Consider the following 558,929-nt stretch of genomic DNA (forward strand, 5'->3'; position numbering starts at 1 on the left):
TTTCTTGCTCCCTCTGTCTCATCCCATCCCATTAGCTCTCTCTGCTGAATAGCCTGTTCCAGGACATCAAACTTTAATTTAAACAGAAGATGATCAATAAGCTTAGCAAACTGTCCATGTCAACCTCAGCGGTTTGACTCAAAGTGTTTTATAGGTAATTTCAGGAGCATCCTCATTCATCCCTATGATGTGGGAAATATCTACTGCTGGCTTGGCCTGCTGCAGCTCAGCATGCTGGTTGAGAAGAATGTGAACCTCCTTTAGACACCCATACTAGTAAATGGTACAAAGCTGTTCTGGGTCTGAATGTTAGGGTGTGTCTACACAGCTATTAAACACCTGCAGCTGGCCCAGGTCAGCTGACTTGATCTCATGGGGCTCAGGCTGTGGGGTTGTAAAATTGTGGTGCAGATGTTCGGGCCCAGGTTGGAGCCTAAGCTCTGGGCCCCATGATAGGGAAGGGTCCCATAGATCAGGCTCCAGCCTGAGCCCAAATGTCTACACCACATTTTACATCCCCGCAAATGGAGCCCAGGGATGCCAAGTCAGCTGACATGGGCCAGCTGTGGGTGTTTAATTGCTCTATGGACATATCCTTAGTGTCTTCTGAGGCCACAAAAACCAGGACATTTGGGACAAGACTTCCAGTCACACAGGGAGTGTTGAAAAAACCCTAGTTAGAAGATTAAAATCAAAGTCTGTTAGGGAAATAGTCAGATACATAAAAAGAACATTTAGATGGTGCTGTGGGACACTGGTACACTGGGAGGCGGGCAGTGCTGTTACTATTGTATAACATTTACATTGAAATAACCCCTAAAGTCCACAACCAGGTTGGGCCAACACCATTGTGATGCACAAACACATAAGAAATGACCGTCACTAATAATAATGACCGTCACTACCCTAAAGAGCTTACAGTAGGGTTGCCAACAGTCCCTTATTTTTTCATCTCTGTACAAGATCAGGAATTTCTGAGAGATGCAAAAAGCAGAAAAAAATACCCCTGCCGAATGTAGCTGAGTACTGCTTATTTATTATCATTATTACTATTAATAGCAATAATAATAATAATAATTACTAATATCAGGAGGCAGGGTGGGGCAGGGATGCTAAGAAAACAGTCCCTTATTTTTGAAATACGTTAGCAACCCTAGCTTACAGTGTGATGGAAGTTTGTGCTGCCACTACCCTGCACTGGTTCTGTAGATAAATAGACAACTCCTGGCTCCTGCTTAAAGTAGTTTTAACTCACCCCCTGGGAAGATGATTCCCACCCCAACTTTAGTCTGTGGTGGCAGGATAACAGGACACGCAGACCAGCTATTGCCCAACTCCCATTTTTCCTGCCTGGCCTATGGGCTGAATGGAGTTTTTGGGATGGAAAGAGGATGTTGGGGAGCGGGGCAGTATTCTAGCAATACATTGGACACAGCTCCTGGCAGGGGTGCCTGATTGCACTTCCTCATTGATGTGAGGGCTGAGATAACTACTATTTAAGCCAGCAAACAGCCAAAGCTCGCTGGCTGCTCAATGAGTTTCCTGTCTTTGGTCCCACTTCCTGTCCTGCCTGCTCCTGTGCCCGCTTCAGCCCCTACCCTTCTCCATCCTTGACACCCCTGGCTCTGCTTCCTGACCAAGTTTCTCGTTCACCCACTGATATTCGGCTTCTGATCACTGGCTCTTGGCTCTGCTCTGAGTTACGTCCCCAGTTGTCCCACGGCCCTGATTCTTGACTCCAGCTCAGCTCCGCTCTCACCTCCAGGCCAGACTACTCTCAGGGCTCTGACCATTAGGTCCGATCATGCATGTCCCAGTTATGTTCATGACAGATTGAGCAGCCCAAGAGAAAAAGACCGAAGACCAGGCTCAGCTATGAGACTGAACCCCTTTAAGGCATCCCTCTTCCTGATGGAGGAAATGGGCACCTTGCGGAGGCTGCAGATCCAGATCATGGCCCTGCAGGCACAGATCTCACGACCTCGGGCCCATGTCCCTCAGGAACCAAAGAGTCCACTGCTGGCTCAGTTTGATGGTGACCACAGGAAACTTTGCAGCTTCCTGAATCAGTGCCGGCTCCTCTTCATGCTAAGACTCCTGTCATTGCTCACTGACTAGGCCCAAGTGGGGCTCATTTTCAGCCTGCGAGGGCAACTTGAGGAATTTATCCAAGCCATGGTGATTGTTTTCGATTACCCAAATTGTGCCCACTCTGCTGAGAGGGCACTTGAGAGCCTATGCCTAGGGAACAGACCAGATGCCAGGTTCGCTGAGGAATTCCAGCACTTAGCAACCAACACTAGATGGAATGAGGCAACACAGCGCTACCATTTCTGGCATGGCTTGAATGAAGAAATTAAGGATGAGCTGCCACAGATAAAGTCACCATTCCACCTAGATATGCCCTGGTCAAACTGTGCATCAGCATCAACAATCGCTTAGCCGAATGCCAACTAGAAAGGGAGTCCAGTTTTTGACCCCCAAAAGCCAACCAGATTCAACCCTACATAACTGACTCAGAAAAGAGCTGGCGACAAGCTTTTGACTTATGCCTATATTGCAGGGAACCTGGGCAGTTCATCCAGGGATGCCCTAATAAGACCCGTGTCCTATCCTGGTTGGGAAAGCACCTTTTGTCAACCAGTACCCTGGCCATTGGTGGCCAATGAGCCACCACCCTCCAACTTCCTCTTCAGTTATGCCATTTTGCTTTATCTGAGGTTGAACTGAGGGCGCTGGTGGACTTGGGTTCTGACAACTTTATGGACGTAGGATTTGCTCAGACTCATAACATCCTCAGCATGAGAGATCCCTGATTAACTCAGCATAAGAGCAACCCCAATTAGGTGGAATCCAATGATGGGTTCCCCACTCTCCTCTGGCCCAGTTACTCATCAAACAACACCACTGACTATGACCACCACCCAAGCCCATTGGGAGAGACACAATTTGGACTGATATGCATCCCTCACTCCCCTGTCATCCTTGGTATTCCTAGGCTGGTTGCCCACAACGCATGCATCCAGTGGGGATCACTCACAGTGCACATTACCTCAAGATTCTGCTGCCAGTCATGTCTTCCAAGGTCAGGCGTCAGAGCCGAACCCATTCACGATGTAGCGGCTGAAGGGGAGGGGAGACTTTAAAGCTAGAAGCTGCCCTCTTTGTCACCCCTTCAACCACGTTGAGTATGCCAGAGAAATATTGAGACTACGCTGATATCTTTGACAAAAGGAGGGCAAATGTTTTGCCTACACATGACAATTATGATTGCAGCCCGGGCCTGACATTCCCTTCGGCCATATTCACTCACTTGATAACTCCGACACCCCTGTCAACTTGAATTTGCATTTGCACAATGGTCTATTATATCATGGGAAGTGCCTTTGCATTCCAGAAGGTCAGCCCAGACTGGAAGTGTTGTGGATGTGCCATGATATGCCAGTGGCTTGGCGTTTTGGCTGCTATAAAACTCAGGACTTGGTGTTATGATGTTTTTGGTGGCCAGGGGTGAGTACTGACATGGCAAAGTATGTCAGCTTCTGTGACTGTGCTGTTGGAGCAAGTGCCTACGTGCTAAACCACTCAGTCTACTTCAGCCTCTGCCCACCCCACCTCAGTCCTGGTGTGTGATCTCGTCGGACTTCATTGTAGAAGTACCTTGCTCCTAAGATCATGGTAGCAGTTGATCTGTTCACTAAGATGGCATGCTTTATTTCTATTCACTCTCTCCCCACCACTCAGGAAACAGCCTGCCTTTTCCTAAACCATGTTTTTCAGCTCCATTAATTGCCAACTGGAATAGTGTCTGATCGGGGCCCACAGTTCACCTCCCGGTTCTGGTGTGAACTCTGTAAACTCCTAAGAATTGAACTTTTCACCTCCTCAGCCTACCACATGCAGACCAACAGGCAGACAGAGCAGGTAAATCAAATCCATGAGCAATACTTCTGATGCTTTCTTAACTACCGCTAAGTTGATTGGTCACTTTCCTGCCATATGCCAAATTTGCTTATAAAAACTCCATCTGTACCACCTTCCAGTATAGTCCATTTTATGCCAGATATGCTCTCACCTCCATCTAGTCACTTCTGCATACTCACAATTTCCTGCTGCAGCAGACCTCAATACCCACTTTCACCAAATTCACCTGGAGCATCTGAAATCTGCTAAGGAAACACATAAGTGTCATGCCAAACCTGCCAATCTGCACCAACACTAAGAGTGGGGGATAAAGTCTGGCTGTCTGCTAAACATCTCAAATCCTCCCACCCATCTGTCAGATTAGACCATCGACACCTGGTTTATTTGAAATTATTGAACAAGTCAATCTGTTAGCATTTTGACTCCAGCTGCCGGAATCTGTGAAAGTCCACCCAGTTTTTCATGTGTCCCTATTGAAGCCCTACACAGAAAATCCCTTCCCTGGCCACTCCACTCCACTCCTTCCTCCCTTAGAGGTTCAGGGTCAGGAAGAATATGAAGTCCGAGAAATCCTGGATTGTAAGCGAACCTGAGATCTGCTTTACTCCCTGGTGGACTAGGAGGGTTATGGCCTGGAAGAACAATCTTGGGAACCAGAAGGGAATGTCTATGCTCTGGAGCTCCTACTCACCTTTCACCAGAAGAACCCAGAAAAAACATGTTGAGGATCTGGTCCATGATCTGAAATCCCCCCTCCCACACCCCCCCCCCCCAAATGTTAATATTTTGGATAATATGGATCTAACAACTGCTGGGTTGAGTTTTGCAAAATCAAAACCCAAGCAACAACTTTCCACAAAACCACACCCAGCAGACTCAACTCATCTCTGCTGTTTGTGCCATAGCTTGGAGTCCATATGTATTTTCAGTCTATTAGAAAAAAGAAAAGATCTCCATCCCATTCCTGTACATTCCCCCCCCCCCCCCCGCCTCAGTGTGAGAATTTACAGCAAGAAGCTTGGGTCACTGTGACCGCTCAAGCCTGAACCCAATTGGGTGTCCCAAATAGGATAAGTTATCTATCCATAAGGCCCTATGGTCTAACATTCAGGCACCCTGGGTAAATCTGTAATCTACAGTGCTTTGTGTCAGAGAGTTTACAGAGGCAAGACTACATCCATATCCTTTATTTTGAAAGTACCTGTTTTATATCAGAAGTCACATGCCTAGCTGAGCTGTAAATACACTCTTGAGCTTCCTGTGATAATAAAATGAACTGGGTTGAACATAACTGGTGAGGTAAATGAGCTAGTTAGAATATATTCAATGTTATAATGTACAGCTGGTTACAATGGTAGTTCACATTTCCTATCCTCATCCCAGACTGTCTATACTAACAGCAGGTGAATACTTAACTGGGGGATGTTCCATTGCTGCATTTACAAACTCAAGCTATCAACTATTAGTTGGAGAAGTGATATGACCCAATACTGTGTCTGAAGGAGGAGGAAGGAAACTTAATTAAAATTAATACCAAATTAATGCTGGGGAATTTTTGGCTATCATAGAGTATGCTCAGAAAGACAAGATACAGAAGAAAGTGACAAGGAGAGCCTGTGAACCAGTGGAATACAAAGTTTATGGAATCTTGGGTGATGGAGGTTGATGGTTTCAGCAATCAATCCTCTTATCATGATGACATTATTCCATTTGCTTTAGGTCTTTTACTCACAAAGCACTGTGGATGCAAGACCAGGGGCACCTACAGAAAATAGTGGTCCTGGGGATGTAAAATTCAGTGCACCCTCAGCCAACACAAAAAGGGCTTGCATCAGCCACATAACTCATCCATTATTTTTCCCTGCCAGCTCTCTGCTTGGAGCAAGTATCTGCGATTTAGCATTCGAGAAAAGGGCAGTTTCTGAATAAAGACCCCAGGTCTCTCTTCTTTTATAGATCAGGTCTTCCTTGGGCAGTCAGAAGTCAGTTCCCTAACTCCTACTCCCTTCCCTCCACCTCTTGCCCCATCAGAATAGGCCTAAAATGATCAGCTGGCCACTATATCTTACTAGAATGACTGACAATCTATTTTTTGGCTGCTGGACAAAGTTAGGGGAATCTGCTGGGTGCATGAGATATGCACTGCAGGCAGCTAATACCTCACAGCCGGCTTCATTGGGTAAGTGTTGTGAGGGGAAATCCTTGAGGAACAGTAGCTAGCATTCATGTTCCCAGTGCTATGGGAGGAGTTGCCAATTGCTAATGTTAGAGACTGATAATCCACACATGCAAGTGGTAGACTTGGTTATTGAAGGGGCCAGGTAGGATGTTCAGACTAGGAGAAATCAGCAGTAAAATGTATATAACTGTGATGCAAACAGTTTGCGGGAACTGTTGATAGGTCCCCAGGAAACTTTTTCAGAGCATGTTTCAGAACTGCAAGCATTGTTGTCTCTTACTGAGGAGCGCAGAGTGCCAAGCAGGCCCTTACAAGACAAGCTATACGTTTCTAAAGGCATTTAGCTCCTAACTGACTCTGGGAAGGAAATTACAAAACGGATGTTGAAATGTTGCCCTGCTGAAAAGTTGTCATTTGAGTAATGGATGTTTTATTTCCTGTTTTTGCTGAAAGGTAAAGTGCAGCATAATTAGCGAGTGAGAAAGCAACCTTGGCAGCCAAACAAAAAAAGCACATTTTGGGCGCCTGAGCCAATTAAAATTGTTTACACAGCCACTGAACAATATTTTCTCCAAATAATTATGACTGGGAGAATTGATCATAACAAAGCTAGGCTTACCCGTCACAAACCTGATCTTGCAATGTGCCTTCAACTCCCAGGGATGCGGATGGAAGTTGAGAGCATTCTGCAACTCTCATCATGCAGAGTTTGGGAGAAGGGGAGGAGGGCGTTAGAGCCAAACTCACTCCTATTCTTTAGGTTCTGGGTAGGATCCCAAACTGGAGAAGATTAGATGTACAGTACTTTCTGGATCTGGTTCAACTGCTCTGGGGAGAACTGCTGTGCTGCTCTCAGCTAATTACAGTTCAAGATGGTGGAAGTCTGAAAGCAATAGATATTGAGAGATTTTTGACATTTTGGGCATTAATCTCACATGATTTTGGCTGTTTAATATGAATCCAAACTTTAATTTAACCTCATGTCCAAAATGTAGATTAATTCTAATCCTGATTCAGAGTCAGATTGAACACTGCTTCCTAAACTCAGTTTTACATTGAAGAGGCTAAAATTCTCTCATGCTTCTATAATAACAATCTATATCTTTAATAAACCTGCACATACACTTCTGAATCACCTGACCCACACCCCATGAAGCTCACTCAGACAAACACTCAGCTGGATGTCCTAGCTATTTCTGTGATGATTGGCTCTCCTTCCTAGGAATAAAATAATCCATCCGATGCAACCAGGAGTCCAGATAAATATCATTGCTTTTTGACATGATGTTAATATGCTCTTCTTATGGCATAATAACAATATACTTACCATGCATTGGAAGTCTCTCACTCCTGGGTCCTGTATTCATACACATACTTTATTTACTATATTTTTATGCATGACTTCTCCCCATTCTCCTATTTTAATATTTTCTTTGATTGTTTCTGAAGTATAATTAAACCAAACTGTGAAAGCTACTACAGGATGACATACTTTGGTAAGGGTGCTATACAGAGTCGGTAATAAGCAATAACACACATATATACACACATTCTGGATGCTGCTTGTGTCCAGACTTGCACAGGGTTGTATTTTTTGTAAATAGGATCTGCCTGCTGCCTATTTCTGCCTTGCACAGTGTTGTGCATGTGTCTGTTTTAATTATTAGGTACGTCCTGTTTTGTTTTGAGACTTTCAAAAAGAAAAATGAACTGGGAGTGACCTGCCCAGGGAGAGTTATAAAAACAAAAACCTCTGGTGGGTGTGCAGTCTGTTTTGACTTGCCCTTGGTTTAGAGCACGGAGAACAATTGGGAAAAATATGCTCATAGATCAAATTTGCTGGAAGCAGAAATCCTGGGCCAAGGCTCCAGTCACTGGAGAAATTTGAAGTGCTTGGAGGGAAAGTTAGGGCAGAAAGAAAACAGACTCATTTGAAAATACTCCAGGAAATGTCAAAGTGGTCACCACAGAGTTCAGTTTATAGCTTCTTGGTGCATGGGTTCAATTTCCATTGATATCTGAATTCCTGCACTTCAATGGGAGTTGCCCACGTAGGGCTACACTGTGGTTTTAGTAACCACCGCAGAGCATGCAGAATGGGGAAGGATGCAGAAGGGCATTGTCACAAATCTGTCCATGGTAGGGCACCCCCTATAGGCAAAGTGGGGAGTACATCTACATGGGTCCAATTACTCCACCCACACACCAGCAGGCACTGCAGGGTGTCTTTTTAGTGGGTGGATGCTTACCTTACGACTGGGGCCTCTTGACTGTCTCGTCCCCTCTCTGTGTGCCCCCTGATGCCACAAAACAGCCTATAGTCAGCAAAAGGGGTTAAGCAAAAGAAAGGTAAAGAAAAGCCTGTAAGCAGCTTCCACCAGGATATGGGCCTCTCTTACTTCAGAGGGGCCCTGGGAGTGTCAGTGTCCCCTTCAGAGTGCACTGGACTCCAGTGCAAGCCTCTGTTCTTTTCCCCTTCAACTCAGGGGCTCTTCACCCTCCTTCTGCACAAGTCCTCTCTCCAGGGCTGGAGAAGCTCGGCAGTCTGTTCCCTTCCCAGGGTTGGCACCATATGACTGGAGTTGCCTCTTTTTAACTCCTCCTCCAGTCCTGGCTTGATTTTCAGGTGTGGCGGGGTAGGGCCACTCTAGCCCAAAGCCGCTCCTTAACCCCTTCCATGCTAGTGTGAGGTTTATATACCCTGTCACAGGCCTCCGACCACTGGACCATCCTTGGCCAAACATTTTTTACAAGGTCTGTGAGGGGGGCTGCAAGGGTGGCAAATCCTGGCATGAGGCGCCAATAGTATCCCCAGACCCAAGAAGTCTGCCAAACTTATTTCTTGATCGTGAGCACTGGACAGTCTGTCAATGCTTGGACCTGGTTGACTAGTGGCTGCAGACAGCCTCCGCCCATGGTGTATCCCAAATAGGTGACTTTGTGGTTCCCTATTTTACATTTTGCCAGATTAGCCATTAGGCAGGCATCTGTGAGGGCCTGGAGAACTGCTACAAGGTCTTTATGTGGCTGTCCCAATATCATTGTCTACAGTCAAGGTCATCCCAGTAGGCAGGTGCATGCTGCCCATGTGGCTAAATCCAGTACAGTAGTCTCTAGAAAGCTGCCACTGCCCCATGGAGATCAAGAGGCATGAACTGGAATTTATACGAGCAGAAGGGCATGGACAAGGCCATCTTCTGTCAGGATTCTGGCATCAATTGTATTTGACAGTAACCTTTCAAGAGACCTAAAGTGGCTATATATCAGGCCACTCCCAATTGTTCTAATAGTTCATCCACCCTTAGTATCAGGTAGTTATCAAATTTTGATATTGCATTGATCTTGCAGAAATCAGTTCAGAAACTGATCATGTCATCCTGCTTTGGCACTAGTACAATTCACTCCAGGGTCCTGAATTCATGCACGTACATAAAAAATAGCAAATATTTGTCTGTTTTAATGTTTTCTTTAGTTGTTTCTGAAGTACAATTAAACCAAATTGTGAAAGCTACTACCGGACAACATACTCTGCTGACGGTGCTATACAGAGTCTGTAATAAGCAATAATGACTGAATGAACACAGAGAATAAATAACATTTATATTATGTAGCCCGTTACCAAGCAGAAAACGTTACGTTAGATACATACGTATATACACACATTCTGGATGCTGTCTTTGTCCAGACATGTACAGGGTTGTATTTTTTGTAAATAGGATCTGCCTGCTGCCGATTTCTGCCTTGTACAGTGTTGTGCATGTGTATGTTTTAATTATAAGGTACGTCCTGTTTTGTTTTGAGACTTTCAAAAAGAAAAATGAATTGGGCGTGACCTGCCCAGGGAGAGTTATAAAAACAAAAACCTCTGATGGGTATGCAGTCTGTTTTGACTTGCCCTTGGTTTAGAGGGAAGAAAACAATGGGGAAAAACATGCTCATAGATCAAATTTGCTGGAAGGAGAAATCCTGGGCCCAGGCTCTAATCACTGGAGAAATTTGAAGTGCTGGGGGAGGGGAGCGGGAGGAGAGTTAGGGCAGAAGGAAAACAGTCATTTGAAAATACTCCAGGAAATGTCAAAATGGTCACCAGAGAGTTCAGTTTTCAGGCCTCTGGTGCAATTTCCATTGACATCTCCTTGCACTTCAATGGGAGCATCTGTATCATTATTATTATGAGGCCATAATTAAGAAGGATATTATTGACTGAGACGTGAGTAGTGGTGAGCATACTAGTTCCCATTGTAGTCAATGGGAGCAAGGGTACTTAGTTCCTCTCAAAATCAGGCCCTAAGTATTAAATGTCGTACTCTAGCCAGATGGCCTATGTTTAACGTTTCTCAATGTTAATTCTTCTTGGTGTGTAACTTCAGTTTTGTTCCTGGAGTGGTGGGTGAAATTCTGTGGCCTGCGTTGTGCAGGAGGTCAGACTAGATGATCATAATGATCCCTTCTGACCTACATATCTATGAATCTATGAAATCCTATAAAGGGTGCATCTTTATTTTGCAGATGCACAATAGAGAAAGAAGTGCAGAAATGTAAGCCATGGTTCCCTCGTCCGCTGGTTAAGAATTTATGTGTTGGAAAGGGATTTGTTCCAACCAAGTAAGTGGAATTATTTGGCAGCAGGGTTGTTAACATTAAACCTGTAATGGAATGTGAAATGTGAACATTTATTTGATGAACCAAAAGCAGTGTTTCTTTGAAATATACGGGGCCAAATCACTCTCAGAGTGATTCGACTGGCTCTCTTGGCTGAATTTAGGCCGCTGAGATACCACAATGCTCCAAGCCATCTTGATGGGGGCTGAATATCTCTGATAGAAAGTAGCAGCCTGACATGGCCAAGACAGCCAAAGAAATGTGTTCAAGGAAATAAGTACTGGACTGAAAGCTATTGATTTGGTCACATCAGTAGTGGTGGATGTGAGGTCTCCTATTAACTGGCAATGTGGTATTAATGCACTATGAAATTCAGTCTGTTTATCCGTCTCCATCAAAGAATGGAAGGAAATTAGGACAAAGGCTCATTGTTTATTCAAAATTGTATTTTTATTTATCTTTTGGTTCTTAAAAGCCGCTTGGCTTACATCTCCTCGGGGCAGAGGCATCAATTTAAAGACATCACTGATGAAACAAACAACTCAGGGAGAGCAACAGAGACATGAAAGCAACTTAGCCTCTCAAAGTGCCCCTGGAGGTAAAAGCCTGAGTAAATAGGCTTTGCAGTGAGCTTTGGAAGGCAATGATCTCTGGCTTTGTCAGACCACCCAGGAAGCTGTGTTACCTGCCATAGGGAATGCTCTGATTTTGACTCCTCAGAGTTCAGATCTAGGGACCACTAGCAAGAGCATCTAAAATTATCTCAACTGTTGGGATAGAGCATAAGGAGAAATGTGGCACTGGTGCATGGATACGACAGCATCAGTGCCTTGGACCCCCATCCTACAATGGGTTGCACATGGGTGGATCCTTGCATCCCTTTGTATGTTGCCACAATACCGTTAGGGGGCTCTGCAGAGACACAGCGGTGCTTTGGTGTGCAAACATTGCAGGACCCGAGCCGAAAAAAAATATAAATGGATAGATAGAAGGTAGACAGAATTTTTTGAGTAAATCCCACTAATTTCCATGGGCTGCTAATCAAAACAGAGGGTTCTGGCTACCTGATTTTCTACTATGCTCTTTTAGTCACGCCATTAGGCCAAGGGCAAATGATTTCAGAGATATTGCTGTACATCTACCTGCACATTTGCCCATAACTAGAATTGACCCCACAGAAAACATTTTTGAAGGTTCCAAACTGTTCCATTCCCATTTTCTTTACTTTGCAATTTTGTTCATTTCTTTGTTTCCCAGATACAGCTGGGATGGTTAGTGCCAAATTCAGCAGAATCCTTCATGACAAGCATTATCAGCAATGGAAAACTGGGAAATCTTCTGAGTGATATTTTGTAGCCCAAAGATGGTAGGTTAGTCAGGGTAAGCTCTGTGGAAGTATTCAAATCTTGGGATGCTTAATCAAATTGAACCAGGACACAAATAGTTTGAGATTCTCTCATCACCGCTAATCATGCTGGGTACAATTTTCAAAAACTCCCATGAGATTCAGGAGCCTGAGTACCATTTTCATAAGTGATCATTTGCACTCCAGGATTTTTGAAAACTTTACTGGCTATCTTTTTCAGGTAGTTCCTTTTATGCCAGCAGAGACATATATCTTTGCCAGGGGTTCTATTCTGTCAGGAACCATGAGTCTTGAACACTGGGCCATAGGGCGTTTTTGGAACCAGTACGTTCCAACCTGGCCACCCACTGCCCTACTAACTGTCACTAGAATAGGAGTTGACCCTTGATAGAGGACTCCAGTCCTGGGAGTTGATTGGCTGAGTGCTGGGGGTCCTCATTTGTTCACAGCTCCTATTTAAACCCAGCAGAGGAACAGGAAGTTGTCCACGTAAGTGGGTTCATCCTGCTTAGGACTGCTTCCTTGGCAATACTGGCTCCTCCTGCCTGCTGCTGATCTCCTGGTAACCTGACTCTGCCTGTCTCCTGACACCTGAGTCCTCGTTTGCCTTCTGGCCTGGCTTGGACTCTGATTTCCTGGTGTCTGACCTAGCCTGACTTCCAACTCCTGCTCTGACCACTAGGTCAGACTGCCCATGTCCTGGTTGTGACATATTCAGACTCCTAGCTACTTCAGTTAAACTCCTGAGGATCTCCCATTGGTCAACTATGTTTTACCCTCATGTAAAGCTCTGCCTCTCTTTGGACAGCAGTGGTATTAATTCTCTTGCTTCAGCTAGGCTACTGGAATGAGGACCCTCCTTTAAAACTGACATGAGTGCCACGCCAAGATTAGGAGGTATTCAAGTGATGAGTGACCATCACTCTTCACCTATATCACCTCAGGGACACAAGTCCATCAGAGTGAGTAGCTGGAGATTCAGTGTTATTTCTGACTCTCAGTCTCTTTGAAAAACATACAGAGCCAGGGTTTCAGTGCTGGCTTCCTTTTTTACAGGCACAGACATTACCATTTAGACAAAAGTACTGCCTGCCTGAGCCCTGCTCACTGAATGCCAGGCATTGCTGCATTTCACTGGTCATCATGATCCTCACTTCTAACCAAGGAGCATTTGGTGTTCCTCAAGATGGTGCTGGTGACAGCGTAGCTTGAAGCTATCTTTGTCCTTCACTGAGCCTGAAAAGAGCTATCTCCTAGGCATACACTAGAGGAGATGAGCCTGAGCACAGCTTTAATTGATACCAGCTGCCAGCAGTCCCAAGGGGGCATTATGGTAGCTGGGAATCAGCCCTGTATGAGAGCCCTGACCATACCTCCTTATTCTGGCCACAGCCCCTGTCCCAGTGACTATCTGCATATACACATATGTACAGATACATGAATCTCTTATATAAAACTCTCAGACCAGCTACCCACAGTGGGAGGGCCGGATTAATGCAGGGGCTTTAGGGCTGCAGCCCATGGCCTCGGACTAAGAGGGTCTCTGCAAAAATAAATACATAATTATATATAATTCAGTGGTCACCAACGTGTCGATCACAATCAACTGGTTGATCCTGGAACCTCCGCCAGTCAATCGTGATCTCCAGGCCACTAAAAGTCCAGCGGCACAGCAGGGCTCAGGCAGGCTGCCTGCATGCCGTGGCCCCACACTGCTCCCGGAAGCGGCTGGCTGCTGGCACGTCTCTGCGGTCCCTGGCAGGGTGTGGGGGAGGAGGCTCAGCATGCTGTCCCCACCCTCAACACCGTCCCCACAGCTCCCATTAGCCAGGAACCAGCCAATGGGAGCTGTGGGGGTGGCGCTTGTGGGTGCAGGCAGCACAAGGAGACATGCTGTTCCCCTTCCCCCCAGGGGCGTACAGAGATGTGCCAGCAGCCGGCTGCTTCTGGGAGCAGCAAGGGTCTATGGCAGGCAGACAGGCAACCTGCCTGAGCCCTGCTGCACCGTCGGCCAGGAGCCACCTGTGCTAAGCACCTCCCAGCCAGAGCCTGCACCTTGCATTCCCCTTCTGCACCCCAACCTCCTGCCCCAGGTCAGAATCCCCTCCTGCACCAAACTCCCTCCCAGAGCCCGCACCCCTCACCCTCTCCTGCACCCCAACATTCTGCCCCAGCCTGGAGCCCCCTTCTGCACCCAAACTCCCTCCCAGAAAGAAACTAATATAACAGCTGTTCTAAGGTAAGAAGTAGGCTATTTTGAATCAACTTAACTATACATGTTTTAAGACTGAAATGTAACCACATATGGTTTTATGTTAATTAAAAGGCAATTTTAGTATAGTGTTAATAGCCTCTATGCCATAATTGTGATAGTTTTGTTTTAAATTAGGGAAAAGACTTGTATACAGGGACCCCACAAAATCTAATAGCCCTGGGCCTACAGGAGAGTTAATCTGGCCTTTCACAGAGGGCAGGCTGTAGGAGCTGATGCCTATGACTATGCCACCTGAGGCTCCCCCTGCAGTAGGGTGATTCCTTTCTGTGGCTGTGGGGCAGCTTTGCAATGATGGGGTGGCCAGGGGAGAGTCAGGCTTGTAGTTTCTAAAACACCCTTCATGGGGTTGTACAGTTGTAAAGGCCTTGTATAGTCACCCTGGTGGTTTGTGTTCCTTCTGATTAAGGAAATACCGTAAATGCTTGGAAAAGCCCCAGTGAGAAACAGAGGGGAATTTGGACTCTTCAAATACTTTTGTTGCAAACAAGTCCCTAAACTCTTTTTTTCCTGCCTACTGTACTGTCCGCACACAGGGACCAGCAGCCAATTGGATTATAGCACTGTTGATTACTCACAATTCCCTTCCTGTGAGGACAGGCCCTGATGTGTTGTTTTTTGATAACACTGGCTCCTTTAGAGCAATAATGCTGGTACAGCTTCCTGTCTAATCGTAAAACAATTACTGCACCTCGAAAGGGAAAACATTTTGGAGAATCCTGTTTTAGCTCGGAAGTGATAATAGAAGCATTTTCTTGCTAATCAATGGTTTGGCTTTCAGTTTCATTAAAACATCCCCTCTGGCCACATGACCAGTGTTAAGTAGACTGGAAGGCTCAGGTTTGGAGACTGGGTAGAGATGGACCTAGTCTCAACATCTCAATCTGGAGCTGAATTTCCCCATTTTTTTCAGGGGAGAGAAGCTGGGGTTTTTGTTTGGGCCCATCTCCAGTAATAGGATATGTAACTTTTCACTTCTAGGTCCCTAGTCTGAATTAGCTCCAAATTGGTAGTGACCAGCAGTTGCCACCATGTAATGGGTGTTCAGTGGTCTATGCGAAACAAGCTAATGGTCTTCCTCCGATGGATAGTTTCCATGTTCCTCACTGATGGCAGTCACACCACTACAGCTGGTATTAACTGAACCCTTGCTCGTAATTTTAACAACAAAACCAAAGACTTAATAATGGCCTGAGGAATGAACCACCCTGTCACCTGTGGAAGTGGTCTGGCAGGCCAGGGCTAAGGTACAGTGGGGTAAAGTGGGGTGAGTCTGCACTGCCTTGCCTAGGCTGTATGTGTCTTGTGCATGAGGTGGGACCCTCACTCTCCAGGACTGGCACCTGTCATCAGCACTTGAGAAAATATTAAACAAGAAAACCAAGGCTGACTGCTCCTGATCTGCACAAAAGCTTCCTGAACTCTCTAGACTGTGAAGACTAATGTTCTAATAGATTGAGTGGCAGACATGGAGCAGTATAGAGGAGACTAGCAAAAACTCTGTATTCATGAGTTAATGTATTGGTGGCAGGATAACTCTGGAACTCAAAGACTGGAGAAAAACCATGGGCCTGATTCTCCTCTCACTTACCCCAGTTGGTGTTATTCCATTGACTGCAGTGAAGTTACTCCAGATATACACCAAGTTAGCAGAGCAGAAACAAGCCCAATAGGTGTATGAAACATGGGACTAACAATAGTATTTGATGGAGAACAGGTTCTGTACTCTAGCTAGTCATCAAGTTTCACACAACAACTACACACTGTGTAAAGTTCTGTACAGAATCCTTTACTTTCCTTTGTGAATTTAACAAGTAGTAAGAAGAAGCAAAGTCCTACTAACTAGTCCAGGATTTCTGTTTTAAGAAGGCAGATTCTTTGAATCTCACTTTTTTTTACAAAAAGTGTTCAACGTAGCGTTTAAACATCTTTCTAGGAAAGAGGATTTCTTTTCCAACAGAGTGATAAATACAAAATTAAAAAGTAGTGTGATCTGGACTGGGACTCAGGACACCTGGGGTGAAAACCTTGCCCCACTGAGGTGGAAAAGCTTCCATTGACTTCAGTTGGGTTAGGATTTCACTTCTGGATTCTGTTTCCAGCTCTGTGTCTGACTCACAGTGTAACTTCGGGCAAATCCCTTAAACTAAACAACATATTACTTAAAAGCATCACGGGTATTGTGTGACTTAATGGATTGTTAAAAGTGCTTTGAGATCCTTCAGTGAAAAGATAAGTACAAAGTAGTATTAGTTTTATGTGACAGGGGAGCACCTAGACTTGTGACATATTTCCACTGATCACTGCTTTATTGCATTTTCTAGGAGCTGTAAACTCATGCACCTCCATCTCAGGCCAGGGTGTGCATCTTTGAACTCCCTGCTGGGGGACTCTACGGATACAAAGGGTGTGTGTCTGTGGTGAGAGAAGCACTATCTTACTGAAGTAGAGCAGAGAAAGGAAATGACTCAATCATCAAAAGGCCCTCCTTCCTCAGGGAACTGTCCCTAATCAGTATTATCCCCTTACAATAATACTATTTCAGAGGCACTGTGAACCAGAGCACCACGTAGCCATGTAAACTGCTTCCTGTATTTGCCAAACAAAACAGCATTCAGCAATTAATAGAATTTAGCTATTAGCTCTGCTATGATATGCATCCAATGAAGTGAGCACGAAAGCTTATGCTCAAATAAATTTGTTAGTCTCTAAGGTGCCACAAGTACTCCTTTTCGTTTTGCGAATACAGACTGACAGGGCCGCTACTCAGAAACAAACATTACAGCTAGTCATATGGCCATTCTTGGTACCATGCATCTCCTATGGAGAATCCTTTTCATTTTAGAGGGTAGTTTACCTGCTGTGCCATAACACTTTTGCCAGGAAAGAACAAACCTGGTTTGTTACATTTTGCTTGGCTTAAAATGTCACAGCTGTGAAAATTGTCCTCATTACCCTTGCAAGAGTTATTGCAACGCTTTGCTCCTGGGACACCCTGATTAGTCATTGCTGTAGTATTAAGCAGGGATACTTTGTGTTACTTGCCAGGGATCCTGTAAAATCTCTACCTTTTTGATGCTTGATAATAGAAAGAGGCAGCTACAAAAGTTGGCAGTGAAAGCTACAGAATAAAGCGATGGGCACTCCAGAGCTCTGGGACCGGGAATATTGCAGAGACTCCGCTCTTTATAATTAACTGTGATTAGACACAGACACAGATGTGCAGCATCTCAGCAACAAATGAACCATTTGTTCATCTTTAATGCTGTAGGAGGGAAATGCATAAGATTGGCAAGAAAATGCACCTTGTAGCTTTCTTTCATTTCCCTCATTCTTTTTTTGATCATCCTCAGTCAGTCACCCCTCCTGCTGATACAGTCACCTGGAGGTGGTGGTGGGAGTTGGCTATTTGCACATACAAATAAAAGGCAGCCAAGATGCCCAATTACCCTCTTAGCATATACTAATAGCTCCCTGTTTATCCACCAGTGTGGATCTTCACTTATGGGAATGAGAATATTATCATATAGCTGGATACATTTAGTGTGACCATTTTCAGATGACAACTTGTCAAAGCCTCCATATGCAGGTTTAATTATAGAATACAGACTTAAGCAGGGTGTCATGAATTTATGGTGGTTTCAAAATGGGGGTATAAAGTCAAACTTTGGGTCTGATTCTGGGGCTTTCTGCATTGGTGCAGGAACACTTTTTATAATGGGGATGCTGAAGGCAGAAACCATGTAATTTGGGTTGTTATTACTATTTCAAGCGAGGAGTATGGCAGCACCCCTAGTTCCAGCACCTAAGGTTTTTCTGCTAAGCCTCAGAACTCTGAGATGTTTCAGTCAGGCAGAGAGTAAAACCACTTCCCTGGGAATGAAGTATTTGAACATAAAATGGACCTTTTTTGATCACAGAAACTCACCCAAGAAACCTCAATTAACTCATCATGATTTCTGTATCAATAGGAATGATGAAAAACAGAAAGTTGCTACAGCTCATGGCTGCACCATAAATAGTATCTCCTCATTGCAGGGGGCAAAAATAATTGGCCAAATTAATATCTGATGTAATTCCATTGACGTCAGTACAGTTACACAGAGGAGGAGATTGTCCCTATGTATTTTCTTATATATGTGATAGTGACAAATGTAATGCCTTGTTTCAGCACCTGCAGAAAGACTGCAGTTTGAAATTGTATGAAAACACCCCTGCCATGAGTCCAGAGGGGATTATGGAGCAATAAGGAAGCTGTAAACTTGATGGAATCCTGGTCAGGAATAACATGAAGGATCTTGTGAAGCAGCACGTTCCCTTAAGTACATTGTATACAACTAGCAACAAAGGTCAAATCTGAATCCAAATGTGAAGGTTCAGGAAAGTGGTTCCAGTTCAATATGCATGAAACGTGGGCAGCAATGAATGGTGACAAAAATACATAAAGTTCCTGTAAGAAATCTTTTTTTTGTTATTATTTCAGTAAACTACTGTAGTGATAGCTCTGGACCTTTATAATATTAATTGTCACACGAATATCTTTTAATATTCCTCATAACAAATATAAGCAACCTTCAGTGCTAAAGTCTTGGAGGAGAAAATTAGGGTTGCGGTTTCAGTGTTTGATACGAACCTGAAACTCTCAGAGCTTCCCCTGATTCCTGAAGAGGACACAAGGCCTGATTCTTCTTTCATATTCACTGCGGTAAATCAGGAGTGACACCAGTGAAGCCAACAGAGTTACACTGGTTTAAGTGGGAGGAGAACCAGGCCTTGGTTTGACAGGGCCAAGGTCTGACTGGCTGGAGAGAAAGTTCAGCAGAGGGTCATTGAAACAGAAATGAAACTGCTGAGCTTTCAGGTTTGGTTTTTACAGGAGTCATGTGAAACAAAACAACATATAAAACCTCAGAGCTGTCTCAGCCTTTAGCCACATTCTATTCATGATGCTTAAATCCATAAAAAGAACTAACTATGAACATAAACCCAGTTAGCTAGTTCCCTGTAACACTCCCTACTTTGGATTCTGCCCAGCAACTCCTGTAACTAGCCCAGATTCTTTTCAAGAGTCTGAGTCTAACTAGGCTCAGCTGCCTCTAATTCTTTCCCAACTAAAGTGTCTCAAAACCCCACAACCACTATCTGACTCAATAAAGCCCCTTTCAGGCCACTCCTAGCATAGGGCTAGGGAGCACAGAACACTACCTTTAACTCATCCTTGTCTAGGACAGGTTTCAGAGTAACAGCCGTGTTAGTCTGTATTCGCAAAAAGAAAAGGAGTACTTGTGGCACCTTAGAGACTAACCAATTTATTTGAGCATGCTCAAATAAATTGGTTAGTCTCTAAGGTGCCACAAGTATTCCTTTTCTTTTTGTCTACGACAGTGGTTCTCAAACAGGGGTACAGGTACACATATCCCTGGGGGTATGCAGGGGTCTTCCAGGGGGTACATCAGCTCATCTAGATATTTGACTAGTTTTACAACAGGCTACATAAAAAAACACTAGAAAAATCAGTACAAACTAAAATTTCATATGACTTGTTTATACTGCTCTATGTACTATACACTAAAATGTAAGCACAATATTTATATTCCAATCAATGTATTTTATAATTATATGGTAAAAATGAAAAAGTAAGCAATATTTCAGTAATAGTGTGGCTGTGACACTTCTGTATTTTTATGTCTGATTCTGTAAGCAAGTAGCTTTTAAGTGAGGCAAAACTTGGGGTACGCAAGACAAATCAGGCTCCTGAGAGGGATACGGCAGTCTGGAAAGGCTGAGAATCACTGGTCTAGGGTAGCAAAGGGGTGCAGCCTGTGACATCTCTATTCTCCTCATGTCTTCAAAAGGTGACTGTCTGGCCAGTCCCCACAGCCTGTACTTTTGGGGGAGTGGTAGTCAGCAAGCTCATCTCCACACATCACATGCAGAATATCCAGCTTCTTCAGGGCCTGATACATCAGCAGTAGCTGGACTAGGGAATGCTCCTCATTTTCTACCGCTGCCATGTATTCTGATGTCTCCACGCTAATGGGGACTAACAAAGCAAACAAGACACTCTAACTTCTCTCATCCAATTCCCTTTGAGAGGAAACAGTAATTAGTGATAGTAATGGTAGTAAGCTCCGTATTTCTAATGAGCAGACACATTTCAACAGAACAGAGTTAAAATATTGTAAAAAGAAAAGGAGTACTTGTGGCACCTTAGAGACTAACAAATTTATTTGAGCTGTAGCTCATGAAAGCTTATGCTCAAATAAATTTGTTAGTCTCTAAGGTGCCACAAGTACTCCTTTTCTTTTTGCAAATACAGACTAACACGGCTGCTACTCTGAAACCTTAAAATATTGTGCAGCCCGGCTGTCCATGTCACTGGCTTTCCTCCTTTCACAGCTGCACCATCCTCTTGGCCAGAAGTAAAATTCTCACTTCTCCAAACATCCCCACTCCTCCTAAGTTAGTTTCACCAAAATAAATTGGTTCCGAATAAATAGTTTCCCTTCTGATTTGCTAGCCTTACCTCCCACAAACATATCCTTGTTCAAAGCAAGTCATAAGCAATAGGGATCCAAATGAGCTTAACATCTACAATAACCCAAGGCAGATTGCAAGTGGATCCCTTGTTTGTTATGGCAACTGAGCAGGAAAATCCTCTTCCAAGATAACAGCATTAAATTCAGGAAGAGCAGAGGCCTGGTAAATAAAAAAATGGACAATATAAGAAACAAAAATGGTTACCTATGTTTCATATGGGTTAGGAAACAGGTCCAGGATGGGTCAGAGTAAACTGATACAGGGTCAATAGTTAAGGGAATACTGATTAGGAGGACAGATGACAGCAGACTCCAAAATTAAAATCTTTCCTGCTTGAATTGGAAAGGAATAGAAAAGGCCAGATCCTGCAGACCTTTGTGGCCCTGCCACTGGCCTGCTGGGCGAGCTGGGGAAAGTCACTTCACCACCCTGTGCCTCAGTTTCCCCATCCATAAAATAATTATACTGGCCTCCTTTGTAAAGTGCTTTGAGCTCTACTGACAATAAGCACTATATAAGAGCTAGGTATTATTGTTATTATTTGTTAAGTCAGACGCCACTGTCTTCACTGGGATTTTATTTAAATACGTACCAAAGGCTCAGACCCAAAGAAGACATAAAAAATGCATTAGGCTCCCCGCCAATAACAAACCCTAATCTACCTAAATAACACTTTGTAATGGCTCTTCCTGACCAGATACTAGCTCTGTGTCCAGAACCAGTGCTAGGCATAAGCAGGCTAAGCAATTGCTTAGGGCCCCAAGCAGCTCAAGGGGGCCCCTATTCGCTTTTTATTATAAGAACTTGCCTGTGTTAGTATTGGAGGGGGGGTGGGGGGAATATTCCCACTTGGACCTCCAAAGGGCCAACACCGGCACTGTCTGTGCCTGCCTATTAAACATCCTTCATATTGTACAACAATCTGAATGGTAGAGAAAGCTCGTGCTCATCAATGATGCAACTAGGAATAAAATAAAAGGGGTTTTAATGGAGACTAATATATATATAGGTGTATGGTAAATTATACCCCCTTCTCCTGGTCAGGTAAGATAGCAAGAAGTATAGTAAACTGAAGTAGGACAGTCTGTATCCAAATAGCACTGCCAGTGAAAAGTTAATTTAAGAAAGCTCTCTTGAGGCAACGAAGGTGTCTCTGTTAAGCACAAAACAAGATGTACATCATGAGACGTTGATGACATAGTCTGGATTAGTCTTCATGCCTTGCTGGCTGTCTCAAGTTTACTACTATTTATTATTTTATTACAATAGTATCTAGCAGTCCCAGCTGAGATCAAGGTCCTATTGTGCTAGGCTCTGTATGAACACATAGCAAGACAGTCTCTGTCCTGAAGAATTTACAGTCTAGGGTCTGATCCTACAAACTCATAAACATGAATAACACAAACTTAAAGTTAAGCATGTGCTTAAGTCCTTGCAAGATGGGGGCCTAAACAGATATGACAGCCCAGGAAGGTATTATTAGCCCCATTTTACTTAGGGAGCGCAGAGAACCAAAGCCTGTGGCAGAGCCAAAACTTGGACCCAGATCTCCTCAATTGCAGGCTAGTATTTAAACCACAAGCTCATCTTTCCTCACACATTTATTGCTATCCCATCATAGCATCACAGACTGTTGTTAGAGAGAGAAGACAGAAGCAATATTATACCTGCTACCAACTGGTACACACCGACTGGTTAACACTATCACTCCACAAGCTGCCAGCTCCTTTCCAGATAATCCACAACATTTTGAAAACTCTCTCTCTTGGACTCTAATTCTTTTCCTTGAATTCCCAAATTTATCATTGTTGAATTTAAACTCTTGCTGATGCATTCAACACCATGATCTATGGAACAGCAACGTCTGATTGATTGTTAGGTTTCTCCTTCACCTGTTTTAACCCTCACACTGTTATTTATATAAAGGAACATCAAAGTGCTTGGGATGTAATGCAATATCCTAAAAACAACATAAAATAAATATTTATTTAAAATAATCAATAATATAAAAGGCCACGCAGTAAAAATTCAGACAAAACTAAGCAGTGGGAAAAAACAGTGGGGAAGGAGGAAAGATAATAAATATGAGGCCTTGCTGTCAGAGTAAAAAACACCATTGGAACAGAAAAGGTTAAAGGTGTTGTTATAGGTGGTGAGAAATGGACTGAGCTATATATATATATGTCATTGGGAATCTAGTGGTAACTATAGCTAACCTGCCGCTGAAGACACAACAGTGGGGTTTTTACGAGGCCATAGATACCTGTCAGGATAGACTCTAGTTGTGGGAAGCTGAGAAGAAATGAACTCTGAGCATGCTAGTCCTGGGAGGGTGCTCCTAGCAGGGTAAAGCCTTCTGAAGGGGATACGTGGGAGGATTACAAGCCACAACTTTTATAGGCACATCCCTGAATGATGAGGGAACCTGCTGGAAGGTAACCAGCTCTACACAGGATTTTAGTGGCAGCAACCACTAGAAACACACAACGCTGCTGGCCTGATCCCTCACTCAAACTAAACCCCCAATGAAGTTTTGCATGAGCATGGAGCATAGTTTGGAGCCCTGCCTGTGCATTGCTGTTATTGTGCTTTGAATGAATATTCGGCTTTGTGCTGAAGTGCAGCTGCGATACAGTGGACCTGGCAATGTGAAGCATACAACACGGCCAGTGAAGTTAGGAAGAAGCTGTGTGAAAGGTGGCTATACTGCAAAGGGATGTGTTGCTGTGTGTTTTCTCTGCAGTATGCTGATAATGAGGGGGCAGCTATCCCTCCTCCCCCCTATGTCCTGCCATCCAGAGAAAAGGATAAGAAAAAAAACAAAGCAAGCAGGGGAAAGGTTATGTGGTCAGAGTGGGTGGAGTAAGACCAGCACCCATCATGTCTTATCATCCCTCACACATACATAAACTCCGTTCTAGAAGGGCGTGCAAAACGGTATTCAGAGTGATAGCAACGGAACCAACTGAGAAACAACTCACCAAAGGGAATTACAAAGGAAAATATACTTGACCGTTGTTCTCTTTTTTTGCCTGAATCCTTTAGAATGGTCTTTTTGCAGCCCACAGTCCTGCACAGTGAACATGGGCAGTCCCCTGAAACACCCAAGTTAGGCAAATCGCCTCTGAGGAATACTTTTGCCTGTCGGCTGCAGGAAATGCCCCCTCCCATCCCCCGGGCACAGTGAGAATGACTCAGTAAGTGTCAGGCCATAGTTAAAAAGGAAGTGTACAGAATGTTCTAAGCACTGAAAAACTCATGTAGGTGGGTGGGTGGAAAGCAAATCGGGTGTGAAAGGGCACCTAACCATGTTCTACAAGCCTACGTTTGGTTTGGGGTTTTTTTAGCCTTAAAGATGTTTCTTATTTACAGAGAGTGGTAAGTGTGCAATGGCCTTTACAAAACCAGAAAGAGGCACCGGAAGAAATTCATCCCTGGTGTAACTCTATTGACTTCAAAGGAGTTGTGCCAGCAGTTCCTTTGGGTCAAGCTCCCTGCCCACAAGCACTAGCCATCTGAAGACTTGATCCTGCAAATTGCTGAACACTCTCAACTCCCACAGACTTCAACAGGAGCTGAGGGAGCTCAGCAGTTTGCAGAAGACACTTGGCACTCAGTAGGTTTAGGTTCAAATTCAGCCATAAACTGGGCAATGGGTCAGGTCCAGGAAGGTTTGGAGACAGAGGAGTGGGTATTAAAAGGTTCATGGCACACTAAAAGTGTCAGTGTGCTGAGCATAGAGGCCTCATGAAAGAAAGCGTGGAACCAAGAGTGGGAGCAGTCAGAGAAAGCTGTTGCGTCCAGAGGAGCGTAAGAAACGAGATGCAGTACAGACTCAAATGATGGGAAGAGTTAGTTGGTGTAGAGTGAAAGGAAACCATATCAGTTACTGTAGTGGAATATTCAAGGGCATCCATTTGAATAATGAACCATGTTTACACTAACGATACATGGCAGGAATTTACAATCCAAATCATAAATAAACATAGTACTCGGTTTGTCTCTCCTCAACAGAGCTGTACATAAAATTGAAAGGTAGAGAAAAAGCACCATAAAGAGGAGAAGAGCTCTTATTTATCCTTTCATAACACTAGAACAAGGAAACATTCAGTGACATTGAAAGGCAACACATTTAAAACCCGTACAAGGAAATTACTTTACACAAGGCACAAGTTACCCATAGAATTCACTGCCATGGGATATGATGGAGGCTAACCATGATCGAACATTTATACAGATAATGAAAACATACACAGATACATCAATCAGATATGGAAAAAACCCCTGTTTTTAAAAGGAATATAAACTCCGATGCTTCAGGTCATAAGCCAATTACTAACGTCTGTGAGTTAGAAAGAAACTTTCTTTGGGGGAAGATTATTCCATAATTGGTCACTAGGGAGTTTTCCTGCAGCTTACTTTGATGCATCCGGTTCTGGCTGCTGATGGAGACAATACTGACCTAGGTGGACCATGGATCTGATCTGGTCTGGCTGGCAATTCCTATTTTGTCTTCAATATGGATCTTTATTCCACACTCTTTCTGTGCAGGCTGTTACTTGTTGAATTCAGTGGGAGTTCTGGAAACAGATTAGCTGTGGAACATATACTGGATATCACAATGAGGGTAAGAGACAGCCCTGTGGATTGATGAGAAGAATTTTGTTCACATTTCGAAATCCTTAATTATAATGGAATTTATCAGGTCTGTTTCTATTCAAAGAATGATACATTCTGTACCTGAACTTTATATGAATGTTACCATTTTAAAAAGCCAAGTATTCTATTCACAACAGCAAACATCACAACTTGCAAAAAGATCAATTTGGAGAAAAATAAAGAGTACCAAGCTTGATTTTTCCAGAAGGATTCCATAAAAATATATCCTTTTATTCCCATCACATTCATGGTATATCCCTCCCATTTTATCCTCATCTCTCTTTCCCTAAAACTCCCTCTCCTGGGACTCCAACAGATTGTGCCCATGGCTTCAGGCATTTGAAAGGTTAATAGTGAAAATTATTGCTGTTTCATTACCAAAAAATACTGTGTAGAACCTGCAGATATGCAAGGTGGCCTTGCACTGCTGCCCTGTCAGATCTCTTAAACTAAGAAAGATTAGTATTTGATGGGAGACATTTACAGCAAGTCATGGTGGTGGGCCTCTTCTCATTGATTCAATGCCAGATGTGTCTGGATAAGAAACAAAACTGATCCCCTGACCACCTGTGGGTTTAAAGATCCTATGGCACTTTTTGCAAGAATAGACATGTTAAAGCCTCTGCCCTGGCCAAATTCCAATTTGATTAATTACATTCTGCCTCCTTGAATTCCCTCTGATGTTTCAGCTGGATAAGGTATTCTTCACTTCCTGTCCTATCATCCAGTGTACTATGGACCCAACACTGGTTGCTGTGGATGAAATGATCCCTGTGAATAGTTTGAATACCAGTGTGAGTTTCTAAAGACTTTGGGATCCTTCAGGATGAAAAATGCTCTGTAAGAAGTAAGATGATGAAGATATAATATAAATAACAACAAGCAATAGTAGCCTTGCTCTAGATCTTCCCATTCTGTGTAATACACTTGATGAAGATACTGATAAAAGCCCGCTGCCCACTTATGCCTTCTAGTAGATGGAAGATAGGAGAAAATCAGTGCAAAAATGGAGGGGAGACAACTTAAAACAAGAAGCATTGGATTTTGCAGCACAGATTATCCACATGATGCATGACTCAGAAGATAAGACTAAAGCAAAAATCATATATTTGTGACTCACAGCAACAAAAGTTTCAATCAGCTCTTGCTCCCTCAGGCCTGAGCTTTCTTTCACTTCAGTGAAGCAGGATCAAACTTTAATATGGGCCTGGTTCTGTGAGGATCACCTCATAACCATCTATTGAAGTCAGTGGGCACTGAAGCACTTGTTACCATGATGATTCAGAATGTATATTTGCAAATGACAACAAAATTTAAGAGGACAGGGCTCTGAACTGAGTACGTTGTCTTTGCTGTCATTCTTCTGCCAAGAGGCTTTGTGAGAATTTGGTTTTCACATTGTCATAGGTAGAGCCCTGCACGGATACAAAATTTTTATCCTCATCCAAACTCCGAACTGTAAACATGGTGTAAACATGATATAAAGTAGATGATGGTCCACAGATATGGATATCTGCAGATATAAAGCATCGGATATCTGCAGATCTGCAGGGCTCTAATCATAGGACACTATGTACTCAATCCAGCTTGCCAAGATGTTTTCCTTTTTGCAAATAATACTTATTTGACATGATTTTCAGAGGTGTTGAGCATCCACAATTTATGCTGAAGTCTACAAGTGGGGCAGGAGTTCAGGACATCTGGTAATCAGGCCAATGATATGTAATTTTTAAGGATTTGATCCAAAGCCCATTAAAATCAATGGAAAGACTCCCACTGACTTCTCTGAGCCTTGACTCAGGCCTCAAATGCATTAATTTCTATGCATTAGCAAGCAGACCATATTAATCAAGATGTTCCCATGTGAAGGAGGCAGGAGGAGGGGAAGTAGTTAACATGTTTCATCCTCATTTTCCATTCAGACAGAAGGTATTTACATATTTGGTATCAGATACTGATAACCTTATTCATGGTGAATGAGATATCAATGGGACCACTTGTGCAGTAAAGTGCTATTTAATGTGAGTGAGGAGAGTGAATCTGGCCTTTAGGATTTTGTTAGGCTGCTCCCCCAACACAGTTTCCTATGTACATAAAATGTACTGGCAACCAAATCTCATCAGAATGATCTATCCAAGAGAGAAGTTATAGAGCTTGAGCCTTCAAATACTTAATCATGAGAGGCAGGCAAGCAGCTGCAGTCTAGTGGACTGCACATGGGGCTGAGAGTCAAAAGATCCAGGTAAAATCCTGGGTCTATTGAAGTCATTGGGAGCTTTGTCAGGGATTTCAGTAGGGCCAGAATTCTACAACAGGTTCTAGCCCTGACTCTGCCACTGAGGTGCTATTTAACCTTGGGAACATCAGTTACCCTGTCCGTAAAATAGGGAGGCTAATAATGCTGACCCACCTTTGCAAGTGCTATGTAAAGGCAAAGTAAAATTGTATTAAATCAGTGGGTTATGGGCCTGCTTGCATAATCAAGAGTTTGCAGGATCAAGCCTCATTCTCTTTTACCAAAATGACTGATTGATTAGGTTTCACACAGACTACCTTGAATGTGAAGAAGCCTCCATACAAGCCAGGACAAGAAGTGTGTCAACAGCAGGGCCTCCTCTCCCCACGTCTACCTACAAAAGTGGGAAAGTGAAGTATTGTCCTTCCACTGGTCATTTCCACTTTCCTCCGCCATGCTTTGTTTCTTTTCTGGCACACTCTTTTGGCTCTGAGTATATTCCTTCTATTACACCTCATCCTCTTATACCAGGTAACCAAAGCTGCATGCATTTTACTACATCAGAGATTCAAATTGATAAAATACTACATTTTCTAAAGGATCCTTCTAAGGGTTTCTTGTTAACAAAGCAGTGATGCCACCTGGAGGCCACCATACAAATGCATATAAAGGAGTAAGAGACAGCTAGTGAACATACAGGCAATATTTCTCCCAAAGTTCTTTACTTGTTTTATTAATGAGTTTGCTACCATCAGCTTCTTAGACGAAGGGGAAGGACAATGTGAAGCACACAGCAGTAGTGGCATAAAACAACTTACTTACATTTTCTTATTCTGGTTATTCCTTTACACCACGTCTTGCTGCAATCTTGGATCACCTTCACTCAAAACTCTGAGCTAATATGACAAAAACAACAAAGGAAGGAAATGTGTTAAGCTACTAGTGCTGAGTCTGCAAGACAGTCTATCTCTTTTATGCACAGAATACCAGGTATAAGATTAGAGTGATCATTAATGTTTTCGTAGTAGCAGAACAACAGCAGCCTCTTTCAAGGAACGTATTTAAATGGTACCTTTCTTAAAAGTCATGCTACTAGTCATATTTGCAGCTGTTGATGGCTTTGTTTTAAAGATATGTTTGCTTACTGAAAACAATCAGAAAAGATTTTTTAAAATAGGTTTACAAAATCAAGAGCCAATTTAAACTGAAGGCAGTGTTGCTAATTAATGACATTGCCTTTACTCCCCTATGTCCTTTTGGAATGAATTCTACAGGAATGATCCCATTACTTTTCATTGCACGGAAATGTAGGGATCTGTCATCTGTTTTCCTCTGGTCTGTTTAGCAGGATACTTGGTGGGGTTGCAGGAGTATCTTTATTGAGATCAACAGGTACCTTTCTAGAGAGATGCTTGGGACAGAAATTTAATTATATTCTAGCTCTCCTCCCAAATGAGATTTTGACTGATGGGTCCAACAACTTTCCTTGTATGGATGCAGCATTATTTTTATAAATAAACAATCGAATACCACATTTGAAAAATGATGATATCTATCAGCACAAATTGCTAGTCCAACCTTCTTGCAAAGGAACCATGGCTTCTGTTATTCAAATGTGATTCACAAAGCATTCCTCTGCCATCCCTTCTCTTGTGCCTGCCTGTGGTGACTCTTGATCATTTATGGAGGCAAAAAATTGCCAACCAAATATAGGTCTAGAGTGACAGAATAAAGAATACAGAAAATGACACATTTGTAGACTTACGGATATAGACAATGAGACCTGCTATGGAAAATGACACAGTCCCAGGATAGAAATACATACTTCATAGACAGGGATCACACAGGCTAACATTTGTGGGATTATACTGTCAGTGTCTTTTAAAAAGTTGCTTCAGTGCTGTGATGAAAGGGAGTAGTGATAGTTATAATAATAGCTAACTCTTATGTAGCACTTTGCATCAGCAGATCTCAAGGTGCTTTTCAAAGATGGTGAGTATCAGAGTTGACTAGAATGACAGGCCTTTGTAGGTTCAATGTTGCCTGAAGGTGTCTATGAAGGGACTGAGTTTCCTATCTGCTCTCAGTACAGTACACACACAGGGTTAGTGTTCAAAACTCAACCCATATCCAGGATTTTCCTTTATTCTTAACTTAAGAACAACAAACATAAGTTTTAACTAATTTAGTTGTTCCTAGGACTTTTCCCTGCAAAGTATTTTGTCTCAACCTGTAGCCATTCTTTTGACTTCAAGACTCTTCATATTTTGTCCTCTTGAGTAGGCGCTAATGAGGCCACCTGGTATGGCTGCAAGAAGTATCAGAGAAATAGCCATGTACCTCTTCTGGTTCATAGAACCTGACATCCTGCTCCAGTGTCCTTCATGGTAGGTTAAACCAGAAAATACTGAAGTTCTGCAAAAATCAACGTGGTGTATTTTCCTGTCCTTGGACCCACTTAGGAAAGATGCGGGAGAAGGTGCCTTCTCAGAATGAATCTTTTCCAGCAATTTTTCCTCAGGTATTAGCTGGATCTAAACATTCTTAACCTTCCAATGACTTGGCAAACATGGAAAAGGGAATGCATTCACTGACTGCATCCTGAAATAACCTCTGTCCTCAGATTCCAAGATAAACAGCTTACAGGAGGTCATTATTATATACAGAAGGTCATTAAACAGTCTTCACGCAAGTTAAATGGGTAGAGAAAATCTGAATTCTGAAACATTATCATAAATTATACAACATGTGGGGGGGTGGATGGGTCATTTATTGTGCCACTATGACTTTCCCAGTAAATAATAATAGGGAAAGATTCAGGGCCAAATTCTGTGCTGGTATAAATGCATATGATTCCAGGGAAGTCTATTGATTCAATGAAGTGGCACTCACTTATATCAGCAGTGAATTTGGCCCTTGCTTTCTGTGTTTCAAGCCATCCCCATCTGTTTCCCAGAGGCTCAGGATGCCTTGTAGTACAGAGCCTATGAAATTTTCCCCCTGCCATTTCTTGGCAAAGTTGGTGCCACTGTGGAAATGAACCTTTTGAAACTTTGGGAACATTTCAACTCTTTAAACTCCCCGTCTTCCCAATGCAATGATGATGACTGTTATTAGATGTCCGTTACAAACCTGAAAGTTGAGACATTCACAGTCTCAGTAAGAAAGACCATTTACAACTAAAATGTTTCAGAATGAACACTTGCCATCCACATTGTGTGAAAGCAAAGTGTTTGATGACTTTCAGTACCAGGACAGTTGTTCTGTGCACCTTTCTTGGGTCAGCCTACAGCTGTACAGAGCTTTGACTCCAGCTGTTGTGTCTTTTGTACTCTAGAATTTATTTTCCTCATCTTATGATGGGAAGATTCTGAACATGTCCCACATACTGCTGCTTAGCACATAATGACCCAAACAGCATATGCCAGAGCAGTTTCTCTTAAGGCCTCAGATGTTTGAAAATGCACTTGAAACTTCATGAAGGACATTTTCCCCTTCTCCTCCCAATCACTTATTAAATATACTAGCTTCCCTGCAGTCTGCATGGAAGGAGACTGCCTTTTTAACAATGCTAAAGAAAGTGTTAACTAGGCAATAGGAATTACACATTTCCTTTATATGAACCAAAACTGAGATGTCTCTGTGCTCCTATTAGACATTCACACACAAGTACTGTATCTTTTTAGCCAAATCTAACCTACAATCTGGCATACAGTTGTTTATTCTGATGTCCTTTTGTTGAATATCCTCAAGGCCATGCATCAGTTCAACCATATTTGCATGTCCGAGGAAGAAAACACACTGTACTGGTCCTGAATTGAGTCTTGCGTTAGCTATAACATCCAACCTGGGATTTGGTTTCCTAAATGGTTTTGCAGAACAGTTCTCCAGGGCCCTCTAGTGGATGAGGTATAAAATATTTTCTGTGTCATAATTTCAAGCCATTCCTGTTACATACATCACCCACAAGCAATGACTCATGCTTCTGGGTTAAAAGGTTATTTTATGTTTTGTATTAATTATTTATTGGCCACCAATAGATTGGTTGGCATTGTACAAAACATAGAGGTAGAATCTTGCATCTAAAACATACACAAAAACACACCTTCCATTTATTTTGGCCAACAAATTAATTGCAGTTTTAATCTTAGACTTACGTTTGCAAACATCAGTGGTCACTGATCACTCATATCAAAGAATTTGTAAGTACATTTATTACTGGGAGGAAGTTGTTTTTGCATAAGCTGTAGGTATTTTATGTTGCCATTCTGTTGTTAATGTGAACAAATGGAGAAAATCTTTAAGAAAATTGACGAAAATAGCCATTTGAGATCCTTATAGCAGCCCTGCATGTATGTAGCAGAAAATGCTAATTTCCACTTTACAGCAGAAAGCAGAGTTCAAAAAGAACTAGGTGACCCATTTATTAGAATATGGCAGCTCCAAGACCAAAGATTAAAGCAGAGAACATGCAACAGACAGTAATGACAAAATGCCCTTATTGTTTTATGAATTACTAATACATTGCACATGAACATTGGCTTGAGACTTTATTCACAAACCTACTTAAACATTCATTGCAAACCTGTTTTATCTATTTTTTAAAAAAAGCCACACACTTTTCTTGAATGTTTTCTCTTTCCTATTTGCGGTTTAGTATGGACTGTGTCTTCCTGTCTCTTTGGCCTGCACTGAGCATGTTGGGGAGGCTACTATACGACCGTAATAAATAATAATAATAACCCTGAACACCGACCTGTTCTTAAAGTAATCTGGAGCAAGCTGGAAAGCTTCGTCTGTGGCACCACAATATGAAAATATCACACAAGGTCCTTTCCAAGGTATCATATTCCTAATATTTTTTGCCATAAACACACTTTGCAAATTTATGATGCAATGTGTGTTTCATTGTAGTTGAAACTGTTAATTTGATGCAATTTTTCTCTCTTAAATATTGGGACTGGGAGAAGTGCTGTTTCAGATTATACCACCTTTTCCCCTGTGGAGTCTGTGCCTGCCTGGCCCTTAGCATAATATAGAGCAGCTCCAGCATTGTACTAAATTACAGTGCCCTTACATCACTGCCTAGGGGCTACTGTGCATTGTAGAATAGCTGGAGTGCAACAGCCATCCCCCATGTCCTCCAAACCATCTCCAGGCATGCCCTTATGATGAGGCCTGTCAAGGAGTGCACTGTTCTGCAAGATGCTTGCCAGTGATGGAAACCCCTGCACACCGGGGGTATTGCCCTGGAACACATTTTGCACCCGCTAGACAGGATCCATAATAGGGGATATAGTTTGATCCTCAGTGCTGTACCTTTCTAAATAACTCTGGCACTCAGCTCAGTTGCAAGGGAAGACTGCAAACTAAGAGTGAATGGTTTCATAATGGATTGTACACTCTTTGTGGCAGGAACTGTCTGCTATTCTGTGTTTGTACAGTTCCTACCACAATGGGGTCCCACTCTTGGTTGACCCTTAGGCAATACCATAATAAACATGATTTGTAATGATAACATTATAAGCTTGGTGAGACCTTGTTATCCACTGAGTTAAAACCTCATTGAGCTAGGTTGGTGTGAACTCGCCTTTCAATTAACATAACTATAAGCATAGTACAGGAAGGGGTTCCAGGTCTAGGGGGGCTCAGAACTGGGGCAGGGGATTGTGGCGTGGGAATGGACTTATGTCCAGCAGCTCCCTGTTAGCGGAAGCGGCCAGCAGCATCTGGGCAGAGGTGCACAAGCAGCTCCACGTGACTTTCACCTGCAGGCACTGTCCCCTCAGTTCCAATTGGCCTGTTCCCAGCCAATGGGAGTGCAGAGCCAGTGCTCGGGGCGGGGGCAGCGCACGGAGCCCCACGGTCCCCCTGCCTGGAAGCCGGACAGCTGCTGGCCACTTCTGGGGCACCGCGCAGTCTCAGAAAAGGTAGGCATTAGCCTGCCTTAGCTGGGCAGCTCTGCTGACAGGACTTTTAATGTCCCGGTTGACGGTGCTGACCAGAGCAAGGGGACCCAGTGCCTTACATGCTGTGACCCAATACTGGGTCATGACCCATGGATTGAAAAACACTGATCTAGTCCAATCCCCTGCTCAATGCATGACCAACCCCAACTAAATCACCCCAGCCAGGGCTTTTGAAGGCTGCTATCAAATCCCCCCTCACTCTTCTCTTCTGCATACTAAATAAGCCCAATTCCCTCAGCCTTTCCTCAAAAGTCATGTGTCCCACCCTCCAATCATTTTCGTTGTCCTCTGCTGGACTCTCTCCAAGTTGTCCACATCCTTTCTGTAGTGTGGAGCCCAAAACTGGATGCAATACTCCAGATGTGGTCTCATCAGTGCCAAATAGAGGGGAATAATCACTTCCCTCGATCTGCTGCAGTGCTCCTACTAATGCAGCCCAATATGCCATTAGCCTTCTTGGCAACAGGGGCCTACTGCTGACTCATATCCAGCTTCTCATCCAATGTAATCCCCAGGTCCTTTTCTGCAGAACTGCCACTTAGCCAGTTGGTCCCCAGCCTGTAGCAGAGCATGGAGTTCTTCCGGCCTAAGTGCAGGACTCTGCACTTGTCCTTGTTGAACCTCATCAGATTTCTTTGGTCCAATCCTCCAGTTTGTCTACATCATTCTGGACCCTATCCTCCAGCATATCAACCTCTCCCCCCAGCTTAGTGTTATCCGTGAACTTGCTGAGGGTGCAATCCATCCCATCATCCAGATCATTTAACCCTATACCCCTTAGCTCTTGCTGCTAGATATGTAGGACTAGGGTTAAAATCCCACTCTCATTCCAAGCTGCGTCTCTTACCAGAGGGCTGCTACAACATGGAACTTAAACTCCAGTGGCTTCATGGGGCCTGTTACAGGGACACTTTCACATCTCACTCTAGGAAGAAATTTGTTTCTATTAAATCAACAAATTACATCCTACCATTTTTTGTGTTACCAATATTCATACTGACAGTCACTTCTCTCTCTAATCTGTTATTAAAATTAAAAATGCAATGTAGCTAGCTTGACTCTTTTAATTAGATAATTGTTGTAAATTTGTCATTATAATTCTTGGAGGGTAACATCTGGTTATTGTGATCACTTTTTGTGGATCAGTTACTTATTCACTTGATTTAAAGTGTTTTATAAAAAATAGGATCCTGCATTAGTCAACAGACTTGTTCCACTCTGCGGAAGATACTTATGCCTCTAAAAGAAGTAAACTGCCTGTGGCAGACAGAGAGGGGATCAGACTTTGCTGGAGGCATTATGCCTTTCAAAGGCATATGTATTCTGGATGCTGTGGGGAGCTTGCTGGGAAGTGCCCCTTGCTACATCTGTTCAACAAGTCTAATCACCAGTACTCCCCAGGCCTCAGAGCAACTCTGTTGTTGCATAGGGTGGGTGAAGGCAGAACCATAGCCCTGTAGTGCTGCTAGACTATCCCATTCTTGTCTTCCTCAGTACTAGGAACCAGGTTATGCCTGTTTGAGGGAGAGCTTTCACCCCTTCTTGCATTTATCCAGGTGGATGTATAATTTTGTCTATTGTGCTGAACTGTGAACTCTGTTACCAATATATCTCCTGTTGTGCGTGCACACACACACACACACACACACTTACTTTAAAAAATATTTAGATATGGCCAGATTTCCAGTGATACTAAGCAACCACAATTCCTATATACTCCCATGGGAGCTGTAATTACTCAGAATCTTTGAAAATCAAGCCATTAGTGCTTAGATACTATGTAAGGGGCAACATAAAACAACCCTAAGAAAGAGAGTTTTCCTTACTTTCAAGTTATTTTGTTATAATGTAATGATTGTTTTCAGGGTGTTAAAGCCTGTCATCTGTTGATTCACTGATACAACAACTCTTAGCTTTTTTGGCTATATGCTTACTAAGCACCCTCATGGTTATTTTTGGTTTGAGAGTATTTTTGTGAGAGAGGCATTAGGTGTATGTTCTGGTTTTCACTCAAACTTTGTACCATGTGGGAAAGCTGACAGCAACTTTAAAAATAAGATAAGCCTAAAATAAGCAAGTCAGTATAAACAAAACCAGAAGAGCTAGACTTCAGAGAGGCATATGTTCATCTCAGTGCACAGGGATTTACACCTCAGCACTAATTATTTTCTGTTTGACAATGTGATTGTGCCATTTTAAGCTGGAGATAGGAGGTGCTAATAAGTACTTCAACGAAGAGTGGAGATCGAGGCAACAGGTCAAGCTAGTCCCTTGCCAAAAGTTATATATACCAGGAACTTTCTAAATAAACCCAAATAATCTAATCTGCTCTCTCTTTTACATCCCAAGTAATTATGAAATCAGTATTACATTAGTAAAATTAATGGTATCCAAATTGTGCCAGTTATAAAGCACTTGGCCGTGCTCATCCATTCAGACCCCTCCAAGATAAGCGGAACATTTCTCCAGTTTGGAATAGTATGTATCTTGTTTTTGAATTAAAAAAATAATAAACAATAGCTCTTGCTTAGCAGTCACTAGCTTAAACTGGGTGACTGTTCTGTCCTATACATTTGAGAGAGGGGAGTCAGTCATTTAAAGTCAGATTTATCACTAATCTTTCCACACTTACTAATAGGTGTGTAAACATCTCTGAAGATCATCCCTATTGGAAGAGTGCCTCATGCACAATTTTGAACCTGTGTTAAAATTGTTCAACTTCATTTGGCAATTCTATGTCTGAGAAACCACTTTGATGATGAATGTGATATAATGCCTTTCAAGAAAGATTTAACTTCTCATTAAGCAGATAGTTGGAGGTACTTATAAACATACGGGGCCAGATCCTTGGACATCTGAGGGGGTGGGACGCATAAAGGAGCCATTTTGACTCCCTCCTTCCTTGGGTGCTCTGCACTGGGCTTTGACCTTAACCAATTGTTAATAACTTCAAGAGGCCATTACAGTAGGTAGGGATCACGTATGTGCCAGAAGTCTAAGCCATGCACTCCTTTCAGTCTTGCCATTATCCTGCGTGGAGAAGTCACGCCACCTGAAAATCCCCCTATGTGGTGGAAGTCATCTAGGAGTCTGATCTGGAGGGTTTATGGCTGCTTAGCACCTGTGCAAAAACAAAAAGCAGCCAGAACACAGCTAAGAATCAGGGCATCATGCACGGTGTGATGTGTCACACTATCCTCATTTCTGTCTGGAAACATAAGACAAAGAATGGCTACTGCCTGAGTGTAATGGAGACATACCAGCCCATAAAAGTAAGATAGTTTATTTGAATGTAGAGAATGTAAATATTTTATATGTATTGTAAGCAGAGTAGATAGTGACACCTATAGTACAGTTGCCTTGTGCTTTCCATTATAAGCCCTGGCTTATAATTGTCCCTTTGCTAATAGCCCCTTTGCTAAACTTCACCCCTTTGGGCTGAATTTTTCCATGCTTTCCTCTTTGCCTCATACTGAATTTTTGGAAAGTTTCACTGAAAATGGTTCAGCCGTTTCAGGAAATGAGGTTACGGAGAAAGAAGTAGATTTGGCAATGTCACCCATATTTTGAAGAGCTCTAGCACCTTTGTACCCTAGAGCAGGAATTTGAAATTTGGCAAGGAAATACTGCTGGGGGCAGACAGGTGCCTTTTCCTGCCTTTGTGAAAATTCACTCAGATTTAGCTAAGTTATAAGACTCTGAAAATCAACATTTGAACCTAAATTTATAGATTTTAAGGCCAGAAGTGACAAGTGTAATAATTTAATCTGACCACCTGTATAACACAGACCGTAGAATTTCATCCACTAATTCCTGTATCAAGTTCCATAACGTAGTTAAACTAGAGTATGTATTTTAGAAAGCCATTCAGTTATGATTCAAAGTTTTCAAGTGATGATGCTTATTAATTATTTAGCATTATGATAGCGCCTAGGGGCATCAGTGATGGATCAGGGCCCCACTTGGTTAGGTGTAGTACAAATGAGTAACAGAAAGATAGTCCCTCCCCCGAAGAGCTTACAATGTAAATATAAAATGGGAGGGGACAGGTGACAACAGTAAACAGATGACAGAAGTACAAGGAAACAATAAGACAATACTGGTAAGTTGGTTAATTGCCCTTACTGTTAACATTTTGAGCCTTATTTCTGGTTTGAATTTGTCAAGCTACAACTTCCAGCCATTGGCTCTTGTTATGGCTTTGCTAGATTAAAGAGCCCTTTGCAGGTACTTATAAGTCATGATGAAGTCACCTCTTCATCCTCTCATTTATAAGCTAATTAGATTGGAGCTCCTTAAGGAGACTGTAGGGCATGTTTTCCAGTCCTCAAATCATTCTTGTAGCTCTTCCCTGAGCTTTCCCCAATTTTTGAATATCCTTTCTGAAGTGTGGAAACCTGAACTGGCCACAGTATTCCAATAGTAGTCTCACCACTGCCTTATAGAGATAATATAGCCTGCCTGTTCCTACTTGATACTGTTCATATATTCAAGGACCACATTAACACTTTTGGTCATAACATTACATTGGGAGTTCATGTTAACTTGTTTGCCCATCACTATCCCTAAGATCTTTTAAACAGTTTTCTAGGATACACACTCCTATCCTGTAACTATGCCCTACGTATTTTGTTCCTAGATGTAGGACTTCATATTTGGTGCTAAAGTGCATGTTGTTTGTTTACACTCAACTTTTAAAGTGATCCAGATTACTCTGTATAAGTGCCTTGTCCTCATAATTATTTATCATTCTACAAGTCATTATAGGCAATGATTTTGTATTTTCTTCTAGATCACTAATAACAAAATTAAATACTGTGGGGCCAAAAACCAGTCCCGTGAGACCCCATAGGAACATACACTTGTTGATGATTTCCCTTTAACAATTATGTGGTAAAATCCATTAGTTAGACAGTATTTAATCAATATAATAGGAGCTATATTGATTGTATATTATGTTAATTTTGCAACAACGTACCCTCTGCTGTAGAGTATGAAAACCTGTCTTACACCTCGAATACCTGATTCCTCAACCAGTGTGTTATGCACAGATCTTTTTCAACAGAAAGCTTTATGAATATTTTATTGATTTTGCTGCTGACACATTAATGTTTAACACTTATGTCACAAAACCTGTAATTTCAGTTTATTCAGACAAGAACTCCTTTGAGCTTTTTAATTCTTATTCAAGAGAAAGGTTTATTTTGTTTGAATTTAATTTTATTATGAAAACTTAGTCAGCCTGTAGGTTTAAATAGAACAGGAATTTTTCTCCCTGGGGCAAATTTGCTTGGGAATAGGAAACTAAAAGAAGAACAAAATGATTCATAATTTTACAGAAGTGTCTGATCAGCATTAAGAAATACAGCTATTGAAACTTGGTCTGCTTTAAAAATGTGAATCTGAGTGAAAGCTAGCATCTGTAGATTTCACTGGATCTTCTTCTTTTTTTAGCAGATATTGTGCTGTGTTCATATTGCTGAAGGTGTGGTGCAACCCAAATGCCCCTCTGCCATGTACATTGGGCAAACTGGACAGTCTTTACGTAAAAGAATAAATGGACACAAATCAGATGTCAAGAATTATAACATTCATAAACCAGTCGGAGAACACTTCAATCTCTCTGGTCACTCAATTTCTGATCTCAAAGTGAGTATCCTTCAACAAAAAAACTTTGAAAACAGACTCCAATGAGAGACTGCTGAATTGGAATTAATTTGCAAATTGGATACAATTAACCTACATAGGGAGAGTGGTCGCTTTGGATAAGCTATTACCAGCAGGAGAGTGAGTTTGTGTGTGTGGTTTTTGGAGGTGGGTGAGGGAGTGAGAGAACCTGGATTTATGCAGGAAATGGCCCACCTTGATTATCATACATGTTGTGAAGAGAGTGGTCACTTTGGATGGGCTATTACCAGCAGGAGAGTGAGTTTGTGTGTGGGGGGGCGGAGGGTGAGAAAACCTGGATTTGTGCTGGAAATGGCCCAACTTGATGATCACTTTAGATAAGCTATTACCAGCAGGACAGTGGGGTGGGAGGAGGTATTGTTTCATGGTCTCTGTGTGTATATAATGTCTTCTGCAGTTTCCACGGTATGCATCCGATGAGGTGAGCTGTAGCTCACAAAAGCTCATGCTCAAATAAATTGGTTAGTCTCCAAGGTGCCACAAGTACTCCTTTTCTCCTTACAATGTATATTTTTCATGGTCTGTGTGTATATATAAAATCTGCTCACTGTACTTTCCACTTTATTCATCCGATGAAGTGAGCTGTAGCTCACGAAAGCTTATGCTCAAATAAATTAGTTAGTCTCTAAGGTGCCACAAGTACTCCTTTTCTTTTTACGAATACAGACTAACACGGCTGCTACTCTGAAACCCAAACAAGGGCTCTGTTATAAAGACATCATGGGCTCTGTGTTCATTATACTCCCCAGACCAAGTGTGCTCAATTGACAAGTTAAAATACATTTTTTTAAATTGTCAGTCATGCAAACAAACTACGAACTGAGAATCAAGATTAGTTCTTTGCTTCTCGCATATCACTACCAGCAACAGAGATTCTGCAGATCACACTGTACCCCTGTGCCAGCCCATTCTCTTCTAATGAGGCTGTCAGTAACACTTGTGAAGTCCCATTTTATTCATCAGCCCATGGACTAAATTCTACTTTCAGTTACATCATGTAAATCCAGAGTAACCCCATTGACTTCAGTATAATTACTCCAGATTTGGAGTATCTCATCCATGTGGGACTACTGATACTGCAAGGTATGACCCTGAACATATCAGAAGTGACTACAGGGCTCCCGGAGTCAGGGTGAAGGAATTGGGGGTGTAGGTGGTTGTTAGGATCAAGATATTCAGGCCTGTCTGCAAAGGCCTGTACTTTAAGAATTTAGGTGTATTCTTATCACTTGGCTAGTTCTAGAGGTATAAAAGAAAGAATCAAAATCACTGTCTGCTGGTGTAAGGGCCTTCTCTTACTGTGACAGTCTGAGGCCCTGTTCTTAGGCTAAGGCCTTTGGCTAAGCAGCAGAGGCAGCCATAAGCTGGGAAGCGAACAGTCACATCCTCACATTCCAAACTAGTCACACTGAAATAAGGTGCTATTGGGCTGTTAGGTACTATCAGGACCGAGTGTATTCCTATCACCTCCAGAGAAAGGGAAGTGCCTAGAAAATGTAAAAGAAAACTTAGTTTGATAGCATCCTGTCTGGCAAGAACTCACTTATCAATAGCTGGGATGTGAAATCCTCACTTCTGTATTGTTTTGTCATTATAGTTCCCACTTTGCTATTGTTTGTCTGTATAATCTCTGTCTGGTTCTGTGATTGTTCCTGTCTGCTGTATAATTAATTTTGCTGGGTGTAAACTAATTAAGGTGGTGGGATATAATTGGTTACATAATCATGTTACAATGTGTTAGGATTGGTTAGTTAAATTTCAGGAAAATGATTGGTTAAGGTATAGCTAAGCAGAACTCAAGTTTTACTATATAATCTGTAGTCGATGAGGAAGGGGGTGGGTGTGTGTGGGAGATGGGAACAGGGAATGGGAGTAAGGAAGTTGGAATCATGTTTGGCTAAGGGTAGGAATGGGAACAGGGACACAGGTGTAAGGCTCTGTGGTGTCAGAGCTGGGAAGGAGGATACTAAGGAAGGAAACTGGAATCATGCTTGCTGGAAGTTCACCCCAATAAACATTGAATTGTTTGCACCTTTGGACTTCGGGTATTGTTGCTCTCTGTTCATGCGAGAAGGACCAGGGAAGTAAGTGGGTGAAGGAATAAGCCCCCTAACAGTGGTATTCTCATTGATCTTTCTAGTCAAGGGTAAGGATCCAGGCAGAGACACACACATCCTGGAGGTAAATACGTGGCTGTGTGGATGGTATCACCAGGAGGGCTTACTTTACCATGGGATCCTGTTCTGAGAAGGACTGCTGAGCAGAGATGGGGTCCACCTGTCTAGGAAGGGGAAGAATATCTTTGGATACAGACTGGCTTACCTAGTGAGGTGGGCTTTAAACTAGGTTCAATGGGGGCAAAACCCCACACGTAAGTCCAAAACATGAAGGTCTGACTGAAGGGTAATGGGAAATTGCAGCATGGCCAAAGGACAAACATGACATAATAAAGAGGGGAAATCTAATAATCCTTGTAGATGTCTGTATTCTAATGTAAGAAGTATGGGGAATAAACAGGAAGAACTAGAAATACTAGTGAATAATCACAAATACAACATAATTGGCACCACAGATAACTTGGTGGGATAATTCACATGACTGGAATATTGGTATAGAAGGGTAGCGCTTGTTCAGGAAGGAAAGGCAAGGAAAAAAGGAAGGAGATGTTGCTTTGTATATCAAAGGTGTATACACTTGCACTGAGGTTGAGAAAGAACTGGGAGGCAGACCTGTTGAAAGTCTTTGGGTAAAAATATAAAAGGGGTAAAAAAACAAGGGTGAAGTCATGGTAGGGGTCTGCTAACCAGGAAGAAGAGGTGGATGAGACTTTTTTTAAACAACTAACAAAATCATCCAAAACACAGAACTGGGTGGTGATGGGGGACTTCAACTACTCAGACATCTGTTGAGAAAATAATACAGCAGGGAACAGATTATCCAAAAAGTTCTTGGAATATACTGGAGATGACTTTTTGTTATAGAAGATGGAGAAAGTGACTAGGGGAGTGGCTATTCTGGATTTGATTCTGACAAACAGAGAGGAACTGGTTGAAAACCTGAAGGTGGAAAACAGTTTGGGTGAAAGTCATCATGAAATGACAGAGTTAATGATTCTAAGGAACCCAGGAGAGGAAGCAGGAGAATAAAGACAATGGACTTCAAAAAGTCAAACTTGAGCAAACTCAGAGAATTGATAGGTAAGATCCCATGGGAAGGAAATCTACGGGAAACAAGAGTTCAGGAGAGTTGGCAATTTTTTAAAGAGACATTATTAAGGGCACAAGAGCAAATAATACCAATGTGTAGGAAAGGTAAGAAGTATGGTAAAAGGCCACCTTGGCTTAACCAGGCGATCTTCAATTACCTGAACTCAAAATAAAGAGTCATACAAGAAATGGAAAATAGGTCAAATTTCAAAGGATGAGTATTAAAAAAAAAAACACACAAGCTGTTAGGGACAAAATTAGAAAGGCCAAGGCACAAAACAAGGTTAAACTAGCTAGGAATATAACAGGTAACAAGAAAGCATTTTACAAATACATGAGAAGCAAGAGAGGACAGGATAGGTCCGTTACTAAATTAGGAGGGAAAGACAATAACAGAAAACACAGGGATGGCTGAAGTGATTCAGTTTTGTTTCAGATTTCAACAAAAAAGTTAGCAATGATTGGAAGACTGTGTGACCATCAGATCATCTCCGGAGGTAGCTAGGAAAAGAACAACTTAAGAATTACTTAGACAAGTTAGTCTTCAAGTCAGCAGGGACTAACAAAATATATCCTAGAAAGGGGTGGGCAAACTTTTTGGCCTGAGGGCCACATCGGGTTTCTGAAATGGTATGGAGAGCTGGTTAGGGGACGCTGTGCCTCCCCAAAGAGCCAGGCATGGTCCGCCCTCTATCCAACCCCCCCCCCACTGCTTCTCGCCCCCCGCCCGGGACTCCTGCCCCATCTAAACCCCCCTGTTCCCTGACGGCCTCCAGGGACCTCTGCCCCATCCACCCCCCGCTCTTGTCTCCTGACCACCCCCAACTGCCCCCTGCCATCCCATCCAATTCCCCTCTCCTTCATTCCTGGGACCCCTGCCCCATCCAACCACACCTTCTCCTTGACTGCCCCTCGACCCCCTGTCCCTTACTGCTCCCCGCCACCCCATCCAACCCCTCCTCTCCTTCCTGACTGCCCCCCCAGGACCCCTGCCCCCATTCAACCCTCCTGTTCCCCGCCCTCTGACCGCCCCAACCCCATCCACACCCTCAGCCCCTGACCACCAACCCTCCCCCCCCGCTCCCTGCCCCCTTACCACGCTGCCTGGAGCAGCGGTGGCTGGCGGCGCAGCTGCACCAGAACTGGCAGCCGCACTGCGCAGCACAGAGCACCAGGTCAGGCCGGGCTCTGCAGCTGTGCTGCCCTGCTGCCCAGAGCATTGCCCCGGTGGCGCAGTAAGCTGAGGCTGCAGGGGAGGGGGAACAGCAGGGGAGGGGTCGGGGCTAGCCTCCTAAGCCAGGAACTCAGGGGCCGGGCAAAACGGTCCTGCGGGCCGGATGTGGTCCACAGGCCATAGTTTGCCCACCTCTGTCCTAAACTAATTAAGGAACTATCTAAAGAGATCTCTGAGCCATTAATGATTATCTTTCAGAACTTGTGGAGGATGGGAGAGATATCAGAGGACTGGAAAAGGACAAATACAGTATCTATCTAGCAAAAGGGAATAAGGATAACCCTGGGAATTATAGACCAGTCAACTTAATTTATTTTGCTCCAGAAAGATAACGGAGCAAATAATCTAACAATGAATGTGTAAGAACCTAGAAGAAAATAAGGTAATAAGTAACAGTCAATAGGGATGAAGTGAGCTGTAGCTCACGAAAGCTTATGCTCAAATAAATTGGTTAGTCTCTAAGGTGCCACAAGTACTCATTTTCTTTTAGTCAGTAGGGATTTGTCAAGAACAGAACCTGTGAAACCAACTAATAGCCTTCTTTGACAGGGTAACAAACCTTGTGGATGGGGGGAAGCAATAGATATCCTATATCTGAGCTTTAGTAAGGCTTTTGATATATGACCGTCTCATAAACAAACTAGAGAAATACAACCTAGGTGAACCTACTATAAGGTGGGAATACAACCAGATGGAAAATCGTACTCAGAGTAGTTATATAGTGCAGTGGTTCACATTCGAACTGGAAGAGTATATAAAGTGGGATCCTTCAGGGATGTGTCCTGGGTCTGGTTCTGTTCAGTATCTTCAGAAATGACTTGGATAATGGCATAGAACATATGAAGTTTGCTGATTATACCAAGCTGGGAGTGGTTGCAAGCGCTTTGGAGGGCAGGATTAGAATTCAAAATAATCTTGATAAACTGGAGAAATGGTCTTATTTAAACAGGATGAAATTCAATAAGGACAAATACAAAATACTACAACTTAGCAAGGAATAGTCAATTGCACAAATACAAAATGGGAAATGAGTTCGTAGAAAGGAGTTCTGCAGGAAAGGATCTGGTGGTTATAGTGAATGACCACACTATAACCACAAATGAAATACGGGTCAACAATGTAATACTGTTGCAAAAAAAAGCAAACATCATTCTTGGGTGTATTAGTAGGAGTGGTATAAGCACGACACGAGAAGTAATTCTTCCATTCTACTCTAATAAGGCCTCAACTGGAGTATTGTGTTCAGTTCTGGACGCCATATTTTAGGAAAGATGTAGACAAACTGGAGAAAATCCAGAGGAGAGCAACAAAAATTATTGAAGTTCTAGAAAACATGACCTTTGTGGAAAGATTGAAAATTTGGGCTTGTTTAGACTGGAAAACATAAAACTGAGGGTCCCCTCCCCACAACATGATAACAGTCTTCAAGTATGTAAAAGGTTGTTTTAAAGAAGAGGGTGCTAAATTGTTCTCCTTAACCACTAAGGACTGGACAAGAAGTAATGGTCTTAAATTGCAGCAAGGGAGATTTAGCTTAGACATTAGGAACAACTTCCTGTCAGTATAGTTAAGCACTAGAACAAATTATCTAGGGAGACTGTGGAATCTCCATCATTGGAGGTTTTTAAGAACAGGTTAGACAAACACCTCTCAGGGATGGCCTAGATAATACTTAATCCTGCATCAGTGCAGAGGACTGGACTAGATGACCTATGAAGATCCCTTCCCGTCCTACATTTCTATTTCTATCCAACAATTGAAATTGGCCCCCAGTCTCCTCACTAGTTTAATAATCTCATGTATATGAGCAGCAGAGATTCACAACAAAGACCCTCCAGTGTAGATGAACAACCACCCAAATGCTACCCTATGGGAAATGTTCCTTTGTAACGTCAGCTAGAAAGGGTATTCTTCACTTCCAGATCAAACTATTGTGTAATGTTGCTGTTCTACAGTTATGTTTCATCTTGGAGGTGGCTACACTTATATGAATTGCTTCCTAAATATAGTTTGCACCATCAACCTGTACAGCACTTTGAATAAATGATACTTCGTATATGCAAGGACATTAACTATTGCAAATTATTTGTCAGAGATTATAGAAAAGCCAGAAAGCAGGTTTGCTTAGCATGGAGCTAAAAGTAGGTAAAATGAGCAACAGAAGTATAGGAACACAAGTTAGCTAATTATCAAATTCACAAGAAATGTAAGGGGCATTTCTCCCCTAAAATACCAAGGAAAACATTCCCTTATATTATAAAAAAGGGCAGCTGAATAATTGCCAAAGCCTTTCCAGCTTGGTTTGCCACATTCAGGGGCATTTCGGTTGTCTCCAGATGTCACACTTGCATCTCCTTAAAATAGGTACAGCATTCCTTTTGAATGCAAATTTGCCTTTGTACAACACAAGCCAGGTATTGTCTCACTGTTAATTCCCGCAAATGATAAAGAAATAAAGTAATAGGCTTTCAGTTTCCTGGACTGAAATTAAAGTCCAGCAACAGCTGAAAGGGGTTGGATTCATTATACTGTCTTAGGTCAGAAATGTATATAAAGTTTAATAGGCATGTATTAGACAGGCATCAATATCTGCAAGAAAGACACTGGAACCTTTAACACCACACCTGGCAGGTAAGGAAAGAAAGGCAATTGTTTGCCCGTGCCTACAATGCATGTATTATATCTCAACCCCCAAACGTGGATGTAGCAGGTGGCTCGCATTGGAGATGTTGATCACCCATCCTGTTGTTTCAGGGATGCTCCTTACGTGGTACCTAACATCCCATGAGCCGTACCCAGTAAGGAGCAGCTACTGAGCGTTAGCTGATTAGGCAAAAACTAAGCTTCCAAGCCACACGTCTGCGGGTCAGAAGTTCACGGTGACTCTGCACCAGACACAAACCACCCCACAGGGACGGTCCTCAAAGGGCCCCTGTCCTGTACCGTCCGGGCAATGGGGTTTCTTTGCGTGGAACCACAGCGGCCCACAGGCGCGCTGCCGGCGGCCTCGCTCGGGCACCGCGGGTGACAATGCTCAGCGCGCGTGACGCCCCGGGTCATCCCCAGAACGCTCCCGGGCTCGGCAGCCACGGCCCGGCCCACCGGGCGCGCCCGCCCGCCAGCGGAGCCGAGCGGCCCCCACTGCCGAGCCCCTGATCCCTTCCCCCGCCTCGGGGGGGGGGGGGGTCCACGCAACCGTCCCCACAGGAGAAGGGGCTGGAGCTGCCCACGCGGCCGCTGCCCGGGCCGGATTGGGACGCGGCTGGGCTGGGCTGGGCTGGACTGCCGCTAGAGGGGATTCCCCGTTGCCCGACAAGCCCGGCCCGTTCCCGCGGGGTCCTGCCAAGAGCCCCTTTGCTCTTTCCATTGTGTGCCGGGTTTTAGTGGCTAGCGCGCGCCTGAACGACTCGTCCGGGAAAGGCCTTGGCATTTGGAAGGGGGATTGTTGGATGCACGATGGGGGCGCGCCGCAATCCTGAGCCCGTCCCGTTATGGGATGCAGAGCGGTCAGTGGCTCAGGCGTTCTACGAGGACACACCCCGCCGCCGAGGACCCATCGCTCGCTCGCAACCCGGCCCTGCCTGTCTGAGGCGCGCGCGCGCCCCAGTCTCTTCCTTTAGTAGCTCGGTGCAGAGGTAGCAGGAGCGGCGCAGGCGGCGGCGGGGCCGGAGTGGGCTGAGGCGGCCATTCCCAAAAGCGAGAACGCAGCGCACTGAGCCCCTCCCCTTGGGACACTCACGCACACACACGGTGAGGGGGGTGGTGGTGACGAAGGGTTCCTGACACGGGGTCGGGAGGGTTTCCGTGAGTGACCGTTGAACCGGGATAGGGGACGAGCGGCGCCAGGAGGCTGCTGGTCACGTGATTCCAGAGCGCCCTCGTCGTAGGCGGACAGAGCCGAATCGATTTGGTTGCGAGATCGTTGGGCGCGCGCCTGCAGGTGCGGCTCCGACGCTCGTCCTGGGGGTGGGGTGGGTGAGGAAGGTTGGTGGGTGCGCGCGCGCCCTCCCGCGTGTCCCCTCCGGCGGCCCGTCCAGCCATCCCCCTTAACGCGCTCTCCATTTCTCGCCTGTAGAGATGCCCTCGGCCACCAACAGCACTATGGCGAGTAGCAGCGGCAAAGTGGGGCCAGTGCCGGCGGGTAGCGAGGCCGCCCCGGCAGCGGCTCCCCCCCAGGCGGTAGTGGCTGCGGGCGGCAGCACCAGCTCGGTGCAGACAGAGGCCATGAAGCAGATCCTGGGAGTGATCGACAAGAAGCTGCGCAACCTGGAGAAGAAGAAGGTACCGTATCTCCCCGCACTCCGGTCTGGGCCCGGCCACCCCCTCCCGCGTTCTGGCTTCGCTGCACCAGCCCTCCCCGGACTCCTCTTTCCCTCTGGGTCTCCAGGTTCCCTTCCCCGCCCAGGGGTTTCCTCTCCCCGGCGGCCTGTCGTCCTGTCTCACGCCGGGACTGTGGAATCACCTTTCCCCATCATCCACGGCGGGGATTGGCCGGCCCGTGCCCCGCTGTGCGGGGAGCGAGGTTCCGGGTCTCGGTGCTCCTGCACCTGGTCGGCCTGGTCCACGGGGGTTGCCGCGGGCGTGCTCGGGGCGTTCCCGGTGCGGGCCCGGCGGAGGCTACCGCCCGAAGGTTCCAGAAGAGCGCCCGCCTCGCCCGGGGCATTCCTTTCCTGCCCCGCCTGGCCGAAGCGCGCAGCCCTTTGTTCGCAAAGCCCAGTGTGGGGTGATGCGTGTCCCACTCACGGGGCTGTTTGGGTTCGGACACAGGCAGGAGGAGCCGCCACTGCCCCCTTTCCCGTCCTCTCAGTCGGTGAGACAACGCAGTCCCCACCCCCACCCCTTTGTTCCTGTGGGCCGGGGTCTTCGCGAGCTCAGCCTTTGCGGGGGGATGAATTGGGCTTGTAACCGCCCCATGGAGTAGCGGCGTCTCTCCCGGGATAGAGAGCTGGGTGGGTGCGGGACGATAGGATCTGCAGTCTGTGGGGCTCACGGACTGTGCACATGGAGGCTGAAGCTAACATGGCGGCGGCGAGAGGCAGTCTCAGCCTCTCCGAGGCAGCTGCATTGTGTGAGCAGGCACTGGCAGCACAAAGCCGGGGCCAGCCGGCCACCCTGCCAGAGATTCCCAGCCCCTGGAGGCTTCCTCTGTATGGGTCACACAGCCAAGACTCGAAGGCTTCTAGGATATTGTACAACAGCCCTCGCCCTGACTCTTGGGGTGTCTCTTGTGGGAATATCAGTTAATCTCAGAGGGTCTGGGTTGCCCCTCAGAGTGATGGTGTTGTGATTACTTACCATTTCTATGGTACCAGTTGTGTATATGGTGCTGTGTGTCAGATGGATCTTGCCACACAAGTGGCCCGGTTCTACAGAGCTTAATGGGTAAATGTAATAGGACACAATAGCAAAGACAAGTTTGAATGGTTATTGCCCCCCATTAAAAGCTCTGGAGTTTTGGTGATATACTTGAGAAATATTGGTGATATACTTGAGAAAGTTAAAACTTGGGATACTACCAAAAAATTCTGAACTGCAGCAAGGTTAATCTCTTAATTCTGCTTTTGTTTTTAATGTTAAAAAAACCATAAATTCAGTTATGAAATTTTGTTTCACTTTTAATTAAAAACAAAACTTGAAATATGAGTAGTCTAGTTTGGGATGAATTAACTATATTAAGGCAGTAAAGGTGACGTGCAAAGGGGCCAGAAATTGTGCTTACTTTACACCTGTATGCATGAGTGCACTGCTTTTTTTCCTTTTAAAAAATACAAGGCATGTTAACTGCTCTCATTTTAAAGAGAGAGGGAAGGCTTTCTGTATGACTTTAAAATGTGGCCGGGGAGTTCTCTCATACTTTGCCTGTAGACAGACTTTACACTTGTACAAGCAAAGGTGTGATATTAAACAGTTAAATCAGTGCAAGCTTATGTGTAGACAAAGTCTTAGTCTTTAACTGAAGGTTTGGAGTTTTTCAATCAATCCTTAAAACTTTCCCCAAGTGTTTTAAGTGAATTAAGTAAATTGTAAATGGTCTGAATAAAAAACTTCAGACAAAACAAGGAAGTGAAACAATATCATAAATCTGCTAGTTTTCCAAGATGGACACAACTTGAATTTTCAGTTAAAAATTCGGAGGTGGGCAGGGTGGTAGGGAGAAGAGCTTTTCAGACCTTCTGCCCTAAAACAAGCAAAAACTGCACAAGTACAGCCTTTCTGCCTTGGGTCACTTTTACCTGTTGTCTGTATGCAGCAGTTTCTGAAGTTTTAAAGAAACTTCATAACTTACATTTTAACGAATGCCTTTAGTGTTCGTCTTTTAATGCAGTTGCTCTCAACCTTTCTAGACTACTGTAACCCTTTCAGAAGTCTGATTTGTCTCGCATATCCCCAAGTTTCACCTCGCTTAAAATCTACTTGCATACAAAATCAGACATAAATATACAAAAGTATCACATACAGTATAACTGAAAAATTGTTTACTTTCTCATTTTTACCATATAATTATAAAATCAACTGGAATATAAATATTGTACTTACATTTCAGTGTATAGTGTGCAGAGCAGTTTAAAAAGTCATTTTATGAAATTTTAGTTTGTACTGACTTTGCTAGTGCTTAGGTAGCCTGTTGTAAAACTGGGCAAATATCTAGATGAGCTGATGTACTCCCCTGGAAGACCACTGCATACCCCCAGCGGTACATGTATCCCTGGTTGAGAACCACCTTTTTAATGGACTTTCTGGTAAAGTTCTATGGAGAGTATCTTAAACTAGAAAGTTATAAGTAGAAGACCTCAGAATTCTGATACAAATGCATGCAATTTGGGACATTTTAGCTTGTGAATTCCTTAGTCTCTGTTAGTTCCCCATACCTGTTATAATATACGGAGAGCAGTAGTAACTGCTAAATTAAGGTGTCTTGAGCATTTCATTATAACTTTACATTTGCTTATTGCTTTCTGAAACTTGGCAAGGAAACTTCCCTCACAGAGAAGAACCTTTGAGTGGTTGTGGTGTGAATTGCTTTTGAGTTGAGAAATTATTGTGTATTAGTACTATATTTTGGGTTTTTGTTTTTTTTTTGTTGCACACAAAGTGTGCAGTTAAGGTCAGGTTGTATGTGCATAGCTAGCTTAGCACTGTGCACGGTGATGAATGCGTGAAGGGGACAAGCGCTCCTGCACAACTCTGAAGACTTGCTGCAGACCTCGTAATGTGTATAGGATAAATGGTTCTTGGATGTGTCAAGCCAAATTGTTAAACTATGGATTTTTTTTCTTGTCTTTAAAAAGAATAAATCAAAGGTGTTCAGAGAATACTAAGTTTTGAAGATTGTCATTTCCTTACTTAGCCATGCAGAGACTACGTTCGCAGTATTTATTTGTGCTTATGTATTGTTTGTGATCACATGCTGTTTCTTAAATGCAGTATTCATACAACTACATTTTTTAATCTTCTAAATTTCTGAAGATTTTTTGCATATAAAGGGTAAGATCAGAAATTATACAGTCTCGAGTCAAGTGGATGAAAAATGTTAAATGTGAAAACATCTGATAATGTGAAAGATTAAATGCTTTCACTAAAGGAGTTTACAGATGTTCATCTAGAAGGACAATTGAGTTAAATTTTGAATGCTTATTAGCAAAGAACAAAGTAAAAATACTGTTGATTTGGTGACCTGTGCAATTAGTTAGGACATATTTTAGATATTTAAATCTTAAATGGTAAGTGTGGCTTGTGGTCTAATAAAATACACTTTTGCTGTAGAAATTAGAAATGCCACATCTTGACTCAGAAGTCTTTTTAGCTTCACACTTTCATTAGCTGGTTTCAGAGTAACAACCGTGTTAGTCTGTATTTGCAAAAAGAAAAGGAGTACTTGTGGCACCTTAGAGACTAACCAATTTATTTGAGCATAAACTTTCGTGAGCTACAGCTCACTTCATCGGATGCATGCTGTGGAAAATACAGAAGATCTTTTTATACACACAAACCATGAAAAAATGGGTGTTTACCACTACAAAAGGTTTTCTCTGCCCCCACCCCACTCTCCTGCTGGTAATAGCTTATCTAAAGTGATCACACTCCTTACAATGTGTATGATAATGAAATTGGGCCATTTCCAGCACAAATCCAGGGTGGGGAGAAAACCTGGATCTTCTGTACTTTCCACAGTATGCATCCAATGAAGTGAGCTGTAGCTCACGAAAGCTTATGCTCAAATAAATTGGTCACTTTCATTAGCTGGCTCTGTAAGAGTAAAGTGATATTGCTAAACTCAAGTAGTAATAATTTTGGAATTACAATACAGTATTTGTTCAAAATATGTTGAAAATAATTCAAGCTAGAAACCATAGTAATTACAGGTGTTTATACTAAATTGCTAGTTATATTTCATTCTTCTTGTTTTCAGTTTGCTGCAGAACTAAAGTGTTAAAAGTTCCAAAGAGCCAAAGTGGTACATGTTTAAAGGGGGATGACAGTAACCCAGTTTCTTCTCTTTTAGATGTATAAAGAGAGCCTGAGGATGTGTTTTACCTTTTAGAAAGATAAGGAATGCTGAATCTTGTTTTTGGACTGCTTAAAGGTCTCTTACGTGTTAAGAGCTTCCTTAGGTCCTAATTCAAGGGATGTTCTATTGTTTAAAGTCTTTTTTCTTCCATCTACTTATGAGTTGAATTAAATAGGTGTTTAAAAAAGTTTTAAACAGTCCGAATAAAAATCACTTAAACCTCTTTCGACTTCACTTGCATGATGTGTGATGTTAAAATCCTACTAGTTCTGTAATTACTCATAGTCTTCCAGGAAAAGCAAGCTAGATCCAAATCTCAGTTTCTGTTGTGTTTTAATACAGAAGCTTTTTTTCTCGGGGTAGGGGTAAGAGCAAACATTGTCTCCATTTTACAGCCTGGGGGCAGGAGAGAAACACATGCACCAGTTGAGCTGTAGCTCACAAAAGCTTATGCTCAGATAAATTTGTTAGTCTCTAAGGTGCCACAAGTACTCCTTTTCTTTTTCTTCCCTTTCAGTTCACCTATAATACCATACACAACCAAACTTCATGTGCTGTGCTAACTGTGCCATTGTCTTATGAAGCTTTAGAATGCTTAAAAATATGAAAGATACTGTATTAAAACCATATTCTGTAAATTGATAAATATGAATGTGAGAAGGCTGTACCAGTTTAACAACAAGTGTAGGTTTTAAACCAGTTTGGTAAATCCAGACATTCCTTTTGATTTAAACCAACCTTGATTTGGCTTGGCTGAAGTCAATTGGGAAACGGTTTAAACTAAAATAGGTGGCCATCCTGGAGATAGCACTAATTTTAAAACAGATTTAAGTTAAATTGCTGCATCTTTGTCTTGTAGCCAAACCATAGATATGAGTCTAAATATCTTAATGACGTTTGCCAATATATATTTCATGGATGGTTCTACTATCCTCAGTAACATAGGCATTTCCATTGGAATACATCAATTGGGTATTTCAGATTGACCTAATATTTTAGATAGTATTTGTCTCTCTGCTTCTACTTTTTGATAGATGTGCTAGACTTTCTGCATGAAAGATCTGACTAACAATCAGTCTATACTAGGGCATTGTGATAAGTTTCTTCTGAAGAGGTCTTATGGAAGCAACCGTTGTTGCTAGGTTTAAGGCCCCTCTGGTGATCAAAGGCTCTTCTCACCGATACACTGATCTCTATGTAGCTTTGGTGAAGCAGTTGCATGTTCTGTCAGGAGGGCTGTCTTCCTATTTCCTTGTGGGATAGCACTAAATCAGTCCTGAGATTGTTGTCTCTTTTTTCCAAGTTACTTTCTTTTGTTGGTATCCAGCATGGCCTGTCTTAGGACAAAAAGAAAAGGAGTACTTGTGGCACCTTAGAGACGAACACATTTATTTGAGCATAAGCTTTCGTGAGTTACAGCTCACTTATCGGATGCATGCAGTGGAAATGCATATATCAGCTTATGCTCAAATAAATTGGTTAGTCTCTAAGGTGCCACAAGTACTCCTTTTCTTTTTGCGAATACAGACTAACACGGCTGCTACTCTGAAACCTATCTTAGGACAGTATCAGTCAGCACTGTTGTTACACTGCACAACACACGTTCAAAGAGGTGGGCCCAGTCCCTGCATTTGTTTTTTTTTAAGGAAACATGCTCAAAAGAAATGTCATCTAAAATGAAACTCAAAATTAGTTGTAATAAATCTGATTGGAGGTTTGTGTATTGAAATTGTGAATGGAGGCAGACTATGTGAAACCACAGCTGAATTCTTTTGTGTTGGAACCTCCAAGTGGCAGCAAGGATATACTGATTTTTGGATACATATTAAGTCCCAGCTCCAACCCTCAAAATTAAGCTCTCATACCTGTGTTTAAAAAAAAAAAAAAAAAAAAATTTGGAGGCACTAGTTCCTTGTTTGATCTCATTGTTTCATTTATAACTATTAGATTTTTTAAAATAGTATAGAAGTTATTTCTCTCAATGGTTGATATAACTTCTATTAACTAGTTATATATGCTCACTGAAGAGAAAATAGACTCCTTTTCTATGCATTGGGCAAAATATCTTAATTACCAATGTAAGTAGTTTTGCTGACTTTTTGCATTGATGGAAGCATGTGTTTGCCACAACATTTTAGAGCATCCAGCTCTCTGGACTGCTTCCCCCTTTAGATGACTCTTAAAAGATCATATTTATGTTTTGACTCTGGATTAAGCTACTGATGACTGAAAGAGTCCTTTGGCTGGACTAAATGTGTGTATTTAAAGGACTATGAAAGCCACTTAAGGTTGTACTTTCATAATGAACAAGAGGTAGCTCAGATCAGTAAAACTCACTAAGGCTCCCTTACGTCGACTTCCGTCTGTAAGCATCTACATTAAAATGCCCCTCCCGCCAATGTAAGTTGCCCACCCACCATACCAACTTAGTAACTCCATCTCTGTGAAAGGGGTAGCTTGTAAGTTGATTCAGTGTCTGTGTAGACACTGAGTTGTTTACATAGCCTGTTTCCGCGCTGGGGCTGACAACCCAGGGCAGTGAGGCTCAGGCTCACAATGTCCCACACTGTTAGTTAAATCGGTTCAAGCCCTTCTGGTGAAGACACGCACTGCTGACAGAAGGAGCATAGTGTGGACATTACAGTTGAAGTAATTACTGCGGTGGCTGTACGTTAACTTAACTTTGTAGTATAGACGTGCCCTGAGGCAGTGGCTTCCAACCTTTCCAGACTGCTGTACCTTTTTCAAGAGTCTGATTTGTTTTGCATGTCCCCAGGTTTCACCTGACTTAAAAACTACTTGCAAAATCAGACCTAAACATACAAAAGTGTCACAGCACACTATTACTCAAAAATTGCTTACTTTCTAATTTTTACCATATAATTATAAAATAAATCAATTGGAATATAAATATTGTACTTACATTTCAGTGTATAAAGAAAAGGAGGACTTGTGGCACCTTAGAGACTAACAAATTTATTTGAGCATAAGCTTTTGTGAGCTACAGCTCACTTCATCAGATGCATTCAGTGGAAAATACAGTGGGGAGATGTGTATATATACACAGAGAACGTGAAACAGTGGGTGTTACCATACACACTGTAACGAGAGTGATCACTTAAGGTGACAGGTTTCAGAGTAGCAGCCATATTAGTCTGTATCCGCAAAAAGAAAAGGAGGACTTGTGGCACCTTAGAGACTAACCAATTTATTTGAGCATAAGCTTTCATGAGCTACAGCCAATGAACTGGACAGCCTCTATGTGAAACAATAAATGGACACAAATCAGACATCAAGAATTATAACATTCAGAAACCAATTGGAGAACACTTCAATCTCTTTGGTCGCTCGATTGCAGACCTAAAAGTGGCAATTCTTCAACAAAAAAACTTCAAAAACAGACTCCAACAAGAGACTGCTGAATTGGAATTAATTTGCAAACTGGGTACAATTAACTTAGGCTTGAATAAAGACTGGGAGTGGATGGATCATTACACAAAGTAAAACTGTTTCCCCATATTTATCCTCCCCCCATGCTGGTCCTCAGATGTTCTTATCAACTTCTGGTAATGGCCCACCTTGATTATCACTACAAAAGTCCCCCTGCCCCCCCCCCCCTTGCTGGTAATAGCTCATCTTACCTGATCACTCTCGTTAGTGTTCTCTGTGTATATAAATCTCCCCACTGTATTTTCCACTGAATGCATCCGAGGAAGTGAGCTGCAGCTCACAAAAGCTTATGCTCAAATAATTTTGTTAGTCTCTAAGGTGCCACAAGTCGTCCTTTTCTTTTTGCAGATACAGACTAACACGGCTGCTACTCTGAAACATTTCGGTGTATAGTATATAGAGCAGTATAAACAAGTCATTGTCTGTCTATATGAAATTTTAGTTTGTACTGACTTCACTAGTGCTTTTTGTGTAGCCTGTTGTAAAACTAGTCAAATATCTAGATGAGCTGATGTACCCCTGGAAGACCCCAATGGGTACGCATATTCCTGGTTGAGAACCACTGCTCTAAAGCATGTGGTAAGTATTGCTGGAGAAGTCTAGTAGAATGGTAAAACAAAAATGCAGGTTATGTTGGCTTGATTGTATCGATAGAAGACTAGGGATGTCCAGATTGCAATAAAAATACTGTAGACAATGCATTCTGTTAGTATTTCTGCACTGAAATTTGCTAGCGATAGGGAATTCATCCACTAGGAAGACTTACAAAATATCTAGGTATATTCTGTCACCAATGCACAAATAATTTACTGACTAATTTCCAGTAAGATTAATAGGCCTTAGTGGGTAAATCACCGGTATCCTTAAGTTAAGACATATACACGTATTGCCTTGCATATTCAAGAGTGATTTTATTCAACTAAGATATTAGATATTTCCAGTTAATGGTGTAAACAAATAATGTTCTTAAAAACCAATTCAAATAAAGTGAGATTTTAAATTAGGACTGTCAATTAAAAAAATTAATCATGTTATTAATTTCACTGTTAAACAGTAATAGAATACCATTTATTTAAATATTTTTGGATGTTTTCCACATTTTCAAATATATTGATTTCAGTTACAACACAGAATACATCCACCTTGATTGATTTGGCCTCGTTAGCACTACAAAAAGTAATTTTCCCTCTGTTGATATTCACCCCTTCTTGTCAACTGTTGGGAATGGGCCACATCCACCATGATTGAATTGGCCTTGTTAGCAGTGACCCCCCACTTGGTAAGGCAACTCCCATCTTTTCATGTGCTGTGTATTTATACCTGCCTACTGTATTTTTCACTCCATGCATCTGATGAAGTGAGTTCGAGCCCAAGAAAGCTTATGCCCCAATAAATTTGTTAGTCTGTAAGTTGCCACAAGGACTCCTCATTGTTTTTACAGTGCTTACTTTATATTTTTGATTACGAGTATTTCCTAATGGATAAGGCATTGGCCTCCTACGCCAGGGATTGTTGGTTTGAGTTCCATCTGGGGTGAAGAGAATTTTAGGGGAGAGGGATAGCTCAGTGGTTTGAGCATTGGCCTGCTAAACCCAGGGTTGGGAGTTCAATCCTTGAGGGGGCCATTTAGGGATCTGTGGCAAAAATTGGGGATTGGTCCTGCTTTGAGCAGGGGGTTGGACTAGATGACCTCCTGAGGTCCCTTCCAACCCTGACATTCTATGATTCTATTAGCACTGTAAAAAACCCAGAATAAATAGTATTTTTCAGTTCACCTAATACGAGTACTGTCGTGCAATCTCTTTATCATGAAGTTGAACTTAGAAATGTAGAACTATCAATAAAAATAAATTGCATTCAAAAATAAAACAGTGTAACATTTTGGAGCCTTCAAGTCCAGTCAGTCCTACTTCTTGTTCAGCCAATCGCTCAGACAAACAAGTTTGTTTACATTTGCAGGAGATAATGCTGCCTCCTTGTTTACAGTGTCACATGAAAGTGAGAACAGGGGTTCGCATGGCGCAGTTGTAGCCAGCATCTCAAGATATTTACATGCCAGATGTGCTAAAATTCATGTTTCTTCATGCTTCAGCCACCATTCCAAGGGACATGTGTCCATGCTGATGACAGGTCCTGCTTGATAACCATCCATAGCAGTGCGGACTGATGCATGTTCACTTTCATTATCTGAGTCAGATGCACCAGCAGAAGGTTGATTTTCTTTTTTGGTGGTTCGGGTTCTGTAGTTTCTGCATCTAAGTGTTGCTCTTTTAAGACTTCTGAAAGCATGCTCCACACCTCATCCCTCTCAGATTTTGGAAGGCACTTCAAATTCTTAAACCTTTGGTCGAGTGCTGTAGCTATCTTTAGAAATCTCACATTGGTACCTTCTTTGCATTTTGTGAAATCTGCAGTGAAAGTGTTCTTAAAATAAACGTGCTGGGTCATCATCCGAGACCGCTATAACATGAAATATATGGCAGAATGTGGGTAAAACAGAGCAGGAGACATACTATTCTCCCCAAAGGAGTTGTTACAAATTTAATTAACACACTTCTTTTAATGAGCATCATCAGTATGAAAGCATGTCCTCTGGAATAGTGTCCAAAGCATGAAGGGGCATACAAATGTTTAGCATATCTGGCATGTAAATACCTTGCAATGCTGGCTACAAAAGTGTTGTGCTGGTGACATTGTATATAAGAAGAGGGCAGCATTATTTCCTGTAAATGTAAACAAATTAGTTTGTTTAGCGATTGGCTGAACAAGAAGTACAATCGTGATTAATATTTTTTGAGTTAATCATGTGAGTTAACTGCGATTAATCGACAGCCCTAATTTAAATGATGGTAAATATTCAGTTTAATGTCTTTGGTATTCTTTATAAAGCTGTGTTAAGTGCTCGACACTCAGATTTACATGAGAGCGCTCACTTACATTTTTTAATACAGTACATTGAGAAAATCCTCCAGTTCTAAATTCTTAGTTTCTGAATAAGAAACAAGGATGTTTATATTAATACAGCGTTGAAGCTGAAAATTCAGGAGCACATTAATATCATAGTAATATTTTATCTTTTGGATTTATAATGTGACCCTGTTGCATGTCCTATCTATTTTAGAGTATAAATTAAATAAGAGTGATCAACTATTTATTGTGTACAAGGAAAATAGGAACAGATAGTCCTATATGTGACATAGCCAAGTTGTGGATGTGGGGAAACAGTACCTCTTGGAATTTCTGAAGTTTTGAGTGCTCAGTTTCAACTTTCATATCACTTGAATGCTTGTGTGCATTTAGTTTTCCTGATTCTTTTTAAGAATGGGGAAAAAGTACTTTGTAGTCACTTTCAAGATGCCTTTGTGGTGCTAGATCTGTTAGATGACACATAATTGAGGAGGCAGTGAGTTGGGGAACATTCTAAACGACATGCATGAAAATATCAAACATTCGTTCATAAACTCTTTAATATAAAGTCAAGTTTTTCCCTCTTGAATAGTGACTATATAGCAAGTCACTCTTTAAATATTGACAGGTTTCAGAGTAGCAGCCGTGTTAGTATGTATTTGCAAAAAGAAAAGGAGTACTTGTGGCACCTTAGAGACTAACCAATTTATTTGAGCATAAGCTTTCGTGAGCTACAGCTCACTTTATCGGATGCAGTGAGCTGTAGCTCACGAAAGCTTATGCTCAAATAAATTGGTTAGTCTCTAAGGTGCCACAAGTACTCCTTTTCTTTAAATATTCTGACTTCATCTATCTGAATTACAAAACAATGCCAGTCAGAACATATATAACTTAGAAAAGACTAAGATAGCTTTACTTAAAAAAATAAATGTCAAGACCAAGCATGGAAAATTTTAGCCCAAAAGGAATTTGCTTGAGAAAAGTTGAAGTGAAATCAAAGAGGGTGATGGCTCAGAATGAAAATTAAACCTTATAGTTGCCAACAAACTCGGTATTAAAACAGACCAGTCAGACTTGGTCTGTCTCAGTTCAGGGCAACTGCACTTGTATTTTTCCCCTTCGTGATCCACCAAGGCATCTACTCTAGGCTCCTGGTTCCTCAGCTGTCACGTTTGTTGGGTGGAGACCTGCAGGTCTCTCCCTCCTGACCAGGGTTTTTTTCAGGCTGTGTAGTTCCCTGCTTACACATCCACAGCAAGCCAGACTGCCTAAACTGGCCAGCATCTGCGCTTTACTTGCCAGCAGTTGCTGATTACCACACAGGTCCTTCTAAGCAAGCATATTTATTCTTAAAGTAAAAGTATTTCAGAAAAAAAAATTAAACTAACAATAGAACTTACATGCTTGCTTAAAGCTTACCAGAGGTCACTCCAGCCTCAAACTCTGGTAGGCGTCAGTCCTTCAAGACCCACAATTGGGTTTTCCCTGTAGAAGTAAGTTCACAACAGTTTCAGATTCAGAACCAGAACAACCAGAACTAGTTCAGTCTTTCCTTTATACAGCTTTAGCTTTTGACCTTGTATTACAGGTGATCAGCAGATAGAAGCTCAGGGCATATCTTCAAAAGAATGGGGTTTGGGTAGCTGGACTTAAGGAATTTACATTCACCTCCCTTGAGCTATTTCTAGGAAATCCATTTCATATGTACAGTCCCAAACATCCATTCTTTGGCACGTTGTTCAGTATAGTCCTTTGATCATCCAAGCTTTATATCACATCTCACAGGGTCACCGTGGGTTGATGGCAGAGTAGGGACTAAAATTGGGATCTGATGACTGTCCTGTGACCTGTTTACTGGATCACTCTTCCACTCACTTTCCTCTTAAATTTTTCTGCTGTTTGTGCTTCAGAGTGCACATTCTGTGTGAGAACGTTGGATAAGCTTGTACAGGGAAAAAATCAGTAAAACATCTCATTTTGCGGGGCTACTGCAGTTGGGCTGCTAAGCAAAAATTAATGTTACAGCAGTTATTTTACAGCACTTCTTGCTGATGTTAGTTAACAGAGTAAATGAAGGTTTACAAAATGACACCTTTCTCTTTCTTATCTAGTAGTATCTTAGCCTAATGCGGTAGGTGACCTTCTGGAGCATGTCTACAACTACAAAGAAGTAACACTTATTCTGCATTTAGAATCTTGTTTGTGATAATGTGCATTTAGAGTAGCTTGTCCGCTGCATTACAGAGGGCAAGGCTGCCTTCCTTTGCCTTCACCTAAATATACTAAACATACTAAATATCTGGAAGCTTTGAGAAAGTAACATTAAACAGGAATGACTTTTTTTCCAGTTTGTTGTGATGGAGAAGCCTGTATAAAAACCTTTGTTTCTAATAGTTAAAACTCTTTTGAAAGAAAGCCAGGTTACCAAATTTAAATCGTGGTTCACAGCAGACTTTTTTCTTTTTTGGTGGTCAAACGTGCATTGTGTGACTGACTAGGCCAGGGGTGGCTAACCTGAGCCTGAGAAGGAGCCAGAATTTACCAATGTACATTGCCAAAGAGCCACAGTAATACATCAGCAGCCCCCCATCAACCCCGCTCCCAGTGCCCGCTCCCTCCCCGCACCTCCTGATCAGCTGTTCCATGGTGCTCAGGAGGCTCTGGAGGGGAGGGGGGAGCAAGGGCATGGCAGGCTCAGGGGGGAGGGGGCAGGAAGGGATGGAGTGGGGGCAGGGCCTGTGGCAGTCAGGGGTTGAGCACCCCCCTGCACATTGGAAAGTTGGCACCTGTAGCTCTGGCCCCAGAGTTGGTGCCTATAGAAGGAGCTGCATGTGGCTCCGGAGCCACTGGTTGGCCACCCCTGGACTAGGCTAACTGTAATGTGCTCAATGCTCTATTTAAGAGGGCTGTATCCTGAAGCTTGAGCTAGTGCTGAACATAGTTGCTTACCTCTTAAATGGTGATAGGCTGTTAGGAGTAAAACGCATTTGCTGCTTGCTCTGCCTGGCTAATGGTCTTTTGGGTATAGTTTAGTGCTCATCAGAGTATCTTCCGATCTATCTGTTGGTAACCACCTCACCTACTGTGTACCATTGTTGTGGTTTAATTTGACCAGGATACTCGGGTTGCTAGCTGTTGCCCAAATCAAACACTTGGCCAGGGACATTACATTATTGAGAGTTCAGGAAATCGTTAGTTGGAGAATTAATTTTCTGTGAAAAAGCTAATGTTGAACTATTTTTATTTTTTATGGAAAGGTGAAAAAGTTAACTATTTTGTCTACCTTTTTTAATTGTTGAGTTTTCAGTAAAATGGGCTGTTTTGGCAGAGGATGACTTAGTTTAAAAGGTATAGCTGGAGTATGAGTGGCTATAACTTTCTGTCTGGGACCACTGTCAGTAATTTATCTTACATAGCAGTTTGCATGTTATCCTTACTTTCACAAGCCCACAGCTTTCCGAAATAAATCTTTTGGGCTGAACTTTTCTACACTCAGTTTCCCAAAGTGAATTGTTTCAGAAACTTTGATCAAATACTTTCACTATCCGTTTTATCTTTCAATCAGAATGTTGTCACTGTCAACAAATGATGGTTAAAGAAACATTTAAACCTAGAACACAATCATGCCATGGTTTGCAGTGGGGGAGGTTTAGATTGGATATTAGGAAAAACTTTTTCACTAAGAGGGTGGTGAAACACTGGAATGCGTTACCTAGGGAGGTGGTAGAATCTCCTTCCTTAGAGGTGTTTAAGGTCAGGCTTGACAAAGCCCTGGCTGGGATGATTTAACTGGGAATTGGTCCTGCTTTGAGCAGGGGGTTGGACTAGATGACCTTCTGGGGTCCCTTCCAACCCTGATATTCTATGATTCTATGGTGTTTTCTTTAGTTTTTCTACTCCAGAGACCTTTTCCGCCCCTCCCCCCCCCCTTTTGTGCCTTCCTGTTTTGGTTACTATTAGTGATTCCTTTAGTTTACTCTGGAATTTAAAACTGAGAGGACATGAAGTAGTAGGTTGAATCCAGATCTCCAAACAGCTTTTCATGGCGAACTTCGTGAAATATGCTCAGTCATATAGAAATAATGAAAATTCCAGATATATGAATACATTAACTTTTAGGTCTATGTAGACTTGAAAGGAATAGAATTTTAAGACCAAGTTTGCTGTTATGAGGTTGGATCCAACAGGCCTTTTCCCAGTATTTTATAACTTTAAAGTGACTATTAGGTCATCATTAGCCCAAAACATACATCTAGTAAAAACAAGTAGTGGTGGTTTTTTTTTTTTTTTTTTTTTTTTTTACAAAATCAAATGTTTGTCAATTTTTAGAATTCTAATGGAAACAGTTCCATGGACAAATACAGTAAAATTTTGAAAGTCACTGAAAAATAAATTAAACTTCAAAAATTTTTCCAGTTATAATAGCCTCAGATGGTATTAAAAATGGAGCTAGGAAAATTTTAAGATTTAACTTGTATTACCTTTTACAATGCTTCTATCTAAAGCGACATTTTTCAAACTGCGGTCTGCAGATCCAGGGAGGTCCCATTGATCAACCCCTCCCCCTCCCTTCCAGTGCCTCCTGCATGCCAGGGAACAGCTGTTCAGTGGTGTGCAAGGAGGCGCTGGGAGGAGGAGGAGTGGGGAGGGGGCAGAAAGAGGTGGGGAACAGGAGGGGCAAGGGTGGAGTGAAGGGTGGGAAGAGGTGGGATGGGGGGGGTTGGATCTGTGAAAATTTTTATATCAAAATGGGGGTCCTCGGGTTGCTAAAGCTGCATCAGCAGCAACCAGTTATCCCAATGTTGGCTTCACTGCCTGTATCTAAGTGAAGACAGAGAAAATCCTTTGGTGTTAAAAGTTCCATCATGGGTTACCTACATATGTAGTGCTAAGTAGTAGGGTTAGTGACAAAATATAAAAGGGGGAAACGTTCACTGGAAATTTTTGTCCTTTTGGGACTAACTTTTCAGAACTGTATTTTGATTCACATGAATAAAACCTTAAATTCAAGTGACTAAAAATAGTTTTGTGTAGTATTAATCTTATATTCCCAAGATATGTGACCTTCCAATTTTAAGAACAACTGACAGGTGACTAAAACTAAAAAGCCCTGTTCTTTAAAATAAATAGACTATAACTTGTAACTAGAATATTCTTTGCAGTGATTATCCCCCCAAAAAAAATTGTGTGTTTTTTGTGGTGGTCTTTTTGGTATTATGGTGATCAGGATATTCCTTGGTTGTTAAAAAAAAAAAAAAGGAAAGAAAAAGTTGGACTTGAATTTTGATTGTTCAAGGCAATATCTTTCCCAGTGTGTTGTATTTCACAAACATTAATCTGAATTGTGTGGACAAGCACTCATTTAATATCTGTAAATTTTCATAGTCTTCAAAGCTTTATAGCAATTGGTAAAGATATTAGTGTAGATTAAAGTGAATCCATAATTACAAACATCTTTAATAAAAACTGGTTACTATTTTAGGTCTCTAATTGTCTTGGGATGACTACCTTTTTCTAAGAATTGCTAAATTCTAAAGGCAGAAGGGGAATTTTTGAAGTTTGAAGAGAAGTTACCATTTGACTTGAGTTACATGCCACTAAAAATTACTGCACTTTGAAATATTGACTCTTGTCGACCATTTTTATCATCTTCTAGCTCTATTATGGCAGTTTTCTTTTTGACAAAATAGGCATTTCTTTATATTTGATAAGTATGTTTATTACATGGCTCGTGTATCATTTAGGTCGGGGTGGGCAAACTCTTTGGCCCGAGGGCCTCATCTGAGAATAGAAATTGTATGGTGGGCCATGAATGCTCACAAAGTTGGGGTTGGGGTGCGGGTGGTGGTGGTGAGGGCTCTGGTTGGGGGTGCGGGCTCCTGGGGGGGGCGTGGCAGAAATGAGTTCAGGTTGCGGGAGTGAGCTCTGGGCTGACGTGGTGGAGTGGGGTGCGGGGGGGAGGTGAGGGGTCTGGGGTGGGACTGGGGATGAGGGGTTTGGGGTGCAGGAGGGTGCTCTGGGCTGGGTCTGGGGGGTTCACAGGGCAGGGGGTTGGGGCACAGGGAGAGGCTTGGGTGCAGGCTCTGGGCGGTGCTTACCTCAAGCGACTCCCGGAAGCAGCAGCATGTCCCTTCTCTGGCTCCTATGCAGAGGTGCAGCCAGGCGTCTCTGCATGCTGCCCCATCTGCAGGCACTGCCCCTGCACTCCCATTAGCTGCGGTTCCCAGCCAATGGGAGCTGCGGGGGCAGTGCTTGGTGTGGGGGCAACGTGTGGAGCGGAGCCCCCTGGCTGACCCTATGTGTAGCAGTTGGGGTGGGGGCGGGGGCATACCACTGCTTCTGGGAGCCATGTGGCACGGCCCCCAACCCTGCTACCCGGCTGAAGCGCTGGAAGGGGGCCATGCCGCTGCTTCCAAGAGCCATGTGGAATGGCCCCTGACCCTGCTTCCCGGCTGGAGTGCCAGAGTAGGGCACGCCCCAGACCCTGGTCTCTAGTGGGAGCTTGAGGGATGGATTAAAACAGCTGGCGGGCCGGATACGGCCTGTGGGTTGTAGTTTGCCCACACCGAATTTAGGAAGTACTTTAATGATTTTTGTTTTGTAAACTAAGTGATAAGGGACAGTAAGCAGTTACCTAACTACATTAAATATTTTGCTTCTGAAGAGTATTGGTTTGACTTTACCAAGCTTGGTTTTGGAGTCTCATTTCTTTTGGAGTCATATCTCTGGCCGTTTAGTGCAGTGCATAAGATTTTTAGTTCAGGGCTGAGCTTGGTTCCTCACTCCTTGGGTTAGCAGGAAATGAACACAAAGGAATTAGAAGATATTTGCCTATCTGACTTAACTCTTAAGTCACCAGCAAAAGAAAATGTGTGTGTGCTCTGTGTGTCTTCGATGTATAGAGGTGTCCTACATTAAATGTGAGGAATGTTAAGTCTGGTCTGGTCCTTCATGGTTTACTTGAGGACTTAATAAAGTCACATATGGATTGACAGTTTTCTCAGCCCATAACTGGAGGGGAGGTGTTGAATCCAAATATTAGGAAAATTAATGTTAGCAAAAATTGCCTCCTCCCAGTTAATTAGGTTTCACTTTCTTGGTACTTGTGATGTATTTCTCTGGTTCTTGTTCTTTAGAGTCTCCCAGAGCAGATAGACCCTGAGTAGTCTGTGTGAAAAACAAAAATGAAGAAAGCTTTGTGTTGTCTTTATGCACCATGAAACTAAACAGGGCGCACACGCCTAGTTGTGTTTCTTTGCAGGTCACTTTCAGTGCTGATGCAAAGTAACTTTCTGTTGGTTGCAAGAAAGGTCACTAAGATGTGCATTATAGTAACAGAATAAGTGAGATTAAAATACTTCCTCCGTGTAAAAGTGTATTTTTAAATGTAAAATGAGTGCAGGTATTTACATACAAAGCTCATAATCATGTCCGTTTGCGCCTTGTGTTACAGTGTAATTTCATATAAAATAGGTATTGTGACAAACATGGGAGGAACCGTAACATAACTCACTTCTGTTGTGGTTAACTCTTCATGACTTGTAGTACCCAAAACATAAAAGCATTTATTTTTCCCCCTAGGGCAAACTCGATGATTACCAGGATCGAATGAACAAGGGAGAGCGCCTTAATCAAGATCAACTGGTAAAAATCGAAACTTCCATAAATCTCTTCTAGCAGGCTCAGTGCTTGATTTTTTTTTTTTTTAAATATGAACTCAAATTTAAAAATAACTGAGTAGATCTGGCTTCAGCTATACTGATGATAGATTGAAAAGCTACAAGGATATATTTGTGTGCTGGTATTTTTGTTTGTTTAGGTTCACAATTGTTAGTGTACTGTGGTGAAAACTGACTTAAATTTCAGTGGTACTGTTGTTTATCTGTGGTGGTGCTATAATTAAGATTATGTTCAGTTTCACACCTAAAGCAAGAGTTCAGCCTCTTTTATAGGAAACAGTGTAATGACCGAAAGTTCAGCACGTAATCTCAAAATCAGACTTGAATTTTTGGGGGAGTTTCAAGAAAATCTATCAGTTAAAAGTTGGCTCCCCAAATTCACATTTTTAGTGCCATAATTTTTTGGACCCTTCTATCTTAAAACATACAAACTGTACAATTTGTGCGTAGTGATCATTTAGATCTCTCTCTTGGCTAATATAAATTGGTTAATTAACAAGATGAAATAAGGATTAAGTTATGGTCAATGTTAATTTATGTGCTATAGCTGAGTGAGGGAAAATATGATTTACATTTGATCTCAGTTTTTGTAATATGTGAAAGCTGCCTGGTATGATTTAAGAGAGGAGAAGAATACCATCTTTCTTATATGCCCCATTAATGTTCTCTGGGTCGGAACTGAGGGCTAACCTGATACATGGAGTTAGCTACTTGAGGAGGATTTGTTGCATTAGAAAATCTTTTACAAAAGAAGGGGAACTTTGTTAAAGAACAGGTCTTCAGCATAACAGCTGCTGCTGCTTTGATGAAGACCTAGATCTGAACCAGAGCTGCTGACCTAGCAGAACAATCTCCTAAAACAGGATTGTCATCTAAGGTTTTGTCTACACTGGAACTTGGTCAGCAAAACTTTTGTTGTTCAGGGGTGTTTAACTCCCTCTCCCCCTGTCACGACAGAAATGTTACTGACGAAAAGCGCTCTCCTACTGACAAACGGCAGCTAAACGGTGAGCTTTTTAGTGGCACAAGTGTAGCGGCACAGCTGTGTCGCTAAAAGGTGCATAGTGTAGTTAAAGCCTAAATATCTTTTTGGGTTGTCAAAAATCCTGTTCATGAAAGTGCTAAGTAGAGCAGTTTGAAAAAATGGGTTAGCCAGTTGACTGGGCCACTTGATCGCTTGGGCCACACAGGCTAACCACCTTGTGGACCACATTGGTTACTTGACAAAAGACAATGACTGAATATGAAGATAACCAAAGACTAAACTGTAGAGGCTAAATTTTTTGGGGTACTTCAAATATTTTCTATTTTAAAAAAAAATGAACATTTTCACTTTTGGGGAAAAATCTTTCAGCTAGTAATGCTTTTTGTTCATAAATGTTCAGCTAGCTCCGTTGCTGTTCATAATCAGGAGTGGAGCTTTTGAGGAAATGAGAGAATTTCATGAAGAGCATGCTATTTAATATTGGAATGAGTACATTTGTAAAGATCCTATCTGTGAATGGTGCCATTACTTCACTGAATATCCAGGTTTAGTTTTCAGGGTTTTGCTTCTGAGTCACTTGAGTGGCGGTGATCTTCAAAATCACTTATCTTTAAAACAAACCACCTGGGAACCTAATTACACAAACACTGCCTTGTTATTAAGCTAGCTCTATGTAATAAGCCTAAAAGAATTTAAAAAGCAAGGGAGTGGAAAAATTAAAGGAACCAATTATACATACCCTCTATTCTTACACCTTGAGAGAGAGACATCTCTGCTAGCAAAATCATAATTCATGAAGAATGCACCACCATTAACTACCCCAACAGGGATTTCAGCTGTCTGCTGTATCCTTCCCCAAACTTGTGTGTAGAACTTCAGAGTTTTGCAGGAGTCTGGCCTGGTTTTGGTGGAGGGGATGATGGAATATAAATGTAAGATGTGAGCAAATATTTAAAATCGCTTGGGAAGGAAATTGTCTACCAGGATGTATTGCTTTAAAAATAATCTTAATCATTATTTAAATTAGCAAACAAATGTTTTGCATTTTTATTTAGTTATTAAGAAAATTCTCACTGGTATAAACATTAAAACATGTTGATTTGCAATTAAATGTACATTTGCACTACATTTGGTACTACTTGCTAACCTAGAGGATCTGTTATGTCTGCCCACCAATTACTTAAGCAATTATATAGCTCATCATTTAATCAGAAATGGTGAATGACACACTTATTTGCCAGATAAATTTTTATTCAGGATTTGTCAAGTTGCAGTTGGATGGAAATTGAAATTACATTAAAAATACAAAAAGAGCATTTTAATTTTATTTTCACTAGTTAAATAAAACTACCTTAAATGCACTGGATATTTAAGAAAAAGTTTATAAGACATGTTTTGCGTTTAGAATTAACTGATTTTTCAGCAAAGGAAGTATTAACTATTATTAGTAAATGGATATATTGCCACCATCGTGATCACAATGCCTAAAGATGCAGATAGGTGATGGAGGGGGTGGGGGAAGGGGTGGTCTGAGTATGCGTGTGTGTGTGGTTTCAAAAGTGCCTGTGCAGCAGGGTAGATGGATTTTTAAATCACAAGTTCCTTGATTTAACATCAATTTTAATTTCCTTTTCCATTTGTACTTATTTTCAAAAGAGAGGGTCTAAATAGAGCCTTTACATTAGATTTGATACATCCTTTTGCTACCTACAAAGGTACACTGTAACTATATACAAATATTTTCAGATCCCTATTAAGTGGGGGGTGTGTGTATGTGTGTATATATGTATACTATATATATAGTATGTTAGAAAATGGTGAATGATATATTGCTTATTTACAAGATAACTTTGCTCATGATTCATGTCAAGCTGCATTAGGATTTTAACTGAAATTTAATTAAACACGAAATGGTGCATAAAATGTATATTAAGTGAGACAACTTTAAATGTTTTGGATATAAAACTTATCTTATCAAAACGTTTCACATTTTTTACAACTGAATGATTTATAAAACAGAGGGATTGACTGTAATCAGTGAATTAAAATGATTTTCAGGTCAGCCTGAGAAAATTTTCAAATATGCCTATGTTAAAAGTGACTGGAGCTGAAGTTCTTGCTCTCCTATGTTTCATGAAAGTGACAGTCTTCCAAGTTACTTACACTCGCTTATTGTGCCATATTTATAAAGCTTGACCTCAAAAGATTTCCTGCTGGTTCTTTCTTTAAATAGACAAGCAGCCTTTAATGTTTTTGATAGAGGCTTATGGGTTCAGCATATTTATATTTTTTAAATGTTTTAAGAGATTATAAAAGTTCAGGCCTTAACATATCTGTTTTCAGATTTCATTTTAAATAGGTTTACTTTTAAAAAGAAGAATGTATTTAAATTATTTTTTTTTAAATTGAGTTTAATTTTTTGTTTTAATCCACCCTGCAAAGCAGGTTGAGCATCTAAATCCCACTAGTCACATGGCTGCATCTTATGTACTTAAATAACTTCTGAAAATCTGGCCCCATGTCCTTCAGGTTTTTAGAATTTGTAGATCTCCTCCTCTCCCACTTGGTTTTTATTCATAATTTGGAAGAGGAAAACAAACTTTCCTGCTTTTTCAGCTCCCCAGTTTCTCAATTTTGAATGAAGTAGTCCAAATGAAGAAAATATTCTTTTCACCTGCTAACTAAACTGAACCCAGAGTCATCTTCACGTAGATGTAGGCATGTATTCCACTTAAACATGCACCCACCTAAGTGGAATACACATCTGCATCATATCTTAAAGCACTACAGTTACAGTAAGTAACTGTTTCTTATAGTAAAAGTAGGCCTTAACATAGTTGGTAATTTAAAATTTTAAACAAGGTTATTTCTAAAAAGAAATATGTATTAAATTAAATATCAGATTTTTGCTTTTTTCTTTAAAATCCTCAATTTTTATCCATCCTGCTTTCCACCCTTTTTCTAGGCTGCATTAATTGTAGGTTAGTCTGACCTGGGTTAGTCTTAAAAATGTTTTGTATTGCATATGACTTTCTAGGAGTTGCTTTTTGTTTTCATGAGACTTGACCCATTTTTAGTTGACTAAAATAGAGTAATCAAACTAAATATTAAAACAACTCTCTCGTGCATGTGCACATGCACGGTGGCCCCTTTATTCCAGAAAGCTAAGTCCTTAAAACTTCAAACATTTGCATGTCTCTTCTACTCAATATATTTGAAGCCTCAAATATCAAACCCTCATTACTGTTTAAAGATGCTCAACTTATTTTTAGAGGAAGACAGTGCTTTATGCAGAAAGTTATCACTTGGAAGTGCATATCTCTTGATTTGTAACAAGTGTCGCTTTAATTTTTTGTTTGTCAAGGATGCAGTGTCTAAGTACCAGGAAGTCACGAATAACCTGGAATTTGCTAAAGAACTGCAGAGGAGTTTCATGGCTCTGAGCCAAGATGTAAGTAAAGGATTGAAAATCAGAGGCAGGCTAACAGTTGAAATAGAAAAAACTAAACTGTTTTCTACAAATAGTAAGTGATATTGAAAATTACTTTTTATCTAGAAAGAACCTAATGCATGTTATATATTTTGTATGTTTGACTTCTTAAATTGCAACATGTTAAACACTTGTCTGAAAATAAGGATGCATTTAAACTTCTGACTTACTCTTTTCTGAGTCTTTCAGACCCAGTTCAGTATATTGTCATAGCAAGTTGGTTTCCTGTTAAAAGTAGTTGAGCTCAAAAGGTCTTTGTTTAAAAGATTTTCTGTAGCGCTTAACAGCATGGAAAAAAATAATGTATTCCTTTGAATTCTAAGGCCTTTAAAGCACTTGACAAAATATGACCAAAAATAATGAAATGCCTCACAATCCACTGAACACATAACATAAGTGGTATACAACAGTAACCCACCAGTTCAGTAACAGTAAAATTGTCATAAACCAACAAATTAAAAAGGAAGCAGGAGGGATGCCACAGATATATTTAGGCTTTTGTTCAAAGGCTGAGTGTTTTTTAATATTTATGTTGCAGGGCCCCTTATGCTAGGCCGCTAGGCCATAATAAATTATAGTCTCTGCCTCAGATAAATTAGGCCTTGTCTACAGTATAAATTAAAAAGAAAAGGAGTACTTGTGGCATCTTAGAGACTAACCAGTTTATTTGAGCATAAGCTTTTCGGATACATTCATTGTAGCTCACGAAAACTTATGCTCAAATAAATTGGTTAGTCTCTAAGGTGCCACAGGTACTCCTTTTCTTTTTGCGAATACAGACTAACACGGCTGCTACTCTGAAACTACAAATTAAGTCAACCTAAGTTAGGTTAACTAACAGCTACCACAGTAATTACTGCATTGTGTGGCACTCAGCTGCGTAGCCAGGTGGAGAGAACAAGGGGAGCGATCCAAAAAAAAAAAAGGCACCACCTGCTGCTGCGCTTTTACTCACCCAGTGGTGCTCCGGTGGCAGGCCCTCACTTGCTCCAGGTGTCTTCGGCAGCACTGAAGATCCCGCCACTGAGGTGCTGCCGAAAACCCCGAGCGAGTGAAAGTCCCGCTGCCGAGGTGCCGCCAAAGACCCGGAGCGCCGCCGGGTGAGTAAAAGCGCCTCAGTGGGTGGTGCCTTTTTCTCTTTTGGATCGCTCCCTCTGTTCCCCCAACAGGGGAAAATTTAAAAGGCGCCAAGACGCTGACAAGGTGCCACTTGTGCTCAGTGGGGGAGCAGTTGCTGCCCCTTCCCTCCCCCCCCCAGCTACGCTACTGGTGGCATTGATAGCTGGAGCCCTCCTGTCGTGGGGCCAACAGCCAGAGCTGTCAGTAGCAGGGCTGATGGCTTGGGCTGTGAGGCCAACATGAACACTGCATTGCCCTAACTACATCAACCTAAGTGCTACATCTCTCATGGAGGTGGAGTTGAGTCAATTTGTGGGCGACTTACATCAGTAGGACCACTGGTGTATTGTAGATGCTTAGAGTTAGGGCGACGTAAGTTGCATTACATCCACCTAACTCTGTAGTGTAATTCAGGCCTGAGAGTGAACCCTATTACTCCAAGAGGACATATGAATACAGGAAAGTTGTCAAGTCAGATAAGACATGGCTCCCATAAAAGAAAATTTGAGTCTTAAAGTTAACTGGATATGACTAAAGTGAAGATTCTTTGTTGAAGTGTTTATAGGTTAAAATAATCTTCTAATGAACAATGATAAACTATTAATACTTATTTTCATACATCGTAACATTTTAATTTTATTGAAAATTCCATTGGATGTGTGGAAATTTCCAATCCTGTGAACTTCCTCTCTGTTTCCTCTGCTTACTTCCTCCACCATAGCAAAGTGTACTAAACCTCGTCAGTCATAGGTATTCTACACCAAAAAAATAAAAATTCTGCACACTATTTTAAAATTCTGCAAATCTTATTTGTCAATAAATAAATGTGGAGGTTCCAGCATGGCAGTGGGGAGCGCAGACCACTGGTTTCATGGAGGTGGGAGATAACCAAGTCAGCATCCCACAGGTGCGGAGTGATGAGGCTGCATCCGACTCTGACACAATGCAAGGGCCAGGCCTGCTCCTCTGCACCAAGGGTGGGCAAATAGGCTTGGGCAGGCAGGATCCTAGTGTGGTGGTATCTAGATGTGGATTGAGAGGGTTTTGTGAGAGGCAATCTGGGTGAGGGTGGTTCAGTGGGGTGTGAGAGTGTGGGGGAATCTGGATGCATGGAGGCTAGTTGTGGGGGTTCTGAGTGCAGGGGTAATGGGACTCTGCAGGGAGATCCAGGTGAAGTGTTTGGGCCTCAACGGGGGGAGGGGTCTGGGTGTGGAGGGATGGGGCTTGGCAGGAGGGCTCAGTGGGGGGAGGGGTCCAGGTACAGGGGGAATGGGGGGGATGGGGGTTAGGGTGTGTGGAGGCTCGTTGGAGTGGTGCGGGGCTTGGTGGGTTGAGTGCAGGGGCTCAGCAGAGGATGGTGTGGGTGCAGGGGTGGGGGTCAGTGGGGGATTTGGGTTCAAGGGGGCTCCTTAGAGTTGCGATTCGATGGCAGGTGATTGGTATGGGTCTGGGTGCAGAAGGATGAGGCTCAGTCAGGGGGTCCAGATGCATGGGGGTTGGGTGGATCGGGGAACAGCTCCCCGTACAGTGATCCCTCCAACTGTGGTTGAGGAGCAGTGAGGGCAGGAAACAGGTGGGCAGGGGTGTGGAATTTCCTACAACCAGGGGATGTGTCTGATACAGCACCAGCTGCTCTTTGCAGGGGAAGAGGAGATTCTGTCCTCCCCCAGCCCACTTGGGACTAGCAGCTGAGCCCACTGAAGGGTAGGAGCCACTGGCTGGGGCAAATACAGCTGCGCCCCTGCCCTCTCGCAGAGATTTAATGCTCTGCTGGCTGTTCCAGGCGCCCAAAATTAGCACCTGTGCTGTTTAGGAGGGACATGTGACCACTCTTGCTTCCCCTGTCAGAAAGTCCTTTTTCTGTGAGGAAGTGAAGTAAAGCAAAGCAATCTGCAGGGGACATGAGTTATGGGAACGTAGAGTGGGGCAGAATTCCCCCAGCAGTATATTGCATTGACAAATTGAGCTTAACACATGCATCAGGATTAACCACTTTGAAGCATAGCACATTTTTAAACACAATAAAGCACCTAGAGCAGTGATTGAGAAGAGAAATAAAAACAGCAAAATTTTGTTTAATCAGTATAAGCACATCAGATTTGTGTGTCTTTAAGACTTGGAAGCATGTTGAGTTTGCACACAGAAGGGTGTCTTTTGATGTTCCAGAAGGGCATCAATACATGCCACATATAAGTTCCTATATTTGATTCAAGTGTAAAGGCTTGTCTACACTAAAAACTTAAGTCGACCTATATTACGTTAACCTAGAGCTACCGCAGTAATTACTGATGTCCACACTACCCTCCTTGGGTTGGTGGTGCATGTCCTCACCGGGAGTGCTTCTATGGACAGAAGAGGGGCAATGTCGGGAGCTGAGAGCTCCACTGGCAGCTTCTTACTGGGAGCCAGGCTGCTCCACAAGCTCCTGGGCTCCCAATTATCCGCCGGAACCAGGGGAAAATTGCCTTGCGCTTCTTGGTGCACCCCCCCTACCCTTTCCCTGCTGGGAGCCAGGCAGCCATGTCAATTTCACAGCTCCACCATGGAGCCCAGAAATTGGCAAGACAGCCATTGGTCCCAGCTCAGGGGGTGGGAGGGGAGGAGAGAAGCTGTCCTGGCTTCTTGTCCTCTTTCCCCCCCTCCCCCCCCCAAGAGTGGGGGACAGGGGCCCAGGGGACACTGACCTCTAGATGCCCCTGCTTCTTGTCAGTTTCATTGCTCTGGAGCTATGAAATTGACTAGCACTATCAACCCATATAAGTGTGTGTCTACACAATCACCCTAACTACAGCGACATAAGCTCTACACCTCTTGTGGAGGTGGAGTTATGTCCACGTAGTAGGGCACTTATATTGGCAGGACAAAGCTGCAGTGTAGACATTGAGATAATTAGGTCGACATAAGATGCCTTATGTCAACCTAACTATAGTGTAGACCAGGCCAGAGTCATTCAGGCTTTTTTGGGCCAGTTCCTAGTTACCCATTTGCATTGGGACTCTACTTTTCACATGTGAAGCTCAGCAATCAAGAGCTTTCTTCTTCTGACAGCCTTGTCTTGTCTTTTTCAGTCTCTTTGATCAGCTGGTTTCTGAGAGCCAGTCAGTTCTGGAGTAACAAATCAGATGCCGCCTTCTCGCTCAATTTTTCTTCCCCAATTAGGTCTAGTTCTTCTTAATTTAGAAGTTTAGTGCTAAGGAAGTTTTAGAGTTGTTAGAGAAATGATTCTCAAGGAATAAACATCTCCACAGAGATGCCAGATCTGAAAAAAGGAGATTAATGGTTGCCTGCATTGTAGTTACAGAATTACTTCTCTCAGACCCTCAAACATGCTTTAGATGCTTGGATGAAGGATGCTTACCTAATAGGTGCCATATCTTGTAGATTAAAGTGACAAAATATCACTCGCGTTGCTTAGTATAACTTCTAACCTAGGACAATACTATTTTTATACAATGGAAAGGAGGCAACAGAGGCCAGAAGTCAAGTGGTAAAATACTATATGAAAGATACCTATGAAGCTTCATATATGGCTCTTCTGTTTGTAGCTACAGCTGTTGCTTGATTGAGCTGCTTTGGTCTCCTCAGTCATATAGAAAGAGAGATGGAAGAGCTCTCTTTTGAAGCTCGAGATCTGGGATTCTTTCCTGGGTGAGATAGTGAGGAGGGAAACGATCCCAGGTCCACCTTGAAGTGTCAAAACATTGATTTCCTATTAAGAAGAGAATATATTTCCAATATCACATATAGTCAGCCTTTTCTAAAAATAAGACTGACAGCATCTCAGAAAATGTTTTATTTTCATAGGCAGAAATTTAGACACTACTGTCAAAAGCATATTTGTGTTTGCTGCTTTAGGACCTTCTACTGCCAGATAGACTGTTAATGGGTTTGCACAAGCATTAAGCCAGCTGCTGTGAGTGACTAGTATTAGAGTAGCATCTAGATATCCAACCAGGAGTGAGGCCTAGTATGCTAGGCATTGTTCAGATATATACAGTCACTGCCACAAAGATCTTAGTCTAAACAGACAATGCGCCAGAGGGGGAAAAGAGGCACAAAGGTGAAATGATTTGTCCACAGTCATTAAAGCTGAGAACAAAACCCCTGTCTCAAGAGTCTGAGTCTAGTACCCTGTCCACTAGATCACACTCTTTACTACCCCCGCGCCCTCTTCCCCCTCCCCCTTCCCCCCATTTCAATTTATCCTCCTTACTTTCTTTTTGAGGACTGTCTTTCTTCTGGTGACAATGACTAGAATCTCCTCTGACAAGTAAATTCTCATCTCTTGGTCTCAAGGTCGTCATCTTCCATACCCCTGATGCCCAAAGTCATAAGGGGGATAAGGCAGGATGCAGCCAGAGTGATATTGATAGCCCCTTATTGGGCCAGATAGTATTGGCTCCCAGACTTATTGCATCTGTCCAAACAGCCATTGACTTTTGTTCCTGATCTGTCAGATTTAATATCTCGGAATCGAGGACAAATTCCCACCCAGATCCCCCATCTCTTCAACGAACTCTTTGAGCAGAGCAGATGGATTGTTCCATAGAAATCCAAGTGATACCCATAGAAGGTCTCCTGCTCTTTATAGGTATGTCTACACAACAAAGAAAAATCTGCAGCTGGACAGTGCCAGCTGACTTGGGCTCATGGGGCCGGGGGTGTAGAGCTATTTTATTGTTGTGTAGAATTCTGGGCTTCAGTCTGAGTCTGGAAGTCTACACAGCAGTGAAACAGTCCCACAGCCTAAGCCCCGCAAACGGGAATCAGCTGGCACAGGCCAGCTGTGCGTTTTTCTTTGCTGTATAGACATACCCTATGAGACCAGTGTACAGATCATAATGGAGGAGATTTTCCATCTGAACTTCACAACAAGGTTTTGACCCGTTGCAAGCTTCTATTCCCAAGGTTTTGGATTATATTCTCCAACTCAGGTTATCGGGCCACATCATCAGTTCTTTCAGGGTCCATTTAGCTGCCATTTCACAATGACTCTCTCATTTAAATCGAGTGTTTTCTCATCCCATTGCTTCAAAAGTTCTAAAAGGATTGGTTCACACCTATTGCTCCCATTTGGGAGTCTCCTCAGTCCTGAGACTTTAATGTAGTTCTTGTGGAATCTCTTTTTAGACCCTTATCCAAGTGCTTTTTTCATCTGAGTCTCAAAATCACCTTTCTCGTGGCTATCACTTCAGCCAGGATAGTTAGCAAAATTCAAGAACTAATGACGGACACCCCTTACACTGTTTTTCACTGGGATAAGGTGTTACTGAGACCTCACCCTGAGTTCCTCACCAGCATGTTATCTCTTTTCATTTACACAGTCAACTTCCCCAAACCACACACCTGGGAGAAGCACAGCTCCATGCTCTAGTTGTTTCCAGAGCTATTCTTTGTTTAGGTAAGAGAACTGTTTGGGAAATCACTCAATTTATTTGAGGCATTAGATAAGGCTGTGAAAGGTCTGGCTGTCATAAGTAGGATCCAGAGACTCAAAGAAGATTTACAGTATACTGTGGCTCTTCAAGAAGTTTTGTCTGGATGGATCCCAATACCTGCTTTCCTACATAGCTCCTTCAAAGTCCATATTTACTGAGTTTTTCGGTGAAAGAACTGAAAGACAGTTGGGCTGCTCTGCCTATATACTTTTAGGGGGGAGGGATGATGAGAACATGCAAGGCTCAAGTGCAAACCTAATTGAGTGCTGGTCAAAAGATTCCTCTTGTATGTGAGGTGCATGTCCACCAGAAGGTAGGGGTTCTTTGCAGAGTGTCCCTTTTGGGTGTTCCACTTTAGGTGACTTGGCACCCTGCACTTGTAATCGGAGATTTGTAGTAGCAGTGCCCGGCGGGCCACGCATGCGCCGTAGCTATCTCACACCACTCCGAGCGGTTACATAGTGGTGTGCAGCCAACCGTCCCACACTTCCTTCCCTACCGCCTTTGGCTTGAGTCGGAGTGACAGCAGTGCCTTTTCTTATCTCAGGTAAGCTTAATAGTTTGTGGTGTTTCTGATAGGGTTAGTTTAGGTGTAGTTATCTACCCTACTCCTTTGCCTTTTATATTTTAGTTTATATATTTCTTTCTTTAAAGAAAAAAAACCTTTCCCTTTTCCTCTTTACCCCTTCCTCCCCAGTGGGTACTTGACTATTTCCTTAAATAAAAAAAAAGGGGGGGGGGAGAGAAAAACAGGGTTATCCCTCTTCTTTCTCCAAAGGACTCGCACGCTCTCAGGCATGTCTGGCTCATCTGGCTTTAAAAGCTGCCTGACTTGCAGACTTTCCATACTGGTCTCTGACTACTACACTCAGTGTGTGTCTCTCGCCAAGGCAGTGGACATTACCCCAAAGTGTCCACATTGCAGAAAATTGACTGCCTGGACAAGGAAGGCCAGGGATCTCCAACTGAAGCTCCTGATGATGGAGAAATCCATCAAACCTGCCTCTGATGCCAAGTCCAGGACACCATCTGGCCAACGGTCGCCAGTGGCAGCGTCTGACAAGGGATCTACTTCAACAGCTGCTAAGGAGCCTGCTCCTAGGAAGGCTACCAAAAAGCGGTTGCACTCATCTCGACAATGAGACTTGCCTAAAAAAAGTGATTGCCAAATGAGAAATCTGCCTGGTTCCGAGAGCGCTGGACAGTGAGGCACGAGGAACGTCCAGTACTCAGATGTCCCGAGGAGTTGAAGACCCTATGCGGGCAAGCTCTAATGGAGGTGCACTCAGTAAAATCAAACCTTGGCGCTGAGCACTACGATGGCACCACCTGCTGTACCTATTCAGCACAGCTCCAAGTTGTCGGCACCAACAGCTGCGATCCTAATTCCAGGTCAGTGCATGATGCTGTCCCTGGCACTGAGCCTCGCGGTTCCGCAGCAATTCATGAGGCATGCAGGCCTGATAGTGGCCTCCGTGCCTGGAACTCCCCTACTTGGTACTAATGGTACCCCAGTGAGACTAGGACCAAGGCTGGTAACCACTCCCTGTGGATCAGCCCCTCCTCTCTCCTGCGATGAGGAAGAAGAGGATGAGGAAGTAATATATACTCCTCGCCATTCCTCATCTAAACCGTGACCCTCTCAGCACCAAACTTGTACAGACATGCGGGGCTGGTATGGGCAGCCCTAGACACCGCCTCCTATACCCTTGCCACCTGACTGGCCATACTGGTATCCGTGGGCAATGTATAGGTAAGGCTATGTTTTAGTCAGGGGTATTTTTAGTAAAAGTCATGGACAGGTCACAGGCAGTAAACGAAACTTTGTGACCTGTCCATGACTTTTACTATATACCTCTTACTAAAACTTGGGAGGCGGGCCACGGGGCTGGGGCAGGTTCCCTACCTGGCTCCTGGGAAGCAGCAACCTCTAGCTCCTAGTTCCATATGCTGCCTCCACTCCGCCCCGAAGCTCTGGTTCTTCAACTCCCATTGGCTGGGAACTGTGGCCAATGGGAGCTGCGGGGGCAGTGCCTGTGGGTGGAGGCAGCACATGGAGCTAGGAGCTGAGGGAGGAGAGTTCCTGTCGCCTTTCTGGGGAGGGCCCCCCCAGGTGAGCATGGGCCCAGTCCCCAGCCCTGAGCCCCTCCCCACACCCAAACTCCTGCTGCAGGAGGCCCCGAGACTGCCCCAGCAACAGCCAGCGTGACTGGCCCAGGGGCTCCCCTAGCTGCTCAGGCGACTCCTGAGCCAGCTGCATGGGCCACTGCGGAAGTCACGGAAAATAACAGAATCTGTGATCTCCATGACAAACATTGAGCCTTATGTATAGGGCCCAAAGCCTCAGGCCCCCTAACTCACCGAGGTCTAGAACAACACAGTCCCCTTCACCAGCTGTCCCAGCACCCTTAGAGACACAAGAAGAAGAGATTGAGGAGCCTGAGGACACAGCTGAAGGTGACACCCTGCCAACCACTCACATCTCATCTTTGTCAGCGGATGAAACAATAATGCTACCACCCCCCACTATGGGGGTTGATAACAAATCTTTTCAAGACTCTTCAGAAGGATAGCTGAATCTCTGGACATTTCACTAGCTCAGGACATACTCCAGGCATCCCCAACAGCAAAGATAGCACTGCCAATTAATGATGCCATCATGGACCTTGCAAAAATAATCTGGCAGGCACCTGTCACAGCCCCTCCCTCCTGTAAGAGGTTTGACAAAAAGTATTATGTGCCAGCAAAAGCGGCTGAGTTTTTATTCACCCACCCCGCATCAAACGCGGTGGTGGTGGATGTGGTCAACCAAAGGGGAAAAGCACCACTAGTCCGGAATTACCCTGCATGATAAGCACTAGAAAAGGCTAGACCTTTTTGGTCAGAAAGTGTACTCTATCACACTCCAGTTCCACATAGCCAATTTGGCCGTACTGGCAAAATACACACATAATCTGTTTTGCAAAATGTTGGAATTAACATAAAAATGGCCATACTGGGTTAGACCAAAGGTCCATCTAGCCCAGTATCCTGTCTTCCGACAGTGGCCAATGCCAGGTGCCCCAGAGGGAATGAACAAAACAGGTAATCATCCATTGACCACCTTATTGAAAGTTTACCCGATGGCAAAAAGGAACAGTATAAGGCAAACATCTCTGAGGGGCAGGACAGCCCTACAGCCTCCCTTGACTCTGCAGACATGGCAGCACAGTCCATCAATACATCCATGATCATGTGCCGTGCATCCTGGCTCCACCTCTCCAGGTTCCCCAGGGAAGTCCAATCCACTGTGGAGGACTTACCCTTTGAGGGTCAAAAATTGTTTGCTGACAAAACCGATGTGTTCTTACACACCTTAAAGGATTCACAGGCGACGTTAAAAACCCTGAGCATATATGTACCTGCAAACAAAAAGAAACAAGGCAAGTTTTACAACCAGAGATGCCAGGCTGCCCATACTCTCAACCTCAAAGACAGAATGACCAACGACTTAAACAAAGACAGACCAGACATTGGCAGAACTAAGATCAGCCTTCAATGTCTCAACCCATCTACTTCCAGACAATCATTTTGAAGGGGTGGTCGAGGGCAGGAGACCTCCACATTCTCTGATTCTGGAACCAGATCTAGTCTCTTGCTCACTTGGAGACAGTCTTTAACCATACTACCTTGTTTGGAACACCATCACAACAGACAAATGGGTTCTAGAGATTATCCAGAATGGTTATTCCATCCCTTTTATTTCTATCCCACCTACCCACTCCCATTCCCCGTCCCTCTTCAGGGACCCCTGTCATGAGCACCTGTTACAACAGGAAATAAACCACCTTGTACAGTTGGGTGCTGTGGAACCTGTATCATCTCAACACGGGTGGGGGGTTATTCCCGTTTATTTTCTTGCTCAGACAAAGAACGACAGGTGGAGACCCATCCTGGATTTGGGAAAACACAACAAATTTGTGAGAACATGACGTTTCAAAATGGTGACTCTTATCCGCAGTAATTCTGGCATTAGAGAAAGGAGATTGTCTCTCTGCCCTTGACCTCCAGGACGCTTATTTTCATATTACAGTTTAACCCGGCACACCGAAGATTTGTGCGATTCACCCAAGGGAATCCGCATATCCAATACAGAGTGCTACCCTGCCTGTGTACTGTGTACTTCTGCCTGTCAGCTGCCTCAAGAGTTTTTTCCAAGGTTCTCGCTGTCGTTGCAGCTCACCTATGCGAACAAGGAGTGATATTTCCATACTTAAATGACTGCCTTATAAGGGCACTAATGCAGCAAGGAGTGCTAAATGCCACGCAAACCACGATAACCCTATTCACAGACCTTGGGTTACAAATAAATGTACAAAAGTCCACCCTGGTTCCTGTCTAACTGTTGGAATCCATAGGAGCCTACTTCAACCATCTCACAGAAACAGCAATGTTACCCCCACAGTGCTTCCTTACCCTAGTCAACCTAAATTTCAACAGTGATGGACAGCTCACTAACATCTGCCACACATTTACAACTCTTGCGGCACATGTCGCCAGCAATGTTTGTCGTACAATATGCCAGGCTCCACATGCAATGCTTACAGGCCTGGCTTTGAACCATGTATATAACACACACACATTCTCTCAACAGAAGCCCTGCAGAGTAAAAGACTCGCTAACATGGTGGACGCAACCACAGAACGTCTGCTCAGGAATCCCTTTCCAACAAAAATTTCCAACCATGACAGTCATGACACACTTTTCTCTAGTTTGTTGGGGGGCGCATTTATGTGGCAAATCGATCCATGGCCACTGGTCCATCCTTGGAGCTAAGGGCAGTCCGAAATGCATGCAAGCACTTTCTCCCTTAAATCAAGAACAATGCTATCAAGATCCTTACTGACAATATACCATGCATTTACGATATAAATTGTCAAGGGGGAGCACGATCATATCCTCCATGTGCAGAGGCAATACGCCTCTGGAATTGGTGCAACACCAAGAGCATAGAGATATTGGCATCCTGTCTGCTGAGATGTCGGAACACAACAGTGGACCAACTAAGCAGAGATTTCTCACAAATCCATGAGTCGGAGATGGATCCCAGAGTTCTCAAAGCCGTATTCAAACTATGGGGGTTCCATAGATTTATTTGCAGCAGCTCAGAGTGCCAAGTGCCCACAATATTGCTCCTTGGCTGGATTGGGACACCTCTCCCTGGGCGACGCTCTCCTCACAAAATGGGAAGCGCCACTGATGTATGCTTTTCTTCTGATCCCACTACTGAGCTGAGTTGTTCACAAGATCAGGCAGGACAAATCCAGGGTCGTTCTCATTGCACCCACGTGGCCCGGATGAACGTGGTTCCCATACCTGAGACAGATGGCAGTGAAACTGCCTCGAACCCTTCCCTTAGTGCTTCACCTTCTGTCACAGGATGCAGGGCTTGTCCGTGACCCCAACCTCGCAGTACTCCGCCACAAGGCCTGGTTACTCCATGGCTAATGGGGGGTCAAGAAGGACTGTTCCGAGGAAGTGAAAGTTATTCTACCGAACGGTCAGATACTAAGCACAAGAAAGACACACAGGTGGAAACGATTCGGCACTTGATGCCAGTACAAGCAGATTTTTTCCACAGTCGGCCCTAGTATATAGTCGAGGATTCTGGGACTTAAAAAATCAGGGCTATCCACCAGCTCAGTCAGATTACATTTGACAGCCATCACCTCCTTCCACGACAAGGTGGACGCAGTCACTGTCTTTGCTCACCTAATGACTAAATGCTTCCTTAAAGGCATGGAAAACACTTATCACACACTAAGAAACCCTACTGCCATGTGGGATTTCAACCTTGTTCTATGCAGTCTCATGGGAGACTCATTTGAATCCCTTGCAACTTGCTTTGTTGCACTTAACAGTGAAGGTTGCTTTCCTAATTGCCATCACATCAGCAAAGATGGGGTGGGAGAATTTGGTGTCCTAATGGCACACCCATCTTATGCTACGTTTTTTTAAGGATAAAGTACTCCTATGACCACACCCTAAATTCATACCCAAGGTTTCCACCCCTTTTCATTTAAATCAGCCCATTTACTTACATGTATTTTTCCTGAAGCACCATACTGACAACAGGGAGGCCTCACTCCACACGCTAGACATTTGCAGAGCATTAGCTTGCGTCATAGAACAAAAACATTCAGAAAATCATCTCAACTATTCATTTCCATAACAGAATGCTCGAAGGGCCAAGCCATCTCAAAACAGACTATACAAATGGATATCTGTATGTATTCATTTGTGCTATCAAACAAGCAGTCTGCAATCTCCACTTGGAGTTCACACACACACACACACATACACACTCCACCAGAGCGTTATCAACATCTGTGGCCTGTCACTGACATTTGCAAAGCAGCTACCTGGGCATCCGCCCATACTTTCAGTAAACATTATGCTTTAAAACAACAATCAGCAGCAGACACTCAGTTTGGACTCAGTGTTATCCACCGTCCAGTGAAGCAACTCCGAAACCCCTCCGCTGAGCACCCCCAAGGACACTCCTTGAAGAAGAGAAGGTTACTCATCTTGTGCAGTAACTGAGGTTTTTCGAGATGGTTGTCCCTGTGAGTGCTTCACTATTTCCCTTCCCCCTCCCCCGCCAGCCTACACTTTGGAGTTTAATGCCACCTTCTGAGGTAGAGAAGGAACTGGGGGATGGTTGGCTTTGCACTGCTATGTAACCACTTGGAGAAACGCGAGATGGCTACAGCGCATACGCGGCCCAACCAGGCACTGCTACTACAAATCTCAGATTACAAGCACAGGGCGCCAAGACACCTAAAGTGGAGCACCCACAGTGACAACCATCTCGAAGAACCTCAGTTACTGCACAAGGTGAGTAACCTTCTCACCCACATGGACAACGTGTCTTGAACCACAGTTACTGTAAAATAAGTAATTGTTCTTCTTTCTACCATGCCACCAAGTCTTCTCCCTGCTGCATCCCTTTAAATGAATCCCACAATCTGCCAAGGAACAAAGTCATTGTCCTTCTGTAACTTGGAGAAATAGAATTGGTTTCTCCCTTCTTCTCTCTCCTCCCCTCTCCCCACAGTTGTCCCTGGCCCCTGCTGCCTCCCTACTCACCTCATCCAGGACTTAACTTGTCCCTGGGCTTACAAGGGCTGAGTAAATCTGCTGTGAACGGGGATATTTGTATTTGTTTAATACCACTTTTCCCAGTAGACTTAGTAGCTAGCTGGGAGGCTGTGAAAAGTGATGTTAACATACAAGTATACCTTTCTACAGCAGCAAAAAAAAAAAAAAAGCAACCAAAAAAAGAAAAGAAAAACAACAACAAAGACAAGAATGTGCAAAGCACCTTATTTGTTTCTCTATTCTGTTTAGGTCCAGTAAAGAATAGAGACAACTGTACGTTTTTATTACTGAGTGGAAAAAAACCCCAACACCTCCCCCCAAACCTTACATAAATAAATTGCAATGGTTTGGACATGTGTATGTGCATAATTAACTTTAACAAAAACAAATAAAGTATTTTAGGAAAAATTGTCAGAGCCACGACCAGCAGTAGTTGGTGGCCACGCTCTGAGGCCACCAAAAAAATTTGTTGTGTGAACCCCTGAGGTCACTAGCCAGAAGTTTTATTCTGTTTGTCACCAGTACTTATGCAGATTGATGACGAAGGGTTGCTCTTCCCCTTCTCTAGAGCGCCGGTGCTCCTTTTCTTTTCTGAAGCTGAATTACTGTACTGCTCTGGCACAGCCCTTTCCATCTGACTTTTTATAACTCTGTATACGAATAGACAAGTGGATTTGTTGGGGGATCATAATATAATATTCCAACAGTAGGTCTCTAAAGTTGATCTTCGATAATGTTGGTAAATGTCGGTTATTTTTCTCTTTTAGTGGAGTATACTTTCATTGGTACTACATATGAAGAATATCTTGGTAAAATCTTAAAGATGGTTATATTGATTATGATTAGAGCCAGTAGCTTGATAGCAGTGGTACTCAGATCTCAGTGGTTCAGGAGCCAAATTAGTGATTTGCATTACCCAAAAGAGCCACAGTTTTGTGAATGCATAGATTCATTTACCATAGTACTATATATTCATGTTTAAACAGTATGATGGCTGTGTGTGTGTGTGTGTGTATAGATAGATAGATAAATTCTCACAGCAAAATGATTGACCAAGTATTTTGTCAACTACAATCAGTTAATAATGTAAAAGCATCTTGATTGGCTGTTAATTATATCACAGTATTTTAGTATGTTCTGTAAAGAGCTGCAAGAGTCATATCAAAGAACCACTTGTGGATCATGCGCCTCAGTCTTGAGTATCATTGCTTTATATAAACAAAATATAGTATTTGTGGTGGCATGTAAAAGCCAGTTCCCTGGACACATAGATTCTGTACTGGATCGAGTTAGACTGCAACTCAAAATGATCTATCTTAAGTAGTCTAACATTCCTCTTTCCTTGTGAGCAGATCCAGAAAACAATAAAGAAGACAGCCCGCCGGGAGCAGCTGATGCGAGAAGAAGCTGAACAGAAACGTTTAAAGACTGTACTTGAGCTGCAGTTTATTTTGGACAAGTTAGGAGACGATGAAGTGCGCAGTGACCTGAAACAGGGCTCAAATGGCATCCCTGTACTGACAGAGGAGGAACTGACAATGCTGGATGAGTTTTACAAGCTAGTTGACCCTGAGCGGGACATGAAGATAAGGTAATGTGCTAGTTTTACTATTAAGTAATCTCTGTAATGTTAATATTGATCAGTGCATTTATTCTAATTATCTTCAGCATAAGAATTTTGAGACCTGTCAAGTAATGTTATGCTTCAATTAATTAATATTTTTGTTGAAGGTTGAATGAACAGTATGAACAAGCATCCATTCACCTGTGGGACTTACTGGAAGGGAAGGATAAGCCTGTTTGTGGAACTACGTGTAAGTATGTTTAAAATAGAAGATTGAATGCAAGGAAAAAATATACGAAATATATGAGTAAAAGTTACATTACAAATTCCTGTGATTATAGTTTTAACTGTCAGAATTGCTATCTTTTGCTAATTGCTTGTCAGGATAGTGACTGAATTATCTTAGTCTCAGCTATGTTGTAACTGTAGTTCAGTGAAATGCTAACTTAGTGCATATTGTATTTGGCACTGACACAACCTTACTCATCACTTACTGGGCCCCCAGTTTCTGCTGCTTCAGCAGTGTTCTGTCACTGATCGTGCTTAGTAGCAGTTTTTTGCTTTCTAGAAAACTGTGGGTTATGCAAGGAATATTTTTCAACTAAATATGTACTTGGTTAGTTTTAGACCTTAAACAAGGCAAGTTATGACTTTTTTTTTTTAAATGGAATGCTTAAATGGTAGCCAAATTTTCAGGCGACCTCAGCTTCTGTTGAGGTGCTTAAATGGGAGTTCGGCTCTTTGGAAAATCTGGCAAGAATATCATCTGGTTTCTTAGCAAGATATGGTTTGTTTTATTTGTGTAAGTAAATCCATCTACATATGTGGTTTTATGAAAACAGCTATATATCCAAACATATTGCTTAATTTGAGATGAAATGAACCTTCCTGTTGGAGGAATTAAAGGAGTGTGGTTTTAAAACGAATCTCAGCAATTATATTTCACAGAATGGATGTTTTGAAGTATATTTGTGTGAATAAGATAAACCATTAAAGGATAAGGGGTTTAATATTTCCAGGGTTGGTTGCTTTTCTCTGAAAACTGCTATAGCTGTTGAGATAATAATTCTCTGACATAATTATACTTTGTGATTTTGGACCAAATAGATAGTTTAGGCTGAAAATGTGACATAAGGATGTGCTAACCTTGTCAAGAATTGTTGAAAACAACTTAGAGTTTTAGGAAGATAAAATATTTTTGTACGTAAAGCAGAATTTTGTCAAGTAAAAGCAATCTTTGCGTATGCTTTCATTTACAGTTGCTGCTTATTCTACAGTTGAAATTGTTCTCTATTTTCTTCATCGCTTAGAAAATGTGGTGTTAAAATCAGGGTTTTGTTTTTAGTATTTTCAGTATTACAAATAATGCACAAAAGAATAATTACTTGTAATTATAACAAAACATGGCATTTTAAGTGACAACTAGATACTATTAGGATTTTCTTGTGTGGGCCCAAGATATGTAGATGTATGCTTTACAGTGCATTCAGCTTATTAGGGAAGTGCTTGTTGTGACTCCATATTTTAGACTGAGTTCCATTTTGTACTTAAAGCAAGGATTTAACATCTTTGCTATATATGAAAAATGCAGTGTATCATCCAAAGTTACACAACTTAATTTTTGAGCACAGAAGTAAATTTTTGAAAATTCAGTAGATTAGTTGGACATAAAATTGATTGAAAACTGTGTTCTTTAAGAAATTTAGCATCTACCATACTTAAATTCACTCCCAAATGAGTTTAACGGAAGAAAATTCTTCAAACTTCCATATATAAAAGTAATAGAAATCTTGTGTCTATGCTATATTTGAAGAATTTTTTTTGTAAAAAGATAAGTTATTAAAAATTGTATATAGTTATGATATAGGCTTATGGACAGGTTCAGGTCAGCTTTTACCTCTGATGTCAAATGACTCCATGTATCCCAACCAATTGCCACTATTCTTCTGCAGCTAATTTGCATGCAACAAATGGGTTGTAATATGTTGGTGAGATAAAGACTGGACACATGTCAAAAGTTCTCATTGGCAGATTAGTTGGCCTGGCTGATGCATCTCTTCGTCTCTGAGTAGATGCAGCTGTGTAGTCCATTTAGGGTGGGTGTGTGGGCATGCGCGCCAGCCAAAGCTGAAGAAACTTTTCTAAGCCATACCTGTAGAGGGGCAGTGCTTATGCCCTATGATTAGCACCTCCCCTGGCTCTGTGCGGTGTGCCCCCACTTCCATTTTACTGCCTGTGTCTGGGGTTGGAGCTCTGTCGTTTTCACCTCACAATCCCTTAATATAGTGTTAGATTTAGTGTATATGACCTGTAGTTTGTCTTTCCCTGGTGATGTGTTCATCAGGGTTTAAACATCTGTAGTGTGGGGGAGTGATCCCCACATGTGGGGCTTGCTGGCCCTAGGAAAAGCCTACATTAAAGAGGAGTGTTCAGTTTGCAGATTATTTACCAAATGCACTCAAGTGGCAAGGGACCATCAGGGGAGGGCATGTGGATTGGTCAAACCCCCCCGACCTGACTGCATCCTCCTATGGGATCTATGCCCCTTGCTGGGGCATTCCCCCTGTCTCAGGGGAAGCACGCTCCCCAGATGTGTGCTGCAGATGATACTGCTGTCTCTGACTGCCATAGTGGCACTTCTGGACCACCATCATGTATACCCCCCAGAATCGTAGCATAACCCTAGACTTTGCAGTCGTTCCAGGACTCTAGGGTTATGCTATGGTTCTGGGGGGGTGTACGCAGATGTCATGGAGATCTTGCATATACTTGAGTTACCAGTGTCTAACAACTTATTTCATGGTACATTTTAAGATACTTACCCCTTAGGATCTAATCAGAAATGAAGTTCAGCTTTTCATAGATTCAAGAAGAAGAATTGCTTCAAAATAACTTTGAAGTTGTTAGCTGCTCTTTAAATTACCGTGGTTTAATGTATAAACAGACAGTATGCAGTGCTGGCACAACTCAGGAAATGCTTTTAATTTCTGATTGTTAAATTCCAGAGGACATTCCATGGTAGATAATTAAATTCAAAGTGACATTAGACTAATTCTGGACAGTAAATGTTGCCTACCAATAAATGGAAAAGAAGTTTTGAGATTTTGGGGAGGGATGGGGGGGGAAACAGACATCATCCTGGAAAATAGTTATATGATCTTTAGTCTATACTTGACCAGAGTTTAATTCCTTTGCAGACAAGGCCTTGAAGGATGTTGTTGAACGTATTCTTCAAACTAGTTATTTTGATAGTACCCACAACCATCAGAATGGATTGTGTGAGGAAGAGGAGGCAGCCCCTGCACCTGCAGTGGAAGATCCTGTAGCAGAAGCTGGTAAGTACATTTATCTGTTTTGGTCTCCATATGTAGGTTGTAGGTCTACTGTTATCCCTACTTCCTGGGGTCCATGAGAGCAGTGGAAAAATAATTACAAATGTGAAATAAATCAAGCTCTTATATCCGAACTATTCAGTCAGCCTAGTGCCGTAGACAGAATTTCATGCTTTGTAAAAGAACATATGTAGCCTGGCTACATACTAGATAAATGCAAAGTGCATAAATGTTAGGAATGAGCTAACTAGCAATTAAAATCCTGAATATAGCAGCAGCCTAACAAGGCACAGCCACTTAATGGGATCTTCACTGATTGGGCAAATGTTCAAAATATGCACTCAAGACAAAGCTCATTGCACTTCTATTGAGGAATCCATCTTAACAGTGAAACTGTTTATGTGCTATCGTGTAGATTAAAATTGGTGACCACATCTTGCTTTCCCTTGCAGTCCAGTTTGCTGTAGAGCTGTAGGTTTAAGAACAGAACCTATGTTCTCCTAATTCTAAAATCACAAAGATTCAACAAAAACAGTGTTTGTCAAAGGAAGATACACTGTTAAATTACTGGTTGGGATTGGACTATCCCCTCCCCCCCCCCAGAGTCAAAAGGAAAGAGTAACATATACATTTACTTAATGGAATGTGCCTAAAATAGTATATTTTTCTCATAGAACCTGAGCCAACAGAAGAATACACTGAACCAAGTGAAGTTGAATCAACTGAGGTACTATTCAGTGGAAAGATCGCAGTCACTATTTTAGTTTTAATGCCACTGTCTGTCTTTCATACCTTTTTTTTTCATTTTTATTTTAGTTTGTAAACAGACAGTTCATGGCGGAGACTCAGTTCAGCAGCAGTGAGAAGGAACAGGTAGATGAGTGGACAGTTGAAACGGTTGAGGTAAGATGTCTTATGTGCTGCTGGTAAAATTGCAGTCCCTGTTTTCACTGACTCACAACTCTTCAAAACATTCATAATAGATTTTAATGCAAAAATAACCTTTTTACCAGTCTTGAGCTGGCCATATTTTCCGGTATTGTGTACCCAGCTCGAAGATCTCTATAGCATTAACCTTGCATGTAGCTAAATCTCAATGGTGAAGTTCCTTTAGTAGTGTAGTAGTAGGTTTAGGAGGTGGAACTAGAAGAGTAACAAGCAGTTTTAAAATTGTCACTGATGCATAGCCAGTGTAAAACTTCTAAATTGTAGTTACAGCTATTGACAGCATTATGGAGCTGTATTGCTTTATGCAGTTCCCTGGTGATACAGCTGCTAATTCCACATGTAAACTCAACCACAGTTTACATTGCCTGCTGGTTGTTCACAAGTCTGCTCAGACGTAGATAAATCTATATGTACTACATATATTTTTACTTCTAGAAGAAAAGTCATATTTAAAAAGAAAACTGTTAATGCATTATTCATTCTTCATACAAGTCATGAAAATGAGTGTTCAGCTTTAACACTCTGTTTTGCACATATGAATTACAACACTAATAATAAGAATTTTACAAATACTGTGACTTACATAGATTTATTATCTAATATTTAAATCCACCACTCTACTAAAACAGAGGCTCTTTACACACATTTTCATGTATTGGAGAGAATAGTTATCCACTGTCTTACTTCATAACTTCTTGATCGGTGGATTGAACATGAACTTACTCCATCCATTAGGGGTGTGTGTGTGTGTATATAATATGAACAAAGTAATCTTTCAGTGTATATGACTGGATTAGTGCTTGGTTCAGCTTAATCTCATGCAGAATCAAGTTCCAGAGCTGCCCCCTTCCAAGAACATTTTTATTCCCTTTGACTCCATGCGGTGTCTTCCTTGCTCTTTCAGCCTTGAGATGGAGTAACTGCCTGTCACTGCTTCAGGATTTCTTGAGAAAAGAGGAACCATCTTGATATGTGCTCTGCCAGATATTATAGCCAGTCCATCAGAAATTCATGATCCACAGATTTATTCATGGTTTTCAGAATGAACAGTACTTAGAATGGATGTGAGACACCAGTCTATAGCTAGAAGATTTTTCATTTGTATAACTGCTGCTGACTGTGCCATATTCTGATGCTTAGATCCCATTCCTTGTCTTAAAAAAACAAAACAACCCCCCCACACATATATTTAAATTAGGGCTGTCAAGCGATTAATCTGTTTAGTCGTACGATTAAACAATAATAGTATAACATTTATTTAAATATTTTTGGATGTTCTCTACATTTTCAAATATATTGATTCAATTACAACACAGAATACAAAGTGTACAGTGCTTATATTTTTGATTATTTGCACTGTAAAAAAGCAAAAAAGAAATATTTTTCAGTTCACATAATACGAGTACTGTCATGCAATCTCTTTATCATGAAGTTGAACTGAGAAATGTAGAACGATGAATAAAAATAAAACAGTGTAACATTTTGGAGCTTGCAAGTCCAGTCAGTCCTACTTCTTGTTCAGCCAATTACTCAGACAAACAAGTTTGTTTACATTTGCAGGAGATATAAATGCTGCCTCCTTGTTTACAGTGTCACCTGAAAGTGAGAACAGGCGTTCACATGGCACTGTTTTAGTTGGCGTCACAAGATATTTACATGCCACATGTGCGAAAGATTCATATGTCCCGTCATGCTTCAACCACCATTCCAGGGGACATGCGTCCATGCTGATGATGGGTTCTGCTCGATAACGATCCAAAGCAGTGTGGACTGACGCATGTTCATTTTCATCATCTGACTCGGATGGATGCAACCAGTAGAAGGTTGATTTTCTTTTTGGTGATTCAGGTTCTATAGTTTCCGCATTGGAGTGTTGCTTTTTTACGACTTCTGAAAGCATGCTCCATACCTCATCCCTCTCAGATTTTGAAAGGCACTTAAACATTGGGTTGAGTGCTGTAGCTGTCTTTAGAAATCTCATGCTGCGTTGCATTGTCAAAATCTGCAGTGAAAGTGTTCTTAAAATGAACTTGTGCTGGGTCATCATCCGAGAGTGCTATAATATGAAATATATGGCAGAATGCGGGTAAAATAGAGCAGAAGACTTACTATTCTCCCCCAAGGAGTTCAGTTACAAATTTAATTAACACACACTTTTTTATTGAGCGTCATCCACATGGAAGCATATCCTCTGGAATGGTAGCCAAAGCATGAAGGGGTATATAAATGTTTAGCATACCTGGCACGTAAATACTTTGCTATGCTGGCTACAAAAGTGCCATGCAAATGCCTGTTCTTGCTCTCTGGTAAATGATAGGGCTGCATTATCTCCTGTAAATGTAAACAAACTTGTTGTCTTAGCCATTGGCTGAACAAGAAGTAGGACAGAGTGGACTTGGGGTCTCAAACTCAGTTTACCTTAGGGCCAGTGCTAGTCCTCAAATCCTCCCAGCGGACCAATAATGTCACTCATGCCTCCCAGAACCTGCCCCCCCCCCCCCCGCCAAAAAAACTCCACCCCCCCACCTGCCTAAGGCTCTGGGAGGGAGTTGGGGTGAGGGAGGAGATCTGGGGTAGGGGATTGGGGTGCAGGCTCTGGGAGCAAGTTTGAGGGGTATGTGGGGGGAGGGGTGGAGGTGCAGGATTTGGGAGGGGGTGCAGCCCTTACCTGGGGATCCAAGACTGGGTGAGCTGCGGGGCCTCCGCACGCTGCTGCCCCCAGGCACTGCCCCTGCAGCTTCCCATTGGCCGCAGGGGTGCTCAGGGTGGGGGCAGCGCATGGAGGCACAACCTAGTCCCTCCCCACTGTGGGGCCACAGGGAGGGGCCGGCAGACACCAGGAGCGAGCAGGCAGATGCTGCTCTGCTCTGCTGCGCTGCCGGGGCCCTGGGTCATTGTAAATTGCCTGGGGGGAGGGAGTGCCCGGGGGCGGCACGTGGGGCCAGTGGAGAGACCAGGCCCCAACACAGCTGAGCCCTGTGGGCCGCAGATGGCTTGCGGGCTGGGAATTTGAGACCTCTGCTCTAAAATCTTCGATTGTTTTGTCTTTGAGTGCAGTTATGTGACAAAAACACCCTACCGTTGTAAGTTGCACTTTCATGACAGAGATTGCATTGTAGTACTTGTATGAGGCGAACTGAAAAATAGTATTTCTTTTATCATTTTTACAGTGCAAATATTCGTAATAAAAATATGCACTTCGTATTCTGTTATTGAAATACATATATATGAAAATGTAGAAACATCCAAAATATTTAATAAATTTCAGTTAGTATTCTATTGTTTAACAGTGCGATTAAAACTGATCAATCAGTTAATTTTTTTTAATTGAGATTAATTTTTTTGTTAATCGTGTGAGTTAACGGTGATTGACAACCCTAATTAAGATGGCAGCAAGGTTGAGTATGAGTAATTTGGAATTTAAAAAAGTTAGGATTTTATACCCAAAACAAGAAGCATAAACCCAGGAAATTGAGTAAAGGTTTAACTTAAGTTAACCAAGCATTATGGTACAGTTGGACTCTCAAACAGCTCTACACAGTAGTGATGCTATGCAAAGCTATACAATTATGATAAATTTTAAAATGTGTAGTAGTCCTACATGAAATGATTTTTAAAGAGCCTTTACATATTTTTTCTCATGGTATCACTACTGGGCAGTTAAACCTGGTCTACAGCTGCTTTGCATTTCCAGAACAACACAAAGTGGTAGGAAAGTAAACCCTAGTCCTCCTGCCCTTTAAGTGCGTGTGTGCACGTGCACCTCCCCCAGCTCTCTCCTGCCCTGTGTGTCAATCTGGTTCTGTGGGGTAGTTTATGGAAAGAAATGTTGAAGATTAAGGGTCACATTGTTCCATTCTTCGTAATTGTATGTTTTTTGCTCTTCAGTAGAGAATAGTAGACAAAGACTTCCTCAGAGAAGTTCACAAAGAATGGCCCTCTTTTTAAAATGGCCATCATTTCCCAATGTACTCCATGGGACAGAGGTCACAGCTTCTCTTGGCGAAGATAGCCACTATTATGCAATGGGAATTAAGCCATTTTTTTATCAGGGAGGATGCCAGCCCTTTTGCTCTCAGAAGTCGGCATCCATCTTAACTGAGGGCCGCCTGTTGCTTTGGTTGTGTTGAGAAATATTTGATGTTTTGAAAGGATGCAATTCATGAGTTTCTCTGAAGGAGAAATGTTGACTTCTGAAGGAAACGGTGTGGTGGTGGAAATGACCGTGATCTTAAATTCTCTCTAAAAACTACTCATTACAAGGATATACTCAAGATTTACTCCTCTGCAAATTTTTGTATGGCTTAAAAAATTAGTGCCTGAGCTAAGGGAAATTTAGTTTAGGTATTGGGCAAATACCTAACTATGAGGCTAGGCAAGCATTAGAACAGGTTACGTAGGGCTACAGAAGCTTTAAGAAATAGGTTAGACAAGCATCTGACAGGATTGGTGGTAGGCATACTTCATCCTGCCTCATAATGGGAGGCTAGATGACTTCTTGAGGTTCCCTCCAGCATTGCATTTCTCTCATCTAATTCAGCGTGCTACATTTCTTAAAAGATGCAGTTTTAAATTTCATGCAAAAACTGTCCAGTTTTTATAGATTTGCTCAAAACTACTTAGGTTGGATGTTTTTACTAGTCAATTTCAAACCATGGTTTTTTAGACTTATAGCCTCGTTATATTAAGCCAGTAGCTGCTAACCAAGTTTTGTGTCTGCTTTTAAAAAAATGGAATCAATTATTGTCAAAGCTTTGTACCAATATCTAAGTGAGGGGGATTCCATACTTGCGATCTTATCATTGTTTTCAAAATGTGTTTTACAATCTAACTTCCATTCTCCAAACAATCTTTCTATTTTTTATTTCACACTGAACCACTCTATAATTGGCATTTTGGGGATTGTACAAAGCAAAAATTTAGAATTGGGCCTTATAAAGTGAGAGGGAATTAAATGTAGTGTAATCTTTTCAGAAGACTTAAAAAACTTAAACAAAAAGCCCTCACTTTGGGCAATGCTTCTGAGATGGTGTTAAATCATATGTACTTATAATGGAAATTTTCAAAGGGTCTTCTTTGGATGGCCAATTGTGTGCACTGGGACATGAGGAATTTTAAACCAAAATGTGGGTGGAAGTTGGTGGGTTTTTAAATTTATTCTTGGTGCTGGGGGTTCCTAGCCACTAGGATTTTCAAAACTTTACTACCGTGTGAAGCTGTGCTCTGTGCTGTTGTGTTTCTGAATGCCACACTTCCCTCCATCCTTTGCTCCACGGTCACTCAAGACATCTAGTGATGTCAGATTTCTTCCAGTACCTTTTGGAAAACATAACATCACCTTTTGGGTACCTTTTGGAAAACATAACATCACCAGTCCCACAAAATTGGTGCTAAGTCTGGGTTTTTTGTGGAAGTGGAAATCGGTCATTGTTTTTAAAGTGGTATTATATTAACTTCACGTATCTGTGCTCAAATGCTGTAGAAGAGGAATATAAGTCAGGAATATCTGTACACTAATCAGTGCCTCCAAAATATTGGGCAGGCGCAAATAGCCATACCCATCTCTGGAAATGCTGGCTCGGTGCAGAATATCATAGTGAACTAATAATTCACATAAACTAAAAAATTGTAGACACCTAGTTGTAGCGAAATAAGACCATTTTTGGACACCATCGGAAAGTAGCTCATCTGACAGCGTTTGAGGGTGAGACAAAAGGAACTCAGCTATGAAGACACTAATTAATACTGTAGTCATAGAATTTCCCCCTCCGAGAGCATGATTCTGAGTATTAGCCATCACAACTGTGAACAGTCTTCATCTTAGACAATCAGATGTTAGGTATGTTTTTTGTTCCTATAAGTATTCTTCCCTTGATTCCCTCAAGCCATGTGCACCATTTACAATGACCAGTACAGCTAGATTTCAAAGGCATTTCTGCATAATTTGATGTTGGGTCTGTTTGAGCCTGGTCTGTAACTCTTTAGATTTTGGCATTTACTAACTCCTAGATACAGAGAGGCTCTGGACAGATTACCAGTAATGATCCCAATTAATATTTGAAAGGGCCACCACTGTGTTTGGCTTCTGGGGATCAGCAGGGAATGTTCTCAAGCTTGGACACAGTTACGAGCCTCTTCTAAGTCTTAACCTCTCTTGCTTGCCATCTCCTGCTGCTCAGTTATTTCATGCCTGAATGTAATCATATGCTATACTGCAGTCCTGTTACTGTGACACCACCACACCCCCCCCCCCCCGCCCTTGAGACTCTAATGTGTAAAGAAAATCCCACTATTCTTTGTCTCCAAATGTGTGGTAGAGATCCTTTACTCTATACTGTTTGTGTTCAGGGTATACAGGTTGCAGAGCAGACTTAAGAGACTACTGCTTGAGCATCTTAACTTGCACCTCCAGGCTTAACCATACCTCTGGGCCTGTCTCAGAATACTGTTTGGGCGCCCATTTTCGCTAGACCAGGCTGCCTGAGACCAGAGGTCACTGCATTCTCAGGCAATTTATGTAGAATAACATCTGGTTACTTAAGTCCCTACAAAGCTGGTTAGGCCTACCTAAGATTTAGAAACCCTGTTGAAACAGACTATAAGGGCATGTCTACACTTGGAAACTTACCAAAATAGATATTCCTGAATAATATTCAGAAATAACTCCATGTGGAACTCCCTTATTGCAGAAATGAATGCCTTTTTCTGATTTAGTTTAGTGGATTAAGTTAAATTGGAAAAAAACTCTTGATTTCAGAATAAGGCCCCATCTACACTGGCAAATTTGTGCGCAGTAAAGCAGTTTTGAGCGCTATAACTTCCAAGGTGTACACGTTGCCAAGTCAGTTAGTGCGCAGAAACTGTGTAGATGCAGTGCTCTACTGCCCTGGCCTGAGGTGACCATCCTTCAGCCCCATCCCATGCATTCCTTTGCACATTTGAAAGTCCCCTTCCTGTTTGCTCGGTGATGCGTGCAGTAGTCTCAGTGCATCTTTCCAGGTGGCCATGCCAGCTCCACACAATCCCCTGCTTGGAGCAATGCAGAGCTGCTGGACCTCATTGGCAGTTGCGGAGAGGAGGCAGTGCAGTCACAGCTGCGTTCCAGCTGTCAGAATTATGAAACCTATGGATTTCTAGATGCATGATAGAAAGGGGCCATGACCCAGGATACATTGCAGTGCAGGGTCAAAGTGAAGGAGCCGCAGAACACCTACCACAAGGCGCAGGAGTCAAATTACCGCTCTGGTGCTGTGCCCATGAGCTGCGGGTTCTACAAAGAGCTGGACGCTATACTTGGTGGCGATCCCACCTCCACTGAGAGAGACCCTGTGGATATTTAGTTGGCTCGTGTGCCAGTCGAGAGTGGACTGATCTAGGAGGAGGCAATCTTGGACAAGGAGGGGGACCCAGAGGCAGAGGATGACTCAGAGGCCAGAGATGCATGCAGTCATGAGCTCTTTTCTCCCCTGGAGCCTACCCAGTTACAGCAGTTGGAGGTTGACGAAATGCAAACAGGAGAGGAGGCCCCTGGTAAGTGGATCTGATTTTGGGAATTGCTGAAGCGAGGAGTTGGGTGGGAGGGTTTCAGAAAGCAGGCTTGTCTCCCACCTCATGCCTAGCCTGAGCGGTGGAACAGGCTGTTGATAGACTCCCTCACTTCATGGGAATCTCGCTCAGATCTCAAGGAATCTCTCATGGAGATACTGGGCAATCTGCTGCCACAGGTTCCTCGGCAGAGCTGCTTTGTTTCTTGCGCCATTAACAGTAACTTGGTGGGGGGACCATTGCTGCACACAGGCTAGCCGCATAAGAGCCAGGGCGGAAGCTGCAGGCTTGGAGAAGACCCTCCCTTGATTCCCTGCTCACCCTCAGAAGCGAGATATCTTCCATAATCACCTCCTGTGGAAAGTGTGGGGAATAGGAATGATTATCAGGCCAACCTTACAGTGCTGGCTCTCCCCAGGTACCCAAGAGCCATGTGCCCAGTGTACAGCAGGAATAGTGATTTACCCTGCCCCTGTGGCTGCTCATCATTTTGGGGGTCTTGTGGCTCATGTGTGCTTGCCTGGGGACTGCCAGTTAGTGATAGGTGTGTGAGTACTGGCTGGGTTTTTAAAGCACTGTAACAGTGTTGTCTGTTGCAAACAATACTGCTTCTGTAAAATGTTGCATTTAAACTTCACAGAGATGACCTTGAGATTACAGCCTCCCTCTTTGTTATTGGCGGTAGAATGGCTGCACAAAATTAGAAAGCGTCCAAGAAGAACTAAGGAGGACTTTATTTGTGAGGTTATGATGCACTTTGCCGCTAAGAAAAAAAGAATTGAAGGAGTGGCGGTACAGCGAGAAGAGAGACCAAAAGGAGAATGCAGCACACCAGAAAGAAGCCACAGAGTGGCTCTTAACAGTTACGGAGCTCCAAGGTGATACTAGCTCTTTAAACTGAGCAGCTCCATGCACGCATTCCCCTGCAGCTGCGGTCGCAAGACTCTTTACCATGCCACGCCCCCAGACTGCCAACACACTCGTATCAATCTCCTGGCTCCGCTCTCTACCTGCAGCATTCCATTCCTCGCAGTCCAGCAGTGTGGACTCCCACTGCACTCAACACAAATTCCTCTGCAGTTTGGCCCTGCTGAAGTACAGCACCCCCTGCATCATACTCCAAAGGAGGTTGGGTATGATCCCTGGATATACACAAATCTGTAGCCGTCCTGGGACCCCTCCTCCCCCTGAGACCTTCCCTTCCTCCATCCCCCTCCCTGCTGATGATTTTTTTCATTTGACTCTCTCTTTTGGTTGTTTTTTTCTTCAATAAAAGAATTATTTGTTTGAAAGCAATCTTTATTCTATTAAGTGAAAGCAAAAAGAGCACTGCAAAGCAACATACGATTATGTTAAGGCCCCTTCTTGCATCATGTGCACCAGTCACCACGTAGCATTACAGGCACTGCAATCCCAAGCATAGCCACAAATATTAGTCACTTTCAGCTTCAAATTGCTGCCTCAAAGCATCCCTGATCCTCATGGCCCCACGCTGTGCCCCTTTAATAGCCCTGGTCTCTGGCTGTTCAAACTCAGCTTCCAGGCACAGAGCCTCTGTGGTCAAGCCCTGAGTGAAGCTTTCACCCTTCCCTTCACAAATACTATGGAGCATACAGCACTCGGCTGTAAGCATAGAAATATTGTCCTTGGCCATGTCCAGCTTCCCGTACAGGCATCGCCAGCAGTCTTCTAAATGGCCAAATGCGCACTCCACAGTCATTCTGCACTTGCTCAGCCTGTTGTTGAATCACTCGTTGCTGCTGTCAAATTGCCCTGTATATGGCTTCATGAGCCATGGCATTAAGAGGTGGGCGGGGTCTCCCAGGATCACAGTGGGCATTTTGACTTCTCCTACGGTGATCTTCTGGTCCGGGAAGAAAGTCCCTGCTTGCAGCTTCTTGAACAGGCCAGTGTTCCAAAAGATGTGTGCATAATGCACCTTTCCAGAGCAGCCTGTTTTAATGTCTGTGAAATGCCCATGGTGATCCACAAGTGCCTGGAGAACCATTGAGAAATACCCCTTGCAATTAATGTACTTGGTGGCTAGGTGGTCGGGTGCCAGAATTGGAATGTGTGTGCCATTGATCGCCCCTCCACAGTTAGGGAAGCCCATTTGTGCAATGCCATCCACAATGTCGCGCACATTGCCCAGAGTCAGTCTTTTGGAACAGGATGCGATTAATGGCCCTGCGTACTTCCATCAGCACAACTCCAACAGTTGACTTTCTCACCCCGAACTGGTTAGCAACCGATTAGTAGCAGTCTGGAGTAGCCAGCTTCCACAGTGCAATCGCCATGTGCTTCTCCAGCGATAGGGCAGCTCTCGTTCTCGTGTCCTTGCGCTGCAGGACTGGGGCGAGCTCGTCACCTAATCCCATGAATGTGGCATTCTTTATCCGAAAGTTCTGCAGCCACTGCTCATCATCCCCGACGGGCATGACAGTGTTATCCCACCACTCAGTGCTTGTTTCCTGAGCCCAAAAGCGGTGTTCAACTGTCGTCAGCACCTCCGTGAATGCCACAAGCAATCTCATGTCGTAGCTACTACATGTGGCGAGATCAATGTCTCACTCCTTGCCTTTGTAGTTTAAGGAATAACTCCACTGTCACTCGTAACGTGTTGGTCAGTGCGAACAGCATACTGGTCAACAGCTTGGGATCCATTCCTGAAGCCCGAAAGGGGCAGGGTGCACAGTACACAAACCATTGAAAGATGGCGCCAAATGTAGACGGAAGCACAGTGATCGCTGGGATGCGAAGCAGTGAATCACTAGGCATTGCGACAGGACCCAGGACGCCCCACGAGGCCTTCCCACAAGTCTTAGCGGCAAAAGAGAAAGAGGTGCTCTGTGGGATAGCTGCCCATGGTGCACCGCTCTGAATGGTGCCACAGGTGTGAACATGCTATTGCGCAGGCAGCTGTCAGTGTAAGGACACAACAGTGGTTTTCCTTTGGCGCTCTGAGTGGCACTGTAACTTTGCAAGTGTAAATGTACCCTGAGTGTGCCCACATGGAGAGTTATTCTGGAATAACTATTTTGGTAAACTTCCAGGTGTAGATGCTTCCTTAGTCTCATTGGTAGACAAATAACTGATTTTTGTATTTCACCTGTCAAAAACAATGCACCATGATGGTGCGTGGATGGATATTGAATAATTGAAGTAATTGTAATGGTTGCTAAACCTTTTGTCACAGCAGCATTCTTTGAGCAGTTCATAGTTCTGAAAAAAGCAAAGGAAATGTATAGAAAAATAAGGCATTAAACCTCCTAGGAAACCTATGTACTGGTAATAGAGGCCCCTTGTGCTGGCATTGTAGAAAGATACAGTCATACTCTTTTCCAAGAACTTGGAGTTGTTTTGCACTTACTAGTTGGCCAAACCTTTGTCATCAAAGTTCCAAGTTTTTACTCTTTTTGATAAATTGTTTCTGATATTCTCAACCAAATATGTAGATGAAACCCATGAGCCAATTGTTACTTCGTCACTAGGTTGTAAATTCACTCCAGCAACAACCACAAGCTACATCTCCTCCAGTTCCTGAACCCCATGCTCTCAGTACTGTGACTCAAGCAGACCCTCTTGTTAGGAAACAGCGAGTACAGGACCTTATGGCACAGATGCAGGGCCCATACAACTTCATGCAGGTATGTAGTTGCTCTGCTGTGGTGAACTGGTTTAAGAGGGACACTAAACTTTCTTACGTTTTGTTAGTAATGCCTCAGTTATCCAAAATAAAAATAATAAAGCCATCTAAATAGTAAAGAACAGGTTACCTGCTTGTCTTTTGTACTTTGTTCTATTTGCCTATGAAAACAAGCTGACATAGTTAAATTATCTTTCAGTGGAGTATACTTCATAGTTGTGAGGTAAGTTCCGTAATTTTGGGGTTGTAAGTGGTGCAGGAGAATCCTTGAAATCTTAATTGATTTTAAATATATTGATATTCCTATTTTTCGTTTAAAAAAAAAAGACCAAAAAGCTGATCATAACAATCTAATTTAATACATTTTTAATCCTGTTGAATTATTCTATTAGGATTCCATGTTGGAGTTTGAAAATCAGGCTCTTGATCCTGCCATCGTATCAGCACAGCCCATGAATCCAGCACAAAACTTGGACATGCCTCAGATGGTTTGCCCTCCAGGTTTGTAATGGTAAATCATAAAACTGCATCTTGGGGGAGGTTTGCAAAACTAACTTGATTTCAGTCATTCCTAACCCTGCTATCTCTAAGGTTAAACCCACTTGGTGTTCAGTGAGGTCATTATGTGATTTTCATGGAATACAGCTGTGCTGCAGAGCACTTTGTAGACACCTAGTAGTCTATTGCTCTAATTTTCATTTGTGGCATTGGTGTATAAATTATTGCCCAAAATCTCTGGTAATTGGGTGTCCTTTCAATTATTTGAGCGTAAGACCAAGCGTTTGGCTCGTGAAGGACATGTCACTGAGCTTAGGCTAATATTTCTGGATTTAGTGGATAATTCTGACCTTAATTTCTGTGCCTCGGTTCCCTTTCTGTAAAATTCAGATAATACTCCCTCATCTCACAGGAGTAATCAAAAAGTACTTGTGAGTCACTCAGACACTATGGTGATGAACACCATAGAAAAGCCCATGTGAAAATTTAATAATTCTGTTTTCAGAGCAGGGTTTGATCAGTGTGCAATAAATAAGGCATGGGGTCACTCATTAAATGATAAGGAGAAAACAAAATATTGAATAATTTCTCAGTTAAGTGAGTACTATCCATTCTGTGCTTTGAGTCAGGAATCCTTTGTGGGGTGGGAATAGTTTGTGACCATGTAATTAAAGACTCTATCATGTATTGCACAAGGGGGCTGAATTATAGTTGCACAAGCAACATTAATTCTGACATTGCCTAACCTTTTTGAGTGCTTAACTTTAGGGCAATAATAGAATCCCATTTATTTCGATTTTTTACGTGTTTTCTACATTTACAAATATATTGATTCAGTTACAACACAGAATACAAAGTGTATAGTGCTCACTTTATATATTTTTGTATTACAAATATTTGCACTGTCCAAAAAAAAAAGTATGTTTCAATTCACCTAATACAAGTACTGTAGTGCAATATCTTCATCATGGAAGTTGAACTTACAAATGTAGAATTATGTACCCAAAAAAACCTGCATTCAAAAATAAAACACTTTAAAACTTGAGCCCATGAGTCCACTCAGTCCTACTTCTTGTTCAGCCAATCGCTCAAACAAACAAGTTGGTTTACATTTGCAGGAGATAATGGTTCCTGCTTCTTGCTTACAATGTCATCTGAAAGTGGGAACAAACATTCGCATGGCATTGTTATAGCTGGTGTTGCAAGATATCTTACGTGCGAGATGCACTAAAGATTCATATGTCCCTTCATGCTTCAGCCGACCTTCCAGAAGACATCCATCCATCCATTCTGATGATGGGTTCTGTTCATTAACAATCCAAAGATGTGCAGACTGACACATCGGGGGTTGGACTAGATGACCTTCAGGGGTCCCTTCCAACCCTGATATTCTATGACGCATGTTCATTTTCATCATCTGAGTCAGATGCCACCAATAGAAGATTTTTTTTCTTTTTTGGTGGTTTGGGTTCTGTAGTTTTCGCATCTGAGTGTTGCTCTTTTAATACTAATGAGAGCATGCTCCACACCTCGTCCCTCTCAGATTTTTTGGAAGGCACTTCAGATTCTTAAACCTTGGGTTGAGTGCTGTAGCTATCTTTAGAAATCTCACATTGGTACCTTCTTTGCGTTTTGTAAAATCTGCATTGAAAGTGTTCTTTAAATGAACAGTATGCTGGGTCATCATCCGAAACTGGTATAACGTGAAATATATGGTAGAATCCGGGTAAGACAGAGCAGAAGACCTACAATTCTCCCCCAGGGAATTGAGTCACAAATTTAACTAACACATTTTTTTAACAAGCATGGAAGCATGTCCTCTGGCATGGTGGCCAAAGCATGAAGGGGCATATGAATCTTTAGCGCATCTGGTACATAAATATCTTATGACGCTGGCTATAACGGTTCCATGTGAATGCTTGTTCCCACTTTCAGGTGACATTGTAAACAAGAAGCAGGCAGCGTTATCGCCTGCAAATGTGAACAAACTTGTTTGAACAATTGGCTGAACAAGAAGTAGGACTGAGTGGACTTGTAGTAGGACTGAGTGGACTTGTAGGCTCTAAAGTTTTAAATTTTTATTTTTGAATGCAGTTTTTTTTGTACATAGTTCTACAATTTGTAAGTTCAACTTTCAAAATATTGCACTATAGTACTTGTATTAGGTGTAGTGAAATACTATTTTTTTTACAGTAAACATTTGTAATAAAAATGTAGAGTGATCACGGTATCCTTTGTATTCTGTGTTTGAAATTGAAATCAATATATTAGAAAATGTTGAGTAACATGCAAAAATATTTATTACATTTCCATTGGTATTGTTTAATGGTGCGATTAAAACTGGATCGTGATTAATTTTTTTGTTAATTGTGTGAGTTAACTGTGATTAATCGACAGCCCTACTTAACTTTGCAACCGTAATGAACATTTAACACTTGTGTACGTAACTTCCTTTTTTAAAAAAAGCAAACTAAAAAATCAGAATTCCGTTATGTGACCTATTGATCATTGTATGATGAGTCATCAGTGGGTTTGGAATCTTTGATCCACTGCTCCAAGCCCTGACACTTGAGATAACAGAGTAACTGATAGTAGTAGTAGTAGGTTGTAATCCTTTGTGTCAACTAGCACTAGCGAAAATGGGACACTTTGCCAGTAGGTTTGACAGGAATTTGATAGAGGAATGGAGAGAATCAAGAAAAATATGTTTTGCCCATTTTAAAAACTCTTGGAGTTTTTCTACAAATAGCTTTAGTGTATCATGCTTTGGAGAAGAGACCTGAAATTTTGAAGGCTGTGGCTGTTGTGGCAGGGATGTTCCTCTTGCTGTCCTCATGAAAACCCACCCACATCATGCCAATTTATAAGCCTCTGAAAAACAGTGGTTCATGTGTTCAGTAGAGACTTTGATTTTAGCAGTCAAATTCCCCAAAGATTCCATCTGCACTGAGAATGTTCCAGCTCAGGGCTGAGCAGGCCTTTTGCCGCAACTGCAGTTCTAGGCTGCTGCCAGCTAAGCCAGGTTTGGGCACCTGAAATGTGATCAGGGTGTCTCTTTCCTGTACTCTCAGTGACTCACTGCTGGGCCCAGGCAGCACAGTGGAGCACACTGCCTGATTCAGATGCAGACAAGGAGGGAGGACTGGCGCTTGAATGGAGTCAGGAGGCACAGGACTGGGACTTGCTAGAGACTGGGACAAGGAGCCAGGGTGAGGAGGAGAGAGGACTGTGGTGGAGCAGAAGAGGTGAAACAGTCAGAAGAATCTGTACCCACATGGGAACACTCTCCTCCACAGGCTGGAATGGAACCCAAGATTCCCTGTCCTTGTTCTCCACAATGGATGAACCATTTTAGCTGCAATTTTCCCCTCAAAATTCATCCTGAGGCTGACAATCAACCTGAAAAATTTCAACCCAAAATGTTAGTTTGGCAGAGTTGTAAACAACTTATTATGGGCTGTGTTGGGCAATCTTAGTAAAAGGTGGTGTTTCCAGTCCCGCTTATAATTTATACCATGTAAGAAGTATACAGTTACATAGTAAATAAAAGTTTATTGTATTTCCAGTTCATGCTGAATCTAGACTTGCCCAGCCTAACCAAGTTCCTGTGCAACCAGAAGCTACGCAGGTAAGATCTATGCTCGATAAATCATTTACTAGATCTTTAATTTGCTTTAGGTTTATTTTAATTGGTAACTATTGTGTTGGAAGAGGTTAACCATTAGATGCATCAGAAATCAAGCTTATTTTTTCTTGTAAGATTTTTTGGTATTGTTAGTTTCCACTCCCCTTCAATTTTGGTGTCTGCGAACTTGATGGTGGCTGAATTTACATCGGGAAAAGCTGATACAAGAATCAGTGACGGTGTAGAGGGTCTCATGACTTTTTTGTTCAGTAGAGGCATAAAAGCCCTGGAATGAATGGAAACTAGCAGGAAGCATCCCTGCTAGAAGACTGACAAATGCTTCACCATTGAAGATCAACAGGAAGTGCCATGTGGAGTAATAGAGATTGAAAATGTGCATTAGGAGTAACATGCCTTTTACACTAAACTCTGTGTGGGAAACGTGTGTTCTTACAGTGATTGTCCACACGGATTCTGCTTTAGGGGCCATGCGTGTGCCCTGGGTGCATTCATTCCCCCCTCCCTCCCACTTTATATTTTCCAGGGTTTTTTTGCATTTTACAATGTTAAGTGGTGCTTATGGGTTTTCCTCAATGCACTTCCCCCCCCCCCCCCCGGTCCAAACGAGTTCTAACAGTCATTCCTCAACCATTTATGTAGCTAGCAGCTAAACTGCTTCCAGCTCTGCTGTACAATGGATTAGGGACATGTGATGGTTCAAAAAAGGTGACTCTGGCAACCAGTCTTGTGGACTTCCTCTCAAGAATTGCCATCAAACCTCTGTTGCAAGGCAGTGCTTTTATTTTCAGATCATGTTGGTGATGGAAGCAGAGCAGTTTTTAAAACAACTTTACTGGTCTGCTTCACCCCCTAACTTACCATCAGGCCACAAAGCCTGCAAGGAAGTTGAGTTAAAAGGAGGTAAATTTAGTTCGGGTGGGTTCATGCCAACAAACATCACCTATGTGCCTGCTGCTACACACTCTTCTTCATCCCTAGTATGCTATGTGCTTTCTCTTGTGGTCTTCTTAGGAGACATAACAGTAGGAAGAATTTTCATTTAAATCAAAACTTACACCTTCAACTGGATTGGACAAAAATATAAATGAACTTAAAACTTTTCTCCAGAGCAGTGGGTGTACACTAGAACAAATCAATTAAAATAAATTCGCTTTGCCCCTGTTTCAGCATTACTAAATTTAATCAAATTATGCATAAGTATATTGCTACTGTGGATATTAGTAAAAATTTTGTGTATCCGTAACAAGATTTTTACTACAGGCACAGTTCCTTCCAAAGTTGTCCTGTTTGGTTCTCCAGTTTGTAAAACTTGAAGGAGCTTCTACTAATCTTAAATTCTTTCTGGCAGGTGCCCTTGGTTTCTTCTACAAGTGAGGGTTACACAGCATCCCAGCCCATGTATCAGCCTTCTCATACAACAGAGCAACGGCCACAGAAAGAATCAATTGACCAGATTCAGGCAAGTCCTATTAAATTTTATTTTAGGAGCAATATACTATCTCAATCTGCAAGTGAATAAAGGGGTAGTGTATGACACTTTGAAGATAAAGCTTCATAGTTAAAATATTTGTTTCAGGTGTCAATTGATAAGGCCTTTTTTATTACAAATGCCTTGACCTTATTTGTGACATCTTATATTTTTGATAGCAGTTGTTTGAGTCGTCTGTATTCAAGGCTTAAATTTATTAAATCACCAGCAGCGAGATGCTGATAAAGAGGAGAGGGGCTAGTACTTTTCAGTGGAGCACCTTGTGGAGAATTGCATCGCATAAGTATACAGGATGCTAGCTTGGAGGACGTTATTGACCATGGCTAGTAGGTGTCATAGTGGGCACTTGCTTTTCCTCCATTCACTCACTTCTCTGTCATTCTCTGAGGTTCATGAGTGTGGGAAGACTTCTTTGTTTTCATTCATCCAGTTGTGCTGCGGGGGGCTACAGTTTAGTTGAGGTAGCTCATGTCAGTAGCAATATTTTACAGGCCTTGCCTATAATTTGGTATAGGATGACTTGACATAATCAGTTGCTGTATGAATTATTGCTTAAGTGCTCTTCATTTCAATTGCTAGGCTTCACTGTCTTTGAGTGCAGACCAAACCCCAGCATCATCACCACTTCCTACTGCACCCCAGCCGCAGGTATTCCAGGCTGGGTCTAGCAAACCTTTACATAGCAGTGGAATCAATGTTAATGCAGCTCCATTCCAATCAATGCAAACAGTAAGTACCAAATGAACTTAATGCTGAATCACTTTGTTTGATTAATCAAATCTTCTGATAGCCATTATTTTGACCCTGGAATCTAGAATTGCACTTAGAATAGGCTCTGTTCTTCTAGTGGTTGCACATGTTCATTCCACCGTAGGTGTGTGCATGCCTAGTGCACAGATGTCAGAGACTTTTTTCCCCTCAGTGGTACCTGTTGGGGTGGCTGGAGTGCCCCCTGTGGCCACTCGCCACTGTGTGCTAGTATAAGAGGAGCCACCCTCAGCTCTTCTCAGTTCCTTCTTACTGACAGTAATGGTTGTCAGAGCGATTTCAGACTTGTTTATTCAAATACCTTCTTCACGCCTTGTAAATAGTATTTCTAATAGGATTCTGTGCAAAACAATTAAAAATTCTGCACAATATTTAAAAATCTGCAAATTTTATTTGTAAATAAATAAAGGTGGAGGCTCCAGCATGGCAGCGGTGAGCACGGGCCACTGGCTGCACGGAGGTGGGAGATCACCCTGCAGGGCGCCCACTCCCTTCCCCTCCCCTGCCCTCCCCTTCAGGGACATGGACTTGTAATGAGGGTGCACCCACCCTAACGTAGCACAAGGGCCAGGCCTGCCCCTGCATGCCAGGCGCACCAAGTGTGGGCAGGCAGGCTCAGCCTGGCAGGATCCAAGCTCGGATGGGCTTAGTGTGGGGGAATCCAGGTGTGGGGTGTTAAGGTTCTGGGTGGGGGCATCTCAGTGGGGATACTGGGGTGTGGGGGAATCTGGATGCACTGGGGGGTTCCAGGTGCAGGGATAATGGGACTCTACAGTGGGTCCAGATGAAGGTGTGTGGGGGGGTGAAGGGACTCGGCAGGGGGAGTCTGGGTACTGGGGGAGTGGGGCTTGGTGGGGTGGGGGTCTGAGTGCAGCTGGTTGGGGCTCAGTTGGGGGTTTCAGGTGTGGGGGGGGGGCGAGTTGGGGTAGTCCAGGTGCATAGGGTGTGGGATTTGTTGTGTTGGGGGTTCTGGTGTGGGGGGGTTGAGGTCACCAGGGAGGTGGCTGGGTTCAGGGGTAGGGCTCCAGATGCAAGGGGGTGGGGCTTGGATGGGAGTGCTGAGTGCAGGGCGCGAGGCTTGGTGAGGGTTTGGGTGCGGGGGTAGGGGGGTTCAAATGCATGAGGGTGGGCCGATGGGGGAGCAGCTCCTGTGACAGTGACCCCCTTTGCCTACCGCTGAGGAGCGATGGGGGCAGGAAGCAAGGGGTGTGAGGATGTGGAACTTCCTGTAGTGGGGGACGTTTCATGGGAGGCAGGGGGGTCTGGCCCGGCCACTTTGTGCAGGGGACGTACACTCTTCACCCAGCCCCGCCGGGACTGACCAGGGCATCCCAAGCCCCAGGGCTGGGTGGGGGATTCTCGGTGAGGAGGTGTTTCTGGGTGAAGGCAGGTGAGGCTTGGCATGGGTCTGGGTATGGGTGGAGTCTGGATGCACAGCAGTTGGATGGGTCTGACCCAGCACCGGCTGGGACGTCCCTAGCCATTGCTTCTCAACTCCCCCTAGCCCATAGTGATATACCTCTCCATCAACTGCTCTAGGTCTCCGAAAAGATGCACCTGTGCTTCTGACCTGTCTGATATGAGGCCCACATTAGTGACAAGTGTCACATTTGCAAGGCCTTCAAACTCTGCTTGAAGAAGGATAGACCAGCTAGGCTTAAGTGCTTGCTTATGGAAGCAGCATTTTGACTCTCAGCTGAGTTATCGCATGTGGAGAGTGCCCAAAGTATTTCAACATTGATATGGAATACTCCACCAGAAGTATTTTCAGCTCCACGGTCCCGATCTCTGGTGCTGAAGGAGAGATCCAGAACTTTCTCGGGCTCACCATCTTGTTCGTCAATCTCGGTACTGAGATGAGATGGGGCATAGACTCTAAGCATGTGGCAGAGAAAGCAGCCCTGCAAGCCTTGCCTACTACGAGGGGTTCACTGCCTTTAGAGCTTGAGGCAGGTCCATTGAGTCTATCCCACAGGCACATGCAACCGCAAGAGACTTGTTTAGTGTCTCAGTACTGTTTTCACCAGTGTTGGAAACTGTCCAACCACTTCCTGCTCCCTCAGCTCAACCCTCAGTGCACGGAGAACCCCTCGTACCCCTATCTAGACCTCTTCTCAAATCAGTTCTTTCTAGAGGGAAACCTTCCTTGATTTCTCCAGTACTACCATCCCCAGGTTCAAGTTTCCTCTCTCCAGTACCATCTGCATCAGTGCCTCTGCTATCAGAAGCCTCTGACTCCTTAGACTTGGAAGTGAGGGCCTCCTGTTTCTCAGCAGGGACACAGCACTTATCCTCCTGCAAGGTCACTGGGGCCATGGGCAGTGCAGCAGCCCCATGGCTGGCGTTTTCCCTAAGTCACAATGGCATGGACGTGGATGGGGCCCAGGTCCATACCAGTGGCCACTCTGGGCTCCATGTGGCATTCCTCCCTCAGCTAGGATCTCACCCCAGCAGTCTTGACCATTGCGGGGAGCACATTGGACATCATGGCACCAGGAATTTCATTCTTCGGTAGATGACATGGAAACAGGTACCAGGCACAGAGGGCGTCTCTGCTTTCCAGTACTGTGACTGGTCCCAGCCGACCATGATCTTCTCAGGTAGTTTCTCCACCACAGATTATGAAGTTGCCACTACCTCACATGCTGGTTACAGCCTTGTCTTCATCACCAGATGCAACTATAGATTCAGTGGGAGATTCACCTCCTCCAGAAGGCTACAGGGCCCACCAAAATCTCCTGAAAAGGTAGTCTCGGGTCTTTGGCATCAAGGTGGCAGAGATACCTCTCCTGCCTAGATTGAGATTGCTCTGCCAATCAATGAGGCAGTCATGATGCATTTTCATCAACAACCACCTTTTCTTCGAGTGATTGCTCATGTGTATTCCACAATAGGTGTGCGTGCTCAGCACGTGCACCGGTGCCGGAAGTTTTTCCCCTAGGAGTACCCGTAGGGGAAGCGCCGCAGCGACCTCTGGAGTGGTGCCTCCATGGCATGGTATAAAGGGAGCTGCGCACTCCCCCACCCTCAGTTTCTTCTTGCCGCCAGCGAAGGAGTGTCGGAACTACTCTGCTTCAGCTTTGCTGTAGCTCGTCCCCAGAACTGTTCGTTCGTTCAGTGTTGGTACCTGTAGTTAGTTAGCTGTTTAGTTAGTTCAGTTAGTCAGAGAACCCAGACTGGGGCATGCCCCACGCCCCAGATTTTAAGTTGTGCGGCACTTGTACGCGATCTATGCCAAGGAGTGACCTGCATGCAGACTGTCTGCGCTGTTTGGGAGAAACCCATACCAGCGATGGCTGCAAAATTTGCAAGTTGTTTAAGCCTCCGACCAAGAGAGAGGGGACATTAGGCTCAGGGCCATTCTCATGGAGTTGGCGCTGACCCCGACTGCAGCGCGCCGCTCTGAGCTGGCACTGGGCATCAAGGTGTCGGTGTGCAGTGACCTTCCAGTGCCATTGACCAGTCGGCACAGCTCCCCGTCCATGGGGCACACCAAGAAGGCCAGAAAGATGCCTTCTTTGCAGGGCACTGAGGGAAACCCGGGAGAGAGGCTAGACCCATGTTGGGCAGTCCTCGGTCCCCACCAGCCTCTAGGTCTCTGACTCATGTATAGCAGAGTAGCCCAGCCTCTTTGAAGCAGACCTCCCCAGATGTCCAGATGCTATCCATGCTGGAGGCCCTGCAGGCTATCCGGGATGTTATGTTCATGCCGGTACCAGGAGCACCGCCAATGTCGGCCCCACACTCCAAGGGCAAGCAGCCGCTGGGATCTCCACTGTCACCCCCAGTTCGGTACTGGTCTCAGTCCAGGGAACATTCCCAACGCTGTTCGCTGCCCAGCAACAGTTAGGGGCAAAGTCCCCATGGATCGCCCTTGACTCCCACCACACTGACTGGTTGGGGTCTGTCAGTTGGAGACTCTCGGCACCGCTCCACCTCAAGGAGCGAATACCGACCAGACTGGGACAGGTGTTGCCAAAGGTCCTTGTGTCGGAGGGGTCATCGCAGCTGGTCACAGCACGGATGTCGATGCCATGTTCGCTCAGTATCCTACTCCAAGACTCTGCCAAGGCATCGCCTCCACAGCCCCGGACGTCGATCGCCGTCGTCTCGACGTCTCAGATCCGCCCAACGGAGCCAAATGCAGGGCAGTTGTTACTGACGGTACCAGTCCTCCACATAGGGATCACGGTCCCGTGGTCGGTGTCACTCCTGGCACCGCCGCTCTTCCCGGTCCAGGGACAGTGGCAGGTCGTACGTCAGCCCAGCCTCCATTCGTAGTCATCCATCGATGGGCCAGGCCAGCCAGGCTGAACAGTAGGCCCCGCCAGGTGCAGTGGCACCGAGCGCCGTGGCTGGCCCAATGGTACCTGTGGGCATCGTGGCCAGAGCTTTAGAAGCACTGTTGGCCTCCCTCTCCAGACCTCTGAGGAAGGAGTCGGTGAGATGTACTTCCTCGGCACCGTGGCCGGAGATCGACCAGGTGGTGGACCCTCTGGTGCCAGCGGACACCCAGAGTACCACACCGGTCTCCTCGCCCTCAGTGGATGAGGCGATTACGGCCCCACCCCTCTCCGTCCTGCTGGAGGACTTTAGGGCCCACCAAGAACTCTTAAAAATGGTGGCATCAAGCCTCCACCTCCAGACAGAGGAGATGAAGGAGCCCTCGGACTCCCTGTTTAATGTGCTGTCCTCTTCGGCACCGGGCAGGGTAGCCTTGCCTCTCCGTGAAGGGGTGGCAAAAATTTCAAATGCCCTGTGGCAAACACCGGCCTTGTTGGCCCCCATCTCTAAGAGGGCGGAACACAAGTACTTTGTGCCCACCAAGGGACACAAGTATTTATACACCCATCTGGCGCACAACTCCCTGGTGGTCGAGTTGGTCAACCACAGAGAATGGCAGGGCCAGCCAGCCCCTACCCCAAAAAATAAAGATTCTCGGGGGCTGGACTCTTTTTTGGAAGGAGAATTTATTCATCTTCAAGCTTCCAGTTATGAGTGGCAAACCACCAGGCTCTCCTTGGCCGGTATGAGTTCAGTCTGTGGGGCTTCCTGCCCAAGTTCGAGGACTCCCTCCAGGAGCGCGATAGGAAGGAGTTCAAAGCACTGGTGGAGGAGGGTACAGCGGCTGCCAGAGCAAACCTGCAGGCAGCTTCGGATGCGGTGGACATGGCCTCCACGGTGTCCATGAGAAGAGCGTCGTGGCTCCTGTTCTCTGGGCTGTCCAGCATGGCGCAGACCTCCATGTAGGATCTCCCATTTGACGGCAAAGCTCTGCAGCACAAACGGATACAAGGCTACATGGCATGAAAGACTCCCTTACGACCCTCCAGACTCTGGGTCTCTATGTTCTGGCTCTGGCTAAATCTAAGTTCAAGCTGCAGCAGACTCCCACTCAGGCCATCACCCGAAATACAAGGCCACCATAAGAAGTCATGGGACCATAAGGAGGTGCCCTCAGAGGCAGTCTCTGCCTGCCCCCCCAACCTGGGTCCTCCAAGGGCAAGCAGGTGGGGAAAAGCCATTTTTGATGGGACGCTTTGGGGCGCCCTGCCAGTTCTCCTCAGGAATGTGCCCTCAAAGCTTCCCTTCTCCAGCCGGCTGTGTGCTTTCCTCCCGGAGTGATTGCAGCCGATCTCTGACTGATGGGTCCTCAACACCATCTCCCGGGGCTACACCCTCCAGTTTACTTTCTCCCTGCCCAACCATCCCCCGCCCCATCCCTCCTGGGGGACTTCTCGCACGGAGCTCTGCTCGAGCAGGAGGTGGGGTGGCTCCTGGGCCTAGGAGCAGTGGAAGTGGTGCCCAAGGAGTGCAAAGGCAAGGGATACTACTCCCGCTATTTCCTTATCCCGAAGGCCAAAGGGGGACTCAGGCTAATCCTGGGCCTGCGAGGTCTGGACCAGTTCATGGTGAAGCTCAAGTTCCGCATGGACTCCCTGGCCTCCATCATCCCCTCCCTGAATCCTGGGGACTGTTATGCTGCCGTCAATGTGCAGGACACTAACTTCCACATCCCTATATTCAAGGAGCACAGACGCTTCCTCCGTTTCTGGTGAGGCAGAATCGGTACCAATTTATGGTCCTCCCATTTGGCCTGTCCACTGCCCACAGGGTATTTACAAAATGTATGTTGGTGGTGGTAGCCTACCTCAGGCGCCGGGGGGTCCAGATCTTTCCCTTGTTAGGGACGATTGGCTGGTCAGAGGCAGCTCCCGGTAGCAGGTGAGGGATCATGTGATGCTCCTCCTGTCCATGTGCACTGCTTTGGTCCTGTTGGTAAACAATAGCAAGTCCACGTTAGTCCTGGTTCAACACAGAGTTTATCAGGGCGCTCCTGGATGCCTCGTTGGCCAGTGCCTCCCTCCCACCGGACAGGTTCGAGACCCTGAAGGGGCTCATCTACCCATCACAAGATTCCCGGTGACAACAGCCAGAGCGTGCCTCCAGCTCTTGGGTCACATGTTGGTGTGCATGTCCCTGGTCCATCATGCCAGACTCAGGATGAGGTCCCTCCAGCTCTGGTTGGCCTCAGAGTTCTCCCAGGCCAGGGACAGGACGGACAAAGTCCTTACTGTACCAACTCGATCGCCTCTCTATGGTGGTTGTCCGCACCACGCAACGTGCTCCAAGGGCCCCTGTTCAGGGACAGGGCCCCGTCGCTGGTGTCCGATGCGTCAGACATGGGTTGAGGGGCCTTCAGACCCAAGGCCTGTGTTCGGCTCAAGATCTGACCCTACACATAAATGTCAAGGAACTCGGGGCGGTACGGCTGGCGTGTGTGGCCTTCCATTTGCACCTGGAGGGCAGGGTGGTCAGGGTCCTCACAGACAACGGCCTCAATGTTCTATATTAACAGGCAAGACGGGGCCTGCTCCTCTGCCCTCTGCTGTGAAGCCCTCAGGCTGTGGGATTTCTGTATAGCCCATGACATCTGTCTAAAGGCTTTCCGTCTACCGGGCGCCTGGAACGTGCAGGCGGATCGCATGAGCAGGGACTTCTCTCAACACAAGTGGTCTCTCCACCAGGAAGTGGCTCACAGGCTTTTCTGAGTGTGGGGGACTCCCCAGGTGGACCTGTTCACCACTTGGCAGAACCGGCGCTGTCCCTGGTTCTGCTCCAAGGGGGGGACTGGGAAGGGGCGCTATCTCTGATGCCTTCCTCCTGTCCTGGTCAGGCCAGTTTGTCTATGCCTTCCCACTGTTCCCACTGATCAGCAAGGTCCTGGAAAAGATAAAGACAGACAAGGCCCAGCGTGGCTCAGGCAACATTGGTACGGGATCCTCACGGGCCTGGCGGTTGCTCCGCCATGGCCGTTGCTGTTCCGCCCGGACCTACTCTCCCAGGGCTGCCTTCTCCACCCCAATCTAGTGGCTCTCCACCTCACGGCGTGGCTGCTCAATGGCTAGTAGGGAGGAGAGGACATGCTCAGAAGGGGTTCAACGCATCTTCCTAGAAAACAGGCGGCCCTCCACGCACCGCGCCTACTTGACGAAGTGGTCCCGGTTCTCTAGATGGGCGGGTGAATGGCGTGTTTCCCCCAGTGGCTGCCCCGATCCAGATTATCCTTGACTACCTTCTCCACCCTAGAGCCCAGGGCCTGGCACCCTTGTCAGTCAAGGTGCACCTGGCAGCCATATCGGCCTTCCATCCACCAGTGCACTGCCATGCTATGACTGGCCGGTTCCTTAAGGGTTTGGACCGTCTCTTTCCCATATGCCCTCGGTCCCGCAGTGGGACCTGAACCTGGTGTTGGCCCGTCTCACAGGGCCCCCATTTGAGCTGCTAGCCATGTGCTTCTGGTCCCACCTCTCATGGAAGGTGGCCTTCCTGGTCGCGATCACGTTGGCCAGGCAGGTCTCGGAACTCAGGGCCATGACCTCCGAGCTTCCATACACGGTGTTTCATAAGTACAAGGTCCAGCTCCTCCCACACCCTGCATTCCTCCCAAAGGTGGTCTCTGCCTATCACATAGGTCAGGACATTTTTCTGCTGGTCCTCTGCCCCAAGCCCCACGTGTCCAGTGAGGAGTGCAGTCTCCACACGCTCGATGTGTGACAGGCTCTGGCTTTCTACCATGAGTGAACCAAGCCATTCAGAAATTCCTCGCAACTGTTTGACTCAGCTGAGCACGAGGGGTCAGTTGTCCTCCACTCAGCAGCTTTCCAACCGGATCACTTTGTGCATCCGTACCTGTTATGAACTGGCGGGTATCCCCCTGCCACTGATTGTGAAGGCACACTTGACTCGAGCACAGGCCTCATCGGCTGCCTTCTTGGCCTATGTCCCCATCCAGGACATTTGTAGGGCTGCCACGTGGTCTTCCGTTCACATGTTCACCTTGGACTATGAGATTGTCTCCCAAACCAGGGATGATGCCTGGTTCAGCAGGGCTGTCCTCCGTCCTGAGAACTTGTGAACTCCTACCCACCTCCAACAGGTATAGCTTGGAATCACCTGTTGTGGAATACCCATGAGCAATCACTCGAAGAAGAAAAGACCGTTACCTTTTCCGTAACTGGTGGTGGTAGAGATTTGTTGCTCATGTCTGTTTCACATCCTGCCCTCCTTCCCCTCTGTTGGAGTTGTCTGGCAAGAAGGAACTGAGGGTGGGGGGAGCACGCAGCGCCCCTTATACCAAGCCATGGAAGTGCTACTCCAGGGGTCGCTGGGGCAGTCCCCCCCCCCCCACGGGTACTCCTAGGGAAAAAACTTCCAGCACTGGTGCACATGGTGAGCACACAACCTATTGTGAAATACACATGAGCAACACATCTTGAACACCAGTTACGGAAAAGGTAACTCTCCTTTCGTCACCATAGCTTTGCTCCGCGTTTCCAAGATCCTCCTAGGAAAACAGAGAAGGAGCTATAGAAGGCGCCCTCCTCTTCAGTGTCAACGAGCCCATCACATCCAGCTGCCTCTTCCAAACAGGCATTTTGATTGGGTAGTTGAGGACATTATACCAGTCTCTTCACTTCTGTCTGTTCCCCCGCCCCCCCTTTTTTTTTTTTTTGTTTACCAAATGCTTGTCCCACTTCCTAAGTACTTGGACCCACATAATATAAGACAAGCGTGCCTTAAGTATGGTGGAACAGAGGTATGTCATCCAGTTTAATACACCCTACCCCTCTCTCTATACTCCTGCTCCCCCAGTCAGGGACCACTCTCGATCTCCCACTGAAGGGCAATGTCGAGAATCTCTTTCAGACAGACTGTAGAGGAGGTACTGTTGAGCTACCAGAGAGAAGGCTTCTATTTCTGTTTCCTGATTCCCAAGACAAAAGGAGATCTCATGCCCATCTTAGATCTCAGAGAGTTGAACAAATTCCTACAGAAAATAAAATCTCACACTGTTCCTAGTGTCAATTATCTCTTCCCTAGAAGAAAACTGGTATGGGGCCCTTGACTTGAGGGACACTTACTTCCATATTGCAATATGTCCCAACCATTGAAAATTTATCAGGTTAATGCCTGATATTCAACATTATCCATTCATAGTGCTTCAGTTTGGCTTGGCAGCTGTGGAACCAGCTCATCTTCCAAAATTAGGTATCCATGTCTTCCCATACCTGAGTGACTGACTGGTTGATCAGAGGTCGATCAGAGTCGCGGGTCCTGTCCAGCATATTCATTGCTCTATCTATATTCAATGCTCTGGAGCTCTGAATGAATCGAGAAAAATCCGTATCGAAGCCTGTACAGACAGTAGATTTCAGTGGAGCAATCCTTGACTCCACAAGCCAGAGCTTTTCTACCACAAACCAAGTTCAAAACCATTTGAGACCTAATAGTTTGAATGAAGGCTTCCCTGCTCATAACAGCAAGTAAGTGCCTCAGGTTGCTAGGTCATATGGCAGCATGAGCCTGTGTAGTGCAGCATGCCAAACTGTCATTCAGGAAGCTGCAAACGTGGTTAACATCAGTATATGCCCTGAATTGCCACCATTTGGACAAGATGGTTCAAGTTCCAAAGCTAGTTGTGTTGTCTCTGGATTGGTGGATAGACCCTCTAAAAGTTTGCTTGGAAGTTGCTTTCCTTCCCACACTATGAACACACCCTCTAGTCTCTCACACATCCTCTCTAGGTTGGGGGGGCTCACATTGGGTCCATGAAGACACAAGGCCTTTGGTAATAAATGTCAGGGAGTTAAGAGCAGTACATCTAAACTCCATTGTTTCACCTCAAAGCTGCTTACCTTTTGGGGAAACAGAACATCCTGGCAGATCAGCTGAGAAGATCCTTCAGCGATCAATACGAGTGGTCGTTAGGTCCAGTTGTAGCCAGGTTTATCTTCCAACTCTCGGGGTTTCCCCAAGTGGACCTTTTTGCAACAAGACCCAATAGAAAATTTTGCCAGGTCTGTTCCCTAGGCAACCTAACATGCCTTTCTCCTATCTTGGAGAATTCCCTTCTATATGCCTTCCGTACAATTCCTTTGTTCTTCCGAGTAATATCCAAAAATAATAAAGGACTATGCTTGTCTCATCCTTTAAAGTATGTCACGGCATGGCTCTTTCAATACTGCTATTCAGCTTTCCTGATTCTGTCAGAGGTTCCTCTATTCTTCTTGTTAGATCCAGACATAATTTCTTGAGACCATGGCTGCCTTCATCACTCCAGCCTCCAAGCTCTCCATCTCACAACATAGATGCTTCGTGGCTGAATCCCTTTGAAAGGTCCTGCTCACAGGATGTCCAGAATGTATTTCTAAATTAATGGAAGACCCTCAACTAGGGTCACTTACTTGGTCAAATGGAAGTGCTTCTCCATTTGGGTTCATGAGAAATGTGTGCTGCTCAGCAAGCACCCTGAGTATTGTGCTGAACTATCTGCTAGATCTAAAACAGAATCTGACTGTTTTGTAAGGGTGCATTTGGCTGCTGTCTCAGCTTTGATGTATGGGTGGTGTGACAAAGTTCCTCCTCTGCCTTGGTGGGTCCTGCGCTTATTAACAGATTTGGTTGCCTCAGAGATTCCTGGCAGCCCTCAGTTTGGCCACTTTTGCTAGTGGCTCAAACCTGCCGTCCACTCAGCTAACTTCATCACTGGCCAGCATGGGGAAAACGGAGAACAATCCCTGCAGTCTGTGTCCCACCCAGTGGGTCGGGAACAGGCCAGATCCCTTTCCAATTTAGACCTTTCCTTCTGGTGTTTTTCACAGACTTGGTCAACTCCTCCTGTGTCCTATCAGGAGTTGTGGGGATGGGGGGAACCCGGGCCCACCCTCTACACTGGGTTCCAGCTCAGGGCCCTGTGGATAGCAGCTGTCTACAACGTTCCCTGTATCACCTGCATGACAGCTACAACTCCCTGGGCTACTTCCCCATGGCCTTCCCCCAGCACCTTCTTTATCCTCACTGCAGGATCTTCCTCTTGAAACCTGATCACGCTTGAACTCTTCAGTCCTCCCGCAGCACGCCTTCTTACTCCCTGCTCCTTGTGTGCCCCCCTACTAACTGATGGGAGGTCCTTTTTAAACCAGGTGTCCTGATTAGCCTGCCTGCCATAATTGATTCTAGAAAGTTCTTAATTGGCTCCAGGTGTCTTGATTAGCTTGCCTGTCTTAATTGGTTCTAGCAGGTTCCTGATTGCTCTAGGGCAGCCCCTGCTCTGTTCACTCAGGGAACAGAAAACTATTCATCCAGTGGCCATTATACTTGCCTTCTGCCAGATTCCTGTACTCTACTGGTCTGGGTCTGTCACAGTGGATAATAGATTATACCCTCAAGTGAATGTCCCATCCCACCTTGAGATCTCGACTTAGTCCTGGCAATTCTAATGGAACCCCACTTTGAACACCTTGTGACTGGCTCCCTCCTTAACTTTTCTATGAAGGTGGCATTTTGAGAGATTTAGTTTCAGAACCCCCTTATACAGTTTTTTATAAAGATAAGGTTTGTCTTACGCTGCATTTATAAAGCAGCAATTTGGTCATTAGCCACACCTTCTCTTCTCATTACACCATTGACTATCAATCCAGAGATTATGCCAGTTTCGGCAGGTGGTCTTGCAATTGCTATTCAGATAGACTCCGAATCCGCCTCCATAGACGTTTGCTTGAGAGTCACCTACTGTGGAAGTTATGTTCAATAACTTGAAGAAGAAACGATTACCTACCTTTCTGTAACTGTTGTTCTTCGAGATGTTCCACATGTCCATTCCATAGCCTGCCCACCTTCCCCTCTCCATCAGAGTACATCCAGTACAAAGGAACTGAGGGGGGTTGGGTTGTCTCCACCTTCTTACATCACCATGCATTGGCATGTGGCGTTGGGGCGGGGGCCTCCAGCCATCCTGATGGGTACTGCTGAAGGGGGAGGAAAATGACATTTGTGCACACAAAGTGCACACCCATCCACAATGGAGTGGGCATGTTCAACTCATCTCAAAGAACAACAGTTACAGAAAGGAAGGTAATTGCTTCTTTTGTCAGTTTATAAAGCATATAGTCTCGGATTGTGTGCAAAAGACACGTAAGTACAAATTGGGGAAAATGTAGACCAGAGAGATATTTAGTTTTTTCCTACCATTGTAGGTATTCAATATGAATGCACCTGTTCCTCCTGTCAATGAGCCAGAAACCCTAAAGCAACAAAATCAGTACCAGGCCAGTTACAACCAGAGTTTCTCCAATCAGCCTCATCAAGTAGAACAATCAGAACTTCAGCAAGAACAGCTCCAGACAGGTAAACTTGTTAGACAAAATTAAAACATTATTTTAGCCTAAAAGGGAGGCTTCCAGTGGAGGATAGTCATGGAGACCAAATACCAAGAAACCAGGCAGCCGACTTAAAATTAAATGGAATTTAGAATGTGTAAAATTTTGTTCAGGGGGAGTCTCTGCAAAACCAAAACTTTTAATGAGGAGGATGCAACTGAGGGGAAGTTCTGCACGCAGAATAAATTTTTATGGAGCAGTGTCGCTGCCTCTGGGCTCTATGTTTAGCAACTTCATGGAAAGATTGTGGAAGTCACTTGAGAATGTTTCCACTTGTTTCAGGGTTGTGTGGTGTGTTGATTTTTATTATCATTATTATTTAAATCTACAAACACCAGTGAAAAGATGAGCGTAATTGTACTAACTTGAGGCCTGTTGACACTGTCTTTGCTGAACACTAGACATCTTGCATTATTTTAGTACTGTGGAATGTGTCAGAATAGCAACTTTTAGTTCTGCAAAGCATCTGTCTTTGGGTTTGTAAACATTTACTGCTCTGCTTGATGGTACTAAGGCAGACTTGATTGGTTTAACTTGATACCTATCAGTCTTTGGGGAACATAGAAAACATAAACTTCCATTTTTGGTTTTTTATTATAGTGGTTGGCACCTACCATGGTTCCCCGGACCAGTCCCATCAAGTGGCAGGTAACCACCAGCAGCCTCCACAACAGAATACTGGGTTCCCACGTAACAGTCAGCCTTATTATAACAACCGGGGAGTGTCTCGTGGTGGATCACGCGGCACTCGGGGCTTAATGAATGGATACAGGGGACCTGCCAATGGGTTTAGAGGTAAAAAATAAATATATATATGTATATATATTTTATCTAAATTTTGAGAGTTTATATGAATTTTTTTTCAGGTTTACAGAATGGCAGGAGACCTTATGTTATGTTGACCCTATTGTTTAATACAGAAATATATTGGGAAGATATTTAAGCTTGTGGTGGTATTCGCTTTTTTCTATCTTAACGAAGCAGTTTAAATTCTAGGCTTGTGCTAGACTGTCTCTAAGAACTGAATGAAGAATCATCTTTTGTTCTGTGTTTGTGCAGTGCCTAGCACAACAAGGTCCTGGTCCATGACTAGGGTTCCTGGACATATGGTAATACAAATAATAAATAACAGATTATCAGAGAAACATCCTCAGATACCACTTCCCCAATTTTTTATGAGGTCTTAATGAGAAGATGTAGGTTATTTTACAAGTTTTTACAGTCTGCTGGCGCACAACACTTTTTTATTCCAGTTTTTTTCTTAATAGTCAATGAAATCCCTCCGTGGCCTTTCATGTGTGTATCATAATTTATGAAGACTGGTTATGTGCCCTTCAGTAAGCATTTGTATTCTAATCCTTAGGAGGGTATGATGGCTACCGCCCTTCATTTTCCAACACTCCAAACAGTGGTTACTCGCAGCCCCAATTTAATGCTCCTCGGGACTACTCCAACTATCAACGGGTGAGTTGACGTTTAAATTAAAATGATAAGAATAGAAAAATCAGTCAAACTAAATGAAATAACTTGCTTACAGCAACTAGTAAATATTCTTAGAGTTTTAATTGCTAAATCTCAACGACTCCATATCAAATGTGCTTAGTTTACAAGTGAAATTAAAGCTCCTTGCTCCATAACCATCCAAATGGCCAGTCTTACTCACCCTGGGATTTTGAAAATAAAGCTTTTTTTGTGACTTGCTTCACCAGTAAAAATTTAAAATTCGTCTGTTGTCATTTATCTGTGGGCAACCCTTTACAATAGACATACTGGAAAATCCTGCAGTTGGAACTTGGCTAATGATTCTGTTGGTGGATGAGCCAAAATGGAATTAGTCTACTTTCTTACCTGTTTTGGCTCTGCAATGCTAACAAATAAAATGTAATAACTGTATTACTAAACAGATATACTCCCTATGTTTATATTTTTATATATCTATATCGAGGTTCTCAAACTGGGGGTCGGGACCCCTTAGGGGGTACAAGGTTATTACGTGGGCAGTCGCGAGCTGTCAGCCTCCACCCCAAACCCCGGTTTGCATCCAGCATTTACAATGGTATTAAATATATAAAAAAGTGTTTTTAATTTATGGGGGGGTCGCACTCAGAGGCTTGCTATGTGAAAGGAGTCACCAGTATAAAGGTCTGAGACCACTGATCTCTATGCTTGGCAGAATTTGCTTTTTTTTATTTTAGCTGCTAATATTTATTTTTAAGCATTTTTTAGATTTATCACTTTAAATTTTCACAGTTGCACAAAATTACGGGCTTTAAGCATTTTTTAGATTTTTATTAGGGCTGTCAATCACAGTTAACTCACGCGATTAACTCAAAATAAATCGTGATAAAATTAATTGCAATTAATCGCGCTGTTAAACAATAGAATGCTAATTGAAATTTATTAAATATTGGATGTTTATCTACGTTTTCAAATATATTGATTTCTATTACAACATAATACAAAGTGTACAGCGCTCACTTTATATTATTTTTATTACAAATATTTGCACTGTAAAAACGATAAGAACTAGATAGTATTTTTCAGTTTACCTCATACAAGTACTGTAGTGCAATCTCTTTATCGTGAAAGTGTAACTTACAAATGTAGGTTTTTTGTTTTGTTTTTTTGAGAGCAATAATGTAACAATGTAAAACTTTAGAGCCTACAAATCCACTCAGTCCTACTTCTTGTTCAGCCAATGGCTAAGAAACAGGTTTGTTTACATTTACAGGAGATGCTGCTGCCTGCTTCTTATTTACAATGTCACCTGAAAGTGAGAACAGGCATTCGCATGGCACTTTTGTAGCTGGTGTTGCAAGGTATTTACATGCCAGATATGCTAAACATTCGTATGCCCCTTTATACTTCAGCCACCATTCCAGAGGACATGCTTCCATGCTGATGATGCTCGTTAAATAATGTGTTAATTAAATTTGTGACTGAACTCCTTGGGGGAGAACTGTCTTCGTCTCTGTTTTACCTGCATTCTGCCATATATTTCATGTTATAGCTGTCTTGGATGGTGACCCAGCACATGTTCATTTTAAGAACACTTTCACTGCAGATTTCACAAAATGCAAAGAAAATACTAATGTGAGATTTCTGAAAATAGCTACAGCACTTGACCCAAAGTTTAAGAATCAGAAGTGCTTTCCAAAATCTGAGAGGGACGAGGTGTGGAGCATGCTTTCAGAAGTCTTAAAAGAGCAACACTCAGATGCAGAAACTATAAAACCCGAACCACCAAAAAAGAAAATCGACCTTCTGCTGGTGGTATCTGACTCAGATGATAAAAATGAAAATGCATCAGTCTGCTCTGCTTTGGATTCTTATCGAGCAGAACCCATCATCAGCATGGACGCATGTCCTCTGGAATGGTGATTGAAGATGAAGGGACATATGAATCTTCAGTGCATCTGGCATGTAAATATCTTGCGACACTGGCTACAATAGTGTCATGCAAATGCCTGTTCTCACTTTCAGGTGACATTGTAAACAAGAAGCGCGGGCAGCATTATCTCCTGTAAATTGTAACCAAATTTGGTTGTCTGAGCAATTGGCTGAAGTAGGACTGAGTGGACTTGTAGGCTGTAAAGTTTTACGGTGCTTTATTTTTCAATGCAGTTATTTTTTTTGTACATAATTCTACATTTGTAAGTTAATCTTTTGTGATAAAGAGATTGTACGACAGTACTTGTATGAGGTGAATTGAAAAATACTATTTCTTTATATTTTTATTACAAATATTTGCACTGTAAAAATAAGTGAGAGCTGTACACTTTGTATTGTGTTGTAATAGAAATCAATATATTTGAAAACGTAGAAAAACATCCAAAATATTAAAATAAATGGTATTCCATTATTGTTTAACAGTGCGATAAATTTTAAAAAAAATTTATTGCGCGGTTAATTTGTATTCAAATTTTCACAACTGTGGTAAATTATATTTTGGGTTGTGTCAGACTAATTGACAGAAAACATTGAGATTCAAAAAGTTAAAGCTTTATAAACAGTTAAAACACATTGTCAATATCACATGTCCAGATATACAAAGCCAATATCTATAAATCAGCAAATCATAACTTTTTACTATTCATTTGCGAGTCCATTTGTAACAAACCTAAGTCTGAATCACTAGATTTTGACGCTTAAATTCTCAAGCAGCATTTTTCTTTCTTTGCCTAGCTGTAAACTTCCATTATTTATCAATATTATTCATCCGTTTGTGTGTGTTATAGTGACATTTACATTTACCAATAAAAACTGTAATCCTTCCAAGCCTAGATATGTTATGTAAAGTTTAATCACTTAGTCAGTGAAAACAGTTTAAGATGTTTATTAGTAGCTAATGAACCTAACTCCTTTCTAGTCTTGTGAGGCAGATTAGGATTTCCTACTAAGAATTACAATTCTGTATGTTGGCAATGCCCCCACTGGCATCATTTACCTGAATTCATATACTGAAAATGGATGGGTTATTCTAAATACTCTTGAAACTTAATATTTTTAATAGAAAATATTTAACTTTCTAAGGCACAACAAATGATTGTGATGGTTTAATGAGGATACCTTTAATTTACTTTTCTCACTTTATACTTTCTTTAGGATGGATATCAACAGAATTTTAAACGTGGCTCTGGACAGAGTGGACCGCGGGGAGCCCCTCGAGGTAATACTCAAATGATATGTTCCTCATTCTGCTGAACTGGAGTTTCTGATGCAATCTCTTAGAGGGTTGTGGATCAGAAAACATTTTATCATATATAACTAATAGGCCACAATTCAAAAAATTTAAATTTTCCTGGAACTTTTTGTTGGAAATTGTTAATTGGCTGTTGAATGAAGTATTTTTGTTTGTAAGAAGTTACATTTGTCTGCTAAGATTTAAGTTTATCTTTGCATTCACACTATTTAGTTGCCTTTTTTCTTAGTAACACAAAATGAGCCCTGAAAACTTGAAAATATATTTTTTTTTGGTAAAGCTTTGCACCCCTTTCACTGCTGCCCCATCTGACCCAATTTGGAATTTTAATTTTTTGCTGACAAGATTTGCTAGAATTTTGACTGCAGGCTTTACTTTTGTGCATTTTTTAAAGCTCCCTTGACTTCTGAATTTGTATATTGATGTTTCTTCAATTTCAATAAAGATGTGTTGCGTTACTTGCAGCCTGTTGCGGAATACTTTTGTTTGGTCTACATATTTACAAACGCTGCCTTTTTTTCATTTAGTTCCTAGAGTCTGCAAGAAAGTGATTATAGGAATTGATACTTAAATAGAGATGGGTGGGTTTTTCCCTTTGTAAAAATCTCCTAAAATATTTCCAGCCTTATTTGCAGCTGCACTGTGTACTTTATTTTGAGAATGAAACAAAAATATTAATATATTGAAGTCACTCAATCATGTAGGCGCTTAAACTAACTGTTTATCAAATAGCCAAAACTGTAGTTGAGCTAATATTTCTGCATTTGAACTTTAATTACCTTTCAACAATACTTCCATAGTTTTTCAACAGGCATTTGGTAACTACATTGCATGTTCTCCATTTCTGCTGCCTAAAATGTTGAAATCTATAACAACATTAGCCACCTTGTGGAAATGTCTGTATGCGTTGTCAAAAGGAACTGTCCTAATAAATGGTGTGATGGGAATGGGGATTGAGAGTCTGTCTAATTGTGGTGAAGTTATAGCAGTGCTGTGCATAAATATATTCCAAATAACAGGAAAGTCCAGGGCTCATTGCCAATAAAATGCAGGTAAGTATTTTGGCAGAAGGGTGGATTGATTGAAGATAGGTTTTCTAAATTGATATGTCTAGCTTCAACAGAACAATAGCTGGTGATCTATTTTCAGAATGCTGTTTGAGACTTTCAAGACTTCCTGCTCGATACAAAGGAGCAGGAAAGTGACAGCAGACCTGCGACTGGCTGTTTGATAATTTAAGAGACCCTTTAGCTTAATGGCTTTAAAATAAGAATTTTTTAAAAATGCTAACCAATTATTTTTTAAAAATCTTAGTTTAACTTGCACTGGATATGTTATCCCATACATGTGTGGGTGACTTGTGTCAGTAGTTGCTGTTTAACTGAAGAGGAAAATCTTGTTAGAAGTTAGTTTAAATTAATCTAAGAGATTGAGGAAAATTATGAAAAATACCAAGAGGGGGAAACCAAGGAATTGATTAGATGATTTAATAGGCATACATGTGTGATTGTGTTTGAATGGATAAGAATATTGACCATGTATTAGTACAGTAAGCATATACCTATGAATTCTAAACCAAAGTTATTGAGACCAAACTTGAGTCACACCCTTTATGAACTCTAAAATGGTCTGATTTGATACAAAATGTAAGTGCTGTTTTTATTTTCTAGGTCGTGGAGGGCCCCCAAGACCCAACAGAGGGATGTCTCAAATGAATGCTCAGCAAGTGAATTAAACTAATCCACAGGATTATATTAAACGCCAAAAACACACTGGCCAATGTACCATACATGTTACCAGAAGAGTTATTATCTATTTGTTCTCCCTTACAGGAAGTTCATTGTAATGGGACTTTTTTCATTACCCATAAAGACAGGACTACAGTTGTCAGCTTTATATTACCTGGATATGGAAAGAAACAACGTTTACTCTGCATGTTCTGTCCTAAGCATCATCTTGAGCCTTGCACATGAGATTCAGATTTGTTATTCTGGCTATGAGTAAAGAAAAAAGGCAATTTCAGGGTGATCAAATCTCCGTTGTTAACTAAAGTGGCAGAAAAAAGCAAGACTGCCTCACTTCTGACATTCTATAGTGATTCAACAAATAAAATCAGCAAATCCCTAAAGATCTTATTCTGATGGCAGTTGACAAAATTAAACTTTCCTCATGAAAGAAGGATGGAAGAAATGAAGTGTGGTTTGGCAGAGCAGCTGCATTTCAGCCTTTTCATGTTAAAATGAAGCACTGAACAGTTTAAGATGCATAATGATGCATATATCCCTAACTAGACAAATAAGCTTACAGCCAGCTTTTGATAGACAACACACCCCTTAGCTACAGCATTCTCCATCACCAGGCTCAGTTTACTGTGGCTAAGGATACATAAATTGCTTTTGTGTAACTGCTGATGTAATTGTATAAGGTTTTTTTAACCCTCCTTCCCCCCCAAAATTAGCTTTGATTGGCACTTTAAAACTTCTGCAAATATAGGATATAATCTGGATGGCCACTTGTATATTTGATGTGAAGTATTTAGATATCTCTCTTGAACATATTTAAGTTTCTTTGATAGCAATGACTTTTGTAAGGATTGGTATTGTCTCTATCATTCCTTATGACTTGCACATTGTCTGTCACTAATACTTGACCTTCTGTATTATCACCTAAATAACTGATACAGGTACTGATGGAAATCTCTAATGGATAATCATAACACTTTTGGTCACATGTCCTTTCGTCTTTCCTGCAGCCTGAAGGTTTTAAGAAATCTCAAATCCCCGCTGCTGCTGCCCTTTTAATTGCTATCTTTTGAAAAGCACCAGTATGTGTTTTGATTGGTTTCCCCTTTTAAGGGAAATGACAGCCAGCAGTTACAGTTCTAACGGTATAAGCAAGACAAATAAAACATGTTTATAAAAACTGTATTCTGGAACAATCGTTTTCAGCTACTGATGCAGACTTAACATAATGGGGATAGACCTTTCATAAGCTTATTCTCTAATTCACCTTACAGATTTACATAAGCCTTTTGTTCCTTTTTAAATTATTCCAGAAGTTATAACTCTCACAATTATTGTCCGTTGTCTTCATATTAATTGGATTAACTGGGAATTTTTTTTCCCCATGGAGACTTTCATGTTCGTCAAGTCAACATATGGTGTAGAAGAATTAGCTTGGGACTGGGAGTTGGGAACTCATAAATCTTACCCCAAGTTTGCCACTCACTTCCGGTATGATCTTGGTCAAATTGATTAATCTCTTTGTGCCTGTTTCCCTATCTAAAATGGGGAGAATACATAGCTACCTCAATAGAGGTGTTGAGTACAAATGCATTTTATAGCACACTGAAAATGTAAAGTGCTATAAAGGGTCATATTAAGCAACAGCCGCATATCGAACAGAGGATGTTTAATCACGAGGTAATGGTATTGCTTTTACTAAACCAAAATGAAGGGTTTGCTGTCATTTGGAGGATGTTTTATACTGTGTCATGACAGTCCGAAGCTTTTTTTACTTTATTATGAAATAGTCCCAAATTCAATGCATGCGACTTTCACTTTGTCATGACCAGAATGTAAAGACCACAGAAATTAATTACAGATATTGTACTTACTGGGAGACATCACAGTCTTGTGGAAGCAACAGTAAACAGTCATCTTGCAAACACATTAGTTGCTTGGGGTGGCACTTTTTCCCATAGTAATTCAATGATATACATTGCAGTATGATGGCAAGTCACTCTTGTGACCATACAGCAAACTGCTGCTGGTGCAGTCCCATTTAATTGTCTGTTGCTATTTTCTTACAGTTGGAAAAAGATAAGCTTTTTAATGCTGATTTTTAGGAAAATAGGGGAGTCTTCTCAATGTTTTCCTTTTAAGCTATTTATAAATAAGTAGTAGACAGATAGCCATTCAGCTTTCGGCTGCATCCCAACTGATTCTTAAATAATTTTAGTTTTTCATTGAACTTACAACATACTTAACTGAAGGCCATTGAATAGATCAGGACATTCCATTTTCCAAAAATGTGGGCGTATCCATTTATTTTCAATGATATCATTTAAATGAACTAATAAAATGTGGGTAATTGAGACCTGTTATTTTGAGGTGTTATCTTGTGAGCTTTTGTGTGAAAATGGCCTTTAGACAGTCTAACCCTTCTACTGTATGCTAATGATACATAGAAATGTACTATAATCATCTGTAGTACATAAAACAAGTGCTTTGAATACATATCTAGCCCGAATGTTCACTCTAATTCCATTAATCTTAACAGATGTATGGTTAATAAACCCCTTGCTGAAAACTGACCTTCTCCATCACATTAAGGTTCATAGATCCACATAGATCCACATAGATCCATAGTCTTCCAGCCTGCACTTCAGAATATAGCACCAGATATATCCATCATTGGCATAGCTGTCCACACCTGTCTAGAGATGTTACTCTGTTTCTCTTCTGCCTCCATGGTGCAGACAGGACAAACTAATACTCTCCTGCTGCAGAACTTTCTTTTTGAGTTTCATTCTGCATTTAAGAATTTCAGAGCTCTTTAGCCTCTGCAATCCCTGATTTGACTTCAGATTTGATTCTCTCCCGAGAGAAAGCATCCCCAGTACATTCTTCACTCCTGAGGGTCACTGACTGATACACAGCAGTCACATATAGTTGCTAGTAAGCTTGTTGAAAAGGAAAACTGTATGCTTGGCTAGTCCTGCTCTGGGGTTTAGCTGAGGCCTGTTCTTAGGAGGCACCAAAGACATCAGAATTGGCCAGGTCAGGTGGCATCCCACTCCTCATCACCATGACTGAAGACCTGAGCAGCAGTCAAAGCTCAGCTGGAGATGCTACAAGTGGCACCATATCACTGCACATCCCAGCTTTGATGGCATTGGTTATACCGAGTCATCTGATTAACTGTTGCCACATCAAGCTCTTAGGGGAGTAACTGAGGCCAGTGAGGAGAGCACCACCTGTGCTGCTACTGCATATGGAATATCAGATGAGCTTCTGCCTTCCTTTGGGCTATGGAGGATTGAAGCCAAGCAGTCAGTTTCAAAGGATACCCCTAGACAGTAGTTAAGGGTTTGTGAGGCTTGACTCTGAGCTCCTAATTTACTTCCTTTTCAGGGCATATATCCATGGATCTCATATGGCCTGACTAATATGGTCATTACCCTGAAGCAAATCACCCAGAAGCTTGGATTCTATGGCTGGACCTTCTCTGCCTGATTCTAATGCCTGTTGGATTCACCTGAGCTCCTTCCTAGGGACTTGCAGCCTTTATTATCTCCTCAGAAGAATAATTAAAGGAAAAAATCCCAAGCCTAATGGGGGAGTTCCTCACCCCTTTGCACAGGACACCCCTCCTCACAAAGGCTCTCTTGGGAATGATTCAGAGAGGCCTTTTTAACTTGTTTCTGGGGAGCTTTTATTCCTGATTCAATTAGCCCTTGAGTGAGTTTGGTAGATTTCCTTCCTAACGAGCCACAGGTGACGGGATTTGTCACTTCCTGGGAACTTTGAGGCACCTATAGCAGCCCAAGAGACCTCTAGCATCCAGTCTTTATGGGTTGATGTCTAGCCAGTCCTCTCTGTTGTTCAGGAGACTTCAGGTTCTGGGAGCTTCTCTTCACAGAATGGCTTCGGCCAGTCACATTTTGTCCAGAGTCTCACTGGATGGTCAGTTTCTCTCTTGCTAGGTTTGGTTCAGATTCTGGAGCAAGGACACTCTAGCTAAAATCCTCCCTTTGAACAGGATCTTAGGCAAAGTAATCTCTGAATTGGGCAAGACAATAGAAATTTTGTCCTCGTATAAATCCAATATTAAAGGACTTGGTGGTAGTATGGGAAAGCAAAGCAGCCTTTAACCCCCTCTGATCAAAATATAACTGGATGAAGGCCTCCGACAAAGTGGAACGGACCCAAAATCCAACTGATCCAGAAGAAACTTGGACATTCTACTTCTGATTCCAAGTCTTCTGCATGGCTTCTTCATAGCCCCGTTTAAACCAAATGGTCAGTTCCGAGTCCTCGGAACTGAGAATTCACCTATCAGACTGTTTGAATACTAATCACCTCAGACATGGGTTTTTTGGACATTAAACAGCTCACTTCAGAAAATTGTGCTGTTCTTCCCAAACTTCTGCTATGTAACCAGTGTCTAGCCACGAGAAGAACAGGGACATGAAGAAGGCTATTCACTGCCTTTTGTGAATTGTGGCAATAGAATCAGTTGCCTTCAGAGATTTTTTTTCTCTAGAACACTTGTTTTCAACCTGAGGTCCTCATGACCCCAGGGGGCCGCAGACTGCTTAAGGGGTCCATGAAAAGTGACTATGAAAATAAGGTGAAAACCCAGAAGTGATGGTATTACCATAGAAGTCCACAGTTTAGTGCCCTTTCTTACGCTGTGTCAAATGCCGGGCTGAGCAGTTGCAGTGTTTATAGTAGAATTCTATTCAATCAGTTTTCGTCCCAAGACTTATATGATAGGGATCCGTTGACCACAGGTTGAATTTCCAAAGGGGTCTGCACCTCCACTTGAAATGTGGTAGGAGTCTGCAAATGGAAAACCATTGCTCTAGAATAACAGTGGAAGCTTTGACCGATTTATAATAAATGTGAATACACCTATAGATTGAATAGGCTGAGCCTAATGGGGATTTTGTATCCTGGATGAATACTCTACAGTGGAACGACGTGTGTATAAAGGTCTAGAATCTTCACTTGCCCTGAAACTCAGTGTTCCTTTTGGAGGCTGAAATTACTTCGGAGCTTGTGTTTATCTTGCTGTGTGATTTGAGAACAAGATCTCTGTCAACTTCCTCTCAAAGCATCAGATGGTCTGGACATTTGTTCAGTAAAAAAAAGTTCTATTGTATCTACTGACTGGAATGTTAGGATATCTGATATGCTCTCACGGCCCTGTTTCCACTCCTCAGAAAGATCATGACCATCATCAGCTCATCTAATATGTCATACATTATCAAAACATTCCAGAAGGAGGCCTAACTGCTGTTCACCTGCCCCGAAGAATATCTTCTTTCTAAGGGCTATATGCATCAGAGGGACATTGAATTCTACAGCCAATTGACTCACTTATCAGAGGGTTGACCTAGCAGAATAATCATCTTTCTCAAAGGTTTTTGTAGAACTGATAGCAGTTTGGCACTCTGCAGATGGATCTGTTTGCCTCCCGTTCAATACAAAATCTCCCCAACACTTTTCCAGAAGTGGTCCCAACTGTAGGGGCATCATATGCTCTGTCTCAGAGGGACAAACAGGTTTTCTGTGTGTATTCTTTTTTTCCCCCTTTAAAGAGCCAGTTACCTGATAAGGCAAAACTATCTCCTAAGCCAGATCTGATGTCAGATCTGGTAAATCTAATCTCCAACTAGAGTGACCAGATAGTAAGTGTGAAAAATTGGGATGGGGGTAATGGGCACATCTATAAGACAAAGCCCTGAATATCAGGACTGTCCTTATAAAATTGTGACATCTGGTCACCCTACCTCCAGCCCTCCAATATTCTTGTCAAGGAGTAACCTTTATCCTAAGACCCTGTTGTGTACGTACCTGGGCAAACAGAGGGAGACTAGCTAACTGGACTTCGAAGAGAAATCTAAAGAATAACATGGTGAAAAATGCATTCTTGAAAGCAATTAAGTGTATGCATATACCTAGCTTTGCTTCAGATCCTGATGTAACGGAGGACGATTCCCTGTCTTCAGTGGGAACAAAGCATACTCTAAGATTTCTCTTACAATCTAAATATGGGATCCAAGCTAGCCACCCTGAGAGTTCAAGTGGTAGCCTTGTCACCCATCCTTTTATATTAGGAGAAGAAAGCTTTTGTACCTACTCAGACACTGAGCATCTTCTTAGGTAGCATAATTAATATCTTCTCAAATTCACCGGACTCCACTGTGGAGTTCTAAACTGAGTAGTCAGTGCTAATGATAAATTTGAGCCTTTGAGAGAAATCTCCCTTTAATTTCTTTACATGGAACTGGCATTCCTAGTAACATTGTTGTCCATTAAGGAGTGTCAGAAATTTTCACTGATTCTACGCTTTCCATATCAAAGGGGATCCAGTGGGCCATTTTGGAGGCTTCTGAAGTCCCACCCCTGCTATCCTGTGGGCTCATTTCTCTGAGCTATGAGATCTTCATGCACTTTTTTTAAATAAGGAAATTTATAAAGTGACAAATTATTTTTCTCTGTTCTTTGAACTGGATATTGTCACATCTTCTAATGTGGCCTTTTGACATTGAATGTTACAGGCATTGGTTTGCTAGTTGATATACATTCATATTGTAAATGGCTCACCTCAGAGAGGAGCTGCATGGATCGGTAATGCTATTAAAATTTTGTTCATAGATCTGTGGACCTAGACTTGATGAAAAACAGGAAAGTTCCTTTTGCTACTAGAAATTTTCTTCAAGAACCCAGGTCTTGAGATATGTGTTTGGAATGTAAAGGGGGTTGTATTGAGACGTTGTTTGGTTTGAGAAGTTTAGCTATTCCACTTCTGAAATTGGATTTATTAGAATTGGATATTGTGGTGGTACTACTACTATGTAACTTTGAAGGGTAACTTCCTGATTCCAGAAGTACTCAAACTGAGCAGCATTTCCAGATGGGTGTAATTAGTCCACCCCGCCAGTGGTAGACAAATCTCCAATTCTTCATTATTAGTTTTTAATAATCTGGGGGTTCAGTTTATATATTTAACTACCTGTACATCTTCACAGTTTTTCATCTTCACATTTAATGAATGAATCCATTCAGGGCCAGTATCAAAACTTAAAAAAAAAAAAAAAAAAAAAAACCTTTAAAAAGTACTTTATGCCATCCTTCCCTCTTATGCACACACATTCCACTTACATTTTATAGGACTGTTTTGTTACTACCACTTTCTTGTTACTTTGGTATTATCCTGGTAATTCATATCACTTGCTCATATGGTACTATTTTACAGCCTTTATATTGTTAGCAAAAGTGGAACTTTCATTCGTATTCATAGTTGCATGGAAATTAAACTACACTTTTAGTGCAATTCTTTATCTAAAAAGTTTGCTATATTGTAAAACCCAATATTTCTTTTGCATTAACATCTCTCAAACATTCCCAATGGAATCTGAATGTAAATGAATCATTTTCTAGGATTGGGGGAGGGCGGGAGGGGAGAGAATGTAGTTTTAAATTGTATCCGTGTACAAGAAATTTAGATAGTTGGAAATTCTTAAAGCCAGGGATGAGTTAAATAAGTATCTATGCAAATATCTTGGATCAGGTTTTGTTTTGAAAAGATTGATACTACAAGTCTGAGGTTACCGGCATTGAGAATAAATTAGTGCCGGTGCAGTCTTTTCCTGGAATTGATAACCTAGAGTTCAGGTTGGCAAATTTTTCTTACCAATATGATGAACTTGCAGTTTTTGTATAAAAACTTGACAGTTGGGATTTTATTAAATAGAGCTTAAATATTATAAGCTTACCTAGTTTTATTGAATGAGAAACAAGATTACCAACGTCTTTTGCAATCTTATAGTTTCTGAAAATTTAATGGATATTGAATTAGGTAGCGTGTTTGCACCAGCACAGATGCATTTGAATGTATAGCAAGGGATGGATGAACAATGCATCCAGCAAATCTCATTGATTTCAAGCCTCTGTATTTCTCTGCCATTGAAAAGGAGATACTACTTGGCTTCGCTGTGACGTAGTAAATAGGGTTAAAGAGGAATGTTTGTACGATTTTGTGATAAAGGGCTCCCTCTGTAAATACATGCTTTTTCTTCCATCACCTGTGGGGTAGGTTACCAGAGAATTTCAGATTTAAAACAAGCCCTGCCCATCTCCTAAATCTATGACTCACAAAACTGAAAAGGATAGGGAGACTTCTGATGTAAAACAGGGAAAAGGAAGAGGATTAGGAGGGTAGGGAGAGGTTTGGCACAAATGTTTTGTTTAGAGAAACTGACTTGAGAAGACAAGGAGAGAAATTACACATAATGGAACTTTCAGTCTATGCTGAAGGAGATGACTTAGCAGTCTAAATACAATGCTTGAAATACTTACCTTGGTATGACCATTTCCAATGAGGACAAGGTTGGATTAGACTGCCATGTTCAGAATACACAGTTTTCTGGAGTTCCAGAGAATTTTTCAGGCCAGAACTGAAAGCTTGTAGCTCTGTTGGATGTGTGTGGATGTGAAGAGTTAGGTTTGCTACATCCTAATACATTTATCCTCACTTGTGTAGTATTCTGGCCTTTCTCAAGGGGTTAATGAGGTTGTGGTGCTTTAGATCTATAAAGTGTTACATGAATTAATGATACTACAGTATATTCTCATTTATGGGGATGGCTCCCAGAAGGTGAGTATAGCCCAATGATAGCGAACGGTAATACTGCTTTGCTGAAACAGTATTAGCATTATGTTAACTAGTGGTGATTGGCTAAGATGACACATTGGCACTAGAAAAAAAATACATTAGGAGTTTTATCTTGATATTTGTATAATTGTCTAGTGTTTCAAGACTTTGTTCAAAGACCTGATGGACCTCGGAGTTTATTGTGAGCACTTAACATCTTAATCCAAAAGGGGGAATATATATAATATATTTTGCTGGTTTTTACAAAATAACAAACAGGAGTTATTAAATAGTTTGACTAAAAATCTTTTCTCTTTGTTAATAGCACTACTTCCACCTGTTTAGCTGCTGTGATGTTACACTAGTTTTCAAGGCAGAGCCTTTCAGCTTGCTGATACAGGATGAGAATGTCTAACAAAACAAGAAGAAAACATTTCAAGTTGTTTTTATCGAGCATAAAAAAATCAGGTGGGGAGAGAGGAGACAGAACCCTCAATCTTTTTTCCTTTGCAGCTCACTTAACGAGCCTATACTCTAATCACAAAAGCTAGGGCTCCAGCCTGGAAGGTGACACCCTGTCAGGGCAGAGCATACAGCCCATCAGTAGGGCAAGGATAGAATAATCTGACATGGGAGTGCAGAGTGCTTAACCAACTTTAATATACGTAGTATCCTCTATTGAAAGGCAATTGCTATGACTTGGCTAAACTTCCACAGGAAATCAATAGCAGGTTCTTCTTCAAGAGATGTCCCTGTGGGTGCTCCACTTAGGTCAACGTGCGTCCCAGCGCCTTGGATCAGAGATTTCTCCAGCAGGACCCCTACACGCTGCGCACACGCTGTGCCCACCTCTTAAGCGGTGAGCGTTCTAATAACGCATGCACAGCCGGGGCTCCTCAGTTCCTTCTCTACCGTCCCCGGCTAGAGATGGAGTTCAGCAGTGCTCTTTGAGACTAACTAGTTAGTTTGTTTCTCAGTTGAGTTAGATAGTTTCAGTCATTAGAATTATTACTTAGATAAGTTACATTAACTGTTACTTTTATTTCTTAAAAAAAAAAAAAAAAAACTCCCCAGGCTCCCCAGGCTTCAAGAGATGGACCTCCTGTAAGGATGCCATCCCCATCTCTGATGGGCATTCCCAGTGCGTATGCTGTTTGGGGGAGTCTCGTGTACCCCAAAAATGCATCCACTGTAACAAATTGAAAGCGCAGACCTGCAAGCCCATGGAGCTCAGGCTTAAAATGTTACTCCTGGAAAACTCCCTCATACCTGCCTCTGACCCTGGCCAGCAAACCTCTGTGACACCCTCCAGAGGCAAAGGAAAAGCAAAAAAAAAAAAAATGGCCAGCTTCCTCTCCCCTCAGGAGTCGTTCCTTGGGGGCAAAGTTAAAACCGGCTCTCCGGGCTCCGCTGGCTCTGGCTCTGCGGCTCAGCCCCTTCCTCAGCCCCTTCCCCTTCCTTGACCTAATTCGCTAGTGGTCAATGCGGCCAATCAGAAAAAGAAATACTAACACTTCTGCTCCACTCCATCAGACAAAAATAATAAGACTGGACTCTTTGGCTGCAAAGTGTATCTTCTTCCACTTTGCAATTTAGAGTAGTGAACTATTTGGCGCTCTTAGCATAATTTTGGGGGTCATATTTTGCTAAGCTAATACAATTTATTGATTATGTGTTGGAGGATAAACGACAATAATTTCAAGCAGTGGTGTCCGAGGGCCAGTTGATCTCCCACACAGCTCTTCAAGCTATCCTCGATGCTACGGATGCAGCGACCAGATCTACAGCCACAGCCGTCATCATGGCTTGCTTCTTCCTCCTTTCCGAAGGAGATACAGAATACAGTCGAAGTTGGCGACAAGCTCTTCACCGCTACAACCAAGGAGGTCCTTCACTCCATGAAGGATTCCCATGCCACTCTCTGATCCTTAGGCATCCAAACACCTGCCTCAAAGAAGAGACAATATAGATATCAGCCATACCAACGACCGCGTTTCCATACCTTTGCGCAACATCCACCTTTCAGACAATATGATACACAACAATGACATAGGCCCAGGAACCAATGATGTCGCCTCCGCAAACAACGGCAACCCACCCTCCTAACCTAAATAAATTTGAAGTCTTGGTCGAGGGTATAGAAAACCTCACACCCTCTCCAGCGCCAACTCCAACCAACCATTTTTTTGGATGCTGTTTGCGTCCGTTCCTGGCCAACTGGCAAACCATCACTACGGACAGATTGGTCCTGGAAATTATCAGATTGGGTTATGCCATCCCCTTCCTCTCCTTACCTCCCACCCACCCTAACACCCCGTCCCTCTTCAGGGACCCCTCTCACGAACAATTGCTCTGTCAGGAGGTACAACATCTCATACATCTCGGAGCAATAGAGGAGGTACCCCTTCAACACAGAGGGAAAGGGTTTTACTCCCACTACTTCTTGATGGAAAAGAAAAGCGGCGGTTGGCGCCCTATCCTCCATCTTCGATGTTTGAACAAGTTCGTCAAGAAACAGAAATTCCTGATGGTTACTCTCCTAATGATAATTCAGACGCTGGAGCAAGGAGATTGATTTTCAACCCTCGACCTCCAAGACGCATATTTCCATGTCTCTATCCACCCTGGCCATCGACGTTTCCTCAGGTTTGCTGTGGGAGCACAACACTACCAGTACAGGGTCCTCCCATTTGGCCTCTCCACCGCACCATGAGTCTTCTCCAAGGTGCTAGCAGTTGTAATAGCACATCTCAGGAAAAAAGGAATCCTCATATTTCCTTACCTGGACGATTGTCTCCTCAAGTCTCCCACTCAGTTAGAAGCGAACCACAGAATTCTTGCAACCCTTCACTGCTTCCGCACCGTGGGCCTGCAAATAAACAAAAACAAATCTACCTTACAACCTACCCAACAAATCAACTTCATCGGCGCCCACCTCAATTCCACCACTGGTGTTGCAATGGGCATCCTTATTACCCAGATATGTGCCAGCCCACAGACTACAGTCTGAGACTCCCTACAGCTCTTAGGACATATGGCCACTTGCATGTTTGTGGTTGCAAATGCTCGCCTGTACATGTGATGCCTTCAGGGTTGGCTAGCCATAGCATACAAACCAAACAAACACAGGTTAAACAGGTTACTAACTATGCCCCAGTAAGTCAAGGACTCACTTCTCTGGTGGAACTCTCCCAACAACCTCTGCACCGGGATTCCCTTCTGACAAGATCCCCCTTCAATTGCCATCATCACAGATGAATCCCTCACAGGATGGGGAACACACATTGGCCACCTCACCATTCAGGGTCTCTGGGCCACTTCAGAAACCAGGCTTCACCTAAATTTACTAGAGCTCTGGGCCGTATTCAATGCCTGCTTCCATTTCCTTCCCATCATCCAAAACTGCTGAATTCAAATCGTGACAGCCCACATCGCATGCATGTTTTATGTCAACAGGCAGGGGGGAGCCCGATAACACTCCCTTTGCACAGAGGCGGTAAAACTTTGGAACTGGTGCCTTCAACACAACATCTATATCTCCATCTCATACCTGCCAGGTTCTTGAATACCACCGCAGACGAGCTCAGCTGATCGTTCCCCTGATAGCACGAGTGGGAACTCAACATCATTCTTTCCGACATTTTCCAGACCTGGATCTGTTCGCCACAGCAACAAACAAAAAATGCCAGACATTCTGCTCCAGAACAGGCCTGGGGCAACACTCACGGGGGGATGCCTTTATACTCCCCTTGGACCAAGACTCTCATGTATGCGTTCCCACCAATGCCTCTGTTACACAGAGTAATTCAGAAGATATGACCCGACAGAGCCAACATCGTTCTCATAGCCCCAGCGTGGCCCAGACAACCATGATACCCCTTTCTCCTGCAAATGTCGGTCAAGCCACCCATTCCTCTTTCACCACTCAGCAACCTCCTATCACAATATAGGGGACAAGTCTTTCACCCCGACGTACAATGTCTCCACCTGAAGGCCTGGCTGATCAATGGTTCTCTAATGTGGAGTTAACATGTTCGGACCAAGTATGTACTGTCTTGCTACACAGCAGAACACACAACACATGCACTACCTACCTGCATAAATGGAAACTGTTCACATCTTGGTGTGCTGGCAAACAGACCTCCCCAGTTTCTGCTTCTCTCCCACTGATATTGGATTACCTGTTACACCTTAAAACATCTGGCCTCTCTACGAGCTCACTGAAGGTCTACCTCGTGGCAATCACCGCCTTCCACCATAAGGGTGACAACGTAACGGTCTTTGCCCATCCAATCAGCAAAAGGTTCCTGAAGGGCATCCAGACATTATACCTGGATGTGAAACCACCTGCTGCACCTTGGGATTTACACCTAGTTCTCGAAGCCCTGATGGATACACTCTTTGAACTGACGGCTACTGCTCCCTTCTCCACCTATCCATGAAAACCGCCTTCCTTATAGCCAGATGAGTAGGAGAAATGGGGGGCGCTTATGGCGGACCCTCCATATACCGCGTTCTTTCGCGATAAGGTCACACTGTGCACATCCAAGGTTCTTACCTAAGATACATTCTCCCTTTCACCTCAATGAACCTATACACCTTCCAACACTTTTCCCAAACCCTCACGCTAATGCCTTTGAAATGACAATGCACAGTCTTGGTCACAGAGCATTATCCTTTTTACCTGGATACAACAAAACCATTTAGGAAAACCCCCAGACTTTTTGTCTCTACTACTCTGGACTCGCAAGGAAATGCTATCTCTACACAGAGACTTTCCAAATGGATTGCTGACAGCATACACCTTTGTTACCAACTCGGCAAATACACCCTCCTACATCAATTAGGACTCACTCTATCAGCGCTGTCTCCACCTCCACGGCCTTTCTCTGTAATGTCCCTCTGTCTGACATATGCAAGGCAGCTACCTGGGCATTGGACCTTCTTCGAGTGCTGTCCCTGTGGGTGCACCACTCTAGATGTTGGTGCGTTCCGGCGCCGTTGATTGGAGATTTTCGGTAGCAGTGCCTGGTCGGGACACGGGCGCCCATTTGGCATCTCCCATCTCATTGGAATTTTCCTGAGCGCCTACCTCCCACACCCCCCTCAGTTCCTTCTCAACCGTCCCCGGCTGAGGACGGGACTCGGGGCAGTGCTACTTCTCTTCCCTGGTCTTTGTTGGAAAAAAGTATCAAAGAATATAGAAATAGTTATTAGTTACATCCCAGTTGTTTCCCTTCCTTTAGTGTTGTTACATAGTTAATTACTTAGTTTCAAACAAACAACTTTTTGCTTCAGGCTTGTCTCCAGCTGAGACACTCTCCCCTGCCATTTCTAGTTCACAATGCCAGGGACTTCAGGATTCAAACAGTGTGTTTCCTGTCAGGACTCCATGCCACGGTCTGAAGGGCACTCACATTGTGTGAACTGCCTCGGGGAAACCCACATCCCTGCAAAGTGCTTCCACTGTACGAGCCTCAAGTCAAGGGCTCGGCGTGACAGGGACCTGCGACTGAAAATGTGTCTGATGGAAAAATCCCTGCAGCCCCTTTTGGAGACAGAGAAAGTTAAACCCGCTCCTACATGCTCCCCGGCCAGATCCGAACCAGCTGGGAGCGTTGCTTCACCCTCTGTGGAGCAGAGGCAAGAAGCACAGCAGTCTCAAGGGAGAGACTCTGACAAGGGTAAGTGGTCTCCCACGAGATCCTTACCCTCTGTGTTGACAGCACCACAGGCAGGTGCCTCAGCCCTTTCTAAAGCCTCAGCCGTGGCTCCCACAGATCGCAGAGGCTGGAATCCAACCTCCTGTACCGGGAAGGTCTCCGTGGAACCAAGCGCTTCAGCTTTAAAAATAGCTGCGGTGCCGACCGCACGCTCTGCCCCTGTGCCGGGAAGAATGTTGGCACCAAGTCTGCCCCGGCACCAGCAGTGGACCCCTTGCAGGGCACCTCCAACAGACCCTTGGCACCGCTGACACTTTCAGTTTCAATTGCTAATGCGCTAGAGCACAGTCCAGGCTCAGCACAGCCCAGGGAGCAGCAGTAGCAGTTCCTCACTGAATGTGATCTATCAGTGTCACCTGAGCTTAACTCTCCACTCCGAAGAGTGAGTCCTGTGTATCCAGAAGAGCCGCTTTCACCACCTGAACTGGCTACCTTCACTGACAGCGAATCCAATATACAGCAGCAGACAGAGTTCTCCCCACCTGCCTCTTCTCCTCCACTGGACCCTCTTCCACCTCAGGCTACAGTCCTCAGCCACCATCCTCAGTTTCCCTACACTCTTCCCCCCTCCTCCCCCATGGACGGCACTTGGGTTCTCTTACCCTATGCCTTGGCCCCAGTGGTACCCTTGGCCACATCCTCCTCCTACTCAGACCTCTTCCACGAAACCACTACCTGCTTTTGTGCCTCGATCTCCAGCTCCGTCCACTTCTAGAGTACCTGAACCCCCTCCTGAGAATGAGCTACAAACCATATCCTGACTCACCGACCTCTAATTCTCCATCTGCTCCAGACAGAGCCCTCTTCCCCCCGCCTCCACAGAACATGGACGACTGTAAACAATTTCAAGAGCTTTTCAAGAGGGTGGCACTCAGTCAAGATATCCCCCTAGAAGAGGTTCAGGAGACACAACAAAAACTCCTTAGAATCCTCAACCCTCTGCATCCTCAAAGATCGTGCTTCCTATAAATGAAGCTCTCCTGGAACCAGCTGACACTCTGGCAAACTCCAGCTTCTTTATTACCTACCTGCAGAAAGGCCGAACGTAAATACTATGTTCCTGCTAAGGATCACCCACAACTGAACTCTCTCATCATGGATGCAGTTGCACAAAGGACGAAACAGCCACAATATTGGCCCACCCCACAAGACAAGGACCTTAAATGCCTTAATGTCTTGGGACACAAGATTTACACGTTCTCCACTCTACAATTCAGAATTGCAAACTACTCTGCAGTCCTCGCCAGCTATGAGTTTGATAACTTCAATAAACTTTTTGAATTTGTCTCCTACATTCCAGAGGATAGGAGAGTGGACTTTAAATCAATTCTGAGCGAGGGCCAATTGATTTCCAGAATGGCCCTACAAGCCTCTTTAGACACGGCAGACACAGCAGCCCGTAATACTGCAACTGCTGTGGTTATGGGCAGATCTTCATGGCTTTCTGCATCTGGCATCCCTAAAGATCTGCAGACCAAAGTGGAGGACCTCCCCTTTGATAAAGACAAAGTATTTTCTAAAAAAAAGATGAACTTCTTCAAAGTATGAAAGATTCTAGAGCGACACTGTGCACCATGGGTATTCACCCATCTCTTCCCAGGAGACAATGATACCAACCTTACCAAAGACCACGCACACAACAATTTTAATCATCGGCCTCAACCCAAATCATATGACATAAATAGGAATCGCTCTAGACCCCCTAAGCGCAGACAAAATCAAGCTCAAGCAACCACCTCCCACTTATCCAGGAATAAACAACAATTTTGAAACGTTAGTCAAGGGTCTGCTCAAACACCACTTGATTCCACAGCCTACTTGCCCATTTGGCCACCGCCTCCAGAGTTTCCAACATGCCTGGCAGCGTATTACACAGGATCGCTGGGTCCTCGAAATAGTTCAATCTGGTTACTCTATCCAATTCATATCCTATCCTCCTACCCTTCCCCTTCCCTCTCACGAGCACCTACTTTGCGTAGAAGTGGCTCACAGTTGGAACCTGTGCCGACGCAACATCGAGGGAAAGGATTCTACTCCCATTACTTCCTGACCCAGAAAAAGAACAGGATGCTTGTTTTCATATATTAATTCATCCAGCTCACAATCTGTCACAACCATTTTCAATATAGAGTTCTTCCTTTTGATCTCTCCACAGCGCCGAGAGTCTTTTCCAAAACTCTAGCCGTTGTCGAGGCTCACCTACACAAACATGGGATCACGCTTTTCCCTTACCTGGACGATTTCCTCATCAAAGGCAACTCCTGTGGTGAGACACTTCAAGCTACCATTTCACCATCTCCCTCTTTCACAACCTAGGCCTCCAAATAAACATCCAAAAATCCACCCTGACACCTATACAACAGATCAAGTTCATCGGGGCTCATCTCAACTCAAACCAGAGCAGGGCCTTGCTCCCATAGCACAGATTCCTCGCTATCATGCAGTTCATACGCACGCTCTCTATTTGTCCCAAGACACAGGCAAGAATCTGTCTATGGCTCCTTGGTCCCATGGCAGCCACCACCTTCATGGTCTAGTATGTCAGGCTACATGTGAGATGTCTTCAGGGCTGGCTCAATTTCAATTTCAAACCCAACAGACACATCTTAGGGATGCTGCTAACTTCTCCTCCCAGTGTTCTAGCTTCCCTACATTGGTGGACAAGACCAGAAAACCTCTGCATGTAGGTTTCCTTCCAGTAACAGTCCCCAATGCTCATGCTCACCACAGACGCTTCCCTAATCAGCTGGGGAGTGCATCTAGGGGGGGTACAAGGCTGGTGGTCTGCATCAGAGATGCACCTACACATAAATCTCTTAGAGCTCAGAGCAGTGAGGCAAGCATGCCTTCACTTTCTTCCCCTCATAAAGAACAAATCTATTCGGGTCTTAACGGACAACATAGCATGTATGTACTACATCAACAGATAAGGGGGAGCCCGATCACATTGCTTTTGCATGGAAGCCATCTGACTATGGAATTAGTGCATACAACATCAAATACAAATCATCACTTCCTACCTACTAGGCTGCCCCAACACTACTGCCAATGCACTCGGCAGACACTTCTCAACAGAACATGAATGGGAACTGCATCCCATAATACTTCAACAGTTCTTCTCCCTCTGGGGCACCCCATCAGTAGACCTCTTTGCCACACGCCAGAATCAAAAACGTCAGCTGTTTCATTCCAGAGCGGGACTCGGGACTGCATCCCTAGGAGCATGGAACAACTCTCTCCTCTATGCCTTCCCACCAATCCCTCTGCTACACAGGGTTCTTCGGAAGATCATAGACGACAAGGCCCGGGTCATCCTTATTGCCCCAGCTTAGCCGAGACAGACGTGGTATCCTTATCTACTCCGCATGTCCTCCCATCATCCACGGGCTCTCCCCAACAGGCCAGATCTCCTTTCGCAGGACAATGGACCGGTTCTTCACCCCCAGCTCCAAAAGCTCCACCTGACAGCCTGGTTCCTTCATGGTTCCAAACCCATGAACTAGCCTGTTCCGAGCAAGTCCGATACGTTTTTTCCTGCACAGTAGAAAAGACTCCACTCGTAAAACTTACCTGTAGAAGTGGAAGCGATTCGTCCTCTGGTGCTCAGGTAATCACTTAACGCCCAATACGGTGACCCTCCCTAACATTCTAGACTACCTCGTGAGACTAAAACAGGACGGACTTTTGCTCAGCTCCATCAAAGTACACCTGGCGGTGCTTACCACCTTCCACGACCTGTTAGAAAGTTATTCACTCTTTACCCACCCCACCATAAAACGATTTCTCACAGGCCCGCAAAATCTCTACCCTGAAATTTACCCAACGGCAGCTACATGGAATCTTAACCTCGTTCTTCACGCTGTCGTGAAACCTCCATTCGAGCCTTTGGGTACCTCCTCTCTTCTCCCTGTGTCCATGAAGGTAGCTTTCTTAGTTGCAATAACATCAGCAAGGAGAGTAGGTGAAATAAGTGCCCTGATGGCCCATCCTCCCCACGCAATCTTCTCCAAAGACAAAGTCACTCTGAGACCACATCCTAAATTTCTCCCTAAGGTGGTATCCACCTTCAACCTTAACCAACTGATATACTTGCCTACTTTTTATCCCTAATCTCACAAGACTCCACACGAGGCATCCCTGCATACTCTCGATGTCAGGCAAGCAATTGCCTTTTACTTAGACAGGACTAAGCCATTTTGTAAATTTCCACAACTTTGTCTCCATCACCGAAAGATCAAAAGGTACGGCTATCTCTAAACAACATCTGTCCAAGTGGATCTCTGACTGCATCAGATCCTCTTACTGTATTCAAAATATTCAACTGCCCGAAGGCATTAGAACTCATTCCACTCGAGCTATGTCAATATCTGTTGCCTTCCTACATAACGTACCCATTTCTGACATCTGTAGAGCGGCGACATGGTCATCTGAACACACGTTTGCCAAACACTATGCTATCACGCAAGATACCACGGCAGACACCATAGTAGGCCATACAGTACTCTCTACAGTACTCACTGCCGCATCTCCAAAATCCCACCGACCATAGTGGGTCCTGCTACACATTCACCTGGAGTGGAGCACCCACGGGGACAGCACTCGAAGAAGAAGAAGAAGGGGAAGTTACTCACCTTGCAGTAACTGAAGTTCTTCGAAATGTGTGTCCCTGTGGGTGCTCCATTCCCCACCCTCCTCCTCTCTACTTTGGAGTGCTAGTATAATTGCTCCACGGTAGAGAAGGAACTGAGGGGGGTGTGGGACGCAGGTGCTCAGGAAGATTCCAACGAGACGGGAGATACCAACGGAGCGCCTGCGTCCCTACCAGGACCCACTGACACCTAGAGTGGGGCACCCACAGGGACACACATCTCAAAGAACTTCAGTTACTGCAAGGTGTGTAACTTCCCCTTACCTTTGCTAATCACTATGCTCTCATCCACACTGCAGCGTCTGACACCAGATGGGGTAGAGCTGTCTTGTCAACAGCCTTCTTGCCTCATCCGAAGTCCCAACCACCCTAAGGGGTATTGCTTTTCAGTCACCTGAAGTGGAGCACCCCCAGGGACATCTTTCTCGAAGAGGTTACCCACCCTGTGCAGTAACTGACGTTCTTCAAGATGAGTGTCCCTATGGGTGCTCCACTGTCTGCTCTCCTCCCCTCTCGGTTGGAATTTGTAACACACTCCGTTGTAGAGAAGGAACTGAGGCGCCCAGGCTGTGCACATGCTATTAGAACTCTGACAGCTCGAGAGGCAGGCACAGCCCGTAGGATTACTGCTGCAGAAATCTCTGATCGAAGGGGCTGGGACGCACCTTGCCCTGAAGTGGAGCACCCATGGGGATGCTCATGTCGAACATCAGTTACTGGACTGGGTGAGTAACCTCCTCTTCAAGAGTGGATGCCAGATCTCCTGTTGCTGTGCTTCCGGCAGAAAGCTGATTCTTCGAGTGCTGTCCCTCTGGGTGCTACACTTCAGGTGTCAGTGACTCCTGGCACTGTCAGTCGGAGATTTACGGTAGTAGTGTCTGTGCGTGTCACATGTGCGCAGTAGGTGTCTTGCGGTGCCATTGGTGTCGCATCTAGCGCATGCAGGACCCGAGCGCTCCAGTTCCTTCTCAACCACCCTTGGCTGAAGACAGAGCTTAGGGGCAGAGTTCATTATTCTTGCCATTGTTCTCTTTTAAAAAAGAGAGCAGTTTAAACAGTCTTTAAAAAGTTATAGTTCATGTTGGTGCTAGTTTTAGGGGAAAAAAAGTTTACTTAACCAGTTTACCCTCCCCCCACCGGGGTCAGTTAACATCAGAGCTTTAAAGCTCCCCAGGCTTTAAGTGATGCAACTCTTGCCGTGAAGCAATACTTGTTTCAGACGGACACGCTTTGTGTTTCCCATGTCTTGGGGAGATACATATCCTGCAAAAATGTGCCCACTGCAGTAATCTGAAAGTGAGATCCTGGCGTGACCAAGATCTCCACTTGAAAATGATACTGATGGAGAAATCTCTCCAACCAAAGCCAGACCAACAGACCTTCCTCTGGCACCACCCCGCAGGAACAAGAAACGTGCCTTCCTCTAAAAGACCGAGAAAGAGGGTGCAGACGTCGCCGCAGAGAGCACTGCGGAAACATAGGCAGTCTCCTGCTAGGTCACTATCCCCGATGCTGACACAGGTTTGGGTGAGCACCTACGATGCTCCGGGCACTTCCAGCACTGCCAAGTCCCGAGCAAAGAAGACTGAGTTGGCCAGATGGCAAAATGCCTCCTCCACGGCACCGAACTCACCCTTAAGGGACCTGGTACTGAGTGTCTCCTCAGGCCCTAAGCCTCTGCCTTGGCACCGACATTGCAGTTGGCACCGACCGCACCAAATACATCAAAACCACATCTGAGGGCACCAACAAGAGCGTCCCCATTGGCGCCAATGGCACTGACATCAAAACTGCCATAGAATCTACTGCAACAGAGAGACTTGGCTGTGTCATTGGCACCGCTCTCCCCACTACTCAGTACCGAGGGCTCTCCTGTGCATTAGAGGGGATCCCCATACTTCTCATGGCACGGTACACTTGTCTGATGATGATGTGTAGGAACCAGGCACTTTCTCACTGCACCACTCATCACTGAAAGACTGACAACCAGCCTGGAGCCAGATGGGTCATAAATACCCTTATCAGCTGGCTCAACCGTGGTATGGACTACTGTGGACATATATCCATCAATGGCCTTCCCAATGCAGTGGGCACATTGGGAACTGTGGGCAACTTACTGGGGTCTCCACTCCAGGCTACCCATGGCTCATAGAGATGAGCTGAGGTCTTACCCCATGTCTCCCACTCCACAGCCAACAGAGGCTCAGGATGTTGGGGATGACACAAACAGCCACTGATGAGGAAGTGACATCTCCTGCTTACAATTCTTCCTCCTCCCCGGATGAGGTAATCATGCTGCTACCACCTACCTTGGCGGATGACATCAAACAGTTCTAGGAACTCTTTAAGTGGGTCAGCCAAAGCCAGGACATCCTGTTGGAGGAAGTGCATACAAACCAACACAAGCTAGTACAAATCTTGTAACCTACATCTATTTCCAAAATCACTGTGCCCATCGATGATGTGATCTTAGAACCAGCGGAGACAGTCTGGCAGATACTGGCCTCAATTCCACTGACATGCGGAAGGGTGGATAGAAAGTATTATGTTCCCACCAAAGGGGCAGATTTCCTCATCTCACACCCAACTCTTTTTGGTGTTCTATGCTGCTAATCAATGTGGCAAACTACAGTTTTGATCGACCCCACGTGACAAAGAACACAAGAGGCTAGATCTCTTTGGACAAAAAATTTAGTCTTCGGTGACATTACAATTCTGAGTCTCCACCTACTCAGTCTTGCTGGCAAAATACAGTTATGATAATTATGGGAAACTCTGCTCATTCACAGCAGAGCTCCCCAAAGAGAAACAGTCACAATTCCAAGACCTTGTAAATGAGGGCCAACTCCTAGCTAAAAGAGTCCTTCAAGCGTCTTTGGACGTCGTGGACATGGCAGCCAGAACCACGGCCACAGCCATAGTCATGCACCAGCCATCCTGCTTACAATCCTCTGGCTCTCTTGTTTGAAAAGAGCTTCTCTTTTCAAAGAGAACTCCAAACCCAGGTTGAGGACCTACCTTTTGACTGAGAGAAGCTCTTTTCAATCAAGACAGAAAAGGTGCTCCACTCACTCTTCGCACTTTGGAGGTCTACACTCCACCTGCGAAGAGAAGACTATGCCATTCAATCAGTCAAGACTCCAGGGCTGACGCCTAACCGTATTTTCCTCTACGACTCAAATGAACCTGAAGTCCCTCCTGTCTTCTGAGGAACACTGCTCTACAGTCACCTGAAGTGGTGCGTGCATGAGATGCGGACACAATGGCACTGTGAGACGCTGACTGTGCACATGTGACCCGCACAGACACTGCTACCATAAGTCACTGATGGGTGCCAGGATGCACCGACACCTGAAGTGGAGCACTCACAGGAGGACACATCTTGAAGAACCTCTGTTATTGCATAAGATGAGTAACCTTCTGTTATGCTCCTAAGTGCTATAGTTGTGATGCAGGTCATCTGTGTTTTATTTCTGAGAAAGTCACTTGACTTCCCTTCCTTCTACAGCTTCACAACCATAAAATTACTAAAACAAAACTTAAGTAGATGTGTATTGTAAATTGTTTTTAAAACTCTGACATCAAATCTGCAAAGGAGTCAATAAATGACCAAACATCTTTCAAGTGGAAGAGGCAGGACAGCTTGAAAAACACATTTCTGTCTTAAATTTTTGTAAAAGACTATTATATCAGTTGGTTTACTTTGTTTCACCATTCTTTGGGTAGAATTAGTTTCACTGTTCCCTTGCCTGGATTGTTTCACCCTGGCTGGGAAAGACTCTTGTGTATCAGGGGGTGTACAAAGAAACACATTTTTAAAAATTGGGACATAGAATCGTAGAAATGTAGAGTTCATCCCCCCTGTGCTGAGGCAAGACCAAGTAAACCGAGACGATCCATGACAGGTTGTTGTCAAACCTGTTATAAACATCCACTGATGGGGATTCACAACCTCTCTTGGAAACCTATTCTAGTACTTAGCTACGTTTATAGTGAGAAATTTTTTTCTAATATCTAAACTACATCTTCCTGGATGCAGACTAGGCCCATTACTTCAGTGGAGATGGAGAACAGTTGATCGCCCTCTTTATAATAGTCCTTAACGTATTTGAGGACTGTTATGTTCCCCCTCAGGCTTCTTTTTTGAAGACTAAACATGCTCAGTTTTTTAAAACTTTCCTCCTAGGTTAGGTGTTTCTAAGCCTTTTATCATTTTTGTTGTTTTCCTCTGGACTCTCCAGTTTATCCACATCTTTTCTAAAGTGTGGTGCCCAGAATTTCACACTGAACGCCAGCTGAGGCCCCACCCGTGCCAACTACAGCAGGACCGTTACCTCCTGTGTCTTATACACCTGTATTAATGCACCTCAAAATATTAGGCTTTTTCACAACTGCATCAATTGTTGACTCATTAGATGAGAGACCCTATATCTCTCAATCTTTTTCAGCAGTACTACCACATAGCCACTTATTCCCTATTTTGTATTTTTCTTTCCTAAGTGTAGTACTTTACACTTGTTTTCAGTGAATCCTTTAATTTTGTTTTGAATTCAGATATAATATTCAAGTAGTAGAAACTTGGAATATTGTAGGTTTAAAAACGTGTGCAACACACAAACCCCTACCACATTTCATAATTGAAGTTGTGTTCTAGCAAACCCATGTATGGTATATTTGTCTACAGTGAGCAAGGGGCATGCCAGGGCCCAGTGTGTCTCTTTGGTCTAGCTGACCAAGAGCACTGTCCCCTTCTGTGTAGGTATTGAGCCCAACTCTGGGATGCATTTACCCACGAACCAAGACCCTTCTCGGTACAGCAGCTGCCCTCCTGCCTTGTGCTAACAGGGCTTGCATGCACCTGCAGAGGGGCTATGCTTTGTGAGGCAAGTGTCTGCTCAAAACAAAACCCCCTGAGAATTTTCACCTTCTTTGCGGTTTGCTGTGGGGTGAAAGTGAGATAGACATCCCTCCAGGTGTGTTTTCTCTCAGCCAGCCCAAGCAGCCAGAGCTTCCCTTCCCCCTTGCTTGCAGTTGGGGAGCATGGCTCTCTATAGGGTTCCCTGAGGCATATCCTGCTTCTCCTTCCCTATTGTCCAGGCTTTGAGGAATTCCTCCCCCAGAGCTCAAACTACTGCTGTTACCCCTAGCTCCTTGACTTTGCTGCCTCCCTCCCCCCCATAGGCTTGGGATTGGAGAAGGAAGGAACCCCTCTCACTAGATCAAGCTGATGGGCTCCTGTAACCTTGACCCTCCCCTACGCTTGGAAAAGGGCAGCATCTCCCTTCTGATCCAGGAACCCAAGCGGCTGCTCTCAGTCCCGGCTCTCTCTCTGCTGGTGGAGCAGTGTGGCCACAGGACGGTACCTGGGTCTAGAAGACACAGACAAAGGGAATGCAGTAGATCTAATTTACCTTGATTTCAGTAAGGCATTTGATACAATTCCACATGGGGAATTATTAGCTAAATTGGAAAAGATGGGGGTCAATATGAAAATTGAAAGGTGGATACGGAATTGGTTAAAGGGGAGTTCTACAGCGGGTTCTACTGAAAGGTGCACTGTCAGGCTGGAAGGAGGTTACTAGTGGAGTTCCTCAGGGATCAGTTTTGGGACCAATCTTATTAAATCTTTTTATTACTGACCTTGGCACAAAAAGCGGGAGTGTGCTAATAAAGTTTGCGGATGACACAAAGCTGGGAGGTATTGCCAATACAGAGAAAGACCGGGATATCCTACAGGAAGATCTGGATGACCTTGTAAACTGGAGTAATAGTAATAGGATGAAATTTAATAGTGAAAAGTGCAAGGTCATGTGTTTAGGGATTAAAACAAGAATTTCTGTTATAAACTGGGACCACATTACTTGGAAGTAACAGAGGAGGAGAAGGACCTCGGAGTACTGGTCGATCACAGGATGGCTATGAGCTGCCAGTGTGATATGGCTGTCAAAAAAAGGTAATGCGGTCTTGGGATGCATCAGGCTAGGTTATACAAGGCACTGGTGAGACCTCATCTGGAATACTGTGTGCAGTTCTGGTCTCCCATGTATAAGAAGGATGATTCAAACTGGAACAGGTACAGAGAAGGGCTACTACGATGATCCGAGGAATGGAAAACCTGTCTTATGAAAGGAGACTCTTAAGAGCTTGGCTTGTTTAGCCTAACTAAAAGAAGGCTGAGAGGAGATATGATTGCTATCTGTAAATATATCAGAGGGATAAATACTATGGAGGGGGAAGAATTATTTAAGATCAATACTACCGTGAACACGAACAAATGGATATAAACTGGCCATCACGAAGTTTAGACTTGAAATTAGACAAAGGTTTCTCACCATCAGCGGAGTGAAGTTCTGGAACAGCCTTCCAAGGGAAGCAGTGGGGGCAAACACCATATCTGGCTTCAAGACAAAGCTTGATAAGTTTATTGGAGGAGATGATATGAAGGGATAGCCTAATTTTGGCAATTAATTGATCTTCGACTACTAGCGGAAGATATGCCTAATGGCCTGTGATGGGATGTTAGATGGAGTGGGATCTGAGTTACTACAGAGAATTCTTTCCTGGGTGTCTGGCTGGTGCATCTTGCTCACATGCTCAGGGTTTAGCTGATCGCCATATTTGGGGGCCGGAAGGAATTTTCCCCCAGGGCAGATTGGCAGAGGCCCTGGGGTTTTTCGCCTTCCCCTGCAGTGTGAGGCACGGGTCACTTGCTGGAGGATTCTCTGCACCTTGAAGTCTTTAAACCACAATTTGAGGACTTCAGTAGCTCAGACATAAGTTAGAGGTTTGTTACAGGAGTTGCTGGGTGAGATTCCACGGCCTGCATTGTGCAGGAGGTCAGACTAGGTGATCATAATGGTCCCTTCTGACCTTAGTCTATGATTCTAGGTCAGGCCCCAGGTAGGCAGTTCCTCCTTACAGTGTCCTCTGAGTTAATGTATAAAACACCTGCATTTTATGGGAACTATAGCATCTACTTTTTAAAGTAATTATCCACTTAAGCCATCTATGTTAGTTATAAATGCAATTTAACATCTGAAAGAGCCTGTATCCTGTGATCTCCCCGTTCTATGTTGCCAGTGAGCAGCATACAGACCAGTTTGTGGACTTTAAAATGTTTGCTATCTTTTCTGCATTTATTGTTTAATTGGGTGGTATTTCTTATATTCTAGAAAGTAGGTAACAGCTTGTACAAATCAAACTTTTCAATAGGGTAGTGATCATTTTATGAGTTGTTGCCTAGTCTTGCACTTGCGAAATAGTGGTGTAACTTATAAAAAATATTTAATGTTCCTTATTTTTTCCCCTGTACTTCTAAACTTCTTCATCTTTATTTTGTGCTAATTCTACATTCAAAGAGCTGCCAGGAGTTAAAAAAAAAAAAAAACCCACACCATCTCTGCCATCCACCTTGTATATTTCTTAAGCTGCTCCTTTCTCACCCCTTCTCCCCTCCCCGCTTCTGTCTGATGTAAATTTTTTAAAACTTCCTGACTTTTTTGTGAATCAGGGTCTAGCTGTGCAAACTGTTACAGCTGGAGGACAAAAATGGGAGTGAGGTAATGCTTAAGCGTGCTCTATACAGAAAGCTGGACACTCACACACCTTCCCTTGCGTTTACTTTTTCTCCTCATAATACAATAACAAAGGACATTCAATTAAATTTAAAGGGACTTAAAATGCATCTTTTTAGATTCCCCTTGGGGTAAGGGCGATGAGGCCCTTACCCTCCCTGATTTAGTGCTCCTAAAGTGGGCCGGGGCATTCTGCACTCCCTCTTCTAAATAATAATCCTTTGTGTTGCTCTTGACCACCAAAGAGTATTCATATACCCCAAGTACCAAATTTTAAACAGCAGCGCACTATGTAACTAGTACTTGCACCTGTACCCAGAAAAGGCAATATCCCCTCTGGAGGGAATTCAGTATATCTGCCTAACCGGTTCAGCCATGCTACCCTCTCTCTCTTCACTTCATAGCCGGCGTAGCGCTCCAGCTGCCCCGTGTCCCTTGACGGGTCGGGTGTGTATGTCTATACTGCCCTTAGAGTTAGACACCCACGGCTGGCCTGGGCCAGCTGGCGGGCTAAGGGGCTGTTTAACCGGTGGGGCTGTTCGGGCTCCGGCTGCAGCGTGAGCTCTGGGGCCCCCCTACCTCGCAGGCTCCTGGAGCCCGGCTCTTTACACGGTAGTTAAACAGCAGCCCCTTAGCCCGAGCTGGGGCCAGGCCTGGGTTTTAAAAGCTGTGTCCACCTCCCCGGAAACAGCCTAGAAACTGCGGCGCGGAGCTGCCTCCCCCCTGCCGCAGCGGGATCCCCAGCGTGGGTCGCGCCCCCTCTCTCTGGTCGCCCTCCCGCTGCTCCCTGGGCTGCCAGCGGTTTGCCCCTCCTGCGCCTTCGGTGCTCCCGCCCCGACACCGCCCCTCCCTCCCGCCCCGCCCCGCCCCGCGAGCCGCCGCCGGGAGGCGCTGCCCAGTGCGGGCGGACTCCGGGCAGAGCCGTCAGCAGAAGTTACCGCGCATGCTCCGCTCACCGCGCCGCCTCCCCGCCTCGCCGAGTCCTTCCTCCCCGGGCCGCCTGCCACGTGGGGACGGAGCCGCGCTGCCGGAGGCCGGCTCGCTGCTGGGGCCGGAGCTGCGGAGCAGTCGCCTCCGCGACCCGGGGTGTCCCCCGCCGCCCCGCCCGGTGAGGTGCGTGCGATGGAGGTAGTCGGGAGGGCCCCCGAGCCCTGTTGTCAGCGATGGTTTGTCATGTGGCGGGGCGTGGGCAGGGGGCTGCGGAGTTGGGAGGCGTGGGTGCGTTTGCCCCTGGAGCCGTTTGTTCCTCCTCTTGTCGGCTGGAGTTTTGGAAATGAAAATATGAGAAGTTTCTGCCATGTGGCTCGCATCAGTTAGCCTGGCGGCCATGATCTGTGCGTGTGATGTACTTCACCGCCCAGCCCTTTACAGCCTCCTTCCCCCAACGCTTTCACAAGCCTCTGTATTTTCCTGGCGCCCCCATCCCGTGCTTCTCCGGACTCTTTCTCCCTTCCTGCTCCGGGGATGCTCCGGTTTCCTGTTTTCCCGAGCAATCTTGGTCTTTTCTTTCTCCCCTTTCCCACACTCGTTCTTCCGAACCAGCCCCAGTCCTATGTTAAACTCGGGATTCATTCCTAAATTCATTCCCATACAGCTTTCCTTGCTCCTTTCCCCCCCCCCCCCGCTTTACGTGCGGATCAGAGGGCCTGTGTCGTTTTGCAGTCACAATAGTTGTTGTGTCGTTGGACACCTGGCATCTTGTTTTTGTTTTGTTTTCTGAAGAACATATTCTGATTTTATGGAGGTGTTTAGTCACCTTGGAATATGAAAATTACAGCAGGGAGCAGCCCAAACAGGCAGAGGATGGACTAGGTTGGGGTTCTCAAACGGGGTCATGACTTTTCAGGGTGTCATGTGGTTATTACATGGGGGGTCGCGAGCTGTCAGCCTCCACCCCAAACCCTGCTTTGTCTCCAGCATTTATAATAGTGTTAAATATAAAAAACATGTTTTTAATTTATGAGCATGGGGGTCGGGAGTCACACTCAGGCTTGCTATGTGAAAGGGGTCACCAATACAAAAGTTTGAGAACCACTGGACTAGGTGATCAAATAGCCCTTTTCTGTCACTTCTGCTTCAGAGAAGCTTTTAAGGATCTGATGTGTGTGTATGCACACGTGTGTACACTTGGAGAACAAAAAGGATACAATCTTTACAATTTCGGGTAGACACAATGGGTCTGGGAACCTTTTTGCAGCCCATCAAAACAATGTATTGCCTATTGGCTGAACTACCTCAGTGCTGCTCTTCATTGGCGTTAATAATCCTTTAGCTCACTGACTAGAGGTCTAAGTTTCGGAAATGAACATGCAAGAACTTTCGTCCATCTGGATATGATCAGCTGACAGTCATGGCCTGTGTGTGTGTGTATGTGACTACACATAGTTAAAGCATGGAGTAAATATTGAGCCATTGCTTATTACGCTGTCCTGCAATAGTGTTCAAAAAGCACTGCTAAACTAATGGTTGGCGATGGGGCAAGTCCAGCATCTCAAAAAACATTAGAGCTGTATACCATTGGAAGTGAAATCTCAGTTTTTCCAGCAGCATACTGCATTGATTTTAGTCTTGTCACCCAATGAAGTACCTAAACATAAAATGACGTTTTGATTATGCTCTTCATCCTTTCCTGTACTTCCCAAAATATTACTGAAGTTACTCTTTTGGTAACCTCAGGAGCCAGAAAGTGATTCTGTGACTCTAATACAACTTTAATAGCCATTTCCTCTTTGAGAACTTGGAACCCTGCTTTCCACTGGAGTAAATCCTTAATCTGTAACTAGTGCTTTGTGAAATAACAGCTGCTTAAATCTTGTGATGAGAGTGGAGGAGAAAAAAGCAACATGGTAATCAGAATAAGGTGATTGTAAGATCTAATATTTTATTATCTTAGTGACTTTGCTGGAACAATACAAAAACATCCAGTACTGTGAACAGAAGGTGCTGCCTTGCTCGTTAAAGATAACTATTTACAAGTGAAACCCAGTGTTGGAAAAATGCTGTCTGCTTTTTAATTGTATGACAAACCCTTCTGAGTTATTGCACTGTGTTAAATGTTTCTTTAACATCATTCTAATGTAAACAATTTCCACCAGAAATTGTCAAATTGCTTTTTTTAAAATCAGATACTTAAAAAACAAAAACATCAAATCTGTGATTGTGTTGGAAGGTAGTGTCAGAATGAAAAAAGCAAAGAATATATGATGTAAAAATCTCAACCATCTCATGAAAGCTTTGGGCATCTTATGTTCTTGGCACCACTGTACATCCTAAACTGAAACACGCTGTTGTAGGTCTGAGACTGGCTAACTTTTGAAAAAACTTTTCAGGCATTTTCACTAATCATGCAGCGCAAGAAGGTAGACAATCGCATTCGAGTGCTAATTGAGAATGGAGTGGCTGAGCGACACAGAACACTTTTTGTTCTAGTTGGAGACCATGGCAAGGATCAGGTAACTATCAGCCTAGGACCAGATATTTTCAGTGGCTCTTTTTAGTTAATGTACAGTCTGAGTCTAGAGCAGTGGTTCTTAACCCACAGCCCAATCAGCACACAGCTCTGGCCCATGTGACATCCTCAGGGCCACACAGGTATATATATATAGTGTGTGGATGTGGCCCACATAACACATGGAGAGCTGAATACATGGCCCACAATGGTAAATAAGTAGAGGTATAAATAATTTGCACCTTTCATAAGGAAAGAAACTAATTTCTAGAGTAGCAGAGATGAGAATCTTATCTGACAAGTAGACATTGAGTTAGTATATTTACAGAAAAAATTCTCTAAAAATGAACAGTATACTATGTATTGTACCTAATAAGGATGTAAATGCTGTAGAGTGTGATATTTATGTTCGGACAAACCATGAAATAATAGAAACAAGGATTATCAATAATGCTTGGAAGGATGTAAATATTAAGCATCATCTGCTATTTTAAAAAAGCTCAGGAAAGAAAATAAAGCAGGTAAAATAAAGAAGAATCTGAACTCTTTCTAAAGGAAAAAGACACTACTCCCTAACAAGGCTGGTGAGAGTTTCCCCTTCATTTAATTTAAAGTGGTAAAATTATCCTAATTTTCTCCTACAAATTGTCACTTTTGTGACTCAAGCCAGGTGTTATCTATCCAGTTATCTTGCAAGGCTCACCACAGTAGAAATCCTGCTGGAGTAATTTGTAGAGGCAACATTGTATGGAAAGATTTCGCCCATACATCTTCCCCTTTGGGCTCTCAGTGGATGTTCTAGTGAGAGAGAATGGTGAGCACTGCCCAAATTCAGACACCCCCATCTACTATATAGGGGTGGAATGTGCTGCCTCTGCAATGCTGCTGTTGTGTGCTGATGCAGGTTTCAAGAGACATGGGGAAAAGTTACCTTTGTTTAAAAGTCTGCCTGTGCAATAGATGATGAAGGCCTTGTCTAAACGCAAAAGTTGTATAGTTTTAAATATGCTGCTACTATACTATGCTCTAATATAATTCAGGTGGCGCAGACCATCTCCTCAGTATAGACTCATTTATAGCTTATTCCTATAGAGAAAGGAGAATAAACCATACCAGTATAAAGCACCTTTATAGTAATACAACCCCTAATGTGGATGCACTTATACTGGTATAACTCAACTGATTAAAAAAAAATGGCACCCCTGATTGACAGCTTGTACACACCGTTTGTACACCAGGCCTAAATAAGTGGTTACAAACAAGTTATTTGGAAAGAGACACCAGTTTGTCTAGTAACTAGTTACCCATCCTTTCCTCCTTTATGCAGCGTGTAGCTAGACATTCAGCATACGTACAAACCTCGTGATGTTTGAGATTCATCTGCTTTGTAAGCAGAATGCTTTTTTTCTATGTCAGCTATGTTTGTAAAATATGGCAAAGTGGAACTATATAGGAAGGAATAATTGAAGCAAAAATTGGTAGCCCTCACTTTGCACAGTTCTGCTTTAATGGCTTGATGGGTTTGCACTGTCCTTCCAGACTTTAGAAAGGATTCCCTTTCCCAGCAATTCTGCTCCAGGTTATAATCTGTAGCATGTCTTATATGGGGTTCATGTTCTGATGTTTTGGGGGTCAGTACAAGGTGCTGGATGTGAGTTGTGCCATCTGTTACCTCCTGCTAATACTGAGAACTTGTACAATATGAGTCTATCTCAAAAATCTGATATTTTCCACTTGGGATCTAAAAAAATGTTTCACTTCATGATTATCTCCTCTCAATGCAGCAGTGATTAATGTGCCTCTGTTTTGATAGGTGGTTATACTCCACCACATGCTATCTAAAGCAACTGTGAAGGCCAGACCCTCAGTCTTGTGGTGTTACAAGAAGGAGCTGGGCTTTAGCAGGTAAGAGGTTTTTGTCTTTCACTCTTTGTGGGGAGTCTAATTGCACTCCAAGTTGTGAAGCTGATCTAAGGGAGCTTCTTCTCAGGTCAGCTGTATGTAGGTTGCTTGTTTCAATTGAGTGGAGAAACTAAGCTAAATCCTGTGATGATTGTACAAAAGTTTCAGTGTAATAGAATTGTTTGTTTTGACTTGAATAATGTGGCAGAAGTATGGGGCTGGGAGCCACGAACTGCTGAGTTCTAATCACAGCTCCAGTGCTGAGTCTGTGGCCTGGTGACCCTCTTTACCTTAGTTTCCCCCCCTTACATAACTTTAGTAACATTTAGGCATGATCTATACCTAAGCATAGGTTGACCCAGCTGTGTTTTTATGGGGTGTGACTTGAGCCCCGGTATAGATACTTTTAGGCTGACAGAAGAACTCTTCCATTGACCTCGCTGCTGCCTCTTGGGATGGATTAACTACAGCATGGGAAAAACCCCTTCCCTCGCTGTAGCAAGTATCTACACTATGGCACTACCATGGCACAGCTACGATGCTGTAGCACCTGTAGTGTAGACAAGCCCTTAGAATTGAATGCAGAGTGTAGGCCCTCGTGTCAAAACTTCGACTTTAAGGGGGGATTAATCCCTGGATCTGAATCTGTACCTACAAATATGGGTTCAGAATCAAAGGGGGGCCTGTTTTGGGGATTTCCTTCAGATTTGGCTATAAGACAACTGAAATTTTTCAAGATAAGTTGATCCTATTTGATTTCTGTGATTTTTGGGTTGAAATCTCCTAGGAACAGTTGATGAGTCCAACACTGTGTAACCCAAACATTACCCCTGGTTTACCCTAGAGCCTGAATTCTGGAACCCCCTTTTTAGATCTGAACCAGATCTCAAACAGTCTCCTCAGCCCAGCCCTCTTTCCATGACAACTCCCATATAATTGATTTTTTTTTTTTTTTCCCAGCCACCGTAAAAAGCGAATGAGACAACTACAAAAGAAGATTAAAAGTGGAACTTTAAACCTAAAGCAGGATGACCCTTTTGAGTTGTTTATAGCAGCCACAAACATTCACTACTGCTATTACAATGAGACCCATAAAATTCTTGGTAACACCTTTGGCATGTGTGTACTCCAGGTAACAAATTTATCATTTAGCTTAAAAAAAAAAATTACACTGGAATGAGAGTCTTCTTTCCCCTGGGCCATTTACTGCCTTTCTAGAAATTTAAATGCCTTACAGGAGAAATCTGTGTCTTGCTTGTATTTTTCAGTGGTGATGGCTCAAGGTATTTTGCGTGGCTTTTTGTGAGCACAGTGGATTTGTTGGCAGAATTAGAAGCAAGAAAACACTAATGTTATAGAAGCTTGCCTTCCAGAAATATTAGAGAGAGAAGGTGGGTGAGGTAATATCTTTTATTGGACCAACTTCTGTTGGTGAGAGACAAGCTTGGTGTTGTAAAAGATAACAGTAAAAGATATTACCTCACCCACATTCTCTCTAATTTCCTCCGACTGACATGGCTACAACTACACCGCATACCTCCAGAAATGTGTTTTATCGTAGTTTGATTCCTGCTAGCTGATGCCAGTTGTCTTGGAAGACTCACAACAACTTTGAATTTGTTCGTTACTAGGATTTTGAAGCCTTGACTCCAAACCTGCTGGCTAGAACTGTTGAAACAGTGGAAGGAGGTGGAATTGTGGTGATTCTCCTCAGAACTATGAACTCACTGAAGCAGCTGTATACAGTGACCATGGTATGTTTGATTAACAAGCACCTCTGATCCTTTTCCACACAGTGGTGGTCCAGAGTCTCCAGACATAGTGCGTTTCTCTTCGGCTTTATATTATATGCTGAGTCATCATTTAAGTGGTTCTCTCCCCCCACCCCCGTACTGTTATTTCTCTGCTATTGTGTGTGTGTCTGCCATTAGGCAGTTCTGCTTAACAAGGTGACTTGAATTCCTCCTAGACTGAGGAATCAAATGTGAGGACGCATCATTAACAACTTAATTCTTTAGATATAGAATAAGGATTCAATTCTTCTCTGGGAGCTCAGTGTGACACGGTATTAATGATCTCGGTCTGGGCACTATACAAGCAAATGGAATGTACAATTTTACCTTTCTTTCCCGGGTGGGCACATTTGCTAGAATTTTATTAACTTGGAAAGAGGAGCTCAATTTCCCAAATGCATACCTACTGTTAAGTAGGAGCAACTTCACTACTGATAAAATCTCTGAAGTGCAACCTGTTTATGCTGAATATATTCATTTTTCAGCTAGGGAGTTTCACTAGTTGTAATTGAGTTATCACTTGAATTGGAGAATCAGTTTTTTAGCTTCACTTATGAGGCATACATCATCGATATTCAGCCCCTGCATGACTGGGCCATAAATTAGACAGTATGATGCAATCACACAAAGTTCAGGGAGTAGATAGGGCTGGCGTGGAAATTAATGCTGGGAAGGGTAAAAAGGTATTATTTTTAAAGAGGAATTTGGAAGGTGGGGGAGATGACTGATATACAGGAAAAGAAAGTTCTGTGCCGGGGAAAGGAGAAACATAGTCAAGAATGGATGGAGACAAAGGGATGTTTGATAGTCCATATGAATTATATTCCATATAAGCTGTGCTCTAACCCAGAGATTCCTTCATGTTTCAGACTTGTGAGACTCAGTGATCTTTGTCTTGTTGTTTCAGGATGTTCACTCACGCTACAGAACAGAGGCACATCAGGACATAATAGGGAGGTTTAACGAAAGGTGGGTTGTTAGGAGCTTGAAAACCTAAGCTAACAAGTCTGCATGTGCAAGAAAGGTATCCACAGCAGGGTCTTGTTTCAGGATTGGCACAATGTCCTGTTAACTTAGAATAATGTATGTGCCTTCTTATCACAGAAGTGGCTGCACTTCGCTGGTGGGGGAGTTGTGTATGTACGTATAACCTTTGCATGTTTTACAAGGGATATTGTGGAGCCTAATGAGTTAATTTTTGTGACGTGCTTTGAGATTCTTTGATGAAGGGCTCTGCAGAAGCACAAATATCAGAATGACATTCTCCCATTGTTGTGGCTCTTGATGAGACTCACAAAGCACTTCCATGGCTTAAAAATATGAAAACGTTGATGCTTGGCTTCTCTTTATGGCATTTGATCAGTCTCTTGTAAAAGCCAAGAAATCTGCCTTACTATACTGAATAAAAAGTCTTCATTGCTATGAGGATAGATAACTAACACCATCTTTCCCCCTGGGAAGAATATAGAATGTTCTTTAGCATGTAGCTGGTGGATGTGTGGTCTCTTGGGTAAAACGGAATCAACAACCAGTATGAGGGCCTAGAATTTTACGTTGATGGGTACATGTAACTACTACCTTGGGGTCAAGAGCTGCCTGTTTACACTGATATTTTCAAATTAATCGTCATGTCATATTCTGAGGCTTTCTTGAAAGATCACCTTAAGTTGGTGGAATGGAGGTGAATGTCTCTGGTTTATAGAACATTCAGACGTATAACGGTGGGGCACACCAGGAACGTTAAATAAAAGGGGTTGAGCAACTAACTTGTCTCAGCCAAGCTATAAAACTGTGTAAAAGCAGGACCAGATTGTAAATGCACATCTGGAGAGAAAGGGAGCCGGGGTAAACAAGCTACCAAAGGGCTATGGTGCCACCAGTGCTGTATCTGAGCTGGCTTTTCTCTAATCATGCAGGTTCATTCTGTCTCTGGCCTCTTGTAAGAACTGCATAGTGATTGATGATCAGCTCAACATCCTGCCAATTTCTAGTCACATTGCAAACATAACACCAGTTCCTCCACAGTCTCAGGTAAGTGCATATTATGTATTTGAGTCAAATAGCCTTTTCCAAGGCAAAGATGCAAACAGTAGTTTAAAGTTTGATAAGGATGAGGTTCTTCTTCCCCACTAAATACCAAGAATTATTCTAATCTCAGACTAAAAGAGGACAGAGCCAATTCTAAATTCTGGACTTGAAGATTCAGCTGCTTCTTGTATCTGGCAAGCAGTAGCCATCTAGGTGCTGTCGGGAGCAGTGTCAGTGATTCAGCAGAAGGTGCTCCTTTGAATCATTGCTGGAAAAAGTCCTCTAGCAGCTTAGGAAGTATCGTGCTGCTGGCAATGTCAGCTGTCAGATGAGAGGTTGATCACTTATGGTGGCTGAATATCTTTTGGCATGTTTTACAAATGTATGGGGGTTTAGCTCTCTGTCCTGAGAATATTAGTCTGGGTAATTCTGGTCACCAAAATTCTCTGCAGTATGTTGGATGCTTCTCCTTACTTCTTGACCTAAACTGTTGAATAGTATTGCTGTTATGCACTTCCTGCATTTCACTGATGAAAGAAGCGTCTGTATATAATCTGCAAAGTTTTGGAAGTATGGGGAACGGAAGGTGCTCTAAACTTGTACATCACTATTGACAAGAGAACTTTGAGATATTTGAGTCCTGAGAAGTTCTGATCCATAGCATTGTGGTATCAGTTGATAGTACTGCAAAACCTAATACTACTGTTCTTCTCCACTGAACTTTGGTGGTGGTGTTACAGTATCAGTGACCGCATGACAGCCCTGCTCTCCATAGATCTGAGTATCTAACGTGACTGGCAATACTGCCTTGTCATGCTTTTGTCTCCAGGCTCCTTCCTTTCGTTTGATGACGAACTTCTGTGGTAGGCAGTGATTCTGCTGCCTGGATGCCTCCCGCCATTAAGTTGGGTGTGCTCTGATTTACATTGAAACTTATCTTGCTGCAAATAGCAGTCTTGATTTAGCACACCTGAAGTTCCATTGTGAGTTAAATAGGAGATGATTGAAGGGAGACAGTGGGCTTTCCGGTACAGCTGAGTGCTTTCTTTTGAGATTTCCAAAGATAACTAGGAAATTTAGACAACTTCCACTTAAAATTAGTGGGACTTGTGTGTCTAAATCCACTAGTTAGCTTTGAAACTCTCAACCTTAAATTTGAAAACTGATCCCCTTGTTTCTAAAGGTTGGGGAAGAGCTATTTCTACTGTCTTGCTATTTCAAGCTATTACAAGGTCTTTTGCCTCTCCTGCACTTGCACTGATGTAATTAGGGGAATTTTCCCTCATAACTTAGACTGTGTAGAGTGGAGGAACAAAGGAACACAGTATAAAAACTAGAAGAAAGCTAAGGTGGCTATATTGTTGAAAACATAACTCATTTTCTGTGATTCTCCATTACTGACAGCTGGGACATCTCAGAAAAATGGGTGGGTTTTATATAATTTGTGCTGCAGTATCTAATCCTGACAGGTTGACCAGAAGTGGTCTGGGAGTTCTATCACTGAATTTCCTTGCTTATTTCAGTTTAACATAATGGCTTGTGTTTGTTTTTGGAAAGTGGATCCCTGGATCAGTAGCAAGATCTACTGCTTTGTGCAACTGTTCATCTCATTAGCCCAGAGGTATAGCACGTAGCTTTCCTCCCTCAATCAAGGATATGTGCCTTTCTTTAAACATGTGCCACTAAGATAGAGTTCTGTAATTAGACAGCTAGCAAAGAAAAAATAAGATTTAATAATGACTTGCCTGCAGTGCAGAAATTTCATTCTCTTGTCGAAGTGGTGGATATTAGAAGTGTGATGAGAATAGATCTGACTTGGAAGCTCCCTTCTAGAAAATAAGGAATAATAAGCAACAGTGAAACAGGGAAGTAACTCGATTGAGGGACTCTACTTAGGTGTTTAATCAGTTCATGAACATCAGTAGACTTATTTCTTATTTGAGTAATAAATAGATCAATATTTAGGGCCAAATCTTTATACCCACCATACCTTATATGTGCATGCAAACCCAGACATGCGTGTACAAGTTGAGGTATCCATGTACCCCAGCTGGCCATGACCATATTCTTTGCACGAGCACTTTTAAAGATTAGTTGTAAACCTGTTCCTTAATTTAGTTACAGATTTGTTCTGAAACCATCCCTCAGAGTATTAAAATAACAGTAAATGCTTGTTTTAGTGGTTAGAGCCAGGGGCTATAGGTCAGGATTCTTGGTTCTATTCCTGGCTCTGCCACTGACTTGCTGTGTGGCAAGCTACTTCGCCTCTGTGCCTCAGTTTCCCCTCTGTAATGCTTCTCACCTTGTGGGGTGTTGTGTGGCTTAACCAGTATTTGTGAAGTGTTTGGCAAAACTTGTCTTAACGCTTTGCTGGGAATGCCCTTCTGCAATAGCCCCATTGTGTCTAGGGCAGACAGAGTATATGGTTTTGCATGACCTATGGACTTCAATAATGCATAGGGACTGGGATTGTCAAGAATCGTGTCAACTTGACTCTTCGTTTTTTTGGGTTTCTCTTACTCCCAGTGTTTCTTTGATGTAATCCACGTGATTTATTTTTCTTTCAATAGACTGAAGATGACTTACCAAAATAGACTTTAGAAAGGTATCTAGCAATAATCTCTTCTTCTGAGTTAATACAGCCTATTGTACCAGTTCTCAATAATCTAGGATTGAAGCTGGGTTGATCATTCTTCTAATCCAAGTCCAGAGAGGACTGGATTCACAGCTCACCGGTCCCTCATTCTGAAGGATGTATCATATGTTGGACCCAAATGTATGCCCCACCTACAAGCCTGATCCCAGTATTAAATTTGCAATAGAACGTCTCTTCCTGCCATATCAAGATACGAGAGGTGTGGAGGCAGCAGCTGTGGTGAAAGGTCCCGTATTAATCCTGCTTTGTTAAATTCTTCTCTTGCTTCTAGGAGGATAGTCTCAGACCTCAGGATCTGGAGCTGAAGGAATTGAAGGAGAGCTTGCAGGATACGCAACCTGTAGGCGTGCTGGTGGATAGCTGTAAAACTCTGGATCAGGTTGGCATGGTGTTAAACTGGGAGCGCCGTTCTCTTGACAGATACCCCAGCCATTCATGTTCATGTCCCATGCTGTGCCTCTGAATGAAAAGTTCACAAACCAGTGCTGCCTCCTACAGGAAAGCAGCTCTCTCTTGGCTTGCTTGGAAGAGTTAACATGACGGGGCAGCTCAAAGGCAGCTCTGAGAGGCCTCTTCAAGCAGCTTGACTTTCCCTAACGAAAGGAAGGGTTAGAATGGAAAGAGGCTGAGGAGTTGTGCTAGAAAGCTCACTTACCGAGAGGAAATGGCGTAGAGCTCTCGAAGCCTCAGATTTGCGATAAGTGGGCAACTGAGCCACACGTTCAAATCGTGGCATGACTTGACTTAGCTCAGCTACCTTAAGAGGTGGTAAAATGGGCTATCGCATAACTTATTTTGTGTGTCTTACATTTAACAACTTAAACTCCAAGTCCAGTCCATGCATGATAAAGATTCCCAGCTCTTTCAGTTGAGCAAGGGCTTGTCCTGGTGCCCTTGTTCAAAATGTCCCTATCCCTGGTGTGGTGCAGAGTGCTGATTGTGTACAGCTCTCCTTGCGAGAGGTAACTTTGCAAGCATGTGATTTGTGAAGGGTTGTGAGATCCTTCTGAGTGAAAGATGCTTTGTAAAAGGCAAATACTTATTACTCTTGCTGCTGTTCTCTGTGTATCATCACCCTTCCACAGATTAGAGGGTGTGTGTCTCTCTAGAGTTGAAACAGGTCCTACTTTGTCCCTACTTTGCTTTCTCATGATGTCTAGTTTTTAGTGTTGGTTTGGTCAGGGAGTACACTTAGTGGTTAGATCTGAGACTGGGATTTAAGATTCTTCCCATTGACCTGCTGTGTGACCTTGGGCAAGTCTCTAAACCTCATTGTTCCTGCCATCTGCACAATAGATCAGATACTTTTCTACCTTACAGAGGGGTTCTGGGACTTTCAAGTGGAGTTAGGCACAAATGACAGTAAGGTGCTTATGACAATCTTCTGGAATAAAGTGATTTAAAGTTCTCAAGTAAAACGTGCTCTTGAGATCCACAATACAACGATAGCTATGATTCTGTGTCTTGCCCAGTCCCATTTTGAGAGCTCAGGGTGCAAGTGTGCTCAGAGATTGTAGTATTAAGTATCAAGCGGTGAAAAAAATAAGTTATTTGGCCGGTTTTAATGTCTCTCTTTCTCATTGTTTCCCGTCCTGCCCCCCAATACCTGGAAAAGGGATGTGTCAGCTCCCATTAGTGATACCATGTGCACATGGCTTTATTGCTCCATTAAACACCACTCCTGTGTTTTGTTTCCTATTCACTAGGCAAAAGCACTTTTGAAATTTATTGAAGCCATTTCTGAGAAGACTCTGAGGAGCACCGTGGCTTTAACAGCTGCCAGGGGACGTGGTAAATCTGCTGCCTTAGGACTGGCTATAGCTGGAGCCGTGGCTTTTGGGTAAGCTTAACCTCAGCTGTCCAGGCTTTTATTTGCATTTGTAAATAATGAGAAGGCTGAGAAGGATTTGTGTGTCAGTAATATACATACATTACGCAATGCTTTTTATGCATTTTGATGGATAGTTGTAATTTCCAAATCTTTCCATTTTTATACTAACAGGAAATTTTAAATCTTTAAAAGTCAGAATAATCACATTTTAAAAAAAATTAATGTAGGCAACTAAAAATCAGTTATCAGTTGTGTAGTGAAACCAATGAACAATAGAAGTTGAGGATACAAGTGTGGTGAATTCTGACAGTGTGCTTGGATCTGTATGTAGTGTGGGACTATTTCTGGGCTCAAAGTTAAGATATTCATAAGTATTCATAGGATCAGGGCTCTCCTAGGTAAACAACATAATGTTAGATACCATTAACTTGGGTTTGAATAGAGACTGGGAGTGGCTGGGTCATTACACATATTGAATCTATTTCCCCGTGTTAAGTATCCTGTCACCTTCTTGTCAACAGTCTAAATGGACCATCTTGATTATCACTACAAAAGTTTTTTTCTCCTGCTGTTAATAGCTCATCTTAATTAATTAACCTCTTATTCCGCCATTTCATATTCTCTGTATGTATATATATCTTCTTACTCTATGTTCCATTCTATGCATCCGATGAAAGCTTATGCTCAAATAAATTGGTTAGTCTCTAAGGTGCCACAAGTCCTCCTGTTCTTTTTGCGAATACAGACTAACACGGCTGCTACTCTGAAACCTAACATAATGCTTGTGTACAGTGGAGCAGGTTTCCCAAGAAATGGAAGGGCTTACAATTTTAGTTTTTTTGAACGTCTTTTTTTTTTTTTTTTTTTTTTGCATGGTGGCTTAACGTGGATAGGGCTGTAGATTCATAACAGAAGCAGAAATGATCATATTTCACAATTATTTCATTTTTCAAGTATCAGTCATCAAGAAGTGATGAATTTTGCTAGAGCTAGTAACACAGGAACATAATTATCAAGTGACTTGTCTGTACATTTTAATTATTGTCTACTTTTTGTGTGGAGAGAGAACTGTTCTATTGCTGTATCTAACTAAAGTCACATCCGTTCATGTAATGAAGTCCACTGTCCTTTGTATACGAGCTCGAGTTTTATTAGATATCTGAGAATATTGATTTGCTTGTTTTACAAATAAAAGCACTTAGTAAATGTCCAAAATAGTCATTTTTAAGTAGCCAGTCTCATCCTGATATAGTGATGGGGATATTACAATACATTAAATAATTTGCTTTAGTCCCTGATTTGGGTTCGTTCATGGAAGGGTAGATCGTGTAATTCTTGTTAACAGTAAAAAGAACTTAAGGTTAGATGATGATTTATTATTGATCTGACAAATGCTGTTTGGTACAAAATGAAGATGGCCATTGGACCATACAGCTTATAGTCAAAAAGGTGAGATGGAGCGGACAGGATGCACTGGAGACCCCACTGGGAAAACTAATTTTGAAAATACTTTTAGGATTCCTACTTGTGGGCATTTCAGGAGAAGTAAGTGTTGAATGCAGGAGTAGAGAAGCAAGTGCTGCTGAATACTTTGGTGTAGTGGTACACACACAGAAGTATCCTATAGCTGTGGTAGAAAGAATGTTTCTCTTTAATTGTTGCTATCTATTACAGTATAAAGCTGCCTTATATAAACTCTTTATGGTTTAAGATGCTTTGTATATGTTAAATTTCAGTGTTTTATAATGTCTTGTATGCTCTGTATAATATAAACTGGATTGTTTGCACTGCTTTGGATAAAAGGATTTAAAACCCTGTTTTGTTTCCTCAACAGTTACTCCAACATCTTTGTGACATCTCCCAGTCCAGATAACCTTCACACACTATTTGAGTTTGTATTTAAAGGCTTTGATGCACTGCAGTACCAGGTAAGGAGAGCAGGCTTTTACAGTGGTTTCATAGAATCATGTTTAGTTAGGGATTTAAAACTGCATTTCTCATTTTGGCTTTTACGTGATTATTTTAAAAATGATACCTTTTTAGCCAGAGGCTGTTTGCTCCTAAAAGCCTTGATAATGCTTTTCAGAAGTACATAGTGAATCAGAGTGCGCTGATAGTTTACATTCAGTATTTGTAAATCAGAAATATTGTGAAACTAGATTTCTTTGCATAAGGAAAAGGATATTGCTTTTAATACAAGATTTTCATTTAAGGCCCTCAATTTAAAGTAAATGCTAGGAATACAAGTGAAATAGATTAAATAGATGACTGCTTCTTTGCTAAGAAATGGAATTTATTTGTGGATCTGCTACTCCATGAACTTTGCAAGTGTTGGAGAAACCAGCTGTCTGATGGATCTCATTGAATGGACGAAAGGGAACAAAGTGCTATTATATTTTTAATACTGTTTTCACTTTAGGAATACAGGTAGGTTTATCCAGGTTGAGGCTTTCTTTACAGAATTTCTGTGCAAATAAACTGATCCTCAGGGGTGCAAGTGAGAATCTGAATGAAAGATTTGAAAAACACTTCGTTTTTCTCACAACCTGCTGTTCTGTTAGCTCTTGCATCTTCATTTTATTTAATCTCTTCCTTCAGGAACATCTGGACTATGAGATTATTCAGTCTCTGAACCCTGAGTTTAATAAAGCAGTCGTCAGAGTGAATGTGTTCAAGGAGCACAGACAGACTATCCAGGTAATTAACCTGCATGTCTCTTCTCCAGCCTCACTATTTCCTATTCATGGCCACTGGAAGTATAGCATATCGCTTACGTTTTTAATCTTAAGTGTGTTCATTCTACATAATGTGTAATAATGTTACACACCCTCGTGTATTGAAACAGGTTAGAGGAGGCAAATTGCTTCCGGATCCCTGGGTTCCACAAGGGAAACTATTCATCTAGCTCTGTGGAGATCTAGTAAGTCAAGGATCTTCACTTGGATTTGCACATGCTTGTCTTTTGGTATGTGTTATAATAATGCCCAGAAAAGTGTGGGGAAGGAGCACAAATGTATAGCAGACTGGAAAAATGAAGGAGACCTAATCTGATACAAATAAAGTGCTTTTGTGGCTCCATAGACATAACAAAGCATATGACCTGCTATTCCTCCTCCCTGGATTGTCACTAAAGTTCACCCAACTAGTTTACCACAATGCCTGCACTCCATTTCTCTCTAATCAGAGACTGGGACCTTGGAAGGAAACTGCTTCTATAGGGCTGCAGCTTTTGCCTCCTTTGAAGTCTCCCCAACTCCCAGACAGCTGCTCTGGATAGGGATTACCTTAGTAAAATGGGACTTCGCTCCTTGCAGTACATACATCCCGCCGATGCTGTGAAACTGGGCCAGGCTGAACTTGTGGTGATTGATGAAGCTGCTGCTATCCCCCTACCTCTGGTGAAGAACCTGCTGGGGCCTTACCTTGTCTTTATGGCTTCTACGATCAATGGGTAAGAGACTCACACAGGCCTGCTTGTCTGGAAAACAAACAGCAAGGGCAGTTTCTTGTAGGACCCTGCAGATTTACTGCTCTCATTCAGGTCAGCCTTTACACTCTTTCTGTTAGTACTGACCCTTTTGTATAACCGCTCTGTCTAATGGCTGCCTTTGAATTGACTGTTGTCTTCATTCTCTTCTGTGGGTCACTTAGTAGTCCAGCCTCCTATTAATTGCCTGTCCCTGGCATGAAGACATGCTCTGTTCCGTGCCTGTACAAGGAGCAAATGTTTAAGCATGATACTGAAGTCTGTTAGGAGGAGTGACTGTGTAAGGTTTGTGGAGAGCAGCCACCTTCTGAACAAAAGGGGATTAAGAAAATTCCAGCATTCTGGCTATAGTCCAGTATAGGTTATTGTACCTGCCTGTTTAAATTCCCCTTATGTTTCTGCCAGAAATTTAGTCACTTCTTGTCACATCACTGTAGTGCCCTAAAAGAGCTGCCATCTTTCACCCTGCAAACAGCTGCATTTCAGTGTCAGGTGAAGCAGTTTGTGTGGGAGTAAAGTCCTTTGATCAGTCAGTGTCACATGCGCAGCATCTTTGCGAGGCATTTGTCCCCTTGCCACTGCGTTTTGGCTTCTTCCTGCAGCTTGTACCAACAGTGAGGCCATAAGGGACCTAGTAATGGCACATGGCACCAGAACACATCTAAAGCCTGTAGATAAAATCCGATTTTAGATCGGAGCTTCCCCACACTACTTCTGGGGTTTTGTTTCAGCCTCATTTTACTTGCTTCTCTTTGATCTCTAATCTTGTAGTTATGAGGGCACTGGTCGGTCATTGTCCCTGAAGCTGATTCAGCAGCTCCGGCAGCAGAGTGTCCAGGCACAAGCCAGCATGACCGCAGAGAACAAATCTACAGCTACGGCTAAACTCGCCTCAGGTACCTCCCCATGCTGACATCTCTGAATAGGAGTATCTAACCAGCAATATGACTGCTGTTGACTTGCACCCTATACAATCCTTGGTGCTTGCGTACTTGTATTTCTGCAGCTTCAAGTGGAGAGTGGGGGTGGAGGAACATGCAGGAAGCTTTAAAGAAGCTTGACTTGTAACTTGGCCTCTAGGCTTAATATTTTCAATTTCTCACCTTCTGAAATGTAACACACTTGTAGGGGCATGGACTTCACCTCATCAATCTAACTACCTTGATTCTATGTGGAAATAGGCTTAAGTGTCCAATTTTGGGTTGTTTGGTGGGGAAGTAGGTGGTTTACTACTTTCAGTCTTTTGGACCAAAGCTATTGAAGGGCCTGATCCTGTTGGCATCTTCAGTATTTGTCACTTCAGACATGTTGTGGTTTTTCTTTTGAATCTCTCCTTCCAGCTCGTACATTGCATGAAGTCTCCCTTCAAGAGTCAATCCGATATGCCCCTGGAGACCCTGTTGAAAAATGGCTCAATGACCTGCTATGTTTGGATTGTCTCAACATCACCAGGATCATCTCTGGCTGCCCGCTGCCTGAAACCTGTGACCTGTATCCTGGCTGAAATTAACGCATGTTCTAAATAATTTACGTCCAGCTGTGGCAGGGTAAAGTGAGCTCTTCCAGAAGAGACTAACAGCAATTTATATGCTATTACTGAGAGGTTGGAGGTGATACTCTCCTCCTCGATTTCTGTTTTCTTTAGCACAGCTTATAATTCTGCTTATTTATATTGGTCTGCACATTTCAGTCTAGCTCTCCTCTTCAGTAATGGATGAAGCACCCTGTATGACAGGAATATGCTCCAGAGCCCACTGAAGCTGAAGGGTGTGTTCCTTGGTGGGGATGAGCAGACTCGCTAGGTACTTTGAGAAATAGATACGTAAATGTTCTAAAAATGTTAAAATAATGAACAAATCTGACGTTCTTGTGCAGTGCTGAGAAAGCTGAGTAGACTTAACAAGCATGGGAAAGTCGCTGTTCCTAGGAAGAAGCTACAGTCTAAGGCCCCAATTCTGCACTGGCCCATTGACCAGCCTGTTGATATCAGTAGGGCTCTGTGCAGATACCGGGTCCACCCAGGCGCTTCTCAGTGCAGGATCTAATCAAAGTGCACTCAGGCCAGTCTTCTGGGCTCAAACTCCTAGCATGGGATCTTCTTTTTTTTTTTTTTAAAGGGGTGGGCTGTCAGTGTTTTATTACCATTGATGAGCTTCAAAGAAGAGTGGTGCATTGTAACGAAGGTTTTGAGCGAGGGAGATGGTCAAAATTATGTGATTTCTTTCCTAATTGATGTGCTTAAAAGGGGGTATGCGGTCAGACGTGAAGACTGTCCAAAGCCCTGATGCTGAAGTCTTTTGACAGCAATAACTTAAAGAATGAGGAATCTGTGTTCCTTGTCTGGCTGATGCAGGCGAAGTATAAAGGCACTGAGCCAGCTCATACGGTGATACTATATGGAAAATCACCTCAGGCTGGGATAAATCAACAGGGGATGTTGATTTATGTCTTTTATGTCTTTTGGCTTTGGTTGTTTCCTTGATCACCGTACTTAGATATTATGTGAACAGAGACACCCTCTTTTGTTATCACAAAGCGTCGGAAATTTTTCTCCAGAGGCTGATGGCTCTCTACGTGGCTTCACACTACAAGGTAGTGACACTGCCCTGTCAGCTGGGATGTAGGGGAGAAATCTCTGCCGTTTTAAAGAGGTCAAATTGAGAAAGCTTTAGTGGACTGATAACTCAATAGCCTTTTTGTGTCCTGACAGCTGAACTCCATACCCAGCTTCTAGCTTGGTACATCACTGTCTTCCCAGTTCCCTCCTCACCCAACAGGCACTATCCCATCATGGGTTAATACTGATTCCTGGCTGTGAAATCCAGGAGACCAAATCTTAGATATGCCCGTTGCACTTGCACAGAGCTTGATAGCTGAATTATATAGGGGAGAGAAGTGTAGGTGATGAACAGTCTTCAGTAGCGTTTATTGCATTAAATAAGAACTGGTTTTTTGAATGGCCTTAAATTTAATTTAAAAATAGTAAATAGTGATGTTACCTGTAGATTGATAGATAATCTAATCCAAATAATGTAGTCTAGGATTGATAGCCTTGAATTGTTTTGAGAGTTTCTTTAGCTATCAGTATTACGCCAAGGTTTTTGCCATATCCAAATTCACAGGAGGGAGATGCAGGATTTATAGTAGCGTTAAACTCTAAGTAATTGCTATCTTTGTGGTAGAACTTTGAAACTCTCCCCTTGTAACTGCAGAGAGTCTCTAGGATTGTTGGTCTGCAGATACACAGGCACCCGTCTCGCTAACACTTAACTATAGCTGACAGAGAATTAGTGCTGTAACTTGTTTGTTTTATGGCCCTCTAGAATTCTCCCAATGACCTCCAGATGCTTTCAGATGCTCCTGCTCATCATCTCTTCTGCCTTCTGCCACCAGTCCCACCTACCCAGAATTCCTTGCCAGAAGTACTTGCTGTTGTTCAGGTAAGAAACAGAAAGTGTGTGTGAATACAGAACCACTCAATAAGGATGCAGTGGCAGGATGTGACAGTGGCTCATATCTGTAGAACTATATAGTAATTTCAGTTTTGTGTGTGTTATACTAGTGTTATACCAGAAGCTTTAATCAGGGCCCTGTTGTACTAGCTTCTGTACAAATATACAAGGACACTGTCCCTTTCACCCAGCGCTTACAACCTAAGGAATACATTCGTGCTGCAGGGCCTGCTGAGAAGCCGAAATACTGGTCACAGCAACCTCTTCCCCTGGGGAGAGTTGATTGCATTACTTCTCCAATGTCCCCTGTATTCCTGTTACTTCATAGCACTTGTATAGTCCTGCACAAATACGAACTGATTAGGAGATGACTGAATTGTGGTGCATTGATATTGGACCTTCTTACATCTTATTTGCAGTTCTCAACTAACATGAGCATTTCTATATAAGTATGCAACTCTTCTGCCTCCCTGACTCATTAAGTACCAGTAATCAAAGTAATGATCACCAGGGCAATACATGCTAGTAAATTCACAATCTACAGTAGGGAACAGGCCCATCCTAAGAGGAGAAATGAGGGAAAATCTCAGAGTGAAACTGGCTAGGCAGGTGGTAAGTACTGGTTAGCTACTGCTGATGAGCTATAGATTGTGCATATAGGTAGTCTTTGCTAAAGCATGTTGTAATTAAAGTTGACAGGCTATTATCAATGTTTATTTTTAAACATTTTATATTTTTTTTCAATTTAAATTTTCACAGTTGTGTGAAAATGGTGGGGGGGGTAAAAAATTGGGGAGTCAGACAATAATTATTTACTAATAGTAGATACTGGGATTAAAAAGTTTAAAGCTTTATAACTGTTAAAACCCAAACTGTCGTCAACACACACTGAAATATGCAAAGTAAATATCCTTAAATCAAACTCTGATGTTCTCAGGCAACATATTTCTTTGCCAGCTTCAATTACTATTGATGGAAATAATTTTGTCGGTTTGTGAAATCAATGTTTACAGATAAAAACCTAATCCTTCCAAGCCTACCTACAGTCTTTGTTACACTGTCCTTCTCCCATCCCTGCCTGCTTATACCGGGGCGGTCGCTTGTTGTACTATTTGTTTGTACAACTTCCAGCAGAAGAGGGTCCTGGTAAGCTTCAGGTTCTCCCACAGTATAGATGGTAGGTTAGATGACTGACCAAATGTTTTCTATCTGTGTGCTTCTGCAATGGGCAGCGCTAGTAAGGGACTAAACCTCTTTCTCTGTTCACAACCTTTCCTTCTTTCTCTTGGCAGGTGTGTCTGGAGGGAGAGATCTCTCGCCAGTCTATCATGAACAGTCTGTCTAGGGGGAGGAAGGCTTCAGGAGATCTTATTCCATGGACTGTCTCAGAGCAGGTAAGTCATTTGGCTATTTGGTTATGTTCGGGTGGTGGTGGGGGGGGTGTGTGTAAGTGCTGATTTGATATTCTGAACATTCCTACTATTTTTTTCTTTAATATGACTTGTATTTCGCATGCAGTTCCAAGATCCAGACTTTGGGAGCCTCTCGGGTGGACGTGTTGTTCGCATTGCAGTCCACCCTGATTATCAAGGGGTAATGTATTCCAGCATTCTGTGATTATAAGTAGCCAGCAGTGGGACCACCTCATCTGCTCTCACAAGATGATCCGAATGAGGCCTGACCATTATTTGGGTGGGAGACTTCCAATGAAAGCTCAACTTCTGCAGCAAGTGTAGGGGAATTGTCCTCCTTCAGGGTAGTACCAAACCAATGTCCCCAGCATCTTGCTGGGCAGCGCTTTGCTGCTGGAGATGTGATACGAAGCATCAGAGCCCGTGAATGTCTTGTGAGACTAGGGCTGTTAACCCTGGTGTCCTGGATGCTGCCTTCTGGGGGTCATTCCTTCTTCCTATCTTTGGGTCCCATCTTCCAGACTGTACCTCAGCAAGTACCATGATTTTGGTGGGTTACTAATCTGACAGCTGCAGGATTGTGCCCTAAACGTCTGGCGGTAGCTTCAGTTGAACAATGCATCCTCCACTTCCCCTTCTATAAGCTGTTAGGTATGTAAGCAGCAGATACATTTTCATAGTGGCTGAGTGATACTAGTATAGGTCATCTGTAAACTGAATGTGCCCTCTTCAGGGTGAAAGGGGTTTTATAAATGTGATACTTTAGTGATGCATTAGGATGGGATAATGAATCTTCTTTAAAAAAAAAAACAACACACACACACAGTTTTAAGAACTTTTTAATGTATTTTCCTTTGTTTTAAATTTCCCTCCTCTTTCGCAGATGGGTTATGGCAGCAGGGCTCTGACCTTACTGCAAATGTACTATGAAGGCAAATTCCCTTGCCTGGAAGAAAAAATGACTCCGAAGCCGAAAGGAATTACTACCATAAGCAGTGAGGTATAAAGTGCTATGTACTGCTGTTTTAGGCTATTCAGTTTGTATTGGACTATATGGTAGAACCCTCAGTAGCTGAGTGTCCCATATGTCCTTCCACATTTATAGCTTTTGAGAGATTTAATCTGTAGTCACTGTGAAGACTGTTGTTCACCTGCTCACTTGGCTGCACTTTTTCCCTCTATTCTCTCCAGGCTGTCAGTTTGTTAGAAGAGGCTGTGACACCTCGGAAGGACTTGCCTCCTTTACTTCTCAAACTGAGTGAGCGACAAGCGGAGAATCTAGACTATCTGGGGGTATCTTATGGTTTGACACCAAGGCTGCTCAAGTAAGTGTAACCATATTTGTCATCTATACCAGCGTTTCTCAAACTGTGGTCCGTGGACCCCCAGGGTTCTCCAGGGGGTCCGTGGGTCCCACTGATCAACTCCTCCCCCTCCCTCCAAGCTCATCCTGAAGGCCGGAGAACAGCTGTTCAGTGGTGTGCAGAAGGCGTTGGGAGGGAGGGGGAGGAGCGGGGATGGGATGTGCTCGGGGGAGGGAGGTGGAAAGAGGCAGGGAAGAGGCCTTGGGAAGAGGGGTGGAGTGGGGGCGAGGCCTGGGGCTGAGTGGGGAGGATTGGGGGGGTCTGTGAAAAATTTTAAATCAGAATGGGGGTCTTGGGGTTGCTAAAGTTTGAGGACTGCTGATCTATACTAAATGTGGTTGGGGGGAGCCCCTACAGATGAATGTATCATAGCGCTTGGGTCCTGATACCTGTTCAGGTTTCCCTTGCTCGTAATTCCATTTCCTGTTTCAAATCTGGCACAGCTCCATCCCCCCCTGCGGTGGGATCTGTACTTACAGTTCAGGATGGCTGGATGCAACTACTTCGGGAGCCCTTCAGAGTAATGCAGAGCTCTCCCTTCTTTGCTAGACCATTTACCATCTCAAGCTCTGGTTCTTGTATGGCCAGACTGCCCCAGTTCCACTGCAAAGCAGATCTGTGGTGCTGTGCAAGTCCAAGGATACTGTTGCATGAAATAAGTGGGTCCAGGAAGTTAAAGGTGTTAATATGACACTGGCAAAGTGCAGTATTAAACAGCTATTTGTAGTTTGGGGTTCTGAGTATAGACTCTCCACCCTGCTTAATTCCATGGAGCAAATACTGTGAAATTCATGCCATAATCTGGAAGTTTATTGATTGGCTATGCAGAAGAATCCAAAATATAAAGTATATAAAGTTGTTCATGCATTACCATTCTATCTTAGCCAAAACTTAGCAAAATGCCGTTTTCAGAGATGATGTTGGTTAAACTCCTTTGTTTTGTCAAACAGCCCTTCTCATGGGGAAAAATCTAGTCTTTTAAACTCAGCTGTTGGTGCTTGTCATTATTGCTGCTTTTGACAAAACAGACAGATGTGAGGGGAGCGAAAAAGGATAGTGAAAGGTGGGAAAAGTACAGCTTCCTGCTAAAATTTACAAGATCCAGTGCAGCTGATGAGTCATGAATGACACAAGAACAAATGGATATAAAATGGCCATCAGGAAATTTAGACGAAGGTTTCTAACCATCAGAGGAGTGAAATTTTGGAATAGCCTTCCAAGGGAGGCAGTGGGGGCAAAAGATCTATCTGGCTTTAAGATTAAACTCGATAAGTTTATGGAGGAGATGGTATGATGGGATAACATGATTTTGGTAATTAAGTGATCTTTAAATAGTCATGGTAAATAGGCCTGTGATGGGATGTTAGATGGGGTGGGATCTGAGTTACCCAGGAAAGAATTTTCTGTAGTATCTGGCTGGTGAATCTTGCCGATATGCTCAGGGTTTAGCTGGTCGCCATATTTGGGGTCGGGAAGGAATTTTCCTCCAGGGCAGATTGGAAGAGGCCCTGGAGGCTTTTCACCTTCCTCTGTAGCATGGGGCACGGGCCACTTGCTGGAGGATTCTCTGCTCCTTGAAGTCTTTAAACCACCATTTGAGGACGTCAGTAGCTCAGACATAGGTGAGAGGGTTTTCGCAGGAGTGGGTGGGTGAGATTCTGTGGCCTGCGTTGTGCAGGAGGTCAGACTAGATGATCATAATAGTCCCTTCTGACCTTAGTATTTATGAATGTGTGCTCTGGGTGGGCAGGTTGGCCATGACAGGTGCTGCTCTCGACCCTGACTTGCTTCCCTCATCTGGAATGCTATCTGGTCCAGCAGGTTCCTTTTTCACTGGTCCTTCTAAGGCTAGGCAGGGCTATCACAGATCAGGTCAGGAGCCACGGGTGTAGGGGGAAAGGATAGGAAGAAGATAGTAGTTTTGGGCTGGGAGGAAGAGAATGGCAAGACAGCAGGATCTTGCATGTATCAGTCTGGGATAATCTCGGGTCCAGCAATGATAATCTGGTGCCCTCACTGATGTGTTGAGGTCTGGAAATCTCTGAGGAGTCTCCAGGTTCACAGATGAAGGGCAGAGTGTCTGGTGCGAAGCAGAGGCCCTTTGGCCTTCCTTGAGGAAATCTCCCAGGAGTCCATGTTTTTGTTCACTGAAGTCTGTTGGTTTTTTTTGTTTGTTGTTTTTAATTTGGTGGAAAGGCCATCCCCTTATTATTGTGTCCACCAATTAACCCTTATTTCTGACACATGAATCTTATCCACTTTCTGATGTCATAATCTTTTTGTTCACAAGTTAGTATCTAAGTCTGGTCTATATTAGTAGCCCCTTTTCATGCCCTTTTGATCAACATTATTTGTTACAAGTTTACTGTGATGCCATATGAACTTTGCTCCACAATCAGGATAGGACTGCTGTCACAACTACTACTGCAGCGTTAACATCTCAATAATTTCCAGCGTGTACTTTTTCCTCTTCCCTTCCTCCCCAACCAGATTTTGGAAACGTGCTGGATTTGTACCAGTTTACCTAAGGCAGACTCCAGTAAGTATCCTACTGTTTCAAGAACCTGATCGAGCTCCCACTGACGTTAGTGAAAGCCTTTCCACAGACTCTGATGGGATTTGCATTGTGGGATTTTTCAGAAGCACCTCAGCAAATCATTGGGAGTTAGGCACCTAGGTGCTTTTGAAACTTTCATTATAAGTGTTAGAGTTTGTTGTATCATCTTTTTTGTCTTGTGGGTTTATGGATCACTAATAACTGACCTAACATATTTTAGTGTTGGGAAGAAGAGTAGTGACCATCTGTAATATCTTTTAGCTGTTTACTCTACTTAACAACTTAAGGCTAATGCCCATGTAGGTACCCCAGGCCAGTGTGTGCAAATGGCTAGGTAGACAGCTGGCTGGTTATTTGCCTATGCATTTGCCACACTTGTGATGCAGCTGCAGTAGTTTTGAATGGAAATGATGTGCACATGCTTCTGTGTACGTAATTCACACAATCTAGACCTTAATAGAAAAGAAGTTTTTAGAATGAAGTCAAACCCCATCACCATATCACAATTCTGCTACTGTCATATCAAAATCCCCTCTCATGAGCTAGTTAGATGCCAGAACTGCAAATCAAAGCCAGTCACTTAGAGTAAGTCTTGTCTGACAGCAGGTGTTAAGTTTCCTATGTCATTGCGCCATCTTGCATTTGTTTTTCTGACTCTTGAGTGGTAGCTGAGATTTTTGGCTCACTAAGTAATAGCCAGAAAAAAAGGCCCTTCTGTGGAATTTATCAAATCCCCAAGGCTGGTGGGATATAAATTCAATAATGATGGTCAGTGACTTTTAATACAACTCGTGTCCATGCAAGAAATTGGGTAAGAGGGACTCCAGTGTTTTTAATTATATTACAACACCTGTCTTTACTTTTGTCACTTCAGTACATAATGCAAACAGTGAGTACCAGAGATCATGGGAATCTGTCTTCCTTCCTAGAATGACCTGACTGGTGAGCACTCCTGTATCATGCTGAAGATGCTGAATGAGGAAGAGAGTGAACAGGAGCACTGGCTCGCTGCCTTCTGGAAAGGTAACAGCTGGTTGTCTGTCCTAGTGTGAGAGGAAGCCTCCATGTATCCTTTGCACAACCTGGCTGGTAACCATTATCTTCTCTTCTTGTCCTGAAGATTTCAGGAGGCGGTTCCTGTCTCTGCTGTCATATCAGTTCAGCACTTTCCCACCTTCATTAGCATTGAACATTCTACAGAACAAGAATATCAAGCAGGAGTTGCAACCCCGTGAGTTTGTAGGCTTCTAAAATCCTTTCAGTGGCTTAAGATCTTAATGTGGTTTATCAAAAAGGTTATTAAATGAAACCTGTGAATGTTCTACAGCCTTTAGTAGAATGCTACAATTCCCTGTTGGTCAGGTCTGTTTGCTCCCTTCATCTTAAAAATATGCTTATTGTTGAGTGAAAGCTTCCAGTACTGTCTCCCTGATAGCTGAGATCAGAGAGCTCTACTTGATCAAAGTTTTGCAAATGCTCTGAAACTAGAGGGCTCTTTCATTTAGCAGACAAATGCATAGCAAGATCCAATGACTGGAAGTTGAAACTAGGCAAAGTCGAACTGTGGACTTAAGGCACCCACTTTTCACAGTGAGGGCAACTAACTGCTGGAACAGTTTAAGTTTGGGCTGTGGTGGAGATCTCATCACTTTAAGTCTTTATACCTGAGTTGGATGTCTTTCTGAGAGAGACATTCTAATTCAACTACAAGTTATTGATGCAGGAATTGTGACCTGTGGAATATGGGAGGTCAGACTAGATGATCACAATGGTCCCTTCTCACTTAAAAATCTATGAAAGCAAACTGTGGTTTCTTGAACGTAACAAGCTCGAGATCTCTCAAGGGAACACAGGAATTAGTCTGGTTCGATGTTTTGTTTTTATTTAATATTTTGTTCCTGGTGAAAGCTGCCAACCCCTCTGTCAGAGGACAGCGACAGTGTGGGCAGAGGAGGTGCAAGCTTCCCTACCTATGTGCCTCAGCCCTTGTGTAGAGTAAGAGGAGGAGCCCAGTCTCCATGGCCAACTGTTTGCCTAGGAGTGGGAATCATGAAAGGTAGTTGTGAGGAGTCTGTCCCCTACACAGGCTTTTATTTAATATTAAAATTCATTCAGAGAGTTTGCATGACTAGTCCAGTTGAGGATTCAGTTAGATCCACTATTGTTTAGTTCATGTATACATTTCAAAGCAAATATGTTAGCACACAGGCAATTGATATGAAAAGTGAGCTTGATTATCCAGATCCTGAAGAAACATGGAGTGCAATTCTAATACTGCTATTTTTGATTTGCTCAGCAATCAGCCGTCCTGAACTGGAAGCTGTGTTCATCCCCTATGACCTGAAGCGGTTAGAGATGTACTCTCGAAACATGGTGGACTATCACCTGATCATGGACACAATTCCCGCTGTCTCCAGGATGTACTTTCTAAGCCAGCTAGGAGACACATCCCTCTCTGCTGCGCAGTCTGTATGTACCGTTTGCATTCATTACCACCTCCTTCCTTCCCTGTTGAGACCAAATCGCGTCAATATTTCTGGAGCGAGTAACTCGCTCCTATGTAATTCTATCCCTGCCTACATCTTGGCTCTTATTTCGTGCTGTTGTTTAGTCTAACTTCTCCCTTTGGGAGTAAGAGAGTCTTGCCTTCTGTCTGCTTTTGTACCACCTCCTGTTCTCGGAACACACTCCCGCTTCACATGCCACATTCCTATTCCTCACCTCTTTCATATCTCCAAAACTTCAGCTGACTGCCTCTTCTGCATTCCTCGCTGTGCTGTCTCCTGCCTGTACTGGTCTCCCATGTTTTGTATTTGCTTTGAATCTGATTGTAGGGACCCAGTTCTCTTACACATGGTGCAAAGGACTAGGTACGCTTAAAGTGCTGTGTAAATGCTAGCTAAAAGCCCCAAACCAGAGCAAGAGGCACTGCTGGACTAAACATGTAGTGATGCCCATCAAGAATGGAGCAATTTGGGGAAGTTCCAATGCGTCATACAAAACTCTGAACCCCTTCACCTGTTGTGCTTTGTATTATTTTGCTGGACCAGTAACTTTAATGGTAACATCTACGGAGGTGGGGAAGAACCTAACTTTTGTGGGTTTAAAAAAGAAATAAAAATCTTATTCTCCAGGCCCTTCTTCTGGGGATTGGTCTGCAACACAAATCCGTGGATGTGCTGGAAAAAGAGATAGAACTGCCCAGCAGTCAGCTGATGGGCCTCTTCAATAGGATCATCCGCAAGTTCGTTCAGGTAATTGCATCATGGTCCAGCTTTGCTCTCTCAAGTTGGGCCCAATGCCGTCCCAGGCCTGAGCCTTGTAGTATGAGAAATCTGGATCAGAATCCTGTATCCTCAACCTGTCTCTAAGAAATCATTAGAAGCTCATTGTAAAGAAATGTCTTGTACTTGGTGGCAAACATTGGTGGTGATTTCTGTTGTACGCTCCCCCATGCAATATGTATATTTTGTTTAATTTCAAATGGTGAAAGGTGCTGAAGGCAGGAGGCTTCGGGCTCTAATGTCCGCTAAGCAAGGTGGTGAGGAAGCTGATACAACAGTCCAGGCTCAGTGTCTCAATCTACCTTAGAATGCTCATCTCTGGGGTCACCGTAGGACAGAGCTGAAGCCTGTAGATATCCAGGAAAGGCTCTAGGTCAGGCCTCCAGTCTCCTCGATCTCCCTGATGAGGCTGACAGCAAGGGTGTCCGCTGTGGTGGTGGATGGCTGTCCGTGAGGAATTTGACTTGGGCCACCAACTCCTTTCACTTAGATCATTATCAAGTGGGTAATACTTTCATCCAGTAATAACATGGGCTAGATTCAAACTGGTGCCATAAGAATAAAAGGCTCCTATCCATTTTCCAGTCCCCTGAGCAAGTTAATGGAACGATTGAATAGGCAGAGCTTCTGCATCCTAAAATGCAAGTCCGTTGCTTTACAGATGGCTTGCTCAGCATAGAATTCTTTTAGTTGATGAGAAGGAATGACTATAAAAAAGGAAATCTGTAGTGCTGTCCTCCACAGATTAATGGTTTAGTTGGGATTGCCTAAGTGGGGGGGTGTTTTTAAATCACCAGCTCTCACATTCGTGCAAGTGACATTGGATGACTGATTTATTTTCTTATTAAGCTGTCTTTGCTTCTGCTTTCAAGAAGTGGCCGTTGAGTTTCATTTTTTCACACAAAATGACCAGTTAAACAGCCCCCCCCCCCAAAAAAAAAAACAAAACAAAACACCCAAACAAACAAAAAACCTAATTCCTTGTTCATATTTCAAAGACTACAGAAGTTCCATAGTGGGCAGCCAAACTCCGTTCATTTTTAAAGCACCTCTGTGGGAAAACACCAGTAGCACCATCACATATTAATTTATTCCCTCGTCAGCTGTTCAGCAGGATCCAGGAGAAGGCTGTGGAGGCGCAGATGGCAGTAACAAAGGAAGTTGTAATGGAGCCAACCCTGAAATCTTTAAATGAGGACTTGGTAATAATAATCTTGCTACTAAAACTTCCAGTATGCACGTCAGACCTCTTTGAGGGTTTTCTCTAACTTAGGAGTCTCGTAAGCTGGATTTCTTCCAGTATAGGGAGTGCGTGACATACGTGTCCTGTTATGGTAGTTATGGAACTTTGAAAGCTTTAACTGTGCCTTTTAATGCTTCATTATTTTTGTGCTTATGTTTCTCCTTATACTGTGGTGCTCCAATCCTCCTAGCCTCACCTTTGCATTTTATGTTACAATGCAGCTACAAAAAACAATTAAAACGGGAAGAGTTGTTGGGAAACATACAATTCAGAGCTTGCGGGGTTTTTTTTGTTGGGCGTACTGCCTTTTGGAAGGGAGGAGAGTTGTAATTTCTGACCTAGGAGACTACCTTGTAATACATGGGTTACTGCTGTACATAAAACTTAGTGTGTCTCTGGGATGTTTCAATGCAGGAAGAAGCAGCAAAGGAATTCCAGGAAAAACACCAGCAAGAAATGGGGAAGCTGAAAGACATGGACTTTTCACAGTAAGAATTTATCCACATAAGTCTCACCACAAATATTCCTAGGCATCTAGTTTGAATACCCAGGCTCCAGGAAAGGTACACCTTCGCATGTGGGTGGGTAGGGCGGGAATACTCAAATACTTCGCATGTGGGTGGGTAGGGCATGTGGGTAGGGCGGGAATACTCAAAGACCTTGTACTTACTTTCAAAGCAGACATCTGTGTCGTATTGTCAGCCAGTAACTTGAGCTTTTTGTTAGATCAGAAATTTGAAGTCATGGTGTTTGTCAAGACTCACAGGCTGAACTTCTTATTCTGCAATATCTAATCAATGCTGTTTTGTCATGTTTTTGGCACCTGGTGATTACAGTTTCCTGACACTTTCTGTTAATCACAGGTAATCAGTGATGGTCTCTGCTGATAAACACCTCTTGCTCTCAAGCTAATTTTCATTTTTTAAAATGAGTTTTGGTAATAGAAATCAGTTCTCATTGGCACTGGCCATCCAGCTGCACTCAGGTCAACACATGAGCTAAGATTTGTGCCTGAGCAGCACAGTGTGGACAGGAACTTGTGTGACTGTGGCAAGCCATTTTGGCTTCGATTATGTCTGCCTACCCACCTGTGCAACTGGATGGCCACTAGAGCAGCAGTTCTCAATCGGGGGTCCGTGAGCCCTTTCAGGGGCAGCCATAGGCCCTGCGGCTGAAGCCTTAAGCCCTGGTGCCCCCTGTGGGGCTGAAGTGGGGTGTGGCACAGGGCTGAAGCTGGGAGCCTTGGCGAACCCCCCCGATCTGAAGCTAGGAGTAGCGTGGGGCTGAAGCTGGGAGCCTCAGCACTTCCCGTGGGCAGAAGCCCATGGGTTGGGTGGCCACAAGGGTTTTGCCCCCTCAAACTGCAGTGTCTTACCCAGAGTTGGGGCAGTCCTGGGGGCAGCTCCCCCCACCTCCTCTTCTCTGCCAAGCCCCACCCTCTGGCCAGGTCATAGGTCAGAAGGCAGAGCCAGGCAGTGCTGCTCCCCTGTCTGCTGCTGGTGCCTGGGGTTGCAGCTGCTCCTCAGCTCCCAGCCCCCTTTGACTGCTCGGGCAGCTGGTAAGAGCTGCCCAGGCAAGGTGTCCTGACTCTAGGGCCAACAGCGCCCTTAGGGAGCAACCTCTGTAGGGGGAGCCCTCCTGGTACACGGCCCCTAGCTATCCCATCCCTGCACCCTGAGCTATCTCCTGCCTGCACACAGCCCCTAGCTACTCCCTCCCTGCACCCTGAGCAGTTTTCAAACTTTTGAGTTGTATTTTTTGGTTGTGTTCCCCCACCATCCAGCCTGTCTAGAAGTTAACTAGAAGTCAAACTACGCCTATTCATAGGGTCGTGTCCCATGTCCGTCCCCCTGGCCCAACCCAGAGCCTTGAGTCCCCCTTCCACTCCTGCTGGGTCCTGGAGTTTTTATAGCATGTTGAGGGGGGCCTCAGAATGAAAAACTTGATAACCCCTGCACTAGAGAACAGGCTAGTCTTGGGCAGAGTCTTGAGAGATCTGGGCTCAGCCTCAACTCTGCCAAATTTCCTGTGTGAGCTTGGGCAGTCCCTAGTTCGCTCTCTGGCATAGTTTCCTTTCTTTTCTGTTTAGCTGATAAACTCTTCAGGGCAGAGACTCTCTTGCTCTGTTTGTATGGTGCCTGGCACAATGAGGCCCTGATCTTAGTTGGGCCTCCACATGATACAGCAATAGAGATAATAAATTGAGCTGTCTAATCATGGGCTGTTTTAATCTGATGGCTTCTGATGCTCCTAGGAATCATCCTTAGTAAGGCTACATTTTAGTCAAGGGTATTTTTAGTAAAAGTCATGGACAGGTCACGGGCAATAATCAAAAATTCATAGTCCCTGACCTGTCCATGACTTTTTCTATATATCCCTGACTAAAACTTGGCGGGGGCTGGAGGAGGGCGACCCAGGACCCTCGCTGGTGTTGGGAGGGTTTGGCGGGGCTGGCAGGCTCCCTACCTGGCTCTGCGCCTACCCCCCAGCAGCAGCAGAAGAGTTTGGGTGTGGGAGGGGGTTGGGGCACAGGACAGGGTGAGGTGGGCTCTGGGCGGTGGTGACCGGGGGCGCTCCCCGGAAGTGGTGACATCCCCCTTGCTCAGCTTCTAGGCAGAGGCTTGGCCAGGCAGCTCTGTGATGTGTGCTACCTCTGCCTGCAGGCATCGCCCCCGCAGCTCCCATTGGCCGCAGTTCCTGGCCATTGGGAGCTGAGAAGCCAGGCTCTGGGCAGAGGTAGCACGCAAAGCTGCATGGCCATGCCTCTGCCTAGCAGCTGAGTGAGGGGGTGTTGCCACTTTCCCAGGGAGCCCCCCCCCAGGTAAGCACCACCCAGAGCCCGCCTCACCCCATCCTGTGCCCCAACCGCTGCCCATACCCAAACTCTGCTGCTGGGGGGGAGAGAGGGGGTGCCATGGCCCGAGACTGCCCCAGCAGCAGCTGGAGCACCTGGTGCAGGAGCTGCCCCTGAGCCAGGCACACCGGCCGCTGTAGAAGTCATGAAGATCACGGAAAGTCATGGAAGCCATGACAAACTCGCAGTCTTAATCATTAGCTTCCCCCAAATCATGGAGATGGTCCCACTGTCTCTTACACCAATTTAGGACTCCTGACTTATCCTTGTCCTTCTCAGCTATTCTCGGTTTCAGTGAAAGCTCTGGTAGAGAAGTGATCCTTGTCAGTGCTGACTTAATCATTCCGTTTTTATTTTTTTTCATTTATTAACTGGCAGATTAAACCTAATGTTGCCTGAAATGTCTTGTAGTAGGTCTCCCTTTGCACAGCTGCTTGTTAATTATTGTGGAGCTAGTCAGCTTGAAGGCTACTGAGCTGCTGAAGCTGTGAGTCTCGCAAAACTCCAGAAAATGTTTCTTCCTTCTGAGCTAACAAGAACCACTCTTTTCCCATATCCTGCAAAAAACTGTTTATTTGTTCAAAGAAGATTGTTGTAGCAATGTCTTCTATTGTCGCCCTAAATCAACAAAGCAAACACTAACAAAGCTGAGAAGAGAAATAAAAGCTTCTTCACCTCTGGTTAGGTTGTCTGCCTGATGTGACAGATGTGGATATGCGTGATTATTTCAAACTACTTTCATTTCTCCTCTTAGCCCAGTGTGATTTGCTGCTTTTCCTTTAGATTATTTCCTCCAGACCTCACCCTGGAAAAATCACCCTTATTCGATTTTTTTTTTTTGTTTTGAAGACCGATTACAGAGAAGTACAGTAGTACAGCTGAGACAGCTGTAAAGGCTTTATCCAGCATTAACATAAGGTTGAACAGAGGCTAACTTCTGTATTGAGACCCCAGAGGCTTGGGGTAGGAGGGAATGAGCACTCCAGTTCTCTTGTGTGGTCCCTTAGTTAAAGCTGCATGCTGTGTCTCAAACACTTGGATACCATGGGAGGGGCACAGGACAAGAGCCTGAACTGACCAGAATTTGTCTTTCTGGCCTTCCTGCTCAAAGGAAACATTCAAGTTATAACATCCCGGGCCCCTTTCTTTTTGGTTTCCCTGTGCTAGTGCTCGGACTTGCGCCTAGTCATTAGCAACGGAATTGCTACAATACCCTAGACCATCTCTAGAACGGAACCTCTCCTGTGTGTGCCATTGGTCCAGGGGTTCTCTTAGTTAACTAACTTCCCCTGGTGAATACTTGCTGTATGCATCCTTGGTCTTCATCTTTCATGCAGCACTAGCTTCTGCCTCTTTACTTTAAAATCAAAACCCCACAATCCTGTAAATGGAAACTATAGATTGGATGGATGTCTTCAATAGTGTATGTAGGTCTGGTGACGGCTGCCAGATTAATAAAAGCCATGGAGACTGAAGACCTCTCTCCTTGGAAGAGTTTACTACTTGGGCAGGTGCAATGCATGTCTCCTATATGCAAAGGAAAACCACTGTGGCCTTGGCCCTCCATCAGAAGGCAGGGTGTGAGCATGTGTGTCTGATGCCATTCAGTTCTCTGCCTGTGTGATGGGACTGCCATAAAAGAGCAATTTGGTAACATTCATAATATGGGCAGCTGAAGGAAACCACTTGCTTCACATCTGTTACTGAACAGCTTTTGGATGATAAGTTCTTGGTCAGCACTGACCTAGTTTGGATTCAGACCAGTGATGTAGTCTTGAATCGCTGTGTACTGCATTACAGATCCCCCTGAGCCATCTGGTTCTGCTTTGAACCAGCTCTTTATTTCTGAAAGTTTCTCTTTTGTTTGGATGCTGACACAAGCACTGGCTGGGTAGCAGTTTGTGGACAGAAGCATAATTAACCTTAATTGTTCTCCTTTAAACAGACTTGGTTTTGTTTTGTTTTTCTCCACCTCTCACTTAGATATATAATCCGGGGCGATGATGAAGAATGGAACGAAGTGCTGACCAAAGCAGGACAGAACGCTTCGATTGTCAGCCTGAAAAGGTTGGGAAAGTGTTTATAACAAACAAAAAAAAAATCCATGCACCTCTCTTCAATGGATCTGTCTTTCCCAGTTTGCTTTATTGTAATGCTTAAACGTAGAGTGAAGATGAGGAGTTAAAGGCGCAGGAATTGTATACCTTGCTGCTCTATGTATACGCCTAATGGGGATCCAGAGAGGGTAAATAGCAAGCAGGCTGGGTCTTCCCTTGAGTAGAGAAGATGAGACGGTAGTGTGGCTCTGAAAAAGTCCTCCCTTTTCATAACTTGATCCCATCTTGGCTTTTACTATCCAGTATGGTACTTCTCTCAATCCTAACTAACCCCGCTTTTTCACCCTGGCCATGCACCTAATTTGTCCTGATTTTCCTTTGGTGGGGGTAATTCTTTTAAGAACTACTCCTTTTCCATTTGATTTTCTTTTCCACTGACACCAGTGGAAGCTTGTAGAAATTCATCCTCTTAATTCAGGGCCTAATCCTCTGAGATGCTGAGTGCCCTCATCTTCCTGTGACTTCCTCAGGAGCGGATGGTTCAGCAGCTCATAGGGTCAGGTTCTTAGTTGAAAATGTTAGACTCCCTAACGTGGTTTTCATCCATCTTCCTTCATTCAGCTCTCACACAGGTCAGTATCGAATCTTTACTGATCTGTGCACCTGGGGATTTATGGGGTGGCACTTCCATACACGTTGTTTTTCTTGAGGCCTAAGGACAGGAGTAATTATCTTGCCCATCTTGCATCTTTATTCTGCTTTGTATGCATGTGCATTGCTTTTGTGAATGCTGGAAGCAGGAAATGAGCCCTAAGACATCTTAAAAAAACATACAGGGAATTTTAAAATGTCATTGAAATTGGAGAGTCCACAGATTTGTTCATTTGATCCATCCACCCCTAGCCTAAGCCCAGTGCAGGACTGTTTTTGTATGCCTATGTTTTCAAGTATCTGATGATTTTAGGGTGCCCCAATTTCTGTGCCTAACTTGAGATGCCTTCAGGGGGCTTGACTTTAAGAAGGTTCTGAGCACCAACCCTCTGAAAATCAGGCTACTTTAAGGGGATTCAAGTTGGGCACCCAAAAAACAAGACACCAGAACATCTAGGCCATATTCCTTAGTGCTTTCGCTTAGTGCTTTAAATGAGCCAAGGAACGGGATCATTTCTTTTCCCCCACACCCTCTCCTTTGGAGGCCTGGTAGCTAAGGTTTCTGTGGAGGCCTCTCCCCCATGTAGCAGATGTTCCCCTGTTGAATTGAAATTCTCTTTAACAAATGTTTTGTTCCTGTTTCTCAGTGAAAAGAAGAGAAAACTAGACATGGAAAAAGGACCAAAACAACAAAAGAAATTCAAGAAGAACAAAGATCCAAAGCAGAAGTGGAAGAAATGACTTTAAAAATGATAATGGACTCGAATAACCAGGAGCAAGCTCCTGTCTAAGGAGCCCCATCCCCTTTTTAAAGCAAGGACTTCTCTTGAAGAAGCAGTGTCTGGCGGGGAAGGGCTTAGAGGCCCTTTTAAAGAATATATATTAAGGAAAATGTAGTGACCTCGCCAAGAGAGGCTGCCCATAGGGATTTTTATACTGTGTGCCTGGAGAGCCTGGTTTGATGAGAGGCACTACACAACAAACTGGACTATTACAAGGGTGCCTAAATGGCTAGGAAATGTCAATTCCCAGGGCTAATCAATCCATAAACAACTTTCCCCCATCTTAGTGGTTGGTAGTTAATTTTTTATTTTATTTTGGGAGGCCTATTGGAGCACTTGCTTTTATTGTGCCTTACTATGTGGTGTGGCGTGGCGTGCGAGCATTTTAATACACCTTAGTATGTTTAATTACCGGCCCTTCTCTGCATCAGCTTTCCATTAGGAATGACATCAGATTTAGCAGCATAAAAATGTCTGCTTTCAAATTGCGCCATGAGCTCCATTCTCCATGTGGGGCCTTGCTATTCACTGAGCACCAGCGGGGCATGCTCAGTGCCATGTAAAAGTGGCCATGGTCCCTGTGCTAAGGAGCTTGTGGTGTACATTGATATATATTTCTGTTTGGAAAACAAAGCCTACAGCTCCTGCTTCTCGTTCTCCAGAGGAAGACCCTAATCAAGGATGCCTCTGTTTCATTCTTAGTGGCTTATAGGCCCCTTATCTCTCAGGTGGCTAAGGAGTTTGCCCTGTGATAGACCTGGTAGCCGGTCCTAATATTTCCTTACTTCCTAAGCTTGCTGTAACAAATGGAGAAGGCCCTGCTGGCTCCATGTCGCCTGGTGTGTCTGCTTGGCTGTTTGTAGTTTGGAAATTGTGCAGAGTTTGCCATAAAATCAGCATAGGCTCCAGTGCCAGGAAACCAGCCTCCTCGCCTACACTGGCTCCTCCTCAAGCGGCGGGGCTGGCCAAGCAACTCAACAGTCCGCTTATGAGGCAGTAGGTCTCCGCTTACCTGTGGTTCCTTTTTGCGTTTGGGAACCAGGTCTGTATTGCCCAGGCTCATGCCCTCTTCTGCTGTGGGAGGGGCGGGGGTTCTGTGGTGGAGCTGCTCTCTTCTGTGTCTGTGTCTATCGCAGACTCCAGTAAGTGGGGCAGATCTTAGCTCTTGGGGAACTGCAGACAAATATAGCAGCTGAAGTTCCACTTTTCCTCTTCCTCCTCCCTTCCTTCCACAGAATAAGTGTTCCTATTTCACTGACCCCGTCCCACAGCCTGCTCCCCACTTTGCATCTCATGCTCATTCCCTCCTCTGCATGTATTTTTCTGTCACCCATCTTCCTTACTCCTGCTCCCCAGCCTAAGGGCCTGGGAGCTGCTAATGGTAGGCTGTATTGAGAGCACTATGCTACAGAAGGGTCAGAGTTACGAATGGCTGTTGATCCTGACCTGCCCCTCCCCCTGCTGCTGGAAAACCTCACTGACCCTCAAGTTCCTCCTCCTGCCCCCTGAAACTCTTAAAAACCCATTTTCTCCAGCTATGTCCACCTGGGCATGCTCCAGTTTCCTCCCCAATAAGCTCTTTGGATTTGTGAGGCCCGTTAACCAGAAGGAAGGGCTACTACACCAGTGCTTGTGCCTCCCTTTCATTAACAAATCAATTTGAAAGACTGCTCTGCTGCTCTGCCTTTCCTTTCCAATATATCGGGGAGTTGGGTGCCCTGAAAATTTCATTTATACCCCACCCCAAATACATAGAAACCTTGTGCCATCAACTGGCAGAACAAGGTGCTACCGTCCAGGAGGCAGGTGTTGGATCCTGGGCCTTGGTTATCTGCTTCTGGGCAGTAGGGGCTGGAGCGTGCTGTGTTGTGTTCCAGGGTTCCCCTGTGGCTGACTCAGAATTGTTGACTCCAGAGGGTGCTGGATCTCCTTGGTCTGAGGGATGGTTACTGCAATGCAAGACTTTGCAAGGTGTGTCATGGGTAAATTGCATCGTTTAGGCTTTGAGTGGGGCCAGAAGGTGTGGGAAAGGAATTGACCTGTGTACCTAGAGTTAGTGTTAAATGATTGGTGTGGAATTGAGAATGATTTCATTGGTGCCTCTGCTTGTTTTGCTTCCTTCTCTGGAAGTTACAGATGTGTGATCTGATTGGCCACAAATGACAGCAAAAGGTGCTTGAGGTACCTGTGTGTTCCTTGCAGGAGACTTAAGCAACAGTTTTAAATTGTTTCAAGCTGAGCCCTTTGACCTGTGTGCAGATTAGGACTCATTCACATAGAAGTGGGTGTTCACCTCATACAAAGCAGAGCAGGTGACATTAGATTGAAAGGCTGCACCTGAGGGAGAGCCAGGGCTTGAGAGGCTGATTGATGATGGAGCCCAGCTGAGAAGGAATGGGTGGGGCTGGCAGAAAGCTGGGAAGCAGGCTGCAGTCACACCTTGGGAGAAGGAAGATGTTTTTGGGGCTGCAGTGTTAAGTAAAGTTACAGTGACTCCTTGGGAAGAGGGAGTTTGGACTGGTAAACCTGGGAGCCAGAAGATGTAGGAAGTAGTCCAGGGAAAGAGCAACAGGATCAGGGAGAAAGCAGGTCACAGTGCTACATATAGGATCCCTGGACTGGAACCCAGAGTAGAGGGCAGGCCTGGGTTTCCTTAGCAGCCCCTGGGAAAGTGGCACAGACTGAGCATTGGAGCCGAAGACTGCCTGGGACAGTTGTTCAATGGGACTTTGCTAACTCCGGAAGGGGACTACAGTGTTGTGACTAGAAGGCCAAGACAGGAAGAGAGAACTCCCTTAGTCATTCAGAGAGAGTGACAGAAGCGTAGTTGGGTCTGTAAATGAGCGGCGGAAGGGGGCATTGGACTGGAAGGAGATAATCCCCAGAGCAGCCAGGAGGAGATGCCTTTGTGGTGAGTGGACCCTGTGACATACTCATTGAATATGTTGCTGGCCATTATACCAGAGCAGTGGGAGGCTTTTCCTATTGCACATCACTGCTCAAGGCCAGAAAACTCTAATTGAAATTCCTCTTCTTAAAATGTGGAACTGGTGAAAACCACTGAGCCTGTTGTAGGAATCCTTAAACTACGGTCCTCCTAACAGGGTTCAGAGCTGTGCAGTTTAAGATGAAATCTTTTATAGGGCCCATTTGGCTGCGATGTCTACCAGAAGCCAGTTTGTGTTAAAGGTGAGGCTAATGGGCAGAGGGTTGTGGGGTAACTGAGGAAGTTGATATTTATTTCCAAGACTAAAAATACCTCAGATGTGTATTATAAACTATATCTTTGTCCCTGTCTCTCCCAGCTATTTGTTGTTGCTTGTCTTAGATTGTGAGCTCAGGGACATGGTCTACCTGGGTTTGTAAAGAACCTCTTACAGCTAAGCCTTGAGCCTGCTTGGGGCCTCTGGCTGCTCCCCTGTTGTAAATGTTACAGGTAGCATCATGGTCTCATACACAGTGCATCAGACTGGGAGTCAGGAATACTGGGTTTTATCACTCCTACCTACCCTTGACTTCCTTTGTCTTTGGGCAAGTCACACACATTCTCTGCACCTCTGTCTGTTCAGGTGGGGATAATACATAACCTGAACACATTTATGGGCTTCATTAATGTTTGTAAAGTGCTTTGTGATCCTCTGGTGGAAGGTGTAATATATTATTCAGTGAAAAGAAAAGGAGTACTTGTGGCACCTTAGAGACTAACCAATTTATTTGAGCATGAGCTTTTGTGAGCTACAGCTCACTTCATCGGATGCATACCGTGGAAACTGCAGTGGACATTATATACACACAGAGACCATGAAACAATACCCCCTCCCACCCTACTGTCCTGCTGGTAATAGCTTATCTAAAGTGATCATCAAGTTGGGCCATTTCCAGCACAAATCCAGGTTTTCTCACCCTCCGCGCCCTCCCCTCCCCCCCCACACAAACTCACTCTCCTGCTGGTAATTGCCCATCCAAAGTGACCACTTTCTTCACAATGTGTATGATAATCAAGGTGGGTCATTTCCAGCACAAATCCAGGTTCTCTCACCCCCCTCCAAAAACCACACACACAAACTCAATCTCCTGCTGGTAATAGCTTATCCAAAGTGACCACTCTCCCTACAATAAGAAAAGGAGTACTTGTGGCACCTTAGAGACTAACCAATTTATTTGAGCATGAGCTTTCGTGAGCTACAGCTCACTTCATCAGATGTTTACCGTGGAAACTGCTGAAGTGAGCTGTAGCTCACGAAAGCTCATGCTCAAATAAATTGGTTAGTCTCTAAGGTGCCACAAGTACTCCTTTTCTTTTTGCGAATACAGACTAACACGGCTGTTCCTCTGAAACCTCTCCCTACAATGTGCATGATAATCAAGGTGGGCCATTTCCAGCATAAATCCAAGTCATTATGCAAGTTAGCCTATTTCCCCTTGCTTTTTGCCCCCCCCCCCCCCGACGTTCTAGTTAAACTTGGATTTAAACTGGGAGAGTGGTCAGTTTGGATGAGCTATTACCAGCAGGAGAGTGAGTTTGTGTGTGTATGGGGGTGGGGGGGGTGAGAAAACCTGGATTTATGCTGGAAATGGCCCACCTTGATTATCATGCACGTTGTAGGGAGAGTGGTCACTTTGGATAAGCTATTACCAGCAGGAGATTGAGTTTGTGTGTGTGGTTTTCGGAGGGGGGTGAGGGGGTGAGAGAACCTGGATTTGTGCAGGAAATGGCCCACCTTGATTATCATGCACATTGTGAAGAGAGTGGTCACTTTGGATGGGCTATTACCAGCAGGAGAGTGAGTTTGTGTGTGGGGGGGTGGAGGGTGAGAGAACCTGGATTTGTGCTGGAAATGGCCCAAGTTGATGATCACTTTAGATAAGCTATTACCAGCAGGACAGTGGGGTGGGAGGGGGTATTGTTTCATGGTCTCTGTGTGTATATAATGTCTACTGCAGTTTCCATGGTATGCATCCGATGAAGTGAGCTGTAGCTCAGGAAAACTCATGCTCAAATAAATTGGTTAGTCTCTAACGTGCCACAAGTACTCCTTTTCTTTTTGCAAAGACAGACTAACACGGCTGTTACTCTGAAACCTGATATTATTCAGTGGAAATTAAATGATGATGTAGCTTGCTAAATCATATGGTCATGTTTTTTCAAACAAATGGCTTCATTTTGCTTTTACAGCTATGCTTTGCAGGAGTAATGTATTACATTGGCAGGTTCCCCCACCTCATTTGCAAATATTCTTGAATTCAGGCTACATAGTCACAATATATGAAAATATCATTGGTCAGATGACGCTTTTTGCATATGAGTGACGTACTCTTACTGTAACATCTTTCTGCCTGTGCTGTTCAGGACGTAGGTGTGGAAATGCCGATTTCTGGGGAGACCCTAAAGTGGGTTTTAAACCTGTTGTGTCCTGAGTGGGTAAGATTAAACTGGGTTCTTTAAGCAGCCTAGCAAAATGAAAGAGAGTGGAGCTGTTAACTGCTCTTCATCTGACTTCTTTCTTGAGCTCTCTCTAGTCTTCTCTGGTTATAGATTCCTGCTCTATTGAATGTGTATTGGATACAACCTAATTCCTCTGAAATTGGTAAGAGGCTCACACTTCTGTTAATGAGTAACTGCTCTAATCAGCTCATGGGATAGATACTATTTTATCTCGGCAGAATATTGACTGTTTCGGAAGGGAGTGTATCCACAGCTGAACTGTGTTCCAGTACTTTGGAGTATGTAAACTTTGTGATCACTAACTTCCTTTGGATCCCTCCTTCTGTTCATCAGTCACTTGTGGAAAACAAAAAACCTCAAGTGCTACAATAAGTGGCACCAGATTTTTACAAGCTTAGTTGAACCACATTTTCCCTGTCTGTGCTTTAGATCAGTCAAGTAGATTAAATTGCAGCTTAGAATAAGGGCTTGTTGAAATGCATCTGTTTAGCTTCATGAGAAGTTAAAATAAGGGAAGATACTCCTTTGCAGAGTTCGTCTAGTGTTCTCCTTCTCAGACATTTCCCCCCATTAAAAGACTGAGGCAATTTTCTTGGCTACTGAGGCTACGATATCACCTTTGTGAGGGTTTCCTTGCTGCCATGTTTGTATCTCCCAGGCATAGCCAAGGTTTCACTGTACTCCTAGCCGCTGTGTGCCAAATGTTCTCCTTTTCCGTAAGAATCAATCTTAAGCACTTCCGTTTTTGTACGATCACTAGTGCAGCTCTCCTGTTAGCTGCTCTCCTTGCCAGAGGTGTAAATGTCCATGGCTGGTCTGGGCTAGCTGTAGCAGTCCCCCCAGGACAGCACTGTGCTGGCCTGGGCGAACTTGCATTTTGGTGTCCCTGGCCCCTTTATGTGTGGTCGCAAAAAGCAAAGGAGGACTTGTGGCACCTTAGAGACTAACCAATTTATTTGAGCATAAGCTTTCCTGAGCCACAGCTCACTTCGTCGGATGCACGAAAGCTTATGCTCAAATAAATTGGTTAGTCTCTAAGGTGCCACAAGTCCTCCTGTTTTTTTTGCGAATACAGACTAACACGGCTGTTACTCTGAAACCTGTCATTTGTGTGTGGTGTCTCCCCTCCCCTCCCCTGCACCTGGCCCCTATGGGCTTGGCAGGCTTCCCAACCCCTGCACTCTGCCCCTTTGCCCCTAATCCTGGGCTCTCTCTTGCACCCTAACCCCTGCACTGGGCCCCCTTTTCCCCTAACCTCTGCACCCCTGTCCTGCTCCCCTAACCCCTGTGCTCTGCTGCCTGTGCCCATGTGGGGAAACTGACCTGAATGCATGGAGTAGCAGGCATTGTTGCTCCCTCGCTGCCCCTCCCCACTCTTCCACCACCTGCTGCTCCACCACGCACCCCTAGGAAGCAGAGAAGGGAGGATGGAGGAGCCATGTCAGGGCTCCCTGGATCACTTTCACCACCTGGACTGCATAAGGGGAAGGCAGCAGAGCAGCAGCTCCAGGTGCTCACCGCCCAGCCCAGCCCAGCCCAGCCCAGGTGGGGAAAGTGACCTGGATGCACAGAGCGGATGGTGTTGCTCCTGTGAGTCACTGCTTCCCCATCACCACCAGTGTTCCTCCATTGGGAGGGAGAAATCTGGGTGCCCCCAACCTGGCACCCCCTGCTAGCCGGGAGCAGGGTCTGACTCCACACAGACAGTGTGCATCTCTGATGCTGCGCAGCTCCCTCTTGGCCATGGTGCCCTGGACGGTCACCGGGGTGGCCCACTCTAAGGCCAGCCCTGCTACAGTGTCTCCTCCAAAATTAGAGCCCACAGCCTCTTTGGTCAGAAATCTGTTTTCACCACTATCTCTGCGCTTCTCAATAGCCTCCCATTACAGTCTCTCTAGTCCCTAGCTCACACTCTTGGTGTGACATTTATAAAGGAACTTCTTTCCATTTATCTGGTGGCTTCGGAAACTCAATTCCTCTCTTTGGCTTATGTGTTGCCCTTTAAACTCTGACTTTAATGCTCCCACTTCCTTGCCAGCACCTGGTCGATGTACCCTGGCCTACTCTCTGGCCCTTCACCCATCCCCCCAGTTCATCTCTGAGCACACATCTGAGGATAGAATGGGATCTGTTTTTCTTACTGACAAAAGTGAAGGTCCTCCCCTTGCGCCCCCACCCCCCACCCCGCTGCAAAGCCCTTAACATTCCTGTCCAGGAGCACAGTGCTTTCCTATTACTCTTTCTGTGCATGTGTTCACCAGTGGAGGGCATTATAGACACCCAGAAGAATCAGGCATGCAATCCCTTTGCTGCTTGTGCTTTATAGCAGAGGGCCATGCCAGCTGAACTGCATGCGCTTCTCCAGTAGCCCGCTCTCCCCTTCAGTCCTGACCATTCCTGTAATGGTGTGAGGGCTGTCAGACCAGGTCTCTATAACACAGTTAAAGCCTCAAGGCCAGTCCTCCTATGGTTCAAAGCCATCTCCTGGTGCCTTGGCCTAGCATGTCAAGGTAGGAGCTGAGCTGTTGCTGTAGATCTCTCTCCCCTCCCTCCCTGGTGTGCAGCAGTGACCCTGTCAGCCTGTGATGAGCAAGTGCTCTGGCTAATTGGAAGGAAATGGCAAAGCCATGTATGAGCTGAGCAGCTCTCTCAGCAGGAGGTGGATAGGCATGACCTAGTTGTCAGTGGAATCAGCCTGCCGCCTTGGAGACCTGTGAGCTATTTTGACAGCCGGAGTGACCTACCTGATCTCTAGGAGACGTAGCTTGAGTGGAGAGGAAGAAACAGAACTGGTGCTGCTATTGTGTGTGGGGGCAGGGGCGGGCAGGCGGAGTTGAGACTGCTGGGGTGGGGTGCTCCTTTGGCCTGTTCTCCAGCTACAGGAGGTGAGTCCCCATGGCCCTGAGGCTTGACTGTGAGCAAGGTGGTAGAGTAGGGAGCCCCTCTGGCTCTAATAACACTGCATACAGTAAGGGGCGGAAAGGAGGGGAAAGCATCTTTATTCTCGTCTGTAGCTGTTTTTATACCACACTCACCCTGTAGAATCTGAGTGCCTTCCCGTAGGGCATTAAGCTGCATGGCTGCAGATCTGTCACATGTCGATTGGTCTCCCATCCTAGGGTTAGGCATTTGACTGGACCAAAATAATTGATCGAGTGACTGGTTAAATATTTAGAGCACTAACTGGTTAAACAGTAACAAAAAACAATACTTTATGGTCTCCAATAGGCTTAGCCTTAGATATACACTTGTGCCTAATTGCCAAAAACAAGTTACTTAACTAAGTTAAGTAAAATGCAAAACCATGAAACACAAGTTCTAAAAAATGAAAACTGCACCATGCTACAATCAAATGGTGGGCTGCTGCCTACACCAGGGTGTTCTTGCTGGAATAGTTGATGATGATAAAATTTGACTCTGGTCAAATAGGCAGTCAGCTGACCAGTCAATGACAGCTTGCAGGCCTATCTTCTCTCCCCAGAGGGAGAAGGGTGTCCACTGGAGTGCATTCATTGGGTAGTTATGTGGGGGGGTTTTAATGTAAATATACCTGTTGCCATGTGTTGGTATTGGAGAAGGCAAGGTAAAAGAATTGAAGTGGTGAGATTTGTTGGTCCTTAATCCTGTCCTCCATCTAGGTTTTGTGATAGTGTATCCCTAGATTCCCCGAACATCTAGACCCCATGATCATTGGGCTTTCTCTGTATTGGTGATGCATCTAGACTCATTTTCCACAAAGAAACGTTATGGTGCGCACAGAGTCGTGGAAGCAGGGGCCAGAGGCTGGCAGTCAACACAAAAGGGCCTTCCCTGGCTCAGAGCAAAGCTGAGCAGAAAGTGAGGTGACAGTTGAGAGATGTAAAATCCTTCCCCACTCTGGGCTGTGGGAGCCCCTGGGAGACTGAGCAAAGCGAGGTGAGAATTTCACTGTCTAGTAACCTGCCACTCCTGCTGAGTGCAGATGTGGGGCAATGGGCTGTGACTGCTCTGTAAACCAGGCCAGCAATCTAGCTGAGGGCCTCAATAGTTATATGTGATCAATACCAGCCCAGAGGTGGCCTGAATGACTGACTACAGTGGGGGGTGGTTTTGTTCTGAAATCTGCATTTGCAGTCCAGTTTTGGAAACAATCTGTGTCTCTGACAAGCTGCATGAAATCCCTGCAATCTGCTCCTGTAGCATGAGCCTGGGTTCAGCTAAGAGCCCCATCTGTGAAATGTCAGATGAGGCACTATGGACTGGTCCTGTCTCCAAACATTTTGCCTTTCTTCAATGCTCATCTCCTACCCTAGAGCAGCCATGGGAGTGCTTGAGAGCCAACAGCGTCCCAGAGGATCATGTGAACTTTGGCCCTGTAATACATCATTAGCCAGTCTTGTGCCAAAGGGTTTATATTGTTATGACCAAATTGAGCACGGATGAACCCCTAACATAAGGCAGCTACTGCCTTTGCCCAATCAGACACTCATCTAGCTGGGTCTTCACCACACAGGCCCCCTCACAATACTGCAGTGCATGTGTTGGAATTCTGCCTCAAGTCACCATGTCTAAATATGGAATCTACCTTATTACAAACAAAGCCTACAACCCACTGGGGCAAATCATCTTGTTTTCCTTGATTCTGTTGCATAACAGGAGCTGTCCAGCTGTTCCACATGTGCATGAGGAACCTGATCTAGGCATATTCCATTTTGTTAGCACTAGGGTGCCATGGGGTGTTTCTTCTTTGCTCTGCAAAGGTTTACTCTGAAGTTTAGCACAGTCTTTACTGTAGCCTGGAGAAAGCAGCCCTTGAGTGACTCCAAGCCCCTGAAACTCAACAAAGGACACCCTAGTGAGATGATGTGTATTTCCTTTGAAGTTTTGTGCTTCTCCAGAGGTGCCCAAAGTTTGCCAGCAGCCCTTGATTTGCACAGAATGGAACAGGTAGCCAGGCAACCTCCTGAAGGAAGTACTTGAATGTATTTATTCAATTTCCTTGAGTAAAAAGGGGCCCCTAGGAAAATCTGTCCATCTTCAGCTGAGACTTTTGTTTGTCCCATGATTCCTGAGTGCAGGCCTGTTTTTTACTGGTACATTTCTAGGTGTCTCACTGGCATAGTGCACAAGAGAGCACATGCTGGTATGTATTTGTCCCAAGGGAGCATTGTTGATCATGTAAATCAAATGCTAGGAACTGCTCTGAGACACAGATTGTTACAGAACCTGGCTCCAGAGCTAACTGCACAGCCCCTGGGGAAGAAGAGCTGTGATTGCTAAGGAACAGACATCCAGCAGCCAGACAGACCATCCTGCTCTATGGAAATTGTTCTCCTCTAAAACAGAGTTGGTAGGATGCAGAGAATTGTAACGTACTAAGCAGCCTGAGAACTTAGGTGCCTAGTTCCCAATTTCTTGGAGGATTTGGGCCTAACTACCTCTGAAGCTCTGGGCCTTGTCCCTGAGAGGAGACGTGCTGCACATTCAAAAGGTGCAGAAGCCTCTCTCAAGCCCTAAATCAGTAGGGCTGGTGCTGTATGAGGGCAGCTGAGTCAGTGGAAGTAGGGTATGCTATTAGGGGGCAGCTGTACCCATTTTAGCTTTTCCGTTGTTTGAAATGTTGTTACGAGAGGGTGTCCTAAGTGCCTGTCCCTCAGCAGTTGGGAGGGAGCTAGACAGAAATTTGTGGTCTAAGAGTTGATTAAAATAGTTGCATAGGTTAATCCTCAAATGCTGTGCATGCTGACTTGCCCATGATCTCCTCTGCTGAGTTACTACAGTAATTACATACATTTGGGCTTCTCAGCCAAGCTGGCTATGTCATCAAACCATTTTCCCTACAGCCAGACTTCTGCTGAGGATTTCAACAACATTGCTCCCTCCCTGGAGACACTTAATAGGGCTCTAAAGAGCTGAAAGGGGAGAGAAGTAGCTGCGATGAAAGAAGACCCTAGCTCAGTCTCTTACTGAAGAATGAAAAAGGAGTACTTGTGGCACCTTACTGAAGAATGTTTTTATTTGGATTTTTTTTTTTCTAATTCTCTCCCCCTTCTCCCTAGTCCCTGTTTGACAATAATTAAAGTGAGTGATTCTCAGGCAAGAAAGACACATCCCCTCATGTTTGCTCCCCTTGTACCCTGGCATGACAAACATGCTTCCTACCCCCTCCCCCCATGGGCATTTTCAAAACTATTCCAATCTCAAAGGTAAATGGCACACCTGTCCCTACACACACAATATACAGGCTAAAGTACAGAACAGCCTTGTCTTCATTAGTGGAAAAATGTTACCATGTGGTAAATGCTTCCCCCCCCCCCGCCCCCCGTTAAAATAACTGAGTCAAAACACAAAGCATAAATGTTACATTGTTAGCAAAATCCTGGTACATTTACATAAATGACACCATGAATGTACAGTTAACAGACAATATTACAGCAATAAAACTGGACCTATGCTTTTGTACAGCTAGCTGGAGCAGCTCTTTGAAATATTTTCCAGGATATGGCCTTTTTGGGGTTTCTTCCAGTGAGAAAGCTGGAACAGCCTCTGGCTTTCTAAGAATAAATAGGGTTAATGAAGCGGGTGCTCTTCAAAACTGTGTATTTATAACACAAGTCAGACCAGTTGGAAATTGGCTGAGAACACCAGTTGATCATCCATAGGCTTATATGTCCCTGGCTAGCCAAGCACACTCAGGTCATGCAATCTGCAATCCTGTTTTGACCAATTAGCTGGAGATGTTGCACTCTGCCCTTCCTTTCCCCTCCTCCACCAAACCTTGACTGTTCTTTTCAGCTGAGCCTGAGCCTTCTCCCCTCAGCCTGTTTAGCATTTCATAGTTCAGATTTCCAAGAAATCCCAACTCTACAGTGAAAGCTTTCTTTCCCCCCTCCCCCCGTCCCCCAGCCTAAAATGAAGCATTTTAGCTAACGCTTTCAGTATGTGCCAACACAGACCAGCAGGGAATGGTTGCAGGGGGCAGGTTTTAGCTAATGGTGACAGCAGGATGAATGGACATCAGTCACCTTACATCTTTGTTTCTAAGGTCGGTGCTTGTATTTTTTTTAAAAAAGTTTGGTAGTTTCTGCCCTTTGTAAGCTAAGAAAACACGGTGAATCTTAAAACTAGATACTTCAACCCTAAGTACTGCAACCTAAACGTTTCCTAGACATAGAGGGCAACGGTGAGCTAATGCGTGCAAGCATTCTGCAGTATACCCTTCCCCCCACCTCCAGGGAAGTATCCCCATTACTTCCATCTCCACAGCTGTAGAGAGGACTGACTTGCCCATGGCCACAAGTTTGTGTCAGGCTTTCCTCTCATGCATGTTTCTCTACACCACACCACCTCCAGCAAGAGAGCACAGCATCAGGGAAGAATGAGCTGTACATTCCTGCTTGGCTTTAAGGGAGTATAGGTGGTACACACAATACTAGGACCTAGGCCCCTCAACACAGCAATAGGTTTTGCTGCAGCATTTTTGAAAACCACCTCCTCTCATTGCATCAGTCACTAATCACGCAGGAGTGCTCCATGTGCCATTCCCAGACTGTTAAAAATGGGATGACTTGGACACTACAAGACACTTGATCAAACCTTTACAGTGTAAATAGGATAGGCTGTTTTCTTTCCCATTGGCCACCACTGAACACAGACAAGTAGATCAAAACTTGGCTACATTCTCCAAAGTAGGTGCTACTGAAAAAAGATAATTGTAGAGGCCTATTTTACTGTCTCACCTTCTCTCAGCCTTGTGGGGGTGCAAAGAATTTATGGGCAACAAGGCTAGAGTCTTTTGCCATGTGTAAAACTCGTGTTTATAGCTACAGTGGTAGCCTGAGCATGCTAACTACTATACGCATTTGGTCAGGTGACTGAATGCTCAGAGGTTCATGGGATTAGAGGACTATCAACACACCCTTTTAAAAGCACCACTGGTGTATACACATCAACCTGATGGGGAGTGTAGATTAGATTAGCATGTTCGAAACACCCCCAGTGTTAGGCCTCACTCTGCTGCATCTGCGCGCGCTGTTTCCCTAGCAGCTTTCACCTTGTGCTCATGAAAACGGAAACATAGATCTTCTCTTCAGGCCAGGTTCTTCAGTTGCTGCCTCCATTTTTCCTGTTGGTGCTGTCCTGGTGTCACTCTGATGCCGTACAGCACAGAAGAAAAAAGCCACCTCCCCTCCTTTGTCGTTAGAATAGTTGCAGCACTCTAACACGCTCCCCAGAGAAATCACTGCCCTAAGGGCGTCAGCTTAGGTGCGGACTTTCAGCATGAGCTGGTGGTTCCATAAGACAGACCTGGAAGCCCCAGCTGGATAAGGTCCCGTGCCAGTGTGATGCCCTAGCGTTCCTGCTGCTGCTGCTTTGCCCCTGCCTCACACTCTTGAGGTGATGTAAATAGAATGCAGTCGACTGGCCAGTGTTGTCTGCAGGTCCCGCAGAGGGTCCAGACCCTGCACCTTGCTGTTCCTGCCGTAGATGAGCTGTCGGAACGAGTCCTGTTCCAGCAGAGAGTTCATGTGTTTGAGGAAGAAGCCCTCGCAGAATGAGGCCAGTTCAGGTGCACTGTGGATCTGTAAAACAGAACAGGAGCCAGTGACCTTCTCTGTGAGCCCTACAAGTTAAAGGACATTTCCACAGCTGCCGCTGCTAAGCCCTTTCCCTCTGACAGCTTATTGGGCAGGATGCCTGCTAAACAAAGGACGGTTAGGGGAAGGGGTATGTACGTAATGATGTAGTTGGTAAATGCTAATGGAAAGGACACCCATGCTACGAAGGACTCTCTTTCCTCTCCCTGTGTGCGTGCATGCAGCTGGAGAGGTTCATCCCACTGGGATATTTTCCAGGGGATGAAGTAAATTTTTTATTTCTAATCCTCTGATCTCCTTCTGTTAGCTGAGCCACAGTCCAGTGGCCCTTAAAGGAAAAGAGCAGCTGGCTGATGAAATGGCCAAGATACCTGTTTTGTGTGAGCCTCGAGTCCATGTGTCGCATCATCACACAACAAAGGAATCTTGCCAGCTGGTATGTAATATGAGTGGCCATGGAAATATGGTGTATATGATAGAATGCTCACTCCCAGACCAAGGTGCAGAATGAGATGGGGAAGAGCCACTCTAATACCATGCCTGTGAGTGCCTCAGATTGTCCCAAGGGCTCTATAGCTCCCAAATAGTCTCCTTTGGTTCTCCCAGTAATTATTTACCTAGTTACATCCACTTCAGCATCATCAGATAAGACACCACGACACTGGGGGAAAAGCAATGTATTTTATGCTCAACATTTAGAAGCTCCCAAAGGTTTGGGGATTCTTAACAGGAATAGAATTTTTTTATAAAAGTTACATAAGGAACTCAATTTACATTAGAAAATCAATTCCCCCCCCCCCAAAAAAGGAATAGTTTCCCCTTGGCTGTTGGGAACCCAAACACAGCAGCCTTGGGCAAGTGCATGAGATTCCCACATTGAAACTGTCAGTCGGGTGTCACTGCACATAATGCAAAAAAGTAACAAATATTAATAGAAATATAATAAATATTTAATGTTTATTTTACTTCCTAATATTTTCTGATGTAATCTTTAGCAGCCTGCTTCTGCCTCTCTACTACATCCCAGACTCCTGCTGATTTCCAGGAATGCTGAACTGCTCTATGTTCCTAGTGGTAACACACGTTGGGTCATTTATATTAAATTACAGATTGGATACAAACTCTCATTTTGCAAGCAAATTTAGTGCAGAATTGGCCCAGCCAGTGCATGCCTGCATCATCTTGCACCATGACTCTTGTCCAAAATACCACACAGCATCGAGCATGTGAAGTGCCTGTGTTCCTAGGCATTTGTGGGGTCTAAACAAGATAGCTCAGCCTTTACCTTTGCATATTTATAGATGTTAACAGAGCTCTCCATACTGATGCTCTGGGCACATAAGATTTCACAGTGTCTTTGGAGGCCATCCAGTTGAAACAGGCTGGCGGCTGACAGCAGCTATTGGGACAAGAGAGACATTTTTCAAAATCAAAGTGTGGCTGACTCCTGACTTATGGAAGGCAAATAAAAACATACATTCCTTCCTCAAAGGATCTTCTAACTCCTTCTCTTGAGGGCTAGCCCTCCTGTGAGAGCAGAAGGCCAATAGAGAAGAATACACATAGCATTTTCATTATTCTGAGTATAGCACTGAATGAAGGTGGCAAGCACCTTCCTGCATTCTTAAATTTGTGCACCTCCTAGAAAAGTCAGAAGAGAGACATTTACTACATCCACTGGCAGCTGAATTCATCTTCCTTTTTGTTTAGGTGACTAGGGAACTGGAGACAGTCTATGACGGGGTGGCCAACTGCTGAGCCTCATATGACCATCATCATAAGTTCGAGAGCCAGGGTGCACCTACCAGGGCTTGGGGCTTCAGCAGGAGTGGGGCTGAAGTCCCAAGATGCCCCTCCCCACTGCAAGGTAGAGGTCCTGAGCTCCTTTCTCTCCCCCCTCCACCCCCCCCCCCCCACTTTCTGGTAAGTAGAGAATGGGGGAAGATGTGATGAGAAGCTGGAATATGAGTCAACAGTGGGCCCTTGTTGCCAGAAAGGCTAACAGCATTTTGAGCTGTATAAGTAGGAGCATTGCCAGCAGATTGCGGGACATGATCATTCCCCTCTATTCGGCATTGGTGAGGCCTCATCTGGAGTACTATTTCCAGTTTTGGGCCCCACTCTACAAGAAGGATGTGGAAAAATTGGAAAGAGTCCAGCAGAGGGCAACAAAAATTATTAGAGGTCTGGAACACATGACTTACTTATGAGAAGAGGCTGAGGGAACTGGGATTATTTAGTCTGCAGAAGAGAAGAATGAGGGGGGATTTGGTAGCAGCCGTCAACTACCTGAAAGGAGGTTCCAAAGAGGATGGATCTAGACTGTTCTCAGTGGTAGCAGATGAGAGAATAAGGAGTAATGGTCTCAAGTTGCAGTGGGGGAGGTTTAGGTTGGATATTAGGAAAAACTTTTTCACTAGGAGGATGGTGAAGCACTGGAATGGGTTACCTAGGGAGGTGGTGGAATCTCCTTCCTTAGAAGTTTTTAAGGTCAGACTTGACAAAGCCTTAGCTGGGATGATTTAGTAGGGGATTAGGTCCTGCTTTGAGCAGGGGGTTGGACTAGATGACTTCCTGAGGTCCCTTCCAACCCTGATATTCTATGATTCTATGTGAGGGACTCTGCATGCCATACATTAATGGTAAAAGAGCCACAGTTTGGCCACCCCTGGCCTATGAAGTCTTTTAATCTACCCTAGGCTGTCAGTGACCAAATATAGTTACTATCTGATGGCCTATGTGTCTGGCCTCAGTCCAGTTCCTAGTGTACAGACCTCGTCATCATAAAAACCAGCACCATAACTGTCTCCATGATAGCAGTCTCAGTAGAGAGGCCTGGGACACTGAATTATCTTCTCACCCTTTGAAGTACTCCTTAAATGGCAGCATTGAGGCACATAGGCAGGGTTGGGTGTTGTACATGTTCTATGCCCAAATACAAGGGTTGGCTCCTCACTATGTTTGCTTAAAATGTAGACAGTAGAGGGAAATCTCTCTTCTATCTGCTGTGTTCTATTACACATTCCACATGGTCTATTTTCCTGGGGTAGGAATGATTCATACAGGAAGTTTCTGTCCATGTTTTGAACCCGCTCCCTGTTAATTTCATTTGGTGGCCCCTAGTTCTTGTGTTATGAGGAGGAATAAACAACACTTATTTACTTTCTCCATACCCATCATGATTTTATAGACCTCTATTCCCCCCTTAGTCATATCTTTTCCAAGCTGGAAAGTCTCAGTCTTATTAATCTCTCTTCATATGGAAGCTGTTCCATACCCCTAATCATTTTTGTTACCTTTTTCTGACCTTTTCCAATTTCAGTATATCTTTTTTGAGATGGGGCAACCACATCTACACACAGATCCCCTTGTTCTGCAGAAGCCATCTGAAGTAGTAACCGCTTCCTATTTCAGATGACACAAACTTCCTGAGACCTAAAAACACATTCACCTTCCACAATTCCTTATTTTCTCCTAAAAGAACACTGGGTGTTTTAACACTTTTCTGTGTGCATAAAGCAGCCACATGACATGTCCCATGAAAACATTGGTAGCTGCTCTCATCTTTCCCAGCAGTCACTTGTCAAGCAGTATTGACTATGTGCTTTGAAAGCATCACCTCCTTTCAAAGCCCTAGCTTCTTTTGGCTTCCACGCCCCATCATTCCTGAGTGCATTTGGAAGAAAATGTTCTCACCTCTAGGATATCAGCTGTGGGAATTTCCATAGATTCTGTTCCTCCATAATATAAATACTGCATCAGCATCTGAAATAGGAAAAGGGCCAGGCCTGAAGCTTTTGTCAGTCAGGACACAGAGGAATTTAAATACCCATGCTGCCCTTAGGAAGCAAACAGAAATCACAGCTCCAGCTTCCCGTGGGTCTTGATAACAGCTTTGACATTTTCTAATGGCCTGGCTGTGGTGCTTTCCAATGTTCTTTTCTTTTTCTGGCTTTGAAGGGAGCCACATCAAGGAATTTAGGCCAAGGGTGACAATGTGTCTCTGAGCAACGGCAAGGCCCCTGTAAAAACTCTGCAGGGGGTCCTGTTTTTTGTAAAGCTTTGCAGGCTAGCTGCACCCAGGAGCTGCCAGGCAGTGAAATTGGTGGCAGGCTAGCTGAGTGCATATACACTGTACAGCCTGCCAGATGGTGACACACTGCCCTCCCCCTAGAGCTTCCAATAAGCCTCCCCATATCACAAGTCTTTCAGCCGGGGGGTTTGAGGCCAGGAAAGAGAGGGGTTGTTTGGCTGAGGAGACAGACATGGGCAGCCCCCGTTTCCACTCTCACCCTCTCATGCTCACCTCCCTACTGTTCCAAAACCAACCCCTTTGCACTCTCCTGCCCCCTCCCCATGCCCGTTATCAGGGAACTGGTTTTTCACTTGAAAACCAAGGTCATCCCATTTACTACTATTTATATTGCAGTAGTGCCAAGCAGCTGCAGTCAGGGTCCCATCATTCTAGATGCTGTACAATCATATAGCAAAACCTGATCCCTGTGCCTGCTGCTGAACAGAACCCAGGTCTCTTGAATCTCAGTCTCGTGCTTTATCCACTAGGCAAAACTGTCTCCCCTAAACAGTGAAAATGATACCACTTTCAGTAGGTAACCTCATGTCCTCTAAGAACGTGCCCCAAAGTCTCCTCACACATCCGCTCCCTCTCTATTTCGTTAGAAGGACACCTTTACTGGTCATTTCTTACAGCTTTCAGTGTATTATTTTTCAATCTACCACATTGTCCCAAGAGGCAAAATCCTCTCCCTGCCCTCTCTGGTTCTACGACATTGCAAACACCACAGCCTGAAAATCATGCCTTGGAGCTTCTCGAATCACAAAACCCCATTGATCAAACCCCATTCTTCATGCTATGTTAAGGAGACCTGCCTTAATACACTTTATTCTCTTCAGTCATGGGCCTGAGCTGCACAGCTTGGATGCAGACACTGCAATTGCTTTTCAATTCAAATACAAAATGTCAGAAACCCTCTTGGGATAGAGCAGTAGGGATGTTTCTGTGCTCAAATTATCCCCATTGGATGCGGAGATACTATGTGGTGATGACCATATAGAGACACTGTGAGGGAGAAAGCCAAGATGAGTCCTAAACACTTTAGTGAAACAGTTACAGACTTTCAGCTGTTCTGCACTTTCAGATTTCTCTATTCTGCACATTTCCTTCCTAATTTGAAATGCAGATCTGAAAACCTGGAACAATGCCTGACTATTGGATTTCACGGACCTGCTGGGTTTTTTTTTCTTTTTTTTTTTAAACCTACCATCTCTTCATCATGAACGAACCTCCCTTAGGTCACATAAATATGGAAACACCAACAAAAGTAATAGTGGAATTCTCAAAATCAAGTCTTTAAAGAGAGCCCCACCGACTTCTGACCGTCTGATTTGAATTACTAGGCAGGTCTCCGGCTCTATCCAGGGTTCTTTTTTTACTTAACACAGCATGAAAATTGTGCCTGGGAACTTGCAGAACTACACAAAACTACTCAAATAAAAGACCCTATTTGTCCTCTGTTATGAAGGAGATCGGCTGCCTTAAAAAAACCAAAATCCAATCGTATTCTTTTCAGAGCTAGGCCCAAGCTGGCAAGTTTGGATGCAGATCAGAACACACCTAAAAACGCAGAGATGTTTGAATCAGACCAATTGCGGTTATCATTTCTCTCTGACATTAAAACGTGTAGCCTTTGCTTCACAGTCAGTACAGGAGGAGACAAACAGTGCTCGTGGTAAGGGTGCGCATAATTTACATACCTTGAAAATACTGTATTTCATATCACCAATTTCAACAGTCTTACTGCCTTGGCTGTCTAGTTCTGGTTTATTGGTCATCAGGGTCTTAAACCTGAGAAAATGGAGACAGAAGTTTGCTTAATAGATTTTCTGCATTTTTGCCACTCTGCATCATCTTTGCTTGGGTTCGTCAGTAAACAAAGGGGAAATGGAATCTTAGTCCTAGTGTATTTGCATTTATACTTTATATTTTTCAAAACAAATAATCAACATGTTTAACAGCAACTAAACTGTAAACTTCGGAGAGCAAAATCTGTAAACTCCCCAAGACTGGATTCACTCCCATGTTACTGCAGTTTTAAGGTGTTCTAATTGCACTGAAATCCATGGCATTAGACTCACATAAAACTGGAGCTGAATCAAATCCTGAGAATTGTACACTGCATTAATATTAGTTTTAAAAGCAAATAACTGATCCTATAATAGGATCAACTGAAAAATATCTCCATGTAAGGAGCAAGAGCAAAATATATTGGGGATTCAGTGTATTTTGTAAAAAAAATCAAGGTACACAGTGCTAAGGAGCCAAATTCTTTATACCTCCCTCACTTGCCTTTGCTCCTGGGGTGCAAGAGAGGACAGAATCTGGCCTTAACGCTTTTGCTGAGGACTTCCCTGGGGTGAGGCAGGCTCCAGTAAGTACAGAGCTAGAATACCTGGCTCCTACACTGTCCTTCCCTCAGCCTTGGGGGTTAGAGGCAAGGAGGGGTGGGAAAGAAGTGGCCAGAGCAAGCTGCACTCCAGCTATGCTCAGCTGCTGGACAGTTCCTTAGTAAACATTAACCACTAGTGCATGCCAGAGCAGCCCCCTTGTTGTTCTAACCTGCATTGGGACTGGGTAGAAAATCAGGTCTGACCCCACTCCCTAATGGTCTGAGCATAGGCAAAGAATCTGGCTCTAAAAGTTTTGTGGCTTGATCATGTAAACTCAAGTGAGTAGTCTTTACTCATGCCGGTAGCCCCATTGAGGCTACTGGTGATGAAGGGCTGCTCATTTGAGTAAGGAATTACAGGCCCCTGTCCTCCATCACTAATCTCCATTTAGCACGAATAACACAGTTGCAGTTAGTAGGTGTAGCTCATGGAGGCTGACTCACCTGTTGGAAGCAGTAACCAGCAGGACTTTGTGTGCATAAAACAGCTTTCCTTCCACTAGAAAAGTTACATCAGACATTTCTTTATTGTTTAGAAAGTGAGGATCTGTTGGAAAAAAGATGGGACAGGGAAAAAAGTTTAAAATGCTGCAGCACGCCAAAGAGAAAATGCAAAACCACTGTGGAAATTGTCTCACTGAGATAAAGCTGAGTATCTCACCAAGCCGGGCCGGCAACGTCTTTTGTATTTCAGGAATGTTGGGTATAGGACTGCTGCCATAGCAGTGGGTGAAGATGGCTGCAAGCTGCTGGTTGATTGAATCATTCTGTAAGGAAGAAGGAATTTATATCATTAGTGCTTAAAAGTAGGCTCCACAGGCTGTAATAGTTTGCTTGCTGCTTATATAATAGGAATCTTCCTTTGCTGCTTTTAAGGACTACTCTGTCTATAAGGGCTCTGTGCAGAGAGGCCAACTCAAGACCTATGCACACAGGTGAATTTCACCACAAAAATATTCTCAGCAAGTTTATGGCACACATCTGTCAAGGAAAAAGAATTACTTTAAGAGAGCTCAATCCTTACACAGCAAATCTCCCCCGACTTCTACACAACAAAATCCACAGCATGGCTTATCATCAGGAAACTGTTCCTAACGTATCAGTTTGTTGCTTGGCTCTGCACTATTTTAAAGTTCAAATTTTGCATTAGTTTTTAACCATCCAGTCCCTCTCCCTGCTATCTCCAGGGAGTCTACAATGATATAGGCCCTGATCTTACTCCCACTGAAATCAATGCAAAAACTACCATTGAATTCAATGGAAGCATGGTCAGGCCAACTTTTAGAAAGAAAGAAAAAAGATTGCTATTCAATAACAGCTAATAATATTGTTCAGAAAATTCCAGGAAGGTAGATGAGATGCTACCGACAGTCTGAGCTCCCTAGTACTTTGCAGGTAATCCCTTTCGTTACTGTAAACTCACTCAGTTCCAAAAGCCAATCACTAAAGTGGGGTTTATACAAGGATTTCCATTAAAATAAGCATCTTTGACATGGAGGAAGCAAGTATTGGATCCCTCATGTCTTGATCCCTGGTAGTGCATTATTACATAAGCTTGGGTAAACACAGCCATGGCTGTCTGTACATCCATAATTCATTTGGGCCCTGACATGGGTTTACGTTGCTTCTAGTACAAACAATAATCAAATAATTGTGAAACTCCTGGCTCAAAGGATTTGAACTTCATGTTGTTAAAAAATGAATGATTACTTTGCTGGTTTTGAGGATATCAAACATTAGCTGCAGCCCTTCGTTAACCAGCTCTTCGTTATAGTCCTCCTCCTTAATAGTGACAAACTCCCGTAAGAGGTTCTGCACGACTGAATAGCGAGACTGGTAAAAGGTTGTCCGTAATGACTCAATCCACACATGAAGCTTCCATGGGATTCCTGTAACCAGACACAAGGGAAAGTGAGTGGGGGGAGGGTAGTTGCTGAAATAGCAAGCAAGAGGGTATTTCCTCTCTTACTCTAATCATCATCCGTATTTAAGTGGCTCTTTTTATTTTGAAAGTGCTTTACAATTTACACAACTAATTTGACCTCCCAGCAAATCTGGAAAGCAACTGTACCACTATCCCCATTTTAAAGGTGAGGAAGCTGAGTCACTGAGGAAAGCTCAGGAAAGCAAAGTGACTTGCCCATGGTCACAGAGAAAATTAGCGTCAGGACTAAAGATTAGAACTCAGGAGTTCCTGTTCTTGCCAAGCCTGCTATCCCTTTAACCTTCATTTCATCCACCGGTTTTCTCTGCAAGCATAGCAGCAATCTGAATTCTGCAGATTAGCTGCACCATTACAGAATAGCCAATCTTATATAAACCCATTGTGATAGCTATAATTCAGTATTGCGGCATGTTTGTTCTGATGAGCTATCTTATTTAGACATGCACATTTCAAAGTCTTCAGTTGTCTACCTTACAGGTGTAAGAATAGGTGCAAGCCGGGTCCTCAAATCCTATTCCTGGGCATTGACTGTCTCTGGTTTTGAGAGCTCAACTTGAGACACTTCAGAGGGGCCTGAGTTTTCAGATGTGCTGAGCACTCACAACTCTGACAGACTTCAAATGGAGTGGAGTGAAGGGATCAGCTGCTCTGATCTTCAGGTCCCAGGCTGTTCCAGAAATTGGGGCACTCTAAATCAGTGGGCCCTTTTGAATATGCAGCTGAGTGATCAGTAAGCAGTTTGATTTCTTTTCTATTTAAATTAGAGACTACCCTATTCCCCCATCAATGTGTGTCAGATCTGAACTTGATGGTGAAGGCCCTTCTCCTAGTGACCTGTAATCCCTGCTCTCGCAGAGACAGGTTATTAGGGTTCTAGCTACTTCAGACCTGCCTTACCAAGTACCCGGAGCTCCATGGTGATGTCCACGTAGCCATGCTCAGCACTGTAATACATGGCCTCCTGCAGGGCCTTCATCCTGGTTTTACACAGCCTGACCTGCCCCTCGATGGAGCTGTCCTGGCTGGAGGTGTCACTCTCCACTCCCTCAGCTAAAATCTCCTCCAGCGAGAGAACATCTCCCTTCGACTGCTGAGGCTGGGTCAGGAGCTTGCGCAGCACGTTTCTGTGGAGGAAAAAGAAGAGGAATTGCTCTTTAATAAATTAAAGGCCCACAAACCAGACAGGCCAGGCAGGGTGATTTGAACCCAGAAGTCCTGGAAGCCTGACTTAGTGACTCATTTCTTTCCAGAGATGAACCCCTCCTCCAGGGGTGCTGGAACAATTTTTACAGGGGGATTGCTGAGAGCCATTGAAGCAAACTGTAAACCTGGTATATAATGGAAACCCCTTCAAGCCAGGGAGTGCTGCAGCATGCCCCGCACCCCTAGTTCCAACACCTATGCCTTCCTCCTCCCCCCAGAGATGGAGCTGGGTTCCTCTAATGATTGGGTCTTTAAACATTATTATGGCAGTTTAGTCAGGACTGGTTTCATCAAATCCTGTGAGTGTTTGCTTTGTGTGGCTGGCAGACCAGCAATACTAGCAATGGCTTGCCCCTGTCCAACACCAGAGGGTCCCATTTAGAATTCCTGGGTCCTTGGTTTTCCTACAGATGTGAGAAGCCTTAAGGGACAGATGTTGGCTATCCAAGACAATTAGGCCAACATAAGATGTTGTGCTGAATTGCCACTAGCTGGCACTCTCAGTGCACAAAGAACTGGATTTTACCCTTTCTGCTTGAATTGATACTACATAATCTCATGCCTTCTGATCACCCTCCCACAAAAATCATCCAGAAATAGGAGGCTTAACTTCATTATTTGCATAGTAAGAACATGTTATAGAAAGAGGACTCTTACTGTGGCACAATTAACCCATCGGATGCTTTACCATAAGACATTGCACAATCAAGGATGTTAACACTGAAAAGATAAGGTGCAACATTTCACAAGCTCTTGAGTCATGGGAAGTAGCATTAGGAAAATGTTTGTCGGTATAACTACATCACTGTAGTTCCTGGGGAGCCAAGTCTTAATGCAGACATGCTGCACCAATATAAAGTGGGGTTTACATTGTTATGATTCAATTTGGTAAGTTACCAGCATGCGCTGCATTGATGTAAGCCCAGTTGTACACTGCTGCAGCACATCTAGGTTAAGGGTTTGGAATTGGTGTAACTATATCAATGTGGTTACACCAAAACTAATTTTTCTGATGGAGACTGAGCTAGAATGATTTCCGGATCAGTTTACAGATAATGAAATGTTATTTCTAAATACCAACCCTGCAAACACAGCCTGGAATGGAAGAGCCAAGCTGGTTTTTTTCTGATTCACACATCATCTGTATTAAAGTTTCTGCAGACCTAATTCTGCCCCAGATTGCACCTCAGGAACCCCATTGCCTTCAAATTCTGCCTCCAGTTATACACGTGCGACCCACATCTTCGGAATTGTGCCCTGCAGTTGGAACTTAACAATTCTGTTGTTGCTGCCTGACCCAGAAACAAATCCAGCTCCTTCTCTCCTAGCTATGGTGGCTCTGTAGTGCTGCTAACAGGTGTGAAAAAAGCAGAAGAAAAACTTATTTGCTGACTTTAGTGACTAAAATATAGATCTGCAAACCCTGCGGGATTGCATCTGTTGAATAAGAAGGTGCCAATTTTACACAGTTATTCTGGGAATAGAACCACTCAAAGTGATAATTACTTTCCAATGCATTCCTTCAAAAGTAAGTGCAGGGTCTGGCCACACTGGAGTCAGAATAATGCTAGTAACTCTACTGCATTAAAACATGGCTATTGCCAGGAGGGTTCTAGCAACACTTCCTAGACCAGTGTGGATAGGGATTTTTGGTCTGGGAATTGTGGTGTAAAGCCATGCTACAGCCTGTGTGCGATGCGGGTACCCTACAACAAGAGACCTCAGTGAACTTGTACAACAATTGTATACGAATCCCCGCACTGAGAGGGTCTTCAATTTAAGGCTGATTTTGAACAGAGGTTTACCTGTGCCCATGTGCGGCTGAGTGACTAAAGCAGTTCATGTCTTCGTGAAGCGATGAGGACATCCCATTGACTTCCAGCATACTCAGGAGGGGGTCTGCGCCCCTACTCAATAACAAACTGACCAGCTCATAGTTCCCTAAGAATTGGCAGAAAAGTAATGATAATTCCATTTTCCAGCATCCTTTAAAAGGCACTTCTATAGCACCCCACAAGTGTTAATTAAGCCTCACAACACCCGAGAGGGAGACAAATATTATTATCCCCATTTTACAGATGGAAGAAACTGAGACACAAAGAGGCTAAGTTGCCCAGTGCCACACAACTAGTTAGAGGCAGAGCTCAGAAGAGAACCCAGGAGTTCTGGCACCCAGTCCTGTATTCTATTTGAAGCACAGGCACGTCTTTATGTATAAATGGGGGGTGGGTGGGGGGGAAGGGAGGTATATTTTACTATATTTTTAAAAAGTTACATTTCCCTCGTGTTTCAACATCTTGAATTCAAACTACATTACAAGCAGATGTACATGCATCTGGCTTCAATATGGACAGATTCTCAGTTGTCAGCTCCTGCTGAGTGTAGCTAAAAGGGGGTCCAAAAGGGAATCTGGGGGCTGCTCTAACTTTCTAGCTGGCTATGGCCCGCAAGGGGTCATCCTGCAGCCGTGGATAACTGGAGCACCATGCATTCCAGCCACCCTCCATCCCTGCTGCCAGAGGCTGCAGGAGTGGTGGTGGGAGAGCCAGCTACAACAGCTTTGGGGACAACCTTCTGCTCCCTTTATGCCATTGGGATGGCACAAAAAGAGCAAACCAGAGAATCCATCCCATAATAATCAGACTTCAAACAATGGAGAAAGAACAGAGGAAAACCAAAATGGTAGGCTGCAGGTGAGGGAGAAGAATAATGATCTTTGAGCTGGCACAGGTGAGTCCTTATATGCCATGTAAACCCCCGACGTGGCACCTGCTTGGAAAACAGGCTCAAGATGTTGTTTCTTTTTTAAACGAATGAGATAAAGCAAAGATCTTTGTACAACCTAGGATGGTTTTTCCCAGTGTGACTCTTGGGCTGACAAAAGGTGTTAGTCTGACAGCCTTGGAGGCTATTCAGCTCCAGGAGAGGCAGAGGATGGACAGTGGCAACCTAACTTTCCCAATGCTGCCCCATGCATGCACTATGAGGGAAAGCACGCTGCAGTCCCACTCAGCACTTGGCTTCCCTGCTGAGGCTGTTGGCAGGAAGTGATAATTAGTGACAGTAGTAAATGTGGACCGAGCTGACACGCAGCAGCACATTTCAGGTCGGTCACCAAACAGCAGATGGCAACAGCTCTCAGATACTGTTAACCTAGGCTAGGCTTCCACTAGTGATTTAGGCATGAAAAAAGTACTGTATCCCATTATCTAACCCCCGGAAGCTACCTACTCCCCCACCAGTTTGAAATTTTCATTACACCTTTCATTGTTAATTGGCTTAAAGTACAATGCAAAGTAAATCCCAAGTCATGTAACTAAAACCTAAACATCTGACCCATACTTCTATACTTCTGCCATAGTTTTCCTGTGATCTTGGGAGTGAGAACGTAAGCATCTTATTTGACTCACCTGCCGCTGAAGCCAGTTGAAGTGGGGTCTCAGCATAATTATCCTCACCGCTGTTAACTGCGGAGCCCTCAACATGGGCACCAGCATCCAAGAGCAGCTGCAAAAGACCAATCAGAGACAAGAAGTTCAGAACCGAGCAATTCAGAAAGACACAACAGAAGAGCCTGTGTGTTGGGAGGGAAACCCATTAGGTCCGTAGCAAAGGGTGAAAAACACAAAGGGAGCTCAGCAAAAACTAAAGGAAAAATATCCATCGCAAGGCAAACTCACCTCTCACATGTATCTGTTTGTTGCCTGCGTCTGGGACTGAAGCCTAGGGGCTCATGGCTAACATCTCTTTAGGGATTTATTTATTCTTCTCTCTTTACTGTTCTTGTTTTTTTTGTTTTTGTTATACTCAGTCTAGTACTGGTGAAAGGTATCAGATGGACAGGAGACTAAAGCCCCCTATTTATTGTATCCCAGTGGGCACGTTTTCATCTGATCTCCAGACTCAAAAGGGTTAGATGCTTTTGCAGTGTGGGAAATCCCTGCCATTTGGTTACATGCTGTGCAGGAAGCAGACAAGATGGCTAACGGAATTTGCCACAAGAGCCAAACTGCTCTGTCAGAACCTTAGGCCCTGCAAATTCTGGATGACGAGACTCCTCGGGCTTCCCTGATCTGCCACCCGCGAAGCCTAATCCTCATTCGGGGCATAAACTGTGTCTTTACTTTGGCCAGGGTGTTAACCAGCCCCCACCCTGGGGGAACTCTTTGCAGGCAGACTGGCGCTAAGCCAGCCGTAACTGGCCATGGAGGAGTGGGGACAATATCCTTTTCAAACATTTGAAGTAGCAAAAAGTAACAAAGTCACATTGACACCATCATGTGGAGCGGGATCAACTGGCAGGAAATGGAGGTGACTTAGCTGTAACTGGAAGTTCTTTGAGATGTGTCATCCCTAGCTGCATTTGACACGTGGTGCCCATGCATGTAAATTCTAACAAGCAGTGTCCATTGGCCTGCACACACGCAGTCATTCACCTTGGGCTCCAGACTGAGGGCGTAAGAGGCAGTGTGGGCCGATGCCTCTCCAGTTCCTCCTTGTACCGCAAATCTAGTAAGATCCAAAGCAGAGGGGATGGAGGGCAGATAGGGACCACACATCTCAAAGAATTTCCAGTTGCTGGTAAGTAACCTCCATTTCTTTTTCGAGTGCTGGTCCCTATGTGTATTCCACATGTGGGTGATTGACAAGCGGTACTCAGACTGGAGTGGGGGTGCAAGAAAGATGCTTGAATTATTGCAGTTCCCACTACTGGGTCTGCACTGGAGGTTTAAACTAGCGTGTAGTGTTTAATGAAGGTGTTAATGGAATTCCAGATAGCTGCCTGCCTATGTCCAGTAATGGTATTTCGTCCACTGATGCTGTAGAGGCAGTTTGTGCTCTGGTGGAGTAGGCCCTTACCCTGTCAGGTGGAGGGATGTGCACTAATTGGTAGCACGTGATGATGCACCCAGAAATCCATTTAGAGATCCTGTGAGACAATATAGCTTGTCCTTACAACCTCTAAGTTATGGCAAGACAGGGGCTGAGGTCCCAGGGGGCGGTTAGGGGCGGTGGTCCCTGGAGGGGGCGGTCAGGGGACAAGGAGCAGAGGGAGTTGGATGGGTCGGGGGTTCTGAGAGGGGCAGTCAGGGGACGGAAAGTGGGAGGGGGTGGATAGGAGGTGGGGGCCAGGCTGTTTGCAGAGGCATAGCCTTCCCTACCCAGCCCTCCATACCGTTTTGGTACCCTGATGTGGCCCTCGGGCCAAAAAGTCTGCCCACCCCTGACTTAGAGTACAAGGATAAAAGCTGGAGAAATCCGTGGACACAGGGATTCTGACACAGGCCATGTGGTGGTAAGAGGGAACTGGAGAGGTTATGGCCTGTGCATGGCTCTTATGCCCTCGGTCGGGAGCATGAGGTGAACTACTGTATAAGTGCAGGCCAATGGACACTGCTTGTTAGAATTGCCAGACTCGGGCACACGTGGACCCACTGGGAAATACACATAGGGAGCGGCACTTGAAGAAGAACCCTTCATTTATAAGAACAACAAAGCAGGTCTGGGCATTTGTATTTCCAGGCAGGGGCAGACACCCTGTTGACCATGTATAGCCATAGAGGGCAGCTAGTTGGGATTCTTTCCTCTGGGAAAACCACTGCTCCTCTACTGGACAGAGTCACAATCATCCAGCAATCATCCACAATCATCCAGAGTCACAATCATCCATGGCATAAACCTTACACTGCTGGTAGTTGATGGAGTTAATCTCCTTTTAATTCACATGGCAAGAACCTGTGCTTTTGGAGCAGGAGGATCTGGGTTCTATTCATGCTGCTGGTATGGCATGCATTTCTGAGCAGCCATAGTATGCAGCACAATGACAATCATGGAGCCCTAGGTGGTCACCAATTTATTACATCCCTTGCCTCGGCACAGACTGGATGTATGATTGTGCCTGGTAATTTCACATTTACATTTTCAGCATAATATTGCTGGTGGAGGACAATGACTTTTTCTATTTACTAATTTATTTCTCCCTTGATGGAGAAGCTAGATCTGGCAAATCCAGTCATGGATATCAAGAAAGAGGCAATTCCACTGGGCTTCACTACATTCAGAGAAAGCGGAGATAGGACTCTTTCAGTGATGATCATTGTAGGGAAGGTTTTGACATTAGATTTAGAAGTTTAAATACTTAAAACATCTAAGTGAATAAACACTTGCTGCAGGCAACATAATACGGCCCAGAGGAGCAGAAGGCTAAGTTCAGTCCAAGGAGCCTTGTTGATGTATTTCTCAGCACTGTCTCCTGAGAGTATCACATGTATTATCTCACATGTAAATTAAAATTGTACAACCTTTGAAATGCAAAGAGTGCACTGGCAACTTGCCAAGGACATGAAGGATGAATCTAATTTGCATTTATATTTGCATACATTTGTAAAACCAAATATAAAAAAACCCCACATTAGCTTATAGTTGTGTCTTCCTTGAGAGCTGAATAGAAATTGCTTATTGCCTCACCAGCAGCTGAAAACCTCCTGTGGATCAGTTTTGACTCACTCTGAAGTTAGAGAGAGAGAGTGGGTACCTTGGAGGGCTCCACAAGGCACCCCGGCATCCAATTCTGCATGCTCTCTGTGTGAATTCAGCAGAAAGACTGGCAATGAGCATGCACAGAGCTTGCAGGAAGGGAATCCAAATGTACCTAGTGAGCAAAGGAGTGGCTGGATGTAGCAGCACTCCCACTGATGATACATTCAGAACCCATTGTAGGAGAGTCAGAGCTTTCAGGGCTGGAGCATGCAAAGGGAGCATAGGGTGCTCTTCTCTCAGGAGCGGGCTTCTAAGCAGGAATGGACAGGCAACTCAATTTTTGCACCTATAAAAAGTATCCAGGCCATAGCTAATACTTTCAAGAAACATGCTGACCAAGCACTCTGCCCATACTTGGGCACACTCCCCTGAAAGCACCAGTTCACCAGACACCATTGTTAGTGGCTGATCCACATTGTTTTGAGGCCAGAAAAACTTAAGACATTAATATACAAATAGTAATTAGAAAAAAGAATAAGAATTTGTAGAATGTTTCATTGTCAAAGCCTTTCCAGAGCTTAACGAATCAACCCCCACCAACACTGTAAGGCATGTCACATTCCCCTCATTTTACAGGTACATGGATAATCAGTGATTTTAAAAAGACCAAAGCAACAAAGGGAACCCAGTTCTGAGCTTGGTTTAAAAGCTAGGAGGTCCTGGCTCCCTGCCCTGTGCTCAGAGAAATAGATCACCCCTCATTCTCTATGTATATTTTAAGGATTCATCACAACTGTGTCTCCCTCCCCTTTGCTTACCTGAACTACAGAAATGTGTCCATGTAGCACAGCAAAGGTGAGTGCAGTCCAGTGCCGGCTGTCGGGATGGACTGAGGGATATCGGGGATTGCTGCCAGGAACCTGGGAACATGAAAAGCTCAGTTATTGACCATAGCAGTCTCTGTCTCTCTCCCATCTTCTTCAGACTCTACTGTAACTGGCATTTCCCTGGGGAATAACAATCCCTGGTAGTGACAGACTGACACCATTCAGCGAGTGCTGCCTGGGCTGATCATTGTGTTCTCTCGTCTGGGCTTCTCTAATGTGCCTATTGATTTCCCTTAGTGGCAGCTCTTTCCAAAAGGAGACCTTTTTTGCTCCCTATGTCAATCATTATTTCAGCCACTGCGCACTCCAAGGGGCTTTGGGCTTTATTTCTCCCAAAACCTTGAAACAATGAGCTCTGAAAGTAAGTCTGGTGCACAAACTCCACAAGCTGGAGCTTTTGGTTGCCGGGAGCGATTTCATAACCGATCCTGCTTATTTACAAATCAAAGATGAGCAGGTTTTCTGGTTTTGGCCCTTACTTACTGGTATGTCCAAATTTGCTCCAGCATCAATCAGCATCTGGACCATGGCTTCATCTCCAGCAGCACAGGCATACATTAGCGGGGTCACGCCCTTCAGGAAGAAAAGTCAGCAACAGTTAGCCTGTATCTACAGGCCTCACAGCAGAGAGTCCATCGGCCAAAGGGGCTGATGGAACTGGGTCTGCAATATAGGTGTGTGTGTGTATATTTATAATATATATATAAATAATGTGCAGTGTGTGATGTACATACAATGTGTGCGTGTGTGCACAGGGGATGTATATGCATTTGTGATTTCTGTGTGCTGCGGGGGAAATCAAGACATTAAAATAGGAATGTGATATGTCCTACATTGAATAAATAGCAGATGAGCTAGCAGTCATTTTAAATGGGTTATTTAAAATCCTAAACTTTGCACTGAGCCATGTTTTTAGAGGCAGCCCCTTTCCTAAGGCTGCAGGAAAGGAACAGAGCTCCTTGCATCCTCCTTGGCCAGGGGAACTTAAGCAGAAACAAACACAGAGAAGTTTACTTGGCAAATACGATCTCCATTGGCAAAACAATATTTGTTAAAGTATTTCAGCACTGACAGAACATTTCTACCCATAAAATCTCTCTCTCTTGCTTTCTCTCTGTTTAAACAATGACCAGCCAGAGATTACTCATGAGCTAGACTGGCCGTATTTACAAACAAATCACTCCAGAAATAGCCAAGCCAAGTAAATGGCCAAAATGCTTTCATGATGAAATAGACTGAAGCTCACGTCTCAGGTTCTTTCACTTTTCATTATCTGGGTTTTTTAATTTTTTTTTATTTGATTGAATTTTTCACAAAGGGGCATGTCTGCACTAATCAAACAATAATCTAGCCTCATTCTTACAAAGGGGCCTGAATCAAACCCTGGATCCAAATGCCAGGTGTGGAGTTTGGATCCCACACATGCTGCTCAAGCTTCTCTCTGAAAAGGCCAGAATCTGAATGCCCCCAGACCTGGGACAGTTCTGATCCGAAGCTGGAACTGCCTTCTCTGGGAATGCTTGGAGCTGGGGTTTGGCTTTGATGCAGGCACATGACAAGGGTAGGAAATTCAGCTGTAGATTCAGAGTTAGAGCTGTGGTTTAGGTTCTGGGCCATCTCTATTTGTAACTAGAGCCCTGCCAAACTCAGGGGTTCAATTCTAAGGGGTTTGTATAACTCCATCTTTCCATTTGAGTCATGGGCCTTTTGCACTCCCCTCCCCACAAGTTTTAATCTGCATTTCAGGTTCAGATAAAAACCAAGAACTCAAAAGGAAACTCACCCCAAATCTCTGAGTTTTATTTTTTCTCCACAAAACCATATGAAACCAATGAGTAGCAAATGGCATCCATTGGAAACCATAAATCAGCCCAAGACATTGCTCCAAGCTCAAACCTCAGTAACCCTACTCTGAGTATTGAGGCTACGACTAGAGCTGGGTCTGAACAAACACTTCAGACAAACACCTTCAAAATCTGAAACTGGTTCTGAATGGTGGGGCCAGCGGCTATTTCACTTCCATCTGATTGGGTGGCCCTTACCAGGAAAGTTTTGTCCAGCTCTGCTCGCCATGAGTGGGGCAGTCACACCTGCCTATAATGACTCAGAGATTCCTGCCTACTGTGTAGCATTTTAAGAATGATTTCCTTTAGCCAGGGTAAGTCTAATATGAATGTATCAGCTGGGCTGGCTAGGTATCACTCTGGTTAATGCTCCACTCTGCTGTCCAATAGACCTGGGTTCTGTTTCCAGGCCTTAAGTCAGTTTTCCATAGGCATGCTGGCTCTGGCACATCCCATTACAGAAACAGGTGCCAGCTGCAAAGTTCAGATCTGGATCCAGATCCCACATATGGTAGAGTTGACATCTAGGGTTTTGATTTAACCCCATCCTTAGTTGGTAATGCAGCAGAGAAAGCATGCTCAGACCTTGGGACTCTGAAAGAAGAGAATCGTCTTGCATTGTTTCACAGTGATACAAGTGGCTAATCACAGAACAGCAGTGTCTCCCTAGACATCCTCCTCCAAGCCTCCTTAGTCAATAAGATGCTAGGATGCTGGGCTGTAAATTTGGGAGAGGTGTCCTCTGTTGAGGACATGCAAAGTAAACACCAGTACAGCAATCCTTAACACTAATTCAATGAAATCCTCCAGTAGGATTGGCTACAATATGACATCAATCGGGTGATAATGAGACTATGATATCAACTGTTTACAAAGTTTTAAACCCCTTAGCTTGTGCTGTCAGCAAAAACCATCGAAGTGCAGAGTTTGGCTGAAAAACAACCCCCCACCCTCTGTCTGGCTGAAGGGAAAAAAATTGGCAATTGGCTCTGCGCTGTGATTTCTTTGGTGTGAGGGTAAATAAATCAGCAGGTCACTGAACAAAGTATCAGAGGCAAAAAATATCAAAGATTTGTTTTGAAAGAACAAAAAAGTCCTCTGGGCTTTATATCCTGAAACCACAAAAATGTGAGGGAAAAAACCCCCCAAGTGGCAGATTTTCACAAAACAAAACAGACTGGAGCCAGCTGTATTGTTTTAAAAGTGGTGCTAGTCTTCCTCCAGGCTGCCCCACAAATGTGTGCTGTTGCCCCTATGCCCACAAAGCCTATGTAAATCAGGTCATTGTGCATCTAATAACTCACCTGTGCACAACCACCTTGCATGGACAATGCTTGTTTGCACACTTACAGGCAATTTCCCCCCCTCTCCCCCACTCCAGAAGCAATAGGTGTATGTGCATTTGTGAAGGTGGGTCTATTTTAAAATATAGTCTGCAAGCCTGCAATGATGTGCAGCACTATAGATATTATACAATCATAGAAGATTAGGGTTGGAAGAGACCTCAGGAGGTCATCTACTCTAACCCCCTGCTCAAAGCAGAACCAACCCCAACTAAATCATCCCAGCCAGGGCTTTGTCAAGCTGGGCCTTAATATGTTTGTCAACCTTTCCACTCCTAATAGGTATCTTGCTGTCCCCGAATAGAAGCAGCTCCTGCTCATTGCCACAACTATTGTACTGTCATCTCAAAGTAATTTTTTAATTCAAAGTAAATTCAGTGCAAGGAAAGGTGCCCTGTACGGAAGTCCACTGTTAATCATTGGGACAGAGTCAGTATGGGCAGTTCCAGGCTATTTGGTTCATGTGCCTCAACTCAGATCTGAAGAGACCACTTCAGAAGTGAAAGGATAGAGAAGTCATCTGCCTGCTGAGCTCTTCTTGGCCTCTCTGTAGAGGGTTCCAACTGGGGCGTTAAGAGCAGCATCTAACTCAGTTCATACAGGTCACCCAAAAGCCATCAGATAGTAACACCTTTTGGTCACTCCTCATTGACCTGGCCTGAATTTCAACTGGAGAACTAGTCACTGGCAGCAAGCATGTAGGTATCTTAATTTTGCAAACATTTAGGTGCAAAACAAAATCTAGCTTTCCTATTATATATCCTGAATACTAATCTATCCTCCATTTCTGCTGAAGACATGCCATAGAGCATTCCAGGGAATGCAGCTGCTCACCAAGCGATGTAGAAACAATTCTCTTTAAGAGTTCACAGGCTAGCCCAAGCTAGAACTTGAGAAAAATACCTGAGTCATCATGCATTGATTTGCCTCTACAAAAAATATTTAATTTGCTCATGCAGGAAAACTTTCTCAGGGTCTTCTCATATACCTGATCATCCATTGTGTTAACCCCATCAGGTCCCAGTGCCTCTATAGCTTGGTTGATTAGATCAGTCCTTCCACAATTTAACATTCGGAAACCCAGGTCCTGCTGGAATTTTTCAGTAGCAGCCTTAGCATCCAGTCTTCGGAAAGAGCTAAAACAGCATTCAGGTCTGTTGAGGACAAAGGCCAAAAAGTGCAGCAATCATTTCAGGAGGGTTTGTGTTTTAAATAAGCAATTAGTTATAGTACTGCTTCTCCAGATGGCTTTATGCTCCATTATTGGGTTTTTCTATTTTGCCTGCAGAAATGTTTGTTATATAATTGTAATGCATCAAATGTATATGAAATCATATTCAGAGAAAGAGAGGGAGAAGAACTCTGTTGAAATAAAAAGTACAAATATAGTTCCATGATTAAATAATCATTATGGCTCTATGTAAGAGCCTGGCTACTATTCCCAAATAAGATTTTGCTTATCATGATCTTTTATCATCTTACTCCCACATTTTTTCATCCCTGCATTATAATGAAGATTGTCCATATCTTCTTTTGGGTGGCAGACCATTCTCAGATCCACCCCAATAAAAGCAAACTTACTCCTGGGCTATATTTATATTAGGCTCCTTTCCTTCCATTCTCATCCTCTTGACAGCTACCAAGCTATCTGCTTCTAAACAAAGATAAAGGAGTCTGGAGATTATTGTAAATCTCCAGACTTATCTTTTGAGAGACATCTGAATTCTGAGGCTAGGAGCCTCTCTTGTGCACTGAAGGAACATCACCAAGTTGTAGGCATTTCCTATCTCAACTGAACCTTGACATGGTCACCCACATTGTGTGATTTCATTTGCTGCCTTCTCCACTGGCAGCCTGTCCTGACACGGGCTCTTGCGCAAACTCCCAGCTGCTGCAGTATTTGGCTGCCAACTTCCTTTGAAAAATTAGACAACCTCAACATATTTTAACCTCTTTTGAAACTTTGCGTGGGCTGCCAGAGAAGTAATGCATTCATGGTTTTAGAAGGCTGTGCATGAAACTTACGCAGGGTCTCAAACTTATCTGGTAACTTTTCATACTCTTGTCTTTGCAGGCTGATGACAAATTGTGACCAGATGCCACAACAGACTTGTCCAGTTAGCAAAGTCCTTCACCCATCTAGTGGCTGGCCTAATTGTACGTGGGAGTCCAGCACAATACCACAGCCAAAACTCATATGAGGACTTTGGTGATCTACAAGCATGAGGTACACTAGGTGAGAGTCCAATGTGAGCCTCTATCCAGTGGAGCTAAGTAGGAAGATAGTGTCTAGTCTTAAACCAAAACAATCAAGAAGTTGCCTAGGGCCACACAGAATGACTTCTTGGGCTAATACACTGCAAGCGCTTGCCCGTTTAGTTCTTACTAAGAACTTGCCTATACTAGGTGAAAAGGTGTTACAACACCCACTTGGTTGGAATACCTTGCACTTGTATTGCCTGTACAAAGCCATGCAACAGCATTTTCCAGCCATCCCTTTCATTTTACAGGTGTTGGTTTGCAGTGCCTGGGACAAGGCCTTCAGCTCAGGCCCAGCTGAGCTGGTGCCACCTACAATGGTGTTTCTCCCCATTGTGGACGGAAAACCACACTGCAGCTATGACTAGATGGGTTCAGTAGGTCCCAACTTCACCCCACAATGCAGGGACTTACACTTGAAAACCACCTCAAATCTCATGCTCCTAGCAAGTGGGACAGGTGCTTCACGGGCTATGCAAGTGTCCAGGGGCTATCCAGAGAAGTGTCAACTATGCCCAGGGCAGAACACTATCCTTCAGAAAGGAGCTAATGTCTAAGTATTTCCTAGGAAAAATTCAGTAGGAAGGTAACATTACAGTCTTGGAATTTTGTTATTGTGAGAGATTTTTCATGTATTAGATTGTCGTTATTAGGGCAGGTCAGTGAAAAGGTGTCTATGGAGGAGTGAACTGTCTGAATCATCAGGCACTAGACAAAGATGAATGCAGTAGACAGGCCAATAGCTACTGCCAGAGGTAAGGTAACAGGCGAAGGACCAATGACCACTGCTAGAGGCCACAGGTGGACAAACAGTCAATCCTGGAGGTAGGGTAAGTGATTAGATGGACAAGCAGACCACACTGCTATGATAAATGTTATTATTATGATACTAGATTCCTATGTTCCCCTGAGAACAATTAGCTTCTGTCAACTTGAAGTCTAGTGAATTTCAGTAAATGAGTTAAATGTATTTTCAGGTGCTGTGCCTGCCCTTGAGCTGCGACCTTACTCTGTTCATTTGTTTGGCTCTGCAGTCACATTGTCCTAGTTTCAAAGTAAGTGCTCTGTGCAAAACAAGGGGAAACTCATTAACCAATGCCACAGAAATAGTGAAACTGACTACACACTGACTGCTGTCAAATACACCAAGTGAGCCATCTAGAAAAATAGAGAAATACCTTTGGCTCTCATCTCTCTGGGTTACAGTGATCTTAGCTATGCTTGTAACAATAGGTGAGGCTATCTCAGATAGCTGAGTGGTTTTAAGTTGATGGTGTCCATTTAAGCAGGTAAGGTCAGGGTGAGGAGTGATGATGTTTATAGATCACTTTTTGAAATGATACACTGAGAGCATTGGATTGAAAATCTTATAGTCACTGTCTCTCAAACAAACAGGTGTGGAGAACTATTTGTCTAAGAAATCTTTATCAGAAGATAGATATATAAAGTTTTAGGACAGAGGTCATTATAACAGCAGCACTTACCCTTCTACACCGCCTTTCATCCATAAATCCCCCCCAAGTGACAGAATCCTCCTGCGAAGTGCGAATTATCATCATACTTTGTAGACGATGCAATGGAGGGACAGAGCAGTTGTGATTTGCCTATGATCACTCAGTAAGCCAGAGGTACAGCTGGGAATAGAACCCAAGAGTCCTGACTCTCTGTCACTTGCTCTAATCACTAGACACAATTGCTTCCTGTAAGTGAGAGGGTCATGTCATTGGCACTACAATAGGGACACCTCCCTCTTTTCAACACCTTTTTCACGCAGCACAGTCAATGTTCCCACCTCCAAAAACCCCATCATAGGGAATACTTAGGGCCTTTGGGATAACAGCTTAGAAAAGAAGGGTCAGAACAAACCGTTTATGAAGTTCAATTCTGACTTGTGATTTCTGCCCTCTGCTGCAAACATGATGTGCATTATTTGATGCAAAAGCTGCCTTGGTTGCAAAGAAAGATTTATGGTATGGTATATTTTGGTGAACGGCAGGAGAAAATATATGGGTGTGGGAAGGAAAAAAGCACTTGGTATTTCTTACAGATTTTTTCTTTCCCCCTGTAATCAGAACAACATGGATAGAAACCTTCATCAGACTCCTTCCAAGAGCCAGTTTTGAAACTCCCCTCTCAACAATCAGAATACAGAACTGAATTCCTGTATATTCCACATGCTGTGGCTGAATCCCTGTCCTCTTTCCTCCCCCTCACCCCATTCATTCATATGAGAGTATCTGGAATGCCTGGGTTTCTAAAGGTGGCTTTGTAGTTTATCAGTATGTACTCTCAGCCTTATTTCTACCTTAGCAAACTTTTTGTCTAGGAATTTCCCTTTAATTTATATCAATACACTTCTGAAACAGAACCTGAAAAACCCTTTCCTCTTTTTTCTACATGTAACCTAGAAATTAAGGAGCCATTTGTGTTTCATATACAATATCTCTCTATTGAATTTACAAAAACCTGTGGAGATTAAAACAGCACAGGATACCTTTGAAGTGGGAAGCCTGAGTTTTGAACAGTTCATTCAATCTAGAGGAAAGATTGAAAAAAGAACTATGAAACTAAGATTGAAAGGAGAACTACTGAAACGAGCAAGAGAGAATGCTGATAGTTTGCCCTTCTACAGTGCCATCTCAGAACCTCAGAGCCTTTTACATTGTTTATTTCAACCTTTTGTGGTAAATATTGAGGCACAGGAAAGTGAAGTAACTGCTCCTACGCCACACAGAGAATCAGGAGAAAAGCTAAGACTAGAACCCAGAAATCCTGACTAAAAACCCCTTGCTGCAACCACTAGATTCACCTCCCTTCTTCGCACAAAAGACCTACAAGTAACAGTACATTTTTTTCCTTACAATGTTAAAAATATCATTTATTATTGTTTATATGTCCACTGCAAGGTCACCATTAATTAAATGCAGCAGGATTAATTTGAGGAGGAAAAATTCACTTTGCACTAATGTGTACATTTCTAGCTGGGGTTCCACAAAGCAGTTTCACAATACCAAAATCAGTGCTAACACCAGTAAATTTAGCAGAACATAGACAATCATTGAAACACAAATGAGTACTAGCGGCTCCAGCTTACTATAAAATTATGAGTAATCCATGTGTGGAGGAAGGCTCTCTAAGTCTAACATTTTAGACTTAGGCTCTTCACCAGGGTATTTAAAGAGGCAAAGGATGATCTTGTGGTTAACACTTGGGCCTGGGAATCAGTCTACTTATATTCTTAGCCTGCCTCTGCTGCAGACTGTGTGCATGACAGAGGGCAAGTCACAATCTCTCTGTGCCCGATCTGTAAAATCAGGCTAAAACTTCCTTAGCTCACAGGAGTGCTGTGAGGCTAAATTCAGTGATGTTTATAAAGTGTTTTGAGAACATCCTCCAATGGAAGGTGATACAGAAGGACAAAGTGCTATGATTATTATAACTGACTGTAAAGATAAGCCCACATACTTCAGCTGCCGTGGTTCGCAGTCCAGTCCTGGTAAGAGCAGCCTGGCCGTCTGCCTGATATCATCGCTGTCCACAGTTAAACTGCGCCGATGCTCAGCGTAGGTGATAGCCACTCGCATCCACTCCATCAGCGGGGGCAGAAGCATGAAGGGCCTGTGCAGAGAGTGAAGAGACCCGTTACAGTCAATGCTGGTTTCTTATCTTGTATGGTGAGATAAAATGTACTCCACAGTTTCCTGGACATGAATGTTGGGAAGTGGGCCAGAAGGCTCCCTGTTTTATCACTGCATAAAACTCCCCCTGTAAAAGCAAAGTCTGCCTCTTTAGCTGAGTGCAGCTGACTGATAGTTTAACAGGTAAAAAAACTGGATTTGGGATGAGAGTTTTGACAGCTCAGCCCTGATTATCTGAACTTCAGTTTACCCCAGACGGAGTCATGTTGAGTTATGTGACAGTGTGTGAGACTGAGTGAATAAAGAATGGTGCCTCCTGGTATCTGGGCCACAGAAGGTTATGAGGCCTGCTACTGCTCCTAGCTATCAGCAGGCTCTTTTCGCTCAAGTGGTTGAGGCTTGTGGTTTTGGAGCTGAAGGGGTTGTCCTAGCTCCTCATGTGTGAGTGATTTATATAATAAATGCACCTGTTGTCTCTAGAGAGACAAGGTGGGTGAGGTAATATCTTTTACATATACAAATATAACCTCACCCACCTTGTCTCTCTAATATCCCGGGACTGACACGGATATAACAATTCTGTTGCCTCTACCACATGGGATTTGTTACAATGATCTGACCATCCGTTATGACATTGAAAATATCCTTGACTATTCAATTAACCAAACTTACTCAAGGCTCCCCCTTGACATTCGGTTAATCCATGTTTTGTGCTGTTAATATCAATGGCTCTTCTCACTCTACATTCCTTGCACACAGAGATCAGGTCTCCATTTCTACACATTTGGCCCTCTAGGTCTCAACAGAGCTGTAAGAGCTATGTGTCAGGTATGTTTTTCCACAGACAAACATCAAACATGTACTTTCAGTTTGGAGGACTTATTTTAGACTGAAGGGGAAAAGGAAAACAGATAAAGAACTAATATGTCGTCTCCATGAGAGAGTACAGTGTGTGAGAGACTCACTCTGTAACATTACTTAGATTAGAGACTAACAAATTTATTTGAGCATAGGCTTTCGTGAGCTACAGCTCACTTCATCGGATGCATTCAGTGATGCATCCGATGAAGTGAGCTGTAGCTCACGAAAACTTATGCTCAAATAAATTGGTTAGTCTCTAAGGTGCCACAAGTACTCCTTTTCTTTTTGCGAATACAGACTAACATGGCTGCTACTCTGAAACCTGTCATTACTTAGCTTGTAAACTCTTTGGGGCACAGATCATCTACTTTTGTGGTTGTACAGTGTCTAGTACAATGGCGTCCTGTTCCAGGACAAGTGCTCCTAGGTATTACAGTAACATACATAATGATAATAATGTTTGTCATCTTGGGATAACTCTCAGGGAATGTCTGAGACAGGCTAGGAGGCCTCCTTTACTTTTAAAGGTGCAGTAAGATAGAAAACAGCCCTACAGTTACACAGGCATATATAGCACAGGTAGCTGGGTACCTGATTTACAGCCTCGAATGTATCAGCGTATTCCCACACAGCTAGCCTGACAAATGATGATTTGTTTGTTTTTTCCAAAGGCACCTGCCACCCGAGTGCTAGGCTCAAAAATACCACGTATACTTCAAAACTCTATAACTAAATCCACCTCAGAGTTGATTCACAGTAGCAAAGAGTTGTTTCCCTTTTGAACATTTAAACTGGAGGGCTTAAGGGAGAGGGTGCTGCTTCTTTATAAAGTTCAAATCAGTCAAACACACACAACAGAGGAATATAAAATGACTTGGGTATTAATGAAAGTGGCTGAGACTGTGAAAGGCATTTTCAAAGTGATGCATAGGGAGATGGGGGGGGGGGAAAGAATTGAAAGCACAAATCCTCTGAGAAATTATTACAAATAATGGGATTTTCAAGCAGAACTCCCTGTGTAAGGCTTTGAACAGCCATGTCTTCAAGTTGGAATATCTGCACATCAAAACATGTACCATCTGCTTCCATTTTGCTACTAGAAAGGTGCATGCTAACCAGGCACCATGATTTTGTTGCATACAAAGTGCACAGTTTCCCCTCGTGCTCATTTTTCTGCTGTTCTCAGCAGAAGAGAAATGCCCACAAACTCACAGACCCATTCCATCACCTAGTCAATGCCCCCTGACTAATGCACAGATGTTCCTGACAGTACATTCCCAAGCACTTTATCCAACCTGCAGTCATTTTAAATGAGCCAAGTTATGAGGCTTCTAGTGCTTCCCTTCAGAAGATTATCTCACAGCTCAATAGGATCCCACCAGTAGGAAGGCTGTCCTGATATCCAGCTACATTTCCACAACTCACTAGGCTTCTGTCCCATTCCGGAATGTGTGGGATTCCCTCCTCTGGTGATGTGATACCAGAGTCAGTCACAAAGTCACCAGCAGACCTGGAATGTGAAGGGCTTGTGGGATAAAAAAAGTTTCCTGATCTGAGCAGAATTTTCAAAGGCTTTAAATCTCACTCCTGAGCAGGCAGTAGGTCACGTGGTGACCAAGAGGGAATGACTTCAGACTGTAAAAAAGCCCATCTAGTAAAGGGTTTGTTCTCCACTTGCTGGCTGCTCTTCTAATTTTAGTTGCTTTGCTCGTGTTTCACTTACCTACTTGGTCCATTAGACCCTAGAAACCAAGCCTGTGAGGCAGAATTATCACATGTAGCCAGTCTGTGCTCAAGAAGAATATCACTACAGCACAGAAGTCCAATGGGAATAGGGTTAAAAGGGAGCTGTCTGCATAGCTAGGAAACAATAGCAGCCTAATTTACAAAGGTTCAGAGTATCTGTAGCTCCCCTGGAAGTCAGGAGCTCAGCACCTTTGAAACTCAGACAAGCACCTAAATGTAGGAACAAACTGCCCAAACCATTGCAGTCTCTGTTGAAATGACCTTCCTGCCAGCCTTGTGCCCTCAGAAGCGTTGCTTATGTCATTGCAATAACTTTATGCCCAGCTACAGTGTTCTCTTCCCCCTTGCCCCAAACCCCAACACTCCATATTACTATGTAAGTCAGAGGGAATCGCTATCTCTTCAGGTGAGTGACCAAAGATTTCAGCTCCTGTTTATCCGTGAAAGCTTTACACGTCCATGGGACTTCTGCCCTGGGAATGGATTTCCTTTTATGCCCCCTTTTACACAATTATTTCCTTTCTTCACAGCTCATATGACCCTCCTAGGCATGCTCACAGGAGCAGCTTTGTGTTACTTTACTCCCCAAAAATCTGTCAGCAAAGATCCTTGCTGCTGTTATATGATCCAAACTCTCTGACAGACAGACCAGTTCAGTGGGATGAAATGCCAACACTCTCCACCCCCTCACAAAATAAATGGTACTATCGCACTACCTGGCCTTTTACCCTGGGTGCCCTTTGCCTTCAGGCAAACGTTGATTATTCCACAGTTCGGAAAATATGGAAAAAAAATTGCAGAAAATTAATGGGAGATGCCTCAAGTTGAGCAATAAACTTATGTATGTGCCGTGCTCTGCACGACACATTTTCCTTAGGAGTTTTTGACATTTAGAGACATTTGGCAGCCCATAAAACAGAGTAATCCAGCTCTGGAAAAGGTTCTGACTCCCAGTGCCTGGATTACAAGGGCTCAATACAGTCCAAGAACATACTCTGTTTTCAAAGCAGAAGAAAGCTACCGTTGCTTCATTCAGTTTCTCCCAAAAAAGGGGGGGGAAGGGCGCCTTAAAAAAACCAAGTAACCTAGCATGAGAGTTAGGGAAGTGCATGATAGCGATGCACAGAATGGGCATGTCTCACATGTATATCTTGCAAAGTGTGAGATTAATATCTGACAGTGATATGTTGATGATGTTTTAACAAGAAACTCCTGCATTTCTCTTGCCCTTCAGCTTGGGATAAACTCCATGTTTCCAGGGGTGGTGACGGGGATACGTTCTTGCAGAGGGGTGAATCTACTACTCCCCCTCCCTCATTTAAACAAAAATGCTTTCTCAGACCCATAGTCAAGGAGGGAGGCAGTAACAGGACTTGTCAAAGGAAGTTACATTAAGTTCACTAGCAAAAACGGTTATAACTGTTCCTGGAAAATAGACTGTGCTCATTTGATTAGTATGGCCCACTATTCAATTAGCAAGTGAAGATCATGGAAGGGGGAAGGAGATATCCTCCCATGGGGACATGTTTAGAAACTACTTGGTATTTAGTGCCAACTTGTCTATTACAAAGGGTAAAATAGCTCTTCAGAAGTATTTTTACCCACACAACCTCTCTGCTGCTAAGTGCAATGGGATAGGCTCACCACCTGACAGGCTCACCAGGCTGAACTGGAGCTCCCAAAATGTTGCTGACTTTGAAACTCTCCTTCCAGAAGCAGCAGCCCCCTAGGGACATGCCCCCTCTATTAAACTGTTTTTACTGATGAGATTGGAAGTTTGATTGATTAAGGGAATAGTGCTGATATAAATAGACTTCTCTAAGCCATCTGACATGGTAACCACATGACATTTTGATTAAAAAAATAGAATAATATAAAATTAACATGGCACATATTAACTGGTTTAAAAGCTGGCTAACTGATAGGTTTAAAAATGTAATGGTAAAGAGGGAATCATCATCGAATGGGTGTGTCTCTAATAGGGGCTCACTGGGATCGGTTCTTGGCCCGACGCTATTTAACATTTTTATTAATGACGTGGAAGAAAACAAAATCACCATGGATAAAGTTTGCCGATGACACATAAATTTGGGGGAGTGGTAAATAATGAAGAGGCCAGGTCACTGAGCCAGAGCAACCTGAATTGCTTGGTAAGCTGGGTGCAAGCACATGTTTTAATATGGCTAAATGTAAATGTATACATATAGGGACAAAGAATGCAGGCCATACTGACAGAATGGGCACTTCCATCCTGGGAAGCAGTGACTGAAAAAGATTTGGAAGTGGTGGATAATCAGCTGTTCCAGTGCAACGCTGTAGCCAAAAGGGCTAATGCAATCCTTGGAAGCATAAACAGGGGAATCTTGAGTAGGAGTAGAGAGGTTATATTACTTCTGTATTTAGCACTAGTGCAACTGCTGCTGGAGTACCGTATCCAGTTCTGGTGTCCACAGTTCAAGAAGGAAGATGGTAAATTGGAGAAGGTTCAGAGAAGAGTCACGAGAATGATTAAAGGGTTAAGAAAACATGCCTTATAGTAACAGACTCAATGAGCTCTATCTATTTCACTTAAAGAGAAGGTTAAGGGGTGACTTTATTACAGTCTATAAGTACCTACATTGGGAACAAATATTTAATAATGGCCTCTTCAATTTATCAAAGAAAAGTAGAACATAATCCAATGGCTGGAATTTAAAACTAGACAAATTCAGACTGGAAATAAGATGTGAACTTTTAAACTGTGAGGGTAATTAATCATTGGAACAACCCACCCAGGGTCATGGTGGATTCTCCATCATTGACAATTTTTATACCAAGGCTGGGGTTTTTCCTAAAAACTCTGCTCTAGAAATTATTTGGGGGATGTTCTGTAGCCTGTGTTATACAGGAAGTCAGGCTAGATTATTACAATGGTCCCTTCTAGCCTTGGAATCTATGAAAGACATGGGTTAGTCGTATGCAAAGAAGGGGAGATCTCCATGAGGGCAGGAACTTACCCCAATATCCTTCCATTTGAACACTGGTATAAAATGCTTGGAGGATGTCTACACTGGGGTGTAATTTCCATCTTGGATCAATGTACGCTTGTTAGCACTGTAGCTGCAGTAGCATGGGCTAGCCATCCAAGTACTTACTTAGGGTCCTAGATGGGAGGCCAATGTCAATTGAATTTACTGAGCATTGCCCCAGGGGCTTCTACTCTTCTTGTTCCCAGAGTCTCTCTACCTCCTCCCTGAAGTCTCCTCTGTCCATGTCCCATGAGGCTCCTCTCTGCCCTCTCCCACACCCAGATGACTAGGGCATTGAAGAGTGGGGGTGGAAAGGAGACATTCTGCCTGCTGCCTCCTTTCTTCTCTCCCTGTGCTGGGCTCTGGTCTCCTGCTGTGATAGCGTGAGATGCATAAGGGAGCGAAGAACGGGGGCCAGCAGTGGCATAGCCGCGGCAGAGAGGAGAGCCTGGTGTTTGGAGAGAAAGAGGAGGATGTCTTCTGCTGGCAGGTCAGGCAAGGCTGGTCCTGGGACATAATTGGAATAGCCCATTATTGATCTGATATGTCCTGTGCTGGAGCACTTTATACTGCCAGGGCAGTGATGGGACTGGATGATTTAATAGATCTTTTCCATTTGTAACTACTACTACCTAATCCTAGGTAGCTGCTTTAAATACATGCAAACCTGAGCATCTCAAAACACATGTAAACACCATAATTCACACTCTGTCAAGTGTGAGCCACATTAACTCCTCTCCATGCGATTTATGGGAACTATATGCAAACTGCACATGGACAGAAATCACAAATCTTCAGATGTATGGTTTTAGGCTTGGTACTGTACACTGTTTCCATTGGCACCAAACAGAGACAGAGAAAGAAAAGACAAGGGAGAACAGCTGACTTCCTAGCTATCAACTCCCAAGGAAGGAGACAAAAACATGCCTATTCACAGACAGAGAGAGGGGTAGGGGCTTACACGGAACTCCTGTAGAAGTTGGAGCCAAACAGTAATACCTGACCCAAACGACACCCACATTTTGACCCAAACTGCATGGCTGGGCCCATTTCATGATGTGGTGATGTGGGTCAAGGTCATTGTCAAAGAATGAGTTGGCCCTTCAAGGGAGTTGTGGGTCAACCTCACCTTTGCCAGCCGTAGCCCCTCTCCCCCAGGAGGAGAAAATGAGTGGGGTCATGTAATGGGGAGCATGTGACTAAGACCCAGGCCTGCTGGGATGGCAGTCTGTGGGTGAGTCAGAGGAGAAACTCCAGTTAGAGAAGACCTGGGCATGAGTGCTCTATTCAAGAGCAGGGGAATAGCCAGGAAAAGACCAGAGAAGAGGCCCAGGCTGAGTAACTCTCTTAAGGTGCTTTGGCAGAAGGCCTGGGACAGAAACCTGCAGGGAGCAAGAGCTTGCTAAGAGGAAAGCCTCAACATGGACAGGGCTAAGAACCCTGCACCAAGGATGTGACATAGCTAGGAAGGCTGGGTGGAAGATATGTTGTTCTGAACTTTACATGAATAAACCAGACTCCCAGAAAAGGGAGGGTTATTGAGAAAACACTCAGATTGTGAGTTTTATTAACTAGGGAAGAAGGGAACCTGAGGCAGCAACCAAAACTAGACCAGGTAAGCCCTGCTACAGTCACCCAACAAATCAGTGGCAGATTAGAACCCCAGACTCAACTCCCAGCCCCTTGCTTTAATCAGCAGAAAAAAACTGCTTCTTTTAATATTAATATTCTTTTAATATATATTTATGTATGAACACAGAACAATAATATGCAAGTGATTTAGAAAATGCAGGCTAAGACATGTTCCTAGCTCCAAAGAGCTTCCATATAAAGGACTCCTATTTCTTTCAGAGTCCAGATATTTTTCTCTCCAGGAGACCTAGCAAGTGTGCTGGGACAGGAAGATAGGAACTGCTATACTGGATCAGACCAGAGGTCTGTCTCGACCAGTGTCATGTCTTTGACATTGGCCAGCACCTGATGTTTCTAAGGAAGGGACAAGGAGTTGCTTAATGGACAATTGTGGAATAGACTGACCACCAGGGGAAGCTTCTTCCTAAACCCCATGAGTTACTGGTTGGCTCATATATTAAAGCATAAGGAGGGTTTAATATTCAGTGGGTGTTCTTATTATGCATATCAATGTCTAAACTTTTTTTTAAAATATCTTAATGCTGAGATCAGGAGCAGTGAGTTCCATAGGTTAGCCATGAATTGTGTAAAGAATATCTTTTTATCAGTTGCCAGAATGACCCCTAGCAGGATTTTTTTTTTCTGTAATGTAGGTGTCCTTGCAGTTTTCCCCTTGAATATGCAACACAAACAAGCTAGTCCTAGAATATCTTCAACCTAAAAGTTCGGTTCTGATCTTACTTAAACCAATATTAAAACTAAACCAAAGTTGACTAGAAAACATGACAAAGTTGCTGGGTTTACGAGGAACTGACTATGGGTAAAAAGTCCTTGAGTGTGCAGCCCACTTGCAATTTACTATAATCACATTTTTATAAACTGCACCTTAACTCAGAACAGGAAAAGCTCCCTCTTTCCAGGCTGAAAGCATTGTTTCTGCTCTGGAATGTGCAATGCTTCTAGTTAGAAAACCAAGTCTACAACATCTGTATGCCTCCACAGAGAGGGCTCTAGCTCTCTAAACAGAGAACATTAAAAAGCAAACTGCACCTAAAACTGTGTTCAGTTTCTGGTAAACATAAGCAGTGGCCTTAAGCATAAAGCCTGCAGGTTACTGGCATGGCCTACTTCCACCCACTCTTCCTGTGCTGTCTGATGGGCCCCTTTGATCTCCCCACTAGCACTGGAACTGGTGAACTACCATGAGTCCAGAGCTCAGTCCCCTGACAGTGGAAGCAGAGGGGGATTGTACGCAATTCACTTCTTCCTCTTGCTCCCACTTACCACCCCCAATGGCAAGTTGAGGCTTCTCTGAAAATTGTAATGCTGATCCTGTACAGATGATAATCTGGAAACAAAGGAAAGGGTGAATTCTTTTGTGTGACTTTGGATAGCAGTGTTGGACCAGATCTCCAGCTTTAACCTAAAATTAGCGTGCATTTACATATTTAATTCACCTTAGCGAGAGGCAAATGGAACTCGTGTGGCTGAACTGTGCATCTTGAGTTTGTTAAAGTTCCACTTGTACACACAGAGGAAAAGCTTTGCCAGCCATCTACTGCCCTGACAGTCTGTGCTATGCAATGAACACCTATAGCCCAATCCTGCTGGCCTCCTAAAGGACTGCAAGATGCAGTCCCTAATCCTGCCTCAGATTGGGAAAGTGCATCATCAGATTGTTATTAAAATGAAGGTTCTTCACAGGACTGATTAATGTCTCTCACCAGGTCAGGATCTCCTTATAAACCATTTCTGTGCATCATGACCTGACCAACTGTACCAACTCCTATAGCAATATCAGTCTATAGCCATGTTTCCTGTACTGGTGAGTGCAAGGGTTAGTTTCCTTTTCCTGGGTGGACCCTAGGCCCTACCCTCTGGGATGGTTGCACTGAGGGAAGCAATGGCTGCACCTGCTGAACAGGTGAAGCAAGGGGACCTCCTCCCTCTGTTTCCCCCCTCCTCCCAGGCTTTATATGCCTGAGCAGAGTTCAGGAAGAGGCATAATCTCCATGCCTTCCAGACACTGCTACTTTGGCATTTTGTTATTACAGCTCTAAAAGTCTTGAGTCTTAAGTGACTTGCCCAGGAGGTCACTGACAGTGGGGGCGGACTACAACTTTTGGCACTCAGCCCTGTGCCTTAACCAAAAGTCTAGCCTGCATCCCCCCCCTTGTAGGTTTATTCTCTTTTCAAAACCCACAATTAACTAAGGATGGGCAAGCTGACCTGAACCTTCACCTGTCCCTCAAGCCAATCCAAACCAAGAATCTGTAACGGCTTCCTTTGTCTTCTCCCACCCACCTCCATTTCCCCCCATTTCATGTACCAACGGGAAATGAGAAGCCTTGGAAGTCTCATGAGAAAATCCATTTTTGTGAGATTTCCAGGCTGGTTCTTCAGCCTAAAGGGTCTGAGGAAGTTTGGATAAAGGTCCAAAAAGCTTCCAACTTTTTGTTCTTGTTCAGACCAGCCCAACCCCTCGTGGTCCCATGCCAAAGGGTTCGTCTGTACAGCAGCTGGGAGCAAGCCTCATCGCCCAAGTAGACAGACTTGCTGTAGTGGGGCTTGTGTTAGCACCCTAAACATAGCAGTGGCGATGTTATGGCTCAGGCTTCAGCTTGGGCTCTCAAGTCCACCCAACCCTCTAGGCATGCGAGCCCACATGTTTACCAGGGCTGGATGGCTCAGGCCCACTGCAGGGTAGACATACCCTAACGGAGTTCCCTTAAGAAATACTGCCATGTGCTACAGGTACAAAAAAATGCATAGAAAGAAAACTATGTATACATTGTTGATCCTAGCATGCATGCAAAGAGATGCCTTAGAGGGATGGTGCTGCACCAGCATACTACGTGGTTGCCACAAATGCAGGAGGGTGGAAGGCCTAAAATGGGGTGGTCTGTTGCTCCGGCACTAGCATAGATCCTGTGACCAGGAAAACCAAGAGCTGACTCCTATAGTTCACTTCAGGAGCTGCAGTAGAGGACTATGTGAAGACCACACTGCCTGCAAGAGGATTCTGAGATGGTCAGGGCAGCATTTATTGGGGGATGGTGTGGTTTTTCAGCATCGGGTACTGTAACTTGCTCTTCCTGATTTTTGCCCAGTGCCGTGATATGGTCCACTATAATTCCCATGAGCACCAAAGGGATCAACAAAGACAACAAGCCTTTTAGCTGTGACTCAGAATTTTGCCAATTGTGTATTTTAAAACACATGTTGCTTCTGTTTGCCAATTCAATTCCAGAACAGATTTTCAGGGCCCAGTTGCAAAACCATGAAGATGGGCGATTGCCCTTCTTAATGGAAACTGCTGACAGCCCCTAAATTACAACAGTGTGAACAAAGCACCAGTAAGATGCAATTTTTTTTCCCCAATACGGAAATATATAAAGCCATTTAATTAGTTTTAACTGTAAAACATAAACAAAGACAGTCCCAAATTAGACAAATGGTTCTGGCAATAAATAGGAAATCATTTCCGGTTAGCTTACAGCACCAGACAGAACATAATTAATATTTCAAAAGAGAATTTTCCAACACAAAACAACATTGTATGGAGCACTAGACAGTCTGAGACTAACAGGAGACTCTTTAATTTAAGGAAAGAGGAAAGGCTGATACCAGCAATGCTTGTGCCGGAGATGAAACCACTATTTTTTTTTAAGCATTTGATTGATGTTGCATTTGTGTGCAACATGCTGTTGCTGCAAGTGTGGCCTTTGTGTAACACAATTCCCATTTGATGTCGATGCCAGCATTTTCCTTATGAAAAGTTAATTTTTCAGCTGTCGATAATTAGCTGGAGTCTGAGAGGAAGAGTTCCAGAAACTGACTTGGCCTGAAGGTGTGAGCCACCATTTAATACACGCAGATGAAGTGAACAGTGTGTGCTGCTCAGTGCTGAGGTACTGCAATAGAATATGTGGACTAAATCATGTACTCACTCCACCCAGGCCTGCTACTACTTTACTCAGGCTCTGGCTGTACTGTGCTGTGGTCTCACCAAGCAAGCAGAATCCAAGTGGGCCATTACTTGGACAGAGACCACCAAGCTGCTGCAGGAAGTGTTGGTTGCGAATCAGTAGGGGATGCTCTTCTTTCAAAGTGATGAATCAATGCCCCGCATGAGGTTACTAGTGTTACACATGGCATCTTTTTAAATGAAAGATGAGGAAGAGTCTGATCATTTGTGCTCATGATACACTATGGCACTTTTTGCAAAAAGCACAAATGTTAATGTTGGTCTCCTAACCAAGTGCCAGTTTCAAATAGATTCCATATTATTCTTCAGTTCCTGTCCTCAACTGTTGTGCAGAGTTGCTGCACACTCTTGAACAGCTAGCTGCTCAGCTGCATCCAGAGGTGTTTGCATGTCAGTGGGGAGCGAAACGATCCCTATATATACACTCCCCCTTTTGTCAGGGAACTTAATTAACTAGTATTTGCCTAATGCATAGAGATAATTAAATAAATGGTAGAGACTGAGATTAAGAGATATGATTACTATCATTAGTAGTAAGAAGGGCTCTGAATATAAAGAGGACAAAAGCTGGGTGCCATCTTGCTATACTTAGCTACTGATCATTCAGAGCCAGGCTTGAAAGTGTAGTGGTGGATTAATAAACCCCTTCTCTTCACTACATTTAAGGCAGAGAGGAAATCTCACAATTTCAAACCCATTATGCTTGTTTCATTGTGCAACATACCTCATGTATCTCTATGAAGGCCAGTCACAGATAGAAAGTTAGTGACAGTTTTGACAGACATACCTGGAGGGATTCAGCTCTACAATTCCAAACATACTAAATTCACACTATGTATACTTTAAGCCTCAGACAATCAGAAAGCAGCACCCGGTGTCATAACCACAGATTTCAGGTCATTACTTTATGTCTCAGCCACCTTTAAGTGTATAATAATTAATTGTATGTTACACACTGTCATTGGACAGAGTCTTTTGGCTAATATGCCATAAGAACGTCCATAAACAAGAAATGCCGGTAAATGTCAAATGCTGGTTTTATACTTTTGATGTTTTACCACACATTCTCATGGGAGCTTTTCAGCAGATAACAGTTTGGCCTTATCTTGAAGAATTTAGGCAGGAGACCTTCAAAGCTATGCTGTGCAGTTTTTGGGACCTATTAGATAATATGAACCTGCCACCATCTCAAATGAATTATTAATTATGATGCTTTTTCCTTTTGGATAAATAGCATTAAACAGTCATACTCCTCAGGTTCATGGCATGAGGTTGCCAAGCTCCTGATGTAATGAAATCTATGTGATTCAGACAATAGTCACAATTATTAGATAAATCATACACTTGGGGATTATGGTTCTCTTCCAGTTTCTTAAACACAACCCTTTACCACTTGAGAGTAAGGAAAACTCCTTTAGCTGCTAATGGTAGCAGGTCCCTTAACCTCTCTGTGGCCCAGCACCCAGAAGGCAAAGCCAGTGTATTACTAAAAAAAAATCAACCTGCTGGAGAAACTGTAGACAGCTCCCTCTCCTCACTCCTACTCATCCACACACATGTATTTCTAGGGCATTGAAGACTACAAGCCAATCTCACTAGCTAGCACTAACAATATGAGGACTCTTTATGAACTGAATTTTGCAAACAAATAAGTGACATATAGGCCCTGATCTTCAAACATGAACATGCAATTGTATGCACAGTTATAAACCATGACTGCTAGCGCAAATGAGGTATTTGCGCACACAGATGCATAAGCAATAATTGCATGTGCTCCTACTGCATACCAGCTAGTGACACAGCCATGGTTTTGTACTTCTGGTACTCTGTGTTATAGGTATGCAGATATCATGTTGAGTTTGCAAATGACTGAAGAGCAAATTGAGTGTGCATTGCACTTGTTGTACAAGCTGCTCATAGGAGTGTAAAACCTCCCAGCCACTTCTCTATATCCATAAGCTTCTGTACCCGATTTTTTTAAATGTATATTTAATTTGTACAGCCTTGCGCAGATACACAAATGTGTAACCACATCCGATCTGTGATCCGCAACAATTATCCGTGCATACCCGCGGATTTGCAGGGCTCTACACCGGGGGCCAGACTGAGGCTCTGAGGCACGCCCCCTCCGGAGCCAAGTCGGGGAGAGCCATGCTGGCATTTGTGAGGAGCTACGGCAGCCCCTCCACCAGCCCTGAGCAGGAGGCTTGAGCAGCCCCCCAGCCAGTGTCCCAGCCCCCCGCCCAGGGCAGGTGGAGGGACCCAGACTGCCAGCACGGCTCTCCCAAACCCGGCTCCGGTGGCGGAGGGAAGCTGCTCAGAGCTGCAGCCTGGCCACAGTAAGATCTGGGCGGGCAGCTGTGGGGAGCCGCAGCAGACCCTCCACCTGCCCTGGGCGTGGGCCCTGCCACCAGGCCCTCCACCCAGGGCAGGTGGAGGATCCACACCGCAGTTCCTCACAGCTGCCCATCCGCTCTTACTATCAGAGCCCTACACGGATACAAAATCTGTATCCGCATCCATGCTGGTACCCGCAGAAACAGTCCACAGATAGAAAGCGGATACCCATGGATTTGAGGGCTCTATTAATTTGCTTTATTTGTATAGGCCAAGTGAACCACCATTCTCATGCTTCCCATGGGGAGTTTCTTATACACAACTAAAACAGATGAATGGTCCTTACGTCATCCTCCGCTTTCTTCACCTCCAGAAGGTCCTACCAGACCAATGCTCTTCATTCTCAAGTGTTCTAAGAGCGCAGCAGCATGGCAGCTCCAGCAACATACGAGGCCTTCCAACCTCTGGCTAACAGATGGGCCGAGATCTGGCATGTGGTGAGATGAAGATTTTTGTTTCCCTTGTTTCCAAATGACAAGGAAATTTTTTCCCATTATGTCTGTTCAACCTCAGTTGTCAGAAAGCACATTTAAGACCAATGAGGCAACAGTGAGAAATCCATTATGAACGACACATGAAGTGAAACATGTACCAATCCTGCTGCTAAACATAATACGGGTGATTTATTTTTCTTTAGTTTTTTAATTTAACAATTCTGTTTTATCATTAAAAAACTCTGTCTCCTCTACATGTCTCTGCACCACCTGTTTGAATAAGCTGCTCTAGTCAACATCCAGGTGTTTGTGTTCCAGACACAAAGAAAGAGTAAGCAATCCAATGTATGTGGGAGATGGGGACAAGAGGAATCCCTCTTTCCAGTGTTGGTTCTGACACTCAGAAAAGTGAGAAAACTAAATCAGCATAAAATAAATTCACCCTCCTTCTAATCCTATACATCACATCCAGCTGTGGTAGCCTGACTTGGTGGTGCCCAGGAATGACTGTGGCAGGAAGTGCTGCAATGTTGTAGCTAAACACAGTTGGAAAATAGTGGTATGAGATCCGACTTCTGCTGGTGAGTCCTAAAGTAGCCTGAGATTGTAAACAAGGCATTGATACAGTGGTACAGCAACAATAGCTGAAGCAGGCCCAAATCCAACTAATTGCTCTGATCACTTCGCATTGCTAACCCACATAACCTCCGAGCTGAGTTACAGCAAGCTTCAAATTACGTCCTTGTGAATCACATAGGCATTTCAACAGATTTGACACAATTTGTGTGCAAAATCAAGAGAACTTCAATAGGGATTTAGCTGAGAAATCTGGGTGAGCCACATAAACGAGCATTTTCTCGACAAATTGCTGAGGACAGTGTTTTATAGGGTGAATGAAAGATGCTATACAAAATAAGTGCCTGATCTGGTAACCCTTATGAATGGTCCTTACTGAGTCCACTACTGGTACAAGTCAGATAAACACAGGTTGCAGGATCAGTCCCTAGAATTACTTGATTACACTGAATTTCTAAATGTGTTGGGTGTCTCTCCATCCAGGACCAGGACCAACCACAACAGCTATACTCGTCAGGTAGTCTGGAACTATCCATGATGAAAGATTTGTAAGAACCAGGGATTGAGCTTTCTCAGCAGAAGGCCCACAGCTCTGAAAGTCCTTTCAAGAGGAGTTAAGCCTGACCACAAATTTAACTGCCTTCATATCTTAATGTAAATCCCACCTGCTGTTTTGGCCTGTCCATGATAATGAACAAAATGTGGGGAACAAAAGATAAAGAAGAAAATGTACTCAGACCACATCAGAGAGAGAGAGAGAGAGAGAGAGAGAGAGAGAGAGAGAAGAATAGAGTACTCTTCATGTTGCTCCTTTTCTCCTTTGTGAGATACCATAGTGATGGACTCAGTAGAAGAATACAATAGAAAGTTATATTGTACTTGTCACATGATCAAATCTTACTAACTGGTCTGTACACTCAGTTGCGCAGGAATGATGTTTAACCCTGGAGGGAAGTTTGGTGCAGCCACAAAAATCTTCACAGTCAAAATATTATTAGAAAATATAAAATCCCATTTGCAGGGCTTAGACGTTATTGCAGAGTGCACATGGGGGTTGAGTGTAGAGTCTCCAATGTGCGGAAACAGGACCTGGGCAGAGGAAGCATATGAGACTGCTAGCCCCAGACTTACTAGTGAAGGAATCATAAGCTGACGTGCCAGTGTTCCTGAGTGACCTGTCTGGAAAATAATTTAGTTAATTTCTTCTGAGACTGGTCCTTGCCTGCCGACTGTGAATTCCATCCCTGCTAGCTGACCCATCAGAAATGCTATTTTTCTTTTCCACTTCTCAACTTAGTTTCCCTGCTTCTTCTACACTCTTCTGGTTCATGTAATGTTCACTTTCTCCCAGGCCTCCTCGCTCTGACTGGGAAGGAAGGTAGGTAAGGGGGCTGTCTCCAAAGTTTACTCCGCCGATTGCTTAGCAGAAGGGACAGCCTTTGCCAATGGCTAACTGCTGCACCCAACATCATTTTAGCACTGGCAGCCTCTGCCTGCGTGCACAGGAATCTGGAGTCTGACACAACCTCTATCTACCAGAAGATCACGCTGACTTGGTGCCATCAGACAAGTTCAGGCTAGATTCACACACTGCTCTTCACAGCCAGTTCTTTCTGAGAGCATTGAGTTGTGTGTCTCCGAAGTCAGCCGAGGGTACAAGAAAAAGAAGCAGCTGCTTCAGACCCTAATCATTTGGGGACCCCTTAAAGAGGGGAAGCCTGCCAGGTTCCGCAACTCCTTGGCTGGCTCGGTCTCTTTCTCTGGCAAACATACCCACTTAACGTGGGGGAAGGGGGAACAATGTGGGGGAAATTCCCATTCCAGCCTCCCTCTGCAGATCCAAAAGGTTAGATCCAAAAGGAAGGGGGAATCTCACAACAGCTAGCCCATTCCTATAGGGGTGGGGTCGCTGGAATGGATGATCACATGGTCTCCTCCTTCCAGAAGCCTTAGGTCCCATCCTTGCTTGGTTCTTTGTATGTGTTTCAGCTGGTGATGAGGTGGATCAATCAGTTTGCATAGCCTGATGGGGATTCAGAATGAAGCACTTTGAACACAGCCTGTTAAAAAGGACTCCTGCAGACAAACCACAGGCTATGCTGAGTGTGCTGTGAGCATTCACCTGTGCACCAGAGCACTAGTCACTTAGAAACACAGTATTGCCAGCTCCTGTGATTCTGATGTCACCAGTAATGAGATTTTTGGCCTTGGCTGCAGGCAGGCTCACCATGACTCAAGATGCAGCAGCCGCCTTTGTGTGATTTTCAGACTGCCAATTCCCATGAATTTCAGTGGGCGTAAGGAATTACAGCATTTGGCGCTTCAAACTTGCAACACTTGTTAGCTCATGTTTGGTAGCCCCCAAAAGTTTGACACAGGTCAGATCAGTATTTTCTGTTTACCATTAGGTAGCAGTTTGTCTTATGATTTCTCTCTTATTAGACAATGTTGGCAGTAATCCTTGTATTTGCAAAATAAAGAAATTCACAGAACATTCTCTTGTACAATATTGTTTTCTAACCTAGATGAGCATTTTTTCAATTAACCTCCCCTAAACCTGATCCAATGCCCATTGAAATCAATGGATAGAGTCCTACTGATTGCAATGGGCTTTGGATCAGGTTCCCTACCTGTATTACAGTGTTTTAAAACTGAAGAAACACTCTTCAGCTCTGCTTCTTAGCAAGTAAGAAATAGCTAGTGTCTGCATGCTACCCATTTGCAGTTCTTGTAACTACAATTTCAAGATGATTTTCAATCTTAAACTCTTTGCTATTTGTGCATTAAGTTTCCAGCTGGTCAGATGAAAATGAAAGTGTGTGACAATGAGTGAGTGCCTGGGTGACTAAAGGGCACATTTGGAATGTATTCCCAGGGCTGGTACAACCAGAAGTCTCTAATACCAGGTTCCCTTTATTGTTCATTGTTTATTACTCTACAATACAAAGATCAACCTAACCAGTACACATCATAAAGGGAGGGGAGGAAACCCAAGGAAACTTTTTTAAATTGTTGGGGGTTTATTTTACTGCAAAGACATTTTAGGGATGACAGAAGGTGAGCGAGGATTAGGATCCTTGGCTTCTCTTCCCAGCTCTGGGAGGGAGAGTGTGTGTAGTGAACAGCACAGGGGACTGACTGGAGTTAGTCTTGACTCAAAAGTTCTCTTCCTATACTACTGATTTGCTGGCATGTCATTTAACCTCCATCTGCTTCAATTATTCTATAGGCGTGTGTCATGAAAGATAATATAATAAGAGTTTTGAAAAGCTCTATTAACTAATGTGGGTGAAGGGCATAGAACTCCTTGGTTGAATGCACATTAAAGTTAAAGGAAAAGAATGATGATGGAGCCAAGCTGACAGTTTCTTCTCTGGGCAACCCCAATAGTTGCTATTCCTAATGGAGGTTAATATTTCCTACTGGAGTAAATTACAGACCTCAAGTTGCAGAACTTGCCTGTTTCCTGAGGAAAGAGTTGGTCAGTGCTTAAACAATATCAGTACTAAATAAAGGACAGTCTCCGGCCAAGTGCCCCTCAGCAGTAGTGGCTAGCAGGTTGTTTTGGCTTCCTCTTTTATTGTTAAGAACATCTTCATAACAAAGAAGGAAGCTAACAGCTAAGCTGTTCTGAAGAGTAAACGTGACTTGGTATATTTTATGACAATAGCCACCACCACCTCACTCTTTGGCCCTGCAGAGATTAGAAACTAAACTCCCCCTGGGGTAATCCTAGATTTTCACAGGAATCTCTTTTAAAGGAGGCCCTAGCAATTTGTACTTCACAGTTCCTTATTCATGACTGTGTGCCTCTGTGATCTGATAGTGGATTATTAAACCAAAATATACTGTTTTCATCAAATGCTTATTGTAAATGCCAGGTTGATGGTTTTCAAAAGAATATCTGCTCTGCAAGACAAATCCCACTCAAACGAGTTTCATGTCTGAGTTGATTCAAATCTCCTGTTTGTGGATTACTCTGGGGAGAAACCACACTGTGTTGATGGAATATATTCTAGTCTATCATATTTGCTGAAAGGAGAAAGAGAGTAAGCCACATTCTACTCTCAATCCCCGCCAGTGTAAATTTGGAGTCACACCACTGAAATTAATGGTGTTGCTTGGCTGCAAATTACAGCAGGAAGTGATCCAGTGGTAGCTCTGCAACTCTAAAATTCTTTCTTAAAATGCTCCTTATCGACATTAGGAAGCATATCTTAGTGGTTACAGGGAGGTAGGAGATACAAGTTCTTATTTCTAGCTTTGATGCAGATTTGTATGTCACCTGTGGCAAATCACTTACCTCTCTGTCTCAGATTCCTATAATTGAGTGCCCAAGCTGCATAATCAAATCGAGGGCTCGATTTTTGTCACCCATTCTTACCTTGAATAGTACTGTACAAGTCATTCTGGAGTTATCAGTGGAACTATTTGGATAGGGCCAGACTGCAATACCCTTACATACATTGACTTCTGTGAGACTACTGATGGATTAAGGTACTATTCAACATGATTAAGAATATCAGTCTGGTCCATAGTACAATACTACTCAAGGCAAGGGGCTCAATCAGGGCCCAAGCAATTCTCTATCTACTTATGTTATGCCTCACGTATATAATAATATGTAATAATTTCCAGAGACAATTCACTGATTTACCATGCACAGTCATGATAACCATGCCTCTAAATTCATCATGCAAATAAGAGCTAAGCTTATAAAAAAAATCTCCCATAAATTAAAAAAAAATCTAAATCTATCTGCTTCTAGAACTTGAATGAAATCAACTCTCTGAAACTCCTATGCATTTCTCAATAGTCACTGGTTGTCAGAAGTTGAAGTATAGAAGGGCTTTTTTACAATACTGTACATTTATTGGGCAGATCCAAGTAGTTCCACATGCCTGAAAAATACATGGCTACAGCTACCCTTGAGCTGAAACTAGATTTGGACATAAATCAAAATAAGGCATAAAACAAGATGCAGTTTCCCAATCAGAAAGAGAAAGACTGAACTTCAGAGTGAACTATGGGATGACACACCCATAAGGCCAGTTTCAAAGTGAAACAATAGCCAGTTTCTCAAGTGCTTGATGTGGCAGGCCTAGAGAGAACAGCCCCATCAGACAAGAGATCTCAGAATGTAATTTTATTGCCAGCAATCTCAGAAACATGACTTATTGAGCTGAATGTATCAAGCTATGTTCCAGATGGGGCGCAATGAGCAACAAGACAGGGCTGTAAAAAAAATTTGAACACAAATATCTTCATAGAATCATAGAAGATTAGGGTTGGAAGAGACCTCAGGAGGTCATCTAGTCCAACCCCCTCTTGAACCTGCATTAGGGAGGATTCTTCCAAGGAGATCCAAGAGACAGCTTGTGGTTCCGCTATTGCACTACATGACACTTCATGAGACCAGAGTACTTCTGTGAAAGTATTGCTACTGAGGCCAGGTCTATAAACGTACATCAGTATAAATGTGTCACTCAGGGAAGTGAAAAATCCCCGCACCCCCACACAGTTATATCAACCTAAGCGCTGGTGTAGACAGCTATGCCAATGGGAGGACTTCTGTTGACAGCTGCTGCCTTTCGCAGAGGTGATTTAACTACAGCAATAGAAGCTCTCATGTTGGCATAGTACGGTCTTCACTGAAGTGTTACAGCAGCGCAGCTGCACCGCTGCAGTGTTTTAAGGGTATCACCTGCATCAAGCCTAAAACATAGATATTTAGAATGCAGTCACACTCCTATTGGCTAGATGTCTTCTGTACACAGAGGAAGAGAACATCTGCCAACCAGGATTGAGAGGCTTAATTGACTTTGTCCCTAAGCACTTCACCGATGAGATGAAAGGGGTGTATAAGGAAAAAAGTATTTTTAATTTTTTTGTTTCAAAAAGCAAAATGAGAAGATTTTCCAGGTGGGTGTCCTAACACTACAGGAATAGCCATGCTGGAGCACTATCTTCTTCTGTGCAATGCTGGATGCTTCACAGGAAGGGGCAAATTCCTCATTAAGCACTTCAACATGCAATACTATCCCGTGGGGGAAGACCTCTCCCTTTTGCTAGCACAGGTTAACAATAGTAATGAAGATGTGGTGGCATGGGTTTCAGCACTGGATAGTCACCCCAGTACAAGCCCACTGGGGACACTGGGTGCCTACCAGGGTTGCTGGCCCCCCTCTGAAGTCCATGCCACTGCATCTTCACTGCTATGGTTACCTGTGCTACCTAGATTAAAGATAGACATACACAAACTACTGTGCATACAATGGGCTGACAGCCAAATCTGAGCAAACATCAACTTAGGCCTGTCTGGACTGCGGTTTGATTGTGGATCTGGACTTAATGACTTGGACCCATCTCTGGTTTCTCTCCTAGCTAGTGAAACCCTGGGCTCCAACACTTTGTCAAATAAATGTCTAATTCTTTATTTTGTAACTAGCTAAGCCATTCGTCTCAATATTTAAGGAGTACTTGTGGCACCTTAGAGACTAACCAATTTATTTGAGCATAAGGTTTCGTGAGCTACAGCTCACTTCATCGGATGCATGCAGTGGAAATGCATATATCAGCCTATGCTCAAATAAATTGGTTAGTCTCTAAGGTGCCACTAGTCCTCCTTTTCTTTTTGCGAATACAGACTAACACGGCTGCTACTCTGAAACCTGTCAATATTTAAGTGACATTTAATCCTGAGAGAAGCTAGCACCATAAAGTGCTGGTGCCTTTCCTCTGGGTTCTGGGAGCATCAGTATTGCTGCATTTCTCATCCTTCTCCACTGAACCACATTGCAGAGCAGACATTGCTGCACATACTCCATACAGCAGAAGACAGAGAAGGAAAACAGCTAGTCTCAATTGGTCATCCTTTCTTCTGCTGCCTGGCAAACCAGAGTGTGCACTGAGAGGCAACAGATGATGGCAATAACGTCTATACATTGCTCCAGCTTGGCCCTTTTGGCAACTGAGGCTTGAATGTTATTCGTTGGAGCCAGTGAGGTAACAGATGGGAGGGGCTCCTCTCTGAAGTAGGAAATTCTTAGGTCACTTTTGAACCTGGTACATAGAGCAGCTGCCCAGCTGAAAGCAAAAAGAGCATCAGCCATTCTGAGGCATTTCAGTGCAACTGGGGGTGGGAGGATTTGACTGATAGCGGCCTGGTTGGCAGTCACGTCACAAAAACAGCCCCCTCTGAGTGAACAGCAAAATCTGACATAAGTATTCTGAAGGCCTCCAGTGGCCAGCAGTCAGAACCACAGTTTCTCTTGTTCCCATGAGCTGGGCCCCTGTGTACTCATGGATGGCTTTTTGCAGTGCTCACAGCTTTTTCAGCCTAGAAACAGTCAGTTTCTATCAAGCTGGCAAGTCCTGAATTTTTACTGCTGCCTGAATGGGGCCTTCTCCATCAGCTCTGGAATAAAGTTTTTATTGGGAGATTCAAATGCATGAAGAGACTGTGAGCCTCTGCCAACAGAGTGTTATATACTCTCTGCCATTCAGAATAAAATGACACACTGCAGACAGGGTGTGAAGCATGACACATGTGCAACCTGGACAGTTCATAAAGCTCTGACAATACTGGCTCCACTGACAGTGATGATAGACACGATTAGACTTAAAAATAAAGTATTCCAAAGTGCTTTACAAAGCAATGCTATCAAGAAACAACCACTGCAGAAAATTGGTATCTTGGGCTTATGGGCTTACATTCCACCTGAGGATCTCAAAGCATTTTACGAAGGTGGAGAAGGTATCATATCCCCTTTTTACAAATAGGGAAGTTGAAGCATAGGAAGAACATAAGAACAACCACACTGGGTCAGACCAATGGTTCATCTAGCCCAATATCCTGTCTTCTGACAGTGGCCAAAGCCAGGTGCTTCAGAGGGGAAGAACAGAACAGGCAATCAGTGAGTGATCCATCCCCCATTGTCCATTCCCAGTTTCTGACAGGCATGTGACAACACGTCCACAACCTTGGACACCCCATCCTCTTTTGGAGGCAGCATGGTCCAGTGGCGAGGAGACTGGCCTAGGAGTTACATGGGGCCCATGGTTTCTATTCCTGGTTCTGGTACGGCCCTGCTCTGCAAACTTGGCCAAGTCACTTCACCTCTCTGTGAATCCGTTTCTCCATTTGTAACATGGGGATAATGACACCTTTATTTGTAAAGCACTTTGAGATCTATGGATGAAGAGATAAGTATTCCAGAAGGTCTATCATCTAAGAGATAAGTATTATTATCTTGGCCAGATACCAGAGTTATCTTCTACTCCTTTGAAAAACACCACAATATCTTTAAATTCCACCTGGAAAGCTAGCAGATGTGGGCAAAGGGCCCTTGCTTTAACATGGGATAGTCCTTCTCAAAATGCCGTGCCCCATAGTCCCACTAGCATTGGACATGATCACGGAATGTAGAATGCTACCCTCTGAGCCAGCATTTCTCAAACAGTGGGTCCTGGGAAAGGTCTAAGTGGGTTGTAGTGCAGTGCCCCAGAGATGCTCGCTGCCCTGTGTTCTCACTTCCCTTGGGCAGCAAGCAGAGGCCTGGGGAGCGTGATCCAGGCAGCAGCAGCATGGAGGAAGCACCTCTGGGGCGCACACAGTGGGGACAGGCTGCTAGCTGTCTGCTCCCCGGCGCCAGTCACTTCCTCCATGCTGCTGCCCCTTGCTCTCACTTCCCCAGCAGGCAGCGGCACAGGGAGCAGGACCCAGGCAGGAAGTGGACGGAGCCAGCAAGTGGACGGACAGTCAGCAGTCATGGTGGCCCGATTGTGGAGAGAGAAGGGTTGGCTGGGGCTGTAGGAGGGGACAGGGCTGGAAGAGCCAAGCTTGGGAGGAGAGGGAAAGCAGAGGCCAGAGGGCTGACAAGGGGAGCAGGGGTAATGGTGGGTCTCCCCACAAAAAAGACAAAATGCAGTTAGTCGCCTTAGTAACAGTTTAGGAACCACTGCTCTGAGCCATACTGACATCAGCAAGGGGAAAAAACAGGGCAGGAGCTTCGGGAACGAGCCACACCTGTTTGTTCTTCACACAACGAAAATATGTTGGCTGCTGTGTAATCTTTGTGAAACCCAAGAGATATGAGTGCCTGGTGCATACTGATTTTTGCCAGTGACTAAGGCAGATGTGTTCTGATATGACACTCATGAGCTCTGACGCCCTCAGGCAATCTGGGATTTGTTGCTATGCAAAGATTTACTCACATCTCAGATCCTTGTCTAGAGGGTTTGACATGATATTTCACAGGTGTGGCACTTTGCAAATTGCAAAACACCTCCCTGGGTGTCTCATTTGGCACAATGCAGCAGACAGTACTCTGCATGTGCAGAGGATGAGGCCAAGATGGGGTTCAAAGTACATCATGTACCAAACATGCTGTTTTCAACAGGGACAATGTTCCAAGGCTTTTTACTTACTGATGCCTGTTTTCTCTCTTCACTGCAGCTTTCTGCCTCTGGACAGGAATCAGAACACCACAGAGCCACATCACCAGCCAACAAGCTTCCCCAGGTTTCAATGTGAAAATATACACTAGAGTCCTAAATAGGAGGCTTCTGCCACTTGCCAACCTGCAGAGAGGCTCCCAAGCTTCTCTCACTCCCACATGGCTCTCACTATCTCTACCCCTTCATTTACTGCCACCACTTTTGGTCTATCAATTTGGCTGCTAAGGGAGTTACCATGGACAAGGACGTGCAGTTTGCATGTTCTTATGAACAGAGGGGGCCTAAGTGTGCAGGCCACTTGCATGGGGATTCTCACACACAGTTTACACTTCCCCTTTATATGTGCATTCTCACACTCCCTCACATACACATGAATTGCACTCAGAATGAGTTGGTTGTAGGGTGCTGAGTCTGCATGTATCAGCAACTCTGTAGTTTGACAACATGTTTGCAGCACCATTTTGACAGCCTAGACATGACAGCAGCCATCAGGGATGGTTTTAGGATAGTGAATTCTATATTCCCCCAGTGTCAGAGGGAAGCACTAAAAAGTCCTTTCCAACCCTGATTTTGCAGTGATTTTCATAGTATGCTACTTCATAAGTGTAATGGGTGGCATAAAACTGATTGACAAAGAGCTCATCTGATAAAGCAAATGGCTAATAGGTTATGAGCTTTGAATTTGCAACAGCAATTCCCACTGAAGTAAATAGGAGTTGCAGGTGCTCAGAGCTTCTCAAAATCAGTCCTGAGTTTACAAGACTAGACCTGCAACTCTAATAATCATCTCCCTCCTTACTAAATTTAGGGCTTTTAAAAACATTGATAGATTTTGCATGGCAACCCAGGAACCACAGCACAAACAATTGCAAAACATTTCAGCATTATTGTCCTGGTTCATGACTGAGATTTTTCATTAGAAAATAGCCCAGATTTGCAGTACACATTAAAAGTATATTCTAGAGAGACCATAAATGCACAATAGAGCAATGCAGAGTTTGCAGCTGATTTAGCACAGCTCAGTAAAGAATAAAAGGGCTGGCTACACAGCTTTGCCAAGTCAGAGTAGGTGAATCAATGCCTTCATCTATCAGACTGCGCCCTGGCACACACTCATGCAACCTGGACTGTCTTTTCCCTTTAGTTGGGAATGAATAAACAGACTCATGTACAAAGCGTCCCCAGCAATATTTACCCCACTAGCCATGTTAAATAACAGGGATTGGGGTCAATGGGGTATGGACACATACAAACATATCTCGGAACAGATTCCAAGTGGGGTTGGAAGTTAGTTGCTGTTGGTATATCCAGCAGTTTGACTTACACAGGTTCCATCAAAGTTTGAAGCCATTTGCTCAGTCTGGTATATTCAGGCTCATGTTTTTTTTCTAATGCCAAACTTTTGATTTTTTTAAAAAAAATATCGCTTTTAATTTCCTGTACACCTAAGTCTCGATCCGAAGTAAGTGGTGGGAAACATTCCAAAAATCTGCTGCTGATGCAGCATCTAGTATTGATTTAAACATAAAATAGACATACAGCTTGCATTGAAATTGTGATATTGCATTCTCTAACCCAGCTCTGGAGATCATAGAAGGGATGCAGGTGTGGAGGAAAAGTGGAAAACTGGGATGGCATTCATGTTTTAACCCATATAAAACTCTGATCAACTACTCTCACTGGGTATGTCTACTGTAATGTAGACATACTGTGTGTGGCCTTTTCAGATTGGTAGGCCAACTTTGCAGTTATTACGTTTGCATCCCCTTCCTTATTTTAACCATGTAACTTTATTCTTTATCTATCTAGATACAACAACTTAAAAGGAAACCTGCTGCATTCCCTATTTCCTCTTATTTCTATCACAAGCTCACACTGGTTCTCTCCAGTTGCTTCTATTCCCACCAGACAGATCTTTTTAAGGTTGTGGTTTCTTCTGGAGGAAGATCGGGCATCAGTACAGGGAGAATTATTATTCTGGAATACAGTAGCACCCCAATAAGATTGAGACCCCATTGGGGTTGGTGCCGCACAAGAACATAGTAACAGTCTGCCCGGATGAGCAAAGGAACCTCCCTGACAGTCTGCTAAGGGGTAGGGTTGTGAAGGGATTCAGGAAGGAACATCTTTCAGACTGAGATGTGCACTCTGCTTTCTCTATCAGGGACACTTTATAATTGTGCTCTCTTTATTTGCCATTTTTTAAAATCTACAATAAAGACACTCAGGCTGAAATTATAGCAGTTGCTGTTTGGATAAAGTGACCAGACGTCCTTTTTTCCCTCCCAGACTTCTGCATTCTGTCCTGGAAACCTGGAACCAGGAAATGGGACACCCATTTTTATGCTCAGCACCTCTCCTCGCCCACGGGTCCTGCTGGGGGCTCTGCTCAGAAGCTGTTATCCCCTGTGCCTGAGGACAGCAGCTACAGCAGACTTACCACCCACCACCATCGGGGCTTGGCCAGTGGCACTTGCACCTCCATCGGGCCTGAAGGAGTGAGCCCTGGCTGGCAGTGATGGCAACAGCAGCAACAGTCAGGCTTGCAAAAGTGGGGCTTGGCAGCGGCACCAGCCCTGAAGGTGATGAGAAGGGGTGAATGCATGAAATGGGCTGGTCCATGTCCACACTGGGAAACGGGGGAAGAGAAAGTCATGAAGGACCCTGTCCGGGGGTGTGTGGAAAGGCCAATTTGTTGTGATTTATAAATTATTTTCTCCGTTAGTGTTATTAAAGTGACTTTCAGCTAACTTTTAAAAATGACATTAGATGTTAAGTTTGTTATTTTATTATTTTTAAGTGAGAAAAAAATTGTAAGTTAAAAACATCTCTTTTTAAATTAATGGGAGATTGAGTGACAGTGGAATAATCTGTTTTTATCATATTGTTACGGCAGGTGTCACTTGGTGGTGCTGTTAAACACAGTCTTCCAAGTTCTTAGCTGGCAAGAAAGTTTTGGACAGGCTGACATGTAAGTCTTGGGAAGCTGTGCTGGGTTGTTGTTAGCCGGATTATGCAAGATTGGATATAGAGGCAGCTTGGGGAGAGAGGGAGCCGTGTGAGCAGCTGGAGAATTTGCTGTCTGCCTTGAGCTCTGATAAGAATCCATTCTTGAGGCAGAATTGCTCCTTGGGAACCAGGCACTGGTTGGGCTGTGATGCCTGAAAGAAGGGATTGCCCTGCATGTTGTTCAACCATCTCATCCCAGCACTGGCGAATGTGTGCAAATAAAGCAAATTTACACTTAAAGTATATCTGGATTTCATATCACCAAATTTCTCTTTCACTGGAGAACTGACCTATAAGGTCCTGGACATCTGCTGCCACTCAGCACAAGGGGGACACTGGGGTCAGTAGAGGACATTGGTGTTGGAATAAGGGGCCACAGTATTAGTAAATCTGTGACAGGTATCATCCCTTCCCCTGCTCCTGTGCGTTTTCATTTTGAGAATGTGGCCACCTGGCATGGGAGTTGGAATCTAACACAGTGCAAGCTTAGGATGCTTCTCAACCAGAGACTGCTCTCAAAAGGAGCAAAAGGGATATGCTGTGTGCTTGACTTTCTGCCAGGCTGACAATGAACCACATAGCAGAAGGCACACTAACATGTCCTGGGTACAGCTGGCCAGAAACTGGAATTCCCATTCTATGGGACATTCAGAAATTTAAAAAAATAATAATTCCAAAACAGAACAAAAATGAAATTTCAGCATTGTTTGTGGAATGTGAATACCAAAGTTTTGTTTTGCTGAAGAGCTGGGATACTGGAAGCCCTAGCTCAGGGGCAGTCCATCTGGTGGGCTGCCCCAAAACCAGGGACCCTGGGAACCAGAAAGACGGGAAGCCCCAGAGGTCCAGGCTAGCAAAGAGATGCAAGTCTAGGAGCTGGACTCCCAGGCTCCCCATCAGCCTGCCAGGTGGGCTGCTGAGGAGCTGGGTGGGTGAGTCAGCAGGAACCCAGGCAGGTTTTGAAACCTAGCTGGCAGGCAGAGCTGTATCAGAAACCTGCAGGGTTTCTGTTAGAATTTAGTCAAAAAATCAATACATGCCCCCAGAACGTTTCAATTTAGACAAATCAACCTTTTCTGATTAAAAAATATTCCACTGGAAAATTTCCAACCAGATCTAATAATAAGACTACTTGCAGAGTCAGGTACTACTTGGCATGAGTAAGAGTGGCCCTTTTGTTTTTATTGGGGTATTGACTTCTTGTGTAAGTTTCCCACCTACTAGACACGTAGCAGCAACTGAAATAAGCCCCCTCTGAGGCTCTCCACTGCAATCAACCTTCGTATTCCCAAGAATGATGACAATCATTAATCAGTGGTATTGGGAAGGTAACGTTTTCTTTGGTAAGGTCTTTACTGCTTTAGGCAGCCACATGCACTCCTGGCAATGTCCCTAGACAAGCCTTGCTGGCGATATACAGTATACATCTTGCTCGGAAAAGACTGTCTGAGAAAGTAGCTTGCTTCCCAGCTCCAATTCCAACACCTTGTAAACTTGGCAAGACTAATGACCCATGCTGGCTGGACAGCAGGAATAACTGATGCCTGATAGATAGCCTCCTGCAAACGAACTGCACTGCACATAAGCCCTGAGCTATTCTGCAAAAGGAGGCCTTGTTGGCCTGATTTCCTTACTGCTAACAGTTAACAGACTTCCCTACCGTTCATTGTTCAGGGTCATCCTTGGCGGATCCAGGTTGGGGTTCTCCATGGACTCCATCTGAGGACAGCGTAGGAAGTAGTAGAGGGTATGGAGGGCATCAGGGGACCAGGTAATGGGCTGCTGTTGCCTTGTTTGCCGGATAGGGCTCATGCCGGGGCGGAGGGTGTTCAAACATTGCATGTGGTGCATTGCTCGTGATACCAAGTCACCTGCACAAAAGGGGACAGGAAAAGCATTTCTGAATGTTTATCCAGACCCATATGCTTATTTTCTCAGCTAAATAAAATCACTGGCAACTGAGAAAGCCTTCTTTGTGTGTAATTATTATTTACCCACTAAGCCAATAGGCAGGTCCTGGAGCTGCCATTTTATAGCTTATTGCAGCGGTTCTCAACCTGTGGCCCAATCAGCACAGAGCTGCGGCCCATGTGACATCCTCAGGGCCACACAGACAGTAATGGATGCGGCCCACAATGTTAAATAGGTTGAGAATCACTGGTTTATTGCAATGGAAATTTAATTTCCTTTTAAATTCCTAGCCATTAGACAAGTCATGGTAGAATTAAACTACTATCTAAATAGCTAAACTTGCCTGTCATCTGGGATCAGTGTGATGACTTTGCATTATTTTTCTTCGCTATTTTAATGCTGTTTCTTTTCTTCTGAAGCCACATCCATGGGTTTCTTGCCTGCCTTTGGCTAATGAAATACACTTTGTAAGATCCTACATCAGCACTAGGTTGGGAACATAATTTATGCAAGGGGACAGAGGCAGCGTCCATGTAGGTTGCTTGTTTTGGTTCTCCCTGTCCTCTACATGTTATGAGGCCAGACCAGTTCCCTACATTGGAGCCATCTGATCCCACCTAACTAGCCCTCAAGTCCCAACTGTCTGCCCAGGTTCTTATGACAGAAAGAGGAAAGCCTCTGTCCTAGTTGGAAGTCCCTTCTTGTTGGTGTCCGCTTCTCTTATCCTCCTCACTGTTCTCTAGCTGAAGATTGCTTCCAAGGAGTAACAACATCCACCTCCCTTATTAAAGAGCCAGTCCTTATATTTCTCTCTCTCTCTGATTTTCACAGACCTTGCTGGAAGTCTCTCCCTGAGCCTCATAAAGGTCTCAACTCAAGGAGAAAGCATCCAGTGTCTTCTGAGCTGCTCAGTTCTTGGGGATTCTGAACCCTTGTCAACCGTCCTGTGTCAATACATTGGAAGACTCCCGACCAGGCAACTGGGAGGGGGAAAATCTACGTTACACAGCTGCTACTAAGAAGATACTAACCCTTCCCCTTCAGAACAGGAAGCTGCTGTGGGTTAGCACCTGCAGAGAACACCTTTGGTTATATAAATCTCAAGTGCTCTTCAGCTGACACTTGCTTTAAACATACTACACCCCACGTTACAAACACTACAGTAGCCTGACAGTAAAGGCCTCAAGTGTTACAATTTACAGTAGTGGTATTCCTGTAGCACTAGTCTGAACCACTACTATAGAATACCATATAGGCACAGGGTCTCTTTTTTCCCTGGGAATCTTCTGTTGCTTTATGTTCTACCGTCCTCTAGAATCCTCACAGGAAATGTTCCTCTATTGTGTTCTATGGTTACAATGCTGGGAAAGGATGGAATTGAAATAGCCACCAACACCAAGCTGGGTCTGAGATGGCGCCGTGAACTTAGCCACTCAAAATGTGAATTCACCCTCCCCCCCTCCCCCTTGACTCCCAGTGCAGTTCTTAGGATGATGCTAATCCACTTAGGTCTAACAGCAAAAAGACCAAGTTTACTACTATGCCTCCAGCTGAACGCTTTAGGGATTGATATTACACAGGCTGGGGAAAACACATGGCTACTGTATGTCTGAGCATTATGCAGTTATTAGTGAGTCAGATCGATGGGGTGTTAAAACCTCACTTTGCAACGTGAAGCTGTGCACTCATTCGTCGCATAGTAAATTCATTTTACAAGTAGACTCCAGAGAGGAAAAAACCTCCTAATGTCTCTGCCTTTCCCATTTCTGTTGCTCCTGAATCTTTCCCTAAAACCCAAACATTCTTACAAGAGTCCTGTGCATCTTCTAGCTTCTGTGCTAATCCGGAATCCCGCATGATCAGAAAATAAATACATCTGGAATTCAAATTTTCAGCAAAGAATAACATCCCACTCCCTACTTCTTTGGCAACCTCCAGACCATATTTTAAAATCAGTAGGTGACTATATCAGGACATCCATTCACTAGACGTAATGACTAAGCTGGCCAAAGCAGGGACTAGGAAAGAGGGAGAGGAAGCCGCATTCAATCATGGGCCCATGCTACAAAAGCTCCCTTGTGTTCCAGCATAAATAGAGGTGTGTTAAAAGAATTTGAAAAACCTCAAATTAAGGCAAGTTGCAAAATAAATGGTGAAACCACAAGCTCTGGGCCTGGCCAACCCCTGATATTCATTAGCCTTCAGATCACAGGGACTGGGACAGTCGTGCCAGCAGAAATTTTGCAAGGAAAACCAGGCCAGGAAAACACAAATCATTTTGGTTTATTTTAAAGGGGCACTGTCAAGTAGTTTAGGCCCAAAACCTGGGGTTTGTTAACAAAAAAGATTTACAAAATTGATTATATCAGAAGCATTCTCAGGATTTCCCTCCTCCTCATTTTTATATTTTAAATTAAAACAAAAAACTTTCCCCTGGAGCGTCTGCCATCCAAACTTTACTAGTGTATGACAACTAGAAAGTGAATTTGTGGCCATTTGACTAACTGCTGTTAATCTGGTGCTCCGACATTAGGCTGATGCAAGCCATTTAAGCACCTACATAGCTAATAAATAGATCTTTCACCAGCACTGAAGTCACTAAGACAAAGAATAAAATGCTGGAAGAGGGACATTTTATGCATAAATTAAGCATAAAACATCCTAATCTGATTTCCACGAACAGCACCCTGAAACAATCAAATTTTACATAACATGGAACCAATGCCGCTCATGCTGAAGCCAATGACAAAACTGCCATTGACTTCAATAGCAGCAGTCCTTATATTTTGTTTAAACAAATGATCAGTTACAGCTGAAACTCACTTAGTTCTGAGATGCTTCCAACGCAAGTCGCCAAGAGAGACTGTTCCAGAGTTCGGAGCTCCAGCTGGGCATAAGCATCGGCCCGTCCATCACTGCTTATGGAGCCATCATTGTAGGGGCTGAAGTAGGCAGGCAGAGACAGCACACCTGGGGAGAGCAGTGAACAGGCCTGTTACAAGTTAAATTGCAGGGCCAGGGGAATACTCCACCATTCAGGGATGGAATGGAAATACTGAAAGCACTGATTTCTCTTTGTAGTGGTGACTGGGGAATTCAGTGCATGCTGCTCACTCAGCCACAGTGCTCAGGTGGTCTTTGGAACCAATTAATTCTGTTGATTGGCAGAAGCGGAGCAGCTGGGCTCTAGGGAGCAAACACAAATACTATTTGCAGCCTGTAAATGCTGGGAACAAAGAGTTTGTAAAATTATTTTATTGTAAAATTACAACAAAAGTTTTGGAGAGTCTGAAGAAGCCTTTAAAGGTATGTCCACACAGTAAAAAAATCCCACGGCAGTGAGTTTCAGAGTTCAGGTCAACTGACTCTGGCTTGCATTTCAGGGCCAAAAATAGCAGTGTAGATGTTTGGGCTTGGGCTCCAAAGCCCTCCCCCCTTGCTGGGTTTCAGAGCCCAGGCTCTCACCTTAGCATCTACTCTGCTATATTTAGCCCCGCAGCGCAAGCCCAAGTCAGTTGAACCAGGCTCTGATACTCACTGCCGTGGGTCTTTTTTTTTTTTATTTAGCTGTGTAGACATACCCTAAAACTGTATATGCAAAAATGAAGTTGTGTGCCCACAGGCTGAACTTGCATAGCTGTAATCAGATTGTTGGATGCAATAGCCTGATTTTTAAGGTTGTTGAGCATAATTGCCAAGTCCAGCTGAGGTGAATGGGAACTGAAGATTCTCAGCATCTCTGAAAACCAGGTCATTAATGATCTCATTTGTGCAGCAGACAGTAGGCAGTTTTGAACGCACAAGTTTAAATTTTTTACGTGTTGTGAACATTTGGGCAGGTAAGATTACTCTTAGAAGCGGATTTTGAAAAACTGGCCCATAAAAGCATTTATTTGCATTTCTACAAATGACCCAAATAGAAAGTTCGATTAGAAACACCTCTCCCTCTGTTACACTCTCTCTCTCTCTGGTTGTTAAGCATGTTTCTAAAACCGTTTCACTTTCTTTACAAAAGCATTGATGTAAAATGACTAGTTATGTCAATAACATAAAAGCAATTTATATAGTGGTGATCAGAACCCACAATCTGCTTCCCCCCCTCCCCCCCACTGTTCCTCACACATTCTTGTCAGCTGCTGGAAATGGCCCACCTTGATTATCACTACAAAAGGTTTTTTTTTCTCTCCTGCTGGTAATAGCTCACCTTACCTGATCACTCTCGTTACAGTGTGTATGGTAACACCCATTGTTTCACGTTCTCTGTGTATATAAAATCTCCCCACTGTATTTTCTACTGCATGCAGCCGATGAAGTGAGCTGTAGCTCACAAAACCTTATGCTCAAATAAATTTATTAGTCTCTAAGGTGCCACAAGTACTCCATTTCAGTCTACTTTGCGTATCACTTCACAGTTCTTCCTTTGTCTATAACAAAACAGAGCCAAATTGGGTGAGAGTTTGGTGCGACTGGAAGTACTGTTTAGAGCCTGTCATAACGTCCACAGGCACTGAGCGAGCTTACACAGGCAATCCTTTGCACTGGAATCCTGATGTGCAGCAGCTCCCATAATTCCACTCCTTGATCCATCACACAATTTCTTGCTATTCCAGACCTGGGACCCCATACGCTTCTCTGTCAACATACCTCAATCTTGATCTGTGGCACCCTAAGCTATTCACTTTTGTCCCCACACAGCTCTGCTAATGCATTTCAGTACTGTCATGCAATACCCCTACTGTTCCAGTCCTAGATGTGGAGAGTGCTTCATTCTTAATCTGCAGCCACCTCCTGTCATGTCAGTCCCCTGCCTCCCATCAAGCAGATAATTGCCAGTTAACCTGCACCACACTGGGAGATCTTTGTTACTTTGTCTTGGTGTTTTCTTTTGAGATTTTATACAGAATTGATCTCTCCCTCCCTCTCCCATTCAGCAGGACACCTCCTCTTCACATCCTGTTCAGTGGCACAGCCAACGATTGCATCAAGAACTTCCTAGACATTCTGAGGATAAGGGAATGATTTATCCTGCTGTGTCTCTGCACTGTACATCACTGTTGGCTAATGCAGAAAACCCTGCCAATGGTCTCTAATCTGAATAATTAGGAAGCTCGAGTTCTAAGAATTAATAGAAGCAACACATGCAAACTGGAAGCGCTCTCTCACTACACTGCAGCCCCCTACACAGAGTGTGAGCCCACTTCCTTTTCCCATGTTAGTCCTATGAAAGGACATTTTAAGGCATATGGATTGAATTTACAACAGTGGGAGAAGGAAAATGGGCTGATTTGTTAAAAGTTTCAAATGGAGCGCACAACTCTAGGAAGGTGGAAACAGAAATGGGCAGTTACATTAATAAAACAAACAGGGCACACACACACAAAAAAAAGCTTTCGGAGCAGATCACCCTCCCCTCTGCTTTCTCCCCCAACGGTTTCAACTGAAAGTTGGTTGGTTTGTTTTAATTACAAATAAAGATTTTGTAGAATGATTTAAGCTGGGCAGACAAATCAAGCAAATTTTCTCAGCTTTTCAGGTTATGGCTTGGCAGTTGTTGGGAATAGTTGGAAATAAAAGTGATTTATTCACTGGGAAAAGTCACTCATATCTGCCCACAAAGTATCGTAGTATTAGAGGGCAAAATATTTAGGGTCTAATGATTCCGCTGGCTGGGAGAGAGGTATGCCTGTTACTTAAGTGGGAGATGAGAATGGAATTAAGTCCTTAAAGCCAGATCCACAGCCCACTGATGTCTGTGGCGGTATTCCATTGATATAAATGGGTTTGAGATCAGGCCCTTAATATACAGCAATAGCATTTATAAAATTTGTTTCCTGTTAATTTAGCAGTGTGTGCATTTTTCACAATTGAAGGGCACTGAGTCCCTGACGGAGTCCTGAGAACCATCCCCTTTTCCCCTGTTGTAGCCTCCCCTTTCTGCAAGGCTTCACAGCACGCTAGCCATTCTTCTGGAAGAGGACTGGAGAGAGCTTCCTATGTAGCACATCAGCACCCTTCCTTAACAGGCCAGAGTAATACATTCCATTCCCCCAGCAAGCAACAAGCTTGCTGGCATCTGAAACACTTTGCGGCCTGGGTGAAGGAAGCAAAAGGCCAGAAGGCAACTTCAATACTTGCTGTAAACAACTGCAATTCCATTGACATCAATCTCCTCTAGTTGTTAGCCATATAGGGCCTGTGATACATATGTGAGCAATTCTGATTCTCTTCATTAGAGAGCAGTGCACACATGTACCCTTCTTTCATAAGGGTTACATTTTTACTCATTACTGCATTTTACACTCACTGCATTCTTTCTTGGAGATGAAAGGGTCCTGTAGTGGAGAGAAAGAGCACTTTGCTCACAACTTTTCAAGAGACTAACAGGAGCGACTGACTGGGCAGCAAGAGTACAATATTCACCACAGTTTGTTTACAGCCTACTTTACTGTGCTAATTTTGGTACTACTTCCGTAGTCCCCATCACTTCATGGGAGGTAGAGAAGTACTGTTAGTCCCACTTTGCAGATGAGGAACTGAGCCCCAGATGGATCTGTAGCCACACTGAGTCCATTAGGGTTGGACTCATGTAACTGGGAGCCAAATTTGATCTTGTATCTTTTAGCCTACAAGAGTCAAACATGGTTTTCATGATGGATAGAGTCAACTGCACTGCAACATGCTATTCTGACTGCAGATATCAGAAATGTTCTGTAGCAGAGATAACAACACAGTCCCACCCAGAAGTGGAATAATTTTCTGAAACGGTGTTAATCTGACAAAAAAGCAGAAACTCAGACAGATGCTTCACTTTACTTCTCAGAGACATGTGGATAATGTATAAATCTCACTCCGAGCTGGAGGTGCTGATGGTGATTCTGATTTGGTAATGTCACATGCTTTTACACGCTCCTGGGATAGGTTATTATGAATGCGTCAGACTGTGAACATCTTACCTTACTTTTGTATCATGACTTTGCAAAGGTGGAAGTGGAGCATATTCTAAGTGGTTAGAAAAGGAGTTAAGAGTGGCTGTGCCGCTGACTGACTGACCAACCTTGGGCAACTTTCATCGCTTCTCTGTGCCTCAGTTTCCTCCTCTATAAAATGGGGCTAATTATGGTTACCGATCCGAGAGTAGTGCTATAATCTTAATTAATATCAGTAAAAGTGTTTTGAGATTTCCGGATAAAAGATATTATAAAAATGCAAAATATGAAGTGTAAATTGTTCTGATTGAATTTGTAGGGCCTGTTTATGAATTTAGATTTGGCTTTATACATTTTTATTCATGGTTATATTGATTTTGATCAAGGCTAACTAAATAAGCAAAATATAACTCAATTAGATTAATTTGTACCTGAACATTCTCTTTTTACTTTCAATCTGGGAGTAAAACTACAGTTGACATGAATTTCAAGGGTATATTTCCCCCACAAAATAACAACCCAAAGCAACCTTTAATTACAATGCTGCAATGATCCATCAACAGCACACTTTGTTGTCTATACAATATTTTTTTGTTGTATGGGTTACATTGTGTGACTCTCATCCATTCCTGGCCATGCCCTGGTATTTTGGCCACAAAACTATATATATTTATTTATTGCCAAAGAGATTAAGGAGCTAATCCAACTCCCAATGAAGTCAACAGAAGTCTTTCTACTGATTTCAGTGTGGTATGGATCAGGCCTTAAAATCACAACAATTTAAGCAGCAGCTTTTCCCGAGATTATTGGGAGGTAGCACTACATACAGCAGCCCAACTGAAAACACCTTCATAGTTCTGTGATCAAGGCAAGGTTTAACAACAGTACTTAGTTTCTGATATTTTCATAGGTTTTGAAATAGCAACTGGGAATAAAGCAAGGTTTATTCTACCTCACTTAATATACGAAATCTGCTCCAGGGCTCTTAAAAGGCAGTTACTGGGTGGAGTTCCAGTCACTGGGTGAAGCAGTTCTTCAGAATGAAACTGTTCTGCTAGCCTGAAGGTTTTTGAATTGTCGTCTGTAATCTGATGCTTTTTAAGAGCAACTGAAAAATGCTTCTGCAATCTAAATTGAGTCCAGGGATAGACAAAAAACACCACCAACAAAAAATGTTCACACCATTCGACATCTTGTTGCTTTTAGTGGTGCAGTGGGGATGCTGTTATGGCTGGTGGGCCATCACTTCCCAGGCAAGTTGGCCATGCAACTCTGCAGTTTCCACCTGATGTGGGGTTTGGTTCAAGCTCAAAGCTCAGGTCAGGTTTCTCTAAAGGTTTGAGAACTTCACGAGTGACTCCTGGGCTGAATTTTGAGCGAAGCTGGGATAATTTGCAGCTTGGCATCAGTCACATGACAATTATGGTTTGGCATCAAAAGGTGAACTAGGAGGTTTTGACTGGATTTTGTTTGGAGATTTCATGCTAGAGGGATCAAAATCCTTGTCCATGACATTTTATCTTTACGTTGTTAAGCTCGCCAAGTTCTTTGCATGTGATGTTTATGGAAAAGGACTCTCCAATGGGAAGATTTTCACTGTGTTTTCTGGACTTCATAGCACTTTAAAGCAGTTGGTACAGAAATCTGCTGTAATTTAAATCTTTCACGTTGGAAGACAGCTTCTTGACTACCTTGTCAGCTCTTTGAGGTCTTCCAGATGGTTACATGACGTTTAGAGGTGGCCTTTCAGAAGTGGTAAAGAGCCAGTGAGACTGGTCTGAAAAGCAATGGAATTTTGCCATCTGGGATTCCTTGTGGAGATTGCATAGGGCACTAACTCTGTTAGAAAGGTGTGACAAAGTCTAAAGAGCTTGGTTCAGGATATATTAAGCTACCAAACACAGATATCGCTATCCCATGGGGCATACGTTGGGGAGTATGGAGAGAAGGAGGGGGTTACATGTTGCGCTTTAACTTGTTTTTAGATGAAACCAGTAAAATTATATTTGTTTTATATATCTTTCCTCTGGGCAGAACAAAAATAACCTCTTTAAAACAAGGACTATCTTTTTGCTCTGTTTGTACAATGCCTAGCACAGTGGGGTTCATGACTTCCTAGACATTACCATAACATCAACAAACAAAACAAACATGAGACAAAGATCCATTTCAGGAAATTAAACCTAAAGATGAATTTTTGACAGCTCTGGGAGCACTCACTAGATTCAGGATCATATCTAGCCATTTACCTATCCTTAATCATGATACATTTTGTATGAGTCACATACGCACCAAAACAAAAAGTGTAAATAATACACAGGATCCATCAAGAATATAAAAAATAAGAAAGAAAAATGTCTTCTGTCATGGGCATCAAGACAATTTTGCAATATATGTCTTGTGATTAGTTCCATACGGAACATTTGCAAAGGTCAAATGTTAACTGAATCCAGTAGGCTTGTAGAACTAACATTTTAGAGACAGAAGGGTGAAATCCTGCCCCCACTGAAGTTGATGGCAAGACTCCCATTGATTTCAATGGGGCCAGGATTTCACCTAGGAAATCAAGAAGACTCTAATCCAGAGGTGGGCAACCTGTGGCCCATCAGAGTAATCTGCTGGTGGGCCATGAGACAGTTTGTTTACATTGACTGTCCGCAGGTACAGCTTTGCGCAGCTCCCAGTGGCTGTGGTTCACCATTCCCAGCCAATAGGAGCTGTTTGAAGTAGCGGCTGGCCCGCACTGTGACCACCTGTGGCCGGGAACGGCAAACTGTGGCCACTGGGAGCTGTGGGTGGCTGTGCCTGTGGACAGTCAGTCAATGTAAACAAACTGTCTCATGGGCTGCCAGTGGATTACCCTGATGGGCCACAGGTTGCCCACCACTGCTCTAATCCAATTGCAACTCTAATTACCCTGTTTGGGTGGGACACAGAGACAGATGTCCTTTTTCTACAAAAAGTGCCATAAATCTTAAACATCTTGAGTGGTGAGGGACTCCATTAATTTCTGTCCCGCAATGCAGTGCCATGCTACACTGATTCAGAAAGGACTCAGAACAAAGAGCACCACCTTCCAAGTCTCTGCCATCTCCTGGACCTTTTATTTTTCTCCTTGGCAGGCTCTCGTCCAAGTACTATGAAAGCTCAAGCCTACTTGGTTTTATGAAATCTGACATCATCACAGCGATAGTCTACTGTTCCTTCTGACAGCAGAGTACACCAAAGGAAACCAGCCAACCAAAGTGTTCCTCCGCTAACATATACAAATGTAAACATATCAGGTTCTGAGATCAGATACAGTCATGTATCACCCTCATAGGAAGACAGGAGTTGGGAAAGAAGTTTGTGATGGGAGAAGAGTGCTTATAACTGCTAACTAATGGGAAAGTAACAGTTTTGCATTAAGTGATTACAAAACAGATGGGCACATCATTCAGTGGGGCTCTGTCAGCAGTAAGAGAAATCAAAACCAGTCATATGTATGAGCATCCACATTTAACAATCATACCTTAATTCAAAACAAATGCGGGAAGGAGACAGCGGGAGGGAAAGAAAGGCTTAAGCACTGAGACAGAAGGGTCCTTGGATTATCTACAAGTGCACAGCGGTGCACAGTTTAAGAGCCACTGTCTTAGCTGTTCAGTTCTGGAAACTGCTGGGTACAGATCAGATCAATTCGCACACCCACACATTAAAATGAGTTTTGTGGTCTCACACTGATTGTTTGTGGCCATCTTTCCACACCAGGCCCCTCACATACATGCGAACTGGCAGCCTCTTCTGAGGGACAGCCAGGGCTCCATTTGACAATACCAGTCAGGACCGTGGTGCACAAGCATAGCCAGGAATGGGAGAGTAGGGGGTGCTGTAGTCAGGACCCTTGTCGAGATGAGGGGATAGAGATTTGGGGGCTAGACTAAAATAGGAGGAGAAGTGTAGGTCAAGATTTAGGGATGATGGCCAGGGTGAGGGATTGTTGCCAAGATTGGAACAGTTGTGGGTGTTGAAGGTCATGACTGTTTGGTAGGGGAGTGTGGGGAAACTTTTACAGTGCCGATCTGTACTACATTTAGCTCTAGGCAGAGCTCTCAGTTTCATGAGTGGAACATACTTTGTGTCCTAATGCACACATCAAAGACTAATACTGGCAGCCACAGTTTGTCTGGGCTTAAGTAACATGTTATCAAGAGCCAGCATTGTCTTCTAGAAAACAATCTGGTCATTATTAGCAAAATATCAATAGGCATTATGTGGCTCAAGCATAAAGATGCCCCAAAACTGTAGGCTTAAGGACACCCTGAAAGTCCATTATCTCTCCGCTATAACCTGGCTCACCAGCCCCAATGTTCCGTAAGTATGTGGAAGAATCAGAGTTTACGGACTCTGCAGCTCTAGGGGAGCTATTACACTAACATTCGGTGTACATTATAGTGCAGAAAATCTGTAAGTCAGCACAAATCCTTAAATGCCTGGGTAATCTCACGGAACTAATCATGCTTTCTACTAATACTGGACTGTCAGAAAACACTAACAGGTTTTTATTTCACCCATCCTTGAAATACAATCATCTCTGGGGTGGCACATGGCTGCCATGCTACATCAGCATCAAATAACTGTTTTGGGAAAAGGAGCGGACCATTGAAAATGCTGGGGTTGGGCTGGAGGTGGGAGGTATAGGGGTAGGGTACTGGAAGTTCCATAGCGTGGCTGGGACAAATGGCATTCTAGATGATCAAGAGTGGATAGAGCCTCTTTTTTACATCATATTCAAAAGCTGACATGAAGATGGCAGAAGGGCAGCACACTACCAGCAAACACAGCAACAGGGCATTGGTTATTGTCTCAGAGAGAAGCAAGCACCAGTCCGACTTCCCACACCACGGTGAGTTTTCCTTGGAGGTCTCCTGTCTAACCACTGACCTGGCCTGACCCCAGTTGCTTAATTTTATATAATCTGATGAACACATATCCTGAGCTGGTATTTTAAAGGATAATGGAAAACCAGGTACGTTTCCATAAAGTTCATCATAAACATACTTTGCAATCTGGAGCAGTCAGAAAGGCTAATAGAAAGTTAAGAACCACTAGGAAAAGGATAGATAATAAAACAGAAAATATCATAATGCCACTATACAAATCCATAGTATGCCCACTCCTTGACTACTGTGTGTGCAGTTCCAGTCATCCCCAGCTCAGAAAACACACATTAGAACTGGAAAAGGGCAACAAAAATTATTAGGGGTATGTAACAGCTTCCATATGTGGAGAGATTAAAAAGACGGGGACTGTGCAGTTTAGAAAAGAGATGACTAAGTGGGGATATGCTAGAGGTCTATAAAATCATGACTAGGGTGGTGAAAGTGAATAGGGAAGGTGTTATTTACCCCTTCACATAACCCAAGAACTAGGAGTCATGCAATGAAATTAATTGGCAAAAGGTATAAAACAAACAAAAGGAAGTACTTCTTCACACAACGCACAGTCAACCTGGGGAACTTATGGCCAAGAGATGTTGTGAAGGCCAATGTATAAGTGGGTTCAAAAAAGAATTAGATAAGTTCATTAGCCAAGACAGTCAGGGACACAACCCCATGCTCTGGGTGTCCTGAAATCTCTGACTGCCAGAAGCTGGGACAGGAAGACAGGGCATGGATCACTCAATGATTGCCCTGTTCTGTTCATTCCCTCTGAAACATCTGGCCCTGGCCACTGTTGGAAGGCAGGATACTGGGCTAGATGGACCATTGGTCTGACACAGTATGGCTTTCTTTTGTTATTATACATCACCTTTTATCTGAGGCTCTCAGTGCTGTGGCCGGAGGGCCACCATCATTACCTCAGTTTCATAGATGGGGAAACAAAGTCATAAAGAGTTGAAGTGAGCTGTCCAAGCTCACAGAGGGAGTTAGTGCCAGATCTCTGCATTGCCCACATCTCCGCATTCAGAGCCACTGATTAGACCGAATTTGCCGATATTGAATCATTGTTCTATTGTCAGCTAGCCCAGATTTTAAATAAGTGGCATGGCTGTGTTTTAACTTGGGTCTGGAAAACTATGCTCACTGTTTTACAAGCTATGATAAAGTCATTTGAAAATGTGGTCTTTGATGTCATCATAATACATTAAAAAGAGACAGAGGAACTTTAATAATTTTCCCATAATTTCTAGAAATGTAAATTTTTTGTAGTGCAACCATTGCAGCTACTTGAAAAGAATCTGATGTGCTCAACAAACACAATCTCCAAGCGCAGGGCCATTCTCTCTAAGATCACCAGCATTCATGGCATCGTAATTTCCATGTGGAATTTGAGGGCATAATAGGACCCTGCAACTCAGCTGTAACAATAGGTTTCGGAATAAACCCCCTGTGCTTTTACAAATTTCTGTTTTCAGATTCCAATTAGACTCATTAAAGAGCAAACCCTCTACAGGGCTGTAAATATCACATGGACAAATGAAGAGAAGCTTTATGAGGCACAGTATATTTGCCACAAGGCTTCTGGAAGAAGTGAAGAAAACAGACACACTTGCCAACAGTGAGTGCAGTCTAATGGGTAGAGCAGGAGACTTGGTGTTATGCTGCCGAGGTTCTATTTCCAGCTCTGACACTGACTTGCTGTGTGACCTTGACCAACTTACTGGATCTCCCTGTTTCTCAGTTCACTTAACTGTAAAATGGGAATAATACTTCCCTACCCTCCAGGGTGATTTGACAGAAGCTGCTTTCTTAAATCATCTAACTTCTCCACTCATTCAGAATCATTCCCGTACACCTCAGTAATGTCCCCTTATCCAATATGTACCGACAGTAATTTACTTATGGTCCTTTTTCAGTTAATAACATTAACAACTTTAGTTTTACCCCAAAGAATCCAAAGTGCTTTGCAAAGTGTGCATAGGGATCACCCCACTCCACCCCACCCGAAATGCAGCTACCTTTGGGGTGAAACTCAGTAGCTCTAACAGTGCATGACAATACAACGTAACAGCTTAGGACTGGAAGAGACAGGATTTATCCAGTTGAAACTACAGAGGGGAATGTGGGAAGGTAGAATGGATTTTAGGCAGGTAAAATAGATTTTGGCTAGGACTCCGGGATTACATAGTTACTCTTACAAAACATGCCATAAGAGATTTACTTGTCATCTAGGGTGACCACCCATCCTGAATTGGGCAGGTCAGTCCCAAAATGCAGAGTTCAAGTCCCAGTCTCGGGCTGAATGACTTCCGGACAGCATTTGTCCTGGATTTCCTACAGCACCACTCCATGCCTGTCTGAGGCTCAAGGGCGGCACCAGCCTCTTCCCAGTGTGGGGGAGGCTGAGGTGGGCCTTAGTCCCTCACTCAGGGCAGATGGAGGGTCTGGGGCTCCCTACAGCGGCTTTGGCTCCCTGGGCATCTCTTCCAATGGCCCGGCTCCCGCTTTCAGTTTGGCCAGGGGGCGGGGCCACAGAGGGGGCAGGGCTCCTTCTTGTGTCCCACTTTTGCCATGAAGGAATATTCTGGAATAGCTAATGTGCATTAATATATTCCACAATAGTTATTCCAGTCAATTTCCCTGGGTAGTTAAGACCTTAGTCTGATTAAACTAATCCACATTCTGGTCTTTCCTGGTTGGATTTCATATACCATTCCATAACATTAAAAATAGATCAATAGATCATCTATTAATCAACATCAAAACCATAATTACATCAATCATTTGGAATTCTCTAAGCATGAGAAATAAATAATTCTGTACATCTCAAATTAAAAAATAAAGCTTTACAAAAGGACCTCCTCCCCCTTTTACAATTTAGAAAGCAATTCTAATTACCTCCCAATATTTAGGAGGCTGTAGGTATGAGCTGCTTTAAACCACTGTAGGTTGCTACTAATGGTATCTCACTCTACACATATTTTTAATACCTAATATTGTAACAAATCCATGACCAAATAAGAACTTCATGGTGACGGAATTCAGATCCTCCTGTTCCTAAAGGACAGGCGACTACCACGTGAGCGAAGGATAATCTCCATTAGCAGTATAGTCCCTATGATGCACAGTGGTACCAGACAGAATCAGAACTCCTCAATACACGATACTGTCATTACAATAGATGTGTAGAACCGGGTAACATTTTTCAAATAGATTATTCACCAAAAAATGCAGTTTCAGTTCACAATACTATTTGTGAATTTGACACAGATTTGCTAGATTGGGGTGGGGAGGAGAGAGAGAGAGGGAGAAGCGGCTAGATTCACAAGGGGATTTAAGCACCATTTAGGCCGTGGGTCTCCCACATGCCAGCTGAGTGCCTTAACCATTAGGACAAAGGCATAAAGGAGGGCACCACCTCCACCTCCTCTGGTGATTTTGTGACTCTAGTCCTTTCAAGATTCCCAGAAACAAAATGCTTTGGGTCAAACAACATAACATGTTTCCTTAGACATGAAACAGACTTCGTAGAATTCTTCAATTTGCCAAAAATGTCTGGATTCAATTTACCCTGAACCACATTTTTTCTTGATTTTTCAGAACGAACTGCCAGTGAACTGAACAATCGGTTTCTCGCCCAGCTCTGTATATGAACGAGTAAGTTGTAGCACCATTGCCTCTGACTCAGTTCACTTGATACAGTCTATGAAAGTGGACTGTGAGGGGTCAGGCTGATGTCTCAATTAGATAGTCATGTGCATATCATACAGGTAAATACAAATGACTCATAAAAGGATGGGATTGTCAGTCATTGACTAAAGCTAATCTGTGTCTAGCCAATGTGAAACTCAAGGAACATTCATCTCTAGGGCCATTTATTTAAAAAAAAGCAACTGAAATAAATGACACATGCAGTACATTGCAGTTTCACACACACAGTTAACTTCCAATGTACTGTACTCTGTTGACACTCTGACTACAATAAACAATGCAGCCAGGAGAGGTAAACTGGTCAGACCACCATTAACCTGCACGCACAGCTCATTAATCACGAGGCCTCACCATTTTTACAGAACTTGCCTGGGGCTCACATTAAAATGTCTTGGTGAGCTCAAGTTTTGGAATAAACAAACATCAGCACTTCCCACTCTGGAAAGAATGTTTGTGTCTGAAAACAAAACCCATGTGCCTCTTGACAGGGTTATTTACATGGTCCAGAATAATTTGGACAGTGCTAAAGGTCTGTGTCAACTGTATATTGAAAAAGAATCCATTTGTCTTTTGATTCCGATTTATTCAAATAAATACTTGGAAGTATTTGGCAGGCCACTTTTTCTACAATATGGGATATCGTTCTCTTAATAATAAAATAATAATAATAATGTTTTGCATGTCTATATCTTCTCCCATTCAAAAATCTTAGAAAACTTTATCAACAAAGGCAATTACAAAAAAGGCTCACAAGAACCCTAGAGTCAATGAGAATTCCACTCATGCAACAGCTGTAGGCTCAGGCCCTCTCTCTTCTCTTCGGTGGCCTCTCTCCTACTCTCTCAGTGCTGCCCTGCTCTGTCTCCCCTTATCTACTTCCATGCTCACTCCTCTCTTTCTATCTTATTTCTTTTCATGATATGTGTCAGTTTCTCTGGCTTTCCAGGGCCTATTTTATTCTCCTTCATTGCTTATGCTCTCTCCCCTCATCCACACCACACAATCAGGGACACTGCCTTTCCACCAGTGCCAAATATGTTGTATACACAAGAACACACCCCCTACCTATTTTTGAACAGTGCCATTTCCCTCTAGAGTGGTGATGGGACAATCAGAATTTGGCAATATCTTTCGAGCCCTGCATTAAACATCCATTACTAGGCCCGGTCCTTGCTCTCAGATAATCTAAAACAGAGGCACTTTTTAATCCGTAAATCCTTGGTCATAGCCATTTATAGTTTGTACAACAAGCATAACTTGTGTTTCATCACCAACGGGCAACCCTTCTTTAGCATCCATTAGGGCTCTAAATATAACTCATCCAAGCAGCAATTCAGTTTCCAACAGTGTCTCTTTGAGTTTTGTTTTTAAAAGGAAGTTTGGCTACTGTCTTATTTCTAGACATTTACATTAAGAATGAAATACTTGGTTAAGTAATTGGTCAGAGATTAATAGATCCATAGCGTTGTTTTAATACTCTAAATAGTTATTCAAAAAAACCACACACACAAAAACAAAACAAAAAATTCCACCAAAGGTTGCCAGAGTTTTTATTATAGAATAAAGGTCTCTTTAAAAAAAAATAACCCCGAAAAACATGAAAAAAGCAACACTGAGAATATCACTCAGATCTGACAGTTATTTAGAGTTTAGAATCATTACCACAGCCCATGCTACTAACATGCCAGCTACATTAGAGACTGAGAATTAGTATCTCATGAATTTTAAAAACATGGGAGAATACAGTCTACTGCAGCCATTGTATTTGTGCACAAGCCCATTTTGGGCTCAATTACTTAATATATACTTTGCCAATGTACTATTTTGCTGTAGTTCAGTGGTTTTCAACCTGGGGTCCACAGACTATGCCTAAGATTTCCAAAGGGGTCCGCACCTGCATTTGAAATTTTAAGTGGTCCACAAACGAAAAAAGCTGAACACCACTGCTGTAGTTCTTTCATAATGGAGGGTGGTGCTAATTAGACTGTGCTACCTAGGAAATATATCCAGAGAGCCCGAGCTAATTAGAGATTTATGCTATTGCTAGGTATTCTTTTCTTGACACTTGGAGTGCAGCTTTTTGTGGAGAGGACCTCCTTTGGCTGAGGCGCTGACAACACAATGATTCAGACTGTCACATAGCAAAGGAAAAAGAAAAAGTCTCTGCAGGGCTAGGGCAGGACAGGTTCACATTTTTGCACAGACAGCACACAGGGAGGATGGCAGCCCTCACTGAGGGAAGGGATCGCATTCACTCACACACGTACACAGCTACCACTCTGTGTCTCACACTCAGACAAAAGCTTTAGAAAAAGAAGAAGATGCCTTGGCAGCAGCATATTGAGTGTTCCAAACACAGAGGCTGCTGACCTCACAACTCTGACTGTTGATCTCTAGTGGATAGAATCAGAACTGCTGCATCCTGACTCATAGGCCCTCTACTACTAACACAAGATGAAGCATCTGAGGCTTGTCCCTCTGGACTAGGAAGATCAAGTTCCATGCCCACTCCTGTTGGGAACTCCTGAGTGACCTGCTGGGGTACAACAAAGGGATAACTGCAAAGTCTTCCATGATCATACATTTGTTACACTATTTTCCAGTCTGATAAGCAACTCAGAGATCTTTGTAAATAATCATAAATTACACCTTGGAACATGCCCTCCGATGAGACAACAGATGTATAGAAATTGAGCAACTTGCCCAATGTCACAGCAACTTGCCCAATTGAGCAACTTGCCCAATGTCACAGCAGGTCAGGGACAAGGCCAGGAATAAATCCTTGTATCTTGTTCAATACACTGGAAGGGCTACAGATGCACAGATGCAGCACAGATGCAGCTGTGCCGCTCTAGTGCGTCTGGTGAAGATGCTTTGCCAACAGGAGAGAGCTCTCCCATCAGCATAATAAAACCACCTCCCCGAGAGGTGAGAGCTATGTCGGTGGGAAAAGCTCTCCTGTCAAAATAGTGCCATCCACACCAGTGCTCAGGTCGGTGTAACTTACGTTGCTCATGGGAGTGGCTTACTCACACCCCTGAGTGACATAAGTTATACCAACATAACCTGTAGTGCAAACAAGCCTTAGGACTACCACAATCCATCAGAAGACATGAGTGAGAGGAGGGAAAGAAAAGGACTTCATCAGAAGGCCTGGTGGTACTAATACAGCATTAGTACAAAGTGTCTGCAACACTGGGCACAAGCACAAACATGACCACTATGTGGGTATTTGGCTAGCAATAGCTTTTATAGTATTTCAGCAGATTATGATAGACACTGAATCTTCTTGATAGCCCTGCAGTTGGCAAGAGAGGAAAGTAGGCTGTCGAAGGAAGATCTTGTTATTGCCAGGGATGTTAACGTGACTAGGTTGTTCTGTTAGGTAAATGATGACAGCAACAGATTCTCTCTTTAAAATGCTACTTTATGAAGCAGTCACATTATACTGTAAATTAAAGGTGAGATTCCCACTCAGTTATCCTTTTGTTGATCCCGCAGTTAACGCAAGCGATGATGATCTGGGTGGTGATCCCCTCCTAAATGGTGATTACATGGTATCCAGCACAGCCTCACTACTGATGTTCAATAAACAAGCACACCATGGAAGTGCTCCAGAACCAGTCAGTGATCTATTAGGAGAGAAGGTGAGATCAATAGCATGTGACTGATCACCTTTTGGATACAATTGCTTTACCCCAGTGATGTTAACAGCCCTGTCTGCTGCCAAAGAGAAATCTTAGGACTGGAAACTGCTGTGTCTTCCATGTCATGGGAGAAAAGGAAAAGCTAGACCCAGCGAGAATGCAGACTGGCTGAAGATGTTTAAGTGTTGTGAAAGTCACATTTCATGACTGGACAGTCTCTGTTCCTAGCCCCAGGTATTGCTCAGAGTAGACCAAGATTTAACAAGAGAGTCTATGGGTGCTGATTATAATCCTAAAGCAAGGCTAACTTGGAAGGACTAAATTTTGCCTGCTAATCACTTCTTGGGTCTGATTGTGAGGTCATTCCTGTTTGCAAGAGATGAGTACTTCTGTGAACAGAACTGGAGGAATGTATCAAGTGTGCACAGTACTGAATGGCAAGTGACAGGGAGAAGAGAATGTCGGGCGAAGGCAGTTCAGTGCAGCCAGGCAGGGAAAATCAAAGTACAGATGGAATGACTAAAGAGCTGAATTGGGCATGAACCACAGTGTTTAGGACTGGATCTAAACTTCTTTATACTTCAGAGGTGTTTGGATTGGAGGTTTTGGTTCAGGTCCAATCTTTTCTGGAAAAAAAAAAGATGTGCAATAGAAAGGGGGATGCAGCAAAGAGAGGATAGGAGGGGTATAGAATAGAGGGAGTGGTTCTACAGGAAGTAGAGAAGGAGAACAGTGGGGAGCAGAAGGAAAGGTTGCATGAAGGAGAGGTAAGTCAAAGAGCAAGTGGATATTAGGAAAGACTCCAACAGAGGGAGTACATTTAGATCACCCTGGGAATAATTTTCAAAATATCTAACCTTTAGAAAAAAAAATTTCAAGGTTCTGAGAACTCATAACACTCCCCATCCATTAACCCCCAATGGTACCTCTCCTTATTCCTACACAAGGAAATCCAGCAGAACTCAGACATACTTAATTTTAACACTGACGGTATTTCACGTGCGCTTTTGGGGCCAAGCAGTTTTGTTTGAGTCCCTGCATTTTTGATCTGTGTCCTTATGGCTACATTTCAGAGATAACCATACTCCAAAAGAAACAGGACTTAAAGAAACTCAGGCAAAGGAATCATTATACAATACTATAACCTAGAAGTCAGGATAGGTTTGGAGCTTCATTACAATTCCTTCTGAGTAGGACAGTCAGGCAGGCATGGACAAAAGATGCTACATTCTTACTACCAACTTTCCTCAATCCCCCCCCCCACACACACACACACTCTACCCCATTCTTTCTAATAAATCATTGATTTATTACAACAGCCCTCAAGGCCCAGCTGCTGCTGCTTCATCGCAGTGGGAGCCAAATGATGATTGAGATGCCAATATATTAGACTGGCCTGATTCACAGAAGCATAAGGAACAAAGCATTTGTGTAGAGCAAAGAGAAATGAATTTAAATCAATTGCAATGCAATTTTCTGTGATGGATTAGCATCTTTCCTTTGACCTAAACATGTCATGCCATCTTTCTGCTGACAGCAACTAATGTGCAAATATGTGTGCTGTGTGCACCCTGTAGGAACTTTGGTTTTTCAGTTGTAGAGTTATTTTCTTGGATATTCTGCTCATATGGAAACAATCAGTTTTACATTTCACCTTGAGAGCTTCATGTCATTATACTGTTCTAGCTATTGCCGTTATATTTTTGTCCAAGAGTATAGGGGGCATACAGGGTTCTTTAGAGTCCTCTCTAAAATCCCCTGCTTTAGTCTGTAAATCTTGAGGTCCTGAATGACAAACTGGCCAAGACCAGGGCACTAGATTTTCTTCAGTACCTAGCAGTGTTATATTCCAGTTAGCGAGAGGAATCAATGATAGGCTGACCCCAGAGAAATGTTCTACCTTCCAAAGCGATCCTAGCACATTTCCTGAGGAGCAGTTGACAAGGTTTAGAATCAAACAGATCTCCCACCTGGCAGTACTGGGTGCTATGGTGAGCCAGCAGGTTGTCCTGATACCATTATCTATATTCCTTGTTAATTAGATTTGGCATCCTCAAATCACTGCATAAACATTAACTAATTTATCCTCACAGCACCCCTGTAGATATTAACCCGATTTTATAGATGGGAAAAATGTTTGATGGTGACACAAGGCCACAAGGGGTGTCAGAGGCACAGGCAGGATTTAGAACTCAGGAGTTTGTGATCCTGAGGCCCATGCTCCCCTCTGCAGATCAAATGGCCTCTCAGTTAGACAGCAATCCCTCCACAGGTACCAAAAATGAGAACATGGAGGCCTACCACATCATCACCTGGGAACCTGCTCTCACCGAAGCCAGTGGAAGCTTTGCTAGAATAAAGTCCTTGACTTCAATGGGAGTTGCCAATGTTGAACACTGCTCAGGAGTTGGCCATACGCAGTGCCAACAGATACACTTAATTAGTGTTCAACTGCAGATAACCGATGCTATCCATTTCCATTTTTGACCAGTCCAATAGCTGTGTTGGGGTTCCAATGGATTCCCAAGTAGCAAACACATCACAGCCAGAGTGGTCATCTTTACTTTCCTCTATTACCAGGCCCTACGTTTCTCATCTCCATATTCTAAGAGATGTCATAGCTTGTCTAAATTGTCACAAAGTAGAGCAATGTTTCTTCTGTATTTATGTTTGGTAACTGTTCTTTCCTTATAAAAATGACCACTATTTCTTTGAGGTGTTTTAGAATGATGGGGAAATAGCCAAGCATCAATGGACCTTCTTTCAAAGCAAAGCACGCAGATTGACACTCTTGTTTCTTATTTATATTGCAGTAGTAGCTACAGTCCTCAACTGAGATTAGGGCCCCGTTGTGTTAGGTGTCATGAAAACACATGGTAAGAGACAAGCCCCTGCCCTGAAGAGCTTACAATCTAAATGGACAAGACAATCAAAGCCTGAGAAAAAGGAAGCGTTATTATCATTTTACAAATGGCGAGCTGAGAAATTAAATGACTTACCAAAATCACACAGGATGTCCCTAGCAGCCCCAGGAATAAAATCCAAATCTCCTGAGTTCTAGTCTAGTGCTTTAATCAATAAAACCACCCTTCCACTCCTGATATATCAAGGAGTTTGCTAATTTGAGATTTACTGCATCATGGTATCCAGGCTGATGTAATATTTTGGCCACAATAAAAAATAATGAATCATAAGATATTTTCTGGAAACATCACCATGGCCTCCACCTCCAACCTTTTCTATTGCTTTCCTTCTGAACAACCTTTTGCACTTGGCAAATTCATTTTGTAGCAGGAAACCAAAAATAAGAAAATTTGGGGAAGGAGAATGCTCCCAGTAAATTCTGCTTTTTAACTCTAAAAACAAATCCTTTACCTTTTGTGTCAAAAGCAAATATGTTTAAATGATTTTTGCTTAGGTTTTAATTCTCTGCATGTGAGCTGCCCATTCCTGTATGTACATTATCAGCTGTAGCCTAGCAAAATCAGTGCAATAAACCATGAAGGCAGTTATAATGAATAATGCAAGTGTTGAGCCTTCAGCTCATTTTAATGCCCTAAGGGTCTTGCAGAGGTGTTAACCCTATTCTATGTATTTGTATGGAATGCGTAATCTGACCCTTAGTGCCTTGTAATGGGGACCTCTCATGGGGCCACTTCTTTAGAAAGAATGAAAGGTGATTCTGTCTCCACACACAAGGGGGTAAACTTTTTCCCCCAAATGAAAACTGAGAGTCTCATGTAAACACATGACTCCAGGAGCTGGGACCCTAGCCACAGGACTTTAGTACCTCACTCCGGCCCTGCTTGAAGGAGATACCTCTGTGCTGAAGCATCTGGGGTTGTTAATGCTATAGGTGGCATTCTTCTCTTCAGCTCTGTGTTGAACTTACTCACCAACAGTGCTGTTTGGGAGCACTGGGCTGCAAACAGTCCCAACCAGCTGTGGTCATTAAAGTTTCTGTGGCACTTTGTTTCTAACAGTAGATGTGTTAATGTAACGTCCAAATTGGACAATTAGTCTGTCGAAATAGTTGCCGTTTACAGTGTTGTTCACTTCCTGTCCTAAACCTGCTGTATATAGAGCTGCTGTGTGCTGTTAAGCAGCTGCCATGTTCTACTCCAAAGGCTGCTGCATTGCAAGGGCAGTCAATGTGGAGGTGCTGATTCTTAATTACTAACTGGTTGTTTTAAATACTTTGCAATGGATTAAATGCTATAAAAGTGCAAAGTATTATTACTACATTAAGAATATTTTATGCAACAGAAAGCTGGTCTACATGGGCCTTTACTATGTGGCAAGCCAGGATATGAGGTCTAGTTTGCCACACAATAACATCCTGTGTGGACAGTGCTACAGTGCCCTAAAAGTTCCATTGTGCACACTGATGCACTCCCATTTCAAACAGCAGTATGTCACTCTACACTGCAGAATTGTTTGTGTGCTGTCACATGGGACACTACTGCATGGCAAGCTAGTGTGCTGTAACATGCGATGTCGACGAACCCTGAGAACAAAGACAGAGGTCCAAATTCTCCCCTAAGCTACATCCATTCAACTGCAGTGCCGTGCTGTGGTGAACATAACAGAATAGGAGTGCCCGGATTTGAGGGCTGAGTGAGAACCTTTATGTTAATGTAGGTCTTTCATCTTGAGGGAATAAATGCTACTATAGATTAAATTGTTTCTTTGCAAAGAAGTCTTCAACCTGGAGTCCCTTCTGTAAAAAGCAAACCCAAGAAACAAAAAGCAACCCACCCACCCGCATGGTGTGATTTGATGCAGGAAGTCATGGAATGAGATTCAGCTCCTGATCACTTAATTCTCACAAATCCTCTTAAACAGTTCCTGCAGTCTCCCATCGGAGCTGACATTCTGGAAAAAATAGTAATAATAATCTCTTAAGCCTTTTGGGCTTGGTGCAGTTCAAGGATGCAAAGCTGGACTGAAAGCGCTTAGCATTTGAGGTTGGGTTTGAGTTAAAGAAATTGGCAAATCATCAGAAAGCTGCCCTAGGACTCAAAAGGCACTCCAAGTTATCAGCAAGTTTCCATTCTCTGTGCTTGCCTAAGAGGGGACTAAAAAGGGGATGATGCAGATAATGCTTTCAGTCATAAAAAATGGGTAGGTAAGATTGTAGCAGGAACGGAAGTAATTGTGCTTCAGATCCCTCTGTTGGCTTTTTGCTTCCAAAACCAAGAGGAAAGATCTATTTTGAGTCAAGACAGACCCAAGCTGCAAAATTGTGAGTGGGTTGAACTCTGGTTCCAAAGAGGTGGGAGAGGAGGGCATTAGGACTTGGCCCCTTTTTAAAGACAGGGTCCATTTGGGAAAGTCAGAATCAGATCTGGGTTCAGATTCAGACCTCAAGACAGCTTCCTCTCTAAATATGGAGAAGGATCAGATTTAGGTTCCAAGCCAAGATGGAATCTTTAGTAACTGTTTCCATCTCTGTCATAACTTTGAACATTTGTTAGGCATCCCTCAAAGTCTCCTCTTTAAAACAAACAAAAACAAAAAACACACAATTCTCATAACCTTTCCTCTCAGTGGTCTAAGCAACAGACCAGAAGTACTAGCACTTACTGGAAACTCAGTGTCATATCGCAACTGGGTCACCTCCAACCTTCATCCTTTTGAAACAGATCAGCTACAAGTGGGAGGCTTTGAGTTAGGACCTTAAAATCCAAAATGTTCTTTCCTGCTTTGTATGGACATGAGTGACCATATAGCAAGTGTTGGGTTGTCCCCCAATGTCATTGGCCACAATTTATCCCACCAAACGCTGTTGTGTAATATGCTGCATGCCAACTGGTTGCCACTCGGTTGCCACTCTCCTCCTCAGAGCTGGTTGCATTTCAATGACACTGCATGTGTCTAAATTATGAAGTACATTGAGATAGAAGATGCAATGTAATATATCAAAAGTTAGTTTCTTCAAATTTGTTTGTTTGCCTTTTGATTCATCCACGGAGGTTCACCCTGTCCATATCTTTATTGGGTGACAGCAACCATATTGCCCTGCACTCAGTAATAAAAGTGGAATCTAAAGTGCCTAATGCATTAATCATGTCATCTCTTTCATATTCTGTCCCTTTGTTAATACAGTCTCACTATTTCATTTGTTTTGTTTCATTGCCTCTCTGTACCAAGCTGATGACTTCAAAGATTTTTCTACACCACCTAAATCCTTTTCCAGTGCAGTGTGCTGGATGACTTTCCCAGTTAACAACACATTCCGAGCTTGGCTCCCTCACTTCCAAGTTAGTGAACTATTAAATCTACACAGTTAGATTAGATAGTATTTATATGTTAAATAATCCAGGGGGAGGAACGGATTACTGTAATCTGGACGGGGGGCATATGAACCCCTCTCCTGCAGGAAGGTCACGGCTGGGTCAGGCTGCCATAGAGTTTTCTAGCAGGGGATAATTTAAGGTAAAAACCTGGGGCAATGAGGGAAGGGGGAAATCATGAAGATGATTTTATTCTCCAAGAAAAGGGAAACGTTCTTGAGGCAATATTATGAATCATACAACTGTACCATTCATCATTGGAATTAGAGCCAAAAACACATACAAGACTGCAAAGGCAATTGTAGGGGGAAGTATGGTTTAGTACTCAGTGCACAGGACTGGGACCCAGGAGTTCTGAAATGTATTTCTGTTTCTGCCGCTGTCCTGTCATGCAACCTTCGGTAAAGCATGTGCCTCAGTTTTCCATCCATAAAGCAAGTAACAATAATGCTTACCACACAGCTGGCATTATGAAATTTCATTCATGTTTGGAAAGTGCTTTGAGATCCTTCGGTGGAAAGCAATCTAGAAGTCCAAACTACTACAGTATTTTCTGCAGGAGGTAGTAATTTGACAGAGGATGTAACTGGTATTAAACTCATAAGAACAGATTTAAAATTTTTATTAAAGATAATGTTTAAAATCAAATTCACACAAGTTAAGAGGGAAGGTACTGCACATCTGTGGTCAGGCTCGAGTTATTAGGGATTACAAGTATTGGTTACAAGATTCACAGGATACATACATAGTACATAACCAGCGTAGACCCAGATTGGGGTGCGGGAGTTTTTAAAACGTCAGTGGATAAGTGGTCTCGGGTACGCGACCCATAGAATGTATTTAGAGTCTAAGTCAGTATTGGTGTAGTGAATAAGTACATGAGTGGGTTGAGTCCCTTGGTTCGTCAGGGAAGGAAGGAAGTGGATTATTTCCCTGACTGGCGTTCTCGATTACTCAACCTGTTACTGATGGTGTCCCATGATGTGTTCCATGTAGATCAGTCGTTCTCAAAGCTGCTCTGCCACTTGTTTAGGGAAAGCCCTGGGCGGCCGGGCCACTTTGTTTACCTGCCGCGTCTGCAGGTTCGGCTGATCATGGCTCCCTGGCTGCGGTTTGCTGTTCCAGGTTAATGTCTGCAGAAAGCGGCGTGGGCCGAGGGACATGCTGGCCACCCTTCCCACAGCCCCCATTGGCCTGGAACAGCAAACCACAGCCAGGGAGCCGTGATCAGCTGAACCTGCGGACGCGGCAGGTAAATAAAGTGGCCCGGCTGCCCAGGGCTTTCCCTGTACAAGCAGCGGACCAGCTTTGAGAACCACTGGTGTAGATGTCTCTGGACCACGTGATGGTGTCAGACACCATGAGCTGTCTCATGAGCCGGGCGTAGCGCCAACCGACTCCACACGCTCTCAGCACTGGCTAGTTGTGTGGGTCCCACGTGCCCAAGGCCCCCACAACCAGGGTGTGAATCTGGACCTCATAGCCCTGGGCTCTCAGGGCTTGGCCAGTGGGGTCATGGTACACTTAATCTTAGCCAAAAGGCCAAGAAGTAGTGTTAAAGTCACTGCCTTACAAGGCCGGGTTTGTGGTTCACCTAAAGGAGACTGATACAATTCAAAGCTAATATGCTCTTTGCCTACTCACAGCCCAAAAGGAAAGAAGTCTTGAACAATTCAGTAACCCCCTTTTTAAACACGCTTCCCCCCCCCAAAAAAAAAACAAAACAAAACCCACAAAACAAAAAGCAGCTCCTCCATGGAGCACATGTAATGGAAGGTGCTGGCAGGGTTTATTTCTAAAGTGTCATCTCTTTTTTTTTTTTTTTTTTGCAGATAGAAGATTTTATCACATGCAGTTGTTAAATGAATAAACAGCTTCACAACAATTATGAGATAAGGTTGAAATCCATCAGTACTCTCCAGCCCTTGGCAAGCCTGAGTGAAAATGGAATACAAACCTAGGCATGCTAGCTGGAGAGCAGGCACATAATTTTGTATCTCACAAGACACACATATTAGAAGCACTGCCCACTGTCAGTGAGTGACTGAAATAATCCACTGTGGTTATTGACTGAAGAATACCCAGAGAGCTTCACGCCCAAACCTCAGGTCTTACAGCAAAGGCTGGAGTGGGAGATGGTTTACCAGTCTCAGGTTAACATAAAGGAAGGATGATCTTTTAAGTGAAACAAAACAGTATCAGTATCCCATTCCTGTCACTCACTCACAGTGTGGCTTTGGGTTTGTCACTCAGGTTCTCCATGCCTCAGGTTCCCCATCTGTAAAATGGGGCAATAACAGAGCCTTCACCATGAAAGAATTCATATTTTCAAAAGCAACTGTCATCTGAGGTGGGGGGATGTGTTCTCTACAGTACACTGAAAGCTGGTTTCTGCATCAAAGCTGCCTTTGGAGCAACATTCTAGTCTACGGCCTGGTTTTTATTTTGACCTTGAAAACTAGGTGAATCAGACTGAGTGTGAAGAGAACAAAAGGATAAATAGGAAGAAGGTACACGTGTGGATGAAGCAGCAGTGGGAGTGTGTCTCTGATTGGAGAGCTGGTTTCTGTGGGTGCTGGGAGAACACAGGACCCAAAGAGGCTCATTTACCACAACACTGCAATGAGTAATGAGCCCATGTGCCTTCCAGCAGGGAGCATGTGATCAGCTTGAGGGTTTGTGGGAGGAAGAGGTCTTTCTCCACCATGCCCTAATTGGATTGTTATCAACAGCTATTCAGTTGCCTATGATCTGCTCATGTGCTTCATTGTAACCTCTTATGTGGAACCAATCCACAGTGAAATTACATAAAACTGCTCATTTATCCTCTGCTTTAATTTGCTTTTGACGTAAGCTGTCATCTTTAAGTGGAAACCGTTTCTTTTCTTTCCACACTCTGAGCCTGATCCTGCAAGGTGCTGCATGCTTTTATGCCATTGCAGACTCCAGTGACTCAGCACCTCTTGGTCCCACGCTCCATGAGCATATTGCCCCTCTGGGAGAGACTGGGATTGGAAGTCTAAATTTTATCCAAGTCCTGTTCCAGCCTGAGCTGTCCTTGCTCAGATAACAGCCAAAGAAAAATGGCATATGTTTCATCTGAAAGTGACTGATTTTCATCTACACCAATTTCCTAACCCTTCATTAAAGGCAAGAAACTGGTCAATTCAGCTTCTTTACTCCCTTTCACATGGTCTTTAGCCATGACTAAGGCTTGGCAGACCCACAGCCAGGCTGTGAAATGGATGAACATTTTTTTCTCTTTTAAGAAGCATAACCACTTGGCTCACTTTAATGCCCCTTTAATCTCTTTTCAATATTCACATATTTTCCAGTCCAACTAGAAAGCAATATCTGCTGCTGGATACTGTATTATTATTATTTTTAAAAAAGAAACAGCCCTTGTTGGTTAATTATTCAGCATCATCTGACTGATCCTGCAATATGGAATCAGAACAATTTTTGATCCAGATAATTGAAGCCAAATAGACTAGTTTGAATTTTTTTTTTAAATTTGTTTTACAGCCCATCATCATGAACAGCTTAAAGTATGCTGACCCCAATAGCCTGCCACGTATAAAGCCTGGTTAGTTCAGGTATCTGCAAAAGAAATATACTAATCATAGTTCATGCCACTGGAAAGAAAGACTTTCCCTCAGGTTATTTCCATATTTGCAATGCTCCCAAATAAAAAGATCACCACTTGCTGCACTGCAGCATGAAGAGACTGTTTCCATGGGAAATCATGCAAACAATCAGAGGAATTTCTTTAAGTGTTAGGTTGACTTACTGGCAGTTTCATACAACCATTGGTTTCTCTGTCATGACAAATATTCAAGAGGAAAGTGAACACTAAGTAGAAATGTCAAACTTCTTCTACTAGGCACAAGGAATGTCAGTCTCTCTCACTCTGCCTTATTCCCAGCACTGCCCTTTTAACCTGCCACTTCCCCAGGCTGTCATGTGCAAGCAATGTTTAGGTGCCTCAGTGACACAGGCAGCTTGATCCCCGTCTCAGCTCAAAAGGGTTTTACATCAATTTCAATTGAGTAACACCCGACTTACTGATTTCACTTAGGCCAGTGTATCAGATTCCTTATGTCTTTTACTAACTACACCATGCAGAATCTGGAGTTAACAGAAATCACCTAAAGAAACAGGAATAGAAGTGGTCTCTCAGAGATCCTGTTACATCCTCCTGAGAAATAACACTGTGGGAGAACAAAAAGAAAAGGAGTACTTGTGGCACCTTAGAGACTAACCAATTTATTAGAGCATAAGCTTTCGTTACTCTGAAACCTGTGGGAGAACAGTTATCCTTTAATTTCTCAACACTGCTGAAACAAACAAACAAAAATCCTGCTGGCACTGCAGTGCTGAAGGCCTAACTATTGCTAATAAAGACTCAGGAAAAGAAAACCCTTCTTCGCCAGAAAGGAGATTGTTTTACTGTCAGTAAACAGAGACCATCGGCTTGAAGCCATTTAAAAAGGAAGAGGGTGGGCAGAGTTAAAAATGCTCTATTTTCCAGTGTTCCACATTCCCCTGCAGTTTTTGTGGATTTTGCAGTCACATTTTCTTATTTTTAACAATGATCGTCTCTGCCCTTTTGCTGTGGGGAGAGGCCCACACAAACAAGGAAATGGACTAAATGACATACAGAGTTTCATTATTAATAATCAACCTCATGCCTGACTGTAGAAGACATTAGTTAGTGACTAAGTTTAAAAATTCTGACCTACAATGACTTGCTCAAAAATGAGAGAGAAGGAACAGAAGTAGGAACAGAACTCAGGAGTCCCGACTCCCACGTCCCTGCTCCAATCACCCAACACCACTTCCAGGAATTAACATGAGTAGTGTTAAGATAAAGCCCAGCCTAGCTGTGCTTTACACCTGTCTTTGGAGTTCTGATACCTCTAGACTATATCTAGGTCTCCTGTCTGATACGGGTTGCTTAATGAAGGAGGATGAAGACCAAAGTTATGAGCATCTCTAGGCTGGCATCACGAAAATGCCAACACTGGCTGCAGCATCTTGCTGTTGTTTGGCAGTTCTTTCAGTTGACAGTACTGCCAGTGACACTGGACAGAAAAGCAGCAGCAAGGGACACTGTAGTCCTGTTAAAGCAGCACCCACCACACAAAAGAAGGAGGATGGTCCAATGGTAAGATGATAAAACTAGGTTTCCTCATTCCTTGGCTAATTTCCTGCTGTGCTACAGACTCCCATGTGTGACCTTGGGCAAGACACTTAGTCTCCCTGTACCTCAGTTCCTCGTTTGTGTAATGTCGCTAATAGCACTGCCCTACTTCACCGGGTGCTGTGAGGAGCCACACATTAAATGATTGTGAGGTGCTCAGAAACAATAGTAACAGGAGCCATATAAATTCCTAAAACAGACAGGTAGCATGGTGTCTCTAACTCAGCTATAGTTAATGTGACTAACTCAGTAGCCATACACTTTAGGCAGCGTAGTGCCAGCCGAACTCCTGGGTGCTTGCTTCTGCAATGCTGACAGCAGGGACAGCATCTCATCTTGCATAGAACCTGCAGAGCACTTTGGAGAGCAGCCTACAGGGAAATATGGAATGCTGTCAAAAGTGCACATAAGAGGATCTGAGTTAGTACTGGGGATGTGGTGAGATGCAACGTAATTAGAGTCCTGGCTGAAAAGGAAAGACAAGGCAATGAGGAGGGTGTGTGTGCGTACACACATGCACAGGGAGGGAGGACAGCCAGAAAAGCTTGTCATAGCTGACCGCTCTTGCTTCCCACAAGCAAAGCTTCCTGCCATCCGTTTTTACTACAACAGAAACAAAAACAACGTAAGCATGGGGAGAGCCATAAATGAATTCTGTGGGCGTGAGATCAGGATGCATGAGCTATGATGTAAGCTGGTATTGCTACAGCCTGTGAATCATGCAGGACAAAAAAGAGAAGTTCTTGCCCAGACAATACACACAGTGTTAGACCAGTGTCCAGGCCACCAGTGCTGAGCTCCCAGATGAGAGCTACAAGTCCTTGACACCTACACAAAAACACAGACAAATGCAGTAGAACGAACTAAAAATGAATCCAGGACACTATAGGGTTATATATTTTCTTTCAATCATTTTATTTCCCACCAGGAAATTGGAGTCTCTGACCTCACCGCACATAGCTCCTCTGCTGAAAACCTGGTCAAAAATCTCAAATATAATTTATAAAACCATTGCTGTGAACTTTGTAAGATTTAAAGGACCAGATCCTCCACTATACTATAGCACCATCAAACAGGGATTTTCCTTATGCCAAGGGCATCCCCAGGTAGCATAGCGACAGCAATCAGGTTTCTGGCTTGTTTGTACTACTGGGAAGCATGGGGCCAAGGATTCAGCCCTAAGTGCGTTAACAATATTCTACGTGGGACCACCTAGTGGCCTAATATTCAGATTTGAAATACTTTTTCTGTACTCCCTGGAACCAGACATTTGAATCTCAGCACAAACTGAGTTCCATGTGGTTTATTACATGTAGTCCTTTCATATAAGACCTTAAGAGCTACACTCCTGGCTGCAATGCATGGATGTTAGCGATTCCATGGCAGTCTAGAGGTTTGCCCTGGTGTCATTAACCAATGTTCACCATTCCCTTGATAGTGTACAGGGTACTGTGTGCCATTTGGCTGCTGCTTCTCCCCCCAGAGAAGTTTGTATTTCAATGGTACTGGAAGGCTGTCAAACGACATTGAGCAGCATATATAGTTTGAGACACTTTGGACTGAAGCAACCATGTAGCTGCAAAATATTATTGGTACTCAGATTCCCCCCCCAACCCCATAGGCCCAATAGTGCAGAGATGGCAGAACAGATACAAAAATGGCCTAGCTGATGTGGAGCTGCTAGAGGATAGGAATGCCTTTCCTTGGGCTGGCAAGGCTCCCTCCCTCCATTCCTCCCTCATACCTTCTCATTGGCTTTGAGCCATTAAACCATGGTGCACGCATTACCACCAGCCAAAGCGGGGAAACATCCATCCTGTCTGGGGCAGGTGAGTAACTGCCAAGATGCAGGGTTACATCTGACCTACTTTGAAGGGTTCCTGTGGTCAGCCACAGCAAGCATGTCAACACTGTAAGGGCCAGCTAACTGGACAGAAGAGAGAGTATGTGTCAGAATCTGAAGGAAATGGCCATACAGAGATGAGGCTGATGCTTGAAACACAGAAAGCCACCAAATCCCACCTATTTTGTGCAATAGGACACTGAATTTCCAGTGGGCCAGATCAGTCCATCTTTACCATCTATAGCAGGAGTGGGCAAACTTTTTGGCCCAAGGGCCACATCGGGCTTGCAAAACTATATGGTGGGTGGGGTAGTGCCCCCTCGCACATCCTGCCCACTGACTGACCCCCTCAGAATCCCTGACCCATCCAACCCCCTCTGCTCCTTGTCCCCTGACTGCCCCGACCCCTATCCACACCCCTAACCGGCCCCCGGGAACTCCCACGCCTATCCAACCTCCCCGTTCCTCTTCCCCTGACCGCCCCCCAAAACCTCTGCCCCATCCAACCGCTCCCTATCCCGACTGCCTCCCCAGAACACCCAACCAATCCAATCCCGCCCCCACTCCCTGTCCCCCGACTGCCCCCTCCAGAACCCGACTGCCCCCGACCCATCCAACCCCCCTCTCCTTGTCCCCTGACTGCCCCGCCCCCATCCACACCCCTGCCCCCAACAGGCCCCCCAGAACTCCCATGCCCTATCCAGCCCCGCCCGCTTCCCTGACAGCCCCCTGCCCTAACCTTCGCCCCATCCAACCGCCCCTTGCTCCCTGTCTGTCCCCTGGAACCCCCCGCCCCCTTACCATGCCGAAGCCATCCACACCGCCCGCACTGCCCAGCAGGAGAAGCGAGCCAGAGTGCTGGTGGCACGTCGTGCTGAGGCTGCGAGGGAGGGGGACAACAGGGGAGGAGCCGGGGGCTAGCCTCCCCGGCCGGGAGCTCAGGGGCCAGGCAGGACAGTCCTGTGGGCCAGATGTGGCCTGTGGACTGTAGTTTGCCCACCTCTGATCTATAGTGCAGTTTCTACACACACACACACACACACACACACACACACACAGGAAGAAGGGATTATTACCCAGCTCAACTAGAAACAGAAGTCCAAACAACTCCATTTTTCAGGCTCTTTTCAGATAAGAATGCAGATACAGGAGTTGCTTATCTGAACTCACCTGGAACTCAGGACCTTTGGAGGTTTGGAAGAATAGCTGCAACAAATAAAAGCCCCCATCAGAAGAGGAAGTGGCACTGAAGTCAATGGGAGCTGAGGGGGCTCAGCATGTCATAGGATTGGGCTCCTAGACAGCTGATGCTGTGTATTTGGAAAACACAAGTCTGGGCTGTCACCTCACAGAAATCCTAACACCCCATGAAATGAAAGGAGGTAACACTCAAATTGCAAGGAATATGCCTGGCCTGAACTGTAAACACAACAGCAGCAGATTAAAATAAATCACAGCTGAAGCTGTTTCAGTGAAAAAATGTGAGTATAATAAAAAGCAGAGAAGAAAACCCAATATTGCCTAGTCAGTAGCAGCCCGTTTGCTCTGCAGCATTTATTTTTCTACTATGGTGTCCCCAGTGAGTCCTACAGAATAAATCTACCATGGAGCTATAAGAAAGGGCTCTTTTTTGTGTGGGTGAGAATCGGATTTTAAGTAATAACACAGTCTATGGTTACCAGAGAGGAAACAAAATCAGTTCTGTCAGGCAGGTTTCTCCAGCTCCCCTGTAACAACATATCAGCGTGGAGGATATGCTCCTTAACAAAACCCTCCCCAAAGCATTTCTTCTTACAAATTAAAATATACACAGACTAAATTCTGATGTTGTCATTTTTAACTGCAGAAATGAAACCCCACTCACTTCGCTGCTCTAAATGTAAAGGGCTAATTCTGGCCCCACACTATACAGGGCCAGATGCACAAGGGGGAAGGTGTATATCATAGAATCATAGAATATCAGGGTTGGAAGGGACCTCAGGAGTGTAGTGCAGTCAGCAGCCCTATGCTTATAACTGGTTGGAATTTTCTCATCAAAATGTTTTTTCGATGAGAAAAGCAGTTTTTGCCAAAAATTTCAACAAAAATTTCCCCTGGTTACAACCTAAAATGGAAAATTTTCAAAAATGGAAAAAAAATCATTTGGAAAAATCTTAAATTTTGTTTTTAATTTTATTTTATGGGTTTTTGCATTTTTATATTTTTACCTTAGTTCATGACATAATATAATAGTTGTGGTTCTCAAACTTCATTGCACTGTGACCCCGTCCTGACAACAGAAATTACGACACGACCCCAGGAGTGGGGACCAAAGCCTGAGCCCTCCCAAGCCCTGTCGCCCCGGGTAGGGGGGCTAAAGTCGAAGCCCAAGGTCTTCAGCCCCAGGTGGGGGGCCTGTAACCTAGAGCTGAAGCCAAAGCCTGAGCCCCACCGCCCAGGTATCAAGCCCTTGTACTTTGGCTTCAGCCCCAGTGGTGGGGCTCAGGCTTCAGCTTCGGACCCCAGCAAGTCTAATGCCAGACCTGGGAACCCCATTAAAATGGGGTCCCGACCCACTTTAGGGTCCCAATCCACATTTTGAGAACTGCGGAGTTACACTATTCTTATTTTATTTTAAAAAATTACTAAGGGCAGCTGCTACTTAGTTCTGTCTGAAACATCTTATCTGCTTTCCTAGATCAAACCGTCTCCTGCTTCTGATGTGACCAGACAGTCGGAAAGAGTATCAAGCTGTATCACACAGTATTACGTAGCAGCTGCCCTTAATGATTGTAAAAATAAGAGCAAATAAGAAAATATTTCAGCTATTGAGTTAGGTCACATTATGGCAGGTCAGTGGCAGTAGTGTACATTATGCATTACTGTTACTAACATGTAAAAAATCAAAAATAAAATTCAAAATGAAATTTCAAAAGCAAAATATTTCCAAACACTGACATTTTTCAGGAAATTCCATTTTGTGGGGAACTTCAAAATATTTGTTTTTGCTCTGGTTTGGAATGAAAATAAAATGTTAAATATGTAAATTTTCTGTGAAAAAGAAATTTTGAGTTGCAACCCTCTCTACCTGTGTGGATAGCCCAGGCTGTGTTAGTTGCTCTGGGAGATAGAGAACCAGGGAGACCTACAGGGAAGCCTGTGTCCAGAAGGCTCAAATAAAAGAATCCCCTTTATATTCATTATTGCAAGTGCTGCCTCTTTGCTAAAGGGAATTTTAAGAAGCCTCCCCCTGCTTGCACTCCTGTGTAGTGGGGAGCTAGCATCCTAGTGCTTGTGCACCCTCAGTGCACTGAGAGAATCACAGTGCTGCCAGCAATGGTAACTCAAAAAGGGGCACAGCCAGGAGAGGGTGAGGCCATGGCCTGCTCTCCTCTGACAGCAGCTGGCAGACCAGAGCTGGTCCTGGTAGAAGGAGCAGGGGTATACAGACTCTGCATTCCCACCATCATCACACTCATGCCTAATTCTGCTAATCATCTCCCTTGCTCACTTTCTCCATTGGTTTGTTACACACACCGATCATCTGTCTTTTGAACCCAGACAGTAACCTCCTTGGGACAGGGACAGTCCTTTTACCTGTGTTTGTACAGTGCCCACCAAAATGGGACCCTGATTTAGATTAAGACGACTGGGTGCTACTGTACTACTAATAAACAAAATACTAACAAGAGGAGCTGTCAGTTACAGTCTACAAAGAGGATTCAACAGAGAAGAGAGTGAGTGTTAGTTCCTGTCTACACTATTATATCTTTTACAGGAAAGGTTTTGGGCACAGTCAAAACACAGTCTGGTCTTCCAAGCAAGGAAGGAACTGTACCATATTTTAAACAGAGTCCAGAATTTAGTCTCGGACTTAGCCAGGACCCGACTAAAACACGGTTTGGTCCTGTCTTTAATGCAAGACCAAAATGTGTTTTAACCTTGGTGCTGCCATCTGCAGCTGATTCATCTGTGGTCCCACCTACACTAACAAGTGCCAAATTGAGAGAATCAGTTACACCATGTCTGTGGTTGCACGTGGGACAGTGCAGAGGGGAGGTTAGAATATTCAGCAAGTGGCAAAGGCCTTGATTTTCAAGAGGTGATATTTCCAAATCTGCACTGGAGATGTGTGCTCTGCTACAGCAACCACCACCCCGGCACTGTCATCCTGCAACTGTCTACACTACAAACTAGGGGTGCGATTCCCAGTTCGCATAGACATACTCGTGCTCATTTTCATCAAGCTAGCACACTAAAAATAGCGTAGCCACAGTAGCATGGGCAGCAGTGAGTAGAAGCATGGGGTAGCCACCCTGAGTACAAACCCACCTGGATCCTCTGGGTACAGAAGTGAGCTGTAGCTCACGAAAGCTTATGCTCAAATAAATTTGTCTCTAAGGTGCCACAAGTACTCCTTTTCTTTTTGTGAATACAGACTAACATGCTGCTACTCTGAAATCTGTCATAATCTCTTTGACAAACAAGATTTGCAGGGGCTTTAGGTTAGATCAAAATTTGGCCAAGTGTGTTTACAGGAAACCTAATCCAAAACCTCATCCTTACAAGCAGGTTGTAATTCATGCCAAAACTCATACACTCAACTGGGAATTATTTACAAAAAACCCACTGAACTTTTTCTGAAGACTGAATTATTTATATCATTTAAGGAAATAATGTATATGTCTTCAACCAGCTGCTGAAAAGCCTGTGCCCACACAACAAGCAGCACAATACTAGCTGACTGAACTGATGCTCAAAGAAGCATTTCTTCAGGGAATTAAGAAGAGCTAAGAAGAGGTACAAGGAGAGAGGAAGAAGCAGAAGAAAACTCGGGGGGGGGGGGAGGGGAAATGGGAGGAGAAGGAATAACTGACCTGAATAAAAAACACAAATACCTGCTTTCTGTATGGTGTTTGGCATAGTGAATAATACATCCCCTTCCCTCCCCTCCCCTGCACTCTGCCCCGAAAACAAGGGTGAAATTCTATCACCGATTTCTCGTAACACTGAGGGCTTCTTGGTCTGAACTTTCACTGCTACTCGGTAGCAGAAGAATCCTAAGATTGAATTACGCCCTTGGATTTCCTTTGGGAAACCTGCATGGTTATCTGACTTACATTTTCAACTCTAAGAGCAAAAGGGCTTGTGTTGTACTTTTGCTTTTGCTGAATCTGAATCCATAGTTATCATGCTGATTGGGAAATGACTGGATAGTTACAAATGTGAGCATAGATACAGCAACAGATTTAACATTATGAATGCCAATATGAGATGGGTCATATTTGCTTCTAGATAGGATGCTTTTCTCTCCCCCATGTAGCAGGGCCTGAGGAGAGGCGTAGGCTGTTGGCCTTTACACAGGACTGGGAGCCTGGAACTTCACAATTCTAATCCCAGCTGCAGCAAAACCACAGAACAGCTCTAAATCTATTAGTTATCCGTTCTAATCTTACAAGGCCAAGTTTATTTGAAGAGTGGTAATTTTATGGACACTTGATTCTGGGTCAGATTTACATTGGCATAGTATCTCTTTAACTGCAGAATTACTTGGCATGGCAGGTTACATACACGTGAGCAAGGAAGGTAATTTTTTTGTTTTTCATTTCATCTGAGATCCCCGAGGCACTTAAAATGGATGTAAATCATCATGATAGACAAACAGGAAGAGAGAAGTGATTTCCCAGGTTCACTAAGCAAATCAATGACAGAGCCTAGGGTGACCAGATACCAAGTGTGAAAAATTGGGACAGAGAATGGGGTGGGTAATAGGAGCCTATATAAGAAAAAGCCCCAAATATAGGGACTGTCCCTAAGAAATCAGGACATCTGGTCACCCTAACAGAGCCACGAATTAACCAATGAGACTTGCAACTCCAGTCTCCAGGTTTAATCACTTGACCCCACCCTATCTCTAAAATGAGCTTCCTTTCCAGGTGGGTGCAGGAATATCTTTTATTGGACCAATTTCTGTTGGTGAAAAAGAAGCTTTTGACCTACACAAGCTCTTCTTCAGGTCTGGGAAAGGCACACAGTGTGTCACAGCTAAATACAAGGTAGAAGAAATTGTTTATCATAAGTAGTTAACATATATTCTAAGGGACTGCATTAACACCACTGCAGTCATAGGACAAGAAAAAAAAAAGGTGGGGGGGCAGCTTAGTGGGTTACAGATTATTAAATAAAGCATAAATCCAGTGTCTTTAAACCATGGTTTTACATTTAAGCTCCCAGCTCACCTTTTGAAGGTGTTGTGCAGGTTTCCTTTGAGGACGAGGACTGAGAGGTCAAATATGGAGTGATCATTTTGTGAAAAATGTTGGCCCACTGGTGGTATGTTTTTGTCTTCTGTCATTTTTCTGTGTGAGTTCATTCAATAGCATAGTAGTTGTCTGGTTTCACTCAAACTGTTGTTACTGAGGCATTTAGTGCACTGGGTGAGGTACACCTTATCTTGTGATAAGCCTGGGTAAGATCCATGGATCCTGAAAGGTGTGTTATGGGGGATATTGATCATTGTAGCAGTGATGTGTCTACAGGATTTGCATCTGTTGTTCTGGCAGAGTCTGGTACTGCTTTGCGTTGATGTGTCCTGGGCTGATGATGAGCTTGGCTAGGTTGGGGATTTGTTTGAAGGCCAGAAGAGGGAGTTCAAGAAAGATTTCTTTCAGGATGTGGTCCCCTCAGAGTATGGGTTTAATTGTAACCTATATGGGTTCCAGTGTGGGATGGTAGGTGACAATTAGGGGTGTGCGCTCAGAAAGGGTGTGTACCCCCTTTCAAGATCCATGGGACCTATCCATGCCTATCACACATGAGGTGTACCTCATCAAATGCCTCAACAATAGCTTTGTGCATGACACCAATCACTATGCTCTAGAATGAACTCACACAGAAAAATGATACAAGACGAAAACACCATCTCACCTGTAGGCAAACATTTTTCACAAAAACTATCACTCCGCTTGTGACATCTCAGTCCTCTTCCTCAAGCGAACCTGAACACCACTTTCAAAAGATGAGCCCAGGAACTTAAATCTATAAACTTTGCTAGACACCAAAAATCATGAACTTAATCATTACAATCTGTAACCCACTAACCCTCCTTTGTCCTATGACTGTAAAGGTGTTAAACAGTCCACTTCACCTTGAATGATCTTTTGCAACGTGTGTTAATTCTGTCTGTTCCACCCTTGTATTTAGCTGTGACACACTGTGTACCCTTCCCAGACTTGAAGAGGAGTCTGTACAAGCTCAAAAGCATGTCTCTCTCACCAACAGAAGTTGGTCCAATAAACGATTACCTCACCCACCTTGTCTCTCTAATATCCTAGGACCAACACAGCTACAACACCACTGCAAATAATAATGGGGTTTGTCAGACTGACTAGCACTGGCAATTTCATATCAGAGCCATCAACAAGTGATGCCCTCAATCTAAGGAGGAAGACAAAAACAAGCTTTACCTCAGAGAGCCGCAAAAAGGAATAATAAAAAGGAGTTAAGAGATTAAATCAGCCCAAATTGATAATAAACTCCAGGTTTGTTTTGAACTGAGCTCACTCCCAAAATGTGACTTTTGTGTGGAATGACTCAGGGGATTGGCTGAACCAGGAATGTTTTGATTTTTATATTCTGGATTTCATTATCTCCTTTGGGAAAGTGGATGCATCTGAAAGCCTGAAAGTTCATTTGTAAAAATCCTGCCATAGCTAGACAAGCAGGAGTGAAACCAAGCAGGATCGAGTGCATGCTGGTGCCTTTGAGGCAGTATTCAAGTTCCTGCTTTGCTTCAACATTCACTGAGTCTGCAATGGGGGAGCAAAGAAAGAGGCTTTCATTACAGCAACAACACATCAGCCCGTTTTGGGGGGCAGTTTCTTTGTCTCAGCTTTACATTGCAGCATGTAGAAGCAGCTCATTCTGTAACACAGACAAATTCCTCTGTTCCTCACTTTTGCCTTACCCTCCCTACCAGCTGGTAACCACCGCTAAGACCTCATCCTGAACCAGGAGATTGTTTATATCCCCCCCCATGGAAAACTTGTTGCTTCAGGCCACCACAGTTAACATTCCTCCTGCAGAGGTTCAGTAGTTCATTTAATGCCATGATAATTACACTATATGGGCTTCCTGAGACAAGGGTATACCTCCAGAGAATCCCTCACTGATATTTATCTTGAGTCTCCCCCCCATGGTTAGGACTGAGAGGAAAATATAAAGCCAGAACACATAAGAGATAACATTGCCCAGTCAAAACACCCCTGAGCTGTGGGGCACTAGAAAGCAGGATTGAGATCCAAATGTCACAATGAGGTCTGTGAGATTGATGGATGCGTAGACAGACAGAAATCTACATTCTGCATCATATCACAGGCCAGCCTCTAAAACTGACTCAAAGAAATGATGTTGCAGCTATTTATCTACTCCTTAGAGCCATCATTTCTCAGGGTGCTCAGATCATTCATAATGATCACAGAGGTGTCCCTGCACCAGTCAAATATAGGACAGGACTGAGAACAAAGGGAACACTGAATGAACGCTCTCCTTACACAAGATTTTACATCTGAAAAGTATTTGGCCCTGTAAAACATGAGAGGGAGATGCTTATCTCTGTCACCCCACATGCTCTTTTCACCCACCACGCCAAAGCTCCATACCTACTGCATATTGAAGTTGTTTAGTTTCAAAGACAGCTGACAATAATATTCTCATTTATAAAGCATGTTTCCCCCATCCTCAGAAAAGGACTCTGGGTGCTGCATGAGCGATTACACTCAGTCACAATAATACAGTAGACTAAAAGCTCAATTAAAAAACAAACATATGACAGGAATTGAACAAAAACACTTTTGAAAAGGGAGCGTTGTCTTTCCTCTAGCAATTTCTTTATGAAAGCATGTTTCATAGCTCTCCTTATCAAAGCACATTGCATAATAATCATTTGGAGTAGGGAAGTAGTATTATTTCCTTTTTTACACCTGAGGCAATTGAGGCACAGAGATACCTGGCCAGATTTTCAAAAGAGTTCAGCACCAAACAGTCCCTTTTGTTTTCAATGGGAGATGCTGGGAGCTGAGCATGTCTGAAAACCCGGCTTCTTCATTTAATTACCTAAATAGAAGATGAACTGTTTTGAAAACATGGTTCTGTGGGTATGTCTACACTGCAATTAAATTAGCTGGCTCAGGCTAACAGGCCTTTTAATTGCCTTTTAGACATTTAGGCTCAGGCTGGGGCCTGGGTGTTGTATCAACCAGGCAAGGTACTAACAAGCTTCAACAGGACTTTATTTTTAAAGTGGAAACCTCTTTACCAAGCTGCTGCACCCTCAGAGGAGGAGCCTCTCAACTCCTCCCCCCTCCTTCCTGTCTTTTCAGACTCCCAACAGCCAGTGCTCCCAATTCTAATAATTACAAGCAACATCTAAACACCACATTCCCTCCTCTCTTAAGAAACTCTCCCAATTAAAATAAACATTATTGTTCTAACTACAGGAACAAATATGAAACAAGACACTATACTGTTGGCAGAAATATTACATTGAAAACACTGTAGATACTACATAACATAGTCTCTAGTCCAGACAGGTAGTTGTCTGGGTCTGACAGGCCGTCTCTCAAGCCTTGGTTCCAGTGCAATGTCTTGTTGTGTTGGTACTACGGTGAAGTCATCCAATGCAGGCTGGGTGTTGGCATAATCTCCTCTTGGTGCATAGGCAGGTGCAAGATAAGAAGCATTCCATACCTGCCCATCAGAAAGACGATAGGTGTAAGGTCCCTTCTTCTCTATGATTTTAAGAGGAGCTGTGAATTTATGGTCCCCTTTGCGTAAAATTCCAGGTTTTCGTATTCTAACGAAGGAACCACACTGAAACTTTGGTTCCTTAGCACCCTGCCACTTGTCTGTGAAAGCCTTAGACTTTGCTTGGTTCTGTTCAACTGTTTTTCTCACATCATCCTCGTTTGGGGCATCAGGTCGTGCCTTTAACAATCCAGCAATGTTCAGTTTAGTATTCATCTGTTTCCCATGCAGTAACTCTGCGGATGATCTCTGCGTTGTGGCATGTTGTGTAGCCCGGTATGCTTGCAAGAAATCAGCAGTGAAGGGTATCCACAATCGCCCTTCTAGTTTAGCTGTTTGCAAACTCTCTTTCAAACTTCTGTTAAACCGTTCAATGACCTTCTGTGTAAAACGTTCCTCTGTGCTAGAAAAGTTTCATACTCCAGTGAAGTAAATTGACTACCATTATCTGAAACCAGTTCTTTGGGTTTACCTTCCCTGCTAAAAACTGAAGAGAGGAACTTAATTACTGTAGCAGAAGAGATTTGTGATGTAAATGCTACCTCAGACCATTTACTGAAATAGTCTATTAAAGTGATGGCATAACGGCAGTCAATTGGAGCAGTATCAAAGGGTCCTACAATGTCAATCGCCACTTTTTCCCCATGCAGATTCAGGAAAAGGAACAGGCTGTAATGGAGGGATACATGTCACTGCTGTCTTATCATGCATTTGGCAAGTGACACAGGATTTTATGAGAGCTTCAGTTTGAGAGTCCATCCCTGGCCACCAATACAGATCCCATAGTTGTTGTTTGGTTCAGACAATTCCTTGATGAGTAGCGTGTGCCAGGTGTATGAGTTTTGATTGTAATTCTTCTGGCACAAGGAGCCGGTGTGCACCTCGTAGCACACAGGCATCAAACAAAGAAAGTTCATCCTGAACTCTAAAATAAGGCAGCAAAACTGGGTCAAGGTTTTTAGGGTGACTGGGCCATCTCTGTCAGAAATTCCCGCAGTTTTTGTTGAATTGGACACGCTGAACAAGCAGCTTGAAATTGTTCTCTTGTAACTGCAGTGAGAGTGCTTGTAATAAGCGCAACCACTACATCCCATCAACTGGTGGACCATCTGGTGAAGGCAAAGGCAAGCGAGAAAGGAAATCAGCGACCACATTTTGGTTTCCAGGCTTATATTCCAGTTCATAATTGAAAGAGAGTAGTCTCGCAGACCATCGAGCAATACGGTATCCTGCTCTTCCCAGTCCTTTCGTGATGAGCAATGTCGACTGTAGAATATTTTCTTTCAGCATTACTTAGTGTCCTTGAAGCAAATGCAACAGTCCTCTCTGTGTTGTCCTCATCCAGTTGTGTAAGAACAGCCCCAAGTCCATAATCAGAAGCATCAGTAGTTACAATTGTGGGCAATGCAGGACTGAATAGTGCAAGTACTGGACTATGTACAATCAAGTCTTTCACAGTTTTGAAACTAGCTTGTGCATCCGTTGTCCACATTAAGGTTGAACTTCTCCGTAGTGATTCCCGTCACGGTTCAAAGACAGAAGCATAATTGGGAAAGAATTTTGCATACCAGGAGGTAAGACCGAAAAAGGAATGTAAGGTTTGCAAATCTGTTGGAGGAGGAGTATTTGAAATTGCCAGGATATGATCTGGATCAGGTTTTAGTCCAGCCTGTGAAATTGTATGCCCCAGAAAGGAGAGTTCAGTTTGTCTAAATTTGCATTTGGATCTATTGAGCTGGAGGCCTGCTGTGCTGATGCAGTTTAGTACAGACTGCAGGTTATTGTCATGCTCCTCAGAAGTATTTCCAAACACGATAATATCATCCAGATAGCACTGAACTCCATGTTGATTCTTCAGAATCAATTACATCATTTTTTGAAAGGCACTTGGGGCAGATGCGAGACCATATGGAACACGTTTAAAACGAAATAGTCCCTCATGTGCAATAAATGCTGATAGGTCTCTGCTATCTTCATGCAACATAACCTGGTGCTATGCGCTCTGCAAATCAAGAGTAGAAAACATCTTTGCTCCACAGAGTTCTGCAAATACTTCTATGTGAGGAAGAGGATGGCTGTCAATCACAATAGCTTTATTTGGCTCCCTGAAGTCCACACAAAGGCAAATGCCTCCACCCTTCTTCTGTGTCACTACTATAGGTATAGGACACATTCCGAGGAGTCAATCTCTTCAATAAATGTCCTTTTGAACAAGTTTTCTAAGTTCCTCTGAAATAGCTTCCCGGACTGAAAATGGTAAGCGCTGTAACTTCTGTCGTACAGGCATCACATTATTCCGCATTTTAACTTTATGCAGAAACCCATAAGCACAGCCAAGTTTCTCCTCAACTTGGTGTTGGGTCCCAGCTGAAACTGGTGTGTGTACCGCAAGAGTGCTTTGCTGTGGAAGATCAATTCGTCCATTAACTACCCTGAGATTTAAAGCAGCCAATACCTCTCTGCCAAGGATAGGAGTGCCTCTGTGGACAATGTAGAACTCTGCAATTACACAGAAATCACCAAAAGTAACTATTACTAGCAGGCAGCCATGTACTGGAATATGGGTTTTCAAATAGCACACCAAGTGAAGTCTGGGTTCAGTAATGCAGATAGATGGAATCAGGTAGTATAGATACTACTGTCCCAGTGTTCAACATTAACTGAATAGAGTGTGTTTTGCCTGAGGGTATGGCGGAAACATTTACAGTGCACTTTATCTGTTCTGGAATATGTGCAGTAGTGATTTTGTCCACGCTCAGCACAGTAACATCTGGTATTGTAATTGCATGCACCTGTTGATTGAACTGGCTACTGCGACATACTTTAGCAAAATGTCCAATCTTTTTGCAGTGATCGCACTGAGCTACTTTTGCTGGACATCCTGTGTAGCCTGCAAGGTGTTGTGGGGATCCATAGCGAAAACATGCTTTTATTGTATTTTGAATTTGCTGATTCGGTGGTTTTTCATTAGTTTTCCCTCCTGCAATTGTGTGTCTGCAGCGGTAGTGAAATTTTCTGCAAAAGAGTCACAGCCTGGACCGTGCCTCCTGTACCATGCTCATTATTTTGGCTTCAGCTGTAGCTGACTCAATCTGAGTAGCAATGGTTATTGCTTTTTCTAGTGTATTGTGGTTCTAGAAGTAAGCTTTCTCTTACATGAAGCATGGTTGTTTTCTCAATGAGCTGGTCTCTAGTCATCATCTGCAATATTCCCAAAGTCACAAATTACAATCTGACTCCTCAGGGAAGCAATATACTGCATTATAGTTTCCCCTGGTTTCTGCTCATGCTGGCGAAATCTGCAGCAATTAGCTACTACATTCACTTTTGGCACAAAAAATTCTTTAATGCATTGAGTGCAGTCTCATATTTATCATCTGCAAGGGGAAAAGTGTAAAATATACGCTGCCCTTCTGCTCCAAGGCTGTGGATTAGCAGAGCACTCTTTCTTACTTCAGAAATCTCTGTAGCACTGATTGCAAGCAGATAAGTCTCAAACATATGGATCCAGGTAGTAAAAGCAATTGGAGGCTCACCTGGGCTTTGCAGAAAGTGTGCAGGTGGGTTCAGAGGCAGAAGATCCATCCTCGTCGCCAAAATGTTGTATCAACCAGGCAAGGTACTAACAAGCTTCAACAGGACTTTATTTTCAAAGTGGATACCTCTTTACCAAGCTGCTGCTGCACACTCTGTAGCTTTCTCCCAGCCTCTCAATTCCTCCCCCCTCCTTCCTGTTTCCTGTCCTTTCAGACTCCCAACAGCCAGTGATCCCAATTCTAATAATTACAAGCAACTCTAACCACCACACTGGGCTATAGGACCCTACAAGGTAGGAGGGTCCGAGAGCCTGGAGTTCAGCTGAAGCCCCAACATCTACACCAAAATTAAACAGCTTCTTAGCCTGAGCCCTGTGAGCCTGAGTCAGCTGGCACAGGCCAGCCATAGGATTTTAACTGCAGTGGAGACATACCCATTGCGACTTGCCCAAGATCACACAGGAAGCCTGTAGGAGAGCTAACAATAGAACCCAGATCTCCTGACTCTCTGCCTGGTATTTAAGCCCCAGTATCATCTTCCCCTTCTCTTTAACAACCCAAATCAAAGTAGTGTCCATGAACAATCTAGAACTACCTTGCTGCGACAGTATTTTGGCCAGGCAGTGTCTGAGACCTCTTAATTGAGCCCTGTCCTGACTGGTCTCTGCACTCTGGTTCTAGCCACCTTTTAGGGTTTCCATCTTTGTGCCTTAGCTCAGCCAATGACCTGGGTTTTTGCTGCCATGGCTGCTAGGATGTGTAAGTCACTCCAACTGGAACATCTGCTCCATCCCATTCTCCCCCCCTCAGTTTTTATACAATATCTGAAAAAAGTATCATTACTGTTTGATCAGCTATGGGGAGGCATTGAGGCCTAGTGGACAGGGAACTGAGCTGGGATTCATTCCATTACCAGCTCTGCCACTAGGCTGCTAGGTGACCTTGGGCATGTCACTTCTCTGTGCCTCAGTTGCCACATCTGTAAAATGGAGATGATACTGACCTCATTTGTAAAGCTCTTTAAGACCTAGTAATGCAAAGAACTAAGTATTATTATTATGTGGACTTTCTAGACACTCATTTCAGAGTCACAAATCCTTCACAGGCCATTCACTTAGTTATTTGGGTTCAGACTAAAATAGCTAATGACTAACTTACTGAATAAAGAAATGCTACTGTACTCCTTGGAGTATTGCTTCCTGTGCCTCCTCCCCCATCCTCAGACATGTGTTAGTAGTTAAGAGCTGTTTGCTGAAGTTCAAAGTTTGGCAGTGGTGGTGGTGGTGGTGGGGAAAACTACGATCAATGGTCAAAACACAAGAGTACAAGTAAAAAAATAAAAGACATTCTGATGAGAGACATACACAATACTTTGTACGTTTGTAGTTGGCGAAACAGAAACAGGGACAGAGAACTTAGGTCTTGATAACAGACATAAATCTGCGGCAGAAATTAGACTGAGCCAGTATGAAGTGGTACTCTGTACCAGCATTTGTCTGGGGGTCCTTTGGTTTGTGCAGGATTTAAAAACATTTAAAAAACAAAACAAAACACTTTTGAACATGACCTGATGCAAGGCAATGCAATTCCAGAATCAGAAGACAAAGAACCTGAAACACAAGCTGAAAATTTGGAAGGGTTAGCTCTGAGTCCTCACAATGATAATGTAAATGTCAGCATGGTTAGCTATTTTACTGATAATGATTTTAGCAGCAATATCCTGCTCTTCTGGGACAGTGGGAGGAGCTGAAGCAGAATACTGTCATTTTCACCTGCCCTGAGCATGTACTGGAATATGACACAAGCATGCCTACAACACTGAGGGTACAGGATGAATCCCAGCTTTTGGGTGGCAAGTGAATGTCAGTTATCATTTATGTACCATTGGAACGTGGACACAGGATGAAGAGGCTGTGGGTACTACTTTTTATGAAAAAAAACAAACAAAAAAAACACAACCAACAATGAAACCAGCAACTTCTCTGCATCCCCCAAATCAGAAAATAACTAACAAAAATTTAAAATCAAGGTAAAACAATCCATAGATACCAGCCTTTAAAGCATCCCTCCCTCCCTGATCCCTAGAAAAATTGATTAACTTTGCTGTGTGCCTTAAACTTTGACAAAGTTGGGCCATTTCAGTCCAAACCAGAGGCTCCTCATAGAGAATGCCCTTCCAGCAGGGTCCTCTCTTTCTCTTAAAGTGAAGTGGCTCCAGCTTGAGATTGGCATTTTAGCCTGGGGAGACAGATACTCTCTCAAGTAGGCAGGTTCCAAGCCATTTAGGGCTTTTAAACTGCAAACCATGTTATCCTAGTTTGGTCCAAGAGGATTATATATTTAATGGAAGATTTCTGTGGCTGTTTGCTAAAGTTTGCCAAGTACCTGATTTCGATTACCAGCAGGGACTGGTATATAGAAAAGTTTCTGTAGGTCTATAATTTATTAAGATAATGCTAAGTTTCCAGGCAGGATTGTTCCCTCCAGCATATTTGAGTGACTTGTTTAGTCTTGCTTTAAAAGTCCCAAGTGATGGAGACTCCCACACATCCCTTAAATGACTATTCCCCAACCTAATGCATCTCATGTGTCAGGAAGTTTTGTTCATATTTCTCTTCGCATCATCCCATTTACTTTTCCCATTTACTTCCTCTCTTCCCCTCCCGCCCCCAATAATTCTTCCCCTTCATTGGTGTTACACCCTTCGAATATTTATACTGGCAGGCTATTACATTGCCTTCTTTGGCTTTTCTTAGCCAGGCTAGGCATATTTAGCCCCTTTAATCATTCTTTGTCATTTAGCCCCTCCAGTCTCCCGGTAATTTTTGCTGCTTTTCTTTGAACTCTTTCCATTTTCTCCTATATCATAGAATCATAGAATATCAGGGTTGGAAGGGACCCCAGAAGGTCATCTAGTCCAACCCCCTGCTCAAAGCAGGACCAATTCCCAGTTAAATCATCCCATCATATCTTTTTGGTATTAGATGTGGTGCCCAGAAATTAATGCAATATTCTAGACGCACTAACACCAGGAGCCATATATAGCAAGAGTACTACCTCCTTCATGGAATGATGCCTTTACGTTTAGAACTGACAATTGCACTGGAGTTTTTTTTCAGCTATATCACATTGAAAACTCATGTCTAATTTGCTTTCCACTCTCACCTCTACAGTAGACCTTTCAGCATTACTGCTTCCCAGATTTCTCTTTCCCTACTGAAAGTAAATTTGGAGTTCCCATCTCAAAGATAATTAGCTCGTTCTAGCAAGGTTAAATGCAACAGACGTCATGTTTAAATAGTCCGTATTTGCTAAGACAACAGGATGTGACTATGACCTATTAAGAGTCTCTCCAAGGCCTAAGTTTTGTTGCAGAGCTGATAGGAAACAAAACTCAATCAATATGAAACCATAACCATTCATAGCTTTATCTCAAAAACTGTCACACTGTTACAGTAGTAGATTTTTCTGAAAGCCTACCAGACATTCCAGTTTACAAAAAGCGCTTTCAGTTGTTGGAGCTGCTCCCTGTGCTCCCATAAGGGACATTATTCTCCACTCTTGAGAGCTCTTCTTGAACGCCTCCTCAGAAATACATGGAGCCAGACTCTGATCTCAATTACACCAGCATAAATGGGGAGTAACTCCACTGAAGTTAATGAACATCAGGAAAAACATATTTTCTCATCCTCTGTGTAAGCTCGATGGTGTGGGTAAGTGGTGAAGCTCCAGATTTGGAATCAATTAAATCCTTTGGCCACATTTTGGACACCCCTGTTTTTAGGAGCCCAACTTGAAATACTTTAAACCCAAAATTATTTTTAAAAAACCCCCACATTATATTTAAGCCCAACTCATGATTTTGGGAGCCTGTCTCTTAATATTGAATGCCAAAGATTGGCAGTATTGGAAGCATAGCCACTACACCACCCCTGAGGTGGGTAGATGTGCACTTTCTGCTGTGTTGTCTGGCTGCAGTTGTGCCTGGCCTCTGGTTAGCTCCTTGCACCCTCATCTTCCATTGCACATCCATGCAGTGGCCAGACACTCTGCCCAGGATTTGTAAAGCACTTTAAGTTGTACAATGATCTTTAACAGTCAGCCAGCTACTTTGCAGATCAAGGACTTGAGAACTATAAACCTCTCTCTCGCCAACTGTCACTGATGTGGTGATCTTGAAGAGCCGTGGTACTTTTATTGGTTTTAGGACAGCATGAAAAATTTTTACTTCTTGAAGAATGATCAAATAAGTGAGTGAGAATTGTACACATTGACGCAACATTTTTTTAGCGCGTGAGTGAGAATATGGAAGAAATGAGCAAGCAACGTGCAAATGGACGAAATGGCTTTTAAAAAAAAAATCAAGCCGAGGCATGTTCTATTCAGCATCTGGCCTCTTTCCACAGCTGCTCCTCCTCCAACCAGGCATGCAGCAATCTCACTGCCACACACCCTATGGACTCGGCATCACTAGACCGTCAAACAACACGGTTTCCAAAACATATAAAGCATGAATTGAGCTAGAACCAAATGTTGATGATTTACAATACTACAGGGATTCTATCAAAAGTGAAGAAAGATCCTGCCGCAAGACTGATTGATATACAAACCTCTTTTCAAGTTGCACCTCTGAAGACTAGTTTCTAAAAAACATTTTTCTTCCATCCCAGGATTTCTAAGCATCTGAGAGGTATCCCAGGTTCTTCAATTGCATTGTTGGACATGTCATGTGTTGACAGTTGCTTCATGACTTAAAGTGATCTGGGCTCCAGAGGGTCATAGGTCTGGACAAGATTTCAGGAGGTGGGGCTGCACTGTAAAATGTATTTGAACAAGCCGTCTGAACCCTCACACCAGTGAGGAAATAATGAAATTCCACTGACTGCAAGACACCTCCTCCTACCTCCCCATAACATTATTAGGAACACAGTTTGCAAAGTAGTCAAATGCAATGTAGGATTAGGGATAGAATTAGGGTATATCTGGGGCTAAAAATCACTCTTATTTGAACATTTTGGCCTCAAACTTTTTATAAGCAAAGGAAACAGCCTAGTGCTCTGAACACAATATTGACAGCAATAAAAGTTTTGAGTTCTAATTTCTGCTCTCACACTGACTCCTCTGTGGCTTTAGGCAGGATACTAAATTTCCCAATCTATAAAATAGGGGCTAGTAATACTTACCTCCCTACCCTCCCCTGTTGTGGGAATTAGTTCATGTTCTCGGAGCACTTTGATGTGCTCTTGTTCTGAAGTGTTTACAACGGGATCTAATTGTACAGATTATTTTACTCAATAGCTCAGGAGAGACCACACCTAGAAGTTGCCTTCAGTTGTGGGAACCTGAATCTGCAAAAAGATTCTAACAGAATGGCAAGAGTTCAGAGAAGAGCAACAAAACTGAGTAAGAGGCTGGAGGGATTGTTCATAAAGTAATATTAAAGGAAATGAAAATGCATTGCTTCGTTGAAGGCCAGCCAATGGGGGGTGTGATAAGTATGTCTGAATATTCAAAAGGCATAAATATTGAAGGAAAGAATTTGCTTAGGGTAGTCCCATGGGTTATAACCAGGTAATTGGCAGAGAGATAAAGGGAAGCAAAAGAAGACAGCCCAAATTTCAGGGGTGGGTGTGGGGAAATCCTGACAGTGAGATCTGCTACACTGTGGATGAGACTTGCCAGGAAAACAGTGGAAGCCTCAATATTTGGGACACAGAAAACCCCTTGGGAAAAAACGTATTGTAGGGAAATATCCTGAACAGACAGGAGAATTGACTAGCTGTGACCTAATAGGTATTTTCTATCTCTATTTCTTTGATTCCTCCAGAAATATATATATTTCATTTTGCAGTAGCACCCAGGGGCCCCAAACCAGGGGATCAGGTTCCCATTGTGCTAGGCTCTGTACAAACGCACTAATGCACTCATATCTATCTTTCTAACTACACCGGACCCTTGCTAGAACGCGGGATTTGGGATTCATGCACGGTACTGCATTATAGAGGGGACCGCGTTGAAATGAATTCCAATTGAAGTAATTAAATTTGGGATTCATGGCCGCGACCGTGTTATATGCGAATTTGTGCTATATAGATGTGTGTTCTAGCGAGGGTCCGGTGTATATTATAAAATCAGTGGTGTCCAACCTTTTGTCCTGGTAGCTGACTGTATTACTTAAAAAAGTCCAAGGGGCACAGTCACTACTTTGGAGGGGATTCTCTGCCCTGTTCTGTTCTTTTGGAACCACTCACATAGCAAAAAAGGAACCTGCTGGGAGAGAACAAAAAGTCAGGAGTGGCTCTGCCACTGCAGAAGCTCCCTCTGCCTCCTCCACACAGGAACAATTTTGAGTGTAGCTCAGGGAACACCTTTTCAATTCATGACCACGTGCAAGTTTTCTTCTTAACACAGTCGCCTTGGAGGGCCACAGGTTGGACACAGATCTTCGAGATGTATAACTGCATCAAGAATTATCAGAGGGATCCAAAGCAATGGAGAAATAGACTATGAAGTGGGGTAGCTGTGTTGGTCCCCAAATATTAGAGAAACAAGTTGGGGTGAGGTAATATCTTTTATTTTAGCAACTGCAATTGGTGAGAGAAGTGACCTGAAGAAGAGCCCTGTGTAAGTTCGCAAGCTTGTCTCGCTCACCAAACAGAAGTTTGTCCAATAAAAGATATTGCCTCACCCACCTTGTGTCTCTGAGTCATTCGTTCATGAAAAATAAGTGGAATTTTCAAGGTCATTGTGGAAATCCACATCCCTTCTGGAAGTGTTTTGTTTCTCGGTGACCATATTAGCTGACATACCTGTCATGAAATCAGTTGCAGCAGAGACTACAGAAATATTTGGGCTAAGGCAATTTTGCCAAGTCGGTAATGGCGAGCCTAGGTACCTGATGGAAGCTCAGACTAAATAAAAGTGGGTTCCATTTAGTTCTGGCAGGAGAAGTCCAGGCTCTGGACTTTGGGGTTAAGCAGAAGGCCTTAAACCAGAGGTGGGCAAACCACGGCCCACGGGACCATCCTGCCCGGCCCCTGAACTCCTGGCCAGGGAGGCTAGCCCCCAGCCCCTCCCCCCAGCCTCCCCTCCCCCGCAGCCATGTGGGCAGCGCTCTGGGCGGTGGGGCTGTGCGCTCCTGCAGTGCAGAGCGGCAGCATGTCTAGCTCTGGCCGGGCAGCGCAGCTGCCAGACATACTGCTCTGAGCAGCATGGTAAGGGGGTGGGGGGTTGGGTAAGGGGCAGAGGATCCTGGGGAGCAATCAGGGGACTGAGAGCTGGGGGCGGTTGGATGGGACAGAGGTTCGGGTGGGGGGGGCCGCAGGGGACAAGGAGCAGGGAGGGATGGGGTTGGATGAGTGGGGAGTTCTGAGGGGGCCAGGCTGTTTATGGAGGGCTGGGTAGGGAAGGCTGTGCCTCCCCACAATTTCGCACCCCGGGGGCCAAAAACTTTGCCCACCCCTGCCTTAGATAAGCTAAAGGCCATGACTGAAGTTAGGGCAGAGTTTGAATTGAGGACTGCTTTGAGTTCCTCTTGTGAAACAAAACAACTTCAGAAACTCCACTGATGTGAGAATGTTCATGAAGCCATTACCATATGGAATGGGAAGCGCCTGCTTTATTCCTGTGGTTAGGAGCATTCATCTGTTTGGAGAAGAGGCTGGAGAAAGTATTTGTCAACTGTTTTAAGTTTAACGTGGGAAGGGATCTGCTCCATCTAATGTCTGCCTCATTTAGCGGGAAGTTGACAAGCTGCTGCTTTATCTGAGAAACCAAAAGACCTCTTTCACTATCATTTTCAACAAGGGAAAATCTGTCCCCCACAAAAAACAGGAAGTCTGCCAATCATATGGGTGCAGATCCTATGCTGTCTTATGCACACTGGGTAGCCACATGCTTACGTCCTCTCCTCTCCTTCAGGAAAAGCACTTGAATTTATGGACCAAGGGATTTTCCTCAGAACACTATAATACATGGCATTTCCAAGGGTGAGTCAGCCCATTATTTGCACATTTGCAGTTTTGTGCACAGACAGGGTAGTTCAACCTGGGACTGTGCAAGATTTACCCACACATTTGGAACCCAGTACTTCAGTCCCAGCCTGCAGCATCCACCCCCTACCGATCTTGCCCTATTTCCCTTCCCCATCACTTGCAACAGCACCTCATTGCTAACCTACAGCTCTGTTATTTGAGTGCTGGGCCACTCCTAGGCTGAGTTGCCAACTCTGTCAGCCTGTGTAGTGATTTTGTCTAGTATGGGGTCAGCAACCTGTGCCTCCAGAGTCACAGGCAGCTCTTTGGCTGCCCCCTTGCGGGCAGCCATTTTTTGAGGGTGCCCGCAAGTGCAGGCTCTGGCCAGGAGGCGCTTACCACAGGCAGCTCCTGATTGGTGGCGCAGCAGGGCTTTGGCCCCACAACGCTCCCAGAAGCGTCTGGCTGCTGGCACGTCTCTGCACGCCTCTTTGGGGGAGAGGAGCAGCGGGTCTCTGTGCGCTGTCTGTACCCATAAGCACTGTCCCCACAGTTCACATTGGCCAGTTCCCGGTCAATGGGAGCTGTGAGAATGGGGCTGGGGGCAGGGGCCACCCCCACCCCCAGCAGGGGCATGCAGGGACATGCTAGCAGCTAGCCACTTCTGGGAGCATCATGGGGCCAGGCCAACAGGCAGCCTGCCTGAGCCTTGCTGCGCTGCGGGCCAGGAGCCGCCTGTGGTAAGCACCTCCCGGCCAGCGCCTGCACCTCGCACCCCCTCCCGCACCCGTACCCCCGCCTCAGCCTGGAGCCCCCTCCTGCACCCAAACTCTCTCCCAGAGTCTGCACCCCTCATCCTCTCCTGCACCCCAACCCACTGCCCCAGGTCAGAACCCCCTCTTGCACCCAAACTCCCTTCCAGACCCCACACTCCAATCCCCTACCCCAGTCCAGACCCCCTCCTGTTTATATTCAAATTCAAACGGCAGAAGTCACATTAAAAATATTGGTGAGTAGTAATAACTTTAATACTGTATGTTCAATTATTATTAGTTGATTAATTATAACTCTACAAGTAGCTTTGCGTGTGATGCGGCTCTCAAAGACAAAAACAAAAAAATGGCTCTTCTTTGAAAGGTTGCCGACCCCAGCTCTAGTGGAACACTGTACTTGGTAGAGTAAGTGGAGACAAGACCAGACAATTCATTTCATCTTGTGAACTAAAACAGATTTTCCATGCAACTCTTCACAGGCATAAAGGCTACAAATAGAGCTACAAGGATTCTGACAAACGCGGGCATTTTGCTATCTGCCTGCAGCAGTCTGAACAACCTTTCTGCCTCTCTTCTGGAAGTACCACCTCCTGTAGGCCATATTTCCAAAGGATATTGGAATCAATAATCCTTGTTTATATAACACTGTATCTTAAAAGTGTTTTATAAACAGTCAGTCTTCATAACTCCTTTGTAAAGTAAGTTAATATCCTCATTTTACAAGGTGAAGAACTGAGGTATAAAAGAGATTTATGCTTCTCTACACAGAGCAGCAATGTACACCATATAATGGGAGCTGCAGCTGCTCTGCTAGAACCCCTCAGTCCCAAACTACAACCTCTTGCTGTTCTAGTCCTGGGTCACCCCTGTAAATGAACACTGGGTACCATCAAATAACCCCGTATATCAATGTCACCAAGAAAATAACTGCACTGTCTATGCGTCAGAGAGAAAAGTGTGGAGCTAGGTATTCATCTAGCAGAGCCCCTCTGAAATTATGCATCACAGAAAAGCTCCTGAAATCATTATTGTAACACTGGCAGACCAACTACCAGCTCATCCAAGGACCCTAGGTCTCAACTGAACACTGACTAGTACATAGCTGGATCTAGTCTGGCTGACCTGTATGTTAATATTGTTAAAACAGGTATTCGAATTCTAAGAATGTGTTTAGACTTTATGAAATGCTTGTAAGTTGGGGTATGCATTAGTCTCATTTACAATATCTGTATCCCAAGGTTAATATTGAAGTGTTTGCTCTGTAACTGTAAATTATCAGATGAGACAGAGGAATTAGTGTGAAATACTGGTTTACAACAAAAAGAAAAGGAGTACTTGTGGCACCTTAGAGACTAACCAATTTAAGGTGTCATCTCCTGCCCAACAAAGAAGGCCATCAACACCAGATAAACTATAGGTATTGTGGAACATCAGAAGACAAAAGGCTTTGTTGATTGCTCTCCCTTCCCTCCATCCCGATGGAGAAGAGACAAAAGTGAATTCCTCCCATCAACTAAGGGCTCCTATACCAAACTGCTACAGTGGCACATCTGTAGTGCTTCAGGGTAGACACTTATGCTGACAGGAAGGGTTCTCAGTTTAGGTAATCCACCTCCCCAAGACATAGTAGCTAGGTTGATGGGAGAACTGTCCAGTTGACTAGCGCTGCCTGAACCAGTGGTTAGGACATTTTAACTCCAGCGCTCAGGGATGTGGATTTTTCCCATCCCCTGAGTAATGTAGTTATATCGACCTAATTTCCTAGTGGAGATTGGGCCTGAATTTGCAACTCAAAGCAGAAGAGAAGAGAGAATAAAAAGCCCTAGCAAGGAGAAATGGAATCTCTCTTCTTCTTGGACTCTCACGGGCAAGGTTTTCTAGGCATAAGTGAGAGATCACCAGTGTTTGAGTTAGTCCTAAAGGTATCTATAGAGCTTATTATAGCAGCTTCTATTACCCTTTGAAACTTAAGACTGGAACTCATTTGTGTGTGTAAGTTGGCCTGCTTTAATCTTGTCAATAACTCTTATTTCCTTTTCCTAACGAATACATCTTTAGATAGATTATTATAGGACTGGCTACAGGTGCTGTCTTTGGTGTGAGATTTAATATACAATTGACATGGTATACGTTACTGGTCTTTTGGGACTGGAAGTAACGTGAATATTACTGTGATTTTTGGTATAAGAGACCATTGTTCACAAAGGCAAGCTTAAATGGGTGGCAAGATAGATCAAAGTACTCAAGGGGACAGTTTGTGACTCCATGGCTGTTACAGTGCCTGAGGAGTTTATACTTGATAACTGGTTGCTGAAATCTAATTATAGAACTCTCAGCTAATTTGCAATTTGTGACTTGCTTCTTAACAGTCTGCCCTGAGGTGAGTACTCATGCTCTTGAGCCACTACAGGACAGCTTGACAACTATTCCTCTTAAAATTAACTCATTAAACAGCCCAGGATAATAACTGTGGGGGTTGCCTAAACTGTTGACTTCAGGTTCAACCCACGGTGGGCAGAAAAAAATTCTGTTTTGGCCCTGATTCAAACTAAATTCGGCATGACAATGCTGTGTCACAGGACACCTGTGAAGGAGCCATGGCAGTAACAGTTGTTCTCCACAGACTATTTTAGCTTCCCTTAACCAGTTATTACCATTTGTACATTACAATACACTCCCTGCATCTCACAAGTAGCACTATTCTGAAGCGAGATGCTGTGATAACAAGTAGTAACAGGGTTGCTCCTTTAACAAGATAGTGTTATCATTAAACCATAGTCTAACTGAGTTGGCTGAATAAGTGGCCTATGGGCATTAAGCCAACAACTCTGACACATCTTGCAAGAGAGATTTCTGGGGAAGTGAATAGGATAAGGATCCTGTTAGTTCACTAGTTTGAAGTCAGGGGGATAGTGACCAGAAGTTACCCTCATCTGACAGGTTTCAGAGTAGCAGCCGTGTTAGTCTGTATTCGCAAAAAGAAAAGGAGTACTTGTGGCACCTTAGAGACTAACCAATTTATTTGAGCATAAGCTGACAGCTCCGCAGTGACCTATGTGAAATTAACTGGTGTCCTAGTGGACAGGTGTCCATTGTAACAAGAACCATGACTGCAGTTGATCCCCATGCTAGCAGTCTCACAGAGAAACCAAAGACTGAATGGGCACACAGGCCAACCTATCCTCTTATGCCTAGAACTAGTCCTGCCAGAACAGTAGGAGGCACGGTGCTGGGGGGGCCTTGTATAGTGTTGATCCTGTTCTGTGGCTAGAGAGTTTCAGCAACTGCTTCCAGCTGCCCCTTTGCACCAACATTAAATGCAATGAAAAATAAAGTGTTATAAAATACAAGTGATTCTACATCTGACGAGAGGCTCCAGAATGCAACTGCTGCTATATGGACAGAACCCTGACAATGGCCCCCTTGCAATCAAGACAAAACAAGACATTTTTGAAGTTGTGCAATTTAGAACAGGAGCAATAAATACTCCAAGCTTTATTTTATTGAAAAACAAAAACCAACAACAGGTAATCATGTCTGTTACTGGAGAGGGCTGGAAATCCAGTTGAGGGGATTTCATTTACACTGGAACCAAACCTTTCTCTGGGGAATCTGCTTCACTAAATTGAATACAATACCTCTATTCATTCATTGCTTTTTCCATTAGCCGCCTTGCTTTCGAGCACCCATTCTCTGCACAGCCCTCACTCCCACCCCAACACCATACTTCTTCTGTAACTATCACATGATCACTTTGCAAGCTGTGGTCCTTTCTTTCATTGTTATCCTTGTGATACATATTTTATGTGCTTGGCTTGCAGAAATGACGTCTGTTTAGATTAAAACCATGTTGTAATTTGGAGGAAAACATGCACAGCCACAGTTGAGCATGACAGAAGGAAGCTGCCCCTGGTTTTGGAAGCAGTAGTATCTCCCCATTGGGAATACTCTAGTACCATGTTTATTGCTTTAATCAAGAACAGGGGAAATGGCTGATGTTTAGCTGACCTTTCCACCCAGAACAGTGCGGAAGCTGCTCATCCCCCAGCTATATGGGGCAACCATTTTACAGGTACTCTCATTTCTACTTAATGGCTCTTCCATTTGTTCTAATGGCTCTCTCTACTTCTGGCAGGAGCATGATTTATGGAATCCACAAAAACGAATGGATTACACAGTTAACGAATGAATCAAACAAACCAAGAAAGGCCAGACCATATGATTGACTAAATGGGACAGAGTTATTCAAATGGAGCTTCTGTTACATGTATTTTACAGTTGCTTACACTGTAGTTTCAAAGAGATTGAAACTAGACATAAATTACTTTACTGTAATTTACATAAATTACATTTACTTCAAGCTAGATCTGCATCCTGTAACATCTTTCAGCAGTGAGTTGTCTCCCAGTGAATTAGACACTGTTAATGCAGTGACTGCAGACAAATGTAGTGACTGTCTGGTGATGGTTCACACACTCCTTTGGACAGAAGAGCCATGGGAAATTTCTGTTTATCTTAGAAATACTGAAGACACCTAACATTTTAATTTATAAAAGTCTCTCTTAAGGAATGTCCAGGATTCTAGGGTTCTATCTGCTGCTCTTTTCGATTAGTAACTTGATCTTCCAAGCTGGCCGTCTAGGTCAGCAAAATGTTCATTAGCTCTTTGTGGCTGGCAAGGGTTCGATATTTCCTAGCTGGCCTACAGCAGCAGAAACTCTAGGGTGGACCTTGTCTTCAAGTGCCACCTGGACACCTATGATGAATACTTGACTCCATTGTCCATTCAGTACTTAAAGAGGAAGCCCCTCCGCATCACAGTAGTATCTGAGCACCTCAGACTCTTGTGTATTTATCCTTACAACACTCCTATAAGGAAGGGAAGTACTGTTATCCCAATTTTACAGATAGGGGATTCAGGCAGACAGAGACTTTGCCCAAGGTTACACAGGAAGTCAGTGACAGAGTAGAGAATTGAATACTGGTCTCTCAAGCCCCAGACCAGTCCCTTAACACTGGACCATTCTTCTTTTCATTTTTCTCCTACTGTGAGCATGGCTCAGTTAATAACACACCTGCCTTATCACAGGCAGGAGTGCTTTTAACTGAACCACATGGACACTAGGAGTTGAATAGCATAACTGTCCTAACTTGGGGTCCCAGAAGTAGAAGAGAGCAGTTCTGATAAATGCATTTTTCTCCTCACCCTGTTTCCCTAAAGTCATGTTTGTGGGTTTTTTCCTTTGACTTCTGACTTTTAAATGAATCATCAATTACAGATGAGCAAAGTCAGAGTGTAGTTTTGGTTTTGCAAAATCCTCATGGTTCAGGTTTTGGTTTTCTATAATCAAACCCAGGAATGATTCAGAACCAGCTCTCATTTTATTCAAATGCCCATGGTAATTTTTTGGAAACTGTGGTGGTTTGATGATAGTTCCAATTCTGACACATTTTTACAACGCAAAAGGTGGTGGACAGTTTAAACAAAACCAGGAAGATTCCATGCCCTGCTTCATCCTATTCTATCACTATCATCTGGTCCAGATCTATTCAGTTTGTATTCCTAAAACCAGTGTTTACTCAATGGTCTTTCTTTTTTGTAGAAGAAAGGCCAATACAACACCAAAGGGTGTGAAGAGAATGAATTACAAGTTGGAATCTTGGTTACCATTATAAATCTTCTAAGCTGTGACACAGAAAAGAATTAAATGTTGAAGAAACAGAGGGGTTGTTGTTTATTTGTTAATACGGTTTGTAAAACATAAGAACAGCCATGCTGGGTCAGACCTATGGCCCATCTAGCCCAGTATCCTGTCTTACAACAGTGGCCAGTGCCAGAAGCTTCAGAGGGAAGAACAGAACAGGGCAATTGTTGAGTGATCCATCCCCTGTCATCCAATCCCAGCTTCTGCCAGTCAGATGTTTAGAGATATCCAGAGCATGGGGATTGCATCCCTGACCATCTTTCGATTATTTAAGTCGTGGGATACTGGAGAGATTCCAGAGGACTGGAAAGGGGCAAAGATAGCACCAATCTATGAAGAAGGAAATAAGGACAATATGGGGAATTACAGACCAGTCAGCTTACCTATAAGTACCCCAAAAAGATAATGGAGCAAATAATTAAGCAATCAATTTTCCAACATTTACAAGAGAATACAGTGATACAGTAACAGTCAGCATGGATTTGTCAAGAACATATCGTGTAAAACCAAAGTAATAGCTTTCTTTGACGGGATAACAAGCCTTGTGGATGGGGGGAAAGCAGCAGATGTATTAAAGTCAAGATATACCACGACTTTTGATATTGTCTCAGATGACCTTCTCATAAACAAACTAGATGAAGCCACTATGAGGTAGGTGCATAACGTTCCCAGAGAGTAATCATCAGTGATTCACTGTCAAGCTGGAAATGCACATCAGTTCTGGATCCCGCAGGGATTAGTTCTGGATCCAGTTCTGTTCAAGATCTTCATCAATGATTTAGATAATGGCATAGAAGGAACATTTATAAAGTTTGCGGATGATACCAAGCTGGGAGAGGGTGAAAGTGCTTTGGAGGATAGGATTAAAATTCAAAATGATCTAGACAAACTGGAGAAATGGTCTGAAACCAATAGAATGAAATTCAGTAAGGACAAATGTAAAGTACTCCACTTAGAAAGGAATAATCAGTTGCATATATACAAAATGGGAAATGACTGACTAGGAAGGAGTATTGCTGAAAGATCTGGGGAGCATAGTGGATCACAAGCTAAATATGAGTCAACACTGTCACACTGTTTAAAAAAATAAAAGCAGCAAACATCATTCTGGGATGTATTAGCAGGCGTGTTGTAAACAAGACACGAGAAGTAATTCTTCCACTCTACTCCACGCTGATTAGACCTCAACTGGAGTATTGTGTCCAGTTCTGGGCACCACATTTCAGGAAAGACGTGGACAAATTGGGGAAAGTCCAGAGAAAAGCAACAAAAATGAAGGTGTAGAAAACATAACCTGTGATGGAAGGCTGAAAAAAAAAAAAAGGGTTTGTTTAGTCTGAACATGAGAACAGTTTTCAAATATATAAAAGGTTGTTACAAGGAGGAGGGATAGAAATTTTTATTTTTCTCATTAACCTCTGAGTACAGGACAAGAAGCAATAGACTTAAATTGCAGCAATTGCAGTTTAGGTTGAACATTAGGAAAAACTTCCAGTCAGGGTAGTTGCACTGGAATAAATTGCCTAGGGAGGTTGTGGAATCTCTAAAAGAAAAGGAGTACTTGTGGCACCTTAGAGACTAACCAATTCATTAGAGCATAAGCTTTCGTGAGCTACAGCTCACTTCCTCAGATGCATATCGTGGAAACTGCAGCAGGCTTTACATATACACAGAGAATATGAAACAATACCTCCTCCCACCCCACTGTCCTGCTGGTAATAGCTTATCTAAAGTGATCATCAGGTGGGCCATTTCCAGCACAAATCCAGGTTTTCTCACCCTCCACCCCCCCACACAAATTCACTCTCCTGCTGGTGATAGCCCATCCAAAGTGACAACTCTTTACACAATGTGCATGACAATCAAGTTGGGCTATTTCCTGCACAAATCCAGGTTTTCTCACATCCCCCCCACCCCCATACACACACAAACTCACTCTCCTGCTGGTAATAGCTCATCCAAACTGACCACTCTTCAAGTTTAAATCCAAGTGCAATCTCTGTCACTGGAGATTTTTTAAGAGCAAATTAGAAGAACACCTGCAGGGATGGTCTAGATAATATTTAGTCCTACCATGAGTGCAGGGGACTGGATTAAATGACCTCTCAAGATTCCTTTCAGTCCTATGATCTTGGCTAACTGCCAGTGATGGATCTATCCTCCATGACCTTATCTAATTCCTTTTTGAATGCAGTTATACTTTTGGCCTTGACAACATCCCCTTGCAAGAAGTTCCACAGGTCAATTGTGCACTGGGTGAAGAAGTACTTCCTTATGTTTGTTTTAAATCTGCTCCCTATTATTTTCATTGAATAAAAATAACATTTCCTTATTCACTTTCTCCACACCATTCATGATTTTATAGACCTCTATCATATGCCCCCCCCTTAGTTATCTTTTTTCCAAGATGAACAGTCCCAGTCTTCTTAATCTCTCCTCATATGGAAGCTGTTCCATAACCCCACTCATTTTTGTTGCTCTTTTCTGTACTTTTTCCAATTCTAATATACCTTTTTTGAGATGGGGTGACCTGAACTGCACACAGTATTTAAGGTGTACCATGGATTTATATACTGGGAATATGATATTTTCTATCTTATTATCTATCCCTTTACTAATGACTCCTAACATTCTGTTAGCTTTTTATGACCGCTGCTGAACATTGAGGGGATGTTTTCAGAAAACTACCCACAATGACTCCAAGATCTCTTTTTGGAATGGTAACAGCTAATTTGGACCCCATCATTTTATATGTATAGTTGGGATTATGTTTTCCAATGTGCATTACTTTGTACATTGAATTTCATCTGTCATTTTGTTGCCCAGTCACCCACTTTTGTGAGATCCCTTTGTAACTCTTTGCAGTCTGCTTTGGACTTAACTAGTTTTGTATCATCTGCAAACTTTGCCAGATAATCTATAAATATTTTGAATAGCACTGGCTCCAGAACAGATCCTTGGGGAACTGACTATTTACCTCCCTCCCCTATGAAAACTGATAATTTATTCCTACCCTTTGTTTTCTGTCTTTCAACCAGTTACTGATTCATGAGAGGACTTTTCCTCTTATCCCTTGACTGCTAACGAACCTTTGGTGTGGGTCCTTGTCAAAGGCTTTCTGAAAGTCCACATACACTATATCAACTGGATCACCCTTGTCCACATGATTGACGACACCCTCAAAGAATTCTAATAGATTGGTGAGGCAGGATTTCCATTTATAAAAAGCCACATAGATAAACATGATTTGTTGGGGAAGAGTCAATGTGTCTGATCATTCTGTTTTTCGCTATAATTTCAACCAATGTGGCCGGTACTGAAGTTAAGTTTCCTGGCCTGCAATTGCCAGGATTGCCTCTGGAGCCTTTTTAAATTTTTTTTAAATGACATCACATTAGCTACCCTTTGGTCATCTGTAGAGCCCTGCAAATCTGCAGATATTCACTTAGGGTTGCCGACTTCCTACTCGCACAAAACCAAACACCTTTGCCCCAGTTCCCAGCCAATGGGAGCTGCAGAGTCAGTGCTTGGGGTGGGGACAGCATGCAGAGCCTCCTGGCTGCCCCTATGCCTAGGAGTCGGAAGAGGGACATGGCACTGCTTCTAGGAGCTGCACAGAGCCACAGCAGGCAGGGAGTCAGCCAATGGCCTGGTCAGCAGTGCTGGGAGCCACCAGGGTCCCATTTCAAGTGGGCGTTCCAGCTTAAAACTGGACACCTGGCAACCCTATATCCACTATGTATCTGTAAAAAGAAAAAGGAGTACTTGTGGCACCTTAGAGACTAACCAATTTATCTGAGCATAAGCTTTTGTGAGCTACATCCGATGATATGAGCTGTAGCTCACGAAAGCTTATGCTCAGATAAATTGGTTAGTCTCTAAGGTGCCACAAGAACTCCTTTTCTTTTTGCGAATACAGACTAACACAGCTGTTACTCTGAAACCTATGTATCTGTAGATATCTGCGGACCATGTTTACAGATACAAATTTTGTATCCACGTAGGGCTCTAGTGAGTCATCTGATACATAGGCTGATACACACCAGAGTTATTAGTTCTGTAATTTCATATTTGAGCTTGTTCAGAATACTTGGGTGAATACCAACTGGTCTTGGTGATTTATTACTGTTTAATTTATCTATTTGTTCCAAAGCCTCAGTCTTTGTCACCTAAACAAATGGCTCAGCTGTGAGATTCTCCGTCACATCCTCCACAGCGAAGACAGATACAAAAAATTAATTTAGCTTATCTGTAACAGTTTTGTCTTCCTGTAGTGCTTCTTTTTGCACCTCAATCATCCAGTGGCCCCACTGAGTGTTTGATAGGCTTTGTGCTTCTGATTTACTTAAAAAGTGATTGCTCTTCGTTTGTGTCTTCAAATTCATTTTTGGCTGGCCTAATCATACTTTTACCCTTGACTTGCCAGAGTTTCTCCCCTTTCTGTTTTTCTCAGGAAGCCTTTTTGCCTCTAAATGCCTTTTACTCTCTTGTTTTTTAGCCATGATGGCATTTTTTGGTCCTTTTATAGTTATTTTTATGTGGGATATACATTTAGTGGGAGTCTATTACAGTGTTTTAAAAATATTTTCCATGCAATTTGCAGGCATTTCACACTTGTGACTGTTCCTTTTAATTTCCATTTAACTAGCGTCCTCATTTTTGTCACATTTCCAGCCTGGACACTGAAGTCCACTCATTCTCCACAGGACAGATACAGCACAGATAGCAGCAGCAGCGCACGCTTCCTCATGCCGCTCCCTTGGAGTCCCTTAGCCCTACTCCAGCAGGGTAATCTTTTCAGGCACCAGGTTTATTCAGTTCTTGACCTCTCTGTTGAGTCTGCCAACAAGGTGGCCAAACAGTGGCCAGTTTGGTGGCAGGCTGTGTGATCTGAACACATACGTATGGCTGAGAACAATCGGATTAGCAACAGGACACTGGTGACAGGGACTCTCCACCAGTCTGTACTGAAGACTCAAATCAGCAATTCAGCAGTAGAAGGCTCCCTAACTTATTACAGTCCCTTGAGTCACCTTGTCTCTCCAGAAATAGAAGCCTTTTCAATTGTGACGCTCTGTACCTTGGGGGAACACCCAGCACCCCCATGTTCATCCTTGTAAAATGATTGTGTAGTATCCAATGCAAAGTTTGTCATGTTGAGTGTCTTCGGAAGGCTCATGGTGTACTGAGCATTGTTGTTATAGTAATGTTATAGGATGTAATTTCATGTTTACAATGATGAGGCTGAAAATGTGTCCTCATGGGTTTAAACAAGCCGAGGCAAAAAAACTCTCCAAGAGCAGAGGGGCAGTTCACACCTCCTCAGGGCATGTTTGTCCTCATGGGACAAACCCAGCCCAGCCTCACAGGAACAAAGGACACTGTCATAGGCAGCAGCAAAGGATCTGTTGGACTGTGGAGTGAGTCACCCTTCCTTTGGTCAGTTTGGGACTATACTGAGGTAATGCTCACCTGACTCTAAAGGGGTGGGGTGGGGGCAAAGCCAAGAGGGAAGAAAAAACAAGGGAGAGATGTTTGCCATGCTCTTCCTCTCTCTTCCACTTCCATCTACAGACACCACCACCAAGCGACTGAAGCGCTGATCAAAGGGAGAGCCTGGCTGAAGAGCAACCAGCCAGCCTGTGGTGAGAAGCATCTAAGTTTTTAAGGACACTGAAAGTGTTAAGATCAGCTTAGAATGTGTTTTGCTTTTATGTCATTTGACTGAACCCAACTTATTATGCTTTGACTTACAAACACTTAAAATCTATCTCTGTAGTTAATAAATCCGTTTGTTTATTCTACCTGAAGCAGTGTGTTTGGTTTGAAGCGTGTCAGACTCCGCTTGGGATGACAAGCCTGGTACATATCAATTTCTTTGTTAAACTGACTCACTCATATAAGCTTGCAGCATCCAGCAGGCATAACTGGACATTGCAAGATGGAGGTTCCTAAGGTTATGTCTGGGACCGGAGATATTGCCTAGTGTCATTTGGTTGCACAATCCAAGGAGAAGCTTACATGCCAGAGGCTGTGTGTGAACAGCCCAGGAGTGGGGGTTCTCACAGCAGAGCAGGGTAAGGCTGGCTCCCAGAGTCAAGGATTGGAGTGGCCTAGCAGATCACCGGTCCAGATAACACCAGGGGAATGTCACACTACCCAAATCAGCAACCTAGCAGTGGAAGGCTCCCAAAACTTATTACAGTCCCTTGAGTCACCTTGTCTCTCCAGAAATAGAAGCCTTTTCAATACCAACTAAATCTTTCATTAAATAAAATATGTCCTAAATATCAGTTATGACAAAATGTTAAAATTCACTACTACCCATTTGCATTGGTACTACAAGAAATATTTCTAGTCTCGGGGGCTAATGTAATTTATGAAACCCTACTCTGTTGTTTATGCCACGTGCAAAAGTGGCAAGAGGTACTCCCGCCCCCCAAGTCTGACATTTCATTTCATCTTGCTGTTTTATTAGCACTCACATCTGGATTACATCAATTTAAAGCACAGTTTTTATTGTCAGTGTTGCTTAAGGTTACAGTATTTGACAAATCCTGTATACCAGGCTGTCAAATTGAATTAACATGGGAAACAGAGGGGGAAAACAAAGAATCAAGAGGTTGAAGCTCATTTTATTCCTTTGTGTTCAGAAAGGAAGACAAAATTAACCCCTCTGAAGGTGGGGTGCTGATCCCCAGAGACAATTCTTCCAGTATATGGTAATTGGCAGTCTCCCAACAACACACAGGAAGGCCAGGATAGAACATTTGCAGTCATCCAGGAGATTAACTGACCTTTCATGGGCCGCCAGATTCCTACAAACAGAAGCCATCCTCCAACAGGAAGTCATTTTTTAAAGACAGCAATGCTTGTTTCTCTACTATCCGCCTGTTGTTGATTTGTTAATAAAATATAAAGTGTTTTATTCAGGATGATTCTGTACCACTACCCTAAAGGGCTCCTTGTATCCAAACAGCTGCTTCTGAAGGACACTGTGCGTTCCCCAGAAGGCCATAAAGACTAACTGATCTCATGCCTGCTCAGCTGACATAGGCATTTTAAACTCTCTAATGATGCACTTCAAATCAGCCCTTTGAAGATTCTTCCCATGCAGTCGCCCACACTATCTTTTTAATCTTATCACTGCGATTCCTTCCTGATGGCCTTTATGCTGAAGTCATGCATCAGTAACTACAGGCTGGAATGAGTAGTCATCCCTGTCTTCCTCACAACAGACCCACTGCACAACACAAACCAGTCAGAAGCCAGGCAGCTGATCTGTGCAAACTAGCTCGATCGATCAGATTTATTCAAATCCAGCAAAATGCTGACTAAACAGGTAGACAAGATAGATAACTCTCAACTAAACATGAAGCAATCAGCTATTTAGCATATTTGTAAGGAACAAATCCTGGATCACGAGGTGAGCAACCAAATGGTGTGCTGAGGATCTCTGCAGGGGATTAAAAGGAAGAAATCTTAGAATCATAGAATCATAGAATATCAGGGTTGGAAGGGACCCCAGAAGGTCATCTAGTCCAACCCCCTGCTCGAAGCAGGACCAATTCCCAGTTAAATCATCCCAGCCAGGGCTTTGTCAAGCCTGACCTTAAAAACCTCTAAGGAAGGAGATTCTACCACCTCCCTAGGTAACGCATTCCAGTGTTTCACCACCCTCTTAGTGAAAAAGTTTTTCCTAATATCCAATCTAAACCTCCCCCACTGCAACTTGAGACCATTACTCCTCGTTCTGTCATCTGCTACCATTGAGAACAGTCTAGAGCCATCCTCTTTGGAACCCCCTTTCAGGTAGTTGAAAGCAGCTATCAAATCCCCCCTCATTCTTCTCTTCTGCAGGCTAAACAATCCCAGCTCCCTCAGCCTCTCCTCATAACTCATGTGTTCCAGACCCCTAATCATTTTTGTTGCCCTTCGCTGGACTCTCTCCAATTTATCCACATCCTTCTTGAAGTGTGGGGCCCAAAACTGCACACAGTACTCCAGATGAGGCCTCACCAATGTCGAATAGAGGGGAACGATCACGTCCCTCGATCTGCTCGCTATGCCCCTACTTATACATCCCAAAATGCCATTGGCCTTCTTGGCAACAAGGGCACACTGCTGACTCATATCCAGCTTCTCGTCCACTGTCACCCCTAGGTCCTTTTCTGCAGAACTGCTGCCTAGCCATTCGGTCCCTAGTCTGTAGCTGTGCATTGGGTTCTTCCGTCCTAAGTGCAGGACCCTGCACTTATCCTTATTGAACCTCATCAGATTCCTTTTGGCCCAATCTTCCAATTGGTCTAGGTCCTTCTGTATCCTATCCCTCCCCTCCAGCGTATCTACCACTCCTCCCAGTTTAGTATCAGTATTAGTATCTTGTCACCAGGCTACAAAGAGCAGCTCCATGGACACTACTGCAGCTCTGATGCTCTAGGAGCAGGCTCCCCTGGAGGTTTTTGCAGCCCTGAAGGGGCAAGGGAATTGACACAAATAGTCTTGGCCAGTTTCTGCTCTCAGTTATGCTGGGCTGAAATCACAGCACCACCACTGATGCCAGTGACGTTTCTCTAGCTTTCTTATACTGGTGTAATGGAGTTGTATTGAGCCTTCTGTTTTCTAAACTAGTTCTATTTCTGCCTTTATAAATAGTACAACCTGTGAATAAAAACTAATTCTGGACTTGTTTTTCCTCCACCAGAGTCAACATTCCATGGTGTTGTTTGTGAACTTCACCAAACCTGCACTCATTAAGCCAATTTAATTGTGTAATTTCTAATTTAAAATGAATCCATCCAAATACTGAATGCTGCAAGTTATGACCCAGAGCATGATAGTGTATCAGCTAGGTCCAGTGCATCATCACACAAAGTATAGTTAGATGCAACTATGCACTTGATGTTGTTTGGCAATTGATGCCTTTCACAAAGGACACAATTGATTTTTGTTCATGGGGGCAGTATTGGGGAGGGGACACAGAGAAGAGAAAGAATGGAGACAAATCTTCACAAGACTTAGATGGAAGCTCTCAACAGGCAGAAAGGAAGGCAACGCGGAGAGACAGAGAGAGAGACACAAGATTTTGAGCTACACAGAGTTCTTCTGGTCTGGGTACCTTTCAACCTGTGGAACTCTTTGCCAGAGCATGTTGTGAAGGCCTAGACTATAACAGGGTTCAAAAAAGAACTAGATAAGTTCATGGAGGATAGGTCCATCAGTGGCTATTAGCCAGGATGGGAAGGGATGCAAAATCATGCTCTGAAGTGTCCCCAGCCTCGGTTTGCCAGAAGCTGGGAATGGGTGACAGGGGATGGATCACTTGATGATTACCTGTTCTGTTCATTCCCTCTGATGGCCACTGTCGAAAGACAGAATACTGGGCTAGATGGACCTTTGGTCTGACCCAGTATGGTCGTTCTTACATTCTTTGTGCAGCTCAAAAGCAACAGAAGTTGGTCCAATAAAAAAAGACATTACCTTATGCACCTTGTCTGTCAGAAGCAAATGTCAGATACGCACAATATACCCACAGGTCTTTAGCATGATTTGGGGAATTAGTCCCATGAACAAGCTCTCAAAACTCTTCCTACTCAATGTAATGTTAAGAGAGGCAGGTGGTACAAATAAGCATGTCACAGAGAGTTGGACAAACTGATCAATGATTTATTTTACTGATCTGAAGGAATCCTTGTCAACAACGTTATTGGGACTATAAAACACTTCTGTACTTGGCTAATTAGGACAGAAGCAAAGAGTGTCAGTGCAAAAAATAACTAATCATATGAAAGACGGAGGTAAACTTGACAGCGGGTGACAGATCACTTGGCTGAAGTGTGATCAAAACTTACTCCTACAGTGCTGGTCTATGCTGATGTTGCTACTTAATGGTTTCAGAAGTGGTAACAGATGTTTGCCCTATGCTGATCACCTGTCTATTTATACTGTAATCTCTTTGGCACAGAGACGGTCTCTCATTACATGCTTGTACAGTGCCTAGCATATGGGTACCCAATCTCAGTTGGGCTTCTAGGAGTCCTAGCATACAAATAAATACTCAATAGGTGTATTTATTTAATATTTAATTAAACATATTTCAGACTTATTTAGAAGAGATTTAGTGACAGATCTTTGCATGGACTATTCTCGGGTTATTTTATTTCACATTAAGAACCTCCACTTTATTGTAGATCAATCAGACTAGAAATTAGCCTTTCCCAAAAGTTATGGGAAAGAGATGAAAGTTCTGTTGTTTGATCTGTCTGATGGGACTGCACAAAGCACCAGACAAACATACAGTGGTAGAATTAAAAAAAAAAAAAAGCAGGGCATCATAACAGTAAGTTGCTGTTGCACATTTTAGAAAGCTCTCTCCAAGACTAGTGGAAAAGCTGGCCCTAAGTGCTATTTGTTACACTCTAGTGCACCCCAGAACAATAATCCCAAAACACAAGGAAGGCCACACCTGCAGGTAGATGATTAATCAAAACATGTAATAACCATGAATTAGTTAAGTCAGCAAGAGTCTGAACAAAACCTACCTGCAATTTGGACTGTTAAGTAGCAGCAGGCCCAGAGTAACTGCATACACTCAACACCACACACACACACACAGGAATACTGAGTTCAGGGAGCAGGAACCAGGACAAACAGGAACAGGGAGCAATAAGCAGGAAGTCACCACACTATTATCCTAACTTATTAATAAAAAACTAATATAAAGAATGGACTAAGCAGGACAGACGTATAAATAGCCAGAAGCCTGGGCTACACCACATAGTTGATACATACTCTGTCTGTGTCCTCTCCCAATATAACAAGGCCAGTTCTGCTAACATGGGATCCTACACATTTACAGAGAAGGGGTCAAGATGTACTCATAAGTTTCACCAATACCAACCTTTACAATATATGTTGAAAAATAATAATAAACCATGGATCCAAACACTCTGAATGCTAGAAAAGTTCTGATCCAGATCCAGTTTTTGTAATCTGGGCCCACCAGCAGTGAAAACAAAAAGACCTCACACCATGCCAGGAAAACACCACACAAAGAAACAGTTTTAAAAGAAAATAAAGACACTGTTTCATAATGTTCTCTGAACCAGTTGTCTATGCTGCAGTACACAGAAATGAAATGAAAGTACAACTCCATTATTCTTTTCATATTTATCCTAGACATCAGCTATTTAGGTATCATTGCTCTTTTATTGTTGTGCACTGTTGGCTCAAGGCTAATTTTCTCCAATTGCCTCAAAGGCTCAGCATGGTAATGAAACACCTCCCCACTAAAGTGATTGCTGCAGCGTACACTGTAATGCTCCATTCTTAAATAAACAGACATGAAACAATTATCCTTCGGGGAGCACAAACTCACCTTGTGACAGCAAGAACTTTCACACTTCTCTCCAAGTTTTTTCTGTTTTTCTCCATTATGATATTTTTGTATCTATAGGTTATATTTTGATAAATCAAAATCATCATTTTCAAGTTCTAGCTACCACACTGCTCAAGATATCAGAGTGTGAAACTAGAAAATCTGGCTCGTAAGTAAAAAACAGAAAGACAGCTGGTGTTCATAGAAAATGAGAGTTTGGCACAATAATTAGCAATGTTTTGCAAATACTGTAGCAAGATTTTCAAGCTCTGGTAAAAATCCAACATATTTGTGAACACTCCCAATTTTCTCCTGAATGAAGGACCAAGGAAGATCTGAATTTCATATTCCCCTCCAGATTTGTTCAAAGGTAGCTTCTGATCTCATATTGTTGTGACACCACGCATTTATGTGGAGTTACTCTGGATTTACATTCATGTAAATGAGAGGAGTCTGGCCCTCAGACTTCTCTCCCTCCTGCTCTTCAGACAGTAATACTATATTTAAAATATTTTATACGACATCTTTAATCTCAGGATCCCAAAACAATTTGCAAACATTAATGAAGCCATGTGAGGCAGTTAATTATCCCCATTTTACAGCTGAGGAAACTGAAGGACAAAGGTGCTGTAACATGTCCAATGCCACATAACAAACATGGCAAAGATGGCAGTATTACTCTGGTTCCCTAGGCTTACATTGAGGTAGGCACTGTAGACTCTAATTTCTAATGCATTATATCTCCTTGCAGCAGGGTGCGATCTGGTCTTGCTTTGACGCCCCACAGAAACAGACTGAGTAGACTCCATCAGCTGTGTATCCACTATGCCATTCATTTGAGTTCCCTCCACCAACACCTCCACAGTCCCATGTCACAGTACTATTTAGAACATCCCCTGTGCTTTCAGCAGTGATTAGGGTAGACGTCTCCCTTCCCAAAGGCAACTTGTGACACTGGGCTCAGCTAGCCCTGTTCCTCTCTCCCTGGCACTTCCTTCCTATGCCTCTTTATCAGTCTCCAGCTGACGGGCTAATTGGCTTGCTAGCTCACTCAGTGTGATTAGCTAGTTATTTTTTAGTTACCCCAATCAGCTTTCTCCGGGTGAACTAACAGATGTCAGGGTACAGTGTCACCAGTTCACTACCTGCACTCTGTCACACACCTCCCCCATCCTTGCTTACCAGCCAGGCTGTTTTCCCCCCAGACCCTCCCCTCTTTAGAGGGGATGCAGGGCTCTTTCTGCTCACACTCACCCCCAGGGTGGTTGTCCATTCTACACCCACAGAAATCACACTTTGTGGGTGGGGGTCAACCCCCTAACTCCATTTCTGCCCACAGGTCCTCACACCACGAGCAGCCTGTTTTCCCCACTCTTTTTGCCCTTTCATCCTTTGGTTTGGGGTAGGGCCCACTACACCCCCTCCTTTTACTGCTCCACTGGGGACCCTGGCTCCCACAGACTGGTCCCAAGATTCTTCCTCCCACTGTTCTGATGGTGATGTTTTTCTGACCTTTGCCTGCAAGCTAGGGTTACTATTTTCTCCTACCTCTTGTTCTGGGCTGAATGTTTCCATCTTCACTTTCTCTAGAGAGGTCCTATTTTCCTCCTGGCATTCTCCTAGGGTTTGCTGATCCTATATCATGCCCCTTTACCCTATTTCTTGTTAACCCTGCTTCCAGCTGCAGGGGATTCCAGAGCCCATTTTCCTCTTATAAGGGAAGTGGCTCCCATCTGTCCCTATAACAACTAGACGAGGCAGTCCATCTAACATGCTGACCTGCTTCCATTTAAACTTCTCCTTAATCTCTAGGGATCTCCCTGCCGTTGGGCAGTCTCCTCTTGCTGTGGATATATTCTAGTTTTAAGCTCCCACCTGGTAGCATCCAATGGAGCTTCACACTTCACCAAATCACTTCAGACCAATGAACATACTGAAGCAATGTTCACCAGCCCCCCAACACCTCTTCCCCACCTTTACAGGGATGATAAGCATTTTCTTTTTCCGCCTGTCTCTGTTAGTCAGTCGACCTACAAAATTCTGTGAACCCACATTCCATAATTGGGCAGTCCCACTTCATATGAACCGGTGCCCACATTGGTAGCAAAGTTTGCCCTGGTTACCTGAAGGAGTTCCCCTCAACTCCTCTTTCTTTTTGGTTGTCCTTGGTGTGGCAAAAGTCACCACCTTCTCTGAGTCCTGTCCCTGAAATGGACTGACTTCTTTCTTGGGAAAGTCCACGTCCACAAACTCTCACAAGCTTACTGCTTCCTGTGGGGTCGTTGTGCTTTTGGGGAAGCTCTGAAAAATTGCTCCACTATTACCATATCTGTTATTTCCCACACATTTTGGGCATCTGGCTTTAGTCAGCAAGTCACCCAATCTGTTCATTTTTGTGTGAACGCTTTGGGCTGCACACCTCCTGTCCATCTAGCGGCCAGAAATTTCTGTCCATATTTGTCAAATGAGAGGCCACCTCCCCCCCCGCAGCAATCATAGTTCCAGGTCTGGTCTTCGCTCAGGGCCATAGAGGCCATCTGGCCTTCCCCTGACAAACAGACAATCCCTTATCCCATCTGGCTCCCATTGTTACCTTAGAAGTTACTAAAACATGTCAGGGTCATCTGTTGGACCCTCTTATGCAGGCTCACATCATGTCCTACTGCTGTTCCCTGTTGCAGGATGCACAAGACCTCATATCAGTTGCTACTGCCGCTACACCTGTTCCTTTATGAACTCTTGCAGGCTCTTCTGCTGCTCAGCCTGCCACACAAGGAGGGACTGTCTTTCCATCCGATGGGATTCCTATGACAAATGCATAGGCTTCTGCATCTTTTTTTGTTGCTCCACCAGTCATTGTAGAGTTTGCTCCATTGCCCAAATCCTCATACCAGCTCCCCTGTCTTGTCCTCAGCCACCACAGATGTGGAGGCTTATCCCAGACTGTGATTTAACCCATGTAGCAGGGCATGTAGAAAGCTCCTACCTTCCAGCCCCACAGAAACCAGCTCAGACTCCACTGGCTGTGTATCCACTGTGCCATTTGGGTCCCCTCCACCAACACCTTGATAGCACTATTTACAATATGCCCTGTGCTTTTGGCTCTTGCCTCAGGACCTGAGAGGAGTAGGGGGTCTCCCTTCCCTGATGCCTCTGTGAGACTGGGCTCAGCTAGCCCCATTCTTCTCTCTCCTTAGCACTGCCTTCCTGTGCCTCATCATCCGTCTTGAACTGTTGGGCTAATTGGCTCATTAGCTCACCCAGTCCACCAGCCTGATTGGGGTTGTGACGTTGCACTCTATGATTTTATGAAAATATGCTAATGAGTGTGAATATGATGTAACTGGAATATGCTTCATGCAAAAGGTCTCTTGTAAGGTATCATTACAAAGCTTATAATCTACTGAGTGTGGTCATCCTATTTGTATAAATGTATCATTTTTGTATCTGAAACTAGAAATATGAAATATAACTCTGAGGTCCTATTGTAGTTATGCAAAATGTGGGTCATTAATGGTGGTTTGAAATCTTGATGGCTCCCATCAACTAGGACAATTACCTGTAGACCGGGCAAGGAGCACTGGCTCACCTAGAAGAGACTGACAGAACCACAGGGCGGCTGTTCTCTGTGATGAGCAGCATAGTGCATTTCTCTGTTCTGCTTCCTCATGGGAAGGGGGAAGGCGAGATTACTACAGGTAATATTTATAGCAGGGCCTTGCTTATAAGTAGTTTAACTTACCTGTTCCCATGAACTTTTCTCGCAGTATCCCTCATTAGCATAAAGCAATGAATGCAACTTATGCCAACAAACTGTTACTAATTCTAACCTCTCTGCCACTTCAAAGACTTTGAGTTTGATTCTGCAGCCCTTGCTTCAGTAAACCACCCTACCATAGCCTACGGGGGGGGTTTCTGGAGCAAGACCTGCAGGATCAGGCCCCATAGACATTGTGTAATTAAAAGAAAAAGCTGTGCCCGTTTTACCATCAATATAAATACAAGAAGTTTGAACTTCATCCTTTACATCCTGTACATGCAGGGAACACCACAAAGAACATACAGGAAACACTTGTGAATTTCAGACACAGTAGATACTGTGGGTAAAGGAGAGCTTGGGTATTTGGAGGGAGCATGACCCAGTGTATCAGGAGACCTTTGTTTTCTGATTCAGGCTCTGCCGCTAATGCTGCCCTACTCCCTCAGTTTTCCAATATCAGTACAATGAGAGAGAGAGTCAAGAACTTTGACTGAAATATGTGGGTGAGAAATACTACAGAAAATACTAAAAATACAAACTGTATTTAGTATCTCTAAAATAAGGGAACTCCCTCTTTTCCTAGAACACTGTCATTGAAAACTGTTAAAAGAGAGACAACACATAAAACAATTTTAAATTGTGATGCAGGACACATGAAAGTAAGACCCAAATCTATCCCGGGTGTAACTTAGTTGATATCAGTGACTTTACATCAGGGATGAATGTGGACCCCCAGATTAGAAAGGCTTTTAATACAGAAGAATATTGTACCAAAGACTGTTCTGTAGTGCTGGCAAGCAGAATGCTTTGGGTGTGAGCCCCCCTACTTGAGTGGTCATAGTAAAAACTAGGAAAAAGAGATTTGGGGGAGGGAAGAGCTCAGGATGAAAGAAGGGGAGCAGTGTGGAAGGAGGAATAGTGTAAGAAGCCAGAAAAGGTGATGCGAGTGTGAGAGAAGGAGATGGTACATAGCTACAGTCAGATCGATTGTAGGAAAGTTAAAGCCTAGATAAGTAAAGGGCTGATGCAATATAATGTAAAGTAATAAAGTAACAATGCTAAAGATTAAAAATTACCATTCTAAAGTTTCTCATATTCATTCTCCAAAGAACCATAAATGGAAAGAGTCATAAAATTCTCCCAATACACTGTTTTCATCCTTTGCTGTGTTGGCCTTTTAAAAGGGACTTTGCTCTCTTGTGCCATGTAAAGTAGCAATCAACGTGATCCTTGAAAACCGATTCTGAAGATCAGATGTAGCTTTTGCTAATATTTCTAGTACCTTCTGTGCTCACAAGGATTTCTCATTACAACTTGTATGTTAATGAACTTCTAATCTGAGACAACCCCCACACGGGTCCCAGCGGAAATAGTTTTAGCATTGACAACATCTCTATAACCCAGCATATTAAGGTAACAATAATATCGTTTCCATACCAGCTTAAAAGACACTTTGATGTTCTGACTCCAAACTGGCCAGCTTTAGTGCTGTTGGCTGACCTCACACGTTGGACTGATTAAACCTTGTGTATGTAGCACATTTAATAGTTACTGCGGTGGGGGACGGAACAGAGTCATACAAATTCCTGGGCTGGGAAATAAGAGTACATACTACAGCTTTATCAGCTGGATAAATCTGTAATGTATCCAGTACTTACATTGCAAATTCCCCAATAGATCTCTGCAAAGCAGCAACCTTGAAGTTACAAGCATGCAGACCCTTTTGTGCTCAGAAATAGCAAGTGACTAATGAGGTAAGAGAGCACTCTCAATTTTTAGTAACATTTGTTAAGAAATGAAAGAACACCCTAGTTATGGCTGCATGTGGCCTGATTTTGATCTCATACACACTGTTTTTATGCCCCTAGACTGCACCGATTTCAGTGGAGTTACTCCTGATCTACACTGGAATGAGAGCAGAATAAGGTACGTTGGCTTCAATAAGAGCAAGATCGGGTCTCATAAAAAGCTTCTAGCTGAGATACAATCTAAATGTAGGGTCCATGCAAATGTTTCACATTTTTTGAATCAACAGATTTAGAAAAGTTTGAAGAAGTCGAGAAGACAAAGCATTCTTATCCATTCCGGACACTGGCATAATCAGCAGCAGACCAGAGCAGCCAGTTTAACAACATGCATCCGATGAAGTGAGCTGTAGCTCACGAAAGCTTATGCTCAAATAAATTGGTTAGTCTCTAAGGTGCCACAAGTACTCCTTTTCTTCTTAACAAGAGATGCATTCACCCAGAGAGAGCTCTCTATTTAGGGTAGGCAGCACCAGCCTCTTGCTGATCTGAGCTGAATAAAGGTGTTAAATGATTTGGTCCACATACACTGACAAAAAGTTATGGCCAACTGTCCTGTGCTGAAAGGTTTCTTTTTCATAATACAGAATAAAGAGAGAGGAGCATGATGGACCAGCTCTGTGCTGCATGGTAATTCATAGGCAGAAAGTGATTCAGAAATGCTAATGGTGTTATTTAGCTATTCACATGTCATTTGTTTCAGTGGCACAATGTGCGTAAAGGTTGCTATGCCCATCTAGAGTATTTACTGGGCAGGTTCTACGTTATTAGAGATGATCCTATTACATAGCTGACACCTTTTAGAAATAGCTTATTGCTCTAAAAGTAACAGACTCTGGTTGCTTGTTTTGAGCAGAAGTGCGGAGTTCTTTATCTTCTATGACAGTGGGGAGATGCTTTAGTTTCTATGACAGCGGTTTCCTAGCTGTGGTCCACAAAGCACTTACTCTTGGTCCACAGAAAAAAAATGTCTGATCACAGGATGCTAGTTCTTCCTCCTTATTTCCAGCTGCTAAATCTCATTTAAAGAAAAAAAGCAAAAATCCTTTTCTAAAAGTTAAAAAAAATGTAAAAGCCAACCCTCATCCCCAAATTTATTATTTTAAAAATCTTATGATTTTGGGGGCCGGATATACAATTTTTAAATGCCTGCGGTTAGCAATATTGAAAAAATAGAAGTATCTGTTCCAAAGAGTTAAAGTAAATCTAATTGTAATAGTCTACCTGGATTTGCGATTAGGATCTAGGCACTCCATTTAAGCCAACCAGCTGTATGTTTTCTGTTAATAAAGTTATTCTAACATCAGTCAGATCAGAGAATATTCATTGATAAATCTATCATATCATGAAAAGACAACTCAAAACATAAACCTCTCATATTAGAGCTCCTTTTCTCTGTACTAATATTTTTATAAAATGGAAAGAATTCTAAACATTTAAAATTGTTTTATACCACTTTTGCTATGTATTTATTTCTTGTATTTTTTGCACTTCACTGGGTTCGGAAAACAAATCTAGACTTGACTTGTCAATTTTGCTTTCTGGTTCTAGTCAGTTTCATGTTCCTCCTCTCAAGCAATAGCTGAAGCTTGTTAAGATTCACAATTCTGTTGTGAAAAGAAAAGGAGTACTTGTGGCACCTTAGAGACTAACCAATTTATTTGAGCATAAGCTTTCGTGAGCCACAGCTCACTTCATTGGATGCATTCAGTGGAAAATACAGTGAGAAGATTTATATACACGGAGAACATGAAACAATGGGTGTTACCATACACACTGTAATGAGAGTGATCAGGTAAGGTGAGCTATTACCAGCAGGAGAGCGGGGGAGGAACCTTTTGTAGTGATAATCAAGGTGGGCCATTTCTAGCAGTTGACAAGAACGTCTGAGGAACAGTGGTGGAGGGGGGGGAATAGTTTTACTTTGTGTAATGACCCATCCACTTCCAGTCTTTATTCAAGCCTAAGTTAATTGTATCCAGTTTGCAAATTAATTCCAATTCAGCAGTCTCTCCTTGGAGTCTGTTTTTGAAGGTTTTTTTTGGTTGAAGAATTGCCACTTTTAGGTCTGTAATCAAGTGACCTACAATACCCACCTGCTGAATCATAGAATCATAGAATATCAGGGTTGGAAGGGACCCCAGAAGGTCATCTAGTCCAACCCCCTGCTCAAAGCAGGACCAATTCCCAGTTAAATCATCCCAGCCAGGGCTTTGTCAAGCCTGACCTTAAAAACCTCTAAGGAAGGAGATTCTACCACCTCCCTAGGTAACGCATTCCAGTGTTTCACCACCCTCTTAGTGAAAAAGTTTTTCCTAATATCCAATCTAAACCTCCCCCACTGCAACTTGAGACCATTACTCCTCGTTCTGTCATCTGCTACCATTGAGAACAGTCTAGAGCCATCCTCTTTGGAACCCCCTTTCAGGTAGTTGAAAGCAACTATCAAATCCCCCCTCATTCTTCTCTTCTGCAGGCTAAACAATCCCAGCTCCCTCAGCCTCTCCTCATAACTCATGTGTTCCAGTCCCCTAATCATTTTTGTTGCCCTTCGCTGGACTCTCTCCAATTTATCCACATCCTTCTTGAAGTGTGGGGCCCAAAACTGGACACAGTACTCCAGATGAGGCCTCACAACTGAACAGATTGTGAAGGAACAGATTGACAGAGCCAGAAGAGTACCCAGAAGTTACTTACTACAGGACAGGCCTAACAAAGAAAATAACAGAACGCCACTAGCCATCACCTTCAGCCCCCAACTAAAACCTCTCCAAGGCATCATCAAGGATCTACAACCTATCCTGAAGGACAACCCATCACTCTCCCAGATCTTGGGAGACAGACTAGTCCTTGCTTACAGACAGTCCCCCAACCTGAAGCAAATATTCACCAGCAACCACACACCACACAACAGAACCACTAACCCAGGAACCTATCCTTGCAACAAAGCCCGTTGCCAACTGTGTCCACATATCTATTCAGGGGACACCATCATAGGGCCTAATCACATCAGCCACACTATCAGAGGCTCGTTAACCTGCACATCTACCAATGTAATATATGCCATCATGTGCCAGCAATGCCCCTCTGCCATGTACATTGGCCAAACTGGACAGTCTCTACGTAAAAGAATAAATGGACACAAATCAGATGTCAAGAATTATAATGTTCAAAAACCAGTCGGAGAACACTTCAATCTCTTTGGTCACTCGATTACAGACCTAAAAGTGGCAATTCTTCAACAAAAAAACTTCAAAAACAGACTCCAGTGAGAGACTGCTGAATTGGAATTAACTTGCAAACTGGATAGGATTAATTTAGGCTTGAATAGAGACTGGGAGTGGATGGGTCATTACACAAAGTAAAACTATTTCCCCTTGTTTATTCCCCCCCTCCACCCCCCACTGTTCCTCAGACGTTCTTGTCAATTGCTGGAAATGGCCCACCTTGATTATCACTACAAAAGGTTCCTCCCCCGCTCTCCTGCTGGTAATAGCTCACCTTACCTGATCACTCTCATTACATAAAAGAATAAATGGACACAAATCAGATGTCAAGAATTATAACATTCATAAACCAGTCGGAGAACACTTCAATCTCTCTGGTCACGCAATCACAGACATGAAGGTCGCTATCTTAAAACAAAAAAAACTTCAAATCCAGACTCCAGCGAGAAACTGCTGAATTGGAATTCATTTGCAAATTGGATACTATTAATTTAGGCTTAAATAGAGACTGGGAGTGGCTAAGTCATTATGCAAGGTAGCCTATTTCCTCTTGTTTTTTCCTACCCCCCCCCCCAGATGTTCTGGTTTAACTTGGATTTAAACTTGGAGAGTGGTCAGTTTGGATAAACTATTACCAGCAGGAGAGTGAGTTTGTGTGTGTATGGGGGTGGGGCTGTGTGAGAAAACCTGGATTTGTGCTGGAAATGGCCCACCTTGATTATCATGCACATTGTGTAAAGAGTTGTCACTTTGGATGGGCTATCACCAGCAGGAGAGTGAATTTGTGTGGGGGGGGTGGAGGGTGAGAAAACCTGGATTTGTGCTGGAAATGGCCCAACCTGATGATCACTTTAGATAAGCTATTACCAGCAGGACAGTGGGGTGGGAGGAGGTATTGTTTCATATTCTCTGTGTATATATAAAGTCTGCTGCAGTTTCCACGGTATGCATCCGATGAAGTGAGCTGTAGCTCACAAAAGCTCATGCTCCAATAAATTGGTTAGTCTCTAAGGTGCCACAAGTACTCCTTTTCTTTTTGCGAATACAGACTAACACGGCTGTTACTCTGAAAACTCTCATTACAGTTTTCAGAGTAACAGCCGTGTTAGTCTGTATTCGCAAAAAGAAAAGGAGTACTGTGTATGGTAACACCCATTGTTTCATGTTCTCTGTGTATATAAATCTTCTCACTGTATTTTCCACTGAATGCATCCAATGAAGTGAGCTGTGGCTCACGAAAGCTTATGCTCAAATAAATTGGTTAGTCTCTAAGGTGCCACAAGTACTCCTTTTCTTTTTGCGGATACAGACTAACACGGCTGCTACTCTGAATTCTGTTGTGGAACATTTAAATGCCTCAAGTACCCCATTTCTATGTTGTTTTTCAATTGGGTTTTCAAAACCTTCTCTGAATAGAAACATTTTTTAATTTAAAAACAAACAATCCTGATTTGGGACCTAAGTCTAGTTGACAATGCCCTAACCAAGCCTGAAGAAGAGCTATGTGTAGCTCAAAAGCTAGTCTCTTTCATCAACAGAAGTTGGTCCAGTAAAAGCTATTACCTCACCCACCTAGTCTCTCTAATGTCCTTTAAAAAGCATAAGTAAATCTTGAATGTGTTAAATGACTTTCACATTTATCTGTTCTCCTTTTATCACAGACAATAGCATGTAAAGCTGCCTGAATTTAAAGTAGGCATCTAATTCCCACTATAATGGACATATCTTTCTAGCAGATGTTGTTTGGAATATCTGGTCATTATAAAAATCTACTGACCAGAAATGATTAATTCAAAGCATCTGAGCAGAGGAAGAAAAAGGGGTGTTTGATTTAAATTTTCACAGGTTTATTCATAAACACTATGCACATCAATGCATGGAGCCTTTTGTGGGACACCATTAAAGCTTAAATTCGAGACAAGCAAGGAAGTGCTTGACATTATTGTACAATCTGAAATGATACAGATTTAGTGAACAGACCCTCTGATCTCTGGGCCAAGATTTCTCAGCATATTAAGTTTCCTTATTTGGAGGAACTGCTTATTTAGAAAACTGTGGCAACTGCTGGAAAACCAGGAAGGCAGTTGTTTGAAAAGCAGAAGCTGACTTGGATTCATCTGAGTGTCAGAGCAAGAACTTCATCTGTTTACTGTAACATTTAGTAAGCAGTCTGGAGAGACCACAGAGAATTTGTAGTAACAACTGCATGAGTACTCAGCTGATCTGGCATTTGCTCAGCCTTTGGTAGCCTCTACCTCTCATTGGGCATGTTCAGAAGTTTAATGTAGGTTTTAGCACAGTCTAGCCTATATTAACATGATCTAATTTGCACAACCACTCCCATTTTAGTAACTTAGGTCCTGATCCTCCATCAATTCAAGTCAATAGCAAAGGTCCCATTGACTTGGATTGTGCAGGGTCAAGCCTTAGATTCCTATATTCCCACTCAATGATTTTACTCATCTGCAGACCAAACTTGACACAGAAAGTTTGAGGTAGTTCATATAAGGTGGAGGGACTGTTGTTCATTTGGTTTTTTGCCCCATTATGGAAAAAATGTATTTTTTGTATTTTCGTTCATTTTTTTTAAAATTTACTTTTTTTTTTCTTTTTTATAAATAATAATGGGATTCCCACTGACTCATTTCACAGAGCTGACTGGTTGTAGCTTTTTACCTTAGGCTCCACCATTGGGCAAGCTTGCAGAAAGCATATAAAGCTTGGCACCTCCTCTTAACACAAATATATCGCAAAAAAACCAAAACAACCAGGTTGCTGAGTTAGGAAAAGCAGGATGTCTTTCCAGATTATGTGGAGTTAGTAAAGCATGCTGGGGTTTTTTAATTGTTTTTGCTAGGAGCTATCCATGTTCCTGTGATAATTAATCTTTGTTTAATATTAATTCAGCAAACCCTCTCCTCCGACTGTGAATACTAGAAAATTAAGAAACAAGTCACAACCTAGTCTTGAGTTCAAAGCTACTTAAAAAAAAAAAAAGACTGAATTCAGCTTTGGGGAATGGGAGAAGCCCCAAAGGCCAAAGCCGTGATCAGAATGAAATGAATGCGCATCAAGTATTTAACAACTAGATTTCAATTATAAAGCCCAAAGTTTAATTGTTAACTGTCCTAACCCATCAGGAGTATTAAAAAAAAAAAAAAAAAGGACAGAAACTAGCCTTTGATGGCAGAATGAAAGTCCCTGAGCTATTAATCATTGGTTATCAGTTTGCCTTGGACAACTAAAACTCATTAATATAAATGAGAACCCTGAAAGCATCACATTAGTGTGCTATCAATTTGCTTCAGAATCTACACTACTGAAATAGCTACGTAAAGTAAAATACTTTAGCTAGGCAATATTTCACAGTGCATCAAAGAATAATTTCGGCACTATTCATTTTACTCAGCTGATTGTCAAATGTAACTGAGAATGATGGATGTTCAAATCTGAGCTCTAGTAGCTTCCCCCCCACACATTCCCTTTAATTGGTTTGTTTTTCCCTAATTCTATGATCTATGGTGTTTGATGAATCAACCAACACAGCAAACATCCAGATTCCATTTTAAGAAAGCAGATGGTGGCTATTCACTAATGCTTGGTAATACTTCCACTGACCTCTCTCTCTCTCTCTCTCTCTCTTTTGATTATTTCCACAGGCCATGATATTCCACTTTGAAGCCTTTCAACTACAGTTGCTCAGACTGGACCTGCTCCCACTTCCACGGAAGATGGTGGAAGCTTTCGGAATTCCTGCCAATTAGAACTATAGGCCTTCAGCAATGTTGCAAAGGGCAGCTCGGTCTGAGGTATGTTTTTTAAATTACTTTTGCTTTTCAATAGATTTGCATCTCATCAACGTATAGCATAGTAGCAAATATTTCCTATGGTTGTATTACGTTTCTGCCCTTTAAAGTTCATAAATAAGGACTTTCCCCCATATTTTTTTATTAATACCCAGCAGGTAAGGATTTGACTGTCATTGATCATTTACTAAAAGGCAGACTACTAAATCGTGCGCAACATTTCTGGGCAATATTGCCCAGCTGTCAAACTTTCATTTCACACGGCACTTTGTGCTTGTTTTTGGCAAACAGAAGAATACAGAATTCTTATGCAGTAGAGCACCCTATAAGAGAGTTTATACCAAGTGCCTGGTGCCCCCTCACTAGGGTGTTACCAGGTAACAGATAAGTACAAACAGTTGGGTATTTAATTAACACTCCTTTCATCTGTTTGAAGGCTAAATACCCCAGAATTAACCCCCAGCAAAGAGACTTACAAGCATCTCCTGTCACTGATGAGTTAATGCACTAGTGTCGGAGAGCAATACTCTTGTTCCTCTTTTGTGGGTAGCTGTGTTCTAGCAGTTAGAGCATGTGGATGGGAATCAGGAGACTTCCCATCTTCCCACTGAATTGCTACCTTAGAGGTCATTTTGCTTGCTCTGCCTCAGTTTCCCCATCTGGAACTAATAATACTTAATTATCTTTGTTGAGAGCTACAAATTAAAAGCAATACATAAGGGTTAAGTATTTTACTATTTAAAGACTACTGGGACTGATTCTTCTCTCACTTACATTGGTGTGGCTCCATTAAATTCAGTGGAATTATTCCTGATTTATACCAGTGCAGATGAGGAGACACAAGTGCATTATTTTTTAAAAATACATTTTTTCACTTTACAGAAGAGTAACATTAATTTTTTCCCTCCACACTTTGTTGGTTCACAGGTTTTCCTCTATCATCAATATCAGTCAGGCGGGACTTGCTTAATGCTGCACTATTTTCGATTTGGAGCATGAGTGCTCCTTTAAGCCCTTCCATACAGCTTTTTCACTAGACACATCAGCATCTTGAGTGTATTAGTCTTTTGCGGAAGAAACAGTAGTTTTGAACAGATAGCACAAATGCTTATTAGTAAGACTACGATTTAGTCATGGGTATTTTTAGTAAAAGTCATGGACAGGTCACAGGCAACAAACAAAAATTCACAGTCCAAGACCTGTCCATGACTTCTACTATACAGCCTGGACTAAATCTTAGCTGGGGAGAGGTCCTGCTCTGGGGAGGGGTCAGGGGTCATTGGCACTGACTGCCGGGGGCCACAAAACTGTGGCTGCTCCGGCTGCCCCCAGGGCCGCCCACCCACCGCTGCTCCCGCCACCCTTGGGACGCTGCTCAGGCAGTCTCTGGGACCAGCCGTACTGGCAGTTGCTCAGGCAGTCCCCAGGGCCAGCTGCCTGGGATCACGCAAGCAGCGGCCGATATGGCTGGCCCCGGGACCGCCCGAGCGGCTAGCTGCGGAGCTGCTCCAGCAGTGGCCGGTGTGGATGGCACCCAGGACCCACTGCTTGGGGGGTCAGCCGCAGCAGCTGATGCAGAAGTCACAGAGGTCACAGAAAGTCATGGAATCCGTGACCTCCGTGATGGACGTGGAGCCCTACTTATTAGTTACTCAGCATGGACATATTACCAACCACTGCATTAAACAGCGAAAGGTCTAGACTCTAAAGAGCTGCTGCTGCTGCTCTCACCACTCGTGCTACCCTGCAATCACAGGGGCCTGGGTTGCCTGCTGTATGGGATTGCCAACAGCAGTGTAACTTTCAAGGACATGCCAATAAAACCAAAATGGAGCTGTCAGGCCCAAAACCTTTACAGGGAAAAAATACCATTTCCAAAGACAGAGGTAAGAAAAACACTGAGGTCTTATATAGCACTTTTCATCCATAGATCTGAAGGTGCTTCACAAAGAAGATTAGTATTATTACCCCTATTTGACAGATGGGAAAACAGACACAGGAAGGTGAAGTGATTTGCCCAAGGTCACCCAGTAAGCCAGTATAGACTAGAACACAATTTTTCTGACCCATACCCAGCGCTCTATCCACTGACTAGACCGGTGGGTCCCAAACTTTTCTTTCCTGCGGATCACCTGAAAATTGCTGAGGGTCTCAGCGGACCACTTAATGATCTTTCCAAATGTTGTTTGTACCGTTAGCTAACTATTGTAAAGCGCTTTGGATAAAAGTGCTATATACAAAAATCTTAATAAATAATTTTTTTGTTCTACAAATAAAAAAAGCACACAACTCATATTTTAATATCAGTCTTACCTTTCCAATGCGATGGATGTGTCCTCTCTCCCCCGCCACAGCAGCCCCCAAGCTGGGGCTGGGAAGGAGGGGGTCTCTCCCTGGCAGCCACAGCCCTGGAACTGGGGAAAGTCACCTCTTTCTCTGTCCGCTGCAGCCCTGCACGTCTCAGATTCCCCCCACCCCCTCTTCTCACCCCACATCCCCCTCCCACCTACACCCTATTCCCTCCCAAGGCCATCACCTCACTTTACATGTGCATCTTCTCCAGGGTCCAGGCACCTAATTAGTGGAGCCACACTTGCGTGGCTCCACTAATTAGGTGGGTAGCCCTTCATTCTCTCGTGTGTGGCCACCCAGGCTAAATAGTAGGGAACAATCCGCAGACCACGTGAATGGAGCTTGCAGACCACTGGTGGTTCACAGACCACAGTTTGAGAATCTCTGGACTAGATCATGCTGCCACATAATGCTTTCCACTTTTAATTATCTTCTTCCATTCAAAAGAGCTCAGAACATGGAACAAATTTTAATAAAGTAAGCCTCACAGCCTGCCTATGAGTGTATTATCATCCCCATTTTACAGATCTGTAAACTAAGGCACACAGAAAGGTGGGGGGGGCAGTGTTAGTGCTTGCCAAGGTCACAGAGCCTGTGCTTGAGTTGAGAACAGTCTGTAGGGCGCCTGACTTCCACAAGATATTCCTTCCTCTCTCTCAAGGGGAAGTCCAGTTTCAATATTCATATACAGGTAAACCCCGATTAACTGAATGACTCAGGAGTCATATGAAACATTGAATCAGATGGAATTGTATGAATCAGAGTTAGAGAGAAACAAAAACAATTTCTAGATTAAATCTGGATTTGGGGGTCTGTCCAGAATTCAGATAACTGGTGTCACTTGTTCCAGAATATCTTGGTTTATCTTGCAGGGTTTATCATGGCCCTCATTCAGTAAACACCTAAGCACACTGACTTCAATGAGATTTAAGTGTTTTGCTAAAAAAGGCCCCATTTCTCTCAAACTCTGTTTCCTGTTGCAATGGCATAAAACCTAGAGTAACTCCGCTGTTTTCAAAGGAGTAACTGTGGATTTACATCAGTGAAATGCAGAAGAGAATTTAGCCCCATCCTTTCAAATTTTGATACTGAAAGAGGATATTTCCTGCAGTGTCTGAAATGACTTCAGCCAATACCACCTTTTCCATCAGTTCTGTTAAGGTCTGTTTTGCCTGTTCAATTATAATTTTAGGGATAAATGAGAAGAGAAGGTGAAAACAGAAGGGTTTCAGAGGAAGGGGACACATTACATTCTACACTTAGTGCTGACAAGTCCTTTCACAACATGGCAACAGCAACACCATGAAGTGGTAGTAAAGCCAGGCTAATCGTTACCACCTGACTGTTTGGCAGAAGTGCCTACCTATTAACAATAAAGCTTTTACATAATCGCCTGACTCTAGGGGGCCTTTTGAAACCTGCCTTACTTCCCACATATTCATTAGATTAAACAGAAGAGCCTTAGTGTATTCACACATGTAGTGTCCTTTGGAAACTGGACCCTGATAGACAGGAATTTGGTTAGGAATGTTCCTTGGGGAAAAAACCTGATAGCATGCAGCTTTGGTGGGGCATTTTTAATTCAAAACTTTAGGGGATGGTACTCTCCCCTTCTGTTAAAATGTGATCTTCACAGTCACCAAACCAAGAACCTATATCCATTTCCTTCTTGGCTCACTAGGTTTTAACGATCTGCCCCTTAATAAAGCTGAAGATTAACCATTAAACAGCATGGTCTTTCTTTGTGGTGTGAGGAGCTCAGCATGTAAATCCCTACTCTTCGGGATAAGAATATGCCCCTAAATATTTACATCTCTCTGTTATTTTATACTCACTTTCACATCCGATGAAGTGAGCTGTAGCTCACGAAAGCTTATGCTCAGATAAATTGGTTAGTCTCTAAGGTGCCACAAGTCCTCCTTTTCTTTTTGCGAATACAGACTAACACGGCTGCTACTCTGAAACCTCTCTAGTAAATGTGACCTTCATCCGTGCTAGAACTACAATGGTTACCGTAGAAACTCTAAGGCTTGTTTAATAAAAAATATTTCTAAATGAAGTTTCAAATCTAGGCTTTGACCATCACTAAAGGTTCCATAGCACTTTTTTGCAGGATTAGCTGTGGCTCATCATTGCCAAATGCTAATTTTGTTAATTACATTCAGTATACCTACAAACTATCTTTCGCTTCAGCTGGCTAGAGCACTGTTCTTTGCTTCCTTTCCTAAGCTGTTGTGTTGTGTCACCCTGTGCTGTGAAACAACTGTCATGTTCCACCCGAGAGGTGGCCACATTTCAGGAATAGATGAAATTCTTCTTACAATATGTAAAATGTTTTGGTATCTTTGGGGATGAAAGTCACTATATGAATTTGTCATTATACTCTCTTCTTGTTTTAATCCTTTGAAATACAGGATCCAGCAAAAGCAGAACTCTTGCTAGGAAGTTTAGCAGACAATACACAGTGGATATTTGAATCTTAAATGAAAAATGAAACAGCAGGAAATAATACGTAACAGGCCATTTGTTCAGAATATCATAAAATGCATCATGTTTAATGGAGTGGTATAATAATATTTTGCATTTACATAGTGCTTTTCAGATGAAAGACTCAACACACCTGCACCTGGGACAAACCATCCTTGATAAACCGATGTACTAATGACATTGATATTATGCACATGGATAGATTAGATGGTCCATTTGTGGTTCCTTCTAGACCAAGAAATGCTATGGATAATGTATCAACTTAAAAATCAGCAGCCCCAAATCTATGAACAACAATCAGTGCAAGTGAATAAAGACAAACAAATTTGTCACTAGGAATTGGTGAATAGTGAGGCATATTAAGCCACCAGTCCTGGGAGTCTCTCATATGAGTCAAGCATCATCATCATCTGTATCCTCTTCCAATGGCCTTTGTAACCGTTTGTAGCTACATAATTAAAAACAAGAGAAAAGCCCTCCCTGTGCCAAACAGAGAATTATTGAGAGTTATCATCTGTATTCTAAAAAATTAATATATACCAAAGCATCTAGAAAGCCTTGTAAAAATGCATGCCTTGGTTTTGTCTAAGAATTTTTAGTCAAGATAGAAGTGCAGCACAGGAAGAGATAAAAATGAAAATAAAGAGTCCCTCTGGAGAAATAATGAGGTGAAGTTGCCAGACCTACCTGCTCTCTTCCTGCCACTGTGGTTCCAGGAGGGAAACAAACAACGTGACAGAAAGTAGAGTTTTGTGATTAAATGTCATGTCTTGGAGTCAGGAGACCTAGGTTCTGTTTCCAGGTCTATCATGGATTTGCCGTGTGACCTTGAACAAGTCAAATTAACCTCAGACTTAGTGCCTCATTTTCCACATGTTGGAGGGTTGCTGAGAAGCTTAATTCTTTAATGTCTATAAAGTTCTCAAGATCCTCGGATGGGAGATGCTACAGACGTGTAATGTATTTAAGGAAAGAATAGGAAGAAGGCGGCATAATGCCACATGTACTATTTAGCAAAGAGAAAAAAAACAAAACAATTTTTTCTCAGTTGTGATTATTAAACCCTCCCCCCCACACACACACTTTTCAAGACAAGGGAGAGTTCACAACAGAAATCTCACCTAAATCCACATTCCCCTGTGGTGTCAGGGAACATAATGCCTTCCAGACACTTAAAGGACTGTCGAACATAGCCACCGTGGGTGTATTCCAAAGTCGAGAGACAGAATTGAGTATTTCTCAAATGATAAACCTCTTCCCTTCCCTTACTATGCTCCTGGTAAAAATAAGTGTGTTTGGAGTACATATCCATTTTGAACACAGATGTGAGAACAGAAAGACAGCATCTATTTTAGATGCAATTACCACTTGAAGGGTGCTCATTACTGCTAAAGATGCTCTTTGATAGGACCAGTACCTGCAACACACACTGGCATTCAGCAAGTGGTGCTTTAAGCTGCTAATTATTGTGCTACCACAATTGCTCCATTCTGATATACCGTAATTATATTTCAGATCTACAAGGAAAAGGCTGTCTGTACGGTCTGGGAAGGAGGACAGCTGGAATTTTTTTTTTTTTTTGACAACTGCTTTTTGACAATTTGAACCCTAAGTGTTTGTTGCTGTTGATGAGTTTCATTATGTCTATTAAGTTTTGCCAGAAATACTTACGGTAGTGGTGATTTAGCACTCATGACCCCATTTTTTGTCAGCAGCCTATGTAACTGATATATTTGTCCAAATTTTGTAATTAAAGCACCTCCTGGAGCGGCTATAGCAACAGGTGCCTTTAGTAATCAAAAATGAAGTTGTATTATTTGTTTTAAAAGTTTTCTTAACAGGGCTGTATCAAGAACATTCTGACCAGATTAATTTCTCTTAACTCCTTTGGAGTTGCGGCAGGAATGAATTTACTTCACTATCTCTTGATAAACATTTCACCACAAAAGAAGAGCAATTAAAAGTTGATGGGCACTGGACTAGTGTGAAAGTTGATGGTTACAGTTCACCAGGGATTTTGCAAACATCTTAGTCAGTTTTGGTTCAAGTAGTTTCTAACTTCTTGGGTTTCAATTTTTAAACAGTGTGTTTCTACTTTGAAAACTGACTGGATAAAAATGGTAACTTATTACACCACAGCTTTGCTCCCTGCTCCCCTGGGTGTATTCAGAGTCAGATTTGCTGAACACAGACACAAAATATATATATATTTTTTCTGCTTTTCACACCTGTTAACACTATAGGAGCCAACATAGTTAAGGGCAGGTCTTACACTAGAAAGTTGCATTACTTTAACGATACTGACTGACAGTATATGCAGTTTTACCAGTAAAAAGGTGCTTTATACCAGTATAGCTATTCCTATGTGAGAAGGGGAATAGCTATGCTTGTGTAAGTCATCTTTATTTCCATATACTTGCATCCAAAGTAGGGCTTAACCAGTATAACTATATCAGTAAAAGATTCTCCTCTAATCAAAATAGTTATAATAATAAAACTCTGAAGTGTACATCAGGCTTAAGAGAGAAAATGAGCTAGATTCTGTTTCTCCCTATGCATCATCAGCAGTATTGCTCTTTATCAAGTTCCACGTGAACAAATGTACTGACTGCATTGGTATGGCACAAGTTTCACGGAAAGCATAACTGGAAAACAAAGAGGTTACACGTTGAAGGTGTTTCCGAAGGAATAATTTTGCACTGCAGGATGCTTACTACTGGTGATGACATGTGGGAAGGAATGATCCCAGCTTGGTTCTCAGGGTGTGCATTTGTAGGCACACCAGTTAGCAAAAAGCAAAACATTTTTATTGATAAATTGACCATATATGATATGTACATTGTTAGGACTTCATAATCAGGGAGACCCATAATGCCATTTTCCCCAGAGCCACTTTTCAAAATAGGACCACACTTGCAAGGTACAGGGCCAAATTCAGCGCTGATGTAAGCAGCCACATATACCAGGTCTGAATTTGATCCACAGGCTTTCCAACTCCCCAGTGGTTAAGATGCAACTCAAATAAAGCTGATCATTTTAGTTAACTTCTATTATTGCTTATGGGCTACTGAGAGTTTGTTTGACTGAATATACCCACCAGACAACCAAAACCGAAATGAAACTATGAATCTGAACCTGTGCCCATCCAGAGACCGCAAATGTTTTACGTGCCCCTCTGATAACACCCTACTCCGCTATGGCAGGGTTCAATGTGGTCTCCTACTGGAGGCAGCAGGTTTCACGATAAAGCATCACACTTCCATATGGGAGGTGCAGGCTCATGCAGTCGATTAGGACTGAAAATTCAGGCCCCATCAGAAACCTGCAGAATTCAGAGAGCTTCAAAACTTTTAATGTAAATTCTGCCCTTTAAAATGTTTTTGTTAGCTTAAGTGGGCTAAAGCAACTACTAAATTAATTTTTTAAAGCAAGAAAATAGTGCTTCAAGGTAAACTCTGATTTCCAATAGTTTCTAAGGTTTGGCACACACATATATCAGTATAACTACATCGCTCCGGGAATGTGCAAAATCCACATCCCTGAGAGACCTACTTATCCCAACCTAACCCCCCCCCCATGTAGACAATGCTATGCTGCTGCGACAGCTTTCCCCCACTGACATAGCAACCACCTCTTGGGAAGGGGGATAAACTACACCAACAAGAGAGCTCTCTCCTATCAGCATAGAGAATCTTCAATAAAGCACTAGAGTGGCGCAGCGGCATCGGTTCAGCTGCGCCAGTGCAGAGTTTTAAGTGCAGATGTGCCCTAAGAGGAATTGCTCTTGCTCAGCCGTATCAGCCTCATGGGTCTATAGAGATGGCAGCTTCCCATTTGCTGTTACTTATCCTTTTTAAAATCATATTTCAGACACTTCTAACAACTAAATTTGCTTTGTAATTAGATGCAGAGGTTGGAATAGCTTTTATATCACATCACAGTTTCCCTGTCCCTAATGTTTCCAGTACAATTTAGCTGGATCGTTAGACAAATAACCAACTTTGCGAGACAACGGTGTTTTTTTTACTGGTTTCTGGGGTGGTTGCTTAAACAGGTTTCACTGGAAATAAGATATACTGGTCCAGATTCTGGTTAACTCAGATCAAAAACTGGACCATTTTTATTAAGTCTGAGCCTGTCCCTTCTCTGAATGTGAGGAAAAGCAATTGTTTGCCTTACGCCCATGCTCTATAGCTGGACAGATTTACCATAGAAGCACTGCCATGAATATTAAAACTAGAATCAGCTGAGCTTAAACATTTCTGTGTATTAAAAAATAATAGTGGAATGCATGTTTTAGCCAGCTATTAATGAGTGAGTCTTTCTTCACCTTAATATACAGCAACTAAAACAGTTCTAATTTAACAAAACGATAAATTGTGTTCAACCCCACAAGGATCCATAAACGCTGCAAAGACTCAGTTCCATGTCTTGACACTTTCTTTTTTGGCAAAGCTTTCCAAGTGAGAGAACAGTGAGGTCTTTATGCTATCCCCACATATGCATCCCCCACCGCTCCAGCACAGAGAATACAGGAAATAGATACAGCCCTACACACTTGAGACAAGCTACAGAATTTACCACTGGGGCAGTAAAACTTGGAGAATTTTCATTTTGGGAAAATCTTAATGGAAAGTCATTGAGATTCCACTTTCATCTCAGAAAGGAATTTTACCACCAATTCATATAAATACTGGAGAGAAGGGGCACGCTTAGGGTTTGATCCTGGCTGGAACGTGCTGAGCATCTCCTGCACTCCTTGGCTCAGCACCTGGCAGGACCAAATTTTTTCTACTCAATTCATTGCAAGGGCTTTAAGCAGAGTAGCTGCAGCAAGCATTCATTTCAACTGCATGGTTAATGCCCCACATGTTCAGCAAAGCACAAACCTCAATCTGTGGACTGCATTTACAACAGAGACTATCCCTCATAGCACAACTGAAGATATTTCAGGAAGAAAATCTGAGCTGGAAAACTGATGCCTCCTTACAAAGTGGGCTGAACTCTGTTAACGATTTACTAACTTAACAAGGGTAATGATCCTGACTTCCCTCGGGTACAATAATTTTATGTAAGTATTCCTCAAATAGTTTGAACTAATCATTTTTGGACTACCAGTAAATGGCTCACTTTAACTATCTGCAGTTGGTGAGAGAACCTGGATTTGTGCAGGAAATGGCCCAACTTTATTATCATGCACATTGTGTAAAGAGTTGTCACTTTGGATGGGCTATCACCAGCAGGAGAGTGAATTTGTGTGGGGGGGTGGAGGGTGAGAAAACCTGGATTTGTGCTGGAAATAGCCCACCTGATGATCACTTTAGATAAGCTATTACCAGCTGGACAGTGGGGTGGGAGGAGGTATTTTCTCATATTCTCTGTGTATATATAAAGTCTGCTACAGTTTCCACGGCATGCATCCGATGAAGTGAGCTGTAGCTCACGAAAGCTCATGCTCAAATAAATTGGTTAGTCTCTAAGGTGCCACAAGTACTCCTTTTCTTTTTGCGAATACAGACTAACACGGCTATTACTCTGAATCCTGTAAGTCAGTGGTTCTCAACCAGGGGTACACATACCCATGGGGCTACGCAGAGGTCTTCCAGGGGGTATATCAGCTCATCTAGATATTTGCCTAGTTTTACAACAGGCTACATAAAAAGCACTAGCGAAGTCAGTACAAACTAAAATTTCATACAATGACTTGTTTATACTGCTCTATATTCTTCTAAACCCTGAAATGTAAGTACAATATTTATATTCCAATTGGTTTATTTTAATTATATGGTAAATTGAGAAAGTAAGCAATTTTTCAGTACTCGTGTGCTGTGACACTTTTGTATTTTTAGGTCTGATTTTGTAAGCAAGTAGTTTTTAAGTGAGCTGAAACTTGGGGTACGCAAGACAAATCAGACTCCTGAAAGAGGTACAGTAGTCTGGAAAGGTTGAGAGCCACGACTGTAACTGACAAGGTATTGTTTCTGCTTCCCGATTGGATGGTTAGTATTCAGAGGCCCCAATCAGGAGTAGGGCCCCTTTTTGCTACGGGCTGTACAAAACAGTTTAAACACAGTCCCTGCCCTAGAGAGTTTGAAAAAATATCATAAAATTGTTCTCCTCTACCATGTGTCGGGGGGTGGGGTGGGGTGGGGGGTGGAATGTATCCAATAGCAGGTGTTCATATATCAATAGCATACAATTATTTAGGACCTAGTGCAACACCCTAGGGGAATCCTTTCATTGTCTTTAATGCATGTTTAATTGGGCCCCTAAGTAGAACAGTACTCAACATCCTTCCTTGAGGACGTCAGTATTTCCTCTGAAATCTCCTAACATGATGCCCAGTATAAGCCAATGGAATGAGGAAATACGGTGAGGGAAGATCACACAGTTCATTAGAACTCCACATACAGCAAAGATTATTAACTTCTTAAGTGGCTGGGTAATGCTATGGATAGTCAGATATCTATATATAATGTGCAATCTAGCAGCAGGTAATTTTGCCTAGAGAAAAGAAAGTTCAAAGCTTTCAGCATTTCATGAACATGCTTCTTTAATGGGTTTGAAGAAAAGCTCTTTTTTTTTTCTTTGCTGTTTATCATAAGTTCTTACAGGCAGGGACTTAAAGAATATGAATCTCAAATGCACAGCAAAACAACTCTTTTCAGTAAAGTAAGAAGCATGTCTAGTGGTTAAAGCAGAAGACTAGAAATCAGGACTTCTGGGAGCCAGATCCTCAGCTGCATCAGAACTCTACTTAGTGCAATCAAGGAAAGGAGTGAGGGTCAAAGGTGACTTTAACCCCACTGCGCTACCCCAATTTCCAGGGCTGCTGGAGGTACGTTGGTGTCTGACATAACTTTACAGCAGCCTAGAGGCTGCTTAAATTTTGCTGGCTTATAACAGCTCCCTACAGGCCATTATGCTTGCCAGAGATTGCTGGCACTGGAGGGGGTTGGCATAGAGTTACAGTGGCTGTATACCAGAAAAAATTCCCTGATAGTAGGGGAATCCTCAGCTACCCATTAAGCAGCACCACAAAGGAGCTATAATTTGTTATTTCCCCAGCTCTGCCATTGAAGTATTATGTGACATTCAACAAGTCACTTCACCTATCTGTATACTAGATAAATATGATTATATCTTCTTTGCAAGGGAATAGTGAGGCTTATTATATTTGTAAAGCACTTTCAAATCCTTGGACAGAAGACACCTTATAATTGCAAATTATCATATAACCACTACCTTTACAATTCCTGGCTTGGGTGCTTTACTGGAATACTTTGCAAGCAGGGTGTGAAGTTAAAGCAATGCACCAAAACTTTGGAGGTGTGTCATCTTATTCACAGAAAGTTCTCCACCTCTTATTATGCACCCACAAAGCTTTAAAATTATCATTACAAATGTAGTGTGGCCTAATCCAACTCTACTGTATAGCAAAAGGAGAAGAGGGTGGAGGGTTTCTTGGTATTCGCAATATTCAGAGTAATCACAATGTGATGCCAACCACAAAGTCCTAAAATAAATAAAGAATATCCCCTGCATCAAAAAGACAGACTTTCCCATAATTCACAATAAGGAAGCTACCTTGGTTTACCATCAAAACGGAAGTCCGAGATGACAGCTTGCCGTTGGGCTGAGCAATCATTTGTCACAGGATGGATTATGCGTAGGTTGTGGCTAGATGGGATCTGTGGTGAACTGAATGAACATGTTTTGTGTAATGAGCATACGTGGTAGTTTGTAATAATAATGCTATGGAAATGTTACTCAAATGTGAGTAAGTGGGTGGTGAGAAATATTCCCAGTCATTCTGGGCTAAATTCATCTCTGATAGAATTCCCCTGAGTGAATTAGCTTTGTGTGTTTGACAATACTGAAGATCTGAGATGGCATAAAGGGGTATTTATTCCAGGCCTGGAGATCTAGGAGGAGAAGGATCTTTGACAGGAACAATTATCCTTACTGTTAGCTTTATCCATGTTGCCACCTATTATCTTTTATTCTGTTTTTGACAAAACAAGGACAATAAAAACAAACTTCTGGAAGTCAAGACTCCCAAATTTTAATCCTGGCTCTGCCACTGATGTGAACTGTGGTCTTGGGCAGGTCAACTAAACTCCCTGCACCACATCTGTACAATGGGTATGATAACGTAACATCAGGGTTATCCAAATTAAAAATCAGCAGTCTTTTAATGCAGCCGGAGCCCTCACACAAAAAGGCCCATCTCCCCTCTACAGGCAGCACCACACCCCAATCACTTTTATATTCACTTTCCATTTCCCCACACCCAGCCTCTCTCAAACCTCCCCCACCTGCCATGCAGCTAGTGGGGAAGAAAATATATATTCTGCTACCTTTCCTTCTTCCACATATCCCTGGCAATATATTGGTTCCCAAGTGTAGCATCCTGTTCTTGCACAACAGATCTAGAAGTTCCTGACCACCATGTCATTTCTAAGTCTTGGCCATGACTTGCCATGCCCATAACGGGCCATACCTCCAACTCTTCTCTTCAGATCCAAACACTATGGGCAAGCATCGGGTGGTCTGCAAATATTCTGAAGTTGACACAAGGGTTGAGGGTTATTCAACTTGTGTCCATCAGCCAACGCCACATCTGGAACAATATGTGACCGTTCACTTTGGGAGACCCCAGATTTGGCAGAGCTAGCGCTAGTCCTCTCTTTTTCAGTGCTGTCTTCTCAGGGGACCCCACTGAAGAACTCATGCCTGCCCCCTATTGGGTCAATACATCAAAGCATTGTCCTTTATCCCTGCCTCCCTTTAGTTTCCTTATGTCTTGCCTACAGTACCTCTTTCTCAGGTTGTCCTCTTCGTTTTTGAGGGGCAATCCTGAGCAGGATGGTCCAATGTCCTGCACCCCTACTGACTTCACTCTGCTATTTTATTTGTATCCAAACCCAACTTTGTAGCCAATTACCAGCTTTTACACAACACAGCAGACAAAGCTTATTGTTGAGGGACGTGACACTCCTCAATGTTTTATTTATGGTACAAAATTATGTCTGTTATATAGTATAGGATCCTTTCTATGCTTATTGCTTGAAACCTTAGTACACATCAGACCACATAGTTCTTAGTAACTTCTTATTGTACACAGGTAACTCAAGAGGTCACTTTTAATAGAAAAAACATACTGTCTTCTATTTTGACTACTTAAAATATTTTATTATTGCTGCCTTGATTTTGCTATTTAGAATAAAGCTGTAAAGGTGAAACAGCTCATTTTCAAAGGCCTGGAGCAAACAATTATTAGATGGTCCATTTTCTGCTCAAGAACAGCTGATTTGAAAGGAGGAAGTCAAGATGTGGAAATCGGAGTGGAAAATGCCAGCTCTGATTGAGGAAGTGGGTGAAAAATCTGAAGAGCTCTGTCCAGTATGGAAAGTACATAGATTCTTGGATACATAAAAGAATGCACCAGATTCAGGCCAGCAACAAATGTTTCCCTTAATGTATGTGTGTGTTTCTAGAGAGAGAAAAAAACCTGAATGACTACTGCCATCCCAACTTTTTGAAAAGCGGACCGAGGCAGCAGACTGTTCATTCTATAGAAAGCCAAGTAGAACACAAAGTGCATCCTACTGCCAGCTGTACTCTTGATCAAGGATTTTAAAGTCTTCTTGGCATACATCCTTGTCTGGGGAGGCAAAGCTCTCACTCTGATTGTCCAGACTACTAACCTCCCACCCCAAACCAACATCTATCTGAAAATTAAAAGATGAAAGGGCATCAACTGGGAGATTGTAGTCTCTCTGTTTAAGTAACTTAACCTAGAACTAAAGACTGGAAGTGCAGTTGCATGGAAGGGGACAGCTGAGCCCAGGGCAAACACTACAAGGGATCAATTTTTGTTTATAATCCAAAGATTTGCACAATTACAGGTTATCTGCTGAAGCACCACTGCTCTTCTTTCCCATTTCAACGTCTGTTTCTCTTGGAAAGTTTTTTGTGTTTATACAAAAAAATAAATTAAAACAGCAGAACAGCAGCTTCTGAGCCAATACCGACAGCCATGATATGTTTCTGATCTCAGGACAGTCACAAACATGTGGTGGGTGCGTATGGGGAGTGTAATCACTAACAGGGTCAAATTAATGCCCAGTATTAACTTCACTGAAATGAAAGGTATCAACGTTAGGAATCAATTCTACATTGATGGGGTTTATAGACAGCTTTGATTACCATGAAGGTTGTTCCTTCATATTCCCATCTTTAGAGTTTAGGAAGGACTAGAAAAAGCTCTTTCTACAGGATTTTGCAAGTACCAGACCCGAGCAAAGAAGCCTCTCAAGTCACAGTTGTTCTGCGAGATAAACTGCAGGAGACAAACAAACAGCAATCCAGACAGCCTGTGTGATGGTGTAGTGCAATATGGGATTTTTACAGGCACCCAGTGGGATGACTTGCACACTGCTCATGAGTAATGTGGCCAGCCCAGTCTCATGCTAATAAAACTTTATATCACACTACACCACTACTTAGTATTTTATGGCACATATGACACAGAATGGCTATTTCAGAGCCGTTTAAAGGAATTGGTTCTATTTGCATATGCCTCCTCCTGTGCCATGAGAGTCCCAAGCCAATGTCACCCAACTGTACAGAGAGAGAGAGAGAGAGAAAATAGTGCCAAGAAGCATAAACCCTGAGCCTTTTCAGGGAGAGCTTTCTACTGCATAGGAGTGGGCTTGGAAGGATTAGATTTTTATTGATAACCATCAGTTGCACCATACACAAACTAATGACAAAAATATGTCCATGGCTGATCATTGAAACTGACAGATAGTAAGCAAAATGCTCCTTGAGAATTTGATTTAAGGATATTTATGTTGTATGTTTTGACATGTGTGATGTTGACCATTTGTATTTTGCTGATTTTAAAGCTTGAGTTTGTTGAACCTCAACATCTTTACATTATTGTCCGACTCCCATCCCATACATTTCTGCAGTTGTGAAGATTTAAATTGATAAAAAAAATTTAAAACTTACAAATAATCACTATTATGTTTTGAAATTATAAAAAGAATTAAAATAAAAGTTGAAATCTCCCAAACCTAAGTACAAGCTGATGCCCCCTTCCCAGTCAAAACAGTCTACCACATCACACACACCCCCACCCCGGCTGATTACCTCAACAAGTTCCCCTCTCCCCTAATTGTATGGATTTGAAACCAGCCAACTAACCTGATTATTCCCAATCCTCATCCCAGTGAGCGGACCCATGCACCTACCCTAACCCAGGCAGAAGGCACTGGGCTGGGACTCTAGAATTCTGCATTCATTCTTAGCTCTGCCACAGACTCCCTTTATGACCACAGGCACATCACTTTTCTCTCTGTATCATAGTTTCCAATCCTCACACGAGTATTTTGAGGATAAATCCTCAAACAGTTATTTAACTATGACAAGGTTCCAACAGAGTTAAAATGTATAGTGTCTATGAGACCTAAGCATGCCTTTGGACAGACCCAGTTAAGAGCTGCTCATGGTAAAGCCCTGTCCACACTACCGTTTTTAACCACATTGTAACTGTGGCCTCTGACTCAGTTACAGTTGTACTATAAGTGGGGCTTTTGGGTGGGGATGTGGATTTAAAACCAAGGTCTTGGCATGAAGTTTGTACCTTGGATTCATCCTGTTAAAAAATGCAGATGTGCAACATTTTAAAACTGGCGGAAAATCCTGCCTCCCTGTTTTTCAGCTTGAGCATCTTTGTCTGTGAGAGAGGAGAGAGAGCTGGCAACCTAGGAGGGGAATGGATTTCAGTTACATACAAAAGGGAGAATTTTACTCAAGAATGCTTTTCCTTGAAGAAGAAAGTGCTGAAAAAAACCCTAATATGTGGTGCCTATGCTTCTGTGATGCGAGACTGTGTGTTTAAGAGTCCCCTTTGGATAATCTGCATGTAAATGAGGCAACATTAGTTGCAAATGTCTCTGGAAACTTAAACTTGCTGCACATTCTGAAGCTTAAGTAAAAACAGAACCATCAGAGAGAACCCCTAATTACCACATAGCAGGAACTCTGATTGAAACCATCAGGGCAGAGTTCCTGTGTTTCACTAAATAAATACACCAAGTTCAGCTTTATTGTTATTTTAGCCGATGAAAGAAAAATAAAGTCTACCTCCACGTGCATGAAATTACCTGAATTTAAAGACCTATTGGCAATGGACTCAGAATAATGTAGGATTTTCTTCTCTCTCTTTTTTAAATGTTTGCATTTAAGTAGCCCAGTAGGGTTGCTTGGGTTAATATGAAATACTGAAACATGATTAACCCCTTGGCTTTTAGCATTTTACTTGGAATTGTCCCTTTGAATTTTAAGTTCCAGAGAGTAAATAATAAAAGCAACTATTTTAAAAAGTAACCATTTATTAAATCAAAGCAAGGATGTACTGAAGAGCATTTTGGTATAGTAGATCATATATTTTAATACCACATTTATTTTCTTGGCCATTGTTTTATTACTGCTCTCTGGCTGCTGCCAAGGACCAAGTTATTCAGAGGTGAGTGATAAGACCTTCTGTGACTATCCTCTGTGAGGTTATTTTTGAGTAATAATTTCATAGGCAGTTCATTCCAATTAGAGACTAAATAGATGTAAATTGGTATGTAGGGAATGAGTCTCCTTTTGATGCTAACACACACTCAATCCAATTACACTAATGAGATTTATAGCTTACTACTGAAAGAGGAAGACACCCTAGAGTTTCAGTTACTTTCCTGGGCACATCACTGTTCACATTCTGTAAATCATTACTAAATAAAATGAATCAGTCAGAACAATATGTATGGACATTTGCAAAGTTTGTAAGTGTCTTGAAAGTGCAACCTTTACCATTTTTTTTCTCCAGTCTTCTAAGGTTTGGAGTGCCCTCAACTCCCAGTGCAGGTCACTGTGTGTTGACGCACACTCAGCACTTTATAGGATCAGTCTCCAAATTCGCGAGAGAGAATGTGATCAATAAAATTTAGAATCCTTATTGTTTATTCATTTAAACTGCAGTAGGGCTGAAAGTGTATGAGGTATTGGACCAACTCATTGGGAATACTGAATTGCAGAGAAAAGTTTAGGGTCTAAAATGGACACTAAGATGAAAGACAAGGAAAGGGATGCAACATACATACCAAGCGGTTACTCATATCTCCATTCTGTCCATCTTGTTCATTTATGCAGGATAATAATAATGCTAAATTATGTACCTTCGACCCCCCCCCCGCCTAGTCATTATTAGTCCCTTAATTTCTGTAGATGATGCAGCACAAGTGAGTTTTACGGGTTATTTTAATAAGGCAGGAGTGGAGGCTGGTGCCTCTTTTAATGGCTGACAGGTGAGAGCAAGTCAATCAACATCTGCAGGTCTGAGAAAGAAGGCAAAGCAGATGTTTAGGGCCACATTTTCTAAAGAAATCTCTACTAGATCCCTGAAAACAAGCACAATTTTGTACATCTCAGTTTTTGCACATGCAGAGATGGAAGCTCTCAAAGTGATCTTTAGACATTAATGAATGTACCCACCCCACAGCCCTGTAAAGTAGGAAAGAATTATCTTTTTACAGAGGGAGAAACCAAGATGCAGAAATATTAAGCGCTTAGTTCTGGCCTCCCTGATCAGGGTGCAAATCCAAATCTAGTTGGGGTTTCACCCAACTAAGTAAGGACAGAATTGGGCCCTATGCGGCTTAGTCAAGGCAAGTAAGGGACAATGGGTAAGTCTACACTGCAATCCAACCTTGGATTGCAGCTCAGGTAGATATACCCACACCATCTTTATCCATGCTAGAATCACTACGACCTGGCACAGGCTCCAGCATGGGTTGTACAAAACCCTCCCAGAACCCTGGGTACCTATTTGCATTGCTGAAGCCCGCACCACCACATCTATAGCGATGCTTTTAGCCGTGCTAGTTGTGGGTATGTCTGCCTGAGTTGCAATCACAGCTCAGACGTTTGCATACCCAAAGAAATGGACCCCAGGAATCCAAGCTCCCAGTCCAGAGCTCTAACCAACAGATCACGCTTCCCTGCTACTGTATCTTAAAAGTGTGACCAGGTTTTATTTAAAATTGGTAACAATAAACTCACTGAGAGCAGACCTTAGCTAAGAGTTGTCTTAATAGACAGTTTACAAACCTTGGCATGCTGTAAGAAGTATAATGGAACCGCTGACACTGTATTAAATATAGCTGCACAAATACCATGTTGTAAGACAACACATTCCTGAAGGGGAATTCAGCTGAGAGAGTTAAAAAGGGTGTGCAGGAAGAAATATGCAGTTAGGTTTAGTAGCAGCTCAGCTGTGCTTAGATTTCTGAGGGAGATGCAGCATGTATTTATTAAATATGATTAAGTATGGTCAGCAGAATATCAGGGAGCTACTGGGTGGGAAATACTGCTTGTGGAAGCTGCAAACCCTCTCTCGAGCTAAGATTTCATTTCTCAGAAGACTTTCTAGAGCAGCTGAAGTCTCAGTCTCGTGCTGGGGCAGGAAAGGAAATGCGGCATTTCAAGTCCTGTGTTTTGCTACACTTGTTTACTATGCATAAAGTCACAATCTGGCCTAGTAAAAAAAAATTAGTTCATTCCCTGTTTACCAACAACATTTCATTAGCATCTACAGATACACCAAACTATTGGAAAGAACCCAAAGAGCCTCCCCTCCCTTTATGGTATTGCTGACACCATGGATACTTTGGAGTTTTTCATGACAATATTCAGCTTAATAAAATTGGAGTGAGTGTCTTCCTTCCACAATGCTGAACACGCTTCTTTCAAACCTAGAGACCGAGCAGCACTAGTAAGTACTGGGACATTACTTTATAAGAAAGGCAGTGACTAGGGCACCAGACTGGGACACAAGAGACTAGGGTTCTATTCCTGAATCTGCAAATGACTTGCTGTGTGACCGTGGACAAGTTACTTGATCTCTCTGTGCCTCTTTTTCCTCCCAGGCTTTGTCCGGTCTACTTAAACTGTAAGTTCTTTAAGACCAGGTCAAGGCACAAAGGGCTCAAATCCCAGTGGGGACCTCTAGGCACAACTGTGGTACAAACAACAGTATATTGAATCACCGAACGGATGACACCAGGACATAATGGAAGATGTCCTATAAAATGGGCTGGAAGTTGAAAACTAAGTCTAGATTCAACATGTAACAGGGTGTGTGGATGTAAGATAACGGTACATAATAATAAACACTTGTGTAGTTCTTTTCATCTATAGCTCTCAAAAAGTGCTTTACAAAGGTAAAGTATCCTTAGCCTCATTTTATAAACAAGGAAAACAAAAGCAAGGAATAGGTAAGTGACTTGCCCAAGGGGACTCAACAGGTCATTGGCAGATTTGAAAACAAACTAGAATCTGGAGTTCTGGGTTCTAAGTCCCTATCAACTGGACTATATTATCTCATTCAATTGCTTCAGTAAGACACCCAGAGAAGCGTGATCTCTTAACACCCACACACTCTGCAGTGAATTATTACACTTAAGTTATTTTAAATATTATTTAAGACATATTAAAGATTTTTAAAAAGTTGAATGAAATGTGTCCTTTTGTCTAAAATAACCCATACTATTATAAAATGTCTATTAGATATTATTTTAGATTAATTATACTATTGTCATCCCTCTGTCGAGTGGTAGTGTAACTCATTTTATTTATACTGTATACACCAATTCCTGAATGGAGGTGGTCAAACAGAATGCAGGCAATGCCCTCTTTCAGAAAGCTCAGCCAACGCCAAATCCTGCTTTCCAAGACACAACTCTGCCTCCAAAACTGACTCTAGTTAGAGAAATTAAGGCAGAGGGCAAACTCTCTTGTTGCTTGCAATACCGCCCCCAAAATGAGCCTGCAAGATTTGCTGACACTCAAGATGGAGCTCAGCAAAGTAGGAAGCCTGTTGATGGTTGTCCAGGTTTTTGATCTAGTCTGAGGTTCAAGATCGTTTTTATTTTATTTATGCTAGTTCATCCCATCACTAACCAAAAACACACAAAAATCCTACTTTCTTGCCTTTCACAGATTACTGGGCCTTAAGTCCTGTAGGTCTCTGTAGATTCAAGAATGAACTCACCACTGGGGTGTTCCCTCATGGCCAAGCCTAGTGTAGCAGCTCTTTCCTGTCTAGCACCCCCTGCAAATGGTCACTTCAGTCCTGTGGTGGCTCGCCTCTTCTCAGGACTAGATCCTCCAGCCAGGTCATGTTTTAGTCCCACCCCTCCTGGTGTAACAGAAAGTCCAGCAAAAACAAATGTCCAATTTGTCCATCCATCCATCTGCCCTCAGTTCCGGGCCCAGTGGTTTGTACATGCTTCTCTCTGGGCTCTCAGTCGTTCTTATCCTCTTCTCACGGGCCTCACACCACCTTATCAATGACACTAGGGAAACCCAGACCCCACTATAAGGGATTCCAGTGAGGGGCAGTCAAGGTTCACTCTGCCACCTCACCTGTCAGCAGGCCTCACCCACAGCCTCTCCAGGTTCACCCATTTCTCTGGGCTAGGACTTGCAGGGCCCTCCCCTGGAATCCCCCAACAAATTCCCAGAACAAAAGTATTAAACTTAACTCCCCTTCTGCCCTCCTTAGGATTGACCTTTCATCCCTCTCTGAACATCGCCCAGGCCTCCCACCCTGGAAGCCCAGATCCTTCCTTGTTACCAGGATTCACCAGTAGCAGTTGCTCCAACCCCAAGTGGCTGCTCTGTCTCTCTCCTGGCCTCCTGCCAGGCTTCTCTACTTAGAAGAGGATCCCAGAACCAACTCCCTCCCTGGACTTCCTCCTTGACCCTCCCAGTCTCTCCACTAGTCCTCCAGCTGAGCTTCGTCTCTAATGAAGCCTGGCCTGTTTTCTAGGGGCAGCCAGGTAGCATAATTGGCCTCTCGTGCCCACATTAATCCTTTCATTGTCAGGGGAGGGGTGAGAGGTACAAATTCCATCATAGCCACTATACTGAGAATGGCTATACAGAGACAAATTGTACTCAGTGAAGAAATGCAACAAATGAGCTATCCCATTCAATCCACCTCCCCACAAGGTATTCTCTCTATATCCATTTCACAAAAGTTTTTATGTCTATTTCAAATTAACCCCCTCTCCTCCCAAATCTATGCTCTCATAATAAAACAACAAATAAACTTGGAAATGTGGGTCAATTTCTACGTTCGGTTACACCTGTGCAACCTCACTGACGTCAGCGGCATCGCATGACTTAACTGACAGCAGAACTTGGCCCATGTGCTTAGGACATTAGAAAATCTGAAACATACTTTCCAGACTCTGCAGGTATGTCTACACTACAATTAAATACCCGCAGCTGGCCTATGTCAGCTGATTGAGGCTCGCAGGGCTTGGGCTACAGGGCTGTACAACTGTTTGGACTTGGGCTGTAGTCCAAACTCTGGGACTCCAGCCCAAGCCCCGCAAGTCCAAGCCAGCTGACATGGGCCAGCTACGGGTGTTTAATTGCAGGGAAGCCTATGTTCCCAAGCACTGCAGGGCCCCTTTTGTCTCTTTACTTGTTACAAGCTGTGAAAAACAAAGCACAATACTCACTGCATATAAAAATGTACTTTTATATAGTAAGAGCCTGAATATTTGAAGCAGTCAGATTCTGGAGTGATGCTTAAAGTCTTCAAACACTAAAGCTTGCTCTATCTGAATGTTGTTCCAAATAGTGGCTGATTACCACCATTAAAGCAAGCCAAAGAATAATGGTTCCCAAAGCAGCCAACTGGAAATTCTGAACAGCTGTGTTATTGCTGTACACGAGGAGTTCTGGAAAAGCAATAGACCTCTGTTACACCAGTGTAAATCCAGAGTCTATTCCACTGAAGACACAGATCACTTTATGTGTGAACAAGATCAGAGTCTGGCCCACAATCCTTAGGACAGTAGCAAAACAGAATTCACCATTAGTGTAGGTACAGAAAAACCACAATTCAAGGCTTACTTACTATATCTCTATTGACCTCAGCTATTTGCTGTATAAGCCACGTACCCTCTCTCTAAGGGAAAAGAGATGATTCAATCCCCAAGAGTTCTCATTTTGGTTTACCTTGTATGCTTTTACTGACAACTATGCCCAAGTGGGACTGCTGGGTTTGTTGACTACTGTGTATTGGAGACCACAAATCTGATTGTATCCTCACAGAAATGAAGGTGCTGATCCAGGCTTTCCCTAGAACAGAACAAACGGTTCTAACATGTGTTGGACATTGGGTAAAGCGAGATCTGCATTTGCAGGAACAGCTGGTTGCAATGGGCCCCAGCAGGAGCACAGAATAGACCCTAAAGAAAGCACAGTCTCTTCATCAGTCTGACCCGTAATCCCCTTCCCCCAACTCAATATTAGTGTAAATAGTAGTAGTTGTAAGTGATCCAGAAATCTCTAAGAGGCAGTAACATGATTATTATGTATCAAGTGCTTATGATATGCTTGGAGCTGTACCAGGAACTTATGATCTGAAAAGACAGACAAGATGCTCCGGGAAACCTAGAGGTGGGATGTTTTCTTCTTATACAGAATCTCATTCATTCACTCACTCACCCTTTGCAGGCAATGTGAAAGTAGTGAGTTAAGGGGAGATCAGGAGTGGGGAAAGTAGGGGAGATTGAATGAGGTAGGGAGATGCAAATCTGCATGGGTAGGACAAAAATTTAACCTGTTAGCATTCAAATAGCTTGGCACAAAATTTCACAGCAATCTTTCACTTGGAGAGGTATTTATATGGCCTCATTCTTTTCATAATATGAATGAAAAATTTAGAAGTCCTTTCAGCATGAATCCACTTTGGTTCTTTTTACTGAAGCTTTAAATTAAAAACTTTCTTTTAACCTGTAACACTTCTTAAGAAAGGGAAAATGCCAGAAGAATGGAACAAAAGCTTTGTGGTGCTTACGTTTAAACACAAAGGAGATATTACACTCTATACTATCACCCACTTACACTGACATCGCATGCTATGTAAATATGGGAGAAGATTATCAAAAAGTGTCTGCATGGAATTGTTGAGAGTTGGAAGGGTCAGTATGGATTCTTGCCGGGGAGGAAAACAACCGATGCCATTTTTGCACTACAAGTCCTCGTGCAGAAGTTCAGAGAAAAAAAGATGGCAACTGGGCATAGTCTTTGTGGACCTGGAGACAGAGTACAACCTTTTACCAAAAGAACTAGTTTGGCGGAGTTTGCTACAGAGAGGTGTGCCAGCAGGATACGTCTCTCTTATCCAGGATATGCATGATGGAGTGACCATCATAGTCAAAACCAAATGGGGCTACAGCGGAGAAATTCCAGTAAACGTTGGTCTACATCCAGGGCCAGCATTGAGCCCCTTTTGTATATTCTCACTTATCACATTTGTGATAACCACAAACAAAATGGAGCCACCTAGGAGCATGCTGTTCGCTGATGACTTAGTGATACACACAAAAGATTGAGAGATCCTGAAAACCAACTTTGAACAGTGGCAACACAGCTTTAAGCAGGCTGGATTTAGCATGAACGTTGGTAAGACCAAGACTATGATCACTGAGGGAGGACTCCCCCCCCCCATAAAGGATATCACAAGTAGAGAGTGAAAGAATTTAAATACCTAGGATCAGTGGTTGCTGACAATGGAGCCCTCCTGAGTGATTCCTGGCATTGTACTAAAGCTGCTTGGTGCAAAGGGTGGGAGCTGACCCCAGTTCTCTATGGCACAAAAATGCCAGTAAAGTTAAAAGGTAGAGTTTATATAAACTGTAATTTGGCTGACCTTAATGTATAGCACTGACTCTTGACCAGCCTTCGGAAAGGAAATCAGTATTTTCTTCAACACAAAATGGAAATGTTTAGATGGTCAAATGGATGAATATTTCATGATAGGAAATGAAAGGCGGTTGCAAGGGGCCTAATCAGAGCCGACCCACAACATTTTGGCACCTGAGGCAGGGAGCTCAAATGACACCCCCATGCTCCCTTGCTTGGGCCAAAACTTTGAAAGGTCTCAATTCTGCCTTCTTCCTGTTCTACTCCTCTCATGGTACTGCTCTGCTACCTACCCCAATAAAGGAGAGCTAACAATTTAAAATGACTTTTTCAAAAAGTGTAAGTAACACTTAACTTTCAAACACCTGAACAGCAAACGTAACTCTTGTCTGCATAGTAAACACTGGCATTTTTATCTGTTTGAAAAATTAAAGTGGTGCTTTCCGTGCCTTCTTGGCTGCAAAGATCTGAACGGTTTCCTGAAGGTCCACAGTCTGGGCTCTATTGAGATGGTTGCAAGGCTGACCAGCCTCTCCTGTTTCATTGTGGAGCACAGATGTGTTTTTATTAACCTCAGCTTGGAGAATCTGCAGTCTCCACTGGCAACTGTTACAGGAAGTGTTAGAAGTATGTGCAGAGCAACAAAAGCATTTGGAAAGAGGGTGGTCACCTTATTTGTGCACATATATTCCAGAACAGCCTTTGGAGTTGATTCTGCTGAAATGTATCTTGAAAGGGCTTTCAGTTCACCACCTAAATCACTCGCATCAATATTGCGCATGTTATGTGTCAACACTGTCTCTAGTGCCCTGCATTGCTGGTGTAGGTCTTCTTCAGGTATAGTGAGGAGTTTTGGAATATCCTACAACATCCCAAATATACTGCTGTGTTCCTTGAGCTGCATGAAACGTTCAACTGACTGTACTGAACAATCTAGCACCTGGTTAAAGAATTCAACTTTGAATTGTTGTTTGGGGTCTCTTACGGGATTATCCCATGCCTCGTAATCAAAATGTCGTCTTCTTCGGTGACCTTGAATGGGTGGGAAAATAGCTTCAGTGTGACGTTCCTCTGCCAACTTCTGTGCACTCTTCAGAATGTTTTGAAATCCCTCATCTGACCAGTAAGACTGTAGGTCTGACTTTGCTTTGTCCAGTTGTTCCATTCCTCCACATATATCAAGGTCAATACCTTGGAGTCTCTGCTTACAACATTTATTTTAAACAGTACATCATGCCACAACACTACGCCACACAGAAATTTGAAGTTATGCATGTTTCTGGTGATTCCATTTTCCTCTGCCACTGTTTTCCCACAAACAGTTCCTGTCATAGCATTATCCTCCATAATGGCTACTATGGCATCATCTTCCCTCCTAATTTGGAGTTTGAATGGCTTTATCGCCTCCACTCGACTTTCCCATTGTGTGGCACTCAGTGGTTTCAGTGTCAGAGAGGATGTTCCCAGATGTTGCTTCACAATTGGCCATTGATGAGTTGATGCAGAGAAAAATACATAGATGCTTTGAATTACATTAAAAAAATTCAGCAGTCTCACTAGAAGCTGATGCTGCATCACTGACCACCAACTTCACTGAATGAGAACTGCATGGGACAATAAAAAAGCTCAAGGGTTTAACTCTAGGATCCGTGTCTGCACTCCTCTGTTCTTTTCTCTCATGTTGGCACCATTATCATAGCCCTGACCCCTCATATCAGCTACCGCAATTCCCATATCTCCCAACTTTTTAAGAAGCACATTTGTCATACCAGCTCCTATAGTATCATCAATGTCAATAAATTCTAGAAAATACTCTCTGACAGTCACCATTGCAGGGACATTTTCACTAGGTTCTATTGTTGTTACAAAATGCACTATTAAAGTCATTTGTTCCGTACGGCTGATGTCAGGTGTGCAGTCCAGAATAACAGAGTAATACCTTGTTGACTTCAGATCTGTCACAATCTTCTGTTTGACTTTTGTTGCCAGTAACTGTATGATTTTGAATTGTTTTTCCAAGGTAGCGGAGTGTGTACATTTCTTGGGTGGTGACTCTTCTTAGATGCTTCTGGAGTTCAGCATCAAACTCAGCAATCAGCTCCACAATGTTAAGTTTCCATTGTTTGGCACATACAGCTGAGCTGAAGTGCCACACAGTGCTAAGTTTTGGGTAGCAAGCATTCTCACAATGGCAATGAGCCTTTTCTGAACATTTTGCCAGTAAAGACACCCTGATCAATCTTCTCTTGATGCTGATCATCTATAGTGGCCTTTAACCTTAGTCTCATCTCAAGCTCTTTCCATCTATGGAATGCTCTCTGGTGATTTTCTGTCTTTTCATGGCATGCCAGATTTCCAGCCAGATTCTTCCAGTCCTTTGTTCCTGTAGAACCCAATGTGGCTGGAAGATTAGACTGGAAGAGTTTGCAACAAAAACAGTATGCAGCATTCTGGGTTTTTGAGTACATAAGCCATGACCTCTCCACTTTGTCACCATTGGGGATTTCACGCCAGTAATGTGTTGGATGGAAACTTGTATTTTCATTGTCTTTGATGAACATGAAGTTTTTCACTTGCTGTGGCCCATGCAGTACAAGGAAGTCCCTCAGGCTACTGCTCAAGTGGGTCCACAGTCCTGGAACATCTAGACTTAAGGAACTAAATTCAGCAGCAGCTGTTTCTTGTGCCTCCACCACACTCTTCTCTGATCTACACTTTTCTTCAGGAATGTGCATGGTTACATCCATTTGAGATGGAGATATGGATGCTGCAGTAGCTGCCAGGTTACCTGCACTCTGACTAACTGGAAGACCAGGCATCTCCTCATCACTCACATCCTCACTGGGGCCGGAAGGCTCACCATGAACATTTGTGTCTATATGTCTCAGGAGAGTTCCTTCCTGCTTAGATAGAAAAGCTTCCTTTGCTTATTTTTTCTGAATGCTGCCCCAGAGGGGAGTTTTCTTCTTTCACTCATGACTGCTGTTCTGATAGTGGCTCAACACTCATTTGAAGGGGACAAATAAGCAGGCTGGTAGCAGGGCCTGAGGGAGGGAAGATATCAGCCTCTTAAAGGCCTAACTGGCTTCTACTACTTCAGTTGAGTGCCTGTTCTCCTCAAGCGGGTTCAGGGAAGCAGCAGGAAACAGGAAGCTCCCTGAGAAACTGGTGTTAATCAGTCCAGGCTCCTGGGGGTGCTAAGAGCTACATAAGAGGCTTCTCCTCGTCCCTCTCCCTGCAGCTCCTGCTGCTTTCTGTTATTCCCTCTCACCTTTTCTCCTGCCTGCCTGTTATGTCTCTTGTTCCCTCCTTCCTCCAGCTCAGCACTCCACCATCTCTGTGCATCTAGAGCAGAGAGAATACGTATGCACCAGCAGCAGACACAGTTTTCTACACTCTGGGTCCTTGTGGTGTCCTCCCACAGTCTGGCACCTGAGGCGGCCGCCTGAGTTCGCCTCATGGTAAGGCCAGCCCTGGGCCTAATGCAGGTTTCTCCAGTTGAAGACAAATTGAGGGAGGCTAGGTTACGCTGGTCTGGGCATATGCAGCGGAGACTGGAGAGTAATATCAGTAGGATGGCTCCTGCAGTGACTGCGGATAAAAGATGACCAAGAGGGAGAACAAAGACCAGGTATATGGACCTTAGAGAGATCAATTCTCACAACCACCTGGAATACAATCATGAGTTTGGAAGAAGGCTATAAAAATTGGCAACCCTGATAAGAGAAGTAGTAAGAAAGAAGACTATGATGATGACTGAATATTTAGGTGAAAGATTTAGCATCATGTGCTGCAGAACAAATGCAGGAAAGCTTTCAAATAATAGTAAGTCCTGCTAAAAATCTTTATCAGTTGAAGGTTAAATTGAATGATTAATGGGTTCTTTTACATGTCATGCTGACTTTGGTGCAAAATAGGCAGCTGCTTTATGTAAACTTGTACATTTCTCTTTGATAGCAACCACAAAATAAAACAAGACACTCCCACTTAAAATCCTCTAATGCTCCTGCTATTCGTTTGTCAGATAAAAGCAGAAAACCACCAACCTATTATTCCCAATCAACAAGAAGTATCACCCGCTAACAAGCCAGCGTTGTGTAATGTGTACCATATTTTAAGGATGCTTATTCCAATACATCAAGTGAATCGTCTTAGAAAAAAGACACGAAAATAACAAAACAAATGAAATGAGTTAAAGTTACTCCAGATTTACAGCCATGTAACTGAGATCAGAACTTGCCCCAACATTTCCCACTGTAGATAGGTGACTAAATTCATTCCTCCTGTAAACTCACAGAATTCATTGGAGTTACACTGGGGTGAATTTGGCCCATGATTGCTAACATGAACATTTTCATCTCTAAACTAGTTTTTGCTGATTAGCGGACATTGACAATTATCTAAAAAGACTGCCTTTGGGATGTTGAAGTTCCCACTATCTTTCATATTTCCAATTAATTGTTAATTGGATCTTTAGGTGACCAAGCTGACTGAGTCAAAAAGTAAAGAAATCAGAACACAAATCAGAAGGACTGGATGGTTAAAAAAACTGGCAAACATACAGAACCGGTCACCTCCAGGCAGGGCCCAGATTGGAAATAATATAAGTGACAATACACTCCCACCCTTGTGATGACAGAATCAGATTCAATTCACAGCAGATTGTTCAGCTCTTCATAATATGATCATCCTCTTCTTAATTATGAGCTTCCATCAGCTATGAAATAATTAATACTGACGCTGAAACTATCATCATTAGGCTTCTGGTCAACACTCTTGATATGAACAGCATCAGTTCGCACCTCTCAGAATTATTGTGCTAGGCTACCTGCCGACTCAGCAGATGTTGCTGCATAAGTTTACACACAGTTCACATTTTAAAGGTTATTTTTACAATGATAAAACCTGGATATTATTATTATTTTAAATGAAAGCCAAGATTTTGCAGGACAAAAAGGCATCCGCCTGGAAAAAATAACAGCTCAATGTGCAAATGTGATCTGGCTCATTTGACCCCTACCTCAAGGTCAATACAGCTCAGGCTGTATGACTGCCTAATTGATATGACTCAGTTGTTTCAATCCAGTTCCTAACAGTCAAGGTCCCATCACAAAAGCTGCCATCACAATTGGCAATATTTGGCATCTTAACGTACAATCCTTGTCATAATCATGTGTGTAGTTCCACTGACTTCAATGAGATTATTTGCCTGCATAAGGCAAGTAAGAATTGATCCTTACCAATCAAAGAGGCCAAGGATGTAATGGGCATGGAGAATAAACAACCCTCAAATTCTTACGGGAAGTCCCTATCAATCAGAGTTGAAGCACACTGATCGGACCCATGTGAGCAAAGTTGTTGTGGGTTTGGGGATTTTTTGCTACTAACCATGCTGCATTTGTACTGTGGAAGGAGACCATCCATCCATCACAGCCATCAATACAGAGCCCTTCACCTGTACTAAATCCACTTTTATTATAAATTATTTCACTTTTCCTGTGTAGAGAAGAAACTGAATAGAGGTGATTTTTATTTTTTTTTTTAAATCTCCAGTGAACTGTCAAAGACTGCCTCATGAGATATCTTTAAAGGAAGCATCCAGCTCAACAGTTGTACTTTTTAGACATGCTGGAAACTTTGCAAATGACGTAATTTGTTCTCTGATTATGACTGTGCTTCATGTCTCGCTAGTGGTTAAGAGATACTGTTCTCGGAAGCAAATCATCCATACATTTGAGGTTCCAGGCTCTGACTCCCAAGAACATACATTCATAACTCTGGCCATAGGCAGCCGCTGGCTACCTTTCTTGGGATTTTAGCAATACTAACTCATAGCTACTGTCATTGATCCTATTTGGCTTTCAGTTTGAAAACAAAGTAAACTATGTATGTAACAACAAAAGTGAATCATCACTATCAATGACAATTCCTAATGACATTTAGCTAGACTTTTCACTTGCACTGAATGTCAACACAGTGGGACACAGAGACATTTTATTATGAGCAATTGTATTGGATACAGACCCTGGTCTAATTCTGCTCTCTGTTACACTACTTTAAATCCAGAGGCCCAATGAAGATGACTGTGGAATTACTTTAGATTCACAACAGAGTAAATGTCAGTGCATCTGATGAAGTGAGCTGTAGCTCACGAAAGCTTATGCTCAAATAAATTGGTTAGTCTCTAAGGTGCCACAAGTACTCCTTTTCTTTTTGCAAATACAGACTAACACGGCTGTTACTCTGAAACCTGTCAGTGCAGTGTGGCAGCTGTTACTCTGAAACCTGTCAGTGCAGTGTGGCTCCTGAAACTAACTCTCATACTAGTCATTTAAATGTACCAAATGAGTAATGATTTGTAGGGGAATTTAAGAGGAAGACTCGAGGGAAATGGCATTTTAGTCTTTCTTCCTTAATTGAGTTTATACTTAAGATAGCAATATTCCCTCTTCAGGACCCATTCAGACTCTAAAAGGCAGTTTTACCAATATGCCATCAGAATATTGATAGTAAATCTGGATTGAGTGCTTTTCTTTTGGGGAAAAAAAAGGAAACATGGTATCCAGCAAAAAAAGCCTACTGAGCTAATAATTCATTGAGATCTAAAAGCACACAGACAGCTATAAAAGAAAAACATTTATGAGCGTCCCGTCCGTGTCTATTATTAGTTGTCCTTTGAGACTTGCTTCAAATCACTTCATATAATCAGAAATAATTTCATATATAAGAAGTAATGCATTTGGTTTACTAACGGACATCACACAAAATCTGTGTCTTTTTTTCCAGTTGAGAAATGAAGCTGCAATTGAAAAAAAATGGTTCAGATGAAAATCTTTTTTCCTGCCCTGGTGGTCCTTCATGAAAGCAAAATATTTCAGACAGTGCAACAGACCACACATAATCCCCCCAGAACTCAGTAATTAAAACTGTCAAATGGAATTTTGGGATCCTTGAATGTGCTCTAAAAGTTGTCATCCCAGATGTTACCCAGGGTCCCCAAATTCCTAAAACCATCCCTGTGGTATGGGAGAACTTAATAAAAGTCTCCCTAAAGCTGGTGCTGAGGTCAAAGAAGGTGTTAATAGAGTGAAGCCTGCACTATACAGCCAGCAGGAAACCCTGTCTCATCAGGAGGTTTGGTTTATAGTTTGGATTCATACCAAACTTGCTCAAGATTGAGGCCGTGGCCAGGGCCCTCAATGTGACAGCTCAAGCCCACAGTCATGAGAGATCACAACTTCAGTAACTCAACATCCCTTCAGGAACAGAATGATTGAGATTAGAAAACCCTGACTTAAAATAGAATAATCTTAAATAATTAGCAAGCATATTGAGGGATTTATGAACAGCAAGTTAAAACATTAATGGAACCAGACTGAGGTCTCAGACTGGAAACTTTACCAAAGTATGGAAGTCTTTTGACATTTTCAAAGCTACATCTGCAAAGCACATGCAACATCCCTTTTCCCTCCCCCCAGGGATTCCATTTGTGCGTAGTAACTTCTCAAAACAGATTTTTTTAAAAAGTGTCTCTTTATGAATGGGAAATTTTGGTTACCTGGCTGACAAGTTTCAAGGAACTTGCATTGATGACTGCTGTGCTTTCTGGAAACTCAGTGTTTTTTTCTGGAGGCTGAGGCTCTATGTATAGGGAGTACTGTACATATAGAGGAGCTTTCTTCTGTAATAAAGTAAGCCAACATCATGGGCTTCATGCTGCCCAGTGCAGGTGCTGAGTGCCGAGCATGCAAGATGAGGAGCGATAAGCAGAACTAGGAGTGCAAGGACACCCGATCCCATATTGGGAGTGTTGCTGCGTGGCTGCAAAACTTAAAGGAGAGAGTCACAAAAGCAGGATGAGGTCTGCATTTAAGCCTTTGTCTCCTGATACACCCATTCTCTGCCCTGTATTATCCTGCACACTGGTGAGTAAGAAAACTATACAGCGATCTTGAGACTTATTCCATCGGAGGGCTTGTCTACTCTAGCAATTAACAGCGCTGCAACTTTCTCACTCAGGGGTGTAAAAAAACACACCCCCTGAGTGCAGCAAGTTTCAGCTCTGTAAAGCACCAGTGTAAACAGTGCCCCAACGCTGGGAGCTATGCCGCTCATTGAGGTGGGTTTTTTTAGGGTGCTGCGCCGCGACCACACAAGGCACGCTAAAGCTCTGCCACGGTAGCGTTTTAGCATTGCCAGTGTAGACTAGCCCTTAGAAAATGGAAGTCTATTCCCAGTTCTCACCCTTAACTGTTCCCAGGCATAACCTAGGCTCACATTATGCTAAAGCACAGGAATGTTGGGCTCTCTACTCATACCCTGTAGGGGACTTGCAGAGTCAAGGCCTATATCTACATTACTCCTGTTTTAGGTGATTGTAACTCTACAGATTCAATGGAGTCACACCAGCACAGAACTGGAGTAACACATTGGTGAATCAGGGCCCAGATATATAAACGGATCACTTGAAATTACACAAATATTGCTTAATGTGCAAAAAATTCAAGCTTTAAAAACTGGCATATAAAGTATAAAGGGACTTAAAAAAAAAAGCAAGTAGATTTACTTTGCACTGCTTGTTCAGTAGAACAGATAGCCCGTTCTCTTGCTCTTTTTTAACTGCAAACCTTATACTAGTTGTGTATATTTTGGATCCTTTCCCATCCTACCATGATTTCCTGTCTGAGTCTGCAGCCCATGGCAACAGCAGAAAATTGGAATACAGGCTTTGCAGATGGTGTTAGGCCAACTGATTCATGCCAATTTAGTATCTTCTTCCATAACAAACACATTATCTATGTCTTGGCTGTGTGGCAAAAATTACCCTCCTGCTAATAAATTCAATCTTAATTTATAAACTGCACTTTCCTTAGGGCAGCTCTGACCTTTTGTAGTTTAAAAGAATACAATGTGTGCACATACAAGATAGGGGATATTCTGAGTTGCTGCAAGGCAATCAGGAAACTTAACAGTTTTATCACTTGTAGTCCCTGCGGTATGTCGCCTGAGAGAACTAGTTAAAAATTTTATATATAATTGATGTGCAGCACATTCGTCATAGGTTATTCTGCAGAATGATGTAAGCCACAATTCCATGTGTCAGCAACAAAAATAGAGACCCCAAGCATATACGCAAGAAAAAGGTGCCAGAAATTACTCCATAGTTTCTTTCCACTGAGAAATCTAGTGTTAAAACGAATCTTCCTAGAGTAGTTGTAATAAAAGACTTGACATCTGGCATTGCAAGAACAAAAACACCTTAGGTGTTTTTCAGTGACTAACATTAAGGACCATGTGCTCATGACAGCTACAGTCACTGATGCATCCACAAACCCCCCCCCCCCCAAACAACTTTGACAGATGCCTAAACACTAATTGTGTACATATTTATTACAAATGCACGCACACAGAGTTCATTCCATAAAGGACCTGGATATTTTAACCTATTACCCATGGCTCTCTCACATTATGAGCTATAGACTTATTCAGTATCGAAAACTTCTGTATACTGGGCCTAATTCATCTCAGAAGAATACATGGGTTTCAGTCCCATTGATTTCAATGGGAGTCCTATGCAGTCATCATAAGACAGAATCTGGCCCACCGTTTTCAGATCAGCATAAACATTTATTAGCTTTTCCAGCCCAACCGCAGAGTATAAACACACTTGGCTAATGCATTCCTCGCTGACACAGGAAGAAATGGAGGTTTTGCCTTCAGAGCAATAGTAAACAGACACAACATTGGAGAGCCTCAGCTTTCACACATCATTAATTGCATTATCCTCCCTTTCTCCTGCCTTCAAAATCCAAAGTAACTAAGGCTACGTCTACACTACAAGTCACACTACGCCACAAAATTATAATTTACATCACTCGGGGGATGTGAATAATTCACCCCCCGAGTGATGTAGGTTAGACCGACCTAAGTACCCACGTGGACAGCACCTCTTGTGAAGGTGGGCGCTATTAAGCTGATGAGAGAGCTCTCTCCCACTGGCAGAGCTTCTTCACTGGAAGCACTACAGCAACGCAGCTGCATCGGTAGAGCAGCACTGCTGTAGCTACTGTAGTATAAACATCGTCTAAAATGGGGAGCATTATTAAAAAAAAAAAATGCAGGTTCACAAACCAAACCTCTGAGCACAAGTGCAGGGTCTGCAGAACAGCTCTGGATAATGCTTTTCATCACCAAAAAACAACACTATTTTTCCAGGCACAGAGATGCATAAACACTTTACAGTTAAGAAAAGTTGAAGGAAACACATAGGCTCTGGTATGTTAAAATAACCAGTACTGCATTCTGCTGGATTGAATCAGACCTGCTCAAGTGTGTATCATAGACTCTATACTGCTAACCACTATGGCAGATTCTCCTTCAGCTAGCTAAAATGAAAAGGTCTTTTGGTTCTGGAACAGGAAATAAAGGGATATTTGTCAAGTTAAAAATCCTTTCGAGAGTATGAGGAGAGTATGAGGAGGAATTATTGATCAATCAAGGCTTCCTTTCTGTGCTTCTCTTCTTCCTCACAAAGTAAAGCAGAAAAAGTGGCAATTGAGTTGGTTACAGCACGGGTTATGATTGGAAGAATGACTATGCAAAAACAACCCTTCTTATGCACTACACAGTTAGATTTGCTGTGTCTTTGAGTCATGTATTTATTTACATTCGTTTTCACTGCCGATAACCTTGCAGAGCCAGCACGGCTACAGCAAAGCCAAATGGACCATATTCCACTTTTTTGTGTGATTTAAACAGTGAAGAATCACCACCACTGTGGATGAGCTGCAGTGAGACTCAGAGACAGACATCAGGTTAATTTGCAGAATCAGCTTTGAGCTTGTGGGGCTGACAGTCCAAGAAGTCCAGCCAGATCTCCTCTGAACTACACCTATGCCAAATTGGAGTATCCTCATTGACTTCACTGATGTAACTAAGAATTTGACCAACCATGTATCAACATCTAAACAATTAAGCAAAAATAAATATGGAACCATACCATTTTTTCTGATTACAGCTGTATCAGGAGACAGAACCCAGTACCAAAAGGACAAGAAATAACGATTTCTTACTCTGGGGCCTGATCCAAAAAACTTCTATTGGCTTCAGTAGGCTTTGAATCAGGCCTGTGGTGAGCAGAGACTTCCATTCAGACACTGAGCTTGCTTTTACTAAGGATCAAAGAAAATAATTTAATTGGTTATTTATGGTTTTACCAGCTCCACCCTGAGTTATTTGTAGTTCAAACAGAACTCTGGGCCACAATACTTATCAGTAACAACATTTGTGACCACTTTGTTTCAGTATTGAGAGAACTTCTGGATGTCTCTTGAAAATACAGCATTTTATAGACAGCCCTTGAAAAGATTTCCAGTATTTTGAAAGGGAGGGATTAACAGAAACAACCAAGTTGTTTAGTTTTAAATTAGCTACTAATTAAGATCAGTTTTCTTTCTTGCTTGCTCTAAATCAGCCAGACATCTAAATGAGACTATCCATGGAAATCAGTATGTATTTGGTGTAGCAACTTGAAACAATGATAATTCAAGTTAAGTTCACAGTAAAACTATGTCAGTCCCAGTCGATGGAGATGTTAAAATCTCCAGACTAAACAACACTGTCAGTGCAAGTAGAGGACAAAATGAATAGTATAAAAAATAAATAAATAAATAAATAAAATCATCACTATCCAAGCACGTTGCTGTACAACAAGCCAAAGAGAAGAAATTCAGTACATAAATAACTAGAAATGAAATCCACCCCATAAGGAAGAAATAAATTTGGAGTTTAAGATGCTATTGTACCTTTACTTTGCTAAAATTTTGCCTAGACATTGAAATACATATGGTCATCTATCAGAAAGTCCCACAAGATTGAGCAATGGGAAATCTCTCTTTAATCACTTTGGATAAATATGCAACTAGAGAAGCAGTTTTGAGGAAACACTAACAATGTTGCACACTGTTTTTAAAGAACCACATACAGGATATGTAACATTGTCCAGTGCTGTAGGAAGCTCCTACAGAAAACCAAAAAAGCTGAGTTAACAATCATGCAAAGACCCTCTGTAGGGTCATGCTGATCCCCCTTTGCTGCACCAATACTATACGAAATCTCAGCATTCAATCCATCCAAAGAGTTCCCCACCCCACAACAAATCAAAGTACCTCTCTACTCCCTTCCTACCAGAGTGATGGGGCATTCCTGGTTCCCTGCCCTACCATACTGCTTCCTGTTCTTGAGTCTCCCTAGTTGACCACAGCACTTTCAATGTGTCTCTGCATATGAACTCTATGGATCCAAGGGACTCTTCCCAGCCCACGGCTCTGATCTGCACATACATGGATGCTCCCTTAATCTAGTCATCCCTTCCCGAGGTTCTGTGTTCTCTCCTTAATGAGCTACATCTGTCTCAGTAGTTCATGACTTTAAGCCATATCAACCAACAATCAAGCCTGCAATTATTAGACTGCAGGATCATACTACAATGTGACATAACACAGTTCCACACAGTTTTGATTATATTATAATAGGCCAACTCTGCATGGTGCTTCAAATGCCATATATCTCACGTTATAGCAGTCTCAGATGATCACCCAGAAAAATGTTCGTTTTAAGAACACTTTCACAGCAGATTTGACAAAAACACAAAGAAGGTACCAATGTGAGATTTCTAAAAATAGCTATAGCACTCAACCTAAGATTTAAGAATCTGAAGTGCTGTCCAAAATCTGAGAGGGATGAGGTGTGGAGCATGCTTTTAGAAGTCTTAAAAGAGCAATACTCAGATGCAGAAACTACAGAATGCAAATCACCGAAAAAGAAAATCAACCTTCTGCTGGTGGCATCTGACTCAAATGATGAAAATTAACATGAGTCGGTCCATTCAGCTTTGGATCATTATGGATCATCAGTATGGACACGTCCTCTGGAATGGTGGTTGAAGCATGAAGGGACATATGAATCTGTAATGCATCTAGCACGTAAATCTCTTGTGACGCCGGCTACAACAGTGCCATGCGAATGCCAGTTATCACTTTCATGTGACATTGTAAACAAGAAGTGGGCAGCATTATCTCCTGCAAATTGTTACCAAACTTGTTTGTCTGAGCAATTGGCTGAAGTAGGACTGAGTGGACTTGTAGGCTCTAAAATTTTACATTGCATTCAAAAATAAAACAGTTATTTTGTGAATACTATATTTGTAAATTCAATTTTCATGATAAAGAGATTGCACTACAGTACTTGTATTAGGTGAACTGAAAAATACTATCTTTTGTTTTTTACAGTGCAAATATTTGTAATAAAAAATATAAAGTGAGCAATGTACACTTTGTATTCTGTGTTGTAATTGAAATCAATAGAATTGAAAATGTAGAAAACATCCAAAAATATTTAAATAAACGGTATTCTATTATTGTTTAACAGACTTATTAATCATGATTAATTTTTTTAATCGCAAGACAGTCTTAATATAAACGTTTCCTTACATATGAAATAGCAGAAATTACCTGGTAGCACTTGCCATGTTTGATAGGATGGTGCCTAAGAGGGCACAGGTTCTGTGGATGAAGATAGATATGCTGCTGGTGCTAATGTTTGCAGGAAGGCAAACAGCCTTCTCTTTTCTTGGAAGTCTGGAATATATAGGGTTTTCCCTACCATCCATCCACCTATATACACACACGTCAGCATCACTGTTACATCATGCAGGTTTTTAATTGTCAAGTGACATTTAGAAAAACTTTTGTTCAACTCATATTATGAGCTATCCTTTTCTAGATTTCAGTTATTTTTGTTTGTACTTATAAACAGCTGGAAGACATAATGGTAAATGTAGGAGTGTGGAGATTTCCAAAAGGGACGACACAGCATTTGAAATAACCACTGTGGTAATACATTGCAGCAGATTCTGAATGACACAGGTTACGGATAACGTCGAGGATAAGTGATCACATTCAGACGGAGGTAAATTTTTCAGAATTGACTGGGGTACTTAGTAGCCTAAGTCCCATGTACTTTCAATGAGACTTTGGCTCCACAAATGCCTAAGTCACTTTAGAAAAGGACTGCTGAAGCATCTAAAATCACTTTTGAAAATTTTACCCCAGGACAATAATGACCAAAAGGCACAACCACTGTGTGACATTAAAGTTCTTAGTCCAGTTCTGTGGGAGTGGAGAGAGGAAAGAAGTGGGGAGAATAGCAGAAAAACCATCATCACAATTGGTGATGGCATTAATTAGCATCCTTCTTAGCCCTCTCAGAAGAAGTGTCAAGCTACTGATTGATATCCTCTCAGCCACAGGTTAGGGATGGAAAGACTGTACTGCCATTGCCTGCACCTGTTCTGTGGATAGAAAATTTCAGTCTGCAGGACTGTCACTCAAGACCTTTTTTAAGCGCTGTGTACATGCATGGAGTAGTGGATAGTCACTATTTTAAAGGAAATATTTTTAAATTAGGATTTCAAGTCATCAAGATTCCCAAATCTGAGAAAAGCTTGTAAAAAAACCAAACAGCTGCCTTGCTTCTCTGCTCTAGCCACTAACCATGAAGCGCTGCCCCTTCAGCTGAAAGACAGTGAAACATCTTATTCCTGAGCTACAAAAAATCTAAAGATTAAGTGGAAACCTACCACTATCATCTTGGAATACATCAAAAGCCAGAGAAAGCTGTAAAGGGCCAGGAAAATACTTTAAGAGATAACCATCTGCATCTGCTAGTTTTACTTTTTGTTGTCGTTTGTTCGAATGCACAAGTCACACATTAAACACACAATAAATGTCTCGCTTTATTCTGGCTGCAAGAACTTCAGGCTCACGTCAGCACAGAAACTGCAAAGAGGTCAAAGAATGCAAAGGGTAAGGAAGTTACACAATTAAAATTGCAGTGCAGACTAATATTGTAAACCTAGAGAAAGGGGATCACAAATGGCTAACGTTTTCCATCCGTTTCTCCCCTAATATATTATAAGGAACCTTTGTACATTTCCTGTGAGCTTATTTAACCCATGCCCTCAAATACAAATAAAGGGCCAGATCCTGAGCTGATGTACATCCATAGGTCTCCATGGAAGTCAATTTACATAGGCTGAGGGTATGGCCAAAAGAATTTGGCTGGGTCTATACTTGGGGCTGTATCGCACAATCACACCACATTTCGCCTTCCTCGTCTAACCTATTCTGGTATCACGATAGGATAGCTAAAGCAACTACAGTATTTTACAGAACATTCAACGATGCGAGGTGAGGGGTCTCTTTTTATTCCAGCTTACTCTGAAATGGATTCATCTGTTGGCCAAAGAGAGCTCAATGCGTCTCCCCTCATGTAAGTGTTTGTATAGTTCTAGGGGATTAAAACATGAATTGAAAAGGACAAATCTTTATTACCTTGGATTATTCATAAGTGACACATCACAATCCTTTCCCTAGCATTCCCCAATGCCAATAAACCCAGCATTCAAGTCTTCCATTTTATGTATTAGCTAAATAATTAACTTAACAGATCCTTTAACTAAAGTGCTTTCTACCATTTGTGCTACCATGCTGGTTATCTGCTTCATGAAGTTACTAAATAAACTAGGAACCATGTACCACCTATATAAAATAGCTTCAGTAATTAGCTTGGGGAGAAAGCATCATGTCGGTCATGAATGACCCCTTAGGCTGACCCATGATGATAAAGGAAAATACTTTGTCCTCTATAGGACCTTTAATCCCATGGGCTCAAAACATTTTACAAACATGAATAAATTAAGTCTTACATCTTTCCCCAGAAGTTGGTACTATTAGATCATCGCTGTATAGATGGGGAAACTGAGGCAAGGAGAGACAATGGAACCTGCTGAAGGTGAAAAAATAAGTCTATGGCAGAGTAAACAATAGACCCAGAACTCTTGACTCTCAATCATTTTAGAAGGACCACAACAGAGATGGACAAGTTCTGCCCATGCATTCAATTTTGGCTGTGGATTTTCTGATGTGTGCCTCTGTTCACCCACAGACGCTTGCATTTAGCCACCAGGGAAAGCTTGAATATATTCACAAAAATCAGCATAATCTGATCTAACTAGACCCTAAACTGACAGTCGGAACTGACCGATCTTACAATTTGTTGGGTGTCTAGGTTAAGGGAGATCTTCCTGTAAAGAATATAATAAAAGTGGAATTTAAGCCCAACTACCTAATAGAAAAAGAACCACACAAAAAACTTCAAGCAGGAATGTAACTGAACTAAGTCATGTAATTAAATAATCAGTTATGATCCCTTGTGCAGTAAGATCACAATTTTAAAGGGCTGAAAGGAGATCATATTTCAAATACAAGAAAACACTCAAGCATATAGGCTTTTTTAAGTGGGTATTTTACAGTTCAAAATTCCATGTACCTTGATTTGATGGGGATGATCCTTAGTTTCCACTGCTACAAAAGTTAGAAATTACAGTATATCCTACCCTCATTAGAAGTAATTTTTTTATACTTATTCTAAATTTAGTATTCAGGAAAGTAAAGTCTACAGCCAGGTATAGGGCAGGCCCTATAAGCTGTGCAAACACACCTCAATCCTGCCCTGCAACACAGTTTCTATTCCAGTCTTGGGCCTCTTCTGATCAGAGGTTGCTAATTGTACCTAACCACATGGAAGTTTTGTGGTGACATGGACAAGTGTGCACTAGCGACTAGAATAAGATCACTAACTCCATTTTTACTTATGAGCTAAGCTAAGATCTGAATTCAGACCTCTAGAGGTGAAAGGCACAGACACAGACATTAATTTGGTCCACCAATGAGCACCCTTAAGCCTCACCCTCTTATAACACCTTCTATTTTCTTCTTTTCCCTTTTATAAAGCCTTAGCTGCCAGCAATAACAAACTTTCCTTTGGACGTAACCACAACTTAATATTTTTCACATTGCTTCTCTCCATCACGTGTTTTAAGAAGGGTGTAGCACGTTTCATAATGTTTCTAGCTCTTGTGCTATAAATATCAGAAGTCTGGTAAGAAAGTTTACAGTCCTGACTTTTAAAGTAAGGAAACATGAAGTCCCTGCTGAACTGGTTTTAACCACTGCCTCAGGCCTGCTTAGATTTAGAGCCAGATGTCAAGTGTTAAGACACTGAGATGTTTAAAATAAACATTCAGATTCATCCTATTAAACAAAAGAGCAGCAAAAATGCTCCTCTTTTTCTCTCTACCAGAATTCAGCATAGTTTATTGTTAACAACTTATGGGATATGTCTTCACTGCAGCGTTAGCTCAGTCTATAGTCCAGGTGTTGCCCCTAACATCCCCTTCCATATGCACAGAAAAACCTCTAACCAAGGCTTGAGGAGTGGGCTTTGGATCATGCTAGCAGGCACAGCTAAAGGTATAGGCTTCAGCTTGGGTTACTTTCCAGCCCAGGCTGGCAACCCACCTACTTTTCAGTGAGAATTCAGGCCAATCAAATCTGGTGCTGTTGGTCCTTCAATCCTATCTCACAATTCCACCTGGGCTGTATTTTCTTGTCGATTTCTCTTCTTTCACACTGCATTTTAACCCTGTGTTTCCCTGCTCCATTTCTGCTGCACTTACACTGCATCTGAATAGAGATGCATCCAAGAAATATTAAGTTGACCCCACCCGATTGGTAAAGCTGTAGTGTGATATGAATAAGACTCAATCTGGGGAGATGTACCCACAATGACATTTTCATGTCTAATGGACAAGAGAGAAACAAAAAGGCAGAAAAGTCAGCCAGCCTATAGTTTGCAGACTGAATTCTTTTAATGACATTCTCATTAAGAGTTCTTACTGTCATATGCAGTTTGCTTTTGCCTTTGGAATGGTCTGCAATAATAGTGAGCATGTAAATAGCTTGCAAGTGGCATTAAAGTATTGTTCTCATGTCACTGCCACAGACAACAGCTCCCTGCTAGGACAGAGACAGAGATGAATTCATGGAGCAGCCCAGTTTAACGCACTGTTAAGAACCATGGGATATCCCACCAGAAGTCCATGCCAGCACACATGCTAGTACAGTTCCATTGTGGATACAGTTATACAGGTCTGACATGGGTAGTGCTTTGCAGTGAAAACACTCCACCCATGCTAAACTAGCCCAGGCTAAGCTAGGCTAACCCAGCCCTTCCTAGGCAAGCTGAGGCTAACTCTGCCATGAAGACATATTCAAGTTTATTTCTTATAAACAGGAGGAATATTGAGGTCAGTTTCTCATAATGGCCAGGGCATAGGGCTGCAAATCCAGACTCCCAAGTTTTATTCCCTAATCAGCACTGATGTGTTGTGTGATCTTCCACAAGATAGCTCAGTGGTTTGAGCATTGGCCTGCTAAACCCAGGGTTGTGAGTTCAATCCTTGAGGGGGCCATTTGGGATCTGGGGCAAAAATTGGGGATTGGTCCTGCTTTGAGCAGGGGGTTGGACTAGATGACCTCCTGAGGTCCCTTCCAACCCTGATATTCTATGATTCTATGATTCTATGAAGTCCTCTGTGCCTCACCTTACCCATCCCTGTAAAATATCTGTACATTACTTATCTGCCACAAAAGGATGATGTGAGACTCCAGGCTGGTCTACACTAGGAACTTACATCGGCATAGCTATGTCTCTCCGAGGTGTGAAAAATCCACACTCCTTAGAGACGTAGCTATGCTGACGTAACCCCTGGTGTACACAGCACTAAGACAACAGAAAAATTCTTCCAGAGCCCTAGCTACCACTTCTCGTGTGCGCAGGTAGTGTCTACACTGAAGCGCTACAGCGACACAGCTGAAGCTCTGCCACTGTAGCAGTTTAACTCTAGAAATACCCGTAAGGTTTGCAAGCAGCAGCAATGTCTTCAGATAAAAAGACACTGCACACACAAAGAGGACTATTCCTAGAAAGCTGCTCAGGAGAACATTAGGAGCTGCTGGGTGCTGAGCAATTTTGAAAAATCTTATTGTACTTGATACTTCAAGTCGTTCTCTGTATTTTTTCCCTTTTAAGTTCTATATGCAAAGTCAGACAAACCCTGACTCCTTCCTCAAGCTAAACTCCTATTGATTTCCGTGGGAATTTAGCCTGAGTGAGGACTAAGTAGCAAATAAGCAAGGAGTGCAGGATTTAGCCCAATATGTATTATTCTTGGTCTCATTTTTCCATTCTTTCTCCTACACCACTGAGATGAGCTCACATTAAAAGGAGCAATGATAACTAGCTTTAGGTCCAACATTTAGATATGGGTCAAATGTCCAAAATTCTATTTTTAAAAGGGATGTAAATGCTTTTGAAAATGTTACCTTTTGTTACTAAGAGAAAGGAAAGGGATCTTACAAAAGCTAGCATTAATGTAAATATTTTCAATATCATTGCTATATCTCAGTGAACCCAGATTATTTTTATGTATTGAAACATTCCCCCTGCAGCCTTATGTACCTAAGCACTGCAGCACTGTACCAGTACATGACAACCAGAAAATGAAAGTGACTATAAAACAAGAGTGATGCTGATTAATTTATTTCCATTGCCCAAATCCAGCAAAATGTATAAAGTAATTTAAACTTTTTAAAATGTTCACTCTTAATTATTTAAGGTGATATTAATACACAGAAAAAGATTTGTTTTTTACACATATGAATTCCACAATGAAAGCATATGTTTCATAAAGAAAAGGCAACCTATTCAAATTTCACACAGCCCTGCAAAATATGCTTGGATAGAAATTAATTCTGAAATGTTAGAAAACTGATGAGGATTAGAGCTGCTCTGTATTTACAGTCTTTCTTTATCCTGCCACAGCTTCAGGTGCATAGGGCATTCACCAGTTTCTTGTGCTGGTGTGTTCAGGCTTCCGAGCGTCCTGTTGATGGATCTGGCTTTTTCCCTATTGTTCTACATAATGTTCCTCTAGGTCATCCTCTTTTTCTCTTTCTAGGTGGTGTCCATATTACTACTTGCCCTGGAAGTCGTGCTGGTCCCATCCTTAAAGAGAGTGTCCTAAATATGTCCATCATCTTCTTACCATATCTGATGCTTTAGATTGGTTTGCTCTACTTAGAATTTCTGATGTTGCAAGAAACTCCTTCCAATGGATTCTGAAGATCTTCCACAGACATTTATTTTGGAATGATTTGATCTTATCCATTTCTCTTGTGCATTTCCACGACTCTGCTCCACAAAGGAGGATAGACATTATGCCAGTGTGAAAAATTCATATTTTTGTGACAGTGCCAAATCTTTTCAAGTTTATGAAAGTTGTTTGCTACTAGTAGTGGTAGAACTTGATCATGTATTTCTAGTAGTTTGCTAGGGCTTGGTCTATTTAAAACAGCCTGAAAATGTTCTGCCCCTTTTTTAGTACTGAAGAAAGAACAAAGGAATCATAACATTCAAAAACTGGTAGGAAAAACACTTCAACCTCTCTAGCCACTCAGTAAAAGATTTAAGGGTGGCAATTTTGCAACAGAAAAGCTTCAAAAATAGTCTCCAACGAGAAACTGCTGAGCTTGAATTAATATATATACTAGATACCATTAACTTGGGTTTGAATAGAGACTGGGAGTGGCTAGGTCATTACACATATTGACTATTTCCCTAAATTAAGTATCCTCACACCTTCTTGTCAATGGTCTAAATGGGCCATCTTGATTATCACTACAAATGTTTTTTCTCCTGCTGATAATAGCTCATCTTAATTAATTAGCCTCTTACAGTTTGTATGGCAACTTCCCCTTCTCTCTCTCTCTCTCTCATACACATAGCTTCTTACTATATATTTCATTCAATGCATCCAATGAAATGGGCTGTAGCCCATGAAAGCTTATGCTCTAATAGAAGTGTTAGTCTCTAACATGCCACAAGTACTCTTGTTCTTTTAACAAAGGAAGAGTCTTTCCATTTGCATCTTTAATAAGGCCTCCATTACTGCTAAAGTTTCCAGTTAGCTGTTTGATTGTCTTATACAAGGTTCTAAGGTCACCTCTTTGGCTAGCCTCTTGACATTTTCTATCAATATATTCTCTTATTTCTTCTAGCACTCCTTTTTACCTCTCTGTCTAGAGCTCTATATTCTTCGTGCCTCTTGCTTGTCTCTCCTTGTCTTATCATTCATTCATTTACAGCATAAATACAATATCCATGCACTGGATAGAGTGCTAATGTTCCCTGTAATTACAACTGCAAAGAAAGTTGATAATTGAAACAAAATTGAAATTAATAAAATAAAAACACATTATTTTGTGTTGTGTTGACATCCAAGAGATCAGATTGGTATTTCAGAGTGTCACACCGTATATGATGCCTTGTGCGCTGGAATGATAGGTGATAGGACTAGAGATACAAAAACCCTGTCATGCACCTCAGCATTTCACACTTACAATACGATTAGCTGGATGTAATCCAATGAAATCCCCATCCCACTCTCAACAGCATATAGCTAGTTTAAATATACATACTCACTGGGACTTTATTGGTAATTTAACAAGCAATAAAAACTTTATCCTAAGTTTGACTGTACCTAGGGTTTTCCCTGCAGGGCCTCCTCTGTCTCAGTTTCTAGTTCCCTTTGTTTCAGATGGATGCTCCAAAGCCTCTTACAACCAAGTTGGTGATAACAAAATATATCTAGCTGCAGGTGTCCCTAGTAATTAATCTGCTAGTTTACAAAGTTCCAGCACCAAATCTTAGGGTGACCAAACAGAGAAGCCCTGTTACAAAGGAGTTTATTGTTCAGATTAATCTCTAGTGTAACTCCAATGAGTTCAAGGATGAATTTGGCCTAGAACTGTCGTACTATCAGTTTCGTGGAATGAAATGAAAAATCAATCACAAAAGGCCACATTTTCAGCTAGGCCGCTACCCAAACTCCACCTGCATGCATACATGCCCTTTGCAGGTGCAAACATGTGGATGCACACTAAAAATATTGACATCTATGTGCATACAAGTAAGAGTTAGCATTTGCAGCCCTAGAACATTGTCCCACTGGGTTCTCTGGATACAAATTCTAACATAGGAGTATACAGGTATTAGAATTGCTCACAGGTATGCCAGTGTTGCACATCCACAACTGAAGGCTAGGGTTGGAAAACGTACCTTCTGGGTGAAATTCACCCATAATCACATGGTTGTGAAAGGTCATAGTGCACTGGAACTACCAAAGTCCTGCTGTTTGGTATGTAGGCAGCTAGAATCTGCACATCGTGCAGGTGGTGGCCTACCTAAGAAACAACCAAGGAGTTAGGGCAGGCCAGAATAGAGATGAGGTGCAGTCACTGGGTACACATATAACAACCTGACCAAAACCACAGCACAGATTTTGTTTAAGGATAGCAGCCCCTAGTGCAGCAAAGTGGTGGAACAGAGGAAAAAGTTCCATTTTAAAATCGATTCACAGCCCATGAAAGGTGACAACTAGAAAAGCACACTGGCAGTAACCGTCCTAAAGCTTTCCGACTCCACTTACCTTATTGATCATGTCTGCAGCTATTATCTCTCAAATATATACTTCCTGATAACATACAGCTTTTCTGAGCAATAGTGAAGATAATTAATTTATTACAATTAATGAGACACTATGAACACTCCAATTTTTTTTGTTCAGATAACCAGTAAGTAGTTTGAATAAACAACATACATTACAAGGGGTTTTCTTTATTCAATGCTTAGTCACTATAAATGGATCTCGGCAGGGGTTAGCACCAGGACTATACATTGAAGTACAAAACTTATCTTAAATATTTCATATTAAACTCAAAAAACAACTTTAACAAACATGAATAGTGCTACGCCTCTGCAAGAGCCAGGAAATTAAAATTAGGACTTAATTTAGGTGCATGGAGAAATATAAAGCAAAATGGGGTTAGTTACTGACCAAATATGGGGCTTTTAGTTTCCTTTGTGCCTCAGCTCTTAATATCATATACTATCATATTAGACCAAATTCTTCTCTAGTATAACTCCACTAAAGTTACATGTGCAATCAGTTTGCCTAAGTTTTCCTAAAATATCTTTTACGAAATGTTCAGGGCTGGTTTTATTTTTTTGTTTAAAAACCAGTATAACTTGTTCTGGAACCTTAATCCCTTTACTTTGAAGTACCAATATGTTAGCAACAAAGTTCCTATGCTGAGCATCACTTCAGCTGTCCCACCTGCCAGGTGTGTTTAGGAGCACTCAAACTGTTAATGACCCTTTTGCTTTTGAATTCTGCAGCAACTTCAGCATTACCATCTATGGAATGTTAGGACACAGCATATGCAGTCTATCTGGATGTCCCAGGAACGCTCAGGAGTATTCAGGTGGTTAAGAACGGTAAGTGCTGTGCTTAGCAGACAGAATGATAATGCCAAAAGCATTTCTGGAGTTCTTACAACTCAGCATAATGAATAATAAATGAGTCAATTCATCTACAGCATAGGAGAACACACACAGCAGCATGAAAACTGCCATACTGGATCAAATCCATGGTCCTTCTCCTCAAGTAAACTATCACCAAGAGCGGCCAGTACCAGCTACTTTAGAGGAAGGTACAAGAAACCCTTCAGGTCGTAGCTATGGGGTCATCTGTCCCCAAGGGAAGTTTCCCCCTACAATTAGAGATTTGTTTTCACCCTGAAAGGAGTAACTCCAGAAATGCTAGAATAGGTCCTTAATATGTACAGCTGTGCTGAAGACAACTTAAAAGGAGACCCTGTCTATGCATGCACCATTAACAAGCCCATCACACTTTTTGTAAAGATCAAGAGTTTCCTCCTGTGTCCCAGGCTAATGTTTCTAGAAACCAGCTGAAAATCTCACCCAACTAAAAGCCTGGTTTATAATTCTTAGCACCTGATCCTGAAGTTCTTGCACATTTGTTTCAGTAAGAAGTTTGAGAATGCAAGGACGGCAGGACCAGACCACAGCAAATCTATGTATCAGCAATTCTAAATTGGAAAAAAAAAAAAAGGTCTATATACTGAAGATTGATGGCTTTAACCAATCTTCTATTGATGGCATTTAAGATGTTTACAATTTAAATCTTCTACATCTGTGCTTTAGCTTCCCTTTAGCCAGTTTATATACTTAATTTAGTTTTGTCTTTGAAAATGCCCAGTTGCAATAATAAACTGCAGATATCGCTACTGATGAGCCATACAGGTGTTTGGTATTGATAGAGCAATAGGCAAACAACTCAATTAGCACTTAGTAGCTCCCTCCATGTGTTTCCTTATTGGGAATCAGTGCCTAGAAGGAGTGATTCCTTTTGTATACCAGCTCTTGTTTATTGAGTTTTCCAGACTGCTGAGCATAATGGGCCAAGTTTTTCTCTCCATATTTGTGTAAATGTCAAATAGCAATTCCACTGAACTCAGTGGAGTTGCTCCACATTTCCACTAATATAACCAAGAGCAGAATTTGGCTCAGTGGCTAAGCTTCTTATACAGAAATGAAATGCAGTGACAACTCACAGCCTGTTGTTGCAGGATCTATTGTACTATGTTGGTTACCTATTCATTTTGCCCATTTAATACTTTTAGCTAAATCCTCAATGCAGTATGTCATCTTTGACTTGTAATTGCAAGAATGGACATTAGAAGAGAGTCACTGATCCTTATGTTTCAGGTTAGATTAATTCAATTTAATGTGGCCATTTAACACACCTGAAGACACCTTATACTCTGCAGGTACAAAAAAAGTAAATGCATGTATTGAAAAATATTCAGCAAGGCAGAAACCACAAAAAGAGGCTAAAGAAACCAGCCTTTTCCATGGCCAGTCAATGCTTAGTATTCAATTGCATGAGCTGAACACTTGGTGTTTTGCATATTTAGAACGGTTTCCTTGCATAGCTGCTTATGTTTCCATCAAACACCAGCCTCCATTCATTCATTATCATTCCAAAAGGAGATTTCTGTTCAGGCAAAGAGACTTTATAAATCAGCAACACTATGGATTAACATGCTCAGTTATCTCAAAGACAGAAATTGAGTGGCAAAAACTGAAGAGAGAACATGGTTACCTAGAGGACAAACCTTTCAAAGTAGCACCACATGAAATATTTTACTCCAGATGACAGGGAGAAGAAGGTCCTCCTGTCCTTTCACATAGATCCTCAACTACAAATGTTCTTGTGGCCTGCACAGGATTATCTAGTATTGTTTTGGTGGCAGCCAAAAAAATACTAGGCATTTTCCCAGCACAGAGAATACAGTCCTGACACTAAAGAGCTGAGGTTTAAAAAGAAGGTGAATTCATTTGTATATTTCACTTGACACAATTTGCAGTTATGGATTCCACCAGTGCCAAGGAAACATTCCAAAAAGCCACCCTGTTTAGAGACAATTCTGCGCATATCGCATATTTGCCGTATTTCTCTCCCACATATTGGACAACTCCTGCCCATATCTAATAGAGACATATGTTGGGGAAGAAGGCATGGAGTGATGGTGGTTGTGCTGAACAGGCTGGCTCAAGCCTGGCTAAGATGAGGAAGGGAGAAAATAAAGTGTGCTCAGCAGTGTATTGTCCACAGAAATTAAGCCTTCTTCCTAGTGCTCTGAGACACTGCCTTATTGCTAATGTAAGAGGTACTGCTACGGAGGTGAGGAGTTGTCTCAATTCTTTTCCTTATTACACCTGTGCAGCACAGAACAGGATTTGGTCCTTTGTATAAATGCATGATATTTCATTGCTAACATTCCCATGAGAACAGGATCTTTATTTCTTAAGGGTAGATCTGCTCCTTTTGCTTGTCCCTCAATCTGAAGTTATTGATATCACAATTGTTTATAACTTCAGGTGAGGACTAAGCAATCTGAACAGATGAACACAAACTAAACAGCCTTTCTTCATGGACTAAATGCTTCTCAAACTTTTATGTGGGACATCAGTTGCTCTTTAACATTCAGTGACACAGTTCAAAGACAAATATTGCACGTTTCCCCAAAGACCTGTCAAAATTTATTTTAAACCTTGTATCTTTCAGTATCACAGTAAAATACTGGCATTTTCCTATCTGCTTATTTACTTAACTGTCTAAAAACTCTCTCCTAATCAGATTACAGGGATAAGTATCTTAATACTATGTTATTCTAATCCTCAATTTGGTGAGGTGAGTGAAAATTGGTATAATTTACATACCATGCACTATAACCTTTATCCCAACAGATCTTAAATAATTGCTGTTTGCTCAGAAGTTGTACAGTTATTTTTGAAAAACTAACCTCATAGTTGTTTTCCTTCTATAGGCTGTATCTGAGAAAAAACATGCTTAAGATCAAAAAGTTTGCCCCACAAAGCTCTCAATATCATCCTTTATATGATATTGGCAAGCTCTTCAGAGAAAAGTATGAGGGTGTTTTTTTTTTAAATCAGAATAAAGTTCAGAAAGTTTGTTAATGCAACTTTCCCCTATCAACACTTGAGATACACACACACTCATTCTCTCTTAGTAATGCTAATAAGCTCAGAGTACAACTGGTGGGAAGTTAATGGCCGTCTCAAATGCCTTTATTTTTGTTAATAACAAACGGCCTGTTTTTCCACTGCTGTTGCACCGTGTGTAGTAATTTACACCTGTGCACAGTGATTGCAATATCCTCACATTCTGATTTGGTAGTGTTTTGCATCTACTTTTTACATGTGCAAATTACTACACCAGGTGCAAAGCAGCCGAAAATCAGGCCCATGTCTATCACAGTACTATCTGCATAACAACAATCTTTTATGTTAACAGTTGCATAACTTGGACTTACCATTAGCATTTTTCCCACAGATGAGATGTTCGTAAGGCTGCAGTACTCCCCAAAGCTCAGCATCATTGTTGATGACCAACTCAAGGATTTCAGAGGAGATCTCCCCCCCTCCTCCTCCATCTGGGCTCTGACTCGCTAGAACCCTGCCTTTGATTTCTTCCACCAGATTTTCCATACAAGACGTCAAAGAGATAGCTGCATACTCATGAATCCTTACTGAGATCCTAGTGTCCACCATCCACCTGAAAAACCTCCCCACTGAGAAGGTGAGGCCACATCGGGAGGACTTGCCTTTCCTCAATCCATCTCCTGCACTCATACTGTACAGGGAAAGAGCCTTGACAGTAGCCAGGACACAGCTTTCTGACAACGACCAGCTCTGGATGAGCTTGATGGCACTTTGGACCTCAAATCTAGTACATTTGGAATGCATCACACTCAGACGTTGGGCCTCTCTGGAGACCCTGATCAGGGCTCTCCTAAGTAGCTGAGAGAGTCTCCTGACAGCTTCCTGAGAAAAGTTTCTGGTATTTCCTTCCCCCTTTCCTTTTCTGAGTATTTTCCCAATGTCTTCATCAGTCCAAGGGAATTCCTCTAGATCTGGCAGTTTAGGACACTTGGAAAAGATGTCTGCAACTTCGGGGTCTTCTGGCAGAACAGTGTTCACTGTATCCCAGCTGTTATTCCTACTATTCATGGAGCCTGAATAGTACCACCAGTTGCCTCTGTGCTGAGATGATGTGAAGGCTTGGGAGTTGGACTTAGAAGAAGAGAGACTAAGAGATCTGCAGGAATCCCCTGCCCCATAACCAGAGTCCAAGGTTAAATCCTCCAGGGTCTTCAGAGTAGAGCTGTATATCCCAGCCATAGGAAAGAATTGTGATCCAGCCCCTCAGAGGCACAAAAAGGTGAAGATGAAACTAGATCCTTGCTGCTGTTAGTGGACCAGAGAGGCTGGCACCACAAAGGGAACGGCTGGGCAGCTTATAACATTGCGGAGGAGAATCAAGTTCACACTTCAGCTTCAGAGGCTCCTTCAGGCTCTGCTGGGTGCCAGCTGTCTCCATTCCACGGGCAGACTGAGATCATTCATTTTCCGTCTGGAGCACGGACGGAAAGTACGGGGAGGGAGTGGGGAGTGTCAGTATCAAACAGTCCCCAATGTGCCAAAGGAGTCTCCTCCTAGGGCAGGTCACTTCAGAGCCTCAAGACAAGGCCAACCCCACCTCTCCGCTCAACCGGGTGGTTCTGAAGGCAGCGGCGTGCTGAGCAGGCAGGGAGAGGAGGGATCCAGAAGACAAGCCTAGAGAATCCTTCCCCAGACAGCTACCCAGAGCAAAGCAAGGGAGGGTGGCAGCAGGAGAGCCCAAGAGCAGCCCGGGGAGCTGCAGACTCTGCTCCAGCCGGCACTCCGGCCGCTTGCGGAAGCTTTGAGCGAACTCTTCTGTGGGGCACCCCGTGTGCAGACGGCATGCAAATAACCTGCGGGGGAAAACACCAATCAGCGGCTCCGGACGGGGCTGAGGCAGCCCGTGAAAGCCGAGCTGGGCGGCTCGTATGTAAATCGGAGGCGGGAAGAGGGTCTGCTGGGAAGAGAAAGGCGGGCGGGGGGAGCACGCAATGGGAACTCCGGATTTCCAAACTCAGCGCGTTTGTGTCAATTTGCAAAACCCCGCGCGGAGTAGCCGCCTTTGGCTCGATCACCTGTGCGCAGTGAAGATGCCTCTCGCCCCCCCCAGCCATCCCGAGTGCTCTCTGCCTGCAGGAGACCATCGGAAACAGGCGCGCCGGGGGCGGGAGGTTCACTCTGATTTTCACTGGCGATTTCTTTTTCTTCCGCTGCTGGGCAATGAAAACGGTCCAAAGTGAAGATCCCGGCTTCTGAATGAAAGACCAAACACGTGTCCCTGAAAGCAGTGATTGGGTTGGTCTCTCATTTTATTCAGACGCATAATTTATACACAGAGCTGTACGGACAGGCGGTTCATCTCCCTGTCTCCTTTCCAGGCGGAGAAAATGAATAGGTGGATTGTAAGCGCGTACCATGTAGCCACGGTGCCGGCTCCTGAAAGAGGGCTTTGTATAACAGTCTACACCGTTCTGACCTTGAACCATGTCTCGTTTGTTTCTTTCCCTCACTCCAAAGTAATGGTCTTATTTCCCTCTCTAGTTTTATATATGTTATCGTTGCACTTATTATTTGCTTGGTGCAACAGCGCCGCTTTCCGGTAAGAAAGTCAATTCAGACCAGCTTCCTTATTTACCAGCGTTCAGGGCTTTAATTTTTAAAAGGTACTATCCGGTTGAAAAGAATATATTTAAAAAGCAACTGTTTTTGCCTCTGCCAAGAAGTTCTTACATTCTTAAAACTGAAAGACGTATACATCTGTTTTATTTTCTAATTTACTTCTCATTGTATATACTGGCTTTTTGCAAAGTAAACAAACCCAAACCCATCATGCCAGCCAAAAACTACAATACATGTCTATGTCTCGACTGTAAAAAACTTCAAGAAAAACATCTATCTTTTGCTTACAGTACAACATTGATAACATTAGCACTAAACAACAGAGATGAGTGAATGAAAATAAGCTAGTCTGTTTTATATCTGTAGATAATTAGTTTCTTGTAATTAGTCCTTATGCACTAGCAAGAGTTACAATTATTTGTTTATGTGTTATTGCTTATTTGTTTTAAAAGTGCTGTTTCTAATTCACTTTTGTTTAGTTTCATGGAAACATTTCTATTGGTCTTACTCTCTCAAACACACAACTCTTTACTTCAGATTTGTAAATTTCACAAGAGGTCTGTAGCCACTTCTTTCTCTCCAGATTTATATTTGGTATTTAAAACTTCCTGCCACAGGTTTTAGTTTTCAGTTACTTTAGTCATTAGCTTAAACAATTAGCTATGTTTTGCTGCATGAAAAGCAGTCCAAACAAGCCAGCAGTTCTGCATATCTTCAGTAGATGGCACCCTTTATCACTCTCTGAATATCACACATCATTCAGGTTTCAGAGTAACAGCCGTGTTAGTCTGTATTCGCAAAAAGAAAAGGAGTACTTGTGGCACCTTAGAGACTAACCAATTTAACCAAATAAATTGGTTAGTCTCTAAGGTGCCACAAGTACTCCTTTTCTTTTTACACATCATTCAGGAGGAGTTATTTAAGTTAAGGGCCTATGTTGGCACAAGAACAACTGGACATAAGCTGCTTGTCAACAAGTTCAGGCTTGAAATTAGGTGAAGGTTTCTAACCATCAGAGGAGTGAAGTTCTGGAACAGCCTCCCATTTGGAACAGTAGGGGCCAAAAACCTAGTTGGTTTCAAGTTCGTGGAGGGGATGGTATGATGATTGCCAACAATGGCATGTGGCCCATCTGCAACTGCTAGTAGCAAATGTGTCCTGGAGATGGGACACTAGATGGGGAGGGCTTTGAGTGAATTCTTTCCCAATTGTCTGGTTGGTGGGTTACGCTGTCATGCTCAGGGTCTAATTACCATATTTGGGGTCAGGAAGGAATTTCCCCCCAGATCAGATTGGCAGAAACCCTGGTGGGTTTTCACCTTCCTCAGCATCAGCACAGGGCACTTGCACAGGTCACTGTTGCAAATGGTGAATTCTCTGTAACTTGAAGACTTTTTAAATCATGATTGAGGACTTCAGTAACTCAGCCAGAGGTTCTGGGTTTATTACAGGAGTGGGAGGGTGAGGTACTGCGGCCTTTGACATGCAGGAGGTCAGGGTAGATTATCATGATGGTCCCTTCTAGCCTTAAAGTCTATGAGTCTATTTACAGTGTTAAAGTAGCAACTTTCCTTTCTTCGTATTTCAGCACGCTTGTTTTCAGAGGGGACACGTAGGGCAGCGGGGGGCTCATGCTCTCCCTCCTCCCCCAGTTGAGAGCGGTGTGCTCCCAGGTGGAGCTTTTACGTACAGCACAGCATTAGTGTGGAATGTGAGTTCTGCAGAGGAGTGGTGCCCCTGGGGCAGGGAGTCTGTATTTTGTTTCAGAGTAACAGCCATGTTAGTCTGTATTCGCAAAAAGAAAAGGAGTACTTGTGGCACCTCAGAGACTAACCAATTTATTTGAGCATGAGCTTTCGTGAGCTACAGCTCACTTCATCGGATGCATATGCATCCGATGAAGTGAGCTGTAGCTCACGAAAGCTCATGCTCAAATAAATTGGTTAGTCTCTGAGGTGCCACAAGTACTCCTTTTCTTTTTGTATTTTGTTTACAGACAGAGGCAGGGTGATTAGGATAAGAATGGGCTGGTAAATAAATTAAGAATCTGGATGTTTAGATGAGCCTGCAAAACAGGAATCCCTCTGCAGGGGGTGGGGGTTATTGAAAAGAGAATACAGGGGCCTCAGAAGAAATATAGCCAAGCCCTCTTAGCCAAGGTTACATTCAGAAAAGAGGAAGATTTGGGGGTGGGGGGTAGGTGAAAAGGAGCCAAAACCCAGGGAAGAGATAGCAGTAATATAGAGAGGTTCCCACACTACCTGTGATACTTATGTGGCCCCATCACCATAGTATCTGAATGCCTCACAATGTCTAACCTATTTCTCCTCACAGCCCCTCGGTGAGGTAGAACAGTGCTGTTATCCCCATTGTAGAGATGGGGCATTGAGGCACTCATTGACTAAAGGCCAGATATTCAAAGGTATGGGATTTTCAAAAGTGCCTAGAAGGTTAGGTGCTTTTTGACCCAACTAGATGCCTAGTTGTATGTTTGTGTGCCTAAAAGGCTTTGAATCTCTGTTCCTAAGGCACTGGCCTGAGGTCATACAAGCAGTCCATAGGGGGAGTAGGACCCAGGTCTCAGGGCTAGCTCCCTATCCACTGAACCAGCCTCTCTCTCTGCTGCAAAAAAAGAGGACTCTGATAGATGGCAGCAAAACCAAGGTGGCCAGTTTTCTGAGACTCCAGGAAATTGTCCCCAGGCGGTTAGAAAGGGTGGCATGGTTGATAGCATGAAAAGCAGCACAGAGGTCAGAAAGGATGAAGAAAGAGAGAGAGTCAGCTAGAGGAGACCACTTAACCCCCAAGAGATGGCAGGTTCTGCTCCATGCTGGGATGTAAAGCAATGGCTGCTGTGCAATTTTACATTTTAACTGAAAACCATTGTGTTTTGTCATTTTTTGTTTTGAGTTTGAGAAAAGGTCATATAAGTATCAGATGTATTTATGCTTCAAATTCTTAGGGTTTCAGCTGTATCCAGGCCAATTACAGAACAAAAAACAGAAATTGCATCCACAGAGTCCATAAAGGAGTACTTGTGGCACCTTAGAGACTAACCAATTTATTTGAGCATAAGCTTTCGTGAGCTACAGCTCACTTCATCGGATGCATAAAGTTGACAATAATTGTCATGATTTGTATTATGCACTGGGCACCATCTATGTGCTCAGCACTGTTCTGAATATTCCAGAAAATGTAGTCCCTGAGCCAGTGTGTACCCCTGGATAAGATGGCTCAGATATTTAAGTATGAAGTGTATAGTTATTGAGCACGTTAATGTCTGTGAGGGAAGGTGGTAATGGCAACAGAAGTTTCACCTGTTTAAGGACTGGAAGATTTGAACCTACAACTTCCTTTCAGGAGGAAGAGCTGCCCAGAGCTCCTGTGCCTATTTGTTTTCCTTTCCTGCCTGCAATGGCCCTGATATACTTCAGAAGTCTCAGGTTTTTTCTCAACTTTAAAATGTGGGATTTTCTTGATGTTGGGTTTTAAATATTCTCCTGTGAGAACTGCAACTCAATCACTCTAGTGTTGTGTTTAAGAGCCTTCTGGAAAGTAACTAGCCTTTAAACAGAAGTGTAAGCAGCGTTGTCAACTCTAATGATTTTGTCATGAGTCTCATAATTGTTTTCCTTAAAGCCCCAGCTCCTGGAGTCCAGTGGATATGTGATGATTTCAGCCTTTGTTCATAAAGAAAAAGTAAGTTTCTAGCGCTCATGGCTTGTAGAGAAAGCTTGAAACTGTGATCCCAGTGCATCCTAAAGGCTCAAAAAGCAAAAAGCAAATAAAAAGAAATCCAGATCTATTATTTTTACATAATCTCATGATTTTAAAGCCAATCTCATGATTTTTGGTGAGCCTGATTCATGATTTTTGAACATTTATGGTTGGCAATACTGTGAAAGTGGCTTGAAAGTGTCAGTTTCTAGTCTATTATTTGTAGTGGGGTAACACCCCTAGAGCCCTAGCCAGGTGCAGTATAAACTCATGAGGCCTTGACCTAGTAGGATGTTTCCAAAAGGTAAATGATCTATTCCAAGCTTGGTGAACTTCAAAAAAGTGATAGAGAGTAATCTAGACTTTTTTACATTTGTTTCAATTGTTGTCTTCAAGAGTTAGTAACAAAGTAAGAATACACATTAAAATTTTAAACTTAACCAGTGTCACTTAAGTGACTTGACACAAGATGTCCGAACATGTTAGTATTAGAGCTGAGTTGGTGTAATATTTATATAGGAATTAGATACAGCGCTCCTGTCAGTTAATTTCTAAGTTATTATCTGGGGGGGGAACCCTCTGGAGTTTTCAGGTACCTAAGTAGCCCCTGGAATCACAGTTAGTTGCCCCCCCACACACCAAAATCTGAAATGGTGCCCCTGGCATTGGTGGGGGCATGCGGGATTAAGTCTCTCTTCCCCCCCCTCCAGATTTCTGTGGGGGTCGAGTTGCCTTGTAGAGCTTGCTCTGCCCAGCCTGCTGGTGGGGGAGAGGGGCTCTCCTAGGTTTGCCACCCATCTCGGTTTTACACAGACAATCTGTTTTTTGACTTCTAGGTCCAGGTGCCATTTAGGGTTGCCAGGTGCCCAGTTTTTACTGGGCTTTCCAGTCAAAAAGGGGAACTGGCAGTGTCCGGTCAGATGTAATGACCAGACATCCAAAATCCAGTTACTGCAGGACGGAGGGAGGCACCAGTCATTAATCTGCACCAGCCCCTGCTCAGCTGGGACCACCTCCTACCTGCAGACAGGCTCCTTGTCAGGCTACAGCAGCTCCCGTCCAAGCTCTGGAGCAGAGGGAGCTCAGCTCGGGAGCGGAGGTAGGTGGAGATGATCCAGCCAGCGATGGTGGGAAAGGGAGAGAAAAGTGAGTGGTGGAGGTGGAGCCTTAGGGGAAGAGGTGGAGAAGTGGTGGGGCCTAAAGGGAAGAGGTGGGGCAGGGGCAGGACCTCGGGGGTCTGATTACCAGCAGTTAGAAAGGTGGCAACCCTAGGCTCTGCCTTTCTCCTGCTGTGCCCTCTTCCCCAACTGGCATTTCCAGCTCACTCAGCCCCTCCCCCGCAGCAACCAGGTGCAGGCAGGGAACTGAGGGGGCAGTACGGGGCCGCTTCTCACGTTGGCTGACTCCGCTCAGGGTTACAAGAGAGCTCGGCTGGGGATGCAATAGATTTCCTGGTGGATAATACCCTAGCCTGATGGACTTATATCTTGTACTTCTTTTTAATACAATACTTCATGAGCAATTGGGGTGCTCAGCACCAATGAAAGTCAGGCCACTTTAATTAGGGTGTCCCAATGTGGAAGTAGGTGTGTTAGTTTAGGCACCCACATCTGAAAATATTAGCCTCAATATCTTGTGTCACATTCTTCTCCCTAACAGTGGTCAGTGGCTATTACCTGTACCTGTAAACAGTACTCTTTAGAGGTGGACTTCAACCCGTTGAAGAGGAGAGAGTTCATCACAATCTAACTTCTCAATGGTTAACATTAAAAAAGAATTGACACCTCATATGCAGTAAAACGCTTTTTTGACATGAATCTCATATCGTCATCATTCCTGAACCCTATGTCTAACCTACCTATATAATTTCTCCCTGTTTTTATATCACTGGAACTGCATCATCATCTTGGGAAGAAAAACCAGTACTAGTTATCCATCTTCATTTCATAAACACATATCAGGAATAGTCTCATTATTATTTAGTCCTGCCTTGAGTGCAGGGGACTGGACTAGATGACCTATTCAGGTCCCTTCCAGTCCTACGCTTTTATGATTCTACGTCCTGTGTCATACAGGAGAACATAACCCCCAAGATATGGCAAAAGGCTAAGGTAGTAGCTTTACCAAAATCAGGTAAAGATCACTCTTCAATAGCCAGCTATCACCCAATATCACTCCTGAATTGTAGCTATGAACTCCTGGAGGAGATGATCATACAGAGAATACCTATGACAGGACAACTTTTGAGTAATGATCAGGCAGGTTTCCAACCAAATCAAAACATCTATGACCAAGTGCTAGTACTTACTATGTACATTGAGAATGCATTTCAAGAGGAAGAAAACTGGAGCAGGTTTTTTTTTTAACCTTAAAGGATCATATGACAGTATCTGGCATACTAGTCTACTGTTGAAGGTGTCAGGAGTTCTTCCTAGATGGGTTGTCAGGGCAACTGAGCTGATAGTAGATACTTCTAGGTGGTGCTGGGCCACAAAACCAGCACCTGGAGATTCCAGAAGAACACACTCCCACTAGGCTCAGTGCTAGCAATCAACTTTATTTACTGTATTCATCAATGACCTACCAAACACCATCTCCAAGCGGTTCAAGTATGCCAATGATATTTGCTTGGCCTCAAGGAACCATGACTTCCAAAACATTGAAGAGGACCTGAACAGTGATATGACTACCATAGGTGACTATTGCAAGAAATGGAGACTGAAAACAAGTATATCAAAGACTGTGTCAACATGCTTCCACTTATAGTTGCTCAGAGCCAACTTGAGCTTAACATCTTGGGCAATGGTCAGTAGTTCGTACATGACTCAAAACCAGAGTCACCCTAGATCGTGCACACACACATATACTAAAGTAGCGCAGAAGTTCAAGAGCAGAAATTGTCTTCTGAACAAACTAGTAAGGTCCACCTGGGGAGCCAATGCACAAACACTACTTAGTTCGGAGCTCACTCTGTTACTTATTTGATGAATACTGTGCTCTAGTTTGGTCAAACTCTCCCCACACTAGACTAGTAGACTAGTAGACACACAGCTTAATCACACCTCGAGAATTATCCCAGGCACATAGAAGCCAACAAAACTTGTATGGTTACCAGTCCTAGCCAATATTCCTCCTCCTAACATCCAACATTCCTTGTATACATGAAACTTCACCTGACCTGTGTGGGAGTTTGGCTGTACAGGAAACAAGATCAGCCAGTTCTTTATGAAGCAAATATTCTCATTCCTCACTTACTTAATAGTGAATGGGTGTCAGTATCAAACAATTTTAAAAACAGACAGACGCTATTTTTTTTTTTTTTTTAGGAAATATGAGTAATAGAATTTGTTTCAATTAATCTAGAGCCAGATTGTGTGATGGGATACACACCCAAAACTTATATTGGCTTAAATAGAATCAATGGTAGGCTATTGGGAATTACAAGTTTGTAACTGTAATAGGTTACAAGGGTTCAAATAGATTGTATATTATAAACATGTTTTCACATTCTTTCTATTTATTTTTAATACTGTAATGGATGTCTCTGATAATTGGTGTATGTAGACAGTTTTTCAATTAAGGATCTTAAAGTATCCATGGAGAATGAAATTCACCTATGCATAGATGACCAGCACAAGTGGCCTATGAATCACGTAAGTCCCATTTAAGCCTTATTTTGAAGGCTGTTGTAGTATATAGGCCTGAGACCATGCAGATCAAAGCACATGATAAGACTGATAGACTACTTAATGTGGTAACGAAGCATCATGCTATAGTTGGTGATAATATTCTTAGGAATCACTAAATTAGATGTGTTTCAGAGTAGCAGCCGTGTTAGTCTGTATTCGCAAAAAGAAAAGGAGTACTAGTGGCACCTTAGAGACTAACCAATTTATTTGAGCATAAGCTTTCGTGAGCTACAGCTCACTTCATCGGATGCATACAAAATTAGATGTTGGTCAGATGGCCACAGCAACATATAGAAAAGCTGCTCTGTGTATGGTGTCAAATAAGAATACCAATAACTGGTTTACAGTCATACAGGTGGGGAAAAGAAATATAAAAGTCTAGTATACAATGATCCTACTATTCCTTTCACAAGGGCTTTGATTAACATCATAGGAATTAATTTAATTATAGTATTTCCACAGCATTTTTGGACAGTGTCAACCCTTACTTATCTGCACTTTATATAATACACATAAAATTTGTGTTTCTCTACCTCTCAGCAAAGGTTTAACAGCTGGTGCTCTAGTAAGGTCTTTACTTGTGAGATTTCTTTTTTTTTCTTAATATACTACAGCACATTAGCTAGTATACTGTGAAGTATCATCCTTAGTATTGAAATGACAAAATAAATGAACAAAGTACATTTTGTGATGCATTAGCTTTACTTTTTATTTTATGTTTGTTCCTAGTCATTAATGCAAATTAGCAAGGGTCTGATGTATCTCCATTTTTGCTGTGCAAAGTTAAATGGTTAACGTGCACTTCACTATATACTCCGCCACTGCATGATAACAACATAAATTCTTCCAAGACAACTGCCACCATCCCCTGACATGCCCAGCCTGGATAAAGAACACAATAAGCTACACCCATGACCTCTCCCAGTTCCCAGTGCTGATCTCATTGTGATAGTTCAGCTTATATAAACATATCCACACCTAAATGGGATGTTGATTGATACTATGAGGTCAGATCAATGCATCTGGTCAATGCAGCATTACTAGCCATGCCTATCCTTTGAATGCTCTGATTTCTGGTCATGATATTAAGCTGCTTGATATTCTATCCACTGATATTTCTTTCAATAAGTAAACCACTGATACGGGCCAAGCTGCTACTGCCACTGAGGATAAAGCACTGTAGACAAGAGATGGGTAGAGAATTACACAATCCCTTTCCTGTCGCCCACATTGTTGACTAGGCAGCAGGCATAACTAATGACACCTCAGAAGTAATGGATGTATCACAGTGCAGGTTAATGGGAAGAAAGAATTTCCAGTCTGTGGCAGGTGCCAGCCAATGGATCCTACAAAAACATATAAAGATAAGCCACATGATTCAGACAGAAGAGGCTTGTGTGGACTTGTGCCAGGATCATGAGGTATGGGGCCAGCAGACACTCACAAGATGATGAAACTGAGTGAGAAAGACACTCAAAGATGAGCAGCTGATGGATGTTGTGGATTGGGTTGAAATCCAGATTTGAATTTTGTGCCTTGGGCCCATCTCTAGTTAGTACCTATTCTTGTATATATTCAAGCAATACGTACCCCTTTGTGAACATTTGTTGGCAACAATCATTACGAGCAGCAGCAGCATGAACAAAAGTCTAGGGAGAATATGGGAAAAAGGCTCTAGAAGTTGACATATAGTGAGGAAGTCAAGACATTTTTCACTAACAAGTGGATGGGGGATAACAATAGTACATCTATCCAAACACAAAATGTCAATTTGACATAGTAAAAAACAGACAACTAAGAAGATAAGTAGAGCTAGTGAATTAACAACTATCTGATGAAATTTAGTTCTTATTTCTGTTTGTAAATCATTCACAAACAGAATTTGATTTTTTATGACTTTGTTCACAATAATCATTTGAACAGTTTATGTGAAAAATATTCAGTCTATGGGATGTTCATGCGTACAAAACCCCCATTCTCACAAATGCTCAGGAATAGTGAATAAAAAGGGACAGAAACACAGTAGGATTGAACTACCATTGTAGTATTCTACCAGCTTCAGTGACAATTCAGCTGATGTTCTGATACATGGTAGAGATATCAATGCCTATAGTTAAGGTTGACTTTAATTTCCCATTATAAGCACCTTTTTTCAATTGTTTATAACTGAGCCAAACTTTTCCCATTTTGGGCTGGAATTTTCCAAACCATGCATCTATCTCAGGCTGATTTTTTAAAGATTTTTAGCAAAAACTGTTCAGCCATTTCCAAGACTGAGATGAAGAGAAAATAAATTGTTTTGCCCATGTTGGACAATTTCATTGACATGATCTAGCGCCTTCATGCTTTGAAGCAAGAACTTGAAATTAGGCCAGGATGTTGCCTTGGTGCCAGAAATACGGCTTTTTGTTGTCTTTGTGAAAGAATGCCTAAGTTACGAGTCTCTGAAAAAACTAAGCTTGACTTTGCAAACAAACTTCTTTAAACATTTTTGGGGGGATGTAATTCCATATAAATTCACAGTGAACATGGGATGGGGTTAACGCTGTAAATGTCTAGTATAATATCATTTATGACACTGGAGAGCTACACAGTAATTGTGATTGACACTATTTCATGATGTAGTGAATGATTAGCTACAATGATAATCCCACTGGAAACACAGTGAATATGTATTCAATCAGCAATGGCCGAACAGTGTATATATCACTGCAAATCATTATTTGTAGCATTACCTATAACTAGGTGCAGTGTATTTAACTGATCTGAGGTTGTGATATTTGTCATGAAATTCACCCCTTGTTGCAGAACTTTGCAGCACAATCTAAGCTTTCATTTAACACTTGTGGTTACAAATTAAAAGCTTCTTACTTATTTGAGTGTGAACTATTGGTCACTGGCTTTTCTCCTGGATTAAAAATTTCCTGGGTCAGTAGACAGCCTGAAACAATAGCTGTGAGTGATGTGACCTGCCCCATTTATCTCAATGGGATGTTAATTCTGAAGATTAAATTACCTCAAATTTTAAATATCAGCATAATTGACTAGGTCACTGCTTGTAATTTTAGTGAAACATCCAGGTAATGTGCTTTGCGACAATTCCGAACCACTTTCAAGTCTTCCCAGGTGCAAAAACACCACAAAACAAAAACAAGCAACAAAGTCCTCTACCTGGCTACCAACATATCTTGCTTCCCTTCAGATACACATTTTCAGTGCAAATTGTCCCAGTCCTCTGAAGACTGAAAATGTATTGGAAGTCTAAAATTGAACTGAACATAAAATTTAATACAAGGAATTCTATAGTGATCACAGTACTGATTTTCATATTTAGTTCAATAAAACTCTCAATTTTTTAAAATGTAGAAGACACTGCTGTAGATTTTCCAGTCTGCTGCTCTGAAGTGCCAGAATAAGTTGGAGCCTTGCTGCAGAATTTAGGCCAAGTTTATTAAAGAACACACAGGGCCTTGGCTATAACAAGAACAGCCACATTTACAATGAGTGAGGAGAATTATTTTGTGTTTACTTTCTATGCACCAGTTAAAATGCTCAGGTGATTGTCTAGAGAGTTTAATTAAACATTAACAGAAATAAGAAGTTGCCCCAGCAGTTGTGAATGCATCTTAGACAAAATAATAGATATTTTTGTGACATATAGTGAGAGATCCCTAATCAATCTGAAAAGATTCTTTAATCAGGATGCCTGTAATAATAAGCCACATGCTGCCATTACACAAGCCAGCTGTGAGCACCAGATATTTTCAAGTTGATGGCTATACAGCAGGCACTGTGATGAACCATTATTTTAGGTCAGGTGGAGTTGCTTTAGATTCAGCTAATATGGTATGAATATCTCTATATTCCACCATGATTGAGTCCTTTACTTGAATATAATAAACACCCTTGATAACAATAGTTATGCATTTTTGATATTTCTATCTTACTATTAAAATTAAGTATGTAGGCAGATTGCTTATGGACTCTTGTGTAGTTTTGCATCTTTGGGTGCCTACAGTTATAATGTAAAATGTATTGACAGCAGCAGTTGATTTAGTGATGAAAATCAATGAATCTCTATATGGCTACATATACATACCTGGGTGCTTAAAGCAAAGCTCCTAAAGCTATAGACACCTAAATAAAAAGGGTCTGACTTTCAAAGGTGCTGAGAACCTGCTGCTCCTATTGATTCAGATAGTATTAGTGGGTGTTTAGTGTCTTTGAAAATCAAGCCACTTTTGTTTAGGTGCCTAAATATGGGTGTAGGTTCCCAACTTTAAGAAACCAGGTTTGAAAATTTTGAGATCTTAAGGCCACATGTGGAAAAGTTCCAGGCTCCTTGTCCATTGCTCTCACCAGTGGACACTGCCACTTCTCTTAGATCCTATATACATTATGTGTCCCCTCTTTGGAAATTGGTGAGCTGATTACAGAAAAAATGGTTGATTTGTGGCCATTCAACAGTTTTTTTTTTCATAACACCATATATGAACTGTGTGTGTATGTTTGTATGTGTGTGTGTATCCACACTTAACACAGTGTCCAATCATAATTGTATCAATACATTCTGGGAAAGTCTGGAAACCTATTCATACGGCCTCATCAAGATATAGAGTGGCCAAAGAACAGGCACACAGAACACCAATGCTACCATGGAGAGAGCTGGAAGGAAGGAAGATCAGCCAGCCAGCTCAGACAGGCATTGCTATAGTGCAACCTATCCTGCAAAATAGCATTAGAATCTGCTTACAGAAGACAACTAAGTGCCCGCCTCGTCTGCTGGCAAGGGCAACACATGATTAGCTGCCATAGTTACTAACCAAGTATTAACAGTTGTGTACAATGACAAATACCGTAGTTAGAGACAGCCACCTCAGAAACCAGTTACAAATTCAATTCAAAGTAATAATATAGGCAGGACCTTGCATGCATTTTTAACCAGCCTCTCATTTATTAATAATCTTATAAGATGCCTATTACAAGTACCACACACCAAACAAACACCATTATTTCTTTCACCTGAGTGCTTAGTCCAAACAACAAGGTTCAGGGTTATTGGCTATTTTTGAAGACCATTTTCCTCTCCTTGCATTCTACTGGCCTGTATTAAAGCTTTCATCAGACATGGCTCCCCACTTCCAGCATAAAATTACAAACATTTTATATTCAAGATAAAACTACACAATCATGCTTGTGTTGTAGCATTTATCAGAGTCTCACCAATACTGCCGTGTCTGTCAAAAATGCTGAGTCGTGCACACTACTGCTTGTATGTTGCTTCTTGCTGCCAGCTTCTGAAGAGATTACCCCAACCTTAGAAAAATGCTCAAGAATCATTAGTTATCTGCAATAGTACACAGGGTGCAAACACATTCATGCAATTAATACCCAGAACCGGTAACTGAGCATGGTTAGCTTTTATTTCTGTCTAGGTGTTTATGTGGCTCTCATCCTCACCATGGTGTCTGAGCAATATACAACTGCATACATATGATCTTCATATATACATATCAGCTTCAGCTTTATTATTATTAGTAGGCTAATCGGGTGTTTAACAATAATCTGTGTGAATATTCTCTCAATACCACATCTTGGTCCATGGACAAGTGTTGATGCACCTAGCTATGCATGTATTGCCATGATTTTCAAAATTGGGTGCCTAATATCAGGTTCTTAAAGCTCAGCAACAGCTCCCACTGACTAAGAATTGCTGGTAATCTTGGAAAAATAAAGCCACTTATTTAGGTATCTAAATATGCACTTAGGAACTGAATTCTTTGTAACTCAGTAATGCCTACAAGTCCCATCTGAGACCAGGGTCCCAGAGCCAGGCACTGTACAGTCACATAGTAAAATGACCTCTGCACATCTTACAGTGTAAACTGACAAGACACACAAGAGTGGGAGAAAGGAATGTGGAAATGAGGTACTGATGGGTTAAATGACTTGCCAAAGTTCAATATTCGACATTGGTGAGGCCTCATCTGGAGTACTGTGTCTGTTCGACATTGGAGAGGCCTCATCTGGAGTACTGTGTCCAGTTTTGGGCCCCACACTTCAAGAAGGATGTGGATAAATTGGAGAGAGTCCAGCGAAGGGCAACAAAAATGATTAGGGGACTGGAACACATGAGTTATGAGGAGAGGCTGAGGGAGCTGGGATTGTTTAGCCTGCAGAAGAGAAGAATGAGGGGGGATTTGATAGCTGCTTTCAACTACCTGAAAGGGGGTTCCAAAGAGGATGGCTCTAGACTGTTCTCAATGGTAGCAGATGACAGAACGAGGAGTAATGGTCTCAAGTTGCAGTGGGGGAGGTTTAGATTGGATATTAGGAAAAACTTTTTCACTAAGAGGGTGGTGAAACACTGGAATGCGTTACCTAGGGAGGTGGTAGAATCTCCTTCCTCAGAGGTTTTTAAGGTCAGGCTTGACAAAGCCCTGGCTGGGATGATTTAACTGGGAATTGGTCCTGCTTTGAGCAGGGGGTTGGACTAGATGACCTTCTGGGGTCCCTTCCAACCCTGATATTCTATGATTCTATGATAATAGGCAACCTTCAGTATAGCCAGAAATTGAGCAGCGGACAGGTCACTGATACAGAGCAATCTGGATAGTTTGGTAAGATGGCACAAACAGCCAACGTATGTTTTAATATGGTTAAGTGTATATATCAAGGAACAAAAATGTAGGTCATACTTACCTGGAAGAGGACTCTGTCCTGGGAAGCAGTGACTCTGAGAAAGATTTGGAGGTAGTGTGGGATAATCAGCTGAACATGAGCTCGCAGTGCAATGCTGTGGCCAAATGAGCCAATGCTATTCTTGGATACACAAATAAGGGAATCTCAAGTAGAAGTAGAGGTTATTTTACCTCTATATTTGGAACTGGTGAGACTGCTGCTTATGGGCAGTGGGAGGCTAGTCCCCGGCTCCACCCCTTCCGCCCCCCGCCAGCCAGAGCCCCGAGATCCCCTGCAGCCAGAGCCCCAAGAACACCTCTCCCCACGACCGGAGTCCTGAGATGCCCCCTGCTCTGGTGCCCCCCCTCCGCAGCCGGAGCCCCGAGACCCCCTGCCCCAGTGCCCCCCACCCCCCTCGTAGCTGGATCCCCAAGACCCCCGTACCCCCTCCAAGGCCAGAGGAGCCGCAGGCCAGCCCGAGCCCCGAGCCCCACACCCAACCTGCTTGAAGGAGCTCCTCCACAGACCCCAAGCTGCCCCACAGGCAAATTCAAAAGCTCCTCTCTTCTGGAAGAAGAGCCTGAGCTTTTGATATGCCCCATGCAGGTTCTGGGGTGCTAAGGAGGCAGTATGTGTTACTCAGCTTGCCAGGTTCAGCAGTAATCTCCCGGGAGTCCATATTCAGACTGGAAAGAAGATGTACCTTTCTGACAGTGAGGGTAATTAGCCACTTGAACAATTTATCAAAGGTTGTAGAGGATACTCCATCACTGGTCATTTTAAAATCAAGATTGTATATTTTTCTAAAAGATCTGCTGTAGTTCAAACATGCATTTTTTACATTTTCAAAGGTATGGACAATGTAAGTATTATTGAGAAAGGCATCACAAGAGTATGGGCAATGTATCATTACAGGCCATCTGCAGCCATGTTACTGTGGCATCTTTCTGATAATGCTCTAGTTTTATCTTAATTCCTGCAGCCCAATAAGATTTATACGATGTCACTTATGCAGTGTCAGCTATTATTTTATGGCACAGTTTGCTACTATAAACACATCTGACATTTATTTGTTAATAACTTGTAACTACAATCACCTGTGTGGTATGAAAATTAAAAGTATAGGCCACTTCAGAACCAAATGGCGACAGGTTAATGAAGTAATAAATTATGTACACATATATTTAATTTTAGCAATGCCCCTTAGCAAGATACCAGTTAATTTAGGTAACTAGGCTTTATTCACTATGAAAGGTATTTCCTACTGTAAATTTAAGAAAATACAGTGCAACACTTCAAATACCAAGGTTACCATATGAATATATTTTAAATAAAATCGTTACTTTTTCAGGAGCAGCACTAAATGCATCTTACATCCCAAGTAGCTAGATATCCGCATTTGTCAAGGCCTATGTAATTCATCACTTATTTGAATTATCCTTGGCAAGAATGCAATTAAATTCGTTGATTGTAGGCTTCACCTGTATTTTCATTTAATAACTGAGAATCCCCCATAGGGCAGGGTGTAACTGTGCAGGGAACATACCTATTTCCATACATGTTAAACACTTGGTAAATTTACTGCAATTATAGTTGTTTTCTTATAGCAAGGATCCGCATACAGGCCACTATCCAGCAAACCACCTCAACACATGCCTAACTTTAAGCAAATAAGCATCTGATGCTGGATAGGTGCCATATTTAAAAGCATTATAGTAAGACCTTCTGATTTTCAGTAACAATAGACAATTACTACGATTTTCCTTTCAGAAGGGCAAAGTAACTGATGTGGAGAGTGGACATATTCCAATATTTATACAGAAAACTCATAATATGGATTAATTTTATTTTGTGGCTATAAAATCCTTCAAATAATAATTGAGGCTGTATTCCATCCCAGAAAAGGCACAATTTGTTCTAGAAAAAATGGCAAATTTCACAAGGCAACATTAAGTTTCACAAGAATAGGTATTTTAATAGTGATTATCAACTAAATTCTTTCTACATTGCTAGATAGAAAAGTTACGGTAATACATGAACAAGATTATTAGAATTCTAATTCGAAAGAATCCAAGGAAAATGTGTGTTTAAGAAATATTCAGGAATGTTTGCCATAGAAAAGTAGATTTTAGTAATATTGCTTCCAGAGCATCAAATGTCACATTAGCAACTCTAAGTACTTTTTCCATATAAAAAAGGGCCATGTTTCTTGTTGGATTATTTTTCTGCTAAACTCTTCACAGTAATCTGCCCCCTGCCCCATGAAGTGGGTTGGGGCAACTCTCTTTCTGCTTCTAAATATGTGCTTGAGTTCCTAGATGGTGATCACATGTATCTTTTCTTTTTTGCTCATCTGGAAAACTGCATTTAGTATAAAACATACAGCTAGACATACAAAACACTCTGCTTGCCTTTTTGTTACCAAAATATTTTACTTCAGAACCAGCTTTTGCCTACCTTTACATTTACCGTTCACGTATAGTATCTTTCACATTAAAATGTGTCTGGCCTGTCTCCAGACACAGCTACACTAGGATCACCAAAGCCTGCGTGATCTGTGGGGAATCAAACAAGTCTGCAGAGGAAAGGAAAAAACTAGAATTTAGGAGCATAAGCATGTCCTTGGAAAAACAGTGCTATAAATCTTGGACTGTTTCTTTCTCTCCCATCTCTGAATGGGTTACTTTCTTTTTTCCTCCCTCTTCCAAGAAGTTTACAGAAAGAGCCTATGACGAGAACTACAGAACACAACCAAAAGGAGATAAAGAACACAACAAATTCAGGGGAGAAGGGGGGGATAGGGGGATACACTATTAGTCACCATGAGGTAAAAACACAACTTTTTTAGCAGTAAAAACATAGCTCAACAGCAGGCCAGTTGACTCCCAATAAGGCTCAGCCCCCACTTGCCTACCTGCATTCTTAGGCCCACCTCACTACGATCAAACATATCACCCTGTCCAACACTCCCTTCCCTCCTGAGATTTTGTTTTTCACAGCAAATGGTTCCTTTAACATCTTCCTTAAAATTTGTGATGACTGCAAATACAACCTTAATCAAAGATGTAAATAGAAGGTAGCAAAACAACAATACATTTGGTATCATGTTAGAGCTTAAAGTGTAAACTGTTATGAGAGTCATTTGCATGGCAGCTCTCAGTGGCACCAACTGAACACCATTTTGCTTCAAAATCTCATATGTGTCTTGAATAAGATGCCATTGTTTTGTTGATTCAGCTTGGTGAATCACTACAGCTGATGGCTGATCTGGTTGGGCAAGAGGCAGTTTGTATTGGTCTGGTTACTAATCTGGACATAAAGAAGTCCCTGGTCTGGATGGGATATTGAGCAAGTGGCAACTCACAAATATTTGTGAAGCCCTATAGATAATGCTGGAGAATATTTGAACGATGTGAATGCTCAAACAACAGCAGCCACAGCCATATTCCAGGCTTTTCAGCAATCTCTGTGGAGACATTAGGACATCAAGCTTACTATGAAGTTGTGGATCTACAGACCTATGGTTATACCATCTCTTATTGAACCAACCGCTCCGTATTAAGTGGCAGGACAAGATCAGCAAGTGCCTTCGTCAACACTGGTTCATATGATGGCTTTGTTGATATTGATATATTAAGATGGAAGCCCAATGAATTATAAAGCATGTTTACCGAGGAATGCCACTACACTGTCAGCAATCATGATAAGATTGCCAGTGACAGATATAGACTAAACATGCAGCCAGACCGTCTTAAGGAACTAGCTGAAGATCAGTCGGGATGGTGCTCGATCTATAAGAAGCAAATTAGGGATTTTCCATGAGGATAACGTAAGTGTCATTTACTTCTATGTACACAGACACTTAGTTAATTGATTCCCATCTTGCATTCCATCAGCCTTTCTGGGCCCTCATGCTACACATCTAATGTTTCAGCATCTGCTCTGCAGAGGCAGTTTTTGGGGGGTTTGTGGTTGGCCATTCTTTCACTAATGTTGCATATAACTAGCCTTTGACCTATACCAGAGCATACTTTGAAGCTTTGGCATATCATGCTCTTTTGGCTATGTATCCGTGCTTGGAACTGAATGAATCTTTGCTTCTGAGTGCTAATGGGATTTCCCTCCAGTATGTGTTGCAGGAGATTTTACGCAGCCACTTACACTACTGTTTCCCTTTCTATTCATTCTGGCATGCAATTATAGGAACAGTTAGTCTCAGTTTCTGAGTTAACTGCACCTCTGACCTCTCAGTCTCCTCAAGGGCACCCCACTTAGATGACAACTGGAGGCCTAATATGTTTCTCAGGATGGAATTCCAGAATTGTCTCCCTCCAGACCAGGCCCTTAGGTTGCAGACCCTAGCAATTCACTATTATCGCCTCAGTAGATCTGACTTCAGTTCTGCCCCTGCTGTTTGGTTCTCTCAAGGACAATGACATGGTTAACCAGCGATCAGCCAGCTTTCCTACAGCAAACTACTAATTTATTCAGAACAAAAGCTTTTCAGAGAAAACATAGCTTAAAAATTAACAAAACAGCTTATATGCATGCCTAACTTACCTGGTGGTCACCCATATTCCACCTGGAGACTCTGGTAGATTTAAAATACTTCAGGTCCTCTCAAAAAGCCTGTTTCTCTCGGTTACAGTTTCATGCTTGTCAGTTCTTGCATAATATCTGCATCCATTTCTCCCCAGATCAGGGCTGTTATTTTCATGCAGTTTCAAGTTGTCTGCTCTGGTCTTTGAATCAGGTCAGACTAATGTTGATCACTTTAGATAAGCTATTACCAGCAGGACAGTGGGGTGGGAGGAGGTATTGTTTCATGATTTCTGTGTGTATATAAAGTCTGCTGCAGTTTCCACGGTAAACATCTGATGAAGTGAGCTGTCGCTCACGAAAGCTCATGCTCAAATAAATTGGTTAGTCTCTAAGGTGCCACAAGTACTCCTTTTCTTTTTTCAGAATACTTGTTACCTTGTTTCAAGTGTTGCAGATTTGCCTTAATCATGCCTATTTGTCTTTAATTCCTGCAGGAACCATTCTTTATTTTACCCATTTAGGCAGGAATGAAATCACAAACAGGGCCATACAGATACATATAACATTTATGAAGTCAATATAATATTCCATGATTCCACAGCATCTGTCACACCTTTTTCCTACCTCTACTTACGTTTCCTCGACAGTAGTCTTTTTGTTCCCTTCTATTACAGTGGAATAAGGGGTGGTGTATGTTTCTATTCTATTGCCTTTATATGCACAGATGCTTATTTCATGGGTGTGTGTGTGTATATATGTGTAAAACATTGCTATTGGTGATCCAAGACTTTATCATTTGATCTTTAGTGAGGTTACTGGAATATGTTATAGGGTCTCTGATATTTTCATGATCATGTCATTTTGCATTGGGAACACATGCAATAATAACTGTACCAGTCTCATGACTTTTGGAAAGCACGTGTCACCTTTCCTGTGAATTCATTTGAAATCCAGTGAAGTTGTCAGTTTCTGTGGTATTTTTGTTAATGTGATCATGCCTCTGGCCTGCTGTCTGATAGTCTCTACATTTTTGGCTATATATATTGTTGGGAGGCTTTAATAACTCAGGTTTCAGAGTAGCAGCCATGTTAGTCTGTATCTGCAAAAAGAAAAGGAGTACTTGTGGCACCTTAGAGACTAACCAATTTATTTGAGCATAAGCTTTCGTGAGCTACAGCTACTGCATCCAATGAAGTGAGCTGTAGCTCACGAAAGCTTATGCTCAAATAAATTGGTTAGTCTCTAAGGTGCCACAAGTACTCCTTTTCTTTTTGATAACTCAGACACCAGAAACAACAGCTATCCCTAAGAATTTCTTTTGTGATCTCTAGGATATGCCTCCTGCTCCTGGATTTCTCATGTCCTTAATACCATCTTTATGTTTTCTGAGATTTCAGTGGCACTATGTCTGTCACGACTTTCATGGTCACAAATGCTCCAGCTGTGAAAGTGACATTAAATAGGAAAGGAAGAGAGGGGTTTTCTCTGAGCTCATGGTTGTTTGAAAACAGTAATTTTATGACCATTTGCTTTTAGATACCCAAGAATGGTGGTGGAAGACCAGCCCAAAAGAAAAGATCTGATTTCCATTGTAGAGAAGCATACTCGTGGGATATCAAGCTATCCTTTTTTGGTGCAGTGTAGTGCACATCTGTTTGGCCCTGAGCAGATTGTCCATACTTTTCTTTGCTTGGGTCTTTTAGTCCGATGATCCAAGACCACAGCGAATTGGTACATTGGCAATGAATGTTATCTGAACAACAGATTGTCTTGGTGATGACAGTTTGTGCACTCACGTGGCATGTTTTATGAAAGTTGATTCTCCTAATTCATCCTTTAAGATGCAGAAGAGTCCTACTAGGTGGGGAACCACTGGTGTATAATGGGAGCCCTCCAAATACAGAGGCCTTTGAACCATGTAGCTTATAGTCTGTGTCCAGTCATGAAAGTAAATTACAGCAGAACATATTATATTAACAAATAGCCATACAAATGGCACAAAATCATAAAATTGACAGTGAACAAAGCAGGACAAAACCCAATATACTGAATATTGAATTAGGTTACTCACAAAAAAAATGCACAGCCCTTCTCTGTATTTTTCTTTAATAAAGCAGATAGAGACCCAAGGAAACTTGTTGGTTTTGATGGTCTAATTACCAACTGTACAGCAGTTTGACAATATAAAGCACTAAGCAGTTTTAAGTAGTGGGAGTAACCGAGAAGGGCTTTTGTTTTGACAGTGTTGCCTTTCATAGGAAAACATTGTTTAGATGGTGCACAAGGTATAGAATATGTAAGAAATCTTGAGAGTAATACACCCATTTGAAAGTGTGGTATTCAATGAAAGGATGATCTTGTGGTTAAATCAAGGTTCTAGTCCCAATATTGCCCTTTTTTTAAAATATCCTTGGGCAATTCACCTCAACTCAAATTTCCCCATTTGTAGACTAAGAATATTTATTGACCTGATATTTAGGATCTTAACTCTGATTTGTCTGTTAGTCATTTTCTCCCAAAGCTCTTTCACGTTTTCTCCCAGGCTACTCTTATGCCCAGGAATTGCTCCTCACATATGTCCACAAAGCTGCTACAACGTATGCTCCTTCAAATCTCATCTCTGCTGTGATTATTACAAAATATTACACTTGGTGTACTGCTTATTACACTTAATCTTCTCACTGTTATCTAATAATGCTTCTCCCCAAATGTTTGTTGTATCCACATATCGATTCTTGTTTTGTACTTATTTGTAAGCTCTTTGGGATATGAACTATGTTTTTTATCACATATACACAGTGCTGAGCACAATGGAGCCCTGATTCTTTACTGGGGCCCACAGATACTACTTCAATACAAACAACAATACACTAAATATTTATAAAGCACTTTGAGATCTTGAGATGAAAAGCACCAGAGAAGCACAAAATATGACTATATATAAGCATTTCTATATTCACAGTAATATATTATGGAGCTTATGCACAGTAATAACAAACAGACCAGCTTTTATCGAATACAAGTGAATTTATTCTCCTGTGATGTTACATGTAGTATTCAGAACAGCAATAGAAATAGTTTCATTGGTTTGATCAGGCAGCAAAAAAAGTGCGAACAAAGTGCTTTAATTATATAGTTTATATAGTACTTTAAAAGTTGGCAGTACGACGAGTAAATTGTAAGTATAGATCATTATTAATTATTATTATTATTATTAATCCCACAGAAATGTAATTAAAGGTGGAGCATGTTTTGGATTGCATCTGAGGAAAACATGTAGCTAGAGACCCAGTTTCCTCATGCAAATAAAGTTGATTAATTTAGAATTGTTTGAAGCTAGGTTAGTTATTTAACCTATAATAGGAGACTTACTCAGGCAAATAAAATGTCACAGGAACCAAAAATCAAAACAGAAAAACAAGATTTTTGGAGGATGATAGGTAGGCCACAAAAGTCAGCAATGGGATAACCAAGGAGTTGGTCCAATAAAAGATTAACTCAGCCACCGAGGCCTGGCACCTCTCTAATTCAAACTAGAGTACACTGTTAATCACTGAGCAGGTAGCAGATTCTTCCCAGGTAGCCCTATTAGAGATGAAAAGTTAAAAATTCACAACTAATGCTAATTTTAAACAGGCGTTTGCATGGCATTATTGTAGCTGGCGTTGCAAGATATTTATATGCCAGATACACTAAAGATTCTTATGTCCCTTGATGCTTCAACCACCATTCCAGGGGACATTCGTCCATGCTGATGACAGGTTCTGCTCAATAATGATCCAAAGCAGAGCGTCCTGACGCATGTTGTTTTTCATCATCTGAGTCAGATGCCACCAGCAGAAGGTTGATTTTCTTTTTTAGTGGTTTGGGTTCTGTAGTTTCTGTATCAGAGTGTTGCTCTTTTAAGACTTCTGAAAGCATGCTCCACACCTCATCCCTCTCAGATTTTGGAAGACACTTCAGATTCTTAAACCTTGGATCATGTGCTGTAGCTATCTTTAGAAATTTCACATTGGTATCTTCTTTGCATTTTGTCAAATTTGCAGTGAAAGTGTTCTTAAAACGAACAACATGTGCTGGGTCATCATCTGAGACAGCTATAATGTGAAATATATGGCAGAATGCAGGTAAAACACAACAGGAGACATACAATTCTCCCCCCAAGGAGTTCAGTCACAAATTTAATTAACGCATTATTTTTTTAACATGTATCATCAGCATGGAAGCATGTCCTCTGGAACGATGGCCGAAGCATGAAGAGGCATATGACTCTTTAGTGCATCTGGCATGTAAATATCTTGTGATGCCAGCTACAACAGTGCCATGTGAACGCCTGTTCTCACTTTCAGGTCACATTGTAACTAATGCTGCCCACTTCTTATCTCCCATAAATGTAAACATACTTGTTTCTCTTAGCGATTGGGTGAACAAGAAGTAGGACTGAGTGGACTTGTAGACTCAAAAGTTTTTACATTGTTTTGGTTTTGAGTGCAGTTATGCAACAAAAATAAATACATTTGTAAGTTGCACTTTCATGATAAAGAGACTGCACTACAGTACTTGTATGAGGTGAATTGAAAGATACTATTTCTTTTGTTTATCATTTTTACAGTGCAACTATTTGTAATCAAAAATAATATAAAGTGAGCATTGTACACTTTGTATTCTGTGTTGTAATTGAAATAGATATATTTGAAAATGTTGAAAAACTTCAAAAAATTCAATAAATTTCAATTTGTGTTCTATTGTTTAACAGTGCGATTAATCACGATTAATTTATTTAATTGTGGTTAATTATTTTGCGATTAATCACAAAATTTAATTGTGATTGACAGCCCTTGTTAATATACACCAGGGGGTTGAAACTCAATTTACCTTAGGGCCAGTGCCAAACCTCAAATCCTCCCAGTGGGCCAATAATGTCACTTATGCCGCCCAGAACCTCCGCTCCCCCAAACTCCGCTCCCCACCTATCTAAGACTCTGGGAGAGAGTTTGGGTGCGGGAAGGGGTATGTGGGGAGGGGCTAGGGGTGTGGCGCTTACCTGAGGCTCCAAGACAGGGTGGACCTAGTGGCCTCCACGCGCAGCTGCCCCCAGGCACGGCCCCTGCAGCTTCCGATTGGCCACAGGAGCGCTTGGGGGGGGCAGCGTGCAGAGGCATGGCCCCGCCCCACCCCACCCCAGGGCCACAGGGTGGGGCCGGCAGCCATGTGGAGCGAACGTGCAGGAAGCTGCTCCGCTGTGCTGCCGGTGGTGGGTGGGGCCCCACGCTGTTTAAAATCACCTGGAGGATGCGCGGGGGGGGGGTTCGAGGGAGGCAGGCGGGGCTGAGGGAGAGACCCGGCCCCCAAACTGCTTGAGCCCAGCGGGCCACACTGGGGAGGTTCTCGACCTGCAGATGGCGACTTTGAGACTCCTGATGTACACTGTCATGTTTTAACATAGGGGTTGCTTAAAATGAAAAAATAGAGCCCTGATCTTCAAAAACACTTTTGCACAAGTTTAACTTTGAGCCCATGAGACTTCTCACCTAACCTTCCCCTTGTGTTATCTATAAAAACCTTTTACAAAGAACAGTTATTTACCTTTATCTGGTTCTCTGACAATTTTTGTCTGTGTTGATCCCATTTATGAAGTACATGAGTTCTGAACCTTTTGACCTCATGCCCACCTGCAACCCAAGAACCCCAACTACCTTTCAGTTTCCTCAATAGTTCAGAATCCCAGTAAAGATAGGTTTCAGAGTAACAGCCGTGTTAGTCTGTATTCGCAAAAAGAAAAGGAGTACTTGTGGCACCTTAGAGACTAACCAATTTATTTGAGCATAAGCTTTCGTGAGCTACAGCTCACTTCATCGGATGCATACTGTGGAAAGTGCAGAAGATCTTTTATACACCCAAAGCATGAAAAAATACCTCCCCCCCCACCCCACTCTCCTGCTGGCAATAGCTTATCTAAAGTGATCACTCTCCTTACAATGTGTATGATAATCAAGTTGGGCCATTTCCAGCACAAATCCAGGTTTTCTCACCCCCGCCCCCCACCCACTCTCCTGCTGGTAATAGCTTATCTAAAGTGACCACTCTCCTTACAGGTTTCAGAGTAACAGCCGTGTTAGTCTGTATTCGCAAAAAGAAAAGGAGTACTTGTGGCACCTTAGAGACTAACCAATTTATTTGAGCATAAGCTTTCGTGAGCTGCAGCTCACTTCATCAGATGCATACTGTGGAAATTGCAGAAGACATTATATACACAGAGACCATGAAACAATACCTCCTCCCACCCCACTCTCCTGCTGGTAATAGCTTATCTAAAGCTTATCACTCTCCTTACAATGTGTATGATAATCAAGTTGGGCCATGTCCAGCACAAATCCAGGTTTTCTCACCCTCTGCCCCCTCCCCCCACAAACTCACTCTCCTGCTGGTAATGAGCTATTACCAGCAGAAGAGTGAGTTGGGTGGGGGGGTGAGAAGACCTGGATTTGTGCTGGAAATGACCCACCTTGATTATCGTGCACATTGTAGGGAGAGTGGTCACTTTGGATAAGCTATTACCAGCAGGAGAGTGAGTTTGTGTGTGTAGTTTTTGGAGAAGGGGGTGGGGGTGAGAAAACCTGGATTTGTGCTGGAAATGGCCCAACTTGATTATCATACACATTGTAAGGAGCGTGATCACTTTAGATAAGCTATTACCAGCAGGAGAGTGGGGTGGGAGGAGGTATTGTTTCATGGTCTCTGTGTATATAATGTCTTCTGCAGTTTCCACAGTATGCATCCGATGAAGTGAGCTGTAGCTCACGAAAGCTTATGCTCAAATAAATTGGTTAGTCTCTAAGGTGCCACAAGTACTCCTTTTCTTTTTGCGAATACAGACTAACACGGCTGTTGCTCTGAAACCTGTAAGGAGAGTGGTCACTTTAGATAAGCTATTACCAGCAGGAGATAGGGGGGAGGCGGGGGTGAGAAAACCTGGATTTGTGCTGGAAATGGCCCAACTTGATTATCATACACATTGTAAGGAGAGTGATCACTTTAGATAAGCTATTGCCAGCAGGAGAGTGGGGTGGGGGGGAGGTATTTTTTCACGCTTTGTGTGTATAAAAGATCTTCTACACTTTCCACGGTATGCATCCGATGAAGTGAGCTGTAGCTCATGAAAGCTTATGCTCAAATAAATTGGTTAGTCTCTAAGGTGCCACAAGTACTCCTTTTCTTTTTCCAGTAAAGATAGATTCCAAAGGAGTGTAATGGAGAGTGGGTTGTGGGATGGACGAAACATGGACGAAACATCTCGAAGAATCATAGTTAATCTAAGGTAAATAATAATCCTTCAAGTCTTTGACTACATGGATCTCATTTACAGCAACTCAGAGTGATAGATTCCAAGGCCAGAAGAAACCATTGTGATAATCTAGTGTGAGGTCCTGTATAACACAGGCCATAGAACGTCCCTAAATAATTCCTAGAGCATATCTTTTAGAGCAGGGGTCTCAAAGTCCTGACCCCCTCCTCCTGCACTCCTGCCCCAGCCCTGAGCCAGCACCCAAACTGCATTCCAGAGCCTGCACCCCAGACCCCCTCCCCATCCAAACTCCCTCCCAGAGCCTGACCTCTGACCCTTTCTGCACCCAAACTCCTTCCCAGAGCCTTAGGCAGGTGGGGGGAGGAGTTTTGGGGTGGTTGTGAAATTTTGGGGGGCAGCTTCTGGGCAGCATGAGTGACATTATTGGCCTGCTGGGAGGATTTGAGGACTGGCACTGGTCCTAAGGTAAATTGAGTTTGAGACCCCTGGTTTAGAGAAACACACAATCTTGATTCTAAAATCACCAGTGATAGAAAATCCATGATGGCCATTGGTAAATTGTTCCAACAGTTAAAAAATTATGCCTTAGTTCCAGTTTGAAATTATCTAGCTTTGTCTGTACTTTAGTTTTCTCTGTTAGATGGAAGAGCACATCATCAAATATTTGTTCCCCATATATGTACTTATAGACTGTAATCAAGTCACTCCTTAACCTTCTCTTTGTTAAACTAAATAGACTGAGCTCCCTTAGTGTACCACTGTAAAGCAAGTTTTATAATTCTATAATCATTATCATGGCAATTCTCTGAAGTCTCTGCAATTTGTCAACATCCTTCTTGAATTGTGGACACCAGATCTGGACACAGTATTCCAGCAGCAATCACACCATTGCCAAATACAGAAGTAAAATAACCTCTTTACTTCTACTTGAGATTTCCCAGTTTATTCATCCAAAATCTCATTAGCCCTTTTCGTCACAGTGCCGCATTAGGAGCTCATGTTTAGCTGATTATCCACTACGACACCAAATGATTTTCACTCACTGCTTCCCAGGACCGAGTTCCCCATCCTGTAAGTATGGCTTACATTTTTTGTTCCTAGATGTACACATTTACATTCAGCTGTATTAAATTATATAATATTCACTTGTAAACTGTTTACCAACTGCTCTAGATTGCTCTGTATCCTCTGGCCTCTTCATTATTTACTACTTCCCCAGTTTGTGTGACATCTGCAAACTTTCACACTCATATTATGTTTTCTTCCAAGTCATTGATAAAAATGCTAAGTAGTGTAGGGCCAAGGATTGATTCTTGTAGGACCCCACTAGAAACACACCTGCTTGATGATTCCAGGTTTACAATTACATTTTGAGACTTATCAATTAGTCAGTTTTTAATCCATTTAATGTGTGCCATGTTAACTTTATATCTTTCTAAGTATTTTTACTCAAAATGTTGTACTGTGCCAAATGAAATGCCTTACAGAAGTCTAAATATATTAATTACATCAACAGTATTACCTTTATCAAACTTGTAATCTGACAAAAAAAGACATTGTTAGTATGACAGGATCTATTTTCCATAAATCCATGTTGATTGATATTAATTGTATTACCATTCTTTAATTTTGTATTAATTGAGTTTTGTATCAGCCATTCCATTATCTTGCCCAGGATTGATGTCAGACCGTCAGGCCTATAATTACCCGGGTCATCTTGTTTATACTTTTTAAATGTTGGCACTTTAGCTTTCTTCCAGTCTTATGGAACTTCCCAAGAGTTCTAAGACTTATTGAAAAAGTTAACTGTACAAATTATATTGTTTAACCGGTTAACAGATTAAAGAGAGAGGGGCTGGGGTCATTCTGGCCGGCCCAGGAGTTAATGGTTAGGGTGGGTTTAACAGTAAGACTAATACTTACTGAAGGGCTAAAACCCATATGCTGTTTATGTTACAACCTGATATATAGACTGTGTCAGCTCTTTTTACAGGCCCAAAGTCCAGAGTTTGGTCAAGAAGACAGAGGCCTAGCAAACAGTGAACAATATTAGCTAAGAAGCAGAACAAACAAAGGACAACCTTGCTTTGTGCTAAGATAAGTTTGGTCAGCAAGAAGCCAGGTGGAAATTATAATTGGGGGCTTTATCTCAAAGTTGCAAACAGACCTAAGGAATGAAAGGGGCCCTGTTTCTTCTGTAAAAGAGGTGCCTTCCTACACTCCAGCCTTGAGTTTATGGAAGAGGTTCAAACATGTCAGTATGAGATATGATATCCTCCCTTTCACAGATGTACACAGCTCTTCCAAGCCATTGCCAGTGCCTGCCTTAGAAACACAAATGAACAACTAAAAGACAATCTTTATTGCTATATACTTTTCATTTGTCCTTTTGCTTTAACTCCTAGGTGTGTACCTGTCGGACAATCAGGGGAGCTACTTCATTCTTATGGATCCCAAATCAGAATTCAACATATATATTAACACACACTATAGACTGGCATAGGAAGAAACTCCTATAAAAATGGACTCTAGAAAGTGAGAACTTTGGGGTCTGATTCTGCAAACCAACTTCCAGGAGCATCAGATGTGCATCTGACAAGGCCCTGCTCCCTCCTCATGTCCAGGCCACCTGGCCAGTAGCTTGGCATGAGCAACTCTAAGGCTGGTAACTATGATAACAACCTTGCAGAACCTCTGTGTGTGTGTGTATGAATGAATGTCTGAATAAATATGAGATTGAATGGAATGTTACAGCTATAACTAACTGCTTACTATGATTCTTTCTGTATTCACAATAAATGTGGCATTTTGCCTTTTCCCCTTTAATAAGATCCTGCTGGTTTTTAATTTATTGGTATAACACAGGGGTCTGGGATTGCCTACCCTGTCATTTCCCTCTGCCCATGGAAAACCCATATAATCTGTTGTAATCAGTTGTTTGGCAGTGTCTCCGAGCCTAATAAATGAGGTGACACTCCATCAGCACTGTATGTAATAAACCCACATGCTTGATTCTACACAGTGTCCATATTTTGTTCCTTCACTTACTGATTAACCATTTAATATTTTACATCTCTAATTGAAAATCAATATCAGCTAGCTCTTTTTAAATTCTTTGATGCAGATAATCTGGACCTTTTGATTTAAAAACGTCTAACTTCAGTAGCTCGCAGTTCCCAGATTATCAGGAGGAGGCTCTGACAAGTCCTCACTACAGCTAGCTAAATAAGGATTGCAGAACTGTTCTCCTGAATTTGGCATCTGATCTAATCACCAATTCCAGGGCGTAATGTTGGGTCAAGGTATGAGCTAAACTCCAAGTACCTGCCCTGCAGATCTCCAGTAAAGAAATATTTTTAAGACATGTTTTAAGAGATTGCCTAGACTCTAGTTGGGTGGGGTTGCATCCCTGCCCATCTTGGATAACAGTCATTGATAGACCTATCCTCCACAAATTTCTCTAATTCTTTTTTTTTTAAACCTACTTATACTTTTGTCCTTAACAACATCCCCTGACAAAGAGTTCTACAGGTTGACTGCGCTCATGTGAAGAAGTATTTTGTTTTATTTCAACCTGCAGCCTATGAATTTCATTGGGTGACCCTGGTTCATTATGTGAAGGGATAAATAAATTTCCTATTCACTTTCTCCATGCAATTCATGACTTTATAAACTTCTATCATATCCCCCCTTAGTCATCTCTTTTCCTAGTTGAAGAGTCAGTCTTTCTAATCTCTCCTTATATGTTCTATATCCCTAATCATTTTTTGTTGCCCTTCTCTGTACCTTTTCCAATTTTAATATGTTTTTTTTGTGATGGGGCCATCAGAACGGCACACAGTATTCAAGGTGTGGATGTGTCACGGATTTCTATGGTGGCATTATGATATCTTCTGTCTTATTATTTGCCCCTTTCCTAATGGTTCTTAATATTGTTACCTTTTTTGACTGCCACTGCACATTGAGCTGATGTTTTCAGAGAACTCTCCATGATGACTCCAAGATCTCTTTCTTGAGTGGTAACAGCTAATTGAGACCCCATCATTTTGTATATATAGCTGGGATTATGTTTTCCATCTAGTACAGAGTAGTTGCTATGATATGTTATATAGGGAGCTGGTTTTGACATGAGACTTTTTTGAATTGCTCTTCCACTTCCATTATTTATAGCAGGCCATATAAATGTGATAGGAGGAAAGCCCTCATGCTTAGAGAAGCGCCTTTAATTTGTCCCATGAAATTCTGTTCAGGTTTTGCTGAGATATAAAATCACCATTTGCTTTTTCTTACTCGCATGCCTCTAGTAGTTTTTGGCAGCATGGCAAAATAATAATTAAGCATGGACATTCTAAAGTGCCAATGCAGCAGCAGCGACAGTGGCAACACATGGCCTGCATGGCCCATCCACACCTTTGGAGGAACCACATGAAGCAGAAGCTCCCTCAATTCTCAGGGAGGGGAAGGAGAAAGAGACCCATGCTGGGTCCCTGTCAACCATTCCTGGACCCAGTGGTCCAGGGTGGCCAACCTGAGCCTGAGAAGGAGCCAGAATTTGCCAAAGAGCCACAGTAACATGTCAGCAGCCCTCCCATCAGCTCCCGCCCTCCAGCCCCCAGTGCCTCCCACCCACGGGCAGCCCCACCAGTCAGCATCTCCTGCCTGCCACAGTCAGCTGTTTTGCATGTACAGAAGGCTCTGTGAGGGAGGAACGAGGGCATGGCAGGCTCAGGAGAAGAGGCATGGGCCTCGGGGAAAGGGGTGGAGCAGGGGCAGGGAGTGGGGCAGAGCAGGGAATTGAGCAATGAGCACCCCCAGGCAAGATGGAAAGTTAGCATCTGTCGCTCCAGCCCCGGAGTCAGCGCCTATGCAAGAACTGCATATTAACCTCTGAAGAGCCGCATGCAGCTCTGGTGCCACAGGTTGGCCACCCGTGCAGTGGTCTATCCTCTCTAGGGTACAAAAAAGATACCTCATGCTTCTAGCTACTGTTTTTTGCCTTGTAGCTCAAGTAATATAAGTCTGTGCTACAGGACTCAAAGTTCAAACATTACTGTTGATGCATGAATCCTAGGAAGTAGCATTACAGTTATATAATAGAATTTGGTTTTACCCTTTTCCCTTAAAAAAAAAAACCCTAGGAAATTACAAAAACACAATCCTGTTAGAAATATTATTTAGATTTCAAATTCAAGCACTGGAAAATTAACAAACATAAGATTTATGACTGTTACTTTAACTCTGTCACTTGTGCATATGCTTTGCTAGTCTTTAATTAGATGATCACCGTTTTTTCAAGGTACTCCTGCCTCAGTAGGTTGCACAGAATAGCTGCACAAAGGGATGGAATTAAGACCGCACAGGCCTCTGTAAAAATGGTATGCCGAGCTTTCCAGTGTTTAGCCTGGCTCTGTGCAAATTCCAAAGCTGGTCTCTCTCACCAAAAGAAGTTGGTCCAATAAAAGAGATTACCTCACCCATCTTGTCTCTCTTCTTTTAACAGCTTTTTTGCTATGTGATAAATATATATACTCAGAGTTTCCCCTGTGTCTCCTCCTCCTTTCTAGTCCCCTTTATTTTTCAGCTCTGGAAGGTTTTGAGTAAAATAAAACAAAACAACGGAGAAGCAATAAACTATGCTGAAGTCCAACAAAATTGAGAACTAGGGTCCTCCCATTCTTTTTCCTTCTCTGACCTTTGGCAGACTTGAGACGTCGGGGGGCGGGGAATGAAATACAAGAGGGCGCCGTGCCAAGAAAATTCTTGGGAGTAAAGAACAGAGCACAACACCCATCCCCCTCCGCTCCTCGAGTCGCCCCTCACTTCATTCCCCCCCCCCTTTTGGTGATTGGCGTATTGTGAACGCAATCAGAACTCGAGATGGAGACTGTCGGGGGGCGGCTGACCAATGAGGCAGTGAGGGGCGGGCATAGCTGCAAGGCGGAGTTGTCTGTTGTTGCAGCGCTCCAGCTCTCTGGATGCGCGTCTGAGTCGAGGCTCACTGCGACCGGGGGAGCCGGGCGGCAGTAGTCTTTGATTCACGAAGCGCATCCGTCGCAGGGGTCGCCTAGTCAGGAAATGGCCGGCAGTCGGAACCACGCCAAGGACCAGCTGAAGCAATGGCAGGATCAGCGAGGCCTTCAGGTACCCCAGGGGCTTCGTGCCTCGGGTCCCCGCGGCTCAGGGAGCCCCTGAAGCGGGCCAGCGAGGGACCCGTGAGGCTGGGTCTTCTCTTTCCGAGGGGCTTCGCTCCCCGCCCGGCGCAGCCCCGCCGGCTGCCCCGAGCGCCCCCAGCCTGTGGGTTTTGCAGGCTAACGGTCACAGGGCGCGCGCCTGGGGCTGCGTCCGGAGGGGGCGGGTGGCTGAGATGGAAGCTCCCACCGTGTGGCGGCGCGAAGGGAGCAGGCGGGGAGATGGTACCTTCCACTTGGGGGGGTGCGAGGGGGTGCGAGGGTGACGACGGGGTTGGTAGGAGAGTGGAGACCACGCAGGGAGGGGTGAGGCTTGGCTGAGTCGGTGGGGAGTGCCTGCGGGAGGGGTGCTCCCCTCGGGCTCCCTGAGCTGCCGCCATGGAGAGCTGGGCAGGGGCGCTAGAGAGGATGATACTTTGCCCTTTAGCGGAGCACTTCATTTCTGCGCCAGCAGGACGTAGGCCTGATTTACTCTTAAAAATTGGATTGAGCTAGACAGGTTGCTCAGGCCTGTGACAGTTTTGCACCCCAACTGCTGTAATGGGGCTGGGTCAGCAGAAGACGCTGTACTGCCCGAGAGATGGATTAACTACAGTGACTGAAATGTCTACAGGGGGATGGTGCAACACGGTAGCACTGCTGCTGTAGTGTAGACATACCCCCGAGTCTCACAAGTCACTTCTAAGGCGGTATCTCCATTTTACAGGTGGCAAAACAGGTACAGAGAGGCTGAGCTGGGAGTAGAACCCCAGATTGCAGCCTCCTAGTCCCTTGCTGTCAATGGTAGTTTGTATTCTCTCTTGGCTAGAAAGGGATTAGAGACCTGATTTTCCAAACTACTAAGCACCCCAAAACTCCTATTGAAGTGCACTGTAGCTGTACATACTTAATATGTCTGAAAAAATCAGGATCTAGGATTCTGCTGTTATTACTTTATATAGTAAGACTTTAGACTTTGATTACCTTTGTTTTGCTTAATGGAAAACCAGAGGTTTCCATATTCCTGATTGTTTTGTCTGGCTTTAGACATAGTGGTTTATACCTCAGCTTAAGCAAAAGTATAATTGAGAGCCATATACAGGCAATAAAACAGCACTACGTCAGGTGGATGCAACAAGGAAGCTCTAGCATTTACCAGTCTTGAAAGTAGATTGTGACCACACATTATATAATGACAGGTTTCAGAGTAGCAGCCGTGTTAGTCTGTATTCGCAGAAAGAAAAGGAGTACTTGTGGCACCTTAGAGACTAACAAATTTATTTGAGCATAAGCTTTCGTGAGCTACAGCTCACTTCATTGGATGCATTGAGTACTCCTTTTCTTTCTGATAAAAGTAATATTTACATTTCGGGTGAAATTCATACTGATGAAAGAGGGGCCCACCACAAGGTGCCCTGTGCCATTTAGTAAAAAGAGGACCTTGGAATAAAAACTAAAGATGTCCTCAGTTTAGAATTTTAAAGTAACTTGTAGACAGCAACTAGTTACACTCAAAATATGTACCTTACGTTTGCTGTGTGGTTTTGGTTAATGGCAATCATAGTCTAATCTAAAGGCTAAAGTCCTTTTACTGTGAAAGGATTAAATGTTGTATTAAACTAAACTTGCAGATTAAGGATTGAGTTCAAGATAATATTCCTCTCACTTAAAAAAAAAAAAAAAAGTCAGATGGCGCTCAAATCTGCAAGTTTCCCATAGATTTCAGAAACTCATGGGAAAGTTGCAGATTTAAGCGCCGTTTGGTTGTCATTGAAAGTATTTTTTTTAAGTGAGTGGGAACAGTAGTTCGAAAACAACATTAATCCTTGACTCTGTAGAATAATAATTGTAAGGGAGTTAGCTCTGTTTTAGAAGTGTGATTATCCTATCCAGTAGCACCCTTCATTTCCTTACTAATGCACTTGAGAGTTAATATGAAAAGTCATGTGTAACTCTTTCCAGTGTGCTCTACCTCATTCAGAACGCTGATTGTTAAGTCTTATGACTTGCTTTTTATAAAAGCCTTAGCGCCCAGTCTTACGCAGTATGACCTTTGCTGCATAAAATGACAGGATAACTCAGGATTCTCAGGCTCAGTGATGCAAGTTTCCTCAAGTATCAGAGGGGTAGCCGTGTTAGACTGTATCCACACAAACAACAAGGAGTCCGATGGCACCTTAAAGACTAACAGATTTATTTGGGCATAAACTTTCGTGGGTAAAAAACTCCCACTTCTTCTGATGTTTTCAAGTTTTCTCAGTAACAGTAAGAATTGTACTTACTCTTTTTAGTAGTGATGCTCTGTATTTACAGGTGGTTCTTTGAAATTGCCATTGTGTTGCCTGTTTTGAGATGTGGCATTTATCTTTGGAATTTTCTAGAAAAAAAAAACAACACACCTCTGCTTTTTGGGTGCTGCACAAGCCTCTCTTCCCAGCAATACGCATGAGGTAGCTGAGGTTACATAAACTGAGCCTCGTTTCCCTTTCCAGTCAGATTTGAGGAGAGGAGTCAGAGTGCCCAGGTTCTGATTCTTACCAGACTTGTCTATTTTTGCTTGAGAATTTTTAAATAGTTGAATATGCTTAGGATTTTTAGCACTCTCAGGCAACATGATAGCAGTGTTCTACAAGAACAAACATGGCTGTGCCCACTCTCCCCTTTTCTGATGGAGGCCTTCAATCCAGCAAAGAGAACATTCCTGTATTAAATAGCAAGTGAAGTAGCAGACCACGCAGGTACACATATCTAAGAGCTGTCATGGAAACTTCCATGCTAACTTGCTTGGAAACCAAGGATGACTAGCTTGGAAGCAGCTAGAGCAGCAAATGATGAGGCACAAGTAAGGACTCCTTATCTCCTTCCATTTACATGGATTTGATCAAGGAGCACCAGTTTTCCCACGGCCCTCACTCCCAAATTTGTGTGCTCAGGAGAGATGAGAATCAGGAACATCTGATGTGGAAGAATCCCAAATTGCTTTTGGAACTCTAGTATAACACCCCTTCATGTCCCACTGGACTTTTCTGATGTCAGGCTGAATTATCTATGTATTCTGATCTTCTTGAAAGCCCTCTGCTTCCAGCCTACACTCAGAATATTTTTCCTCACTTACTTGCTCTTATTATCTCATCCCCACCTCACATAATCCTGGCCCTCATAATCCATAAATGGCCTACAATAAAAAAAAAAACCCTGTAGAATGAACACATAAGCAACATGCTCAAAATGCTGGTTGATATGTGTTTGTATTCCATTCTCTCACTCTTTTTTGCCTGTTTAGATTGCAAGCTCTTTGGGGCAGGGAACCTTATCTTGCTATGTGTTTTGTACACGGTGTGGCAAAATGGGCACTAATCCTAAATGGGGCCTGTAGGGTTACTGCAGTACAAACTAATACCCTCTGCCATGTGGTGGTTTTGAAGGAATGAGAATATATTCTGATTTGTTCAAAATATATGAAAGTTTAATGTTGCAGAATTTTTCACAGCTGCTACTATAGATAATTAAACTCAGAGCTGATGAACTCTTCAGGGATGGGGTCACACTCACCCAGAGAGATGCTGTAGGTTTTACATGCACAGGTCTGCTGGCTGGTAATTAGATACAATGTGGTAGAGTTTGGATGGGGAGTAATTTGTCACACTGTCTGGAGTGGCTCACAACTCTGAGTGCCAGTCTCAGATCAGACTGGCAGAAAACAGGGCACCACTCAAACTGGTGGTATAGTCTAGAATTAGATTTCACCAAGCCAGTAAGTAACAAATGTGAACTCTTGGATCAGTAGACTAGTCTTACTATGGAGTCACAGACAGTCCCTTAGGCTCTCCAACTTATCTTGCCACCTAGACAAACTGGATTTAGAGATAAAGAGGAAAAAAAAAAAAGTCACACCATATCAGGTTGCCCCCAGTCCCAAGGGACTAGCCACTTACCCAGATCAGTTGTTACTCCAGACCTTTCACCAAAGACAATGCTGGCAGTCAGTTCTGTAGTATACTAACTATAGGTTTATTAGCTAAGAAATTAGTGAGAGGTTAAAGCAGGTAAAGTAAGTGGGTCATTGTTTGTAAATCCAAATGGTGGCAGTGATAAACTGCCAGTTTCCCAAAAACGTCTTTTCAGGATACCCAGATGATCTTTGGGGGTCTCTACTTTGCATCTGCTATGCTTCCCTGTAGGAGTCCAAACAGTCAGAGATGGATCATTTCTTGGTCCATATTTCTAGCTCCTTTACACAAAAAGGAAGCTGATGGTGTCTTTACCCATGTGAGCTTTTCCTTTGATGACAGAGTGAGGAATGCATTTTGAATTTTTGACCTCCAGTCATTACACATAATGACCACTTGCTTTTAAGATATTACTACTCCTCTTTTGCATTCCCTAATGTTTCATTTGTGTTTGATGGGTTATTTAGTTACAGGGGTATATTCAATGTAAATGTTTTCTGTTATAATGTAACAGGAATTGATAAGTGAGAATAATAAAAGTAGCATTCCACTAGCTATCATGAAGTTTTTAAAACATCTGAACAATTTATATATTTATCCCTCACTTTGATCTATGCTAATATACAAGTGAATTGACCTGAATACATTCTGTGACGCTGGTCATGGTAGACGACTACTATTGACTTTACAAAACATATTAGCCAAAGCAAAGTATTGTGTCTTTAAAATATTCATCAAGGGAATTCAGAATTTTGGATAGGTACCCTTTTACTTGGAGTTTTCAGATAAATATATATAACACCTCCCCACCCCCCCCAGTTCCCCAGACTCTGAACACTTTGATGCTCTTCAGGGCTTGGATTATTTACATTGTTCCAGTTATTGACAAGTCTGATTGTACTTCTTCAGCTGCAAGAAGGCTGAAGACATCAAAGATCTGTGGACCTTGCTACTAGAAGAAATGACCTGTTCAGGAAAGCATGGATAAACGTTCCTGTTAAACAGAACACATCCCACTTAAAACTAAAGAACAAACCCAGCCTCTGATCTGTGAAATGAATAAAGAAAAGCTTAGGAGTACTTGTGGCACCTTAGAGACTAACCAATTTATTAGCGCATAAGCTTTCGTGAGCTACAGCTCACTTCCTCAGATGCTTATCGTGGAAACTGCAGCAGGCTTTATATATACACAGAGAATATGAAACAATACCTCCTCCCACCCCACTGTCCTGCTGGTAATAGCTTATCTAAAGTGATCATCAGGTGAGCCATTTCCAGCACAAATCCAGGTTTTCTCACCCTCCACCCCCCCACACAAATTCACTCTCCTGCTGGTGATAGCCCATCCAAAGTGACAACTCTTTCCACAATGTGCATGACAATCAAGTTGGGCTATTTCCTGCACAAATCCAGGTTAACTCACTCTCCTGCTGGTAATAGCTCATCCAAACTGACCACTCTTCAAGTTTAAATCCAAGTTAAACCAGAACATCTGGGGGGGGGGGGGAGGTAGGAAAAAACAAGAGGAAACAGGCTACCTTGCATAATGACTTAGCCACTCCCAGTCTCTATTTAAGCCTAAATTAATAGTATCCAATTTGCAAATGAATTCCAATTCAGCAGTTTCTCGCTAGAGTCTGGATTTGAAGTTTTTTTGTTTTAAGATAGCGACCTTCATGTCTGTGATTGCGTGACCAGAGAGATTGAAGTGTTCTCCGACTGGTTTATGAATGTTATAATTCTTGACATCTGATTTGTGTCCATTTATTCTTTTACGTAGAGACTGTCCAGTTTGACCAATGTACATGGCAGAGGGGCATTGCTGGCACATGATGGCATATATCACATTGGTGGATGTGCAGGTGAACGAGCCTCTGATAGTGTGGCTGATGTTATTAGGCCCTGTGATGGTGTCCCCTGAATAGATATGTGGGCACAATTGGCAACGGGCTTTGTTGCAAGGACTTCTACATAGAGTGCTTCCGCCGACGTGCACGGGCTGAAATTGTGGAAAAGCAGCATCACTTGCCCCATAACCTCAGCCATGCGGAACGCAATGCCATCCACAGCCTCAGAAACAACTCTGACATCATAATCAAAAAGGCTGATAAAGGAGGTGCTGTTGTCATCATGAATAGGTCGGAATATGAACAAGAGGCTGCTCGGCAGCTCTCCAACACGAGTTTCTACAAGCCATTACCCTCTGATCCCACTGAGAGTTACCAAAAGCAACTACAGCATTTGCTCAAGAAACTTCCTGAAAAAGCACAAGATCAAATCCGCACAGACACACCCCTGGAACCCCGACCTGGGATATTCTATCTACTACCCAAGATCCATAAACCTGGAAATCCTGGGCGCCCCATCATCTCAGGCATTGGCACCCTGACAGCAGGATTGTCTGGCTATGTAGACTCCCTCCTCAGGCCCTACGCTACCAGCACTCCCAGCTACCTTCGAGACACCACTGACTTCCTGAGGAAACTTCAATCCATCGGTGATCTTCCTGATAACACCATCCTGGCCACTATGGATGTAGAAGCCCTCTACACCAACATTCCACACAAAGATGGACTACAAGCCGTCAAGAACACTATCCCCGATACTGTCACGGCTAACCTGGTAGCTGAACTTTGTGACTTTGTCCTTACCCATAACTACTTCACATTTGGGGACAATGTATACCTTCAGATCAGCGGCACTGCTATGGGTACCCGCATGGCCCCACAGTATGCCAACATTTCTATGACTGATTTAGAACAACGCTTCCTCAGCTCTCGTCCCCTAAAGCCCCTACTCTACTTGCGCTATATTGATGACATCTTCATCATCTGGACCCATGGAAAAGAAGCCCTTGAGGAATTCCACCATGATTTCAACAATTTCCATCCCACCACCAACCTCAGCCTGGTCCAGTCCACACAAGAGATCTACAGTGCTAATAAACAATGGTCACATAAACACCACCCTATACCGGAAACCTACTGACCGCTATTCCTACCTGCATGCCTCCAGCTTTCACCCTGACCACACCACACGATCCATCGTCTACAGCCAAGCTCTGCGATACAACCGCATTTGCTCCAACCCCTCAGAAAGAGACAAACACCTACAAGATCTCTGTCAAGCTTTCTTACAACTACAATACCCACCTGCAGAAGTAAAGAAACAGATTGATAGAGCCAGAAGAGTTCCCAGAAGTTACCTACTACAGGACAGGCCTAACAAAGAAAATAACAGAACGCCACTAGCCGTCACCTTCAGCCCCCAACTAAAACCCCTCCAACGCATTATTAAGGATCTACAACCTATCCTAAAGGATGACCCAACACTGTCACAAATCTTGGGAGACAGGCCAGTCCTTGCCTACAGACAGCCCCGCAACCTGAAGCAAATACTCACCAACAACCACATACCACACAACAGAACCACTAACCCAGGAACTTATCCTTGCAACAAAGCCCGTTGCCAATTGTGCCCACATATCTATTCAGGGGACACCATCACAGGGCCTAATAACATCAGCCACACTATCAGAGGCTCGTTCACCTGCACATCCACCAATGTGATATATGCCATCATGTGCCAGCAATGCCCCTCTGCCATGTACATTGGTCAAACTGGACAGTCTCTACGTAAAAGAATAAATGGACACAAATCAGATGTCAAGAATTATAACATTCATAAACCAGTCGGAGAACACTTCAATCTGGTCACGCAATCACAGACATGAAGGTCGCTATCTTAAAACAAAAAAACTTCAAATCCAGACTCCAGCGAGAAACTGCTGAATTGGAATTCATTTGCAAATTGGATACTATTAATTTAGGCTTAAATAGAGACTGGGAGTGGCTAAGTCATTATGCAAGGTAGCCTGTTTCCTCTTGTTTTTTCCTACCTCCCCCCCCCCCCAGATGTTCTGGTTTAACTTGGATTTAAACTTGAAGAGTGGTCAGTTTGGATGAGCTATTACCAGCAGGAGAGTGAGTTTGTGTGTGTATGGGGGTGGGGGGGATGTGAGAAAACCTGGATTTGTGCAGGAAATAGCCCAACTTGATTGTCATGCACATTGTGGAAAGAGTTGTCACTTTGGATGGGCTATCACCAGCAGGAGAGTGAATTTGTGTGGGGGGGTGGAGGGTGAGAAAACCTGGATTTGTGCTGGAAATGGCCCACCTGATGATCACTTTAGATAAGCTATTACCAGCAGGACAGTGGGGTGGGAGGAGGTATTGTTTCATATTCTCTGTGTATATATAAAGCCTGCTGCAGTTTCCACGATATGCATCTGAGGAAGTGAGCTGTAGCTCACGAAAGCTTATGCTCAAATAAATTGGTTAGTCTCTAAGGTGCCACAAGTACTCCTTTTCTTTTTGCGAATACAGACTAACACGGCTGTTACTCTGAAAAGAAAAGCTTGTTTCTGTGCATACACAAGTATTACGTTTTTCAAGATAGACAAAGATGTAAAACACCTAGGTATATGGGGCCAACCTTCAGAACTTAACTATTCTAGAGCTAAATGCCATTTTATCAGAAGAGCAGCACAATCTCTTACAGAAGCAAACAAATGCCTTTAAATAAGCAATAAAGGCCCTTCAAATAGCATTTAGTGTATCAAACTTAACTTTTTAAGGTTAATCCATGTAGAGTAAATTTATGAGTGTTGCTCTAAAACATGCCAAAAAATCCCATCAAGAAAATATTCAGACTGCCCCACTCTACCATACATGAAATGACTGTATTTGTGGTATGAGGAAGAATTAAATTAATTTTAGATTTGGCTTTCAAATTTCTTCCATGGTTAGACTAGTCAATGAAGCTGTGAGAGTAGAAAAGTCACTCAGTTTAAAAAGTTGCAGCAGGTGCTGTAAGTATTAATACAGTTTAGTGTGATCTGCAGAGTGATCGAGGAAAAAAAAAACATTCATATGCAGTTATACAAAAGGCGCATGTCCTCAAAGTAGTGGATTTGTGGTAGCTATTAAAATAATAAAATAGTCTGGCTGGTTTTACGTGTACAGGGAGAGTCCATTAAGGATTTAAAGATTGTTCTGATCTTGTTGCCTCTCTTCTGCCTGGCTTCCTACATATTCATTGTAGTGCAGAAACCACATCTTTAGACGCTTCCACTTCTCTCAGACTGCCTAAGCTAGCAAAATAAGCTTGATTGCTTTTGCTATAGTAGTCATGATCACACTCTGTAGCGATAGATGTTTAACTTAATTGACTGTCCACTCCAATGGACCAGCTGTTTCACTTTGAGGGCACAGAGAGGCTGTTGGACACTGTCAGACACTGCTTACATTGTCAGGGCTGATGGCATTTCAGTGCCTGACTTGCAGAAGTGTGTTCTGAATTACTTGTTTCATAATGAGGCTGGAAGAAGTAGACTTTTAACTAAGTTCTGTTTCCCTAAAAATTAACTATTAAGAGGGCTCTCATTCCAATATAGTACAAATGTATTTTTGACTTTTAGAGTGAGGCATGAGAGCTTAGCAAGCAATTCTGAAGTAACATTTCAGCAGAGTTCCTAAATTTTGAATGACTTGGGAAAAAAAAGCTACTAAAGTTATTAACAGTCTTTAAAGCAAAGCATATTAGGAGAGTGAGAGGGGTGCAGAACATTTACCATTACTCCAAGTATTTTAGTGATTAAATTCTTAAACATAAGTTTGAAAACCAAACCACCTGCTTATTTTGCAAGTTACAGTGTAAAAAAAAATGTGAACTTTAAAAAAGTTACTAGTTATTTAAGTCCAGTAGCATTAAACTCTTGAAAGTTAGTATGTTGTCTTATCTCCTTCTTAATGCTTGTTCTTTCAGTTACTGAAGTCCAAAAACTATATTCAATAAGTAGTATGCCTTGTAGTATTTTTCCAGTTTTATACAACTATCCATCAAATTTTAATGTTAACGCAGGGTTTTGTTTTTTACATTTAAAATTATGTATACCCTCACAGTAACCATTATGATTAAATCATCTTTGATGCAGGAAGCAGTTTTTCCTGTAGCTTCAGGAGTCGTACTATTCTACAAGTCTATACGATTAGAGTTATTTTCACTGAATTCTACTTGATTAACCATAAAGGTATGGAAGTTTATTTTACTTTTTCCGTTGTAGTAACTTGATTTCTTAAAAATCATTTTTGCATTTAGAAGCCAGATGCCTTGACCACTGGAGCCGGGATCCCAGTAGGCGATAAACTTAACATCATGACAGTAGGGCCACGTGGCCCTCTTCTTGTTCAGGATGTTGTTTTCACTGATGAGATGGCTCATTTTGACAGAGAGAGGATTCCTGAGAGAGTTGTGCATGCCAAAGGAGCAGGTGGGTTTAAAAGGCATGTGTTCCTTAGCTGCCTAAAAGTCTGCTAGAGAATGCCAGTGAATTAATATTGCAATCAAGATTGTGTAATGAGGCAGATAAAGGCATGATGTATGAAATTGATATTAGGCCAAATCCTGTTGGGGGCCGGGGGGGTGGTCTGTGAACTCCAGCTAGAGAAAACAAAGAAAAGCGTTTAGTTTTTTTCCCACATTTGACATAGAGATAAATAACTGTGGAAGCAAAGTAGCTTACCATCTAAGAAAAGTCCTGCAGGGACCTGCAAAACACTTTTGTGTTATATTTTCTCTTTTCAGAGGACTTAAGAACCTGACAGCAATTTGGTGTCTATACTTAGTTATTTAAAGTAAGAGGAGTAAAGACATCTGTTTTACAATTTATCAAAATTGTCTGTCCTGGAATAAAGCCTTAATTACTAGATCTAGTGTTTACCTAGGGAATGATTAGATGTTAGTACTTCTACAAAAAGAAAAGGAGTACTTGTGGCACCTTAGAGACTAACCAATTTATTTGAGCATAAGCTTCTACAGTTTACTAAAGCAGATAAATGCCAGTTCAATTACCCTTTAGGGCAGTGTTTCTCATTCTTTTGTACTGATGGCCCCTTTAACATAGCAAGCCTCTGAGTGTAACCCTCCCGCCCCCATCAATTAAAAACACCTTTTTAGGTATTTAACACTATTATTAATGCTGGAGGCAAAGCAGGGTTTGGGATGGAGGCTGACAGCTCTCAACCCCCCATGTAATAACCTCACAACCCCCTGACGGGTCCCAACCCCCAGTTTGAGAACCCCTCCTTTAGGACAGCCTATTAAAAAAAAATCCGTAACTTCATATCTGAATAAACTTTTACTAGCAACAGTAAAAAAAAGTGTTGTTCTTCACTTCTTTTTAGATGAACTATTTATATCATCTATACTTTAATAAGACTTTTATATTTAAAATGAGTAATCAAGTTGCCACATATAAAAGGAGAGAAACTAGCAAAAACTGTAGTTAGACTCTTTCATGGCTTGTTTTTGAATAAGGTTTCATGATCAAAATAGCACTGATTACTTATTTCTAATATCAGTTTGAGAATTTGGATTCTGTTTTCATGATGTAACATGCTATTTTTGTTAGTTTCATATGGGTTTATGGCATTAACTTGAAGGATTAGTGAGTTTTCAAGGTTCATAAAAATAAGAAAGTATCCAGTTTTAGTGAACTACATAGAAAGTTTCATTAAGTAACACTCAACTTTCAGTGCATGCAAATGAAAACCTATAAAGGAGTACTCACCTATGTCTAAGATCTCTTTCTCCAAGCAGTACCTGCCCAGATTGATGCTTTTGTTTCAAGCTGAGGTTTATTCACCCCCCAAGTTAATTTTATGAGCGTTAACGCCTTGTTAACTTGTTTTGCTAATTGGAAATCAGAAATAATGCCCCTCCTCCCCACATCCTTTTCCCATCAACTACAAGTGCCTCCCTCAAACCGGTAGGTAAGAGTTTAACAACACTAACATACAGAGTGTTGCCAAAGGCAATAAGCATATTGGCCTAGATCTTCATAGGTATTTAGGTTCCTAACTTCCATTGATTTCAATACCTTTTGAGCTTCTGGTTCTGATTCTTTTCATTCAGTACAAATATATTCATAAGTATGTATACACTTTACTTACACGGCATGTCTGAATCCTTAGGATCATAGCTGCTAGCTATGCCATACCACCTACAGCTGCAAACTATTAGGTGGTGAGCATTTAGTAATTAGCCCCCTCTAATTTATAATCCCTAATTTTTGTGTTTTTTTTGCTGTAAAAGCCACAGTATTAGCACTATTAGAATATGAGAGAAATTATACAGCACCAGAAAAAGAGGAGAAAAGTCATCAACCCCAAAGAACAAGATCCACATTTCCACCAAGCCAGGTGAATTATGAGTGTATAATTAAGAATTTATAAAAGAAAATTCCCTCTGAAGACTTTTTCCCTTTATGCTAACTGTTAGTTACCCTTTATCATTGCTTCATAGGTAATATGATGTCACCACTTAACTAAACAAATGTGGTATTACAGAAACTGTAGATAGCTACAGGCTATGTTTCTTCATAAAATGAGACTCTGCCTTTCCCATGACAGGAATTTTGCTCTTGTGTAGAGGACTTCACCAGTCAAATTACAGTTAAGAATTTTAGAGAGGGGAAAATTAAAACTTACTGTGTGGGATCTCCCACTTCCTAAATGAGATGATTACATCTTTTTGCCTTTACATGAGGTCTTTGGTGGAACGGATGTCCTCATAGGTAGGTACACCTACTCATCTGCTGGTAACATGGCACACTGCAACAACTTCCATCAGCTGTTTCTCCTCTATTTCCTATCAGACTCTGTGGAGGTGTCTCAAGTTATCAAGGCTGCAGAATACTAAACAAATACCTTAGTTACCTGCCTGTATTATGAGATAGTGTACAATCTGCAAATATAAAAACATATCCAATGTACTGTATATACACAAACGGCAAAATACCTTTAAAATACCACTCACGTTGAATACTAAGTCAAACTTAGACTTCTAGGCTATGATTTATTTTATGCTAAGGAAGTCTTGATAGCCATGTGATGCTCTGTTGTGGTTCTGGGATGGATGGCCTGCAGAAACCTCTGTTGCTCACAGCAGCATGCCAACCTAGGTGTAGTTGTACTGGGCACTGATGTTCTCTATAAAATGCTGTATGTTAAGTTTTGTGAAGTTTGGCGTGCTCCATATCTCTGCTCAATGTTCTCTTATGCAGGAAACTGAGTTTCGTGATCCTAGGATGCAAACAATCTAATTGGAATATGTAGTTTCAGAGCCCAGCAAACACAGATACAGCGAGCAACAATTTCATTTCATTTGAAAGAGGGAAGGCTACAAAAAAGCAAGAGTATCAAGAGGCAGAGAGGGGTAGAGGAAAGAAGTTAGCAGAGTGGTGGCTTGAGGTGGAAGAGAATGTTGTTGAGTTTTCTCCAATTGCCATAAATATTTCTCCCGTTGCCCTTCTCCAATATCTAGTACTTTGGTTGTGCCCCCTGATATTAGCGAAAGTCATGTCACCTCTGTGGTTCACAGTTCATCTAATCACATATAAAAGTAATTTTGTTTTGTTTTTTTCAGGCGCTTTTGGCTATTTTGAAGTGACACATGATATCACCAAATATTGTAAGGCGAAGGTATTTGAGCACATTGGAAAAAGAACACCAATAGCCATTCGATTCTCCACTGTTGGTAAGGTGGTGTAATTAATGTGTGCCTTTTATATAACACGTGTATAGAATCGCTAGTGTAACACAGTTCCACAAAGTATAAAATTTCATGTTCTTTTGACCACTTCACCTGCCCTTTGCCCTTACTCCTCTCCCCTAGATTTATTCTAAAATCTTGAGTAGTGTTAAGCAGCTGCCATTTCATGTAACATCAGTCTACCGGAGACATTTTTCCTCCCAAGTGTGAGAAGAAGTATGGTCTTCGCAGGAGACTTTGGTTTTATTCCTTGCTCTGCTATAGGCTTTCTTTATGAATGTGGGCAGGCCATGATTAACGCCTTTCTGCCTTGGTCCTCCATGAGAATAATTATCCCTCTTTTTCATTCTTACTTGGCAGCAATGTTGTAAGGATAAATTCATTAATGTAAATATTATGGGAAAGAGGATCATAAAAAAAACAGCTTTCTGTAAAATAAAATAAAATAAACTAGCCTTTCCCAAATCCTAAGATGGGTAAGTTACAGCTTTTTACGAATGACTTCAAGTGCCAATATCTTGTACATTATATGACTGAAAATGTGAACTTCTTTTATGCCATTAGAAAGTGGGAGGTTCTAAAGTTACCATAGCTATTTATATTTTGCAATACTTTTATAGTTACAACTTTTTGGGTCCTTTGTGATAGTTCTAAAATCTTCAAGATGGTCAAATCAGGATTCTTGAATCTTCTGAAACAAAGTAAAGAGTCTATATATCTTAGTAACCCTGGAGATTTGCTTGTGTGGGTCAAAACTCTGGCAGCCGAACAATGCTTATTTGCTATGAGGGTTTGGAGAGGCAACTGGAGTTACTGACACAGAGCATGTACTAAAATAGGCTGCTGAACTTTTTCTGCACTGCTTATGTGGGTTTTCTCCTGTCTGTATAGCAATCTTAGGGCTTGCCTATGCGTGGACACTCAGGAAATTTTATGATGATTTAACTAGTGGTGTGATGGTAAGGCGTATTAGTTAAAGCGTATTAAATTGCTGTGTAGACATACTTTTTCAGAAGTAAGGTGGATTAGTTAGGAAAGCCAGTCTATATGTAAGGAATTCTGGTGTAAAAACTTCTAATAGGTCAGGTTGGTATAACTTACTCAGTGGCACAAGAGTTGTCCATGGAACTGCAGATGCATTGCTCGCTCTGTCTACAATTCAGGCCCAATGTGTTACAAGCATTCAGGTTCCTGAAATAGTGGGGCAAATATACTAAAATTCTCCAGTGTGGATAAGGTTTAAAAAGAAACAATAATGGTTGTGGGCCTCTACTTCTCTGTCTGCTTATGTTAAATATAAGGTTGTGTGATTTCTCTCTCCCCCCCCCCCACCACCATTTTGACACTTTCACATATACACGTTTCTTCTAGCTGGAGAGTCTGGTTCGGCTGACACAGTTCGTGACCCTCGAGGCTTTGCAATGAAATTCTACACAGAAGAGGGTAACTGGGATCTTGTAGGCAACAACACTCCCATCTTCTTCATCCGTGATGCCATGCTGGTGAGTGAGACCATGGGTGTAGGTGGTTTCAGCAGGTGAGATAAAGACGTCCCAAGGATTTGTACAAGTGGTGAAGAAAGGGTAATGAGAAGCATAAAATACAGATTGGCACTGAAAACTTATTTTACCCTGATAGTTCAGTATAGATCTGGAATTTTTTGACTGAAAATGAAGCTACTTTGAGAAATAATTATGCTTATTTGCATTTAAAGAAACAATCTGTGTAACGTCTGAATGGCTAGTAAATAGGTTTAGTATTTAATACATGTTTGTATTTTTACCTTTTGTATGATCAGTATTACTAGTCTGCGAGTCAAAATGGCTAAGGTATTTTCTAGCTGTCATTTTGAATTCAGAGCATTTAAATTTTTTTTTCACTTTTAAAAAGTTCCTGTAACCCTTTTAAATGTTGAAACAGCAATTTAGACATTGCTCATTACACATTTAAAAGACTATCCCCTTACCAAATAACAAAAATGGATAATGAGTAAAGTAGTTACATTTACATTAAAACTGGAGTATCTTTTATAAAATGTAGGCCTATTTTGAATGAGAGGGCAGGATTATTATCTCTTTCAAATTTAGTTAAGACATTAGAGATAGTTGCCTACCGTAGTTCACTCAGTCAGGGCCAAATTTGGCAGTCTTTAATTGTGCAGAACTCCAATTTAGTTCAATGGAAGTCTTGCTTAAGTTAGAACCATAGAATTTGGTCCAATGTAAGTTTGTCCCTTCCTGTCTTAAGTGCTTTTTTGTGTGTGCCAGTGTGCATCCCAATATAGGGTTGCATGCACCTCATGCCCATGAGACTAGGGGACATGTATGTGCCCTGTGTCTCCTTCTGTGTTCATATAAAGGCATAAAAAGATCTGACAACCAATCCCCTGGTTCTTTGCTCAAGTTAAACTCCTTAATATTTTGAAAAATCTTTGTAATTATGGATGATCTTCTGTTTTGACTTGTTTGGTCAGACACCCTTCTATATGCTCCCACACTATACAGCATTTCTGTAATGGTAAACTCAAAACCTGAAGGCGTCAAGTCCTATCTATACTGTGATGGGCTAATTATCTTTAAGGACAGGCACAATAGGTGCTTCTTCCATCTTGGAAAATCTCATATTCTGAGAAGATGCTTGGTATGCTTATCCTGCTCCTCAAGGACTTTTTAGTTGTGAAGCTGTATCGCCACCTTCTAGAGCAGTCCATAAAGGTCTCATCAGATCGAGAGGAAAGGAGTTCCAAAATCCTCCTTAATAGACAATCCTGCATCATCTAGCATCCCATTGAAGACAAGTGACTCTTAAGAATATTATGGAGAAGTCAGCACCAAAGAGAGACCTGGTGACGCCATTGGCACCAGGACCAAAGCAGACACCAACACCTCAGGCATAGAAGTTGTGCACTGAAAGGAGTCTCCTGCTTTGGTGATTGGAACAACCGAAGAAGGTCAGTGTCCTCCCACAAGGACTGGTAAAGCAAAACATTTCTTGATAAGTTCTCCAAACCCACAGCATCAAGGGCTGGGGAGAAGACTTCAATGCATCAGATTACCAGCATTGATCTCAGTGCCAAAGGTGCTCCCAGGGGCATTGACCCCAGCCTTGTGGGAGAAGGCTTGGGTTGAACCAGGTCCATCCCGGTGCCAAGATATCCACTGCCACCGGTACCAAAAGTACCTTATTCATTGGTGCCGCTCCCCGAGGAGGTCTACTTACTCCTTACAATCACTGGGACATGCTTTTTTCCCTGTCATCATACAGGGAACCATCCCTTTTGAAGTCTGCAGGTGTCATCACTGAGAGATCTGTGGACTTCTACAGACCCCAACCACTAGCAGCACTCCAAGATTGGAATTGGTCCAGTTACCTGTACACATATGGGATGCCACCATGGGACTAAGTTCACAGACACTGAGAAATCTGTATTGAGGGAGAGTTTTTTGCTCCAGCATCTTCCCTGGCTGGATTGCCAACACTGGAATATCAAGAGGAGTGGTATCCAGGGGCACAATATCAACACCCTGTCTTGCCTCCTAAGGATCTTTCCACATCATTGCCAGATGAAGTGATATGCTTGGCACTGGTACTGGAAGACTTCAGAGCTGTCGAGGAGCTTCTTGTGTGGATTGCTAAGACTCTAGAGAGCAAGACTTCAGTCATCTCAGAAAAGCACCACAAACTATTCAACATCCTATCAGCTTCTGGTCCTTGCAGAATCATCCTCCCCATTAATGAAGGACTACTATACCCAGTGAAATCTCTGTGGCAGATGCCGGTCGTTATATCACCACCAGCAAAACATGTTGAGAAGAGGTACCAGGTCCCCTTTGTGGGGTTTGAGTACTTTTACACCAGAACACTGGCTCCTTTAGTTATTTCAACTATACTTAAAAAGTCAAAGTCAAATGAGTACACAAAGGACAAAGACTCCAAATGCTTAAACCTGTCTGGGAGGAAATCCTACTCATCAGCATTGCTACTGCTACAGCTGTAGGTGGCTTACGTCCGGCCCTGTTGGCTAAGTACGACTTTCTGACATGGGACAGGGTGACACCCTTCCTTGCCAAGCTCCCTCATGATAACATAGAGGAATTCAAAGTCACAATAAAATGATAGTTTTAACTGGCATTTGTTCTAGCCTGCAATCAAACCCAAAATGCCTTATGAAATGTCTGTTGGAAACCTGCTTGGTTCTCTGCCAGCTTCCCTGCCAAGCTGCTGAAGAAACTGGGCTTTCAGGGTCCACGGCTCCAGAGCAGTTCAGCCCTCTGGACTGCCCCAAGGTTTCCCAGATCTGTGACTCCAGGAAAACCTTAATATGCCAGGGTTTCCAGGCTCCCTGCCATGGAGCTGTGATGTTGAAAACCTTGGAAGCCCTAGCTCTAACTGGGGTTTGGCTCCTGGTTCCTCAAGATGGCACTGGAAATCTTGACAACCCCAGCTTGAGCTCCCAGGGTTTGCAGCTCTAGGGCAGCCCCACTGTACAGACTTTTCCGGGCTGAGGACCCTAGAGCTTCCAGACCCCTTGACCAGCTGGCTCATCGTACTGCTGATTCTTGTTCATATAAATACTTTACCAGTTCAAGTTTGAGGGTGAAATTAACACAATGGTTTTGTTGGTAGTATCTGGATAAAGCTGAAAACTCCTCAATGCTCTGTTTTCCTTTTGTTACAGCTTTTCCTACCTCTGACTCTGACCTGTCACTCCTAATACCATTTTGAAGTGCTGATGATTTCATACTTGCCCCATAGTAGCTTAAAACATATTTTTTAAGTCAAGAGCCATGTACCACTTGTTGTGGCTGAAGTAGGTTATATATGTCCAGATACTTTGATCTGTTTTCTTGAAATGCCAGTAGTATGCAAAGAGACCCTGGGCATAATTGTAGAGAACTTTTGTCAGTTCTTGCAATATCTTCAAACTTTTAATTCCATTAAATTCATCTTAATTTTGTTTGTTTGTTTGAAATTAGTTTCCATCCTTTATACATAGCCAAAAGAGGAACCCTCAGACTCATCTGAAGGATCCAGACATGGTGTGGGACTTCTGGAGCCTTCGTCCTGAATCTCTGCACCAGGTGGGAGCTTATTGCCTTTTGAACTCAACTTATTCTTCCATGAACAGGGAACTCGCATATTAAATCATTGGGTTTTCTTATTTTCGGTGGGTTTTTTTTTTAAATATTTCAGTTTCTTGGACAGTCTGGGAATTTTTATTATCTTTTTGGACCAATAAGACTATATAATAATAAATTATTAACAATTAACTGAAATTCAGTAAAGCTCAAATTATGTGCTTTTAGCCACCTGTTAAACTGTAACTACTGTACTAGGTTTTGGGTCTTTTAAAATTTTTCTGTAAAGTTAGCTAATGATTAGTTAAAGTGATTATCTAGTGTTCTTATTTTTCTTGGCTGTATTTTACTTGGACCAAGACAAAAGTAAAGAATTTAAGACTATCAGTATGTTAATATTGAATTAAAGCAGCTGAACCATTCAGAAACAGCAAAGATTTGCTGTTTAGTCAACCCAAGTATAAGAAAATTAACATTAAAAAAATTAAATATTTCTGGGAAGATAATGCTGATATACTTCAAAGCTCAGTAACTTTAAGAAAAAGTGATATTAAAGGGTTTTGTGAAACCCCAAGTTCAAGAACAAACAGCATTTTCTGTGGCTATTGAATGCTATGCATGGAATTCTCTACCTTGAAGGGTTTTGCTAAAACTGGTTTGTTCAGGATTTTAACTTTAAGTTCAAAATATGGTGCTTGCTGGAAAAGTTGTCAGTTAGCTCTAAAACTACAGTAGCTAACTTACTCCTCTTGAAAAAACCATTGTAATCACACATGAGGTTGGTGTCCATCTTTCACTTCCTCGTTAAATACTTCATATAGACTTAACTTTATTGCATGTTCAGCATCTTCAATGATCCAGTTATTAGAGCTGTTGTGATTATGTTTCAGAAGTTGTCAAACAGGCCTTGGCACATGAACAATCATTATGGTTTGCAGCATAAGACAATTTCCATTTATACCGTTGATTAGAGGAGCCTGTCTGCTGTTTATGGATTAGTGACTTTATATTGCATCAGTTTACTAATTACTAGAATTGACTATGCCTTTTATTCAGGTATCTATCTTGTTCAGTGATCGTGGTATTCCAGATGGACACCGTCATATGCATGGATTCGGATCCCATACCTTTAAACTGATTAATGCTCAAGGAAAAGCTGTTTACTGCAAATTTCATGCTAAGGTATTGGTTTTAAGTTTACCTACTTGGAAATATTTTGTGCTAAATACAATTCCACCATTATAAATTGGAAGTACGATAGGGCAAAATGTTTTGCAATAGTTGGTTCTGCAGATTTTTATGCAAGTCTTGGCAATATTATATAATCTTGCAGGTCTCATTGAGGAAAGATCTTCACAGGCATTAGAGTAATAGTCTAATTTAAGAGTTCTGTAAAAGGTTTTCCCATAAGCTTTACTGGTTGTTATTACAAGAATCTTTTCAATCCATCATTAAACATATATAAAGATTGTCCCTGCTTTGATTTCCACTCTGCTTCCCGCATGCTGTGATAAGCAGAGATTCTTCTTCGAAGGCCTTTGTATATTACCAGTTATGGTATTCAAGGTGTTTACACAGTGAGCTTCCGGAACCTTATGGAAAACCATGCTTGTTGTGCCTGCTGGAGCTTTCTTATGACACCATAGATTTTGGGTCTGAGGTTATATAAGGGAGGAGCAATCCTGAACACCTTTCTTGGTGCCATTCAGTGCAGATGTAGGAATCCTACCTATGTCCATGCCCAACCCTATCACACTTTATTTTCCTCAAAGTTCTTTTATATTTATTTAAGTACTAAGAATAATTTCTAGTATAGTAAGGATTTGGGGGGGTTGTGCATATTTCAGAAATTTTTATGGCATCTTAGTCTATTTTGTGCATGTGTTGTACTTGGTTCCTTGGTTCAAACAGCCTAGGGTATAGTCCAGACAGGCATTCAGTAGATGCACTTTTTATCCAGGATTTTTCTGGAGTCCAGTGCTTACTTGTAGTTCTCTTTTTGCTTAGGGGAATCACATCTCCTGGTGGGTGTGAGGTGTGTCGGGCTTTCACATCTGAAGTCCATAAAAACAGTCAAGGAAGGCTCCAGGCCTTCCTAATGCTGAAGTTTCAGCAGGCAAAACCTGCAGAACAGTCTGAGATCCATGGTCTGGGTTATATGTGAGGTTTGGACTGGCTGTCATTAGCATCTACAGTTTTAGATTCCTCAGGATTCCTCTGAGCCAATTTCAATTCTTACCATCACTTGCCAGAGATAAGACTAAGTCTAATAAGACTAAGTCTAATGTGGTTGTAGCTCCAGTTGGATTCAAGCCAAAGACCTTAAGTCAAGGGCTCTGGTTTTGGTAGCTCTTTGGAACTGAAGCCTTCAGACCCCTGTCCCCAGCCTAGAAGGGAACTTCAGGGCCTAGCCTGTTCGAGATGGTGCTGAAATGTCCTTAGGATCTTAAGCTAATTAAGGCTCCAGAAACTATTGCTGATGCATTGATTCCCAGTATAAAACCAAAAGAGCTTCCCTGAGAACTTGCTTTTTCTACTGATAGTGTAGGCCTTTGAATCCTTGAACCCTTCCTAGCTTTGTTGAGGCAACTTTGAGCTTTTATTCTTTGCTCCAAAACACAAGGAAATGAGAATGCAGTTTCTAAAGACTGAAAAATATTTCAAAAGTAAAAAGCACCATTCCAAAGAACATGCTTTGAATCAGTCTTTCAACATGAGACTGCTTCCCTCTTGCCCTCTGCTCACCCCCAAAACACCCTTCACAGGGGAGGGTGGATTTGTGTAAAACAGCTGTAGCTGGGTAGGAAGCCCTGTTTTTTTTTTTTTTTTTTTTTTCCCAAGAGGGTATACCCGAGGGGACATTTTTGTTCCATTCATGCCCCTTCTGTGTCTCCTGGGTGGCATAAAGGGGAATACAGAATCTGACTTATAGAGCCAAACAAAGAGTACATTAAGCAGTTACCTAATTTTATTATTTTAAAAATATTCTGTTATTTTTCTGAGCTCAGATTAATAGAGGACAGTGTTCAGATTGTACTGTGGAGTGGCATTTAATTTACCCGCTGAAATTGAGATGTAAAGTGGAATATGCAAACAGTCTAATAGTTCTTCAGTTTGCTCTTTTTATTTCTGTGGTATTGCATAGCCAGTTTTAATTAATTACAAATGATAATGAGTGTCACTTCTTCATTTAATTACTGTTAGACTGATCAGGGCATCAAAAACCTTTCTGTCGAAGAAGCAGGAAGACTGGCTTCCACTGATCCTGACTATGGATTGCGTGACCTTTACAATGCTATTGCCAATGGAAACTGTCCATCCTGGACTTTCTACATTCAGGTTATGACATTTGAAGAAGCAGAGAAGTTCCCGTTTAACCCTTTTGATGTAACTAAGGTAACTAAGGGATGTGTGTGCGCGCGCGTGCGCCTGTATACAAAAAATAATATTAAAGTTACAAAGTCAAGCAGTCAGATAGGAAATGCCAGTATTAGGTTGTTTGTGCAAACTTAATTCTCTCCTTTCCCCTTCTGCATATGCATTATGTCCTAACATCACATAAGTGCGTGGCAGAGCGAACAATAGAACCTTCCTCTCCTTGGTCCCAGTCTAATGCCTTAAACGCAAAAAAAAATCCTCTTCTTTTTTTTACTACCTCCTTCTTCATTCACTATTCGTTATGTGCTCTGAATGAGGATGGAATCTCAGTCAAATAATGTGATCATGTGAATAAAGAGCATATCATAATGCATACACACAATGGAGCCAAAAGAAGGCCACACGGCAACCTTAATTCTGGAATACTCTAACATTTGAGTGCTTTACTTTGCAACCTTAACGTGTAATTTCCTAGGTGTTTGTTTTCAGTTTTCTTTCAAAAAGAGAAAAATTCCATCCCGTGGAACTATTCCTGTCCCTCCTTCCACTCCTGCTCCAAGAAAAAAAAAAAAGGGGGGGGGGAGAATGGGTAGTGAGCAGGATTTGAGCGCAGGATTTCTAGATCCATACCACAGATCTCTATTACCATTGGAGATGACGGAGTAACTGGTAGCAGGAAAAGGCTATTAAACAGCATAGGGTGATGTGACACAGTTTGCCAGTGGATTTTGCAGCTAGGTAGGTAATAGTTATTTGGAGTTGGGAATCTTGGTGTCTGGTATTGGCTCTGGAGGGCTGTGATCTAGTAGAGAGATTGGGAAGGTTCTTTTTGAAAGGCTGTATTGCTGTTTGGATCAGGCGGTTCTTTTTGAAAGGCTGTATTGCTGTTTGGATCAGGCTTGGCTATGCAATGTTAGAAACCTGAGTTCTTTCCCCAGCTCTGATCGAAACTACCTTGAACAGCCTCTCAGTTACCCTATCATGTAAAATAGGGGCATGAAGCCTTCATCAATAGTGATGACGTTGCAGCATGAAGCATTAACACCAGTCCGTGGAAGAGGAGTTGAGACTGGAACTTACGGTCTCTTCCTTGCTCAGCACAACTTCCCTGAGGCCAAAAGGATGGGATCACTGCTGCTTCTGGGGCCCAATTCAAGCATAAGCTCTGTATCTACCACACAGAAAGCTGTGTAGTGGCCTGGGAGCATGCTTATTATAGATGGACCATGTTCTATGATTGTACCAGTAAGCTTCTGACAAGCTCTTCTGAGCACGTTCATATGGCAGGTTTTTTTTCAGAGCCTCATAATTTAGCTAAATTTGGGTGGATTTTCCTGGGGAACAGTAAAGTGTACTTATGATCCCAGGTCTAATCCTCTGCCAAGCATCAAGTTTCTTGCTTCAAAGCATGGCAGTGGTAGAGTGCTTAAAAAAGAACTGTAGGGGAAAATGTTAACATTGGCAAGCCCTGCATGCTTTTATCTAACCTTCCTCTTAAAAGTGGTTAAACTATTTTTGTCAAATGCTTATTTTATTTAAAAAAAAAATGGAAAATTTCCACCTGAATTGTTACTGTTTGGCAAATTTATAAGCTGCTGAAAGCAAAAGTTTATAATGGAAAGTACTACTATATTTCTTAAAGTGTATACTCGCCTCCCCCTCCCAATATAATTCATTACCAAGATTAAATCCTAGGCACAATGACTGCATCAGGTAGTTGAATCTGTTTTCTTGCTGTGTTTTATAACATGTAGTAATCACAGTGTATGTATTATGTTTTCTAGGTTTGGCCTCACAAATGCTATCCTCTAATTCCTGTGGGCAAACTTGTCTTGAACAGGAACCCTGTCAATTATTTTGCAGAGGTAGAACAAATAGCCTTTGACCCAAGCAACATGCCACCAGGCATTGAACCTAGCCCTGATAAAATGTTACAGGTAAGCAGAGCGGCTCGGTATATTACTCTGACACAGAGTAAATCTCCTACATGGCATTTTCTCTTCGTAAGGCTATGTCTACACTTAAACCACTGCAGTGGCACAGCTGCAGCACTCAGTGTAGATACTGATTACAGCAAACAAAGTGACATGAGAACCCCTGTATTTAATCCACCTCACTGAGAGATGGTAGCTAGATCCAGGGAAAAAATTCTTCCATTGACCTAGTGCTGTCTACACTAGGGATTAGGTTGGTTTAACAACATCACTTGGGGTATGTCTTCACTACGAAATTAGGTCAAATATATAGAAATTGGTTTTTTAGAAAGCATTTTTATACAGTCTATTGTATGTGTCCCCACATAAATGCTCTAAGTCCATTTAGTCGGCGGAGTGCGTCCACAGTACCGAGGCAACCATCGACTTCCAGAGCGTTGCACTGTGGGTAGCTATCCCACAGTCTCCGCCACCCATTTGAATTCTGGGTTGAAATCCCAATGCCTGATGAAGCAAAAACATTGTCATGGGTGGTTCTGGGTACATATCGTCAGGCCCCCCCCTTCCCTCCCTCTGTGAAAGCAACAGCAGACAATCGTTTTGCGCCCTTTTTTCCTGGGTTACCTGTGCAGACACCATACCACGGCAAGCATGGAGCCCGCTCAGCTCACTGTCATCATATGTCTCCTGGGTGCTGGCAGACGTGGTACTGCATTGCTACACAGCAGCAGCTTATTGCCTTTTGGCAGCAGACGGTGCATTATGACTGGTAGCCATCGTCGTTGTACTCCTGGGTGCTCTTTTAGCCGACCTCAGTGAGGTCGGTCAGGGGCGCCTGGGCAGACATGGGAGTCACTCAGCCAAGTCATTTCCCTTTTTAAGCTTTGTCTCATGGAGATTCAGTCCTGCCGGCAGTTGTACTGCACCGTTTTCTGGTGAGCAGCCAGGAGACCACGATGGCCAGCAGTCGTACTGCACCATCTGCTGCCAGCCTAAGATGTATAAAGATAGCTGAAGTGGATCAAAACAAGAAATAGATTAGATTTATTTTGTATTCATTTGTATTCATTTTCTCCCCCCTCCCTCCCGCTGTGAAATCAACAGCCTGCTAAACCCAGGGTTTTGAGTTCTATCCTTGAGGGGGCCATTCTGTTTCTCCTTGATGCAAAGCCACCCCCTTTGTTGATTTTAATTCCCTGTAAGCCAACCCTGTAAGCCAGGGTTGTCAGTCGCCCCTCCCTCCATCAGAGCAACGGCAGACAATTGTTTCGCGCCTTTTTTCAGCGCAGACACCATAGCACTGGGAGCATGGAGCCTGCTCAGATCACCGCGGCAATTATGAGCACTATAAACACTGCGCACGTTATCCAGTAGGATATGCAGAACCATAACCTACAAGAAAAGCGAAACCAGGGGAGGAGGAGGCGACTGCAGCGCAGTGACAAGAGTGATGAGGACATGGACATAGACTTCTCACAAAGTACAGGCCCCTGCAACATGCACACCATGGTGTCAATTGGGCAGGTTCATGGTGTGGAACGCCAATTCTGGGCCTGGGAAACAAGCAAAGACTGCTGGGACCACATATTGTTGCGGGTCTGGGATGATTCCCAGTGGCTGTGAAACTTTCGCATGCGTAAGGCACTTTGATGGAAACTTGTGACTTGCTTTCCCCTGACCTGAAGTGCAAGAATACAGAGATGAGAGGAGCCCTCACACGCGAGTGGCGATAGCCCTGTGGAAGCTTGCAACGTCAGACAGCTACCGGTCAGTTGGGAATCAATTTGGAGTGGGCAAATCTACTGTGGGGGCTGCTGTGATGCAAGTAGCCAATGCAATCACTGAGCTGCTGCTATCAAGGGTAGTGACTCTGGGAAATGTGATCATAGTGGATGGCTTTGCTGCAATGGGATTCCCTAACTGTGGTGGGGCGATAGACGGAACCCATATCCCTATCTTGGCACTGGAGTACCAAGTCAGCAAGTACATAAACCGAAAGGGGTACTTTTCAGTGGTGCTGCAAGCACTGGTGGATCACAAGGGACGTTTCACCAAGATCAACGTGGGATGGCTGGGAAAGGTACATGACGCTCGCATCTTCAGGAACTGTTTGTTTCAACAGTTAGTCTATTTTCTGGTCTGGAAAGTAAGTCCCTTGCTGCAGCTATTGAAATAACCATTGGGGATGTTGAAATGCCTGTAGTTCTCTTTGCGGACCCAGCCTACCCCTTAATGCCATGGCTTATGAGGCCATACACAGGCTTCCTGGACAGTAGTCAGGAGGTGTTTAACTATAGGCTGAGCAAGTGCAGAATGGTGGTAGAATGTGCATTTGAGCATTTAAAAGTGTGCTGGCGCAGTTTACTGAGTCGTTTAGACCTCAGCAAAACCAATATTTCCATTGTTATTGCTGCTTGCTGTGCGCTCCACAATATTTGTGAGAGTAAGGGGAAGACGTTTATGGCGGGGTGGGAGGTTGAGGCAAATCGCCTGGCCGCTGATTATGCGCAGCCAGACACCAGGGCAGTTAGAGTACAGGAGTGCGCGGTGCACATCAGAGAAGCTTTGAAAACCAGTTTCATGACGGGCCAGGCTACGGTGTGAAAGTTCTGTTTGTTTCTCCTTGATGGAAACAACCCTCCCTCCCCCCGCCCCGGTTCACTCTTCTTTCCTGTAAGCTAAGCACCCTTCCCTCCCCCCTTCGATCAACACTTGCAGAGGCAATAAAGTCATTGTTGCTTCACATTCATGCATTCTTTATTTATTCATCACACAAGTAGGGGAATAACTGCCAAGATAGCCCAGGAGGGGTGGTGGAGGAGGGAAGCACCAGGTGGGGTGGTGGAGGAGGGAAGAACAAGGTCGCACAGCACTCTAAAACATATTGAATGCCAGCCTTCTGTTGCTTGGGCAATCCTCTGGGTGGAGTGAATCATAGAATCATAGAATATCCGGATTGGAAGGGACCTCAGGAGGTCATCTAGTCTAACCCCTGCTCAAAAGCAGGACCCATCCCCAATTAAATCATCCCAGCCAGGGCTTTGTCAAGCCTGACCTTAAAAACTTCTAAGGAAGGAGATTCCACTACCTCCCTAGGCAACGCATTCCAGTGTTTCACCACACTCCTAGTGAAAAAGTTTTTCCTAATATCCAACCTAAACCTCCCCCACTGCAACTTGAGACCATTACTCCTTGTCCTGTCCTCGTCCACCACTGAGAATAGTCTAGAACCATCCTCTCTGGAACTACCTCTCAGGTAGTTGAAAGCAGCTATCAAATCCCCCCTCATTCTTCTCTTCCGCAGACTAAACAATCCCAGTTCCCTCAGCCTCTCCTCATAAGTCATGTGTTCCAGACCCCTAATCATTTTTGTTGCCCTTCGCTGGACTCTCTCCAATTTATCCTAAATTTACTGCTCCTAAAGCAGTAAATGGTTTGTTTCTGTTATTATGTAAGGAGGCATTTATTAAAATACAGTCACTGCAATATTGTCATGGGAATATAAAAGAAAAATAGGTGGGCTATGACGCACACACGCGCACACACAGAATTTCAGAAAGAATCTTTGAAAGTTCAGGACAGCTTATCATTTTGACATTTTATCTGTGAGGATTAAGGATTATGAAATGATTATTTCCATGTTGCAAAATATGCATTTCATTACATAACTGCTCATTTCAGTGATTAGTTTCAAAAGGTGGTCATGAAAAATATGACCAGGGTCAAACTGATTGCCCTATGTGGGGTTGGGAAGGAATTCCCCCACCCCTCCCCCCCGTCAGGTTGGCAGTGACGGTGGGAGGTTTTGATCATCATCTGCAGGGTGGGGTGCTAGTCACTTTCCAGGATTATCAGAATATATCTCACTTAATTTCCCTGCCATTGTGGGGACTTCAGGCATTGTTACATCTAAGTCCTCCTATTCTCTGCCCGTGACACACAATATTCTAGTCTCCTGTGATCTGTAATACTTTGGTCTAATTTAGGTTGCTTGTGATATACAGGAGTTCAGACTAGATCATCTGGTGGTCCCGTCCGGCTTTAAACTCTGACTAAATATAAAAAAATGTTGAATATACAACATGTCATTGTGATTTTTAGGGTCGTCTTTTCTCATATCCTGATACTCACCGACACCGTTTAGGACCCAACTACCTACAAATACCTGTGAATTGTCCCTATAGGACTCGTGTGGCCAACTATCAGAGAGATGGACCTATGTGTGTGTTTGACAACCAAGGTATCCTGAAAATATTTCTGAATGTAATATATTTGCATTATGTATATAGGCATTAAAAATGATTTGTCTGATCTTGAAGATAGTTCATTTCAGAACAAAATCAGCCCATCAATTAGCAGGAGTAGTTGAAAACAAACTGCTCTAAACAGTGATACACTAAAATACTCTTTTCAGTGTCTTTGTAGTAGTAACAGACTGAACATATTCTGCTCCATTTACATTGTTTCCTAAATAACGAGCTTTACCTTTTTTTTCCTAATTCAAGTGTGGTAGACGTATGCAGAAGCTGCTCCTTAATAAGGACTTTTCTAAATTTTCAGAGTCATGGATCCATAATATTTAAGTGCATGCCATTGTTAATATCTGATCAGTTTTCATCACTTATGCACAGAGATGTAGGTATAGACCTCAGTATTGATGCAAAAATGGTTATTTATTCTTCTGTTACTTGGACCTTTATTGAATTCCAAAGAGATACTTACAATTGTTTTCATAGATACAAGGCTTGGAGAATAATAGCTTACATGCTTATGTTTTTAGTTACTAATTTAATTATATGAAATGTACAAGCTAAAAAAGTCCTTTCTATCAATGTGAAAGGCCCCTGTGTGTCAGAGTGATACATCTCTAAAACTTCTAGTTGTGTTTACACAGTTGCTGGAATGCAAATTTATATTTTTTGTGTGTTAATATTCTATATTTTTTTAAAATAATTTTTGAAAGATGTTGCAGTGTTTAGTGATTTTTGCCTTATAAGAATATTTGATAGGAGTCTTTAATTACAAGTTGTAAATGTACTACAGCTGTCTGGTTGTAAGTCTAGGAACCATGTGGTCAAAAAGGCAAACAAATCAACATGTATGCCTTATCAAAGAGTAGAACACATCCTTCATGTATAAGATACCAGTTTGTTATAGATATTATCTTTATCTCAAGACAACAGATGTTGTAAGATGTTTGTTTGAAAAAAAATCCTAACTGTATAAAAGAATGCGAGGATGTTCTTATTCAGAAAATTCCAAAAAGAAGTAACGCTTAGGATGTGTTACCAGAACTATAAACCAAGGGGGGAAAGTGGGTCTCTTATTCCTCCTCTTTGAAAAGAAAAATCTTAGTTTAAACCCACAAAAAGAATTCTAGAAATATCCTTATTGAAACTGATTTCTTATGTAAACACTCAAAGTTTTCATGGTTTAAATTTGAATGAGAATATTTGTGATTGGGAAATATCTTACAGAAGATATTAATTACGTCCCTCCTTTCCATGTTTAAGGTGAAAGAAAACCTTTGCTTCTCAAATTCTTAAAATTGCATACAATTGTTTTTGAGATATTTGCAGTTTTGCATCTAAATGCAAGCCATCATGTAATAACTGCCTGATTCCATGGTTGTGTGAATTGTGAGATATTTTATGTACAAATATATTAAGATCATTTGATGCTATAACTGGTTAGTAATACAAGCCATTTTAATATAAAATATTGATAACTAATTCTTCAGTTAATATCTGGCATTGCTTAAGCAACTAGTTACCAAACTCAGACAATAACCTTCTCTCCAAGAATGGTAAGAAAAAAAGACAATACCATCTGTGATGACCATTTAAGTTCAAAGACATTCTTAAGTAGGGATGTAATCACCATTTAAAAAGTTAACTGTTTAAACTACTAAAAAATACTTTGTTTAAATGGCTAACTGATTAAAGGGCTGGCTGTTGTGTGGCTGGGGCCCATCTGGCTTGCACGCGGCTGGGGCTGATCCGACTGCGCCAGCCAGTGCGGGGGTTAACAGTTAAGTCGGGGTAACTGGTAAGACTAATGCTTAACATTTTACATCCCTACTCTTAAGAACTATGTAATTTTTCCAAAAAATTACTTTCAGAGCTCAGAGGAAATAGTGTTTGGACTCATTTGAAAGGGAATTCCAACTTCTTGTGAGCCCTGGTGGAGTTCAAAGGATGTCTCAATAAATGTATTGAATAAAAAGTTAAAATTCTATGCTTAAAGATGTTCTGCTGATTTACTACCACAAAGACGAATGCAAAATAATCACAAAGCTGAAGAATTACAATCCTACTACATATTCGGTAGCATATGGTATATTCGTAAGCTGAAGGTATACACTAAGATCATCAGACAAAGGTGTTAAGGCACTGAACTGTGACAAACTGATATCTGAAGCAACCAAGCCCCTAAAAGAGGGGTTTCTTCCCTCTACAGAGAGATAATAAATCTCTCTGAACTGAGGGAGTAAACAGCAGCACTCAGTTCAGCATAGTTCACCTCTTTACAAGCAAGCAGCAGCAGCAAGAAGATAGCTGACAAGGCAAAGAAGCCACAGCACAGCATCCAGGAGAAGCAGCCTCCCAATGCAGCACTGCTTCTGCAACATGTCACCTAGACTTCAGCATCGTTGGTGAGGTGGAGTTAACAAAAGCAGTGCCAAAGGATTTGCCTAAATTTTTCCTGTAATAATTTTAATGGGATAGTGAAATGGTATTGTCATTTAAGGTATTAACAGCTTCTCCTATTAAAAGCCAGAATATTTAGACTATGTATTCTTAGAAAGGAAACATGAGCTAACCTTGGTAAACTGCAAGAAATAATGGGATTTAATTTAAATGTAAGATTCTTAATTTTCATTCATTTTCCTGCATCAAGACTCTACCTTGACTGGCTTCTTTTAATTAACCAAGTCAAACACTTTGATTTCATAGGATCTTAGTTAAGATTACTTAACTCTGCCTATTTATGAACTGTTTAGGTTGTCCATGATAAACCATACAGGATTCATCAATCCTTAAACAAAATTCCTTTGCTCATGGTTATCCATGAGATAATAAGGCTATGTCTGCACTACGGCCCTTACAGCAGCAGAGCTTTACCACTACAGCTGTGTCACTGTAAGGTCTCCTGTGTAGCTGCTCTATGCCAACGGGAGAGATCTCTTCCTTTAGCATAATTAAATGACCCCAAATGAGTGATAGAAGCTATGTCAGCGGGAGAGCGTCTCCACACTCGTGCTTTTGTTGGTGAAACTTACATTGGTCAGGGGTGTGTTTTTTCACACCCCTGGCCGACAGAAGTTTTACTAACAAAAGTGCTAGCGTAGACATAGTCTAAGAAAGGACTCAGTACTGATATTGGGGAAAATACAGACTGTGCTTTTACTTTTGGTAGAAAAGAGCATGTCCAGCAGAGGTAGACCCAATGTTAAGGCATAAATCTCTGTTCAAAGTTCACCACAGAAAGATGTACTGTAGTAAATGTCACTTACAGCTTGTATGCTATGGTTCTCTTTTCCTTTCCTAGTCATTAATTAATCCTAGCCATTATTAATGAATTATTAGTCATTAATTTTGTTATTATTATTCAATCACTAGTAATAGATTATTTTGTTTGTCTTTAATTGTGGTATTCCCATAGGAGTGATGAACCCCATTTGACTAAAATTGTGGGAGTAACATCCCTGAATTGGCATTGATATGGTATGCCATTTCTTATTTTGCTAGACTGTAAATTTAAGTAATTTTTGGATAAAAAGTTAGTTGGTGCTTAACAATTTAAAACACCCTCTTCATCTCTCACAGGCCTTGATCCTACAAGATGCTGAACATTTTGGCCCCTGATCCAGCAAAACATGATTAACTGTTAGGTATGTGAGTGGTCCCATTGAAGTCAGTGGTATCTAAAGTAAATGGGACTACTCATAGGTTTAAAGCTAAGCATGTGTTCAACTGTTTTGCTAGATTGTGGTCAGAGCACTTGGCATCTTGCATAATTGAGCCATTAAAAATATGGGATGGGAGACAGTATGTGCAGGTGACTAAGCCTCCTTTTTGCACAGAACAGGTTCTTTCCACACAGGGAGGGGGTTTAGATTCTGCCTTAATTTTTAATACCAGGAATTTTAAAGAAAACTCAGGAAATTAGAAATGGGTAGATTCAAATCCAGATACTAGGGCTGGTTCGAAAATTTTTGTTGAAAGTTTTCCTTCAGAAAATGTCATTTTGACAAAACTGGGGGGTTGTAGGTTTTTTTTTTTTTTTAAATTTCCCACGAACATTCCAAAATTTAGAAATTTTTGTTTGAGAACTTAATTTCAGAAAAATGGAAATAATTGTTTTAAAACTAACTTTTATATTTTTAGGTGCATTATTTCATGATACCTGTAGTAATAGTGCTTAATGTGATTGATATTTGAAATATTCTATTTTATTTTTTCAGAATTTCCATTTCACAGGAAATTTTGCTTTTGTTCTGATTTAGAACAAAAACAAATGTTCAAAATTCCAAGTTTTGACCAGCTATATCAGATATGGGTTTGAGGCTGCAGAACATTGTAACTGCTGAGCTGTATCTTTTGAAGAGTGTGAGGCAAAGTGTTGGCAGCTGTTTTACAAAGAAAGCGAAGGAAATATAGGCATGATAACCGGGTAAAAGGATTATCTAAATCAGTTTGAATATATTCCTTCAAGGTGCTTTATAATTTCACTGTCTCCTAATCTAAACTAAAAGGACTGATATTTTGATCTTTTCTTTTAAAGGTGGTGCCCCAAATTATTATCCAAACAGTTTTACTGGTCCTGAAGATCAGCCCAATTTGAAGGAAAGCCGCATGTCTGTCGCATGCTATGATGTGCAGCGCTTCAATAGTGAAAATGAGGATAATGTGTCTCAGGTATGCTGTGTGAAAAGGACTTATTATAACATTGTTCTGGAATTTGACTGTATTATCTGGATGTTGGTTTTCCCTTGAAGCATCTAGCCTAAATTTAAGGCCAGTTCTGAGGAGGCCTTGAAAGATCTTTATGCCAATTAATTTAAAGTAGGGCTGCAAATTAATTACTCATGCGACTAACTAAAAAAAATGGTGATTAATTGAACTGTTAAACAATAATACAGTACCAGTTGAAATTTATAAATATTTTTGGATGTTTTCCACATTTTCAAATTTACTGATTTCAATTACAAGACAGAATACAAAGTGTACAGTGCTCACTTTATATTTTTGAATTTGTATTTTTCAATTCACCTCATACAAGTACTATAGTGTGATTTCTATTGTGAAAGTGAAACTTACAAATATAGGTTTGTTTATTTGCTGGCCCATCATTTGAGGCTGTTATAACATGAAATATATGGCAGAATGCAGGTAACTCACAGAGCAGGAGACATACAGTTCTTCCTCAAGGAATTCAGTCACAAATTTAATTAACGCATTATTTTTTTTTAGTGAGTGTCATCAGCATGGAAGCATGTCCTCTGGAAAGGCGGCCAAAGCATGAATATTTAGCATATTTGACACATAAATACTTTGCAATGCCAGCTGCAAAAGTGCCATGCGAACATCTGTTTTCACTTTCAGGGGACATTGTAAATAAGAAGCGGGCAACATTATAATTCCGTAAATGTAAACAAAAACTTGTTTGTCTTAGCGATTGGCTGAATAAGAAGTGAGACTGAGTGGACTTATAGGCTCTAAAGGTTTACATTGTTTTGTTTTTGAGTGCAGTTGTGTAACAAAAATAAGTCTACTTTTATAAGTGCACTTTCATGATAAAGATCTCACTACAGTACTTTTATGAGGTGAATTGAAGAATACTATATTTTTACAGTGCAAATATTTGTAATAAGCAAAGTGAGTACTGTACACTTTGTATTGTGTTGTAACTGAAATCAGTATATTAAATATAGAAACATCCATACCTTTATTATAATTTTCAATTGGTATTCTGTTATTGTTTAACAATGCGATTAAAACGGCAATTAACTGAGATTAACTTTTTAAATCTTGCAATTAATCAAGATTAATTTTTTTGATAGTTTGACAGCCCTAATTTCAAGGACTGCTTTGACTTTGACTGCCCAGTGAAAAAGCTGTGGTTCCTCACAACTCATTCTTCCACAGCACTTTCTTCAACTCAGATATGACCAGTTCAAATTTTCATGTACATTTCTTTGCATGCAAAATTGCACCTGCAAAAGTGAGGGTCACCTGTTTTATTGCAGTGTGATACCAAGAGAATATAAAGTCCAATATTTTACCAGAAACATATTTTCTCCACATTTTATCACTTTTCTCTAGGTATCTTGGTAACACTTCCCCTACTCTTAAGAACCACACTTTCCTTAGAATACTGTCATTTCAGTTAACCTTTAAGAAATGTTTCTTTACACTAAGTAATGCAAATAGTAAATTTTTTGGGCCAACCTGAATACGAATACCCAGATGCAGAATTTAGCTCTTTTTTTTCCGAGCTTGATGTAATTAGTTGCTGCAGATATCTAAACTATAACATTTGTATCGCATTGTGTTAATTCCAACAGAACTGGATTACATTGATGTATAAGATAATTAAAGTAATTAAACAAATAGCAGTGAACACAGAATTTGTGTCGTAACGCTAGAAACAGTGTTGCCAGTACATTTGCAAATCTCATTCATAGGCTTTTTTTATAGATAGTGTCAGAGGAGAAATATGTAATTGTAAGATAGTTGTAAATTACTTCCTGAAATAGTCCAATATTAATTTTAGAAACTGGAAGAGTAGTTAAAAATTGATTTGTTAAAATGGACTTGTCTTGTAAAGCAGATGTAAAATTTCAAAATTTAATTTTGCTAAACTATCCAGCAGAATAGCGTTAATGGTTCTAGGAAGCAGAATGGCTGCATCTTTAATCTAATGTTGACTTGGAACCACTACTTTCATCAGCAGCATGTCATTCTCTTTGCCTCTTTCTTATTCCTTCCCTCATGTAAAAACTTAGTTGTACATCACGGTGGGAAGCAGTTGGACTATGCTGGGGAAAATACCAACCAATATTTCATGCTTTCTTGCAATAGTTTAAAGACCTGAGCTTTAACAGTTTGACTACTGTTAATGAGGAGCTTTTGATAGAATCAGATTAAAACTGGCCTTGCCTTACATAAACTAAACTACTGACTTCAATCCTAAGGTGAGAGTGTTCTATACCAAAGTTCTGAAAGAAGATGAACGCCAAAGACTGTGTGAGAACATTGCTAGCCATCTTAAAGATGCTCAGCATTTCATCCAGAAGAAAGCTGTAAGTACAGTAAAAGCTTTATCGGGCACTTTGGGAGAATGGGGGGTGCTGGTTAGTCAAAAATTGTGGTTAACTAAGAGTTATAATTACCAATGGAGGGAGTGAGTTTGGGTGCAGGATGTGACTTAGGGCTGGGACATGGGAAGGGGTGTGGGCTCTGGGAGGGAGTTTCGTTGTGGGAGGATGCTTGGGGTAGGGGCACTAAAGGGGTTTTAGCATGCTGGATCTGGGCGGTGCTCACCTCGGGAAGCTCCCCGCAACTGCAACATATCCTTTCTGCTCCTAGGCAGAGGAGTGGCCAGGTGGCTCTGTGCACTGCCTCTGCCCGCAGGCGCTGCCCCTGCAGCTCCCATTGGCCGCGGTTCTCAGCTAGTGGGAGCTGCGGAGCCAGTGCTCGGGATGGAGGTAGCTCACAGAGCCCCAGTGGCTGTTCCTCCACCTAGGAGGAGGAAGGACATGATACCTCATCTGGGGAGCCCCGCAGAGCCAGGTAGGGGGCCTGCTGGCCCCACACCAACCAGACTTTTAATGGATATCAGAAATGTTGGTTTCCAGAGCTTTCTGGTTGGTAAAGTGCCAGATAACCACTTTTACTGTAGCATTTTATTGTGTTAGCTTAAGTCTAGCTTCTGCTGGTGTCTTACAGTATTGCAGTTTGCAAATATAACAGTTTGGGGATGAAAAGAGAAGGTCAGAAATTGTATTTTTGGAGAATACTTGTTGATCTGTTCTTTTATGTAACAAATGACCAGTAGAGTGTAAAGAATTAACAAATTTTGTACATACCGGTAATTATAAAGGAGAATGCTAAAGCTGGCAGGATGATGAGCTGACACTTTCAACACACACATGTGGAAGTATAGTGATTTGCGCTTCCTGTGTTGTGGGGCAGGCTAACAGAATTTTAAAGGTATTAAACTGCATACGTGCTTTGCACTGAGTGTTTAAAATAGGGATATCTTACTCAAAACAAACAAACAAAAAACCAACCACCCTTGTTTGGTCAAGGCCATAAAGGTTTTATTTGAAGGATGAAAAGTTCCTCAAAATTTAACTCTGCTGAAATATCCAGGAGAACAACATTAATGGTGCTAGGAAGAAGAATGGCTTCATCACCCCCCAATGGAAAACACCTGTGCAATGTTTGTTTAATTTGCAGTAGATCAGGATGTTGTCCTAGGTGACTTAATTCCCATGATTCACTCCTTGCTACCTGGTCTAGATATGAACTGGTGCTTGATTTGGGGAATTGTTGATAATTCTTATTAAATATAGCCTATTGATGGCAGGTTTTGGAATTGGCAAGAACCAAGTATGAATGTGAAACTGAGAAATGAAATTGTCTGTTCAAGCCGTGATTTTCCTTACTATTTCAGGTGAAAAACTTCACTGATGTTCATCCTGACTATGGTGCCCGTATTCAAGCTCTGCTGGACAAATACAATGCTGAAGCTGGCAAACAGGTATGTTAAGGATGGCTTCTTTCTACTTAACAAGACTTTGATTGGCTGAATACCTTAGCTTGTTTCATGACTCTCTACCTTGGTGGAATATAATTTTGAGGGTTTTTTTTTACTTGCGGATAATTCAGTGTTTTGATAATCATACAATGAGAGAATCGCCATTAATTGCAATGCTAATTGGTCCAAATTAGTTGGTGCTTTACAAGGACTGAATTTTAGTGGTTTTATATTTCAGAAGGTGTCCATGCATACACTTAATACTCTAGTTAGCTTAGCACATAACTTTATCTGCTACAATTGCATAAAGAGAAAGGGATAAAATGGCAGTTACTAAACAAAATGTTTCACTTGTGCTGTTTACTAAATGAGCACCGGTTAGTTTCTTTAATGTTGATTTGACTGTGTTCAAATGTAAGAAACTTCTTTTAATAGAATTTGCCCTAAATGTATGTTTTACATAGCCTAATTAATTTCATGTTGCTTTTAGGATATGATTAGAACGTATACACGATCTACATCTCGCATGTCTGCAAAGGAACGATCTAACCTGTAAACTGTGCTACATGCAGTTGGTCCGTCCGTGGATTTTACATCCACCTAACTGGAGAATAAGCTGTCAGACAGTAACAAATGTAGCAGATGTCCACACAAGATATACATGTCTTTCAGGCTTGATGCAGTAATACGTGTCTATTCTTATGTCTGCAATCAAAAGTGATTGACTTTGATAATCTAGTACCTTGTAACACCAGTATTCTAGGCTGGTAATGATTTTATGCAGATCTCTCTTTAAGGCTAAAAATTATTTTTGTTTAGGAAATTAAACTCAGAATACTTAAATGGAAAAAATTGTGTTTCAATTGGTTTTTGAGGTAAGGTCCCAAATTTCTGGCTAAACAACTGAAAAAAACTTATATAAATACTGTGATTATCAATGTAGGTGAACTAATTTGGTGTTCATGTTGATAGAACTTCACCTGATTTTGTCAAAAATAAATTGCCCAGTATGTGAGCATTACAGTACTTTAAAAATAAATAAATAAATTGCAAGTAGTAAAGGAATCCATATACATACAGTAACTTTCTTGCTTAACTCTAGTTTCCTGTAGTACAATGTATCTGATAGTAGTTAATTCATATCCAGGTGGAATAACAACTGAAGGCTAAAATTCGTTTTGTTTACTTATGGAAGATACTGGGTTGGGTATATTTTATGCAAGGAAGGTAGTGATGAAAGTAGTAATTTTGTTTCTAATCATTTACGGTTTAGATTTTACAATAAAATTGCTTGCAGTTAACCAAATGTGGCTTTGTTTTTTTTTTTAGGCTATAAGTAGTTGAACTGCACATAATGGTTACTAAACATACCGTCTACCAACTACATTCTTTTGAGTAAATGTTAGTTGTCCAGGAGATTAAGGAAACAGTTTTCAGAATCCAGCACAATTTTTACCATGGCCAGATACCATCTCTGCTAATTTATTTAAGTTTATGTAAATCTCTTTTACTGGTTCAGTTGGATATATTACTTACCAGCCCTAAAGCCTGTAGAGCTAGAACTGGCTACATTTCAGTGGTGAATGAAAAGATTCCTATAAATAAGGCCCAATTCTGTTTTCATTTAAGTCAGTTGGAATTTTATTACTGACTTAATTGGGCCCAGGTTCAGGCCCAAAGCTTCTGTCTCAGAGGAATTCTACAAGAGACTTTGGAATCTTTCAGGATTAAAGGTGTTCCATATTGGTTTGCAAAATGTAATCTGGACTTTTAGCAGTTTCCTGTAACATAGTGGCATTATCTTCAAACCTTTTTGAGTATATTTTAAATCTGATTCTGTTAAACATGGACTATGTAGAAATTGTTACATTTAAAACACTGAGGACAACGGTTAAACCAAGAATCATGGAAATACTGGAATGAAGCTGCGACTGTCAGCTGGTCTTACTGGCTCTTTTCCTTGCTTTCTTAGTGAATGGCCACCACATGCACATGATGATCCAGATACCAGTTCCACAATACCATCACTTCGGAATGAGTTGTAGTGTATACTTTCCTTCTTGGCCATAGGTGTTGCCTATCAGCACTTGAATCACATGACCCATGAGTGACAGTGGAAAGAATTTTAGAGCCCAACAATTGGCTTTGCTCTGGATATGTTGCAAAGTCCAAATATTCTGACATCTTGGTAGTGTGGCTCCTCAGCCTAGAATTAAAGCATTAACTACAACAGTTATGTAGGAGTTGATTACAAACAGCCCAATACTAATGATCTCTGTTTAAAAAACAAAACAAAACACCCAAGCTGTGCACATGAAGCTATGTTTCAAGATTCCAAGGGTTGAGGGTGAAGAACGCTTTTTTCCCCAAAAACTATTAAAGCCCTTTCATATCTTCCTTACCAGGACTTTTTCAACTTTCATTGTAAAGTAAACAAGTACCTGCAAGCATGTCCAGACTTCCCTTTTATCATAGATGACTAAAGTTAACATGGCATGTTACTACATTTTAATTTGGGCTTTACTCAACATTATAAAATAGATAAGTGAAAATTCCCCATAGAAAGAAAAATCAGTGAGGGATTGGATCCTTCTCTTAATGTGTATCAATGGGTGCTTGTGTATTTGTGTCTGGAAACTAGGGCAGACAGTTCAGAAACATCTCAGATCATTGGTAAAACACTAGTGTGCTCATTATCACATCTGAGACTTGAACTAGAGCACTTCTGATTTTGTAGGCAGCAGTGAATTAGCAGGAACTCTGTGAGGCAGAGCTTGCAAGGACCTGAGTTTTTCTTGTCTAAAAGCCACTCTGTAGACCTTACACACTGTAAAAACAGTGACTGAGGTAAATGGGAGTTGCAGGTATTAAGCATTTCTGACTCTCAGGCCTTTAATGTTTCAGGTTGGATACACAGAGGAACCCAAAACTAATGGAAGTTTCAGAAAAAAAAAATTCCATTGACTTTTTCAAAATTACACAATGGCAGAGCTTTGAATAGAACCCAGGAGTTTTGATTATTATTCCGTGTTCTAACTATTATTCCACGCTGTGTCTGTAAACTACATATTATTTCGGGGGGATTTACTAAGCAGTTGGCCAATCCTTCTTCTATTTAGATCAATAAAAGTTTTGTCATTGATGAAAACAGGAGCTGGAAGAAACCCTCAATCTTTCTTTAATAGACACAGTATTCTGCTTGCACCTTTCTCTGACCGTCACTGGTTGAATTCATACAGCTCACTGTTTTACATAAACTGATGATTTTCCAAAAATATTAAGATGGGGTTAATGTAAAAGTTTCACCAGAACCACTTGTTCAAGTTCTCTTGAGGTTAAATTTATAATTTCATACTTGATGTGTTTTTGAGGGAGTGAGGAGATGTGGAGTCTCTGGTTCTGGGCTATCTCATTTAACATTTTATGTTGCAATAAGATATCAAAAGAAAATCCATTACTAGGAGTTTATTATTGAATTTTAGTAGCTTAAATATCACAGCCCTGGCTTTACCATTTTCAGCATATTCACTGCACTGTCTCCATAATAAATGGAGGAAGGTTTGATTTAAACCTGAGGGGGCCTGTGGGAGCATTTGCTGAAGAAAAGAAATTATATTTTTACCTTCTAAACCCTCTCTTAATGCCTGGAATATGAGAATTGTTGTTTTTGACATGTTTTCCAGATTTCCCCCCGTTTTTCCTCATACTTTTTCAATCTTGTTTCAGGGAAGACTCACTTTTAATCTCCTTTGTTTCAATAGCAGCTCATTTTCTAAGAAAAACCTGGATTCAGTGTCCCACAGATAGAAGAAACCTTTTGGGAGGTCACATGGTAACAACTATTCTTCCATTACTATTTTATAGTTATACAACTACTCATTTCATTCTTTGACTGTTAACTGTCAGATAAATAAAAAAGCAGACTATAGGAAGAGTAATTTACTCTCTCAATCATTACTTTCTGCTCTGTATACAAACAAAACTATATGCTCCCTTTATGCACAGAAAAGCAACCAGTATAAATAGTAGGTAGATAGGGATAGCAATCCTGGCTTAGGAAGGGCATTGTGGAAGGGAGTTTGCATGCTGGCTGCATAGGAGGGAAAGCTTACAATTAAATCTGCACAGGAAATCAGTTCTAGTTGTGGTGCATCTAGACAACTCACTGGTCTCATATCTTGACCAGAATGAGCAATTAAGGCAATGTCTATAAGTACTCTAGGGAGAGAGAGCCTGGAGCATAGGGCCTTATGCAAGGCCTGAGGTTTGAACCAAAGTCAGGCCTGATCATAAAGCAAATGCCTGCTTATAAGTTCACTGTCTGTTCCATGAACTTGGCAAAAGCACTGAACGTTGCAAAAGCACAAGCACTCCTAAGAAGTAGTTGCCACAGGGTGTTCATCTATACATTCAAGAAGGTTAGTACAGGTACACCCCCACCTAAACACAATCGTAGGAGAAAGTTCAGGAATACACTGACCGCCCTGTAAAACAAGGAGTGGAGGGCAGGACAGGATGATGGATGGAAATGTTTTGTTTGAACCAGCAGGTACAAGGTGTAAGGTTGGTAACTAACCATGTCAGAAGTGTAAGACGTAACTTGTTTGGATCAATGTATAAAAGAGAAATCCTAGGAGGCGCACCTTTGTCCAGCCTAGGGAGAAGCAGAAAGTCCCACTGCTGCCCGAGTGGAGTCCATTGTCATAGGCATACATGCATTTGTGTACCTGTAGAATCTATCAGGCACTGGTACCAGGCTTGATCAGCAATAAACCTGGCCAAGCGCCTTCACCATCAAATGGAGTCTGGTCTTTCTGAGCACTACTACTGAGGTCTGCTGAGCCGGCTATCTTCACAGGCGGTGCAGTATACAGAGAGAGCGCACACACATGCCAACTGCCAACACTGCCCAAAACAAAACCCCTGGCAGCAAATCTCAGAGCCCAGGTCTAGAATCTTAGGCTTGTGGGGCTCATACTACAGCACTAAAAATAGTGTAGATAATCCTGCCTAGGCTCTGAAGCCCACCCCCCCCCCCTTGCCAGGTTTCACAGCCCAATCGGGAACACCTACGCTGCTATTTTCAGCACTACAGCGCAAGCCCGAGTCTATAGAGACTTGAGGCCTCAGGGTTTTTTATTACTCTCCTCCCCCCATCCCTAGCATAGACATACCCCAAGAAGTCAGGGAAGAGGCTACAACAAACAAACTTTGGCATCACACTGGAGTCTAGGGGTAGAATTCACAATGGGACTTAGGCCACAAAACTCAAAATTTAGGCACCCACAAAAACCACACACAACTGCTGCATAACCCTGTTAAGTGCCTAAAGTCTATAGATGCATAATTTTCTGCCATTAAAGTCCCCATGGCTCCTAAATTTCAGTGGCTGGTCATGCACACAGCTGCCATGGCCTGTCACCGCCCAGAAGCTCGGTGTCTAACTGGTGCCTAAGCCTCAGCAGAATTCACAAACAGGACATTCCCCTGTCTCGCTTGTCTTTGGAACCTAATACAGGAGATGTGTTCTGAGCACATCTAAACCCACAGAAAACAACCAGAGGAGGTGCTGTCCTCCTGGAACTGTTAGTGTAGTGATTAGAGCATTCGCCCAGGAAATGAGAGAGCTGGGTTCAGGATCCTCTGCCTGATGCGGAGGAAAGATTTGAATTTGAGTCTCTTCCACTTTTTACAAATAATTAAATGTTCAATAGAGCAGGAGGACTGGCACCTGAGTCTCCCTCCTCCCAGCAGAATACCCCTACCACTGGGCTGTACTCACTGTCATGTTCTCTAGCCTAATGAATAGAGGATAAAGTCACTAATCAGCTTGAAGTACTACTGTGAGCTAGTGGCAGTCTCTGTGAGGATGTGGAGTTTAACCTGTCTGGTGGGCTAGGCCCCGCTCTCTGCCAATAAGGCTTGCACAGTGCTGGTTGCTCTCCTGTGCCAAGGATGGCACCAACTCTGCTGTGGGATAAGTTGTTTTCCTCTATAAACCCCACTTCCAAATCTTTGGGCCAAACAGCCCCAGTACATAGCAGACCCCAGTGTTCTAATGGGTGGGTATCAATGCTGGGATGGTAGTGGCAGGAGAAGAGTTTGTCAGTGCTATGCTATCTTCCACTTCATGGGAGAACAGTGAGGATAAGTGACATGATAGCTACTGCTTCAGCAGAGACAGAAGTGAAAGGGTCAGTGAAATGGCAACTCTGACTCTGAGGGGGGAAAAGGCAAAGAGACTAGCTGGGGTCAGTGAGAAGATCGCTCTCATGGGTGGGGTTGGAGAAGACAGGGACAACGAGATGGTGATTGCGTAGGGAAGGGCTGCTGCTGACGAAGAGCATGGAGCTGCCCGCTACTGGTCATTGAGTTCGGAGAAGAGCATTTTGGAGAGAATGATCCTTTGTCCTCTACAGCATTTCATCTCAGCATCAGTGTTCTTTATATGCATTAATTTTCACAATATCCCTGTGAGGTATTACCCCCATATTACAGATTAGGAAATGGAGGCACAGAGCAGCCAGATGACTTCCCAGATAATGTAGTAAGTTTAAAGTGAGGAATGGTTTCTGTCTCATGGAAAACAAGAGAACAGGAGTCAAGGTTCCAGGATTCTATTGCTGACCACACACTGCTATCATACAGTGTGTTTCAGCCTATAAATGCAAAGTATTTTTATTAACAACACATATTTACATAAGTGTGTGAATACTGCAGTGGTTATGGTGGTTTTACCCACATACCTCCCACTTTTTTTCACAAAATTCAATTAAAATAATTGCAGGCTCTATTGTGGGGAGGATGGCCTAGATTGATGAGTGTAGGCATTTTAATACACATTTTACATCACACTAATTTGATTGGATCATACTCTGCTCCCAATTGTGTATACAAGGTTCATGATTAATACTCATTTTATGTAATGTTCTAAAGGATTTACATAAAAACTGCACTTTCATTGGTCGAGAGCTTAATTTTTTTCTTCCAAATTGAGACTTCCATAAAATTGAAATAAAGGTTTGTAAGCAAGCGATATTTAGCATGTAGGCTGATCTCCCCAGCTGGGGAAGATTAAATGTCATTCCAAACAATAGCACAGCTCCACTTCTCAAAGCTTTTTCGTTACTGAAATTCATAACGACTCAGACCGATAGTCTCACACTGCCCCTCAGGATCTTGCCTAGCCATTGTCTCTAAAGCTTCACAGTTCTGAGATGTTCCTCCTGCTGGTTACTGGTCCCTACCGATGTCTCTCTCTCAGCCTTCACCTGGTAAATGTAGAGACCCTCCTTCCCTGACTGTAGGACTCTCCTGGCTGCTGTTCTGCCACTGAGCCTAAGAGACAGGAAGCCAATATGTGACCTGCAACTACAGTTTCCAGTCTTCAAGGACTCAAATGCCTTAACAAGAGCAGTGGACACACACATACCCTGCATACTCCAGGGCCCTGTTACACAGTAAAACGCATAAGAATGCATTCGTTAGACCTATGTACCTTCACCCTGCAGTTTACTTAAGGTAAGTGTAATCTAGTCTAAAGGCTAAAGTCCTCCTGGACTACAATTTTTGTTTACTGCAGAGAATCACCAAAATTTATTAAGCTAAAATTGCAGATTCATGGCTCAACCCAACAACATGCTGCACACCTGTAACTCACTCAGATCAGTAAAAGTTGGGGGTGCACTGCACCATCTTTTTGTATAGAAATCTAAAAGTCTTAAACACTGTCAAATTGATTTTTTTTAATTGACTGATATCAAAGACATTCCAGTATCTGAGCTCCTTTGAAATAAAATGTTCCAATTTATTTATTTATTTATTTGTGTATTTTCATTTAAGGGGTTTTCAGTTCCCTTGTATAAGTACTGTATATATATATATACATACAGTACTTATGTATAAAGGCCTTTTCATCTAGAGAAAAGACTGACTGACTACACAGGAATCATGGTGAAATTGACAGCACACTCTGTCAAATGCACAAAGTAAACACCTTCCCCCACAAAGTACACATTGGTCTAGGTGAAGGTGCTCTGGGCCCAAAGCCCAGGCATTATGGGTCTGATCTGACCTCTTCTACTGAGTGCTTTTAATATTTCTGTACACTTCATAGTTATTATCTCTAACCCAGAAGCAACTCTCATTCTCTATTTTCCAAAGAAGGTAACTAAGAGGCTGCACAAGGACATTTTAGATAGAGCTGGAAATAGACCCTGGTCTCTAATGTGGCAGATTGAAATCTGAACCACAATGCTTTTCAGAAGTGACTGCCAAATCTATGGCTATCACACTCTGCTCCCTGACTGAGGAGCAGAATCCAGACACTCTTCTAACCAACATCCTCACAAATAGGTATGTAACCCACTGGCAAAGGGTGTGTCATTTCCCCTTCTAGTGCCTGGCCTACATAAGACATAATAGCCTTCTTCTATCAATTGCTTCTTTAACTGAAGCAGAAGAGGTCTGATTAACTTTTCATACATATAGTTTGAAAAAATCAACCAACCATTTTGCTTAGGCTCATTTGGCAGATCAAAGATAAGAAGCACCTTTCAGCAACAACTGTTCATCATTTCTAAGTCTCATGGCACAGAACACTTGCATGATAACTTGTTGGGTCTGTTATTGCAGGTTGGTTCTCTCTATTGAAATTCAAAAATTTTTGTAACTGGAATAACGACGAGGAGTCCTTGTGGCACCTTAGAGACAAACACATTTATTTGGGCATAAGCTTTCGTGGGCTAAAACCCACTTCATCAGATGCATGGAGTGAAAAATAGAGTAAGCAGTATATATATTACAGCATATGAAAGGATGGGAGTCGCCTTACCAGGTGGGGGGGTCAGTGCTAAGGAGGCCAATTCAGTCAAGGTGGAAGTGGCCTATTCTCAACAGTTGACAAGAAGGTGTCAGTTTCAACAGAGGGGAAAATTCCTTTTTGTAGTGACCCAGCCACTCCCAGTCTTTATTCAGGCCTAATTTGATGGTGCCTTGACAGTAGGGCCATTTTCTTATTTAAGATGTAGTTGTCACTGATAATATGGTTCACTTGGGCCAAAGAGAGGATTCCCAAGAGAGCTGTGCATGCCAAAGGAACTTGTGGGTTTCAAAGGAAGTATATGTATATTTATAAAATGGAGCTAGTGAAAGCCAAAGAATCAAAAGCAATCAAGTCTGTGTAATAAGCAGTGAGGCAACATTGTAAAAAATGATAGCAAAGGGTAAGAAGAATGAGAAATATACAATGTAAGACCTAATTAATTTGCAATAGCAACATTTAGGGGAACCTGTAGCAACATGGCTAAGACTGTACCGTGCACGTGATTTGGTAGTGTTGTAAAGCAGAGTTAAAGCCTTGAGCTTTATCCCAATTACAACACAGTTAGATCTTATCCACATGACAATTTTCAACCATATTGTAACTGGGTAACATAACATGGGTGTATGTGAAATGTAGAAAGGCCCTTAGAATGTATGTTGAAAATTATTTCGCTGAAACTCTGCACTGATACCCATGTAGTTAGTTTTCTAGTACAAAGCAACAACAACAATAAAAATACTACTTCACATTGGAGATCATAGAAGAATCTAGGGGCAATTGGCTCAAGGAGGCCTGCTACACAATAAAGGATAATATTTGTCAATCCATAAATTATAGCATGATCCATTTCACTAGTTGGTACAACTTCACTCTATACCTTGAGAGAAAGGAACTAACAGACAGCTTGACCTGTGAAATTGTACATAAGCATTCCTTAGATGATCTAACACACTGTATCTTGGTATTTAGTTAATATCTGTCTTTGGTTATGATGACCCTTTACATTATAAAAGATGTGGCATTGGTCATTTTAGGTCATCCCTGGAATCTAATGACATATAGATATGATTTTGGGTTCTCCTTTTCAGCAGCCTTTGGCAATTTTGAAGTGGTTCATATCATCAAATATTGTGATGTAAAGGTATTCGAGTACATTGGAAAAAGAACCCCAATTGCTATTTGATACTCCACCGTTGGTAAGGCTGTGTAATTAGTGTGGGGGTAACGGAGGGCATTTTAGATAGAGACAGATATCTATTTGATAAATTGCTAAATTATAATATACATTTATCATGCACCTATTGACTGCCAGACCTGCCTTTGACCACTCCTTTCCCTTGGATTTATTCTAATATTTCAAAACTCAGTTTAAGCATATATATATATATATATGAAATATATATATATGAAATATCTCAGGGCTATATCATGGGATTGAAAGCTTTTCTCTAGATTGATTCAGCATTAGCCTTGGGAGCTGCTTTTGCCTATTTTCATATACAGGCAACTAGGTTCACCTTATCTTTATTTTCTACAAATTCCTTGAGTGGCAATGACAGGGCTATACATTCAGTGATTACAATATTTTACCTACCAATTCTCTGAGTTTGCTAAAGTCTGCCTTCTTGTAGTCCACTGTCTTTATTCTGCTGTTTTCCCTCCTACCATTCCATGATCACTTTCACCCAAGCTGCCTTCCACCTTCAAGTTCTCAACTAGTTCCTCCCTGTTTGTCATAAACAAATCCAGAATAGGCTCTCCCCTAGTCACTTAAATATTTTGTTGGATTAAGAAGGAAGAGCTCAGCACTTTGCAGGAGCCCATTGATAGAACCAACCAGGCGTAGTAGAGGGCTATGGCTCCCTTCCCTCCCCTGCAGGCTTATTATTCTTTCAAACATAGGTTGGGGGTGTCATGAGAAGCATGTTTGTGGGAAAGCGGGTAAAGAGTAAGGGGAGATAAAACAGTATTTATTTCTCTATGACACATTTTGCACTTCTCTCTTAGTCCCAGCCTCTCATCCTCCAATCTAGCTCTTTCCCTGCCATTCCCCTCTCATCCAGCTGGCTCACCAATTCACCTATATCCCCATTCACCAATTGACTCCATTTCACCCTGCACTCATTTCTGCCAATCCAACCCATCCCCCTCCTTTCTCAGATCCTCCCTAAAACTGCAGTTCTCTCCAACTGAGTAACAAACCCCCCACCCAACACATTTCCCCAGACTGAGAACCCCATCTCTTGTTTTTTAAAATTTTCCACTGCTAGGAGGTAAACATTCAGCTCTGAACCCTCTCCCACCTGAGAACCCCAGGCTCAGACCACCCCACATTTCTGCCTCCCATAAAAAAAAAACCCCAAACCTCTCTAGCTCAGAAAATCCATCTGCTGGCTCAGAAGCCTTCTACCTGTCCCCTTCCAGGCTCAGGATCCCCTACAGGTCAGAAAGCTCTTCCTCCCACCCAAACTCAGAAAAAAACTTACCTGTTACTGGGCCTGGTATTCCCAGAGCAGGGCAATAGGGAGAGACTTTGGCTGCAGGCAGTTAACAAACATGCAGAAATCACCACAGTTTGTCTCTAGGGGGCTAATTTGAATTAACTCATTGAAATTTGCTGCACTCTGCTCCTTCCTCTACTGCCTGCAGTCTATAGCTGAAGAAAGGACTTATGGTTTGCTGAAGTCTGTCTTCTTGTAGTCAGCTGTCTTTATTCTACTGTTTTCCCTCCTACCATTCCTTAGGATCACGAACTTTACCATTTCATGATCACTTTCACCCAAGCTGCCTTCCACCTTCAAGTTCTCAACTAGTTCCTCCTTGTTCATCAGAAACAAATCCAGAATAGCCTCTCCCCTAGTGAGAGCTACAAGTTTCCCAGATAGCAACTCTGCATCCTAGTGCAAGCTCCAAGCCCTCTAGCAGTCTCCTGTGGGCAGCAAATAGTAATGCACCCTGCAGGTACTCAACACACACTCTTCACAGTGTCTATAACACGGCTTTCAGCTGTGGCATTATTGATGGGCTTAGACATTGATTTACTTATCTTCAATGGACCTAAAACAATTTACACAAAATGGGGGGCTCTGGCCCATAAATATAATCCCAGGTCACTTACCCCTGTGCTCTGATTGTTGAGACATGGCTGTCATGACAGCTTCCATGTGGGTTTCAAGTACTTATCAACACCCTGTCCTCCAGATCTTTTGTTTGTTTGGGGGTTGGGGGGCACTTATAGCTGTTTCCCATGCTTTGCTTTCTGCATATCTATAGAAACACAGCTGATTGCAGCAAATCTGTTTCTGTTCCCCACTATTGCTCTCCCTCTAATAAGAAGTTACAATACAAAATGGTGTAGGTTACATGTTCTTTACTGGGTGTATGCATGTAATGGGGTACGGAGACATATATTTAGAGATTACAAAATGAAGAGAAGCCCTAGAAATTTCACAAATGCAATGTAAATATCTTTAAAGAGCATCAGGCAATATTTTTGTCACAATTGTAGTATCTATCGCTGGGTTTCTGTTATGCTGCTCAAAATGTATTTATTTCCCCATCAATATTCAGATTTTCAATGTGGCATATATAAGGTAGAATTTGGCACACAATCTGATAGTTCCTAAAAGTTTGCTGTTCTGATTTCTATGATACTTTCTAGCCAATTTTGCTTAATATAAATTGTAACTAATATCATGTCTTTGTTCTATTGTTTTCAGACTGATGAGGACATCAAAAACCTTTGTGTCAAAGAAGCAAGAATATCAGTCCTTTGTAATTCTTACTACAGACTATCTGACCTTTACAATACTATCACCAATGAAAACTATCCATCTTGGAGTTTCTACTTCAGGTCATGATATCTGAGACAGTAGAAAAATTTCTGTTTAATCCCTTTGATTTAACAAAGGTAACACTGACACAAACGTATGTAGCATATTGCATTTTATTACAATTCTTCATTACAAACAATAGGGCCTTACTATAATAATAAGTTCTTTGAACATTCTATCTGTATATTTCTTTATCATTCTGTAGAGATGCCATTTTTAGAATGTAATTTTTGTTACTACGCTTATGCTTACTTCCAAAGTGTAGCCAGGCATAATTTGTTGGGTTTTTTTTAGGTAGTTGAGTCTTTTTATTCTTTTCTTGCTGGGTCACATAACATACAGTAATTGTAATTTATGTTATGTTTTCTAGATTTAACCTCACAAAGATAATCCTCTAATTCCTATGGGCAAACTCATTTTAAATAGGAATGCTGTCAATTATTTTGCTAAGATAGAGCAGCTGGCCTTTGACCAAGCAACATGCCATCAGGTATTGAATCTCTCTTTGATAAAATAGCACAGGTAAGTCTGGAGACTCTTCATATTGCTCAGACACAGATTCATATCAGTCTGCCTTATTTTATAGATAATGCTGGCTGTTCATATCATTCTTGTTTTGCTCATCACTCCTTCATGGCCTTTCCTCTTTACAGAACTGTATAGACCACTGTAGGGGCAGATCCTCCTCTGGTGTAAATAATTACACATGCATTTTATGACACTTCACTATCACATACCTCATTGCATCAGCAGATCAATAATTAGATGTTGTAGAGCCTAACCTTGCACTATGATGTTAGTGGCAAAGCTTTAATCGATGGCATGTGTGCAAAATCAAATGCCAGTCTTCCTAATTGGACCCCAAATCTTTTTGGAATCTAAATAGATCCTGTAAAAGTTATTTTAAGACACAACCAGACTTACTAACAATAATCTGCATAGGGGTAATACTTATATACTATGCTATCTCAAATATATGTGAGAACATGTATAATCCATTTATGAATGATTGAAAGAATCTCACACTTCTGAGCACAGCTTCACATTGTACACTTCTTGTACTAAGTACACAAATATGACTTCCTTTCTCCTGAACCATCATTCTGAGCTTCTTTTACTATTTGCTGATACCTCCATTTTATAACTTACACCAATCAGTCTGTACTTCACATCCTTAAAACTGTAATTACAGGATTTTGAGACTCATATTGCTCTCTAAGTTTCAGTGGTAGAAAACTGGTCCAATTAATTACAGAGCTGTGATATGCTCTGTTGAAACATACCACAGGGAAAGTATGTGATAGTGAGTTATGAGATTAGCGTAGTCTATAGTTCAGATGACCATTGCATAGTCTACAAAAAGTCTTTTCATTTCAAAACAAAATTTTTTTATATCTTTTTCTTTATTGATAGATTCTTGATTTGTTAACTTCTTCATGTCAGCTTCAATCCCATAAGGAAGCAAACTCAGTTTTTGGTACTGTGCAAGATGCATTTGGTGCTACTGTATCCACTCCAAACACCCCTTTACAAATATAGGCTAAAATATTCAGCCTAAAGTTCAGCTCCATAATACTTAACTAGGTATTGAAATAAAAGGGATCAGAAATGCTGGACACCCACAAATCCTGTTAAACTCAGTGGAAGTTGTTTTTGTTTAAGAGCCTAAATATGGATTTAGGAGCCTAACTTTAAGCACCCTCATATGAAAACATCAGTGTGGAACTGTGAATTAAAAAAGGATATATGTATTATTCAGACTGAGAACATGAAGTTCAGGATATATGGGCATTTTGACTGTTTGTATCCATGTGGGGATTAAAGAATATTAAATTCCATGCTGGCAATGGTGCACTGTTTCACACAACTGTGTTTAGTTTGGTGACTGACTTAAAGGGTAACCATTAGAAATATGAGCAATAGGAACATACAAAAATGTTGAATATACATAATGTCAGTGTTGCCTTTTCTCATATCCTAATGCTCACTGACACCTACTACCAACTGCCTGCAAATACCTGTGAATTGTCCCTACAGAACTCATGGCCATCTAACAGAGATGGACCTATGACCATGTCTGACAACCAAGATATCCTTGATAATGCTTTGTAATATAATGCTAATGTTTGTACACATAATACAAATGCAAGGATTTCTTTTGTATACTTGCAGATCAATTTAATTAATTGCAGGACAAAATCAGGCCAGGATTAACCGACATTCTACTCCATTTACCTTTTCTTGTAAATAATGACCTTTTGTATTTTTTCTAATATAAAAGTCATAAAGTTGTATGGAATAGCTACAGTTTAATAAGGATATTTACTAAAAATTCTAACTTACGGAACTAAAATACACAGCCCCACCCATGCTCCACCCCCAGCCCTGCTTGGCCCCTTCCCCTGAGGCCCCTCGCCCACCACTCACGCCTCTTTGTCTCCTCCTCTCATGTCCCTTCACCCCTCCCCTAAGGCCCCATCTGCCCACTGCTAGCACCTTTTTGCCCCCTCTCCTGAGGTGCCTGCCCACCTGCTGGCCAGTCAGCAGGCTGCTCACCACTCTCATGCTCACCTCTTCACCCCTTGAGGTGGAGTGAGCGCGGGGCTTCAGGGGTGGGGGGAAGAGGACGACACGGAGCTGAACCTCGGGGTGGAGTGTGGGCAGGGCCAAGGCCTGGGTGCCCTTTCGGCGGCGGCATGCTCCAAAGGCAGTGGGCTGGTTGTTTGGGGAGGCTTAGCCTCCCCTGGCCTCTTATACCCACTGCCCATGGGGGAAAGGATCTGGCCCTTTGTTTTTAAATACTTGAAAAATGTAGAAAACTCTACGACACTGGTAGATTAAAATTCAGACAGATTTAGGATTTGAGGCTGCCATACATACACAGATACATACTGTAGGAATAGATTCAAACTGGTGAACTGTTCCTATGAAAGACCAACTTCTGTTGATGAGGGAGACAAGCTTTTGACTACAGAGAGTAATTCTTCAGGCCTGAAAAAAGTACTAAGCATGTCACTTCTACCTCCCCTTTTCTCAGGCCTTGCCTACACTTGAAAGGCCTGACTGGGGAAAGGGATTCTGAGAGCAGGTCTACAGTACAAATGTACATTGGTGCAGCTGCATTGATGCAGCGTGTTTGGTGAAGATGCTCCAAGCCATGAAAGGAGTAGCCCACAGAGCACTGTCTACACGGGGGGTTAGACTGGTATAACTATGTCGCTCAGGGGTGTGGATTTTTCACACCCATGAGCGACATAGTTATACCAAAGTAGGTGTGTAGCCTGAGAGAGGGGCCCAAGCACAGGCTGTGTGCACAGCCTACTACAAAAAGAAAAGGAGTACTTGTGGCACCTTAGAGACTAACCAATTTATTTGAGCATAAGCTTTCGTGAGCTACAGCTCACTGCATCGGATGCATACTGTGGAAAATACAGAAGATGTTTGTTTTTATACACACAAATCATGAAAAAATGGGTGTTTATCACTACAAAAGGTTTTCTCTCCCCCCCACCCCACGTCTACTACAGTGCCCTTTCACCTAAAATCAAAGCTGCTTTAGCATTCATTATTAATATTACACTTCATTTAACTTTTGACCAAACAAAGTTAACCAGGCCCAAACTCACATCTGGCCCATGTTGCCAACAGGGTCACACTTTCAAACCCACAGTGGTCAATTGCATTTGAAGTTAGGCAAAATGAATTCACCCATCTATAGTTTATGCCCTCCCCCCAAGTTTTGTAAAACTGCCGTGTTATGATTCCACATGAATTCTGCAAGAAACATCTATCCTATGGCAGTGTGATACTAAGAATATAAAAATGCCATTATTTTACCTTGAACATATTTCCACATTTTTCCACTTTTGATTACTTTCCTCCAGGTATTTTTGTTAAAACTATCCCCTACTATTCACTCATTCAGTTGGTAGATAATTTCTGTATCTGTGGCTTGCCACTATCATTCCACTGGAACTTTACACACTTTCTTTTGGAGTTAGTGGAGCAGGTATATTGTAGAGCCAACTCCTGGTCTACACATAACATATGAGAACAATCTGAGGCCCTTGGCATGTAAGTTTGATTTGATTAACTGCTTCAGACATGTAAACTATACAGCATTTTATTCACATAATGTCCATCAAGTTCAGTCGAATCAGACTAAGTGTTAAACTGGTGCAGCATCACTAAAGCAGCAATGATCTTGTATCCCTAGATTACAGTAGTGCCCATTACTTGTATCTTTGTTTGAGGTAACTGCACCTGTATTCCCCCTCTGTGGTCCCTTGAAGAAACCCACTGTAGCCTCCCAGTTCCTCAACTCTCCCATGTTTCTCTCTCCCTCTTGACAAGGGGTTTTTCCAGGTTGCACAGTTCCCTGACCACACTGCAGTGCTGAATTTGTAATGAAAGGGGTGACAGCACTTACGCAAGAGCAACATAAAGCTCCAGGGAGCTCCAGCAAGGACTGTGGTAGGAGTCAGTCCTTCAAATCCCACAATGGGTTTTCCTGTGGTTACAAATTCATAATAGTCTTAGTTCAGAATAAGCATGCCCATGAGTAGCTCAGGTGATCAGGAGACAGCACACTCCTCAGGATGTACCTTCAAAAAGCTAGGCTTTTAGATAACCATGGGTGGGGAGTTGTCTTTACCTTGCCCTAGATATTTCCCAGGAAGTCACACGTATTGTCCCAAAAGAAGAGTCTTTGTCTGCCATTTCGTTCAATATAGTCCTTTGATCATCCAGGCCCATAATACACAACTTTTGCATTCAATGTTTTTTTTTTCTTAGATATGACAGGGACTTCCCATATCTGTCACAACTTGCATCACTGTCTGGATAATTTGACATAATGCAATGAACACAGAATTGCTGAAATAATTCCTTCAGGGTAGAAATGAACAGTGTAGCCAATATTTTAGCAAATAGTCTTATTTGTAAACTAAGTAGCTTGTCTTTTTTAAAACACTGTTCCAAAAAAGAAAACAATACTACAGCTTTTCAGATGTAAATGTATTGGTTACCTCCTGAAAGTCTATTAGTTTTAGAAACGGAAAGAGTTGTTGGAAATTGATTTGAATACAATCACTCATCTTGTAAAGCTGACATGAAATTTCACTTTACCAAACAATTCAGGAGAATAGTGTTAATGGTGCAAGAAAGCAGAATGGCTGCATCTTTGAGCTAATGTTGATTTGGAAGAGTTGCTTTCACCAGCAGCCTGGCTGTTCTTATCCCTTCCCACATGTCAAAGTTTTGCAGAGTTGTATGTCACCGGGGAAGCAGTTTGAATGTGCTGGAAAAAATACCAACCAAAGTATTTTATGCTTCCCTGTAATTTTTTAAACAATGAGCTCTAGCAATTTAACTACTACTACTACTGAGGAGCTGCTAATAGACTCAGATTAAAAACTGGACTGAACAGGTAAGGTAAGTCCCATTTTTGTTACCATTTTAATCATCAAATACATGTGTTTTATACCAAGGTGGCATTTGTTTTCTTTCACCAAAGTCTGTGTGAGACAACTGCTAGCCATTTTCATTCTGAAGATGTAAGTAGCATCTTACTTTGTTAGCTTAAAGCTAGCCTCTGCTGGTGTATTACAGTATTGCAGGTAATCAACCATTTTTGCACAAATAGTGAAGGTCAAAAATTGTATTTTTGGAGAACAAGGTGATGCTCTGTTTCTTTATTTTATACAGAGGGTGATCAGCACAATGGAAACCAAATCATGACGTGACTATTCTACAGGTTTAACTTGTGTATAAAGAAGAATTCCACATTGGTCTAATGTCATGCTAACACCTGCAACAGGCCCTCGCTCAGAAATGAAGCAGAGGACTCGTGCTTCCTGGGTTGTGGCATACAATAGTTACAAAAAAGCCTAAGTGTTTTACATCTGTATGTGGATGGAAATAGTCTTTTGATGCATTCACTAATGCATTAGCGTCGAAGGCCTCAGAGGGAGCTTTTTTTCCCCCCCACACTGCACTCTTTTAAGTCCTCGTTATGAAAGGACTGTGTGGGGATTGTGCTTCATCTGCACGCTATTGACCAATGTTCTACAATGCTGCTGCTTCACCGCAGAGGACAACACGAGTGTGTGGGCACAGAATCTGTGCCTACACGGGTCAACGGGCCAAAATCTCTCATGGATGGAGGTACAGAGATTTTGGATGCTACTGTATCTCTGAGGCTCCAGTATTCAGTACTAAGAGTAGTAGTGGCTCTGTACTCCACCTGCTCCCTCTTCCCCCATGGAAAACACATTTGGAGAGTTTGTTCCATTTTCTAGGGGTCAGAATATCAGCCTACGTGACTTAATAGAAACCTGAGATTGAAAATCAGTGCTTCATTGGGGGAAGTGTTGATCACGCTTCTGATTTAATAGATTCCAAACAGGATTGGTTGCAGGCCTTGTAGTGGAGATGAGAACTAAGAGAATCTGAAATGGAAAAATGGAAGTCTTGTCTTGCTTTGCCTTGCCATTTCAGGTGAAAAGCTTCACTGATATTCTTTCTGATTTTGGAGCCTGTACTCAAGCTCTGTTGGACAAATATGTTTTTTTCGCTTCGGCATTGCATGTTAGGGATGGTTGTTTCTGGTTAACGAGGCTTTGGCTGAATATCTAAGCTTGTTTTAGAACTCTCCATCTTAGCAGAATTTAATTTTAAAATTCATTTTTTTTTTTAAAAAATGAGCACAGGTCAGGTTGGATAGTCATACAATGAGAGAATATCACTAACTGCAGGACTCAGTGCTAATTAGATTGTTCATTACAAGGACTTAATTTTAGCATTTTTATAGTCTGGATGGTGTTCATGTCTATTGTAAGTGTTGTAGTTTGCTTAGCACATGATAACCTTACCTCCTAAAATTCCATAAAGGCAAGAGGACAAGATTAGAGTTACCAAATAAAATGTTTCATTTGTGCTGTGCTCTAAATGAGCACTGGTTATTTTCTTTCAAGTATCATTGACTTGACTGCACTCAAGTTTAAGAAACTTTAATAGAATTTGTATTAATTATTCTTCTTTCATAACTTAATTTGGGCACAATTTCACTTTTTTTTTTTTTAGGATGTGATTAGAACACACACACATGCAAACTACATCTCACATGTCTACAAAGGAAAGATCTAATTTGTAAACTGAGACTCAAGATTAGTCCATGGATTTTACATTCACCCAGCTGGAGATTAAGCCATCCAAGGCATTACCAAATGTAGCACGTCTGCAGGTTTGATGTGGTAATACAAAATTATGCTTACATTTGCTATTCAAGGTTATTGAATCTAATAACCTAGTGTTATAGGCTATTACTAATGAATCTATTTGGGCAATCTCAATTTAGGGCCAAAATGATTTTTGTTTACTTTTGGAAATTAAATTCAGTGCATCTAATTATCATAAGACTTTGTTTTAATTCCTCTTTATTCATTGGTCTGATTCTGCAGCTGAAATTACTAAAAGGATCTTGTGCATTATTATAATTCTCAATATAATTAAATATCAATCAGTATTGTCAAAAATAAATATTAGCCAGGGTGTGCAGTTTTAAAACAGAAGTAAACTGTGAGGTATAAAGGAAGGCAATACCCTGCTGCTTAAAACTTTATGGCTTCACATTAGTTTCCACAGAGTAATGTATTTGAAAGTAATTAAAATTGATTCCTCTGGAAATGAATGTACAATGTATGTATGTTAGTACAAAATTACTTGCATTTTCAGTTGTGTAGTCTGTGGGCCTGATTCTGGTCACACTGGTATAATGCCACTTGATTCAATGGAGTTATTTCTAATATACCTCTGTCGTTCAAAGTTGCCTTGGGTGTGTCCGAAAACTGTGCATAATAAAGAATGTATCAGTTATGAGTTGTTTGAAGAGCTGTAGCTCTGTCAGACACATCTGAGGTGAGAGCACTACCTGCAATGTTAACTTGCTGCTCTCTAAGTGGCAGAACCTCTGCAGGTGTAAATTTTTATAGTCCCATTGATGCCAGTGGAGATATCACAATTTATACCTGCTGAGGCTCTTTAAGACTCTCTCTCTTCAAATTTCTAGCAGGCAGTTTCTCCTCTGTCCAAACAGCCACTCCCCTTATAAAATGCTTTACAATGTGTGTTCAGCATACCAGTTAACGATATAACCTTAACGTGCATCTCAAATGGCAGTACGTACCTGACTCTCTGATGAATCAATTCTGTATGATTAAAAAAAAGTCTAATTCACCTGAAATTTTAGAAACTGTTTGAGGGTAGACAAGCTTTAGAGTGTTTTACTCGCCCAGATGTTTGTTCAGCAAGTGAGGTAATTTCATGAAGCAGCACTCCTGTACAGTAGCTGTACTGTGGTACTGCTATCGAACGTAAACATAGACTTACCACCCTCGATGGGGCAACAGCCCTGCCCGCTGTATATGCCTATGGGGTGCATGAGAGCCAACCCCAGTGAATATGGAGCTTGAGTAAACATTATTAAGGTAAAACTTAGAACAGGGGTAGTCAATAGGTGGACTGCGGGCCAAATCTTGTCCATCAGACGCTTTTGAATGGACCCCGAAATCTTTTTATTTACTTATCATTATTGTTATTTTTTAAATTATTTTCTCTGGAGTCTGAACCTTGACCAAGAAAATTTGGACCTTGACAAAAGAAATAATAGACTACCTCTGTCTTAGAACATTTGTCGGTCTTTTACTAACATGTATGTGCTATAGTTGAACGGCAAAGCGTAATGCCCTAATGGGCACCATAAATGAACTATTTCAAATGTCTGTCTCAGGCTCTTGCTACATGTGCTTGTAAGCGTAATCTAGGGTTGTAGTTCAGCCATAGTCTTCAAATCATAAATTGAATTGCAAAAGCAACTGAAGGGCACCTTGGTCTACAGCGGTATCTCTGGCATGGCTTGCCTAGGTTTGTTAAACATTTGTTTCAGCTAATAGAGGTTTATGGGCATGCTGTGCACCATTGACATGAGTTACCAAAAAAACCCAACCCCCCAACCAAAAAACTAACAAAGCCACATATCTTACATATTAAATATTTCATTCATTGTTTACAAACTACAAGAGTTGGAAAAGATACACCGTCCAAAAATAGATATTTTACAGTAATTCACATTTTAAAAACACATTTACAGTAAAATTTCACATCTGTGCTTCTTACTCCATACTGCACTTCAGTGCTTCTGATCTCACTGATTTTTCTTCGCTGGTGCTAGTCTAATGGAAATGAGGATTATACAGTACTTCTGAATAGATTCTGCCAGGGATGACTTAACGGTGCCCGACTAGAAAATGCCTGAGCTGTTTCTGCCACTTGTGAAGATGTAGAAAACTCTGCTTGTATTAGCATTGGCCAGGAAGCCTGATCATAATATTTTCATTGTGTGAAATACTTGTAAAATTTAGATTGCATTTAAAAATGTTCAACCTTCAGCTGCATATTGTTTTTTTGGTCCTAAAATGAGGTTTTTTTAGAATCTAGGTTTAATGCCCTTGTCATGGCCATGAATACACCATGATGATATTCTATTTCTGCAAAGTGCTCTCACTTGCTAAGTGATGGGCAGCAGCAGTAACTGGCAGCACTCAAACTTTCTGATACCACTTTGATACATACCCTATCTGTCTCTCTGAAGGGCTTATCCCGCCTATTCAAAACGTACATAGCAATTAACCAAAATAAAAACAAACGCTACTTTGAATAACTGCAACAACAGGAATCCATTCACAAAGATACACGATTTCTGAAGGAAGCTGGGAAACAAAGTGAGAGGAATTTCTCTTGTGACCCTTAGGGCTTGATCTTGCATCCTGTAGCAGGGGTCAAGCCCAAGAAGCGCATCTCCAATGGCTACTACAGTCAACTGAATCCATACTGCTCCACATTGACTTCCCAGGATCCTGAGCACAGCACCAACCTAAACAGCATTGCAGCATTTAGCTTGGTGCTTACTTAGTTGGCTAATCCTGACTAATGGGACCACCACCCAAGTCTTTATGAACAAAAGGAAAAATTGTTACCAGTAAAAAAGAAACAGACTCATGTGTGAAAGGGAAAGTAATGATAACACACAGCACTACATTCAGGTTCCACAGAGAAACACGCAGAAGAGCGACTCATTTGAAAACAAGACCAGAACCTCATTTATACCCTCAAAATGCCACCTGAGGTAGTACTAAAAGGGGATTCCTGAGCCCTTGAGGTGGAAAGGGCAATATTTTTGTTAAACTATAGTACATCTATGAAGCTTTCAAAAATATCATTGAATTGTTCAGATACTACCTTCTACTCTAACAAATGTACCCATTGGTTGAAATCTGAGCAGTCAAGGGCATTTAGCTACACATTAACTTTAATAAAAGATGTGTGGCTCTATGCTGTAGACTGCTTTGAAGTTCTCAGCCATTCTCTGTAGAGATTTGGGTGAATTTTTTATACAGTTTTCAACAAATATTCATTTGCAACTGTTCTAACGATGCTTGCTCCCTTTCAGGCTTACTTTCCCCAAGCACTGAAGTTTCACTTTCATGGAGGTTCATAGAAAGAAAAGTTCAAATTCCCATGTAAGTGTTTGTGGAAAGTCAATTTTTAGTTCATAGATAAATAGTTGCACCAAAAGTACTTGCAGTAAGAGTTATGCCAACCCAATCAAGGAACAGAATTAATACCATGTGATCAATCACAACTAATTAACAAAACTTGCAATGAACCATTCATAGTATGTACAGTAAAATCTGCAAAATACATTTGCAGAAGTCAAATTAGTAGCTAAGTGAGGAAATCAGATTAGTGCTTAAAACCCTGTTTTTCTTATGGATGACTGGCTTGATTGGACAGATTAATTCTGTGGATATATGGGGGGGACTCTCATCTGGCCAGATCTTCCACCACCAAGGAGTGTAGCAGACCTAAGAATCGGACCCTTGGAACACTGGCTGACCACAGTGGTATTGTCTCTAAATGAACCAAAATACTGACTTTCTAACCAAGGGAAGGAAAAAAAGACCGTATGTTCTGTAAAATATTTAACAACCTTTTTGCTCATGCACGCACACACACACACACACACACACAAAATCCTCACCAACTTCTTTTAAATGTCAGCAGGAAGCAAGAATTTCATACTGAGAGCTGATAGGCAACAACAAAAGTTAGCCCTTGTTGGCATAGGAAGAGGTGCCACAGATAAAAACAATTCCTCTCAAGAAAACCTTGAGCTGCATCACAGGTGTTATTTTCATAAGAGCTATGCATGAGCTAATGCTGGTCACAAAGTATATAGTGGGGAAGAGCCACCCCATTCATGTGCTGTCATGTGTTGCTCTGGCCAGTCTCTCAGAAACAGTTGTCAGCTCCAGACTGGAGTAGAGGAGAGATGCAGGAGAAAAATTCCTTCTCTCAAATGTCTACTGCAGTCAGACACTATATTGCAGATTGCATAATCAGTCTGATGAATGGGACAGTTAGTTCAGAGCTTGTTCTCCTGCCACCCATGGGCGTTCTTTCCAAACTTGTACACTAGCCTTCTGTCTATGCGTTCCAAAATTCCAGTTTTATAATAATACCTGCAGTAACAAAACAGAAGTGGTATTTACTTTAAAGGAATTGTTCCCAAGTAATACACGATAGAAACATAACAGAGCAGTCAATCTGATGTTTTCCATCAAACAGCAATCCTTTCTTTCTGTTAAATGGATATTTTCACACCCCCAGATCAGCTTGCATTATAGAGTTTAAAGCTTTCCCAGACTTCATGAAGGGTGAAATTTGCTCCTTTTAAAACAAACATTGCATGTGTGTTTTTGCTTCTAAGATGACCACAGTTCAGAATGAACTGCTAGGATTATTGCCAAAGCAATAGAATTATTGCCAAAGCAAAGGAAAGGTAGATAGTGTCACATTACAAGCCATGGGCCAAATTCTCAGCCCGTGTAAGTCAGAATAGCTCCATTGCCTTCCATGGAGTTATGCTGATTTATACCAGGCGACAATCTGGCCCTGTAATCTTATCTGTAACCAAAAGAGCCATGATTCTGTCTCTTGACGTTTGGATAATACACTAAAAAGCTATGCAATCAATATAATTGTGTGAAATGGACTCATATAACACACTATGAGTAATGTGGTGGCATTTTCACCTATTAACGCACCGGAGAGCTCTGCTCAGTTTTTCATATGTCATTCTGTCGTTTCGCTTTCTTTGTCCCCACATCTTTGCCAGGGCTTCTGACTTAACAACCCGAAAGATGCCTTGTTCTCTGTCCTCCCAATCGAGAATGCCACAATTTTCTTCTGGAGACAGGAGAAGGTCTCTTACAAATTCCCACAAGTGAGAACTCTGCAGGCCTTCAGCAGGAAAAGGACAGAAGATTAACAGACTTTCAGAGATGCAGTACTATAACCATAGAAATAATCAGTACAGCAGGTTTGTCAGACTGTGCTCAAGATCTTTAACCACTTATATCTGGAATCCATTTTGCTTACAAAATCAAGTGCATTGCTTATCTGTAAGCAGAATCAAATTATCTGCTGCAGACTGACCTTGAAAAGGAACTAATTCTAGAATCTGTCTTTTACCCCAGTAAAATTTTGAATTTTTGTCCTTTAAAAAGTTGGGATGAAGTTGCATCCTTGACAGGTTTAGCCTCCAGGAATCAGTATGGATTTCCACAGAATAGTAATGGAACTCCCTAATAAAGGACAGCTGGATTTGGGGATTGTTTTTAAAGCCCATCTTTAGATTAATTTCAAAAGGTTTGACATGAATTTAGTGCTGGTAAAAGGTTCTGGATTAACAGCTGTGATCAAATTCCCCTTTATCCATGAACACTTACAGCACTGGCAGCAGGTGAGCAAACTTCCCCACACAGGTAGATTTCTCTGGGGTGCTACAATTTAAGCCTGAGGCTTGCCTGAGTTCCAAATGCTCTGGAAGGGACAAGAATCTCCTAAGAAAGTGGACACACCTGGTTACCGTGTGTGCATGAATGTGTCATGCTTAAGGAGATTCTGAGTAAGTAATGTTCCAGGAACCAGGCAAATGGTGAAGCTGCAAACCCAATATTACCAACCTCAAGCATTCAGAAATCTTCAGCCAGGCCTTCCAAAATCATGAGTGGCTTCAAAAAAATCCTGAGGTTTTTTTTTTTTAAATAAATTCATTTGGGTTTGTTTATTTGCCTCCTGGATTTTGAGCCTTTAGGTTACACTCAGTTTTCGTTTTCCAGCTTCTCTCCACAACTCTGAAGGCTAGAAGCTCACTTTTTTAATAAAATGAAAGCTGAGATTCTTTTGATTCCAGGCAAGCACCCATGTAACGAGACTCATGCTACAATTGTGAGAGATGGCAACACTGTACCAACCACCACTTTATATTTTGCTTATCTGGGGTATCGCTAAGTGATTCACCCCTCTGTGACAAGCATTTAAAACCAGGGCTTTATACATCTCGTAATCTTTCAAGCACAAGTTCTGCATTTCAAATATATACCTACTTGTTCTACCACGGCTGTGACATTCTTGACTCTTCGTGCCCCCTGTTCTCAGGCATGCCTTATCATTGTCTGGAACAGAATTACAAATAACATGACACGTGAAGGAGGAGGAATTAGAATCTGGTGATAATGTGGTCAAAAGGGCAATGTGTTCACCTACTCAAATGTCATGCAACATTGAGTCAAACTGGGGATGTGATCTGTTGTTAAAGTTATCTTTTAATAAAAAATAAACAGCTTTATCATAAAGATAAACCAAAATGAATAATTAACTTGCAGTGGAACAATTTGACAGAGACAAGCACCACAAAGGAAAAAAAAAGAATGAAACCATTTTACATATCATCTAAAGTATGTCTGGATAATTTGGTTTTAGGGAATTTAGGACTGTCTTCAACAACTGCATATACATCTGTGATGTGAAACCTGGGACTCTCCTGGCTTAGCACTCAGCCTACACTGTGGTTGAGGGTTCATATGGCCAAAGTGCTACAGTAATAGAGGAATGTGAGATTTGGCAACAACACTGCAGAGATGCAAGCCATATCACCCAATTAGAGAAAGGGGGCCTGTCATGATATTGCTGTGACATAAGCAGAGCTGGTCAGAAGAGGGGACTGAAGGAGGAATCTCAAAGGCTGATTAACACCACTAGTTCTGCAACTTCTACAAATCAGCAGATCTGTCCTGCCTTGCACACGGATAACAAGTTCTTCAAGATGAGTATTGGGGCTCTCTCTCTGTAGCAGTGGTACTAAAACAAAGAAAACCTGGAAAGCCACTTCCCTGAATGGAGTAGCAGAGAGCTACAAAATAATCAAGGTGGGAAACATTTTATGATGCCTGGGGTCAGAACTTTGCATTGTTGTGCAACCCACTCTTCAGTGTGTGTGTGTGTGTTAGATGTTCCTTTTGAAGGGCTGATCCCCCGGGGTTTCTGAGTTTGCTGCAGCCTCTTGTGAGAGTTCTTAGTCTTGAGTTGAAAAAGAGACTCATTCTTTTCGTGCTGAAATTCTGGAATTGAGATCCTCCTGCCAGCCCAAATGGCATTAACTAGAATTACATACGAGACAATGCCACATCACCATCACCATGTGATGGCAGGACAATGCACCAGTGTGCTTCCCTACCCACTTCCTGGAGTGACATTTTGGCACCTCTGGTCATTTGTTCAGTGCACTCTGTACTGCCTTGAAACATGTGATCCTGTGTCAGAGGGTTTTCCACACTGCCTATAGCCAGGCAGAACACGAGTAAGCCCAGGCATACCCAGGGACTCTGCCTCAGTGATAGCGCTAGGTCCTTAGTGGAAAGGGGAAAAAGGAGCCAATGTTGGGAACCTCATCAGTCTTTCCCTACCCACCACAAGAGTCTTTCATTTAAAGCATTCAAGTGGAGACAATTTTTGGAGTATTTTCTCACTTGCAAAAATCCCTTGAACTGCTGCCTCTGGAAGTATTGCTAATCATAGAACACACCGCATCTTTCCTAGTGAATAGAGCTTTGCATGTACAAAACAAGGTTACTTACAATCTTTGATAGGTGGCTTGGTTTCTTCAATGTCATTAAAAAAGGAAATGCCTGTGGGGAGGAAAACATGCAATCCAGTGTTCAATTCTCTCGTCACACACTGTGCAGAACGACTTTACGTTGAACCTTAAGGCACAGCTAGAGCCCTTTCCCCACTATATTAGAATGTCTGGATATAAACTCACAATAGAGAATATAGAAACATATAAATTGCAACAAGGAAGATTAGTCTCCTGTCTATGCAAAGCCTGTTGCTAAAGATCAGCTTTCCAGCCCACTTCTCTGACCTTGTAACAACTATCTTCAGATCCCTTCACTGGCTTCCTCTTACTTCCCATATCAAGGTCAACCTCCTCATCCTTGTCTTCAAGGCCCTAAACAGGTATCACCTACTTCAGCATGCTTCTCTGCTCTCATTACCTCTTAATGGCCCTGCTGTGCTCTTTTTGGCTTGTGCCATGCTTCCTGTCTACCTGATCCTTTTGTATCTTTCTCCAGCTCTCACTTTTGCCATTTTCCTTATTGTCCTGTACACTTAGATTAGTCCCTCTTCCTTCATCAGATCTCTCCTTAAAAGCCCATTTCTTCACTTCTCCCTCCACTACTTCAAGCAGAGATCCTCTATTGTAGCAAACTCCATAGCGCAGCAGCATCTCTGTACAGCAGCAAGAGTGCTCAGACTATTAAATAAACGTATTACATACCAAAGACCCCTTCAGTGAAAGAAAATTCAGGTTGCAAAATCCGGCACTCAGTTTAGGCAATGCCAAAGTTAAGGTTGCCTGTATAACCATAATTTGCCCTCTTTGTGCATATGCATTATGATAAGGCCTTTAATTGCATAATCACATATGGGTTTTTTTCTATAGGACCCCAACCTAATTCAGTGCACAGGATGGATGATGCACACTGAATAAGCAGCTATTTAGGTATTTCTCATCATTTTTCATCACAGGCCTTATTTACTGCACACCATTCAACACCAGTGTTCCCTCTAATTTTTCCCACCCATGTGTGGAATGAATTTTGTTATGTGCACCAATATGGAGGTGATGGGTGACACATGCCTCCATATAGGTGCACATAACAAAATTCATGTGGTGGGGTTGGGGCTGAGGGGTTCAGAGTGTGGGAGGGGGCTCAGGGCTGGGGCAGAGGGTTGGGGTGGGGGGTAAGGGCTCCGGCTCGGGGTAAGGGTTCTGGGGTGCTGCTGGGGATGAGGGGGCTCAGGGCTGGGGCAGAGGGTTGGGGTGTGGAGGGAGGGGGTGAGGGCTCCGGCTGGGGGTGTGGGCTCTGGGGTGGGGCCGGGGATGAGGGGTTTGGTGTGCAGGCTGCCTCAGCTGCGATGGGAAGAGAGGACTCCCCCCAACTCTCTCTCCCTGCAGCAGTACCTGGGCTGGGTGGGAGGGGTGCCTCTCCCATGGCCCCAACCCAGCCTGGGCCAGACCGGCTGTGGCAGAGACACCCTTCCCCCGGCCCCAACGCGCTGCGGCCCAGAGTGCGCCCAGCGCTCGCTCCGCATTAGGAGACTCCCTGGCTGTTGTCTGGGTGAGCCGGGGGAGCATGCTTAGCTGCTGCGCAGGGCATAATGGCAAAGCGCCGCGCCTCCTGTTTCATGCACGGTGCGTTTGAGTCGCACTGCTGCCGCTGTGTCAGAGCCTCGGCAAGAGCGGGGCTTGGAAGCGTGCGTTTCGGCTGAACGAGGCCCTGCGCAGCAAGTCCGGCCCGGGCTGGGTTGGGGCTGTGGGAGAGATGCCTCTCCCCTGGCCACGGCAGGCCCATGGCTGGTCTGGTTCTGTGGGAGAGGAATCTCTCCCTGCCGCAGCCCTGAGCGCCTCTTGCGGTGCTTAATAGGTTGCTGTGCAGCCGCACAGTTTAGAGGGAACTTAGTTCAACACCTGCACTTTGTACAGAACTGTTAATTTCATCATGGGTTTTCCTGTGGTGCTCAATGGGATGTGTATTCCTAAATCCTTTAGGTGCTTTTGAAAGTCTCCTCTCAAGTGACTTGCCCAGCAGCACATAGGAATTCTATAGCAGAGGCAGGGATAAAAGCCAATATTCCAGAGCAGCAGTCGACTGCCTAAAAACACAAGACCATTTTTTCTCCTGCAGTCCCGTCTCATTCACCACCCACATTCTAACTTCTGCAACCAGTATGACAGGGTTCCTGTGGACAGCAGCCTCATTTACTGCACAACCCTGATTCATCCTCAGAGCATCAACTCCTAGCATGTCCCTTCACCAACTCATCCCCAATTCTTCTTCTCCCCCTCAGCCTGTCCGTGTCCCCCTCATGTGTATTGCCCCCAACCTGTCCCTGTCCTCTGCTCCTAGCCCATTCCTTGTGCGCCCTGTCCTCCGTCTGCTCACCACCTATCTGCATTGGAGTCAAGCTGTTTTCCCTTCTCCTCTGGGATGTGAATGTGGGGAACATGGAACGCACTACCTGCTCTCAGTTCCTGGGCCTGGAGCCACAGTGGCTCCCAGCAGTAAGGAGCAAGTGCAAGGAAAGGCCTGCACTGTCAGTCACTCATGGCCCTCCAGGGGCTGTTCTAGCAGCCAGGTATTGCTAGAGTGGAGGGATGCTTAGGCCCTGCCCCTTTTTGCCATGGACATACCTACTACATCAGTTGCCAGCAGCCCTATGACAACTCGACACCACTCAACAATTCTCCTAGACCAGGAGAATCCCGAAGTAGCCAGGTAAGCCAGCTTTAGGAAAGCCTTGAATCACTGAGAGGCACAAAGCAGCTGGAATGCATTGCAGGATTGGGTCTAGCTCTATAAATAATTACCCAACAATGTATAATCCATCTGGAGATGGGAAAAATAGTGTGGCACTGGAGTAGACTTGCTAAGTCTCCCTGTCCTGGTCAACGAAAAGTCAGCCGTCTAAATTATCATCAGAACTGAACCCTACAGAACCATCTTATTAATCTCCTGGAATCTAAAATAAAGGCTAGCTGTAGAAGAAATTTCACTTTCCTTCAGTTATGCCAGACAAGCAATAGTTTAGAAGTTTATGAGCCTAAATTCACTTAAGCAGCAATAAATCTTTTAATCTTTTAGGAAGCAAAAAATGAGGTGGAAAATCAGTAAAGAAAATTGATTGTATTTGAGAATAATGGCAAGTATATTAATGAGGGTCTCATATTTGTATTATACATTATACTGATAGCATGTGCCAAACAAAACATCATGCCCACCATCAGATAAACAGTGCAACCTCTGATGTTTTGAGAGGAACACAATAGCAGTATATTGTGTTGGTCTAAGTTAAATGGCCTTAGACCAGTTTGGTGGGCTCAGTCCAGTTCTACCTGAGCTAAAACACCACATTTTTCATCCAGGACAGTCTCCGTGGAGAAGCCAAGAACTGAAGGGGCCATGGAGTATGAACTATGGTCTTACTCCTACAGCTGAACCTGTCAAGTCAGGCTTGAGTGACATTGAGGGGGCACAGTTGGGAAGCCAGTAACCTTGTTGCCTATGCTATCTTCTATCTGTTGCATTTCTAATCTGCTGATCATTGTAGTATCTAGACACCAGATGTGCTTTGCCTCTTCTGTGAATAAATAAGGGACTTTAGTCCCAGGGCTGTCAGGCAAGCACCTTCCACTAGCATAAAGTTCACACAAAATTTGAAGCATTTTTTGTTTTGCATTCAATCTCTGAAACACTAACCATGTATCCTGATGTTCTGTAAGATGAAATAAAGGTATTCGCCACAAACGCCGGCAGCATCTGTGAACTCCTCCTGGGTCATGTTACACAGCTGTAAGCCATTAATATTAAAGTGAGAAAAGGAGATGCAGTTGGCGTCTAACTTGTATTGGTCACAGCAAAACTGCAGCCACTCACAGACATTGTGTTTACTCCAGTATTCCGGGTGAATAGATGTCCAGCAAGAATCGCCGACTGCAAGAGATTCAGCAGGAGAGAGAAATGAAGCTGAAATACTTACATTCTGAAATTCTTTCCAATAAGCATGTTCCAAACAAGAATCGTTCCTGTACCTTATTCTAGTAAAACCACAAGCTTCCTCAATTATTCCTTTTAATATTGTCTACTTATGTTTTGATGCCTAGTATTACAGCCTCTTGCACCTAAGGTATTATTATTAATTATTATGTAGAACATTATTATAGGAGGATCTCAAAAGCACATTCCTCTCAATCTATCACACCCCAAGTGTGATACACAAGATGAAACACTGACCCAAAGTGAGAGGCACAAAAAATATCAATGCAGGATAATTAAAATACTGTGGGATCAAATCCTTTAGCATGAATAACTCTCTTTCTTGCCTAAATTTCATGGTTATTTCCTTCTGATGTAAATAAATTGTCAACAAAAAAAGTGAAGGGACACCAAATTTCTCTGGCGCATAGTACATTTTGCAATAAAAATGAGCAATGTTTCTCATAATGAGAGGCTGAGTCACTTGAGAGATGTCTCAAAGCACACTACAAGCCTTAAAGAAACCTAACAATACCCCTGGCAGGTAGGTAAATATTGTAAGTTTATTACTAAGGGAAATGCTTGTTTTCACAGCTATACCCAGCAAGTTATCATCACGCAATTCATCCTGAAGTACATAGTAAGTGTTAGGGTTTTGTGAACCTTTTTTTAACTTGTTATATTAGAGACTGCCACTAGATGGTGCAATGTGTAGTTCCCGGCAAAGTTCTTTTTAGGGAAGCATCTCTGACAGATAAAGGAAAGAGAAAGATGCTAGTTGAACGGGTAGGCAAATTTTGGTCTAAAAATATTTCAGTCAAAAGTGTCAACATTTTTTCAACAAATGTGAAAAAGTTTCTCAATCAGCAAAAGAGTTAGTGAGAAAATCTTGTTGCTATTATTTTATCATAAAACCTGAACATTATTTTTTCTGTGATTTGTTTGTAGAGTAGTTTTTTTTTAAAAAACTAGTTCTGATGCTGAAAGTAGGAGCAGTGTAACAAAGGCACACGCTGTAGTCAACAGACATTATTACTATATAGATCACATATACAGGGGAGCTGGGATTTGAATACTGTATCTTTAGATGTAAACACAGATCTCTACCACTTGAGCTAACAGAGAACATCTGTAGCTAACTGTAATAGGAGGCTTTGTACCTGCAAACCAGATACTAGAGGGAAACGTACATGGAAAAGGCCTTCATCTTGCAAGCAGCTCCCACTGGATATCTGTGCAGGTGCAGCCTGTATGGAGCAACTGCTAGAATGTCCTTTAGCTTTGGATGCATTTACTAAAGCCTGTGAAAAATCGAAACAAAATTCTGCCTCCTAGACTCATTATTTCTATTAACTCGCTGGACAAACTATTTTAGTTATACTCAGACAGATTCTGTTTGTTATACTGGAGTCCTTGAGGAAAAGTAATGATTTGCCTCAGGAGAGATTCTGGGCCAGTGACAGAAATATCAGCCTTTGAGACTATTGCTCTATTCATTTTAAAAGAGCTATGCCAATTTAAACCATCTGAGGCTCTGGCTCTCTACTAATCATGACTGAGCAAACACATGACAGTAAATAGCCAGGGAAAGGCACGTAACTACCATAGGGATGAAAATATTATACTTATCTAGGAAAGTAGTTAGATTAGATTGACACTGTTTCCTTTCTGTTCACATCTCATCTGAAAGCATCTTTTGTCTCATTTTAGATTTCCTAATTCTTCTTTCCAATCAATCAGCCAGGATTTATTATTTCATGTTCAGATTACATTTTTAACCCCATACATTTAGTTTTGGGACACCGTTTGTATGAAAAATATATGCAATATACAATCAGATGGCAGTGCATGCAAACAATATGAACTGTAATTTTTTTTGTCATCAGCCTCGCCAGGCAGTTTACTTCAGGGTGTAAATGCTGCTGTTGTTTTAGACTTAATTGCCCCAATGAAATTAATGGAATGGTTCAAAATTGTGACAATGTCTGAAACACGGATCTTGCATGCTAAATGGATTTCTATAATATAACTAAGATCTTTTTCATTAAGTTTTAAAACTTACAGGACAAGTGTGTTCTTTCATGTACTGTAAATATCTCCATTTATTTGTGCATATAGAATTAAAATAATGCTGAACGTATTCTTCAGTGTCATAGACTCCATGAGGATCTATCATCCCATCCAAGGGAGGCAGTCTAGAAAGGAGGAGATGTGGGCAAAAGACGCAAACTTTGGATCTGAGTTTCGGACTCTCAAACCTTTGAGGATATTTGAATCTGAGATTTTGTTTGGTCCTTTATAAAGAAAGAAGTCAGCTGTGGCCTACAGGTGGACACTGGATCAGATTCTATAGGCCCTGGAACTGTGTGTATAGCTGTGCCAGAGGATGATTGAGTCGTGGTGGGAGAGAAGTAGTTGTACAGCCACCATCCCCCCTCAGGCCTTTTGCTGGAGAAGGGCAGCTTGAAAGTCAGCTGTGCTTCACCGGAACCCTGTCTCTGGAGGCTAGCCAGAAGAGGCATAGGAACAGTGTTGGGGACTGTGAGGGCTGGCTCCAGGCCTCCTGGCAGAATGGAAAAAGGGTAGCCTACCTTATTCCCAAATCAGGTGGAGGCACCAAGGCATGAATCCAGCCCTATATTTTTGGTGTTGTCTTGTTTGAACCTTTGGGATCCTTGAGCTGTTTGGATTTTTTTCTGCTTATGTAGGAGATGGGGTGAGGGTCAAGGCCACAACTTCCTTCCGATGTGTTGAAGAGTTAAATGAAGTTTGCTCCTTTGGTATATCTATTTTTAATTCCCTTAGGGCAGGGATCAGCAACCTTTGGCCTGCGGCTCGCCAGGATAAGCCCCCTGGCGGGGCGGGCTGGTTTGTTTACCTGCCGTGTCAGCAGGTCGGCCGATCGCAGCTCCCACTTGCCGCGGTTTGCCGCTCCAGGCCAATGGGGGCTGCGGGAAGCGGTGCGGGCTGAGGGATGTGCTGGCCGCTGCTTCCCACGGCCCCCATTGGCCTGGAGAGGCGAACCGTGGCAAGTGGGAGCTGCAATCGGCCAAACCTGCGGACACGGCAGGTAAACAAACCAGCCTGCCCCGCCAGGGGGCTTACCCTGGTGGGCTGTGTGCCGATCCCTGCCTTAGGGTAACATGAAATAAAAGCAACTGTTCCTCTTAACTGTTCCAGTTAAAAAATACAGTAAGTAACTTTGAAATACTTAAGCAACTGGTTCTGAAATTTTGATTTGACTTGACCGTGATAAATATCAGCTTTGCTGGCAATATAAAGGCCATAGCATGTTCCTTTCATGGAACAGTTCTTGTCAGGATTAGCTTCTCTATTGGCTTCTAAAAAGATAGGATTCTTTTTGGAAGTCAGAAAATATTCTAAGGCCCCAAAAAGTGCTGACATATGTCACGGGCACTCAGAAGGTGTTGACATGAAGGTCTGGCATTTTCCAAAGCGCTCTTCCTTTACTCCTTACACTGAAGTTTAGCTCCTGAGTAGCTCTCTCTTCTCTTGGGGTATGCACTGTAACAAAAGATTATGCAATTTGGAATACTCTTCTGGAAGAAAGATCAGCAACAGGACAGAGCCTCCACAGGAGATGTACACATTTCCTTTGAGTGGGAGAGAAAGGACCAGATACGTTCTCCTTGCTGTGTAGTGAAATTCTAAGTGAAAAGTATCTGGGTGAGATAAGGTGGGGGGAGCAAATAAATCACTCAGCAGCCAGCACAGAAACATTTTAGAAGTGTGCCTAGAACTAGAGGGGTGATGTAACAATTTTTATAGTAGAGGTGTTGAGAACCTTTGAACCAAACAGTAAACCCCATATATAATGGAAACCACTTCAAGCCAGGGGGTGCTGCAGCCCCCTGATGCAGCCCTAGTTTCAGCACCTATGACTACAGGTCTCTAGGGGAGAGGGGAAGTTGAAAGCAGAGGTAAGTGGGAGCCACAGAGTTCCAACCATGACTTGGACCTTTCCGGAGTTGTGGTAACAAGGATCAAAGACTTAGTGTAGATAGGACTCAAGCAGGCACAGGGATTTTTACCACTGACTTCTATAACCATGCTCTGTACTCAAGGCAGTATGGGATACCTGTTCAGATTTTCCCAGAATGCACTGGTTCAGGCACAGCTGTACTGACAAACCAACAAGATATACATGTTAGTGCAGGGAAAAACGCTGCTGTATCGACATCAGATGAATGTAGCAGAGCCTGGTTACATATAACATGTTTGTCCGTACAGTAGATCAATTCTATAGCCCTTTTCCATAGACCAGCTCCACGCTGTCAGAGAAAGTGAGCTAGAATCTTACAAGCCATAATTCTGTGTACATACAGGTGGTTTATCCCTAGCATGGTTCTAACTGTGATGAGACCAGAGCTACACTTTGCACTCAGTCATCTCAGAAATTCTGCCTGTCTCATTACAGGCTCCTGCAGTTCTGTCAAGTCTTCTCCACTATTTTATGTGAGGAGGAACTCAGCTCACACTTGCGTATTCAAAGTCCTATGGTACGTTTTTCCAAGAAGTGTAGGTATCTTGACTCTTATCTTGGCCAGATTACAGTCTGGGGAAAACCTTACTGTGTTGGCCTAAATGCCTCTCATGCTTCAGATCAATGAAGTATTTGTCTTCCTTTTCGATCCTAAGTCTACTTGTCTAGCATTGCTGATAACTCCTGAATGTTTAGTTAACATCTGGTCTGGAAGCATGCCATTTGGAGTGAATTCCTTAAAACTAACTATACTCCCCAGATGAGTCTTGTGGCCTGGTGAAGTGTAGGATCTCCATAAGGACACTGGGGGAAAATTGTACACTAAACATTCAGGAGTTATCAGCAACTAGTCCAATGGGGGCATTATTGAGTTAATATTGATGTATTACTACAATCCACAGATGTGTGTTGGTTTTTAAAATCCCAAACCTCACATGTTAACTATGTATTTAACTGGTCATTGCTACTATGGATAATAAATGTATACAAAGTTGCAGAAAATTCAAAGAGATGTCACTCCATCAAACTAAATTACTATTCCATAGTACGGATAACATTCATTGTTAGGCAAAGGGACTTCAAAACAAGTGCTGTGTTTCAAGTGGACAGAGCAAAAGATTGGGAGCCAGGCATACTGGGATCTATTCCTGACTCTGCTTTTGATTCCCTCTGTAACCTAGGGGGACTATCACTGAAATGTTGTGGGTCTCAGTTTGCCTTCTTGCAAAATGAAGATGATAATGCTCAATTGAGAAACTTAATTAATTAATAGCTGAAAAGCACTGGAATTCTTTTGGGGGTCACTGGGTGAGATTCAAGAGATCTAGGTTCAATTTCTGGGTCTGCCACAGACTTGCTGAGTGATCTTGAGTAAATCACTTGATTTCTCTGACTCACTTTTCCATCTACAAAATAGGGAGAATGCTTCCCTATTCCACAGGGATGTTGTGATGAGGAATCCATTAAATGTTTATGAGGGCTCCATGCACTACAGTGACATAAGCAACACAAGTCTCTTGTAGATATATGATTCTTCGCTGAAAGGTACTATAGAAGTGCAAACTATTATTGTTGCTATCCATATGCCTGTCTTCCACACCATCAGCTTATGTGCCTGAACAGAGCAGTAATGCTTGAATTAGAGATAAACGTGGCAATAGGCTCAGCAGTGAGCAACACATGCCCAGGCCATTTCCCATCAGAGCCGATTGGAATACCGGTAAATTCAGTCCCCTGTCGGGCACATATTAATTGAACACATCTTTTCAAACTGAGCCTATGTACACACCTGTCTGATGATCAAAGATGGGATAATAGTCCTCAGTTGTCCCAAACAATTCTGTCCAAGACATCAGGGGCTCGCAGATCATTGTGTTTGGCAGAAAGGTGCTGTGAGTGACCGAGTCCAACATCCCCCTAAAATATTAAGATAATAGTCAAAGCATGGCAAGAAAATGTCAATGACCTGAGTCATAAGGGCACATCCATAACTGCTTTAATGTGGAATGGCATGTACCTGTGAAAAGTACCCTTGGATCTATGCTACATCCACTTAAAGCAGCAGTGAAGGGGTTAGTGAGCTCAACAAGAACATTATCAGTTTAAAAGGATCTGCAAGCAGATTTATGACTCAACATGGATGCGGGTGGTATGAAGTTTTCCCATAGATTCTTGTGTGGTATACAGGTGGCAAATGTGTAAAAGCCAAGGGAAGAACAGACCTATAGTACAGTACACAGACATATGGTCAGGGTTAGTATCATTAGTTATTGAGATAATTTTTTCATTTATCGAACAAGTCCCTTGACAAACAAATTGTCAAAACATAGTCCTGGACTTAAGGCACTTACAGTGTTAATCAGATACAAGTGCAGACATCAGACAGTCCATGGTTTATGGACAATGTGCAGTATCTGAAAATCAATCACAAACTGGAGTTCAGTTTGTTTCTCGAGCATAGTCACAGCTGGAATTCAAGCAGAAACTTGTTTAATAATAATAGAAAACTTTACTGTGTGACACTTTCATCTCAAACTGGTCTACGGAATAATTGAAAATAATACAATTCTATTGTGAAACAATAAATGGAGAGAGAAATTAAGAGATCAAGGCAAGGGAGAAAAGCTACATTTTCAGATGAGATTTGAAATGAGACATAGTCCATGAAGTAGAGGGATTCAGGAGGACCATTCCAGAGGACAGATGGGCAAATGCACACACACACAGTTTTCCTTAGGTAAGGCTTGTGAGACCCCAACCTTGAGCTCCCGTGTGAACTTTGACTGTTATTGATTCAGTTTTAGTGGTCTGGAAAAAAGCAATGAAATGGAATGAAAATCATTGTGGCTCAGTTCTGTTTTTCCATTTGCAAGAGAATGAGACTGTCACTGTTCCAATGTCTAGTAATAGCTCCATGGATGTGCTTCAGTGAATATACAAGTGCAAAATAAATTGACACAGATTTGACACAATTGTCTCTTGGCTCTTATCTCTTCAAACTTTAGTTTCTTCTGCCTTCCATAACTAACTCCAGATCTGGTCATTCCTAGCAGACAGAAATCTGAGTAAGCTAACATGATCATATATAGTCTTAAAGGATAACATTTAGTATAATGCAAAAAATAAAAAATAGGCATAGGGACCCAGATCCACGCTGTGACAGTTGTATTGCAGTATTGGCCATCTGCTCCATTTGACATAGTTCATTAGTGAACCACTGTAATCTTTGTGCAGAATGGAGGTGGGGGTCAAGGCATTGATGACTGTGGTTAGATGGTTGTAATGCTCTAGCATCTCATCAGCATCTTGGCCTGGAAGGTAGGAGGTTTGTTTACTTAGCATGCTCTGAAAACTCTCCCTTCTTTCTCTAGTGGAATTGAGGGAGAGCCATAATCTTGACCTGGATGAAATGGGAGCAGACCAAGAGAGTGGGAACATTTAGGATGCCCCTCATATTCTCTTTCATACTGAAGATCGGGACATATTCCAGAAACAACACGGCCCCAATGTACTGTTCTGATGTGAATGGAACACATGAACATTCGAACACTGTGGATCACTTGAGCTGTTATATTGCCACATTGTTTCTAGTGGACCTAGTGTGATGCTGCTGTTACACGTACAAATGTATTTTGCTAATGAACACCACAATTAAAAATAAAATATCGTACTACAGTACTAATGCAATTCAGACATTTCAGAATTTTATAGGAGCAGAGCTGGTAATGCCATGGCTCAATAATAAATAAATAAAAATAAGGAGACCCATAGTATTTAAGATTAGATTGTACTATGAGTAAGTTAAGTTCTTTCTCCACCAGTACTAGGCTGCCATACACAGAAATAGGTGCCCTATACTACACTTGTTCAGACACAGGTTAGAAGGGCAGAACAATGACATGTTTATTACTTCCTGGATGATGCAGGATCGAACATCACACAAAATCCTTCCCTAGTTCTTCTGCAATCAAAGCAATTAAACTACTGTATTTACATCAGATCATGGAAGATTAATATTGCAGGGGTTATGGCAGGTTAGACATAGTGTGCCAACCACACAGAAACAGAGTTTAGTACTGAGATAGAGACTTCATAGAGAAATGGAGAAGAAAACAGGAAGAACTAAGACACCAATGCCCCCAATTTTTCTTCCATCATAGAACACTGATAGGACCATGTAAGCATATCCCACATTAACAGATAATCCCTGTTCAGTGCCCCATAGAAGGGGAATCCTCCCCCCTGACTGACCCTGCTACGATGCACAAGTCCTTCCTAGCACTGTATTTTGCAGTCAGTTTAACCATGTGTATTACAGCAATAATCATGATACTTAAGCTTCTAAATGGAGCAGCCATTGGCAAACATACACCGGCATGAGCAAAATAAGCAAAAAATACACTAATAAGTGTATCCCATTTCAGGTAGAAGCAAGTCTGATGTCTCCTATGGTAATGGAAGCATATCGATCCAACATACTGTATAAGCTGTTGGAAAATGCAGATGTCTGGGACCACCTCATGCCTGATTCCTGTACAAGAGTGAATTATTGCTTCCCACACGGGAAAATGTTTTGGGTGAAATCTGGGCACTATTGAAGTCAAAAGGAATTTTTCCATTGACTTCAACAGAGACAGTATTACACCCTTTGTCCCTGTCAACAGCCAAGAGGTGGCAGGAAAACAAAAAACAAAACAAACAAAAACCACTTGCAAGTTTCAATGCTGTTTCTAAAAGTACTTTTTACTAGAAATAGATATAATCAGTGGGGGCAGAGGAAATACATCCTCTTTGTAGTGCACATAATTTTGCAGTTTGATTTTTTAAAAACTATATATGTTTAGTGCTAACATTTGGAAATGTGTCACTATTTACATAAGGGAATGTGTTAGCCTTGAAGGGATCTAATCATCCCTTTACCTGGAGTAAGTTTTTGCTAGGCAAGTAAAATATTTTTATAGTTTTTACAGCCTCATTATCATTATGGTGGGTGAATAGATTTCATGACGTGACTAAGAAGTTTTCATGAGGATTTTCCCAGGCTGAAAAGATACATTTTAGGGTAACACCACCACGTCAGAAGTGAAGATGGGCCTGATCCAGAACCAAACCCATCAGATTATGGAGAAGTTCAGATCTGAACATACATCTGATCTGTAAGGCTTGGTTTGAACAGATCTTATTTCTCCAAACTGCAAAATTCTAGAAGTTTGATACTTGGCTTGCAGCTATAGTGACAAGGTTGCTACCACAAAAGGGCTTAGCAATATACCATAATAGATGACAAACCTAATTTACAAATGAGAAATTCCCATTTTAGAGAGGTACCTCTACATTTTTATACCATCAGTCCCATATACAACTATGTATTTTACAGCTAAATATATTAATTCTCAAAGTCACTAGGAGGATTAATTTATTTTCAAGTATTCTAGGCAAACAAACAGAATATTATTGATTTAAGTCATGTCAAATAATTTTGCAGCATTATCCCTGGTATTGTTTATAAACACATGTTATATCTGCTTCCGTGTACTCTTAAGGAAAAAAGGGAAGGGGCAGTCACTTGTTTAAACAGGAGATCTTTTCAATATTAGTTTTGCTCCAGCTGATGCAGGGCTGCAAGAAGCAATTAATTTCCAGACAGGTCTGGATTAGTCATTTGTTAAAACATATTTGTTGAGGTTCAATTGCTGGGTAGGAGACAAGCATGTCTCAATCAATAATCTATTAAATTGAAATTAAATGGATTGGTCAGAACAAGTGGTTTGAAGCCCAAACACGAATGGCATCAGGGAGGTGACTGATAAATCAGCACAGCACACACGCTGCTTTGGCAGCTGGAAATCTGTTTTACAAATATTGACATCAATAAACAAACTGAGCTTACGTGCAGATGGGTGCTTATTCCCGTCGCAATGTTTAGGTCCAAAAGGAGGTCTCAGAAGCAAGGGGAAAGAGGTGGCTTTCCTGCAGCAACACACAGCACTATGGAAATAAAGCCACCTGCAGTGCTGTGATATATGGAACTCCTCACAGACAGGTTCGTTTGGTTTTTCAGGTTCTTATACACACCCCCTTTGACGACAGTGATAATACAGAGTGTGACACAGCTGAGGGAAGGGAGGAGAAACGTTCTTAAGTGCAGAACGTTTACCTTTATCCTGTATTGTTTAGTCTCCTCTTAAAGTTGTTGACTTTAGTAACTGTAAGTCTTGGGCGACATTAAAAGTCAGGTCTGCATACTTGCCTCAGTGTGGGCGACTTTCCTGCTGGGCCGCCTTTTGGAATCTTGGCACTTAAAAGGGCTATCACATTTTATTTATAAGCCACAAAAAGTACAGAAGTTAAGTAGCATTATCCCCATTTTACAAATGAAGAAGTCGAGGAGCAGAGAGATGAAGTGACTTGCCTGAAGTCATCTATCAATTCATCGACAGTGTTGTAAATAGAGCCCTGATCTCCTGGCTCCAAGCCATTCCCTATCCACGAAGCTACCCTGCCTCCCAACAAAAATAGCTGCTGAGGTCCACCGCAAAAGTGGCTGCATTTTAGTAGTGGAGAATTGATTGTAAAGTGTTTTGGGATCCTTTAAAATGAAAGGCTTTGTTGTTAGGAGTGAGAACAGAGACGTTGACAGTGGAGGATGAACTGGACAAAGATGAGCAAAGTCAGCATAAAAGGATAGTTGTTGTGTAACTTAAATTAGTTAAAACTTAGACCAAGCTGGATCTACATATTTTAATTCCTCAGAATTCCAATTCCAATTCCAATTCTTGCTCTCTTAGCAGTGTGTGCGCAGAGGGTAGAGATAAAGATTTAAGCACATATCATGTCAAATCTCCTGTTTCCCCTAGGAGACTCATCTTCCTACTAGTGAAAATGCCAATCTTGTTCTTTACTTTCCTTGGATGTGGTTTGAATTAACCTTTTCTGACTCCAAAAGGTTGGATTCTTGGTGTTGTCATTCAGTGAGAAATGAAAGTAGTGCTATATGTAATGAACGTATCAGTCAGATTTTATGAACAGAAAGAGTCAATTTGCAGGGCACATTTTAAGAGGTTCAGATGTTTATGGCCACTGGAAGGGAAAGTTGGCAAAAAAAGAAGAGCTGGATGGATGACATTGTATCTCGAGTGGATCAAAATTCATCCACCGAGATTAGCAAAGGAGTGTACAGAATGGACTGAGTAAGAAGCTGAAAGCCAGAAATTAGTATAGTTCAGATGGCTTTGAATTGGGACCTTAAGGTTTAGCCCATGTTGATTGTGACACAAGACGGATTGGAATCTCAAAACTAGAGGAAAGAAGCTTTTAATGTATTAACCCATAGCACTATCTTCCTTTTTTAAAGACCCCACCACCCATAAAGCTAGGAAGACATGTCATGTGATACAGGTGAGTACGAATGGATACCAACGATTCCCACACTGGGTTATTTCTGATTCAAATTCAGCTCAGATTTCAACTGACCAAAACTAATTTAGTTCACAATCTGTTAAACCAGGTTTATTTTATATTCCCTCGGTTTATGACTCATTATTATTTTTTATCTCTTGTGATCATCTGAGCGGCTCCAAGGAAGCAGTGAGGTACTTTATATAGGCTGGAAAATGTGGTGGTGAAGCAATCATGATAATGGGTACTGTAAATACGAGACCAGGTTTGTCTCTCAGCTAGAGCAGTACAAAACCAAGAGTAACTATTTCTCTCACGCTGTACTGGTCAGCAGATGTGGATAGGCAAAAAGTACAAGAGGACTGCACCATCAGAATGAAAGGTGCAACTGGGCACACTTCCTGTACACCAGAGAGATCTGAAAGCTCTTGTTTCTCTCTTGGGCCACGTCTCACAAAGCAACTGATCCCAATGAGCCCTACATTATTTGCAGTAGAAACAACCGGTGTTTTGCAATCAGAACACTAAACAATCACCAAGCGTCAGTGAATGGGCCTTAAGCAGTATTTGACTGAGGACTTCCTGACCTACCTCATGTTTTTCTTCTTCCTTAGATTAGTTATGCAAGACTAATTTTAGTATCTTTTTCATAGGCAAGTATCTGCATGGAACTAGTTACAGTAAAAGGAAGGATCAGCATCCCTATGCCCATTTCAAATGGTGGTACAGCAGTTGGATTATGTAACAACATGACTGTCAGTTAATCAAGGCAAGCCCTGTATAAGAAATATCAGTTCACTATGGATTTGTAATTAACCTACACATTGGGTGAGCTTTTTCAGAGCTGGCCATATCACTTTGTAGGTGCGAACCATTTCCCCCTATATTCTCTTCTCTCCTGTGCACCAGGATCTCACCATTTTGCAGAGAGCTGGTCTGAGGACTTTGGGGACATCTAGCAGGGAGCTTTTTTGATATAAACACTAAATGTAAACAAACCTGGCTTTGAGCTAGTTTGTTTACAGGGAAACCCTCCTACCATGCTGAACTATGAAATACTGGATTAAAAAACCAATAGATTTAAGAAGATGCATAAGACACACGCTCCACCACACTCACACCAAGCGTGTACATGTGCGCACTCCCCTGCCCCCATCACAAGAACACAACCACCATCCATTTCATAGGAACTATTTTTCAATAGTCAGAATAAATAGCAATGGCCAAAAAATCTACATGGTTAAATACTCTCAACTATTACCGTTGAGTGATTAAGTCTTGGATCTCTAGTACACGTGGGGTAGCACAGATGTAGTGCTCAGACATTTTAGATCACTGTGGATGAATTTGTTCTAGGGACAGGAGTGGAAATACAATGCAGATTCAAGGACGGATCCTGGGCCCTTCCCAAAGTTTCTTTGCACCAATCCTTAGCTGGGGTAGGAATGGTACAGCCCTGGAGGACATTGATGGAGTGGCTCTTTAGGAGCTGTTATCTGCAGGAGCTAATGAGAGCAACCCCATGGCTTCACACTGTGCATGGCTGTGGAGAAGCAGACCCAGTGGAGTGGCAGACCAGTGTAAGATCAAAATCTGAGATCCATTCCTCATTTGCATGAATTTTTAAAACAGCTCCAGACCTCAGCATCCTCCCCTTAACAATCAACTGATTAATAATCCTGCCAGTGATTCAATTCATCTACCTTCAGCAATTGGCAAGTCAGTTGTACAGATTAAAAACAAATCCAAGCAACAAACTTCTATTAACTCCCAGGAGTTTTTAATACTGTCCTGAAAACATACAAGTCCTGCATATTCTTTTCTTAGTCATCAAATCCCAAATAGGGACAATACTGCTGAATAGAGACAGCGCAGGAGCAATAATGAGATTAATAATGTGTTTAAACAAGGCTGACAACATATATGGAATTCTTACGAGGTCTCCTTTGGAAGCTGACATATCACTTCATTAGCATTCTATGGATCAAGGATGACCCTCTTTTTAAATGGGATGATGCCAGAGAACTAATGACACAACGACATCACTTGCTGTCATTCTTGATTATCATTGTGATGATCATTCTGTATTTGCATATTTCTGTGCAATGCATTTCCTGTGCTGAGGGACTCTCCCAAGAGGCAAATGGCAGGCACTTTCAACACTTTAGAAAAGCCTCTCTAGGGATCTACAGGTCTGTATGCTACGCATCAGGTTTGCAAAGGGGCCTCAAAGGGGTCTCAAATATTTGGGCTGTAGTTTTGTATCCCAACTTTTTTTGAACATGCAAAAGATCAAATCTCTATGCACACATGGCATTTGGATGTGAAATCAAGTACACACCTAGGACTTGATTCTAATTGCATTGACAACTCTGTAAACTGGAGTCAACGGGATTGGATTCTCCCAAGTTTACTTTGTGCTGCTCATGCTTACCTGGTAAAACATGATCTTAAACCAGCAGATTCCCACCAGCGAGTTCCCTTACATTGGAACCACCCTGCCCCTGGCATAAGGGGAGGGACAGACATGGGCAGGGCATGGGTGAGAAAGGTTCTGTTATGCTTGAATTTCCAGTGGTGTGAAGTCCCTACAGAGCCCTTATATAAGTGAAAAGAAAAGGAGTACTTGTGGCACTTTAGGGACTAATAAATTTATTTGAGCATAAGCTTTCGTGAGCTACAGATCACTTCACCAGAGTGAGCTGTAGCTCACGAAAGCTTATGCTCAAATAAATTTGTTAGTCTCTAAGGTGCCACAAGTACTCCTTTTCTTTTTGCGAATACAAACTAACACGTCTGCTACTCTGAAACCTTATATAAGTGGCATACATTAAGCTTGCGGCCACATACCTTTACTTTGCACCAGATTGTGTGATCAAGAATCATGGAGCTGTGGTTGGCTCCCTGACATCTTCCTATCTCTACTGTGCCAGAACCGAGATTGGGCACAGGACAGCATCAAATCCAATGAAGTTCAACTGGTGTGAGATCAGGATCAGGCCCCCATACAAAACATGCACAAATGCTCCCTATTCACATAAATTTGAGGCTCTGTATGTGCTAAAACTTGGGATACACAAACAGATACACAATTTCAAATGGGAGTACATCAAAGCGCACTATGAACTTTTAGTGTGCAAGAGCAGAGTCCACATGGGAGGTTGCTGAAATAAGTCCACTTAGATTCACACCCTGGCTTGCTGCGCACTAATATTCCATGTAGACAAGACCTCACACAATATTCTGTTTTTGAAAGAAATGAAAACCCATGGAGCATCTCTAACCTTCAGAGGTAAGGTAGGAATTCCCCTATAAACTTCAGCTTGGAGGGGTTAGATAACAAGAAGTATCAGAGGGATAGCTGTGTTAGTCTGTATCCACAAAAACAACGAGGAGTCTGGTGGCACCTTAAAGACCAACAGATTTATTTGGGCATACGCTTCATGGGTAAAAAAACCCACTTCAGATGCATGGAGTGAAAATTACAGATGGGACATAAATATGAATATTTAATATATTTAACATATATAATTAATATAAATCATATTTAAAATTATATTTAAATAGATATATAACATATATTTAATAAATATACATATTTATGCCTGCATCTGTAATTTTCAGTCCATGCATCTGAAGAAGTGGCTTTTTACCCACGAAAGCTTATGCCCAAATAAATCTGTTAGTTTTTAAGGTGCCAGCAGACTCCTTGTTGTTTTTAACAATAGTTTAGATATATCAGTCTGAAGCAGCCTAATTTCAGTTGCAGGAAATCCCAAGCAGTAAAATGGTTGCACTTCTCTAACATCTTCCAGCTGGCAATGAACTAAGGTGGATAAGTATTATTATTTACCAGTTTTACAGCTGGGGAAAGGGAGTCACAGAGAGGTCAGTTGATTTGCCTAAGGGTACCAAGGAAGTCACTAGCAAGGGAGAGCCAGCAATAAAATCTGGGAGTTCTGTGGCTCCTTGTCCTCTGTTGTAACCACTGACTAGCTTACACTGATGCCCTCTCCTCCCTCCTCAGTAGCTGGAAATAAAGCGTTAGGGAGTCTTTTGAGATAGTTAATATATGTGTGGGCAATGACTAATCAAAGTCTGCGTTCTACTCTTGGCTCTACCAGAGTCCAAAGTGTGATCTTGGGTCACTTAAACTTTTCCTTTGACTCCTTTGTACAGTGGAGTCAAAAATACTTCCATGCTTCAAAGGGTCTGGAGTGGCTGAGTTTGTTAATGTCTGAGAAGCTCTTTGAGACCTTTGGATAGTCAGTAGCTTATGACTGTAAAATATTACATATCTTGGCACACTGTAGTCACACTGTAGTCTTCCCTGACAAATGCTGAAGTGTGTTTCTATACTGTCTTCTATGCGAAAACAGATGGATTAATGCAGCACAAAGCTCTTCTGTATATTTTTCCACAGGAACCACTCTAGCATCAGACCAGCTGTAAACCTAGTACAGTATCCCTGAGGCTTCAGAGGAAGGGAAACCCCCCAGAACGCACCTGGCCAATTATGAAATGCAGCTCACAGGGGGAAAAGTTACTTCTTGACCCCCCGCAGGCAATCAGCTGATGCCATGAAGTGTGAGATTCGAGTACCCATATCATTATCTTAGTTTGCATAACTGCAAAAGGTTATTTATGTGAGTGCTGTCTTTAAAACTTGCTGTCACACTTGTCTTAGCAATAACCTCCCATAGCAGTGAATTCCACAGATTGCCTATACCTTGCGGAGAGAAATATTTCCTTTTATGGGCTCAACTCAATAGGTCAACTTCACTCTGAAGACATCTCTTAAAAGACATGGCAGTAAAAAATTAACCCAATTTCCCTTTGTTTTCTGTATATGATAGATGCTGTTTATTAGCTACTTCTTGGTTGCCATTTTCCAGAAGTTACGGATAAGTGAAAGACCATTTTCTAGTGCATGTACTGCACTTGTCCTTACAATAAATAAAGCAAAACCAAAACCAAAATTGTTATACTGACAATCAATGCTCTGAGTATGTCACGCAAAGTAAGACAGCACATAGTTTTAAAAACACAACTTGTCCGACACGGCTTCTCCAAATAGCTGCCTCCTTGCCGTCATGTTGACACTGGTGGCCTAGGTTTGTGCGGACGTTACGTCCTTCAAATTGCCATCACTATGTTTTAGAATGTGCAAAACAACAGGTTGCAACACCAAACGTCTCAGCTACTTGCAATTGCTTAGTATTGGGCTCATGTAGCGCCTCCAGGACTTGAATTTTATTGGCGAGAGACAGGGCCACACGTTTGGAAGCCATGACACAGCAGAAATGCTCATCATGTTATGAATGCTGCAGAGATGTGCATCCACATTCGTGCCCTGCCTCAGACTCTGAGACAGCAAATTCATAGAATCATAGAATATCAGGGTTGGAAGAGACCTCAGGCGTTCATCTAGTCCAACCCCCTGCTCAAAGCAGGACCAACACCCACTAAATCAATTACAAGTGGAACCTCTTTTCTAAGGACGTTGTCTATTAGTGGCATGAGAGTTGCTTATTTCAAAATTTTGTTAACATTAAAGTCAATGGGATGGGATTGGTTCTCAGGAAAGTGTTGTTAATAACTGAAGATACAGTGGTTGCTGGTTATTAGCAATCCTGATAAAGAATCTCATTTAGATTCCGTCTAAGTCAATAGACAGTTACAGAGCATGAGAATTTGCAGTGATTATAACTCACATAGTTCAAACACCAGTTACTACTATTGCACTGCTCTAATATTCAGAACACAAAGTTAAACAGAACCATTTGGATCACAGGAAGTCTCCTTCCTGTGTTTGCTATCGAGAAAGATCTCCTACAGCTGACTGTAACAGGGGAGAAGACAGCCATAAAGAGGAACAAGCAAGAGAAAGAGAAATGAAAGTTTCCAGCTGCAATATCAAGAGTTCTGTCGGTGGAAAGAAATGGTATGCTTGTCTTTTGTTTTAAGCCGTGATCAGACACAATGGACCATATTCTCTGTTGTGTTCAGTTTCCACTGCCTGCAAAAGGGGTGGAGGGTTTGACAGGGAGCAATTTCTAGCTTTGTGATTATCTGCCCAGGCCAAGCCCTGTGTGCAGATAGGTCCGTCCCATAGGTGATCTAAACAGGTACCAGCAGGCAAAGGACCCATTCACCGACTGGGGATTGTCAGAATGAATTGCACCCTGGGCCTGCCCCTGTGCTGGTGGCTGCAGGGAGGGTGGTATAGTAGCCAGCTCTGTGCCCCCTGGGGATTCTCTCATACCAGAGAATTGCCTAGCAGGGGATCTGTGGCCAGCCTGCGCTCCCTTTGCACTGCCTGAGTGACACAGGGGCAGCAGAGACCCCACCCCAAAGAGCACAAATTCTGCTCTCTTTTACTCTTTGTAAATCTGGAGTAACTCCATTTAAGTCAGTGGAGTCACTCTGGATTTACATGGGTGTGAGATGGAATTTGGCCTGTTTGTTCTGTGGTTGGTAGGAGCTCTGCCTCAGCACCAGTGCTGTCTGTGCAGAGAAGTTTTCTTTCTGATGCCCTCAGTGAGAAGCAGAAAGCTCAGCTCCTGAAGCATGGGTCTACAAAGCATGGGCACTGACCCTTTAAAAGCACACTGGGAATGTTAACATTGTTTGCCTGCACCAACAAGCTTCCCTCCCACCTATCACACAATAGAAGGGTCACCCAAACCACAGTGATCTACCAAAGTTTGCTGAGGCATTTAGACTTTGAATAAGTTCCCCAACAACTATTAACTGGAATTACATCAACTGTTAGCTCATGAGCATTTAGTCTCCATGCCAGTCTGCAAGAGCCAAAACAAGCAGGTATGAATGTGGCCCAAACCACATGTTGTTCATGAACATTTTTTTCCATCTGAATTTTCATCTGAGGCTGTGGGAAGCAACCTGAAAAGCTGTAACAGAACCCCAGGGCTCACCACTGCTCACCTAGCTGCAGCTTTACATAGGGCAATGCGATTGTCAGATCAGAAAGTCTAGCATAAAAGTATGAACAAATGGGTGAGATAGTGCCAAATTTGGAGGGATTAAGCGATTAAGTGAAAGATGAAACTTTAAAGCATTGGAGTCTCTGTTTCTTAATCCCTTGAAATTCAAAGGGACAGAAAAGTAACCTCTGCATTGCTATGCACCTGTGGATGCCTCTGTCTCTTCCTGTAAAGGCATCCCTTGTATTTTCTAGGGGGCTAGAGAGATGGGCATCCATGGACCATAGAGCTACAACAGTGATCTTTGGCTGAATGGTTTCCTTTTTTCTATGTGTGCATTTATGAGGAGGGAAAGTTGCCCGGGATCATTGGGTCTCTCTAAGCCTCGACTAACTTAGTCCAAGGAGGTGTCCACTTCTCCAAGACACCAACTCAGAGTGGGGAATGGTTGATGAGATTCTCAGTTTATTGTGGATGACTAACTGGGAGAGCAGTTAACTCCCTCCAAGATGGTGTGGCTGTTCTACAGGGGTGGAGACTGAAGGTCATGGGTGAAATTCTGACTCCATTGATTTTACCACTCAACTTCAGTGAAGCCAGATTCTCACCCACATCTTCAGCTGGCTCTGTGCGACAGGCAGAACAGGCAGTCATGGAGGATGGCAAAACGTTTAGCAATTATGGACAAAATTCACTGCAGTGCATAGGGCCAGCGCAAGGATTATGTGCCACCTACATCCAACCTAAACCCTCTAAAGAGTGTGTCTGAAGTGGTGCATAGGTCAGTGCTGGCCCTCTGCATGGGGCAAATTTCATTCCATGTGAGTGAAGTGACTTGTGAACAGTGCACACTGCCCTCTTTGCAGAAAGCAGAAAAACTCCTAGATCTAACCCTGCAAATTGCTGTAATAATCTCTTTCAAACCCCAGCTGGCCAGATGAATAGAGATTCACCCTCAACCTGAGTGTTCCTCATGGTAGTTTATCAAGCTATCAGGATCCTTTGGACCATCATGTGGAGTGGCTCAAAATATGGGATAGGGCCTGGTGAAAGGAAGTAGGAATCAGACACCTGTGTTTTATTTTCTGCTCTGCTATTGACTTTCTGTGGGGATAAAGACACTTAACCTCTCTGCTTCAGTTTAATCAACTGTAAAATAGTTATAACAGCACTCACCCTTCACACAGAGGTGCTCTTAGTCTATTAATGTTTGGAAAGGGCTTTGAAGTCTGTATTATTTTAGCATGTAGAGTTCTTCCTTAGAATGACCTTGTGAGCTGTCAAACCAGCAGCCTTGTGAAGTGAGCCTTTTGCTCCATGGAATTCCATCAAGAAAGATGACTTTCTGTGTCTGTGTCTCAGATACTTTTGGGCAGCAAAGAAAGCTTTATGCTGCCAATGTGTTGGCTCAAACAATGATTCTGGCTACTAAGGAATTAAGCATAAAGGATTAGCAGGGAAACACCACGTTGTTTATATGAATGAAGAACAGTACTTTACTCCCTTGTGCATCCCCACACAGAGTGCATAGCATGTCAGCGACAAGGGCATGCAGCTATGGCCATTAGGATTTCCACTGTTCATCATGGGACTGCATTCATTTTGGAGGGATGTATTTGATGGTGGTCTCACAGTGGGAAGTGCAAGTATTTGTGTGTGGGAGAGAGAGGGTATGAGAAAGATTGTGTGGGAGAGACTGTGTGAAAGAGTGCAGTGTTCACACAATGGCAAACAGAAGAAAGTGACTGTCTGGACATCTCATTATTTAACAATAACAGTGTTTTGTAAAGACTCACCATGCTCCTGAGTAGGATTCTGGAATAACTGAAATGGAGACACCCCACAGAGTTAGCCAACCTAGATTTTAGACAAGCAGAGGATTCTGGGACAGGACTTGTGTTTTGGCTTGCTTACATAAGAACAAAAAAGATAAATGCCCATTTTCTATCTCCTCCTGACATTGGGATTAGCTAAAGTCTGACCCTCCCAACCAGGGGAAAACCCATCCCTAAAGTAATCCCACCCTCATATATTCAGTGTTATTATAGTCAGGAAAATATAGAGAGGTGACTGGCTTTCTCCCTTTCAGAAGAAGTGTTTTCAATTTATGAGTCAGAAGATGATTTTTTCTAATGGCCAACTTTGCAAACTCATTCTGGGCTCTGGAAAAAAAATCTTCTTTCTCTTTCTTCAGCTTCACTGAAAGGTCGGTTGATGATGCACGAGGTAGAACAGAATCCAGCTCATCCTCACAGAGCTGAGTTTGCTTTGCAAGGACAATCTGAATAGGAACTAGCAAAGGCACCAGACTTCATTAGTTATACAAGGAGGAGGTGTGTGGAGGGAGGTGCTGCCATTTTTACAGTCACTTTCCATAAGGTAACCACAGTTTAACACAAGACCTTACATGTGGAGCCCTGATGGTGTGTCTGTGATTGATTTGGAAGATGCACTGTGCAGGAGGGATTAGGAAAGCAATTTTTTTTTAAACCTCAGGCACTTTAATGTTAAATAAATTCCTGGTTAAACATCTCCCTCTTTCTCTTCCTCACCAGGGTTTCTTTGTTTCTTGAAAAAAACAGCCAGATTACTTCTTTAGAGGGGCACAGGGAGCACAACAGGGCTCACTCATCAGCACTTCATTCTACTGCATTGCCACTAATGCCAGGGATACACTTTACAAAATGTCTCCTTGTGAAACTAGCTTTAGATGTCTTTAAAAATAATCTTTATCCATTTACATTTATTTTGTAAATCCCATCCCAAACTGCTTCAGTTTTTTTTTAATTAATATATTTGAGGGATCACTTCCCTGAAATGCAACCAGTTCTGGTGTGAAATGCAGCAGCTGTTTAACAGTGCATAACACCACGACACAACAGGTTAAGACAGGAAGTGAATCAGGAGTCAGAGTTAGGCTGCTCTTGCAAAAAGGGCCATTTGATCTTTAATTACCACAATGAATATAGACATTTCAGGTCATCTGAAAGACAGCACCTCAAGCAGCAGAGCGCCTTCTAAAGACACCTTCAGGCATTGGGCCAGTACTGTCCCAGCTATTATATCACCAGCACCACTTCCCAGCAGGAGGTCTTGCATTCCGTTGTGGACCAAGCCTGACCAGGCTTATTTTAGGAGAGCTGGATGGACCACAGCACAAAGTGTTATGACTGCAGACCACAAACAATTAAAATGAAGAAAGATTAAGACCTATCCTAGGTAAAGGGAATATTGAACATCATCTATATAAGGTTTTTATATGGCCCCCCTTGTTGTAGTATCTGAGCACCTTGACATTTTTTGTGTGTTTATCCTCAACACTCTGGTGAGATAGGCCTTCCCTATTTTCACCTTTCTATAGATGACAAACTCATCCAAGGTCACACAGGAAGCTGTGGCAGAGTAGGGAATGAATCCAGGTCTCACAAGGCCCAGGCTAGCTCCCCAGCTGTCCAAGTACCCATCCCCTATGCTGGTTGTGTGGACCTCACCTGGGTATGGCTCCATGGTGCATGCCCACTGTTCCTATTTTCATCAGTTTTCCTTGATACAAGTTCCAAAAGCATCTTCAGCCCAACGCTGAAGGAGGTTAAAAGACATGCCCCTATTTCACTTCCAAACCATAGTGACAGGTATGCACATGCTTGGACTATACCAGACGCCAAGTCAGATAGCAATTTGTCAGGGGTCAACAACACTTGCTTATATTTATGTCTCTCTTCATTTCTGTGACAGAGGGGCCTTTCCTTGAGATGAGGTTCCCAGGAGCGGATGGCTATAGGAAGGGATTGGGAAACTTGCTCTAGTACATTTATAAAAACACCCAATATCTGTCTGTTCTTATTTTCTGTTGGAGCTTATCATGTCCCCTTTGGAATCCCCCTGTCTTGCTGTATCATGCCTTTGAATTTGAAGATGTGTCAGAACACGTCATACTGCCTACAGCAGGAGTGGGATTCCTGGTGTTGGTGTATAGTTGCCTTAGGTTGCTTTTGCAGTCATCAGCAGTGTCAGTTTCACAGCCACAAGAACCATTCCATCATTTCTTTCTTCACAGTTTCATCAGCCGCAAGTATCATTCTATTATTTCTTGCTTCATGCAACCCCCTGAACATTTTCCTTTTAGGAAAGTGTCTAGCACCTATAGACTTCTCTTAAGCTATATCTGCTCTAAAAACAGGAACAATTGCATAGTTAATAGCATACGTGTATAGTAAATTTCATCCTGAAGGGCCCTGCAATACTTACACTGACTGGTAACTGGAGCACTTAAGCACATGCATAGCTTTAAGAGTACAAATAACCCCACTGTTACCTACATGGCTAAGTGCTTTTCTGGGGGGCTCCTGTATTCAGGTCACCCATACACCACAAATTCAGTTCTTTTTTGAGCTGACCAGCAACAGCAACCAATCTGCACTGGCAATACTATGCAGCAATTCTCAGGAGGAAATGTGATGAATAACTTCAACTGAAGCCATGTTTGGAGAAGATAAGTTACTCACAATGGAGTTAAATCAGGCCAAGTTAGAAAAGCCCATAAAAAAAATTAGAATTTAGAGATTGAGGACACCTACCAACTAACATAGGAGCCTGAATTAGCAGAAAAGGGGACTATAAATAGTATTTACAGAGCTCTAGTCACCATAAAAAGAAAAGGAGTACTTGTGGCACCTTAGAGACTAACCAATTTATTTGAGCATGAGCTCACGAAAGCTCATGCTCAAATAAATTGGTTAGTCTCTAAGGTGCCACAAGTCCTCCTTTTCTTTTTGCGAATACAGACTAACACGGCTGTTACTCTGAAACTAGTCACCATAGTATCTAGATGCTGTGCCCTATAAAATACTTTCTAGTTTTTGGACATGCTTTTATTCCATTTCTACCAATAGAGTATAAGATAGCTCATGTTTAGTCCACAGAAATGTGATTTTACTCTAAATTCCGCTAATCAGAAACAATCAATTACACCTGACAACAATAATTAATTCTGCAACCTAGGACTTACACCGGATACATGAATTTGTTTCACAACCAGTCCTATCATCTAAAAAAAAAATCAGAATTAAGGGAATGATCTTATGAAGAGTTGTGAATCTCATGCAAGGTACTGAGCAGCCTCAACTCCCTCTGGGCTAAGGACACTCAGGACAGCATATGATTAGACCCTCTAAAAATATTTCTAAAATTAAGGTAATAGTCAAAGCTCCTCTAGTCAATGGAACAGCTACATAATTTCCAGCCAGGCAAGTCACATAAGTGACTGATGTCACATATTCTGATCAGCAAGGTCAAAGCCAGAGTGATATCAGATTGTTTAAACAATCAGATACCTTTGGAAATGATGGGGACCAAGGTATTTTTAAAAGAAACCTATTTTAAACAAACACAAAACCACAGCTCTTCTCAACTAAGAGCCTGGAGCCTTTTTCAGGGGAGGTTGTTGTTTTACATGAGATCAGCAAACCAAATGAAATATGAAAGTTGGCTAGATTGTCGGGCTCAACGGGTAGTGATCAATGGCTCCATGTCTATTTGGCAGCCGGTGTCAAGTGGAGTGCCCCAGGGGTCGGTCCTGGGGCTGGTTTTGTTCAATATCTTCATAAATGATCTGGAGGATGGTGTGGATTGCACTCTCAGCAAATTTGCGGATGATACTAAACTGGGAGGAGTGGTAGATATGCTGGAGGGCAGGGATAGGATACAGAGGGACCTAGACAAATTGGAGGATTGGGCCAAAAGAAATCTGATGAGGTTCAATAAGGATAAGTGCAGGGTCCTGCACTTAGGACGGAAGAACCCAATGCACAGCTACAGACTAGGGACCGAATGGCTAGGCAGCAGTTCTGCGGAAAAGGACCTAGGGGTGACGGTGGATGAGAAGCTGGATATGAGTCAGCAGTGTGCCCTTGTTGCCAAGAAGGCCAATGGCATTTTGGGATGTATAAGTAGGGGCATAGCGAGCAGATTGAGGGACGTGATCGTCCCCCTCTATTCGACATTGGTGAGGCCTCATCTGGAGTACTGTGTCCAGTTTTGGGCCCCACACTACAAGAAGGATGTGGATAAATTGGAGATAGTCCAGCGAAGGGCAACAAAAATGATTAGGGGTCTGGAACACATGACTTATGAGGAGAGGCTGAGGGAACTGGGATTGTTTAGTCTGCAGAAGAGAAGAATGAGGGGGGACTTGATAGCTGCTTTCAACTACCTGAGAGGTGGTTCCAGAGAGGATGGTTCTAGACTATTCTCAGTGGTAGAAGAGGACAGGACAAGAGTAATGGTCTCAAGTTGCAGTGGGGGAGGTTTAGGTTGGATATTAAGAAAAACTTTTTCACTAGGAGGGTGGTGAAACACTGGAATGTGTTACCTAGGGAGGTGGTAGAATCTCCTTCCTTAGAAGTTTTTAAGGTCAGGCTTGACAAAGCCCTGGCTGGGATGATTTAATTGGGGATTGGTCCTGCTTTGAGCAGGGGGTTGGACTAGATGACCTCCTGAGGTCCCTTCCAACCCTGATATTCTATGATTCTATGATGAAAAAATACTGGATGGATAAATTGGTGCCTAGGCACTACATTGAAGAAGGATAAAGATTAGTTAAGAAACCCTCAAGATAAATCATTATTATAGGGCAACCATGTCTTCTGCAATGTATGCTCGAGTGACTTCCAGGGGACAAGCTGAGGATAGCTCTCGTTGACTGCCCTCTCAGCTCCCTTGGTAAAGCAGCGGTCTGTAGCACATGGAGTGTTCCACTTCTGGTGAAGTGCTGCACATCTGAGACACCATGACCCAGATTCTTGTTCTCCCTGGGTGCAGGTTTTGATCCACGAGTCCAGCTCTGGGATAGATGCTACATGATTGATAACGCACTTAGGATGCCTCATTGCCATTTGGCATGCACAAGGAATGGCAAAGACAGGCTCAGGTCTTATATACTACTCCCAAAAAACAATGGAAAATGTGACAGCAAAGTATAGCTCACTATCTCAGCCTGCTCCATATGGTCATTGGTTGATGGACAGCCACCTCTTTAAATCCCTAGCGATGGGTTAAGGTTTCTATTTTTATTACTATACTACTAGCAGTAACTGTCTTTCTTAGAAGTAGAGCTGGTCAAGTTTTCCAGCTGAACGTTTTTCTGTTGGAAAATGCCCTTTCATCAACATTTAAATGTTGATTTTGACAAAATTTAACCAGGACTGGCATTTCTGGTCAAAACCACCCCCCAAGAGACTGTGTAGTCTGGTGGTTAGAGCATAGGCCATGGGAGATTCTTGTTCAAGTCCCTGCCCTGTGTAGTTTGGAAAGATCTGGGATACAAACTCTGCTCTAAGGCTGAGCAGGGACTTGAATCTTGATTTCCCAGGCTATGCAGAGTCTCTCCTGAAGAAGCTCCAATGAGCTTATTTTCATTCTACCTCAGAATAAAAATAAAATTTCATGACCTCAAAAAATTTAGCAAAATGAAGTTGTTTTCTGGCCAACTTTACTCAGGTGCTTTTGTAAGCATTATTCTGAGTACAGACTAGAGTGGACCTGGATGGGGTTCAGCTATCCCTTTACCTTAGGGGTACTGGAAATCCAAATCCACATTGACCCATATTTTGTAAAGAGTCAGTCCCCATCTTTATAACAGGTTAAACCAATACCCTGCTCCCACCAGAGCCAAACACCCAAGCTCTGGTGTGTTCAAAATCCAGATCTGGGTCTGAATTTTGTGGTTTGAGCCCATGACTTGTGAGAGCAAAGATCCATAGCTACATGATGTGACAGGAGGCATACTGTCAAACAATTAGTGTAAGAATGTCTCCAAATGATACTTCTTGGATTGTTTGATTTAGGTGAGCAGGGAGTTTGGGAATGGACAGAGGTCTTTATTCTATTAGGGAATACTAGACACGTAAAAGGAGTACTTCCACATGGAATAACGTGGAGAAAAGAGAATAGGTAGGTTCAACATTTCAGAATTGCAGGTATGCATGTAGTTATAAAAAAATTCACGTGCATTTGCATGTGCCATTACCAGTATTGTGCACCCAGTTGCCAGAATGGTAAATATTAATGGTGTGATTTCCAAGGTGGCTTATATTTATCAAAATTATGCATGCAGTTGTGGTAATTGTATTTGAATTTTAGATGTGCTCTTATTCATGCAATTCTGAAAATCTGGGCCTGACATTTAATAGTGACTGCCTTCCATTCAGAACAGACTTTATAAACTTTATACCAGTATATCTTAAATACATTGAGATTCCATGCTTAGTGAAAGAGGTTTAACCCTACCCTTTGATAACTGCTGTTTAGACAGCCTGATCTCTCTCTCATTCGGTGAAGTGAGTAAAAACATACAAAATTCACTTCACCAAAAACTGAAATACAGTCACGTTGGTGTAAAGTGAAGCCTACCATCAACTTGCCAGATGCTCAGCTATTATAAATCTGCATATCTCATTTAAAACTCACTGGAGCTGCACAGATACACACCAGCCAAAGATCTGGTCTGCAACCTCATTTATGGAAGCTGGTTGGTGACTCAGCAAATCTGCTCTTGATGTTGCGATTTCTGAATTTCTGCAGCTGCTGATGTCGGGGTCATTGCACAGACAGGTGCTCCCAGGATTTTCACTGCTACGCCTAGATGAGGTAAGTCACCTACACTGTCCAAAACCCAGAGCTCCTGTCTGTGTCATTAAACACTGTCTAGTTCCCCAGTGACAGGATCACTGGGATTGACCATCTGACTGAACCTCTTGAGGCGTTGCCTGTTGTGCTTGGCTCATCTGAATGCAAATTCCATATGGCGTATAAAGTTATGCAACAAGAAAGTTGCTTCATCACTGATAAGACCCAAAGTCCTGACATGCTTGTGTTACTGCTATTACAGGAATGCAGTGTGGAACTAAGGCAAGGTCTGTTCATTGCACAACTGTCAGGCTGGCTACTATGTTTCTGGCTTTTTTCCCTGTTTTAAAATGACAACATTTTCACAACATTACCTGTAAGCTGCAAGAAGAATTAAGGTCTATGGTGCCAAGTTAGGTGCTTCAAATTAAATGATGTATGAAGATAAGGGCAGCGGGGAAGCAGTGTTGAAAACTCAACGAACTCCACAGATTAAGGTAGAACACTCCAGTAATCTTGAGGTTGCATTTTAGAGCGGTAGTCAAGCCAGTAGTTAAGGCATGAGAGGGGCAGTGTGGTTGTACAGAACAGGACAGCGAGTACCTTTTCCCTCTAGTCAATACCAACTTTGTTTTCTTTACACTAGCAAGAAAATCAGGTTTTCTTTAAAAAAGTGTCCTATCTGGGAATCTTGTTTTATCCGGCCATTTAAATCAAACCCATTAGCTAAACCCAGACCCTCCACTACTATACTGAAACCTTACTCATTTGTGCAGTCCCCTCTGATTAGTTGCACTAGTCAGGGATTATTAGTTCCTTATTGAAAGCAAGGGTTGCAAGCCCAGTTCCCTTGAACTCTACGAAGGATATGTCATTGCTTTTGATTTTGTACCATTGTCCACTAGATGGTGCACTTTCCTTTACCCTGAAATTGCTCTCTTTTTATACAACAGATTTGAAGCCTCCATATCCCTGTAGCCTCTTGTTCATATGTATGCATTCTATGATTAAGTACATACTATACAGAGTGACTGTACTAGACCTGGTATTTGTTGGAATGACTGCTTTCCTAGATCTTTCATGTATCATGCAAGACTGGCCTGCCGCATGGTTAGAGTCCAGAATTTACTCATGCTGCCAAGCCGCACTGTAAAACTAGGATATTGCTCCTGAACATTATAACATTGTAACGTTACATCACAATACAATATGGGACTGTCACACAGCCATGAGACATCATGGCACAATTCAGGAAAAGTTTTCAGAGAGAAGAAAAGTGGTGTTCCCCATGCACTCCTCTGCACCAGACTAAATGCCACAATCTTATAGGTCACATATTTGTTGGCCATAGAAATATTGCAATGAAATGCTTCCTCTGAAGTGTTTTAACTCTTCTGGGACCATGGACTGGCAGACACTGGCTAGAACAGTGGTTCTCAACCTGCAGCCCTTGGGCCACTTGTGGCTCAATCAGCACACAGCTGTGGCCCATGTGACATCGTCAGTGCCATACAGGTAGTATATATATATTGTGTGGATGTGAGTCACGTTATACACAGAGGACTGCATATGGGGCCCACAATGGTAAATAGGTTGAGAACCACTGGGCTAGAACCACGTCACAATGGACAAAATGTTGCAAGGACAATGAGTCAAACCGAAACAAAGTTGGAGTCACATAGAAAATACGTTTGATGCTGCCGCAAACAACCCTGCCCCTCATTACTCCCAGAGCAAGTGTTTCATTCCACAGGAAATTCTGCTCCCCTGTTTAGGGTAAGCCTTAAGGTTATGGGCACGGGTACAGAGGTGAAGTAACCCAGAGTCACAGTGCTTTATCCCAACTAAGGTGGCTCACTTCAGAGATCTTGTGTCTTAGAACTACCAGAAATGAATCTTGTACTAGATGGACAACTGGGGAGGGAGAAAACAAGCAGAAGTAGGATGGGCAGCTCCACCTCCACATTTCAACACAAAAGGAAAGAGAATAATTAACCCCTTATATACCATGTCCCATCCCTTCAGCCCAATGCTCATGGCCACATATTTGAGATGTGGCATTCCTGCATCCACAACAGCCTGCAAACTGGTCTATATTAAACATCTCAAGGACCATAAAGATTCCCTAATGGGGAACATATGCCTAATGCCCAGAAAATATCTGCCAGAATTTGCAGAAGTTACATGAATTGACTTCTGAGTTAGCTGATGTATCACATTATATGACTGCAGGGACACTCAGTCCTCATCTGCTCTGAACTCTATATAGTCCAAATCGCCTACTCTTCCTGGAGTTTGGTTTTTATTGGTAACTCAAACAGCAAAACGTACAACTCAGTCTACCTAGAGGGTGGCTCCAACTTCTTTTATATCCTCATTGGAGTTAACATGCATGTGCCAAACTGATTCAGCAGGAGTTATGCTGCACTTTCATGCAGACGTTCAAGCAAGTGAAGAAGGGACTTGACAGTGGAGCCCTGCATCCCTATGTAGGATCCTAGGTCCAGATCCCACAAAGCTTCTTAGGTGCCTAAACCCCAGAGTTAGGTACCTAAACCTGACACTTAAGCACTTAAGTCCAATTTTGGTTCCAATGGGATCCACAAAACTCTCGATGTCTGTAGGCATCTAAACTTACTCAGTGCCTAAGTTTTTAGAGTCAGAGTTCCCTAGATGCCTACATTTCTGCCTCTGGGAATGCACAGTGCTGCCTATCTCCTACCAAGCCCCAGAACAGTTTACAAACCAGGGAAGACAGGCATTTGGCCACCTCTGTCACGTGCAGGCCCAATCTGGTAGGCATGCTCAGAGGACTCCTGCTGGATCAGGTCCCTTTCAAAATCCACCTGGAGAAAGAACTGCCCATCTTATAACTTGCAGCCTAATGGTTAGAGCATTTCCTGAGGTTGTGGGAGACCCCAGGTTTAATTTCCCCCTTTGCTTGAGGGGGAGAAGGGAGACTCTTGTTCAAGTCCTACCTCTCAGGAAAGTGCTCTAATTACTGAGCTATGGAGTTGGGGTTCCCTCAGTCTCTGCTGAGGTAGCTGTTCCACCATGGATAAGTGATTAGAACAGTGGAACTGGCTTAGGGTCTCCCAAATCCCAGGTGGCTGCCCTAACCAGTGGGCTACAGAGTCTCTCCACCCCTTTGTCCCTCCCTCCCCCTGACTATTTGAGTATTTATTAACAGTGGAATAATCCTTGGGCCAGAGATAGAATGACTCTGCAGTCCAATGGTTAGGGCTCCGACCTGGGAGGTGGGAGACCTCAGGTCCAGTTCTCCTGCTCCAACCACTCCTCAGCTACAGTGGAACAGTTTCAACAGGAGAGACTGCAGGACACCCCCACATTAGAGTATCCTATAGCTCAGTGGTTAGAGCACTGTCCTGAAAGGTAGAAGACCCCTATTCAAATCCTCCCCCCACCACAAGCAGAGGGAGGTATTGAAAGTGGGTCTCCCACATCCCAGGGGAGTGCTCTAACTGCTGAGCTAAAAGTTGAAGGTGGGCTGCTCCTATGGGTCCTCCAGGGATTTTGCATGGAGCCAGGCAGGTGTCTCACTCATTGAGAGACCTGAGGCACCTAAGATGCCTGACTCCAGGCAGGCAGGTCCCATTCATGGATTACTATCGGAGCTAGACACTTACGTGCTTTCCTGCAGCCTGGACCTATCTCCAAAAGGGGGGAGGGGACATAGGACACACCCCTGTTGTTGGTATCTCCCATTGGCTAGCTGAGGTGGATTGAAGCCTGACACGCTGGCTTTTGTGGAGAGTGTTCTAAGTTGTCTATCTCTCCCCATTAATCGTATAGGAAGCCTTGGTGCTCAACTCAAACTTTGTGGGTCACAAGGTTGTGCTTGTGATTTTCTAAGCACTTAAAAGTTAAGCGCCATGACACAGCATTGCACTGCCTAAGTGCCTTTGGGGATTTAGGTCCTAGAGCCTGCCATCCTGTTACTATGCCATAATAATGAATTAGTAACAATAATCAGAATAGATACATATAGAATTTCTTAGGTGAGGTTCTTTACAAAATTGATGATCTCATTTCACCGACCCAGAACTGAGGCACGGAGCAGTTAAATGACTCGCACAACACACCAAAGTGCGTCCATGGCAGAGCTGAAAATAGAAGCCAGGTCTCCTAGTTGCTGTTTCCCAGTACACCTTAGAGGGCAGTATAATAAAGAGATTACAAATAGATCACAGGGAAAAGATAATTTAGTGAAAAATGCTACTAAACAAAAGGACTGTAAGTGTATTTAGAGAAGGGCAAGGTACACTATGGTTTATCCCTGCAGGGAAAGGTAATCTGAGGCCAGAATGCACAAAGAACCTTACCCCAAATGATAAAATCTGTACAGAAGAGGACAAAAAGCAGCAATCACCACTGGAAACAAACCAAACTCTTCAAACGGTGCATCAAGATTCCCAATGTTGCCAAACTCAAGTGCTCATAAATCACAGACCAGGCCGCCCAAGAAAAACAAACAATCCCACAAGACTTCTTAAGATTTATTTAAAAATAAATAAATTTTGTATTCTTTTTATTTTCCTTCTGGCTTTTGACACTTTAGTTCACACTCAGGTCATGTCTTTGAGTTTTTCTTTGCAACTATGAGGGCTATAAACTTATTTTTAAAAAAAGCTGAGGGTCTGACATAATCACATGACTCAAGAAATTGGGGCTCTGAGAAAAACACCAACTATCCTGAAACTTGCATTGAAACAATGAGTTGGCAACACTCTGGCATAGTGCAGCAATGTGCTGGCAGGGGGGCTGAAACTTTTTTAGTTGTAAGATGGGGTCACGGTATGTGAATGGCTGAGAACCAATGGCTTAGACCTAGATAAAGCCTGCCCTGTGGCACTACGGCACAAACCCTGCAAAACTTCGGTTGAGAGAACCACAAGTACAGGAAAGAAGGAAATCTACACTCTGATCAGAGACACACTGGAGCCTTATGAAGTGCTCTAAGGTATATAAAAGGAAGAGATATTTAGTAATGCAGTCAACTACCTATCAGCAGAGAAATATCAAAGGACCTCCATGTTAAAGGGATGTGCCATGCCCCATATCCTTTGTGGCTCAGGTGTGCAACTGCAGGTTACCGTATCCTAATTGCCACAGTTGGGTCACCAATAAGTTCCCTATCAAGGGAATAAGTCATAGCCGAAAGAACATATCAGAATAAACATACCCTCTTTAAGATGGTCTTAGGAAGAGAGCAGTCTTAATAAAATTCATAAAGTCCTTACCTCAGGGCCCTGGCTCAGAGCTCCCAAATTTAGAGTTAGGAAACAAATTATCTAGTCCCCATTTAGGTAAGCAACATACATGACTTTAAGACCCCCTCTCCTGGTCAAGGGCCCCTTCTTGCTTAAATAGCCCAGCCTCAGGGTGGGACCAGGGGATCCGTGATTGCACCCAGCTTTGCTTGAGCTGAAGGTTGTAGAACAGGGATTGGCAACCTTTGGCCTGTGGCCTGCCAGGGTAAGTCCCCCGGTGGGCCGGGCCAGTTTGTTTACCTGCCGGGTCGGCAGGTTCAGCTGACTGCGGCTCCCACTGGCCATGGGAGGCTTACCCTGGTGGGCTGTGGGCCAAAGGTTGCTGATCCCTGGTGTAGAATGTTCTTTAAAGTACCCCATTTTAAATAAGGGAAAATCAAGACAGAATTCAGCACTTCCAATCCAGGAATTCTACCCCAAACATTCTCTTGCTGACGCTTTTTAGTTTCTAACTATAAATATTGATCCTGTCAGATGATGAGCACCTTCAGCTCCCATTCATTTTACTAGGAGCTCAGCACCTTGCAGGCTCCGGTGTAGTGTGTTCAGTGGGAGCTAAGGACTATCAGCACCTTACGAGAAAGATTCAGTATTTTGTCGGATTGGGCCCAGTGACAAGAACTGGATTTGGGAAGAACTCACTGACAAGCAGTGGAGTGATATGAACAGCTACCTGAACAAATCTCCACACACAGGAATAAATAAAACAACCTCAAAGATTATGAGAGCTGCTTTGGATTAGTGTCCATAGGCTCAGTGCTGCTCTGAGCTTAGCTTTTAATTATCTCATGTTTTATTCAGTGATGCATCAAATCAGTTATGCCTCTGAAATGCGTGCTTTCTGCTCACTGAACTATAGTACCAACATATGTTGATCAAAATAGCCATTGCCTTCTATTGATAGCTCAACCGGCATGAAGGAAAGATACAAAATCTTACACTGTCAACCAAGCTGATTATTCTGGAGCCATTAGACATGCTTATGTTAAAGAGTTCATGGAGTAATGACTCAAGTCAGGTTTTGTGAATCAAGTACAAATGGGTATGATAACTAGAGCAATCATAGTCTGCAGTAGCCTCAAAGCCCCACAGATAATTGAATATAAGAAACCATTAGGACTTTGGAGCTGTCTACAGACTGCATGCGTGCACAAAAGCAAAGGTATTCAAAGTTCAGATTAAAACTGGCCTTTACTACATGAGGCTGTACCTGTAGATCTCCATCATTGATAGCATCAAGCTACAGGATTGGACCTCTGTCCGCTTTCTTTCCAGCTGCACCCCTCCTTCAGCTTCACTATCACATAACCTGGGTATGGGTTACCCCTTGTACCATCCTCTCTCTTCTTGGTATTTATGTGTTTATGGTATTTGTTGCATAGAAATACTTTGAAATTCCTAGGCTTCCCCTGACCTCAGGGGTGAGCAAGTTTCTTTATCTCATCAATAGAGGGGAAAGACTGCACAATACCTGTGGCTAAATGGATTTTGTCCCTCATGTTCAGAACTGGTTCATCTCTCATTTTAAATAATTTTTGGGAGGCGACCAGCACTATCCATAGAAGGTGAATACAAACACATTCAGAAGCACACACAGTCCACATTCAGAAGCACACAGAAAATCCTCAGCCTTGTGCAGGAATGTAAATTGCTTTCACAGTGTGATCCCAGGAAAGGTAATCAAGCAAGAACACTTTTATCTTACCCGGAGGGGCAAACACAGTTTGATACACTTGTGAAACCAAATGTAAAAGAGACCCTGCTGCTCTCCCCTAGGCACTTTTGTTACAGATGGGCACAGATAAGCTCAGATTCATTAACGTGATAGCAAGTATCAGGGGGTAGCCGTGTTAGTTTGTATCCACAAAAACAACAAGGAGTCCGGACTCCTTGTTGTGATAGCAAGTAGGTATCATCCCTTCTTCGGAATGCTAAAGAATGAATGGCTTTCCTGTCTGTTCCTGGTTTTTTTTTCTTTTTTTTCTTATTTTGGGTCTAGATTTAGGGCTCTTGTGTTAGTATGCAAGAGTTAGGGTGACCAGCTATCCGGTTTTCGACTGGAACACCCAGTCGAAAAGGGACCGTGGTGGCTCTGGTCACCACTGCTGACCGGGCTATTAAAAGTCTGATCGGCAGTACAGCAGCACTAAGGCAGCCAGCAGGTCCAGCTCCTAGGCGGGTGCCACGGGGCACCGCGAGCTGCCCCTGCCCCGAGCTCTGGCTCAGCACTCCCATTGGCTGGGAACTGGGCAACAAGAGCTGTGGGGGTGGTGCCTGCGAGCAAGAGCAGCGCGCAGAGCCACCTGCAGCATCTCCGCCTAGGAGCCAGACCTGCTGGCCACTTCCGGGGCACTATGAGGAGTCAGAACAGGCAGGAAGCATGCCTTAGGCCCCCTGCTGCACCACTGACTGGGAGCCACTAGAAGTAAGCCTGCACCCCAAACCCGTGCCCCAATCCCCTGTCCCAACCCTGAGCCTCCTCCTGCACCTCAACCTCCTGCCCCAGCCCAGAGCATCCTCCCACACCCTGAACTGCTTTGCCCCACCCCCAGCCTGGAGCCCCCTCCTGAACCCCATACCCCTCATCCCCAGCCGCACCACGGAGCCCTCACCCCCTTCTGCACCCCAACCCACTGCCCTAGCCCAGCAAAAGTGAGTGAGGGTGGGGGAGGGCAAGCCACCAAGGGAGGGGGAATGTAGTGAGCGGGGGGGCAGGGCCTCGGGGAAGGAGCGGGGCAGGGGGTTGGGCCTCGGGGCAGGGGTGGGGCTACGGTGTTCAGTTTTGTGCAATTAGAAAGTTGGCAACCCTAGCAAGAGTAAGGGCAGTGTTCAAGATACCCCAAGAAAAGTTAGGGAAGAGTATGGAGGCCCTGGTCCCTCTCTACCCCAGCTAGCAGAGCTAGCCAGCTGCACACTGCACCTAGGGGGTAGCATAGCAGCTATGTACCACAAGAAGTCTAGAAGATATTGCCTCCTGGAGCTCTCTTTGGGGCAGAGCTGCTGAGCAGCACTTCCAGTGTGGGCCTATACCTAATAGCCATCTTCTGGCCCTGGGAGTTTTGCTAATAGAATTTGTGTAAAATAATGATGCAGGATGCTGCTGTGAAAACATTGCTTTAGCTGATACACAATCTTACTTAATATGCTGAAGGGAGTACTTCTGCACAGACACAGGGAACAGCTGCATGATCTAATACCGTAATTATTTCCAGTCGCTAACATCTACAGCCTGCAACTCTGTTTCTTAAATTAAGTGATGTAGACTCTTTGAAGGAAGGGGTGGATTCAGTCTCCTAGTAAGGCCATTGCTCTGGCAGTGTTACCAGGGGATTGGAATGACTCAGATCTTGGCATTTGAACAAAAGTCACAAAATAAGAATAGAGTTTGCAGATGGCCTCCAGCCATGGTGGATGGCATGAAGTACTTTAGATGTGTATTGATTGCAAAGCTAATATTATCTGATGTCCTTGCAGCTCATTGCACATCTCTCCTGCTTTTGTCCTCTGGAATTAATCACTATAGCCAGGTCCTTGGGTACATTCACTTCCTACTCTATTCAGTCTCTGATTTCAAGGGCCAAATTCTCATCCATGCAGGCAACCTAAATACACAAACTTTGCTCAGGGGAGGTTTCCTAGGGTCCACGGGATGGGATAAAGAAACTCCCATGCAGGTCACTCAGGAGCAGTAGAGACACTGTTAGTCTCCTCCTGCATCCATAGGACAGCAATAGCTTCCATGCCTGTAGCACACTTCCTATGAAGTATTTGTGGATTACTGGTGGACGTGTGCAGCTGAGGATCCATCAGCTCTGCCCCTGCTTCTGTCTCAAGGTGCTGGGGCACAGAGAGCATCAACAGAATTGTGCTCTGCAGAGTGCACAGGGTGTGGGTTAGCAATGCAATAAAAAGTTTCTCTCACTCTTTTGTCTCATCAGGGAGACCAGGATAAATACTGCAAAAAAGCACTTGGGAACAATTGTCTGCATAAAAGCACTGAATTTGCTTTGGCAATACTTGCCAGCCCTCTTATTCACTTTTCCTCAACAGTCATGTTAACGAAATGCTGTTGACCAGAATGCTTGTGAGAAGAGGAAATGTCAAAAATGCACACAATTCTGCATTTGTCCCACCATGCACTTGACAATGTATTTGCATGAATGCTCACAGCAGAAGTGTTCTTGTAGTCATCTTGAAAGATCTTTGTGGGTTTTGAAGTCTTCCAGTCAGGGAGCAGAAACAATAGCATGTGACCTGGGTTACAGAATGAATAGGGCCTTGCAAATATTCAAAACAAAAGTGAATGATTGGTCAGAAATGTATAGGTTGAAATAGATTTGCATAAGCCATTAAGAAAATAATTCGGAATAATGAACCGGTTTGTAAAAGTCTTAGATGGTCCATGGATAATTCACAATAGAGAATAAACTGATCTCTGAATCATTCCCCCACCTCTACTCTTATCTCAGTTAAGAATCACCAACTCATCTCCTTGAAGGTGAATTATTAAGTAAAAACCTTGGAGGGAAAAAAATCAGTGTGCCAGGTTTACCTTTTGTTACAGATGAACAGAGTGGTGAATATTTGCTTCATGTTGCTGTAGCAACTGATGCTCCGAATCCATGCACATGAGGAATTTCTCAGACAAATAAGATACTTTCCTTTTACATCCTTTCTTGGAAGAATAAAAGACCTTTACATCTTTGCACCCCTTTGGGGTTGAGCTTTGCACAATAGTATGTATTAGTGTTAATTCACAAGTTGTTTGGCTGCCTAGGTTTTATCTGAAAGGGTCATTCATATGTATTCAGGTTTGTATCTATAGGCTTTTCTCTAGCACTCATTGTAAAGATTAACAGATTTATCCTCACAACATTCTTGTGAGGTAGGGAAGTGCTTTTATTCCAATTTACAGATGGGGAACGGAGACACAAAAATCACATAACTTGCCTAAGAGCACATAGGAAGTCTGTGGCTAAGCCAGAAATAGAGTCCAAATCTCCCAACTCCTAAACCAGTGCCTTAAACACAAGGCGATGAAGGGTCAAGCCTAAACTCTGAATTTGAAACCAGATTTTCATGAATTTGAAAACAGACCTCTGGAAATGAAAGGCAAGAAATGGATATTTTTTCCCTAAGATGATCTATGTCTGAAATATGCTGGTGCTTGACGATATCATGAAATTAAGTACTAGAGCATTTTCTGGGTTTGTGAAATGCTTGCACATTGACTTCCTTTTCTCTCCCTCTGTGAATTCCACACTTATGAAAGTGAGGGACTGACAAAATCAAGAATGGTCCAAAATATAATGCTTGCGATGATATTTCTACAGCATGGACACTGCCATGTGACAAGAGTAGAGCACCAGAAAGAGTTAATTTCTTGTAACACCGAACAAGGAACTTTATTACAGTAAGGAAAGTGGTATTATTGCTCTGACTCCTCCAGCTTCATTGCAGAGTTTTTGCCTACCTTCCTACTACAGATTTAAAGAAAGAGGGCACTTTTCATAATAACCATGGAACAGTGATAGTATGTTTTAGGGGACAGTACAGGTGGATGTGATGAAAACATTTCTCACGTGACCCTGCTAATTAATGCATTTTCATTTTTATCTGTAATATCATCCACAGCAGCAATCCTGGGTTTCCTTTGAGTTAAAGCTGCCAACTGCACAGGGCTGGTGTGCAGAGACTGCACAAGGGAGACAGCCAGCCAGCAGAGGTATTATGTAGCAGCTCTGTGTTCTTGGGGAACCAGGGTGGGACTGTCTGGCTCACGAAAGACTTTCCTCCTCTCCCCACAAGCCTCTGCTTGAACCAAATCTGCATCAGAAGAAAGACTTACAAAAAGCAATGAAAAGGCAGTGGGAGATACACCTAAACGCCTGGGATAAGGATGACAGGATTAAGGAAATGCCCCCGGCCTCATTTGCATCAAAGATGGGACAAGGAGGCATCTCCATTAGCATTCAGAATGGAGAACAGAGATTCCAGGCAAGAACCGCATGGAACTCTGGGACCAGAAAAGCAGGGAAGCACTGCATGATGGGGGAATCTCTACTCCAGATGTTAATGAACCCATGCCTGCACACACCCAGCTCAGTAGTTATCAGATCAATTCTGTTCATAAATCCTTTATTGGTATCCAAAATAGTGAAGCTCCCAAATTGCATTGTGAGCTCCCTCTAAGGAACACCACCCAAAGCCAGGAATGATCAGCTCCCATGGTCTAGCCTGAACAAAACAACTTTGGTATACTCCCTTGTTTACACATAAACAAAGCTAGTGTTCTCCCTTGATCCATTGTTCTTTCTCTACAAAAACCCCTACCCTATGCTCAAGTAAGCGTTCTGATGCCTGGATCCAAAATCTGCATCAGTTCCATTGGGACTTCATCTTCTCCTGACACATCATGCTGGGGGCTCTGCCTGTCTCTAGCACTCCGGACCCTCAGCTACCACAATCATCTGGGACCCCCGATTGATTCAAGCTTCATGGAGTGGTGAGAACCTAGCGCTCTCGCTCTCTCTCTCTCTCGGTATAGCCTTCTGACCCTGACTTGTGTGATCAGTTATAGTTTTCTAAACCTGACTTTTATAATCAAGTTTAAGTTAGATTTAATATTATAACTGTTTTGTTTGTTTGGCTCCCCTATGGTTATTACCTGGCAATAAATAACTTTCATGATTAAGCTGGTTGTTTCTCTCTCTCTCTCTCCCCCCCTTGTGGGTGATTTTCCTCATTTGCTCTGCAGCAACGCTCCTGCTACCTAAGCTAAAAGATCCCTGCAGTGCCCAAAAATCCTGTGGGGTTTGCTCATCAAGTGGGTTACTACCAGGACAATTGTAACGTGAGCGTGGGGATAGAGACATGGTGAACCTGGGACATAGGAGGGTGACAGATTGAAAGTGCTGCTCGCCCCAGCCTGCTCAGGCATGCTCTATTCCGGTGCGGTGCCCAGGGCATATGAGGGTGACAGATTGGAGGTGCTGTTTGATCCAGCCTGCTGAGTCCTGGGACATATCAGGGGTCAGCTTGGGAGTGATGATTAACCGGGCCTCTCAGATGTGCTCTGTTAATGTGTGTGTGTGTGTTTGTCTGATGCTGGGGCTGGAAGAACCCAGCCTTGGGGAGCCTAGGTCCTGCAGGAGAGCTCCATTGGGAGGGGACTTGCAGAGGGGAGAACTAGAGCTCCGTATAAGAACACAAGTGGCACAAGCAGTACATTGATAGAAATACAGAAGCCCCCACCCAGAAGAGTAACTTTAATAAATGAACATACCTCAAAGTAACGGGCAAAGCTGGTAACAGAGTAGGCTGCTCATGTGATTCCCTGGCACAGCCCAGTTCCGCTTTCTAGCCTGGCGGAGAGACCTGGCCTAAGGGAGAGGCAGGAGCACATGTTCCAGCCATCAGGGCGGGGGACAGGGCACTGGTATCTGGGCAGGAGGGCATCGGCACATGGGGCACCAGCCACTGAGTAGGCAGGGGGAAGCACAGGACACCAGCAGTGAAGGAACTGCTGGGTTGCTCCTTCCCAGCTAGGAGCTAGCTCCCCCATCTCCACATCCTCATAGCTGAATCTCAGTAGTTCCCCTCACTCCCCTTCCTCTGCCCCTGCCCCCCCATTCACAGCAAGCTTCCGCACACACACATGATTGCCATCTGGGAACTAAGATGACACCATCAAATGTACTTCCTTTGAGAGCGGAGAATTAGATCCTGCAAGCTGTTGATGACCGTCAACCCCATTGGCTTCAGGATTAAATCGTAAGGATTTGAATCCAGAGCTGCAGAAGTCTGAACCTAGATCACTGGGAACGAAAGCCAAATGCCTTCATTGACTGAACTTCCCTTTCTTTGCTAACCTTAACATGATAGCCTAACAGGTTGGAACAGATGCTGGTGATGTTCTGGGACAAACTTGATTGTTTATATTTTAAGTCATAATAGCTGGGTTTGCATCAGTGTTTGACTGGTGTTCAGAGGTTCAAGTTTACACTATTCATTATGCTGTCCATTTGTGACTAAGCAAAAGAAAACCAGTACCACCACTTGCTTCTGCCTGTGATGACTACTGACCTCTTTGTCTCCAGGGTGAAAAGAGAAGCATGATGCACAAAGCAGAATGAAAATGATCGTTATTATTATACCCATTTTAAAGGCACACATCAGAGCAGTAGCTGAGCACCACAAGAAACAGAGCTGGGCTGGGACAGGAAGGAAGTACCTGTTAATTACCGGTTACTAACAGGAAGCAGAAAACCAATCCATTCTACTAATTACATTCACATTCATTTTGGCCAGACAAGTTGACCTACATTTTATTAAATGGCAGAGAGCAGTAGTTTGGTTTCTAGTGTTTCATACAGGGATATTTCTCAGAATATTTCCTGAGAAACCCAGATTTCCTTAGCAAGTTGGAAACAAATGAATAGTATTTTTCAGACATGGTAGCTGATGCATTTTATTTGCAGCTTGCATTGTCGCCTCAGGCACATCCCTGCCCTTTATTGACACAAAATGCAACAGCTGGGTCATCCCCCAAAGAAACTAAATGTTTTCCATGCAGAACAGGACTGGAGCCAGCATTCCATATAGGGAGTGGACTCTCTTATGACACAGAAGGCACAAAACCACAGCGATTAGATGTACCATTGTAGCTGCTTTGTGCCAGATGCACAATATCAATCATAAACTTATGTACAGTATAAAACTTATGAAAGCAGTTCATGAAATTGTCATTACAGAACAGACAGATGTTAGGGGTTGTGGTTATAGAACTAAACAATATTGATGTTCTAAATCATTACTGTACACATTAAAAGATGTTGGCTTTCATCCCACATCCATAGACTAATTGTCACTATAACAGGCCTCGGTGAGTTGTCATTCAAGTAAATGCTCATTCATTTTCCATGTACTGTATAGTGAGTCACCATAGTCAAGATTTAGTATCCTTACTTGCAAGAGCTTTGCAATCTGCATAGCTTGATTTCAAGGGGTGTCTGGGTCTATAAAGTTGTTAGTTGGAACAACTTGAAAGATACTGACAAGTAGACAATGCATCTTTTCTTTAGGGACATATTTTTATATTAAACATTAAGAGGATTTGGTTTTAAATGAGAAAACAGAACTTCAGATGTATCCAAATTCAGTGCTGGGTTGAACTTCAATCTTCCTCTGAGAATCAAGGATTGGAAGTTTTCCAGAACACTCCTGACTTCTTCCTTCAAGTCCTGATCTTTATTAGGACACTAAACCTCTCACTTTGAAAATGAATTTACATGATAACTATTAAAAAAACAATTCCCCCCACCCAGCAAAACAAACAAACAAAACCAAAAATTGCTTTGTTTTGAAACAAAACTGATTTTTTTGTTTTTTTTCTCAATGAAACAAAAAAAATGAAAAATTAATTTTGGGTGAAACAAGGTATTTCATTTGACTTTAAATTTTTTTCCCACTTTTTTCATTTTGTTTTTAGGTGTTCTCTACTTTTTGTTTAATTTTTTGTAAACAAATCTAGCTAAGTTTCCAAAAAAAACCCCACTATTGTTTCTAAGTGATTGCCGTGACTCTTGAATTTTTCTTTGTTTTTTATTCACCTGAAACTACATTTTTGTCTAATTTAATATTCTACTGAAAAACTTCACCCAGATGTACTCAGCAGTTAGTTCTTCCTCAAAGAACATTACATTAGAGATGGGCCTGAACCAAATCCACAAGATCTTCAGGTAGTTTCAAACTCGAATCCAGCTCTAAATTTTGTAAATGGTCATTATCTTTCAAATAAGCTGAGCCAAAACTCTGTATCTAAAAAACCCTGCACTTTGGGGTGCTGGAAATCTGCATTTTGATTCAAACTTTACAGCTTTCATCCTTTTCTGCTTTAAATAAGATTGTGAATTTCACCCTTATAGTTCCAAGATCTACAGATGTCTATGATATTAGACTATATAGCTGTGCATCTTTTTATAGATAATCATTTGAAGTGAGCCAGGCACCTCACAAACAAATATGGAAACTAGGTCCTTGTCTTAAGGAGCTCACAATTTAAATAATTCATAATATGCATCATGACTTAAATTGTGTGTTTCTTATCTCTGCAAACATATTACTCTTCCTGAAGTCCTTGCTCAGTGTTAGAGGATGATGGAATGGTAAGGCTTGACATGCATGCAAGTTCTAACATCTCTCTTCCATTGGTAACCCAATGAATGATGGATCCATCAGTGTACATTATATGGATAAACTGATCTGACTGCCACTGTGTTTTCGAAGGGGCATGGGGTGGGAAAATCTTCAAGCCGAAAGCAACTGATGTCTCATGTAAAAATCTGAAAAATACTATTTGGAAATAATTCCGCTTATGTATCATAGTCACTATTTTCTGAGGCGTTTTCTTCAATCGTTCTTTATTTGGTCACTAGGCACAGTTGCATGGAAATAAGAAGCTTCTTGGAGATCAGAAACTTGTTCCCATTTAGAAGTTAAACTTCAACATTTATCCTCATCAACAAATGGTGGGGCCACAAATCTGGAGATATGACTTCAGATGCTGAATAACTGGTAATGAGCCAATTATAGATACTTCTCAGGATACTACAGAGCAGGGGTTGCCAACCTGAGCCTGAGAAGGAGCCAGAATTTACCAATGTACATTTTCAAAGAGCCACAGTAATATGTCCGCAGCCCTCCCATTAGCTCCCCCCGCCCTGCTCCCAGCGCCTCCCACCCACTGGCAGCCTTCCCCACACCTCACGATCAGCTGTTTCATGGCATGCAGGAGGCTCTTGGGGGGAGGAGTGAGGGCATGGCAGGCTCAGGGGAGGGCACAGGGCCTGTGGCAGAGCCAGGAGTTGAGCAGTCAAAGCCCCCCCGGCACATTGGAAAGCTGGCGCTTGTAGCTCCAGCCCCGGAGTCGGTGCCTATACAAGGAGCTGCATATTAACTTCTGAAGAGCTGCATGTGGCTCGAGACCCTCAGGATGGCCACCCTTGCTACAGAGGACTGGAGCAAAAATGAAAATGAGAGGGGCAAGGTTGAAGTTGGCTACAAGGCTATAAACTTCCTGACAGTAAATGTGATAGCATTAGGCTCTAGAACAGTCTCCCAAGGGAAGCCATGGAAGTCCCCATCAACAGGGACATTTAAAACTAGACTAGATGTATCTACTGATGAATATACTGTGATATCAATCCTGCTCTGCTAGGGAGCTGGACTAGATGACCTAATAGGTATTTTCCATCTCTCATTTGTATGTTGCTATAAGAAAAATATACAGAAAGTGATTGTACCTTTTATAACACAGTCCACACAGTATATAAAGTCCAAATTCACCCCTTCCTGGGGTGTGGCTTTAACAAACAAAACAATAATAAGATAACACAGGCCTTGTGTACACTAGAGAAATTTATCATGTGAATCACTGCGTAGTCCCCTTACATTGTGAGAGCTATAAGAGATAGATATGCCTGGAATGGTTAATAACTATCAATGCATCCTGAACCTAAAAAGTCAGAAATGCCATCCACCTGTGTTTACTCCAGAATAGGGTCCACTTAGTACAGAAATCCACCTAGAAAGTAAAGACAATATGAAAATGATTCACTTTGTGAGAGACACTTTTGTCTAAGGACTCACAACTCAGCTAAACTTAAAAGTTCTGTTCCCCAAGTATGGAAATTAAGGTGGCTAAATAAGTGTATTGTTAAAAGCTGAGGAAAGAATCTCTCATAATTTACATATGGATAAAACTTGTCTCCCTGTCCTGGCCTAGCCCAAAAGGTGGCCAAATAGAGTAACACACTGCTTGCCTACATAGCCCTGGTCTACACTAGGACTTTAGGTTGAATTTAGCAGCGTTAAATCGATGTAAACCTGCACCCGTCCACACGATGAAGCCCTTTAGTTCGACTTAAAGGGGTCTTAAAATCGATTTCTGTACTCCACCCCTGACAAGTGGATTAGCGCTTAAATCGGCCTTGCCGGGTCGAATTTGGGGTACTGTGGACACAATTCGACAGTATTGGCCTCCGGGAGCTATCCCAGAGTGCTCCATTGTGACCGCTCTGGACAGCACTCTCAACTCAGATGCACTGGCCAGGTAGATAGGAAAAGAACTGTGAACTTTTGAATCTCAATTTCCTGTTTGGCCAGTGTGGCAAGCTGCAGGTGACCATGCAGAGCTCATCAGCAGAGGTGACCATGATGGAGTCCCAGAATCGCAAAAGAGCTCCAGCATTGACTGAACGGGAGGTACAGGATCTGATCGCTGTATGGGGAGAGGAATCCGTGCTATCAGAACTCCGTTCCAGTTTTCGAAATGCCAAAACCTTTGTCAAAATCTCCCAGGGCATGAAAGACAGAGGCCATAACAGGGATCCGAAGCAGTGCCGCGTGAAACTTAAGGAGCTGAGGCAAGCTTACCAGAAAACCAGAGGGGAGAACGGCCGCTCCGGGTCAGAGCCCCAAACACGCCGCTTCTATGATGAGCTGCATGCCATTCCATTCCAATATTGGCTAAAACATTTATCAAATTGGGAAATCTAGTTTTTTATTTCAGCTTTAAAATCTAGCTGGCACCATAGCAAATTCATAAAATTGACCCACATTCACACTTACAACATGTTTGCTGCACACTTTATGTCCACACCCAAAGTGGCCCTTATGGTAGGCATGTATGCCAAACACCATTCAGGTTCGACTATCAAGGCTAATTACCACATCAGGCTGCACCATGTTACTAGCCATGTGGGCAGAGATTGCTGATATAACGATATCCACAGTGCAAACAGATACCCCACAGTTGTCCTGCAGTGCACCGGTAGGCTTTCAAAGTCTCCAAGAATCCATTGCTTCTGGGATCTGTGCCAGGAGATGTGGGAAACATATTCAAAGGAAAGAGTGGCCGTAATGGTGTGAGCACAGACCGCTAATGTGGACACAGGAACAACTACATTGGTTCTTAACTCACTGCATCACATAGGATATGATACTATCCTATTGGTTCAAGTAGAGAAGGCTTTATTGCCTAGTGTAGAAACACTCATGAAGAGCAATTCAAACCTTCTTCCCAGTCATGGCTGCTTCTTAGATTCTTCCCTCAGGTCTGCTCAGTGCACACCATAGGTCGTCTCTAGAGGCAACTCCCACTTTCTGTCTGTGTGTGGGCAGTGGTAATAATAATGAGTCACCTGCTCTGAGAGTCAGCAGAACCCACTGAACCCTTTCCTAGCCGCATCAACACCCTTTAACAGAGTGGAGTCATTCAAATAAACATGAGCAGCCTATTACACTGACCTTAGAGACACAAGGTAGGTGAGGCAATATCTTTTATTTGACCAACTTCTGTTGGTGAACGAGACAAGCTTTCAAGCTACACAGAGCTCTGCTTCAGCTAACCAATTATCTCCACAGAGAATAGAGCATCCATCAGAAAAAGCTGTTTTGACTAAATCATTTTTTTCATTAAGTCATATCAATGTTGACAAAACGTCCACAAAAAAAAGTATCCAAACCGAAACATTTTGTTTCAGAAAATTTTGTTTTGGAAAATTTTAGAAACGTTCTGGTTTGTTATTTTTATATTACTTTTGTTATTTTTACATTATTTCATGACTTGTCAGTAGTAGTTCATGACATGTCACAATATGTAATAATGACATAATAGAATAGTTGAAACTTTTGATTATTTTATTTTGTATTTATTTTATTTTTATAGTAATTTATTTTTAAAATCATTAAGGGCAGTTGGTACTTAATACTGATTGAAATATCGTATCTTATTTTCTAGATCAAAGTATGTCCTGTTTGCATTGTAATGAAACAGCTTGACGCTTTGAACAATAAATATTCTTGCATTAACTTGGAACAATTTTTTTAGGATAGTGAAAACAACACTAATTAGTTCACTGAGTTCTTATCTTCCTTTCTTACAGATATTATGACATGTCAGAAGTGCTACTGCAGAATACGTCTTGTCATGATGACACAATATTCTGTACAACTACTCCTGAAATGTCGCAAAATAGTATAAGAATAATAAAAGTAATATAAAAATGGGAGGAAACCATAAAATAAATTTCTAATTAAAATTTTGTTTTCAAACAAAATTGCAAAGTTTTCCAAACAAAATTTTCCAAACTGAATTTTTTGGGGAATTTCCATTTTGCAAGAAATTTTGAAAACAAAGTTTGAAATGTTGACATTTCCTGCATAACAGAAATTCAGAGTTTCAGCCAGCTCTAAAAGAGGATATTTTAAAGTTTCCTATGAGGAATCAGTATGTAAATTGAAGATTGGCCCAGAGCTTTAATGTCCTGAGATAACATTTCCCAAAGATCAGGGCTGTTCAGATCCAAGGATCTGGTTTGGTCCATTATAAAAATATGGGTAGGATGCAAAGTTTGGCTCTGGATCTGACTCCCTCAAAATTCAGTGCTGTGGGCTTGTTGGGTCTGATTTGTCAGCTGCAGAATAAGAATGAAGTGACTTCAGTGGGAGTTATTCATTCTCTGTCTCTCTCTTTCTCATTCTCACTCTCTCTTCCCACAGATCCACTGCCATGTATCATCTGCTAGACAGGGCTGGTTTTAGGGGGAGTGAAAGCAGGGCAGTCACCCTGGATTCCAACTTCCAGGGGGTGTCAGACTGCTATGCCACTCAGCTTTTTGTCTGTTTTGCTCTGCTGACTGGCTGGCCATGGTGTTTTTTCCCCCCCTCCACCACTCAGGAGAAAGGGAACAAGGGTGGGGGCAGTGAAAATATTTTCTGCCCTGGCTGGCAAAATGGTAGGACTGCTCCTTTTACAAGAGCTATTGTAGAACAGGCATGGGAGAAACCAGGGAGAAGGTTTTTCTTTTTAAAATAAATCAAGCCATGAGCACTGAGTAATGCAATGTTCAAAGTAACTTGGCACAGTGGATGATGAAATGCCAGCTCCCAGCCAGTGCTTCACTGCAGTATCTTGTACTCTGTTCCAATGGTAATTTTCCAGGATTTAATAATGAAGTTGGTAAAAGATAAACAGAAAATAATCCCCTGGTGCTTGCTGATCAAACAGTCCTTCCTTGGGCAAAAGTTTTTAAGGTATACACCCCTTACTTTCAGCTGGGATTATGTCACAAGCTAAAATGACCTGCCAAATTGAAAGGCTGGCAGAAATGAAACATTTGCAAAGGTCAAATCTCCTGACTCGTACTGTAATGATCAGATGTGAACAGCCCATCTCTATGAGTTATGCCACATAAACTTAAAGACTGAGAGATAAATTATGGGAGCCCTGGTGGCACAACATCACAATTAGCAGTAGTACAGCAGGCTGGGATCTGAGAGACCTCATTTTGAGCTGGACCATATTTATTTTCCTTACAGGATTTTCTATGGCACTCATCAAACAGTAATGAACTTATCTTTTACAGCCCTCTGGTATCAAGAAGCATTATTATACCATAGTATAAGTATACTAGAGCCATAGTACTAGTGTGAAAATTGATGCAGAGACAGAGGAAGAGACCTGACATTGGTCAGAGAGAACGTCTGTGGCAGAGACACAAAAATAATCCAGGTTTCAGAGTAACAGCCGTGTTAGTCTGTATTCACAAAAAGAAAAGGAGGACTTGTGGCACCTTAGAGACTAACCAATTTATTAGAGCATAAGCTTTCGTGAGCTACAGCTCACTTCCTCAGATGCATATCGTGGAAACTGCAGCAGGCTTTATATATACACAGAGAATATGAAACAATACCTACTCCCACCCCACTGTCCTGCTGGTAATAGCTTATCTAAAGTGATCATCAGGTGGGCCATTTCCAGCACAAATCCAGGTTTTCTCACCCTCCACCCCCCCACACAAATTCACTCTCCTGCTGGTGATAGCCCATCCAAAGTGACAACTCTTTACACAATGTGCATGACAATCAAGTTGGGCTATTTCCTGCACAAATCCAGGTTCTCACATCCCCCCCACCCCCATACACACACAAAAACTCACTCTCCTGCTGGTAATAGCTCATCCAAACTGACCACTCTTCAAGTTTAAATCCAAGTTAAACCAGAACATCTGGGGGAAGGGGGTAGGAAAAAACAAGAGGAAACAGGCTACCTTGCATAATGACTTAGCCACTCCCAGTCTCTATTTAAGCCTAAATTAATAGTATCCAATTTGCAAATGAATTCCAATTCAGCAGTTTCTCGCTGGAGTCTGGATTTGAAGTTTTTTTGTTTTAAGATAGCGACCTTCATGTCTGTGATTGCGTGACCAGAGAGATTGAAGTGTTCTCCGACTGGTTTATGAATGTTATAATTCTTGACATCTGATTTGTGTCCATTTATTCTTTTACGTAGAGACTGTCCAGTTTGACCAATGTACATGGCAGAGGGGCATTGCTGGCACATGATGGCATATATCACATTGGTGGATGTGCAGGTGAACGAGCCTCTGATAGTGTGGCTGATGTTATTAGGCCCTGTGATGGTGTCCCCTGAATAGATATGTGGGCACAATTGGCAACGGGCTTTGTTGCAAGGATAAGTTCCTGGGTTAGTGGTTCTGTTGTGTGGTATGTGGTTGTTGGTGAGTATTTGCTTCAGGTTGCGGGGCTGTCTAGCAAATACTCACCAACAACCACATACCACCCCATGCGGGGCTGGCATCACCACTCACCCTCCCCTGCACCACACCCCACTTTTTGATCAAGTCAGCAAGAGCGAATGGGACAAATGCCCACTTTTGCCAAAAAAGACGGGCCGGCCAGGACAGGGCTTAAAATAGAGACCCGTCCCGGTCAAAATGGGACATATGGTCACCACTGTTTCCTCTAAGCTGTGCGCATGTGCGCACGCACACAGATCCCAAACCCCGCACACACAGCGAAACACCGCACACACAAAAATTTGCACAGAAGAATTTTTTTGCGCACACAGCCTGTCAAAAATTAGAGGGAACATTGATGGTTACCCTACGACAAGACTGTCCTCTGTAGGAAGGGTTTCTGCTCCTTAGGTTAGTAGTGATAGGTATTATAGCAGTGACAAATTGGGTTTTTTATGGGACGAGTGTAAAATCCTTATTCAGTATTGTAACACTGGCCTCAAGGCTGCTCATGCATCAGTCTCACTTCTCTCTGACAGAGGAGGTACTATGATGGCATCTACTGCTAGAGGGCATGAAGGGAATGCTTAGATGTATGTGAGAGTGGGTCACTATATGCTGTATAAACCCTATATCTATGACTAATTCTGTCCTTTGGACCAGCTGGTGAAGTTTAAATATAACAAGTAGTGTTTCAATTTCACTATACAAACAAATAAGTGTACTGGGAATTCCCCGGAATTTTAAAGCAGTTAATCATAAACCTGATATTTGCATATCAGTGCCACTGAACATTGTACTGATACTAAAGATGGTATTAACTCATTCAGGAATATTTGCCTGCAGTAGCATACAAGGGTGAAGCTACCTACTCAATGCAGACTGAGTAATTCAGAGTCCCAAACGCAATACCCTCAAAATAAGAGAAAGAGAGAGCATGCTGCGAGAGAGTGTGTGTACACCAAATGTTATAGCATGGATCCATTTGATCTGGGGTGACCCCCAAAGATCTGCTCTGGCAGGATCCCTATGGGCAGTGTTAAACACAAAAGGTCAGATTTTTTACTCTCATTTGTACCAGTGCAATTCTTGGTAGCTCCATCAACTTTAGTGGAGTTACTCTAGATTGACACTGTAGTAAAATGTGATCAGAACCTGACCCAAAATGCTAAGATCTCAGAGGCCTGATTGACTGCAGTTCCAAAATTTGTGAGTAAATCCATTTTGAGTGCACCCAGCTCATCACGTTTATGCACCAAAACAGATGTACTCATAATTTATATGAGCACTGGTAAGGCGACCTTCTGAAATTCAACTTAAAGCTGCCTCCTTTATCTTTCCTATCCGACACTCCCTCCTTTTTCCTTCCTATTCCTAATGCTCTACCCTACTGAACCTTCCCCATAAACTTCACCTTCTGCCCAACTTCCTTCCCCTGTACTTCTCCTCCTTGATCCCACCAGTTGTACTCATGTCCCTTGCTTCACTTTGCACCCTTTCCTACCCTCAATGAGTCCCTTGCTTCTCTCCTCCATCCAACTGACTGCTTCTGATTCTCTTCCCTCCCTGTTCTGCTCTCTTTTCCCCCACCTTCATAATCATTCAGGCATGTGATATTGATGCATACACAGAAACAAGTCTACCGATGCTGTGAAAAGTTCTCATACACAACTCACTCCAGAGGACAAACTATATCACATGCTTGGCCACCCATCCTTTCTGGCCTCCATTCCCTACATGTCGATAGCTGGACTTGGACCCATGCCAGTGGAAATGGTGACATAAATTCAACATCACTGATCTATTCCATGGGTTTGCGTAGTTCAGTGTTCCCTCCAATGGACACACTTCACCACACAAGCTTTTTGCTTTGTAACCAGTTCTTAACTCCTACATAAAAAGTCCTCGGTTTTTTGGATTCAGATGCTCCACCCACTTCATATCCTAATACACACTAAGAAAGGATTGTTTTCTACAGTATATTTTCAAGTGCTCTATCGAAGCTGGAATGTAATGACCCAAGTCCTATGACTTTCATCCTTTCCTTGAGGAGACTATTCCACAGTCTAACCAAATTTTCTTCATATTCCTCTTAATTTCATCCCTTTAGTTCTAATGATACCATCTTTGTACCACTGCAAACAATACCTTACCTTCCTTGATGTTTACATCCTTCAGGTATTAATAGATTATTGACCATTTTCTGCTTGGCTTCCTTCACACTCATCAACTCATAGATTTTAAAGCCAGAAGGGACCATCATGATCATCTAGTTTGATTTACTGCACATTGCAGATCATAGAAGAGGTAGCCTATTTCCCCTTGTTTTTTCCTACCCCCCCCCCCAAGACGTTCTGGTTAAACTTGGATTTAAACTTGGAGAGTGGTCAGTTTGGATGAGCTATTGCCAGCAGGAGAGTGAGTTTGTGTGTGTGTGTGTGTGTGTGTGTGTGTGTGTGTCCCCGGGAAAAGGGGTGTGTGTGTCAGAAAGCCTGGATTTGTGCTGGACATGGCCCACCTTGATTATCATGCACATTGTAGGGAGAGTGGTCACTTTGGATGAGCTATTACCAACAGGATAGTGAGTTTGTGTGTATGGTTTTTGGAGGGGGGTGAGGGAGTGAGAGAACCTGGATTTGTGCAGGAAATGGCCCACCTTGATTATCATGCACATTGTGAAGAGAGTTGTCAATTTGGATGGGCTATTACCAGCAGGAGAGTGAGTTTGTGTGTGTGGGGGGGTGGAGGGTGAGAAAACCTGGATTTGTGCTGGAAATGGCCCAACTTGATGATCACTTTAGATAAGCTATTACCAGCAGGACAGTGGGGTGGGAGGAGGTATTGTTTCATGATCTCTGTGTGTATATAATGTCTGCTGCAGTTTCCACGGTATGCATCCGATGAAGTGAGCTGTAGCTCACGAAAGCTCATGCTCAAATAAATTGGTTAGTCTCTAAGGTGCCACAAGTACTCCTTTTCTTTCCACCCACCTCTGTAATAGACCCATGACCTCTGGCTGAGTTACTGAAGTCCTCAAATCATGATTTAAAGACTTAAAGTTACAGAGAATCCACTATTTACACTAGTTTAAACCTGCGAGTGACCCGTGCCCCATGCAGCAGAGGAAGGCAAACCTCCCCAGAATTTCAGCAAATCTGACCCAGGCAAAAAGTCCTATCCAACTCCAAATATGATGATCAGTTAGACCCTGAACTTGTGGGCAAAAGCCACCAGCCAGACACCCGAGAAAGAATTCTCTGTAGTAACTGAGAGCGCTCCCGCATCTACTGTCCCATCACCAGCCATTGGAAATATTTGCTGCTAGCTCTTACAGATCAGCTACATGTCATTGTAGGCAGTCTCATCATATCACCCACTCCATAAACTTATCAAGATCAGTCTTGAAGCCAATTAGGTTTTTGCCCCAACTGCTCCCCTTGGAAGGCTGTTCCAGAACTTAGCTCCTTTGATGGCTAGAAACCTTCACCTAATTTCGATCCTAAACTTGTTGATGGCCAGTTTATAGCCATTTGTTCTTGTGTCCACACTGGCGCTTAACTTAAATAACTCCTCTCCCTCCCTGGTATTTATCCTTCTTACGTATTTATAGAGAGCAATCATATCTCCCCTCATCCTTCTTTTGGTTAGGCTAAACAAGCCAAGATCATTGAGTCTCCTCTCACAAGGAGGTTTTCCATTCCTCAGATCATCCTAGTAGCCCTTCTCTGCACCTGTGGAGACATATAACCTCAATAAATTAATGGGACTATTTGCCTGAATAAGGAGAGAAGGATTTGGCTCTTAAGTGTCATTTAGCTAAGCTATACATATTTATGGAAAAGTTATCTTCTGGCATAAATGGGCAAAACTCCACTTAAGTCAAAGGAGCTGGACCAGTTTATACCAGCAGAGAATTTTTCTCATCTTAACTAATTAGCCTCTCACAGTTTGTATGTTAACTTCCAACTTATCTGTATGTGTGTATATATATATATATCTTACTATATGTTCCATTCTATATCCGATGAAGTGGGCTGTAGCCCACAAAAGCTTATGCTCAAATAAATTTGTTAGTCTCTAAGGTGCCACAAGTACTCCTGTTCTTTTTGCAGGTTCAGACTAACACGGCTGTTACTCTGAAATTTCTCATATTCCTATAACCTTTCCTCAGAAATCATTCCCTGCAGACCCCTTCATTATTTTTGTTGCTCTTCTCACAGATCAAAAATATATTTGACCAAATTTTTGATGTTGGGGCGGGGGGTTTCCATAACTACACACTTTAGTCTAGGTAACGGTACCTTACACACTGTATTGTCCCTATCTCTTCTGGGGACTTTTTTTTTTTTTTAAACAAATTTCCCACAGTTTCTACCCGCAGTTCAACTCCACCACTGTGAGCAACAATAGGAGCCATAGTTATAAAGGGATACAACTGTGTTTTTATACTCTGTTGATTTGACCTGTACACTGTGGGTATTAAACAAATAAAGAATAGGCCTACTGCCTCTCGAATGTTTGCATTTTTCCTGCAATATTTGTATAAGCCCTTCAGCTTCCCCTTAATCCTACTTGCTCATTCCGCTTTTTTGCTGCCCTTATCTTTTCCATGGAAGACTCAAGTCACTCTGAATAGTCCTGTTTGGTTTTCACCCCACCCCAGTTCTATTTCTAATAGAGATTGTGCTATAGTTATATTACTTTGTCATCTTTGACTCAGTGTATGTTGATGTAAGATTCCTTGTATTTTTCCTTTGAAAGTGACTCTCATCGCAGATGCACATTAGCAGCCCTCTCCGGTTGCTAGCATTGAACTCTGGGCATACGAGTGTTGCTGCTGGTTGTGGGGCTAGTCAGAGCACTTCTGTTCATCAAGCTACAACCTCTATGGGAGGGACAGTGGGATTGAGGCTGGGGCTCCCTTCCACTAGCACTTGCAAAGGAAAAGAGGTGCCTGGGTGTCACACTAGATGCAGGGGAAAGGAATCACTGGAAAGCAGGGAGCTGCTAACAAAGCCAGAGTAACTTTAGTCAAGTGCATGTTAGGGCTTGTCTACACTGCCCTGCAGTTTGGACTTCGGAGTGTAGATGGCAGGTGCACAGCAAATTGCTGTGCTGTAACTCCCCTGTGCAGACACTGTTGGTGCAACTAAAAGGTAGGTAGTTGGTGTTCACATAGTCCTCTTCAAACCGGACTATGCTAATGCGTCCGCAGCATCCACACAGGGAAATTATAGTGCAGCACTTTGGTGTGCACTGCTATTCACACCCCTGGAATCTTCACTGCAGCATGGGATAGGCATAGCCTATGTCACGGTGCCTATTAGGATGTTCCATAACCCTGCCCTGTACAGCACAAATGCAGGGGACGGGAGGAAGGGGAGAGGCTGCAGGGCATTCTCCTGCCCTGTGAGCAATCAGACAACACATAAAACACTGTGTACAAAGGCCCACTCCTGCTTCTTTTCAGGAGTTAGCCCTCCAGCCAGATCATTTTAAAGTCTCAGCTTTGCTGGGGTATCAATATCCCACACAAACAGTCTCCCCCACCCCACCAACTAATTATCAACACAGTGTCTTCCGCTGACCCTGAGAGCCTCTGCAATCCCACTATTCTCTCAGAGTAGTGGGTTCCCAGGCTTGCATTCCCCCAGCAGAATGCAGAAAACCCCAAATAAACCAAACACAACTAAAACAACTCTATCCATCTAGGCTTGAGCTTTTATTTCTACCAGGTTCTCCCCAGCTCCCTGTTTCTGTTGAAGAACCCTACCCCTCAGGCTACTTCCCTAGAGCCTTCTCCCTTTCCCACGGCCTTCTCTTCTACAGTCTCCTCCTGGTTCTTTCCCTAGAGTGAGGGAACTCAAACTCTTACCTTCTCCCTCTTGGGCCTCTCTATTTTGTACCTTCCCTTGTAGCTTTCACTTTCTTCCTTTAAGATCCAGCTCCGCCCCAGCTGGGTCTGATAACAAACCAAGCCCAGGACAGCTCCAGGTGCAGCAAAGAGAGCTAACTGAGCTCTCAGACTCTTGTTAACCCTTTGTTCACCTGTGTGGGGTTTACATCCCATCATAAAGGGGACAAGATGTGGTCCACTGTAATTCATGCCCTTTAAAGGAAGTCAAGTTCTCCATCTCTGCCTGCTCTTTGGCAGTTTCCTTCTTCCCTTCTCTACGCTGATTTGTCTCTCTGATCATTCAGGCTTACGTACTTTTATGCTAATATGGTGAGGATGATGAAAGCATTAGTAAAAATAGTTACTGGTAGGATGCAGATAGTTGGAATGCAGATAGTTAGACCCTGTGATGTGAGTGCCTGGAGAAACCTAATAGATGCTTGCCCTGCTTGCAGAAGTTCCAGAACTGCTGAAGAGATGGTTTCAATGCCATACCCCTTTGTGTTGCAACCTGAGGGTGGCATTCCTCAGAGTAATAGACGTCAGTGATATCTTCCTCAATGCAACTTTCCTAGAATGGTAGGAATCAGTGTGAAAAGGCATGGTGTCTGATGGTGACAGTGACAGTGACAGTGTCTAGCCTAGCTATAGATCATCATCACGAATAATATCTGTATTCTCTTATCTGCTTTATCTATGCTGAAACAGATCAGATTACATTTTAATACATTTGAGTGATTTTAGTGCTGGTGAAAGATGCGAGACTGACAGTCTCAGAGACTGAAATCCTTTGTTTACCTAAATATCAGGCACTGCAAAAGCTGCAAATGTGCAGATTTCCCCCCACATCATCCTGACAATGTGCCTTAAAACTAGTACCACCTCGAGAAGTAAAAAGTTAGACTCTCCATGCCTATTGAGTCTTGGCTCCTACATCAAGAATGCTCATCAGCACCGGTTGTGAAGATGATTTTATAATGCGTACTAGCAACTGGGTTGAATTCATACCACCGCAAACTTATTTTGCATAGCCACTAAACAGTCTTTACATAATAATGCTTCATACATCTCTTGCATTTATGCACACAAGAGAATTAAACCCCCTGCATGTGTTATTTTCATGTTATATTTACTTTTCAGATTGGGAGACAGAGGCAGAAAGAGATTAAGTGACTTGTCCAAGATAGCCTGTAGCAGAGCCAGGAACAGAACCCAGGAGTCCTGAGTACAAATACCTTTAAGTACAAATATCAACTGTAGTGAGGGCTTTCACACCCTATTCATCTGGGTCTAGAGCCAAACTAGTGAAGGCTTGGTATCATGGGCTGATCCAAAATTCATTGAAATAAGTGAAAGTATGCTCATTGTCTTCAATGGGGTTTGGATCAGACCCCTTAATAAAAATGTTTGAATCCCTGTGACAGGCAATATCCCCAGCAGGGGACAGAGAAGGCCTGTTAGAACTCACAGTCCCTCACATTGATATAATTTTTCTGAGAGAGAGCTATTTGCTGGAATTAGAAGGGCAAACACACATCTACAATGATCCTCTTGCACACACATTTGCACATCTGGAGTGGGATTCAGAAGGGGGTTTAGGCACCTGCCACTTTAGGTGCCTAAGTCCAAAATTTAGATTCACAAACTGCAGCTCAGCTGTTTCCTAACCTATTATACTCCAAGGGTGCCTAAATTTCCATGTTTAAAGTCTCCTAGCTGCCCAAATTTCTGCCAGTAGGTCTGCGCACAGCTACCCCACTGCTGACAGAATGGAGCAACTTGACGCCTACTCACACTTAGGCCTGGTGGGATTCACAAACTAGGTGTTACTGCACCAATTTTGTCTGTGGGGCCTGATCAGATAGGCATGCACAGAGGCCATCTTAGGTTTATCTGCACTGCAGCTGGAAATGAGCCTCCCTGCCTGGGTAGACAGACCACACTAGCTTGGCTCAAGCTTTCTTCTTCCTCTTATCCCATCATTTGGTGTCAGGTCCTTGTGCAAGCATCTGGCATCTTCATCTGCCTGAGGGGGCATTAAGGTTCACCTGCTTACCCTCATCTTTTGTGCAATTCATAGATCGCTTTCCTGGCTTTTGTTGGGCTCTCTTTCCTACCAGCTTCTCCTGTGACGCTATCTTCACCAAGTGTTCTTCATTCTTCCTCTGCATGTCTCTGAACCTATGATTTTGTCAGCCATATCACGGACTTTGACATCTATCCTAGTGCTTTCTTTTCTAAATCTATCCCTTTGTATAACTCTTTTTATTGCTTGAAGACATCTTGTCTTGAACACCGGTAGGCATTGAATCTGCCATCTCTTTACCGCCCATGCTTCTGCACTACACAGTATTGGGGACGCATTACTGTTGGACTTTCAGTCTCAGTGGCATATATCTGTCAGACACATATTGAGATGTAACTCCACACTCTTCTAGCATTTCTCCAGTCTAGACTATATCTCACGTCCAAGCTCGCCATCTTCCATAGCCTAGCAATCAAGGTAATTGAACTGGTCATTCTGGTTCAGTTGTGCTCCATTAATCTCTGTTCAGTTTCCCTGCAGCAGCTCTATTGACCAATATGACCTCAATCTTAGTCATCTTCATTTTCCTCTCATGCCTGCTTAGCTGGCCATACCACCAGCTTACTATTTCCTTTAGGTCTTCTTTTGTAACAGCTTCTCACCTTTTCCCATTGGGTTCTTCTTGCTGATATAGTCCATTGATATGATAAACAGCTGCAGACTGAGGGCCAACCCCTCTGCAATCCAACTTTCACGTCAAAGGGGCTTGACATTCCAAAATATTGTTTGAATCATTGTTTTGGGTGATCTATGTAATTCCCCATAGTTATTACATCCTTAGACACTCCATATTTCATTAGCACTGGCGTGAGCAACTGTCTGTCCATTTTATAAAAGCCCAGAAGCTATCCTGTTGGTACTCTAGCTGCTTCTCTATCACTTGCCAAATTACAAACATGGCATCTGTGGTACCTCATCCTTCCCTAAAGCTGAACTGTTCTTGTTCAAGGAGGAATTCCACCATTCTCCTAATGTTAGCATCCAAGATGCATTCCAGTATCTTCATCCCATGTGACAGTAACTTTATCTCTTGATAATTTCCACATTCATAGATAATTCCCTTCTCCTGTATGAAGAGCAAGAGATACTTGCGCCAATCTTTGGGAATTCTCTTGTCTCATCCATTTTATGCCTTTCTCACCCAGGACTTCACCAGATCCACCATCACTTTGTCATGTCCTGCTGCTTTACCATTCTTCATTATATGGACTGCATTTCTCACCTCTTCCTCCATAATGTCAGACTCAGGAACAACATTAGGATCACATGTTGGCAACTCTGCCAAAAAGGGGCTTGCCTCTGTGACACTCTGTACCTCAAAGTAGCACCCTGGAACTCCCATATTCACCACTGTTATATGATTATGATACATTTTGTACAAAATACGCTTTGTGAGGAATCATTTTAAAAAGACTTGATCTGTTGAACCTTAATATCCTGTTGGATTGTAGGTGCTATCGTTGTATGTGAAGTTTTGAAGTACTGCTATAGGTGTTACCGAAATATGTTGTGAGGCTGGGAAACACCCACAGGCAGCCTTTCAGTTGTAACAAGGAGCAGCTTTCACTGGCTAGACAGGTGTTAATGGCCCATCAAGGAGAATCCACTCTCTGAGATGCATTTTGGAGAGGGCACATATGCAGTGGGGACTGTCTGACCAATGAAGACTGCCTGACCCCCATGTCACAGCAAGGATCTTTCTAGCAGCTGAAAGAAAGTATAAAAGAGGGGCAGTGACATCATCGCTTGGCCTTCTCCCAATCTCAAACCTGGAAGACAGTCTGGAAGACAAAGACTTTGAACTAGGGAGATTGGTGCCAGACTGAAAGGGAATCCAGTCTGTGTATTGAGGAACTGTAAACTGCCTATAATGTTTGCTAGTGTGAGAGACTGCTTGATTCAAACTTAGTCTGTTAAAGTTAGAATTTGGACTGCATTTCTATTTTTACTTCTTAGGTGACCAACTCTGATCTCTATGTCTGCATCTTATAATCACTTAAAATCTATCTTTAGTTAATAAATCTGTTTTATATTTTACCTGAAACAATGTGGGTTTTGTTGAAGTGCTTGGGGAATCTCAGCTCGGATTACAAAGACTGGTCCATGTTCACTTTCCTGTTAAGAAGTGGTGAACTAATTAATGAACTTGTACCGTCCAAGGGAGTCTTCAGCAGTGTAAGATGGTATATTTCTGGGATGCAAGGCTGGGGTGATTGGCTGGTGCCTTTCTCTGTGTGATTCATGAGTGGCTCAGGGAGCATTCATGCAATTTAGCTGGGGGTGTGGCTCCACATGTTGATGACTGAGTGATCACAGCACCTGGAGGGGTTTTGCTGCTTGTCACTGGCACAGCATTGTGTGAGATAACTCTCCAGCCTGAGCTAAAGGAGCTCAGTGGTCCCACACTGTTCCAGACTGTACCCCAAGGATCCCATCACAGCCTCATTTAAAAGACTCTCAAAATATTGTTTCCGCCTCTACTTCACTTGTTCTGGTGTTACTAGAAGTCTTCCCTGCTCATCCTTTACAAATGGTGCTGTAATACCACCCTCATTTGCGTCTCATTTTTGCAATGCTATAGATCTTTTTGCCAGCCACCTGTGGGTAGCTGACAAGCTTGGTGTACAGGCTGTCTAGGACACTCTCTTTGGCCTTCTTCACTGCTTCTTTGTATCTTTGTATTTGCTTTCATTTGCACTCCATGGGTTCATTTCTTTTACACGCCATTTATTTGTTTCAGATTACTACCTGCACTTCATTGATCCACCACCACTCCCCTGTTTCGTTTGGTTTCCCCACAGAACTCTTCCATCACTGCAATCCATGTTTCTTTAAGATGGTTTCACTCCTCTTCAGCTGGTGCCAAATCTGTTTCCGGATGCCTATCCTGGACTGCCTGCATAAACTTCTCTGCCACACTTCCCCTTAACTTCCTGTACTTCAATCTTGTTTCTTTCTAACTTATTTCCCTCCTTGTCCAATGCTTTACTGCAGCTTTTGCCACAAGAAGCTTGTGCTGCAGCACTAACGTCTCTCTTGGTATCTCTTTGCAGTTCATAAGTCCACTGAGATTTCCTCACCAAGATCAGTCTGGCATATGTTTCCACCATTGATGTACATGACCGCATTCCTGATTGTAATAGGGCTGCCACCTACTGCCTCCAAAACACCCCCTTCTGGCCAATGGTGCCACTGCAGTCTCCTGCCTCTGTTTTCCCCTTTTCAGTGCTTCTTAACCAAACTCCACAGTCCAAAGGTAATTAAACATTCCCCATTTGGGGGTCCAGTTTGTCCAGTCCTCATGTCCAGTGGCCATCCAGACCCCAACCCAATTTCAGTGTGTCTCTACTGTTAATAGAAAATAACACAAAGTCTTTCAAAATAGAACACAAACTGACACAGTCCTCACCTCAGTTTCTGCTGGGCACAGCCTCTCCTCCCTGGGGCTCTGTCGTTGTGTCCCCAGCACCTCCCTCCTGGAGTTTGGCATTTTCCGCTGGCCTCTCTGCTGGTGCCTTCCCCCACTCAGGCTCTACAGGAGCCTTCTTAATATCTGCAGGTGTAGCCACACTTCTCTAGACTTTTTAAAGTTTTAAAATATAATTTTCCCCCTTCCCTGCAGCTTCCTGCTGCTTTTATACTGGAGTCACCTGAGTCTGTGGGAGCTCATTCTGCAAGCAGGGTTGGCTAGTCCTAGCTCTCCAGCTATTTTGCTTTTGGGACCCTATATCGGCTATCACCTATTGATGGGCAACACACTTGTCTAGTAACACTTTCCCTTCTTCTTTCATGGTGCCTAAGGTGAAATTTCCTAAGCATCTGTCATACCCCCTTCTTTTCTTGCTTGTGTGTTCATTCATACCACCCAGCACCAAAAGCAGCGCCTCTGATGCTGCTGTATCCGCTAATGCCCACAAGTTGGAAACTCTCCTTTACTTTTGTTGCATCCTTGCTGAAGTGCATAGGCTGATATCACAAACAGGGCACACTCTTTAACTTGGACTCATACAGCCATCAGTCTGTC

At 42.8% G+C, this 558,929-nt stretch overlaps 5 protein-coding genes and 2 long non-coding RNA genes across 19 annotated transcripts; 4 read left to right on the plus strand and 3 right to left on the minus strand.

Moving 5' to 3' along the window:
* Positions 1-13,944: 13,944 nt before the first annotated feature.
* LOC140912815 (uncharacterized) lies at positions 13,945-18,803 on the plus strand. Of its 2 annotated transcripts, XR_012159385.1 has the most exons (3): positions 13,945-14,310; positions 16,668-16,750; positions 18,515-18,803. It is a non-coding gene; the product is annotated as an uncharacterized LOC140912815 (long non-coding RNA). The 2 variants fall into 2 exon arrangements; XR_012159384.1 differs by lacking the exon at positions 16,668-16,750.
* Positions 18,804-47,474: 28,671 nt separating this feature from the next.
* Positions 47,475-129,557, plus strand: CAPRIN1 (cell cycle associated protein 1). Of its 5 annotated transcripts, none has more exons than XM_073347912.2 (19): positions 47,475-47,625; positions 47,951-48,156; positions 66,323-66,385; positions 70,770-70,856; positions 85,945-86,183; positions 86,324-86,406; positions 89,354-89,491; positions 90,163-90,215; positions 90,305-90,391; positions 101,473-101,628; positions 102,020-102,128; positions 105,692-105,753; positions 107,120-107,230; positions 107,840-107,989; positions 120,568-120,718; positions 121,351-121,545; positions 122,114-122,214; positions 125,356-125,419; positions 127,123-129,557. In XM_073347912.2, the coding sequence occupies exons 2-19, from the start codon at positions 47,953-47,955 to the stop codon at positions 127,185-127,187; spliced, it is 2,118 nt and encodes a 705-aa protein (XP_073204013.1). In that variant the 5' UTR covers positions 47,475-47,625; positions 47,951-47,952; the 3' UTR covers positions 127,188-129,557. The 5 variants fall into 5 exon arrangements, with proteins under 5 accessions (XP_073204013.1, XP_073204016.1, XP_073204015.1 ...); XM_073347913.2 differs by lacking the exon at positions 47,475-47,625 and adding an exon at positions 47,655-47,815; XM_073347915.2 differs by lacking the exon at positions 121,351-121,545.
* A 7,473-nt stretch (positions 129,558-137,030) lies between these two features.
* On the minus strand, positions 137,031-155,401 carry LOC144930654 (uncharacterized). The gene is made up of 3 exons (XR_013635935.1): positions 154,740-155,401; positions 138,621-138,707; positions 137,031-137,782 (listed from the first exon to the last, which is right to left on the minus strand). It is a non-coding gene; the product is annotated as an uncharacterized LOC144930654 (long non-coding RNA).
* NAT10 (N-acetyltransferase 10) lies at positions 154,678-191,503 on the plus strand. 4 transcript variants are annotated; one of them, XM_073347918.2, is made up of 29 exons: positions 154,680-154,891; positions 157,113-157,235; positions 159,045-159,136; positions 160,094-160,265; positions 160,765-160,887; positions 161,834-161,895; positions 162,843-162,957; positions 165,882-165,989; positions 167,317-167,450; positions 169,276-169,369; positions 170,040-170,138; positions 170,756-170,892; positions 171,700-171,824; positions 172,269-172,419; positions 173,424-173,520; positions 174,252-174,368; positions 175,673-175,774; positions 175,899-175,973; positions 176,676-176,792; positions 176,984-177,117; positions 179,647-179,695; positions 180,643-180,736; positions 180,834-180,944; positions 182,010-182,182; positions 182,848-182,967; positions 184,101-184,199; positions 184,655-184,728; positions 189,078-189,161; positions 190,450-191,503. In XM_073347918.2, exons 1-29 carry the CDS (start codon positions 154,727-154,729, stop codon positions 190,541-190,543), a joined length of 3,240 nt encoding a protein of 1,079 aa, XP_073204019.2. In that variant the 5' UTR covers positions 154,680-154,726; the 3' UTR covers positions 190,544-191,503. The 4 variants fall into 4 exon arrangements, with proteins under 4 accessions (XP_073204020.2, XP_073204019.2, XP_073204018.1 ...); XM_073347917.2 differs by having other exon boundaries at positions 154,759-154,896; XM_073347919.2 differs by lacking the exon at positions 184,101-184,199 and having other exon boundaries at positions 154,678-154,891.
* Positions 191,504-202,363: 10,860 nt separating this feature from the next.
* ABTB2 (ankyrin repeat and BTB domain containing 2) lies at positions 202,364-396,794 on the minus strand. Its single transcript, XM_073347923.2, has 17 exons — positions 395,331-396,794; positions 262,517-262,663; positions 259,443-259,653; positions 230,500-230,652; positions 225,764-225,929; positions 222,072-222,161; positions 221,520-221,621; positions 217,632-217,728; positions 216,027-216,162; positions 213,916-214,142; positions 212,784-212,962; positions 211,735-211,840; positions 211,518-211,620; positions 210,382-210,472; positions 208,303-208,371; positions 205,892-206,005; positions 202,364-204,591 (listed from the first exon to the last, which is right to left on the minus strand). Exons 1-17 carry the CDS (start codon positions 396,196-396,198, stop codon positions 204,394-204,396), a joined length of 3,057 nt encoding a protein of 1,018 aa, XP_073204024.1. The 5' UTR covers positions 396,199-396,794; the 3' UTR covers positions 202,364-204,393.
* A 32,628-nt stretch (positions 396,795-429,422) lies between these two features.
* Positions 429,423-467,706, plus strand: CAT (catalase). Of its 3 annotated transcripts, none has more exons than XM_078853254.1 (13): positions 429,423-429,654; positions 439,626-439,721; positions 443,117-443,227; positions 444,614-444,744; positions 448,219-448,323; positions 449,377-449,502; positions 451,525-451,716; positions 453,483-453,635; positions 457,734-457,872; positions 462,420-462,553; positions 464,833-464,940; positions 466,317-466,403; positions 466,891-467,706. In XM_078853254.1, the coding sequence occupies exons 1-13, from the start codon at positions 429,630-429,632 to the stop codon at positions 466,954-466,956; spliced, it is 1,473 nt and encodes a 490-aa protein (XP_078709380.1). In that variant the 5' UTR covers positions 429,423-429,629; the 3' UTR covers positions 466,957-467,706. The 3 variants fall into 3 exon arrangements, with proteins under 3 accessions (XP_078709380.1, XP_073204026.1, XP_073204025.1); XM_073347924.1 differs by lacking the exon at positions 439,626-439,721 and adding an exon at positions 439,790-439,961 and having other exon boundaries at positions 429,424-429,654; XM_073347925.1 differs by lacking the exon at positions 439,626-439,721.
* Positions 467,707-486,808: 19,102 nt separating this feature from the next.
* On the minus strand, positions 486,809-537,663 carry ELF5 (E74 like ETS transcription factor 5). Of its 3 annotated transcripts, none has more exons than XM_078853255.1 (7): positions 507,952-508,036; positions 503,851-503,978; positions 497,783-498,016; positions 494,096-494,146; positions 492,566-492,634; positions 491,222-491,417; positions 486,809-486,904 (listed from the first exon to the last, which is right to left on the minus strand). In XM_078853255.1, the coding sequence occupies exons 2-7, from the start codon at positions 503,972-503,974 to the stop codon at positions 486,877-486,879; spliced, it is 702 nt and encodes a 233-aa protein (XP_078709381.1). In that variant the 5' UTR covers positions 503,975-503,978; positions 507,952-508,036; the 3' UTR covers positions 486,809-486,876. The 3 variants fall into 3 exon arrangements, with proteins under 3 accessions (XP_078709381.1, XP_073204038.1, XP_073204037.1); XM_073347937.1 differs by lacking the exons at positions 486,809-486,904; positions 507,952-508,036 and adding exons at positions 488,118-490,636; positions 537,608-537,663; XM_073347936.1 differs by lacking the exon at positions 486,809-486,904 and adding an exon at positions 488,118-490,636.
* Positions 537,664-558,929: the final 21,266 nt, after the last annotated feature.

This window comes from Lepidochelys kempii, chromosome 6, assembly GCF_965140285.1.
Source record: "Lepidochelys kempii isolate rLepKem1 chromosome 6, rLepKem1.hap1, whole genome shotgun sequence".
Taxonomy (NCBI): Eukaryota; Metazoa; Chordata; order Testudines; family Cheloniidae; genus Lepidochelys; species Lepidochelys kempii.

Excerpts from the sequence above, each read along its gene's own strand:
- ABTB2 (XM_073347923.2), bottom strand. The coding sequence starts at position 396,198 with ATGGCTGGGATATACAGCTCTACTCTGAAGACCCTGGAGGATTTAACC. Across the intron at positions 214,143-216,026 it reads TCAGCCGCACATGGGCACAG|AAACGTGCTGCGCAAGCTCC; the intron begins GTAAACCTCTGT and ends TTTCCTCCACAG. Across the intron at positions 206,006-208,302 it reads CCACAGCTGATATCCTAGAG|CTGCTGTCAGCCGCCAGCCT; the intron begins GTGAGAACATTT and ends TTGTCCCAATAG.
- CAT (XM_073347924.1), top strand. The coding sequence starts at position 429,589 with ATGGCCGGCAGTCGGAACCACGCCAAGGACCAGCTGAAGCAATGGCAG. Across the intron at positions 444,745-448,218 it reads TCATCCGTGATGCCATGCTG|TTTCCATCCTTTATACATAG; the intron begins GTGAGTGAGACC and ends GTTTGAAATTAG. Across the intron at positions 448,324-449,376 it reads GTCCTGAATCTCTGCACCAG|GTATCTATCTTGTTCAGTGA; the intron begins GTGGGAGCTTAT and ends CCTTTTATTCAG.
- ELF5 (XM_073347937.1), bottom strand. The coding sequence starts at position 503,974 with ATGTTGGACTCGGTCACTCACAGCACCTTTCTGCCAAACACAATGATC. Across the intron at positions 492,635-494,095 it reads CAAGCCACCTATCAAAGATT|ACAATGATAAGGCATGCCTG; the intron begins GTAAGTAACCTT and ends ATTCTGTTCCAG. Across the intron at positions 491,418-492,565 it reads TCACAGCCGTGGTAGAACAA|GCCTGCAGAGTTCTCACTTG; the intron begins GTAGGTATATAT and ends TTCCTGCTGAAG.
- NAT10 (XM_073347918.2), top strand. The coding sequence starts at position 154,727 with ATGCTCCGCTCACCGCGCCGCCTCCCCGCCTCGCCGAGTCCTTCCTCC. Across the intron at positions 173,521-174,251 it reads ACGTGGCTTCACACTACAAG|AATTCTCCCAATGACCTCCA; the intron begins GTAGTGACACTG and ends ATGGCCCTCTAG. Across the intron at positions 184,729-189,077 it reads AAAGACATGGACTTTTCACA|ATATATAATCCGGGGCGATG; the intron begins GTAAGAATTTAT and ends CCTCTCACTTAG.
- CAPRIN1 (XM_073347912.2), top strand. The coding sequence starts at position 47,953 with ATGCCCTCGGCCACCAACAGCACTATGGCGAGTAGCAGCGGCAAAGTG. Across the intron at positions 101,629-102,019 it reads GCCCATACAACTTCATGCAG|GATTCCATGTTGGAGTTTGA; the intron begins GTATGTAGTTGC and ends TTATTCTATTAG. Across the intron at positions 121,546-122,113 it reads ACCTGCCAATGGGTTTAGAG|GAGGGTATGATGGCTACCGC; the intron begins GTAAAAAATAAA and ends TCTAATCCTTAG.